Source organism: Nycticebus coucang, chromosome 3, assembly GCF_027406575.1.
Source record: "Nycticebus coucang isolate mNycCou1 chromosome 3, mNycCou1.pri, whole genome shotgun sequence".
Lineage (NCBI taxonomy): Eukaryota > Metazoa > Chordata > Mammalia > Primates > Lorisidae > Nycticebus > Nycticebus coucang.
Genome location: NC_069782.1, coordinates 117,511,318 through 118,045,193, shown reverse-complemented (window position 1 = coordinate 118,045,193; position 533,876 = coordinate 117,511,318). Strand labels below are relative to the sequence as shown.

At 37.7% G+C, this 533,876-nt stretch overlaps 5 protein-coding genes and 2 non-coding genes across 12 annotated transcripts; 2 read left to right on the top strand and 5 right to left on the bottom strand.

Annotated features, from left to right (window-relative positions):
* Positions 1-17,361: 17,361 nt before the first annotated feature.
* On the bottom strand, positions 17,362-37,922 carry LIPN (lipase family member N). Its single transcript, XM_053585181.1, has 10 exons — positions 37,605-37,922; positions 37,058-37,173; positions 36,141-36,258; positions 33,071-33,269; positions 31,412-31,521; positions 29,152-29,288; positions 27,087-27,230; positions 23,045-23,116; positions 22,489-22,560; positions 17,362-18,439 (listed from the first exon to the last, which is right to left on the bottom strand). Exons 2-10 carry the CDS (start codon positions 37,163-37,165, stop codon positions 18,206-18,208), a joined length of 1,194 nt encoding a protein of 397 aa, XP_053441156.1. The 5' UTR covers positions 37,166-37,173; positions 37,605-37,922; the 3' UTR covers positions 17,362-18,205.
* A 19,284-nt stretch (positions 37,923-57,206) lies between these two features.
* Positions 57,207-107,164, bottom strand: LIPK (lipase family member K). The gene is made up of 10 exons (XM_053585107.1): positions 107,083-107,164; positions 84,892-85,007; positions 82,837-82,954; positions 74,973-75,171; positions 73,344-73,453; positions 72,260-72,396; positions 66,407-66,553; positions 63,078-63,149; positions 60,732-60,803; positions 57,207-58,047 (listed from the first exon to the last, which is right to left on the bottom strand). The coding sequence occupies exons 2-10, from the start codon at positions 84,994-84,996 to the stop codon at positions 57,808-57,810; spliced, it is 1,200 nt and encodes a 399-aa protein (XP_053441082.1). The 5' UTR covers positions 84,997-85,007; positions 107,083-107,164; the 3' UTR covers positions 57,207-57,807.
* LOC128582766 (U6 spliceosomal RNA) lies at positions 102,375-102,482 on the top strand. Its single transcript, XR_008379211.1, has one exon. It is a non-coding gene; the product is annotated as a U6 spliceosomal RNA (small nuclear RNA).
* Positions 107,165-126,038: 18,874 nt separating the features above from the next.
* Positions 126,039-139,465, bottom strand: LIPF (lipase F, gastric type). The gene is made up of 9 exons (XM_053583784.1): positions 139,361-139,465; positions 139,096-139,213; positions 138,004-138,202; positions 136,726-136,835; positions 132,651-132,787; positions 130,879-131,025; positions 128,999-129,070; positions 128,515-128,586; positions 126,039-126,405 (listed from the first exon to the last, which is right to left on the bottom strand). The coding sequence occupies exons 1-9, from the start codon at positions 139,463-139,465 to the stop codon at positions 126,169-126,171; spliced, it is 1,197 nt and encodes a 398-aa protein (XP_053439759.1). The 3' UTR covers positions 126,039-126,168.
* A 25,932-nt stretch (positions 139,466-165,397) lies between these two features.
* LIPJ (lipase family member J) lies at positions 165,398-180,859 on the bottom strand. Of its 2 annotated transcripts, XM_053585298.1 has the most exons (9): positions 180,749-180,859; positions 179,939-180,059; positions 177,330-177,528; positions 176,703-176,812; positions 175,114-175,250; positions 174,582-174,728; positions 170,235-170,306; positions 166,652-166,723; positions 165,398-165,667 (listed from the first exon to the last, which is right to left on the bottom strand). In XM_053585298.1, the coding sequence occupies exons 1-9, from the start codon at positions 180,755-180,757 to the stop codon at positions 165,434-165,436; spliced, it is 1,101 nt and encodes a 366-aa protein (XP_053441273.1). In that variant the 5' UTR covers positions 180,758-180,859; the 3' UTR covers positions 165,398-165,433. The 2 variants fall into 2 exon arrangements, with proteins under 2 accessions (XP_053441273.1, XP_053441274.1); XM_053585299.1 differs by lacking the exon at positions 174,582-174,728.
* A 5,550-nt stretch (positions 180,860-186,409) lies between these two features.
* RNLS (renalase, FAD dependent amine oxidase) lies at positions 186,410-469,002 on the top strand. Of its 5 annotated transcripts, XM_053585264.1 has the most exons (8): positions 186,410-186,659; positions 187,493-187,598; positions 188,257-188,399; positions 192,310-192,468; positions 403,230-403,403; positions 430,758-430,933; positions 441,104-441,177; positions 464,824-465,370. In XM_053585264.1, exons 1-8 carry the CDS (start codon positions 186,542-186,544, stop codon positions 464,858-464,860), a joined length of 987 nt encoding a protein of 328 aa, XP_053441239.1. In that variant the 5' UTR covers positions 186,410-186,541; the 3' UTR covers positions 464,861-465,370. The 5 variants fall into 5 exon arrangements, with proteins under 5 accessions (XP_053441239.1, XP_053441240.1, XP_053441242.1 ...); XM_053585265.1 differs by lacking the exon at positions 441,104-441,177 and having other exon boundaries at positions 186,411-186,659; positions 430,758-430,883; XM_053585267.1 differs by lacking the exons at positions 441,104-441,177; positions 464,824-465,370 and adding an exon at positions 466,758-469,002 and having other exon boundaries at positions 186,412-186,659; positions 430,758-430,883.
* A 42,685-nt stretch (positions 469,003-511,687) lies between these two features.
* LOC128582710 (U6 spliceosomal RNA) lies at positions 511,688-511,794 on the bottom strand. Its single transcript, XR_008379157.1, has one exon. It is a non-coding gene; the product is annotated as a U6 spliceosomal RNA (small nuclear RNA).
* Between the last annotated feature and the right edge of the window lie 22,082 nt (positions 511,795-533,876).

Sequence of the window (533,876 nt, the reverse complement as noted above, 5' to 3'; positions counted from 1 at the left end):
GCCTGGTTCTCTCTTGGTTGGCAAGGTGGAAAGCCTGAGCCTTTCCCTTATCTGGACCTATCAGAACGCCCCACCGTTGTTGGTCTGATGCAGGCTAGAGGTCCCTTTGACCCAGTTAGGAAAGCAGGACAGAGCACGGGTCCCTCATCCTCAGCACCCTTCTGAGTACACTCCAGAGTTAGCGAAATAGGATTTTTAGAAAAGAACATTGCAGACATTTTACCTTGGAAAATGTTGTATAGTCAGAAAAAAAGAAAATACCATTCAGCTTTCCTATTCAGAAATGAGAAGACCCTTCAAATGACTTCCCCATTGTAGTTTGGCTTGATTGAGGCGTGACCTCCATGAAAACCCAGCCCCTGCTCGGATGCGTCTGTGTTATGGATACCGACTGACCTTCAGTCTGTAATACAATACGCCAATGTTTTCTCACTTTCTCTTTTTGAAATTTTGCTTTCAGGGTCTTTATTTAGTTATTATTTTATCATCAAGAAGTAGTAAAATGTGGTTTTAAGGCTTTTGAGGTTTGCCTTTTTAGATTCTAGGTTTTTTGGTTTTCTTAGGTAGGTCTTCTTTACTCTAAGGTTAGAAAAATATAGTCTTTATATTTTTCAATATTTTAGCTTCTTTAAAATTTGGAATTTTAGACCATTTGAAGTGTATTTTTCAGCATGGGTTGGTATTGCATCTGAATTATTTTTATTTTACCAGTATCACTTATTATAGAATCTTTTCTAATTCCACTGCTATGAATACCACCTTCACTCCCTCATCTTACATTATAGGAATCCAAAGCCCCAGAGAAATTGCATGATTTTTTTCCAGAGCAATGCTTTTCCACCGCAAGTGACTTTGTCCCCTCCCAGGGAACAATTGGCACTAAGTATCTGGAGAAACGTTGTCATTACTAGAGGAGCACTGCTGGTGTCCAGTGGTAGAGGTTAGGGATGATGTTAAATGTCCTCACATGCAGAGAACAGACCCCCACAGAAAATTACTTGGCCCAAAGTGTCCAAAGCTGAAAAAAAAAACTTACTTAAATAAGGTGTACAAACATGATTTTTAAATCAGTATTGAGAATTAATATAGCTGTTGCTATCTGTTGATAAGTCTTCCAAAAGTTGTTTGCATATGAGCTGGTCATCGTGATTTAGTAACTGTCTATTTTTCAAATGGAGAAAAGGAAATGCAACCTTTCCATCATTGTCTTGGGAGCACGTCTGTTTATTTTTATGAGATGTTTCCAATTCTCCATGACACTGAAGTGTTTTATTCCCATTAACTCTAGAACAGATTCTTTAATCCTCTGGACAACAATTGCATATACTAATTGTATATACTTTGCAAAGTACTGGTTTTAATTAGGCCAGGGGGTACTGACCTTTTCAACCCTGACTTTACTTTTCAAGAAAATCAGACACAAAATCATCAGAACCACCTAATTCTTTTTTTTTTTTTTTTTTTGTAGAGACAGAGTTTCATTTTATCGCCCTCGGTAGAGCGCTGTGGCGTCACACAGCTCATAGCAACCCCTCCAACTCCTGGGCCTAGGCGATTCTCCTGCCTCAGCCTACCGAGTAGCTGGGACTACAGGCGCCCGCCACAACGCCCAGCTATTTTTTTGTTGCAATTTGGCCGGGGCTGGGTTTGAACCCGCCACCCTCGGCATATGGGGCTGGTGCCCTACTCACTGAGCCAAAGGTGCCGCCCAGAACCACCTAATTCTTTATAATGACTCCGTACCCCACCCCAAACCTACTGAAGCAGAGACTCTAGGTTTGGGGCCCAGGAATTTGTATACTTACCAAGTGAACCAAATGATTTTGTGTGGGGCTGGATTTGGGGATGGCTGCTGGGTGACACTCACAGGCCTCCTGCCTCTGGGGAAAACTGCTCTAATCCCACTAATCCCACAAGTCCTCCTAGCTCGGCTTCTTCCCCAAAGAGGAATTTAGTCCTAGAAAGTGAAAGAAGTCTGGAGAATTTTAGGATTAAAGATTTTCCTGTATTCACCAGCATCAAAATATAGATGATTCATAACAACTATGCCCTCTCTGAGGGGAAACCACAGAGGTTGAAGACTCATACATGCAGCTTACCCATTTCCATGATGGCTAATGATAGTTTATGTTGGTTCGATTTTTTTAATCTCAAACTGGACTTAATTATAAATTAAGTAGACACAACCAAAATGCCCATCAACCCAGGAATGGATTAATCAACTGTGGTATACTAATACATCATGGAATATTATTCAGCCACAAAAAGATGGAGACTTGACATCTTTTGTATTAACCTGGATGGAGTTGAAACGCATTCTTTTTAATAAACTATCATAAGAATGGAAAAACAAGTATCCAATGTATTTAATACTAATATGAAGCCAGTAGACAATCTAATACCCTCTCAAGAGAAAAACCCAATTTAATTCAAGTTGGAGGAGGGGGAAGAAGAGAGAAGGAGGGGGATTGGTGAGCTTCCACTTCCCGGGCACAATGTAAGGGTGGACGGCACAACTCTTGGGTGTGGAACACAACTACAATAGGGCCTATATGTAACAAATGCAAACCTTGTAATCTAACTGTACCCTCACATTAATCTGAAATAAAAAAAGGAAAAGAAATATAAATTAAGCATCATAGAACCAGCTTGCATTTAACAAGTGAATATAGCAAAGCCTAGAGCACAAGCTCCCATGGATGTGGTCTGCAGGATGCTAACTGGAACGTGCCACGAAACACCCAATGCCACCCATAGAGGCATTTTGCTTCACAAGTAGTCTCAGGAATATATATTAGGTATCAAATTGCTAACAATCAGTGGCCACAAATTCATGAGTGTGCGCCAGTACCTTTGAATACAACTTCCTCTTCTATCTTGTATAATTGAAGAAAATGTAAGTTGTTTAAAACTTTTGTTTAAAAACAATTACGGCTTCAACTACTTATCTATACAGATTCATATTATATAGCCAAACAAAAAGCGTGAGCCGAGGTAAATGCAGCCAAAGGGCTGTCATTTTAAATCCCATTTCTAATTCCAAGGGTCACCAGAGCAGTTTCTGCCTTATATTACTTATAACACATGAAGGTCGTGCGTTTGAACTTTTTATAATAAGTTTACTTTACTACTTCTACTCCTCATTTGTTCTATGTATTTGGAGCCTGTGTACTATTTTTATTTGAAAGAGCTTTTCCTGCTAAAGGTATTTTGAAATGACTAAGATGACTTCTGTAATCCTTCTCTCCCTGACATTATTTCTAGGTTCTTTTAAAAAATCAGAACATTACCTATTTATGATAATGTTCTTTGTGATTTTGGAAATTTTGATGTAAGGAGTAGGGAAATGGCTGGGAATTATTTAATCTTAGAGGACTTTGGAGAGAGTTGGGCTTGGGTGGCTTCCAAATCTGGGGTTTCGGGTTAGCCAGAGAGAAGTACGAAGCACCACAGAGACTTACGAGGGAAGAAGGGAAGTACACTTTGGAAGGGGTCACCCAAAGTCTCTGAAGTGCAAGTGCTTTAATTTTCTTGGCTTGTGTGGGTCAGGAGGACATGGTTGTTCAACTCTGCTCTTATCTTGCCCTGAGTTTTAAAGTGATCACATTCCAGGGAAAGCACAGGTAGTGAGAACAAGATGGAGTCTGCCAGGCGGACACCACACAGCTGGTCTGCTCGGGGTAGGTCTTGTCTGACCATCACCCGCCTCCCCCACCCCCGTCTCCCACCTCCTGTCTCCCACTAGACACAGCTGGTCTGCTCCACAGGTCCTCCCTGACCTTCACCCCCTGTCTCTCATTCTTACTGTTTTGTAAATTTAGCTCCCACCCTAAAGATGCCTATCTTGGGTAGTTCAGGTGGATTGATTTAGGAGATTAACTTTTGAACTGAAATGTTGCAATAGGTCACTGAGTTATGCTGATTATGATTTGGAGGGGTTGGTGTGGTCTTTGCTTTGAACTTACATGTATAAAACAATAATTTTGGAAATAGAATAGGACAGTCTTGGAGAGGCCACTCGCACTGTTCTCCAGAATCCCGGCCTTCTGACAAAGTTTGCAGGACTGATCCCTGTCTCTGTGAAAGGGCTCACAGTGACAGGCGGCCGGGCCCTCTTTGTTTGGTAACAACAAGACATCACATGATGAATCTGACAAAAACCTGGCAGACCAGCTAGTTTATTTTACAGGGGAGTAAGCTCAGGCCCAAAAGGGGGAAGCGACTTGGCCAAATGAAGATCAGCTTCAGCTTGGTGGAGGCTGAGGCAGGCACGGGGCAGTAGGAATTAAAGGAGAAAGAAGAGAGAGGAAATGGGATAGAGAGTCTCTTTCTATCACCTCACTGGCATTCAGGGGACATCCTAGCAACCTCCACTCCGGCCCTTTCAAAGAATTAAACGGTATCTGTCTCTGTGTTAGTAGTTGCTCACCTCTTCTTTCTCTTCATTCTGGCTTTCGGATTGAGGCCCTGACATTCTCCGTTCCATTTCCAGAACAAGCAACACATTGCCTACCTCACCCCGTCACTAATATTGACACATAGGGCAGTGCTTGTGGCTCAAGGAGTAGAACGCCAGCCCCATGTACCGGAGGTGGTGGCTTCCAACCCGGCCCCAGCCAAAAACTGCAAACTCCCCCGCCTCTGAACCAAAAAACAAAAACTAATATTGACATTTATTATTCCCAGAAGCTTTTCCCTGAAGGTTCCTGCCCTGGGGAGTTTATCTGATTGTCTGTGATCTGTCTGGCGTATCTTTCCAACAGGAAAAAATGGAGCCTGTTCTTCATCATATTAATATATCCACACAAAGTAAATTAAAACAAACAACAACAAAATACAGAAACTTTATAAACATTTTTTTAAAACAATGTCCTTAAAGATACAGAAGAAAATTGTCCTTCCTCCCCCTTCTGTTGTCCGCTGCTTTTTCAAACTTGTGATAAACCTCATAAAGGATGGAGCAACTGGGGGTCAGGAGAGACTCCAGCTGTCATTGTCATCCTCTTAGCAGGAGCGTCACCTAACAGAGCCAGTGGAGACCAGTGGAAGCTGATGCACATGGGTTCAGATTCCAGCTCACACCAGCCATGGGCCTTGGATAAGCTTCTGATTTTCAGTTTGCTTACTCATAAATTGATAATAATAATAATAATAACTTCGCCACAACAATATTGTAAAGCTTGAATAGAATATATGTGTGAAGTGTATGGTGTAATTCCTGGCCCATAGAAGCTACTTAATATGTTGTTGCTATTTATTGTTGTTGTTATTTTTCTTTTTAAGATGCATATGAATTTGTAGGTTTGAGGTAGGAAAGATTGAACATAAAACCAATTACTTAGAAATCATCTAGCTTGTTTTACAGTTAAAACCTATGAGGAACCTGGAACAGGTGATCTCAACAATAGACCACAGTCTTTCTTAGGTATAGTTGGAGCTGCCTGGCTCAGCACTTGGCTGCTGTGGGCTTGGCCATGCCAGTCCTTAGCAGGGGCGTGCTTTGCAAGTTTTCCACTAAAGCATCTGTATAGACAGCCAAAGCAGAAACTTCTGTTAAGGCTACCCAGATTGGTTGTCATCAAACAATTGATTGATGTATTGATTACTCATCAAATCTGCTGGTGGCTGACCAATGAGACTTCTGAAATAGGCAGACTTTGAAAAGAACTTCTACCACTTCTCACTTCATGACAGTGAATATTATCCATCCGCTATACTTTTTGGAAACCTGAAAATACTGATACTAGCAGTGTTTTCAAATTTATCAAAATGTCCCCAGGAAAAACTTTTCTCACTTATCCTTATTAGTATTATTTTTTCCTTTACCCAGTTACTCCATTTCCATGGCATCTTGTCTTCCCTCTTTCTCCAGCAGGTGGTCAGGTCAAGAGGAAGGCAAGAACGGTCTCATGTTTATCACATAAAGTACAAAATAAAAAGCCTGCCTTCTCCCCACCCCCCCCAGAAAGAGTTACCATTTATTTCCTTACTTTAAATTCAATCAAACTTGCAATTGATTCCCTTTAAACATATTCATTTTTTTAAGGAAAGTTTTTATAACTCTCTGATGGGAAATTTGGTGATATGTATAAAAACCGTAAATATTCTTAACTCACAAATTTATTTCTAGAACCCATCTGTGGCAAACCAAAATATTTATAAGGAAATAGTAACAAACTGGAAATAGCATGAATAGCCATGTGAGTGAAATGGTTACATAAATTCTAGCTCATGCTTACAACAGAATACTTATCAGTCAGGATAAAAATATTGCGGTGCTATAGTGAAAAAGTATTCATAATATATCTTAATGCGAGAAAAGGAGGCTACTAAACAGTATTTATTGAATAATTTTTGTTATTAATAGACATAAATAGAAATCTCTCAAAATATTAACCAAGTAGTTTTCTCTGTGCGGTAAGAACTTATTATTATTTTTTATTATTTATATTATATAATTTATTATTATTAATTTTGTTAGTTTCTTTCTATTTTCTGAAATGTCTATAATAATAGACATTTGCCTTTTTTTTTACAATTAGACAAAAGTACAGAAATTTACTTCATTTCATTTAAGGAAATATCCCCAAGCTTACTTTAGTCTAAGAGAACAGCAGTACAATTATGAGCAGAAAGAGCTCTGAGTGTGACCTACCTCAAAGCAGAGTCCATTTGTTGAAGGAGGGCCGAGTCTGGGATAGTCTCTCCTCACGTCAGGTCTACATAATAAGGAAAGGCAAGTAGTGAAGGAAACAGGTCCTTGACCATGCAGAGCTTCCCCTGTAATCAGCCAGCATCTTAGCAACCAGCATTACTGCCTCAGGCCTAAATTCTTCCCCAGTTGCTTTAATCTATGAGTACCAATTTTTCCTGTCTGCCTAGTAGAGGTCACTAGGCAGCGCGCCCCTTGTGCACGGTGTACACCACTGCGGGTATGGGAGATACCAGCTGATGCCTGGCACGGTATTACTTACCCTTGTGTCCCATGGTGTATGAATCAGTCTCTGCATTAGTTTCTTATTTCTGCCATAACAAATTACCACAAATTTAGTGGCTAAAAAATCATACAAATTTATTTAAGATGTTGGTAAAGGTTTGGGACTTGTATCCTTGTCTTTTCCAAATTCTGGAGACTACCTTTTTTTTTTTTGAGACAGAGTCTCACTTTCTTGCCCCCAGTAGAGTGTTGTAGTACCATAGCTCACAGCAACCTCAAACTTTTCAGTTGAAGCCATCCTCTTGCCTTAGTCTCCCAAGTAACTGGAACAATACAGGTGCTCGCCACAATGCCTGGCTGTTTTTTAGAGATGGGAGTCTTACACTTGCTCAGGCTGGTCCTAGACCTTGTGAGCTCAAGCAATCCACTTGCCTTGGACACTCAGAGTGCTGGGATTACAGGCATGAACCACCAACCTCTGGTTCTATTGTAACACCTACTTTTTCTGATTTTGACCTCTTATAAGTACCCTTAGGTTTACATTGGGCTCACCCACGTAGATTATCCAGGATAAACTCCTCACCTTCAGATCTTGACTTACTCACATCTGCAAACTTCCTTTTGCTGTCTAAAGTGACATATGCACAGGTTCCAATTGGGATGTAAACATCACTGGTGGGGCATTATTTATCTTATTGACTTGTCTCCCCATCAAATTTATTCCACTTTTCTGGGGGCATCAAGAGGAAATCTAGTTTTGGCTTATGTTTCATTTATATTGATAGTACTTGCTAATTTCTCTTCTAAACAAAGAACACACATTTAACAAAAAGAAAGGTGTTCTAAAACCTAAGTGCCCTGACTAGTCATGGCATCCATCTGCTTTATTACCAATCATCTGTATCACCAAGCATCATTACACCGCCGTCACCTGTTATGGTTACTTTTAAGTTTTATGGCTATCATTACCTTCAAGTTTTGGCAAATTATATTTTTTCTTTCTTTTCCATTTATAGTAGCCACATACATTTTCTTTGAAAAAGATATTCAAGTTAAATAGAGGAATTGATTTTGAGACTTTCAACAAACAATGTTATATACAGTGTGCAGATTTGGCAAACATTGTGAAAGAGGAATGGGAGTGACTAAGGTTTGGTAAATCCTGCCTTAGGAGAAGACTGCCCTACTTAAGATTAGAAAAAGTCATGTCATTTGGGGAGGAGTCTGCTCCTCACTTATCTCTGCACCAGGCCTCTCTTGAGGAATGTGACATAATTTTCTTTCTGCCTCCTTTTGCAGTTGGTTCTATATAGGAGTAAAGGGTGCACCAACCAGATAGGGAGAAATACCATCCTTGTCATTCGTGAGGGCTGAAAACAGTCAGCAGAGAATCTGTCTATTGGGGGGTCTTTGTTATATACAAGTCTCCTTGTAAGGCTTGCTGAGGGGTAAAGGGCAGTCTGTGCTCTCAGTGGTCTCTCTGGCAGAAGATGGCAAATTAGGGCAACTCAAGGTAGAAAAAGCTGGGTCCATAGGAAAAGGAACGATCAAGAGCTGCGGAGTTCAGACAAGTCCATGATCCTTTTAGCCTGAAGCGGAGGATATAATAGAACTCTTCAGAGTGAAGATTGTTTTCTTCTAAGTCTTTGTCAGGAATTTCCTCAAGAAATATTTAGGATGAGTCTCATTATTGCCAACACTCTAGGTTTTCCCCTAATGGCATCCTCAGTATTAGACACTGTATATGAGCTCCATTAAAAAAAAAAGTATGTGTGTGTGTATATATATACATGTGTACATATACACATACGTATATATATAAATACATACCTGTATATATGTAAACCGTATATAGCTATACTAAAGCTACAAGGCTGGTTTTCTTATCCTTATTTTATGGAAGTACAAACTGAGTCTCAGAGAGGCTAAGTTACTTGCCTGAGATCACATAGCTTATAGTCAAGGTTTTCTTCAAGTGCTGTTTGATAGCCATGTTGGCAAGCTTCCCCTGTAATAAGCTTATTTCAGAGGACTTTGCCAAGAATTGCTTCTCCCAGCCTGGAACTAATTGAACTAATTGAGTTCTGTTCAAATGAATCCTCCTTCAGCTGAGTGTTCCCATTCTCACTCAGCAGCTCCTTCCTCGGGTTTATGCAGAGCTGCCCGACAGACCTCTCTGATGAGGGTGGAAAGATTTCCTAAGCGTAACAGTAACCACTAGTCATACATGCTACTGAATGCTTAAAATGTGGCTAGACTGAGAACTAAATTTTTAATTTGATTTAATTCAAGTAACTAAAATTTAAATTTATGCAGCTACATGTGACTAGTGGCTACTGTATTGGAGCGAACAGTATATTGACAGATTTATCAATATTTAGAGTTAAAAAATCATCCAGTAAAACTCCTTTGTTTTATAGAGAAAGACAATGAGGCCAAAAATTTTGACTTGCTTAAAGTAAAACAAAATAAACCTCCCCAAATCAAGTAGACTAAACAGATACAGAGTCTTACTTTTAGAAATTAAGACACGTGACTTCCAACTCCACACTTTCCTATGCAGGATAGGGGGAAACATGGAGGAAGCTGAGAATTGTGGTTGCCAATGTATGGTAAGAAGGTGGGTGACTGTCAAAGGCAGCTCAGGAAGGATGTGGCTGCCACCAAAGGCTGGCCATGCGTGAGGCATAGCTGATATAATTATTGCATCTCTTTGGGGGAAGTACTCACACTTTTTAGATGAGTTAAGATATCTTTAGTGTTAGGAAAAAAGTATAAAAAATACACTGAAAGAAAAAAGTAAAAGAGATAAAAAAGAAGATGCCTTTCATGTGTAAAGTTTTACATATATACACATACGTATGTGCGTATCTGATGCATAGATATGTATAATTAAATACATTTATACACAGCTAGAAAGATGCATAAATTCAGATCAAATAAATACTATTTTAGAAAAAAATACCAAAATTGATGCTAAGAGAGAAACTCCTTTGTAATGTTTTATTTCCAAATCCGGGTAGCAAGCACAGGTCTTCGTATTATATTCTATGTGGTTTTGTAGGTCTGAAATGTTTCAGAATAAAAATACAATTGCTTGGGAGATAAAGAAAAATGGACTAGATGAAGAAAAACGGCAAGAAAACCACAAACAAATAGCTAATAACACTGGAGGCTATAAAACACAGAATGGCATAGAACTATGAGGCCTGACAATTAAATTTGTGAATTCCTCCTAGAAAAAGTGCTACATCCTTCACTGCTGAATACCACTATGGTACTATGGTCACCAGATGTCCAAGAGAAGCATTTCAAAGGTGACTGTAGTGATAATCAGCAGAGGTATGTAGCACTTTTTCTAGGATGAGTTTGCAAACTTCATTGTCAGCCCTTGTACTTCAATATTTGCATTTTCATAATTATGTATCAGATATATGTATTATTTTTATCATATGCCCAAGTATTTCCTAAGAACATTAAAATCCTCAGGCACCAAGTGCACTTGTGACAAACCTTGGGGAGGATGTGGCTGCTGTTTTTGATGCCCAGAGCTTCTGGCCCCCACACTGTTGATGCTTTGCTTTCACAGAGTCAGCACAGATGTTTACTGTCTAAAGCAGAGTTTCCAGAAATGTTGTCCTTTGGGCTGGGGGTAGCATGGCAAGATGTGCAAGGTTTTTTTTTTTTTTTTTAAGTGTTTATTTTGATGAAGCTAATTAAGAGCACACAGTATTCCACCTAAATTTTCTTTCTCAACTCAGTGCTGGTTGGATTAGGAAAAAAATTCACACACAAATAAAAACTGTAAACAAGGGTAGACGGTCCAGAAAAAAGGAAGATTTGACTCCAGAATTCGTCCATAGATAGACTTCAGAGACAATCGGGTTGAAAGTGGGATGGAGAGGAACTAGGAGACTTTCTTGAAGCTGCATCCACAGAAAACACACTGTGTTAATAGTATTTATGGGTTTCTAACTATAACAATAAAAATAGAAAAAAATTATTGGTGCTTTTATTTACACTTTACATAAGATTTTCTAATGTTTGCACAATATTATTATTGTCACTTCTATTTGCTTGGGTTGGCTCCGTGAGAGATGCAATGATGCTGCTGGAGGTGTTTATGGGACTAAAGACCTGCCACATCTTGACTGTGGCTGGACGAAATATTTCATAGTCTATCAAGATATGAATGTCAGCCATCTGTTTTCACCCTACCCAAAAGCACTTTTTCAATCACATTAAAATTCTAAAATGTAATAAGAACCACATCAATGTTTTGGAATGTCAGATTAACATTTGAGTGAAGTGTTGCCAAGTCAATAGGAATTTTGACTTGAGTAACTGACATTTCCCCAGGGGGCAGTGTTCACATCACGAAAGGTGTCAGCACAGGAAATTCAGCTTTGGGTGGGATTGCAATGAATTCAGATGAATGCTTTTGAACTGACTGTTTTCTATTTTTAAGTTACCTCACAAGGCAATGAAAAGTCAAAGGACAAAGCCAAAACTTGGAAATAACCCACATGTCCTTGAGTTGGTAAATACATGTTCCACAAAATGTGGTACACGCATACAGGAGACTGCTCAGCCACGAAGAGGAACAAGGTTGATCTAAGCAGCAACTTGGATGGATCTCAAGGACATTATGCTGAAAATGTGAAAAGAGCCAATATCAAAGGGTCACATGCGGCATGATTCCATTTATGCAACATCCTGGAACAGATTAGCACTGTCAGGGGTCAGGTTCATGGAGCGTTGGGGCTGGTGGTAGTGACTGTTGACGATAAAGGGATATCACAGGTGAAATTTGGACAGTTCTATACCATAATTGCTTCTCTTCTCAAGCTCCCCAGCCTGCTCACTATCGTCATTTACAAGGAAAACTAGTGCAAAAAGCATCTGAAAAGTTTACTTGTCAGCGGGTTAGTTTTCTTCTAATTTTAATAAAAGAGTTAGATATTTTTCTTTTAAAATTCATTTATTAAAAATACATTTCAGTTGGAGACCTTTGTTACCAAATTGCAGCTCCATTTTGTCATGATGGCTGCACCGTGAAGTATGAAGACACGGTTGGAAATCTTGAGCTCCAGCTCATCCCACACTGTGGCAAACAGCTGGCCCCTGGGGCTGCCTCACCCTCCCACAGTCAACCAAAATACACCCAGCTTCTTGACAGATTTCTAGTATTTCTTTATCTTGAAACTTACACAAAACTTTACTTCTTGGACATTTATTGTAAAACTATTAGCAAGATAGAGAAGGAATATATAAGTCAATATATATAGTCAAGATAGGGAAGGAAAACCTGCCCCAACTTGGGAGATTCTGATCCACGTGGATACATGGCAGCTCAGAGGAACTGGGCACCCAGGAGGGTGTGCAACTCTTTCGGATGCTTTCTGCTAGAATGCAGGCCTGGTGCGTATGTGCCTGAGATGTCTCAGCTCACATGGACCACACCACGGCTGTAGTTCATTATTTTGGTGTGCTTACAGATGATCAGCCAATCGGGTTCTATTACTGTTTGGAAAATCAGTTACTGCTCGTGCACAGTCGAGTGTTCTTTTCTTTTGTACTTCTTAGCCTATATCCTGAAAGCCACAGGGACATCTGTAGTCTGCACATGACAGCACTGCGTCTCACACTGCATTTAATAGTTAACATTTCCGCACTAAATTAACAGTGATACCTCAAGACTGCTCTGGTAGGAGTTTTTAATGGATTGACATTTACAATTTAGAAAATGGCTTAAAATTGTTTATACTTATGGAATAAACTTTACCAATTGACTTTTAAAAAGTTATTAGGGAGATAGATCTATACAAAAAGTTAATTTCGAGGCATATAAAAAGTGCTTTAGACACTTGGATCAGTAATTCTGGGACATGTTGTTTAGGGAAAATATTTCAGAAATGGTGGCATTCTGGCCAGACCTTGGAAGATGTAGGTAAACTTCCTGTGAAAGGCAAACGGAGAGGTGATCCGAGCTGAACAAAGCCTTGGGGGTGAAACACCTGCCTTGCTCTTTGGTTAATGAATCTCAGAAAGGCCATCATTTGAGCTGGGTTTGCGCTCTGAAATGAGTTACACTGCCTGAAGGAAATTCACCAAACTTCAGAGAGCCAGAATTCACATTTGACATGGATTTTTATTGATTGGTATTAATGTTATTATTATATTTAACCTTGTTTTATAAAAAACAGCAATGGGTTATTTAGGTTTTAGAAACTATAGTAACCTGGTGAGTCTTTTACAAGGTTGTAAGCAAGAGTTTCTTACTTTTTATAATGTAAGTGTTAAGAAAAATATAGAGAAACAGTAAGTGTTGCAAAAGTTCACATTATGAATCTGTAATCAAATTCCCCATCAAGGAAGGATTGCTACTTGGAAGTGACCCTGACATTGCAGAAAACATAAGGAAATGTATTATAATTGACCTGGCTAACAATCATCCACTCATCGCAATTTTATGTTTAGAGTTTATAAATGAAATCATTTCTCCAGTCTCTCCTGTCTTAATTTTTTAAAGTATTTTTTGGTCCAGGATAATGCACATAAGACCTTGACCACAGCGTCTCATTGCCATGTGTGTACTGTTTGAGTACGTTGACACCAGGATGTGCTGCAGCATGGCTTCTAGGGCGTCAGACATCCTGCCTTAATGTAATGAACCCTTCACTTGTGTGGTCTTAGATAAACTCAATTTTTATTTCCTGTGCCTCAATTTTCTCATCTATAAAATGATGATGACCATAGTACTTATCTTATAGGGTTACACATTTTAAGTAAGGTGGAACTTAACTTAACTCAAGTGGAACTCCTGGCAAAAAATAAGTTATCATTACTGGAGCCTGTGATAGTTGATACCTTTGGTACCATATTCAGAGTCAGCCTATTAAAAAAGTGGTATTAGGACAGGTGCAGTGGCTCACACCTGTAATCCCAGCGCACTCAGGGAGGCCAAGACAGGCAGATTGCTTGAGGTCAAGAGTTCAAGACTAGCCTGGGTAAGAGAGAGACCTCTCTATTTTTAGAGAAAAATAGCCGGGTCTTGTGGCAGATGCCTGTAGTCCCAGCTACTTGGGAGGCTAAGACAAGAGAATCACTTAAGCCCAGGAGTTGGAGGTTGCTGTGAACTAGGATGCCATGGTACTCTACCAAGGGTGACAAAGTGAGACTCTGTCTCAAAAAATAAATAAATAATTAAAAAAATTAAAAAGTGGTATTAGTAACAGTAGAGTGTTCTTTTCTTTTGTACTTCTTAGCTTATTAATTTAAAGCAGAAAATCCTACAGTTTTAAAAAACATATACTTTGTATTTAAATATCATATACATTAACAGAAAAATTCACACATTATACATGTACAGCTTGGTACATTTTCACAAAATGAACATATTAACATGATCAGCACCCAGGTCTTGTACACATATTAAGACATTTTCTGGATCCCAGAGGCTTCCTCATGTTCCCTTCAACTCACAATTCTCCCCCCAAAAGTAAGCCTTATAAAGCTTCTACTGCCATGGATTTAGCCTACGTAAAACATAATAAAATTGTATTCTTTATGTTTCCTTACTGAATATCATGTTTGTGATATTTATCCACATTTTTGTGTGTTTCATTCATTCTTGTTTCTGTTTTGTATGCCATTGTATGAATTTACCACTTTTTATTTATTCATTTTGCTCTTGTTGCACATCTGAGCTATTCCCAGTTTTGGACAATAGTGAATAAAAATGCTATGCCTACTTTTCTACAATTCTTCTGGTGAACATCTGCTTTCACTTCTGCTGCATATAAACCTAAGAATAAAGTTGTAGGGTCTTGCAGTATGGATACGATCACCTTAGTTCCACCAAAGGTTCAATCCAAACTGCTTGCATCTACCCCCAGTTGGTGGTCTTTATACTTCTAGCAATTCTGCTGTGTGTATCATGATGTCACACCAGAAGATAGCATTATCTACAATTTAATTGTAGATTAAATTTACATCTTTCTGATTAATAAGGTCCAGTTCTTTTCATGTTTATTGTACATTAGGCTATCCTCCTTTTTGCAAACATTTTTTCCCTTTTCTATTATGGTAGTGTTCTTTCTCTTTATAAAAAATCAGTTTAAATGTGTTATGTATATATTCTGTGTATAAATTTTCTGGATAGACATGCTACTCCTATTCTCTGGCCTGCATTGCATTTTTCACTCTCTTAATCACTCTCTTGATAAAGAGAAGCTCTTGATTTTAATGGAATCTAATTTATGAATTTTTCTTTTTGTGACCTCTTTAAGACATTTTTCATATCCCAAGTTAATCAGAATAATTTTCCATGTTATCTTCTCAAAGTGCCATTTCATAATACTGTTTAAATTTGGACTTACAATCTTTGATTTCTGTGTATGGTGTGAAGTAAGGAATTGTATGTGATTTTAAAAAATGTATATTCAATTGTTCCAGCTCCATTTAATGAAAAGAGTACTTCCCCCACTGAACCGTAGTATATACATGATTTTGAACTACTGATTGTCATTGCTATTTGTTCTTAATTAGATTTTCTTTTATTAAAACTTCAAGTCAAAGAGCATTGTGTTTTAATTCTGATCTGACTACTCTTCAGAATTGCCGTGCCATATAGCGAGTGTGCATACATTTCTTTTTCCTAGTACAACATCCTCATTATTTGAAAAAGTATATACAGTTTGCTACATTTAGGTGAAAAAAGTAAATGAGTATCTGTGGGTCTATTTGAACACTCCATACATGGCATAATCATAGAAGGATACACAGAAAACATTGGTAAACATAAATTATCTTTGAAGGGGAGAATGCATGACCAGGATTCAGAGAAAGAAGGGAGACTTACTTCTTTTGCATTTTCTATTTTTATCTTTTGAGTTTTGTGCCTGTGTGTGATTTGGTAAGTTCTCCCCTTCTGCATGTGTTCTGTCTCTACATTCCTCATCATGTGACTTGCAGCCTTCCACTGCGGGTGAGGCAAACCACCCCATCCCACTGGGGTCAGGCTTGATGATGTGCCCTACATTAGACAAAGGAATGTTCGCTGATGTGAAGTAAGCAGAGGTTTAAATGTGCTGGTGTGGTTTAGCTGTCTCTCTTCCACTTTTGGGGTTTGTCCTAGGAAGGACATAACCTTGATAGCTGCTGGTTCCAAAATGAAGAGAGGTGTGGGGCAGATCTGGATCCAACACATAGATTTGATCCAAGCCCGGTGATCACAGCCTGAAGCAGAGCTACCCCAGCCCAACTGTAGACCTGGGAGGCTGGAAAATAAATGTTTCCTGTTGCACAGCCCTGAGTCGTTCACAGTTGTTTTTTACACAGCAGCATTGTAGCAATAGCTGAATCAGACAAATTCCATGGGAGTTCCCTTAATTGCCCTCCTCTTCATTAGATTCCTGTGTTAACCAATACTTCTCCTTGTTTCTGTAGAACACACTACCTCATATCCAATGTCTCTTCACTGTTCAGAGCCAACCTTGGACAGCCATACCTTTCTTTCTAGTTGAACTATGTGCTTACTAAGAGTTAGATAATTGTTCTCAAACCTATCTATAACCATTATATTTATTGTAATAGTTAACTAATTTAATTAATTTTAGGTAATTTGATAAATATCACTAGAAGAAGAACATATTGATACATGGTACTCTTGGAAAAGTTCAATAAAAATTAGCTGTTAAAAAATGTGACCAAGGTAGTCTAATCTTTGTAAATAAACATTATAAAAATAGAGAAGGTTTGTACTTAAAATTGATTCTCAAGCGTTTTTAAATTCTCACCCCATTTCAAGGAGACTAAAGAACAGTTTTAGAGGACAGTTTCAGAACTTAGAATAATGAATTGTGGATTATTTATGGAAAAATGATTATGTATCCAACAACTCAAAAACATTGGTCCTGCAGGCAACCACATTTACTTGTTTTAAATTTAAACAAACTATTAAAGGTATGTATGCACATCCTTTATTTATGATTCCCTGAAAGTCATAAACAGTCTTTTTATTAATTATATCTTCTTAGAAGGTGAAGGAGTTTTCCAAGTTCATGCCATTCAGGAATACAGGAACTGACAGCAAAACTTCAGGCTACTCTTTGAAATCTGTACTAAATCCTGGAATCAGTAACTGGCATCTTTTAGAGACTGAAATCAAGTAAGAGTTGGTTATTCCTGCTGCCTCCCTTTCTGGTTTTAAATTAAACTTGCTGGGAGCTGCTTTAAATGTTAGTTGAGTACAAGTACAATAGAATAAATTCTGCTTTTTTTTTTTTGCAGTTTTTTTTTTTTTTTTGGCTGGGGCTGGGTTTGAACCCATCACCTCTGGCATATGGGGCTGGCGCCCTACACCTTTGAGCCACAGGCGCCGCCAATTATGCTTTAATAATAAAGACCTAAGGGCCAGTCAGTTTAATTTCTCTGAGGAAAACAGGAGGGAATTATTTCTCACATGTTATTTATAACTTAAGACGGTTGCCTCCTGTCAATGAGTCCCAATCCATTATTATTAGAGAGCCTTATTGATTGAATTCTGTTTCAAAGGCAGTGGAGTGCAGTGAATAATTTTAATAATTAGTAATTCAGCTTATCCTACCCTTTCCTAATTTTGTCTTTTTTATTTTTATTTTTTAACTTGCAACAGTGAAACAAGCTCCTGGAATACTTTCATCTTATTAGTTTTCTGTTCTTCTGTTTTCTTTAAGGCCTGTTGATGTGAGCAAGGGCTTATTTCCTGGCTTGTTTACAGAGGACCATAATGACTACTGACCTACTTGTGATATTAGGGAAGCCACAAGGTCACACCCACTCAAAATATATTCCTCAATGTTCACCTTGACAAAGTGTTTCTCTCTAGGCTATCACTCCCATACTTATGTTCAATCTTTTGAAAAATAAGATAGGGAGGGGATATTGTTTATACAAAGGTGATATATGGTACATATGGAAATAGGTAACAAAATAGTCCTCTTTATGAATCTCTTAATTATACATATAACAGAGAAACATTTGCTAGATCATTAAAAGAGGGCCTAGCCCTGATGGAAGGGATGAGATTCTAAGATTTCAGATATAGACATTTCTTAGAGGAAAAACAGCACACTTCAAATAATTCCTAGTTGGGATGCTGAGATAAGGGAACATTTAGGAACAGCAGCAAGGGTGCTAAGGGGCAGCCTCACTGTCGATCAGTCTTTCCTAAAGCCTTTTATGGGCTCAGAAGCAACTTCTAACTGAAAAATCAGTGCATCGCATTTAAAGATATTCCCTCATTAAAGCTATAATTTCGCTGTACATCCTTCGAGGAGCATCAAGGCCCCAGACAAAATCAAAGTGGTTCCAATCCGGCAGTAATTTAAAGTAACGAAGATTCTTGATTTGGGGGAGTATCCTGGCCACATCTTGAGGTGTTATAAGGACGTCTTGTCCACCAGCCCAAATAGCAGTAGGCACTTTCATAGCTGACAAGTCATACAGTGGGGGGCGACTCTGCAGGAGAGAAAGAAAGGGAATTTGTAAGAGACGAGCTCCTCATAGCAGCAACTGAATTCCAATAAATAGAAAGGCTGCTATAAAGGAATCTGCTATGGCCATAGCTCCATGAGGCCCAGTGGAAGAAAGCAGGCAATGGTCCCCACTGCCAAGACAGTTGCAAAAGAGGGAGTGAAGCAAGATAGCCAAACAAACGTTGTGTACAAAGTGAAGCATGTTAAAGCCAGAAAGCACTCTCAAAATAAGATGGAGGACACGAAGGAATTATTTTCACCTGGGGATTTCGTTTTTTAAAAAAGTTATTTGAGGGGGGAATGGGGTAGAGGGAAGGGGATTGGTGGGATTACACCAGCAGTGCATCTTACAAGGGTATATGTGAAACTTGGTAAATGTGGAATGTAAGTGTCTTGGCACAGTAACTGAGAGAATGCCAGGAAGGCTATGTTAACCAGTGTGATGAAAGTGTGTCGAACGGTCTGTGAAGCTAGTGAATGATGCCCCATGATCATATCAATGTACACAGCTATGATTTAATAAAAAAAAAGAAGTATTTAGCCCAGTATCTGGTCATGAATAAGTCTGAATAAATTACTACTATCATCAAAAAAAAAAAAAGTTATTTGAAATGACTCTCGAAGGATAGTTGGATTTTGACAAGCAGGGGTTGCGGGTGGAGGGGTGGGGGGGTGGTCTCCAGGAAGCAGAAAGAGTATACAGGCCACAATCAGGAATGCTGAACTCCCCAATGTACCTGAACAACAGAATATGTAAGGCTGGAGGCAGACAGTCAAGGTATGAATGTCAGGCTAAGGAATTTGGACATCTTTCAAAAGTTTTGGGGACAAAGCAGGATCACTTCTCAGAGGCATGTCTTGGAACAGACATCAGACATAAGAGCATCAGCTAGTGGGATAACTTAAAGAAGAAGCCAGTTGAAGGCAAGTCCTGAAGAAATCTGGTGAGAGTATGGATGGTCCATCTTGAAGCTGTGGGGATGTGTATATTCTCTAAGAAAGAAAGGGTTACAAAGAATCTTGTGGGAAATCTGACCATTTGAGAGTGGTAGGAGGAAGAGCAGCTAGTGTAAGGGGATAACAGAGCAAACGCAAAGGGAAGGAAAAATCAGAGGTCCCTGCATCATGGAAGCTCAAGTTAAGGGAGTGAGTTGCCAAGGAGATTATGGTAACTACCATACCACATTTCAAAAGGTTGGAATAGACAAATCCATTTGGCAATTTAAAGCCCCAAGTGACTTTTGATAGAGTAGCTGTAATAGTGTAGAAGTATAAAGACTGAACCTACATTTTCCAAGGTTCAAGAATGAGTGAAGGGGGTAGCCATTTTGAATATCAAAAATGTTAATAAGAACAGTGACAAAATGAGGATTAAATAGAATTAACTGGTCGAGGGAAGGTTTGGCTTGCTTGTTTTTCACAAGGAAAAGGAGAAGGAGCCAGTAAAAGGGCAAGTGAAAAGAGATGGGGTCAAGGGCACGGGGCCAGGATAACCTGGAAAGTAAGAGGACCTTCATTTTCTGTAGAGGAAGATGGAGAAATTTAGAGGTAGATAAGAGGAAATTTAAAAATTTCATTCATACAATGAATAGGTATTAAGGGCCCAGTAAATGCCAGATACTCTTCAGGTAAGAAAATACTGGTGAACGAAACAGTGAGAAAACCCTACCCACGAATTACTTATATTCAATGAAACAGAGGGTGGGAGCAGAGATGGTGCTGAGAACTTGAGGGAAGGGCAAACTAGTTTTCCTGGGAGAACATAATAAAAACTGACTTCAAATGGTCTGAAATCACAAACTAAAACCTCTCAGAATTGGCCTGGAGCAGGGAGGACCAGTCAATGACCAGTCAATTCTAAGGGCATTGACACTCTCATGTGCTTTAACATGACCATAATGGTCTTGTGTGTATACATATGTGTGTGTGTGTTGTTTCATTTTATTATGAATGTTAAAAATATGTAAATATAACATGTTCATTAAAAGTAGCAGAAGAAAACAAAATATACAACGTGCAGAATGAGACTCATCTGGTCATTCACATCCATCCACTTCCCCTCTCCTTTATTCCCCTCTCTGAAGGTAACCCCTTTAACATTTAATTGTTGTTTTGGGGCAGGGCCTGTGGCTCAGTGGGTAGGGCTCCAGCCCCATATACCAAGGGTGGTGGGTTCAAACCTGGCGCTGGCCAGCTAAAACAGCAATGACAACTGGAACAACAACAACAAAAAGCCTGTAGGTAAGCAGCTAGAGCACCAGCCACATACACCAGAGGTGGCGGGTTCAAACCCAGCCCGGGCCTTCCAAACAACAATGACAACTACAACAACAAAATAGCTGGGTATTGTGGCAGGTGCCTATAGTCCCAGCTACTCGGGAGGCTGAGGCAAGAGAATCTCTTAAACCCAAGAGCTGGAGGTTGCTGTGAGCCGTGATGACACAGTACTCTACTGAGGGCAACAAAGTGAGACTCTGTCTCAAAAAAAAAAAAAAATTATTGTTTTTTATTTTTTTTATCTTTTCTAAACACTCACAAATATATGCATTCATATATACACAGTCTGAGGGGCAAGAAAACTTTGGGGGAGATAATGTAAATGTTCTCTCTAGATTATGTGGTTACACAAATTAACATATTTGCCAAAACTCATTGACTTGAACACATGAGATTAGTAAATTTTACTTTATGTAAACCACATCTTAATCAAAGTGCTTTAAAAATGAAAATCTATATAGTCCAGTCCCTGTAGTTGTCTTGAGGGCAAATAGCTCATTCCTCTAACAATCCAATTCATTACTGAGAAACTGACTGGTCTGATTGATTTTTTGATCTGTAGAAAGAACTTAATTGATTTATGTTTGCATTAATAAATAACCCAAAATACGTTAGTTTGTGAAAACACTGAAAAAAATTAATTCATATTTAGAATTCAATTCCCTGACTATGAGAACAGAAAGGCGGTGACAGGATTAATGAAAAGAAAACTAGAATGTTTATTGCAGCTAAATTCACAATTCCAAGTTATGGAAGCAACTCAAATGCCCATCAACTCATGAAAGGATTAGCAAGCCGTGGCATATGTGTATCATAGTTCTGTTCAGCTGTAAGAAAAGATGGAGACTTTACATATTTTATGTTTACCTGGATGGAGTTGAAACACATTCTTTTTAGAAAAGTGTCTCAAGAATGGAAAAAAACAAATCCAATGTACTCACTACTAATATGAAATCAATATAAAAATAACCACACGTCCACACAAATGATAAAACACAAATATAGTCTAACAAGAGGGAGGAGAGAGGAGAGAGAAGTGAGGGAAGGAGGGAGGGCAGGTGCAGGGATCTCCCCTAATGTGCACAATGGGAGGGTGTTCAGCACGCCCCTGGGTGAAGGGCTCAACCACAACTTGAACTTTACCTTAGAAGCGAAAACAGTGTACCCTGAAAATTTGTACCCTCCTATTAATTTGAAATAAAAATGTGATAAATGAGTCTATGAATTTTGATGTATAAAATTATATGGAAAAATGCCTTAAGACCCAAGTCTTCAATATAGATAATACTTTTTAAACTTTCATGTGGGATTCTACTTTCTCTGTTGATATCAAGAAATGTGTATTCATTTCTTTGTCAAGATTTTTGTGAAATGACTTTCATTATTATGCAGCCATTAAAACTTGTGTTAAAAGCCCGTCAGTAATGTTTATTATCTCTTGCTATAGTTGTAAGTGAACATCAAGATTAAAAATTGTATAAAAGCAGTATAATGATGAAAAAAGCTGGAATAAATATACCAAGATATTAATACATCTAGTTATCTCTGGCTAGAGGGATTACAAATTTCCTTTGTATATGATGGTCTCATATCTAAATTTTCTGTAATGAATACAGATTAAAACTGGACGTTTTTAAAAAAGCTCTATCCGTGCAATGCCTGCAATTGACAAGTAGGATGCTTCTCTTTCAAATATTTAATTTCTTATTAAAATTTCTCAAAACCACTGTTTTGGGGTCATGCTGAGTAGCTCACCTGATTGTAGTGATGCATGTTCTTGGCTTCACTTCCCCAGTCATAAGCTCTGAATTCATCAGACCTGTAAAGCTGCAATCAATGTTGTTTAGAAAAATAATCATCAGGGTAAAAATCATGAGAAATTTTCAGCAAATATTAGAAAAACACTGTACACTGGGAATAAAATTAAGGCCCCCAGTGACCAAAAAGATACAAATATGTTTTTACTCTTATGAAAAATAGGCTCTAGCAGACAGAGAAGCAATGGTTGCCCTTGGTTTGAAGGAAATGCTAATGGAGAGCCAAGACTCCTTAGGAGGATGTTAAATCGCAGATATTTCTCTTTCTTCCATTCAGGGCCTATTTGACAAGTTCTGATTTAAGATGGGGTTCATCTACGTCACCCACTTGATTTGTGCCATAAAATATTTTCTCTTAAAACCCAGGGAAATCAAAGCACAAGGAGTCAGCAAGGACACATTGGAAGCAAGCTGCTAAGCTTCCCAGGGTAGCCTCGTTAGCAGGGTCCACTCTGTCCTCTGACGGGTGTGGCTTCCCAAGACTAAGTCCCTACCTGTTTTATGTGCAGGATGTTCTGCATGGATGATCCACTGGGAGCGTGTGACACGTACACGTCCATTCGACTCTAAGGGAAATAAAACCCATGTTACAGCAACAATCACCCAATAAAACAAACTATTCCTTTCAGAAGCAGAGAAAATTTCTGCTTAGAATTAGTAAACACATACTGGGGTTTGGAAAATGGTGAGGCAGAATCATCTAGATAAACAAGCACTTATGTGAGGTACTGGAATGTGAGGCTGACTAGTGGGATGAATTGCTTGAGAGCGAACCTGCACCAACGCTGAATATGTAGGATAACTTGATTATTTTGAAGAAGCAGCAGGAAGAGTCATCACAGAGCAGACTGACTGGGAAAGGTGCTGTGTGCAAGGTATGTGGACACGTGGGCACGTCCACTGTCACAGATAACACCAGAAGGCCTGAAGTCAGGCCCCCATGTTGTTAATGATCAGCTTTATGACTTCGGTTAAGTTATTTAACATTTCTGAATTTATTTATTTATTTACTTTTTTGTCTATTAAGTGAACATTCTAAAAATCACACTACCAACTTGCCCAGCTCTTGTGGGGATAAAATAAAATATTGCAAAAGGAATGCTAGAAGCCAATTCCTTCCAAAGCTTACTTCAATCTTTGGAAGCATTTTAGAAATGAAAATTATACAGGCTTATGCCTATAATCCTAGCACTCTGAGAGGCTAAGGAAGGAGGACTACTTGACGTCAGGAGTTCAAGATCAGCCTGAGCAAGAGTGAGACCTCCATCTCTGCAAATAAAAAAAAGAAAGAAAAAAACTAATAAAAATTAGCTGTGCATGGTGGCATGAGCCTGTAGTCCCTATTGCTTGGGGGGCTGAGGCAAAAGGACCTCTTGAGCCCAAGAGTTTGAGGTTGTAGTGAACTATGATGACAGCGTTTTACTCTCTAGCCCTCTAGCTGGGGTGACAGAGAAAGACTTTGTCTCAAAAAAAAAAAAAATTATGAACCTAACCAAGAGAAAACTATCAAAAATCTTTGCTTTTGAACAAGCAGGCTTCGAACAACTGGTCCTCCTGGGTTTCTGTCTAGCACCATCTAGCTTCTTTAAGAATATGGTTGGGCTGGGAATAGTTAACTTGTGACTTGCTTCCCTGGAGCAGTCTCACTGGCTGCCACTTGGAATACAGCAGAGGAGATAACTACTCAACTCTACCACGCAGCAAATGAAAACAATTTTTTTTCTCCTCTTCCGTTTGTCCCTCCCACTTTTCCTCCTTCTCTTCCTCCTCCTCCTTCTTGAATTCTCACTAACTGCTTCTTCGTAAGAAGGTGATTCCATCTCTTTTCCATTCTGCCTTGACCTCTTCCATATTAGGTTAAGTGCTGAGTTTTATTTGAAACCAAAGCCACAAAGGAAGGAACCTGTGAAATAAGTTCAATGTCTACACGTGTTTCTCTCTCTTTTTTAATTTTTTTATTTTTACATATACATGTGTTAATTAAGTTTCCATTTTTTTTTTGCCTTTACAAAATTAAAAAGACTTGAAATTTAATAACAATAACAATGTTTAAGATAAGGACCAGAAAGAAAAACCTCGTAAAGAACGAATGAACAAAAATACATTCAGAAAAGGAATCAGACGATTGCTACATCAAAATATTAAGCCATAATAATAATAATAAGAATGCAAAGAAAGTTAAAATTTTAAAAACAATTTTTTGTTTTTGCTACTAATACAATGTTACTAATCTCCTTTTAAATACATTTATTTTCTAATGCAATGTATTCAAATGCAATAAGTTAAATTAACTGTGGTGAGTTATATCTCACTGAGAATATGTAAAAAATTACTATGCCTTATGGAACAACCATTCTCCTAAGTTTGACCAGAGAACGGAAGGATGAAGGTGCCTCTTTCTGTTCCCAGTTCTTACATTCCTGGTCTGTTGAGTACCTAATCTTCTAGGCATATCAAATATCTGCCTTTATGGTTCCATATAAATTTTAGGATGATTTTTTTTTCTAATTCTATGAAGAATGTCTATGATATCTTAATGGGGATTGCATTGAATCTATATATTATTTTGGTGGTATGAACATTTCAACAATATTAATTCTTCCAATCCAGGAACACGGAATAGCTTTTCTTTCTTTTTTTTTTTTTTTTTTTGGTCGTTTTCAATTTCTTTCATCAATATTTTATAGTTTTCATTGAAGCTATCTTTCACTTTTTTAATTAAGGTGATTACAAGGTATTTTACCTATTGTAAATGGTATTACTTTCTTGGTTTCTTTTTTAGATCATTAGCTTTTGGCATATAGAAATGCTATTGACTTTTGCATGGTAAGTTTTTAACCTTCAAATTTAACTGAATTTGTTTTTCAGTTCTAATAGTTCTTTATGCGTTCTTTAGGTTTTTCTAAATATGAAAGCCTGAGCAAAAAGAACAAAGCTGGGGCCATCAATTTACCAGACTTCAAGCTTTCTACAAAGTTATAGTAACCAAAAAAAAATATATATGTATATATATATATAACTGGCATAAAAACAGACACATAGGCTATTGGAATAGAAAAGAAAACTCAGAAATAAATCCAGACATTTACAATTAGCTTTTTTTTTGATAAAAGCACCAACAATATGGGAAAAGGACAATCTCTTTTACGTTTGGTGCTGAGAAAACTGGATACTCACATGCAGCTGAATGAAACTAGACCCCTGTCTGTCATCACATAAAAAAATAAAACCAGGCAAAGATTTCCTAAGTTAGACTTCCAAAGCACAGGCTATCCAAGCAAAAATAGGCAAATGGGATCATGTCAAACTAAAAAGCTTCTGCACAGCAATGGAAGCAGTCAACAAAGGAAAGAGACAACTTGTTGAATGGGAGAAAATATTTGCAGACCATCCATCTGATAAAGGATAGGTAACCAAAATACATAAGGAGCTCAAACAACTTAACAGCAAACCCCAAAACAAAACAAGAAATAAAACCCACCAAAAATCGATTAAAAATGGGAAAAATAGAAATTTTTCAAAAGAAGACATGCAGATGCCCAACAAATACATAACATAATGCTAAACATAATTAATCATCAGAAAAATGCAAATCAAATTCAAACCATCTCACCTCATTAAAAATAGATCTTATCAAAAAGATAGGCAATAATGGATATTATTAGCCAGGATGTGGAGAAAAGGGAACCCTCATACACTGTTAGTGGAGGTTTTTCAAAACACTAAAAGTAGAACTACCATATGATCCAGCAATCTCACTCCTGAGGGTCCACTCAGAAGGAAGGAAATGAGTAGATGAAAGAGTAGCTGCACTCCCTTGTTTACGGCGGCGCTATTCACAGCAGCGAAGATAAGGAATCAACCTAAATGCCCATCCGTGGATAAACGACAAAGAAAATGTGGTATATAAAAAAGAATGAAATCCTGCCATTTGTAACTTCAGGAGGGAACTGTGGGACATTATATTAAGTGAAATAAGCCAGGCGCAGAAAGACAAATATCACATGTTCGCACTCATATGTGGGCACCAAAAATGAAAACAATTGTGCTCATGCGATTGAGAGCAAAATGACGGTTACCTTAGGCTGGAAAGGGTATTGGGGAGGGGTGATAAACAGGGACTGGTTAATGGATACAAAAATACAATTAGAAGAAATAAAACCTGGTGTTCGGTAGCATAATAGTGCAACCATAGGTAACAATAATTTAGTGTATATTTCAAAATAACTGAAATAGTAGAACTGGAAGCTTCCTAACACAGAGAAAGATAAATGCTTGAGGTGATGGCTATCCCACTTACCCTGATTTGATCCTTACACATCGTATGTTTCCATCCAAATATCACAAGTACCCCATAAATATGTACAACTATTATGTATCCATAAAATAATTTTTTAAAAAATAGCAAAAAAAAATCTGCCTCTAAGGGTTTGTAATACCATATAAATTCATACAACATAATAGCTATATAAAATGAATCAAAGGAAATTTAATATTTCTTAAGGTATCAAATGGCTCCATAATTATGATACATACCATATTCATATTCTTCTTGTTGTATCCAGCCCATAAGGACAAAAATTCACTACATATCCGCCAGAGTATTTTATTGTTGCAGATTTTGGTGGAAGGTATCTTTTTTTTGTCTTCTAAAAAGAAACCTTTGGTACCAAAAGAAGCCTATAAAAGTAAATAATAATTACCTTTTCAAGAACCATTTTCAGATTTCTTGACATTCCCTTTATTTCAGGAATGAGTTCTACTTGGGGATCTATTTGTATTATTTGTATTTGCTGTATCAGTTAAGGAGACCAGATCATTCAGGAAAAGTGACTCAAGAATTTGTCTCCAAATGAGAAAGATCATGAAACATTATTTGCAAAGAGATTGCAGTAAGAGCTCTCAACCCTAAATTTACTGCCCCATAGTAAAGCTTCCCCGAATTCTGCCCAATAAGTGATTGCCGGTATTTGTTTCTCATTTATTGGTAAGAATGTAGAATAGTTTCTTCTAAAGGTCAAATATCATCCTGAATAGGAACGGAAAGCAGAGTGTTCCATGTGCACATTACATTGGCTTTCTAGTACTTGAAAGTGAACAAATGGGAGGGTGACGCCGGACAGAAAAGACTACATCATGAAGGCATCAAGATTAAAACTTCTAGGACTTTGGAAAATAAGCATGGATAGCATTTCTGGAGAGGTCTTAGAGCTTCTGAGAGCAACTGATAACAGGGAGGAACAGGGGATAGGACTTAAAGTGGCAGGAAGAATGACAGTGGAAAATGTGAAACAGACCAGCCAAGAGCAACACATACAAAACCAGCATAGTTACAAATAGGTGTAGCCACCTCTGAATTTAATTTCACAAACTAGTTTGCTCAACTCCACCCATGTATACAAAATATTCAAAACTAACTGTTGTGAACACATTTTAAAACAGAGGGTATCCCGAAAGTCACCCACAACGTTGTCATACGTAGGGAAAATGAGAAGTTGCAGGAAAATGTATCTTTATTTACAAAATATTCATTACAAAATTTTACAGAGAGGTGGCTGGCCAGCATCCATAGAATATTTTGTAATTATTTTATAAAATTTTGTAATGAATATTTTGTAAATGAAGGTACGTTTACCTACAATTTCCCATTTTCCCTTTATACAGCCAATTTATGGGCAACCTTTGAGACACCTTGTAGAATACAGAAGTTCTTGAATAGGGAAATGAAATCACTGTGCTTGCAGCAAACAATACGATAAAATTGGTATCAAACCAATCTCTAGGCCCTATGGAAATTCTTGTGTTAGTTAACAATTTTTTTTCATTAGTGAGATTGCTGGATCGTCTGGTAGTGGAATGAAAAAATATTCCACCTTAAACCAGGACCCCATTTTCTTTTATATGAATTATTATAGTATTTTAACTGGTCTCTTAGATTTCATTTTGGCCTAAATCTATTTTATCCATCACCCTAAACTCAAAAGGCAATTTTAGTAAAAATACAATACTCATTGTGTGGCCATCACCTTTGCAGAGGACAAAAACCAAACCAAGACAACACTTCAATGGATAAAATTACAAATCCACAACTGACAATCAAACAACTTTTTGACTCTTGAAAAATAACCAAAAAATGTTTGAATACTTAAGTTGTAAGACATTAAGGCTTTGGAATCTTAGTTTTAGTAAATTAGAGCAACCTTTCTTACTGGAAGGACTATATTAGTCAGGCTTATCTAATGTCAAAATTGGACACATCTGTGATCATAGGTAACTTGAAGAGTGTCTTTCATTTGGGGATTGTGAATTCATTTACCAGCCCAATTAAATGAAACAAGAAAGCTTGTGAGTAGACACTATGCTGATATACCACTCAGCTCAGCTAGAAATTCTGACATATGCTCAGTTCTGTTAACGACTGAGTATAGTAAACTGTATACAGATATGCACAAACAGGCACATACCCATGTTTATAGAGTCTGATTTCTATGGATTTTACCTAAATGTCTTACTTTTACTTTACAATAGGTTTAAAAGCAAACAAGCTGTAAGATTCCCGAATGAAATCCTTAGGTAAATTTTGTGAAAAGGAGGAGCCTACCTTGATCATGGAATTCGGAAGTAGGAAAAAGTTGGTAAAAATGCCTGTGGTATATTTGAATGAGATTGAAGGACCCAAGGCAAAATTCATTTTGATTCTTTGTGCCAGTTCAGGGATGGTGGAAAAGGCTACAAACCCTGAGAGAACAGGAGACAAGACAATCTTGTAAAAATTAGAAATACATAAGCAACGTTTCTACCAACAAAAGTGGGACTCTGCTGAGTCGTTTTTGTCCTTCTACTGTAAGGGTCTTGCAGACGATTTGGATAATCTGGTCTTTAGTCCTCTCTACTCCCAAGTCCTCACTTTTCTCTTATTTTAGTGATGGACGCCTTAGCTGGGCTGGCGGAAATGGAGCTACTACCGCTGGGTGAACTGAAGGCAACCTCACTTCCCCAGCATGGAGTACAGCTGGTAATATTCTCATTTCACCCCCAATTCTGAGAGGCCAGAACAAGTCACAGAAGTTCCAGAAGTAAATAATCAGTTCATAGGAGATAAATTAATTTCTTTGTACAGTATTATCCCATCATTCCATGGGTTTTCTATTTCACAGTGGAATGAGATTTTCTTGTTCCCAGCACCTCAATGCATGCCTACCAATCCTCCTACTCTGCCTTACTGCCAAGAAGGAAGGAGCTTTTCCTGGACCCACTGTGCTCTCAGTAAGGAGCAGCCACCTCCATTTTTTCTGTCTTTTGAATAGTAGTATCGCCCCCTTTGACAGCACTATGAAGGTGGAGATAGTGCTGGCCAGGCTGTGAGAAGCATCTGTGTATTTTGGTTTCCTGGGATTGCTGTGCTGGTCTGGGCCTCCATGCTATGTGTGTGTGTACTGAAATGCTTGTTGACATGTTAAAACTATCTGAACCAGAAAAAAAGGAACTGAAACAATTGACTGAATAGCTGATGCAAAGACTTTGAACCAGGCATAATTCTCCCCAAAGACTGTTTGGAAATGTGTGGCAGTGAGTGTTGTGGTGGTCACACTGACTGGGGAGCCTTCCTGACATGCAGTACGCTGGAGCCAAATAGCTAAACATCCTCCAAATCATGGGTGCTTCCATGTAACAAAAATCGGTTTGTCCGATTCTTCGCAGAGCAGATATAAGAGCAGGTCTAAGCATGACCTACTTTTCCAGACCCCACTCAAGTCATTCCTTCTCTATAGTTGCTCCACGTGCTCACATGCCCCGTGGTGAAGTCAGACTAGCTGGGTTTGAACCCGTTTCCTCCTCTACAAAATGGAGACAATAATATTAATAGTGGGAATGTTCTGGAGATTAAAGGGAGAAAGATCCTAAACATGATTCCCTAGACATGATGAACACTCAATAAGTGGTATAATTATGTGTTTGTTAGGGCATTTTTTGATTTCCTGTTAGTTCTCTGATTCTCTTTTAATAAGTGCTCTCTGGGCCTGCTGTCTATTCCAAGCTTGTAAACTGCCTATCAATATAAAGTACTCATCCATATATGTTTGTTGTTGATAATGTTGGTGACAATGAAAATATTGTAAGGATATTTTTTATTTCTTGCACAGCTTTACCCTGTCTAAAATACTACATTGTCATATCATTTTTTCTCTTAAAATTAGGAACTTTAGTAGAATTTCAATTTTTTTTTAGTGTGGGTTTCTTGCCATCAGATAATGATTTCTTTGCAAAATATCTAGATAATCATTAAGAAGTAAGTTGTGAATATAAAAAATTAAAAAAAATTCTACCCAGTGTTTATAGTTAATTCAATTAATTGCTATTGCATAAATATTAAATCATATGCTAAATAGGTAAGCTTAGTTGATTTACTGTAGTAAGCTTTTGTGTTTCAACCCACTAGCAAATGTAACCATATATTTTTGTTCTGTTCAAATAAAAATATAAGATTTTCCCCCTTCTATATTAATAAAAATCCCCATAGGGTTGTGAGAAAGATATGACTGCTGTATATTTACCATTCTTCAAGGATATTTCATAACTGTACTTATTCGTCTCAGAGAGAATCTAGACACTTACTCTTTAGAATTACTTCTTTGGATTTGGGACATATGTTATTCCTAGGAAATCATATCACCATTACAAATGGGCCAAGGCTACCAGACTTATCTGCGTATACAGTCCCTGAATTGCAGGTTCACAGCCACTGAGGGTTATTCCAAGTATAGGACAGAGAATTAAGGGTGCAATAAATAGTAGTTTCTCTATCCCGTTGTAAAGGTAGACTCCTAGAAGACTCACAACATTGATCCTCGCAAACATACCTATTGTAGTTCCAAGTGAATGTCCGATAAAATACAACTTCTCCTGACCAGTTTTATTTACAATGAAGTCTACTATTCCTGGGAGATCATATTTGGCCATTTCATCAAAACTGCAAAATAAAATAGGGGTTTGTAAATACTTGCCAATGTAAGTTTACAACTCAGTGCACTTGCTCACTTCTTACACGCAGAATTCGGCACATCTACTTACTAAGTGTGTATTTCATTATGCAGCCAATTAAATCTGGGCTATTGTAGCTTTTTGTTTCTCTGCAAATATACATTTTTTTCTTAGTAACAGGAACAATTTCAACCCTTTTGCATGCTTCCTGAAGTTCAGTTTGATTGCCCCTTCTACTGCTTCTCTTCCATTTCCCAGTATAGTTTTCATGTTTCTGCTTCTGACTTCCTCAGAGGACTTCACAGTCTCAGGGCCATTTAATACCCACCTTGGTAAGAGGACTATTGTAAATCATGATGCAACCATTTGTGAACTGAGCACCTTTTGATAAGTTATTTAAATGCTCTGTGATTTACAGGGCTGCTATAGGAGTTGGATAGTATTAAAGAAATGACTCTGTCAACTAGTAGACACTCAATAAAATGTTGCTATGATTAATATTTCTGTCCATGTGGATATACATTCAATATATGCCAATACCTATAATATTGGTTTCCAGCATCAATATAGGAGATCAAAAGGCCTATATAATATTTAGTCAAATCAGGTACCGTATGAGCTACAGGCCTTTTGGTTAAAAGACTATGTGAGGGATATTGGTTCTCCCAAGTACAAGAGATAAAATGTTGTTATGCCTTACAGTAAGCAAGCTCTAAGCTCCCAGTCAAGGACTTGTGCCACAAAATGTTTCCTAACACTTGCCCCTGCCCTGAGAGCTCTGACTCCACCAATTTATCTGTCCCTTGTCTCTTCTTTGCCTTTCAGTGAGTGATGAATATTTTATTAATGTGATAGGAATGCACACTCTGTTCTAGAAGGCTTGAAAACCTACAGGGAGCTTAGGCCCAAGGAAAGGAAGTCTATCAGAGGCACCAGCCTGTCTACTGATAACATCAGAAAACACTTTCATTAAAGCAACAGTCAACTTATCAAAAGATTCTTTTAGAAATGTCATATTGGAGTTTTCCTGAAAACAGCATTATGTACAATTTCAAACACAATTTCTCTAAGTATATACAGTAATTACACACATTATCGTTGCAAAATTGATTGACTATCTAGGAGAAAAGACTTGCAAAATTATCACTAGAATGAACATAGCTTTGCGAGGTCAGGGATTTGATCTGTTCACTGTTTGGATGTTTAGGTCCTAGGACACTGCATACAGTAGGCATCAAACACCAGCTGAATGAATGCATACGCTGGTGATGGGAATTTCCTGAGCTGTCCCATTGTCTACAATGTATAATATTAGATCGAATTGGATGTAAAGATGGTCTGGTTGAAAAGTCATAATTTGCCTGTGTGAGACTGGTGAAAATACAAGCTTCCTCTTGTTTTTGTCCTTTGGATGTTAGCAGAAATGACAAGGAGCTAGGGACTTCAAGTGTCAAAGATTATCATGAATATCATTCACATTATTATATTTTTAAAACATTGCCTGCAATTTTCCTCTTCAATCCTTAGCTACAGTTTACCTAAAGGCCCAGAATTCCTCTTCAGTCTCTGAGAGTGTTTTGTGTCTTCTTGACCAAGTGTTCCCTCGACTGTTTCCCATCCATACATCATAACCTGCGTCTGCTAGAAGGAATCCGAGGCTTCCATTGGCAAAATTCTGAAGCCAGTAGGCGTTGTCTGCAAACAGGGCGTGCTGCAAGTACACAACTGGCCGGGGAACTGGGCGAAGGGGTGGAGAGAGAGCGAGAGACAGAGACAGAGAGAGAGAGAGAAATTTAGGATAAATAGAGTATTTCAAAACATCGTAGCAACACACACACACACAAGGTAAAAAAGCAAAAACGGTATTCACGTCTCCCTGTCACCAGTGTAGAGCATGATAATCATATAACTTCAGTTTCTTGAGCACATACAATACTTTGTAGCTTGTGCTATGTGACTGATTTACATGTTTTAACCTTTTAAATTCTTATACTAACTCTATAAAGTAGCTGCTATTTTGAGAACGCTCACATTTTACAGATGTGGAAACTAAGCCTTCATGTAGTCAAGTAACTTTTTGAGAGGGTCACCCAAGCAAGTTACAGAGCAGAGACTCAAACCCCGTTCTGTCCCACAGGAAAGCTTGTAGCTGCTGTGCTCTGCGTGTTCATACACATCTCATTGATGTGGCATGCAAAGATATGGAATTCATCGTATTACTTGGGTCCTATAACTCTTCCAGGGAGGCAGAGGAGATGAGTGTAAACGGACACTGATTAGTTCTCAGCAAACTTCCATCCAAACCCCTGCTCAGTGGGGAGAATAAGAAAATTACAACATCATAAACAGCTCATCATCCCTCTGCCAACCCCCAGATTCCTGAGGGAGAGAGAATTCAGAGATGGGAAGAGCTAGAGTTGAAGGTTTGGAAAAGACACTATAATTTAATGACTAAGAGCACAAGCTCTAGAGCCAGGCTGCCTGGATTTAAATTCTGGTCCTATCACTTGCCATATGTTGTCACTCTGAGCCTGTAATGTAACCTATTGTTTCTCAGTGTCATCATCTGTAAAATGCACTATTAATGGCAACCACCTTATAGTGTCACTGGGAGGTTTAACTGATTTAAAATATGTAGAACATTTTGGCGATTGTAAATTGAGCTGCAATAAACAGTCTAGTACAAGTGTCCTTCTGATAAAAGGATTTTTTTCCTTCTGCATAGATGCCCAGTAATGGGATTGCAGGATCAAATGGGAGGTCTAGCTTGAGTGCTTTGAGGTTTCTCCATACTTCCTTCCAGAAAGGTTGTACTAGTTTGCAGTCCCACCAGCAGTGTAAAAGTGTTCCCTTCTCTCCACATCCACGCCAGCATCTGCAGTTTTGAGATTTTGTGATGTGGGCCATTCTCACTGGGGTTAGATGATATCTCAGGGTGGTTTTGATTTGCATTTCTCTAATATATAGAGATGATGAACATTTTTTCATGTGTTTGTTAGCCATTCGTCTGTCATCTTTAGAGAAATGTGGAAACAGCCTAAATGTCCACCAACCCAGGAATGGATTAACAAGCTGTGGTATATGTATACCATGGAATACTATTCAGCCATTAAAAAAAATGGAGACTTTACATCCTTCGTATTAACCTGGATGGAAGTGGAAGACATTATTCTTAGTAAAGCATCACAAGAATGGAGAAGCATGAATCCTATGTACTCAATTTTGATATGAGGACAATTAATGACAATTAAGGTTATGGGGGGGAAAGCAGAAAGAGGGACGGAGGGGGTGTGGGGCCTTGGTGTGTGTCACACTTTATGGGGGAAAGACATGATTGCAAGAGGGACTTTACCTAACAATTGCAATCAGTGTAACCTGGCTTATTGTACCCTCAATGAATCCCCAACAATAAAAAAAAAAAAAAAGAAGACCAAAAAAAAATAAATAAATAAATAAAGTATGTAGAACAGTGTGTCTATTGAATGTTTTTTAATTCTAAATCTTTCCAAAATTCTCTTTTCTTAAGCAAACCTTTCCCATAAAAACTTTCTCCTTTTGTATTTCCTCTCCCCTGCCCTTGGGATTACCAGATTTAGGGAAAAATAGAAAAGACCTGATATGCTCTATGAAACGTGAATTTGAGGTAAACAAAATAAGTTTTAGCATATCTTAAAATGAGACAGACTATGAAAAAATTGCTGTTTCTCTAACATTCAAATTTAAATGGATGTTCCATATTTTAACTGGTGAAATCAGCCATGCTCCACTCTCACTTTTCATTTTGAAACTTTTGATTAGAAATTTCTTTCTTAGAGGGGAAGAACATTGAACAACACAGCTTTATCTGCTACTACACATGGATGGTGGGAGAGAAGATAAGGAGTGAGCATGATAAGCAACTGGCAATGAATGATTTGCCTTTGAGCCTTTGCAGTTAGTTTGCTTGCTCTTATATTTCCCTCCTCCAAGGCTTTACACTTGTATTTCCTCTTTGAAAAATTACCATTCCCCTGCTTTTTCATGGCTGGCTCCTCACTCTAGAATTTAGGCCTTATAAACACCAGGCTCTTTCTTTCCATAAACTCTTAGGTCAAGATGTCTGTGAATGTTAAAGTTTTCCACTCTGAAAACGTTTCACAAATGTTACTGTCATTTAACTTGACTTTTGTAATCCTACACAGACAGGCTCCTTCATTTTAGTGGAAACAGAGGAAACATTTTTGAGGTGCCCCATGGTCAACTTCATACAATCTAGCAAGTCTTCTTCCAACAGTGAAGAGATCCACTTTCCCGGGATGTAGCAATTTTCCACATCAGAAATCAGTAATGAGCTAACAAAATCTAGGCTCCACCTTTCCATTTACATTCCAACAAGCAAGCCTGGTTGTAGTCAGTGAGATCAGTTTTGCCCTTTGTATTTTCAGGTTCTTGCCTAGCTTCAGAGAATTCTCAGGAAAAGGGTACGCTTCCCTGTGAACCACTTACAGACTAACCCAATATAAATCAAAGCAAGTTTTATAAACTAGTCACACTCTTAATGACTATCCAGCACTAAATTTCTGTCACACGCAGTCCTCCTTCTCAGAAGAGACACATCACATCTCATACCTGTGTTTCTGGCCTGTCTTTGCCCGTAGGGGATTCTGTTGACGAGTAGTATGTATCCATCTTGAGTAGTGACTTCATACTCTTCACTGGGGTACCCATTGTAGGTGATGATTTCACTCTGTCCAGTGAAAACACAGTCATTAGCTGGATTTTTTCTCTAAAGGATATCGAAAGAAATGAAAAGAGGGCATCTAGTGTATGCTTATCAGGGTGAATGATCTGAAGTCTGTACTCCAGGTAGTTGTCAAATTAATTTACTACATAAAGTTTTGAAAAAATAAGTAGAATATTAGAAAATATCTACTATTTTCGAACTATTGGCAAATATTTTAGAGTGTAGGAAGAAAATTTAGCATGGACACATTCTTTCTGACAAAGCTATGTTCTCAAGTCAAATGTCTTTTGAAGTCTCTCTTGGTTTAAAGATAATAAAATTGTAGACCAGTAGAAGGCAGTCACATCTATCATACAAATGGCTTAATATTCTTAAAATAGCAATTCAAAAGAGGAGGTTATATACATATGTGTGTGTGTATATACATATACATACACTCACACACTGAAGTCACGTTTGGCTTTTCCAATTACAAGAGATACAATATAAAAACAACAAATGCTATCAGTATATGTTAAGTATTACCATTTTAATATAGTATTTTCCTTTCTTAAAATGTGTATACATTTTTTTTGGCACCCTCTGTTTCTTTAAAACACGATTCCGGTTTTCATTGCTAGAAAATATTAGTTACTCAGCCAAAGGAACAGATCTATCTAGCTTGACTCTTGTAGAGATATTAAAATCCATCTACATTTTACAAGTTTTCTTATCAGAGATTTTCTGTTGCACTAGGATCTTGGGTCTCACAAATGATTAATCTGGCTTCATTTGATAATCTTTGAAATTTTCCATTACTTACAATATTCATCCACACTTCAGGATTTACTTTATTTTCCAATTGAAAGAATCCAGCAGCATTTAAAGACCCACAAATCAAACAGGTTGTTGTAAAGAACAGCCACATCATAGAAAGGCCTGGCATAAAACATTTAATATCCATAGATTAACTTTATCAATGTCGATTAATGGAATGAAAATAAATAGTGCCCTGATGAAAACCTGAATAACACCATAAGAAAGCTGATAATGTATGAAAGGGAATAAGTACAGTGAACTAACTTGGAGTGCTAGTACTCAATTTTTTTCACATAAACATTGTCTTGATATAGTCTAATTCTGAAAATGAAATGAATTTAACCAAGATTAAAGTTTTTTGTCTTATTTTAATCATAGTTCAATTCTTGTAACTCTTTGTTCACTTGTGAGTTACCTCAGAATACTTAAGTTTTCAGAGGACAAGTATCTATACCACGGCAAAGTGAAAAGAAGAGTTATTCCCTGGTCTAGCCCAGCATCTCACAAAGCAACAAGAACAAATGAAGCTTTAACCAAACAAGCAAGCTTACGATCAGTTTCTAGTGATGTAACTATTTCTCATGTGGACGTCTGTAGGCAAATTTTGCACATTTTCAATGCTCAGTCTCACCGCCTTGCCATGGTTTAAAGTGTGTCTCTTCCAAGGCCAGCTGACACCATAACAGCACGCTCATCACATGAACGCTGCAGCCAAATGACCTGAACTTGACATCCAGCCTCACCACGAAAGATGTCTGACCTTGGGCAAGATAGTTAGTAGCTTTGTCTCTCTGTTCCTTCTTAGTAAAATTAGGATAAAATGTAATCTAGCTCATAGGGAAATAGTGAGGATTAAGTGACACATACAACACCCTCAGCACAGTATAAATTCTTAATAAATCCTCTCACTACTTTTCTTATTTTAAGAATGCCCAAGAGAATAATATCAGCGAGGCTTTACTTTAACAAACGAATCTCCAGCTTTTAGAAATACAGTTTCCTTTGAAGCTAAGTAGCTTATCATACATTTCCTCTCTGGTTGAAAATAATTTTATATCTGTAAGTATTATATAATTTTAAAAATTGTATGAAAGTAATAATAGCTCATATCTACTGCAAGGCATTGCCCTAAATAGTTCACGTATGTTATTTAAACTTCAAAATATTCCACGAAATTGGTACTGTTATTATCCTTTTTTAATCAATAATAAAACAAAGGTTTTTAGAGAGATTTAAGACCTTTAAAGGTCACAAAGCCAACAGGTGACGGATCTGGGATGGGCACCCTCACGGCGGAGCTCTTACCTCTGGCTGCCACCCCGATCGTGATCAATCTCCATCTTACCTAGTTAGGTGAGCTTTACCTGCTCCCAAGGACTCCTTATTGATTAGGAACTCTTGAACTTTTGCTTTTGACATCAGGATGAAGAGTGAGATATGCTTACAGTGACAGTTAGAAGCTAGAGAGATGAGAAACAGGAAGTTTATACAATGAGGAAACCTTAGATGGAGGCACACACCCAAGGCGTCTCCCTGACACACCAAATGCCACCATGCACTTGCAGGTTGGGAAATAGTGGTCTACACGATGCCAAAGAACCAGTTTGACTGAATCTTTCATGTTTCCACCCAGTGTCTGTCACTGTTGGGAGGATTTAACAATATTTCCAAACCAGTGTCCCAGACGGAGAAGTAGAACATAACTCAAGAGCCTAATGGAGGAAATCAGAGATAATAGTATTTTCCTTTCTAACCCTACAGCATAATTATGAGAATCAAATGAAATTTCTTATATGAAAGTACTGGTGCCAACTACGTAGAACGTAGGGATGGGCGTGATTGTAACTTCACGGAGAAGATGAGGCAGCCCTGACTCGTGAAGCTAGCAAGTTAGAAACCAGCAGGGTTGTAGGGAAACTGATGGGCCCAGCAAAGGGATTTGGGCTTCTGTCAACTTAGGCAGCAGCTGCTGTGGGTGCTGACCCACAAACAATTCAACCACTGCCTTAAATGAGGTTTGAATGCGGGCCTGATGAGATAATGACAATTTGGCTCTAACCCCCTTGTGAATGAAATACCAGATAATGCAGGCACATGTGCCTTAATTTTCTGCTTCACTTTGTATGCCTATGGAGCTTTAGCCTTGACTGCATCTCTTTCATCTCCCAACGTGAAGAAGGACAGGGGAAATGAAGTGATACCCAGCATAATGGAGGAGTTTCAGTTCAATTAGTTTGGACGCATCTTCACATTCTTTCAAAAACAAAGGTATTTATCATTTGTTCAAATCCTAAGAGCTGTTCCAGTGGAGTGGGAAATTTCATGCCAATTCACCAAACGTAGGGTGAAAGGAAGTATTCAGCTTGTTGGAACAGGGAGAAGTTATATACCATTCCCCACTCATTCAGCTTTGATGAAGAGACTCTATCATGCTTCGCTCTGATTGACAGTATGATAGCAGAGCTGTGTGGACTTGCCTGCAATCTCTCCTGGCTTTTGCATTCCTTCCTAAAAAAACATGAATAGGCTTTTCATAGAGTTCCAGAAAGCACATTATTGCTGTTGTTATTGTTGTTGTTACTAATATTAATTTGTTACCATGATTTCATGTAGAAATAGCAAAAATATAGTTCAACTCAGGTCTTTACAAATCACGTCTTGAAAGAATTTCTGTACTGTTGATTTCTCATATTTCTTCCTCAGCTTTGAGGGTTATCGGAATAATCTGGAGAATTTTTCTAATTCTTTTGCTTGTTCAGAAACAAAGCTATATTAAGTAAATGAAGTTAAACTTTTCTACAGTGTTTTTAACAGTGAAGTCCAACCCTTCCTATGTAAGCTTGCTATTTTAGTAAGTATTCAAGTATTCAAAGTATTCAAGTATTATTAAATATTATATATTACTATATCAATAAAGAATAGTGATGCTAGAATATATAACATAATATTATAACTGTATATTTAAATATTCACACTGAAATTAATTTAAGTGAAATAAAACTTGTTTGGCCCTATAAAATACCAAATGGTAGCTCCTACTCTAAAGAAATTTTTTCCTTAAAACTAGATGTTATTAGAGCTAGAAGGGATGTGGAGCAAAATATATATTAAAGAACACTCTTTCGGAAGGCCAGTGGTATTTTTGATATGTTGGTTCAAGAATCTTATCATATCACTGTTTAATGATGACTGCATTCAGTTGTGAAGATGACTAAAAATGCATGGTTGAGCAAAAATCCTTGACTTCCATCGTTATCTTTGGAAATGATTAGGTTTTCCTTTCAATGCTATAATTCAAAACACATTTGCTATTACAATGTTAGTTATCTTTTTATTTGTCTGCTTGTTTCTTTCTCCCCAAAGACTGCTTTTTCTTAGCATATGACTTTGTGTCGACAGGGATATAATTTAAAACACTCGAAGTTAAAAAGAGTACGCCATAACCAACAAACTAGAAACTAATGAAAATTTTGAAAGGAAAAATAATTGGCAACCTCACATTTTGAGACAAATTTTGTGCTAGAGTAAAAGACTGCATGAACCAGGACCTGGAATTTGTTCCCTTGCTCAACAGATAATTTATCTAATCTATTCTGTATCTCAAAATTCAATCAGGGCTCAATAGAACTATGAGCGTGCATATGTGAGTATATAAAATGACTAATTAATACACTCTGGCTTGAGGAAAGTCATTCTAAATTATATTTTTAAAATGTTATTTCCTTACCTATAAAGCAAAGTTGGCAATGCTCATGATTGTTACGAAACAATGTTATTTTTGAGGTTATCTGTTAGAGTGGAACGGACAGGTTTTCTTTAGTGTCATTGACAAGAAATCTACATTTCAGCTTCATCTATGCTACACATATCTTCAACAGTAGCATGGCTATCATACACAGGCAGAAGAGAGAAATGACAAAAAGTTCTATCGATCATAAATAATTGAAATATTAAAGGTTTTAAAGAAGTCATAATAATCTAATTCCACATGCACCTGTCCTAATCCACAATGTTCAAAAGAAAAGGTCACTTACATTTAAAGAGATGTTATTACCAAAAGCATTGGCAGCTTCCCTTGATGACATCCATATCCTGGAGGGGCAGGATTGGGACTGTGTATGTGGCAAAGGTCAAATCTTTGTGAGAATAAAGAGGAAGGGCCACGGAACAGGAGGAAATCATCTACTCTTCCAAGCAGGTTCACCCGCCTCACTTCTTGCTTAATGTGCAGAATATATGTATGGTATTCTCCAGAGCTCATTTTGTATTTGAATATCTGTAGGAGGTATATTCAAATGGAGATTCTTTTTTAAAAAACACTCAGAACACTTAGCCAGAAATTCAAGTTGGATCTAGCTTTAGATAGGCTCGTCAAATTCATGTAGGTAAATAAATGGTGGTTGGAATGTGCAAAGAGGTAACCTTGGCTCTTTTGATATATGTTCCTGTTTCTTCCCTGAGTTAATGTTCTACTTTATTAAATTATTGTGACATCACCTTCAAATCTCAGACGCATCCCTGCAAATAGATGGTTTTTAGGGTCAGAGTATTTTGATTTCATCCCTCCCTTAATCACCATCCCCATAAAAAATTGTTGCTTAGTGAATGAAAGAATAAGTGGACAAATCTAGAAGTCCAGAGACTATGGCTTCGTTGCTGGGGATGGTTTTATTAGGGATGATGACCATAGTGAATTATTAATGATTTATTCAGGTCAGCTGTTCACTTGGATTTGTTACCAGTTTGGTTGTAAGTTCTACTGAATCTCTTTGCTCTCAAGTGTGTTTCCAAGGAAATTTTCCTTAACGTCATCTAGTAAATTTAATAGGAAAGAGGAAATTCACAGTAAAAAATACTAAATTGTGCTCTGTTTTTTAAACTAAATTGGAAGAGATACACCATTACTTACAGATCTGATAGGATACTAATATCATTTTAAGTTGCTAGTTGCTAGCAGTTTTTCTCCTATTTAGCCTCCAAATTGTTCTTAAACTTCATGCCCACTGTAGTATAATCTGGCATTTTTCACACAATCTGTATTCTCTCATTTCTCCACACATGAAAAAAAAGTACACATGCAAAATTACTCAAGTTTTTCTATAAATAACCAGATATTTTTTAGGCAATAATAACCTTACCCCGTCCTCTACATCAAGCACTGTCTAATAGAAACATAATGTAAGCTAACTATGTGATTTAAATTTTCTAATAGCCACATTAAAAAATAAAGAACAAGGTAAAATAAATTTTAATAATACATTTTATTTAAACCAATATATCCAAGATATTATCATTTTATCATCTAATCAGTATTATTAACGAGATATTCTCATGCTTTTTTGGTTCTTGGTGTTGGAAGTCCAGTGTGTATGTTACACTTTCTGCACATTTCAATTAAGACTAGCCACATATTAAGGGCTTGATAGCCGTATTTGAGTAGCAGCTGTGTAATGGACACAGCTCTCTACTATCAGTCTTATTCTTTTTCTTTGTCCTTTTTTCTCTAAACTTTTCTTCAACCAGTTTCTGATATTTTGGGTATTCACCAGAAACATGTAAATCTGTATCATGTATTTGACCTGAATTATGTATCTGCCTATTCATCTCCTTACTGTCTGAATCATTAAACATGTCTTCTCAGATGCTTGGCATCTGCTCCCCAACTAAGACTTTACAAAACATTTAACTACAATTTTTTATCAAAACACAATATCCACCAGTGTTCTCAAGGTCAGTAGGTTTAGAAAAAAAGCTTATTACACTGTTTACTCAAAAACAAATCCTAACCTATTTTTTAACAGTATTTTTAAAATAAATTAATATTTCCTAATAATGCATCACTAAAATAATTACACCATCATTTAATGCTGGAGATTTTCCTGGATCTAACTCCTCTGAGAGTGCTAATTGAATAAACACAGGTGTATAGTCATATGCACAGATAGTGCTTTCTTAAAAGGGTTGGCTTTGAGATCTGGATATGAGCACACACTCACCAATTGTTGCTAATAGAGGAGCGAGTGCCTAATAGCATACAACTGAAAAAATATTTGTCTGTGGCTAGTTTTGTCTTTCCAAATAGTCATGTAATAGCTTAAGTCAGAGAGCTCAATCTTCTTTCTAGATTCCCTGCATCCATCTAATTCATTCTCCACATCACAGTCATTATCAGCATTTTTTTATTAAGTCATATACACGCAGATCATGAATACATTTATGCATATGTAGGGTACATTGTGTTGATTTTTTTTTATGCAATCTGATGTGGTTACATCAAACCAATCAGCACAGCTTTCGCCTCATTTACTTGATTATTGTGTTAAGACATTTATGTTCTACACTTGACAGATTTGACTTGTACCCTTGCAATATGCTCCATAGATGTGGTCCTGCCTCTTACCCTCCCTCTATCAAACCTCTCCCACCCCCTCCCTTCCCACTGCATTTCTCTCCTATAGTTGTGTTCTATCTTTCATAAGAAAGTGTGAGTAAGTATAAGTTGGTTTCATAGAAGTACTGAGTACATTGGATACTTTTTCCTCCCTTCTTGAGATACTTTACTCAGGAGAATATGTTCCAGGTCCCTCCATGTAAACATAAAAGAGGTAAAGGCTCCATCTTTTTAAAAGGCTGCAAAGTATTCCACGGTATACATATGCTACAATTTATTAATCCATTCATGGGTCAATGGACACTCAGGTTATGTTTCCGACAAAGGGCTGATAACCAGAATCCACAGAGAACTCGAACTTATTAATAAGAAAAGAACAAGTGATCCCATTTTACTATGGGCAAGAGACCTGAACAGAAGGTTCTCTGAAGAAGACAGGCACATGGCCTACTGACACATGAAAAAATGCTCGTCATCTTTAATCATCAGAGAAATGCAAATCAAAACCACTTTGAGATACCATCTGACTCCAGGAAGAGTAGCCCACATAGCAAAATCCCAAAACTATAGATGTTGGTGTGGATGTGGAGAAAAGGGAACACTTCTCCACTGCTGGTGGGAATGCAAACTAATACATTCCTTTTGGGAAGAAGTTTGGAGAACACTCAGAGATCTAAAAATTGACCTGCTGTTGCATCCTGCAATTCCTCTACTAGGAGTATATCCAAAAGACCAAAAATCACTTTGCAAAAAAAGATATTTGCACCAGATTATTCATTGAAGCTCAATTCATAATTGCCAAGTCATGGAAGAAGCCGGAGTGCCCATTATCGTCATTTTAAATCACATATTTGATTATGTTTTAAGCACTCTTGGATTAAAATCCCTCAGTGACTTGATACTCAAAATCCCATGAGTGACCAGGAACATGTAAAAACCCTATCTGCCTACCACTTTCAGATCATCCTGCCCCAATCTCTCTGGATTCCTAGATTTTGTTAATTTTTTCCATTAAGCCTAGATCCTTGCCTCCTGAGCTAGTCCCTCGCCTGTAGTATCTGGCAGATATTACAGATATCAGCTGAAATTCCACATAAAGGCTTCCCTGTCCATCCTTGTGAAAGTATATCTTTTTTGGTGGATTCATCACAATTATAATTAAAGATGTGAAAAAAAGCATATGAGTAAGTATAGGTTTAATATTAATAATCTGAAAATCCAAACTATGAAATGCTCCAAAATCCAAAACTCTGAGCACCAACATGACACTACAAGTAGAAATTTCTACACTTGACCTCCTATGTTAGGTCTTCATGAAAACACAATCAAAACTTTGCTTCATGCCTCAGTGCCCGTACTCAGTGGTTAGGGAGTTGGCCACATATACCAAGGCAGTTGGGTTTGAACTTGGCCTGGCGCCTGCTAAAAAACAATGACAACTGCAACAACAACAATAACAACAACAACAAAAATAGTTGGGCATTGTGGCGGGCACTTGTAGTCCCAGATACTTAGGAGGCTGAAGCAAGAGAATTGCTTAAGCCCAAGAGTTGGAGGTTCCTGTGAGCTCTAATGCCACAGCACTCTACCAAGGGCAACATAGCGAGACTCTGTCTTAAACAAAACCAAAACAACAACAACAAAAAAACTTTGCTTCATGTATGAAATTATTAAAAAATTTGTATGACATCGCTTTTAGATAAGGTGTATAAGGTATATGTGAAACATTAGTGAAGTATGTATTTAGACTGGGATCCCATCTCATTATAAACATGTAAATATTTCTAATGAAAAAATCCTAAATCTGAAACACTTCTGATTCCAAGCATTTTGGGTAAGGGACACACCACCTGCAGCTATAAAGTATTTGCCTTTTCATTACTCTGTAAGCTCCACTTAAGCAGAAACAGTGTTAACATTATTGTTCTTCTCGTTTTGAATGCCTAGCTAGTTTATAGTAGAAGCTTATACTATGATAAGATAAAAATTGAGAGCTTGGTTACCTAAGGTCAAGATTTTAGAGTTTAGGGAACTAATATTTTAGTTGGGGCAAGTTACCAAGTATCTCTAAACTTCAGTTTCCTTATCTATAAAGCAGAAATACGAGCAGTACTATTTTATAAGACTATCATGAAAATTAAATGAGACAGTTCATATTGAGTGTTTAACTGTTATCTCTTTACAGATAAACCTCAGTGAACTTGAATGATTGTCAAGGTAATGATTTTTATTAAGCCATATACTTCTCCTGTTTCTTATTCTATGTGTACCGAGCAACACGTTCATACTAGATCTTCCCATGTGTTTTGTTATAGGAAAAGAATTCACTTTTCTGGCCAAAAAAAAAAAAAGGATATAGTTCTTTTTGACAGAGTTTTTGATATAAATTATAAACATGTGTTTTAGTTTATGCTCTGCAGCTTTTTGTAAATGTCAGTTGCATGACTCAGCAAATGTAAGTGCATATACTTCTGGGATGGTGAGAAGATTGGGTGCCAAGATATGCTGCTCTGATATGCCACACACACCAAAGAGATGCCTCCCTGTGAAGTCTTTTGGTGCCCTGCCACACCTTCTCTTGCCAAGGCTCAGATCTCATTTAGTCCCCTCCTCCTCACTTCTATAGCCCCTTTATTTATATCAGGAAATTCTTGAGCTATGAGTCTTACCCAAATGTTTATTAATTATACGTCTCAAAGTACCCTAATTTCTACAATCAAGTGCTTCATAACAGAGAGGACACTCCTACCCATTAAACAACTATTCATTGATCACTGACTCTGTGCCTGTGTGATTGTTTTCCAACCCTATTTAAAAGAATAAAACAAAATTCAGCATTCAGCAATGCAAAATTTCTTGTTGCCACCCCGCGCCCCCAAAATTATTAAGCGTGCAATGAAGCAGAATCCTTAACCATGAAAAAAGTATATCCATAGAACAAATTCCTAAATGACAGAGATAATTGAATAGGCAGAAAATATGTTAAAATAGATACTAAAATATACTTATTAATACTCATGGATTTAAAGGAAACCATGAATATAAGGAGGAAAGGAACAAAAGATATAAAAATCACTCAAACAGCATTTCTATAAATGAAAAATACAGTATTTAAAAAAGGTACCAGATATGATTATAGAAGACTAGGCACTTCAAAGGAAAAGATTCTATGAATGTGAAGACATAGGAAAAGAAACTATCTAAAGTGAACCACACAGAAGAAAACACATGAGAAAATGCACACCTACAGTGACCTGTGGGTCAGTATCAGGTGGTCTAAATACGTGCAATTAGAGACCCAGAAAAAGTGGATGTATAGAAAATATTTCAAGAAATAATTTTTTCACATTCAATAAAAATAATAAATCCACACACCCAAGAAGCTCTATCAATTTCCAAGCAGGGTACACATCAAAGCAAGTACACCACCTTGCTCCCCTCTCCTTACTTGCTGGAAGTGTTTCCTGTCACCTCTCTATTAAATTCCAGTGTTTCCTCTTAGAGGATCTATTCAAAGTGTGATTACCTATTCACTATTCTCATTCTTCTTTGTGAAGCAGATGAGGGGCAGATGCCGCTAGTCATCCATCTTGAAACCCCTCTTTTTTTTTTCAGTTTTGGGCCAGGGCTGGGTTTGAACCCACCACCTCCGGCATATGGGGTCAGCACCCTACTCCTTTGAGCCACCAGCACCACCCCAAATCCTTCTATCATTATTATTACTTTGTCTCCTTGGTTGAAAGTTTGACACAACCTACTCTTTACTCATTTCCGTTGGGCTTAATGAACATCTTTGAACATTTCTTGTTTTGCAGATCCACTGGTGATCAATTCTCTCAGTGTGTTAAAGACTTATTTCAGTCTTCATTTATAGAAGTTATTTTTTAATAAGGTTCATGCAACTCAATTGCTTAAAATCAGACAAAGCAGGAAAGGGTGCATTAAATACAAAGACAAAAGATAAGAAACTACAGTCTTATCAGAAATTATGCATGACAGAAGGTGATGGACATTTTTAAAGCAATGAAAGAATAACAAAATATGTCAATCTAAAATGCTATTGTCATAAAAAATTCTTGGCACTGGCCCCATAGGCCAGAGGTGGCGGGTTCAAACACAGCCCTGACCAACAACAAAAAACAAGAAAAAAATTCTACAAATGAAGGTCAAAAGTCTTTTTCAGATGTACACTGAGAGAATTGATCACCAATGGATCTGCAAAACAAGAAATGTTCAAAGACGTTCATTAAGCCCAAGGGAAGTAAGTGAAGTAAAATGTAGGGTATGTCAAGCTTTCAACCAAGGAGACAAAGTGAAAATAATAGACCGGCTTCAAGATGGATGACTAAAAGCATCTGGCACTCACCTGCTCCACAAAGAAAAATGAAAATATTGAGAAGGTAATCACACTTTGAATAGATCCTCTAAGATAGAATGCTGGAATTCAATACAGAGGTGACAGAAAACACTTCTAGCAAGTAAGGCAGCCTGCTTGGCCAGGATTGCCCAGGGACCTGAAGAGGTTCTTCTGTGCAAGGGAAGGGGCAGTGAGTGACCCCCCACCAGTAGTCCACATTCCCATTGCAGACTCCTAAACCCTAGCCCTGAGACCCTTGCAGGCCCTGAGACTAACTTATGGAGTTGCCTGGAGAACATGTAAAGGTGTTGCTTCAGAAAGAAAACTCACATTGGGTCCCACATGCCCTTAATCCCTAAGCAGCTACAGCAAGTCATCATGTTGAGAGCCCAGCCCCCACCAGATTGCATCCTGCCCAGGGACACGATGGGCCATGCATTGCCACATCTCTGGCAGTAGCTGCCCAGGCTACTGCCACCAAGGCTAACATGTGAGCTTTTAGGAAATCCCTCTTCTCCCAGTGGTGAGGTTGCTGCACATTTTCACGTTCCGGAAGACACATTCTCCTGCCCACACTAACCACTGCTGCTTCTAGGGCTGAAGCACGAGAGACCTGCATGCTCTTTAGCTTCCTGCATAAAGGTGCTACCACTGAAAGCAGCACTGCCCTTACTAGGGAAAGGGCTGCAGCACAACTGCAGCCACCCACCTGAGCATTCCACCTTGGGCCTGGGGATAACCCCACTCTTGCCTACCACAAACTGTGCCTACACATACCAGGGAGCCTGAGAAAAGAGCTACCTGGCCTGGCTTCGCTGCCCTAGTATCTAAGCATGACACCGTGGGTCTTGAGAATGCTTAGTGCACTTCACCATACTGACACCTGAGTACTCCTCCTAGGGTTCTGAGGTTAGGGCCTCCCAAACTGTTGCTACCACTGCAATTGACACCCATTTGCATTCAATACCTCTAGGAACTGAAACAAGACAAGGGTGCCCATTTTCATCACTCCTATTTAACATAGCATTAGAAGTCCTAGCCTGAGCAATCAGGCAAGAGAAAGAAATAAAAGTTATCCAAAGTAGAAAAGATGTAAAATCATCCCTTTTTGCTGATAATATAACCTTATATCTAGAAAAGCTTAATGCCTCCATCAATAAACTCTTAGAATTGATAAATTCAGCAAAGTTGCAGGATACAAAAATCAACATATAAAATCAGTAGTGTTTCTATACATCAATAACAATCAAGCTGAGAATGAAATCAAGAAAGCAATTCTGTTGATAGTAGTTACAAAAAAAATACGCTTAGGAGTCAATTTAACTAAAGAGATAAAAGATCTGTACAAGAAAAACTACAAAGCACTTTGGAAAGAAATTATAAAGGATACAAATAAATAGAAGACATTCATGATCATGGATCAGATTAACATTGTTAAGATGACCGTACTACCCAAAGTACTCCACAGATTATATGTAATATTTGTCAAAATACCAATGTCATTTTTCACAGAAATAGAAAAAAGATTCTGAAATTCACACCAAAAAAAAAGAGCTCGAATAGCTAAACTAATCCAATGCAAAAAGAACGAAGCTTCAGGCATCACACTGCATGACTTCAAAATATATTACAAACAAAATAGCATGGTACTGGTATAAAAACAGATGCATACACCAGTGGACAGAACAGAGAATTCAGGAACAAAGCCACATATTTATAGCCAAAGATTTTCAACAAAGGTAACAAGAACATAAATTAGGAGTAATACATTCTTTTCAATAAATGGTGCTGAGAAAACTGAGTATTCATATGGAGAATAATGAATCTAGACCCCTATCTCTCAGCATACAAAAGTCAAGTCAAAGTGGATTAAAGACTTAAATGTAAGCACGGAAACTTCAAAGCTACTAGGAAAAAAACATAGGACATTGGTGTAGGCAAAGATTTGGTGGCTAAGACTTTAAAAATATAGACAACAAAATCAAAAATAGACAAATGGGGTTATATTAAATTAAAAATCTTTTTCACAGCAAACAATCAATGAAATGAAAAGAATGTGAGAAAATATTTGCAAACCTTGCATCTAACAAGGTAATAATAATATCCAGAATATATGAGGAACTCAACAGGAAAAAAAGAAATGATCCCGTTAAAAAGTGGGCAAATATATAGTCCATATAAGGGTCAATATAAGGAATGAGGCCTACCATACTGATATGTACGTGCAGTTTACTTTCTTGTACAGCTTTTATTAAAAAAGATCATGTGAAATCATGCATAATTAAAACACAGTAAAATCATACATACAGTATCATACAAAACTAATGATGAAAACTACTGTTTTCTCGTATTTTAATCATACCTTCCAAAAAAAGCAGTGAAAAAGTCTCTTCCTTATTCTTATTACAAGCATTAAGTTGAGAAAGCACTCTCAATGCTGGCTATACCATTCAGCATACCTGAGCATTTTCCCACAATAAATGACTTCAACTGCATTATCAGATGCCTGGCATTCTCTTCTTTTGGAGTCTACAATTTCTGTGTCATCCTCACTACCTTCTTCCACTTCATCAGCTGCTTCATGCATTTTTTTTTTATTGTTAAATCATAGCTGTGTACATTAGTGCAATCAAGGGGTACAATGTGCTGATATACAATCTGAAATATTCTCATCAAACTGTTCAACGTAGCCTTCATGGCATTTTCTTAGTTATTGTACATAGACATTTGTATTCTGCATTTACTAAGTTTCGCCTGTACCCATTCTAAGATGCACCATAGGTGTGGCCCCACCAATTACCCTCCCTCCACCGAAACCTCCCCCCTCCCTTCCACTTCCTTGGCCCTTTCCTCATAGTCTTGTGCTATAGTTGGGTTATAGCCTTCATGTGAAAGCTATAATTTAGCTTCATAGTAGGGCTGAGTACATTGGATACTTTTTCTTCCATTCCTGAGATACTTTGCTAAGAAGAATATGTTCCAGCTCCATCCATGTAAACATGAAAGAGGTAAAGTCTCCATCTTTCTTTAAGGCTGCATAATATTCCACGGTATACATGTACCACAATTTGCTAGTCCATTCATGGGTCAATGGGCACTTGGACTTCTTCCATGACTTAGCGATTATGAATTGGGCTGCAATAAACATTCTGGTATAGATGTCTTTGTTATATTGTGATTTTTGGTCTTCTGGGTATAAACCTAGTAAAGGAATTATAGGATTGAATGGCAGGTCTATTTTTAGGTCTCTAAGTATTCTCCAAACATCTTTCCAGAAGGAACATATTAGTGTGCATTCCCAGCAGCAGTGTAGAAGTGTGCCGTTTTCTCCACATCCACGCCAACATCTCTGGTTTTGTGATTTTGTTATGTGGGCTACTCTTACTGGGGTTAGGTGATGTCTCACAGTAGTTTTGATTTGCATTTCTCTGATGATTAAGGATGATGAGCTTTTTTTCAATGTGTTTGTAGATCATGCTCTGTCTTCTTTAGAGAAGTTTCTCTTCAAGTCCCTTGCCCACCCTGAGATGGGATCACTTGTTCTTTTCTTGCTAATACGTTTGAGTTCTCTGTGGATTCTGGTTATTAAACCTTTATGAGAGGTATAACCTGCAAATATTTTCTCCCATTCTGAGGGCTGTCTGCTTGCTTTACTTACTATGTTCTTGGCTGTGAAGAAGCTTTTTAGTTTGATCAGGTCACAGTGTATTTTTGATACTGCTTCAATTGCCCGGGGAGTCCTCCTCATAAAATATTCACCCAGGCCGATTCCTTCAAGAGTTTTCCCTGCACTTTCTTCAAGTATTTTTATAGTTTCATGTCTTAAATTTAAATCTTTTACCCAGTGAGAGTCTATCTTAGTTAATGGTGAAAGGTGTGGGTCCAGTTTCAATCTTCTACAGGTTGCTAGCCAGTTAACCCAGCACCATTTGTTAAATAGGGAATCTTTTCCCCACTGAATATTTTTAATTGACTTGTCAAAGATCAAATAATGGTAAGTAGCTGGATTCATCTCTTGGTTCCCTATTCTGTTCCAGACATCTACTTCTCTGTTTTTGTGTCAATACCATGCTGTTTTGATCACTATGGATTTATAGTACAGTCTCGGGTCTGGTAGCGTGATTCCTCCTGCTGTGTTTTTATTGCTAAGTAATGTTTTGGCTATTCAAGTTTTTTTCTGATTCCACATAAAACAAAGTATTATTTTTTCAAGGTCTTTAAAATATGACAATGGAGCTTTAATAGGAATTGCATTAAAATTATATATTGCTTTGGGTAGTATAGACATTTTAACATTGTTGATTATTCCCAGCCATGAGCATGGTATGTTTTTCCATTTGTTAACATCTTCAGCTATTTCTTTTCTTAAAGTTTCATAGTTCTCTTTATAGAGATCTTTCACGTCCTTTGTTAGGTATACTCCCAAATATTTCATCTTCTTTGGCACTACTGTGAAAGGAATAGAGTCCTTGACTGTTTTTTCAGCTTGGTTATTATTGGTGTATATAAAGGTTACAGATTTATGGGTGTTAATTTTGTAGCCTGAGACATTGCTGTATTCCTTGATCACTTCCTAAAGTTTTGTAGTAGAATCCCTAGTGTTTTCCAGATATACAATCATATCATCTGCAAAGAGTGAAAGTTTGATCTCTTCTGCTCTATGTGGATACCTTTGATTGCCTTTTCTTCCCTAATTGCAATGGCTAAAACTTCCATTACAATGTTAAAGAGTGATGGAGACAATGGGCAATCTTGCCTGGTTCCTGATCTAAGTGGAAATGATTTCAATTTAACTCCATTCAATACGATATTGGCTGTGGGTTTGTTGTAGATGACCTCTATTAGGTTAAGAAATGTCCCTTCAATACCAATTTTCTTAAGTGTTCTGATCATGAAGGGATGCTGGATATTATCAAAAGCTTTTTCTGTATCAATTGAAAGAATCATATGGTTCTTATTTTTTAGTTTGTTTATGTGCTGAATTACATTTATAGATTTATGTATATTGAACCAGCCTTGAGACCCTGGGATAAAACTGACTTGGTCATGATATATAATTTGTTTGATGTGTTGTTGGATTCTGTTTGTTAGGATCTTATTGAGTATTTTAGCATCATTATTCATTAGTTATATTGGTCTATAATTTTCTTTTCTTGTTGGGTCTTTCCCAGGTTTGGGGATCAAGGTGATGTTTGCTTTGTAGAATGTGTTGGGTAATATTCCTTCTTTTTCTATATTTTGGAAGAGGTTTAGTAATATAGGTACTAGTTCTTCTTTAAAGGTTTGGTAGAATTCTGACGTAAAGCCATCTGGTCCTGGGGTTTTTGGGGGGAGAGATTTTTTATAGTGATGCTATTTCAGAACTTGATATAGGCCTGTTCAACATTTCCACTTCATTCTGGCTAAGTCTTGGTAGGTGGAGTACATCCAGGTATTGGTTGATACATTTCAGATTTTCATATTTCTGAGAGTTGAGTTTCTTGTAGTATTCATTAAGGATTTTTTTAATTTCTGAGGGGTCTGTTGTTTTTTCATCGTTACCATTTCTGATTGATGAAATTAAGAGATTTTACTCTTTTTTTTCCTGGTTATGTTGGCCAAAGGTTTATCTATTTTATTGATCTTTTTCAAAAAAACAAACTTTTGGATTTATTGATCTGTTGTATAATTCTTTTATTTTCAATTTCATTTAATTCTGCTCTGATTTTAGTCATTTCTTTTCTTCTACTGGGTTTGGGGTTGGAGTGTTCTTCCTTCTCCAGTTGCTTGAGATGTCCCATTAAGTTATTAACTGCCTTTCTTTCTGTTTTCTTGAGGAAGGCTTACAGTGCTATAACTTTCCCTCTTAGGACTGCCTTTGCAGTAACCCAGAGGTTATGGTAATTTGTGTCTTGATTGTTGTTTTGTTCCAAAAATATGATGATTTCCTTCTGAATCTTATCTATAACCCATCTATCCTTCAGCATAAAGTTGTTTAGCTTCCATGTTTTTGTATGGGTATGCAGGTTCCTGTCGTTATTGAGTTCAACTTTATTCCATGTTGGTCTGAGAAGATGCAGGGAATAATTTCTCTTTTTTTAAATTTGCTGAGGTTAGATTTGTGGCCTAGGATGTGGTCGATTTTGGAATATGTTTTGTGGGCTGATGAGAAGAATGTGTATTCAGTTTTGTTGGGATGAAATGTTCTGTAGATGTCTCTTAAGTCCAGATGTTGAATGGTTAAGTTTAAATCTAAAATTTCTTTGCTTAGCTTCTTTTTGGAGGATCTATCCAGCACTGCTAAAGGGGTGTTAAAATCTCCAACTACTGTGGAACTGGAGGAAATCAAGTTGCTCATGTCTGTTAGAGTTTCTCTTATAAATTGAGGTGCGTTCTGGTTGGGTACATAAATATTAATAATTAAAATCTCGTGATATTGAGTATTACCTTTAATGAATATGAAGTGTCCATCCTTATCCTTCCTTATTTTGGTTGGTTTAAAGCCTATTGTGTCTGTGAATAGGATTGCAATGCCTGCTTTTTTCTGCTTGCCATTTGCCTGGAGTATAGATGACCACCCCTTCACCTTGAGTCTATATTTGTCTTTTAATGTAAGATGTGATTCTTGTATGCAGCAGATAATCTGGCTTGAGTTTTTGTATCCAGTCAGCCAACCTGTGCCTCTTTAGAGGACAATTTAAGCCATTCACATTAATTGAGAATATTGATAAGCCTTTCGAGAGTCTGGTGGACATTTTTAATCCTTTTGCGACTGTGGAAGTTCGAATTTGATCAAAATTTTCTGGGTGAGTTTACTTTTGTGGTGGAGGATTACGCTGGTCTTTATGGAGGATAGGTCTGAGAATATCCTGGAGAGCTGGTTTAGTTATGGAAAATTTCTTCAACATGTGAATGTCATTAAAGTATTTAATTTCTCCATCATAAATGAAACTGAGTTTAGCTGGGTACAGGATCCTGGGTTGAAAGTTATTTTGTTTTAGAAGATTAAAAGTCGATGACCATCCCCTTCTAGCTTGAAAGGTCTCAGCAGAGAGATCTGTAGTTATTTTAACATTCTTGCCCTTATAGGTGATGGTTATCTTTTGTCTGGCTGCTTTCAGAATTTTCTCCTTCATATTAACTTTAGTGAAATTGATTATGATGTGTCCGGGGGATGTCTTATTTGGGTTGAGTCATGCTGGAGTTCTGAAACTGTCTGCTATCTGAATTTCAGAATCTCTTGGCATGTCTGGAAAGTTCTCCTTCATAATCTCATAGAGAAGAGACTCTGTGCCTTACAAAGCCACTTTGTCACTTTCGGGGATCCCTATAAGAAGAATATTTGTTTTCTTCGAATTATCCCAGAGCTCTCTGAGAGAGTGATCTGTTTTTGCCCTCCATTTCTCTTCCTCTTTGAGAGTTTGGGAGCATTTGAAAGCTTTGTCTTCAGTGTCAGAAATCCTTTCTTCTGCTTGCTCCATTCTGTTACTGAGGTATTCTACTGTGTTTCTCAGATCTTTGAGGGCTGCAACTTCTTGTCTCAATGTGTCAAAATCTTTTGTCATTTGGTCTTTGAATTCGTTGTATTCTTGAGATATTGTTTGGGTTACTGCTTAGAATTCTAATTCGACCTTATTTGCTATCCAGATTCTGAATTCGATTTCTGACATCTCAGCTATTTGTTTGTGCATGGGATCTTGTGCTGTGTCTCCCCCATTGATCCTTGGGGGACTTGATCTACTCTGATTATTCATATTGCCAGAGTTTTTCTGTTGATTTTGTCTCATGATTGTTTTTCACCATTGCCTCTGGCCATCCTCAGAGTTTGGGAGGTGTCTCTCCAAGATTAGACCCCAGCAGGATCATTCTATTGTTGCTGGATCTTGGTAGGGAGTGACCCTGTGTAGTTCCTCTGGGGCTGCCCCAGCCAGGGAGTTCTGGTGGTGGAAGCAGCTCCAGAGTGTGACACACCCAGATCCAGCAACAGGGCGGGAGGTGGTGCGCACGGTTTTTGGAGTGCCTGGCACCCAGTGACTTTGGCACAGACAGCCCAAGGCTCCAGCAGTCTCTGGCCAAGAGAAGGGCTCCATGCAGAGGCAGGGAGGGCTCTGGCCAGACAAGCGGGCTGTTGTGGAGTCAGGGAGGGTTCAGGAGGGAGGACGCAGGGTTGCATAGCTCCCATAGTTCCTGGTCAGGGCATGCACAGGTCCGGCGGGTGTGGGTCGTAGGTCGTGGGTCAGGGGTCACGGCACAGCTCTTATGGAGGTCCAGGTGGCGCCAAGCCAAGGAGTTTGAGGTTGCTATAAGCTGTGATGCCATGGCACTCTACCCAGGGCAACAGCCTGAGGCTCCAGTGTGCCAGAACTGCTCTCACTCTTGCCCCTGAGGGTTAAGGCTGTAAGGCAGCTCAGTCCCCATCTTTAGGCTGCTCAATCACTAGGTTACTAGCTCCCATCCGATCCTTGCTCTGTAGCTCAGAGGTCAGAACTTTCTGGGGCAGTTCTCTCACAATGGTTCCCTGTGACCCACAGCCAAACACTATTAGCTCTGTCCAGCTCAGCGGCTCAGTCTGTGGCCTTAGACAATGCCCAAAGTTCTCCGCACTCCTGCTCAAGCTCTCCCAAAGGCAGTTCAACTGAGTGCCAAGTGCAAAAACACTGAAACAGTTCACAGGAAAGGCCTTTCCGGTTTGCAGTCTCACTGCTACTTGTACTTACAGCTGCCGGCGGGATTAGGTTCATCATACACACGCAACCACTTGCCAGTTTTCCACTGTTTTTGTCCTCCTCTTGGGGTCCAGAATTCCCTTGCTGACTCCCTGTATCCTCAGAAGGATGATTATAGGCAGATTCCACCAGCCAGAGATGCCTGGAATCTTATCTCCCCAGACTCACTGTGCCCAGTTGCAGGGAAGCTGTTACTTGGCCGCTATCTTGCTCCACCTCCTGCTTCGTGCATTTTTACTCTGATCTGTAATTTGGTCAATATTGCTCATAAAATTTCTTCTGGGTCAGGTTCATTACAGGTTGCCACCTCATTATCCATTGAGATAAAACCTTCCAAATCTACCCCTTCCAATTCTGCTATGGGAGATGTATTGTCTGGTGGGGCCAAAATATTGTGCTCTTCGGTCATGACAAACCCAGCTTTCTTGAAACCCTTTTGTATTGTTTTGGCTAAACTTTTTTCCAAGCAGAACTGATTTAAAGGACAAGATCTAGAGTATTTACTAATGCAGCAGAAGAAGTGCTTCCATAGGAGGACCACAGGTTTGTGTTTTAGTAAAATAAATAATACAATGTTATATAAATTCATCATTAATAAAATCAATTAACAACTCATAATAATAGGTAGTATTATAAGTCTACTATTGCTTATAACAAATTACCACAAAGTTATCAGTTTAAAACCATACACATTTATTATCTCACTGTTTGTGTGGGTCAGTAGATCAGGCATGGTGTAGCTGGGTCCTCTGCTCAGGGTCTCTCCAGGTTGCGCAATCAGAGTCCTGCTCAGGCTGCTGTCTTAATGGGAGGCTTTACTAGGGAAAAATGGGCTTCCAAGCTCATTTAGGTCTTGCACATAATTCTTATTTCTCTATGACTGAGGGCCATGGTTTTTTGCTGGTTATTGCCTGGAGGCCATCCTAAGATGCTATAATCCACACACAGTTCCTTGTAATGTGGGCTTCCTCTACACATCAGTTTATTTCATCAAGTCATCAAGGAGGTTCTCTTGCTGCCATGAGCTAAGATGGATTCTTATATAATGTAACTTAACCAGGGAGTGAGACCCCACCCCCATCACCTTTGCCATATAGCAAATGTGAGCTGGGGTGTGACCTCTTGGACCTTTGCCGGTTCTGTTGGCTGGAAGGAGGCTTGAGATCCCAACCACACTGAGGGGCAGGGCATTACACAAAGGCATGGATATGAGAGATGGAAATCACTAGGATCTCCTTAGGGTTTGTCTGCTTATTATTATTTTTATGAAAATCCACTTGCTTGGAGAAAGGAATGTGCGTTTAATTTTGTTTCCATTCCTCCATCAATCTAACTAGGTCTTGGTAAATTTCCTGAGGTGCATCCTGTCCAAGGTAAAAATCCACATGATTGTAGTATGGAATCAGCTTGTAATAAATAAGGTTTGCAATTTTAGGAAGTAAATTTTCGATGTCCTTGGGATCAGCCACAACATCCTGTCCACCGCTCCACACTGCCGTTGGAATTTCCATCTTAGTGACATTGTAGAAAGGTGGTGTAAGCTAAAGACAATGAAAGAGATAGAAGGAAAAAAGGTTTTGCAGAAAACTACATTATAAAGTAACGTTAACTATCAACTATGGAGCAAATTCTTCAAATGTGCAATTAGGATACACTTAATAGTATATGAACATTAAAATGTTAAAATGGGCACTAATATGAATAAAAAAGACAATCATAGGGCGGTGCCTGTGGCTTAGTTGGTGGGGCACCAGCCCCATATACTGAGGGTGGCGGGTTCAAACCCAGCCCTGGCCAAACTGCAACAACAACAAAATAGTGGCTGGGCGTTGTGGCGGGTGCCTGTGGTCGGGAGGCTGAGGCAAGAGAATCGCCTAAGCCCAGGAGTTGGAGGTTGCTGTGAGCAGTGTGACGCCACGGCACTCTGCCGAGGGTGACAAAGTGAGACTCTGTCTCTACGAAAAGTAAAAAAAAAAGACAATCATATTTCTGACTTGCACTTTTTGGAAATTAGGAGCAGATATCAGAGTAAATTAGGTTTTTTCTTTATGAGGTATCATCTTTCTAGTGGCACTTGATCTAAAAGCATGATCTTTTGAACAAAATACTAGATAAATATTCCTTCTCATAGACAAAAATCTAGGCTTAGTGACATTACTGATACTTGGGCATCAGCAGACTCATCAGGGAGAAGTATGAAAGACCGAGGTATGAAAACAAACATTTGAAGTTAAGAAGGAGCCATCTGCTAAAGAGAGAAAGAGTGGCTTTCGTGTTAAACACCTAGCAAGTTTTCCCTTACCTTTCTTTCCTGTGCTGATCTGATGCTTTTCCTACTTAATAGCTTCCCAGTAGAAGAATGCTAAGTATAAACCTTTAAATGCAAAGATAAAGAGAGGCGAAGACTAGAAAAACAGCGAAACACAGAGGCAGCAACAAATATTAGCAAAGTGTCTCTGAGGAGCCCCTGAAATCAGAACACTTTTAGCACAATGACTTAATTACTCTATGAAGGATGCAAGGGAGAGTCTAGAAGATGATAAAGCAAAAGTGAATATTAAGATTCAGGTTCAGATGCTGGTGGATTTTGGCTGAAATTTTTTTTAAATTTATTTTTAATTGACAGATAACTGTATATATTTATCTGAAAAATATTTTTACTTAATTTCTTAGTAATAAAGGATTATTGGTGGCTGGGCGCCCATAGCTCAGTGATCAGGGAGTTGGCCACATGCTCTGGGGCTGGTGGATTTGAACCCAGCCCAGGCCTGGTAAACAAACAAACAAACAAAAAAAATAGATGGGTGTTGTGGCGGGCACCTGTAGTCCCAGCTACTGGGGAGGCTGAGGCAAGTGAATCACTTGAGCCCAAGAGTTTGAGGTTGCTGTGAACTATGACGCATGGCACTCTACCAAGAGTGACAAAGTAAAACTCTGTCTCAATAAATAAATTTTAAAAAATGTATTAAAAAGAAAAGGATTATTGGTGATTATACCGGTAATTACATCTGTCTAGTTTATAGTGTTATTGTAGCTGTGACTTTAAAACGTGTACACAGTTCATTCTCAGATTGTTTTGTACTTTCCCTTTTCCCCCAAGGTCCCAAGCAAAATTTCACATAGTTGTGGATTAGAATGAATCTGTAAATACAATGATAAAAGCTAATACCTGTGACCCAACTCTCATCCAAGCAGGTCTGAGTCTTAGGGTAAGGCCTTCATCTAAAAGGCTTTTCCTAAAGAAACTCCACAAGCATGCTAAGACAAGGAATTCACTAATTGCAAGAGAAAATAGTACTCTGACTTACTTAAGTGTCTGGCAACCCCCTCATCTAACTAACTATAACAGTTTAGGAGAAGAATCACATTTTGCACACCAGTTGGAGTTATGTATTTTCATTATCGTAGTTGTTATGGTGGCATTGAAAATTACCTTGTTAAAATATGTCCAAATTTCCATATCCCAGATTTGAAAAACCCTTGATGTGTCATTGATGGCTACTTGTTTATTTTGAGGTCAGTCTTTAAGCAAGAAGCCATAATCTTTATTAGCATTCCTTATGTATTGGGGGCGGGGGGGGGCATAACAATCACTGCAACACATATATAGAATTTTTGCTCTAAAAGTTTTTACAGATAATGTCATAAATGTCTTGACACACCATTCCCTGTCACACAGGGATGCTTCTTCCTAAAGGCGATATTTCTGACTGGTATAACTTTAATAATCCACCTTGGCTTTCTTTTTTTTTTTTTAAGTAGCTAATAAATGACATCTCAAAGAACTATTGGAACGGTCATAGTTCATTTTATTAGAGAGGAATAAGAAGTCAGATAATAAACACAGATGAAGTATTTTAAATTCTCTTTAACATACGGTAAGTGCTGGGAGTTTTAAAGAATAAAAGAAAAGGAACAAGAGCAGAGGAAGAAGAATGGACTTTAGATCCAGACATCCTGAGTCATAGTCTGATCCTTTACTAGCTAAATAACTTTGGTAATTTACGTAACCACTTTGATCCTCTTAAAAAGTGGAGATGATAATAATTCTCTTGCTAGGTCATCGTGAGGAGCAGGCATAATGATATTGCAAGTGGTAAGAACCCAGTAAGCAACCTGCAACACAGTAACAAGCAATATCTAGGGTAGTGAATGGGAAGCAGCAGGTACTTAACGAGCACATACAGTTCTGTCCATTTATTTACAATGATCATCATTATTGTACCTGGTGGAAATGCATCAGATTCTCAGCAGGGTTTCCCCAGTCAAAAGCTTGGAGCTGACCAGAATTAACAGCCTAAAATAAAATAGAAATAGCAAACACATTAAAATGATAGAAGAAAATACTATACACTTAAAGATAGCAACAAGAAACATACAAAGAAAACTGACATAATGTCCCACTCTTTAGGCACAAAAGTTAAATTTCAATGAAGATGAATAAAGCAAAAAATAAATAATGATAAAAATTAACACTAATTCATAGAACTCCCTCTTATACCTTTCCAGTGAAATGCCTCTTACAGTAATGCCTTTAAATGTTACAGTGCTATGCAGAAATATTTTTAAAAGATGCTTAATGGAATAATTCCTGAATATCTTGGCTCCAGGGTTTTTATAATTTCCTTTTATAAAGACGTCAGTTCTACATTGCCTACATTAAAAAATTGCTTCTATTATTACTAAACAATTTTGTACTTTATTTTCATGATGTTCTCTAAGCCATTAAGACTATATTCTCTGTCCTTAAATAGTTCTGTCACTATTGGAAGGACTGTTTGCTTACTGAGCTCCCCCAGTTCTGTGTGAGGGGCAGTGCTGCCTCCGCCTCCCATGTGTGGGGCCACACCACCCACTGCATTTTGAGCAATGCAGCCAGGGGCTAAACATCTGAGACGTCGGGTGTGTGACTGTATCTGCATTTAGGCGTTTAAACCTTAAATATTAAAATAAAGAAATTCATATACTTAGGATTTTCTTTTTCTATATTTGCCACCCATGTTGGATTGAGGGGGCGGACGATGTTTACATCTACCTTAAGGCCTTATACTCAGACTACTCTCAGCTTTTTCATAGCTTACATTTCAGATATTTTTCACTACTCATTGATTTAATTATGATTATAGAGGAAGCAGTCTGCTGCTATTGAAATTCTGCAAGTTTTTAGCAATGGGAGAAAATAGAATGTCCCTGTTAGGAATGTGGGCTCTAGCATCAAATGAACCTAATTTGTACTGAGGCTTAACAGATTACTGAGTCTGCCAGGCAAGGTGAGATATTTGTGAAATGAGAATCACATTTTTTTCCACAGGATTGTGAAGATTATGGTAACCCCTGTAAAGCATGTAGCACCCAGTAATGCTCACAAATAGCTCTCTTTCCAATATTACTAGCATCATCATTATCATCACCTTGCCTTAGCTGTCTATATAACGTATGACCAAGTATTTTATTTCTGTCCCAAAGAGGACTTTCTATTAAAGTCAATTGTGAGAGGCATTAGGAATTGCCTGTGACACTTGTACAGAAGGAATATCAGTGCCTTTATGGAAAGACTGTGATGAGAATTCGATGGGACTGAATGAAACATATATGAACATCAAGAAGAGCACATAGTACTTACTCGATAATTACGAAATTAAATTTTTATTATTTGGGAGGGTATGCCTATCAGAGAGATCTATCTGTTTCTTCACCAATAAAAGGCTCTGTATCCTAAACATCTTTCTTCCTATAGGAACTTGAAGGCTTATCTCCTGAGAGTCAAACTCTTCAAAGCATTCCGGAAATCCTCCATCTATTTTTCAGGCTGTCTAGACCAGTAGATTCTCGACTTTAAAGCAGGGAATCCATTTATTAGGATATTAATTAAAATGCAAATTTCTAGGTGTCTCTTAATAAAATTTCGGGAAAGATTCCACATCTACTACCACACACAGAATTATGTATATTGTTTTCACTTTTCAAAAGGGGTTCAGACTAAAGTTACTGGCCAAGAATATAGGCAAAGATTATACACACAAAAAGAATGAACACCACACATGGACGGGTGCACAAACACACTCTCATACACGCTTGGCTCAGAAAGCCATACCGATTGAATTTCATTTACCTCTGAGGTTACTGGATATTGAGTAATAGAGTAAAATAAATAAAACTTTAGCTGAAGGCAAAAACACAAACCATTAATTTATTTAATACCTCCTTAGCATTTAATTTGCCCTACATAAAGCATGATTTCCACATTCTGAAATGTCCCATTTCTATTGGAAGATGAACAGATCTTTCTGGAATAGGCTGCATCATTTCTTAGAGCTGATGATTTCCCAAAAGGGAAATACAAGCTTTCCCTCGAAGAGGCAGTTTAGAATAATCTAAGGGTCAGAACTCAGAATATTCAGGAACCAACTGAAAACTCTGACACAAGAGGACAGGGGGAATAAAAAAGAGTGATGTAAATCAAGAGGAAGGGGTGACGCTGATTCCAAAAACATCCGTGTGACAGTGGCAGGTGCCTGCAGAGGATCCTGCAAGGAGACGTGTGCATTAAGCAAGAGTAAGAAGCACAAACCTGGGCCCAATGCAGCATAGTTTGAACAGATGTTCCTGCAGGGTTCTGTGACAAATAAACATCCAAGCGACTCTGCAAAGACAGGATTTCTGATCTAGACACAATCATACCACAGATACATTTTTAAAAGTTTCTTCTATTTCTTCTTTTTTTCCTTTTCTTTAAGGAAAAAAACATATACCATACCCTTTGAAGACATATTAACCAAAGAAACGTATCTTTACGAACTTTTCTCCCCTAGCTCTCTTCTGTCCTGAGCATGGTCTTCAGAAGGCACCTGATCAAGACAGGAGGTAATGCACCTTTTCTCCCAGACTCACCTCACATAGGTCCAAGAATATAGGAGATCCAGGAATAAAAGCCCAGTGATCCTCCCTTTCACCCAGGGTTAGTACCAACGGACATTCAGAGAAAGCTGTTGATCATTAGACCCCAAGAACAGATCTGGAAGTTCCTTTTTGTTTTCTCATTTCAAAAGTGAGGTAAATATTCTACAGGGATCTTTGAAAGTTTCTGGAACAGAATCTATTCAGTTATGAGAATTCAATATTTATAGAAATATTTAAAGAATTTAATATTTAAGAAATATACTTATATAATACTTATAAATATTTCAAGAATTCAATATTTAAAGAAATATACTTATATTTCTTCTGGATCAAAAACCAAAACCCAAAGCAATCAACCAAACAAAAAATAAATAAACAAAACCCCCACACAAAACCTTCATCTTATTTTTTTCACATTTTTAGTTGGATGCCTTTATTTTTACATAAAGAGTGATTTTTTTTACCAAAGTGAATTCCAGAAACTTCATAGAGCTTTAAAAAATATGTATACCTACCTATAAGCTATACAAAACTACTGAATAAAAGTAAAAAATCTCTAGGGTTGTGTTCTGAACATGTGTATTTTTTCAAATTCCACAAACACTACTTTTGCATCCCTGGCTATGTTTCACTAAAATAGATGTCCTCAAAAATGCCATAAAATGTTATAATCCAGTTCTTAACATGAGACAAAAGGTGATATATATGGACAATGAGGGCCCCTGTGAATAGTCAGGGTGTTATTTTGTGAGTCTTTATTTAGCAAACCCTTATATCATGTCAAGAGGGTACTTTGAAAATACCTTCTTTTGTGTTTGCGTGAAGGTGTTTTTTTACCCAACTCTGCCAGCTGACTGACATGCTCTCATTCACATGCTGTGCTTCTAAGTGACAGGCAAGCACAGGTTCCCTAGTAAAAGGAGAAAACGAGAGAAGAATACAGAAAAGCAGTGGCCAAGCCATACTTTGCATTAAAAGCATTCCACAAATCTTGCTTGAAACCATGGAAAGTTGTAATCAGTGTTTTCCACTGACAGAGAGGGGACTGTGAGCAGAAGTCTGTGAGAGAGTTGGAGACCACCTCAGCCCCGTCCCATCTCTGGTTTCAAACCTATCTCTTCTCTAGCTGAGCAGTAAACAGCAAAATTCTTCTCTTTCCCCTCCCTCTCTTCAGGTCAGCAAATGTCAGCTTAAAAAGGAAAGGTCCTCAGGTTAGGTGGAAATGACTTGACAAGAATCCTGACACTGATCCCTCTTAGTACCCCTCAAAAAATAAATCTGTAGCTATGATTGGAGATCTGTCCCTTTATTCCTTAGGATTAAGAAAGAAAGTGATTCACAGAATGACTTTCCAAGTCACCTGTGAAAATGGAAAATGGGTAACAAATACATGTCTGGACTCACTCTCTGAGATTCTACTTTAGCACGTCTGAGATAGGTAGGGCTCAGGCACAGCAAGATAAACTTGAAAACCATAGCCTTTATCTAAGCAAATAACTTTGCAGTGGTGGCATTTTAGTCAACATTGAATCGATGACAATTGTTGGCTATGGGTGCACATATGGGCACTTAAGGGAAGAGTCATATTTTGTTGTGCTTGCATTACTAGAAATAATGATTTAATAAGCTTAATACCAATATTCAATTTTTTTTATCACAAGCAGGTTAGAAATTGAATTAAGAAAATGATTATAGGTGATGGGCAAAGGGAACAGAGACAGGAAAGACATCAGAGAAAAGCATGGACACGTTCAGACTATAGGATCTATACGGAGAAATCCATAATCTGTTGGATTTCTGCAAAATGCACAGCCTGAAAGCCTGGCTTTTCAAGCAGACTGTCTTTCTGGAACTTCACCTCTCCCCAGTACAACAAGGCCCCAAAGTCTTTGAGCACTGAGAGGCCCAGTTCCCACAGGTGGGACTGCTCTCTCGAATGGAGTGAGTGTAGGGAGTTGGGAAGATTTATAAGAGAAGGCGAAACACACTGGAAATAGCACAAATGCTTTGAGCTCAAAGGGGAGAGAAAGTCTGTCAGGGAGGCGAGGGGATAGTAACTCTTCCCTCCCATTTCTGAGTGTGGCATGGCACCTGACTGCCTACAAGGCTGCCCAGGGGCTTACTTGCTCATCTTGCAGTTTGGGTATGAGCTCTCATTGGGCTCAACCTTGACATCCTGCACTTGGACTGTGTTCCTATCCCAGGCTTTGTTTGTGTTAGGATCAAAAGTAACATAGTGTGATAAGTGTAAGAAATAAATCAGTGCGATTAAGGTAGTTAGTTAAAGAAACAGCTTGGTTAGAAAATGTAAGCCCAACAAAAACATAGGGTTTAGCCTTCTCCCATTTAATGTATGTAATAAAAATGGAGCTAGCCCTGGGTTTCCACTGGTCCTCACTCTTGAGAGGTGGACAGACCCCCGACCCAGCTTTTAAAAAACTTTCTTTCCGTGTCTTGACTCTCCACCAGTCACTGGGAGCGAACTCATGGTGTAGTTTGGGGCTGGTCCCCAACAACTGGCAAAAAAAGTCTTCTTCTTCTCAAATCCTGTGAAAGAAGGTAGACTCACAGCCCTAGTTGGAAGCCATGAATATATTCCAACAGACAAAAAAGAAAACTTGAGACTCTTAGTGGTGGCTCACACCTATAATCCTAGCGCTCTGGGAGGCTAAGGTGGGTGGATTGAGCTCAGGAGTTTGAGACCAGCCTGAACCTCTAAAAATCTCTCTAAAAATAGCTGGGCATTGTGGTAGGCACCTGTAGTCCCAGTTACTTGGGAGGCTGAGGCAAAAGGATCACTTGAGCCCAAGAGTTTGAGGTTGCTGTAAACTATGATGCTGTGGCATTCTACCCAGGATGACAAGGTAAGACTCTGTCCTAAAAAGGAGAAAGATACAAAGAAACTTTGAAACGTGGTTTCTATGCAATCCAGAATGAACTCTAATCTCCTCTGTGCAAGAAAACCATTTTTTTTTCCCTGAACCAACTCCTTATACATACCATGTTTAAGTTTTTGGTGTCAAATCCACACAGAGTAAATAGGAAGTTGCTGCATATACGGTGGAAGAGCTTCTGGTTGCACACTTTGGTGGCAATGTATTGGTTAAATAACGTATGTGGGTAAACCATTTTGTCACCCAACAATACCTGCAAAATTAGTTTGAAACATCATCAAAATTAGTTTGAAACATCATCAAAATTAGTTTGAAACATCATCAAATTTCATGGATGTGGCTTTAAAGAGTGGAAAAAGAATGGTAGTGAAGACAGACAAGAGGTGACATCTGCTCAGTGCTAGACCTTAGTAAAAACATGAGACTTTGTAATCCTCCCAACTCACATCTGGATATTTGTTTCCAACAACGCTTAATTGGGGCATTTTTTGGAATGCTCCCTGCAAAACTAGTCCCCATAGGAAATTAGTGAGCCTTTGGAGTCAGGAATACCAGTGTTTGATTCTGAATTCTGTCTTTTATAATGTAGGAACACATTTAATTTCTATTATCTTAAATTTTCCACTTAAAAATGGCAAAATCAATATCCAATAGGTAGGACAATTGTGAGATACTAGGTCATATTTTAAAACACTAAGGTGTAGTTCCTAGCACCTCGTAAACATTCAAAAAATTTAACTAATATTAATATTAGTTCCCATTATAACTAGTGACTGATACAGACTTAATCAGCCATTCATTCCAGCATCTCTTCATGAATTCTTTCCAGAGGCAAAAACTTAAACCAAAGAAATACATCTTACAAGCTGAATTTCAGGGAAATGTTGGAAGTCAGTTGAACTTACTGTGCGAACTCTTTGAATTATAATATAAATCAATATCAAATCCTTATGCATGTAAGTCCAATCTTGCCTTTGCTTCCCAATAACTAGTTTTATAATCTTAGGGTAATAAACTAGGTATGAAAGTAATAATACTTTTTTTGTAATTTTAAAACTTTTGAAAACATTCATTTATAGTAAAAACTGACATACCTTAAACCTTTTTTCTAGAATCCTTTATTAACTGACAATTACAACTAAAGAACAATAATAACTGGCATTTGTTTTATTGCATTACTTCACTATAAGATCTTGCACTATCTTTGGTAAACCAGATCAAGTGAATTCCTATTGAGCATAACCTGTTGAATTCTAAGTTTGAAAAAAATAGTTATTTTGTATGGCCAAAGGTAATCTTTATTTAATAAAAATATTCAATATTCTGTGGAATATTAATGGAACATATGAAATACCAGACTTCATACTCTTCTTCATGCCAAAGAGAGGGAAGGAGGGAAAGAAGGAAATGGAGAGGGAGATATGGAAGAGGAAGAAGAGGAAAAAGAATAAGAAGAATGGAAAGGAGGGCAGTGCCTGTGGCTCAAGGAGTAGGGCGCCGGTCCCATATGCCGGAGGTGGTGGGTTCAAACCCAGCCCCGGCCAAAAAAAAACCACACACAAAAAAGAAGAAGAATGGAAAGGTAGGGGAGGAAGGGGAGAGGAAAGAAAGAGGAGAAGAGAAGGGAAGGGAAGGAAAGGAAAGGGAAGGGATGGGAAGGAAAGGAGTTGGAAGGGGAAGGGAAGAGCGACAGTACGTTAAAGCAGTTCAAACCATACTTTACAATTCTTTAGCCTGGAAAGTAATAATAAGCCAATGAACGCATTATCTGTTCATTCTAATCTCGTCTTTATTTTGTCGTAATCACTCAGACAACTGGATAATATACCAGATAATTAATTTAACTCACCAAATTGAAATTCTTCCTAACTACCCCTATGATGACTTAGTAGTAGCAGCATAATCCACAGAGGAAACTTATTCTTTTAAAAGAATATTGACATCTAGTCTGTGTCTTCAAGTGTGACAACTTAAATAGATCTCCACATGAATAAATAATTGAAGTGAAACATCTGATTTTAATCAGTAAAAAAAAATATTTTTCATTTACCAATACCTTAGTCATCCCTGGATGGCAAAATAAAACAATCCATGTAAAAAGAAATAACCAGTTCATAGAAGTAATCCATCATGCAAATATGATGTGAGGAAAGAGGTGGCATCTACCATAAGGAAATCTTGTTCTCTGTTCTGATACCTGCAGTTAGTCCCTAATACGGAGTAAATTAGCATGGCATTCTCTGATTTCTCTCCACCTCTATATCCATGCATGAGTGACTCAGCAAAATGACTATACATTTACCCAAGGATGAATAATTTTTCCTTCACCCTAATTTAAAAGAAAGGATAGCGATGTAGACCAGCCAGCCGTACAGCACATGCTACATGTAGATGTAATTCCAAGCTGGTTCCAGAGGGGGCATGCCTGTCACATAACAGTAAGGAGATGGACTCCTCTGGTAATTCATCTGATATCCTTGTGAGAATTAAAAAAGGCACCTCTCCTTCTGGACACATGGTCCCTTGCCAGGGCACATACATGGCTTGCTGGCCACAATCCTTAACAGCCCACTGAGCTGGGCTCCCTGCATGTACTGACCAAACAATACCTCCAAAATATCAGCTTGGTATTCAGAAAGTGAGGAAGCTACCATATACATGTGTAGGGACTAAACTTGCAGAGGGAAGAGCTTTTGTTCTCCTCTCCCGAGCATGAGAATGGCCTCCTTTTTTATAGGCAAGCCCCTGGAATGAGACAACCCCTTTTCTCACTGATTAGCATCTTTATTTTCATTGATATCATCAGTTCTTTCAGTTGCTAAAAGAAAAATGAACACTGACCATTGGTTGCCCGTCAAATCTGTGTTGAAATTCTGACTCTGCCAGCTGTGAGCTCCATGATTTGAAATAGGCTGCTCACCCTCTTTGAGAGTTTGCTAAAAGAAAAACAGTACTGCGGAGACATATAAAGAGCAGAGGATCCAGCAAACAGTAAGTCAGAAAGAAGTAGAGAAACAGGTGCATGAACGCAGGCATGTCCAGGGACAGAGCAGGAGGTTGGGAGGGAAGGACTGGATGAATGAATATCACAACTCGACATGTGCTAAACATTTTGTAAATGTGAAAACTGAGGCTGAGGATGGTTAAATAACTTGCCCGAGATCACAAAGAACAGGAATACGAGTCAAATTCTGACTTGTCTTTTCACTTTATGCTCAATGTAACTTATGTGAATTGAGTTGAATTTAATAGAAATGAAAGAGCAACTGAAAGAATTGATGGTATTAATGAAAATAAAGATGCTAATCAGTGAGGGTTGTCTCAGTCCAGGGGCTCTCGTATGAAAAAAGAGGCCATTCTCAAATGCTCGGGAGAGGAGAACAAATGCTCTTCCCTCTGCAAGTTTAGCCCCTACCCAAGAGTTTTTATCTTCTTTTTACACAGCTTTTGTTCAGACTCCCCACATCTATTTACTGATATGTAAAGATAAATCTATAATCATTTTCCTAGTCTTTCATCCCCTCTTCATGTCCTTTACTTCAATTCACTTATACTTGATTCCCAGGGGAATCCTTCTAAAAAGGGGCATTGTGCATGTCATTACTCTGAAAATACTTCCCAAGGTCACCCACTACCTGTAAGATTAATTCTAAACTCATAAACTTGGCTCTCAAGCTCTGTCACAATATACCCCTACACTTTCAATATTATTTCTCATATTCTCCTTCACAAATTTAAAGCCCTAGTGAAGTCAATTACATGTGGCTTTTTATGGCCTGAGCTTCACCATACCAATGTTGTTCATGTTTCTCTCTTGTTTCAGAAAGGCTATAATTACAGCCTTAAAGAAAGATGGGGACTTTACCTTTTTCCTGTTTACATGGATGGAGCTAGAACATATTCTTCTTAGCAAACTATCTCAAGAATGGAAGAAAAATTATCCAATGTACTCAGCCCTACTATGAAACTAATTTATAGCTTTCATATGAAAGCTATAACCCACTTACAGTCTAAGAATATGGGGAAAGGGAGGGAAGGGGAGGGGGAAGGAAAGGTGGAGGGAGGGTAATTGGTGGGACCACACCGACAGTGCATCTTACAAGGGTACGTGTGAAATTTACTAAATGTAGAATATATGTGTTTTAACACAATAACTAAGAAAAAGCAAGAAAGGCTTGCTTTTGTTAACCAGTGTGATGAAAATATTTCAAATTGTATATAAAATCAGCACATGGCACCCCGTGATTACATTAATGTACACAGCTATGATTTAATAAAAATAAAAAAAGTGTGTACCACTCTGTAATTGAAATCTTATCCTTAATCCCAAACTCAGATGCCATCTTAGCCAAAAAGTCTTCTGTGATTCAACAGCTAGAAATATTTTCACTTTTCTATGAGTTTGCTTAGCAATTTCTTTGCTATATTATGATTACAGAATTTCTATTAAGAATCTGTGGGTCATGTTTGGTAGGTCCTCTATTGGAATTAAAGCTCCTATATTGGGGTTAAAATTTAGAAGTGGTAATATTTCTAAAATTACAAGTGTGATCAAGCCATGTTTCTATTTAATATTCTTCAGTGGCTTCTCATCAGTAACAGAACAAAGTCTAAACTTCACATGACATAACTACCTTCCACCGCCCTACTCTCTCCATATTGAATCTCCTATTACTCTCATGTACACCCTGATTTTCAGTCATAACCGACTGGTTGAAGGATATCCTTACAGACAGCTGTGTCCTGATGCCAGGGTTTTCAAACAGAATCTCCTAGATATCGTTTTGTTGTATTGACTTGAGTTGCACCACTTCCCATACATTCAAGCATGTGGAAGTTTGAAGCAGAGCTATGCAAATTGAGGGGAATGGTAAGATCTCACCATCCTGGACTATCTCTTAACCACATGGCAATGCTGAAATAATTTAGTGAAATGTCCAGTGTTGCTCATTTAATATTGTGGGACCTGGACAGACTGATCTCAATGATATAAGATGCCCAAGTACTAACAGGGCAATGTGAGCATTTCCTGTTTTTTTCAGGTGGTTTTTCTCTGCTACCTGTCTCAGTTGCAGAGAGATGCACTCAAATTACTGTAAGCTAATTTTAGCTTTCAACAACCAGAATCTTCTGTACATCTTCTGGTTTCTGTAAGAATTATTTTATTTTTTATCTGCTCTCATTGAAATCACAGAACAGTATAATCACCATAATGGGAGGCAATTAACATGGGAGAACCTGGGTAATCAGATCATTACCTTTAGCTAACTGGGACCTATAGTATTTCCTGAGTTTTGGGGAGCTGGGATAATGAAGCCTGTGAAGTGATGGGAAATGAAACAAGGTTGGGCATTTAATGAAGAGGGAGGGTGTATTCTATAAAAATAATGATGGTAAAAACAATTGCTCACATTTATTAAAGGCTTACAATATGCAAGCCCTGGTTTTGAAGGATTTGCTATATTAACTCACTTAATGCTCACAATAGCCCTATGAATAGATACTATTATTATCACCACAATACAGATGAAGCACGCTTAAGGTCATGACCAAATTTACCCAACTAGCAAATCACAGAAATAGGATTCAAACCTATGCTGTCTGACTTCGTGATATGAACCCAACTCCTAGGCAATACTGCCCCTGAAAAATTAAGATTCATCCAAGAGAAATTTCATCTACTAAATCGAACAAATCAATCAAGGCAGCTCTTGCCTTAGCATGATTGAGGGATGGTATAAAAAAGAGTCTTCTATTCATAGGTGAAGACAATAAGATAAATCATCACAGGAGTTCCCTGAGTCCTGCTAATAAGATTATACAATACCAACAAACCTACATGAATACTCTGAAGTTTTTGTTATATTTTCAGAAGTTTTAAAAATGTCATTTGTCTCCTCCTGAAATCCATGCAAGCTACTTTTAGTTATGTCGTATTTAAACGTGGGAAGTCACATACCTTAATTACGTGCCTGGAAAGAGTTGTTAATTTTTTCAGAGGACTTTTGGTGTGTTTTACTGTGACAACTGGAGCCAGTGCAAAAAATAACTTAATCTTTTTAGCCAGTTCTGGATTTGTAGAGAATGCTATGAAAGCTGAAAGGGAAGAAGACACTCATTCATAGTTTTAAAACAATTATTTTTTCATTTTAAATGATAATAAAAGTAGCTATATTAAAAACAAAAAGCGACTAAGAGTTATTATCATTTGCAGAGAAGAATGTCTAAATTCTTCAAGAGTGAAAGTTACTAATTTAGAATAAGGTGAGTTTTTTGTCCCTTGTACAGTAATAAAAGTCTACTTATAGAGAGTTTTGAAGAGATGGTTTAAATATCCAGTGTGGAGCATATCTAAGAAAATTCCAAGGGTCATTCCAGCTTGATCATAGTCATTGATATCAGACAAAACTGGGCTGTGTCTTCCCATTCTCTAAGCTGTGTAAAAACTTTAGCAATTTATTTCCCTGTATGAATCTAGTCTGCTCAATCTGTAAATATGGATAACAAAATCACCGTAGGGTGATTCTAATAAAGGTTAAGTTCATATGAACTTACATATATATAACCTTCATTAAATATATATCTACAATGTAAGAGTTAGTTGGTGTTATCTCCATTAGAAAGGACTCCTCAATTCAGCCATTGTAAATGTGGATGATCATAGTTTCAGATATTTGCCATTTTCAACAAGGGAATGTATGTAAGATTCATGGTATGTTACAATGAACTGAGATCTTCAAGGGAAGGATGGGTACCACATATATCTCTGCTTTCCCAGCATCTAGCCCAGTGTCTAACCAATGTTTATTGGGTGTGCAAATGAATAATTCTCTCTCTTTCAAGCTTATTTATCAACCTTCAAGTTTAGTAACAGGGAAAGATTTCTTGATGTCATCCTTATTTTATTTTTACTTCAGAAACCAAGGAAATGATTTCCCAAATCAAGTCTCTAAACTAGACCGTACAGACAGAAAATACACTGATCCCTTCTGTGAATATGGAGAGTCCCAGACATTCTCTGATCACATCTGCCCCAAACATACCTATAGTGGTGCCTTGGGAGTGGCCCACGTAGTAAAGTTGCTCCTGTCCAGTTTTCTCTAGGATAAAATTGATTGTGGCTGGAAGGTCATATTTAGACATCTCATCCAAACTGCCAAAGAGAATGATATCTGATTAGTAGGCCTGGAATATTTAGACATGATCATTGCAGACATAAGTTTTTTGTTGTTGTTGTTAGAGTCACTATATGACCTTATGCACCTATGCAACTTTTGAAGATGAAAGAATAAACATTTTTTTTTTTTTTTGCATTTTTTTGGCCAGGGCTGGGTTTGAACCCACCACCTCCGGCATATGGGGCTGGCGCCCTACCCCTTTGAGCCACAGGCACCACCCAAGAATAAACATTTTTAAGAAACTGTAATGAGAAAAATCTGGTTTGTTAAGACCTACTGATTCTCTTCCTGTAAAATTAGTCATATTTCACTTAATTCCATAACAGATTTACTAAACTTCTCATGAAAAAGCAATTACCTAGAATGTTTATCTAAAAAAGAAAAAAAAAAAAAAAACAACCCAAATAATAAAGCCAAATGATTTGCCAACCTCAGCCTGTACTAACTGAATCAGAATTTTCAGGGAAGAAGCCTGGTAATCTTCACATTTCTTCAATGGCCTCAGGTGCTCCTGATACTGTGTATGGTTTAGGAAATACTCACCTAGGGAACGTCTTATTATTTGCAATGATGCAATGATACAACCGCACTGGGGTGTGGAAATAGGAAATGCCAAATGGCTTTCTGAAAGACACCAGGCAATGAGGCCAAGGAACGAAGGGTTTTCATGACCTCTAAGGCATGATTCTTATCTCCTCTGCAAGTGCAAGTGCAAGGGTTTATCCTTGTGACCAAGTAGGCCTGGTACTTGAAGCAGATAGCATGCCCCAGGGCTGATCTTTAGCCAATTTTTGATCGGGCTTTCTCCTTACTTCCCCGGGATACACACACACATATAGATACCTGGAAGGAAGCTGAGGGTTTTAAAGCGAACAGCGATGCAATAATAAGGGCATTCATCAGAGCCTGTGAAGAATGGCTGGGTAGAACCAGAAAGACTTTTTTTTTTTTAATTTCAGGTTAATATGTGGATACAAATGATGACGTTACATTTTTGTGTTTCTAAGGTAAAGTTGTAGTTGAGCACTTCATCCAGGAGGTGTGCAGTAAACCCTCACACTGTGCACATTAGGTGAGAGTTTACCAATTCCTCCCGCCCCTTTCCCCTTTTCTTCTTGTCTCCTACCCACCACTTGAATGTACTTGAGTTTTTCTCCCATGTGGCTGTGTAGTTGTTTTTCTATTGGTTTCATATTAGTATTCACATATTAGATATTTGCTTTTCCATGCTTGTGATGGAAAAGAACTTTACTAAGAACAATTGCTCAACTCCAACCAGGTAAATACAAAAGATGTAAAGTCTCTATCCTTTTTATGACTGAATAGTATTCAACCCAAGTGCCCATCAACCCATGAATGGATATGCAAGAAAGATTTATTTCCTTCTTGTTGATTCCATTGGGTGCATTTGGACAGAGAGGGAAATTTCAAGAGGTATTCATGCCTAAAAATGAGCAATGTATCCACTTTATTTATTAGTAGCTTTCTCTTTACCTGAAGGCCCAATATTCTGGTGATTTGGGTGACAATTTCAGGTGTTTTCTGGACCAGGTGTTTCCTCGGCTGTTCCCCAACCATACATCATAACCAGTATCTGCCAGAATGAAAGCCAAGCTGTTGTTGGGCAGGTTGCAAATCCAGTTGCTGGCAGATGCTATTAAGCCATGCTGAAGATACACAACAGGCTTGGAAGCTACAAAACACAGGCAATCAGAATTTCATGTCAGAACTTCCTCAGTATCTACAAAAAAAAATTTCTTTCCCATGTTCCTGCAGTGTAGAAGAGAGGTTACGAGATGAAATTTTGTGCCAGGAAAACCTGGGATTTAGTCCTTTACAAGGTACTTACATGGGCAAGTTATTGATTTACTCTGTGTATTTTTTCTCATCTGTAAAGGGTTTTATATATAATGTATTGTGTTATGGAGGTGCTGGAGTAAGACTGCCTTGGTTCGAAATCCATTCCGGTAGGTATTAATGAATCCTTTTGTGCTTCAGTGAAACTATCTGTTTAATGGGAAATAATGACAAATGCTACCTCATTGGGTAGTTATAAGGATTCAAGCAGAATTAAAATGTATAAAAGACTGTCAAGCACAAAAAATATTAACTCAATTACTGCTTTTCATATTAATAACATTGTATTCTTCAAGAAGCATCTACTTACAGAACTTCAAGGTTTTTTCAAAATAAAAAATGCCATTTATTAAATGCTTATTGAATGCCTGATTCAGTCTGCTAAATCGATGCTACATTCTATAGGCCCTGCTTCATTTCATGCAAATCATTAGAAAACAAAATGCAAGGTTATAAGTAGAATTTTACACAATGTAAATTGTTAATCTGTTATCAAAATTTCACTCCCAACATAGAACTGAACGTTTTAACTAAGAAAGGAAAAAAAAAATTAGAATTGTCTTCCAGTTGAGGGCCTGGGCAAGAGGGAGCACCTCTCGCAGGCAGCCTGTAAACTCCCCTGGTGGGTGGGTGAGGGCCTGGTGGGGTCCGGTCCCCTACACTCCTCTGAACAGCTGCCTCTCATGGGAGGGGTGGGCTGGGAGGAGCGGCAGAGGTGATTCTCTCCTGCTGGACCTCAGAGGACTCAGAACCCAGCTTCCCAGGGCAGAGATACATCTTCACAACCTTACCGCGGAGGAAGCAGTGTGGCTGGAGGAGCTGGAGCCCAGCCAGAACCGACCCGGGGCGGGAGTCGAGGCCGGGGGTTGGGAGGCCCCGCGGGCCCAGCTCAGCCTGCCTGAGCCCCTGCTGGTTGTCTTGGAAAGGATACTCATGTTCTGCGTCCCAGACTCCAGCCGGCTGTCCTGCATGTGGCGGTCCTCACGTCCAGTGCCAGCCCCTGGTGCTCAGCTCGTCCTGCAGGCCCACTGCAGGGCGCTTCCAGCCCCGCCAGCTTGGCGTGCATGGCTTAGCGGCGAGCTCCCCTCGCTGTTTGACAGTCCTCTGCCCTTTGAGGTCCTTGATCCCAGCCTGGAGCCGGCTGACGACCCGGTTCCTCTTGGAAAGCACCGTCTTCATGTGTCAAAGGTCGTCCCTGTGCTTCCCGGCCAGCCTCTGCAGCTCCTGGTAATTGGCATGCACCCTCAGCCTCGGCCAGCCCAGGGTTGGCGATGTCTTCCCACTGTGCGTGGACCTTGCGATCACGCCATCCGTGCCCCGGGAGCAGCTCCTCCATAGACAGGACCGCAGATGTCTGAGACCACAGGCTGCAGCTCACCTAGCTCCTCTTCCTACAGCTGCTTCAGGAAACTGATCTTACTGGCTGTCCCTCCCCAGGAGACTCCAGATTTGCTTTGTTCATGTCAGCTTCTTCCCCATCCTTCTCAAGGAGGACACATGGCATTCTCCACTTCTGTGAACTGTTGGATCTCATTCTTGCTCTTAGGCCTGAAGTCTTCAACCAGCCCCTGCTCTTTGCCAAGCTCCACTGCCAGCTTCAGCTTCTCCTGGCCCAGGAGTCCGGCTTCTGCCCAAGGTTGTTGATGTAGCTCCTGAACATGTTGGCTGATAGCTCTTTAGCACATTGTCCACATTGCTTCCTGCTGTCTTCTACTCCAAGAGGCTCCACTGGATCTCCTGCATCTTGTTCTGTACTCCAGGAACCTCATTTTGATGAAGGAGGCCTTGTTGAGTCTCCTTCTTCTGTTGGGGTCCTCTTCAGCTTAAAGGAGCTCAATGGGTCTGTTTCACCAGACAGCTGTGATGCTCCCATAACACCACTTCTGTCATAGCCCCATGCAGATCCATGCCAATGCCCAGGCTACCCCAGAAGCTGCAGCCCACCTGGGAAAAGCTTGAGAAGTTGATGTGGGCATCAGGTGACCCTATGTACAAGCAGCTGCTGAGAGCCCTGGGATCAAAGGTGGACACTTTGTAGGATTTATAGGTCACCCTGACAGGCATGGTGATACTGGCATGGAGGTAGGCAGACCTAACCAGATAGAGATTAGAGAAGGAGCTGAGCTGAGAAGCTCCCCGTAGGTGAGCACTAATAGAGTCATATTTACTTTAACAAAATAAAATCACACTGACTTGGGTGAAGTGACTATAGAGGATTAATACCCATTTGAAGTTATTGTAGTAGTTGAAGACATTATCTCCAAACCTGGCTTTAAAGGATATTGAAGCTCAGAGAAGTTTGCAGATTAGAGAAAAGTTCAGAAGGCAAAATTGATGGATATTAGTGATGGGCTGCAGGTAGAAGGTGAGGAAAAAGGTGTGTTCAGAAAGACTGCTAGGTTTCTGGTTTTCAAAACTGGACAATGGTATTGCTAGAGTAAAAACAGGTTGCATTTTTTGTGTGTTGGGAAGGAGGACAAAATTATGAAGAAAATGAGAGACCAAACAGACAGTTCAGAGAACTTTGTTTTGTAATTGCGTACCAACTCAGCCACAGTAAAATGAAGTATTAAGTAGACTCCTAAACTCCTGAGTCCAAGTCTTAGTTTCTGGATCCACACTGGGCCAGAAGGACGCGTGATATCATGAAGAGAGGACTCAGTCCTTCACCACTTGTTATCTAAAGAACCCCTGGGCTATGAATAAATGTCACAGGCAGCCAGGCAATTAACACCATGGGCTTTGAGTGAGATTTAGCTTGGCTTCGGGTGTAACCTGGCACTGGCAGCCACAATGAAGTGTCCTGTCATTTCTCCACCAAGTCCAACAACCCAGCACTGAGAATGAGGGAAGACAGAGTTTTTGCCTGGCAATCTAGAGAATTCTCCCTTATTTTACCCAAGCCCACCAGGGATTTGCAAGAGTCATTACTGGGCTTGGACCACCCCCGGTGCTGATTTGGCTGCAGTAACCAAAGATTTACATCACAACACTCAATTCCTTTTCAATACCTTGAAAGCCTTCTAAAAAAGGATGGGATTGAATAAGCCTGGTCTGTGAAGATTAAACTAATCCTAACTCTTTGGTGCCCAGATATTGATGAATAAGCATCAAGAACATTCAGGAAGACATGACCTTACCAAACAAACTAAATAAGACACCAATGACCAATCTTGGAATGATGGAGGTATATGAACTTTCAGGCACATAATTCAACTGGCTGTCCTAGAAAAGTTCAATGAACTTTCAGACAAAGAAAGAAGGAATTCTGGAGCCTCTCAGAGGGATTGAAATAATTTTAAGAAGGGAGGGATTGAAACAGTAAAAAAAAAAAAATCAAGCAAAAATTCTAGAGCTTAAGAATTCCATTGACAAACTGAGACATGGATCACAATCTCTCAACAGCAGAAATTAACCACATAGAAGTAAGAATTAGTGAACTTGAGCACAGGATATTTGCAAATACACAGTTCAAAGAGAAAAAAGAAATAAGAAAGAATGAAGCATGCCTACAAGGTCTAAAAATAAGGTCAAAAGGCAAGTCTAAGAGCTATTGGCTATAAAGTGGTGGTATTAAAAGGCCACAGCACTTAACCAGGGTGACAGAGTGAGATTCTGTCTCAAAAAAAGAAAGAAAAGAAAGAAATTGAGGTAGAAAGTTTATTCCAAGAAGTAATAACAAAGAGCTTTCCAAACCTAGAGAAAGACATCAATATTCTGGTACAACAAGGTCCTAGACCACCATGTTGATTTACCCTAACAAGACTACCTCAAGACATTTAATAGTCAAGCTTCCAAAAGTTACAAAAAAAAGTTCCTAAGAGAAGCAAGAAAAAAGGAAAAAATAGCATATAAAGGCTCCAATATGTCTGTAGCAGACTTCTCAATGGAAATCTTATAGGCTGGGAGAGTGTGGCCTGACATATTTAAAATGCTGAAGGAAAAACACCTAGAATATTATATTTTGCAAAAATGTTCTTCAAATATAAAGGAGAAATACTTTCCCAGAAAAACGAAAACTGAGGCATTTCATCAACACCAGCCTTGTCCTGCAAGAAATGCTAACAGAATTCCTTCAACCTGAGAGAAAAGGATATTCATGGACAATAACGAATCACCTGAATGTATACAATTAACTGGTAACAGTGAGTACACAAATATAGAATATGCAATTGCTGTATTTACACTGTATAAACCACTTACATCTTGAATAGGAAGCTTAAAAGACAAACCTATCGAAAATAACTACAACAATTTTTTGAAAGATACAGTATAAAAAGATATGGATGAAAACAACAAAAAGTTAAAAAGCAGAGGTGGGGTGAAGTTAAAGACTAGAATTTCTGTTAGATTTCTCTTTGCTTACTTGTTTGTTATTAGAGTTGCCATATGCTTAAAATAATTGGTTATATCAATAAAATGTTTTTTGAAAGCCTCATGGTAACCTCAATCAAAAAACTACAACAGAAACAGAAAAAATAAAAAGCAAGAAATTAAGACATTCTACCAGGGAAAATCACTTTTAACAAAGGAAGACAGGAAGAAGGAGAGGACCACAAAACAACCAGAAATGAAGTAATAACACAGCAGAAGTAAGCTTTACCTCAATAAAATATTCAGTGTGAATGAACTAAACTCTCCAAAGACATAGAATAGCTGAATGGATAAAAACCAAGAATCACCCATATGTTATCTGCAAGAGACATACTTTACCTATAAAAACACACATAGACAGAACATGAAGGGATAGAAAGTGAGATTCCATGCAAATGGAAACCAAAAAAGAATAAGAATAGCTATACGTCTGTTAGATAAAATAGCTTTCAAGACAAAAACTATAAAAAGGGACAAAAAGGGTCATTAATAATGATAAAGGAGTTGATCAATTCAACAAGAGGATCTAACAATCTAAATATATACGCTTGCAACACTGGAGCATCCAGATAAATAAAGTAAATATTATCAGAGCTAACAAGGGAAATAGATGCCAATACAATAATTACTAGTTGCCGCACCCACGGCATATAGCCGTAGTGAGGCAGTGCTGTCCGCGTTACAGAACGACGGGAAGGTGGTTCGTGCTCCCCGGAGCTTTGCCCCCAGCGCCCCCAGTATGCACAGCATCAGAAATGTTGCCTAGCATACTCAGTTACCCGCTTAAGTTTAAAGATTGTGGCGTCTACTCATGTGTTTGTCATCCTGTACCAGAAGTCTGTTTGTTCTGATAAATTGTCAATATGTACTTTCCTAAGAATGAGCACAATGCACTACTAATCCAGATAAAGCACAGCCTTGTGAGCTGCTAAAGATGTTTTCCCACCAGTGAGCTAAGACGATAAGCCCAAGGACATGAAATACAAATTATCTACATAAGTTACAAAGTCACTGAAACACATCCACCCACCATAAAGTCCTGTTCAGAACATCTTGTTTCACCAACTGTCACACATAATAAAAATCAATAGGAAAAATAATACTTGTCAAGGAATTTACTCTAAATCAAAATTATAATTATCAATAACAATAAGATCAAATAGTAAATGTAGAATTAGTCAAGCATTAACGTAAAGAAGATGTTAAGCTGTTCTAAAAAGATAATAAGAAACTGAGATAGGAGGAAGCGGGCAGAGTTGACTAATAACCACCACCCTCCGGAAGCGGAACTTTAAAACATAACAATGCATGATAAATCACACTTGTAAACGCAAAGATAACCCGCGCACGTAAGCGGAAAGATTGCATTATGTAAGCTCTGTAAAAATGTATAAATACCAACATGTGAACCCAGTAAATTTACAGCTGCATACTTCACCCGTGGTGTGCCAGACTGTCTTTCCTGCGCCGACCTCTCAACTTTCCTCGTTCCTTCTCCCTGCACTCCCTCGGACTGAAGGCCACCGACAGGGCGGTCCGTAGCAACTAGTGACCTCAACGTTCCACTTTTCAGTATTGGACAGATCATCCCGATAGAAAATCAACAAAGAAACATTGGATTTAGCCTGCACTACAGACCACATGGACCTAATATACGTTTACAGAATGTTTTCATCCAACAACTATAGAATAGCATTCTTCTCCTCAGCTCCTGGATCATTCTCAAGCATAAACCATACTGTTAGGCCAAAAAAAAGTGTTAAAAATTCAAATCAGGCTAAGTATTTTCTCTGCCTACAATGGAATAAAATTAGAAATCAATAACAAGAGGAACATGGGAAAATATACAATCATGTGGAAATTAAACAATATGCTCCTGAATGGTCAATGGGTCAATGCAAAAATTAAGAAGGAAATTTAAAAATTTCTCTAAACAAACAAAAATGAAAATACAACATACCAAAACCTATGGGGTGCATTAAAACCAGTAATAAGAATGAAGTTTGTGGCAATAAGTGCCCATATTTAAAAAAAAGAAAGCTTCATATAAAAAACCTAATCTTGCATCTCAAAGACCTAGAAAAATAAGAGCAAATCAAACCCTGAACTAGAAGTCAAGAAATAATAAAGATCAGGCATGCAATAAATGAAATTGAAACAAAAATAAAAAGGATCAATGAAACAAAAGTTGGCTTTTTGAGAAGGTAAATGAAATTGACATACTTTAGTCAGACTAAGAAAAAAAGAGAAAGAAGACCAAATAAGCTGGGCACAGTGGCGGGCACCCAGCTAGGAAGCACTTTAGGAGGCTGGGACAGGTGGATTGCTTGAACTCAGGAGGCAGAGACCAGCCTGAGCAAGAATGAGACCATCTCTATTAAAAATAGAAAAAAAAATTAGCCAGGCACTGTGACAGGTGCCTATAGTCCTAGCTACTTGGGAGCTGAGGCAAGAGGGTCACTTGAGCCCAAGAGTTTGAGGTTGCTGTGAGTTAGGTTGACTCCAGGGTGCTCTACCCAGGGCAACAGAGTGAGATTCTGTCTAAAAAACAAAACCAAAAAAAGAAGAAGACCCAAATAAATAAAATCAGAGTTGCAAAAGGAGACATTACAACTGATAGTGCAGAAATACGAAGGATCATTAGAGACCATGAACCACTATATGGCAATAAATTGGAAAATCTAGAAGGAATGGATTAGTGGGCACAAAAATATAATTAGACAGTTAGGATGAACAGTGTTTGATGATACAACAAAGTGAGTATAATCAACAGTAAGTTAGGATATACTTTAAAATAAAGGAGTGGAATTGGAATATTCTTGAGGCAAAGAAAGGACAAATGCCTGAGGTGATGGATACCCCAATTAGTCTGATTTGATTAATTCACATTGTATGCCTTTATCAAAACATCACATGTACCCTATAAAGATATAGAACTGTTATGGACTCATAATAATTAAAAAGAGAAAGAAAAACAAAATTAAACAAAGAGGTGGGAGATGTGATTTTCCTCTTCCAATGAAAGGAAGCACAACCTATTTCAGAACAAAAGCTGCCCTGCTTCACCCAGGACATCTAAGCCTCTCTGCTTTAGGTATTTTTCCTTTCATAACAAAATAAGTCATACCTGTTTTGGGGGGGTATCCTTTTCCATGAGGAATTCTATAAATTCCAAGGATATAACCATCTTTTGTCACAACATCATACTCTTCATGAGGATAACCCCAGTAAGAAATAATCTGGCTCTAAAAAAAGAGGAAGAGAAAATATATACCTTCATATTGTAATCTCATAATAGTCATACATACACAGTACTTTAAATTACAATCTATTGTTCATCAGCATATATGTTGGGACAGCACGTGGTAGGAACTATAAGGATAATTTGGGGAGAATTTCTAGAAGGTTTGCATACAAAGGCGTTGGTAAGGCAGGGTGGGGCAACCCTGCACCCCGGCTTGCTCAGGACAGTTCCTGGTTATGCCTGTTGGCCTGGTTTTAGTACCCTCATTCACTCTCAAAATGTTTTGACAAAAAATTACACAGTCATCTAATGAGGGAAACCACAGGGGATTGTGCCCTATGACTCACGAGTAAACTGTTACCAACCTTAGACCTGAAAGATGATGGGAGGAAGCCCTTACAAGGATCCTGCGACCGTCAAGCAAAATAGGACACCCTGACGGGGACAGCCGGTCTAAGCTGACCTCACAGTGAAGGAGGGAGGACAATGAAACACTTGGCCTCACTTTCCCCTTTCCTTCTTATCTCCTGCTCAAGATTCCCAGTAGCTGAATTGAACTGAAAACCAAAGTTCAAGGGAGCTTATTGACCTAGTCCTTTCAGCCCCTTGCTCAGGGAGAAAGGTGAAAAGCACAGAGCATGAGTCTACAGTGGTCAACAGTAGGTCCTCACTAACAGATACGAGAAAGCGGGGAACTTGTGTTTACTGGTAATCTTCCACACAGGGGTTTGCATCGCTTGCCTCATTAACAAATGGCCTTTGAGATAGACTTGTACCATTATATAGTTGAGAAAACTAACTTCAGGAAGAATAATTTCTCCAGGATTATACACTAGGGAGAAATAAAGACAAGATTAATACCAAAACTCCAAAGCCTGTGCCTTTTCACAAGGTTATGCTTGTGCCCATGTCAGACAGAGAGACGCCTGTATACATTACGAGGCTACCCACCCAGAGCAGTGGCTGAGAGCCCAGACCCTGCAGACGGACTGATGGCATTGAAGTATCACTCTTCCTCTTAATTAACTCTGTAACTCTGGGCAAGTTACCATGCCTTATTGTACTATCGGAGGTAGTAATAGTATCAGCTCATAAATAAGTTGTGAGGATATGTGATATATCTAGAACAGTGCCTATCATAATATAAATGCTCTATAGATGTTTAATTTGATTAACATTATTAGAAAGATTAAAAGTCAAAAATCACTCATGCCAGAGAGGGAAAGAATGTGTGTGAATATTACAAGGAAAAGGAAATTTGGATTTGAGGACAGGTATTTACGGACTGTGGTAGAGGATTAGGGTACTTACTGAATACTCTGGAGAGAGGAATAAGAAAATACACTAATAAAAAATCTTTGGTATTTTCATGCCTCTCCGGATTCTACTACAAGCTTGGCTGGGAGAGAAGACAGGGGTAACACCTAGTCCACGGGAATGAAGCCCATAGTGGACATTTGTCACCTGCCTTTTTTTTTTTTTTTCCTGCCCAGCACTATTCTATTCCACTTCTGGTATGAATTTCCACATTAGGGTACTTTTTGGTTATAAGCAACAGAAACCAACTCTGACTTACTAAACCAAAAAAAAGTATACTGCTATAGCTCACGAAATCAAGGAAACCTCTCTACTAAAAGCCTCAGGCAGAGCTCAAGGATACTCTATGAAGATCATCAGTATTAACTCATGAAACTTCTCTTCAGAAAGCCACTATTAGATGGTAGCTCAGACCACCCAGAAATAGACTATTGCTGCTCCCATTTGGGTTAGATCTTTCAAATCTTGAATTAGTTGGCCATAACAAAGAACAGGGGAGGAAGCACAGATTTAGTCACTGGAGGAATGGTTGAAAATTAGGCAGGTATGTCAATTGAATATAAAATTATGAAAAATTAATAATTCCTGATCTGATGTTTTTTTTCTGAATGAATGACTTACAATATTCATATTAGCTTCAGGATTTATGGTGCTTCTTTTCTTATCATAACCACATATAGATCCAAGAAGAAGCATCCAAATTGCTGCTGGTAAAAGCTGCCACATTTGGGATCTACCTGGGAAAATAAAGGTTAATATATTTGTCATCAAAGAGAAATTCTACAAGGTGAAATTTGGTGTAATCTTTTTATAACACGACTGTGAGAGAGAGAAGAAATATACTTCTAGGCTGTGCTTTAACAAATAATATATTGAATTATCTAAGACTCATTCTGTGAAAACTCTGAAACGATTATTTTGGTAAGAAAAGAAAATAGGGAAGGAACAAAGAAAATAAAGAAAGGAACCAACAGAGGAAGGAATGAAGGAACAAATGAAGGAAGAGAAAAGAGTTCATAGAGTTTCCAATAGATAATAGACAAAAGAAAAGAATATATAATTTGTAGAAAAAGAAACATCATAGCCAATATACTAATCAAAGCACATTTAATATCTCTAGTTATCAGATAAATCAGTACTTTTTACGGATGGTCAGGGTGAGCATTGTCAAAATCTTTATAGAAGCAAATTTGTTAGCAACAAGCCTTGAAAAATTTAAAAATTATTTATATCCCTTACTCAGTAATTTTATTTTTAGGAATCCATCTAAAAATTACATATGTATATACATACATATATATGTAAGCACCATATGTAAAATATTCCTTATGATATATTTAATTATGTACATTTTCTGAAAATAAGAGATTAGTGAAATAAATTATGAAAGAGAAAGAATAATAGTATTTAGTCATCAAATAGTTGATGATTATTTTCTCATTTAAAGTGCTTTTCATACTTTCTAAATGTTCTCTATATAGGATTACCTTATTATGAGAAGGAAGTTACTACTTGAATAGAAAATTTTTTAAAAATTGTGAATATTAGGGGGGAGAAAGATTATGAGTATTCCCCATTTGTCTTAGAAACCACTTAAGTTTAAAAACAAACACTGGGGCGGCGCCTGTGGCTCAGTGAGCAGGGCGCCGGCCCCATATGCCGAGGGTGGCGGGTTCAAACCCAGCCCCGGCCAAACTGCAACAAAAAAAATAGCCGGGCGTTGTGGCGGGCGCCTGTAGTCCCAGCTGCTCAGGAGGCTGAGGCAAGAGAATCGTGTAAGCCCAAGAGTTAGAGGTTGCTGTGAGCCGTGTGACGCCACGGCACTCTACCTGAGGGCGGTACAGTGAGACTATGTCTCTACAAAAAAAAAAAAAAAAAAAACCAAACACTAAGAAAATAAACACTAAGTTCGCAAAAATAACTCATGGGAGAATTTTGCAGAAGAGCCCCCGTTTACTACTGCCTTTATACAATGTAGATCTTCAACTTTTGTTAGAAAACATCCTCTATCTGCTAATCAGTACCACTTTTTTCCCAATATGTGAGAAATGCTAAGTCTCATCCCTGAGTGAGTGGAAGGACTTTTCACACAATGCCTTCATATTCTGTTTATAGAAAGTTTCATGAATTGCTCCCTTGGCTTTTGTCAAAGTCACTATTTCCATGGGCTATATATGTTAGTTTACATAAATGTAATTAATACTATATGAACTATATATATCAAATATATAAGTTTTTATTAATGTAATATTTTTAAAAAATTAATATAGATTAATATCGGTTGATTTTGGTGGATTACACAGCAGCAATAGTAATGCCATAAACAAATAATAATTATTACTACCCTGACTAAGTATGGAGCACCTATTATACAAAGTTATGTGTCAGATATGTATTACCTCATTTGATTCTCAAAATAATTCCAAGGGACAGAAAGTATTATCCTTGTTTTATTTAAGATAAAAGTGAGATGTACAGAGGTCAAGTAATTTCTCCAGAGTCAAACAGAGTCATGGAAGCAGAATCTGGAACTCAGGTTGGCTGACTCTAGAGGAGATGCTGGGAAGTCTTATGCTTTTCCACTCCCTCCATTCAGACTCAATTTACTAGGGCCCTCTGCCAGCTATGCGCCTAAACACTGTTTTTCTAAGTATGGTACATAGACCACAACATCACAATTACCATAAAAAACAATGAAGACTCCTAGACTTCACCTTGGCCCAACCCCCAAAGAATGAGAATCTATTGGGGGTGGGAAGGGAATAGTTTAGGGATTTGCATTTTAAGCCATCATTACAAGTGGCTCATATGCATTCCAAAGTTTGAAAACAGCTAGACTTAACTCCTTAAAGAGAGAAACTGTTTAATTCTCATTTCTCTCTCCCAGGCCTACCATGGAGGTTGTTATAAATGTTTGTCAGATAAATGAATGGATGAAAGAGTAAATGAACACATTATTTAATCTTAATGACTACTCCAAAGTGACTCATTATTTTGTAGCATATCTTTCTGCACTGGTTTCATTTCATCCTGCCTCATGTTTCCTCTCTGAACGTAAGCTTGGAGAGTGTACTATGTTCTTAATCCAGGACTGTATCTCATGGCACCGTAATAGGGAAATAAAAAAAATAATAATTGGTTGTCTTTTTTATGACAGTTTACATGCTCCAGTTTCTGCTGAGTGATTGGCATTTTGAGGCTTCCGAGCCACAATTACTGGTAGGTGAGACTGAGGCTTCTGCATTGGAGCAGACTCAGCTCTTGTGAAATGGCCAAGCCCGAGAGGCTGTGGGCCCTGGAATGGTGCAGGGAAGAGAGCTACGTAGCCATCACAGTGCTGCTTATTGGAAGAGCTGGAGTCTAGCCCCAAGAGAGGGCACGAGAATGTACTAGTCATGACAGGTTGCCTTTTGCAGTCATGATATAGAGCTCATTAACTGCCTTTGTTTCATTTCCCTGTGTTACGAATCTGGATTTATAAGGGAGACACACCCAGACAAGAGCAGTCTGTCTCTACGTGTTCCACTTCATAAGGAGTGGCAAGTCCAATCCAAACAGGCTGTCTTCAGGAACTTCTCATGGGGATGTGCTCACCTGGTTTTCCTTATTCAACACTCATGCTATTAACTATAATTGTTAAGTTATAAGTCTGACTGATTTGGGGACCTGTCTTAATGATCCTCCAAGAGTTCTTTTATTTCTTTGACCTGTTTCCATGTCAGCTCCCCGATGAATATTGCCTGCCCCTGTGTCCCACATTGACATTACGCTGGATTGCCCTAATGCATTTAAGGATATTGGACCAAGAAAAGAGCAGACATTAATTCCAGGAAATTCTCAGTCTTTAAAGATGAGAATGACTGAATATGGTAGCTCACACCATATATGTTAAACTGTGTGTGTGTGTATTATTATACGGCTTTCTTGGAGAGTCATGGACTATGTGTGTGTGTGTATGTTATACGTATAACTTGCTTGGAGAGTCATAGACTTCATATACACATGAATATATAAATGCTATAAATGTAACTTATTTGGAGAATCTTAACTTAATCAAAATTAAGACTCAAGATAGTCCTGCAATCAAAACTCTGTTTAACTTTGTTTAATCTACTTTTCAGTAGTCTTATTTGTCTTTAGAATTTTAATGTTCGAATAACATCCATTAAGCATACTGTGACTGAAAATTTCCAAAGAATGCAGTGAAGAAATACTGCTCTAAGATTTATTTTCATCTATTCAATATAGATAAAAGGACGGCCAAATATGAAAATAACCAAAAATCAAAAATTGATCTTTCAAAAGTTTCTTCAGGCCAATTCCCTCAATGACTGTGGAGAAAGCTGTTAGAGTTACCTTAATTTGGTTGGAAAAAGATAATATCAGGAATGTCACCACTTGTAACATTCTCTTCTGTTGCTCAAAAACTTCCCTTCTCTCATAGTTGCTTTGATTTTCTCCATAGCTACTGTAGCCAGTGGGAAATACAAGACCTTTAAGAGAATATTGCCTTGATGCATTTTGGTTTCACATTGGGTTTAATTTTACATCGAACGCATGTAGGCAGTTCTCGTAAGTAATGCCTTTGCCACTGACAGATACATTGTTGATGAATTCAGGGATAACAATCTGTCAACAAAAGCCTCAGATAAGTAATATTGTAGAGGCCTTCATTCCGCTTTTCTCCACTGTCCCATAGTAAGAATTGTCAGGCTCATCAAGCAGGCACTTAACCAGCATTCTTAGCTAATCCACACCCTAATTCTTCACTACATTTGGAATGGACATGAGAATTGGCCAGAATATGCAGGTACAAGGATTCTACAGGGAGCTCCACACATGCTTTGGCTTGAAAAACACATAGGGTCAGTTTCTACATATGACTCTTGATGAATCTCATTTTGCTTAATGGCCAAACAAAGCTAATGATGACTCTCTGAATACTTGGTGAAAAATTCTGAGTTAAAATTCTGGCTCTTTCCTTCAGAGGGTATGACGGCCATGAGGATGCAGCCCTCAGATCTTCAACGTGAGAGCAGGACCGGCCGCCAGTCGCAGCTCCTGTGTCTCAAATCCGTCACTATACTCCCGCTGCAGCGGCACATTGTAGGTACTTCCTAAGTCGTGGCCGTCACTGTTAGTATTATTAGTCGTGAGACTCTTGTTAGGCAGTTTAACTTCCTGGAAACTTAGTGTCTTTATCTGTATCCTGGGGATAATAACACCTACTTGTAGGGTTAGTGTAAGATGACAAAAAACTGATGTGATAAATAAGATGATGAATAATGTCAATAAAACATCTAACAATACTTGGTTGTCTATAAATGGTAGCTATTGTTGTAACACATCTTCTGTTGAGTGATTGTTTCAGATGTGTGTGTCTCGCTTCAGCAACTATTCCATAAATAAGCTTCTTAAAGGCAAGATCACATTTTGTACTTTGCCTGCATTTATAACTTTGTTATCTTTTGTGTCTCTAGCCTCAGTCATACCAAATACGGCACAATTCTTTCAATTAATTTGTAAAAATGACAGCATAGTTTGTGCCAGCACCACTTCTCAAATAGCATTATTTAACAGCAACCAAGAATTTCTGTTTTCTAATTTTATTTTATTTTGCTTTTTTAGAGACAGAACTTTGCTCTGTCACCTAGGCTAGAGGATAGTTGTGTGATCATAGGAAATATTCTGTATATGCAGGTTACCTGGAAACCAAATAAAAGACATAAGACAAAGCTGATACGAACATGCACAATAAAATGTAAGCAAAATGTATGACATTCTCATAGCCCAAGGAATATATGACAATTGGGATGAAGATTATATATACAGAGGCCGGGTGTGGTGGCTCACGCCTGTAATCCTAGCACTCTGGGAGCCTGAGGTGGGTAGATTGCTTGAGCTCAGGAGTTCAAGACCACTCTGACCAAGAGTGAGACCGTCTCTACTAAAAATAGAAAAATTAGCCAGATGTTGTGTGGGCACCTGTAGTCCCAGCTACTTGGGAAGCTGAGGCAAGAGAATTGCTCAAGTCCAAGAATTTGAGGTTGCTGTAAGAGCTATGATGCCATGCCACTCTACCCAGGGAGACAGAGTAAGACTCTGTCTCAAAAAAAAAAAAAAAAAAATTCATGTATACAGAAGGTTCAAAAAAAGTATACATATTTTTTAAAAAGAAAAAACTGTATTAAAATACCTTATCTCCAAAACTATGCACAGAGGAAGAGACGTTTATTATCCTCTTCTCTGTCGCAGTGCAGAATTAAGAGAGTTTCTGGGGTTAATGAAAGAACTCCAGAGCAAGAGTAGAGAGAGGGAGGACCGGGAGTGTGGGCTTGTCTTTTTCTATCTTGGACAACACCTGTAGGCTAAAAATACGTGTCCCGTGTTGTTGCCTTATAAGGTTGTTGCAAGATTCCAAAGAGCTAATGTTAAAGACAGCATATCTAAATCATAAATAATTGTAAAATCCAGGGACATAAGGCAGCGTGCATCTTCCTTCTGAAAGACCCAGGAGTAGAAGGTGAATGCATGCCTTCTGCTGTGTTGCTAAATTCATTCAAATGGAATTAAAGACCAAGTCCCACCTTTCCTTTGACATCCCTTGAATGAAAATATGTAGAAAGGAACAGAGAGACATTCCAAAGGAATCTGCTATTCATAAGTAGGTACTTAGCAGAGGCCTTAAGAGCTTGTCCTCCTGTTTACTATTCAAATAAAGTGGATGAAAAATGAGACAAATCCCACTATGTAAGATGTGGGATCTCTCTAGCTATCTCCTGGTCACTCATTCCCTTCATTACCTCTGCGGTTCTGGTGCCCAGGACGCCATTCCCTGGCTATATCCACTGGTCTCCCTCCCCTTTCTCCTTGATCTAACAGCATCATATATTCTGTCCATGGGTCACTCTTTCTTTTCCCCGTACTCATTCTCTAGGGGTTTCTCACTGGTCACATGCTCCCATGCATTCTTTAGGTGAGAAAACAAAATCTGAAAAATCTAAACCTATTCATTCTACCCTGACCAGTCATCTGAGCTCTAATTCCATATTCCTCTGAACCTTCAACATAGCCACTTTGATTTCTTTTTCAAATCTTTAATCTTATGTGACCCCAAGTTAAATCCTCTTTTTCTTTCCCAGCTTCTTTTTTTTTTATTGTTGGGGATTCATTGAGGGTACAATAAGCCGGGTTACACTAATTGCATTTGTTAGGTAAAGTCCCTCTTGCAGTCATATCTTGCCCCCAGAAGGTGTGGCACACACCAAGGCCTCACCCCTCTCCCTCCTTCCCTCTCTCTGCTTTTCCTTCCCCCCCATGACCTTAATTGTCATTAATTGTAACTTCTTTTTTATCTTCTCAATTCTATACTCTTGCCCATAATCTTTAAAAATTGGAGATAGAAATTTTCTTATATTCTCTGATTTCCTCAAACTCTATCACCAATCAATTGTTAAATATTGATGTTCTTCTTGTAAATTTCTGCAAGCTTTTTTTCAAAATTATGCTCAAATTTTCTCTTGTCTGTGTCATTCCTTAAAAAAATGTTTTCAGTTCTTATCACTGCCTTTTCAGTCCAGCATCTCATCCCTAGCACTGTAACATGATACTGGGTTCCTGGCTAGTCTTTCATTGTCTGGTCTTTATGATTCAAATCATTATGTATGTTGCTGACAGTTTAATTTTTATAAAACCATCTCATCATGTTAAATATCTATTTGAGAAACCATGATGAAAAACTTCTACTTTTAACTATTGTGGGGTAACTCATTATAAGACTCGCTCTCTCAATGATAAAATATACAAGTAAATTATTTTCAGGCTTTGGACAACAGGGTACAATATTATAATCCTGAGGTAGGCATATTTGAAAAGGAATCCAGATAGAATGGTAAAAAATATTTGATTATTCTAAAAGACATAAAAGGAGCAATAGAGGAAAGAAATACAGGGAGAAAAAAAGAAGAAAAAAGAAGGAAAAAAGGAAAGGAAGGAGGAAAAGAGAGAAAGAACAAATGAACAGACAAGTGGAAAACAAACAACAAGAGATCAAGATGGCAAACAAATCCAATTATATCAAAGATTATATTAAATGCTAATGCACAAAATACTCTAATTAAAAAGCAAAAATTGACTGACTATATATATAAAAAAGCAAGGCCTTACCATTGGCTTTCAATAAAAGATATACCTTAAATATAAAGAAAATGTAAAAGAAAAAAGAAGTCTATACTGTAAACAGCAAGCATAAGAAAGCTGGCATATTTACATGGGCATATTATAGTAGGCTTTAAAGCAAAGAGCATTATCAGAGATAAAGAGGGATATTTCACAATGTTCATTCATCTGGAAGATAAAAGTCAATTCATCAGGAAGACAAAAACAACCACAAATGTGTAGGCACCTAATAATGGAATTTTAGAATACGCAAAGAAAAAACTGAAGGACTGAAGGGAATTCTGTTCCATAGTTGGAGATTTCAACTTCTCCTTTTTATTAATTGACAGAAGTGGTGGCCAGAAATTGTTAAGAATATAGAAACTCTGAACAACACTATCAACCAAGTTGTTATAACTGACATTTTCAGACTACATCTAAAGAACCTACAAAAATTGAAACAATGTAAAGAGAAATTAGCAAATATATGCAACTACATAATATTAAAAATATTACATATCAAAATTTGGGATATAGCCCAAGTAGTGCTTAGAATAAAATTTAGCTATATTATCTGCTTATACTAGGAAAAAGAAAAGTTTATAATCAATGATCCGAGCTTCTATCTTGATAAGATAGAAAAAGAAAATCAAATTAAGGCCAAAGTAAGTAGGATGAGAGGAGTAAGAAGAACATGAGGAAAAAAATCAACAAAATAACAGAATATTAGAAAAAATAATAAAGTCAAAAGTAGGCCTTTTGAAAAAATTAATAAAAGTGATCAACACTGGCAAAAAGTTAAGAAGAAAATAATTATACTATACTATAAAGTATAACAATATTAGAAATGAAAGAATGAATATCCTTATTGATAATACAACCAACAAAATAATAAAAAGGAATATTTTAAAAACTATGACAAATTTGATAGATTAGATGGATTCCTTAAAAACACAGCTTTAAAAGCCATTTTGAAAAGAAATAAATCAGTAGATTTATGTCTACTTTAAAAGTTGCATTTCTTCATAAATATTTCTATGTACATGAACAAAAATCTCAGGCCCAAATGGTTTCATTGGTGAATATCCTATCAAACATAAAGAAATGGTTATTAGCCGGGCGTTGTGGCGGGCGCCTGTAGTCCCAGCTACTTGGGAGGCTGAGGCAAGAGAATCGCTTAAGCCCAGGAGTTGGAGGTTGCTGTGAGCTGTGTGAGGCCACGGCACTCTACCGAGGGCCATAAAGTGAGACTCTGTCTCTACAAAAAAAAAAAAAAATTAAAAAAAAAAAAAAAAAAAAAAGAAATGGTTATTACACTAACCAACAATTTTACTGAGCTGTAAGGGTGAAGTCGTTCCTGTGTCCCTGAAGCTGTTGGTATACAACCCCCTTTATAAACTATTCTTAATGTTCTGATGGATAAATTGGAGTCAAAGTTATTAAAATAATATGGAAATTATGGAAATAAGCAAATCAAAATGATTCATCTTAAAATTTGAAAAACTTAACACCTCTCCATAGTAAAAAATTCCATCCAAATAGAAGGGAAATCAAACAGAATGGAAATTAATGATCATATATTGAGTCCTTTCACCTTAAGGGGACAAAAGAAAGCATGTCTATCTCATCACTTCTATTCAGCATGATACTGGAAGTGCTGTTAAATAAAGTGAAAAAGAAAAAAGAAAGTAACAAAAAAATGGGAGCGCAGAAGTGAAACTAATGCACAGAAAAGATTAATAAGTTAGCTAAATTCACATAGCCAGTAATTGCTGTACTGAGATTTGTTAGCTAGTTGGTTTGATCCAAGAGTCTACGGATACAATCACCACCGTTTACTGCTTCTAGTGTGTGTTGGTAAAGGGTTTTAGGTATCATTTCATTTCTGTCAATGACTACCGGTATGGACTTTCCAGTAATATAAAACGAGTATAAAGAATTATGGGTTGAAAATCTTATTCAAAAGAAGTTGATCACCTTTTCAGCTTCCTTGTTTTTGGCCTCTGAAGAAAAACAGGATAAAATTCTTCATTCCAAAGAACAAGAAATTACTGATCAATGCAGGGCACCATCTCAGAGGTTCTCTGTCTGACTGTCAGTCTCTCTCTCTCTCTCTCTCAATTCTTCCCTGTGTAGCAGTAAGACTCACATCACCACTGTGACTTTAAAGGGCTTCTAAATAGGACCGTGCTCTCTGAGGAAAATAAACAGAAAAGTAAATGGAAACAGCACAGTTACATCAGCATGGATAAATCCCTACAAAGAGCTGTAATTAGACTGAGCTGGTGCTGTGTATTAATGAGGAAATGGAAAAGAAACTTTGGTTCAGGTGACTCACAGTATGGAGCCTGGAATAATAAAAACACTGGAATAATCACGGTACATTTGCTATAAAGATGTGTGAGGAAGTACCGCATTTATTTATTTACTGACAATACCTAATCTGTTCACTATGTATAGGAAGTTAGGCCATTAACATGTAAATTTGGGTCTACATTATGGTAGGTCCACAATCTGGATTTGCTGAATACATGTGTGAATGGTAATTAGGTAAATGAAGCTTACTTCCTTTGTTACCAAATTGTTGCTGTTGTTGCTGGTTTTAGCTTTTTTAGCTAAAAATATTCCTAAAGATTCTTATCTATATAAAAAAGAGGCAAAAATATGATTTTAACTGATAAGAGTTCAGGGTTGTCATTACACTACATTTGTTATGCTATCAAAAACTGCCTCAAAATTGTATTTTTAAATTAGTTAAATAGAATAAAAAACAAAATAGTAAGAAATAAACAGAACAGAAGATCTGCCAGATTTTCATATTGAAAATTATAAAATATCAAGTAAGCTAAATATATGGAGAGACATGACTTTTACATCAAGACTCCATGTTGTTAAGCTATTATTTCTACTCAATTTAATCAACTGAACTACCGATTGATTAAATTATACTGAAAATCCTAGGGTTTTTTTTTTTTAAACCTGACATACTGCATACAAAATTTATGTAGAACTATAAAGACCTAATATAGTCCAGTTATTTTGTTCTCTGCTACACATTAGAAGAGTAAGAGTTGTTTCGGGCTGCAGACTAAATACACAAACACTAAAAAAAGCAAAAAAAAAAACAAAAAAACTTCATGTACACTTTTTATATCAGACACCATAGATAAGCCAAAAACAGTCCTCACATAATCAGCATACAGCCTGCTGGCTTCAGATTGGACATCCCTGGAAACATTCTTAAAAAAGACTAATGACATTACATGATTTTGAGATTTATTATAACAGCTGCTGTAATTAAAACAATGTGGAATTGGCAAAAAGATTGAAAAAGATTTGTGTAAAGGGTAGCATACAGAAATAAATCAAATTATATTAATCTAATAATTTTTGACATGGGCTTCAGAGTATTTCAAGGAGGAAAGCCTTTTCAACAATTATTTCTGCTGGAACAATTAAATATCAAATTTGAACAAAGTAACTTTTTTAAAACAAGTAACATTTTTTTTTGAAAAATACGTGTCTCAAACAAGATACAAAAATATACTTGAGGCACATTGCAAATCTAAAAGTAAAAGCTAAAGGCTCTTAAAAGAAAACAAAGATTGCTCTTTTTATAAATTTGGTATAGACAACTAACCACAAAGGAATAAAATGATAAAACTATTAAAATAAAAAAATTTTGATCATCAAAAACACTTAAGACAATCAAAAAGCGGGCTGGGTGCAGTGGATCACATCTGTAATCCTAGCATTCTGGGAGGCTGGGGATTGCCTGAGCTCACCAGTTCAAGACCAGCTTGAGGAAGAACAAGTCTTCATGTCTAAAAAATAGCTAGGCGTTGGGGCACCTGCCTATAGTCCCAGGTACCTGGGAATCTGAGGCAAGTGATTTGCTTGAGTCCAGCAGTTTGAGTTGCTATGAGCTATGTCGCCACAGCACTTTACCCAGGGCGACAAAGTGAGACTCTGTCTCAAAAAAAAAAGAAAAAAAAATCTAATGTACAACAACAGGACTATAGTTAATAATATTGTGTTAGGGATTTGACTAAAGCAGTAGATCTCAAGTGCTCTGGCCACACATATCATGTAAGGGTAACTATATAGCTATGGATGTGTTAATTTGCTTAACTATAGTAACCATTTCACTATATATATGTATATCAAAACATTATGCCATTCACTTTAAATATATAAACACTATTTTAAAAATGAAATTCACAAAAACAAAGAAAATATTTGTAATAGATAACTGATAGATAATGCTAAGAAATTTCAAGAACTCCATAAAAAACCAAACAAAAAAACCCTGTTAATTTAAAAAAGGGGCAAAATACTTAGACACTTCACAAAAGAGAATATATAAAGAGCCAATAAACATATGAAAAGGTGGTTAACATTTCTGTTATTAAAAAAATGCATATTTAAATCCTAATGAGATACTATGGCATACCCACTAGATTGGCTGATGTTAAAAAGACCAATCCCACCAACTGCTGGAGAAGATGAGGAGCTACTGGACCCCTCATCAATATCTCTGGTGGGATATAGGTTTATAGTTTACAGGATTACCACGATTATCAAAATCTCTGACAGTCTCTTAAAACCCTGTAAGATAGTAATTCCTGTTTAAGTAGTTGCTCAGAATAAAATATTGGTCCATAAAGGCTTGTTAGTAAGATTAATCACTGAAGCTTTATTCATAACAGCAATTATTGGAAATAATCCAAATGTTTATCAATAGTAGAATGCATGCATTGAGTTACATTTATGCAATGGAACACTGCTACTCATTGACACCATTCAATAGCATAGATGAGCCTCATATACATTACGTGAACAAAAGAAGGCAGACCCAGAGAATGCAACTATACATTCTTCTACAAAAGAAGGCAGACCCAGAGAATGCAACTATACATTGTATAGTTTCTTCACAGAAACTATACAATCCGTTTCTGTGAAGTTAAGAACAGACAAAATGGGAAGCATAGTGTTTGCTCTAGTGTTTGCTTGATTTGGGGGTTGACTATAAAGGTACGAGAACTTTCTAGGGTAGTAATCTACATTGGGATAATTGCCAAGACTCATCAAACTCTATGACTAATACCTGTGCATTTTACCAAGTGTAATTATAACCCTAATTAAAAGGAACCTGGAAACTATGTTGCAGTTTGCCAGCTGCAGTTTACTAGGGCTGCTGATTACCAGCCCTGGCATAAATAAGTGCAACTTATTTGACATATTGCTGTATGTACTAGAAATTTTGAAGAACATTCTTATCTTACATGACAGAAGTTCTCTTCAATACATTTATACTAAGACCGATTCTCAGTTTGGAGATTGGGGATGAATCTTTTTGTAACAAGATTGTTTTTTTCTTATTAGTGGCAATAAATACAAATTAGAAACATTTTTAATTAGAAAAGGATCATATAAGTTAATTTAATCTTAGAGACTAAGCAATGGAATTATTTATAAAGGCTATATTATATAACTGAAAACATATGTATAATTATTATGGCAAATAGGGAGAAAAGTTGTTAGGAGAAAGAATTTTATATACCAGTAGTCTACATGCTACTAGGTATACAATGACTTTCAAGAAATACATAGGCACAGTATAGTTTTGTTTTGTTTTGTTTGAGTCTCAAGCTGTTCCCTGGATAGAATGCCATTGCATCATCATAGCTCACAGCAACCTTCAATTCTTGGGCTCCAGTGATCCTCTTGCCCCAATTTTTCTATTTTTAGTAGAGACTGGGTCTTGCTCTTGCTCAGGTTGGTCTCGAACTCCTGAAATTAAGCAATTCACTTGCCTCGACCTCCCAGAGTGCTATGATTACAGGTGTGAGCCACCGTGCCTGGCCACATAAATAGTTTTTAAAGAATCAAATTCTAGGGGCGGCGCCTGTGGCTCAGTCAGTAAGGCGCCGGCCCCATATACCAAGGGTGGCGGGTTCAAACCCGGCCCCGGCTGAACTGCAAAACCAAAAAATAGCCGGGCATTGTGGTGGGCGCCTGTAGTCCCAGCTACTTGGGAAGCTGAGGCAAGAGAATCGCTTAAGCCCAGGAGTTGGAGGTTGCTGTGAGCTGTGTGACGCCACGGCACTCTACCGAGGGCCATAAAGTGAGACTCTGTCTCTACAAAAAAAAAAAAAAAGAATCAAATTCTAGACCATTGATTCCTATATATACTTTTTTAAAAAAAAGTAAAATGATGTTTATTTGGGAATAAGACAATAAAATGAGAATGTACATGCCATAGTAAATAATTTGCATATTCAAAGATATAAGGAAGATACAGGTTTTAAAAGGAAAAATGAGGATTAATTGTTTTGAGATAATTATCCTCACCTACAAGGATCAATACAGAATGTTACTAGTCCAAATTTAGATAGGCAGAAGTATTTATTGTGTAAGATTGCTATGGCCTTTGTGCAAGGTTATGGTTTTTGTGGTCTGCTGGGATAGTTCTTATTATGCTTTCGGACACATGAGAATCCTTTCTTCGTGGCCTTCTCTGGCTTTATTTGTTAGTTTTTTTCTTTTTCTTTATAAACACAATTGAGTCCATTTTGATTCTGACAACTTTATTTCTGCCCCCCTTTTTTGAGACCCCCGTTTCACTCTGTTGCCCAGGATAGAGTGCCATGGCGTCATAGCCCACAGCAACCTCAAACTCCTTTTGCCTCAAGCTTCCCAAGTAGCTGGGACTACGGGTGTGTGCCACAACCTCCAGCTAATTTTTCTATTTTTTTTTTTTTTTTTAGTAGAGACGGTGTTCTACTCTTGCTCAGGCTGGCTTCCAACTTCTCAGCTCAAGGAATCTACCCACCTTGGCTTCCCAGAGTGCTAGGATTAAAGGCCTGAGCCATCACAGACCTTTTACTTAATTAAAAGCTGTTCCCCCTTTTAATTAAGATCTTTCTCTGACAGCATCACTGATCAATCACCCTGCAGTTAGGTTTTGATTATCCCTTGGTGCCAAGAGATGGGCCTGTTTCAAGTTGCTGGTCTGGTCCGACATTGAAGGGAGTGACTGGTAACTGGGAGTCAGGGTTAAAACTCTGTTAGCCACATTTGAGGAACAAAGGAGGTCTGAAGAAAGTGACTCTCATTCCACCGCTACCTGGAGTCTATTGCTAAGTTCTATTTTGTATGTTCCATAGGTATTTGCTATCATCTCGAAGTGGTAGGCCAGTATTATGTTCTTAGGAGTTATACTCCTGCAGAAATTTAACAAGGAGCAAGTACAAAGTTTAAAAAAGAAAACACAAAGTAAAATTAGGGGGAATGTGGCAGTCCCTCCCAGTTAGCATAATCATTTTGAGGCATGAACCTAGGCTTAAAGGCAATCAACTGAACAACTAAAATGACCATAGGGAAATAATATAGACAGGCTTTTAATCTAATAATAGGTGTGTTATAGCATTTCTTTAGAAACAAATTTTTCTTTTTATATTCATCACATAGGAATCTTAAATTTAAAATTTTGAGGCTTGGAAGCCAAAATAAGGTGGACTTTAGATTTTACCTATAGTTTAAAGGTTCCTGTACCTGTCAGGAAGTGATAATTTTTATTTGCTCACTGTAGGTCTGGGAATTTTTTAAGCCAGGGATTCTATGCACTTTTTTTGTTTTTTTTTTTTTTTTTTTTTTTGAGATTGACTCCATCACCCTGGGTAGAGTTCCAAAGCATCATCATATTTCACAGTAACCTCAAATTCCTGGACTCAAGCAATCCTCTTGCCTCAGCCTTCCCAGTCGCTGGGACTATAGGGCTATGCCACCATACTCAGCTAGCTTTTTTCTGTTTTTAGTAGAGAACAGGTCTCACTTTTACTCAGGCTGATCTCAAACCCTGAGATTCAGGGATCCTCCTGCCTCAGCCTCCCAGAGTGCTAGGATTATAGGCATGAGTCACCAAGGCCAGCCTTATGCACATTCTTAAATATGATATTTCAGTCAAAGCCTTGGTAATACAACTAATCTTTTCAATTGTATCCTGTTATAAAGAAGGAGAAAATTTTTATTGGAATTATGTAAACATTATCATATTGCCATAAGAATAGTTATAATTCTTCCCAAAATATGGAGTGATCAAGCAGGAGGAAAAGCAAATGTTTCCCCCTTTGTTTATAAAAGTGTATTCTAACAAATTGCATAAACCCTAATTAGAGATTTTTCAACCAATGTGCCCTGGCACACTGCTGTGCTATAAGATGATCTTAGGTGTGCCTTGAAAATTTTTAAAGATTATTAACTAAATCATTTTCAAAAAAAAGTTCAAAGCATAGTAAGGGTATATATCAAAATTAAAACTTCTTTAAATCGATTATATGAGTATGCCGTTATTATAATAAATGAACATTTTATTGTTACAATAAATAAACACCGGTTTATTTCTAAAGTGGATGGGATGTAGCCTTGAAAAATAAGGTTTCACGACATATCCATATATGATGAAATTTGACAAGAATTTGCTGATGAATACCAATATATGTAGAAATCATCTGAAATGAATGAAGCCATGTGACTTAGCAATCCCTCATTGTGTCTGAAGTGTAAGGAGATGTAACTGGTCCTGAACATGACCTACAGTTTTGTCTAGATTTGAAATAGTGAACTAGTTGGACACAATTACCTCACAAATCCTCGTTTTGAAAATTTTCCAAGTATGTTTAATTAAAATCTGTATTTCTTTTTTAAAAGTATAAGTTGTTTATTTGTTTATTTTTATTATTTTTGATTTGGCATTTTAATTTTTATTACATAGCGTTCAATTAAAATGAACAAGTTTTTAGTAAAAGACCGAAAGTAAAAGATACAGCCAGTGGATTGAATAATGCTTCCTCCTATACATCGCAACTAAATAAAAAACAGTCATCAATGTAATGAAGATTATTTATCCTTCAGTTTCAAGTAATATCTCACCTCAGAGAAGTAACCATGTTTGCAATTCATTTGGATGAATCTACTGATATTAGTGGTAAACCCTAACTTTTAGCATTCACTAGGTTTGTCAATAAAGAAGAAATCATAGAACAAATTTTGTCATCCGCTCCAAACAACAATAAAGGACCAAGATATTTTTAATTTGATTATAATTACGTTAGTTCTAACAACTTGTCTCGGGATTTCTGCATAAATATTTATACAGATGGAGCCCCATCTGTGTCCAGAAGTGTTAAAGAATTTGTTACACTTGTGCAAAAAGAGAATCGAAAAATTACTTTTATACATTGTTTTCTACACAGAGAAATGCTAGCATCAAAATCATTAGTGCCTTAATTACAGAAGGTCCTAGATGTTACTATTAAAATTATTAATTATATACAAAGCAGGCCATCGCAATCAAGATTTGCAGAATTATGTTCCTCAGTGGATGCTTCTCATACGCAGCTCTTATCGTATGATGGAAGTGAGATGGTTAACCTGAGGAAGAGTTCTATCACGTTTTTATGAATTAAAAGAAGTATTAACCTTTTAAAAAATGCAACGTTCTAAATTAGGCAGTTTACTTTGTGAGGAAGTTTGGGGGTAATAAAGTTGCATTTCTTGCAGATTTATTTCAGTGTTTGAATGCTCTTAACAAAAGTATGCAGGGAAATCATGAAAATATTCTTACATCTATAGATAAAATTAATGCTTTCAGAGAAAAATTATTGCTCTAGAAGGAAAAGATCAAAAGAGAAAATGCAGTAGAAATGTTTGAATTAGTGCAAAGGTGTAAAATGCATAAATATATTATTAAACAAATTTTAACAAACTTCAGATTTATTGTATACAAATTTTGAAAAATATTTTCCTGTACCTACACTTGACAGAATGTCTCTGGATTGGGGAGAAACCCCTTGACACGGATGTACATCAGCAAATTTAAATGTTACCTAAGAGGAAATGTTATCTGAAATAAGAAATGACAGAGGATTGCAATTTCAACAAGAGTGCTTGCTTTGGCAGCACATATACTAAAATTGGAACAATACAGAGAAGATGATCATGGCCACTAAGGCAAGGATGAGATGAAAATTTGTGAAGTGTTCCATATTTTTTTTATTACAGCCCAATTCATAATTGCTGAGTCATGGAGGAAGCCCAAGTGCCCATCAACCCATGAACGGATTAATAAATTGTGGTATATGTAGACCATGGAATATTATGCAGCCATAAAAAAGATGGAGAATTTACCTCTTTTATGTTTACCTGGATGGAGCTGGAACATAGTCTTCTTAGTAAAGTATCTCAAGAATGGAAGAAAAGTATCACTACTATTATGAAACCAATATATAATCACCCACACTTTCATACGAAAGATAAAAGACAACTATAGACCAGAACGAAGCAGGGAAGAGGAGGGAGAGGGAGAGGAGGGGGAGGCCAGATGGAGGGAAGGTAATCTGTGGTATCTCACCTATGGTGCATGCTGCAAGAGTACATGTCAAATCTATTGAGAGTAGAATATAAATGTCTTAACATAACAATTAAGGAAGTGAGGTGAAGGCTACGTTAACCAGTTTGATGTAAACATTCTAAATTGTATATAAAATCAGCACATTGTACCCCATAAATGCATTAATGTATATAGTTATGATTTAATAAAAAATTGTTAAGAGTAAAAAGAAAGAAATAATAGCCCCCCCCGAAAAAATTAAAAAAATAAATATTCAACAACAGATACTACAATCTTTTGGTTATCTCTGAAGGTTGAATTTCCAAATATTACCAAAAAAGTGACCAGAAATACTTCTTCCATTCTCAATATCATATTTGTGTGAAGCAAACTTTTCTGCAATGAATAATATTACAAACAAAAATCAATCACTGGCTACAATCCTTGAAAGAAGAATATGAGTATACTTGTCCAAAATTCGGTCTGGCAAAGAAGATATTCTAAAAAACCTAAAGCTCAGATATCTCATTAAATGTAAAATTATCATAAACAGAAAAGTAAATATATTTTAAATAAGTTTTTAAGAATTTTATTTTTTATCTTTTTATTACAAATAATAATTGTTTTGTTTTCTTTTTTAGGTATGATGATGCATTTTATTTGTGTTAATAAATAATCAAAAAAGGTGTACTCTTTTTCTTACTCTCTTTTTGATCACCATAATTTAAGCATGCCACAAAAGTTTAACTACAGGTTCAAGTGTGCCTCGAAATAAAAAGAGGTTTGAAAAACACTGTTCTAGAGAGTTTAAGAGAAAAAGTTTCCTTAATGTGGAAAATAAAGCATTTGAGTAAACCACTAACAATGTTTCAAAGATAATTTCTATAAACATTATCTTCATCAGTTATTTTAATCTCATGTGATTAATTTTATTTTTTTGCTTGATCTTGCTTAGCATGCTTTTCTAGTAAAAATATGGCCTGAGGGAATTTCTGTCTTCAAGTAGGTTTTCCTTTTCTAATTCTACAAAGGAAAAGCTAATGCTTTCCTTTCCTTGATCTTATTATAATGAATTGGTCCCAGACTATAAAAACAACTGAGACTCCTTAACAAAGGAACAGTCAACATAATTGACATTGGTATTGGGAAAGGAAGTGACTTTATGAAAGTAACAATCCTTTTCCAAGGGTATATACTCTCTGCAAATCAGAGTTTCCTCTTCTTTGCTTTAAAAAGAAATTGAAAAATGATCTACCTGAGTTCTTAACAGATCATAAAAAATACTTCTTGTTGATTCATAACTATGTGATTTATGATACAGAGCTTTAGAAAGAGTTCAAAGAATTGAACAGCATTATTTAAACTTTAAACATGGTTTCTCAGCACTTACGTCTACTCAAAAATGAAAAGAAGGGATAAATTTTGTCTCACCTATTAATAACTATTAATCATTAAGGGATGCCTAAATTAAAAGACAAAGGTCCATTTCATGTCATTAAAGAGATATATTGCTAATAACATTTTACTTTTAAGGCTTGATTATTATCAACTAAATTGTTAATGTTTATTCTTTTGACAATTATATATTCATATAAATTAAAATAACATCATTAAAAAATTAAAAGAAAATACACCTTATTTATGGTCACAGAAAATGAAAACAATGTAATTTTTTGACATGTATTTACTTTTTAGTTGCAGAGAATCTTCTATTGATCAATAAAAGAAATAAAAATATTATAGTAGAGTACATATTTGTATGAATATATAAAATACTTGTAGACAGAATTAGAATGAGAACATGAAGGAGAAAAATAAAAGATATAAAACTTAAGTCCATTAAAAAAGAAAAAAAAATTAATAGATAATATTAGGCATTAAATCATTATTCTATTGGATTTATTGAAAAAAATTATGCAACGATTTTATTTTAAACTATCAATATGTATAATATGCCATAAAGCATATCCTTGGCAACTTTACAAATATGTCAAAAATTTTATATGTCAACTTAAAAATTTGTAAGTATTTATAGAGTTTTGCAAAATTTCTTTGGGTTATGGAAGCAAAGACAATTTTTAAACAACTGTTGTATATATTATTAAAAATTTTTTAACATCTAAAATAAATTTTTAAAAAGCATAGTCTTCAAAAAGACTGGAATAATTAATTCATAATGTTAACAGTTATATTTGGTTACTAGGAATAAAAATATTCCTTCTTTCAGTAACATACTTATTGGTTATATATTTTCCTCAATGACTTTATTATCTTGAATTATCTTATAATAAAAATATAGCTTGTGACATTTAGAAATAATTAGGTGTAAATGTAAACTCAGTGACCTCTGAGGAAAGGCCCTAGATATGTTCTTATGAGGTAAAGTTCACAATTTTTTTTAGTATTTTTATCTTGCAATAACCATTTTAGCTGTTTCCCCAAGTTTTTGTTTATTACAGGATTCTTGTCAGCTATATAAATGACCATGTCTTCCAGAAGACTGTTGTCCATCAATTAGAACATTTTGGTATCTGCCATTTTTTCCTTTTTATCTGACATTTTTATTCTAAAACCTATTGGGTGTTTGCTCAAACTTACAGATTCTGTCTCGTCCTTATTTTAGCATCCTTTACAAAGCTCCAGTATTCTTAATCTCTTACCAAAAACAGTGACTCACATCTTACACAACTATTAGTAGTAAAGTTCATCAGAAACTGGATCTAAATTGCTTTTCTGTTTTCCCCCATCCCCAGAGTGAAAGATGTAATGAATCAGGAAGTACCTAGGTTATTGACTAGTGAATGAAAGGAAATCTTTACACAATAGAATGTCCAAACCTAGAAATTTCAGACTTGAGGATTGAGCACCTTTGAATCAAAGGAAGAATTAGGCAACTTTGACAGGATCTTCAAAGAGACTGAGAGGACAATAGCTCTGTGCTCAATGAATAGAGGCAGCAAAAGAGAAAAGTTTTAGAATGAATGGTGAATAAAATGCTAGGTGAAAAAAGAAAAATGAATGGCAAACTCGAAGAGGCACTATCTTTCACATCACTTCTACAGTATAAAGAACAAAATTTCTATTTTTCAGGCAAAATAGGCTCTGAAAGATTGATGCTTCAAAATTAAAAAAAAAATAAAATAGATAACTAAGGAAGAACTGGAGAGGAAAAAGAATTTCCTTCAATTTCTTTACAAAGTAGAGTCAGGACAGGCCAATGAAGGAATATGAAACCAAGTCATATTTGAGTAAAGTGACACATTTAATTTCATATTTCTATGCACAGATGTAGTTCCACACTCTCATATTTCCAGTCTAAAGTGTTAAGTGTGCCAAAATAATATATATTTGAACTTTCTTTTTTTCTGACTCAGAGAAAGTCTAGTAAGAATTGCTTTCTTCTTTCTAGAAACAGAAAATTAAGAATAAAGGATATTTTATTAAAAAATAGTAACTGTTTGGCTTTGACATATATAGAATTAAAGAACAATTATTTAATCTCTCTATATGTCTAGAGGGAATATTAACTCATCAGGCTGGCTCATCCTCACCTTCCTAGCTTCAAATGAAAGTCTGCAATTAATAGGGTTATAGGAGCCTGCTGCTATTAAATGTCATCTACAGTAATGTGAACCATAGTTTTGCTCCTTACCGGGTAAGGAAGATGAAAAAAGCAGCAGAAAAGAATGGGATGTCCTTCACCAATTACTAATTTCCATAATCAGGGGCATCACTTTTGCCAGTCATTTAGCCACACATTCCCTGCAGATGGCCTCAGTCATACAAAAGAAAACCCATGCTGTTAAGAGAACAAAAAGAGCTTTTTAAACACACTGGACAGTTTTGAAAACATTATCTAAACATTATGTCTCAAACCTCTGTCCCTTGAGGCACCGAACTTAGAGACTGGCTTGGCAGGACCAGGAATACACAACCCAAATACAGATACACAACCCAAAAGAAAGGTCCAGTAAAAAATACATATCGCTGGCCTTTTCAAGTATAGACTTGTGATACTTCTTCTCATTGACTTTCAAAGATAGTGATGTCTGATTTTTGAATGCTACAGCTCTTTGAAGGAAAAAACCTGTTATAACATGCCTAGAAAACTCTCCATTATACTCTTGCTATCTCTTGCTTAACCTGTGAGAATCAAAACACAACATTCCTGCCCAACACTTTAAAGTTCTGTACCTCCACATTTTCCCCTGTCTCTCTGATATACCATAGCCCAGGCTCTGCAAATACATAATCATCATTACCAGATCGAAGTCTGTGGGAATCTGTCTTCAAATCCTGGGAGCTTCAGATGGATTCCCAGCTCCTTTCAGCAGCAGCTATCAGTGTTCTAAACAGCTCAGAAGATGTTGCAATCAGAAATTTCTCAACTGGAGACAGATTAATCATGCTTTCAAACATGACAGATGCTGCCAGGGCAACTTCATTAGGTGAGTTCTTAGCCAGTGATGAAAAAGAGAGTATTAATGGGTCTAAATTCCTGGTCCTGCCAAGCCAGTCTCTAAGTTCGGTGCCTCAAGGGACAGATGGATTAGATGTTTCTAGCCGAATAGACTCTCTACCTAGAAAATAATTTCCACCCAAGGGCGATGAAATGACCCCAGTTGTATAAGCATCTGTGTAAAATGTCCAACCTCCCTGCTCTGTCAACTGCAACGCCCCTAATACTACCACATTCCTAAATATGCTTTTGACTTTCATAAATTTCTATTACCTTATTATGTAAATTAAATCTTAGAACTGGCAGGACGTATCATACCCAATTCCTTCATGATCTCTGGCTAAGTAAAGGCACAAAAACCAGGCTTTTTCCTTCTCTCCAATGAGGCCCTGTCTTGCCATATAAATAACTTTGGAGTCTGCACTGGGTGGAGTTTTTATATTAGATAATCTACAAGGAATTTCAAAACTGTATAAGTTACTATTTTTAGGATAGGACTTTTATATTATGAAAAATTACAAGGGTACACATCTACTTTGGTTAAATAAAGCCAACCAAATTTCTAAAATGATTCTAAAATTAACATTTACATGCATGAAGAGTCATCTGAAGAGGAAGAGTATTCATCTTACCTCCTGAATTTTCGTCATTAGTTCAGACATATTTGTGTACACTCGGAACATAGGAGAGGACCACAGACACACTTGTGTCAGAATTGGCATTGTAGCCTGGCAGCCAGGACTTGGCACGAGACTGGTTGATTTATCTTCAGGTGTCTCTGGATTGTATCCATTCATACTTAGATTCAAGTCAGTATGATTGGAAATTGAAGTTGCAATTGGCTTTGATTCTGCTACTGTAATCGTTTTAACAGTTTAATTAAAATTGTTTATGGCTTTTTTGATTTATTAGAAAAGTTTTACCTCCGTACGTTTTGTTAATATAGAATCCCACCTACACGGAAATACATTCTACTAGTGTGTCATTTTGAGTCTCTGAAAGAAAAACCAACTGAAAAGATAGCTGATGTATTGGTAATATATAAACAACTAGAACTTAGACTATGTTAAAAAGATACAAACATTTCTATGCTAGAAAATACAGCATTCTTAGGCAAAAAAAAAAAAGAAAAGAAAAGAAAAGATGGGAGTTTTCAAGTATTACATAGTTGATATTGACTCTTTTGCTAAAAATTTTCTGTAGTACATTCTTTGCTCAAAGGAAATTCGAATTATTGAAGTCGGGGCACTTCTATACTGAATAAGTTATTCTTGCACATAAGGTCCCTTTACTGCTTTGTTTAATCTCAATCTTAACCTTTCTCCCAATCCACACTTCTATTCAACCTTTACTGTATTCTAAGTGTGAATGTATCTTTGTGAAGTAAATAGTACATGAACTTTTATTAGGTTATCATAAATTTCATTGTGTATCCTTCTTTTCTTTCTCTACATTTGCTTAGGAGCAGGCATGGGGCTCCATAATTTGTGGAGCTCAGGGCAAAATGAAAATGTGGGGCCCCTTGTTAAAAATTATTAAGAATTTCAAGATGAGGACACCAAAGTATGAAGCGAAGTGTGAGGCCCTTCCGAGCATACCATAAGTAGATGTGGTTTGTTATTTCTTACTATCTCATAGAATTCTAATAAAAGGTCTACCTTTTAACTGTCCCACCCCAAGTAATAAATAACTTCATTTGCTCAAATTCCCTCCCATGACATACAACAACATTTATGTGCTCCATTATGGAATTGTATATGTGACAATCGCTTTAAGTCATATATCCAGGAATGAAATTTTTTGGTCATAAGTCATATGTTTGTTCAATTTTACTGTATGCTCCCAGTTTGTTTTAGAATCCCCTGTGCCCTCCATCAGCAGTGCTTAGAGTTTCAATTCCTGTTCAGTTTGCTTAGACGTGATGCTCTAAATATTTCTGTCAATCTGTCATTCCTCCATCCAGTTCACTCGTGATCTTACGTGTTGAATAGAAATCCATCTCTGTTTTCATAACTACTTTCACCTTAATAGTTATGACTTAGGAGTCTTTAAAAAATTATTTCCCCAAGCCTAGACCATAAAAGGGAAACTGTTCTTTCCCTTCACCTATCTTAGTAGGGATTTTAGGGTCCTTCAGAGGGGTGAGATCCATTGTCTAGTAGTAGTAGTAGTAGTAGAATTTCAAATTATTGAGGGGGTACAAATGTTTTGTTACATATATCACATGGATAGCTTTTATAATGCTATAGGGCTAAAAATATGCCCATCAGCCAAATAATGTTCATAGTACCTATTAGGTAGGTTTTTACTCCTCCCATCCTACCCTAAGTTCTTGATTTCCAACAATTTTTCTTTATCTCTGTTCCTGTGTGTGCCCATGTATTAGTCCCAAATTATTAGAGAGTATATGTGGCTTTATTTTTCCATTCTTGAGATACTTTACTTAGGATAATGTCTGTACTTCCATCCAAATTGCTGCAAAGCACATCAATTTATGGCTGCGTAGTACTCTACGGAGTACACCTGTATACACCACATTTTGTTAATCCACTCATGAATTGATGGGCACTTCGGTTGATTTCACATCTTTGTAATTATGAATTGTGCTGCAATAAAACATTGTAGTGTAGGTGTCTTTTTGATAAAATGACTTCTTTTCCTTTGGGTAGATACCCAGTAGCAGAATTTCTGGATCAGATAATAGGTCTACTTTTATTTCTTTGAGGAATCTTCATATATTTTCCATAGAGGTTGTACTAAATGGCAGTCCCACTGACAGTGCATAAGGGCTCCTTTCTCTCTGCTTCCACACCGGCATCTACTGTTTTTTGGACTTTTTAATAAAATCCATTTTTACTGGGGTAAGTTGATATCTCATTGTGGTTTTGATTTGCATTTCTTTGATGATTAGTGACATAGGACAGTCTTTCATATGTTTGTTGGTCATTCGTCTATCTTCTTTTAAAAAGCTTCTGTTCGTGTCTTTTGCCCACTTTTAACGTGGTTGTGTGTTTTTTCCTTCTGATTTGTCTTTTGCCTCCCTTCTCAGCCTTATCTTTCTGGAAGATATTCTTCCAAGAAACACTTCCTCTCCCACTTTTATCAAGGTTTCTAAGATCTCCTTGGTATTTGGGTGGAGCAAGGGAAAAAACCTTGTTCCCTGCGTGACTCACGCTGCTGATACTGCCACACAGCACGGCCACTATATTTATCCACCTGCTTACATTTCCATGTTTTGGGGAGGTCGTCAAGAGAACACATCATCCAGACAGGAACGAGCTGAGTCCCCAGTCCAAACACATTTTCTTTTCAGGTTAACATTAGTTTACATTATTTTTATATGATTAGGTTGCATTATTTGCATCTATAAGGTAAAATATGAACACATTTTAAAATTTGTGCTTTTAGGTCTAGATGAGGTACTGGGTATTGTTTACTCAAGGAGGTTAGAAGTCTTGATGTTTGTGTAGGACTTCTCTTTGGGTTAATTGCTTTGGAGTACCATTCCCTGAACTTGGCATTTTTAGTGAGTCTGTTGGTAGTAACCTATGTTATCTGTTGTCTGAGGTTTAAATCTCCAATTTTGGGGATGTAATCCCCAACAGGGTACAGAGAGGATGTTTTGTAAATGCATGTGTATGTGTGCACCTGGTATCTTGAATGGCTGGAATGTATTACAGATTATGAGTCAGAGAGAAACAAAGCCCATGGATAAGAAACAAACTTCAAAACTTACTCCCTTTGTTAATGACTGTAGTAATTCATTAAGGCGTATGGATTGTCCTAGGGAAGAGATGTTAAATTGGAAAAAGAATGAGGAAGGTCTTACAGTGTTTTTTTTAATTCTAACCTGTACTCCTAAGCAAGAAAGACAATGTCTATTATGTTTGTAAGACAAAATCAATTGTAAGAAGCATTTCAAGTAGAGAGATAAGAAAATGTAAAAATATTCTCTTTGATAATCAATGAAACCAGATTTCTATGTGGGTTAAAACATTCATGCACATGCTTTGGCATATTATAAAGTAAAATCATCTAGGATTCTGCAAGCTTCAAAGATTGCATTCCTCTTTAAATTTGGCTTTATGAGGCCACAGCTATTGGGAAGAGGGTCCTGAGACAGGTAAGCTATTAACTATAATAGTCTGTCACCTAAACCCTGCATGGTAGATACTATCATATTCATTTTATAGGTGAAGAAACGGAAATTCAGAGATGTTATAATGCTGGGGGTCGGTGGTCCTGGTTCCCTGAATCCAGTTGACCTGGTTTGATTACATGGCTGAGCTAGAAACTTCAACTGAGGCACAGCAGTAAGAAAGCAAAAGTGACTGGAAACCGGAAATAAAACTGGAGCAGCACAGGCAGTGTGGATAAAAAGTAAAAGTCACCTGCACAAGTTTCAGGGTAACAAGGAGAGATTTTATTTAGGAAGAACAAAGGGTCCCTCTCCGAGTGGGAAAAAGGTGAGAGAGAGATGGAGACACAAAGACCCGTGCAGGGGTATAAAGACTCTGCCATTTGAAATTGGCTGCAAGTCTTTCATGGGCCTCTCTGCACTTCCAGGCAGCCTTGCCCTTTTCTGTTGGTCATTGGTTGTCCTCCTGTTGGTTATTGGGTTACCTAGGTTACTTCATCCCCACATGCTGACAGGCCCTCTACACTTCCTGATTCATCAGGCCAGGTTTTCTTCCCATCCCACAGGCCTCTTTCTTTGTGTGCCTTCTCAATAAGATGCTGTGAAAACTGGCAGATGGAGGATAACCAGTATAACTAATAAATATATATTTAATCCTTCACAGTGACCTTTAATTCATAGAGCACCAAATGCCTGAATGTTCCTACTATGATATTTTGTTAATAGGGTTCATGGTCCAAATGGCCATCTGTAGACACAGTCTACATGTTTTCAAATTATATTCTATTTCTTATAAAATAAGAAATGCAGTTTATAATTCAATCCCAGTGAAGTTTCTAAGTCAATGTTATCTATGTTTGTAACATCATCCAACAGTTATATATACAGAGTATAGATCTGTTCCTTCCATAAAATGAAGGCAGGCAAAAAAAGGTTTTCTCTACTGACTGTTTATGGGTCCTGTCTTTGTAGACAATTTAGGAATTAATATTTTTAAAGGAAAAAACACCTCTAGAAAAATAAGAGTTTAAACATATATTCAAGAGCTAATTCTTTGGGTAAAAATGATTATATAAAATAAACAAAGAAAAGGCAATATACATGATTCAGAATAGAAAGGAGAAAATAATTATTTGTACAGAGATAATTGGAAAGCAAATTTAAAGAAATACTTTAGGACATTGCATCAGCATATTCCAAAGTATATAGCCCTGTAAAGGATGAGTTCAACAAAATGCTCATGAACAAGAAAGCCCAAAAAGAAAAATCTTTTTATGTTGTACTCTAGATTCTTGAAGCACTTTAGATTTATAGATGCTTCTGGATTAAATGGAAAACTTTATTGTGAAATAGAAATGATGAATATTAACTCCAGAAGAAATAAAACCTGAACAGATGGTAGAAGCAATGTAAAAGGTAATAAAAAGATACAACACTTAAAGAAGTTATAGATTATAGTTCTATCAACTTATTAAAGAACAGATAATTATTGTACTATTTAAAATGTTACAAAGCATAAAAATTAAAAATTTTCAAATGCATCTGGCAGGTTAGAATAACCCTGTTACTAAAAAAATAAAAACTTGAAAGACAACTGCAAATCATACTTACTTATAAATTGTGATGCATCAATATCAAATAAATATGAGCAAATGTAGTTCACCAAGTACGGTTCTTTCTAGGTATGCAAAGGTAGAATAACATAATGAAATCTTTCAATATAAACATGAATTTTAATCTTAAGACTTTAGAACACAGTAAAGACTTAAGATTTGCAGATAATGGATGAATTGTTTTCCAGATAGCATTAGAACAACTGACTGAATATTCGGAACAAAATAAAGCTAACTAGGTACCTCATTTCAAATACTATAAGAAATGCCCAGTGAATTAAGGATTTAAATATCAAACAAAATAATATAAAATCTGAAGAAAATATAGGTAAATATTTATATATGTGAGTGAGGAAGAGCTTTCTAAATAGGATACCAAAGGCAAAAGTCATGACAATAGATCATTAACAGATTAAACTCAATTAAAATTTCAACAGTTCTATATCCCTGTAAGTGCTACAAGGAACCTTCAAAAGCAATGAATTCAATTGATAGCTATATTAAACTTTCACTTAGTCCCTTCTTTCTCTCTCATCAGTTGCTTCATCACCTTTTTTTTTTTTTTTTGTAGAACTATGGAATTTTAGAGCTTTTAGGATCCTTAGAGATAGGGTATTCATATTTCTTTATTTAAAGGAAAGTTTCACTTTAAGAAGTTAGGATATCTGAAGGTTTGTAGCAGAACTAAGGGAAAAACTGATTGATTGTCCAGCATTAATTTTACTACATTATTATCTTCTTTAACCAAAAGTCACAAATAATCACATACAAGGAATCCTCAAACAAAAGTCACAAAGAACATTGCATGCGTGTGTGTCCATATATATAACTGGGTGCACACACAAACATGCATACATAGATTATTCACCGACTGTTTACAGAATCTGGATATTACAAAGTGAATCTATATTTGGGGGGCATATTTTGTTCTAGCCATCTACAAGCACAGAGGAGGATGCTATAGAATCGGTAATCTTAAGTGGATGTCCATTCATGATGTTCAATATGTTGTTAAGTGTTGTAACTTAAACGTGTTGCATGCATTCTTTTAAATATTTCAGTAGTAGAATTTTCAAATGTACACAAATAACTAGGACAAACTATAGAAAGTGACTTTTTTTTAGATTCAGACAAGTATGATGCTGGCTCAATGAAAAGGACATTAGCAAAAACATTTTGGCTCCATTTGATAATAAAAGACTAACCTTTGAGGCAGAGATTCACTTAGTGAATTTTGGAGATGAATTAATTGTATTATTTAAAGGTAGGCATTTTCATGACTAGCATTTTCATTTGAAAAGTGATTATGATTGTAAGCTTAAAAAATTTTATTAACTGACAAACTGAATGTTGGTAATAGCAATCAAGTGATCTGAAAAAGGGTGTCATGAACACAGAAATGTACTACATCTCTCATTATGAGATTAATTTGCACAAAAGGTAACACGCAAGAATAACCAGTTCTTTCCTTGTCTCCTCCAGTATTTGGGTTAAGCAGAGTGGGAGCACTATCTTATCTGGACCTTGATTGATAATCAGTTATGCCTATGAAGCAGTGCTTACGCATGCTTCAGTATTAAAAATGTCCCTAAAAATATTTCTAAAAGATAACTCCCAACTTTTGACTCAGATTTATATTTTCAATAGATATTTACTGAGCTTCTACTATATGCCAGGCATTTTTCTAGGCAGTGGAGTCCCAGCTATGAACAAACAAATAAAAATTCTAACCTTTGTTGAACTTACATTCTGGCTAGCTGTGGGCATGTGGCTAATATTCACCACCAAGTTACCTGAGTATAACCCTATCAGACAAATCAAGGAAAGCACAAGTTGGACTTCTCAATTTTAATGTGCAAACAAGTCACCTTGGGATCTTGTTAAAATACAGATTATGATTCGGTTGCTTCTGAGAAAAATGCAGACTCTGATTCAGTTAGTCTGGGTAGAGTGTATGATTCTCTATTTCTAAGAAGATCTTTCAGGACACAAAAGTCATACTGGAACTTGGACCAGACTTTGAGTACCAAGACAAGGGTGGAAGCCATGAGGTTTGGAAAAAAGTGTCTGCATTTAAATTGTGTATAAAGTGGTTGAGCTTTTGCAAACTTCTCTGGTATTTTTTGATAATAAAAACAATTATGGTAATTCTAATGATATAACCACCACTTATTGAATATCAACTATAGGAGCTAAGTCTTTAACCTATATATTTTAATCCTCGCCCCAATCCTACAATGTATTAATGATTGTCCTCACTTACGAATGCAGACACTGTACTTGGAGAAACTGAATACATTACAAGCCACTGTTCCAGACAGGTATGGGAGCCATGCTTTTGCTCTTTCCACAGGAGGCTATCATTTGTAGAATGAGGACAAAAATTTGCTAGTGCATGCAATATGTCTATCACAGTGCCTGATGTTTAGCAGGTGTTAAATAAATATCAGTTCCCTTTCTGGGCAGAGTCTAGATTATATATTTAACTGTGGTCAGAAAAGATGGCTTTATGCTGAATTGAAGACATTGGGAGAAGAGGCACTTTGGGAAGCCAGTGATTTCCCAAAAGCCGGTATTTCTCCTTCCCTCTAGTCTCATGCATTTGCCCAGGGGGGTCATTGTGGTTGGAGGCCACATTCCCTCATTGTCTTGTTCCCATGCAACCTGAAATCATTCAAAGAAGCCCTAATCCCAGAGCCTTCTCACTCCTACCTAATCCTTCCGTAGGGCAACTGCTGACACATCCACCCCAACTGCATTTCTTAATCGTCTCCTATTGCCAAAATGGATTTTTGCTCCTCAGGCCTCTGTAATCCTGAGTGTCAGGCTCTTCTTTTCCCCTCTTGATCATTGGATGAAATAGAAGGAGACACTTCATGAGACAGTGTATGAGTGTGTGTTTTTGTTTTGTTTATTTGGGGGATTATCATCACTGCAGTTGGAAGGGGTATGTTCCTAGAATTTTCTGTTAAGAGTTCTATTAATATTACGTAGTGTACAATACTTAAATAGACTTAGGAGAACTGGTGGAGGAATTCAGCCATTATACAGAGCAGAGCCACGCTCTGTGGTGCTCGGTGGACCAATCAGCACCAGCATTTCTGGGTACTTGTTGAAATGCAGTTTCCTGAGGTTCCACTCTAGATATCCTGAAGCAGAATCTCTGGACTTGGATCTCTGTGTTTCACCAAGCTCACTGAGAGATTGTCATGTACGCAGAAGGCTGAGCAGCTCCGATGTAGAGCATGTTTTTCACAAGAAAATATGTTGTAAGTTTCAAGCAAACAATTTAGAAATTAACATTTAGACACAACCCATTATTAAGTGTAGCATGACTGACTTTATGAAAATGAGAAAAGACACAATCCTTTTCATTTCAGTACTAGGCTATTGATGCTGTCTCCAAGGAACAGATCAGATAGCAAAATCTCTCTTTCCTCCTCTCCCACCCTTAAGACAAATAAGATTTCCATATGCCCTTGATTTGTGAAGACAGAAAATGGTACAGATAGGCAGAAAAGTTGGAGTTTGGTTGTGTTTTTCAGAATTTAGGTTTATTCCTGCCCCAACGCCCTACCTTGGCAATTGTATTTTCATTTACATGACGCCTATATTCAGAAGGACAGACTGTTAATAAAAATGCACATTCTCACGGATGTGGTTCAGCTTTGCTCAATTAACATCATCATCAAGTGCAATATCCTACCCAAACCTAACTGACCAAGGGCAAAGTTCAGATTTTTAGGTCTATATATTCTGGTAGCTTTTGGCACAGTTTTGGGCACATATTAGACTCAGTGCCAATTGATTCAAAGAAATGCTTGAGTTTTAGAAAGCAAATAGCTCTATATTGAAGAAAAAAAATCTTAGAAATAAGAAAAATGATAAAGTTATTCTATTAAAAATATTTGAACCCAAATGCCTTGTTTTATTTATTTATTTAAGTGCAACTTCACATTATTTTCTTCTCTGCTCTTGAGGAGTGATGTATACATTGATCAGTAAGGAGCAAGAAAATATATTAGAGTCTCAGAGGCTGATGTGAGGACAGTTTGGAGATACCCCACTGGTATTTTAAAAATCCCTCTCTGTTGATAATCACAGCTATAAACAAGCAATTACTAGTTAGGATATATAATCGAAAAAAGTCTAATTCATGCTAACAATGATACCACACGATTCCTAAGAATATCTTGAATAAAAAAATGAGAGAGAAATCTATATATAGGAAATGACACAGTTTTAGTGATGAACACACATAACAACTTGAATAAAAGTTAAGTCATTCAATGTTTTGCATGAGAATCAGCTTTGAAAAATTGCCCAATTCTTAAATTATTAAAAAGGCTTAATGAAATTGCCATAAAAATTCTGTTTTTTTTTGCAAACTTGCTGAAAACATAATTTTATCAAGAAGAATAAAAGGGCAAAAGTATTTAAGAAAATTGATGCAAAGCAGATTAACAAGATAGGATTCACCCAACTATATTTTAAATGAATTTTAAAGTTAAAAATTATTAAAAGTATGCCATAGAGTAAGAATTGACCACAGATCTATAAAACAGAGCAGAAAGATTATAAAAAACAATTATAAAGCATAGTATATTGCATAATCTATAAGAAAGATAGTACATCGATGGGGAAAAAAAAGACAACTGTTAAAGGCTAAAGTAGAATAATGAATTGGATAGGTTATATGGTCTTAGAACAAGAGGGTTGCCCTTAGTAGGAAATAATAAGTATAGAACATTCTCAGATTTTAAGATGATAAAATCCTTTTCAAAATTGACACCATTAGTCATGAACTGCAACCTGGAATTAGATTCAGCTCTCCTTAAAGCCTATGTACTATTACTCTTCCTTGGAATGAAAGAGGGGGGAAAAAAAGATAACAAATAAGCAGAGGGGGAAAATATTTTTATCAACCCATGTTTATATATTTTATATACATAAATCAAGATTTTAAGATTAACAAGTACGAAATTTTAAAATATTTTGATGGTCACAATTTTTTTATTTTTTTATTTTTTTGTAGAGACAGAGTTTCACTTTATTGCCCTCGGTAGAGTGCCGTGGCGTCACACAGCTCACAGCAACCTCCAACTCCTGGGCTTAGGCGATTCTCCTGCCTCAGCCTCCCGAGTAGCTGGGACCACAGGCGTCCGCCACAACGCCCGGCTATTTTTTTGTTGCAGTTTGGCCGGGGCCGGGTTTGAACCCGCCACCCTCGGTATATGGGGCCGGCGCCCTGCTCACTGAGCCACAGGCGCCGCCCAATATTTTGATGGTCACAATTTTTTTAACCTTTAGCTGTGCTAAGATTTTAAAGTTTTTATCATCTCAATTACTTCAGACTGACGGTGCAATTATCAAATTAATCGCTTAGTAATCGGTCTAAATGGATTCCCTAATTGTGCTGTGTATTGAGTTTGGCTTTCCAATGCAGCTATAAACAGCTATAGTTTGAACCATTTGCACTAGAGTCCAAGACATACTTTTGAATGAGGGGATTTTTACCTTAACAGCTTGACTTTGAGCTGAACATGTGGCAGGCATTATACTTCTTGAGCAAATGCCTTACTGTACTCTTAATAATCAGAGATCCTCTGGACCCAAATATCCTCCAGATTCCACTGATGTTGTTCATTCATGTCTAATAGAGATTCCAGAAAGAGATTTTATTTGTTAATAAGTACAGTTAGCTCATTTGGAGTTGATGAAAATAATATCAAATCCTGACATGGACACTAGGGTAACTAAACAAGTACAGAAAGAAAATCCTCCCCATCACTTACTAATATTTCTTGAAGACATACCTTGATATTTTCATAGGAGTGTGGAAATTCAGGAAATGCTAACAACTTCTTAAAAATATATTAATAATATTACAGGCTTTTCATATCATGACAGAAAAAGACTTTTTCAAGAGAAACTCAGAAACAAACTTGATACTAATTTTGGCATTTGTTGATTAAATCAAAACTACAAGTGTGAAAGGATCCTTGTGTTGGATTTGATCCAAATTTGATTCAGATTTGATCAAATCTAGTTTTTGATCAAAACTAAGGCTCAGACATCCACTTCTCATTAATGAAGTTGAGGATGGGAACCTTTTGATGTGATAAGGGAGGAGACGATAAAAGCAGGGGTGGGGAGTAGAAATCAATTGAGGATATAGTACTTGCATAGACTGACTTTAAAATGGCCATTTTGGGGAAAAAAAGATAAATTTGAAAGCTAAAATAGAAATTATAAATAGATAGACCTGATAGTCTTAGAGCAAAAGAACTACATTTAGCAAAAAAGAACCAGAAGAAAGTATCGTCAAAGATAGATTACGTTACCAGGACTGAGGAGTATAATCAATAAATAAATGAGAAGCGAAAAAAAGGAAGGAAGAGTTAATATAGACTGAGTATTAAAATACCAATAAGTAAAATACAATGCATAGTAGTATCTATGTACTGATTTGGATCAACTAATTATAGATTCTGTCTTCTCCATGGTTTAATCTGTTACTGATACTTCTACTGCATCTTAAAGTTCTCTGAATGATTCCTTCAATTCTTTAAGCTCTGGTACAACCTTTCCAATTTCATTACATCTTTCATTCATTTCTTGGGTCAACTTTTGGATTTCCTTTTGGTGGATTTTCACTTTCCCTTCAATTCCTTTCATTGTTTTTGCCATCCATATTCTAAATTCCCTTTCTGTCATTTCCATAATTTCCTTCTAGGTAGGATCCTCTGTGGTAGCTGCCTTGTGATCCCGTAAGGAGGTCGATCTGTTCTGATTTTTCATGTTGCCAGAATTGTTTTTGTTGGTTCCTCCTCATATGTGTTTTCCTCTTATTTACTTCCTCTCCCTACTTCCTCCTTTCACTTCCTGCTTTTCTTTAATTTTCCTTACTAGGTGCTTGGGTGTTGGAATGGCTGAGAGCTGCTGGTGAGGAGGTAGCTCAAGTCTGCCATCTTGGAGCCAAATCTTTTGGATCAATTAATTGTAAAAAAAAAAATAAAAAGTCATAAAATAATAAAACATTTGGGCAGCAGCTGTGGCTCAAAGGGGTAGGGTGCTGGCCCCATATGCCAGAGGTGGCGGGTTCAAACCCAGCCCTGGCCAAAAACTGTAAAAAAAAAAAAATTCATGAAATAATCATGGAAATTTGAGCATTGCCTAGATATTTGATAATAAAGATTTTCTGATATGCTTACTTTTTAAGCATATTTTGGTGACTTGTGACTGTTTTAAAAATCTCTTATGTTTTAAAGCTATCTAATAAAATATTTCCATATGAAATGATGTATGTGTGGAATGTTGCTTTAGAATAATTTATTGCTGATGTAGTGCCAATTGGTAGTTGGAAATTGATCATAGGCTAGTAATTACTGAAAATAAAAGATGGGTATTTGGGGGTTACATTATTTTCTCAAGTTTTACATGTTTGAAATCTTTATAATAGAAATCTACAGAAGAAATAACTATTAAGATGATGATGAAGTAAATCAGACTTGGGGAATTGAAAGTTTTATACCAAGTTTGGGAATTCATTTTGTAATAATTCAGGCAATCCCAAGTATGCTTGCTTTTTAAGTGTAATTATTAAGGGAATTTGACATATTAAAGAAGTGGACAAATTATTTGTTATGAGAAAAATAACTGATTAAATTATTTGTTAATAAGGCATTAATTCTCTAGGCTCATAATAAGTTTCGATAATAACACAAGAGCTCCCACGTTCATGGCTCATATTAGATAAAATACAGCAGGGCGCGGTGGCTCACGCCTGTAATCCCAGCACTTGGGAGGCCGAGACAGGTGGATTGCTTGAGCTCATATTAGATAAAATACAATGAAAAGCAGAATGGGTTCCTTGACTGTTGAGTTTACAAATCTATAAGCAGTGATTAAAACACATCACACATACCTACTATAGAAAACAGAGTTAAGTGTGATAACTAAGGTAATGTACTACATAGTACAAGGTCATGAAACAGATTTTATTTATATTAAGATATAACCTTGGACAAACTTGGGTTTTAGAATCAAGCAGACCTGAATTCAAATTTTGATTCCACTATTTCCCATGAGACTTTGTGCATAATTTATCCCCGTATCCTTATTTTGTAAAATTGGTATAATATTACCAATTATGTAGTATTTTATGGTTATTATGGGTTATTCTGTATGTAAAATATTTAGTATAGTACCAGTTTTTCCTACCTTCCACCTGTGAACTTCTCTAAAATTTAATTCCTGGTTGTGTGTGTGTTATCTTTTTATTGTATTTTTTTCCACAATTTTTAATACAGGGGCTAACATGCTAAGTAAAATGAACACAAACACCATCTTTGGTTTTGGTAAGGAAATAATAGTAATTTCTGTCTTTGAAAAATGAGAAGGATTATAGTTCTATACACAGGAAAAGCAATCATCACCCAGGCCCTGTGAGTCACAAGGTCATTAAAGAAGCTTCCAGTTTAAAAGCTGATGAAACCTCTGGATTTGGATGACAGTATTCTTTAAGAGAGAGTTAAGAAAGGGAAAAGAAATCTCCATGTACTTGTAGAATTAGGGCCCCCTCTCTGCCTTGCTGCTAAAAAAAAAAACCCATAATGACACTTCATTTTTCAGATTCAGCCCTATAACCTATGCTAAAAGAAAAACATGCATACACAGAACCATTTCTCTTTGTGCACAAATGTCCTTTGCATATATTACCATGCCCACACATTCACCAACTGACCTTGGGTGGGTGGCAACCCTCCAAACAGTAGCCATGAAGCTGCCTACCTCAGTCTGTAGAGACTCATCCTTCTCAGACATCCATGTCCTATAATCTGTAGGAACAGCCTGGATAGGATTAAAGGTTAGGAAGGAAGATTGTTGAGCAGTTGGAAACCTTTATTTTGTACATTCAACTAAATGCAAGGAATTATTTTACTGATGAAGTAGCATCAACTAAAATCAGATCCCTGAGAGATGGCAATCATTTATTTTGTGGCTATGAAACTGAACAGCTTGTGTTAAAAATACACACTGGCTGGTGGCTCTTTGGCCAGACTGATATAATGAGAGAGAATTCAACTAAATGCCGGCCACTCTACAGCTGGTAAATCCTATCCCCTTAATTCCAAGGTCATTTCATTACAATGCCTTTGCTTCCCTAGAATTCAATTTGTGTCAACTTTAATATTATTTAAAGTATGTACCCTGCTAGATGCTGAAAACCAGAGGACACAATCTTTTTACAGTTGGAATAGAGCCTTACGCAGGTTTTCCCAAGTAATGGTGATTAGAAAGTGTTACAAGAATGTATAACCTGGTAGAGGAAAGTCATCACCAACTTGGACAGGTCTGGAATCCATTATCCTCCCATTTTCTCTTTTTCTGTCATGTCATCTCTCCTGTTTTCTCTGTTTTCCTGTGCATCTAGAAATAGAGTCATGGTCAGGAGATGGCATGTGCAAACTACACTTATGAGGAATCAGAAATTTTGAGTAAACCATCTATTAATCAAATAGAGTAAATGCCCCGGCCCAGGAAAAACAGTCTCCAACTCTACCCTACTCTCTAGTGGCCACTTTGGATAACTGCATGATGCCTATGAATTTGGTTAAAATAGATTGTGAATATGGACAAGTTATTCTAAGTAACAGTAAGTATTTTTTTTTATAATGTACTTATTAGCTGCACGTCCCTATCTGTTCTCTATGGAAGTAATTTTGTGAAACAGTTAAATTTCAGAGCTGTGAAAACAAAGCACTGGTAGATTTTCAGCACTGCTGATGTTATCATAAAGCACATTTCCTTATTAATGATACAGACTTCTGGACCTGTGTGTAATGTAAAAGATTAAAATGATCAATTTTGACTACAGAATCTTTTTACAGCTGAAGAAACTGAGTATGTGTTAGTGGATGAAAAAAATAAAATAGAGAAAAAAGAAAATTATCAGCACTTTCAGTGATACCTGTCATCAGTGCTTCAATCAGTACACTTTGTAGCTACTGATGGGACTGTCATTAATGTTAACATTAGACATGAGGTTGCCATAAAAATTATTAAGATAATATAAGAAGCATTTTTTCTTTATTAATTTCAATTGTCTCCTTTGTTTCATATCTGGATAATCTGAAGTTGATAATAGCTAAGGTTTGTCTGGAGTAGAAATATAAAAGTCAATAGGCTCAACTGCATTGTAAGATAGCAGAATTGTCTAAAACAAGACATAAGTTATTTCCTAGTTGTAATGATGTAAAGGATAAACAATAAGAATAAGAGTTTAGAACTGCATTGCTCATTATAAAGCATAGTCAAATGAAAGCAAATCAACAGCATGACAAAACGTGGTTTAATAGACTCAGAAGAGTGATTCTCAAAAGTGGGGGTTCCTGACCAGCAGCATCAGTACCACCCAGGAGCTCATTTGAAATATAAATTCTTACACTGGTGCCAGACCTACAAAATCAGGAACACCAGAGGTTGGCTCCAGCAGTTTGTATTTGAACAGGCCTTCTGGGTGATTCTTCTGTACACTAGAGGTTGATTTTGGAAGGCTCATCTCCAGCACATTTCACTTTTCAGATCATTTTTTGTCACAGATTGTTTTTCTAAGGATGTTCGTATCATCAACACCTTTGAAAGACAGTATCTCCTCCAGGGTAGAGGGCAGGTTTTACCCTGACCAGTAGAATAGAGATGTCTCCATATGGAGCAAAGATTACACAGGTTTTCTGGAAGCCCCTTTATGAGACTGGAAGTTTCCTAAACTTGGGGTTCCTCACTGTGGCATAGATCCATTGCACGTGCAGCGTTTTCACTTGGGTCCTCCTCTACATCACCCCTATGGGAACTGGGGAGCAAGGAGAACGTGAAAATAGTGAGGTCTGCTCTGTAATAGAGCCCTGAGTCTATGGCCTAAGAAGTTTCTTGTCTTCTGCCAGCATCCACAAAATTGTGAACAGGCCACCTTGTTAGGCTGCAAGACTTCACGATCCTTCACGGATGAGAGGTACTGAACCAGAACTCAGTTAACATGGATCTTTCCTTCCAGTTGCTTCTCTACTCAGGGGTCATTTCTCAGGGAAGCCTTTCCTGACTACTCTAAAATAGTGCCTGTATCGTTCCTATTCCCTTACCTGCTTTCTTTTCTCAGTAATCATTCTTATCTGATATATGTATCTGTGTATATTTTATTATCAATCTCTACTGCAAAAACATAAGTTCTATTTCAACAAGGGGTTTAGTGTTGTCCCTGTACCTAGAAGACTGTCTGGCTTGATAAATATTTATTAAATGTTATTTATTAAACATACATATTTATTAACTGAATAGCAACATAATATATGATTTAAATATATTAAATGAATATACATATCTTTCCAGGTAGTGTAGGTGTAATAGATCAAGAAGCTTTTTTTTAAAAAGAAATTTGATCAGATTAATTTTTGGTGTGTTTTGATAATAAATAAGTTCAGCCCCTTTTTATATCATTGCTTTGATATCCATCTGGCAGAAGATATATTAAATAGCCTCGAGATATCATAAAGTTTCCAAGCTTTCCCATCTTGTTTTTGGTTTGAACTTGCTTTAGAGCCAAACTACTTACAGACTTCTGATCTTTTGATCTCCCTAATCAATTTGACCTGTTTTGAATTCAAGTAGTCTTTAGAAATCTAAAGAATATTCAATATATGCTATGAGGCACTTTAAAATGAAGTTGTGAAGTACATAATTCTAAATTCTCTAGAACTCACATTTTTAAGCTCTCAGAAAAAGGTGTATTAGATGATGGAAATTGTTGGGCGGTTATAGTTATCAAAGGAAATGTAATTCTTTTTCTGATTGTGTGCCTATGTCTGTGTACATACGTTATCAGTGGAAAGTGTGTATATAAACACATAAAATTTTATATGTATGTGTATATTATAAATATTACATGTAAAATATGCATACACGTATAAATATGTATTTTTAATTATACTTATTTACAAATATATAGTGTATACACACACATGTACACATACACACACACTCACACACTGAGCATATGTTCTTCAGTGTCCCATAATTTTTTTTTTATTAAATCATACCTGTGTACATTAATGCAATCATGGGGCACCATGCCCTGGTTTTATATACAATTTGAAATATTTTCATCAAACTGGTTAACATAGCCTTCCTGGCATTTTCTTAGTATTGTGTTAAGACATCTATATTCTACATTTAGTAAGTTTCATATGTACCCTTGTAAGATGCACTGTAGGTGTAATCCCACCAATCACCCTCCCTCCAGTCAGTCTCCTGCCTCACATCCCCTCCCTTTCCCCTCGGAAAGTGTCCCTTAATCTTCTCTAACATCTGAGCCAAGGAGATGAGGATATACAGTCTGAAGCCTTTTGATTTCAAGATTGTTCTTTCATAAGCACCAAGGGAGGCAAGAAAAGCTTCATCTTTCTCTGCTGCACCCCTTTCAATACAAGTATTTGCTCTATAAAATTCAGATTCAGTCAAAAGGCTACACTTAAGGACCCAAGATGATGAAGGCAGAATGATAGTAATAACAGAGCACAACGTTTACCCTACCAACTTCCTAAATTAGGATTGAGGTTGTGTCCTCTTCTTAGGAAGCACAAATAAGCTGACCTCAATTTGGTTTATATCCCAATTGGACTTTCCATGAGACTAAACACACAAAAGAACAAGTGATATTCCCACCATACAGATACAGAGATTGAGATTCAACAATAGAAAACATATACTTGGTATCAAGCTACCCAAGAGGAGTCTATATTCAGCCCCAGCACTGTCTTTTAGCAATACTCATGGTTCATGACTCATAATCTAAGTTGAATGTAGAAGAGAAATTGAATGGGAAGTTCAGGAAAGAAATTTCACCAGCCTAAGAATATGTCCTCTCAGGTGTTTGTTTCTAGATAAATTTCCAAGTGATAAATGAAGTTTTTTTAAAGTTAAAAAAATTCAAAATGACAAATCAGAAGTTTATTGATGCAAATATATTTCTAAAGTCAAAATTACAGAAAGAAGCACTGCATTTTAAACACTACAGAAAACTACATGTAAGAGAGGAAGGGATTTTGGAAGAAAATTAATGGATAATTCTTTGAATCCAGAACTACTTTTTATCTTCTGCCATCATAGAAACAATTTCATTGTAAATTTCTTGACGGGCATCCATTGCCCAGATAAAATCCAAGTGATTGTAAAAAGGTATCTCCTTGTGGTAAATGAGATTCGAGAGCTTGGGAAGAAGAAGGTCAATATCTTGGGGGTCCGCCAGCCAGTCATTACCACCACTCCACACTGCAATGGGCACGTTCATGGCCATCAGATTGTAGTAGGGAGGTGTGGGCTAAAAAGTACAAGGAAAAGAACCAGAGTTTCGGTAACAACAATTTAAACCCGAGATGTATTCTTTAGGTAGATTGCAGAACATTAACATACTTAGTTTTATGTGTAAATTTTAACAATGATTGCTCCAAGAAAGCTCTTTTTATCCACAGAGCACAGTGGATGCAATATGTTTTAAATCAGTGCTTTTCAAACTCTAATGGATCTGCCAATCACCTGGATCTTGTAAAAATGGACATTCTGAAGAGGTCACGATTCTGCCCTCATAGATGAAGCCGTATGGCTTCATGCTATTCACCATGCCTTGAATAGCAAGGCTTCCGATAACAACTCTTAAGATTTGTGTTAACACTTAGATTTCAGCTCAAGCTGAAGGAAGTGGATTTGATTAAATTCTAACTGTAATAGACTGTTTCTACCCAAACGCTCTAAAGAATAATCTCCTCAAAATGTCCTGAGTCATTTATTTCGGCTTTGTATTGACTTCTCAGGATGGGTAGTGGATAAGTCATTCAGTTCCATTAAGGAGCTGTGTTTATTGACCTAATGTTACAAAGTATTTCTTCGAATTCTGAGAAAAGGTATTATCAGCCTATTTTCTGTTTCTAGAAATTACCATTCGCATATACACTTTAAAGAGGGTTGTAAAGCACAAAATGGAACAAGACAATTATCTCCAATTTTCTGGCTGCCCAGACAAAATTTCATTGTTTTTTTAGATCAAGAATAGCAACTCAACATACTAAAAGTTTCTGTATTCTTACCTTACCTAATAGCCAACTTGCCATAGCAAAATATTTTATCACACATAATTTCCCTAACATTTAACACTTTCTATTATATTCCCTATGTATTAGAGGAAATAAAATAATGTGGGGAAAATATCCATAATTATAAACCCACTTTCTTTTACTCATATCCTGGTGTTGACAGAGTTTCTTTGCTGCTAGCTCTGGCTCTTACATTGGTGTCACTGATTCAATTCATTGAAGATCAACCTGAACTGTTACTGGCTTGGCTGGAAGGACAGTGGACTTGGGAACTGGATATTCCAGGTCTGGTCCTCCAAGACAAAGTTCTCTGATTACTAGTATTGGAAGCCAAGAGATATATAGGTTCAAAGCAAGACTGTTTGGTGGTTTGAGAAGGTGATGGTTGGGAAAAAATGTTTTCAAGAAAAGTTTGAAATGGTATTTCAGACATTCTGAAAATGTCTTTAAAGACATCAAACATTCAAAATAAATGGGAACATCTTCTTTACACATTGGACATTGTTACCAAAACACACAAATTCCCTGTAAGTTTTATATCATGGAAACATATGAAAATTAATAGATTTGTTCAGCTGTCACTTGGATGGAAAGATTGAATGGGGTTAAAGTTGAAGAACAGAAGATATAAAATAATGTAGGCTATTTCCCGTGTTCAAAATTAGTCAGGGATAACCTGAGAGTTTACCCCCAGCTAAGGGCTTATAGATATTATCTCAATTAAATCCTACCAACAACTCCCAAAGTCTAGGTAGAGATAGGAAGAGATATTGACTGCAAATAAGATGAACACTAAAGTCCAAGTTCTTTGTACAAGGACCAGTGTGAGGACTGCTCAGTATGTCTGCCTGTGCACAAGGCCCTTGCCTACTAAAAAATATTTCCAGCCTTGACCTGCAAGTACATTCTTTTTCTTCTATATGGGAATGTATTCCAGCCAAATCACTCCTTTGACTGTTAACAAAGAAGAAGGTATTATTTAAGAAGACCAGAAATTCCAGTTCTATCTCATGAATAGGTAGAATTATTAGTTTACTGTAACAATCAGAAAGGAGAGAACGATGTGCTGGGAACTGGGATACAGGGAGGGTCTGTGTAATGTCACTGGCTGTGGATAAATTCTGGGAAGTATCTCATGTGTGAGGGTGTGGTACTTTGAGGGCAGCTCAAACAAGCACAACTGCTAGGGCTGAACACACAGTCCTGCAGAGGGAATGGAGACTTAATATGTGTATCAACATTCCTTTGGGAAAATAGATGGATGGTTTATATAATTTCTTCTTTAACCTTTGCTAGTTTTGTCTTTCCAAATGTGAATGATTTCTCTTTTAGAAGCTTACCTGATTATAGTGCATCATGTTCTGAACTGGGCTTCCCCAATTGAAAGCTTGGAATTTTCCAGACTTAACAGCCTATTGTGGAGAAATTAAAAACATTAGGAAATTAAAATTCTCCTTATTATGTGAAAAATAAAATTTGAACCTTTCCATGTAGTTTATTTTCAATTTGAACAATTATTAAAGTCCATAAAAAGACTATTCATCATCTAGGACAAAGCATTTATGTAAATTTCAATGAAGCATTGCTTGAAATAATTTTTCTTGCATGCCAAGTCATAAAAACATTAATTTCTTTGCTTCCCAAAGCTACTGTTCTTATAAAATTTTTATTCACTTGGATTTATAGTTACTTTTACATGTAGTCATATGCCAGAGAAATTACCCGCCAGGTACATTTCACAGAATATTGTAAGAACGTGCTTTAGGTAAAGTGCAAAGTGTTCAAGCCCACAAATAAGTTTTAACAGCATCTGAAAAATGATACCTGTGTCCAGTGCAAGATGTTTTGGACAGAAGTTCCTGCTGGATTATGTGCTAGGTACACGTCCAAACGACTCTAGAAATATAGCACACACATATTCACCGGCACACTTAGACACATATTCAGTTTCTCAAAAGCAGCTAAGATTTAAGTTTTCTAATTCAAATCAAGTGGAAGTATTTAGTGGAAGAAGATAAGCAGTACATTTCTGTTTCACTTTAGAGTTTGAAAAGTGCAGTTACATGTATAATTCTAATTTGTAGCGTTCAACAAGAACTTATTACTTCCTTTTTATCAAAATGAAAATTGAGGCTCAAAGAAATTTATAGAAACGTCCAGAGCCACACAGATGGATCCAGAGACTGTAGGTCACTGAGTCTAAATCCTCAGCTTTGATTTTTCTCTACCCAGTGCCAGAGTGCAGTAAGTTAAATATTCACATACAGGCTTCTTGCTTTGCAGAACTATAACATACATGAGATGGTAATATCATACACAGTCATTGTTTTCCAACTATTCTATTTTATTGGGGCCCTAGTGCATCTTGCTAAGACCCCAGAAAGTAAACCAAAGTCTCCTTGTCAGATTGTGTTGGCTGGTTCACAGTGGCTCTTAAGTCCACTAATATAGAAGACGATGGCCAGAGTCAAATTGACCATCTTCTTAGCAGACTCAAGTTTCTCTTCTGCAGAAGATAAAATCTTTGATTTCCTTTGTTCTCTGTATCATTTTATTTTACTATTTTTTTCTATTTTACTATTTTACTGTTATTTTCTATTTTGCTATTTTTACTATTTTACTATTATTTTCAAAATAAGGCTCTTATTCATTAAATACAGTAATCTGTACTACCTGTTCTTAGTATATTGAACACAGGCTACACCGTTGGTCTCCATAGGTGACAAACATCTCCAGAATCTTGGAGAGGAACTACTTTCTAAGAAAAGAAAAGTCCTCATTTATCATCTGAAGTGGGGGGTAAAGGAAAAGTTTCCTTTGTATAGTCACTAGCATTGAGAAAGAGAACCGAATCTCCCTGATCTCCACTGAGCCAGGGGTCTTGTCTATCTTTTTCACCGCTCGGTTCCCAGTAACTGCAACACTTTGTAAAATTATGCCTCTTGTCCATAAACTTGATTATATTAGCTGTTCAAGTGTATGTAACTAAACTGGTTCTTTGGAGTAAGGATTGTTGTCTACGTATGAGAGTAAGATAGTACTGTGCACCGTGCTCTACATGCTTTGCGCTATGTTCTATGTGCTGTCCATGTATTAGCTCATCATATCTTTGCAATAACCCTTCCTATGGATGAGAAAACCGAGACAGAGGAGTTCAAGTCCATTGTAAAAGTAGGATTTGAATTTAGGCTGGCCCGAGTCTATACTCTTAGCTACTGTCACATACGTTTTAAAAACCCAACTTAATGAAAAGCAAGGAATAAAAGGCAGATAAATAAAACAGACAAAGTCCTACATAGATACTAACTCTGAAATATGCTTTATAAAGTTTATGGGAGTGATTATCAGCATTATAATATTTATAAGAACATTTATTCAATGCCAAGACATTTTTCCACAGAGAAGCCTGCCAAAATATATGGTTCAGTTCCTTATCTCTCAGAATTTAAATGTCATAAAAATTATTTAGGAGTGAGTACTGAGTTGTATTTTTTCCCTACATGTTGTTTATTTACTTTAGGAGCAATTGGGGTGAGGGAAAGGAGGTGAGGATGACAAACTTGAGAGCAATGATTGGCAATTTCTTTTGGGTTTATCAGGAGATCATGGACACCATTCTGAAGCTTATACAGTACTGTTTCTAAGTGATGATGAAACAAGTAATCAAAGATGCTCAAAATATAGAAATATCAATGCATACAAACCATATTCAAGTTTTTATTGTCAAATCCACAGATGATAAATAAGGCGTTGCTGCAAAGGAGATTCAGTGTCTGACGGGAGCACACTTCAGTAGCAAGAAATTGGTCAAAGAAGTTGTGTGGGAAGAATATTTTGTTACCAAATATAATCTGAAAAATAAAAGTATCATTAGTGAGTTGCAGTCATGAAACCGTAGAAAAGACTGATTTATCTATTCTACTTCTACAGGTGTTATTAGGCTGATGATATGTTTTTATTATAATACATTGTTTTAGGAGTTTCCAATACTTCCATTGAATTCTCCCAATAAAGTTGTGAAATGAACAGGGCAGACATCGATACTGGCTATCTTTTGCATTAATAACTGCAATGGCTTTAAGAGGAAGTGTACAACACAAAGAGTTACAATCTAGTTGTGATAATAGGAGTTATGGAATAAAGTCATAAATAAAGTCAACATGGCAGACTGTCATAATTAGGTGCCAAGATGGGTGATTTCAGTAATAAATTGTGAAAAGATCAGGAGGAGAAATAGTGACTCAAAGCCATACTTTCAACAGAGTCATTAAGAAGGCAGTGAGGCTCAGTTGCATAATTGAAAGGATTGGCCCTTTCCATTTGCCCCAACTCTTTTTGAGGAAGGCAGACATTTTGTTATCTCCATTTTATGCATGAGGAAACATGAGATTAACATAAGTCATGGTTTTGAGCTAATTATAACTGCATTTTACCTAGAATCCTGACTCAAGCCTCTGACTTGAGGTCTAGTGGAGATTTTTTTGTTTGTTTTTGTTTTTTTAACCACTCTCTCCATTGCCTATCAGAAAATCTGAGTACAGGTAGGAAATAAGTTCTGGATCCATGCCTGCACCAGGCAATATACTCAAAGTCATCACAGAATTGTGGATTTTGAATAATAGTTTTACAAATGTAGTTGACTGTAGGTCAGGTCTCTTAGGCTATAGACATACATGTCAGCACAGAGTGGGAAGGAATGGACAGTACAAAAGCACAGAAGGAAATGGCATCATTACATATTATAGCCTGAGACTAAACCATTCTCTGTGTGAGTGTGTGTATGTGTGTATGTGCACGTGCGTGTTGGTTTCAGCAAATGGGAGAATTAGGGTATTAAGCATGGGGGAAAATACAGATTATTAATAATTCCCTACCATGTATGTCTACTGTATAAGGTATATTTATGGTTTACTGAAATCCACACTACTGTCTTATGAAATCCCCACTTAAAGAGGCAGATGCTTTTAGGAAAGCCAAGAGTATTTGATGAAGGGTGTCTAAGTGTTTGCCTCACGGAACCATTGGTTTCTTTCTTCTTTCTCCTTTTCCCTTCCTTTTTTTTTTGTTCCCTTTCCTTCCCCTCTTCTTTCCAGTTTCCATACCCCTGGTAAATTAGGCTTTGTATTTGACTATTTTGTTTTTATTTCCCCTTCCTGGCTCCAAGAGTGAAATCACAGCCTTAATGCTGCTGGGTAGAATGCTTGGTAAGTGAAATGTCTATGAAGGAGCAAAACCACTTCCAGGAGCTGTGAACCCATGGAAACCTAGTTAAGAACCAAGGAACAAATGGGGATCTCAAGGTCTGTATGGGGGATTCAAACATGGCCAATGCCACTGAAGAAATAACATAAACATGTAGGTCCATTTGGATTCTAATTTTGATAGTCCACAGGTGTCTTTGTTCCCCTTTCCATTACTTTGAAATACAAGGGTAATCAGGTGTCTTAGATTCAATTAATTAAGGACAATTATGTACCTTGAAGAGGAATTGAGGAATAAGTGTGAGTTTGTTTAAAAGGCTTTTTGTATACTTTACAGTGGCAACTGGAGCTAATGCATAAAAGGTTTTGATTCTTTCAGCCAGCTTGCGATTGGTAGAAAAGGCGATGAAACCTGAAACAGAGCAAGGAACTGGTTAAGGAATGAGTGTGTTTGGTTTTGTATTTATAAGTCTAACATTATCTTGGACTTACTAAGGATGGCAGATGAGACAAACAGAAATTGGTACCTTTTCTGGTTGAAAATAGTTTAGTATATTTGTTTTATTTTCATAGATTCTCCATAGGACATAAGGCTAACACTTTTTAAAAATTATAATAAACTTTAATATGACCTTAGAAAATATGTCTAATTTAGGATAACCATAGGGTTACAAAAATTGTTATTTATACTACATATAGGTTTTGATGAATTATAATGCGATAATTAACACTTAGTATGAGTAGAGTATATAAGTGGAAAGGTTAAAGGCATGAGTTCAAAACATGACCAAACTGGAATTGAATCCTAGCTCTGTGCTTTATTAGTTTTGTGACCTCAGGCAAGTCACCTATTCTAAGATCCTGTTTCCTCATGTGAAATCAGAGGATAATAATGAGTGCTTCATTAGGTTGTTTAGGAACTAAAGGAGGTGAACGTTATAAAGAATTGACCATGATATTTGGCACATAGTAAATGCCTGATAAATGAGGACCCAAGAGAATTCAAACATCTATTCACAAAGTATATATACTCAGCCTTTGTCTGTAATTAATTAGTTTTATGAACAGTAGCATATTAGCAGCCTGGGATGTAATCAAGTCATTATTAAGTTAAACTCTCTACAGACTAATTACATACAACAAGCCCTTCCACTATTAATAATGACATATACTGGTGAGACTTGAGAAAGACCTGAAAAAAAAAGAAAAACCTTCCTATCTAAACATCTATAAAATATTCAGCCTGATTCTATTTGAGGAATTGATCACTGTACAGTGATTGCAAGATCACTGTATTTATTATGGGGTTCTTTATCAAGTTGCCTTAACATTATAGATTACAATGCCTTAACCCAGACCAAGGAGGACTCACATGTGGGTAGCCTAAGTGGGTGCCAGAAGGTGACTTCTCCTGTGCTTCTCAGAATCAACATAATCCTACTTCAGTTGAAATTCTAACAAGAGTACTTATCTAACTTCCCAACACACAGAAGATTGGAAGATGTAAATTTGGAAGCAGAAGTGACTTCTGGATATTTATGAGCAGTGAGTAGTGAGAAAGAAGAATGGAAGTGTTCAGAATTCAAATAACTCAAAATAATAACATAGTAGTTGCAGTTAATTAAGTTTCAGAATAAGCAGTCTACTCACCTCAATAAATCCTAAGGAAACCGCAGTATTGCATCACAGCACAATAATTTTATAACCTTAGACCATCAAGAAAAGATTAGACAATGTTCAGTACGTGCTGTTTAAAGAGTCAGGGAGTATGTCAGAGGTTGATACTGATTGCCACCCACAAATGGAAGAATTTTTGTAGAGTTTTGGAATTAAGGAGTAAATTCTAGAAGTCTTGAAAATGTCCGGCTTTTTAACAAAGGATCGTGAGTCGATGTTGACCATGTGTCAGTCATGTGCTGCCCAGATCCCTGTCAAGTCTGAGGCTTTTAGTCAACCCCACCTGCAGGGGGAGCTGCTGCCGACAGCCCTCAGCTGTGAGCCCTCTCTGATCTGGCCTCTGCCCTTGGGGTTACGTTCCTTTCCCCAGGCAGCCTGCACCTCCTGGCTGGTCAGCAAGCTGGCAAAGAGACCTGGCTCCCACCCCTGCTAGGGAAGACTCTGAAGAGCTGAGGTCTTGAGAACTGCTTTAAAATACAGCTTCTCCCTCTGCCGGGCCTGTGTTTTGCCCTTTCTTCTAAAAGTGTTTCTCTACATCCTGAGTGCTAATCCTCACTTTGGGAACTTGGCCTATAATACCAAGGACATTAGGAAGCTATTTTTCTCAGTCTAAAATTCTACAGTTGAGCTCTAGGCTTTAGGATGAGCAAGCAGTTCTCAGAAGAAAGCTTTCACAAACTCCCATCTTAAATACTTTCCTGTAAATGTGTTTGTGTTGGATATTCAGATTGCTTGGAACTGTGGTCCAAAGCAAGGTCCTCAGTTGAGAGTAAGGATCAGCATAGAGACATGGTGAGGATCAACAAAAAGCCTGTGACACTCCCATTTCCCCTCCACTTCCACCCTATTCTTCTATTTACAGCATCTCTCACGCTCTCTTGAACTTGCTTGATTATGCCTTTACCCCAACCACTCACCATAGCTGCTGTTATAAAAGTGCCCTGTAACTTCCAGGCAGTTTTCTGATTGCACTATCAATAAGATTTTTCCACAGTTGCTCAGATTCTCCTTACAATACTTTCTTCCCTTGATTTCCAGAACACCAGACCCTCCTGGCTTACCTTATACATCACCATTAATTCCCAGTTTATTTTCTTGATTCCTCCTCATCTTCTACATTAGGGAATAATCCAAGGCTTAGTCCTTGGCTCCCTGCTCTCCTCCCAATGACTCCTATTTTGTGTTTTCAGCCCAGTTCTCCCCCTTGAACTCCCAATTTGACGGTTTGGCACTTCCACTTGAAATCTTCAACAGGCACCTAACGCTCAGTGGACCCAAACTGAGATCCTGCTCTCCGGATCACATCAGCTCTTCCCACAGGCCTCCCCAGCTTGGTTAGTGACATCCCATCATCTCATGTGCTCAGGCCAGAAATGCTGGCATGGCCCTGGACTCCTATTTCTCGCTTGTACCTCATATCCAGTATGTCAGCAAATCCTCTTGGCTCCACTTCCAAAATATGTTTTAAAATTGTACCTAGAAGCTACCCATCTATCATTATGCTCACAGCTCCCTCACTTCACTTCCCACCCAGGTCTCCACCATTCACTGCATAGGTTAGTGCAAGCACCGGGTCCTCCAGCTGGTTCTCTGCTCCTGCCCTTTCCCTCCTACTAACAGAGAGATCCCCTTACGCCGCTGTTCAAAATCCTTCTGTGTTACCTTTTCCCTCAGTGAGGGCTGAAATCTCTATAGCAGTCCCAGAGCCCTGAACAGTCTGCCCTGCCCACGCCCTGCCATCTTATTTCTCACTCCCTCTGTCTCTTCTCTTTCTCAGTCTGATTCATCCGCACAGGGCACAGTTTCACTGCTGTTCTTTGAATGAACTAGCTGTGCTCCAGCTTCAGATTTTTCACACTTGCTGTTCTTTCTTCCTGGAACATCAGTCTGCCGGGCTGGACGTGACTCACCCTCTGCCTTTTCAATGGCTTTGCCCACAGAGTGTGTGTTCCCCGGGGAAGCCCTCTGACATCGAATACCATTCCCTGAGTTATTTCCTCTGCACAGTATTACTGATATCTAGTATACGGTAGAAACTCTGTAAGTTGACCACCCAAGGGACTGTAATAACTCGGTCAACATACGAAGGTGGTCAACATAAAGAATGAGGCCTCTGTACTGATATGTACTTGTGACACATGTCCAGCCTATGAAAATTAGGTCAACTTAAAAGGTGATCAATATAGGGAGGCGGCCAACTATGGAACTTCTACTGTACTTTATATTTTACTTTTTAATCTTTGTTATTTTTCTCCGTCTCCTCTCACTGGAGTATAAGTGCTACAAAAGCAGAGATTTTAATCTATTTTATTTATTGATATATTCTTTGAGCACATCATGGGTACCCCATAGATATGGTTGAATGAATAGAGTAAACTCAGTCTGGAGGTCACATGGTACAACATGTCAGACTATAGGGTCTGGAAGTCAGGTTGCCTGGCCTGGTGGTTGAGCCACCCTATTGGAAATAACCTGTGTCACTTTGCACAAATTATTTATCCCCTTTCTTTGTTTCCCCACCTAAGAGGAATGATCAGCATCCTTAGGTCACTGGGCTGTTGTAGACATTGAAGGAATGGAAATCAATTGGTGTGGCTGGTGGCATGCCTACTGTAACCCCTGGGAAGGAGTCTGTGAGAACTAACTTACTCGGCATTGACTCCCTCTACCTACCAATGGTGGTGCCCTGAGAATGGCCAATGTAGTGCATCTTCTTCTGTCCAGTTTTCTTTACAATAAAGTCAATTGTGGCTGGAAGGTCATATTTAGCCATTTCATCAAAGCTGTAAGAAAAAAAAAGGTAAGATAAAAATCAGCACATTTCTTTGCTATAGTTTCTAAAATTCAAACATTTATAGTCAGTGCTCCCTTTGGGAAATAGAAACTAGATTCTGTAAACATTTCTGCTTTAGACATGAGTGGGTGTCAGGTGCCCTTTGGGTGGCTTGTATAAACAACTGATATCATTTCTGAAGTACAGTATTGCAACTGCGATTTAATCTAAACAAAATAGTATCAGTAGGTGGGAATTATTTCTATCCCTAAAATAGAATGTCAGATTTAATAATCATGTATATGCTGTGTTCCAATGCCATTTAGTATGAATTCAATTCTTCTCTACTTTATATTCACAAATCACCAGGATAATATTTTGAAAGTAACAAATATATTCTTTGAGCACATCAGGGTACCCTGGGATGAGCACCCCACTAGGGTGGCTCAACTACCAGTGGAGGTATACCATTGAAAGAATGCCTTTCCCCTGTTTCGGACTTTTCTGTGCCTTCTCATTGAACTTGGAGTGAGCTCCAAAGCCTTTGCCCTGCCTGTTCTGGCTGTCGTCAGCACCTCAGTCTGCTCTCATGCCACTCTCCCTCCTTACCACACTTGGGACATAATAGGTTTTCTTTCAGCTCCTAGAACACTAGAAATACTTTTGTTCCTTGGTATCATCAGCCAGATTCTCTCCTGTTCTCTGCCTCCATCAGTAATTTCCAGGAATAAGGCTGAAGGAGGTCAGTGATGGGAAGTCTTTGGTAATATCTCCACCACATTTGAATTTCATTCTCCCCACTCCTCCTATTCATGATGACTCACTCAGGTTGCTTCCTCCCACTTCCAACCAGGTTTTAACATCCCTCTTGAATCCATAGATAGTCCTTTTAAAATTTGCCACAGGCAATAGATTTCCTTGCTTCTGCCATATTGTTCATGCCACTTGGAAAAGCATATTCAGGGACCCCTACTAGTGGGTTCTAAGATCACAGGAAGTTGGAAGGAAAAGCTACCCTTGGAATGATGTATACGGAAGAATCCAAGAAGGAATGAAAATAACGAATTCCCTCTCCTCCTACTTGCAGTATAATTTGTTAAAATAGGACTGGATTGCAAGGAGAGAATACCCATGCTTTTAAAGCCTATGGTTTATTTTTAATTGTCCCTTTTCTTTACCTGAAAGCCCAGAATTCAACTGAGTCTGGTGAATAGTACAGATTTCTCCTGGCCCAGGTATTTCCTCTGCTGTTTCCCAGCCACACATCATAACCAGCGTCTGCCAGAATGAAGCCCAGGCTATTGTTGGGCAGGTTTGAAATCCAGTTTGTGGCTGATGTGAGCAAACCATGCTGCAAAAACACAACAGGTCTCTGGCCTAAAAAAGAAAATGGTTTAATAACTTTATAAATTTAGTATTGTTGTAAATAAACATGAAGATAGAAAGTCTTTCATATGCTTAGAAATAAATACATTTGCTTGAGTTGAATATTTTTGACTATCTTATCTTAATTTTTGTGCTAATTTCTCAGGTGATTGGTTTCTTAGATGCCAAAACTTATCAAATTACGTGCTTTAAATATGGTTTATTGCATGCCAATTCTATCTCAATGAAATTATTGCAAAAATTATATTCTAAGGAAACAGCGCAATGTTAATTTAGGTGGACTCTGAACATTAAAGTTTGAGTAATCTTTATTTTTATTGTTTTTATAATTCACAATTTTTGAGCAATAAGAAAAAGATACATTTTCAATAGTACTAGTGTGAGAAATGACCTTTATCTGTTTAGGAAATGGCCCTCAAAATGCTGGCCCATCCTCCCCTCTGCAACATACACACTCCAGCTAACTCTTCCTAATCTTGTCTCAGGTCAGCTGCTATTTCTAAGAGCAAGCATTCCTCAGCTTCCCCTATCTGGGTTAGGTGCTTTCAGTAGGACCTCCACTTTAATATGCTGTGCACATAAGTAGCATTGACCTTATCACATAATATTATAAATGTTATGTGATGCTGTTGCTTTTTTTTTTTTTTTTAAGTCTAGCTCATTGGCTTGATGATGATCTCCTTGAACACTGTAAATACAAGTTGCATTTCCAGAATGAGCAAGACTTATTAAATTGTTAGGAAGAAATAAAAGGAGAAAAAAGAGTGGGGAAAAAAGAAGGAAAAGAGGAAGGGAAGAATGGAGGAAGAAAAAGAGAGAGTGAAGGAGAGAGGATAAAAGAAGTTAAAAGGGAAAGAGAGGAAAGGAAGGAAGAATATGTATACCTCTATTCTCTGAATTTTTCTTCCCGTAAGGAATTCTGTTGATCCCAAGGATATAGCCATCTTCAGTCACAACTTCATATTCTTCACTTGGATATCCCCAGTAAGAAACCATCTGACTCTGATAAGGAAAACACAAAAGTTTTTAGTTGACCTTTTAAATGCATGTAATAAATATTGTTAGTCACATAAAAACTTAAACTCGTATGATTGCAAATCACAATAATACATCTTAATTTTACAATTCCCCACCCCTGCAGCAACTTACAATATTCATAGTCACTTCAGGGCTTTCTGGGTTTAATTTTCCAAGGAAACCTTGTGTAGTTCCAAGTGCAGATATCAGACTTGCCACTATTAAAAGCAGCCACATTTTGAGGCCTTCTGAAACAAAAGAATAACCCATGTCATGGGTAACCCATTATACTTTTTGTAAAACTCATATTTTATGCCAATTTTACCTTCATGCAAAGTTGAGAAATGCTTGGATTTGATTATATTCTTTCCGTTGGATGATATGCATCTTAAGCTTACTATGTTTTCACTGTTTGATTCTTTTTGTTTAAGAATGTTTCTATTTTCAAAGTCGTGTCAAATGAATAATAATTGTCAAAAAGAAGTCTAACAACAACATATTCTTATTATGCTTCATGTTTAAGACTTACGTCAACTTATTCTGAGAGCTCAAAGTTGGGAGGTGGTTGGATGGGCATTTGACTCCGAGATTCAAACTCAATATAACATGCATTAAAGGCTGAAATTTAGGACATGAAAATCAAAGTTTAATGAAGTTACTATAAAAGACTTAGAAAAAGCTAATCCAGCCTTTCTATTCCAGTGGTAAATAAAAACCCATGTTTATAACAAGAACATGTTCAACAATATCCACAAAATTTTTCTTACAATACCCTACATTTTGTGACCAAAATGTCAATAAAATATTATGTGTTAAAAAAATATTGTTTATGACAGCTACTCATAAGTATTTACTGAGTATGTGTATTTAAAAGTGACTATCACCTTCTCAAAACACACCAAAACTAGAGTAATGGGTGAATATAATTTTAGAAAAGTTATTGATCTCTTAATTTATTGGTGAGGTATTATCTCATTGAAATAATTACTTAGGTTGGCCTTGAAAATTAAAAGTCAGCAATGTATTGATGTTCCAATATCTTATTTTGCAAGTGCTTAGTACAGAGGTGTCCAAACCCATGCTGATTATTTTGACTGTTTTGCTTATCTACCGTGTCAGATATTAAGAAAAGTATGCATGGGCCTTTTTTTGCTCATCAGTTTTCATTAGTGTTTGTGTATTTAATGTGTGACCCAAAGCAACTCTTATTCTTCCAATCTGCAGAGAAGAAAAAAGGTTGGACACCCCCGACTTAGCAAACAAAAATGGAAAATCAGTATCATGATTTGTAAAGAACCCAAGGAATTTTCTAATTCAACCCTCATATATTTTATATGCAAGAAACAACAACCCATTCTTTAGATAACAATAATAATTTCAAGCAGACTAAATTGGTGCTAAGAAACTACTGCATGTTAGGAGCAATATTTGGAGGTCACGTGTAGGAGGATTTGAACTGTATACTGTGAGGAATTTATAACAACGGAATTATTGGATTCAAGTAGAATTCTTTGAAAAACAGTGACTTCTCAGTTGTTAATAATATTCCAACAAAGGCCGCATAACTATTATAATTCACACAGAGCACATAGCATAGGTCTTGACTTATAGTAAACTCAGACCAGCACTCTCAAAACCAAACTCTGACCCTCTGGTCTAACAGTTTAGCACTTGTTTACGATAGGATTTGATTTAATGGTGTCTCTTAAATTGGATTTTTAACTAAATCTTATTTTGTCAATAATATTTTAGGGTGAAACAAAGTAATATATTATGACTAACCAGAAGGGTTTCAATGGTCAAACAATAAAGTTTTGATCAAACACTTCAGGAACCCGAAAGAGTATACTGTCTACTGCCTCCATTAAGTGATTTGTCATTGTAGACTGTGGACTCTTAACCTGTGACTCACCAGGTGCTGGTCAGTGTGCTCAACATATTACGTGGGCAAGTGAATTATCTTTGCTAAGATGATTTCCTCTTCTATAAAATAGGGCCAGCCAGTAACAGTGCATTTCTCAATATTGTTGTGAGAATTTATTATGATAACAAAAGCAAAGTTCTTAACATGTCAGGCATCTAGTAAACACTAGATAATATTACTATTATTATTACAGTTATTACTATTATTATTACAGTGATTACTGTCATCTCATTTAATTTTCCTAACAACCGTACAAAGGAAATAGCATTATATTACCCATTTTACAGATGAGCAAGACAAGGCTGAGAGGACTTGCCTAACAAGTATATAGAATGTAGCGAAGCCCAAATTTGAAACTAGATAGTCTGCTTCCAAAGACTATGCTTTTCTCCACTATCATGTGTCATTAGTATGATACCAGGCCAGCTTGTGTAGGGACCTACTTGGGACATGCCCAGAGAGATTTATATAATTTGGTCTAAAATTCTGTTTTGAGAAGTTTATAATTTAAAAAAATGTATTAGTAACCTACAGTACTAATACAATTATTAGTACTAATACTGGTATTAATAATGGTTAATTCAACAGCAGAGGATTTGAATGATATTAAGTTGTTAATAGAATACCAATTCACATGACAAAAGGGAGAATCGGAGAAACTAGACTTTTACATTAGACACTCCTTACAATAGTAAACAAGTAGGTCATTCAATAAGTAAGGATTTCATGCACATACAAAAGAAGAAAAAGTAGATACAATCCTAGAAGAATAAACTGTAATTCAAATGGGCACATCTATATAGGTGAATATACAACAAATATCTAAGCCTATAAAAATGTGACAGTTGGTTCAAAGCAAAAAGAAAAAAATGAACCTAATAATTTAAATAACAATTTTGTTCAGCAGAATTTGTACTTACAGTTTCCTTAGAAATATTTAGTATTATGTGTCTCTGGATGTGTAGTATTTTGGTGAATGTTGCATTAACTTCTTATATACAAAACCTTCAACAATGGCCAGAATTACTTATCTGCTGATTAAATTACCAAAAATTTAATATCTGGGCATCATCTAATGTTAAAGGGATAAAACTAAAAATCAAATATTTCATTCACTTTCACATAATATTGAGTTCTCTCACCTATAACAAACACAAATATTGGCCAAAGGAGTTCTGGTGATGAAAATGATTTAGGAAACATGAAAAATCATTCTTGATAGCTTAAACATATAAAAACATTCGGCCAAAGGTATAATGCAAGTGATAATATAGTTTGGCTCGGATAAAGAAGCCTAAGATGACAGAAGGCCGCCTGCTATTCTTTATTCTTATTCTTTGAAAATGCAGTGCCTAAAGCTATTCTGACTGGAAGATTAGATAAGTGAATGTATTCAGCAAAGATTAATGTTTTATTATGGTCTTTACCAGGATCTCTAACCCTGAAGATAATGGTCTAGCTAACATACAAAACCCAGCCCCTGATCTTTAATAACATATGGGTGGTATCCTTTTTTTTTTTTTTTAAATGTGAGCTCTATTTGCTAGAGTTTGAACAAAGTGACTGTGTTTATAAATGAATTGTGCAATTAAAAAATTTATATTTGAAAATTCAGTTGATCCTTTACATCTTCCATAAGTGTCTGTAACTCATGGTGAAAGAAAAGTAGAAAAACTTTGGACTTGTTAAAATTATTTACCATTTATTTTTAGAAATCTTGTCTTTTTCTTATTAGTACTTATATACCTAGCAGAAATAGTAAAGGCATGATTATTCCTGAAAAGAATAAAAGGATAAGCTATAAATTGACACTTTTCCACCAACTCTCACAGTACAACTAGATTTGTGTTGTTTGAATCAACTAGGAAAATGTCAGAACAGTTCAAATACCATGTGTATTTTTATGTTTTTATATACTAATCTCCCGCCTTCACTCAACTCTAGTTGATTGTCATTGACAATAGCAAAATTTTGAAAGGGGAAAAATAGTGATGCATCCTCATAAGGATTTACATGGAGAGAAAGAGCTTTGCTCTCTTAAGGCAATTTGAATTAACTTCACTAACAGGTACGAGGCACTTTAACCAAGCTGCTTTAGGTCACTATCTGCATAAGCAGGAGAATGCATGCTGTGTTCTTTTAGCCTTTACTGTAATTGCAGAGGATTTGGAATCAACGTCTTTAGAACTAAAGACTTATTAAGAAGTAAAAAGTTATTAATTATTATTAAAACTTTATGAAGAAGTAAAAAAAAAATAGCTGTTGGTATACATGCAGTAAAAAAGAATGCCTGTACAGTGTTGGTAGGATTGCAAATAAGTACAACCTCTATGGAAAATAGTACTGTAGACAGGGAAGAGAAAGTGGTCCAAGACTGAGCTTGGAGATACGGCAATGCTTAGAGACCCAAGATCATTAGCCAAGAGAACTGACAAGGAGCATCCACGAAAACTGGAAACAGACAAGTGTGGTACCCTCAAGAGAAGAAAGTGTTTAAAAAAGTGTGATGAACTGACTTTTTGTATGCGTACCCACTGCAATAACCACCATGCAGGTTGAGATAGGAAACACTTACAACACCTTGAAACAGGATCTCATCTTCTTCCTGGTTCATATCTTTCTCACCTCCAGGAGGAAACTTATTTTCTGACAATATAGTCATAATTAGTTTTGCCCATCTTAAACTTCTTATAAAATGGAATCATACAATATGTATTTTGTGTCTGGCTTCTTTTGCTCAACTATTTCTGTGAGCTCCATTCATGTTGTATCATATATCAATTGTTCTTTTTATAGCTCTATAGTTTTCAATGGTATAAATGTATTGAATAAATTCATCTAACTTCTCACTAGATATCTGGGTTGTTTTGAGTTTATTGGCATTTATGAACAAATCTGTTACAGCCATTTTATACGTGGCTTTTGATGGACATACATGTATGTTTACTTTTCTACTGGGTATACTCCTGGGGATAGACTTGCTAGGTCCCTAGAAAAGGTATATGTTTAATCTTGGTAGACCCTGCTACACAGTTTTCCAAAGTGGTTGTACAAACTTACACCCCCATTAGCAATAAATGAGCATTTCAATTGTTCCACATATTTACTAACATTTAATATTGTTGTTCTTTTAATTTTAGCCATTCTGGTAGGTGTGAAGTACTTTTTCATCGTGGTTTTAATTTGCCTTTCCTGAAAAATACAGACATTTTCATCCAATTATTAGCATTTAGATATCCTCTTTCTGAAGTTTCCATTTGAATGCTTTGGCCAATTTTGTTGACTTTTTAAAAAAAATGTTGATTTGCAGGAATTCTTTATGTAATTTAAATATCAATAATTTGTTAGATGCACTTTTCTCCTAGTTTCTCAGTGGCTTGCTTTTATAGTCTTTTAATGGTATCCTTCAATGAAAATAACATTAAAATAAATGAAGTCTAATTTATCAATTCTCTTATAATATTTTTTATGACCTGTCAAGGTCATGAAGTTATGGTTTCTCTTTAGAAATACTATTGTTCTACTTTGTATTTTCAGGCCTTCCTAGAAATGCACCTATACTGATGCACACAAAATGTTATGGCATAAATGTATTCATGATTTATGTACAAATGACTTAATAAAAAAATGTTGCATATAATTTCTTAGTATTTGTACAGATTCCCTAAAGTGCACACATCTTGAGAATATCTAGGGTAGCTGAACCGCCATCTCTTTTACAATGTAATTTGTCATGTTTCCTTTCCTGTTTTCTCTTAGTCAACAATGTGTAGAAATATTTTCATAGATGTGTAGGTTCAAAATGTTGGAATCATTTTTTTTTTTTTTTTTTTGTAGAGACAGAGTCTCACTTTATGGCCCTCGGTAGAGTGCCGTGGCCTCACACAGCTCACAGCAACCTCCAACTCCTGGGGCTTAAGCGATTCTCTTGCCTCAGCCTCCCGAGTAGCTGGGACTACAGGCGCCCGCCACAACGCCCGGCTATTTTTTGTTGCAGTTTGGCCGGGGCTGGGCTTAAACCCGCCACCCTTGGTATATGGGGCCAGCGCCTTACCGACTGAGCCACAGGCGCCGCCCCGGAATCATTTTTTATAAACTTACTTATCTTTGTCTTTGCTTTCATTCTATCCCCAAGTACCACTCTTTATGTTTTTTAGGTATTGCTTTTTTTTTCCATTTAATTCTGTTTATCATTCCCTTCCTATCCTATGCTTTTACTACATCTGCCTTTGGATGTTTGCTATTTCTCCCAACTGGTATTCCAGCCAGTTTTCCATTATTCAATGTATCACCAAACTGTTGCTCAGTTTGATCCTGAAGTATAAGTCCAATTATACCACTCTTGGCTTGAAAACTTGCAATGGCTCTCACTGTTCCATGAAGAGTCCAAATACCAAAAATCATTTCATTCATCAAATAGGTATTTTTATAGAATCCCCTTTCTTCCATCAACAAATTGATTTCTCTGTTTCCTACAACCTCCTATTGTACTTTGGTGACTGTAAAACTCATTTTGGTCCTTAAGTCTTTATTGTTTAGTATTGCTTTTTAATGACTTTAGAGCATGCCCTATTAGTTCAAAAAATGAACCTCATTAGAACTTATGTCACTATAGAGCACAATGCAGGACTTTCCCTCAGCAGGTACTTAGCACTTTAAGTATTAAATTAGCTTATTTCCTACATCATTTCACAAATACATGAGACAACTCTTGGTGCTTAGCAAATACATTTATTTGATTGTCATTAAATCCTGAAATTTCTTTATTACTTGGGGGTAATTGATTATGCTGTTATTAGAACTGCTTTCCAACCCCTAGAGCAGCCCTTCACTGAATAGGGAAGATGTTTATAACCTAAAACTCACATATATTTGTGTGTGTTTACGTCTGTGCATTTTTATAGCAAGGGTGGATAGTTCTATAGTTTCCGTTAGCTTCTCAAATCACCCTTCACCAATAAAAAGGTTAAGAATTGTTAAGACATGATTGTCCATAACAATCTTTCATATAACAATTACAAAATGTTCAATAAATGGATGAGTGAGACTGAATGACAATGAAAAGCTGAAGGAAGAATATTTGTGATGATAAAGGAATTCTTATAGGTAAAAAGCAGCATTTAAAAAGTTCTTTTATATGCATTATGAAGTAAATGTCAGCATTGAAAAAAACATAAGCCATAAATATGATAATGATGATTTCTATCACTCTATTTCAGAAAACTGAAATAATACAGTAAAACTTAAATAATATTGTGAAAGAATATAAGAGATAAACAGCAGCATCAAGTAAAAGAAATTATATTGTCAATAAAATCTGGAGATTTTAAAAGTACAGAGATGGCAATACAGATAGGAAAAACAAACAAACAAATATAACAAAACCCAGAGCTTTGCATCAGTAAGATTGTCTCTATTTTTTCAACCATTTAACAGTTAAAAACCTGAAGTGCAGCATATTGTTAGATAAAATCTAATTGATTGTACAAAGGCAGAGACAGAAGATCATGAGGTTAGATACTCGGTAGAGTAAGTTGCTGGCATCCTTAGGGGCCAGACAGTGAGACCTTTTCCCATTCACAGTACAGCTGGGATTTTCCGGTTGATCCCATGGGTTTGTGGAGGAGTAGGCTAAATGAACATAGGGGTTTCAAAATAACCACACTCAAAAGCAACAGTAGACCTTTGTAAAACCAGACAATACTGGAAGAGAATGTGTTTTTTATTTATGTTATTAAAAGTGAAAGTGAGGTGGTTTAAAAATGTAAAATAACTTCTACAAGAAAGACCACATGCATATTAACAAAATGTAAAAGGTCCAGACTGGAGTAGCCTCACTATGCCTGGCAAGTTATCTGGTGCCCTTCTACACACAGACTGAGATCAGAAGACGGAAGATATTTTTATTCCTAATCTTTAAGGCAACAGTGAAATAGATTTGGAGTTCAACTAGATCTGCTTTGTTGACTTTTCTGAAGGGGCAAAGATAGGTATGTTTTAGAATTTCTCACAAGATTACCTTGGGTTGCTGGCTGCTCATTTAGTCTGGCCAATGTGCCCTGAATTGATCCCTGAGATCTGGGGATAAGGGTGCTGATTCTGCCCTTACAGTCAACAAGTTCCAGCAGCCCCAATCCTGTTCATATCTGCCACCTCCACCACCCTCATTGCCACTTGGGTTAGAAAAGTTTTCAAGGAGTCCCTGACACAAAGAAAGCGAGTGGAGAGTCAAGGAAGAAGGTAAAGGAGGCTTTGGCCAAGACAGAGAGGTCTTAGAATAGGATTAGAGAAAATTTCTTTGCACAGAGAATCCCCTGCATGCTCAAGTGAGAATTTATGGACTGGTGCCACAGTCAATACCCAAGTGTATACAGAAACATGAGAACAAAATTGTCTTTGGCTGTGGCATGTAATGACTAGAGTGGGCCAAACAGATTCAAACATATTAAGATTCCATTATTTTATTTTATTTTCAGTTTTTAAAATCCACCTTTAAGAGTCATAGGATTCCATTAGTTCCTTTCACTCGCATTATTATGTGCAATCTTTAGAGCCAACTTGTGAGGTACCTAGTAAATATCATCTTCACTTTACAAGTGAGAAAACCAGCTCAGGTAGGTTTGCTTGGCTAAGGGTATGCAGCTGATGATGGGAGGAGCAAGGAGCGGAGTCTCTGTTCATGAATAGAATTTACCCTTTGGTCTACCCGGGGGTCCTCTGGAGCATCCATTGAAAGTCACAGTACTAGTTTTCTAGGGCTGCCATAACAAAGTACCATAGATGAGCTGTCTTAAATGACAGAAATGTATTTTCTCACAGTTCTGGAGACTAGCTGTACCAAATACATTTGCAAATTTAATCATACTATGTTCTGGAACACTATTTAAACAAATAAAAATAAAACAAAAGATCTCATTTCAATATATTTTACGAAAATGTATTTTATTTAAAAAATAAAATTAGGAGTCATGTAAATTTAAATTAACTATTTAGTCAAATTATATTATCCATTAGTTAAATTTTACTACTGTAAAATGACCTGGTTTGGTATCTTAGGGAAAACAATATCACTACCAAGACATGACACTTGAAACGTTTTCAAGTAAATAGTTAATTCTAGGTTTACTTCATTGGCTAAAAGTTAACAACTTTAAACATGTTTTATTTACATGTCTACGTTTCAAAATAGGTCTGAATAAACCCCAGTTTAGTTTAACTTAGGACATTCTCCTATTTTGAGTCTTTTGAGGCAGCTATGCCCACATAGCATGTTTGTTGACGTAGTTAACCTCATATGTACTCTACTACAAGGAGTTCTGAACTAAGAAAAAAAGCTCTTAGAGCTGTGAAGCAACAAAACTTTAAAACTTGAACACTTGTTAGCCTTTTTTCCTTTAAGCCAAATCACATTCTCTCTAAAGGATGCCATTAGTTAAATTTAATCTCAGCAGTATTTAAAGCTACTTGCACAGATAAGCAAAGACTAATAGCAGATGTCTCTTTAAAAGTTAAGAAACATTCATGATCCAGAGTCACCACCATCTGGAAATTTGATCAGTATTGAAAAGCAGGACAAGTTGCCTTCCTTTAACAATTTCCCCATGCCCCATTCTCACTGTTTCATACTCCTTTAAGGGATACTACGTTTGGGTTAAAAACGACCACTTGACAATCATACTTTTGGAAATAATCCCACTAGTCATCCTTATTTGCTGTTCAAAAATAAATGATTTTGTCAGATCCGCCGTGATTAGAATCAGCTTCAAAATTTCAAGGTTTCATTAGAAGAGAGCTAAAACGAAGAAAGAATGAATGAAACAGTCAGAGGTCTTTCCAAGCATAGATGCATCCGCTTCCCTGACTTTCATTCCCTCCAGTATTTTCTTTTTTCTATCTCCCCTCTCCCCATTTATCTCTTTCTGTATCTTTTACTGAGTAAACTATTTTCAGTACAGCTTCAATATGGAGATTAAAATAAACAAGCAGTTAACGTCTGATCTAAATGTACCAGCACGGGTGTTTAATGATTTTTCCCAGTATATGTGTGATAGAATGTATATTTCTACCAATCAGGAAATCAGTTTTCACTCTCATCCAAAACAGAAAGTGAGTGCCAGAGGGAAAGTAGTGTTTCCTGATCTTAAGGACAAGAACAACCAAGGAAAACAGGAAGTTAGAGAAAGGGGGAAAGATTTGGGATTGCAAACCTAGAGGGAATTCCTGGGTTAATGAATTAATAGCGCCAAGCATTTTTCAGAGTGCATTAAAGAAAAATTTGAAAAAAAATGGTACTTAAATAAAAGTTGAACATTAGCAGATTGAGACAAATCTTCCAATAGCACTAACAGCCGTGAAATGTCTTATCATCACAGAACAAGTATTAAGGGACAAGAAGGGAGTAACACCTGATAAAGTCTAGAGAGCAAGCAATCTTGAACACAGAAAGAAAATACTATTTTTCTGAAATTAGGAACTATATTAGATAGAACGGAATATTGATATAAGAATTTCAAAATGTAATTGTGTGTATATATATTTGTGTGTGTGTGTGTGTGCTTGATACGTAATAGGGACAGAATTCTTATTCAGAGTTTGTGGTCATTTTAGATAAATATTTTCATGTATAAATTCTGCCAGATTTTTTTTTTTCATTTGCTTGAATATCCTTGTCTCAACAAATTCATTTCTGATACCCAAATCTTATCTTGCTTTTAGGTGCTTCCCTGATTTGATCTGGTGGTTTTTACCCCAAACCACACCTTTTAATTTTGCTTCCTGCTTTCCTTCTGTACTTTGTACTCTGGCTCCAGAAAAGCAATCAGCCTCTGGTGTCAGGATGGAGAAAGAAAAAGTGCAGTGTCAAGGAAATGTAATGATTCTCAGTCCAAAAACTAGTGTTTTAGATAAATTGGAGCATAAAATGTAGTTAGTCAAAGCTCTCATTATATCCTGTTCTCTCTTTTGAAAAACTGAGGCTGTCTCGTTTGGGCCATGTCCCAACAGTCATTTTTTTGGCGATATGCTCCTACAGGAGGTTCAAGGTGTATCAGGTTCTTCACCACCTACCAGTTGTTTTTTGGGGCCTCCTGAACTTCTCACATGTTAGCTGTCTTGACTTGTGATCCATGAAGCTATTTGGCAAATGCCACAGCCAATGTAAATTTTTTTAGTCAAGTAAGATTAGAAAATTTAGTGTATACCATGGAATATTATTCAACCATAAGAAATGGTGGAGACGTTACATCTTTTTTATTTACCTGGGTGGAGCTGAAACACATTGTTCTTAGTAAAGTGTCTCAAGTATGGGAAAACAATTCAATGTCCGCGGGCGGCGCCTGTGGCTCAGTTGGTAGGGCGCTGGCCCCATATACCAAGGGTGGCGGGTTCAAACCACCCCGGCCAAACTGCAACCAAAAAATAGCTGGACGTTGTGGCTGGCGCCTGTAGTCCCAGCTACTCGGGAGGCTGAGGTAAGAGAATCGCTTAAGCCCAGGAGTTGGAGATTGCTGTGAGCTGTGTGAGGCCACGGCACTCTACCGAGGGCCATGAGACTCTGTCTGTACAAAAAAAAAAAAAAAAATTCAATGTACCCAATACCAATATGAAACCAATATATTAACAATTACATGCCCACATGAACAATAAAGCACAAAATAGTCTAGCAAGGGGGAGGGATGATGGAGGAAGAGGAGAGGATGATTGGAGGGAGGAGGGCATTTGGTGAGATCTCACATAATGTGCACAATACGAGGGTATTCAGCACACCCCTCTTCTACAACTTGAACTTTATCTTGGAAATGAGAACATCGTAACCTGAAAATTTGTACCCTCATATCAATGTGAAATAAAATTTTTTTAAAAAAGGAAATTTTGTGTAAGATAAAATGACAATTACCTTGAGGTTTGAAGGTTTGCTCTAGGAAAACATGCCTATCATAATTCAATTGAGGATTCACTTTTCTAATTTAGTTATTCTCAAACTTTCTGTTTTTGAGAACCTTTATACCAGTGATTTTCAACTGGTATGCCATGAAGGAATCTTAGATGTGCTGTGAACATTTTTAAAGATCATTAATTAAATTACTTTGAAAGAAGTTCAAAGCATAGTAAGTATAATTTTTTTTTACTCCTTTTTTGATCAGTATAATTGAAGTGTGCCATGGAAGTTTAACTATGGGTTCAAGTGTGCAGTGAGATAAAACACTGCCTTATACCCTTAAAATTATTAGGACTGTAGGGGTAAGGGTAAACTTTCCCTTTCTTCTGAAAGTTGGTTGAAAGATCAATTAAAAATTAAGGCAGATTAATAAGAGAAAGAGGTTTATTTACTGTGCACACAGAGAGAGTCACAGAGTGATTACTCAATATCCCAATGGGATCCAAATATTTTTATACCTGTGTTTTAGAGGGGAGGGGAAGATGAGGAGTCTGGTTATTCTGTTTAGGGGTAATAAATGGTTGCTAGGGCGGATGAATAGATACTTGGGAGAATGAATGGATGGGTGGGAGAAACAGCTTGACATGTAAATTAACCTGAGAGACAGGTATTACAGTTAAAATGATTTGGGCCGTGTCTGATTGCATTCTTGATCTTTTCCCCTGTAATATACTGAAGTAACAGGTAGGAGAAGGTAAGTCTACAGTTCTTTTGAGGGGTCCATCTAGTTATGCAAATAGAAGGAAAACCTCTTCTAAGGGCCTGTTGATCTACAAGGGACTTTAAATCAAAATATTCTTCATACCAAGGAGTCATATTTTGGGGTGAAGTTTGCTGAGCTCCCTGAGGACCTTCACAAGCTTTGATGTGGCTTAGCCCTTTCTCTCTCTCTCATATACAGTAGAACCTTCATAGCTCACCACCTCCCACCTCCCTACATTGAACACTTCCTTAAGTTGACCTGATTTTCAGAGACTAGACATACACCACATGTACATATATGTACAGTAGGTCTAGTTCCTTATGCTGACCACCTCCATATGTTCACCTGTTCATCATAGTCCCTTGGGTGGTCAATTTACAGAGGGTCTACTGTATTTATTATGGACCTACTGTGTGTGGTACTAGGTGTTAGGAGCATGACCTACATACCAATACATTACACACGTATGTGTACTCAGCTTCAGCACTGAACCATCCTGCTGGTACTCTGGCTCTTCTCCATCATTTGACAAGACCATTTAATTTGGATGTAAAAATGACTTCCAGCAACTTTAACCCAGTCTTTCTCCTGAACTCCACTACCACTTCTCCAACCAACTGTTAATTTGGGGCCTGATCTTGGTTCTGTTCTTTTATTATTTTAGAGTCCTTGGCAAGTTATTTAATTACTAGAAGCTCATTTCTTCATCTCTAAATAAGATTAATACTTGGTTCAAAGTATTAGGAATTCAAGATACAGTGTGTATAAATCACTGAATGTAGTATGCATTCAGTTAATAGTAACCAGTACAATCATTATTAAGGTTTTCTTACTGCATGACAATATGTAACATGTAACATTAGCCGCCTTCTTGCTGCTAAATTAATAACTTTCAGACTGATGGTTTGATCAAGCAATAACTTTATGCCTCTCAAATGTATTTCAGTACTATTTTTGTTTAAATAAATATATTCCTAAACACTCTGTTTCTTTTCTTCTTTGGCATTATGTGCTTTAATACCAGTTTTTCCTGGGATTTATGTATGTAATTAGAGTTAGGGAGAGCTGGTGGGTAGTGATTGACTATATGTATCTAGTTCTTTCTTTTTATTTCAGATACATGTACAAGATCCATTAACACTTCAGCTTCAGAGTAAAGTGAACTGTTAAAATTAATTTTATCTAGGTCTAACTTAACTACGATAAAATTCACACAATTTAAGTGAACAATCAAATGAGCTTTACAACCTATTTGCCCATGTACTTACCAGCCAGTAAATTCTAAAATTTTTAGAATTTTACATATACCTGGGGAGTTCCCTCAAAGTCCTCCTTTATAGTAAATCATTCTCCATCCCCTTCTCCAGACAAACAATAACCTGATTTTTATCACCATGGATGGCTTTCCTATAATCTATATAAACTCTCTTTCATTCACCCTTGTATCTGTGAGATTCATCTATGTAGTTGTGTCTATGAATAGTTTGCTCTATTTTATTGATGGGCGATACTTTACCGTCTGGATATGCCACAATTTGCGTATCTGTTTACTTATAATTGATGCTTTGGTTGTTTCCAGTTATTTTGCTATTACGATTAAAGCTTCTATCAACATGTGTATACAGGTCCTTTTAATGGCATTGGCTTTATTCTTTTGGATAAATAAGTAGGAGTAAAAATTCTGGTCATAGGGTAAGTTCATGTTTAACTTTGTAAGAAACTGTTAAACCATTTTCTAAAGAACCTATACAATTTTACTATGAACACGTCCAGTCATTTGATTTTTTAGAAGTCATATATGTCTAAGATAAAAATATACTTTAACTTCAAAACTCCCCCTTTCTTTTCCCTTCCCTCAATACCTGACAACTCAATGCCAATGTCTGAAGAAATGCATAAAATTTGGAAATAGCAAGTTCGAAGACTTGGGAGTGGTGGTGTGAGGGAGAAAAGCAGATCCTTTAGCCTCAATCTTAACTCAAGAAACATCAATTACAGTGTTTCAAGCAGCCCGGTTCAAATGCTTTTATGCCTCTTGGGCAACTCCACAGGAAGTTTCAGTGTGACGCTTTAACACTTCAAGTACATGCCAAAGAGAGGGACTATTGTACTGAAAGAATCTAAACCTGGTTGATGACTTATTTTATTTTTCTTCTATTGACATAGTACAGAAATAGAGATGTAGAGGACTATTGGAGAAAGTCCTCTCCCTATTGCCTTGTGATCTGGGAGTTTTGGGCCAGGTGTCCCCAGAAATTTCCTCCTTTTAGCTGACGTCAGGCCTTCTCATATCACTCTTTTTTAGGGCAGGTTTAATGATTGGTGGGCTTCTGTGTCTGCGGTGTGTGTATTTGCATGTGTGTGAGCATTATTGGAGAGGGATGGCCTTACCCAAAGAGGGAGGAACATAGAAATGATTACATTACAAGTTCAACAGGAACATACTCATTTTTCCAGGATTTCATGGCAACCTTCTGGGTTTCTCTTTGTTTGTGTTGAGTCTTCTTTTACATTTTCCATTTGTACGGAGATTCACCAAGCATCTAAGTCATTCCAGCTGTCTCAAGGCTCACATCACTGGGGACTGGACAAATCTCAGTCCCTATTTTGAGCCATTCATAGTCAGGTGAGAGAGACAGACACCACAGAGATGAACAGTGCCAACTGATTGTGTGTTTAATCATTATTATCAAGAACAAGTAACAATTATAAATGGAGTGATTTGGTGTTTCTTTCTTTTTTTTTTTTTTTTGTAGAGACAGAGTTTCACTTTATGGCCCTTGGTAGAGTGCCGTGGCCTCACACAGCTCACAGCAACCTCCAACTCCTGGGCTCAAGCGATTCTCTTACTCAGCCTCCCGAGTAGCTGGGACTACAGGCGCCCACCACAACGCCCGGCTATTTTTTGGTTGCAGTTCAGCTGAGGCCGGGTTTGAACCCGCCACCCTCCATATATGGGGCCGGCACTCTACCGACTGAGCCACAGGCGCCGCCCTAAATGGAGTGATTTGTTTTCTGTGATTTCTCAAACCAGACTGTGAGTCATTCAAAGCAAAGTAGTATATCAACTTCTTTTTTTTTTCACAAGATCTAGAATTAAATATTAAGAGTAGAAAAGAATTATTTGGTTTGCCTCAGGTACTCAAGAACTATAAAGTAAAAAAATTAAGGCTCTATGAGGTTGACAGAGTTACAAATGTCACAAAACTGGTTACTGATAGAGACAAGGGAGACCCTCAGGTCACTGCTATCTTCATTAGACCAGTGTCCTCTTTCAAATGATGCAAAGTATTTGAATATTTTAATTTTTTAAATTTTTGTTTATTTATTTATTTATTTTTTGAGACAAAGTCTCACTCTGTTGCGCTGGGTAGAGGGCTGTGATAAATACTTGATAAACAGTTTCACTTGTTTTAAAATTTATTTTTTATTTCTAATTAATATGAGGGTACAAGTTTTTAGGTTACATTGTTCTCCAGGGTAAACTTCCAGGGTAAAGTTGCGTTCGTAAAAGAGCCCCTCACCCAGCAAGCGTGTTACACCCTCACAATGTGCACATCAGGTGAGAGTCCGCCTCACGCCGCCCTCCTTCTGCCAGTCGTCCTTACCCCTTGAAAGCAATTCTGTAGTTCTAAATGATTGATCTAATTCCCAGAGCATAGTTTGTCAGTAATTGTATTTAAATTCAGTCATTTATTTTTCCATGTTTCTGTAAAGCAAAATCCTGCTGTTACGCTGGCTGGAATTTAGTATGGTGACTTTGGTGAATCACCTCGCACTACGTTTATAACGGAATCAAAGTTTTGCTGCAAGAAAACAGCACCACATCAACAAATAGAAAGGATTCAAGGTGAAGATGACAGGTTGAGAAGGACGGACAGTGGGGAGGAGGAAGATGGGCTCTCTCATCTGAGCCTACCCCAGCTAGTGAACGGTCTGAGTTGTGAAACCCAAGGTTCCATAAATAATACTTGTAGAGGTGAATGCCTTGCCAATTTGACCTTTTGTTACCTGTTTCCATCAAAATATTACATAAACGTCAGAGTAATAAAAGGGAAAGAGAAGAGAAAATGTATGTTATGTGTTTCCCGACTGAATCTCTGGGTCCTTCTCCAACATCGTCTTTGTACGTTTTCGCAGGGAACTGTAAAGGAGGCAGAAGTGATCCTCAGTTTCTCTCTCTTGTTTGCTTTCCCTTCTCCCCTGGTCCAAGTATTCACACTGACCTCTGGAGATCTGCTCCATCCTCTTCCCTCTGTAGCATCTCACCCGCTCTCCCATGGAACAAATACTACCTCCCTCTCCATGCTCCATGTATTCATATACTTTCTGCTTTTGGTTTGCTGGGTATTAATGGCTATTGTGGCTTAATCACATGAATGCATTCTGTCTGATATGTGCACTGATTTTTGCCTTACCACTGTCCATAAAAAACAGAATTTATCTCCAAAGAGGTGAAGGCAAAAATGAAGAATTCAAAACATTAGCTAGGGCAAATATATTTGAAGAGTATCTTCTGAGACGCATATTATCACAAGCAAGCAGTAACATTCTTAACTCTTAGTGAGCTGGGGATGCTATTGTTCAGTTGGCCTCTTTTTTCCTCATTATTTTGCCTTCATTGTGGCGTCAGACTCCAAACTCAGTGTCTCTCTAAGAGTGCTCTCTGGGTCACATGTACACATGTCTGAGACACTTCAGTCTTTGTTAAAAATACAAATTCCTGCATTCCAGGCCAGGCCTGCTGAATCAAAATTTTTTTGGAATGAGGCCTAGGATTTAATGAAACAAACCCTCCAGGTGATCCATATGCACATTAAGAATTGTTCTCCAATTTTCCAGCCTTGCCAACTCCAGCCCATCACCCATATGGCTGCCAATAGTGGGACCAAAGCACAAATTTGATCATTAATTGATTAATCCACTAGGAATCTGCTATTTTTGAGATATGTTAAAGTAAATCATGCCCAAACAGGTATGTTTCCTGCTCTCATAAAGTTCACAAGGTAGTGGCTTACGACAGACAATAAACAAATCAGCACACACTTAATTATAAAAGGGCAATATGATGAGTACAGGAATAAAAAAGACTGGGGAGTCGTGGCTTAAAAAAAAAGTCAAACGCTTTCATTGAGAACGATTTGAGAAAGTGGCATTTAAATACAAGAACTGAAAGATGATGAAGTGCTACCTGGGTGGAAAGTATGAAAACATTATTTTTGGGAACAGATCCTACACCTCAGCTTGGGGGGCAGTTGTGGTTTGAGGAGTAGGACAAAGTCCTGAGGAACCAAGATGGAGGATGGGAGTTGAGAGTTGTGAAGATGACTCGAATGATGATAAACAATTTACCCTGACAATATTGACTCTGCAGCTGTGAGAAAGAGGGATTACAGGGGGCTTCCTAACCATCGGGCCAGGGAAGAGACTCAGATCAGAAATAACAGTGGCTTGAACAGTGGCGGCCTGGGTGCAGACAGACTGGAGATAACTTTAGGGGAAAGAATGGACTCTACTTGCAGAAGCTTTAGGCATGGGCAGATTTCTGGCTTGCCTAATGAAATTACGTTATTTAATGAGTTGAGAAAGACTAGGAAACTCACAGGTTGGTATAAGGAAATCCAAAGTTTAGATTTGGACTTTTGAAGTTTGAAATGACCACCTCTTCTCCACTCTCAATAGCCATGCTGGTCCCACGATCCTCCTTCATTCTTTCTTGTTTTTCAGTTTATATCGCTTGCCCCTGTTCTCTGGCATCTGTGTGTACCCTTGGGAGATTCCTAGCTTGAGAATCATTACTTTACACATAAACTACTAATAGACTCTGGAGAATGTTTTGTTCTCTTTCCTATATCCAGTTTGGTATTTTTTTTTCCTCATTGGCTTCCAGTTCTAAAACACCCTTAAACCTATCTTCCCTGGGGGATAATTCTGGTCTTTTTTTGAGATAAATTTCAAATACTTCTCTTATGGAATCTTCTCTGTTCCTCCTGACGAGAGATGTGTTGTCATTTTTCATTGGCTCTACTTTCTGAATAACTTCTATTATATTGTGTTGAAGTGTCTGTTTTCGAAAAGTCCTATAAAACTGAATGCAAGCAGCACACCTTATCAGGTGTTTTGTAGCCCAAGCTCCTCACAGACATGGATACGTAGATAACAACATCAGTGAGTGTTCGAAGAAACAAAAGGAAAAGGATTATTGATAGTGACTTTGCATGATTTCTATAGTAAGACCTTTGTGGGACACTTGGAGTCATTTAAAAATATTTTTCATGCTTGCTGGGAGCTCAAGCCCAATTAACTACAAAGCTCCCATTGAAAGTTAATCAAGGAGTGATGTTTCCAATTTCAGTCTGGAGCTGGCTGTGAGAAATTTTTTAAATAGGGATCAAAAATTGATCTATTCCTGACCTTGAGAGTTTTGTTTCCCTTAGGAATTTACCTAAGGGAAATTAGTCAGATATGCTTTACTTCCAGCTCCACAAATCTGCTCTGGCTCAACCACTGAAAGCACTTCTGGTCTTTTTCTTTGAGCACAGCCACAGTATTTTCCTTCTCTCCCCCCACTCGAATTAGCTGTAATAACAGCCAAGATTTATATGACCATTTTGGTTTCTTTTGAAGTCCAATTTGCTGACTATTGCTTTGCTATGTATCACATCCACATTACACTTATTGGGTCTTGGTCCTAGAATTAGTGCCCCATGGCCATTTTAGTTAACAGTACCAGCACATAATGGTACCCACAAATATGTTTCTGCTTACTGATGACATGAAATTACAAACTTGATATTTGAGTCCTGGCAACTCTCTACCTTAGCATATACTCCTTCCAGTATAGTTAAGCATTCCAATATGGAGACAGAAATTTTTGTAATTTTGAATTCAGAGGTAATTCAAACTGTTCTGCTACTGAATTGCTAAAACATCTCCACTTCTATATTGTATTACCTCATTACCTTTACTTCAAATTCTACCTCTGTCCGTGGTACTGATTTTTTCTTCAACTTCCCTAATTACTGGGGTCAAATGGTCTCTACCAGTGGTTCCAAAATTTCATTTATAGTTTGCAGCCCAAACAATGGCAGCCCAGTCTCTTCAGACTTATTTATAAGGGTGATGAAGCAAGGAGTAAAAACATGAACCAGATGAAGCCATTCTCATCATTTTCAAAAGAAATTTGACTTCATGAGAAATTGTGAATTAAACTTATGAGTGAATTAAACCTGGATTTTTCAGCTTACTATTAAAAAGTTTTAAATTTTTCTTCAATTTAATTTCTTCATATAATTATGCTTATACCAGATTGTATATAGGAAACATTTTTTAATAAGTGTATTCCCTTAAATGTTATAACTACTATCTTAAAGAATTTTTTATAGATTTTCTTTGACTCTGAAGTGCTCTTGCTACATAACACATCCACACTAAATTGAAACCTAAATTAACATGCATATTTAGTTTCCAGTCCCTTTAAGTCTCTAAAGTCTGGTCAAGCATCACTCTTGACTGAGCTTTAGTGTGAGCAATTAGTTGAAGATGCTGCTGATTCCGAATGCCAAGGCAACAGTGTAGTGTAGGTGAATATTCTTAAAGCCAGTTCTTTAATTTTCTTATAAAACAATCAACTTTCAACTCTGAAAGCAGTAATATGAATTTTACTAAAATTTGTGAGGAGACTAAGAAGGATGTTATATTGCATAGCAATCTAACAGTTTTAAGATTCCTCTTATCACTCTCTTGGTTTGAACATAACTGTGAAACATAGGGTAAATATAACTAGCCATTTTGAAATTAGTAACTAGCCAAGATTGTTGTCAGAGAATGATGGCAGACAGAACTCAGGACAAAAAGTACTGAGCTAAGATACAAACTCTAATCAACCATTTGAGGAATGTGTCTCAATATTTTTGGATGCAAATTTTCTTATCTCTTAATGTAAAATTGATTCTGATAAATGATTCTATGATTAACTCAGGGCCATTTAGCCTTGGGGCACTGGATACACCTTTGTATCCAAGCTACAGAAAATCAAATTCATGGCTGTGATCACCTTAGTCACTTCTATCTTGGCCTTGGCCCAGATATTTAGATAATATTTATTTCCTGGCTCTGTAAGTATAAAGTATAAATTGCTTAAAGTTTCCGTGTGGTTTAAAGTCTCCTCTCACAGACTCATAGTCCAGCCTACTTGATGATCCCAGAAAAAATTCTATAAATAAAAGAAACTTTCCACTCTTGTTCCAAGTTCATTGCTTCCTCTTTGATACCAGGATCAAATGAGACTGTCTCTGTTCTTGCAAATCAAAGAGCACAGGAAATAGAACACTCTTTATATACAAGTAATATTCTGAAGAATGAAGTCGATCATAAGGGTGTAAACATTTGCCTTGCGATTAAGTTGGAAAATATCTATTTTCTCTTAATTTTCCTTCTTCTTCCTGTTTCTCTGCATGCTGCTCTCTATTACCCACAACTCCTTAGTAAGCACCAGACGGCCACTGCAAAGTTTAAAAAGGAAAAAAAATCCAGAATTCATAATTATTAGATAATTGAATATCCAAGACCAAAAAGCAGAAAGCATAAGTGCTTCTCAGAGAAGATAATATTCTGTCTAGTCATATTTCAAATCTTTCTTCTTTCTATCACTATGTGCAAGAAGCACCCACTTGTACCCTTAGAATGAAGCTTTCTAAAGCACAGAAACATAGGGCTTTGGCCTCCATGGATGTTTTTTAGTTTAGAAACTATACCTTGAAAACTCAGGTTTAATTTTAGTGGTATTAAACGACCAAAAATATGTTAGGACAGAAATTAAATTACCTTTAGAATTATCTAGGCCGAACCCTCTATTTCAAAGGGAAACTTAGAGGTGAGTCTCTAAGGGTGAGTTTCAAAGGGAGACTGAGGTGATTTGTTCCAAAAGGCATGCATTGGTTAGTAGCAGGCTTATACCTAGAATACAGCCCTATGAACTTTCTATTATATGGGGTGGACATAAAGTTCATGTGCAATTTACTATGTTAAACTATTTTAAATGGCACATGAACTTTATGTCCACCCTGTATATATATAGTCCAGGGTAACAATCACATCACTAAAAACAAAGCATTATAAATTTTTGCCTAGGTGCCTCAGTTGCTGAAAGGAGAACAATAAACAATGGTTTGAGTATATTCAGTATATCCAGGTGTACACTATGGATAATGTCAACCTGGTAAAGTTAACATAGTCTCAGCCTTTTCCTTAAGCTTGAGGTAAAAAAATCAACATGCACATCAGAGAGTTATTGACTGGAAGACAAAGATAAGATTATCTTGGGTGGGAAATTTTATCTTTGAAATTAACTACATTTCACTTGCCAGGTAAATAAAAGGGTGCCTAGACAAAAAAAAAAAATTAAAAGACTTAATGTTTGAACTTTAAAAACAAACAGAGTTTTTAATACCTTTTTTATGTATGTTTTTTAATACTAAATAAATTCTTTTATTTAAAGGGATCTACCATTCACAACAACCTAAAGGAACATTCTGGATTATCTAGAGGGAATGTTGCAAAAAAGGGAAAAATAAAATGTAAATAGTCTTGTAAAAAGTACAAAAGCTGTTTTCAGACTTTTCTCTCAGACTCCCTCAGTTCCACTGCTTCATCCTTTCTTTGGCTTCCACAGCACTTGCCTTTTTCTCTTTTTTATTCTCCTCCTCCTCCCTATAAGCCCCTGCCTGCAGGAGATAGCAATACCTAGAGAATCTTTAAAAAGAAAGCATTTGGGGACTTCGTAAGGAAGACATATATGTCAGCGTTTAGTCAGAGCTATTGCCTTCTCTTTAACCAGCCATTGGCTCTAGACAAGGCACTGGCAAACTATAGCCTATGGGTCAAACCTGGCCCACTGTCTGCATTTGTATGGACTATGAATCAATAATGTCTTTTATGTTTCCTGTGCTTTAAAAGAGTAAAAAGAATCCTATTCTGTGTTGTAAAAAGTTTACATAACATCCAAATTTTAATAAACGAAGTTTTACTGAAATATAGCTATTCTCATTTATTGATGTATGGCTGACTTTGAACTACAAAGTTCACTGTGAATAGTTGCAACAGTGACCATACAGCCTGTGAAACCTAAAATATTTATTATGGCTGTTTACAGGAAAAGCTTATTGGCCCCTAATCTAAATCATTAATTATTATTTGCCCCCAATCATCCCCCTACCTATTATCAATCCTGCAATCTCTGGTTCAGATTGCTTTTTTTCTCCAAGGACTGCTTTATCTATAGAATGGGATAATATTTTTTCTATAATTTATTTTTTCTTTTCTCTTTTTTTGGTCCCTAGTAACATGAACATTATACTGTGATTTCTTTTTTTTTTTTTTGCAGTTTTGGCTGGGGCTGGGCTTGAACCCACCACCCCTGGTATATGGGGCTGGCACCCTACTCCTCGAGCCACAGGCACCACCCTATACTGTGATTTCTTATGATGATAACAAAGTGTAAGTGCCAACTTTTAAGATGGCCTTCATATAAGTTTTAGAGGAAAGTACTACCAGATAATAATTTAAAATATCTACAGAAAGAGGCTGACAGGTAATTCTTTATTTCACTGTTCATATCATCTTGAAGAGGCCAGTATATGAACATCTTTAGGCAATTTTTTCAATACAGAATCCACTGCAACAAAAGTCCCCGAAAACAGTTTGAATTTTTCTTTTTAATCTTTTGTCTGAGATTAGCCTCTCAGCTCCCCTTTTGTGGTCATGTTTTAGGATTTTAGGACAACTGACATTGTAAACCTCATTCCATTCATAGGTGTGCTTATTTGCTCTGTCCCAGCAAGATCATCACAGTTGAAGAAAAGAGGCCAACATCAGTACACTTCTCCCAAATTTTATTCGTTCTTGCAGAAAATCACATTAGAAATTAAAGCAAGAATTTCTAAGCTCAATTCTGCTATTTTTTGCAATCTCTGCTTAAGCTTGAAGTAATGGTTGGGCTGACATTCTTTTTTCCATTTTCAATGTCTTAAATCCCATTCTTTTAAGATGATCTAGTGGAGAATTCTCATGATCTCCGTCTATAATTTCTCAAAGACTGGCCCTTATATATGAAGTCTAACATTGAGTCTGTAACCTTGCCACCGTATGCTTATGTGGCAGTACTGTACAAACAACTTGGTAAGGTTTCATAACCTTGGCCTATCAGTGTCTCATAGCTGTGTTCCTATTGACGTGTGGTGGTGTCTTGCTGAGTAGCATTTGTTACTGTTGTTGCATGTTTTTGTGTGCAATTGCAAGAATGCCAGAGCCTGTATTGTCCCTGGGGAAATTTATTTATCTAATTAATACTTATGTCTTTATTTATCTGATTTATTAATTTTAAATTTAAATATCCAAATCTATCTAATTCCAAAGTCAGGACTTTTTTTCCCCTGAACTATTGCCTCTCTTAATGGCTAGGTGAGGTTGCTGAATTATCACCAATTAACTGACTCCAAGAAGCACTGTTGAGTGTCCACATTAATACTTAGTATTGGTTTCATCTTCTCAACCCCAAATAATAAAAACAATTCCCATTTTTGGAGCTTGTACTCAGAGCTAATCAAGTTATAAATAAGACTCTGGAATGATTCTCTCCTTTTATGAGAGGACCATTACCCATTTCAACAAGAAGAGACTCTGCTTCAATTTAAAAAAAAAAAAAAAAGAAGAAGAAGAAGAAGAAGAAGACTATTACTCATTTCAATAGATATCAACAAATTAATTATTTTTAAATGAATTACTCTACCACCACAGTAACAGTGCAAAACAAAGCAACCTCAAACTCAATAATAAACACTGATTTTCATGGCTCATCTAAGCAGTGTTGCAGGTAAACTGGCTGGGCTTTAGGTTGTAGGATAGGTTTGTGTTTAGATTAGTGTTGTTAAGGAGGAAGCAAAGGAGCAGAAGCCAGCTGAATATCACAACAGTCACCTACTAAGCACTCCCCTTGGGAAGTTATGCACTGACACCATGGCTAGTCCACCCTTCAAAGCAATTTTGGAACTCTTTCTGGAATGGTCAACAGAGCTGTCATCATATTACCCTTTATGTTCTGAATGTCATCAAAATATCCTCCTTTCAATATTTCCTTTATCTTTGGGTAATAAAAAAGTTACAGGGAGCCACATCATGGGAGTAGGGAGGGTTGCTTTTGTTCATTGGTAAACTCCTTTGGGAACATTTTGCACACACCTTGGTTTTTACTTCAGAATTTCTGAAATGCTGTATCAGTGTTTACTCGGTCTACTAACCTTCTCACAGTCAGCTGACAATTTTAACACATAATTTGGTGAATTTTTGCAATGTTCTCATCAGTTCTGCTTGCTACTGGCCACCCTTACCTTTCTTCATCAGTGATGCTTTCTCTCCCCTCAGAAAAACATTTAATCCATTTGTACATTGTCGTATCTTCATGGCATTATTCCGGTAAACTTGGACTAACATATCTCTTATTTCATTTCAGCTCTTACCAATTTTAACAAGAAATTTAATGTTTGTTTGTTGCTCTAATTTAAGCCCCACATTCCCGCAACAGCACATGAAACACACAATAATGAACGCCATTCAGGTAACACACTACCACACATTGACATGAATACTGCTGGGAGTCACTGATGTATCAAGGTTATGAACCCTTTGGAATTGTCTGTACACTGCTGCCAACATAAGCTCATGGTAGCAAGTTTGCAAACTTAATTGTCAGACCTCATTTGTTACTACTGACAGTATTCTTTCATTTCAAATCTTAGGCCTTGTCATATTTTCCATTGCTCTCTTAAATATATGTACACTTCTCTGGTATAAAAAAATTCTTGGATCTCTCAAGTACTAAACTATAGTGCATAATATTTTTTTTTCTTTTCTTTTCTTTTTTTTTTTATTGTTGGGGATTCATTGAGGGTACAATAAGCCAGGTTACACTGATTACAATTGTTAGGTAAAGTCCCTCTTGCAATCATATTTTGTGAGTCCACCCACAGATTTATTTGTTTATTTAGAAATATAACTCAATTATTGCTACTCTTAACACACATGTAAAGGAAACATCAATCTCCTCAGGCTATGAAGTTTGGGATGTGAAGCACAACCCCTCTATAGTTTCCACATATGATTTGCCCACCTCTGGGATTTCACTGGAAGTGATTGCAAGGCAGCCACTTACCCTGACGTACAGGATTTCTTTCTTCCCTTTTTCTCCCCAAACTCCTCTACATAGATCAAAAAGTGTTTTTATTCTTTATTCAGCATAGAGAAAAATTAACTTTCATATTAACAAACTCTATTTTTAATAACATACTGTAAGCTCAAGTTCTTTAAAAAAAGTCTTAGAAATCTAACTCCTGTTATCAAAATGTTAAAGATTATTGTTTCTGATATTATTTAAATTCTATTTTGAAACTTGATAGACTTCTTTGGACTGATTTATAATCTGCCATTCCCCCTGAGATGTTAAATGCCACTAATTTAATGAATGCAGGGCCTGGTTAATGAGAAAATAAAAGGCCAAATTACATACTTTAAGAGCAAAAAACATACATAGTAAGGAAAATAATTGGATTTTAATATAGATCCTTAAACACAGAGTGCCATAGCTCTTTACAGATTGTTTTGGATAATATCAATAATTTCACGGTAAACTTGATCATAGACATCTAATCCAAACAAAAAATCTATATGATTGTAGTAAGAAATAGTTTTATGGTAAATGGAGTATTTGATTTTGGAATGTAAAATTTGAACATCTTCAGGATCAGCCAACAAGTCTTTTTCACCATCCCAAGTTGCAATCGCCACATCCATATTTTTTACATCGTATGATGGAGAAGTTGTCTAAAAGTAAATGAACAAAAAGTGTTTTCATAGGAAATGACATAAGGTTATATTTACTAATTTTAAGTGATTAATTGAAATAGCATTTTCATTAGAATTCAACTTATTTCACCATTTTCAAGTATGAATAAATGAACAGGTATTAGAAATTTTACTTGGAATTAACTCATGCATAAATCAAAATTAGGTAGTTTGTTCTATTTCCAAGTATTTAAACATTTCACAGACATAATTTCACTGCTACTATAAAATGGTACTATAAAATGGTAGCAGTGAAATTATATATAATTTTTTATATATAAATATAAATTATATATATATAAAACTTTCTGCTGCTGTATTACTGTCAATGTGCTCATCAATAAATTATAACTATTGGCAATCAAGGTCAATTCTGATAGCATTTAATTTGGTTAATCTTCAAATTTTAGTTTAGGCTTTTACATGACCAGATCACATCAGGCCTGGAGTTCAGCTGAAGCAAAAAACTGATGGAAAAGCATAAACTTTGAAATCAGATGAACTTGGGTTCTAATACTTCACAAATTTCATCATTATAATCATACAACTTTTGCTACATTATTATTGACTTCTAAGTTTGTCCTAATTTTAATATGAGTTTGTCTCATCTTCCTAAATGGAATAGCTGGCTTTGGGACAAAGAAATATATTATGTCTTTTATTTCTTATTTAGCTAAGTATAGAGCTATGCATGTTATAAACACATCATTGTTCTTCTTGAGGGGTAATGAATTTTTCTACTGTTTGTCAAATTTTATAGACTTTTTCAGAGTATTTGTTGTAAATATACATAGAAAACAAGAAAAATCCACTTTGGTTGGATGTGACAATATAGACACAAATTTACAAGATCTTCAACTACTCATCCTCACTGTCTGAGGATTTACAAATGATCCTTGATCTATAGGAAAGTCATCTGAACTAATTGGGAATGGAGAGAGTTTTTAGTTTATACATATGTACCTGATTAAAATGAACAAAGTTCAGATCAGGACTGCCCCAGTCAAAAGCTTTTAAGTCAGTAGAATATAAAAGCTGAAAGAGAAACAAAGAATAAGACCATATCATTTGCCCATTATGGCGGCAGCTGATGTAAGTTAGGAATGCATTATACATATGCTCCTTTGTACCAGCTCTGCTGGTATTTAGGCAGGCAGCCTCCTTTGTTCTTTCTTTCCTTTGGATAGGGTAAGAAATGGAAGGAACAGGAGGTGGGAACAGGGGAATCTAAAGACTATAACTCTATCATCTTCATACAAATGTACATATTCTCAAGGCCTTTTGCTACCCCAAAGGGTCCACGTGTACATCTCAGGCTTCCTCAGAAATCCTCAACTTCATCACTAGAGGCTGAGTGTGTATCTTGCACTAGGATTAAGACAACACACCTCTAAACACCCTTGCCTCAAACAACAGGGCTCAAGTGTGTGTCCCAGAAGACACCCCATGCTTTACTATGTAACACTCACAGTCTCACCATCATGCTGTGCTTTGAGTCTATTAGATCTAGTATGTTTACATATTACATAGTAAGGAAAATAATTGCCTTACTAACATTATGTGCCTGGTACTGTCCTATGCACCATAAAATTATGGTTAACTGTAATGGTTAACCATAATGTATGGTTAACTGTACTATCCTGTGTACCATAAAATTATGGTTAACTACCTGGTTGACTGTACCATAAAATTATGCCCATTTTCCCCTTGATTATGTTTTTCACAGGAAATTCAGGCTATCAGGGAGGGGGGGGGCAACTTCTTTGCTACTCTAGACCTTATAAAGCTCCACATATTCCTTATTCTTTCTCTTCTCAGCACTGCCCAACTCCTAAAATGCTCTCCACCATCTGGAATTCCATCATCGGCCATCTTAGGGCCTATATCTTCCATCATCAGCCCCATATCTTAAATCTTCCCTTTTCTTTTCTTTCTTTCTTTTTTTTTTTTTTTGAGACAGAGTCTCACTATATCATCCTTGGTAGAGGGCTGTGACTTCACAGCTAACAGCAACCTGAAACTCTTGGGTTTAAGTGATTCTCTTGTCTCAGCCTTCCAAGTAGCTGAGACTACAGGTTTTTTTTTTTTTTGGTTGTAGTTGTCATTGTTTGTCATGCCTGGGCTGGATTCGAACTCGCCAGCTCTGGTGTATGTGGCTGGCGCCCTAGCCACTGAGCTACAGGCGCCAAGCCAGACCCTTTACTTTTTTGCTCTATTCATAATCTGATTTTTCTCTAAGAACACTTCTTCCCCTATGGCTCTTTAAAGTGTTGCTACTTTTTTTCTCCCATATATCGGGTATCACTGGATTAATCCTCTTTGCTCATTATTCTCTCTTCTATACAACTCTTACTTCTTTCTCCCTAAAACTTTAAGCTTTGAATTTATGCCATTCAATTACATCGCCTACTATCCTTTGCTGTTCCTGCTCACTGCCACTCTTTCTAAAACTATACTCATCTTGATTTTAGTAATTTAATCTTTCCAACAATTTGTCCTCTAAGTTTCTTGTACTCTTCTTCAATGATCTTGTCCTCTACCCTACACTAACTATTCTACTATGTTCACATTATAACCTTCATTACCACAATGCCTGCAAAGCCTTCATGAACAGGAATACTGCCCTTATAAAAGAGGCTTAAGGGAACTCTCTGTCCCTTCTACTATGGAGATATGGCTAAAATATACCACCTATGAATAAGAAAGTAGGCCCTTATTGACTGTAAGAAAGTAGGCCCACCAAGTCTGCCAGTAACTTGATCTTGACTTTCCAAGATTAAGGCTCCAGAACTGTGGAGAAATAAATTTATGCTGTTTATAAACCACCCAATTTATGGAATTTTGTTATAGAAGCCTGAATAGACTAAGACATCCCAGATATCTACATTGCTAGTTCCTTCACCTCCTTTAAATCTTTACTCAAATGTCACCATCTCACTGAACCCTGACCTCTCTACTCAAAAGTACATTCCACTCTCCAGGACACCTAAGCCTCTTTTCCCACTCTTTAACCCCAATTTTTCCATAACTTCTATCCCTTGATAACATACTTTAATAATTTATATATTAGATATGCTTATTGTTTATTGTCTATATACTTACTGCTAGATTGTAAGCTTATGGCTTTGTTTCTTTTCTTTCTTTTTTTTTTTTTTTTTGAGACAGAGTCTTACTCTGTGGCCCTTGGTAGAGTGCCATGATGTCACAACTCATAGCAACCTCAAACACCTGGGCCCAAGTAATCCTCTTGCCTCACCCTCCTAAGCAGCTGGGACCACAAGTGCCTGCCACAACGCCTGACTATTTTTAGAGACAGGGTCTCGCTCTTGCTTAGGCTGATCTTGAACTTCTGAGCTCAAGCAATCCACCTGTTTCAGCCTCCCAGAGTGCTAGGATTACAGGTGTGAGCCACTGGGGCTTAGTTTTGTTCACCGATGTTTCCCGTGAGCATAGGATAGTACCAGGCACATAGTAGATGCTTAATAAATATTGTTAAAATGAATGAGTAAATGCAAAATTTGCTCAGATTCTCCTGATCTAGCCATCACCAGAGAAGGAAAGATAATATATCATTTAATAAAAAGTTACACTAAATATTTCAAATAATTTACATCAAAACAATTACTCTTTAGACTTAAATATATTGTGATTTAGAAAGTCTTACCTAATATTTTAATGATATTTTAAATGTATCTAGTGTTTGTTAACTTTAACATTCATAATCATTATACTATTTAATTCTCATAGTACTTTTCTTAGGTTAGAGAATTATTATTAATTTAATTTTAAAAGTTGAGGAAATTCAATTAGAAGGGTTAAATGAGCTGCTCAATGTCACACTGCTACTAAGGGTCAGAGAACAGATTTAATTTAAGATTTTTAAGATTTAATCTTTTGATCTGAGGAAAGCATTATTTCTAAGGTTTAGAGAAAGGATTTAATATGTGATCTTTTGATCTTAGGAAAGTATTATTTCTATTATGTCATCCTGGCTTTCAACATTACAATTATTAACAGTGGATATTTTATTTTTCAGTATCATTTATTGAGTGAACATTAGTTAAGTATTTACTGTATGCCAAGAACTGTTGGCTTTGTAAATATAAAACTGAGGAAAATGTGTTCACGGTCCTCAAGGAGCTCATTACTTAACCAAAAGACAAAGTATAGTCTAGTGAAAGTATTTCAGACCAGTCATCCAGAGAACTATGCTTTAGCCCCACATTTTTTTTTTTTAAGCAACAGCCTTGAGTCTTTGGGTGAGTCAGTTGAAGGGTAGATGATCCCCAGTCTACTGTTTTAATATTCTCATTTGTAAAACATAGATGGTTTTATTGCTCTGATCATTACTTAGGTTTAGACTAGGATCTAATATATTATGATATTAATATATGTTTAGAACTATTAAGAATTATACAAATATGCAATAATTTCATTTTACCTTTCTAAATTTACCATTCTATGGTGATGACATGATCCCTAGAATGATAAGGTAAACTATACATATTGTAAATTAAGTTGTATTGAAATGAACTGTAAGGTATACCTGCCTCCAGTGGAGCATATTTTGAACAGATGTTCCTGCTGGGTTGTGTGAAAAATATACATCCAAACGACTCTTGAAGGGTTAAAAAAAAAAGTATTTTAATACTTAATTCAATCAGAAAAAGCTCAATCTTTGCTATTTATTGAACTAAATTATTTCAAGATAATTAAAAGTTAAATTTAAATAAGTAACATGTATATTAATAAAAATAAATCAAATTATATTTTAATTAAATATACAAATACTCATTAAATTGTACAATATTTAAATTAATTTAGAAGCTATTATTAGATTTCCAAGTTATTTGGTTCATTGCCTCCTCTACTGAAAATGATTAAAAGTGATGAACTATATCTACACCCAAATGCACTTCACCCACACACACACAAATCATCTTTGGAAAGTGTTAAAGAACTGGCAGGATAGAAGAAAGTTACCAGGATAAACTGAGAGGAAAAACAAAAGAGGAACCCCTCCACATCAGCAAACCACCAAAGCCACTTTGTCCTTAAGGTTATTTGCCAGGGACCCTACTTTGTTCACAGACTGTGATGGGCTCAAGAGGGCTAATTTAAGAGGAACTACAGTATCATACTTACTGTTTCCAAACACATCTTGTGTAAAAAATCTCCACTTACAACCTTCTGAAGTTTCAACTAACTTAGAACATAGCCACATTACAACTTACAATAGTGTCAACTTCTGTCCCAGAAGGGATGCCCACAAATTTGAAGTTGTTGTAATACGTAGAACAGTAATAACAGTACAACAATAGAAGCTGTTGTAATATGTAGACCCTCCACAGTTGACCATCTCCTCACACCGACCACCTCCTTAAGTTAATCAATTTTCATAGACCAGACACGCACACATGTACACAATGGAAGACTGACCACCTCAGTAAGTTGTATCTTGACCACATGGACTGTGACACACAATATTACTTCATCTTCTATAACTTGACCAGTTGAGTTGCCTCTACACCAAGGGGGAAAGGTTTGGGTGATGCCCCTTAGGTGATTTATTTTTTTCTTTAGTGTAAGTTCTTTTTCCATGTTTTATTATTACTGTGTGTTGGATTAGGCCTAATGTCATATTGTTTATCACATGTTGTGGAAGATGTTTTTCAACTAGTTTGAATTGTAGGTACGTCCTACAATTACTGAAAAATTTTACAGTTAATTGAGACATGATGCCCCAAAGGAAAGAACTCAACAAACTGACATTGAAGGAAAGGCACGTCTTCTACATTTTCTGGAAAGCAGAAGCCAAAGAAAGACAGTAGAACATTTTGGGGTCAGCAAGACCACAATTTGGAACATCCAAAAACGTAAACACGAGTATATGCAGAGATAAGGTAAGGAAAGCAGAGCCCATAGTAGAAAAGGAGGAAAACTTCCCTTGATGAAGTCATTGAAGCCACATTAAGCTGATTTAAACAAATGAGGGCAGTTAACACCTAAATCTCCAGGCCAATGATCCAAGAAGTTGCTAAAAAATTTGAGCAGGAATTCGGGATGGTAGGCTTGAGTCATTTAAACTGTGACACGAGATCTCCCAGAATGTCTTACATAATGAATCCAAAGGAGTTCCAGTAGAAGCTGTGGAAAAGTTCACCAAAAGTTCCCTAACTTTGCCATAAGTTGGAATGTTGAATATGTTAAAGTTTACATCTTTAATGCTGATGAGTGCAAACTCTTTTTCATGAAGGCTGACAAATGTTAGAATAGAAAACTTTCTAAAGAACATTTCACAGTTCTGCTTTGCTGAACCAGACAGAAACAAACACCCTCGGTGATTAGCAAATCTGCAAAGCCACATGCATTCAATCAAGAACCTGAATCCCAAAGACTTCCCCATCACTTGGAGATCAAATAAATGCATGGGGATGACTGGTGCCCTATTTGAGGAGTGGACAAGTGGTATAAACCAAGAAATAAAGAAGAAGAAACAGCCTATTTTGCTGATAGTAGACAAATGGCTTGGCCACCCATAAGTGAATCATGTCGCAAATGTGACTCTGAAACACAACCTCAAAACCCCAACCTCTTGACCAAGAAAACATTTAGAATGCACTATTGAGCCCAGCAGTTGCAGTGGGTCATTACTAAAACACAAACCTGTGGTCCTCCTGTGGAAGCAACTTCCTATGCTGCATCAGTTAACACTCTGGATCTTGTCCTCTGGATCAGTTCTCCTTGGAGTAAAGTTCAGCCAGAAATGATACAGAGGTGTTTCAAGAAAGTTGGGTTTGTCACAACCCCAAAACACGATGTTTTGGCCCCATTAGACAGTCTAACTCCTATGGCAGAATTGGAAGGAGTAGATTTGGAAGGTTTTGTTGCAATGAATGATGAGGTGGCAACCTGACCCAGAAGCAATTTTCCAAGTGATATTGACTAAATTGCAGACTAGCATAAAAGGACATGAAGCAGCTGATGAAGTGCAAGAAGCAAGTGAGGAATTGCAGAGTCTCCAAAATAATATGTGAGGCATCTGATAATGCAGTTGAAGTCATTTACCGTGGGAAAAAGCCCAGTAAGGCTGAGTGATGTAGCTGACATTAAAAGTGCTTTCTCACTTAATATTTGTAATAAGACTAAGAAGCAGACTAAGATTGACTGTGTGTGTTTTTTTTTTTCAGAAAAAAATGGTTAAACCATGAGAAAACAGTAAATGTATTGATTTTGTGTGATACTCTCTATATATTTTACTGTTTTGATTGTGATTTTGTTTGATATTCTCTAATAAAACCTGTACAAGAAGGTAAAGTACATGTATGTATCAGTACAATAGGCCTTGCTCCTTAGGTTGACCATCTCTGTGTGTTGACCACCTTTTTGCAGTCCCTTGCCTGGTTAACTTATAAAGGTTCTACTGCAATTCACAGAAAAGGAATTTTCAGGGACACCACAGTACAATTATAAAATATATAGTATGGGCCAAATATATTACTCAAGACATAGAATGAATGAATAAACCAAGCAAAAATAAAGATCATATTTATTTTGTTCCACACATCTCATAGTAGGAGCATAGCAGTAGATGGACAGAAAAACATAAAAATAGTCCTTTGCATTCTATGGCAGAAAGCACATTGATTATACCATTATTAGAAAAAAAGGCGAGAATTGAGTTCATTTTTCTTGTATTGTGAAATATTTCTTTCATATTTAAGTAATTGTCTATATAGCCTTCTGAGAATAAGGCAAGACCTCCTTGAAGTTAAAAAAATCAACACATGTCCTGATGGTGTGAGAATGTGTTTGGCAATGAAAAGAATTTCTTTCTTGGGCAGCACAGGCGCCGGCCCCATATGCCGGAGATGGCGGGTTCAAACCTGGCCCTGGCCCTGGCCAAAAACTGCAAAAAAAAAAACTTTCTTTAAATGTATGTTGGTTCTCTTTTATGGAAATTTATTTTATTTTATTTTTATTGAGAGAGAGAGAGAGACTCACTTTGTCGCCCTTGGTAGTGCTGTAGTGTCACAGCTGGCAGCAACTTCAAACTCTTGGGTTCAAGTGATTCTCTTGCCTCAGTCTCCCGTCCCAAGTAGCTAGGACTATAGGTGCCCACCACAATGCCTGGATATATTTTAGAGATGAGATCTTGCTCTTACTTAGGCTGGCCTCAAACCGCCTCAGCCTCCCAGAGTGCTGGGATTACAAGTGTGAGCTATCACGCCCGGCCTATAAATTGGTTCTCAATGAGAAGTTCTTAAAAGATCCAGGTATAAGAACCAACCACTAGTCCAAATGCCATGATTGTTTCTGCAAATTTAGATTTTTTAATTTAACAGGATGAAAAGGACTTAGAAGTAATGCACATATCTTTAAAAGAACCTATGCCAAATCAATCCAAAGGGTCTTGTAATAGTACCTTGAGAACCACAACAGTTTCTCATTCCAGGACTATTGATCAATGCTAACAGTTTAAAGATAATTGGTAAGCACTAATTCTAGTTATAAAAGGATCAATAAGGAAGGAAAAGAGTGTTAGAAACTAGGGCATAAGAGGAGGAGTTGATGGGAAATAAGTGAATAGAAGAGGAGCTAAATATGAGAAGTATCAGGAAACTAACACCTGGTAGCAAAGTCTAATAAAGATACTCAACACATCAGCTGCTCTCTAACCTTTACAGAGAGCAAGACATAAGGAAGCAAAATAATCCCAGCTAATGAAAACTGGTTGCACCATGTTGGCATAGGCATAAAATCAGGTGAAGAATGTAACTGCTGGTGTATGTGGACGAGTCACAGAGTGACACACTAGGCATAACATCAGCACTATTAAAGAGTTGCTTTTCAAATATTGGCAAAATACATTTCAAATGCAATTTGTTCTCACCATATTTAAGTTCTTTGGGTCGGATCCAACTATCATAGAGAAGATGTTGAGGCAAATTTTATCAAAAATCCATCGTGGACACAATTTTGAACCAATAAATTTGCTAAATGAGGTTTTAGGTAAGAATTCTGTTTTCTTGGACAAAACCTGTAAAATAAATTTGCTTTATCCATTATTGAGAAGACCACAATAATAAATGAAGAAACGATATAGGAGTTCATTATGAAAACAACCAAACAGATTAACTAATAGTAGTTTTACACTTTTTAATTAAGGAGAAAATGTGGAAGCAGGTTTTTGATGGATATAGTTTGACTGCTGGATTTCCTCTCACAAGGAGGTATCTAAAGGCGTAAATAAAATTACATTCTCTGTGGAGACAAATGCAGGAATCGAGTGTAAATGGAATGAAAACTAAAAATCTCAGTTTATACATGTAGCTGTGCAAACATAGTCAAGATCTCTTATTTTGGAAGCACAGCAGCACTGTCACTTTGGGTTTTCAATGATACAAAAGAATGGCAAAATATACCTTGACTAATGACTTCCATTTGTTTAGTGTTCTAATTAAAGGGCTTTTTAAGTATTTAATGGAAAAAACTGGTGCTAAGGCAAAAAATATTTTGATTCTTTCAGCTATCTTTGGTATCGTGGAAAATGCTATGAAACCTGTAAGAAAATAAGATACAAATGAGTAAGCTATTTTAAAGCAAGTATTAGCATGTCAGAGATGATGACATGGAGCATATGAGTAAGTTAAAATACAGTCTTTGAACAAGTAAGTTAGTCATTCTTCATTCACTTGTCAAATATTTTTGATCACCCAGTATGTGACACTATACATAGTATTAATCACAACCTAATGCCAATAATCAGGATTTTCTAAATATTTATACCATAAAGAAAGATAATTTAGATATAAGTCAGACTTTTAACACCATAGTTCACAAGTCAGGAATAATATTGAACATTTGTATAACTGGCAATGGTGAAAATGAGATAAATGCAATTTTCAGATGGATGAATTTTACACTTTAGGTGAGAGACTCAATAAATGTCAATTACTTTAATAGTTATTCTCCTTGATTTATTATATAACAAATACTGAACATTATATTTTAATGATAGTTTAGAGTGATTAATATGAAAATAGAAATGTTTCCCTTTTGCTATCAAGCCTTCTACTTATATATCTCTATTCTACTTGGTTACTTATTTAACTTTGGTTGGGTTCTGAGTTCAAATAATAAAGCAATTGTATATCATATTTAAGTTAATAAACTCTGGCACATTTCCCTTTTTTCCCGCATTACCAAGTTTTCATGCATTCCTGGTTTCTGACATTTGAAGAGCTCATTCAGGATTTCAGACTAAAAGTCATAAGATGGTTAATATATGTCAGATAAAAGATCTATGAAAAATGGGATTAGATTGTTATTCAGCATGCTTCTCTAGTAGGAAGTGAATTATTTCTGTAAGGAAATTATTCTGTTAGGTGGATAAAATGACTTTTTAAGTATTAGTATTCATTATAAAATGGCTTTTTCTATCTGCAAAATAAAAAGAATAAGATTAAAGAAACTTATAGTATCATTTAAGAAAATTATGTTAGGTATTAGGGAATTTATTTCTGGAAAAGTTATTATGCATTAGACAGGCATTAGAATTCTGATTAAAGTTCTTTTCTAGTCATCTTAAAATATCAAAACTTTCTTCATTTTTGTATATTTCTTAAGTTTTGATCTGTCTTAAGTACAACAACATAGACTTTTTAAGTTGTTCCCACTCATAAAATCTTATGCTACATTTTTTAAAAGGAAAAATAACATGGAAGTTCTATTTGTGGAACCAATGATAGTTATATATCATTTTGATCTTAACCAACATGTATATCTGTTATACAATTTGAAACAAAGAAAACTACGAATAGCCTTGTATTTACAATCAATTCTTTAAGGCTAGAGAAAACTGCCAGAGGATGCTGCTATGCTGTTTGTCTTTAAGTTTTGTTTTGTTTCACTTAGAGGCTAGAAGCTTATCTACAACCTTAAGAAGTATATATACTACCATTAAAAAGAAAATAAGAGATAACTAATCAGCAATAAATTTTTCTTGGCATACCAATAGTAGTGCCCTGTGAATGGCCTACATAAAATATTTCCTTTTGTCCAGTTTGCTTCACGATAAAATCAATGGAGGCTGGAAGGTCATATTTTGCCATTTCATCAAAACTGCAAAAGATAGAGGAAAACATAGTACTTTCTACTAATGTTATATTGACATTTGCAGATAATGAACAGGTAAATGAATAAAGGCAATTTTCGACCCTCTTTGGATATTGATCAATAGGTTATGTGGTATACTATATAATGTACCTACTGAACAACAGACTTCTCTGTGGAACCAAAGTCAAGGAAATAAAACACGTCTGAGGCAGATGCATCAGGAGGGTATTTGTATATTTTAAGTACAGAGAGGTAGACAAAATATATGAGTTATCGAGTAATTGAAGCAAGGATGAGGTTGGTCAGTAAGGTACAAAGTAAGAGACAAAGGTTATTACTGAAAAATGAGAAACTTGAAATCAAGCAAGCCCTCTTTAATTTTCAAACCAAGCTTGAAATACATTTTAATGGTTTTCGTAAGTCTTGAACTGGGAAAAAAAGTCAGATCTATATCTTATGTCATTCAAAAACAGTTTAATACATTTATAAAATAAAATGAAATACTACTTCATTTTGTTTGTACCTGAAAGCCCAGAATTCTTTGGAATTTGTTTTTAGATATAAGTGTTTCCTGGACCAAGTATTTCCTCTGCTATTTCCCATCCAGACATCATAACCAGCATCTGCCAGAATGAAGCCCAGACTATTGTTGGGAAGATTTGAAATCCAGTTGCTGGCAGATGTGAGGAGACCATGTTGTAAGTATACAACAAGCCTCTGAACTGGAAAACAAAATGTAGGAAAAAAAATATTTTTAATGTTGCAATATATACATGAAAATCTCTTATTTGAAATCTAAACTTTTAATATATGATAAGATAAAACTTCCTATGTCAGAACTTTTAATACAATTCATGAATGGTTTCCTTCAAATAATCAAATGGGCAATAAGGTTATGTCTGACTCAAATATATAAACTTTAGAAATAAAAAATCTTCTAGTAATAAGGCGACTCATACACATTTTAAATAAGGGACTCATTTAATGTTAAATAAGATGCATTCATTGATATATGGCTGTAGTATCCACTGGTCTTATCATAAACTCCTGTTTTGGAGCAATGAAACAACCCCTTAAGGCTCAATGCAGATGCCGTCTCGGAGATTACATCCTGTGAATCCAGGAGCCGTCCTTCAGGATTTATTATAAATCTTTAACAAATGGTCATAACATATTGCTGATTCCCCAGTAAGTAGAACACATGGGTCTGAGAAACAAGAGGAGAGATTAGGAGCAGCCCCATCACCTTCACTCCTTGTAATGCTTCTGGTCCTCACAATATTAGGCCCTCTAGATCTAGAGCTTCTGATTCCCAGAGAGAAAATGCTTCCACCAAGGCACTGTAAGTATCCTAAAAAACTTAAAGCTACGACCTCTGCCCAGTCACTTTGGGCTCCTCATTACTGAAGACAAAGAAGCAAGAAAGGAGTCACTATACTAGCAGGGGTACCTTGCCCTGATTATCATAAAAGAGTAGGGCTGCTGGTACAACATGATGAAAGAGAAATACATCTGGTGTTAAAGCGATCCAATGAGCCATCTTTTTCTACTCTTATGCCCTATTTTAACTGAACATGAACAAGTACAAGAACTATGATGAGATATGGATATGGTAGCCCTTAGGGATGCAGGATCAGCTTACTACATTAGGCAAGCTAGCTTAGAGGAAGAGAAATGTAGAATGAATGGTGGTGGTGGTGCTAGTGGGGCTAATCCATGAGTACTGTTATGGCTTTAATGTTCTTTTCTGAGGCCGTTGGCCTATGGGAATTTCTTTGCCACCTTCTTTTAGGGATAATATTTTAGGCAATAATTAACTGATATGGGAACACAAAAAGCTGGCTACCTAACTTCAAGGTGAGACCTTCTCTGTAGTGCAATTAAGGTCCTCTGAGCTCATTTTGTAGCTACGACCCCAGTTGAGTCACAGGATTCCTTAACTCTTTCTCTACCCTATCCTGATCTCCATATTACTATCTCCTGACAGTAGTCCACTAATGAATCAGATGCACCTGAACACCTCTCTCAGGCTCTGCTTCCCAGGGGTCCTCAAACTGCGGCCTGCAGAACACGAGGCGGTGTGATTGTATTTGTTCACATTTTGTTTTTTTACTTCAAAATAAGATATGTGCAGTGTGCATAGGAATTTGTTCATAGTTTTTTTTTTTTTTTTTTAAACTATAGTCCGGCCCTCCAACGGTCTGAGGGACAGTGAACTGGCACCCTGTTTAAAAAGTTTGAGGATGCCTGTTCTAGACCATCTGAGGCACTTGTTTAGAGCATTTTTAAAAAATGATCTTAAAATCTTTTATTACTGTACTTACAAAATGAGGTTATTGTGTGAGGGATAATTACTGTTACTTTGTCAAATCTATGTTAAAATTTTCTACCTATTGGATGTAACTTTTATAAGTACCCAAAATTACATTGATTCAGGATGTTTTAAATTAATGTCTTCTCCAAAGTGTACTTTAATATTCAAAAGAACTTGAGAGGGTGCCATACGAGAAACATTTTTTTCTCAGGGATAAAATATTAGGAGAAAAGAAAGAAACGTTTGGCTTTTATTTGGGCAGTTGTATAAATAAGCAAAAGTAATCCATTACATTTCAGCCAGGAAGTAGAAGATCTAGGATTACAACCCAGGTCTTCTGACAAATCCTAGTCTGTTTTATACACAGTCCGCTGTTATCAAGGTACTTGCTGTTGAAATAAAGAATGAATGGCGCTACCAACCTGATCCCTCCGCTGTTATTAGAGGAGAGAATTGTAAAGGCACAGAAGGAAATTTTTATCAGCCTTTTTCCAAACCTACATTATAATAATGTTAATGTGTTTCAGAGCATTTCTAATTCCTCATAAAACAAAGGAAATTCTAGAGAATTAACATGTAAAGAAATCCACGAAATAAGGCTGGAAGAAACAACTTGTTTTCCACCACAACCACTCTATGAACAGAAAGCCAGTTGACAATCAAATTCTCTTCTTAAAGCATGAGAAAGATACACGAGAGGTTCATCGTTCATTTAATCTTAGGATTCCTTTCTTGTCTTAAATTCATTGAGAAGAATTGGACAAGTTAAGAAATTTAGGCTCCAGATAGTCACCAGTCTATCTTCAACTGAATATTACCTGGATTTTTAGTATTGTTTGTCTTCCCGTAAGGAATTCTATAAAGGCCAAGGATATAACCATCTTCGGTTACAACACTATACTCTTCATCAGGGTAGCCCCAGTAGGAGATAATTTGGCTCTAGATAAAGAAAAAAGCAAACCTTTTAGTGTGACATGGTTAGCCAATTAAGCTGGATGATTTTCCATTTAGAAATGGTTTGCCATGTCTAAACTATTATGCAATAAGGAACCTTGGTATTCTCCCACCACTCATACCTATATATTAATATTTCCATTAATTTACCGATTCATTCACTTATAGATATTTATAGAACATGTACTATGCACTTACCTTATATACTAGGGATTCAAGAACACATAAACAAACAAAAAAATCCTACCCTTGAAGAGATGTCTCAAGAACTAGTCTACTAACACTTTCTTTTCTACTAGTCATTCATATATTTACCTACCCTTCTATATGCAATTTAAAATTATATGATTATCCATAAATGTTTTCATATCTATACATTCATCTAATCTTATATCTGAAATTTGTATATATGTGAGTGTACAGATGAAAGAATTTATAGGTCTTCCATGAAGGTATGAATCTATTTACATATAATTACATTATGGAGATACAATGAGGTTGAAGGGGAAACTGTAAGCTATATAATAGCAGATAAAGAACATCAATTGACCCTATCAAAATATATATATGGGGAGATATGCATTTGACTATAAATCTGGTAACTATAAACTTCAAAATTTGGAGTAGCATTCTCTGTTGTTTAAGCAGCTTTGATTTATTTCCTCACATCTTACAATATTCATATCTTTTTCAGGGTTCACACGTCTTCGGTTTCGAAAGATACCATGAGTACTTCCAAGAATTAGGATGAAATATATCACCCTGAAAAGGCAACAATTTGAGACCTATACAGAAAAGAAAAATTTTATATTATTAAAATTGCAGCAAATTATATCATTTATAAAATTGTAGCAAATAATACCATTTATAAAATTGCAGCAAATAATTCTGTGAAGTTGGGAATACAACTATTTTCAGATGAAAAAACTGAAGCTTTGAAGAATGCTAAAGATGCAGATGTATAATTGGTAGTCAGCATTCAGATTTGGGACCATTTAATTTCAACATCCATACTTTCCCAATTATCATATTTTGTAGTATAAACCCCCTTTTTGAAGTCTCTATTATATTATTATTCAGCTCAATTTTGAGAATTTTGTCACACATTGCAAGTTAATTAATGTCTGAATTAAAAATATGGTAGTACTCTTACCGGAATGGGGTCCTCAAACTTTTTAAACAGGGGGCCAGTTCACTGTCCCTCAGACCGTCGGAGGGCGGGACTATAGTTTAAAAAAACAACTATGAACAAATTCCTATGCACACTGCACATATCTTATTTTGAAGTAAAAAACAAAATGAGAACAAATATAATCACACCACTGAATGTGGCCTGGGGGCCGTAGTTTGAGGACCCCTGAGAGTTTTCTTAGGTGGGTGGAGGGGCATGAGAAGGGCAATTTAGAAGCTTGGATAACTTTCCTTCAGCCTCCTGAGGTCTAGATTTCATTTTGTTTACAAAAATGTAACTTTTGAGTCTTCTTCATTCTGGGAAGCCAGAACACTTAAATTCTTTCTAGAAAAACGAGAAACCATAAATGGTGGGACCATACCTATGGTGCATATTGCAAGGGTACATATCAAATCTATCAAGAATAGAGTATAAATGTCTTAACGCAATAATTAAGTAAATGAGGTGAAGGCTATATTAACTAGTTTGATGCAAGCATCCAAATTGTATTTAAAATCAGCACATTATACCCCATAAATGTATTAATATATACATGATCTATGTGTTTATGAATTAATAATAAAAAAAAAAGAAACATGAGAAACCAGAGAGGGACCTACAGAGGACAACCCCAGATTCTCCCCACCAAAAAAATATGACTTGCAGATCTGAAGAACCTCATACAATAAGACAGACACTATCCCTAGGACATTATGCAGAAATTATAAAACCCCTAGCTCTACCTGGCTCTAGGTTAAGTAATCTACCGCAGATTAACCTCTCTGAGCAGCTGTTATAAAACTTATATTTGATACATCTGATAATGATGCTTTATCATCACATAGTAAACAGTAATACCCATCACACAATTGAAATGAATATATATTACCACAAAAGAGAACGAACCACTTGCAACTTTGGAACATAATTGATAAGCACATAATTGTTATGTCTTTCTTACATGTTCCTTAGGTGAGTATCCAGTGAGGTATTTTAATAGCTAGGCACAAATTACATGGATCTGGTAGTTTTAAACTGAATTTGTTTAAAAAAAAATAAAACAACTCTTTCTAACTTAAAGCTTTAATTTACAGCCCGTGGACTTCTCTCCTTTGGTATAGGTATAGACATGTATTATATTTGGTATAATACCTTTTGGTTTCATTGACGGCAATAAGCAAATTTTAAAGGAGTATTGCTATGATTTATGTAATTTATGTAATGATAAGTAACACCCTCATAATATTGATTATGACCTATTAAATAAAATGGGGATCCTGAAGTCCAAATAAATAAAAATAGGAAGAGTACTTCTTTACAGTAAATGCTTAGAAAGAACTTTTCTCCGAGGAATACAATTCATCGTAATTATCAGGCCCATAGAGACATTACAATGAGATGGCCATTACATCTTACTCCTCTCTTTTACCCATGTATTCATCTCTTGAACAGCTCCATAAGCAAGAAAATAATTTTTTAGTAATTTTTTTGTAGTTCTGTCATGTTTCAAGTTCCTAGGCCAGTAAGATTGCAGACCAGAACTTTGCAACTTTCTGTTGCACTGATGCATTCCCTTCAGTTTCTTTCCCAGGAACCTGGCGCCTCCTTGCAGCCACAAGATTAACTGCACAGCCTTACACCACCTGCTTGTCTAGAAAAGATAAGTGATATGCCACCATGGATTATGCCCAAGGACCCCCTAAGCCTGCACACAGGACTAAAATAATGACCAATATTAACCCCTAGCTCATTATAATACTAAAATCCCTGCCCTGGGAGGGACTTATCCACTATTTTTTGTTCATGGGATGTAAAAACTAACACGATTTTTCACTGTACTTGAGTGCCCTACTCTCCACCCCAAACATATAGTGGTGCTCACTCCCCTCAAGCGTTACTCATTTTTACCTCCATAATTCCCCCAAACCTGTTGGTCCAGGAGGTGGAGTTGAGGCAGTCTGTGCCTTCCCCTCTCTGTATCTCCTGTAGTAAATCCTTTCCTCCTTGACAATCCTTATTGTCTCAGTAACTGGCTTTCTGTGTGGCGAGCAACATGAACCCTCCTTGTGGGCTGCTTAACGCTATGACTTGACAGGACATCAGAAATACTTTACCCAGTGTCATCTAAATATTTTTGCTTACTCTCCAGAGAGTTTTTCTTAAATTAAGTATCTTCTCATACATTTAAGTTGATGTCTAAAATTTTTCATCATAATTTTACTTACAATGGATATAATTCCTGATGTATTATAAATATTAACATTTATTAATAAAACAAAAGGTTCATTGCTCTTTTAAATATATTCAATGAAATCTAAATAATCAAAATCTAGATAAATAACACAGAAATTTTGTGTCCATAATTATTCATGCAAAAAACATTGTTTGCTGATGGACATATTTTATATGATTACAGTCATGTTATACCATTAAAAAGCACTTTCTGGGAAAGGATAGTTAATGTTGAAATTATCCAACTGAATCCAGCTTATCTTTCTTTAAAAGTATTATCCTTAAAGCCTTGTATGTCTTCCAAGCAGTTACTGAACACTCGTAGTCTCAGAGAATTCTAATTTTGATTCTAGTTGCCAGGGATACTGTATTGAATATGACAAAGTTTCTACCTTACTGGTGTTTAAATTCTAATGGTGGGGGGGAGACAGTAAATAAAGGTTAAAAAAGGAAGATAGCTTCTAACAGTGATTTATCAATATGAAAAATAAAACAGGTGTATGGAATAGTCACTGGATGACTATTATAGGTCAAGTGGTTACAGATGGCCTCTTTTAGGTGACTATTACGCTGGATTTGAAAGTCATTCAAGGAGCAAATCTTGAAAAGACCTATAGGAATGAAATCCAGGGAAAAGGTCAAGATGAGTAGGAAGAGTAAATATTAGAACAGAAAGTTATCCCAGTTATTTTGCTATCTTAATTTTCTCTAGGTCATCTACTCATTCCTATCTCTTCAGAAAGATGTGTTAGTGCCAGTAGCCAACTGTGGAATATTAGCTTATTCTTTCCAGCATATCACTTTTAGTTTGTAGTTAAAATAAGTGGTTGAAAAACCACATGATTTCGTAAAAAATTTGAAATAGAAAAAATATAAGTACACTTGCTTCCTTCTATATTTCTCTAATACTGCATATACATTTACGTGTTTATGAAAGTCTGGAATTACACTGCAGTTTTGTAGCCTGTGTTTTTCAGCATTATATGGTAAGTCATTTCCCATACATCCTTAGTAGCTTTATATAGATGAGTAGCCATGACTTAATCTTCTAATGAGTAAATACTTCAATGTTTCTATATATTAAGTGAATTTATACATCAACTTTGATGTCTACCTGTACATTATTTTCCCAAGATAATTGTCTGGCTTAAAGGGCATGGTTTTAATTTGATTAATTTGATTTTTGGTAATCAACCTGTACCCTAGAAAATTTGTCCATTGCAAAGATGGAGACTTTACCTCTCACATGTTTACATGGATGGAGCTGGAACATATTCTTAGCAAAGTATCTCAAGAATAGAAGAAAAAGTATCCAATATACTCAGTCTTACTATGGAACCAATTTATAGCTTTCTTATGAAAACTATAACCCAATTATAGCCCAAGAAGAAGGGGAAAGGGAAGAGGGAGGGGAGGGGAGGGCGAAGGATGGGTGGAGGGAGAGTAATTGGTGGGACCACATCTAGGTGCATATTATAAGGGTACATGTGAAATTTACTAGGTGTAGAATATAAATGTCTTAACACAATAACTAAGAAAATGCCAGGAAGGCTATGTTAACCAGTGTGATGAAAATGCGTCAAACGGTCTATGAAGCTAGTGTATGATGCCCCATGATCATATCAATGTACACAGCTATGATTTAATAAAAAATAAATAAATAAATAAATAAAAAGAAAATGCCGTGAAGGCTATGTTAACCAGTTTGATGAAAACATTTCAAATTGTATATACAACCAGCACATTGTACCCCATGATTGCATTAATGTACATAGCTATGATTTAATTAAAAAAATTGTCCATTACACTTTCATCTAATATATATAGGTGCATATTTTACTGTTTACCTGCATTTTAAAAGTAATTCCTAATAAATTTAAAAATGGTACTTTTTAATTAGTATTTAAATATAAAAAAGTTAAATATGCTTATTGTATTTACATATTTCTCTTTATTCTAGAATTGTATTCAATTTATAAACATCTTCCTTTGGCGTCTGTCATTTGCCTTTAAGATTTTTTAAATATTAACTTCCATTTTTCATTCATGTTTCAAAATTTTGTTTGCTATTTGTATTTCATCTTGTGTATTCTGCAACAAACAAGTAGTAAACGATTATGTATTCAATGGTTTTCTGTTCAGTTACACCTTTCACTTTAATGCTTAGAAATTCTAGGCTACATTATATGTGCATCTACATTTCCTTATAGTTCTTTTATCTCTTATTACATATATACATTATTCATCACTAATTGGACGCATGGTTTTTATTATGATATGGACATAGAAGAAAACTCATCATTTTTAGTTTTCCTTATAATTGGCTACATTGTCAATTTATAAGTTCTGATAGTTGGTTTCTCTAGAGTTTTCCAGTAATAATTTATCTGCAAATAAGTGTAATCTAACTCTTCATTTTTTAATAGTTCAGGGTTCTCATTGGTTTTTGTTGTTTCCTTGAGAACTTCCGGGAAATATTAGGAGGGTAACAACAATAACAAAAACAGTGGTAATGGCACGAATCCTTATCTTATTAATATTTGGATATGTCCAGATTCCAAATGACTTTCCTATTATGCTAAAAGCCGCCATTCAAGCATTCGAGGAAGGCTTGTCCTGGCATTGCAGGTATATTCCCTCTCCTTCCCATTTTCAAACCTAGAGTACTAAAATAGCAAAGATCCCAACAGGCATAGGCTGGATCTCCGCGGGAGTCAACACCGGCGCTGTGCGAAGCGGGTTCTGCTGCTGTCCCTATGCGGTTTCCAAGCTCTTCTGGGCAGGGGGCAGGCCGGGATTTGGAAACTGTCCAGCAGGGCCCGCCAGTCTGAAAAGCCAGGTCGCCGCCCTCCAGGCGAAAGGAAACCCAGAGGTTGTCCCTGGTTTAGGGCCGGCCTGCCGCGAGGCTCGCGCCGCCTCCTCTCCGCCCCCTGCCGGCGGCACCGGGCTGGGGCGGCGCGCGGAGCCCCGGGAACCCGACGGCGGCGGCCGCTGCTCCGCACGCCCCTGGCTGGCAGGCCTGGCCGCGGAGGCACAGTGCTGCTCACCGCGGCTCCCTCCCGCCATGGCGCGGGTGCTGATCGTGGGCGCCGGGCTGACAGGAAGCCTGTGCGCCGCGCTGCTGAGGAGGGAGACGTCCGGCCCATTGCACCTCACCGTGTGGGACAAGGCGGGGGACGCAGGTAGGTTACCTAACCGCCCGCAGCGCCTTAACAGGTGGCGCGGGCCGCACGGGAGTAAGTCGGAGGAGAAAAGTCCAGAGCCTCAGCGGCTCATGCGCACTGCGCGCCTCGTCGCGTCACCAGGGACTTCCGCGGCCGGGACCAGCCTGAAAAGGGGCGAGGGTGGGGGCGGCGGCCGGGCTGCGCGGGGGCGCGAGGGAGAGCCCCCGGATAGCAGTGCTTAGGCCTACCCCGTCCCTAATAAATGGACTTTTGTCGCGGTCTGACTGTGCCTTTACAGCTTTCTCTAAATTATGACGATCCAAAAATGCCCATAGACCAAGGCTGTCCAAAGATCTAGCTTACACAGCCCTGTCATTCTGATGAAACTTGACTGCCTGAATGAAAGAGCCTTAGTTGTTTCATTCATTCTGACATTCCATTCATCGTTTCTTTTACTAAAGGTACGACTAGTAACAGTGCTGGGTACTGATGATGATTATTCATGACTTATTATTATTATTATTTTTTTTTTGTAGAGTCTCACTTTATTGGCCCTCGGTAGAGTGCCGTGGCCTCACACAGCTCACAGCAACCGCCAACTCCTGGGCTTAAGCGATTCTCCCGCCTCAGCCTCCCGAGTAGCTGGGACTACAGGCGCCCGCCACAGCGTCCGGCTATTTTTGTTTTTTTGTTGCAGTTTGGCCAGGGCCGGGTTTGAACCTGCCACCCTCGGTATATGGGGCCGGCGCCCTACTCACTGAGACACAGTGTTTTAAGTTAACCTGAATTGTATTAATTGCAAAGGTTTATTCTAGTGCGGTGACATTTCTCTGTGGATTCATTAATTCAAGGGGGAAGAATGACCACAGCCAGCAGTCCTCACAATTCACAGTGCACAGCTGACTTGGGTGCTCAGTACATCACTTGCACTCCTCATTATGCCAAAAAACACCAGAGGTGAGTTAGTTGCAAGGGATGGAATTTATCTTAGTAGATAAATGATGAAAAAAGATAGGGAATCATCAATATTTAATGTGGTTAAACTTTGTCTCCTGTAGCACAATGAAATTATTATGGTATTATTCATATTGATGATACTAGTAGGGAAAGGAAACTGTGACATCTATCTCATGGGGCTGTTGAGAAGACTAGATAAGATGATAAATGTTCTCAGTACATTTATATTAATTTCTTTTATTTTTATTTTTTATGAAATCATAGCTGTGTACATTAATGCAGTCATCGTATATTAATTTCTATGTTGATGTTGAGGAAAGAGGAAAATAAATAGCTGCTTGGGGAGTTAGTTTTCTTCACCAAGTTTAAAATTGATGTGCTAAATACATTTCTGTTTGTTTTCATTAATCTTAATTTTGAAATATACTTATGTAGAAATAGGCCTTTGGCTAATGTTAGCAAAACATCTGTGGATTCTCAAAACCTTTCTGTTTTTCATCTGAATTATAAATTTTATTTAACACAAAATTACATTATATTGATCATATGAAGATTTCTAGTTATGATTTAGAATTATAAGCTCTAAGAATTTGTGGAAGAGGATATAGTATTTCATACGACATACTTACATTGTATATATTGATTTATTTCATTTAAGTTTTTATGATGAACTGTTCGCTCACGGCATTTTGAAACCTCTCACCTCTCCTATTGAAGGAATGGTGATGAAAGAAGGAGACTGTAACTTCGTGGCACCTCAAGGAGTTTCTTCAATTACTAAGCATTACTTGAAACAGTCAGGTAGGACTAAGATTTTCTATGCCCTCTTTTGAAATTAGCATCTTAAACTAAAAGCTATGTGCATAATTAAATGCAATACTATACAGAAAGTTATAAAAAGTAGATGTTGTCCTATTAGTCTTTCTTCCCCCAAAGTAATCAATAACATTTTTCAATATGCTTCCAGAAAAATGTTTATGCTTCTTATCTATTGAGCTACATGCTTCATTAGCTTCGTATAGTGCTTCCCCGTAACTTAAAAAAATTTCATTTCCATTATAATTTTAACTTGACCCAAGTTATATGTGTATACTTACTGAAATCCTCAAGTACTTACTAACTGTATTATATATCCATGCATGCATATATAGGGGCTTAGAAACTGATATTCCAAAATGAAGGCCTCAGAAACAGCTCTCTCTGACCTTTCCCTATCCTGTCTCTGATCTCTCATTTTCCCTAGAAGCTAGCCATAGAAACTAGAACCCTTTCCCCCACAGGCAGGCAATAGAAACCAGAACCCCTTTTCTCCAGAGCCAGCCATAAAACCTAAAAATATTACTTTAACTCCCCCTACCTTTCCTTGTAAAAACTGGTCATAAAGAAATTATCTGACGTACCTGCTGAGTTTCTCCAATCGGTCAATTAACATTAGATCATACCCTTTTTGGCAAATCATATTTCTACATAGCTGTCCATACTGTGTTGAACCTAAGCATAAAAATAGTTGCCCCTATATCTTGGGGTCTTTATTCTGAAAGCTCTTGTATCACGTAAAACTGTGATCAAATAAACTTGAAAATTTTAATTTGCCTTTTGTCAGTTGATGTTCAGTGAACTTGTAGAGGGTAAATGGGACGTATTCCCTTCGCATCTACACATGCATACATACACACATACATTTATCCTTTTATTCAATAAACATTTATTGAATGCTTATATGATGGACACTGTTTTAGGTACCGATGATACAGGAACCAAAGTCCTTGACTTTACAGAGCTGATGTTCTTAAATATTTTGTATCTGTCTCCTTATTTTGTAGGTATTTGGGAAACATATGTTTTATCTTCCAATTTTGCTTTGGAAGTTTTTTGGAGAAGAGATCATTGTCAATACTTTGCAGCTCACATAGAACCTAATAGTACCTTGTACATATATGAATTTCTAATATATATAAATAGTTTATATGTAGAAAGTGCCAAAAACATATATACATGTTTTAAGAAGGGGAAAAAAAACTATATTAAATTTGTGTGTGTATATATATATATACACAAATAACAATATATATAATAAATATATATAATATATAAATATATAATACATAATAATATATAATTATATATAATAAATATATATATAACACTTGTTATCTTGTGTATATATATGTTGTGTCTTGTATTGCTTGTAATTGCAGAAGTCAAGCACAATGTAAGTACCACAATTTCAATATAGTTTTTTTCCTTTCTTAAAACATGTATATATTCTTTGGCCCCTCTATATATAGTTTACATATATTAGATGACTATCAGTTCTAATTTAGCCAATTCTTAGTAAAAACCTATTTATATTTTTAACTTATAAAGCTTCTTGAGATAATGAATTCTGTAGATTTTCTTATCATTATGTAAAACATTACTATAATTCAAAACGTAACTTTTTAATAAAGAATTGCATACTCTTTATAGAAAACTTGAAAAATACAGGGAAAAAAGCAGGAAAAACATTATAATATGTAAATCAACAATCAGTGCATTTTTTGTCCTACTTTGGGTCTGTTTATCCCAGTGGCTCTCACACTTGAGTGTGTGTTGTAACAAGTTTAGGGGGCATGTTAAATGCAGATTGCTGGACCCAGTTCCTAAAGTTTCTGATTCGGTATGGTTTGGGGCCTAAGAATGTGCATTTCTAGCTTGTAATTTCAGAGGCATCTCATAATCTTGCACATTATTAAGCTTTTAATTTTTTTCTTTTTTTATTAAATCATAGCTGTGTACATTGATATAATCATGTGGCATCATTCACTAGCTTCACTAGCTTCACAGACCGTTTAAGTTGTTAATTTCAGAGAAAACTCTTAAGCGATCTCTTAAAAAATTAGCTTATTCTTTGTAGCATATTAGCTTTATTTTGTAACTAACAAACTAATGATTATAAATATATGGCCTTTATTAAGCTTTCATGGTTCCTAGCTGCTGCTGGTTGGGAGTCCACACTTAGAGAACCACTGACACCCACTCTGCAGAACCCCTTGTGGCCAGATACAATTCTAGTTAGGGTGTAGAAAATTTTCTAGGCCAGTGACTTCAGTTTCCTTAAACATACTCACACACCACTTGTAAGAACAATATACTGCTTTTTTCAAATAAATAGTATGTGAAAACATAAACAAATAAAATACAGGGTGGCCATAAAATTGCAAACAAACTTTATGGCCATGCTGTATATAGAATTGATTGACTTTGTTGAGGTCCAGGAGAGGGCCATGGAGCAAATGAGGCAAGTAGGGTTTGTCATCCTAAACAAATAAGACAGGGCAAAGCAGAAGTATCTGGCCAAAGTAATGGAGATGGTGAAAGAGTGTTGAAAGTACAGGTTCTCGCACCTTTCCCAAGCAGGGGCCAGAGAAAAGCCTTGGGCATGTCATACAAGCCCTTGCTTTAACTTTTGAACAGAATATTGCTCACTGCCTCAAATAGATTATCTTTCGGCCTAGTTAGCACCATGCTCCTCCTATTATTTGCATTTAAAAAAAAATTTAATGCTTACTATGGTACAGGATTACAGAATAATCAAGGGACAATGAAATAGGTCAAGGCATAAGAGATCTAAAGACCTGACAAGAGGAGTCTAGAGTGTTATTGGATGGATAGGACATAACTAAAGCATGCAGGCATTTGGAATCAGTGTCAAATGAGTGGTAAAGGTGGTGACGGCTGAAGGACGTGGCAGACAGGGAGGATCACACTGGGCTGGAGGGGCTACAGAGAGGAAACCTGGTGGATGAGTTTGGAACTTTGCTAGATTTTTAGTGACTAGGAACATGAGATTTTCCAGGTAATGAATAGAATCTTTCAGTATGAGTTTTTTTTCTCACTCTATCTTCATTTCTCTTTGTTACATGAGGCTGAATAACATTGGATTTGTTTTTAAATAGAAATTTTCCAAAAGCTGAAATGTAAAGTGAGTACTAGTGTACAAAGGAGACTTAATGACCCAATATACATTCTTATCTTTTAATTTATGGTTCATAATTCATTCTTTTAAACAAATCTTTATTAAATACCTTGTATGTGGCAAGTTCTGTGCCATGTATGCTATGTGGTATACATAGAAACAGATCAGGCATCATTTGTGGCTCATGGGATTACAGATGAAAAGAGAGGACAATATCAAACAAATAATTAGGCAAATGATTATTAAAATACCCTCATGTTAAGTGCCAAGAAGGAAAATGTGATAGGAGGGTACTCTAGATTTTTACTCTTCTTGAGATGATTTATTGATGAGAATTTGCATTTCTCTTACAGAAATCTCTTTAAAGTTCTTTAATGAAGAATATTAACTCTTTTGATAGGGGATATTATTCTTCTAGCTATTACTAGAAGAATTAGTTGTGAACACCTTTACTGAATTGTATACTTGCTCTGCAAAGATAATGAACTTTTAGTATCATATGGATATAATTTGACATTGCTCAATCTGTTTTCTTATCTGTGAAATAAATTGGTATAATGTGTATTGAGTGGTCATCATATGGATGATTTCCTACTAAATTAGAAAGTAAACAAAGAAAGAGAACCTGGGGACTGTTGAAAGACAAGGTTGATGGTCATGTTCACTTGACCAAATCCTGTTTGTGCTATTCACATCCTCTCTATTTATATAGAAAATCCTAGTAATGGGAACCTGGTTTTACTCTCGGAGCAGGTGCAGAAGTCTGCTTCAGACAGTGTGTGACCCAGATCAACCTGAGAAGTGACAAGTGGGAAGTCTCCAGAGAAGCAGGCTCCCCCGAGCAGTTTGATCTTGTTGTCCTCACAATGCCAGTTCCTCAGATTCTGCAGCTTCAAGGGGACATCGCCAACTGTGAGTCTGCCTCTGTTCTCTGCCTACTTCAGGGAATGAGGTTTCTTTGACAGAGCGTGAATTTGGTTTAACTCTCTTCGCAAAGGAGAGATTATAAATTCTATTGATTTGCATATTTTAAAAACTGATACTTGTGGCCCAGCTCATGGTATTAGTCTCTGCCACAATGAAACCCATAGAATTTTTTTTTTAACTAGTTAGAAGTTTTTTTTGTTTTCCTGCCCTTGCCTTCAGTAGGTCAGTATTGTTGATGGATATACAGTGGTTTCTCCTAAAAGAACAGTCTCTTTGTGGCCATTTTGGAGAAAAGCAATCTGCCCACCTTGGTGGTATTATTACAGGTGTGCGCCACCGTGCCCAGCCTAAAGTCACTGCATTTTAGAGAATATCTCATCTTGCCTTGAAGCCCATGAGTTATGGATAACAAAGCAGAGCCTGTGATGGTGCACCTGGCATCAGGGCTGTGGGGTGGCAGTGGGTGTTGATATGCCTATAGCTCTCAACTTTATTGCATAGCTAAGATTGACATTGGGTTTCATAGAGAAATGGCTTTTTCTGCTGCTGTTAGAAGGAAAACTGGTAATAAGTATGGTTTATGATCTTAGAAGTGTGGTAGAAATTGTTTTTTGATGAGCATAACTGCTATTATGTTACATGATATGTCTCAAAGGCAATTTTTTCCGATGAGTACTAGTGTCACTATGCAGCAAAAATACAGCTTCTTTTCTAGTACAGTATGTGATAATATAAAAGGAATTAGAATATTTATTAGATGACTATAAGCAGAATAAAAAGCTATTTTCAAAGACTTCTTTCATGAATATAATGTTTCTGTTGCAAATTCATTTAAAGTAGGATAATTTATTGCCATAGAGGTCTGCAATAACTGGATTGATTTTGAGATTGTTTCATCCTTTCTCGGCCATTTGGCTAAGATTCTGAGATTGTTTTAATAACATACTATAACATTTATTAAAATACAGTATAGTTATCATTTTGTGCCTTAGATATTCTGATATTTAAAGCCTACATAATTTTGTATATTAAAAGAGACCCTTCAACATTGCATTTTGAAAATATTTCTCAATATTTGTATTGGTGACATCTAAAACATAACTCTATGGCATAGACTGACTCTTAAGATGTGTTAAGGGCCTGCTCATTAATAATTGTATTTAAATTTCCTACATCTTGTTTTTTTATGTATAACTGAACTGTGTTGGGCTGAGAAAGATAATTTAATTCATCTTCTATCATTGCATTTTTGTATTTCTTGGGCTTTTTGGTGGCAGTTTTATGATTTTATTTGATTCATAACAAACCTCCATGATAATTATACCCTTTGACTTTAAAAAATTCTCTCATTAGTCTCATTTTATCTTATTTTGTTTTCAAATTGACCTTGACTGATAAATGAGATGTTTTCCTTTTATTTTCATTTGTCTTGTGCATACTTAAACCTTTCGGGGATACTTTATTTTAGAGGCATCTTTCTTATATTTGTTCATCTTTGAGTCCAGTAATTTCATAAATGTGTGTCCTGCTACTAATTTTGTGTCAGCTGTTCATGGGGAATATTGTCTACTTTCACTTTGAAGGTTCAGCTTTTTCCTTGTTTTCCTTGCCCTGTTTCCAGATTAGTTTCCTTCTAATACTTATATGAAGATTTTTTTTTTGCTCTATTTATTATCGTCTTAGAATATCTATCAAACACACACAGTAACTCCCTCTCATAACTGCCATTTTCTCTCAAATCATGTTCACCTTTGATCTTTGCAATACTTTTTACTTTTTTTCTAGCCTTCTTTCCTTGTCACCCATGTAAATTTCAGAAGAATTCCTTTTGCCCCTTTCCTTGAGATGGATGTTTCAAAGAGGTCATATATTCTTTTCCTGTTACTGAGTTAAAGTCTGAATGTTGGCTGAACTGATTTGTTTTCTGGCAAAATTTTTCTGACATGTATTTTTCATCAGCTTATTCGTTAGGTTCTGTTTTTGTTGTCTTCCTTCTTTTCTCAGCATAGGCCTCTCTCTAGTCATTATTCATTTTTGAATAGAAGCGATTCTGTCAGTTTTGTGAAGACTAGTGTAGTGGGGCAGGACCAGACCTTTCAGTTAGGGTATGATTTCTCAGAAGACATCCTGTATACATTTTTGTCAATATTTACCTGTGAACAGTAAAGTGCTAGTGGTCATTAGTATAATAAAATATTTATTAACATGGATGGAAAGATCTAAAAATATGTTTAATTTGAAAAAAGATATTTATGTTTATATTTCCTTTCATCTATCAAAAATAGTTTGACAAACATATTAACATTGGTTATTACTCAGATGTGATTTGCAATTTTTTCTTTACAATTTTGTGAATAGCCCTAACATTAAAAATAAGAATAGTTTACTCTTATTATAAAAAAAGATAGCATCAACACTGTTTTTTTAAAAATGTCATGCGAAAAAAGAAATAGGTCATTTTTCTTTTTTTTTTTTGTAGAGACAGAGTCTCACTTTCTTGCCCTTGGTAGAGTGCTGTGGCATCACACAGCTCACAGCAACCTCCAGCTCCTGGGCTTAAGCGATTCTCTTGCCTCAGCCTCCCGAGCAGCTGGGACTGCAGGCACCCGCCACAACACCCGGCTATTTTTTTGTTGCAGTTTGGCCGGGGCTGGGTTTGAACCCCCCACCCTCGGCATATGGGGCCGGCGCCCTACTGCTGGCGCCCTACTCACTGAGCCACAGGCGCTGCCCCCTTTTCTTTTTTTTAGTGGAGGATTATTGTGGGATATGTAGGCTGTTTATGATGAAAATGTTTAAGAGTACTTGATTTGGTATATTTGACTGAGAGTGAGGGTCTTTGGGATGTTGTATTGATTCAGTTCATAGATGGTTGCCGTGTAGATCATTCTGTGTTTACTTCTTTGTTAAGAAATAACTCTCTCTGGCAGTAAGGGATTAAACTAGAGTGACCTCACAAAGATCCTTTAATGTCTGTGTGTCTAAATCAAAGGGATTAAAACATCTGCTTTCTCTTTATTTTATAAATATCCATAATGACCTCAGTATGAGGAATTAATTAATATCTAACCATCTGTTTTCTGGAGAACCTTTAAGAAATGCTCTCATTGGATTATTAGATATGGTAAGAGCCTGTTGAAAAAGACATTCGGTTACAAAGCCATATATTGCCATCTAGTGGGTCATATATAGATAGCAGTGCCCTTTAGAATCCTTAGAGACTGAAGATGATCAAAACAGAATAACTATAACCCAATCAGCAAAACCACATTTCACAGGGAAATAAATTTAAGCCCATAAGAATTAACTAACTTAATAAAAAATGCCTACTTACTTAGTGACAAAACTAGGGATACACATTTGTATATCCCTAGTCTCACTTTTGTATAGACTATGAACAGCCCTGTGTCTTTAGTTCTTTAGTTTTCTCTGTTTTTCTTTTCATTCTCCTCCGCTCTTTAAATCATATCTGACCTTTAGTATCAACATAAGTATGATTTCTTATATGAAAGAATTCCCTTTTGATTATAGCGTGATCCCATTTTTCTTTATCCCCCTCTCTTTAGCTTTTTATGGAAGGAACAGAACTTACTTCTTTTCTTTTGGCAATTATTTATTACATTTTCCCAATTGGGAGAACATGGAAGCCTCATGTGTCATATTATGAGGCATTTCTGATTTTCCTTCTTGTTCTCTGATCGTGCTACTTTCTATGTATTAACATTGCAAAGATTAACTCACTTAATCCTCAAAGCAATCCTGCATTATTATCATCTCCAGTCTTGGTGGGGAAGCTGAGAGGTGAAGTTCAGTAGCTTGCACTCTGAACCACTGTTGTATGTGACTTCATCTTAGAGACTATCCTATTACTCATTATTTCATTTGGGTATGAGTTCCCATAGTGTCCTGCTCACATTGAATCACCACGCTTTCCAGAGTTGACTAATGAAAATCACTAGTTAAAAAAGTTTAAGGGGCATTTTTGTGAAGATTTTGATTCCCAACGTTTGGATAGGGCCAGGGAATCTTTAACTTTAACAAGTACCCCACAGGATTTCTACCCCCTCAATTTGACCTGATTGAGATATTCTGTGCTTTCATAACATTCATCAGATTTCATTGTGATTCTCATTTTTCAGTGTCTTTTCCACAAAGTCATAAAATTCATAAGGAAAGGAGTGCTGTATCCACTCTGCCCCACCCAGCATCAAGCACTGTGACCCGACACCACTAGTAGCTATTCAGTCGATCCCTGTAGAATGAATGTGCTTTATTTCCCAACTTGGTTATAAGCTTCTAGGCGTGAGAGAGTCTCAGAATATTCTGGTACCCAGTACACGCTGTGAGGATAAAGGGGTGAACTTTGGATACTAGAGCTTTAGGACTGGAAAGAGACTTGTTCATTGCTTGTTCCACTCTGATCAGGAATTTAAGACATGACCTACCCTGTACAAGATCACACAGGGTTTATTATGTGAAGGGCAGGAGAGGGTGTGGTCCAGAATAAGGAGGCATGTTTCAAATGCCATTATTGTCTTGGTTTCTTGTCTTGTACACACTTAAGCAGAGTTTTTCATGAGGCTTTAGTGGCCTAAAATTCACAAACCTGACTTCCCCGCCATACATAGTTCTTCCATCCTCCTGCTAAGAGAGGGGCAGAGGCAGTGCAAAAGATGCAGAGAAGCCTTGTAAAATAAAATAGTTGGGATATGGTGAGCAATTATAGGAAGTGGGGAGTCTGGAAGGTTTCTTCCCCTTATACCATGTTGCCTCCCATATGGGGCTCCTCAGGTTTTTCCCCCACACCTTTGATGAAGGAATGCATGTTTTTAAAGGTCTCCTAATTAATACTCATCCTTAATAGTTTGGTGTGCTGTTTCATATCCTTAATACCAGAATGTCATTTTTTTTAGAAAGCAAGAAGCTAGGTCTGATGCTCAAATTTCCCTATATCACTTCTCCTATCCCTACATGCACTCTCATGCTTTCCTGATCCTACCAGATGATTCCATAGAGGTGAGAATCAAATTCCTTTGAACAGAAATGTGTCAATACTACATCTCCTATAAGGGATGGGGAGACACTGCTAATTTTGGACAAAGGGTCTCGTGTAGTTATCTCAAGCCGCCTAATATCACTTCAAGAAGCAGATGAATGAAAGTCACGTCTTTGCAGAGCTCTTTTTTTTTTTTTTTGAGACAGAATCTCACTCTGTCACCTTAGATAGAGTGCGACGTCACCACGTCACAGCAGCTCACAGCAACCTCAAACTCCTGGGCTCAAGCGATCCTCTTTCCTCAGCCTCCCAAGTAGATGGGACTGCAGGTGACCTCCACACCACCAGGCTAGTTTTGCTATTTTTAGTGGAGTCCAGATCTCACTTTTGCTTGATCTCCTGGACTCAAGCAACCCACCTGTCAGAGGCTCTTCTAATACTTGATTTCTGTACTACTCATTCATTTCTAGCATGGGCCACTTTACAGAAGATAGTTAAGAGTATGGATCCAGAGTGCCAGAGTTTATAACCCAGCCCTGCCTGGGGACCTGGGAAAACTACCTGACTAGTTTCCACATCTATACAATGAAAATAAATAACCTTATCTACCATGCATGAAATAATCATAAGGAATAAATGATAATCCAAGTACAGGATTTATGGGTGTGCTGGGCATATAGTAAACACCCAGCTATTGTTAATAATACTAATAATTTTTTAATGTTTATGATGTATTTATCATCAAAGAATAGGTCTGAAATGTCTATTTAAAGTATTGTCTGCTTGGTGTTGGGGACTACACAAAAGCTACTGTTTTATTTCTAGGGATTTACAAATAGGATTCATTTGAGATACATTCATTGTTGTAAAAAAGTATGATGATTACCTTCAAAATTCTACATTAATTAACTTTAATTAATGGACTGACCACTTTTATGAAAGGAGTTAGTCATTATTTCAGGATTTTGAAAGTCAGCAGTGATGTTTTTCTGAACTCCACCTTCTTGGAAGGAAATACAACCTTACTTGTCCCCTGCTCCTCTTCACCCTTTGTCCCCAAACACGTGCCAGAGTAGAGGGAATAAAAGCATTTTCACAGATCTCTATCCCCATCCAGGTGTCCTGACTTGCCCACTGTCCACAGGATCTTTCCTATCTCTGAGGAAGCATCATGATGAGATTATTTCTTTAGTGTCCTCATGTCCGTAAGTATTTTGTAGATGATAACTCAGATAAATTTAGAAGATGCAATGCCTATTTGCCACGTATTCTCATGAAGCTATGTGAATAGCTAGAAAAATAACAAATGAGCTTCACTTTTGACAGGTGTAACAGTGATGTGTTAGGAGAAACTCAAGTGACAACATGCTTAAAGATAATGTAGTCTGAGCTCTGGACTACGGATAAGAAAACGGTAGTGATGGTCTCAGTAGAGACCTCAGAATGTCAGACCAGTACGTTCCTAAAGAAAAGCATGCAGAAAATCCTGGCTATCAATTGTAAGTGTATTGGAAACAAAATGGGAAACATCATTTTGCCCTTGTGCAAAACAGTGGTGTATTTGTATACTGTGCGGTCAATTTGAGTTAGAGTCTACTACATCAGGGTGCAAGGGATGTCTGTTGCTTTAGTTCTCTGAAGTTTGCAAATTATCTGCTCTGAGCATCTCTCCAACTACTGTAAAAGTATCCCCAATCTTAGGGAGGCACCTGTGGCTCAAAGGAATAGGTGCCAGCCCCATATACTGGAGGTAGCGCATTCAAGCCCAGCCCTGGCCAAAAATTGCAAAAAAAAAAAAAAAATGCCCAAACTTAGTCATCATTAGAACTTCTTCCCTGCCCTTTGAAATCACACAGAAAGTCTAGCCATTTGTAGTGCAAGAAAACTGGGGAAACCTGAGGCCTAAGTCCGTAAGATTGTCATCATCACTGAGGGTCTTCTGTGATGCAATTCTTTGGCAGGCCTGGTCCTCCTCTGACGTTGTTTAAGTGCTTTGCTTGGACTCAGAGATGCCTCTCATGGTTTAGCATGTTCCACAGACATTCTGCAGCAAGATACCACCTGGCCAAGTGGGAGCTGGCTTTCTCCCATGCCCAGGGATCCTTCAAGCCCCTATACCCTGTGCGTGAAATATTAGAATCAGTAATTTCCAATTTCCCCTTTTGGTTGTGCTTCTCCTCTTAAAGCACTCATTTCCATCCCCTACCCTCCCATTTTTAGGGGTCTACCAGTTTAATCCACCTAGATCCTACAAAAGAAAAATGCTTTACTTTCTGCTGTGGGTGTGTGTGTGAGAGAGAGAGAGAGAGACTGAGAGAGAGAGTGTGTTGTCATCGCAGCCTTTAGAAACAAAATGCTGAGCTGCTGAGCTTTTCTTTCCTAGATTGGAGGGTGGGGAAAGAAGAGTTGGCTTTCTCTAAATAACTCATCCCAGTTCCCATATGATAGTGAAGATGTGATGAAAGTGGAGACAGTCTCAAGGCAAACTATAATAACCAAAGGATCACATCCATATTTAGATATAGGCTCTCAGAAATGGAACTTCTCTACCTAGAAATATAGAGCTTCTCAGCTCTGCAGTGAAGATCTACAATGGCAATAGATGCAGATATAGAATAGCTGTACCTGTATCTATGTGTTTATATAAGTATTTAATTATAATTTAGGAGAACTTGGAATTGCTCATATAACCCTAGCACCTTGTGAGGCCTAGGTGCAAGGATCACTTAAGGCCAGGAGTTTAAGATCAGCCTTAGCAACATAGTGAGACCCTATCTATATAAAAAAAAAAAAATCTTTAAAAATTATCCAGGCATGGAGGTGCATGTCTGTAGTCCCAGCTGCTCAGGAAGCTGAGACAGGAGGATCACTGTGCCCAGACTCTGGAGGTTGCAGTGAGCTGTGATGATCCCACTACAATCTAACCCAGGCAAGAGATTGAGCTCTTGTCTCAAGAAAATAAATAAAAGAAAATAAGATTCTATAATATAACCACCAAAGGGGCAACAACCATGAAGCCTTGAAAGTAGATAGTTTTAAACTAAGGAAATGCTACTTCATTTCAATGTAGGAAAGTTTAAATTCCATAAGATATTTATTTGACTGAATAATTTTGCCTACATTTTAAAATTATAGCACTTGTTCACCTAGTATAATAGTTTAGGAAGGTCAGCAAATTTATAGATGGGAGGTTCATTAAGTAAAATAAACACCCTGAGGGTACATTTCTAACATTCTAAGGATTCCCTAATCAACAACTGCTTTCTCGTTTGTGACCCAGGTACCACCCCACTCCTTTCCTCACACGAGGCTCTGGTGACCAAACTCTGCACACCTCTGTTCACTCTGCTCTTCCCAGCCTCTTGCTATATACTCTGGCTGAAACTGTCCTATCAACAGTTTGGACCTCAATGCTATACTTAAGCTATGTAAAATTGTTCAGTGTCTTTAAAAAACTGAACATATATCTTTTTTTCATCTTATTTTATAGTTATATAGTATTATATTTTATCAACAAAAAATTTGAGAATGAAAATAAAATACAATCCACTCACAATTCCAGCCCCCATAAGTACTAACCTGGTTAATATCAACCTCTATATGCTATTTTTTCTGGGTAGACATGTACCATTTTTTATGTACCTTAGTTTTTTACTTTATAATTATTAGGAATATCTTTCCAGTGCCACTGAATGTTCATGTGTCTCCTGAGTTTTACTACATAGTATTCTATTCTTTGGATTTACCTTGATGTGTTAAGCCAGTTTGATGGACATCTGGAAGGGTTTCAGTTTTACAAAGTGTTGCTTTGATAGTGCAAATCTGCAATAAAGATTTTTTTCCACTAAAATCCTCTCCTCATGGGAACACTTATTTTGATGGAGCGTAGAATAAAGCTCTCTGGATGTTTTTGGCTCTAATTTTCCTGGGCTAATCTATGTTTTATTTCACTGAGTATACTTTAGAATCAGGTTTCATTAAAAACTCCTGTTGGAATAATGATTGGTATTGCACTGAATTTAAGCATTACTTTAGGAAGAATTGGCATCTATCCAACAGTTTATCTTCCCAACCAGGAAAATGAAACCTTTCTCTACTTACTTATGTATTTTTATGGTCTCAATAATAGTTTATAAGTTTTATAAGATCATACACATTTCTTAAATATGTTATTTTTGGAGATTGTGGATAGTATCATTTTTAATTGATTGATATCAAAATTTGATTAAATCAAAAGTTGATTTATGTTTACTTTGTTTTTGATATTTTCAGAGAATAACACCTAGCTGAGTTTTTAAATCCAAAATGTAAAATCTATTTGTTTTGATAGGGACATTTAATTCTTTAATATTTATTGGGGGTAACCACGTTATTTTTATCCTTTTTATTGGTGTTTACTATTTATTTTACTTCAACAATTTTTTCCATTTTCTTATTTATTTATTTATTTATTTATTTTTTATTTTTTGTAGAGACAGAGTCTCACTGTACCACCCTCGGGTAGAGTGCCGTGGCGTCACACGGCTCACAGCAACCTCTAACTCTTGGGCTTACGCGATTCTGTTGCCTCAGCCTCCCGAGCAGCTGGGACTACAGGCGCCCGCCACAACGCCCGGCTATTTTTTGTTGCAGTTTGGCCAGGGCTGGGTTTGAACCCGCCACCGTCGGCATATGGGGCCGGCGCCCTACTCACTGAGCCACAGGCGCCGCCCTCCATTTTCTTATTTTGCCAGATTTAAGTGTCTCCTTTTTACTTCCCTCATAATGTTTATTTTTAGAATTGACAATGAGTTGTCATTCCATTCACAGTTTAATTCTTACCTCTTACAAATCTATTTATAACCTACTTTATCTTCCTCCTGCCCCTTTCTCTCCATTCTATAACTATTTATTGAATTCTTACTGCTGTGTTAGAACTAGTCCTTTCCATACTGTCCCTAAATATTTTGTTACATTTCATGACAAAACAGATATAATATAATCTTAGAACAGATGAAGCAATCCAAAAAATGAATTAATAATCCATTCCCTGGCTCTTCCCTCCTCTCCCAGGCCGCAGAGGTAACTGATGGTAACAGTTTAGTGAGTACTCTTCCACACCTTGCTCTAAGCATATAAAGATTTGGATGACTATGAGTGCCTTCTAAAATTATTGTTCTGCAATTTGCATTTTTACTTAACATTCAGTAGCAGGTTCCTAATGAGGGAAGTTATCCCCTCTCCACTTCTGGGGTTTGGATGATAAAGCTTCCCTCCAAGGACATGGTACTTTCTTCAAGTCTGAGATTTCACATCCCTTTGAGTCTTCTCCCTGTGTTTCCTGGGCAGTGTGCCTCATAGTACTAGTAAGGCCAGTCCTGGCTGGTCATTTCTCAGAACTTCTTGAGGGCTCTTGGCTAGGACCTTTAGATATAGGATTGTTATTGCTTTTTTCCCCCTAGCTTTACAGAGAGCAAGCATAATAGGAAGAAATACTGTTGCAGTAAGTTTTAATGTCTGAAAGGCAAGAATTTCCTTGCCACCTTATTAATATATTGTAATTTTACAATAAGCATGACTCTATCAAGAAAGTTTGCTTATTGACCTTTCTCTGCCCACTTTAGGCCCTCTGTTCATTCTTAAAACTCAGGGCAAAACTACTTTCTCGAGAAAGTTTTCCTAGATAGAAGACAAGAATTTTAAATTCCCCACACAAAGAAAAGATAAATGTTTGAGTGATGGATATCCCAGTTATCCTGATTTGATCATTACATACTATATATAAGTATCAAAACACCACATATCCCAAAATATGTATAGCTATAATATATTAATCAAAAAACAAACAAAAAAAATCCAACTCCCAAGACCAGGCCGTTTCTCCCATTACATATTATCTTCGTTATCTGTGTCTCATATTTTTAACACATACAGAACTGTAATTAATTAACAATTTTAATCCAGTGTGCAATGTGTGTCTTTCCTGGTAGAATATCAAGTACACTAAGACAGGACCTTTCTCTAACTGACCTATTCCTGTTTTCCCAGGATTCCTTTTGAGTGCCTCCCAGATCGTAGGCCTGCAGTCTGTATTTAATGAATGAAGGCATGAAACAGGATCTGAAAAACATTCAGGACATTGAGAGAGAAAGGAAGGGGTTGCTCAGAGAGAGACATGAATACCTTCAACTTTTTTCTATAACTTCTAGAATCTCTTATTGTCCTGGATGGAATATGAGAACCAAATCTTTTTACTAAAAGCCATTTCAATTCTGGATTTTTCCTTGATAGTTTGCTGAAAAGATTTTGATTCAAAGCATAGGAAACAAAAATCCTTTATTCATCAAGGAACAAGCTTCATTGATTTTTTCAGCAGCCCATCACCATAGAAGGAGAAATAATTTAATTTCTAAACTTTTGACATGAATTAGTCTTTTAGGCTGTCTGTAAGGTTATGAACTGAGATCTTAATTTTAGAAAACCCAACTATTAATATTAAATTTTTTATTTATATTTTATTATCAACTTATCAATTTGTTATCTTGATCTTCACCTTTTATGCTTCCTTATTCTCTTGTCATTTTAAATTTATTATTCGCAAAACAGTAGATTGGGTTGGTTCACTAACCTTTCTTTCTCTAAGTGCCTGAAAGACAACCCAAATTCATCTTTGCTTCTCTACTCCCTTCCTAAAACAAGGGGGTCAGAATTTAATCATATTGGACTTTAGGGTGACCTAGCACTATTTTTGTGCTTACTACTCACCCGTGGTCCTAGAAAGACAGAGGAAGTTTCTCTGCTTCAGTGTCCCTCTGGGGAACTAATTAGTTGTGTTAGAAAAAAAAATAACAAAAAGGTATAAATAACTGAAGATGATAATTGCAACATCAAATGCCATTTTGTGAATACTTATAGTAAGTCTTTACGTACATTATATCATTTACTCTTCACAACCACCTATGGGAAATATTGTCCCTTTATATGGAGGAGGAAGGTGAGGCTTACAGAAATTACATTAATTTTCCTAAGGTCATGTAGCTATTGAGTGGCAGAACCAATTATGGAATCCACATCTTCTCCAGGCTATGGTAACTGCAGCCCCTTTACCCAGCAATTTACCTTTTATCAATGTGCGTGCTCTCCCCATACTTGATATAAATGCATCATGATGTAAATATTTTCACATTTCTGTTCTTATACATATGCTGTTGGTAGATGTTGCTACCCGAACAGAAGAAAGAATTCCTTCTAGATGCTGCCATACTGACTGTGTGCTTCCCTTAGAACGTAGAGCTCTACTTTTCATTTGGAGTTCTTCGATAACGAGAAGCTTTAAAAAGAAACATCAATACTAGAGATGGGGTAAGATGAAAGAGCAGAGAGCTATAATTTATTGAATTGCGTCATTATCACCAACTGAGTCATCAACTGAATTGAATTAAAATTTTTTCCCATCTGGGCTGGCAAAGACATGTTAAAGAGAGAGGAAATTTGAGAACTAAGATTTTAGCTTTCTGGCAGAAATCTTTGAAGATTCAAATAAAAATGTGCTAATCCAAATAATACCCCAATCAACTACTAATTTTAAAGTAGAGGATTTTAAATATTAGGATTAAAAGAGAGAAAGAGAAGTAAAAGAAAAGAATGGGAGGAATCCCAGAATGCTTCACTGGATAAGCTTTTGTCCAAATTGGGTTTTTATTTCCCCTCACAAATGTATATAATTTAAGAAGTTTTATATTCAATTGCATTCAATTTATGAAAGATGGCTATATGCGGACTGGACATTCTGACCATTTATAGTTCTTCTGAAGTCTCATCTCCTGAGTCTAATGTTTTCTTATTCTGACTTGAATGTTTAATTCTAGAAAAGAAAGAGAGAATCTAAAAAGTACTGGAGTAGCCAGCACAGAACACTTTCATAATTTTTACCAGCATAGAAGTCTCTGTTGGTCTGAGAAAGCTATTTAAATGTGGATCTCTCCTGAAATATGCTACATGAAATAGCCAAAGGAAATCACTGTATCCAGAGCAGAGTTTACTTTCCATTTCTGTGACTTGTTAGATATTCCTTCACATCTTATAACGTTACTTGCCAAACACATATAAGAATGAGAAATTTTACTCCAAGAAATTAAAATCCAGTTTTATTTTTAAAAATGGTAGTTGTCATCTTTTATTCAGATGTTGAATTCTCTTTTTTATTGTGCAAATATTTATTAAATATCTACTATGTGCTAGACACTCTGAGTCTAGACACCCTGGGTATAGCTGTAAAAGAAACAATAAAAGCTCCAAAGAACCTCTATTTTAGTGGGAGGAAGAATAATATTCCACTATTTGTTATTTCAGTGGGAGTAGGAGAAATAAACACCTTTCTGAGATGATAGTAAATGCTGGAGAGGGGAGCAGAAATGAAACAAGATGAGGGAATAAAAAACTTATAAGGAGTGTTATTGGGCGTATGTGAGCAGGTCTTTGACAGGTGATTTTTAAGCAGCAGACACTTGAGAGGAGTGAGGGTGTGAGCCATAAGAATCTCTGGAAGGAAAAAGAAAAGCCCTAAGGAATGAGCATCTTCACAAGGAGGCTAGTGTGGCTGGCATGCAGTGACTAAAGAGGAGCAATAGGGCTGTGTGGACTGTGATGAAGACATTGGATTTTACTCTGCATCAGACAGAAAGCCTTTTAAGGAATGACATGATCTGACTTAGGTTTGAGAAGTTCTCTTCTTGTGGAAATTGGACTACAAGAGGATGAGGCTGACCAGATGATCTGATATTGTCAAAATAGAAGCTAGAAGTGATGGTAGCTTGGACTACAGCAGGACTAGTGGTATGTTGAGAAGCGATTGCAATCCACGTATACAAGGATCTCTTGTTTTTTTTCCTCAATTCTCAAGAGTTCCGATTGTGAGAGATCCTTGACTTCAAAGGTGGAGCTGCCAGGATTTGCAGATTGATTAGGTGTGGAGTGTAACAGAACCAGGAGCCAACAATGACATCACTGTTTGGGGATTGAGCAATGGGAAAGACAGAATTGCCCTTTACCAAGACGAGAGGACCGAAGAAGAAGTAGGTTTGTGGGGCAGGCAGTGTGCTGGTAATCAAGAGCAGAGATTTGGGCTTGGATTGGGTTTGAGAGACCTAAGAGGGATTCAAGTGGAAATGCTTAGGTTGTTGCACATAGAAGATTTAAGGAATGACATCTGGGCTGCAGATACATATTTGAACATCTTCAGTGGAGAGATGGTATTTAATGCCAAGGAACTGGATGAGGACCAAGATTGAACCCCAGGAACCTGCAGTGTTTGGAGACTAGCTGGAAGATAAGGGGAACCAAAAAAGAAGATAGAGAAGGAGAGGCCAGGAAGTGGGGGGAAACTAAGCATATGTATTGGCTATAGGCCAAGAAGGTGTTTGAACAAAGAGGAAGTGATCACCTATCCCTATATAGTTTCAGCTAAGAGTTGGCCATTGGATTTAGCAATGTGGAGACACTGGATTTAACAAAGGTGACACTGACAATAGTAGTTTCTAGTGGATACTGGTAATGAAACAAATGGGAAGAGAGGACACTGAGATAGTATCTTACTTACCCACTTTTCATTATCACCTCCCTAAGGAACTTTATTAGATGTTTTTTCCTAACCCTCCTGACTCCATGAAATTCTAATAATGCAGCTACACTTATGTTGCATGTTGTATGTGTACCTATCTATGCTGTATGTATAAAAAGAGTAAGAATTTTTTTCCTGTATGAATCCCTTTTATTAAGAATGGCATGATATAGACATTTCTTGGGAGGAGTTTTTCTAGGAAGGGAGGGTGAAATATTCGACTGGAAGGTAGGCGATGAGGTTGCATCAAGTTTCAATTGTTTTGTATTTTTAAGATGGAATATATTATAATGTTTGTGTGCTGATGGAAACAATCTAGTAGAAAGGGGACAAATGGTGATGTAGGAATAAGACTGGACAGCTACAGGAGTTGTGGTCTTGAGTAGGAGACAGGTTGGGGCCTCAGGTTTGAGCCAGACAGTTCTTCCAAAATAACACAAAGGAAGGCAGAGCATAGGCACATGAATGAATGATACCTCTAGAGGCTAGAGCCTGTGGAAAAGCTCTTCTGGTTGATTTGTTTTCCCAGTGAAAGAAGCAGCAAAATCATCAGCTGAGACTGAGGAAGGGCAGAAGTTAGTGAAAGCTTGTAGAGAGAGGAGAGGTGTCACGTTGTCAACCCACGGAGTAAGCAGCATATGGGTAGTAGCAGGCCAGCTAGGAGACACCAAGACCCACTGGAAGTTAGCGATCATGAGTTTAAAATTAGACCAATCAGTATTTTTTTCTTCAGTACTTAATTTTCTTTAGCCATATTAGAGATTGTCAACATTTGAGTGAATGGATAAATGAATCAAAAAGCAAGTTACTACTATTGATGCTGCATGCACATTTTTTCAGTTTACTACTTATATGTTTGTGATTGGAATGCTTCATACAGCAGATTTTAAAAAGTAAGGGCTTCAGATAAGAACATAGAGTAACACACCCTGGTTTAGCATTTTTTTGGTCGAAGTACTTAAATTTGACAATAATTCAGTGACTTTATTCTGGCTGCTGATGCTGCTCCTCATGGGAGAAGGATGTAAAACTGAGGACTGGTTTTGAATCTTTCTATATGTGTGTGTTATTTCTGTAAAGAAGGAAACTAAAAGTAAATGGTAGTTTCTTTGAGAATGTGGCATTCAATCTTTAGAAATTTCTAAAATTCTGAACTATGCTTAATCATTCATGCATCCTTTTATTCATTCAGCATGCATTTTCTTAACATCTCTTCTCTTACCAGTCACAAGAAGGACAAAATTGAGTAAAACATGATTTCCACCCTGAAGTCTATTATAGGTATACTATAATATTAGGTATACGCTTTAGAGTACATAAAGATACACTCAAACTAATAAATTCAGAGGACCTGGTTTCTATGTGCCATCATGTAGAATTAGTGCTGATAAAGAGAGAATGTGAGGAAGTTTGTAAAGTAAAATATTCAAACACGTTAATAAATCTAATACAGTATACATAAAATCTTTCTGCAAAGGGTGTCTGGTTCTTGACTAGGAAAATATGTGCTCGTGGAGATTGCTTTGTCCTGACTGCAATTGCGTGCTTTATAAAATTTTAGTTAGAAATTACTATTACATTATTAACATTGTTGCATTTCCCCTTTTTAAGACCATTTGGTTCTTTTAAGGAGTTAACAGCTTCATAAGCCCGGAAGTCTTTGTGATTTGGCCTTCTGTGGAGGCCAGGGAGGATCCGGGACTCTGAGAGTGCAGGACACGCACATGAACAGCGTGTGGCAGTGTTTCAATGTTCTTCCGAAAGCCAGGGCCACAGGCCTTAGGTAATGTGGAGCTGTTCTCTGAAATGATTGCAAATGCATCCTGGGATTATACTTTTCTTTTATATTGCTATGTGTCATGCTTTGTTTGCCAAACAGAATATAGAAAATGAATAGGCAGTTTTCTGGTGCAATTCTTAGTGGACAAATTGTCAGAATGAACTTCATTGCTTAAGAAAAGCGTTGACACAATTTAGTCACTAAATGCGGTTACTTATGTTGGTTTTTGCTGTGGGGAATTTTAGTTTGACAAAAGTGTTATTCTAAAAAAATTCTCCTAGAGCAAGGCTCTCTTTGTTTTCATAATACCCTTCCCTCCAAAAAAAAACCACACAACAAACCAACCAAAAAAAAAAAAAAGTCTCAAAGTAGCAGGTACGAAATTCCTAAGGTTTCACTTGTGTAAATGTAGTTATACATATCCAGCTTAATAAATTGTGAATTGATTTTTGACATATATGACAAAAGTCATGTATACCTATGACTTACCTTTAAGTCAAGAGAACTAAGAATAAAAGGAAACTAAAGTTTTGACTCATTTTTACACCTTTCACAGATAATTTTCTTTCATGTAGATTTTTTTCCAGATAGCATATGGAATAATAGAATGAATTTTAAGCCCCAAATATAGACATTTGTGTGTGTGTGTATCCCCATCATTGTCCTCTACTTTTTAAAGTAATGCCACTCCTAGTGGTTGAAATATTTATATAATATAATAATATAATGGGGACAAAACCTCTGTGAACACAGTAACCATTATCAGACAATAGATGTATAGAGATAATTTTAATCTGTGACTGTCATCCTTACAGACGAACATTCTTCTTCTTTTTATGTTTGCTATCATTACAAAGACTTCAGTTGGAGTGAATGTCATTGCCCTATTCTGTCCCAATGTGTTACAAGACACATAACACCTGTTGAGCACTCACTGTGTTCCAGGGATCATCCCAGAGTCTGGGCTTACATCCTTTAATCAGCCCTAGCCTGCCTGGTTCTTGTGAAGCACATACTGGGAAAACTTACCTGTTGCCCTTCTCTTCCGGTTGCTTCTCAGAGTCTTAGTGCAGCCCGTGGTCATTACTTTTGCCTTTCTCATTAGTCCTAATTCTCTTCCTGTTAGCTGTGTAACCTTGGGCACATTTACTTAACCTCTCTGAGTCTCTGATTCCTCTTCTGTGCAATTGAGGTGATAATCTCTACCTCACCACAGCATGTGGGAAGATCAAATAAGATTATGTGTTAACGTGGCTAATAAATTGCTGGCACATGATGAGTGGTCAGTGAAAGAAACTGCTATGCTGTTTCATTGGTTATTGGTTATGTACCTGCCACTTAGTTGCTAAGAAACACACTTTAGTTCCTTTTCATTCCCTTGCTGCTATACATTTTCAAACACATGGTCAAATGATAATTTAGAACTAGAATAAATAGGGTGGTGCCTGTGGCTCAAAGGGATAGAGTGCCAGTCCCATATGCTGGAGGTAGTGGGTTCAAACCCAACCTTAGCCAAAAACCACACACACACACACAAAAAAAGAACTAGAGTAAATAACAATAGCTCTAATTTATGAACATTTATTATGTGCTAGATATTTTACATAATTTATCAATAATCCTTAAGACAACCCAACGTTATTATTAACCCTTCTATAGGGGAGAACTGGAGAGATGAAAGTGACTTTCTAAGCCTTCAGAACTACTTATTAGAAGGGCTACAATACTGACGCCAAAGCCTGTGTCTTTGATATTTTCTCCAACGTCTCTTCCAACTCTAACATGCTTTAAAATGATTTTTGAAACATGAGTGTGTATTATGATCACGAAGCAGTAGATGTTTTCATTTGAGCACAAACTCAAAAGTAGAAGCAGTAGAAGTTGTCACTTGAATACAAACTCAAAATATTAGAGATCTGCATTTTTATAAATAAGTATAACGGTTAGTCCATGGACAGACCAAAATCACCCAGTTAGTTCTCAGATCCTGCCATTTGTTCCAGTTGATTTTTCTGTGGCAGTTGAAAGTAAAATTCCTTTTAAGGGGGAAACAGTGCTTTCCTTCTTTAGACTTTGAAAATATTTTTAAAAATTTCAATGCATGTTTATTACTTTGATTTTTAGTAAGAGATTTGTTTTAATATTTTGACTTTAATCATATGTGGTAAACTTTGAAAATCTGTACTGGCTTTGATAGAGTAGTTTTCTATTTCTTGTTCTTTAGTAGCATGTGGACATCAGGTACAAAGAGGGGATGATACAGTTGAGGAGGTGGATGGTTGATCCATATGGATTTGATCTCCTAGGTAATGTACCAAGAGTTCCTTATTTGAGACAGAGGATTTTGTGAATATGTGGGTGTATATTTTTATGGAAAAACTGAACAAACTATAAAATGGAATTAGGATAATCATAATTATATATAATTCTGAATTCTTGAACAAAATGCCAATCTGTTTGGATTTCATTTCCCTCCTCTGTAAAAATGAGACCATTGAAGCCTAGATCTCTGAGATTCTTTCTCAATCTAAACATGATCTAAAATGATTCTCTAAAGAGGCAGAGGCATGTTTATGTGCTTTTGTGTGTATGTGTGTATGTAATTGCCATTTGAAGTGTGAGTTATTTGCACACAAATTCATAGGATGTAGATGTCACAAAATGTGTTTGTAAAATTTTAATGTGGGTGAGTGAGAGAGAAATATTTTATTGTTTACAAACACCTTGGTTAACAAGCTTACACCTTTCCTGAATACATTCAGTTTTGGAGGAGGAAACAAAAACATTCATATTCAGACATTCAAATGGGGATTCAATTGGAGGTTTTTAAAAAAAAAAATAGTAGCTTATTTGTCCCTTTCATCAACTAAACTTGAGGTCCTTGAGTCTTTCTCCACCTCTACCACCTTGCATTGCCCCAGGTAAATATTTCTTCAGTGAATGAATTATTAATGGAATGACAGAATCCCCAGTGTACTTGATTACATGTTGTGGACAACTAGGAGAAAGAAAGACTCCCTTAATTTGCACTTTCTTCATCCTCAACTATTCCATGGAGTAATATCTACTTAACCTACACTAAAAGAAAAAAAAAAACAGAATCAGTTACCAAAGGAAAAAACATTCTTCTCTTCCTGTCCTTTCACTAAGTTCTCATTAAGAAAAGCAAACTATTAGATTTTTGATGGGCAGAATAACTATTTGAAGTTTTATAAACATAAATAACCTTAATTTCTATTAAGTAGTTCCACTTGCACAATAAAACCACCAAATGAAATATATTTAATAGCTGAAATTTAAATAGGGGCTTTTTTTCCCCAATTTGCTTTAAAAAAAGCATATCTAAAGCAACAACAAAATGCAACAACAAGAATAACAACGCTTGAAGATGTGCATGTGGGTATGTGGGAGCGTGGCTGTGAGTGTGGCTATTGGAGGGGGAATAACATTTAATGACAAACTTGCTTGTGTATTTTCTGAAGCAACTTAGGAGTTTAGTACCAAGTCTAAGACTGAGTTTCAATATCAAATGTTTTAAATTTGATGATGTTTTATATGTGGAAAAGTTTAAATACTAGACTTGAATTTGTGAATAATCAAAAAATCAAACTACATTTTCTGGGCCTTAGTCTTCTTGACTGTCACCTCGAGGACTGGAGTAAATGCAGTTTCCTTCAGCATTACACATCTACTCATTTTGTAAATAAGCTGATCATTCAGCCATACTGGCTTTTCAGCTTAATTCTGGCATGGCATTTCTCTGCTTTTAAAAATGTATCTCTCTCTTCTCTCCACATCCATGCCACCATCTGCAGCTTTGAGACCTTGTGAGGTGGGCCATTCTCACTGGAGTGAGGTGATATCTCAGGGTAGTTTTGATTTGCGTTCGTCTGATGATTAGGGACAATGAGCATTTTTTCAAATGTTTGTTAGCTATTCGTCTGTCTTCTTTAGAGAAGGTTCTATTCATGTCTCTTAACCAGTTGAAATGTGGACTATAGGGTCTTTTTTTGTTGATAAATTTGAATGCTCTAGAGATCATAGTGATCAAGCCTTTGTCTGATTGATAATATGCAAATAACTTTTCCCATTCTAAAAGTTGTCTGCTTTGGTTGTTGTTTCTTTAGCTGTGCAGAAGCTTTTCAGTTTCATTAATTGTTTATTTATTTATTTATTTTGCAGTTTTTGGCCGCGGCTGGGTATGAACCTGCCACTTTTTGTTGTTGCTGCAATTGCCATGGAAGTTGTCTTCATAAAATCTTCCCCCAGGCTGATATCTTTGAATGTTTTCCCCACACTTTCTTCAAGGATTTTTATTGTTTCATGCCTTAGATTTAAATCCTTTATCCATCTTGGGTCAATTTTTGTAAGTGGTGAGAGGTATATGTCCAGTTTCAGTTTTTTACCTGTGTGGTTATCCAGTTCTCTCAACCCTATTTATTGAATAGGGATTCTTTTCCCCAGTGTATGTTCTTGTTTAGTTTATCAAAGATCAGGTGGGTGTAAGATGTTACTTCCATCTCACGGTTTTCTATTTAGTTCCAAATGTCAATGTCTCTATTTTTGTGCCAATAGCACACTGTTTTGATCACTATGGCCTTGTAGTACAGCCAAAAGTCTGGTAGGGTGAGACCCCTGGCTTTGTTTTTACTACTAAGACTTGCCTTGGCTATATGGGATTTCTTCTGATTCCATACAAAGTGAAGAATTCTATTTTCCAAATCTTAGAAGTATGATAATGGTATTTTAATGGGGATGGCATTGAATCTATAGACTGCTTTGGGAAGTATAGACATTTTCACAATGTTGATTTTTCTGAGCCATGAGCATGGTATGTTCTTCCATTTGTTAATTTCTTTTCTTAGGGTTTTGAAATTTTTTTTGTAGAGGTCCTTCACCTCTTTTGTTACGTATATTCTTAGGTATTTCATTTTCTTTGAAACTATTGTGAAGGGAATTGTGTCCTTGATTAGCTTCTCATCTTGGCCGTTATTGGCATATACAAAGGCTACTGATTTGTGGACTTTGATTTTACATCCTGAGACATTGGTGTATTTTTTGATGGTTTCCAGGAGTCTTGTGGTTGAGTCTTTGGGGTTCTCTAAGTATAAGATCAAAGAGGGAGAGTTTGACCTTCTCTGCACCCATTAGGATACCTTTATTTCCTTCTCTTGCCTTTTGGTACTGGCTAGAACTTCCAGCACTATGTTGAGTAGTAATGCAATAGAGGACAACCTTGTCTGGTTTCAGTTCTAAGTGGAAAAGCTTTCAGTTTTACTCCATTCAGTATAGTATTAGCTGTGGGTTTGTCAGAGATGGCTTCAATCAGAATATAGCCATCTATGCCTATATTCTTAAGTGTTCTAATTAGAAAAGGATGCTTAATGTTATTGAATGCTTTTTCTACATCTTTTGAGAGGATCATATGGTCTTTGTTTTTACGTCTGTTGATATAGTGAATTACGTTTATGGATTTACATAAGTTAAACCAGCCTTGCATCCCTGGGATGAAACTTACTTGATCATTATGAATGATTTTGTTTAATCTGTAGCTGTAATCTGTTGGCTAGGATTTTATTGAGAATTTTTGCATCTATATTTATTAGTGAAATTGGTCTGAAATTCTCCTTTTTAGTTTGATCTTTTCCTGGTTTTGGTATCAGGGTGATGTTTGCTTCATAGAATGTGTTGGGGAAGATTCCTTCCTTTTCAGTTTTTTGGAATAATTTCTGCCTATGGGTATAAGCTTGCCTTAAAGATTTGATAGAATTCTGGTGTGAAGCCATCTGGACCAGGGAATTCTTTCATTGGGATATTTTTATTGTTTCTTCAATCTCAGTTCTCAAAATTGGTCTGTTCAGGAGATCTATTTCTATTTGCTTAATTAGGTCTAGGGAGAGGGTGTGATTCCAAGTATTGACCCATTTCCTCTACATTGTCAAATTTCTGGGCATAGAGTTTCTTGTAGTACTCAGAAATGATCTCTTTTATCTCTGTGGCATCTGTTGTTATTTTCCCTTTGTCATTTCTGATTGAGGTTATTAGAAATTTTACTTTTCTGTTTCTAGTTAATCTGGCCAAAGGTTTTCAATTTTATTTATGTTTTTTGAAAAACCAACTTTTGTTTTGTTAATTTTATGAATGATTCTTTTCTTTTCAATTAATTAATCTCTGATTTCATTTTTGTTATTTCTTTTCTTCTGCCGAGTTTGGGATTAGATTGTAATTCTTTTTCCAAATCCATAAGATGGTTCATGAGTTTGTTGATGTGCTCTCTTTCTGTTTTTCAAATGTAGGCATCTAAACTAAACAACTTTTTTGGAAGGAAGTATGGAAAACCCTCAAAGAATTCAAATTATACCTCCCATTTTATCCTGCAATCCCATTACTAAGCATGTACCCAGAAGATCCATGACTGATGACTAAACAAAGTGACTGCCCAAACAGGGGAAAACTGGTTTGGAGTCATAAATGGAATATAATCAGAGAATTATAAGAATAACTTTGTTTGGTGTCCCAGAAGTTGAAATGGAAGTGGTGCCAAGAATTTTAGAAATGTTTTGAAGATGCTGGGATTAGGAAGTGTATTGATTGAGTGAATTGAGTGTTCTTCTCTAGCTTTGGGAGCTATTTCTCTGAAGGCTGTGTTTTTCATTTCCACGTGTTGTCCTTTGTAGCTTACTCACAAAGTTTCTAAAATTTCTAATGAAATTTACTACATAGATTATTCGGGTGGAGGAAAATAACCATCTGATAAATTTAACATTTATCCAATGCCCATATTTTAAGTGGCAAATATTATATGCCATTGATTTAGAAATAGTCTCTGTTCTTAAAAAGAGCACAGTAAAGTATGAGAAAGCAAATGAGCAATGAGCAGCAAGAAATAAATGTCTTCACCTGTGTTAATTTATCAGGCCTCAGAACCTTCCTTCCTTCACCAGCCCCTCTGCTTTATTTAAGTGTTAGGAGACTGTGAGCCAGCATAACCTATTTGAAGGGATTTGGGAACACATTAAAATAAAGGTATGTAAATAAGAAAAGGAACTCTGATTTAGTTTTTCTGTTAAATTTTCACTGTCATTTAGCATCTGATGGTTATTTGCACTAAAAGATTGTGGCTGGTAAAACTGTGGTATTCTACCTAGTTAACTCTCAAAGGATTGCATATCTTCATTATGAGCAAAAATCCCAAACCATTACAACTTCTCTGATCTGCACCCCTAAAAAAAGGATCTATGTATATTTAATAATAAAAGCTAATATAGACAGTGATTTTTATGTATTTCAAAATTTGATGTATATTTTCAATAAGATAGTGTTTCTTACTTTTTAGACTAACTAATTCACTGTAAGGATATTTCATTTCCCCCCCAGACTTATTGAAGTATAATTGAAAAGTAAAAATTGTATACATATAAGATATGCAATGTGATGTTTTCATGTATGTATACATTATGAAATGATTGCCACTATCAAGCTCAATAATATATATAATAGAATTTCATATATAACAAGTAATTTAGTTCTTACAACAATGTGAAGAGATAGGTTCAGCTATTATTCCTGCTTTAAAGATGAGGAAGTTGGCCAGGTGTGGTGGCTCAGACCTGTAATCCTAGCTCTTTGGGAAGCTGAGGCAGGTGGATGCCTTGAGCTCGTAGTTGGAGACTACCTTGAGCAAGAGTGAGACCCCATCTTTAATAAAAATAGAAAAATTAGCTGGGTGTTGTGGCAGATGCCTATAGTCCCAGCTACTCAGGAGGCTAAAGCAAGGAGTTTGAGGTTGCTGTGAGCTAGGCTGATGCCATGGCACTCTAGTTTTGGCAACAGTGTGAGACTGTCTCAAACAAAGAAACAAAAAGTCACATAAAGATTAGGAAATTGAGGGCTAAGTAACTTGCCTACAGTTACACAGCTAGTAAGTGAACCTACATTGGGAACATAGGCAGCATGAATCCAGGGTCCAGACCTGTGACTATGTCACACTACATCTCACGATTTCTACTACTTCTCATACTAAACAAATGAACCATGGGTTTGCAGCAATAGTAGAATCATGGTAGACGAAGGTGGACAATCTTTTACTCTCCATGAATTGATACCTAGTGTGGCAGGCAGAATAACAGTGCCTCAAAGGTGCTCACATTCCAAATCCAAGAATATGTTGCCTTATATGACTCAAGGAATTTCATGATATGATTAACTTAAGGAATCTGAGGTGGAAAGATTCTGGATTATCCACTGGGCTCTATGTAATTTCAAAGGTCTCTGTAAGTGAACACAAGAAAGAAGATTGTCAGAATCAGAGAAGGAAATCTGACAACCAGAGCAAAGTTCAGAGTCATGCAGTTGCTGGTTTTGGAGATGAAAGGGGGCCACAATCCAAGGAATTTAGGCAGCCTTTCGAAGCCACAAAAGATGAGGAATACATTCTCCTGTAGAGCCTCCTGAACAAACCTAGCCCTGAAGACAACCTTGATATTAACCCTGTAAGACCTATTTCTAACTCCTCACCTCCAGAACTGTAGGAAAAAGTTTGTGTTATTTTGTGTTATTTTAAGCCACTGTATTTGTGGCAATTTGTTATAGAAGCAATAGAAAACTAATAAACACAGTAATTCTTTTCATTAGCAATAATGTTTTTAATGAAACTTGCTTGTTTTTATGTGAGAATATAATTGTGTTGAATATTACAATCACTTCTAACTGAATACTCTATATAGTAATCCTTTGTGATGAATTTTCCTCTCTTCTCTCTTGTAAATGTTTCCAGTTGACTGTTTTCTCTGAGGGTTTGGAGAATCTTGACATCCTTATAGTTTTGCTGAGCCAAGTACTGAGAGTCTAGCTAGTTCTAAGGCAGTTTTGAGCCACTTATTTGGAAATGACTAGGAACTTATTTAATCATAGACCATTTAATGAGATAATTCTTTTTATTGTCTAGTGAAAAAGTTTTGCCTCTTTATAGATGATTATTTATATCCTACCCATAATTAAAAAGCCAAAAATTGCTCCAAAGTTCCAAAATGCTGATGTTTAGAAGATGTAAAATCTTTTTTATCTGTATTTATTTTTACTTAGGATGTTGCAAGGATGTCTATGTTAGTAGATTTTCTAAAACTTTACTAATTTTGAATATTTGAAGAGAGAGTTGCTTTTCAAATTCACAGATTTCAAGATAGCATACCAAGGCAAATACACATGTGCCAGGCCAAGCAGATGGAAACACTTTCACATGTACTTCTACTTTGAGCCCTGTGATCATGGACTTAGATTGTGTTTATTAGATTAGTGCTATCATAAATCTTTGTGAAAAGAGGGAAAACAATTTAAAAGTAAATAAGAGAAGGAAAGGTTCTCGGGGCATAACATTGCTGAAGATTATCTCAAGGGGTTAATAAACTTTAAGACCATTGCTTCCGAATAATGCAGTGAAAAAGCTCACACTCACGTCTCTTCAATCTTTCATTCCAAACAAGAAATCACATAGACACATGCCATCAATTTAGTTCAATAAGTACTTTGAATATTTGCTCTGGTTGAAGCATAGTCCTTCCATCATTCTTTCCTTGTCATTTACACGGTCCAGTCTGTTGTCTGACCATTGTTGTCTGACCATTGGGTAGGAAATCAACTTAAGACTTGAAAGTTCTTGTTGCCTTCAACGTAGTATTTTGAATTTTCTAAGACTTACTATGCAGAAATTTTATTTAGCCTGCTCAGTAATAAGGTTATGGCTAAATAAGAAATATTTAAAATTTTTTTGGCCTAGATAATTTCTCATGTAATCATTGAAGTATGACACAAATTCTTTGAAGCATGAATTAGATTACAGAATTGTAATTTTTCCCGCACAGGAAGCCAGTAGTCAGGACTGTTTTTTTCTTTGTTTGTTTGTTTGTTTGCAGTTTCTGGCTGGGGCTGGGTTTGAACCTGCCACCTCTGGCATATGGGGCCGGCACCCTACTCCTTTGAGCCACAGGCGCCGCCCAGTCAGGACTATTTTTAACCAGTATAATTAGTAGATGTTTCTGCTGTGTTAGTATTTTCATTGACTTATTGTTTCTTATATAAAAGTAGAGAAAAATAATATCAATTTGCAATAAGCACAAAGAGCAAAGGTTAATTCTCTGACGTGATAAGCTCTTACCATAAATCGGTGAACTCTGTCTTTATTTTAATTGTTGAGAGTTTTCAAAAGTCACTATCATTTATTTTAGAATTTTATACTTTTGAGTTCTGGCTCAAGTAGGTGAAAGGACCGGCAAAGCATTTTTTTATTTTTATAATAATTTAAAATGTTCTGAATGGATAACAGTGTCAAAATACACTTTTGTATTTATAAATGACCATGCAATTAGACAAATATATAAATTTGAATATGGAGCTACTATATATATATTAGTATAAACAAACCATAGGTAGTCAGATATACTTTGAGAATTATGTAGTATATAAAATTTTAATTTTAACTCTTGTAAAATTAATTGTAGAATTTTACTGACATTAAAAATATAAATATCGAATATATTTTATATTCCTCATTATTACTTCTCAATGGCACTGTATTTTCCATATATTTTTTCCTCACACCCCCTTCCCATTTCAGGACACTTGATTTTGCATAACCGTACACATGATTTTTTTATTGAATAATTATTTATTGAATGAATGAATCAGCGATTTAGATCTTAAAATACTTCAAAATGGTCATCTTAGCTAAGTATTATTAACTATTAGTGTTATTGATAAAAGAATTAAGCTTATTCAAAATTTTTAATTAAAATATATTTATTTGGATATTATGCTTATTCAAAATTTGTAATTAAAGTATATTTGGATATTATTTTACTTTAGAAACTCTCTTTGAATAAAAAGGAGAAACAAAAAGAACAGTTAACAATTACATTGTGTTTACCATCCAACAGATATTCTTTGATGTGTTTTAGATATATTAACTAATTTCATTCTCACACCAATCCTCACATTATTGTCCCCATTTATGAGATGAAATGAAGTATGGACATGTTAAGCAGCTTGCCCAAGGTCACAGAGCTCCTAAGTAACTGAGCCTAACTGAAGATTTCCACCCAGGCCATTTGGCTACAGACTTTGCTGTTCTGCTGTGCTTTGAATTTTCCAGACTTAATAGAAAATAGATTTCCTATTTTGAGTATAATGTTATCTCAATAGTCACTCACAACTTCCTCCAATTAGCAGCAAAATTCTCATGGTATCTCAAAGCAAAATAATATTTTATTTGAGGGCTTAAATCTCTTTTTGGTCATTTAGATTTCATACAGCCAGTTGGCTACTAAGAACTATTTTATGAGCTTTATGGTTCTCAGTAGACTACCTTGATGGAACCTACTGGTCAAAGATGTCTTCTGTTGCCATATTAATGCCTGGAAAAATCTTTGCATTTGGCATGCATGCTATGTGTTTTATTGTGATTAACTGACATGTATTTTATGAGGCATATCAAGTATTTTTGTTTGTATTTAGTATTTTTTAAAATTATATTACTCCATTATAGTGATAACAAAAGATGAATACAAGTTACGTTGAGCACCTCTTGTAATTGGAGAGGTCAAACAGGGCTTGAATATTACAAATTTAATACAGTTTCTTCCTTTCCTTCCATTTATTGGCACCTTCTGTATACCAACAAGCAAATATGAAGTGGCATTTAAGAAGTTTCTGAAAAAGATAATTCCTCGATAACCAATTTTAGAACTGTTTTTATTTTTTAAAAAATATTAGAGTGAGCCATTCGTCTGTCATCTTTAGAGAAGGTTCTATTCATGTCTCTTGCCCAATGATATATGGGATTGTTGGCTTTTTTCATGTGGATTAATTTGAGTTCTCTATAGATCCTAGTTATCAAGCTTTTGTCTGATTGAAAATATGCAAATATCCTTTCCCATTGTGTAGGTTGTCTCTTTGCTTTGGTTATTGTCTCCTTAGCTGTACAGAAGCTTTTCAGTTTAATGAAGTCCCATTTGTTTATTTTTGTTGTTGTTGCAATTGTCATGGCAGTCTTCTTCTATGTATACCGTGGAATACTATTTAGCTATTAAAAAAAATGGAGACTTTACATCCTTCGTATTAACCTGGATGGAAGTGGAAGACATTATTCTTAGTAAAGCATCACAAGAATGGAGAGGCATGAATCCTATGTACTTAATTTTGATATGAGGACAATTAATGACAATTAAGGTTATGTGGGGGAGGAAAAGCAGAAAGAGGGACGGAGGGAGCGGGGTGCGGCCTTGGTGTGTGTCACTCTTTAGCGGGGCAAGACATGATTGCAAGAGGGATTTTGCCTAACAATTGCAATCAGTGTAACCTGGCTTATTGTACCCTCAATGAATCTCCAACAATAAAAAAATATATATATATATTAGAGTGAATTTCCTCGTATGTGGGTTTGGGTTGTTTCTGATAGTTATCATTGCCTGAGTCTTCTACTTCATAGATGAGAAGAGAGAGATGTGAGTGGGACTGGGAATACTGGGAGCTAGAGAGGAGAGTGGGAGATGGGTAGAAGAGAAGAGATGTTGGGAAGTTGAGGCATAGCAAATAGTAAGCAAACAGTGCGAGGAGTTAGGCTGGAAACACTGAGCCAAAGGATTCTGTAACTAAGGTATGAGAACTAAGGGAAAGAGGAAAGAGGCAGGAATGCCCAGGTCAGGGTCAATTTAAATAAGCACCCTGAATAAAAAGACTTCTTATCAAGTTGGCTGTCACCAGCTAGATGTTGCCTCAGTTTGGTGATAACTTTGTCCGTATCATTGTGTGCTGGGAAAGGAATGGCTTCACATCATTCAGAGGAGATATGCTTGCAAGCCCCATGAGAACCGAGGGCATTTTATTATATTTTTTTATTACAGTTGGAGATGCTGCTTATCTTGTTTCTTGTAAAACTCAGAGGGAAGGCTTCCAAGGGCTTTACTGTTCTTGGGCCTCTTCTTAATCAAATATGCTTCTTCAGCAGTGATTTTAGCATCTATTATCAATGCTTGAGCCCTGGCAGTTCAGCAGCCTCACAGCTCTGACATCGCCTGTGGTTTGCAGACCATCATGAGGTGCTTTCTGGTGCTTCTGATAATAATTTCTAAATGCCTAGCTGATTTATGCTGACTGGAATTGTCCTAAAATTCTTCCTAGCAATTGAATTTGGCAAATTAATCATTTAACCTTTTTTACCCCATGCACTGTGAGGTCATTGATGTCATCCCAAGCATGGCTTCACATTGACAGAGTCAACTCTGTGCTAGCACTGTGAGTGTGCACTCCCTCTGGAAGACATACACATTGTCTTTATAGTTGAAACAAAGGCAATCGGGAACATATCTTTTCAAGTGTACTTAAGGAGTCCACAGCAGAACCCCAAAGAGAAAGCAGTAGTCCTCATTCCTAGTCACATGCGTGGCTCCTTGGGCTTTGCTTCCTTTTCACCAAACTCCTGCGCCTGCAACGTCGAATCGTCATGCTTGAATCTGGATTCACACTTAGGCTCTCAGAGCTGATTCCAACATGGGAGGTTGAAGGGTTTAGAGTGGGGCCTGCCTTATTCTGATGTGACAGTTCTCCATTCAGTGTAACCTGGGATTCTTATATCACAGGGATCTATTTTTAATCAAGGCATGTAATTAAGCAGAAATTCAGTGGAAAGGGACTCTGATAGCATGTAACTGGTCTCCAAGCAAAATGCAAAGGTGTCATTTTCTCTCTTTTGTCCTCCCCTTCCTCAGAAACACTTCACCATGCCCTTGGAGTGGGCTTTGGTGGGCCCATTTAACACCCCAGCCCTCCAGGTCCCTGTTGCTCATACCCCATTCTTGCCAGAAAGACACCTGAGTCACTGAGGCTGCCTCCCCTGTAAGGAATCCTGACATGAACATCCAAGGCAGGATGTCCTTGTTTGTATTCTACATGACTCAGAGGGACGCAGTAAGGATATTTCTTTTTGCCCCAAGAATCAATTAGACCCAGACCTAGATTTGATGAGAATGTAAGTATTTATGTTTTAAGGCTGAAGCAGGAGCTATGGGTAGATTAAATTGCCTTCTAAAGCTAAAAACATTTATAATTATTTTCTTTTAAAAACATAATCTTCTCACCCTGATTTCTTGATTTCTAATGCAACATGGTACAATCGTGTTCTCAGGACTAATTCTTGGAAGAGTCTCGGAAGGTTTGTTCATCTGCTTCTTATTTTGTTGCTACTTGTTGCAGGACAGAGGGGTTGCATGTCAGACACTGTAGGTCATTTGCATGACATATTACATATTAAAAAAAAGGATATGTGGGAATTCAAGGGTATGTTTTATCCTATTTCAACATTTAATTTCAGATCAGCCAAGTATCTGTTTTCATTGAGAAAAGCTAGAATCTGCCAAAATCAACATGAAGTAAGTGAATTACACGCCGATGAATTAAGACATGTACAAAGACACGTTCCTTTCAATTGCTATCTCAGTAGTATTTTTTTTTAAGCATTCTACTTTTAATTGGAATTTAGAAAACTTTCAGTTAGATAATTTTTTATTGGTTTATAATTCCATTCTGAAACTGCTCACAAAGTTTATTAAATATTTCATTTCTAATAATAAAAATGTTCAGGCTACCGTTTTCAGTCAGCAGCCTTATTGAGGGTGAGAAGTGGTAGAAGTTGGCATTTTTTTATATAAGCCATATTCTTGAATTTTAGTTTCAAGCTCGTTTAAAAATGCACATTTTTTAGCAGTAGAAAAAGACTTATGGTGACCTCATTATATCAAATTTGACTTCTGATTATGGTGAGATAGAAATCTGGTCTTTCCAAAACTCAGTTTCTGCCACAGGGTAGCAAATTATCATTCTTCTTTGTAGCAAATTACTACATGCACTGCTTACTCTAGGTTTGCCTGGTGAAGAAGCTATGTGTGGCATGCCTGTAAGGTAATGAGATTTTAAAATTCTTCATAGCTAATTAATTAAAATGTGTGTTGTTTGTCCTTGAGAGTGCCTCTTGAAATTTGTATAATTCTCAAAATACTTATTTTTAACTTCTTGGGCTACATAAGAATGGATTTGGGAGTCACTCTGGAAAAATTCTTTAAATTACTGTTGTAGTCACACATTCTTTGAGATACACACCTACTTCACTTATCATGGCCTAAGTAATTTTTTACTCTTGTAAGTTACTTTTTCTAACTTTCAAAGGGAAAAAGGTTGCTACATTTGTAGATATTCAAAACAATAAGCTATATTTTCTAAGAGTAATTCCAGAAGGGGATTTTTCAAAATGATTATAATAATAGTAACAACTTTGGTATAACTTTTGAGGTGAAACAATCATCTGGATGGGTTAAGTCTTTACACGCTTGTTGAAAAAATATAATACTTTTATTATATTTTAGGCACCCCTCCAAGGGCAAGACAATATGTGCCTTGTTTTAGAAAATTTTTATTTTCTTGCACCTGAATAAGTTGCTATTCTCGTAGCTTCCATAGTAGCTTATGAAATGCTTGTCTTTGACCTTTAGAAGAATATTGATCTTATAATTTTGCATGATAGCTTAGCATATCAGCGTATCATAGTTGTTCCACGGGCATTTTTTAAAAACTACATCTTTTACTAATAAAAGTGTATGAATAAGGTAGAACTTTACAAAATAGAAAAAACCTATATTTTGAAGATCAGATAATTACTTGGAATACTTTTGTAACAATATAACTTTTTTTTAATATAACTTTTATATTTGAAATTATCTTGACATGATTCTGGTAAAAGCGGCATATAATTTAACTTGCCTTTGTTCACTTACAGATTGTCTTTTTAAAGTGATAGGACAATCTCTTGTGTCTAAAAATCTGTTGATAGAATGAATGAATGTAAATATTGAAAAATTAGATCATGAATCATATTTGATACATAATAATATCTTGATGGCTATTTAAAATTAAATACAGGGTAGTGCAAATGTCCTTACGATAAAATGATTTTTTTTCTTCTGGGTACATATCTAGTAATGGGATTGTGGGATCAAATGGGAGGTCTACTTTGAGTTCTTTGAGGATTCTCCATACTTCCTTCCAAAAAAGACTGTATTAGTTTGCAGTTCCACTAGCAATGTAAAAGTATTCCCTGCTCTCCACATCCACGCCAGCATCTACAGCTTTGAGACTTTGTGGTGTGGGCCATTCTCACTGGGTGATTCTCAAGGTGGTTTTGCATTTCTGTGATGATTAGGGACAATGAACATTTTTTCAAATGTTTGTTAGCCATTTGTCTGTCTTCAACAGAGAAGGTTCTGTTCATATCTCTTGCCTAGGGGTAGATGGGATTGGTTGCTTTTTTGTTGTTTATTAATTTGAGCACTCTATAGATTCTACTTTTCAACCCTTTGTCAGATTCAGACCCTGCCAATATCTTTTCTCACTCTGAAGGTTGTCTTTTTGCTTTACTTTTTGTGTCCTTAGTTGTGCAGCACTAGACTGTTCATGGCAGCTCAATTTACAATTGCCAAAATGTGGAAACAACCTAAATGCCCACCTATTCAGGAATGGATTAACAAGCTGTAGTATATGTATACTATGAAATACTATTCGGCCATTAAAAAATATTGAGACTTTACATCTTTTGTATTAACCTGGATGGATAATTACTTGAAATACTTTTGTATTGGAACACATTTTTCTATATTCGATAATTACTTGAAATACTTTTGTATTGGAACACATTTTTCTATATTCGATAATTACTTGAAATACTTTTGTATTGGAACATATTTTTCTTAGTAAAGTATCACAAGAATGGAAAAGCAAAAATCCAGTGTACTCAATTATAATATGAAGCCAGTAGATGATCTATTACACACCCACGTAAGAGAAAAACTCAAATCAATTCAAGGTGGTGGGGGGAATGAGGGATTGGGGAGAGGGATGGGGGTGTTCCCACTTACTGGGCAAAATGTTAGAGTGGATGGTATACCTCTTGGGGGTAGGACACAATTATGAAAAGTACTTCACCTAACAAATGCAAACATTATAACGCAATTCTTTGTGCCCTCAATTTAAAAAAAAAGTAAATATAGGTTTACTTTTATAAATGTTTATTTTTAATGATTTGTTTTTTGAATATGACATTACCCTAAAATCAATTTACATTGACGCTAAAATCATGAGCCTGAATTCAAATTCAGGAAAGTATGAGATGTCTCCTGTTGAGAAGCAAGCCATGTATTTACAGAAATTACATGTATGTACTGAGTAGTGTGGTTCCAAGGACTATATTAGCTGCTGAGGGTAGTATGGTAGAAGAATAGGTAGCATCCTTGATACATGGAGCTTCTTCTCTGTTACCTCTGGGGCTCCAGAGAGTGTAGACCAAACAAGGAGTCTTCGTAGCAGCTCCGAGTCCCCTGGAAAAGGGGCTTTAATTCCTGATGACTGGGTTCTGTTCTTTTAAGTTAGAGGATTTTGAATTCTGTCTCTGAAGTCCCTCCAGGTCAGAATTTGCACTATGATTTGCTTAATTCTCCCTTTTCATCTTGTAGGCCTACCCTCTAAATTCTTATTTTCAATATACGATATCATATGTAAGTACTATATGTGAAATGAATTTGTAAACTAGTATAAAGTCTCTTAACTGTAAGGCAGTATTGTTATTCAACAAGAAAACATTTGAGCTATAAGAAAACAGCTAATCTGAAAGCCTTTTATCCTCCTTCTCAAAAACTGGAGGTATTTTTGCCTGAATTAGCTGGTTAATTTATCAACTGTCCATTTCACTTAGTCTTTATAGAAACAATTTCTAGATCCCTTGAAACTACGGTTTATGTTCACTACGGTTTAGAGCTTATATTTTCTGGCGGGCACAGAATGTGTCACCCCATTAAAGAGAGACTCTCAATATTGTTTATGGAAGCAGAGAACAAAATGAAGTCATAAATCTGGGAGACACTCTATCTGGCCACCTCTCTTTGAGGGAAAAGTAATTCCAAATAATTAAATAGAGCCAGTTAACTTTTTTCTTTAACATTTTTCATCAAGAAGATGTTATAACTTCCTTCAGTAATCTAAGTCAGCAGTCACATACATATTATTAAAAAGGTTCCCTTGTGTGGAAAACTGGAAGAAAGGAAATGATAGAATAAAGTCTAAGACCACCCCTTGAATCTTGCTTAACTTTTCTATTGTTTCCCTTTTATTTTAAATTGCCGAAATCCATAGTTAAACCCTCTTAAGATTAAACTGCAACTAAACACATTCCAAACTTACGAACAAAAGAAAAACAAAATTGAAAAAATCAAATTTCGCTAGTGTTGTTTACTACCAGGAATGAAGAACTATTTTATTATTTCTTTCAAGCTCTACTTCTTTTATACTTTTCTGGAAGAATTTCTGAAGACAGACATTGCAAGAGATTTTGAAGAGAGATAAATGGTGATCAAATACAACCAAGGCAGAAATGTCTTTCGTAAAGGTTAATGAGGTCACATTGTTTGTTCTATTTTTCAAAGTCTTAGAATATTTGTAGATTTTGATTCTGATGACAAAGTACAGCTGTCTTAGTGAACTATTTTAAATAAAGTTTTTTCTTAACACACACATTTCAAAATTTGCAAACTTCTGGGCTGGGAGTGAATCTTCCCTTATGTGCGTGCCTGACATTTTCATATATTTGTAGGAGTCACAGGTTACTAGTAATCTACAAAGATAGATTTCTTTTCTTTCTTTCATTAAAAGTCACACTCGAGTAAATAAAGGCCTTCAACATCCGTGACTTGTTTGGAATTCTCATATAAATTCTTTATTTACACATAATTGTGCTGTATTAACTATCTCTGAACATCAATTGTATTTTTCCACTGCTGAAACTCTCAGGGGGTTTGAAAAGGACAAAAAGTTTTTAAGAGGCATCATTCTTTGTTTCTCCTCCGATGTGGGTTCCTTTAGGACCCTTGATTTGGAAAGAGTTGCCTTACAAAATTTTTATCAACACCATCTTTTTCACTGACATTTTTTGCTTTTTATTAAAATATATTCATATTGAAAAGTGAACATAGATTAAGTATGCTTCTTAATTAATTTTTACCAATTGAACAAACACCCCTATAACCAGTATCAACCAGCATCCTGATCAAGAAAGATAACGCACTCACACCCAGGGGGCTCCCCAGGCTCCCTTCCAGTCACTAATTAAGGCTTTCATCGTTTTTATCCTGAGTAGCCATTACCCGGCCTTCTAACAGAATAGATGAGTTTTTGCTTGTTGTCATGCTTCATTTAAATGAATCAAGCAGCATGTGCTCTCCTATGTTCAGTGTCTATCACTCAGCATTATCTGTGAGAATTATCTTATTGTTACATGTAGTTGAAAATTGTTCATTCTTACAGCTGTGCAGTTATCACCTTGTATGGGCATGGAATACTTGGTCCATTTCACTGATGGTGGGCATTTGGGTTGTTTTCCAGTTGGTGGCCATTCTAAATGGTCCTCCTGTGAACATCATTGTACATTTCTCTTGGTGAACAATTTGTAAACATATCTGTTGTGCATACAGAGTGTCTCATAAAGTTTGTGTGCGATTTTAAATTGCACACTATTTTAAATTGCACATGAACTTCCCTGTGTACTTGAGATCTTAAACATATTTTAATTTTCAGTTTTATTAATGAAAAACTTCTAGGACTCAGAATAATTTTCATGCAACGTGAATCAACCTGAATTGGTATCATTTTTTCTAAAGCATAAAACCTTTACATTTTACCTATCTTTTGAATCCTTTTTTGTAAGGACTTGCTTTTTGCTAGACCTTCAGAAACTCAGAAGATAGCTCCAGAATTTCTAATTGCTAAGCTGTAGAACTATTGCTTTATATTTCTTCTTTTCCACATTATTTAATAACCCAGATTCCTTGAAAAAAATAAAAAATGTGCTACTCCATTCATCCATTCATTCATTCACATATTTAACCAGTATTTGCAAGAGTTCACCTTGAGCTGAGGATACAACACAGTAAACAAACTGATAAAGACGAATGGAAAATAGACAATCAACAAATGAACTGATAATTGACTATCGTGTCAGGTGTTTTGGATTTAAAACAAGGCAAGGTTAGGGAAAGAGGATAGCTCTGTTGGGGTTGGGGGTGCTGCTGTGCAGTGGAGTGGAGTGAATGACAGTCTCTCTGAAGAGGTTACACAGGAGCAGAGACTTGAGACAGGAGGCCATGTGAGTATGTGGGGGAAGAATACCCCAGACAGTGAACAAGTGCAGGGAGCCTGCGGCAGGAGCGTGTGTGAGTGTGTGAGAGTCAGTGGGGAAGCCAGTGTGACAGAGCAGAGGGAGGGGCAGAAGAGTAGGAGATGATGATGGTGTCACAGACAGGAGTTAGAGGGTGGGGAATCTTGTGGAACATTAGCAGATACCAAGTCACTGAAAGATTTGGAGAAAGGAAACGATATAATGTGATTTATGTTTTAAAGGCTCCATCCGACTGCTCTGTGAAGACCAGATTGGGGGTGAAGCTGCAGGGAGAAGACTGCAGAGGTTCCAGTGAGAAATGATGCTGGCTGACACCAAAGTGAAAGTGGGGTGGGCGCTAGGGCTTGCTTTTTTTTGTTGTTGTTGTTGTTTGTTTGTTTGTTTTTGTCTATTTTTGCAGTTTTTGGCCAGGGCTGGGTTTGAACCTGCCACCTCCAGCATATGGGGCTAGTCCCTATTCCTTTGAGCCACAGGTGCCGCCCTGCTTTTTGTTTTTTAAGGTAGGATGTTCAGAGGGATTGGATGTCTGGTGTGAGAATGTAAGGGTGAATGTAACTGTGTTAATACCTTTCCAAACTTTAGGTGTTTCGCACACTTCTGTGAGGAAGGGACCATTTTTATGTCCAAGGAAACAGGCGTACGGAAGTTAAGTCTCTTGCTTGACGTTGCATCTAGTATAAGGTGCTAGAGCCAGGCTCCAACGTAGGTTTGTCTGATTGAAAAAATCTGTGTTCCTAACCACTTCTCAATGCCGCCTGTTGGATATCTCAATTCTCTTTTCTTTTACTAAGGTAGAGGATATTACACCTGCAAAATCTTAGCACTAGCTTTGATTCTTCTCCTTCTCTTTGTTTCTTAAGCTGCCATCAAGTCACCTTAGTTTTTCGGATTTCTTTATCCTCATAGGTTCATCTGACTTTACTACTTCCATTCTGAATCCTCCCTAGGGTCCTAGCCCTGGTCCCCTTTGACCTGGGTTACTGAAAAATTTCTTAGCACCTTCTTCCTCTCTAGTTCATTCTTTTCATTTCTTTCTTTTGAATCTTAAAGCATGTTAAATCTTAAATCTTCTGTATTTTGAATTTAAAAGCAGAATGAAATGAACTTTCATTTTGTATTTCCCTTGATCCAGACTTTAGCTGTAGAGACTCAGTATTGCCTGTTTTATCAATAACCAGTCCTAGTACCTAACTTTCCAAGCCTTCTGTGTCATGGAACATACTTCTGTGCCCACTCCCAACCTCCACAGCTCCTACCCAGGCTGCTTTTTAGTGTTAAGCAAGCTGGTTTTATCTCTGCCCTTCACACTGCTCTGCTCTGCTATCACCTTCTGTACTCACTGTATATACTTATGCCCTCACTCTTTGCCTTTACTCTGCCTCATCCTTAAATGGGATAATAATATTAATATAGTGGCAGCAACCATTTGGTGAGCACCATGTGAAAAACTGTTGTATTTTGTACATTATTTAATCCTCATATAATCCTCATGTTGTGTAACGAATATTGCTCTAATTGTTCAAAGAAATCAATTATAAAATGTTACAAATAAAAAGCTCTAAGAACAGGGCGGTGCCTGTGGCTCAAAGGAGTAGGGTGCCGGCCTCATATACCAGAGGTGGTGGGTTCAAACCCAGCCCCAGCCAAAAAACTGCAAAAACAACAAGAACAACAACAACAAAAAAAAAACCCAAAAAACAAAAAAACCCTCTCAGAACAATATAACTGACATTCATGGACCCATCTTTTTCTTTTCTGCTATGTAAAGAGTTTGTAGTTTTTGCTTCATTTGTTTCTGACCTCAGGTTTTAGACTTAGGTGACGTGCTTGTGTCACACACACTACTGGTAATTGACAGAGCTGATATTTGAATCCAGCTGATATTTGACTCTCTTTTATTGTCCCTGTAAAGGCTTCCCTCCAAGCCCTCATTTTATATTTATTTCACGGTCTCACCTCCTCCAGATGGCTCTTCTTTGCCTGATTTTATCCTATTTTGAGTCCTCTTTGAGAATATGAGTTGAGATGTATTCACTCAGCCAACAAATATTTATGAGGCTTTTTTAGGTTCCAGGAACCTCGCCTTATGTAATGCTCAGCATGGACCATGAGGGAGCTCCTGGTATTGACCCCAGTTGACAAAAGAGGAATCCACAGTTTAGAGGTTAAACAACTTGTTCAGTACTATAGACTTATTAGGGACTCAAGCTAGCTAATCATGCCTAACTCCAAAGCCAATGATTTTTTTTTTTTTTAATTGTTGGGGATTCATTGAGGATACAATAAGCCAGGGTACACTGATTGCATTTGTTTGGCAAAGTCCCTCTTGCAATCGTGTCTTGCCCCCAAAAGGTGTGGCACACACCAAGGCCCCACCCCCCTCCATCCTTCCCTCTCTCTGCTTTTCCTTTCCCCACCCCTGAAGCCAATGATTTTAATAACCTCTCAAATCTTTGTTCATTGCCAGAGAAGAATTATTTGGTATTATTTCTTATCATTGTAGTTATTATGAAATGCCATGGGAGTGATCTCCTATTTCAAGCCTCCATGGTCGCATATTTTTTGTGTGGTTTTTTTTTTTTTGTTTGTTTGTATTTTGTAGAGACAGAGTCTTACTTTATGGCCCTGGGTAGAGTGCCGTGGCATCATACAGCTCACAGCAACCTCCAACTCCTGGGCTTAAGTGATTCTCTTGCCTCAGTCTCCCGAGTAGCTGGGACTACGGGCGCCTGCCACAATGCCCGGCTATTTTTTTGGTTGCAATTCAGCAGGGGCCGGGTTTGAACCCACCACCCTCAGTATATGGGGCCGGCGCCCTACCGACTGAGCCACAGGCGCCACCCCATGGTCGCCTATTTTTATAGGTGAGGATGTTAATGTCCACAGGGGTTATATGGCTGGTATAAGGCCACATGGCTGCTCTGGGGAGCCAGGGCCAGAACTCAGGCTTCATGATGCCTGGTCCAGAGCTTCTCTGTTACATAATCTCAGGTCTCCAGTTAAGGAGACAGGAATGTAAACAGGCCCGTCAAACAAATTTAAACCTCTTTTGTTAATCCTTTGGTAAAGCCATTTGCTTAGGGGCCATCCCCAGTCACCTCTACATAGTGACATCTAAATTATTTCTTAGTTTTCATCCTTCTTATCTTAGTGCCTTCTTTGAAGCTTTTCTTCCCTTAGCTACTCTGGAGCTGAACTCTCCTTGTTCTCTTTCTAACTCTGATCAGACCTCTCTCATCTTCGTTAATAATTTCTCCTCCTTTCTCTCAAAATATAGGCGATTCTCATATCTTGGACCTTCTTTCCATTTGCTGTCCCCATTAGCAATTTCATCTACCCCATGGCTTTCTGTGGAAGAGACCTCAGATCTTTATCTTTAGCCTGATTTCTCCTTTAAGATTTAGACCTGGAGCTTAGACTACTTGCGGAATTTAACTTGTGTGAAGCTAATTTCGACATAAACTCTCTTCACCAAACCTATTTCTCCCTCCACATTCAGTGCTCTGTCTTCCCGTGGCTTGTCCTTCTCTCTGTCAGGACCTCATGCTCCCTTACCTCCTGCCTGCACTTTTATAGAGGTGCCTTTAAGGGATCTACCTATCACTAGACAGATCATACGTCTCTGCCTACTCCCAGCTTTCCCCTATCCTCTTAACTGAACCCAAAGTAATCTTTCTAAGGGTATGTTAGGTCATTTTGTACTTCTGTGCAAATAAAGTTTGAGGGGTTCCCCAGTGTTTAAAAACTAAAATTGAGCCTTCGTAGATCCTTTTAAAATCTGATTTTAATTAATCTTTTAGGTCAAATTAACCTATTTATTTTCCTTTTGATGTATTTAAGCTTACCCTTTTCTCTGTCTTTTTTTCTAAAACTATTTCTTTCTCTATAAAGTGTTTCCATATTTCTATCACGACTCACTTCATTGTTCAAGGCCACCTCCTTGTATTCTCAACCAAGAGAAATACTGGGCAATGCTCTTTAACTAATGATGATTGATACTAAACAAAAGTCCAGACAAAGAGAATCCACCTAAAACACGGGCCAGAATTTCATAATAACTAGGAATGAAAGGACTGAATGGAACTTTAACTTGGAAAATGGAACTAAAGATTATAAATTATAAACATAATTTTATTTACTTATAATAAAATTTAGATTATGAAATTATGGACTCATTTAGATTATTGAAATTATACACTAATTCTTGGAATTGAGGTTGTAATACAAAATGCAATTCAAGTGTTTATTTGGTTTTTAACATAATTTTCTTACATTTATATGATGGAATAATTTAATCACATGATTTTGACTTTTGCAGCATAAACACAATAAATTTTTGAAAAATCCTGGAAACTCATTTTCCCTAGCACCTTTTGTTTACCTGATTTAAACAATATCATCTCAGTCCTTTGTCTCTTTAGTTAACTGATTTTTGTCTTCCAGATCCTCCTCTGTAAGTGACTCTGCACGTGATTTGAGTGGTTCTCCTCCATTATTTCGACTTTCATTGACTTTATGCAAACACGCAGATTTTTTAATACTACACTTTTTCTTTACAGTACATTATCATTAATATTGTAATAGTTAAACAATTGACAGGATCCACTGTGATAACTTAACACTTTATTCTTAGGTTTTTCCATAGTTTTTACCATGGTCTTTAATATTTGAGTACATACCCTGTTTCCCTGAAAATAAGACAGTGTCTTATTTTAAGGTGTGCTCCCAAAGATGCGCTAGGTCTTATTTTCAGGGGACGTCTTATCTTTCCTGTAAGTAGGTCTTATTTTCGGGGAAACAGGGTATTTGTTCTATCAGGTTTTAAGTTTCTTGATGCAAGAATTATACTTTGTTATTTTTGTACCCTCCACAGAATTCATGGAAATAATCTGTACATAGTAAAAGCTTAATAAATTCTATTGTTGGTAAGTTCTCCAGTAGACCCAATCTTTGCTTTTTCATTACATTTCATCTTTAGGAACAATACCATAAAACTAGATTATTGAAAAATTATTGAAAAATCAGTCTCTTATTTTTCCCAAAGGAGCATACTATAAATATTTGCATTTCTACTCAGAGATTCAATTTCTGATATAACAAATGCAGTATCATAAAAATTATATAATAACTAAAACCTTCTATGGTAACAAAACCTATTCAGTATTTCAAGTCTTGTAAAATGTTTATCAGTGTATCATGTACAATGATTATGTGTATATTACAACTTGCACATAAAATGAAAAGTACAAATTATTATTATTTTTCTTTTTGAGACTGAATCTCACTCTGTGGCCCTGGGTAGAGTGCTATGGCATCATCATAGCTCACAGCAATCTCAAACCTGATTTAAAGTGATCCTTTTGCCTTGGCCTCCTGAGTACTGGGACTACAGGCATGAACCACCATTCCAGGCTAGTTTTTTTCTATTTTAAGTAGAGATTGGGTCTCACTCTTGCTTAAGATAGTCTCGAACTCCTGAGCTCAAGCAATCTACCTGCCTTGGCCTCTCAGAGTGCCAGGATTACGGGCGTGATCTACTGCACTGGCCTAAAGGTTCACATTAGGCTATACCTTTAACACAAATGTAAAGGCTCTCATAAACATCAATTAAAATTCTAATCAACAACAAATTCTCTTCTAAAATTTAGAAGGGGCTTTGGAGCATTATTTTAATAACCTAATTCTTTAAAAAGGCTTTCTCAAGTAAACCTTGAGTTAATACTTCCTTTTACTCCCAAGTGGAGTTCGGGGTTGGGGAAAGCAAACAATTCCATGGACCTTAGATTTGCCTCATCTTATTATAGGGATTACTCAATACTTGTTCTTGGAGGTGATGAGTTTGCTTCTGCTGCTAAAGCAATGATCTAACATTTTCCTCAGTCACCATTTCTTTGTTCAACTTAAAACCATTCGATTGTAGAATAAATAAATTCTACCCAAGAGTAAAAAGTAGTTTGTCATTGTACCTGGTACTTCATCATGAAAATATTTCACACACCATTGGAAAGCCATAAAAACTATTACTAGGACATTGGAATGGGCTTTTAAGGGGAATTTTTGGCAGAAGATGGTGCCTTAACTTGGTATATGTTGTTATATGAAAATTAAGGAATAAGGGTGGCAAAAATCCAGAAATGGTGGGAAATATTCATCTATGAGCCAGTGGCACTGAGATCTATGAAGTGCCCTGGGTGGAGACTGTCTGCAATGCTAACATCTAACTAGGAAATTAAAATTGCCTCCAGAACTCGAATGTTCTTGATCTCTCTAAGTGGAACTGTAGTGTACCTAAGCTGACATGGGTTTTCAAATACTCCAAAAAACTCAATTTGTACTGGAAATAAAACACACACCACTTATCCAAAAGATGAGTTTAGAAACCATTCTCTTATCCTTGCCTTTCTTTTCAAAGCCCTTGAACATCCTCCTGCTTTTATATTGCTCTTTGTTGCTTAGCAATGCTTATAAACTTGCGTGGACGTTGTTAAAGAAAAGCTGACCGCTGATGTACTTCTCCATCCCTCCGTGTAATCAGTACAATTACAATTAGACTGTTTTCTGGTCCTCGCTGCCTGTAATGCATTGTTCCTCCACTTTCATAAACATTTCTTACATTTTGGATCAGGTATCGAGACCAGCAGCTTTAGGAACATCTATTGAGAGCATTTGCTCTGTTCATTTCTGTTAAATAATATTAATACTTAATTCAAACTTTTCTTCTCGTCTAGCTTTTCTTTAAACAAATCCTTATTTTGAATATATTAGGGAGTGAAGGAACGTGCATTTCTGGTAACCATATGTTGTTTCAGCCTTCTTTGATGATTAGTACTCCCGTTTTATTTCCTGTAGATTCATATATTCATTTATTCATTCATTTGGTGCATCCTTATTAAGAGAAGGATTTTTTGGAGCATGGCATTATATTTGGCCAGAACCAAAGCCATGTTCCATGAGAAAAATAGTACATTTTCAGTTATAAAATGACTAACGGATTGTCATTTGCATACAATCACTGTAAGAATTTTTAAAGAATATACTTAAGAAAAACAAAACCAAAAGAAAAAGGGGAGCTGTGAGAAGCAATGGATTGCTAAGCTCCCTCCCAATGGGCACAATGTAAGGGTATACAGCATAAAAAGAGATTTGTAAATATAATTACTGTTGACAGTAAACAATTAAACTATAATGCTAAAAATAAATAGGTTGTGTGTAGTATGTTCAAGGGGCAGTCAAATATGGAGTACCACAAAAAAATAATTAAATAAAATTTTAACTTCTAAACTGAACAGAGGAAAAAAAATCCTGGAATTTAGGAAATGTCAGTTTAATAAAAATTGTAAAAAGAGAGAAAAAGAAATAAAAGAAACAGGAAACACAATATAAGGTGATAGAGTAAGTCCAATGTGTTAGTCATCAGCGTCTTGTAAGCTGATCAAAGCCAGCATTTAGAAACGAGATCCAGAGCAGATACTTTGTATGTATTAGGTGCTGTCTGATTCTAAAACCGTATTTACTAATTTATTCTTCATAACAATTCCATGAGGCAGAACAGTTATTGTCCCCATTTTATAACCGAGGATATTGACATACAGAACGTTATATCACTTGTCTGAGGTCACACTGCTCACAGGTCTTGGAGCCAGCATTTGATTCAGACCAGGTGGCCTTAAGTAGTCATACCATCCACCAGAATCACTTTTTTGTCAGTAATGTTGCCTGGAAAACACAAGCTGCAGAATTCTATGTATAATATGATATCACTTATTTACATGCTAAGATAAATAAAATGGTACTATATGGTATGTAATACCTATACCATATATATAGTGAAAATATTGGAAAAACACATTCATCAGAATGATAGGTATCAATTTTATGATAGTGGTTACTTTTAGAGAGGAAGACAAAACAAGTAAACTATTTCCAAGGACTTCAGATCTGTATGTGGCTGGTCTCTCTGAACAGTGGAAATGTTAAGATTTGTTAGAGCTGGATAATGCTGTATGAGTGTTTTTATAGTTTTTTCTGCTTGGAGTTTTTCACAATTAAAGTATCTTTTCTTCAAACAGAGAAACAATTACAGAAAGTATTGCTTCCTTTTCCGCCTTCAGAAATTAGGCATTAAATCCTGAATTTTAAATGAGTAATTCATCTTTTTTGCATACTGAGATACCACACATAAAGCTGTAACAATATTGGTGTTTAGCAGAGCAATAAGTAACAGCCCTGACTTTACTCAAATTTGGAACTAACTGAGAGACACCAAGAGAGACAAAGGAATCAGGCAAATGCAAATCAAACCTCCTTTGTTAGTTACTGTAAGGCATCCTGGAGAATGTGATGGGAGTATGGCAAAAGTAGACTTTTAATCTGAATGGACCTGCCCACCTATTTAGAGGCAGAACTAGAGAAGCAAAGGCCTATATCTGGGAGTTCCTGCCCTAGTAAAATTTATGGCAGGGAGGAGCAGATTAGACTTCAGGTTTCCTGAAAGAGGATAAAGCTGAGTTCTGCAAAATCATTTCCTACCATACAGTCCCTGTAGCCTAAATCCATAACTGTAGAGAACTGAGGAGTGGGAGGAGAGACTGAGAGTTTTTAGAGAAAATTATCCTAGGGGAGTTCTGAAGGGTAAGGAAGAAACATTTCTACAACCACCCCCAATCCAGTCAAGCAACAGCACCTTCTGTCCCTTCCAGACTCCTGGAATATTAGGAATTTTGAGGACATTTCTAGGATTAATTTATAGCCAGAGCCTCTCAGTCCATTCCACCACATCAGACGTTGTACTAATTGGTTGGTTGAGTGATTGACTTCCTTGGAGACATTCTTCCTCAGTTCGGTCCTTTCTCCTCCTTCACTCTGGACCAGTTGTCCTCTCATCTGCCTCACAGCTCACACCCTTCACCATCACACAGGACATTCTGATCACCTCCCCCACATGTATCCTGTTTCCTGTCTTCCTACTTTACCCCCCTGTTTGGGTAGAGAGCATTCTTTAGTAGCTTCCTAATAATAGGTACATGGGAGATAAAATGTTGTGAGTTATGACTTGAGTTATGATTTGAGTAGGCAAAGAATTCTGGAGATAATCTTCCCTTAGATTTCTAAAAATAGGGCTTTGTTGTCATCCAGCTTCTGGTTTACTGCTGACAAGATGGTGTCATTCTGATTTCCTAGCGTTCTTCTAATCTTTTTTTCTTCCTGGAAGCTTTTTCTTTATTCATGGTTATATAAAATATAACCCTGTGTCACTATACACATACATAAATAATCTTCATTTTCTTTTCTCTGCTGAATATTGATTTTCCTTCACTCATTCTTCATTTTGTTAACTCTTTTTTACCATTTTTCAGTTTTTTGTCTTTTTGTATTACTTTTAAGATTTCCTCTGTGTTATCTTTTAACTCTCTGATGACATATTTTTTCCTTTTTAATTGTTATTTCTTTTTTTTTTTTTACTATTTTATTTTATTTATTTATTTATTTTTGAGACAGACAGAGTCTCACTTTGTTGCCCTTGGTAGAGAACTGTGACATCACAGCTCACAGCAACTTCAAACTCTTGGGCTCAAGCAATTCTCTTGCTTCAGCCTCCTAAGTAAGCTGGGACTACAGGCTTACTATTTTCTTTTTATTGTAATGTCCTTTCTTATCTTGTGGATGCAATCTTTTGTCTCTCTGGGGATACCAAACTTTTTTTTCCAAGTTGTATTTGTTATTTTTTCAAGTTTTATCTTTCTATCCTCTCAATTCCTTCTGTTTTGGTTTGTTTGGGTCTTTTTGTTCTTAATGTTAGAGACTTTCTTCGCTATTAGTGATCCCTGGTTGTCCGTCCACATTAGGTACATTGCTAAAATGTCAGCTGGAAGTTGTGTGTGTTTGTGTTTGTGTTTACATATACATCTGGATATGGATGGGTGGTTGGAGGATGTCACTTGTGGACTGGCACATTTCTTTGAAGGACAGACGATCAGGCAAAGTTCTGATCATTTTAAAGGGAACCTCTGAATAGGGTTGGGTCATAACCTGTAAAACACCTTTGTATTAATTAGAAAAAAGTATCCCCTGGGGCATAGGAATTGTTTACCAGTTGGGAACTTCATGCTGATTTGGAAAAGGTAGCCCCTCCCTCTGGACTAACATAGCTTCTTCCTTGAGCACTGGGCTTGGTAGGTAGAGCATGGGTTGAATTTTTGTCCCACACTTACACCTTCAGCAAATGTTCTCAGTAAAGATAAAAACCTGAGAAACTACATGAGAGCCCACTCCTAAAGTTAAAATCTTTAGGCATTTGTCTTAAGCAGGTCCCTTCCTCAGAGAGAGCCCTTTAATGTTCTGCCTTAGGGTGGGGTAGGTGTGGAGAGCAGCTAGAGTTCTGCTGGAATTTGGAAGCCCATTAGAGGAAGGAAGCTGGGGAGAGAAGAATGTCTCACCTTTAAGTAGTGGACTTTCATTTTAATGCCCTGCTTTCACTAAGGAGAGTGACCCACACCCAGATTCCCACCTCTATCTGATTATACACCTTCAGAGAGTAAGCTTCCGGTCTTCTTCCATGATAAGTTCAAGAATTGTTCTGGTTACAAAGGATGGAGGCAGAAATATGGGGTCTCTGGAATCCAAGTACTTAACTGCCCTCTTTTTTCTTTTCTCCCCCTCGTCTGCTTTCAGAGACACTGACACCTTCACTCCTGACCCTTTCTGGGATTCTGCAGCTCTGCTGGCTACCCCTGCCAACATCCTTTGCAAACTTGGGAGTGAGCTATCTCTAAGGAAGTGTAGTCACCCTTCATCCACATACTCAATAGCTTCCAAAAATTTGTTGCTATCTCATCTGCTGTTATCTCAAGTTTTTTTTGTCCTTTTGGGTTGATTGAATTTTTACATATATATTGTCATTTTAGTGGGAAATAATAAGGAAACAGAAATAAACACAATACTCAGTACTTAATGTTTAATTGAAAGTTCATAACTTCTTTATCACTTGGGGCAGAGGTTCTGGGTTCCTGGATTTTTATATAAATTCATTCTAATAGGGCTTCTAAATGTGACGTATTTGGATTTACTGTACTTTGCTCAGGGTGGCAGTTGCTGCAGTGATTGCTCTTACTTTTTTGATTTTTTTTTATAATCAAAAGACCTACAATAGAATCTATTTTTGATTTTCATTTGCAGTAGTTGAGACACAATGGGCCATTGTAAGATCGTGAAGATGAAGTAGATTTAAACAAGAGTTAAACTGCAGAGTTTCCTTTGCTGGATTCATTGCACCATGTAAGCAATTTCACTTGGACTTCAATCATTGCACAAATTGGCTTCTGTGGGCATTGGGCCAAATTTTTTAGTGAGTCAGATCGTGATTTCCTAAGGGGTTAAGGAGACCTGGGCTGCTAATGCATATTTGTACAATTACTGGGAGGTATTATGATCTCTCGTGTCTGCTAAAAATGTGATTTCATGTTGTAAAGAAATACAGAAATGGACTAGACCGATTTCACTGGCTTAGTTGTACTCTACTGCAATATTCTAATCAAATGAATAAAAAATATTTACCAGCCTCTTGACTTGAATTATTTTTCTTCGTGGGTGAATATCTAGTTGTAAGACCTTAAAAACCATCCTGAATACCTAATTTAGTTAGATACTGTGATCTGGAAGATCTGAGGATCTTGCCCTTCAGCACAGGATTGTTTTGAATACTGATAAGTGTTTTCATATGCAGTCACTGCACATCTACAAGATGATCCCAAACTTAGGGAGCATTATTTGTAAACACAATTCTGTGTTTACATCTTCTTTTATTTACTTTTGTTAAAAGAAATAAAAATAAAAATGAAGCCTGATAAAATAAAGAACACATCTCCTCTTAGCTTTGGAGTGTCCTTCTGCATTGCTACAGATTCTACCATCTGAACTATTTCATCACTTAGGTCCACTCCATGCAGTTATTTAGGGCTTTCCTACAGCCTTGGTAAATGTAATGAAGTTATATTATTGAAAAAGTAGAGATTTACAGGTTCCCTTATGTTCCATAGAATATGTTTTATGTTAGGGATGAGCAACAGGATTTTTATAGGATGAAGAATTAATTATGATATTAAAACTTTGGCTCCAGTATCACACACACACACACACATACCAACAACACAACATTATGTTTTACTCCCTAGGTACCTTGGGCAACTAAAAGTTTTTCTTACTGCAGTTATTATGTGGAGTTTAGATGTCCCCTGCCATCAGCTTGCCAAATTGGGAAAATAAACTCTGGAATGATCTGTGTTTAGATTAGGGCAAGGGTTTTTAGTACAGAAAGTATATTGACAGGTTAGATACAGCCACCATTTGAGACAAGACGGTATATAGGGCCACTGTTCATATTAATAAATAAAAGAGTGATCTAAATCCGTGCTGTTTGATAGAACTTGCATGATTCTGGAAGTGTTCTGGACCTGCACTGTCTAATATAATTAGACATGTTCACACACAGCTGTTGAGCTCTTGAAATGTGGCTACTATACCTAAAAAAAGGAAATTTTAAATTTTGTTTAGTTTTAATTACTTTAAGCGGAAACAGATAATAGAAAATAGGGTGTCCTTTTACAATTGCCTGGGGATAGAGGTAACAGAATTAAATTATTTTGCACAGCAGGTCAAGTTTATAAAATAAAACTGCTAGTAGCGCCCTCTCTCTCCCCTCCTCTCTCTCCTCTCTCTCCCCGTCTCTCCCCCCTTCTTTCCTCTCTCTCTCTTTTCCCCTCTCTTTCTCATTTCTCTCCTCCTTGGTGCTGCTCTGCAGCATCCCTCCCTTGCCAATAAAAACCTTTCATACAAAAAAACAAAACAAAACAAACAAAAAAAAACCCTGCTAGTAGCTTGATTATGGCAGAGGTCAGGATTTCTTTCATTAATTCTACTCACATATCTACTCAAAAAATGTGAAGTACTTATTATTTATGTACTTACTCTATTATGCCATAGATGCTGAAGTAAAGAAGTTTTCTGTTGCTGAATTGAGCTCCAAATAAATGAAAACCTTTTCAAGGTCATATCATATATGTGAAGCCGAGCAACTGAGGAGCAAACGGTCTGTGACTGTTACAGAACAGGACAGAACAGCAGGGCCCAGGAAGCCATCAGGGACCCTGCCTATGGCCAGGGAAAGAGGACCAAGCCAGGAAACCTGATTAATTTTTTTATATAACTAATCAGTTTGAAGGAATAGTATGTGGTTAAAAGAAGGTAGAATTCAAAAAGCTATAACAGAAACAAGGGCCAAAGCCAAGCAGAAATTATTACAAATTTAGCACAGTGAACAGCTCATTCCAGGAAGCTGCTATTCAACCAGGGTAGGGTATTGTTCCATGTTACAGCTGAATGACAGCGACCTCTAGGGAAAATTCATCTAGCAAGCCAATATGGGTCAGCGGAGGGATGGGCCTGCCAATCATTTTTCTTATGTGTTGTCCTGGCTGAATGGTAAGGGACGAAGGATTGAATTTATAATGTGAGTAGTAATTCTGCTATTATGCAGGTGATTCTGAAACCAATCTAGCCTTGAAAAAAAAAATCTCAGCTAGATTCTGCATTTGCATATGGTATCTACAAAGAATTTTCCCTGGCTTCTTATTTTAGACTGAATTTCTGACCAAAAAAAAAAAAAAAAAGCTATAATGATTCTTTCCTAGATTCCAATGAGAGTTTAGAATTCATGAAAGAGTTGGGAGAGAGTCATCTTTTATTTTGTTCTTTGTAATTTTCTAAACTCAAAGGGAAGGAAAGACTGTAGCCAGATGTTCCTGAGCTTCGAACCTGATGTAAAGTGATCTCTTGTTCCTAAAGGAGAAAGGAAGTGAAACAGAACAATAATAAAAACACCACCATCTAGTTGTTTTGCTTTATAGGCTTAAACTGACACTTGATTAATTCCTTTCAGAAAAGTTTTAACTTTTAAAATGTCTATAACTTATTTTCAAAAAGTTCGGCTTTGTGGAATGATAGGAAGTAGCGTGTTCTTTGACACATGGCTAGCAATGTAGATAACAAGAATGAGTTATTTTCTGAATGGCACAGTGGGACATGTACAAAGCAGACCTGCAGCTAATCTATAGCATTCTTTTCTTTTCCTTGTCTTCTTCCTTTTTCTTTTTTATTACAAAAAGATTTTTATGATGAAGGTTCAGAATTCCCCCTTTTAGGAATCTTAAGAAAAATGACTCTTCTGAAAAAGTTCTTTCACACATTTTTGCCACCGAACTGGATCTGAGGATTTTGACAACTATAAAGGTAGAAAAAGATTTTTTGTTTGTTTGTAAAATTCCTCCTTTTGCCCTATATACCTGCTTAGGTATATAGCTGCCTACTCTGCGAAGGAAGGTCCAAGAGGGAAGAAACTGCTGCTGCCTCTTCAGGTCCCATCATCAAAAAGTACCCCAACCCATGTAGCCAGGAAGTTCTTTGGGGAAAAACCAGTGGTGCATCTGGACTTTGCTGCCTTTGCTTTGGAAGCTCATTTTCTTTTGTCCTCCCTGCAGTGAAGCAGAACAGCTGCTGGCCACATTGGCAAAATATTTGAAGATTGTTATTTGCTTATCGGCTTCTCGTTCTTAGGTTAAATAAATGATGTTTCTTTGTCCTTCTCTTTGCGGCCAATTTTCTTATCATTTTGTGTTCCTTTAATCTCTTCGATTAGCCTCCTTGGGATTCCTTCCAAATCCTCTATAGATGTTTTTACTTTGTAGGCCTAAAACTGAAGCTAGTAAGTGCCCTTGTAAAAGCTTAACCCGTGCCGAGCCTAAAGGGATGATTATCCCATATTTCTTATCAGCACTGTACTGAAAATATTTTCATACAAACTTTGGTTTTCAAATTATAGCATAACACGATAGGCTTGTCTTGAACTTGTAGGTTTCATAGGCGCTTGGGATTTTGTATCGTGGACACTCAGTACCAGGCCTGCTAAACCTTTATCAGTTCAGAATGGCTTTACCTAAGGAAATCTACCCTAGTGACTCTTCACTGTTGTACCTGTTTGCCAGCTTCTATAATACTATTTTCATTAAGAACTTTTATCCAGTATTCCTATTTGTGCATCTGGTTTGTATAGGATTAAATTTTTGCACATTCCGTAGGTCATTTATTCCTTCAACACATGTTTGTTAAACCCCTGTAATTCAGGCACTGCCTGTCCTACCATGTGAATCGTTAATGTATTGATAAATACTTTGGAATAACACTATAATCTTATTTAGCCCAAGGCAAGTGTCTGTTGGCCCCAGACAAGGAATTATAGTTAATGAACTATGGAAAAAGTCCTCATTAGAAGGCAAGTCTTCAAAGACAGTATTAGGGTGATGTTCTGGTATATGTGTAGTCCTAGTCACTGAACTGAGCCTGCTAGAGCTTGTTAGAGTATTTGCTCCAGGGTGAAAGTGAAACATGAGTTATTATTTTTTGGATAACACCATTTAATAAGAGTTACCATGGGAATTAGCCTTTAATGTCCACGTACTAGTTAAAATGTGAGCCTCACTCTTGTATTCTGATAACTATGGGTGTCCCAAGGTTTACTAGTATTCTATTCTCTCTGTTTCTTTGGTAATATGATCTTGTGTCACAGTTTAAATTATTTTTTGCCTTTCTGTTTATATTTTCTCTCTGCAAGCCACGGTTCTGTATCATAGGCTACTTCAAACATCGTTATCTGAAATGTGTTATATCCCAATTAGTACATTTTATTCTCTTCCAAATTTCTACAAGTTATGATGGCTGCATTGCCATAGCTGACACATACATTCTTCACCTAAAATCTCATTCATTTAAAAAAAATAACTCTGTTGCTCTTTTCTTCTGTTATACCCTAATACTCACCTCCCTTGATGCCTCCCTTCCTGGATTCATATTGCCCATTGGGGCAGGCTCCATTTCATCATATCACCCTGCTCCAAAACCTGTAGTAGTTGCCCATCATCTACAGGGTAAAGTCCCAACATCTTAGGTCTCACAAAACTGGGAACAAAACCGAGTCAGAATATTAAACACAATTACTCTAGAGTCTTGCTTTTACCACTGCTCCCACCTCCCTTCAGCATCATCCAATTAATTCTGCCAAAGAATAGGCTTTGTCATTGAAACAGATGTGGTTCAGGTGTGATTTGTAAAAGAATCAGAGTGATACAGGTGTAGATATCACAGGACCTATTGAAATCATTGTTCAACTTGTTTGAACTTCATGGAAACTTAAGACTTTCATAAACTCCGTAAGAGGCAGTTATCTCTGAAAGCTGGGATAAGGAAATAGGGTACCCTTGGTTAGTATCTGAACTGGAAAAAATTGATTCAGAAATAAGATGATCAGATAGAAGAGATTTTAAGGACAGGTGCCAATAAGGCCTAGAGAAGACAACATAAGTGAGCAAGAAGTAAGATATCCCCTTAGGAAGAACAAGAAGTCTAGCTAAGACCCTGATGGGGAGGAGAGGGGAGGCAGAGTGAAGAACAGATTCATAAAAGGGGTGGGGGTGGAGGGAAGTAAAATCCCTGGGATGTCTGGTAAGTTAGAACAAATTCATGTTTACCTAGAATCCTGGCATCTGATAATTTACCCCTTCCTACAACTCTTCAGGCTTGTTTCACTAGGTCACTACTCTTGCAGACATAATTCTATTCTGGATGAAGAACTTTTCCTCCAGGAGGAGGTTTTCCTGTGTATGTTGAATAAAATAATTATTCAGAGACAACTATGCCATGTATGTGAGGTATTGAAGAAGACAAGGAGGAGAAGTAAAAGAACACCTTCCCTAGCGCCTCAAACATTTCGGTCTTTTCTTAACTTGTACTTCAGGAAGCAGTTTCACATTCATGCAGAGATCATGGTAGTCTCCAGCTTGAGCCTAATTCAAGCTCATAACCAAAGTTCACGTATCTTTGGGCATGTCTGTTGGACTAATGGAACTGACCTGACAGTATAAAATTCCTAAGAGATACTGGATAGCATTTCTGGGGACAGAACTCCCTCCCAGGGCAGATGAAGTTAGGCAACAATGTTCTAGAAACAAAACTTTAATAATTTGGGGGAGTGATACTTCTGCAGATATCATGATGCCTATAACTTGATTTGTCTCCCAGCCATTCTTCCTTAAAATACCAGTGAATATTATAGATAGGCAGGAGGGAACTACAGAGACTAAAAAGAGCTCCTTCCTAAAGTCCTGAGAGTCTTTGGAGCAATACTGTTTTAGTAATGGTGTGAAAAAATACAACACCGAATCAGGAAGGAGGCCTTCCCAGCCACCTACCCACTTTTCTGGAAACACAAGAGTAACTGCTACATGAATTTCAGAGAACCCCAAGCAGCATTAGCTCTGTGAAGGTTCTGGTTCACTGGCAGCAAAGCAACAGGAGATAGTGGTATCCATATGAAATGGGCACAATGTTTGTCAAAGGCAGCGGTATCTGGCACGTTAGTCATAAATCAGTGATCTGTCCGACAGAGGCAGCTGCGAAACACCTTTAGACATCCTGGAAGATCTCAGAAACTGAGTCTCAGACCTCGTGGCTGGAGGGGGTATCTACAGCAGCAGCAGAGGAGAATGGCAGGCGCCATGTAGTAGGTGACAGTGCTTGTTGAAGCGCACGTGTGAAAGAACCCTTAAAGGTCCCTAAACATTTGCAAAGGGCTTTGCAGGACATTTGGGGTACTACATTTTAATAGGTAGGACAAGGAAACAGCACAAACTGAATTCTTTAGTTTCTTGGGCTGAGAGGAAGGCTTTTTCCTGTTTTTTGGTTCTTGTTTTTAATTTTGTTGTTCACGAAGCCTTGAAATGAGCAAATGATTTTTGACATTTTAGAGAGAGATACAGGTATGTATTAAGAATAAAGTGTGTGTTTATTGGTTTGTATAAGAGTAAAGGAACGATAACTGGGCCTATTTAAGCATTGATCTGATCTCTACTGCTTACTAAAGAAGAATACATGCGCGAGGCAATATATGTGAAGCCCTTTTACACAGTTCCTGGAACTTAAATAGCTGCTTAGTAAATAGCAGTGTGCTTACACTGCTAATCTTCCCCCTTTCAACCAGGTAGATGTTTATAATTCAGAAAATAGGAATAGAACACTTGATAGGCTTGGAAAAGAACAGTCCTTCGAGGCTGAATACACCTCAGTTCACCTATAGAGATTTTTAAATACAGAAATTCTTGGGAGGATCCTGGATTTCTGAATCAGGGTGTCTCTGGCTGGAGGACCCAGATACTTTTTATTTTATTTATTTATTTATTTATAATAAATTATAACAAATAATTTATTTATTTTTGTTAAATTGTAACAAATAATTTATTTTTTATAATAAATAAATTATAACAAATAATTTATTTATTTATTATTTATTTATTTATTATAATTTATTTATTTTTGGAGACAGAGTTTCACTTTTTCACCCTCGGTAGAGTGCCATGGCGTCACACAGCTCATAGCAACCCCCAGCTCTTGAGTGATTCCCTTGCTTCGGCCTCCCGAGTAGCTGGGACTACAGGCGCCCACCATAACGCCCAGCTATTTTTTGTTGCAGTTTGGCCAGGGCTGGGTTCGGACCCACCATCCTCCGTATATGGGGCCAGTGCCCTACTCACTGAGCCACAGGGGCCGCCTACCCAGACATTGCTCAGATGATACTGATGAGCAAGCTTTCAAATCACTGATATGGGAGATGGGGGAAGTAATGGTTTTCTCCCTTGTGAAAACAAAAGCTAAAGAGCTATCTTTTTTCTTTCGGGGGATGTACCATAGTCAAATAGTAAAAGTACCTGGCTGGCATCTAGTCCCGGACTTAGCTGTGCGAATGGGAAAGGTCCCTTAATCTCTTTAATTTCAGTTTCCCAGCTGCCTAATGGACTTTCAGTCCAGAGCTGCTCTGTGTATTAAAGAAATGGTGCATCCAGAGGAACTGATCTGTAGTAGGTTGGCAATGACTGTTACCTCTTATGCTTTCTTTCCCCCCTTCTCTAGGTAAACAGTGATTCTTCACAAGTGCTTCAGTATCTCAAGTCTACCCTGAACTTTAGCTTCTTTCCTACAAGTATTGGTTGAGTGTCTACTATTTACTGTCTTGCTAGGTACCCAAGACAAAGCTTTTACCATTCACAATCTAATGGGGGAGACAAACAACAAACCAATTATGTTGATATTTACACAGTTAATAATTTTGTTAAGTGTCACAAATGTAAGGGACCTGAAGGTCTTTAACAAGATTTTCTAATCTAGGCTCGGTGCCAGTAGCATAGCGCTGGCCACATGCACCGAGGCTAGCTGGTTCGAACCCGCCTGGGCCAGCTAAACAACAATGATAATTGCAACAACAAAAAATAAATAAATAAATAAAAATAGCCAGGTGTTGTGGTGGGCACCTGTAGTCCCAGCCACTTGGGAGGCTGAGGCAAGAGAATCACTTAAGCCCAAGAGTTTGAGGTTGCTGTGAACTGTGACACCATGGCACTCTACCAGGGTGACATAGTGAGACCCTATCTCAAAAAAATAAAAAAATGAAAAAAGATTTTCTAACCTAATTTATATTAGCCTGCTGTTTTATCTGCTATATTTTTTATCTGCTATATTTTTTTCTATTGATGTATTGCAATTTTTTTTTCTCCAATGTGAATGTAGAAAAGCTTACTGTAGGGTATGGAATCTTATCCACAAGTATAAATGAACAGATGCATACTATATTTTGCCTGTGGGTTACATTACACATATGCATGTTACTTACTATTATGGGTAAATATGTATACCCTTAATGCCAAGCTTTTTGAAAGCCCTTTAAAAATGTATTTTAATAAAAATCTAGAGCTTAAATTATATTTAAGCTGTTGGATTAAAAACAAAAAGACTTGTTCTCATGGCGGTCTAACTTGGCAAAAGTGACAATGAAGAAGCATCCAGAGGCAACTGTATTTGGCAACACTAAAAAGAGAACTCTCTCTCACCACATTTTTAAAAACAACTTTCAATAAAATTTCATCTGGGATTAGAGTCTGTCCTATGTACACTCTTTAGAAAATTAAGATTTATAACAAAACAATCTTAGTATGTTAGCAGCATTAGGCAGAGCTGTAATCTGTTTACATTTTCCCATTTTATAAAATTCAGTGTTTCTTTTCAATTGGTATGCGAGCTGCCTCTCAAAATCTTCAGGCATTGGCAATCAGGTTTCTTTCAGTGAAAATATATTTATTCAGTTAAAAATTAAATGACTCTCTTTGGCTTTTTACTTTTTATAAGTAAGTTAGGCCTTAAGGCATTTGTGCCTGTAAGAAGTCTCTTAATCGAATGGTGCAGGTGGCCATGATGAAAGATTATTTTTAGATTACACGTAAAATATACTACATGAATAAAGATAGCTTATGGAAATCTCTTTTTAAACTAGTCGGCTTTATATGTCTATGTATGTATGTATACATAAAATAAAGGGCTATTTCTGTCAGTTTACATTATATGCCATGTAAAATAAATATCAAAGTGAACCTCTGAGACATTATAAAAATTAGCACATCCAAAGCATTGAAACTTTCAAAGCATTGGGGATACATGAAGCCTTCTAGATATGTTCTCAGCTAATTATTATTATTTCTATTTTATAGCAAGTATGGACATCCAAGGACAGTGTTGATGTTAATAAATGGTGCAGCAAATAAGAGTATGGCAAAAAATAAAAAATTGATACATTTATTCTTTCCTTATTGTGTAAAGTATGTTTATAATAAGAAAGAGCTCTGTACATAGGGCAATAGATTTATGCACAATGAATTCATAATGATTTCCCAGATGTTCATATTTAACTAGCAACCATTATGAAAGGAGCAAAGCTTTCAAAGGTTATCTTCCTGATTAATAGCTTTCACCATTCCTAGCTGGGTGATTTTATAGTCTGTCAGGGAAATTAACCATGTCACCTCCAGATCATAGCTATCATAATATAGACAGAATAGAATTCACACAGTTCAATCATATCTTGAAATTAAAACCAGATATTACTTGATTTTACTTAATGGTTAACGTATTATCATAGATATATTAATTTCCCTAAAATCTGAAGGGAAATGAACAGCTTTTTAAAAACAGTCTATAGTTTTTAATACTGTACAAAAGTACAACCATCAACAGAGATGAAACATATGACCACAAAACTACCCACAAGGACTTCATTTCTAATGATTCATTTTTTTTATTTGATAATGACATTGAGTCAAATTTTATTTTCTAAGGAAAGCATCTTTTTGAAACAAACTAATCCAGTAGTGAAGAGGGAAATACTACATCAGAAAAACACTAACTTTATAGACAGACAAAAAATTATAGGATCTTCTTATAGTCCCAACAATGAAATGTTGCTATGAATGCATGTACCTTCTTAAGTTTGAGTGGTTTATGATAATCAGATTAAATTCTCACACCATGTAAGCCCATTCTAATTTTAGACTTAAATCCATGAGAATTTTAACTAAGAGAGGCTTTCCCAATCAAAATAAAATTTAACTATATGTTCATACTATAAAGAATAAGGATTTTCGTTTAAAATCAGCTGTATCTTTTTTTCTTGAACTCAAAATAAAGACTCACTTTTTTCTCAGTTGTGACAAACTTGCCAGGACACATGCAGGCTTCCATATGCCTATAATGGCCCACCGTTAGGCAATCCCCAATCCAGCCATCTTTCCTTCCATATCTTCTAACTTTCTGTTTGCTAAGGCTGCCACAACAAAATACCACAGTATGGGTGATTAAACAACAGAAATTTATTTTCTCCCAGTTCTGCAGCTGGACATCCGAGATGGAAGTATTGGTGAGGTTCGGTCTCTTCTAAGCCCTCTCTCCATGACTTGCAGATGACTGAGCACCTTCTCCCTGTGTCCTCAGATAGTCTCTTCTCTGTGTGTGTACATTCTTGGTGTGTCCCAATTTCCCTTTCTTACAAGGTCACCAACCAGTTTGGTTTAGGACCCATCCTAATGACCTTATGATAAGGTCATTACCTTAGTCACATCTTTAAAGGCCCTATCTTCAAATACAATACCACAATCTGAGTTATTGAGGGTTACATGAAATGGGGGGAGGGACAGAGTTCAGCTCATAGCACCCTCTGTGTTTCACTGCCTCTCGCTCTTCCTTCTTTCCTTTTTCTCTTGCTTTCTTACATTTTTTGAACATTTATTGAGCATCTGCTTGTATGTCAGATACTATGCTAGAGGTGAAGATATAATGATGAATGAATAAAATCTAAAGATTTGGGGAATAAAGCAGGGAAATAGCTAATTACATTACAGAAAGATAATGTTCTGGTCAGAGTGAACATAAGATGCTGTGAAAGAAAAGGGCCAGGCCTTTGAAATGAGCCTTGGGGAATAAGGAAAACTTTTGCTATAGAAGCAGCCTTTTAGCAAAGTCTTGAATGACCAGTAGCAATTAGCTAGGAAAAAAGTACTGAAAAATGTTTCACAAAGAAGCAGCAACATATATAAGAACCTATAAATGGGAATGACATAGAATAATTGGACCTTACAAATAATTCAGTAGAATTTGAGTGTAGGTGTTTGAGGGTTGAGATAGAAGCAGTAAGTAAGAATAATCAATCAGTATTTATTACTTCTTGGAAAAAAATTACATAAAAATAAATTTATGTTTGGAAAAATAAGTCATATTAGAATCAAGATAGAAATGACAACCTTGGAGAAAATGTTAGCCGCTCATTAGCTAGTTTCTTTTATATGTGGGTCACTGTGAAAGTTTTGACACAGACTGTGTTATGGTCCATAATTTCACTTCCAAGAAACACAGCCAACAGAGTCTTTTCTGATTCACTTGTGCAAGCTTCACCTTGCTCGGCTTATCAATGTTGCTGGGAGGGCTTCATTTATTTTTGCTTGTGCAGATTTCATGTTTCTTGATTTTTGTGTATCTCAAAACTTTTGTAGTGACTACGTATATAAAAGTTCTATAAATCGATTTGAAAAGACTAGTAATCCAGTAGAAAAATAGGTAACAGAATAGAGTTGAAATAAAAAGAAATGCAGCTAGTATAAAAATAACAGCAGGTATTGGTGAAGATGTGCAGAAATTGAGGCCTTGTACACTGTCAGTGGGAATGTAAGTGGTACAGCCACTCTGGAAAACAATATGGAGCTTCCTCCAAATGCTAAGATGGAATTACCCTATGATCTTTCAATCCCATTTCTGGGTATATATCCAGAAAAAGTTGAACCAAGATCTCCAAGAGCACATCCATGTTCACTGCAGCATTATTCACAATAGCCAAGATATGGAAACAACCTAAATATCCATCGGTGGATGAAGGGATGAAGAAAATGTGGAATATCATCTGGCAGAAGGAAGTCCTGCCTCATGCTTCTACATGGCTGAGTCTGGAGGACATTATACAAAATGAAATAGCCATTTGCAGAAAGACATATACTGCATAATCTCATGAGATGTTTAAAATAGTCAAACCTGAAAAACAGAGAATAGAATTGTGGGGACAGAGAGAAATGGAGGATGCTGGGGGGTTTTTTGTTTGTTTTGTTGTTGTTGTTGTTGTTTTTGAGACAGAGTCTCACTCTGTCACCCTTGGTAGAGTGTGGGGGCATCACAGCAATTATTATAAAGTGATTCTCTTGCCTCAGCCTTCCAAGCAGCTGGGACTACAGGTGCCCAATACGATACCCAGCTATTTTTTATTGTCGTTGTTTAGTAGGCCCAGGCCGGGCTTGAACCTGCCAGCCTTGGTGCATATGGCCAGCGCCCTACTCACTGAGCTATGGGCACTGAGTCATAGGATACTGTTTCATGAGTATAAAATTTCAGTTTTGTAAAATAAATAAGTAGAAGATCTGCTATGCAACATTATGCCTGTAGTTAACAATACTGCATTGTAAACATACATTGAAAATTTTTTTCATGTTAAATGTTTTTGCCACAATAAAATAAATAGAATGTATTGTGGATATAGGACATTGTACCTGAAGAAAAGGCAAATGATTCTTAAACATGAAAAAAATTAATAATAAATATAATTTATTATTATATTTATTATATATTAATATAATAAATGCAAGATAGTCTTCCAGGATACTTATTCACCTTTGGTATTGACAAATACTTGAACATTTGATGATAGTGTGCCTTAGAGGGGAAGAGAAAAAGGCAGTCACCTGCCTTGCTGATGGGAGTGTCAATCATCACACTAGACAAAGGGAAATTTGGCAATATCCCTCAAAATTATAAGCAATTTATTTTCTAGCAATTTAATTTCTAGGAAATATTCATAAATATGTAAATGGTATCTGTACGAGCTTTTATTATGATACTCATTGTAATGATAAAAGTTTAGTATCTAGGGCGGCGCCTGTGGCTCAGTCGGTGGGGTGCCGGCCCCATATACCGAGGGTGGCGGGTTCGAGCCCAGCCCCGGCCAAACTGCAACCAAAAAATAGCTGGGCGTTGTGGCGGGCGCCTGTAGTCCCAGCTACTCGGGAGGCTGAGGCAAGAGAATCGCTTAAGCCCAGGAGTTGGAGGTTGCTGTGAGCTGTGTGAGGCCACGGCACTCTACCGAGGGCCATAGGGTGAGACTCTGTCTCTACAAAAAAAAAAAAAAAAGTTTAGTATCTAATAATAAATAGATGCAGTAGGTATTTCCAGGGATATGTAATGATATCTGCAACTTGTGAAATTAACAAAAGCATACAATGGATAGATAGAAGGGTGAAGGAATAAATATGTAATATAGCAAGTATATAATAAAATACTATTTATAGAAACTAGCTATTTGGTATATGAGTGTTTTAGTGTAAAATTCTTTCCACGATTGTGTACATTTGAAAACTTTTATAATAAAATGTTTGGGAAAAGATCGTTAATAATCTAAATGTCTCACCTTAGGCCAATGGTTGACTTAATGGTAGTGCATCCATGTCATGGAACACTACTACTGTTTAAAAAAGAATGAGACAGATGTTTATGTACAGATAGAGCAGGTCTTGCAAGATATATATAAAGTAAAATAAGAAAGATGTCAAAGACTGTGTAGTCTGTGTACCACAATTCATATGTAATGCCTCTAAAAGATGTGCACAAACTTGTGGAAAAAATTAGCCTAGCGTAGGGGAACTTAATCTGCAGGGTAGAGTGGAGGGGCGATCTATTCCTTTGTATATTTTTTAATTTGGAATCATTTGGATTTACTATCTACTCGAAAGTAGATGGTTTAAAAACATACTACATATTTACTGGGCCAGATGCTTCTGATGTCTTCCTTTATATAGTTCTCACTGCTTCCCTGCAAGGTAGGTATTAGTATTGCCAATTGCACATCAGAAATAGAGAGGTTCTGGAGAAGCTCAATAATTTGCCCAATGTTGCATAACAAACAAAGGAAAAAGTTGGGATGTAGATCTAATTCCCAAACCTTTGCAGTGCCAGTAGTGACAGGAATGCAGCATTCCAGGCAAAGGAGACATTCTGTGCAGAAGGCACAAAGGTGGGGAGAGTGAAGTGCTCACTGGGCAGCCGTGAGCAGCATAGACCAGCTGAGTGCAGGGGGCATCACAGAGTAACGAGAGAGAAGGACGAGGGGGACGCCAGCCCAGACGGAGAGGAAAACCCAGACGCCACCTTCGGAAGTGTGCACTCTCCCTCACAGACACTTAAGACCCACGGGTAATGTTAAATACGGATTTGTTTACTACTTCTTGATCATGTATGGTGAAGGATAGGCAGGAATAAAAAAAAAATGACAAGTTTTAGGGACTAGCTTCATGGGGAGCCTCTACGACCCACATACAGTTTTCTGAGCATCAGTGAGTAATGGATGGGAAATGTTTTATGAACTGCAAAGCAGGATTCATCATAAACTGTTGTGTTTGCATTTTATGTGCAGCTTTGAAGAAGACTCTACGTATGTGTAATAGAAACCTTCCCAAAAGGACTATTCACAGATAATTTTACATGGAAAGACTTATGTCCAAAGGACACTTGGTCCTGACATAAAAGGGTGCAAACAGACTGCTTCATGCTTTTTTTCTCTATATCTCATCTTCCTTTTATTTTATTTATTTATTTTTCCTGGCACCGTATGAGTTTATTTTGGGTGAAAGGAGCGCTGCGGAGATTTTAAGGACTGTAGGGAACCCGGGTCATCGGATAGGGGAGCACTCGGGGACCGTGATCATAGACTCAGTACTCATGTGCAGAATCAAGACCCTCACGCTCCTCATCTTCCTTTTAAAAAGAAAATAATAAAAATACTTGAGACTACTGAGGGATTACTATGTTTCAGAGTTTTCTCAACTTCTTTGGTATAACATTTAGTATAAGCGCGTATTATTTAGTAGTGAAATTTCCCTTGCATTTTAGTGCATGGTTTAGCACTCATTTGAACTCATTTAAATATTGTATTATTGATTTACGTTCAAGAATTATTTTATAGGGCTATATATAAAAGTAAAATATTGGAAATAATGTAAATACCCACAACAGAAATTTGGTTAAATGAAGTATTCTATGTTTGCATTGTGGGATATAATGCAGATATTAAAAATAGGATTACAAAGAGTTTTTAATAGCAAATAGAAAATAGAAAATAAAATTATATCTACAACATAGCTACTACTTTGACAAGGATATCAGTGACCTCCAAGTTGCTGTATCCAACTGTTAATCCTCAGCCCTCATTGTACTTTTCTTACTTGGGTACTTGAGCAAAGACCACCCTCCCCCCTTCTTAAAATACTGTCTTCACTTGGCTCGGGGACACCACTCTCCCCTTTATGTTTCTAACTTCTCTTGGTCTCCTCACTCTCATTTCTCTGGACTTCTAAGTGTTGGAGTGTCTTCAGTCTCAATCCAGTTTCCCCTGCCCTTCCCCATCATCACCCTTGTCTCTCACTTTCAGGATAGTCAGTCCATGTCCATTTTCAGCTTGGGTCTCTCCCCTGACTCCAGTCTACTCAGAGACTCCACTTGAACTTGTACAGGATCAACTTCTGATTTCTTCCTTTATAAATGTGTTCTTTCCACAGTCTTCCCCATCTCAGAAACTAGTAATTCCAACTCCAGTTGCTCAGGACAAAAACCATGGCATTATCTCCGACTCTTCTCTTTTCCACCCCACTCTTAGGTCACTCAGGAAGTAAGGGAGCTTCTGCAGTCACCCGTGGCCTGTACGTCACTGAGAGGTGATTCTCCTGAGAAGTGAGGGCCTGAATGTCTCAATGCTGCTGTGGAAGGTCAGGAACCTACCAATGACCGGCCCCTCTTCTTGGTTCTAGTGTCCTCTACATCTCTTTCTGTCCTTGTTTGCCCATCATTTAGCTCTCAGTCGTTACAGTGTACATGTGGAACTTGTTTTCCGTTCCTGAGATACTTAGGCTAAGGGTCTCAAATTCCATCCAATTTGTTACAAAAGACATTATTGCATTCTTTCTGGTAGTTGAGTAGCACTCCAGGGCATATTCATGGAATCCTATAAAGTGACCATACACATACGGAAAATGGGAAATGTTAGCTAATTGTACCTTTATTTACGAAATATTGATTACAAAATTTTACAAAATATTCACAAAATATTCTCTGTGTATTGGCTATCTCTTTTTTCTTGCTGATTTGTTTGAGTTCTTTCTAGATTCTGTATATTAGCCCTTTATTAGATGTATGCATAGTTTACTATATGTTCTCCCATTTTATAGGTTGTCTATTAACTCTGTTGATTATTTACTTTGTTGTGCATTAGCTTTTTAATTTAAGTCTCATGTATTTATTTTTGTTGTTGCTATATTTGGATTTTGGATCACAGTCACAAATTGGTCTATCTGAATGAAGGTGAATATCCCTTAGCCACCTACCATCTTCTCCTACTCTCCATAAGAGTGATGTATGCAGGCTGCTTCTACTCCACCATCTTGGCCTCTCTTCCATCCCAATTCATATTATCATTTCCCCTATTGGTTTCATTCAAAACATCTTGTTATTTTTACATTTGTAAAATGGGCATAATAATTGCATGGACCTTATATAATTTTTTTAAAGTGGATTAAATTTTAAAACCTAGATAAGGTGCTAATTAATATAGTGCCTTTAATAAATGTTAACTGTTGCTTGTCTATTATTTATTTTGGTCTCAGGTGCTATGAATATATCTTCTTTATAATAGAAATACTGCTATAAATTGATCACTATTGAGTGAAGCATTTTACAGGTATGAGAAGTTTAACTAAAGCTTTATTCTGAAGCTGCTTTGTGTTGTGATCAGTGGAATTTTTAATTAACACTATTAAATAATTTATTAGTTTACCTAATTAAAAAAATTATCTTTATCTCAAGAATGGAAGAAAAAGTATCCAGTGTACTCAGCCCTACTATGAAACTAATTTATGGCTTTCATATGAAAGCTATAACCCAGTTATAACCTAAAAATAGGAGGAAAGGGGAAAGGGAGGGGGTTGGAGGGAGGACGACTGGTGGGATTACACCTGCGGTGCATCTTACAAGGGTATATGTGAAACTTAGGAAATGTGGAATGTAAATGTCTTAACACAATAACTAAGAAAATGCCAGGAAGGCTATGTTAACCAGTGTGATGAAAATATGTCAAATGGTCTATAAAACCAGTGTATGGTGCCCCACGATCGCATTAATGTTCACAGCTATGATTTAATAAAAAAAAATTATCTTTTATAGTTTTCTGTGCTGTTTTCTTACAAGTACAGTTAGAATTATCTGACCAGGGGCAGCACCTGTGGCTCAAAGGAGTAGGGCGCTGGCCCCATATGCCAGAGGTGGCAGGTTCAAACCCAGCCCTGGCCAAAAACTGCAAAAAAAAAAGAATTATCTGACCAAATGCTTTTTTAATTATTTTTTTAAATGTGGCATCCTCTCTTCTGTTATACAGTGCAGTTGCATATTATTCCAAGTGTGCATTCAATTTATATATATAATATATATAAATGGCAAAGACTTTAACATGTATTACCTCGTATATGAATTGAATGCACACTTTGGATTATATATATATATATGTATGTATATATACACACACACAGTATGCTATTCTACTGGGGAAAATATAGCCCTCCATCTAAAAGTCTAACATAAATTTGCATGCTTTCATGAAATGTGAAATGGTTGAGACTTCCAAACAAAACTTATTTTCTAATTATTTGTTTATATTAAAAACCTCAGTGGGAATATGTACTCCAAATGTTAATATCCTTGGGGATTACTTACTGTGGTCATTTGAATATAGTCAGAAAGGAAACCATAAAAAATGTGTCAGAGTTAGAAAGGGCTTGATAAGTCATGTTGGCAGAAACAATTCTAAATGTTCCGGGCAAATAGGTATCACTCTTGCTGCTTTGAAAGGTATTTGAGGAAGAAAGGTGATCTAACCAATTGGTATCTTTATTTTGATATGTAATAATCATAGCTTTAAGGAAATCTTTTTTTATAGGTGTTATTTAACTCTCCCTTCCCCCTTTTTTAATTGTCTTTGGAAGAGAATAGCTGACTTATGTTTATTACTTTTGTATTTATTTTTGAGTTTTCTCTTAATCCTTCATTTTGTAAGCTAAACTATTCTTGAAAGTTCAAATTAAGCCTTTTTCTGCATTTTTCAAAAAGCGATCAAATGTTTCATATTTAGTATTCTGAATATGAATTCAGAATACATATATAGTATTCTGAAGTGAGATTAAAACTGTCCTTTCTTCTTTCTTTCCCTATTTTTTTTCTCTCTCTGACTTTCTTTATACCATTCATTCTATTATTCAACAAATACTTTTCCAAAACCCACCCACATCAGCTCGTATGCGAGGGTGTTTGGAATGCAGTGGAGAATAACACACATGTGGTCCATTTTTATATGGTCAGAGGCAAGAGCCACAGAGGAAATTAGTTTAGGACAGTGGGAGGAGAACTCCACAGGCAATCTCAGAAAGGGTAAGAACCAGCCCTCCACCCCACCCCCACAAAGTAAGTGTTTCGCCAAAGGAAAAGTCCTCATTCTAAAATGATTGCATTCCAGGACCCAGGGGAAAATGTGCAATGCCTTTGAAAATGGGTAGAAAGTGAGAAGCAATCGGGAAACTGACAGTTATTTACAGATTAAGCTAACAATGGGAATATTTCACATTATTGATACTCGCGTTTCTTTAAATTTCTGCTTAGTTTTCCTCTATATAAACAGCATCTCAAACAGACATAGATTAAGCATGTTGGGAAAGAGGTAGAGGGGAATTATGAGAACTAGGGCTCTACCATAAGACCAAGGGTGTGTTCTTTTAACTCTCCACCAAACTAGGCAGAAATTTAAAGAAACATTGGTACCAGTAACAAATATTCCCATTGTTAGCTGCTTCACTCTCTACCAGCACCACTGGTATTGATGGGAAAAACTAGTAGTAAAAGTCATTAGAATTACACCAAACACCAGCGCTAAACCACAACAGCAGCATTAATCCTAGCCAAATTTACGGAGTGCTTACTACATGTCAGATACTATGGCAAAGACTTTAACGTGTATTACCTCATTGAATTATTACAACATACCCACCTGGTAGGCACCTATTAAAATGCTCATCTCTCAAATGAAGAAATAAAGACATGGAAAAGCATGAAAGTGGTGGGGTTGTTCAAACACAGCTCTCTTTGCACAGAACACAATCATAACCACAAACCTGTTATTCCTCTCTAGAATCCCTGACCTTTTGCCTCCCTCAAGAACCCTCAATTTCAAGCTGTTCTCCAATTGGAATTTGTTATTTTCCCCATGTTTAATATATACACAGCTGGCAACTGAAGACAGGGTAAGAGACTTAATAATAAAAGGCTTCAGAATAGTGCTTACTTATAATGTAGAGACCATTCAGGATTAAAATTCAGATTTTCAAAGAATGGTGATTCATTTTGCAGCTGCAACTGCTAACCATTAACTGATTAACTCCTCTCACTATTGATTGTTTACCCTATTTTAAGGTTGCAGAAATATCCAGTTAATCTCACAATTACCAATTGTAGAGACATTAGATTTACATATAATCATAGCTCCAAATCATGCTTGTGGATGTAATAAGTGGTTACATTCTTTATCAGTGGATTTAGTTTCCTAGTAGCCAATAATTTTGAACTCTCAATGTGTGCTGCAATTGAAATTAAATATTCATTATGATCTTTTGAAGTTTACATCAGAAAGTACTTCAAAAACTATCAGTACATCAAATTATAATGTATTGCTTCTCTTTCTAAAAATCCAATAGTGGTAATCCTTTGTGAATTTTGCTCTTTACAATTCTTTCATCAGTGCAGATGTTAGCAACTCACATGGGACATCTAAAAAATGCCTTTTCATAAAATCTATGGAAGAAAGTGAGCCATAAATCATGTGCTTAAAGATAGGGAATGTGTCTCACTATGGCTGGTACACAAGAAAGGATGATTGTGAAAGAATGGTTTAACATTTCTATTAACATTAAGCCATCATAGCATTTTCTTATCAATTTGTTTACAGCTGATTGGACTTCCTTTTTTTTTTTTTTTTTTTGTAGAGACAGAGTCTCACTGTACCGCCCTTGGGTAGAGTGCCGTGGCGTCACACGGCTCACAGCAACCTCTAACTCTTGGGCTTACGCGATTCTCTTGCCTCAGCCTCCCGAGCAGCTGGGACTACAGGCGCCCGCCACAACGCCCGGCTATTTTTTTGTTGCAGTTTGGCCGGGGCTGGGTTTGAACCCGCCACCCTCGGCATATGGGGCCGGCGCCCTACTCACTGAGCCACAGGCGCCGCCCAGTTGGACTTCCTTTTTTAAGAATGTCATTTAGGACTTACTGTTTTATATTTTTTAGTAGATATTTTTAATTGCCAGGAAAAATCTTCAAGGGTAATTATTATATTAATTGTGTGTGTGAGAGTCTGTGTGTGTGTGAGAGTCTGTGTATGTGTGTCTTTAGGGCAGGTGGGCTCTCAGACTGTTCACATTTAATTACACTTCATATTTTATTTCACAGCTCTTGGATTTGACTGATGGTTAACAGTAAACATGTATAATTATTCTTTCATGCAACTTGGCCACTGGCAGTGGTTTTCATAGCAGCAATTTAACTGCTGAGGCTGCAAGTCAAGATTCATCAGTTTTATTAGGATGCTGAACCTTAAAAGCTTATGGTTGATGATGTTATTAACTATCTGCATTTCCTCTGTAGTAAAGGGAAAACTAGAAGTGCAGCACTTTTTAATATAGTCCATGTGTGGGTGGTTATAAAATACAGGGTGAAAACACTGTCAGACCTCAGTGACTAATCCAGTTATCTTAACTCTGCCAATTAAATTGTTTTTGTTAGTTATTAGTATTTTAGTTGCTTCAGGATACTTTAGTCTTTCACTGTGCAAAAATTAATTGACAGACTTGTTTTATTTGTTGATTTATTGGTTTTGATTCTTAAAAATACTCAACTTTTTTCCATTCCTGGACATGTCTGTTGCATTCAATTTCATTCACCTTCTTATTATGAAAATGTTTAAGATTATAGAAAAGTTGAAAAGGTTGGAGGAAAATTATACCAACAGTGACCTAGCTGAAAAAGAAATAAAGAGGACAATCTCATTTACAATAGCTATGAAAAATAAACAAAGAAACAAATCAATAAATCAAATATGTAGGGATAAGTTTAACCAAGGAGGTGAAGGATCCCTAAAGAAAAACTAGAAATCACTGATAAAAGAAATTATAGATGGCACAAAGGAAAAGCATCCCATTCTTATGGATCAGAAGAATTTATATTGTTAAAATGACCATACTAGCCAAAGCAATCTACAGATAAAATGAATACTAGCATCATTTTTCACGGAATTAGAAAAAGTAGTTCCAAAATTGATATGGAATCAAAAAAAGAGCCCAAATAGCCAAAGCAATCTTAAACAAAAGCAGCAAAGCTGGAGGCATCACATTAACTGGCTTCAAATTATATTCCAAGCCTCTAGTAACCAAAACAGCATGCTACAGGATAAAATTAGATCACAGATCAATAGAACAGAATAGAGAACCCAGGACTAAAGCCACATATTTACAACCAACTAATCTTTGACAAAGATGAAAAAAAAAATACACTGACAAAAATATTTATTTATTTTAAATAAATGGTGCTGGGGAAATTGGATTGCCATATGAGGAAGAATTAAGTTGCACTCCTATCTCTCACCATATACAAAAAGCAATTTAAGATGGATTTAAGACATGAATGTAAGACCTGAAACTATAAAAATACTAGAAGAAAACCTAGGGAGAAGCCTCCTGGGTATAGCAAAGAACTTATGACAAAGGCCTCAAAAGAACAAACAAGAAAAGCCAAAATAGACAAATGGTATTTAATTAGATTAAAAAGCTTGTGCCCAGCAAAATAAATAACCAACAGAGTGAAAAGACAACTGGCATAAAGGGAGAAAATATTTGTAAACTAGGCATCTAACAGGAGACAGGATATATTTGTATCCAGAACATAAGGAAAACTGAACTCAACAGCACAACAACAAAACAACCCCATTAAAAAGTAGGCAAAGGACATGAATAGACATTTATCCAAAAGAAGATATACAATTGGCCGATACATGTATGAAAAAATGCTCAACATCACTAATCATCAGAGAAATGCAAATAAAACCATAGTGAGATAACTTCTTACACCAGTCAGAATGGCTGTTGTTAAAAGGACAAAAAATAACAAGTTGATGAAGTTGTGTAGCAAAATGAACTCTTATATACCGTTGGTAGGAATGTAAAGTAACACAACCTCTTTGAAAAACAGCATGGAGATTTCTCAAACAACTACTAAAAACAGAACTACCATATGAGCTAACAATCCCACTACTGGGTATTGTGGGTCACTATGAAGGTTTTGACACAGACTGTTATGGTCCATTATTTCATTTGCAAGAATGTAATTGACAGAGTCCTTTCTGATTCATGCATGCAAGTGTCACCTTGCTCATCTTATCATTGTTGCTTGGAGGCCTTCATTTGTTTTCATCCATATAGATTTTATGTTTCTTGATTTTTGTGTATCTCAAAACTTTCATAATGACCCATCTACCTAAAGCAAAATACATCAATATATATAAAAAGATACCTGTACTTGTGTGTTTATCACAGCACTCTTCCCAATAGCAAAGATATGGAATCAACCTGTGTCCATTGATGCATAAATGGATAAAGAAAATGTCGTATATAGCATACACAATAGAATTATTATTTATCCATAATAAAGAATGACATCATTTCTTTTACAGCCACATGGATAGAATTGGAAGTCATTATCTTAAGTAAAACAGGCCAGGCATTGAAAGTCAAATATCACATGTTCTCACTCATAAGTGGATACTAAGAAATGTGCACACATAGACAAAAGGAGTGGAATGAGACAGTGGAGACTGAGAAGGTGTGAAGGGTGGATGGTGAGAAATTACTTAATGTGTACAATGTACCTTATTCAGGCAATGGATACCCCCCAAACCCTGACTTGACCACTACAAAAATCTAGGCTTGTAACAAAATTGTGTATTTATCCCATAAATACAAATAAAATTTTGTATTTTTGTACAAATAAAAAATAAATTAATATCCGGTAGGATAGAAGGAAAGAAGGAAGGGAGGGAGGGAAGGAAGAAAAGCATATGCATCCACCTGTGTACACATCCAAGGCAGAAACAACAGTCATTTTTTAGCCTAATATTAGAAGTAACATCCAGTCATATCTGCTATATTTTATTAAATAATAAGTGAGTCACTACGTCCAGCCCACACTCAAGGAAAGGGGAGGAAATAAGATCTACCCCTTGAGAAGTGTCAAAATGTGTGTGAACATATCTTTAAAAGTGCCACATTGTCTAATTCAGAGTCCTCAAGCTCAACAACATTTGTTTTAGGTAAAATAGGGCCTGTACTGGTGACTGTCACAAATAGCTTACTGAGTTCTAACAACCATCTTGTACTTGCTCTGGAGTAGAACTGTCAAATTGCAGCTTTTTAGGTTATAATGATGGCTTCAGGCTGTAAATCAATTTGTGTGATTATGCCAAATATTAAAATAAGTTTCAGTAGATCATCTTACACATCTCTGCTATTCAGTATCTTAGCTTTTATTTAAATGCTCTGAAGACAATGGTTTTTTAAAAAGGCTGCTGAGAAATGAAATAATTGAGTGAAGCAACAAATAAAAAAAGATTAGCTACAAGGAGATACCTGTTGAAGCTAGGTGATGGGCCAGTACTTGGGGACTCACTGTACTAGTCAAGATTCTTTCATGTATTTTTTAAGTTTTCTGGTATAAAAAGGAAAATAAAGGAAAAGGAAAAACAAACTCTTATCTCTTTTTCATTTTAATTTTCTGACTTTAAAGATTATTGTGGTAAGAGAATATAAGTGCTTTTGATCGTTGAAAAATAAAACAGAAAGTGCCATTCTGAGAACCATCAAGTTTCTGAGTCATCATAAGGAGCCTCGGGTTCCTAATGTGTCATCTTTTGTCTTTGACAGATTCCAAAACTTCACTGTACACAGGAATCACCTACAGAGCTTAATGAGATGTCCCCAGTTCTCAATACCAGCCTGTCTTAGTCTGTTTTGTATTGCTGTAACAGGACAGCAACTGGGTCATTTATAATGAAAAGAGGTTTGTTTGACTCATGATTCTGTTGACTGAAAAGTCCAAGACTTGGCAAGTGCATCTGCTGAGGACCTCGTGCTACCTCCACTCATGGCAGAAAGCGGGGAGTTTGGGGGTTGGGGAGGGTGAGCTTGTGCACAAAGGTCATAAGCCAAGACAGGAAGCAAGAGAGAGAAACTAAGGAAGCCAGACTCCAACCTGCTCTCTGCTCTCCAGAAAGGTCATAAGCCAAGACAGGAAGCAAGAGAGAGAAACTAAGGAAGCCAGACTCCAACCTGCTCTCTGCTCTCCAGAAAGGAATCCATCTCCCTCCACCTTTCTGCTTCTGCCCAGAGTGAACTCACTCTGCCCCAGGCACCCTCCCTCATTGAGGGGCATTAATCTATTCAGGAAGGATCCACTCTCTTGACTCAAATATCTCCCACTAGACCCTAATTCCCAACACTACCATGTTGGGGATCAAATTTTAACATGAATTTTGTAGAGCAAAACCATATTTAAACCATAGCACCGCCACTGTAGCAATTTAGAAAATCTGGGTAGAATAAAGAAGTCTGGATTTTAAACAAATTATCCCTGAAGTTTTGATTCCAATGATACATGGACCCCAATTTGATATATATTGTTACATGGATTTACAGAGAGGACACTCACACAAGGAAGGCGGAGTGATAGATACAAAGATGAATGTAATTTTTCTATACTATGCTCTGTTTCCTCCACTTGGAAATTAACAGATGAAACAGACATGCAATGTGTTGTAATAGGATTAAATAGAATTGGGCTGTTTCCCTATTATTCTACCAGCTCTCAGCAGGGAGTGAAGATCATGTGGAACAAATTTATTATCTGAATGAGCAGAATATGAGAGAGCTTTGAAAATATAGAGGAAAAACAGTATATGATTATTTGCTTTTCTAAAAATTCAGATGTTTCAATCTAGTCCTGGCAAGTGCTGAAAACAGTTCATTTTGTAGATGTCATCTCTGATGAGTGGCAGGATTCTAAGTATAAATTGAAGAGGAATCCATACACTTTGAACACAAAAATGTGCAAATGACAAAGATAGTTTAAGAACTAACACATTTTAGTTCAGAAGATCAACTTACTTAAATGTCATGGTAGACCTTAGGGGAGCTCAGAAATGAAATGGGCAAAACCATTATTGACATTCTTCACATCTACTCAGGAACACTGAGGAAGTGTTAAGAACCCAGACTATGAAGAATCAAGGTGTTAGCACTTGGCTGCCTCATAGATCAATTAAAATCTCCTTTGGATGCTACTCTGCATTGCTGTGGAGGACATGGTGTTTAGGAAGAGAACTAACATTTAGTCAAATGTCTGCTGTCACATCTTCACCACCAATCTATGAAATAGGTATTATCCCATTTTAATGATGAGAACAGAGATTTAAAGGCAATGACTTTTGCAGCTAATTCATAACTCTTTGGACAGTAAGATACCCAAGTAATCAAATGAGTTTCCTTTTGGTATTAATATCTTTGATGTTAAGTTTTTCTGATAATAGTTGAGCAAGAGAAAGCTACTTATAGCTCGTAGCATCAAAATAATAGTAGCTACTTTTATTAAGCACTTATGAATTAGGTACTGTGTTTAATATATATGCGCATGCTTCCTATGTCAACTCCTAAAATTAATAGTAATCTCATTGGATAGGTGGCTGTTTATTTAGGGTAAGGGAAAATAAATCCAATTTATCCAATTGCTAGACGAAGTTACTTCTGTAGCATATCTGCTTCAACTGCATTACTTGTGAGTAATCTCCTAAGGGGGTAAAATCATAGGAAAAATGTAATAGCCAAGCCAAGCATTTGGGAGGAGATGATGGTTTAAATGGGTTTTTAAACACCAATGGATTAAACACCATTGATTGGAAGTTACATATTTCTCATTTTCTAAGTAGCATAATTTGCTTGCCTTAGTTTGTGTCTGCAGTTTTAAAGAATTCCTTTTGTCTTGAGTGAAATAAAACAAAGATATAAGAGTTGATATGCAATCAAAAAATCTAAGTGATCAGAGGAACAGTAAGAACCCCACACATGTTCTTAAAATAGTACAGAACTAACTCTAATTTAGCCGCAAATCATCATAGCAGAAAGTTTACTTCTAGATTAGAAAATACAGATCTCTCGAATGCAGATGAGTTCATTTAGCTGGAACAAATTATATCTTTTGTCTTAATCCCAGTGTTCTAAATGAAGCATGTGGCTGTCCTCAGGTCTCCAGTGGAATTAGTGTGGGACATGATTTATCTTCTGAAATGATGAATCAGTGACCTCCTGTCCAGGCTACATCAGGAGCTAACTTATAGCTAAGTTATTTGAGAATAAGCTCTCAAATTCTATGTCTCATTAGTCAGAAGTTCTGTTTGGTGTGTCAACAGAAATGGCTGCTAGTGACAGTTATAAAGCCACTGTTAGAAAACATTGTTAAAATTATATACTAATATAAGCAGAGCTCTGCTCTCATTAAATCTTTACAGGTTCATTATAAAGGATACTTACATTTGTATATGTTTAAAATTCTTTCTCCATGCCTCACCTGCCCATAGGAGATTTTAGAATTTCTAAAAACCTGCCTAGTTTATAAATATATGCAAAAGGTATGGCCCGCCCTCTTGTATCTGCTTGACACGTGGCTTTAGACTTGGGTGTATCCTTCTTGCCTGTCTGCCTATTTCATATATGTACTTTTCTGGATTTCATCTGGATGAAGAGCTGGTTCCACTGCTGGAGCACAGTGACCTGAAGACAGATGTACGCGAAGTTGATGCCTAGGTGGTAGGGTAGGGAGAAGAGCTGCGCTCACTTCTGGGGTCGTGTCTATCCGGTTACTAGGGGGGCGGTCCAAAGAAATCTATTTACAGAGCAGTTGAGAGACTCTCCCCATGAGGGGATGGGAGAGGGGGAGAATGCATCCTGTGACTCACCCCACCCTCACAAAAGAAAAGCCACATCTGATAAATTTCAACATTGTTGTAAGAGCTTCTAACATATTAGCTGTTATAGACATTGGCTTGAGTCCTGGGGGATGCTGAGAGGCCACCTATCACTAAATTTGGAAACTCACTAGAACCAAGAAATTCTGTTTCTAAAAACCCTTTTTACAATGTTAAAGAAATGGGAGGCTTTGCACTCTGAGGGATCCTTACAGTCACTAGCAGAGAAACGCTGTGCCCACTTGAGGGACTCAGAAAACAGAGCATCCCGCAGAGCAGTACCAAGTGCGGAAGCCCCGAGCGCACCTGCTGCACTTGGTGGGCAGCTGTGAAATCCTCCATGCGCCCCACGCCAGCGCTCATCTCCGAAGGCTAAGGACGTTTCCTGCCTAAGCACGCTACCACTGTCTAACCTGAGAAAAATTACAATCCCGTAATTTCATCTAGTATTTTATCTCTATCAGATTTTCTCATTTCACTAAAGATGCCTCTCAGCTGTTTTGTTCTTGAACCAAGATTTAATCAAAGTTTATGAATTTTAGTGTGTATTTTCCTGATTTTTTAAATTTATAATTTGGAAATAATTTTAGACTTAGAAAAAGATTTGCCAAGAATTCCTATATATCTTTCACCCAAATTCTTTAATTGTTAACACTTCCTGCATTTGCTTTATCAATTTTATCGATATAGGCACATATTATTATTTCTTTCTGAACTGAGGGTAATTTGCAGAAGTGACACCTTATATTATTTATATCCTTATAAATACTATGTATTTTCTTAAAACAAGGGCATTCTGTTATATAAACATACACAGTACAATGATCAAAATGAGGAAATTAATATAAATACAGTATTACTATCTAATCTACAGACCTCATTCAAATTTTGGCAGTTGTCTTGGTAATGCCCTTTGTAATAACAGAAAAAAATTATTTTTTCTCCTTCAAGAGTCCATCCAGGATAATATGGTACATTTAGTTGTCATGTTTCTTAGTATTTTTAAAAAATCTGAAACAGTTCCTTGGTCTTTCATTTTCTTTCATAACCTTGACATCAGGCCTGTGAATAGCCACTGCATTCCAGCCTGGGCAACATAGTGAGACTATATATATATATATATATATGTAAATATATAATATGAGATTATTATATATATGAGATTATTACATATATGAGAGATTATTTGGACAATTATAAACTTGGGTTTGTCTGATGATTCCTCATAATTAGATTAGGGTTTATACTCTCTCTCTCTTTTTTTTTGGCAAATGTGAAATTGTGTCCTCAGCATGTTATGTTTGGAGGCGTATACTGTTGATTTATGATGTTAACTTGGTGTCGTTAGCTGGTGATGATCACTTGGTTAAGGCGATGCTTGTCAGGTTTCCCCACTGTTAGGCTACTGTTTTTCTCTTTGTAATGAAAAAGCAGTTTGTTACTCTGATGTACTTTGAGACTATGTAAATTTCCTGTTTTTCATCAAACTTTCATCTACTAGTTTTTAGCATCCAGTGATGATTCTTGCCTGAAATATATTCAGATAAATGTTATACTCTTGACTAGGACTTTTTGTTTTTTTCACCTCTCCTAAATGACCTTATAAACACTATTTTATAGCTCTGCTTCATGCAAGTTTCTTCCAAAATTATAACTAGTTGGCTGAAGCCCTTTTTCTATGGCATGTTCAGAGACCAGGTGTTCTGTGTCTCTTCCTGCTCACACCTTCCCTTTGGACAGGTGCTTTTTCTCTCCCAAAACTTTTATTGACTTAAGCCATCAGTTTGTTATGTAAGATATTTCCCATGACATTTCTGCTTTGTCGTAGTTTTTCTCCCTACTGTTACTGGTTTTAAACAAAAATCTTTTCTTTTCGATGTGCACATTCTCCAATCCATCTATTTCTATTTCTTAACTTTAGGGCTTTGACATCCCTCTTTGTAAAAGACTTTCTCGTTTTTTTTTTTTTTTAAATCCATGACTTTTATTCTGCAAATCTGCCTTTTTCCTTGTCTCTCTCCTTTTTGTGTCTTCTCCATTTTAGCTTTTGAAAATCACTATCAACAAGCCATTATTTACTTCTGTTTATTTGTTATTTGGTCAAGCTGCGCACCAAAATCAGGCAGTTTTAGATCTTTCACAATGGACTGCTGCAATCTGAAGCCTGCTTCCTAATGGTTGCCATCTTCTTTTTTTCTTCAAATACTAAAACATTAACACTTAGAATTAAAAATTTAAGAAAGCATATTCTTTGCCATTCATGTCTAGCCTTTCCGCTTCTGGGAAACCGGCTTGTATTTGTTATTTGCGTGACTTTTTTCTTTAAGTTGTCTTTCTCTAATATTTATTTTATTAATTTTAGTTTATTTTCCAAAACAAGTTTGAATTCCTTTTTAAAAATTAAACATGAATTCATTTTCCATTTACCTTGACTCCACATCTTCCCACGTCAATGTCTTCCAGCCATCAGGTTCATTCTCACTGGGACCCATTACATAGCGTGTTCACTTTTCTCTTTTCTTTCATTTTAATTTTAATATATTTCCCAGTGTATCAATACATTCAATAAGAGGCTCTCAAACTTTGCTGTGCTTATTCTTTCCTCTCTTTTAGAATGCCCTTCTCTTTAGGGCATTCTCCCTCGCTGTGTCTATATTCCAAAAAAGTTCAGCATACTGGGTGGTGCCTGTGGCTCAGAGGGGTAGGGTGCTGGCCCCATATGCCAGAGGTGGTGGGTACAAACCCAACCCTGGCCTAAAACTGCAAAAAAAAAAAAAAAAAAAAAAAGTTCAGCATACTCACCCTCATAAGCAGCACTAGGGAAGTCATGTTTTCAAACTTGAAAACTTCCCTGGCTCCACATCATAGGAAGATGCCTTTTTAACTTATATTTATCATCTCTTGAGCTGTACAGTTTTAAATTCTCTCCTTCAGAAAATCATATGTTGCTTACAAGGAATCCTGTCTTATTTGTTGCATGTAGGGAAGAGATGGGATACATGGTCACAGAGGGCTTCTGAAGTTTTTGAAATTGTGTATGGCTTTTCATGTGTTTCTTTTGGGAGAGGGTTCATAGTTCCAACAAATTCTCTAAAGTCCTGCATCCTTTTCTAAAATTCTGTTCAAGTTCATATTCTCCAGTTCAAAACTCAACCAGGCTACTTTTTCTGCATGTCAGTGTCTGAAAAAGTAAATCATCAGGCCACAGATGATTGGCCTGCTCTGCCACTCCTGAAGTGTGCACTGGGGTTTAGATTCACTGGGACAATGAAATCCTAAATAGTTCTCTTGGAAATTCTGAATCCTTTTCTCATAATATAACCCCCAAAGGAACCCAGTTTTATAATTTAAAAATCTTATCGTTCCTTAATTAAAGGGATTTTCATTACTCACTTGGATTCATATGGTCTTGTCCACAATCACTCTTTCTCTTGAGCAAGTTACTCTCCTCTGTTCATAGATGATTTAAATGGCTTTTCCTTGAAAGTGTTTTTCTGGGGTACTTCTCCCCTTCCAGAAGCTGCACAAATGTTCTCTCCCCTCTTCCTTCTGTCCCCTTTGCCTTCTGCAATCCATATGGAAGGCGAAATAGACAAGTTAAAAATGTTTGCCTTATTTCCCTTTTTGTCTTTTACATCCCCCACCATGACTTTTTTAAGCTGCCTTCCTCTATCCTGCCCCAGTTTTTCAAATATGTTCTGTCTCTCCTTCTTCCAAAATTCCCACTTAAAGCCGACACCTGACACTCACCAAATCCTGAACCCAAAGAAAAATGCCAAGATACACATACCTGAATTCTCTCATTTCCAGTCCTATGGCCCTGGTTGGATTCCTGACCAGTCCTGCTGGATTCCTAGTCAATTAGGCTTTACCCTAAATACACTCAAACCAAGCTTCCACACCCTTCCCTTCTCCCCTCTCACCCTCCCTCCTCCCCCTTCTCTTTACTTTCTTTCTTTCTTCTTCCTTCCTTCCTATACCCACTTCTACCCATACACTACTCTTTATTTTCATTTCATTTTTTCCCACTTCTCATTGATTTTCATTTCTACATTCTCTTCTTTTCTCCTAAATTTCTCTCTTCTCTCATCCCCTATTGGCAGCCCCTTTAGATTTCTTTTCATTGTGCTCCACTCAATTAAATGAAGATTATTTATTTTGATATAATCCCTATGAGGCAGTAAGCGAAGATGTATTTTATACCCCATTTTACAAAGATAATAACCAAAGCTTACAAAGTTTAATATGACAATTCACTGTAAGAGTTATAGATCCAAACTCCCTTGTCAAACTCAGTTTATCCACAAATCCCACTTTCTCTTGGAACTAAAATTGAAGATAACAAATTGAGTCTATTGACTGTCTTTCTCAAATTATACCAACATATGCATGCACCTTCCTCAGAAAGATAAATTTCTCATTTTTTTGCAACAAGTAGGACATGCAGTGCTTGAAATCCCTGTACAAAATCTTTGTCCGGAAGTTGTACCAGTTTATTATTTAACAGTGCTTCTTAAAAACAGAGTGGGATGTTTTAACATATCTAAAATTAGGTAATGGAAGTAAGATTTGCTGTCATCACTAGGAATTATATCTCTTGTAGGAGAGGTTATAAAAATATATATATAGGACATCTTTCTCCTTCAAAGCAGATGCTGAATTGGAGGCAAATTTCAGCATCTAACCTGCAAAAAGTTGAAGGAGTGGGTGTCCAGAATTTTTCATACATAGAAAGAAAGTGGCAATATTTGAATAGAGAATACAAGGACAGCAGAGCAGAGGAACCTTTGACTGGTGTTTTTATGTCCTGAAATTTCTACTTAACTGTTTTAAAAGAACCAAAATGTATGTCTGGTCTACAGAAAGGGTTCATCATCGATTTGGGTGAACACCTGTCAGTGTTGCCCCCCAAATCACACAACCAGTGAAGCAATGGGACCATAACTTGTTCAAGGTCTCCAGGCCCAGATCTAATACTCTTCTGATATAGCTCCACCTTCGTTGGCAATATTACACTTTGAAAATTGTTCCTAGCCAGGTGCAGTGGCTCAGGTCTATAATTTCAGCACTTTGGGAGGCTGAGGCAGGAGGATTGCTTGTGGCCAGGAGTTTGAGACAAGCTTGGATAACATAGTGAGACCCTGTCTCTACAAAAAGTAAAAACAAAATAGTTGGGTGAGGTAGCACATGCCTATGGCCCCAGTTACTCCAGAGGCTGAGGTGGGAGGATCCCTTGAGTCTAGAAGTTCAAGGCTACACTGAGCTATGGTCATACCACTGTCCACTCCAGCCTGGGTGACAGACTGAGACCCTGTCCAAAACAGGAAGGAAGGAAGGGAGGGAGGGAGGAGAGAGAGAGAGAGAGAGAAGGAGGAAAGAAAAGAAGAAAGAAAGAAAATAATAGTTCCTCTGCCTGGATGGTTTTCGAATATGCACCACACATGTTCAGAAAGATAGACTTAACACAGACTTTCTGAATAATCTTGAGTCATCTTAGAAATGCAAAGAATATTTTCTGAAAGTAAGTAGAGCTTCAAAAATAGTTTAATGAAATGCAAAGGAAATAATAAATATGGTTTCATGACATTATAGAATCTTTTATTAATTTTAGTCATTCACGTTTAAGCTCTTTACTTACCCTTGGTCCCCCACTGGCCCAGAAGAGACCTTGTTCACAGCATGACTAGATATGTTTTACTGAAGGAATAATTGAACAGATATTCCATTTATGTGATGAATATTAAGTATATGAAACCACTATGTGTTTTCACATTTTGACCTTTTTACAGTATTTGACATTTTGCCATGTAACTTCCTACTGTGGAACGTTCTCTTCTCTGAAGATAATTGCAGTGCTGTTCAAAATCTGAACATCCCCAACTTCTACTTTCCCTTCTTTCCTTTCAAAATCTATCACTGTCAACACATGTGTTTTAACAGGATCCATATGTTCTTTATTTTTATTACCTTATTTTTGTGTATGTGTCTGCTGTGTATAAAATGCTTGAATCTTGGTATTCATCTTATGCTGCTGTGACAAAGGGTAATCAGTTTTCTTTTAGTTTAATTTCAGAGTCAGAAGTCAAGACATTGCCATTTGAATACCTCCTAGTGTTCTCCATCTCACTTATGGTTTGCCAGGGTTCAGAATTGTTCAGGAATGTTTTCATAACCCAGTCGTTGGCAGTGGTAACAAGCAATATTGATAAGGATAGCTCTGAAAGACTTCCCATCCCCCATTATATCTAAGGAAACAATCATGATGTTTGAGACTTATGCCTCTCAAAGGTCAAGTTGTTGACCTTACAAGAAAAGGAAGGGCAGAGAAAAAAAACAGGAGGATAGAAAGAAAAGGGAGATTTATTATCCCACAATACCCACCCACCCCCCCCATTCATAGATATTTCCCTGAAATAATAGAAGACAATGGTCTTGACCTGGGTTATAAAATAACAAGAACTAGTAAGTCTCTCATATTTTAAAAAATAAATACTTAGGAAAAAAAATGAGAAACTTTCAAATTAAAAAGTGATCTAGGAGAGAACATTTTGCTGAGTGGTTAAAAAATGCCCACGTGATAATTGATGTCCTGTTGTGGCTATTCATTGACCAGTGGCTGATGCACAACTCATGCTGTCCTCCGTTCTTATACATAATTTCTATTAACGTCAGAAGCTGCTCTGCATGAGATGGAGAAAAACAAGATAATAATCTGTTTAAATCCCTATTAAATATCCATTTACTACATTTATTATCTATTTTGCCAGGATATCAGAATACCCATCACTGATAGAAAAAAATGTATAATACATGTAACCCCTATTAAATACCCGTTTATTATCTACTCTAACTTTACATCAGATTATCATAATGGTTCATTGAAAGCTCAGAGACAAATAAACACATGCCAGAACCAGAAATGGTGGTAGTGTAGTAAGAAATGGAGTGCACGACCCCAATTTAATTTCTCACATAACAGAAAGCGTTGGCTAGTAGAAGATGTCAGTTAGTGTGGGTACCACTTGTCTACAGATAAGTTATAAAATATACTGAAATAGTTTCATATATTTCTTCACTTTCAAAAATGAAAACTTTCATACTCACTTTATTCTGGGTGAGAAGTGGACTGCTGTAAACACTGGGAGCAAAGAGAAAATATCCTAAGTCTGGTCATTCTGCATCCCCACTTTCAAGAACCATCTATAATTGTCTCTCGTTAATATTTGGGGATGATGGTGTTGAAAAGAATTGGATACCTGCACACACAAAACTGGGAAGCAGCATGTTAAAAAAATTAAAAAGCAAGTTGATAATTTACATTTTAGTCCTGTGTTAGCAGCTTGCATGCCATTTTCCAGAGCTGCCTCCAATACCTACCTAGTAGACTTTTTCCAGTGTTTCTTAAGAGGACTAAATGCTTCCTTGAACATTACTTCATAGAACACAGTGAAGCATCACTTCCCAGACCATGTCCTAGGAAATGCTTTGCAAAATGGGGAAGCAGTGGGACCGGAGGTTGAGTTGCTGATAAAATCAGATTGTAGGGGTGGTCATCTCTTTTCCTATTTTCTCAAGCCTAGTTTTGATTTATTTTTTAACCATTTTAAACTTGTATTTTATGGTACTAATTTTACCCTTTGAAAAATTCTTACTAACCTTAACACGCTTTAATATATAATGAGAACTAATATTCCCGCTTTAAGAAATGTCAGACTGCAGGCTGGAGCCTTTCCCTTTACCGCTCATCACTTCCTCTTCATATCATCAGTACCTCGTCAAGATCCACCATGCTCTGTTCAGTGGCCATTGCAACAGGTAATTCCACATCTCCTCTGCCTACTCCACACCTGCACAGGAACGTGGACAGAGTCCTTTCAGCACTGTTGGTTATGATGCGGAAATCTTAATAAAATACCATAGTAGGCTACTATTTAGTTATATATTTAATACAGTTTTAAAATATAGGCCAGACGTACTACATAGGTTTTCTGAGAATAGTCGGTTAGTTAATTTGTTAGCTTTTACATATTCAGTAGACAGTGGAAACTTCTTCCATCTCTGTTCTGCATTCTGAAGGAGTTTTTGTGGCACTCGGAAATATATATCCCTGCCATCAGCCCTGGCTATTTTTAGGGTTAGTTTTTATAGTTTTGTAGCTTCCTGAAAAGCCAGACGTTCAGAAGCTCTTTTGTGTGCACCTATACCGTAATCCCATCATCCATCAAGGGCCATGACTCACGTCCACTCTCCCCAACAGGGCCAGATGAGAAGCAGGTGCAGGTCCATCTTACCCTGAAACATGTGTGCATCTTACTGGGAAGTCTAAATCTAGAGCCTTTTCAGTGTGTTGTGCATCAATCAGAGTAGAGTGGGCCTGGAATCCTGGAAAGAAACCTAGAGTGTGAGGAGCTAAATAGGAACCACTAGCACTCACAGTGATCTCTGAAGCCGATAGGTTGTTCCTCTCTACCTCAGGTTCCTCAAAAAAAGGAGATAATGAGACTTATCAGCTGTGTTTGCCATGACAAACTCTAAGCCCCCCACCCCCCGCACAATGTGTAGGGCATTGTACCCTTTTTTGTGATATACAAAAATTTAACATGATATGGCTCTTATCACACAACTTACAAGGACACTATGACAATAAACACAGAAATGTAACAGCACCTGGGAGAAAATTGAAACATTTTCATAAATATCGGCCATTTTATTCTTATTTCATTTTATATGAACTGATAGAATCTATATTTTGGTCCACCACAAAGAAAAAGTATTTTTGATAAGGTTTTGAATTGCCTCAGAGATTCAATTGTTTTTCCCTCCTGTTTTAGAATTAAATATGTTACAGCTCCTGGGCTTATATGTTGTGGCTTACACAGCTAGCTTTAGTCACTTTAGGAAATTTAACCCAGAAAACAAGATTTTAAATTTTGAAAATTCCAGTTTTAGGCCAGAAGAGTGATCAGTCTTAGTTGTAATCTGAACAGGCATCACATCAAAATGAATGAATGAATGAATATTTTTAAAAATGAGAAATATATCACATTTTAAAATAGGTTATTCCTGTAGCATGGAGTCCATAAAGTTATTTTTAGGGAAGCTAGAAGAGATTACTCCTATGAAAAGTGTGGTTTACATTTGCTCACAATAAATAGGGTTCGTAACTTTTAAAAAATAGCTTTCTGTAGTATCTAATTTAATAATTTACAGTCAAAGTTGTGGCTGATGTTCATTTTTTGTGTACACCTTCTTTTGTGTTCAGATTGTAGGAGCTCCCACTCATGAGATTAAAAAGTTCAGAAATGAGGGTAAAGAGAGTCTTTCAGTTGGAAATTATGTAATAGAGAATGTAGCGACAATTAAAGTAACTTCATACTACATTTTCCTTTTTTTAAATAACCTCAGACTATTTGATGTTTTATAAACTTATAAATCGCATATTAGAGAATTACCTTGAGGCACTGCAAATTGAAGTCACTAATTCAGTTTCTAAAAGGTAAATGTTTTGCCACAGTTTGCTGCAAAATCAGCTTAAATCATGTCATTTGGATGACTATTAAGTGAACAAGTTGAAATTAGCATTTTGCAGCATATTTTTTCCCCACAAGACCTAGCCAAAAATCCATATAAAACATTTATTTTTTAAAGAGCTTTAAAAGCCTTTTCATGTTATTCTAGTCAATTTGCCAGTACAGCTGGTTCCTCTAGCCATACAATGGACAGACTTCTAGCAATATCTCATCTCTCATTGCTCGACATAGAAAATCAGTAACTCATAAAAGAGAGGTTCTGTCAAGGCCAGAGTTTGGAATTTTCCTTCTTGCCTTCAAAAAATTACAGCCCGAATGCCTGACTCTAATGTAGAAAAAGCTCTAGAAAACAAATTGATGGTTGGAACACTCTTTAAATCTCAAATGATGACCCGAGCCTTACAGATCTGACAGACATGGCTGGGTGTAGAATTAGCTGACACTGAGTAAGTCGGCGACAGGGCTGATGTACTTACGTGGCCCTCTCCGTAAGAGGTATCTGTTCTTCTGAGAAAATGGGGAACGTAAATTGATGAGATTTTTGCTATTAAGTTTTCATTTGAATCACCTTGGGGATCGTAGCCTCCATATCCATTTTGGCCTTCTACTTGTTTACACAAAGAGAACAATTTCAAAGGGCTCACGCCCTAGTATTCATATCGGCCTCATCACACAGGGCTATGGTTTTGATGTTCTTGTTCCAAATTTACTGCCTGGGTCCAAGTACCTGGGTACCATGGTGATAAAGTGCCATTGAAATACATAGGTAATCAGCCAGTGTACTGAAGGATTGATTTTTCTCTTTCATTTTCTGAACAGACAAAAGCAGTCCTCTCAGAAGAAAAGGGAGTAAGAGGACACATCATTTACTTTATGAGAACAACAACGACGAAGGCAAAGATGCCATTTAATTAATAACTTTACTTGGGCAGTGACTATCTGCAGAGACCCAGAGGATTGGGAACCTTAATTACCTCCCCACATATAGAACACAGACTTCTCTTTTTCCATTTTTTTAAATTGAAGATATAGCAAAGCAAATCATTTTCTCTCAAGCGGACTTCAGGTCTGAAATGGAATTGGGACCAGGGCTTGGAACTCTTGAATTTCAAGGTAAAACCACTGGGCACGGTGTGTCTCATTACAGATAATGACCCTCACTTTAATCAGTTGTCTGTCCTGAAGAACAAATTGCAGTTTAAAAGAGGCCATGCAGTCCAAACTGACTACCAAAAAAATTTTAAGATCTTTTAAATATTCAAATGCACACACTTTATTTTAAATGTTGGCAGCTTTGCCATTCACAACTATGACCCAAATTCCTCCTTCAAACATTTTAATTGAAAGCAAATTACTTCACTTCTTGCTTTAACATAATAAGGTAGCACACTCACTGTTCTGTGATCATGGAAAATTTGGCTTCTGGTACTTCTGCTCTATTAGCCTTCAACTTTACTTTTTTCACATTTGTTTAATTTTTCATTTTGCAGTCTCATCTCACATTTTAACATTGTTTTCACTAATATCTTATATCACTATACTCATCTTTTGGAAGTTTTTAACAGTTAACATCTGGACATTCTTTTTTTTCTGTAACAGATTCATTGAGGTATGTTTGACATACAATAACTGTATTTTAGTTGTATGATTTGATAAGTTTTGGATGTGTATACAGCTGTGGCACCATTTCAGATAATGAGTATGGTCCTGTTATCTCCAATAGATTTCATGTTCTGGCTATAATTACATCTTACTCCCAGATATTAGAATTTGTCACTGTAAACAAGGTCTTATACCTCAATGTCTTCTTACCCCTCCTTTACCAAGAATATAAGGCTTTTTTTTGTCATTCAAAATAAAAAAGATAGTGAGGTACCCGTCACTCCCTAAATCCCTCATGATTCTCTGTAATCTTCCAGCCCTCTCATCCCCGAGCAACCACTGACCTGCTTTCTGTCTCTATAGATAGGTTTGCATTTCCTAGAGTTGGATATAAATGGAATCATGCATTATGTGCTGTTTTTTGTCTTTTGTTCTTTGCTCAGAATAATTATCTCAAGAATGATCCCTATTGTTGCTTGCATTAATAGCTCATTCCTTTTTATTGCTGATTAGTATTCTTCATATGGACAGGCGACTGTGTTTATTCATTCATCTGTTCATGAAAATTTGGGTTGTTTCCAGTAGGGGGCTATCATAGCCTGCTGTGACCATTTGTGGGCAACTCTTGGTATGAATATGTATTTGCTTTTGTCTTGGACAAATACCTATGAGTGAAATGACTGGATCATATGTTAGATGTATGGCAAACTTTTAAAGAATTGTCAGGTTGTTTTCCAAATGGTTTTAGCATTTTACATTTTTCTACCAGCAGTGTATAAGAATTCCAGTTCCTCCATCTTTCTGCCAACACTTGGCTTAATAAATCTTTTTCATTTTAGCCATTCTGTTAGATGTATAATGGTATCTCATTATGGTTTTAATTTACATTTCTCTAATGGCTAAGAATATAGAGTATCATGTACTTATTTGCCATTCATATGTGTTCTTTGGCAAATTGTCTATTCAAGTATTTTGGGCATTTTTCTTTATCTTGTTCTTTTATTTTTGAGTTTTGAGGGTTCTTTATACGTAGTTAGATTCAAGTCCTTCATCAGACGTATGCTTTGCAAATATTTTTCTATCTGTCTTTTCCCTTAATAGTATCTTTTAAAGAGTAGAAATTTTTCATTTTGAATAAGTTCAAATTATGAAATTGTCCTTCTTTTAAAAATTAAGTATTCTATTTGATAACAACTCGGTTACTTCACACCAGATTTCATATACGACTTTATTTTTAGTACATTTTTTATTTAGAAAGAGAGAAGTCCTTGATGTCAAGATTTGCATTCACTCTGTACATACTCAAAAATTAATGTCTCCATTTTTTAAAATGCAAATTATTCTTTCATAGACAGAATTAACCAGCAAAATGGGCTCATACTTGAAAAAGAATACTATGATCACAGAAATGATTTATAATGTTAATTACAGATGGTTCAACTTTGTTTAATATAGAAATTTTCCTAGCCTAGTATCTGCATGCCTATCACAGCTAAAGAGAAGAGTGACCTGGAATGGCTGTGTTGGAGTAAAGCTGAGGGGACACTGCAAATGTGTTCTTTTATGATCATATTTTTCATGTCACAAAGGTTTTCTTAAATTTTTCTTCAAGAAGTCTTAGAGATTTTAGGGTTTGCATTAAGTATATGATCTATTTTGAGTTAATTCTTACATATTAAATAGTATTAGGTATATATCAAAGTTCATACTTTGCATACGGATATCCACTTGTTCCAAAACTCATTGAACAGACTGTTCTTTCTCTATTGAATTGCCTTTGGACCTTTGTCAGAATCAATTGCCCATATAGGTGTGGATTTATTTCTGGACTCTGTTCTGTTTCATTGACCTGTCTTTACGCCAAGGCCACACTGTCTTGACTATTGTAGCTTTATAATAATCTTGAAATCAGGTATCTCTTCAATTTTGTTCTTTCTTCCTGAAGTTTTATCAGTTCTAGGTTCTTTGCCTTTCCTTATGAGTTTTGGAATCAGCTTTTCAGTTTCTACAAAGAAATTGATGAGTTTTTGATTTGGATTATGTTGAATCCATAGATAAATTCAGGTATAATTAACATCTTAACAATATTGAGTCTCTGAAGAATCATCGAACAATACAAATGCTTAGGAAATTTTGACAGAATGTCAGATATATGCACTGAAACCAAAAAGCATTGCTGAGCAAAATTAAAGACCTAAATAGATGGAGAGACATACTTCAACTGCCCATTTTTAAGTTTTTCCAAGCTTTATGTGCCTTGAATTTTTTTCTCTCTGTCAGTGGTTCGGTTTTAAATAAAGATATAATACTTTAAAGGTATGCTATTTGCCTCTACCTACAGTTACTAATGAAAAAGTGATTGATGAAAAGTTTAGAAAAGTAGTGTTTATAAATAAATTATTCATGGAATCATTAACTGCTCTATATATCATTCAGGCACTTTGTTTTTAATCTGCTTTCATTTTTTTTCTGTCTTTAAGCACTTTCACTTCTCATTATCATCTTCTATACTAGATAGTAATAGAGAAAATAAATGGGCATGAACACATAAATTATTTTTTCCCTTAATATAAACCTTTCTGGAGAAAAGGTTGAAGCCTGTATGTAAGGTTTTCACTTATACTTCCTGTCCCTCCACTCGGTGTCACTTTTTACTATAGATGAGTGAGAACTGGTGATGGTAGGAATATACAAATATGCACATTCAAATATCAAATGCTGCCTTCTAAGTCTGTTCATGTGTTTTATCAACAAATATTCAGAACATTTGAGAAATATATTTCTCAAGAGGAGAGCTTATCTTTTGAAAGAAGAATTTGTCACTGTAATAAAGATTTAGAATTTTAAAATTGGTGAAATTATTTAACAAACTTGGCTTGATAGCTGTTGAGATTAAAACAAGCTATTGCTGAAAACTTCATGAACTTTTATGTTATTCATTCTTCATTGTTAAGATCAGTAATTATTATGAAAATTTGGTTTTGGATCTCATCTTTTCAAAGAATTGATATGAGTTATAGCTGAAAATGTTACCAAGACATGACTTTTCAGAATCGTGTGGTATAATAAATTATATGTTATTCATAAGAATATCTTCAATAAGATATAATTAAAACTCTGTTGTCCTGGGTACAATAAAGAAAATACATATCGTGATGCAATATCCCTAATTGTCTTTATTATATTCTCTTGATTGTTAATTTTTAAAACGAGGTAATCTGCAAATGACTCTTGATTATTACTACCCATTTGTAAGCTTCTTGTGTAACTTAATTTAGAGTAAAATGGTACTTTCACATTATAAAATATGAAGGTTTTTTTTTTCCTTAATACAGGGTAGCCATAAAGTTTATGTGCAGTTTAAAACCATGTGCAATTTTAAATCACACATGAACTTTATGGCCACTCTGTATGTGGTATGAGGTTATTGATTCTCTGGAAGGAAGTGAACAAGGAACAGCAAGCAAAGAAATGGAACACAGAAATTGTCAAGAAAATTCCATTTGGTCTTTGAGAAACAGCAATACAAAAAAACACAACTGGAATAACAGAAGAAATAGTTAAGAACAGCAAAGTTTAAATTTATTCAAATAAGCCAAGCATTTAACATGTACCACTTGACACAGAATCAGTCATTACAGAATCAGTAGCCATCAGTTTGGAAAAACACAGCTGACAGAAAAATTTGCCCGATATTCTTTGGGAAATTTATTTCAGGAAAATGAAATTAAAACGGGACATTCTGCCAGCATTTACTAAGACCCTCCCTTGGAATGTGAAGGTGCACTAGTCAAGATCTCAAGGACTTCCACCTGTGGTTGGGGGAGGGGCTTGGAAAGATTCTTTCCATAAAAGGATTTAGAGGGCAGGACAAAAATTCACAGAACCACCATAGAAGTTCTGTGGAATTGACTAAAGGTATATCATAATCTAAGAAGCTTTATGCTTAAAAAACTGTTGAACTTTGAATCTATGAAAATTTCCAGAGGATGGATGCTTTGCTGGTGCAAAATGTTTAGGCATAACCTCAATCCAATCATTGGCTGACCATTAAACTGTAAAGTCACAAGGTGACCCCTAGGAATCCAGGTTTAAAAATTAAGACTGAAAAAAGAAAACCATCTACCATACTCCACAGGGAGACAGATTTCAAACATTTAGCCAGAAAAGTTACCAAACAAATAAAAACAAAACAACACTAAACAACAACAAGCTTGGGGGGAAAGTCAGAATCTAGAAATACTATATTAAATTGTCTTAAATGTTCAATTTTTGACACAAGTTAAAAGATATGCAAAGAAAGTAGAAAATGTGGATAAAGCTGTTAATAAAAACTTACTCTCTGAGGATCCCTAATGTTGGATTTAGTAAATAAAGACTTCAAAGCACTTTTTTTTTCTTTTTAAGAGACAGGGTCCCACCGTGTCATCTCTGTCACCCAAGTTAGAATTGAAGAAACTAAGGAAATTTTGCCCCAAAATATGACTCCTTGGTATAAAGAATATTTTGAATTAAAGGTTATTCATGATCAGGAAGCATTGAAAGAGGCCTTTCCTTTAACTACATAAAACCTGGGTAACCTGATTTAGAATTGGAAGGGGCTGCTGACTTCCTTATTGTATACTAATAGACGTGGTCCTAAGGTCATCTGATGCAGGAGACCTGTCTTTCAGGTTAATCTACAAATCAATCCATTTCCACCCACCTACACACCCTCCCCCCACAAGCAACCGCTTGCTGCACCTATATTTTCCACATTCTCCCCTCTCCCTTCCAAAAGGCATCTACCCTGTTTCCCCGAAAATAAGACATCCTCCGAAAATAACACCTACTTCCAGGAAAGATAAGACATCCCCTGAAAATAAGACCTAGCGCATCTTTGGGAGCACACCTTAAAATAAGACACTGTCTTATTTTCAGGGAAACAGGGTATAAAGGTCTCTGACCATCACTCAGACTTCGGGTAATCATTCTTGTGTTTCTCCCCATGCGCATGGTATTCGGAAATAAACCTTTCTTTTATTAATCTATGGTAATTGTGAGTTGATCTTTTAGGGAACCATACAAGTGAAAGGGCAGGTTTTGCAGTGAGCTCTGCAGTTTGATGTAGTCAGCAGGATTTCAAAGCCACTCTGGTGTCCCGAAATCCACAGCAGGAAGATTGGAGCTCTGACACCAGTTGAGTTGGCATGTGGTGAGATGCTTTACTTACCAGTCAGACTCCTGGTTTTCCTCTCTGTGGGCTCCAGTTGAGCAGATGTCCTTTGTCCTTTCCATATTTAAGATTAATGAGAGAAACATTTTTGTTGGTGACTAGTCTTGTAAGTGATTCTGGCATTGGTATATTTTTTGTTACTTTGTGGTGTATGAATATTCATATTGTTTGATTCCATTTCCTCTCAGAAAGAGATTCTTATCGCTGTTGTCTTTATTGTTTGTTTTGGTTTTGTCGCTTGTCTTTCTGTGTCATTTTTTTAAAAAGAGGATTACCATAGGGCAGAACTCGGGCCCAGCTCCCCACCAACCTGACCTTGAAACCGGCCCTGCATACTAGCCAGTTACACGGTTATGACTACTCCTGTGTCTTTTAAGACAAACTTTGTTGTGGGCCCCTGAAACAAAAACTGCATGAGGTTTCCCTTTCATTCTGTTTTATGTCCCTGAGCTTGACTTTGTGACTGAATGGGAATTCTCTCCTCAGTCTCCACCATCCTGGAGTGTGTGTTTTGTTGGAAACATGTCAGGCAGCCTGTCTGGAAAGACTGAGTCTGAGACACGTGTACTGAACGTGTCCAGCACTGAGGAGTGAGCTTTAATCATTGTCTATTCTATCATAAGTCTATTTCTGGGAGTCAATTGTAGAGGAATGGACACCGTGCTTGCAAGGACAGTTACTGATTCTTATCACATTAAAAGGGAACGCTAAGAACAGGACAGTCTCCTGGCAAACCTAGAGATGTTTTGTGATTTAGGGGAAATCCCCCAAGAAACTCAGTGTTCCGGAATGAGATAACATCGGTCACTCGTTAGTAAGCAGCTGTTAAACATTGATGCTTGGTGCTCCTTCATAGGGGTTGTGGGGAAAGAACACATGAAGAAAGAGCACATGGCAATCTTTATGTATGCAGCCCTCGTATGTCATTATTGTAACTCTCCACACCTGTTGTGTATAACCTTAATAAATAGCCATTGCGGACAGGGCTCAAGGCTCTCCTATATCTCTGGTTAGTCCTCCTCTTGCAAGCTAGTACTTCAATTCATGTCCAGCCTGGTTCTTTCATGCGGGCAGCAGTAACAGTCAATTTTTGGGAATCTTGGAAACGGCCTTTTCTATGAAAAGGCATTAGGACTTTTCTTTGTACCCTCTCCAGGTAAACCCTGGAAAATTATCACCTGGGCTTTAGAAAGAGGCATTAGATTGAGTTGCCTTTGAAACTAATATACCATTGTGCTCAATGGCTAAAGACAGATCCTTTAAATTAAAAAACTCCTAAATTTTCTTAAAACTTTTAGAGATCTCAGTCTCAACTACTCAAGAGGCTGAGGCAAGAGAATCACCTAAACCCAGGAGTTGACTGTTGCTATGAGCTGTGTGATGCCACAGCACTCTACTGAGGGCGAGAAAGTAAGACTCTGTCTCTACAAAAAAAAAAAAAAAAAACTTTTAGAGATTTCTTATTTGAAATAATTACAAAAAAAAAAAAAAGAAATAATTACATTATATTAATACAAAAATTAAATTAAAAGAAAAATACATAATGTTATGGCTAGCCCTTAAGACTTTCTTGACAAAATTAAAGAGCAAATAACTGATGTAAAACAAAAAAGCTTTTGAACACTGCCCCTGTAAGAATAATGATGGGTCAGTTTATTTCATAGTCTAAGGATTAAAATTCTATATTTTCATCTCAGCAGCCTTAAATTTGATTCTCGAACAGAGAATGAACCTGTTCTGGTTTGATATTTATATTATATTATGTTAAACATTGTATTTAGTTCTTTTCCCTTCTGTACACAACTTTTGCTTTCCTATATACTATAGGGATATATAAAACTTTTAAATATTTATGTATAAATAGTCAATTGATAAGCTAAGACCCTAGAAAATATGACTGAACAAAATTATAAATTGCATCTTGTTCATAACTAGTAATATCTGTCTTTTTTGGATCTTATAAAAACTGCTCTCATGGGCGGCGCCTGTGGCTCAGTGAGTAGGGCGCCGGCCCCATATGCCGACGGTGGCGGGTTCAAGCCCAGCCCCGGCCAAACTGCAACAAAAAAAAAAATAGTCGGGTGTTGTGGCGGGCGCCTGTAGTCCCAGCTACTTGGGAGGCTGAGGCAAGAGAATCGTGTAAGCCCAAGAGCTAGAGGTTGCTGTGAGCCGTGTGACGCCACGACACTCTACCCGAGGGCGGTACAGTGAGACTCTGTCTCTACACTACAAAAAAAATAAAATAAAATAAAAAAATATAAAAATAAAAGTAAAAACTGTTCTCCACCTCTTAAGATAACTCTTGCATCTTTAATTATGTAATAACCCTTGATTAAGGCTTTTTGGTTTTACTTACAAGATAAAAAGTTTAGCTGTTTGTCCTCAGTAAAGTTTGCTCCATTCATCATCACTTCTGTCTACTCTTTCTTCTTTATAGATCATAGAATTTTGGCCAAAGATAGTCAACTGTTCAAATTATATTTAAATAAGGCAAATACTAAGCTGTAACCAGTCCAACTGTTTTCATACCTCATTTTCTCTTTTCTGTCCATGAATCTTCTCAATATTATAGTCTTTCTAAACCAATTCTAATTCAAATTACCAGTTTGTGAAATACTCTTTGCTCAATTAAACTGTGTTAAATTTAATTTTTATCAAAAGTGGATTCTGAGATAGAACACCCAAAGACTCGCAGAAACACAGAGAGTTCAAGCACCAAGAGTCCAAGTAAGGTACCTGCTGGACCTGCTCACTCTCACTGCAACTGAGGCCTTAGGGTGAGTTCTGTCTCAGATTTCAATTAATGTTTTTAACTCTGAATTTTTTTTTTTTTTTTTTTTTTTTGTAGAGACAGAGTCTCACTTTATGGCCCTCGGTAGAGTGCCGTGGCCTCACACAGCTCACAGCAACCTCCAACTCCTGGGCTTAAGCGATTCTCTTGCCTCAGTCTCCCGAGTAGCTGGGACTACAGGCGCCCGCCACAACGCCCAGCTATTTTTTTTTTGGTTGCAGTTTGGCCGGGGCCGGGTTTGAACCCGCCACCCTCGGTATATGGGGCTGGCGCCCTATGGACTGAGCCACAGGCGCCGCCCTTAACTCTGAATTTTTTTAACAAAAATTTTTAATTCTGTCTTAAAAATAAGTCTAGAATAACATTAAATTTGATAATTAAATTATCTTAAATTTAGTTGAAAGCCTCAAATGTCTGCATTAAGCAAAAACAAACAGTAGTTAACTATACTTCAAAATATATAAACTCCAGCTTTCAGAAATTTATAAAAATTTCTGTGTTTTCTCCATTTGTTCCTTTTTATTATATATTTAAGAAAAAAACATTGACTAAATGAATCATAAGAATCTGAAAACTAAAGCCAAAATTTATGGTAAAAATAGAATTTTTAATTTCTAAAAAAACTGAGTACTACTTTCTATGTCCACCTGTACATGTGTAAATATTAGATTCCTAAAAATAACTTACAAAAATGACAAAGCCATACTAAAAGTTATTGGCTAGCTAGTAATTACTTAAAACAATAAAATAAGTAATTCAATAATTAAGTCTGAATTAAAAAATAGTAATATTTAAAAGCCAACGAGTAAAATTGTTTATAAAAACCATTACATCTATAATATCAGATAAATTGCATATTAAGCTAAGCAGACTCCCTAGTTCCCTTTTAACTTTTTGACTTGCACTAACACTCCATCGTCTGGAGAAATGTACAAATGGGAGATAATTAAATGCCAGTCAAATGACAACTATGTATATAATTGATATTGCCCTAGGATCTACAATATCTCTGACCAAATTATTTCCTGGTACTGTGTTTGTATATATCATCAAATCTGTGGAGGAACTTGCCCCCCCCCAAAGTCAAGCTATCCATTTTTAATACTATAAATTGATTTTACATACTTACCTCCAGATTTAAGCTTTTCTCACTGTTGTTTATCGTTTAATGAATAGACTAAATGTTGTTTAACTAGATAGGCTAATACTACACGGGTGATTAAAAAAATTAGTAACGGAGATAATCTCATGTTTTAATATTCCTTTATGGATTGAGTCAAATCAGGGGACTCATTTTGAACCACTTGCTTACAAAGACTCTAAGATACTTATTTAAATTTCATACCCTATGTCATCCCAATCCTTAGAGCAAGTAAAATGTAAAAATCTAAACATAAAAATGATTTTGAAAAAGTCTTTCAGGATACTGGACTTAATAGCCAGAAGCATTACCTTTGGCCCTTATTCAATCTGGAATACTCCAATTAGAAGACATGGTTCAACCCCTTTTGTATAATATTCTGTCATCCCAGGGATACTGGCACTTATAAGCCTACTTTTGTACTGACTGAACACCACGGAGATTTAAATGAACAATTTTATACCATGACAAGCTACATAGAGACAGGTGAATAGAATATGGCCTCCACCTGCTGAAAGGCCTCGTCATCCTGTTTGACCAAGAGATCACGTGTACATCAACGTTCTTAGAAGACATGTCTTGAAAAAGAAATCTTGGATTTCTATGAACAATGCCAAACTACACTGACAATTAGAGAAAGATCCCTACAGGTGTCCTGAAAGTAAGACTTTTCAGGGTCAGTTCCCAGGACCCTGAAGCAGAGGACTTCATGAAGTAGACAGCTTTTCCCAAGATCATGGATCAAGAAACCCCTATGTCTATTCTTTTATCTATAAAACCCCTACTTTTTAATCTATAAATTCCTTTTTGTCTTTTAAAACCAAATGGTCCTTTTAAATACTTCTTCCTTTTAAGCACTCCCCCTTTCAGAAACAGCACATTAAAAGCTGAGTAGAGATTGCCTCAACCTACCTCATTCTCCCTTTTACTTTCCATTGTAGCTGTTCTTTCAAACTATTCCTTGCTATCACTAACACTATTTTTTCCAGCGGATCAGACACAGACCTGGCATCCCTTTATTCCAGTTTTTCAAACCCTGGCTACGTTAATCAGTCCAATTGCTGGTTATGCCAACATCTAGATCAGGCGTCCTCAAACTGCGGCCTGCGGGCCACATGAAGTGGTGTGAATTGTATTTGTTCCCATTTTGTTTTTTACTTCAAAATAAGATATGTGCAGTGTGCATAGGAATTTGTTCATAGTTTTTTTTTTTTTAAACTATAGTCCAGCCCTCCAACGGTCTGAGGGACAGTGAATTGGCCCCCTGTTTAAAAAGTTTGAGGACGCTTGATCTAGATCATGCAAAACAACCTGAATTTTTATCTCTGCTAATATGAGAGCTTGGTAGAACCAATCTGGAAAATGGATGAATGAGAAGATGTGGCATCCACAGCCAGAGAAGAAGCAACATACGGCTTCACCTGATGGTGAGACAACTGGACAGAGAAAAACTGTGGAAGCTCAAGAACTGTCTTTTGCTCAGATAAAGTCACTAGAAAAGTATTTTCCCCTCTGCATTGAAAATCAGAACAATGCTGGATCTTTTCTAGGTGATATTCTGGAAGAATATGATTCAATCCTACGGTTTGATTCCACAAATGGTATTCTTGCACTTCTCACAAAGATCATAGATGGTGCTGACACTAACCTTTATACTGATGATGCACGTCAAATCACCATATGTTATGAACAGCCCACAGGCCAGGCCTGTGCAACTTGTGATAGTTTACCCTTTCTCATTGTTAAACTGCCAGACACTAACGATTACATTTGGATAGACCAAAAGTCTGGACTCACTTGGTTAGGAAACAGAATTAAGCCACATAACTGCCAAAACCAGACAAAAGGCCTTTTATATCAAATATTCCTCAACCCATTGTGTTTCTACAAGTTGACAGGGACGTGCGACAACAGTATACGTGTAAGTCACAGTGAGGAGGAGAAGACACGACAAACTCCAGGCTGGAAGGTCACAGTTTCTAACCTACCTGACTCAGTCTATAAATAACACTGGTCTTTTAATCTTATTTGGTAATAAGGTATACAAATGGTTCCCACCCAAATGGTCAGGACACTGTGGACTTGGTTATCTGACACCCTCCATTACCAAGCACTCCACTTTAAATGCCAGTCAAATTACAAATTTGGGATTTTGTGTTCATAAGGTGGTACCTTATAAACATACAAAACATATCATTATACAAAAAATTCCCTTGTATATCATAGTTCAAAGTTCCTTTTAATGCTCAGGATACTTTTCCCAACGTTTGGAATTTACGAAATTGAAAGCAGTCAAGAGTCTTTCCATGGTAATAGAACAAGAGTTCAACATCACCATACAGGCACTGGAAACATTTCAAGCCCAGGTTAATAGCCTACCTCAATCATTACAGATGTTCTAATTCAAAATCACTGCATCCTAGATGCTTTGACAGCTCAACAAGAAAAAGCTTGTGCTGTTCTTAGGGGGAAATGTTGTTTTTTATGTAAATCAATCAGGGCAAATAGACACTGATCTACATCTCTTAAAGGACAAGATGAATATTCTTCATCAAATTAATGAAGCAAAACCATTAAATTGGACTGACCTATTGGGAGACTGGTTTAATGGAATGTGGGGAAATGTGCTTAGATCTGTTCTTTTCTCCTTATTCATTCTCATCCTAATTTATGTTCTTGTATCTCTTTTCAAGCATCTTACCCAACTAGATTACTAACCCACTCTCTCTCTCTTCATGGTTACCAACTCAGCTCTTAATGTGTGAATCTTCTAGGGAAGTTCCAGACAAGAGGAATGAAGTAGCTAAGGAAATTTTGCCCCAAAATATGACTCCTTGGTATAAAGAATATTTTGAATTAAAGGCCATTCATGATTAGGAAACATTGTAAGAGGCCTTTCTTCTATCTAGTAAACCTTAGTAACCTCATTGGAAATCTAAAGGGGCTGCTGACTTCCTTATTACATGCTAATAGACCTGGCCCCAAAGTCATTTGAAGCACAATACCTGTCTCTCAGGTTAATCTACAAATCAATCTGTTTCCACCCATCTACACTCCTCCTCCCCCAGGAACCACTTGCTGTACCTAAATTTTCTACATTCTCCCCTCTCCCTTCCAAAAGACATCTATGAAGGTCTCTAACCATCACTGAGACTTTGGGTAATCATTCTTGTTGTTCCCCCATGCACATCGTATTTAGAAATAAATCTTTCTTTTATTAACCTATGGTAATTGTGAGATGATCTTTTAGCAAACCAACCAAGGGAAAAGGGCAGTTTTCATCATGATCCTACAGAATGCAGTGGCATGATTATAGCTCAATGTCTCCTCAAACTCCTCAAACTCCTGAGTTCAAGCAACTCTCCTGCCTCAGTACCCCAACTACTTGGGAGTAAATCATGCATCACCATCCTTGGTTCTTTTTTAATTTTTAGAGACAGGATTTTGCTGTGTTGCTTAGTCTTATCTTGAGCTCCAAGCTTGAAGTGAGCCTCTTTCCTCAGCTTTCTGAGTTACTGGGATTATAGGCATGAACCACCATTCCCAGCCAATGCAGCTTTTACACACATACTAACATATTCAATAAAGTAAATGAATTCAGGTTTAAAGAATTATAGGAGATTATGACAACAAAACTTAACAAGTCTCAGTAAAGAGATAGAAAGTATAAAAGGATCAAATGAAAACTTTGGAGTTGAAAATATAGGACCTGAAGTAAAAAATTTACTAGTGTGTCAGCAGCATATTTGAGATGGTCAGAGAGATTCAGTTAACTTGAGACCAATCATAAAAGTTATACAATCTGAAGAACACAGAGGAAAAGAGATTGAAGAAAGCTGAGCAGACTCTTGAAGAGCTATGGGACAACATTAAACATACCAACAGATGTGATAGGAGTCCCCAAAGGAGAGAAAGCAGTGAGAAAAAATAAATGTGTGATGAAATCACTTTCCAGGTTGGAAACCTACATTATAGATACAAGAAACTCAATAAATCCTAAGTAGGATAAACACAAAGCTATCCATACCCAGAAACATCAAGCGAAACTATTGAAAACCAAAGAAAAAGAGAAAATCTTTTTTTTTTTTTTCTGGTTTTTGGCTGGGGCTAGATTTGAACCCGCCACCTCCGGCATATGGGACTGGTGCCCTACTCCTTGAGCCACAGGCGCCACCCAAAAAAAGAGAAAATCTTGAAAACAACAAGAGAGAGAAAAGCTTATGATACAGACTGGAATTTATGCAGTTACTGATTGACTTCTTACTTAAAGATACTGAAAGAAAAAAAAAAATACCAGCTAAGAATTCTGTATGTAGCAAAACTAGCCTTCAAGAGGTAAATGTGAAATAAAGACATCCCCAAATTAAAAAAAAAAAAATAAAGACCGAGAGAATTCATTACTAATGGACCTACCTTACAATAATACCAAAGGATATCTTTTGGGCTAAAAGGAAGGGACACCAGAAGGCTCTATATTTTTTCTCATATCATAACTTCTTAAAAAGATATAAGATTTTATAAAAGAATTATAAATATTGCTGAGTTTATTATCGTTGAGTCTTTACGCATACATATTTAATATATACAACAATAATAGTGCAGAGAACGGGAAGAAGATGGAATTATAAAGGAACCAGTTTTATATATTTCACTGCAGTTTATTTATTATTCATCTGTAGTTGATTGTGATAAGTCAAGATATGTATTTTAATTGCTAATACATCCAGTAGAAAAAAACCTTCAAATAAATTCATTAAAAAATCGATATAGGAATCAAAATGGTACACTAAAAATATGATTAACACAAAAAAGGCAGTGAAGAAGGAATATAAGAATAAAAAACAAATAGCGAAATGAAAAATGTAAATCCAACTACATTAATTAAATGTGAATGGCCTAAAGATCTTAGTAAAAAGACAGATTAAGTCTGGGAGCACAATGGATTATGCCTTAATCATAGCTTTTTGGGATACTGAGGCAGGAGGAATGCTTGAGGCCAAGGTTTCAAGACCAGCCTGAGAAAGAGCAAGATTCTGTCTCTATCCCCAGTCCTCCCCCACCGCCCCACCCCGCAAAAAAAAGAAAAGGAAAAAAGAGAGATTGGCAAATGGGATGTTTTAGAAAAGACCAAGTTCCATGTGCTAGCTATAGAGATACAACTTAGATTTAAAGACATGAATCAACTTAAAGTAAATGCACAGGAAGAGATACATCATGCAATCAGTAACCATTAGAAAGCTATCATGGGTATATTGATACCAGACTCTAAAACAAGAAATATGCTGCAGAGAAAGCAGGATATTTCATGATAAGCAGTCAGTAGTCCAGGAATATATAGTGACTATAAAATATATATTCATACACACCTAGCAATAGGGCTCCAAAATACATGCAGCAAAACCCAGCAGAATAGAAAAGAGAAATTGAAAAATCATGGGACTGAATTGGTTCAATCAACTAAAATATATAAAATATTCAGAAGTCACTGGTCATGTCTTCGTAAAAAACATATTATCTCCACCCAACATAAATTCATTTGTAACATGTGCCACATACGCACACAAATATGAAGACATGGGAATGAAGAGTACTGATTTCAGTTCTGTTTCTGATTTCATTCAGAACAGAATGAACAATAGGATTTCAGTGCCTTATGAATTTTAGAAAAATATGAATTTGAAGTTTTACCTAAGTCTTATGGAAGTTGGAACTTGACTAACATAACAACCATAAAGCAGCTGTCCCCAGTATTTTAGGCACCAGGGCCTAGTTTCACAGACGCCAGTTTTTCAATGGATGGTGGGGGGGCAATTATGATATGAGTCTGTAAGCAATTGATTTATTATTCTTTTTCTCTCTCTTTTGAGTCTCACTCTAGTAGAATGCCATGATGACATGGCTCACAGCAGCCTGAAATTCCCTCGGCAGTCAGACCTCTCTGCTAATGATAATCTGTATTTGTAGCCATTCCCCAGCACCAGCATCACCACCTCAGCTCCACTTCAGTTCATCAGGCCTTGGATTCTCATCAGGCAACCTAGATCCCTCTCATGTGTCGTCTACAGTAGGGTTCATGCTCTTATGAGAATCTAAGGCCACCATTGATCTGACAGAAGAAGGAGCTCAGGCAGTGATGTGAACGATGGGGATCAGCTGTAAATAAGAGGAAGCTTTGTTCACTCACACACTGCTCACCTCCTGACCTCCTGCTGTGCAGGCCCCTGCAGTTTCTTTTTTCTTTTTTCTTCTTCTTGTTCTTCTTCCTTCTTCTTTCTTCTTCTTTCTCCTTCTCCTCCTCCTCCTCCTTCTACTTTCTTCTTCTTCTTTTTTTTTTTTGTAGAGACAGAGTTTCACTTTATTGCCCTCGGTAGAGTGCTGTGGCGTCACACAACTCACAGCAACCTCCAACTCCTGGGCTTAGGCGATTCTCCTGCCTCAGCCTCCCGAGTAGCTGGGACTACAGGCGCCCGCCACAACGCCCGGCTATTTTTTGGTTGCAGTTTGGCTGGGGCTGGGTTTGAACCCGCCACCCTTGGCATATGGGGCCGGCGCCCTGCTCACTGAGCCACAGGCACTGCCCCTTCTTCTTCTTTTTTATAACTTTATTTGATGTATCTGACAATCACCAGTTAGTTCTCATCCACAATGACTCTCTGTAGATTTTTTTTCTTTTTATTTTTTTTATTAAATCATAGCTGTGTACATTAATGTGATAATGGGGCAGCATACACTGGTTTTATAGACCATTTGACACATTTTCATCACACTGGTTAAAATAGGCTTCCTGGCATTTTCTTAGTTATTGTGTTAAGACATTTACATTCTACTAAGTTTCACATGTACCCTTGTAGGATGCACCGCAGGTGTAATCCCACCAATCACCTTCCCTCCACCCACCAATCACCTTCCCTCCACCCACCTCCAACCTCCCTCCCCTCCCTTTCTCCCTTCCCCATATTCTTAGGTTATAACTGGGCTATAGCTTTCATGTGAAAGCCATAAATTAGTTTCATAGTACAGCTGAGTACATTGGGTACTTTTTCTTCCATTCTTGAGATACTTTACTAAGAAGAATATGTTCCAGCTCTATCCATGTAAACATGAAAGAGGTAAAGTCTCCATCTTTCTTTAAGGCTGCATAATATTCCATGGTGTACATATACCACAAGTTATTAATTCATTCGTGGATCGAGGGGCACTTGGGCTTTTTCCATGACTTAGCAATTATTAATTGGGCTGCAATAAGCATTCTGTTACAAATATCTTTGTTATGATATGATTTTTGGTCTTTTGGGTATATGCCTAGTAGAGGAATTATAGGATTGAATGGCAGATCTATTTTTAGATCTCTAAGTGTTCTCCAAACATCTTTCCAAAATCAATGTATTAATTTGCATTCCCACCAGCAGTGTAGAAGTGTTCCCTTTTCTCCACATCCACGCCAACATCTCTGGCCTTGGGATTTTGTGATATGGGCTAATCTTACTGGAGTTAGATGTTATCTCAAAGTAGTTTTGATTTGCATTTCTCTGATGATTACAGATGATGAGCATTTTTTCATAAATCTGTAGGCTGTGCACCTGTCTTCTTCAGAGAAGTTTCTCTTCAAGTCCCTTTCCCAGACTGCGATGGGATCACTTGTTCTTTTCTTGCTTATACGTTTGAGTTCTCTGTGGATTCTTGTTATTAAACCTTTGTCAGAGACATAACCTGCAAATATCTTCTCCCATTCTGAGGGCTGTCTGCTTGCTTTACTTACTGTGTTCTTGGCTGTGCAGAAGCTTTTTAGTTTGATCAGGTCCCAGTAGTGTATTTTTGAAGCTGCTTCAATTGCCCGGGGGAGGGGTCCTCCTCATAAAACACTCGCCTAGAGCGATTTCTTCAAGGGTTTTCCCTACACTCTCTTCTAGTATTTTTATAGTTTCCTGTCTTAAATTTAAATCTTTAATCCAGTGAGAGTCTATCTTAGTTAATGGTGAAATGTATGGGTCCAGTTTCAGTCTTCTACAGGTTGCCAGCCAGTTCACCCAGCACCATTTGTTAAATAGGGAATCTTTTCCCCATTGAATGTTTTTAATTGGCTTGTCAAAGATCAAATAACGGTAAGTAGCTGGATTCATCTCTTGGTTCTCTATTCTGTTCCAGACATTTACTTCTCTGTTTTTGTGCCAGTACCATGCTATTTTGATCACTATCGATTTATAGTGTAGTCTGAGGTCTGGTAGCATGATTCCTCCTGCTTTGTTTTAATTTCTGAGTAATGTCTTGGCTATTTGAGGTTTTTTTTGATTCCATAAAAAATGAAGTATTATTTTTTTCAAGATCTTTAAAGTATGACAGTGGAGCTTTAATAGGGATTGCATTAAAATTGTATATTGCTTTGAGTAGTATGGACATTTTAACAATGTTGATTCTTCCCAGCCATGAGCATGGTATGTTTTTCCATTTGTTAACATTTTCAGCTATTTCTTTTCTTAGAGTTTCATAGTTCTCTTTATAGAAATCTTTCACCTCCTTTGTTAGATAAACTCCCAAATATTTCATCTTCTTTGCTTCTTTGGCACTGCTATGAATGGGATAGAGTCCTTAACTGTTTTTTCAGCTTGACTATTGTTGGTATATATAAAGGCTACCGATTTATGAATGTTGATTTTGTAACCTGAGACTCTACTGTATTCCTTGATCACTTCTAAGAGTTTTGTAGTAGAATCCCTGGTGTTTTCCAGATATACAATCATATCATCTGCAAAGAGCAAAAGTTTGATCTCTTCTGACCCTATATGGATACCCTTGATCGCCTTTTCTTCCCTAATTGTGGTGGCTAAAAATTCCATTACAGTGTTAAAGAGCAGTGGAGACAATGGGCAGCTTTTTCTGGTTCCTGATCTGAGTGGAAATGATTTCAGTTTAATTCCATTCAATACGATATTGGCTGTGGGTTTGCTGTAGATGGCTTCTATCAGATTAAGAAATGTCCCTTCTATACCAATTTTCTTAAGTGTTCTGATCATGAAGGGATGCTGGATATTATCAAAAGCTTTTTCTGCATCAATTGAGAGAATCATATGGTCTTTGTTTTTTAATTTGTTTATGTGCTGAATTATATGTATAGATTTATAGATATTGAACCAGCCTTGAGACCCTGGGATAAAACCGACTTGGTCATGATGAATAATTTGTTTGATGTGTTGCTGGATTCTGTTTGTTAGGATCTTATTTAATATTTTTGCATCTATATTCATTAGTGATATTGGTCTATAATTTTCTTTTCTTGTTGGGTCTTTTCCTGGTTTGGGGATCAGAGTGATGTTTGCTTCATAGAACGTGTTGGGTAGTCTTCCTTCTTTTTCTACCTTTTGGAACAGGTTGAGTAATATAGGTACTAGTTCCTCTTTAAAGGTTTGGTAGAATTCTGACATGAAGCTATCTCCTCTTGGGCTTTTCTTTTTAGGGAGATTTTGTATGATTGATGCTATTTCAGAACTTGATATGGGCCTGTTCAACATTTCCACTTGATTCTGGCTAAGTCTTGGAAGGTGACGTGCTTCCAAGTATCGGTCAATTTCCTTCAGATTTTCATATTTCTGAGAATAAAGTTTCTTGTAATATCCATTAAGGATTTTTTGAATTTCTGAGGAGTCTGTTGTTATTTCATCTTTGTCGTTTCTGATTGATGAGATTAGAGGTTTTACTCTTTTTTTCCTGGTTAGGTTAACCAAAGGTTTATCTATTTTATTGACCTTTTCAAAAAACCAACTTTTTGACTTATTGATCTCTTCTATAATTCTTTTGTTTTCAATTTCATTTAATTCTGCTCTAATTTTGGTTATTTCTTTTCTTCTACTGGGTTTGAGGTTGGAATGTTCTTCATTTTCCAGTTGCTTGAGATGTCCCATTAAGTTGTTAACTTCCTGTCTTTCCGTTCTCTTGAGGAAGGCTTGCAGTGCTATAAATTTCCCTCTTAGGACTGCCTTTGAGGTATCCCAGAGGTTCTGATAATTTGTGTCTTCATTGTCGTTTTGTTCCAAAAATTTGGCAATTTCCTTCTTAATCTCATCTCTGACCCAGCTATCATTCAGCATAAGGTTATTTAACTTCCATGTTTTTGTATGAGTATGCAGATTCCTGTTACTGAGCTCAACTTTTATTCCATGGTGGTCCGAGAAGATGCAAGGAATAATTTCTATTCCTTTAAATTTACTGAGGTTAGACTTGTGACCAAAGATGTGGTCAATTTTGGAGTAAGTTCCATGGGCTGATGAGAAGTATGTCTATTCAGTTTTGTTGGGATGAAATGTTCTGTAGATGTCTGCTAAATCCAAATGTTGGATTTATAGGTTTAAATGTAAAATTTCTTTGCTCAGCTTTTTGTTGGAGGATTGATCCAACACTGCCAAAGGAGTGTTGAACTCTCCAACTATTATGGAGCTGGAGGAAATCAAGTTGCTCATGTCTGTTAGAGTTTCTCTTATAAATTGAGGTGCATTCTGGTTGGGTGCATAGATATTAATAATTGAAGTATCATAATATTGAGTATTACCCTTAACAAATAGGAAGTGACCATTCTTATCCTTCCTTACTTTTGTTGGTTTAAAGCCTATTGTATCTGCAAATAGAATTGCAATACCTGGTTTTTCCTGATTACCATTTGCCTGAAATATGGATGACCATCCTTTCATCCTGAGTCTATATTTATCTTTTAAGGTAAGATGTGACTCTTGTATGCAGCAAATATCTGGCCTGAGTTTTTATATCCAGTCAGCTAACCTATGCCTCTTTAGAGGACAGTTTAAGCCGTTCACATTAATGGAGAATGTTGATAAGTCTGGTAAAATTTTGGGTATCGAGTTTTTCAAAAGTCCAGTGGACATTTTTAATCCTTTCGCCAGTGTGGAAGTTCGAGTTTGATCAAAAGTTTCTGAGTGAGTTTACTTTTGTGGTAGAGGATTGGGCTGGTCATTATGGAGGATAGGTCTGAGAATATCCTGCAGAGCTGGTTTGGTTATGGCAAATTTCTTCAACATACGAATGTCATTAAACTATTTAATTTCTCCATCATAACTGAAACTCAGTTTAGCTGGATACAGGATCTGGGGTTGAAAGTTATTTTGCTTTAGGAGATTAAAAGTTGATGACCACCCTCTTCTGGCTTGAAAAGTCAGCAGAGAGATCTGCAGCCATTCTATTATTCTTCCCTTTGTAGGTAATAGATTTCTTATGTCTGGCTGCTTTCAGAATTTTCTCCTTCATATTAACTTTTGTGAAGTTAATTATGATATGTCTGGGGGATGTCTAATTTGGATTAAGTCGTGCTGGGGTTCTGAAACTGTGTGCTATCTGAATTTCAGAATCTCTTGGCATGTGTTGAATGTTCTCTTTCATAATTTCATGGAGAAGGGCCTCTGTGCCTTGTGAGGCTACTTTATCACTTTCTGGGTTTCCAATGAGGCAGATATTAGCCTTCTTCGTATTATCCCAGAGCTCTCTGAGAGAATGATCTGTTTTTGCTCTGCATTTCTCTTCCTCTTTGAAAGTTTGGGAGCGTTCAAGGGCTTATGTCTTCAATGTCAGAAATACTTTCTTCTGCTTGCTGCACTCTGTTACTGAGGGATTCTACTGTATTTTTCAGATCTTCAAGGGCTGCAAATTCTTGCTTCAGTTTGTCAAAATCTTTAGTGGTTTTGTCTTTAAATTCGTTAAATTCTTGAGACAATTTTTGAATTTCTCCTCGAATTGCTAATTTCGACTTTTGAATTGCTCCTTGAATTTCTAATTCCAAATTTTCCTCCATTTTGTTAATCTTGTTTGCAATCCAAATTCTGAATTCGATTTCTGACATCTTGGCCAGCTGTTTATGAATGGGATCTTCAGTTACATCTGCCGTATCTTTCCTTGGGGGGGTGGGTTTGATCTATTGTGGTTATTCATCTTACCAGAGTTTTTCTACTGATTCTGCCCCATGATTGTTTTACACCGTTTGATTTTTCCCCTGGAGCTTTGTCGAGGACCCATACAATGCTATGGCCTGAGACACTGGGGACTTGTTTCGTTTGGTGGGCTAAGTGGTTCTCTCTTGTTTTCAGCTGGTCTCTGTTCGACCCTAGTGAAACAGTTACTCTGGGTTGAAGTCTTATCTGTGGAGAAATACCAGCAATTAAGTCACCCCGCCCCCGACAGGCAACAATTGGAAAAGGAAAATCATACCGACCACAACCACACACACAGGGCACCACTTGAATAGTCCTCATGTGATTGGCTCAGTTCAAAAGGTCCAAATCAATTGTCTCAGTCAGCACCTGTCACAGGTGGGAGAGTTTAAAAGGTCTCTGGCAAGTGGATCGCAGGGTTCTGGTGACTACTCAGATATGGCTTGGTCCAGTGCTTCGTGGAGTCAGTAGGAGCCACCCAGCAAATAGATCAGTCTGGGAAGGTTAGTACCTCCTTCCCCACCTTGCACCTCTGTCACACCCAGTCACTGATAGTCCCGCAAGGCTTTGACCTAGTTGCCTGTAGTGAACAGATACCCCAGGGGTTTGCATCTGCCTGAATCACAAGGAAATCTATTTCTGCTCAGCCAGGCCGCTGCGCTCTGCCTCTATCTAGCAGGGGGAGGTTAGGCCTGACAACCTTGGGCGCTTGTTGGAGGCTGGAGGGTGTTCACTCAGTGCCAGCCCCACCCCTTATTGATGTTACTGACAGAACAGAATAGAACAACTTTTGGGAATTTGTTTCTGTCCCTGCTAAATTCCCCTGCAGAGGAGAAGCTGTTTTGAATTCCAAGAGCCTGCGCCTCACGCCTTGTCTTTGCTCGTGCAGGTTTGTATTCGGTTACCTGTCAGTTCTAGCCTCCTGTCTTCCTTTGTCTATAGGCTGACGATCCCGTGAGGGCTGGGTGCGTCTTAGGCTCAGTAAAGCGGTCCTCTGTGTCAGCCCCACCCTGGGAACTTCCCGGCTTTGCATGCGCATTTCTAGTCTCTGTGCTTCACCCAGGCCGGTACTGTCTCAGGCAAACCCTTTACTCACGGGGCCTACGTTTCCATCCCAGATCTGTTCCGTGGTTGTTGCCACCTGAGTAGATGCCCGCCCTCCTCTGGTTGCCCAGGGAGACAGAGGGTGTGGCTTTGGAATATCCAGGAGTGAGCCCTGTTGTTGCCAAAAGACAGCTGCTGCTCTGCGCCTCTGGGCACCGCTACTTCCGTGTAGTTCCCACTCAGCCAACCATCCTCTCCTCACTCCCGTGTCCCAGAGTCTGCACTGACCAGCTGCAGCTTAGGCCCTGTCCACACCCCTCGAGAAATCACCCAAGAATCTGGACTCCTGGGGGACAGGCCTCCAGACCTCAGAGTAAGAGTGGAGGGGAGTGCTGGGAGCTCAGAGTTGCAGGTAGAGAATATATACAGTTTTATACAGTTTTATGCCTGACAGGAGAATGCCATGGCACCCTAGTAGAGGTGGTAGGTCCAGTTTTTAGGGGGTCTCTCCCATGGAGTGTAGTGGGAGGACCTTTGAACTCTGCTCGTTTGTTTGTGGGGCACTCCGAGCCGTTCTCATGGGGGAGGGGACTCCCATCCACTTGGTGATGGATTTTGTACCTTTTGTTTGTATCCTTGGGGTCACAGCTCGCCTCAGCAGGGTTGATTATGTTCTTCAACCTTCTCTCTTGGTGCAGCTCTAGTCCACCAGGTTACTTGCTAAATTTCTGTCCTTTAACTCTACTTCTGGATGGGAGCCTCTGTGGAAAGCTGGCTTCAGTCAGCCATCTTGTCTCCACCCCTCTCTGTAGATTTTTGAAAGCATTAATAGGTACATAGGTGACGGAAGTATAGAACTTGTTTGGTGAATCTTCATCTTCATTATGCTTATTGGACAACTGCGCCTAGATATGGTATGGGGCATTCCTTATGCCTTTGGCCCAGACAGCTTTATTGGGCCTGGTATGAATGCACACATCTGGAGTCCCAACTCCTTCATGGCAAATTTCCAGATCTCTTTGAGTGCCAAGCAGCACACTTCTTGAAGGCCACTCCATGGATGCAACCTGTGAATGTTGATGGTATATTCTTGGGTCACTACCCTGTTGATGGTAGAACGGCCTTTTTTCTTCTCACCACCTTTCTGTGTGGGAGCCATTCTGCTTGGCCCACTTTGGAAAGAAAGAGCATTGAGGGATTGCCAGGGGAGAAACGGGGTGGTTGCAAGTACAACTTCCAGGTCACCTGGCAAGTGAACCCTCTATTAGGGCACATCCTCCAGTTCTTAACAGGCCATGGACTAGACAGAACCCAGTCCACAGCCTAGGGGTTGAGGATGACAGTTATAGAAGCATGAATTTGAATAAAAGTTTCCCCTAAGAGATAACTATTAGTGGTTATGTATCAACATTGAAGAAATTCTCAGCTAAAATTCAGCCCAAAATTGTGTCAAAGAACTTATACTATATACTTAATTGGTTACCTAGGTAAAGGGACTCAGAATATGCTTACCAGATTTAAAGGTAGACATAAATATGAAATATGATTAAATAAGAAAATAGGCCTACATAAATTAGATGAAGTTCTTGCAAGGTAGGGATGATACAGTGCAAAAATTCAGTAATGTAAGAGTATGATAGACAGAGACTAAATAAGTGTAAGTTTAACAGAAAAAGAGCTCAAACTAATGTGTGAACACATGGCGAATATATGATTACATAAAAAACTAATGCAATGCAAGGATCTGTTATAAAGTATGTGACACATTTTAAGGAAAAATCACTTTATTATGATCTGTTGATGAATTTTTACTCATTATGTTATGTCCATCTTTTCTGCTCTATCTTTAAAAAGATAGAAACTGAAAGGATGTGCAGAGAAGAATATCTGATATGAAAAAAATAATGAATGGAAAATAGGTCCTTCATAAGAGCAAATGAAAAGAATTTTGTGTTACTTTTCCCAAAATGGGAAAGTCTAAGAGATGGCAGCATAATTTTAAAAACTAGGCCACGAATCGATAGCTCTTATTTCTAGTTCAAGTTGTTCTTTGCTTAGGCAAGTTCAATGACGAAGATGATACTGATATTTCTAAAGTTGACACTAATATGTTTAGAGGGCTAATCTTTTCCATCTACATGGATTATTTCATTTATCCTTCCTAATCATGCTATGAAGTGAATACTCAAATTAGCTCCATTTTTCGGATTAGACAACTGAATATAATTTTGCTCAGGTGAAAACTGGTCTATTAAAACATGCCCTACTTACTGCTTCAGGTGGAAACATGAAAGTGCTTTGCAACACTCTAGCTGCCAAAGTTTGTCCTACCAAAATTATAGGAATTCTCTGTAGAAGATAGTTCATGGTTGTTAAGAATAAAGTAGGGGAAAATTGGCCTCAAAGCAAGGAAGTTGACTTTTCCTCTGATATTAAACAAACAAGAGATTGTTGAATACCTCCTGTACACTCAGCATGGCTCTAGATGCTGTGATAGATACAAAGAAGGAAAAACAAAACATACTAAGTGTAGCTAAAATTCATTGAGCACTGACTATGTGGTCATTTAATCTTCACAACAGTCCTATAAAGCAGCAACTATCCTGCTCACTTTGGAGATGAGGAAATAGAAGTTAGTTGATGACAGAACTGGGGTTCAAAATCAGGCACTCAAGCTCCTCACAATGCCATAGGAGGCGAGAAGGGGGGAGGGCAGAAGGAAGGAAGGACAGAAAACGAAAGAAAAGAGAGAGAGTGAAATAGTACCAGGTAAAATAGTTAAGGCTATGTAAAGTCGGGAAAGGGGAGAAGTCAGTTTGAAACAGTTTAGACAGGGAGGTTCAATGTCATTAAAATGATGGGCTTGGGTAGACAGAAAACAGTGGGAGTGAAATACATGTGTACCTAGGATGTACAGGAATGAACAGAGCATATTTGGAGTGAGTAGTTTATTCATTAATTCACTCACTCAGTAAGAATTTATGAAGACCCTCCTATAGGCCATGTACTGTACTATTTGCTAAGGTAATGATACACCAACAGGTAAGAGTTTGACAAACAGTGACAATGCTGGTGACAGGCGCTATAACAGGTAAGTTGAGGAAGAGCTAACTGTGCAGAGGGTAGGTCGAGTTTCACAGAGGCAACCTTTTTTCCTGGGTCTTAATGGAAAAGTGGGAATGAATCAATCAGAGAAGGGGCTGTAGAGGAAGTATATGAAAAGCATACTCGAATTGTCATGTGGTTCAGTGACAGAAGTGCAGTTGTGGGATAGGAGGGTGTTGGAGACTTGAAACTTGAAAGGTGAGCTGAAGATGGATAAACCCTGTGTATTGTGAGTTTGCTTTCTATCCGGAGGGACAGTGGAGAGCCTCCAAGGACATCCACCTGCCCAGGCATGCTTTGATGACAGAGGCAGGTAAAGTTGGGATAAATTGGGGCCACACAGGTATGAAGAGATCTTTAATAACAAAGCAAGTTATTTGAACCTGCAGTGCTAGGTAGTGAGGAAACATATGGCATGTTCAAACCTAGCCTTACAGTTGAAATCAGCAATTGGCCCCGAGGTGATGAACTACCGGCAATCTGGGAGTAGGACTAGAGAGAAAATGATGAATCTGACAGAAATGCTGAAGACCTATTACCAAATATCAGAGACTGATTGGGTTTAAAGAATCAGACAGCGTGAAGGGTCAGATGGACTCCTGTTTTTAAGTAGACTTGGGAGACTAGGAAAACAGTCACACTAATTAACAAGGAATGCATTTAGGTGGGAAAAAATAAATGTTTTTTAAATGTTCGAAAGAAAATATGAGAATCATTTTGGAATGAATTTTAGAGAATTTATTGACAGTTGACCTTACTTCCAGAAAGGACCTGAAGTAGCTAATTCTCAAGTGTTAACAATTACTGATTTTAAAGAAGTGACCAGATAAAAATATAACCAGGATAAACATTAATGTATCTGAAATAGGCACTGGACCAGATGACCTCCTAAGATCCCATATAAGCTGATGTGTTCCACAGACACACACTATGAACCTGAAGCCAGTGTTGTCTGTTGGGATAGCTTAGTAAGCAACAGTACGCATATGCTCTAGAGTTGGGCAGAATTTGGATCATAGCAACTTCTGCACTGGAGATTTAGGTGAAGTCAGCAAAATACTTGCCCTCTATGATCCTGAAGCTCCCCAGCTGTGAAATAGGTCTCAGCAGCACCCACCTCCTGAGAAGTTCATGGATATTAAGTGGGAGGTTGTACCCCAGGCTTTAGTTTAGTGTCAGGCACACAGAAGACTAGTGAGTGTTAGATGCCACGTTTATTGTCTTTCATCAACTTTAAATATTCATTATCCCCACTGTCACCGTCAACCCTGTCCCTTATCTTCACAATTATCTGTGTTTCCCTAGCATTGCCATTGTCACCATCATCCTCCTCATCTCCATTGTAGTTGTCAGACTGTCATCATCCTTGTCTTCACTATCTTTCTCTCTATCACTGTCATCCCCATTGTCATCTTCCTCATCTCCACTGTAGTTGTCACTGTCATCATCCCTGTCTTCACCATCTTTCTCTCTATCAGTGTCTTCCCCATCATCATCATCATCATCTCCATGGTAGTTGTCAGACTGTCATCATCCTTGTCTTCACTATCTTTCTCTCTATCACCGTCATCCCCATTGTCATCTTCTTCCTCATCTCCACTGTAGTTGATCAGACTGTCATCATCCCTGTCTTCACCACCTTTCTATCACCGTCATCCCTGTCCTTATCTTCACAATTATCTGTGTTTCCCTAGCATTGCCACTGTCGCCATCATCATCCTCATCTCCACTGTAGTTGTCAGACCATCATCATCCTGTCTTCACCATCTTTCTCTCTAGCACCGTCATCCCCATCATCACCCTCCTCATCTCCACTGTAGTTGTCAGACTGTCATCATCCCTGTCTTCACCATCTTTCTCTCTATCACCATCATCCCCATCATCACCCTCCTCATCTCCACTGTGGTTGTCAGACTGTCATCATCCCTGTCTTCACTATCTTTCTCTAGATCACTGTTATCCCCATCATCACCCTTCTCATCTCCACTGTAGTTGTCAGACCGTCATCATCCCTGTCTTCACCATCTTTCTCTCTATCACCATCATCCCCCTCCTCATCTCCACTGTGGTTGTCAGACTGTCATCATCCCTGTCTTCACTATCTTTCTCTAGATCACTGTTATCCCCATCATCACCCTTCTCATCTCCACTGTAGTTGTCAGACCGTCATCATCCCTGTCTTCACTATCTTTCTCTCTTTCACTGTCATCCCCATCATCACCCTCCTCATCTCCACTGTGGTTGTCAGACCGTCATCATCCCTGTCTTCACTATCTTTCTCTCTGTCACTGTCATCCCCATCATCACCCTCCTCATCTCCACTGTAGTTGTCAGACCATCATCATCCCTGTCTTCACCATCTTTCTATCACTATCATCCCCATTATCACCCTCCTCATTCCGGCAGTTTTCAGTCTTCATGGTGGAAATATTGCAAAGTGATAGGCACCTTCTTTGTTGTTCCTTTAATCATCTTTTCTGTGAACAAATTCCAACATCAGCACTTTGAACTTTCCCCATGGGGCAAATCTACACATGAAATAGTCCCTAATTGGCTCTTGCTAGTCTAGGTCACATGGTACCATTCTCTAGTTCTTCTATCAGTAATAATAGATACTTTCTATCAATCAATGATATTAAATCAAAAATATAATTTCCTTGAATTATTCTTTCTTTGGGTTAACCCAAGAATTTTTTATTTGTAATATGGTAGATCAACTGCTCAAAAAAAAAAAACAAAAAAACACTACCATAATTTTATTGCTTTTTTTATCTTTCATGGCAAAATGCACAGCATAAAACATTTACAGAGATCTGTCCTCTTTTCAAAACAGATTTAATTAAATTTGAATTCAGCAACCCGGCTACTTAAGGAACAGCATAGCCTTTGCTCTAAGCCACACTTTGGGTGTGTGTGTCTTATAACAACAGCATCTGGGCAAACAAAGAATGGAGAACTGGCCCCTCAGACCCACTTTTTACACAGGTTTTTAAAACAGAAAGACTGGCCATCTTTGTATTATTGCTGAATACCTACATCTTTAGGGAAGGGGATTCATGTTGAAGATACTTTCTTTTTTTTTGAAGATACTTTCTTTTTAAACACTGATTTAGTGAGTAGGTTATTTTATTCTGATTCTGCTTTGAAATACTACAAGTTTGTATGTTCAGAAAGTGACTTTGATGAACCAGATAAAGGAATGTTGCTTTTAAATATTCTATATACCTACTCTGGTATATACATCTCCCTCCATCACCCCCTTCCGAGCGATAGTCTCTCCACTGAGGTTAAGGAGTAGACACAATACATGACAGAAGTGCTTCTCGGTGTGCTCTGCTGAGCAGTGCTCATCTGCAAACCATTTGCAGCCGGTCTCTGGGAAGTCTGATTTTGAGAAGTGCTTAGAAATTTTATAGCAATGTGACATTGTCATGTCATCCAAACACATGATTTTTGTATTTAGCAGAAATCTTAGACATCAGTGGATTAGAAATAACAACAACTAAAACAAAGAGTAAATTATTTTCTTTCACCACATTGGTTTATAGAACACCAGTTTTGTGGGACTTTACTAGGTATTCTATAAAAAACCACGTCTCCTCCTTAGGTATGTTTGGGAGGAACTCATACAAAATAAGCCACGCACGTTTTTGTCTTCAGTATTGCTCAGAGATGACCTTGCAGACCTCAAGGTAAAGGTGGGGTAAGCAGAGTCTCCTGGATTTGTAGAGCATCTCCAAAGATCAATGTCCTGGGAGGGACACTGCACAAAAAAGAGTATTTTGTAGCTATTTTAAACTTTTCAGTCACTTCTTATACAGCTTCAAAATTGCCCAGTAATTTTCAAAAAATAGTTTTTCCCTTATTTTTTAATTGTTGAAGTATGGTCAACAGTGTTACTGTTTTTCTAATTCCATGGTTTTTTTTTTTTTTTTAATCTTTTAATTTGAAATAAAGAAAACCTAACCAAGTGCTCAAGAAGAGACAATTCTCACCCACTAGAAGCCACGGACCTGGCTTCTCATTTGATCTCTGGAGACAGAGATCAAAGGATGACAGAGAATGTAGGGGAAAACTATAGTTTATGTGAGAAATGTCTTGAAAACAATTGTGTTGGAAAATATTTCTTGGCATAGGAAGGTAAAATTAGGGACGAAACTGACATTGGAATGAGTCAGAAATGAAAAGATGTTTTTATTGCTACTCATACAAGGTGGGGAGGGGGAAGGGCAACTGAGTGTTAAAAAAATCATTGAAAAGGTACTTAAAGAAAATGAAAAACTGGTCCTTGAAATGCTATCAGATGTCAGAGGACTCTGAAGCCAAGATCAAGTTTTAGGGAGGAGATTGCTTCACTTTCTAATAGATTGGTCTCCCTTATTTTTAGCCAGCACACACAATTCTAGATTCCGTTCCCTGGAGTTCGGTAACATTGGTGTGGGGGCATTACTTTTAGACTGAGGTGCTAATGAAGTGTGGAGCAGGTGAAAATCCAGACGAAATGGGGCAGACTCTATGGACATGTAAACACAGCTTCCTGCCTGGAAAAGCCACAGTGACATGCCAATGGTCCCTTCCCCCACTGCGTGCCTGAGCCTCCTGACTTCCTCATCACGTCTCACATTATCCCCTTTCCATCCTCTTAGATCTCACTTTCCTTGTTGTGTACCTTCCGTCACACAGCAGTCAGCTATCTTGGGTGAGGGGTGTGGGGAGGGAGCCAACAACTCTAAACTCTCCAGCTACTTTTTATTTCCCCCTTTCCTTTTTGTGCAAAATGTCTTAAACAAGGTATCCTGTTTCCCTGCCACCTCCCTTCTCCCCAGTCCCAAGCGTCTGGCTTTAAAAATGTCCACGGACTCAACAGAGTGCTGACTCTGCACCAGGATCAGTGCTTGGAACTTGGCACACATGACTTCACTGCCTCCCCAAATATAATCCTCTGAGTCAGGTATTATGCCTATTGTAATTTTATAGATGAGATGCTCAGGTTTAGATTAAGCAATTTGCTACACACAGACGCTATTGACAGGGCTGGAATAGAGCCCAGGTCTGACTGACCTCAACGCATTCTCTTAACTACCTTTTGTGTTTACTTAAAAGTGCCAGGGAAATGTTCTCATTTAAGCCTTCCAGCTCAAAGAAGTATTATTATAATCCATTTAATGCACTTACTCCGAACTGGGAACATCACCACCTTGCAAATTCATAGGGGTATTTGGTTGTGGGAATACTGGAGGGAGAAAAGCTCATAGTATTTAATAGCTAGAAGAGGGAGGGATACAGGGCGGGAACTGTCTTGCAATACAGAGAACCATCTCAAACAACAAAGAATTATCCTGCCTCAAATGCCAATAATGCCGCTTTCAGAAACAATGATAATGGATGAGAATCTAATAATGGATTCAGAAAGCCTAAATAACTTCCCTGAATCTATGGTCATAAATCAAACTGAGATCTGCCTGGCTCTAAAGCTTGTGCTTTTTTTACTTGGTTCAATTTCATCTAACAGAACATTAAAATATTATGTATAATTTGATTTGCACGGAGAATTATCATATTTTATATGCAAAATCTCAAATATAATTTATTTAGAGAATAGTTAACTACTTTCCTTATTGAATGTTCTTTTAATACATTTAATGGTGATAACATGTATTATATGCACATATTATTTTCCAGATTTTCAGAAAGAAGCTAAAACTTAATGAAAGAAACCATTCTCATTATATTAAAACAAAGAAAGCTGCATATTCTGGAACACGCTTTCTTCTGCTCTGACAACCAGGAGTAGAAAGGATTCATTCAGGGAAGGAAAAAGAAGGGCAAGGTGAGATAGGGGGAGAAAGAAAAATGTACTTGACTTTTTATTTAATTAGTCTTATATACTGAACTCTGAGCTATCAATTGCAATGTTTGGTTCTTCTGCAACTTAATTTTTAAACATCCTCTTCATAAGCATTCTAAGCTCTAAAGGGCAGCCCCAATTTAAAGGAGATTCTGTATTTATTTCTATATTTAAAGGCATTTCCTTAATGTGCTTATTTCCAAAACAAATGCAGTACATAATTTTTTGTAGAAGTCATAGGTTGTGCTGTGCAAAAACCTTGTCACTCTTGATAAAGGATGGTTATATTTTTCAGAATCGTAGTTGAATACTGGACTGTACACTTTAGCATGCCCTGAGCCTGCCAAGGTAACCATCCTTAACTGTAAGACCTGTGTGCCTTTTAAAATTTTTGCTACCCACAATAATACAGTAGTAGTTTCAGCCTCCCTCAAGCATCTACCTTTGAAACATGCATGCAAGAGAAATTTTCATCCTGTATTATCTGCAAGAAAAAAGTATCGGTATTTAGATGTGTTTAGATAATCAAGTACCACCGTGTTCCAGTTTCATGCAGTACTCAGTACAGTCACACGCTGTACATGTTGGAAGCCTAGGAGCGGTAGGCCACGCCACATAACCTGGGTGTCCAGTAGGCTATACTATCTAGGCTTGTGTAAGCACACTCTACATTGTTCTCACAACAAAACTGCCTCTTGATACCTTTCTCGGAACTTACCCTCATGGTTAAGCACTGCCATGACATAGTCATTTTCTGAGCCCCATAGATAACAAAGAATCTCAAACTTTAGTGGTGGTAATAATATCTAGATGCTTGTTAAAAAGGTAGCTTCCAAACCCTCTGCTAGAGACTTAAATTCAGGAGCTCTTAGAGGAAGTAATGTGCTTTGTCAACAAGCTCCCCCAGATGGTGGAGGAAATGTGTTTCTCGGAGCACATTTTGGAGACAGTTTGACACGTAATAAGCCTTTAACAAATATTAATAGTAGTTGAATAAATGAACGCATGTTTCTGGAGGCTCTCCTAACATCTTCGTTTTGGCCAACAGAAGCTTTTGCCTATAACTAAGGTTACCATTCTGAAAGATTCTTTATCTGTTCCTCCCCCTCACCTTTGTCCATCTATTTTCAGCAACTGTTAAAATCTTACTATGGACAGGTCCTTTCCATTTTCACACTTATTCATTCTGTTTTCAGCATCCCGTGTCGTGTGGCTTGTTAACATGTTTTCCAGGCTCCAGACTCGTTTTACTTCAACTCATCCTTAAATCCACTACCAGATTAATCTTCCTCAAATCCATGCTTATCCGCATTCAACACCCTTCATGATTACACCAATTTCCCTCTTCTTTCCTTCTCTTTAGATATCCTGGATGACACTCCTGTTCCTAATTGTATTGTGGTTTATGTATTTCCACCTCCCAGTTTTTGCTCATGTCTTTCCTTCTTTCTTCCCCCACCCAGCAGGAAAATGTTAACTCAGCAGGCCTGGATTATTCAAACCCTGCACATTCCAAAGAAACGCCTACCTTGGTCAGCTCCTGGGAATTAACCTCTGAGCCCTTGAAATATTCTTCCTGATAAGAATGTTTTTATATGCCTGAGGCCTTAAACCATGCTGTACCAGCTTGACCAGATAAGTTTATCCTGACAATGTGATTTATGGGGAAGGCCTGTTTTCTTTTCTTTTTTTTTTTTTTTTTTTTTTTTGAGTGGGTCCGCATGCCTACATTACTAATCCCCAATAACAACCCTAGACATCCAGGCTCAGGTGAGCCTCCCTGGTTGGCAACATCATACATGTGTCATAATAAAATGTCACTGGGAGAATTAAGTACATCCCCATAAAACTCCATGTGGACAGGACACTGAAAAGTTTGAGGCTGGCCTCTCCTGGACTTCTTCCCAAGTACCTTTTCCCTCTGCCGATTTTAATCTATATCCTTTCGTTGTTGTAACCCATAACCTGTGACTACAACAATTTTTCTGAGGCCTGTGAGTCCTTCTCATGAATCTTTAAGCCTGAAGGTGGTCCTGAGAATCCCTGACACATCCCTACAGAACAGCCCTCTCTTTTATGCCTCACAATACCCTGTACATTCTTCAAGAGCCTGCTAAATTCCCTTCTCTTCCACCTGGCCCACCCAGAAAGGTAGCCAGCAAGCAGCACCCTCTGCTGGTGAGATGTCCACTGGAAAGGCTGTTCTAAAAAGACATTTGGCCATCTTAGCGAAACTTAAAAATAGGTATTCCGTTGACCTAGCAGTTCCATTTTTTTGGAGTTTATTCCATAGACATTCTCAAGGGTGTAATTAGTGTCATTTTGCTGTTTATTTTAGCAAAAATTGTAAATAACTCAATTATCCATTAAAGACAATAAACTACTCATCCCTTACAAATACTAATGACAAAACTCTAGTTTACTAAGCATATTCTGTTCCAGTCCTGTGCTGAGTGCTTCACTTACATATTTCACATCAATTTATAGTAAATATTCCATGTGGGTAGGTTATCCCCACTTAGACAAATAATGAGGAACCTAAAAGTTAAATAAAGTCACCTGGGTAAGATCTGTATGACTCTGTAAGATCTGGATTAATATTTATATTAATATAAGGAACAGTTAACAAGTAACTTTTCTCCTAATATATTAAATGATGATTATATGATTAACTTGGCAGCTTGCATGTAAGAAATATAAAACAGAGAAGGCAGAAGATCTGGAATTAAAACTAAAAATTGTATGTATCCATTGGTAAAGGGGATGGACTCTTGATCCTGAACTTTGGGCCACAAAAAAGTGTTAATATATTCTAGAAATACAACTGATAACGTGAATATAAGTAAAAAAAGTTCTGGATCCTTATACAGGTAGAAACAGACTATAATTACATATACATATATATAAATAATACTATATATATACTTTATATATCAGTATTAAACATAAGTTTAGCTGTTGAAAGTTTAGAACATAGACTATAGTACAAATAAGAAAATAATGACCATTATTTCCTTACAGCAGCATTTCTCTTCTGTGTTCTAGGAAAAATTGTTATCAGTAGAAATGCTAGCAGGTTTTATCAAAATAAAAAGAGGAAAAGGGAGAACAAGAAAAAAGAAAGGTTTTCATATTTAAATAACTCTGACAAGCCTACTCTCCTTGCTCTAGTGCAAATATGTATGTTAAAGAGACTCTGCAACAAACCTTTCTTTAATTCACTATTTCTTGAATTGTGTGATGGTATAATTCTTCCACCACCAGATTGTCTATACCTAGACAGCCCACAGAGGTTGCTTGCCCCCTCACCCTAGGAACCTGACTGCTGGCTGCAACTATTTTCTTTTTCTATACAAAGATTTATGAAGAGGCTTGATTTACTTGTCTCTGTGTTTGTACTGTCAAAATCCCCAGGACTGACTCTGATTGGCTCTATCTGAACCAGGGGTCCTACAGTCACTGTGGAGAAAGGGATAAGATACTCTGATGGGTAAGCCTGGGTGAGAGGCTGCACACTGCGGCTGGGGTGCTGAGCTTTGTAATGACCAGAAAGGCACAAATCATGCTATTTGAGTGAGGACAAATTAGTAGATGCAAGAAAAAAGAGAAGCAGGAAAAGGTGACAATATATGAGATGTCTAATATGCTGCCTTACTTTTTTCTGTTTTATATATATATAAAACAAACTTTTGTTTTCCACTGATATTAAATATTCTTCAGAAACATGAGCTCTTAAAGCTCCATGCATTTCATTTTATGAAGGAAGCATAGTTTATTGAATTACTCCTTTGCTGTTGAATATTTCATTTGTTCCCAATTTCCACTATTTTGAATAAGTCTGTGTTAAATATTATGAATCATGAGTTCTTGGCTTAACTCAACTTTCATATTCATATGACCATTTTACACCATTCTACCACAAAGAGTATAGGACGGGAACATGGCCTTCCAGAAGGACAGCAGTGGTTACATCTTTCCTATATGAGTTCTTGCAACAGACTATAGCCGTTCATGTGCAAGAAGATGAGATACACACCAGGGAAGTACAGGAGTTGTCTTGGTTTAAAATCCTTATTCCTCCCCAAGGCAGCCATAAGCTTTTATACTAATTCTATAGGGATATGTTTCAGAGTCACTGCAAAGGTCCAACAGTATCACACTCAGGGAAGTCCAGAGCTGTGGCTGCTATCAGTTACAGTTCTTCTAGTCTAGACACCACTTACCAATCCAGGTCAGTTTTCCTCTAAGTCATGTTGACTAGTTGTCAATATAGTTGACATTCTTCCTCATCAGGTTACTAGATAACTGAAAGTCAAATTCTATGTTCAAGGTCCAGGGCAGACACAGAGCCAGGGAGCAAGATGATTGGGTGAAAGTGGATGCAGAGAGAAAGAATGTAAGAAATGAGCTGTGATTCATCAATTCACGTCATTCCAGTCATTAAATGTTTTTAAAAATCATGTTTCTTTGGACCCATCCCAGAGCATTTTTTCTTGATGGTTTTTAGTGAGTACTAAGCAAAGGAAACCTAGGTCTTCTGTTTACACTCTCAAGAGGCTAAGGGTTAAAGCTTTCTGCCTTTACCTGAAACATGCTCAGCATTTTCCATCAGTCCCCCTGTTGTCCTTTTCCAACTCCTGATCAGATTAAAGAACACTCTTTATGTATTTTTATTTCATGAAATGTAAAATAAACCATATTTGCAGTGAGCATTTTGTAACTTCTATAAGACTGTCAGGAAGTTGTTTAGAATGGCTGTAGTAAAAGGGGGGGTGCTTTCCAAACTTTAATATATGTGCAACTCCCCTGAAAATCTTGTTAAAATACAGATTTCATTCTGCAAGTGGGGCCTGGGATTCTGCTTTCTTAATATACTTCCAGGTGATGCTGACACTGCTGGTCCATGGTCTCCCCCTTAAAGAGAAGGGCCCAAAACACTGCTGTGATTCTTGGCTGCTGGTTAGAATCCACTAGGGAGCTTTGAAATCTCCTGACACCCAAGTTGCACCTCAGGCTAATTAAGTAGGAATCTCTAGTGCTGAGACTCAGGCAGGACTGGTTTTTAAATTCCCCCAGGTGATTCTAATATTTGAGAAGCACTGGTTTAGAGTAAAAAGTTGGTAAATTGTCTCAACCAGTCTCTTAGGTCACAAGTTATACAGTCATTGAAGAGGTACCAGGTGTTCTTTCAGAAAATAGACCAAAGAAGAGGAAACTCTACTCAAAGTCAAAGTCTTAAAAGAAGTCTAAAGGTACTTGTTAAGATTTAAACATTTTTTAGTTTTGTTTTTCTTGAGAGTGTGTTTGTGCTTTCGCCTCTAAGAGCAGGCAGGGGTTCTTTGTTACCCTTAGGCTGTCTAGTTTAAAACTCCTATTATTGATACTGGCCTCTTTTGAAAGTACTTTCCTTTTTCTGAAACCTTTGGACAAACAGAGGCTATAAAGTAAAGATAGGAGCGTTCTGCTTACTGGCCTTTGCCTTATAGCCCAACAAAATGAAATAATGGAATGTGAGGTTTGGGATGAATATGGTCACATCAGGCTAGCGTTCTCTCCAAACTCCAAACTGATGAAAAAAATTATACCCTACTAGAACCCACTATAATTAACTCTGGGACAGCATTTCGATTGTAAATCTGAGATGTAAAAGGTTTGTTACTCAGCTATAAAATTGCGCTCTGGGTTATGTGTTGGCCATAGACAATTTCAGCTTGAAGGAGGTTTTAAAAATAAAAGGAGGTTTTTTCACTGAGCAAGTGAAATGTGGTTTTAAAAGGAATGAAACATCTAGTATGCTCAGACCTTCTTTGCATCCCTCTCTATTTTTTCCCAGTTGGTCTTGATTTATAACAAATGAAACCTAGTTTGTGAACATATTTTTAAGCCAAATATTTAGATTATCAATGTTTGGGGACTCTTTGAGTTTAGGAAATGCATTTGGAGGGTCACAACTCAATAAGAAGGGAGAAACTGTCCTTTGCTATTTTTCATATGCAGAAGTATGGTGGGACCAGATTCTATTTTTTGAAGATATTGAATCTATTGCTTATTTTTTAAAAAGTGGGGAGGTTACAAAGGAAAAAAAGGCCAAATTGAACTTTAGGAAGCCTATTCACTATTTGTGTGCTTCCACTGAATAGTCTCAAAGGGATTTCTAAAGTATCTTGTCATAAGTGCATGTTAAAATGAGCACTGATATTGCATGACAGTGGTCTTGATTTCTGCTTATTGGTATTGAGGCTATTTTGGAGATCACTCTTCCCATACTCAGAAAGGAAGTGCTGCCTTTCTCTGGTTTAGCTTGGTCTTCTAATGGCTATACTGGGTAGGGCAATTCGACTTCTCACAATAGGTCACCTAATATCTCTCCATGGCATCCTATCTGCTCACAGAGTGTGTCCTTTCTCCCACTTTCCTTCTCCCTTTGACAGTAGATTCACGAGTTATCATTGTTCTCTCATGCCTGACTGTGGTATAACTAAACCTCAGTTTATACACTGGTGCCCCAGAGTAGCTCTCCCCAGGGTTTCAATCTGGAGAACCTCATCATTGGTCACTAGTGGTGAGCCAGAAGCCCTGGGACTTTGTGCATATCCCCAGACCTTACATAAGTGTGACTGAAGCAAATTATCATTTGTAAATGTATGCTGCCATCATTAAACGTATTTCCTTTGAAGAGCAAATAATATAAAATCATCATATATAAAGAATAAATACATAAGCAACCACCAATAGAAGAAAAAATAAAGGTAGGCATTAAAACTTCAATAACATCATTTAGTCTCTTTGTCAGTGGTGCCAGGGGATCTAAGGTGCTCTGGCTATTAACCTCAATTTGGCCATCTTTATTCTAACTAAAAAGTATTGTCTCACATCTTAATCTAGATATCATCTCTAGGAAATGATGCCTAAGCATCCTCCACCCACCTTACTCTTTGTGCTGGCACTGTGCCCTCAACATAGCTAACACTTGTCTCCTTAGGATTTTCTCTCTTCCTTACCACTCAGGCTGTGAGATCCTTCATTTTAGAGCTTATGTATCCCATTCATTTCGGCTGCCTTAGCATCATACTCAATATTTACTTCATAAATAAAAGACAAAATGAATAAATCAACAAAATTTAAACTTAGGGATTTGTGCCTCAATAACTACTCTTGAATTCATTTGCCAGTATTCTATAATTCATTCTGGTTTTAATTAAATATTTGGGGAAATATGGCCTTGTTTTATTTGACAAGGGCTGATTGCCTAGTAGTAGCAGTAATAGAAGTAGTAGGAAGAGCTAACAGTTATGGAGCATGCAGTTCTCAGGCACACTTCCAAGTGTGTGAGCTATATTATCTCATCTAATGTCCACAACAGCTTATGTGGTAGGCTCTGTTTTCATTGATATTTAAGAGATAAACTTAGCTACTTGCCTAAGCCACAGATAGTGGTTCCAACCCAGCTGTTCCAATGTGAACCACCTCAAGACACCATGCTGTTATGGATGATATAAACAGGCCCACTGTGGCCCATCCCTAGGAGTACATGATGACTGGCTCCGATTTTGCATCAGGGAATTGCCAGTAACCATACATCGTGTGAACTCCTTTTTCTGTGATGTCCATTTCCTTGTAGTGTGCATGTATTTTTCTTTTAGTTCTTTGCTGTTAGTGTTTTATGACGTGGGGAGCTTAAAGAGGCAGCTGTATTGTTAATGCAAGCCATTACCACAGAGGTTTCTGCTCTTTTTCAGAAACTCATAATTTGTTAAAAGTTCTGGTTTGGATTTTCTTCACATCTGATTGCTGACAGTTTTAGCAGTACATGCAGGCATTATCGGCTGTCTCCAGGGTACTGATTGAGATATAAAGGTTTCTGTAATTGTCTAAGATAATTTGTCACTTTATGTACTACAACTTGCTCAAGTAGGTGTACTCTGCTTCCAAATAGTTTTCTGGTCCCAGTGGGCTATAAAATCATTTGATGCTACAAGAACTTTAAGGACAACAAAATATTAATTCCGAATCATTTGCTTTTGTTAACTCACATTTTAAAGTTGCCTTTGTACACTGAGAAGAGGAAAATAAGCAGAGATTCTTTTGTTAAATTGAAGAAAATAAAGGGATGCTTTTCTCGTCATCATTTCTTTCCCTTGCTGATGATATTGGATATTGATATGCAGTGCTGTTCCTGTAAGCTCTCTGCTGAGCTTTCTTTCATATTGAATCATGGGTATTAGAAATTTTTGCAAACAGTGGATCATGGCCAATATGAAAAGATGCTCTGGCCCAAGTTTTTCTTGAGTTATTAGCTTTTTGAAAATTACAGCTGGGCACAGTGGCTCACACCTGTAATCCTAGCAGTCTGGGAGGCCAATGTGGGTGGATTGCCTAAGCTCACAGGTTGGAGACCAGCCTGAGCAAGAGCAAGATCCCATCTCTAAAAATAGCCAGGCATTGTGGTGGGCACCTGTAGTCTCAGCTACTGGAGAGGCTGAGGCAAGAGAATCAATTGAGCTCAAGAGTTTGAAGTTGCTGTGAGCTGTGACGCTAGGACATTCTACCTAGGGTAACAAAATAAGACTGTCTCAAAAACCAAACAAACAAAAGAACAAAAATTACATATAATACTTTTCCAAGGCCACATAGATTATTAGGACCAAAACTGAGGCTAGACTCCTGGTCTCTAGACATCTAGTTTAACAATCTTTCTACATCCTCAAAGTGTTTTGCTTCAGATAGTGGTCAATATTACACCATGGGAGGAAAAATTTAAAAAAAAATTACTTGATAAAAGCCAATTAATTTGAGAGGTCAAAGTCATGACAGATTTAAATTCCCAAAGGATCTCTTTCTCTCTTCTTATGTATGAATGGCTTTCCAAGAACCTAGCCTAAGGAAATATAAAAATTGTATTTTATTTTCTGGCCAAACTCTAGACTGAACTGATATTAAAGTTGAAGAAAACATATAAACATATTGAATGCTCTTACAGACTTACTACATAGAGAATTTTAATTTCTTTCAATATATTTTCTCAATGAAGTTAATGTTCCAATTGTGTGTAAAACCTAGTTTAAAATTCCTATGGCCCTTCATCACATGCCCAAGAAGAATTTACAATCTGTATTAGTTTTCCAGGGCTGTCATAACAAAGTACACAGACTGGACGGCTTAAACAATAGAAATTTACTGTCTCACAGCTCTGGAAGCCAGAAGTCCAAGATTGGGGTATTAGCAGAGTAAGTTCTTTCTGAGGATTGTGAAGAAGAATCTGTTCCATGCCTCTCCCCTAGCTTGTGGTGGTTTGCTGGCAATCTTTGGCATTCTTATGTAGCTTATAGAAGAATCAGCATGATCTCTGCAATCATCTTCACACAAATAAAGTCCAAATACCTCCTTTTTATAAGGACTCCAATTATCCTGAGTTAGTGGCCCATCCCACTCTAGTATGACCTCACCTTAACTAATTACATCTGAATATAACCCTATTTCCAAACAAGGTCACATTGTATAGATTCAACTCGTAACACATTCTACTTAAAGAAAGGTTAATTCTTTGTTTAGCCACATCAAACAGACAAAATCTAAATATAGGGAAAATGGTTTCCCATCTATCTGGAAAATAAAATGCAAGTGACAAGTATTTACTTTAAATTAATCATTTATGACCATTAAATCCATCATGTACTTTCAAATAAAGTCCCTGTAATTCAAGACCACACTACCCGGAGATTAAGAATATAATGAATTGTTTCATCACCTTGAGATACTGACTTGATTTTTACAGGCTTTTCTCTTGTCTATTTTTTTCTCTCAGCAGGACAAATATTTTCATTTACTCTGAGTGAATTCTTGATAAGTTCTTGATCCTAAACTCCATCTATACTTTATTTAAAAGGTTATTTAGAAGGCAGCATTCCCTAACTCCCCCCAGGCAGATTATCATTCCCTTTTCTCTGCTTCCACGATCTTAAGTACATGCCTTCATTGTCATATTTTGCATTCATTAAAATCATTTCTATTTTTTGCCTGACTCTTCCAATAGACTTTAAGTAACTTGAGAACAAGGGTTGTCTATCTTATTTGTAAGACAGTATGTTATTTATTTTCCCAGTATCTGGTACATTAATTCTTGGGCTACTTTAAATATCCAATCAACATTTATTAAAGATGAAATTAACATAGAATAATAAGGGCAGATCATTTTAGAACTAGAAGTCTTACATCAAATTTTATCTAATATAGACTATATACCTAGCATGTTCTCAATGGTTTATCAAAATACACAAATATAAAGTATTAAATAATTAACACAAATTAGTATTCATCAAGCAAGTATTTTCAAGGGTAATACAGAAGCAAACACTTATTTATAGGACAATTGCTTTTTGACAAATCTCAGAAGAATAAAGCATATGGTCTTTTGAATCCCTGTGAAAGATTTCAAATAAAGCCTGAACATTATGATTTGATAGGAAGTTTTTCAAATTACTTTAGACGATGTCATTCCGAGTAATATTCATTTGGGTAGATCCTAACTGCTACTTTGTAGCTGCATTGGGCAATAACTTTGGGCTTTATATGATAAAATATCAAACCAACTATTGGGATTCTTGTTAGTGCCAAAATTTTGTTATTCAAATATATATCCTGAAGTTATATATTGTGTATTTTGTATATTCCTAGTATCATCCAAGATATTAGTGAAAGGTGTAAACTGTGATGCCCAGGGATGAAACCACAGAGGAGATGATCAGGACAGGTTTATTGAAAGGGGAGGGTGACCTGCCTGGGCAGTGCAAAGATGGCATCTGCTTCCCCCACCTTCCCTTTCAATAAACCTGGCCTGAATATCTCCTCTGTGGCCTTGTCTCTGAGCTCCACCGTTTACACCTTTCAACTAGAATCTTGATTGCAGGATCCAGAAGTATATGAGACACAATGCCTCCGTGGGACCACAAGCTGGCCATGGCTCCACGATATGTAAGAATGTGACTCTTACACAAGACAGAGGCACAGAGATGCAGCGTGGGAAAAGGCAGAACTCTCTCTCCTATATGTTTGAGGAAGCCAGAAAAATTTCACAAGGGATAGAAATATCTGTTGTGGGCTCTGATTTATTACTGAAAGGTTACCTAAGTAAAAGAGAAGCTGACTCTCATGGAGAAGTACTGATTCCTTTAAATTTGGTAGACTTTAAAGGATGGTCAGACCCTCCATTTTCACCCCCACTTGACTTTGAATTGACAGCTGAATGGATCAGCAATTTCACACAAGGGGAGCAGAGCCCAAGCAAAAGCACCAAAAAGCTCTTGCTATTCTCTTAGCTTAAGTGTCAGCAACCTTTATTTCCCACTTGAGCTCTGGATAGATCTTGAGCATAGGGCAGAACCTGCATTTAGAAGGAGAGCTGTTGACAGTGACCATGATCCCAGCAGTGAAGGGCAGAGTGGCAAGGTGGAGAAACATTACCAGAAGCAACATTATCAGAGGATGGACAATTGGCAAGTTTCTTTGTTTTACAGAAGCCATTTCTTCCCTCCCATTGTTAAATATCTCCACCTCCTCCAGACACAGGGAGTCACCAGGTGTTTGATCTCCACTTTACACCTCATGCCCTCCGGCCCCATATAGATAGGCCTCTTCCCCAAGACTAGAGAGAAATAGTCCAAATCCTTCCGCTGCAGAGCAGGAGCAAAGTCAGCTTTCCTTTGCTGCATCAGCTGAAGTTCAGTGTAACATGATAAAGGATCATGGTGATTGAGATGAAATAGTGAAGTGAAATGGAAATGAACCAGGAGGAAAAGAAGGGAAATTCCATTTAGTAGTTCTAAGTTTCCAGGCATATGATCTTTCAGTCTTTCACATATTTGCTGAACTAGTTTTTTTGAGTAGCAGCAATGTACCAGGCATTGTGCTAGACACTAGACACATAGAAGATAAGCAAAATAGAAATAATCGCATTTTCATGGAGGCTACATTCTCTGGGGGCAAAAGGATAGTAATGAGCAGATCATAGATTGTGATAAGGGCTATTAAGTGATAAATGGGATGTGAGGGCAAGTCAGGAGGTTGAGGAGACTTTAGATGTGTAATCAGGGAGGGCCTCTTGGAGGCAGTGACATTTAAGCTGAGACGTGAAGGATGAGTAGGAGCCAGTTACCCAAAGTCATACAGAGAGAACTGCAAATGTAAAGATAACAGGAACTATTTTATTGCCCTCTCATAACAGCCACTTGAAATAGATGTCATTTTTCTTCATTTAACAAACAAGGAAATAGAAGTGAGAACAAAGAAAAATGGAATAAACAGATTTCTCTTCCATCCTTAGAAACAGATTTCCATGGAGGGATGCTTTTCCAGCATCTTTCCTGGCCACTTTCTCTCAGGATGATGAAGTTCTTTTTCTTATCTGAGCCTTAGTTTCCACTCCTGTAAAAGAATCATAAAAACCTACCCTTCAGAGGAATCTGCTGAGGATGAAATAAGTGAAACTGCCTAGCGCCACGCTGAACTCAACAAATGATTCATCAGTATTAGCTCGCTCCCCTTTTGCCTGCTTTTTCTAGTTCCAGGCTAAAAAACACCATAAAGTGTCTGGGATATGAGGTAATTATTTGGTGGCTGTGTAGTTCTGAACTGTGAATTGTAGGGGTCACCTCAATTTCAATTTTGCCTAATAGTCCATTTAGTGCTGTTAAAGGTCTAGAGGGATCCAGCGCCCTTTAATCATGAGCACAGCTATATGGGAACACAAATGTCTTTCAGTGAACAGAGGGCTGACCTGATAGCTTAAGCCGTGCTGGAAAGAAGTCAGTGGTGCATCACGTTGTCCATCACCAGTGAACACTGTTTGTCCTCTGCCAAGCAGTGGAAGGGAAACATAGAGAAGAGCAGGCCTAATTATTTGTTTTCCTTTTCAGCTATCCCTGAAAACCTCAAATATATTAACGGTGTCCTGGGGCTCTGTTGACTCTAACCAAAATTGATTAGCAAGCTCCCTGGGTGCTTGAACAGTTTCAGTAGCCAAGGTACAGACCACATTTCTGTTATGACACAATACAGAACAGACCAAAAGTGCCACCTGCTTCCTATAGCCTTAGCATTAATGAATCGCCCCTTTCTCATCCCCAGTGTTTCTAGTAAAAGGTTTGGTCCGGTGGCATGGTCTCTAGATTGAATACTGAATTTATCCACTGACAGATTTAATCACTGTAAGTATCAGAAGATGTTTCCAGCAAAGGACATAACTGCTGGAAAACTGAGAAGCTATAAAGGGTACCCTTTTAATAATAATATAAAAAAAAAAAATGAATGGTGGAGAGTGTTTACCCACCCCAGAGCTTTTTGAAAACAGTCACTCTCCCTCCTTTTCCTGCCACCTCCAGATCCTCCGTCCTCACTACCCCTCTACCATGCAAAAAGTAAAAAAGAAAATTAGAAAGCTTCACACCATATACCACTATTACTGACCAGCGAACTCTAGTTTGTGAAGACGTATCGGTGGCAGTAAGTAAATTTCTGGCTCTGAGAGCTGTGCTGCCACGCAGTCTGCCCTTCTTTCTTTTCTTTCTTCCCTCCTCACTTGAAAAAGCTTTTCGCTGCCCACTTTTATAAGCCATTTTCTAGTGTTGCCTGGGGATTGAACCCTTTGACTTGTAGCCACAGGTTCACATCTAAAATATAAACCAGGGCAAAACTAGAATTTCCTCTTTTCAAAGCCAGGCAGAGCACTGTTATTATAGCTTTTTCTCTGCCATAATCCTTAGACAAATACTATTTTTTCTTTGAACCTTTGTGCACAATATTCTTCTGGACTCTGTAAGGAGAGAGATTGACAAAGGAGATAAGGTCCCATTTTTCAGAGTTTATTGCGTGCTGAACTCAAGACAGCTAATGGAAAAAGGAAACTAACCATACCCAGTAGTTTATTGAGCTAGGAAATACTAGTAAGAACTCAGCAGAGGCGTGAGAAAGAAGTATGCAGGTGGTTGCAGCTAGAGAGAGGCAGTGCAAACTCCTGAGAATGGCCGGGTGGGCGCAAATGTCGAAAGTGTTTGGAAATGGAGGGATAGAGAGAAAGCAGAAAGGAGGGGAAAGACCTTACCAGGGAAAGAAAGAACTGTGCACAGGAATCTCTGATGCATGGAAGGGAAGCTCTATGTGGAAAGCAGCCCAGAAGGATGGAATTTTGGCCTTTGCTAGTTTTTACTATGCCTATGCCACATGTGACCTGCATCTTCCAAACAGGTGGTGTAGCACCGAGCTGGAGGATTGTGGGGATTAACCAATGAAAACAATTTCAGATTTGCTTCACTGACGTGCCATGCTGGAAGGCAAAGCTAACCCAGACAGGGGACAGGCTACCTCTCACATCTACCTTGTGATGGCTGCCTTGGGAGGACAGCCTCCTTGAGGGTGAGAAAGGATGTGGATGGAATCAGGGAGAAATACTCAGAAGGTTACTATTCACGCTGAAGGGTGTATATGAACGGTGGCATTATGTTCAAGGAGCCCACCTTCCCCTAGATTCCTCAGGAAGGAAGGTCTGTGCATTGATTGCCGGTATTTCCACCGTGGACACTCTGGGCACCAGCAGGTGGCATGTCTCCTCCCGTTACCTGCTGCCTGTGAGGTCAAATCTAGCTTCAAGACCTCCACAGCTGCTAGAAAAGGTTCTGTTTCAGAGTCAGAAGGTTTCTTTATGGAAGTGTTGGGATACTGCAGACCGACAACAGATAGTGAGACATGGAGGGAGAGGAATTTTCCTAAGCCTTTTGGGAAGGATTAAACATTCTATCCAATAAAATGCACTTCCTGGGTCCAAGTTAAAACACAAATGCTTTGCTAAAAATTGCGAAATATCAACAACAGAAACCTTATAGACCCTGAATCGTTTTCCTTGTAATGTACCTCACACCACAGACTATGCGTTGCCTTGGTTTGACGTCAGTGCGTTCACCCAGCTGAGAATCCATTAGGCTTACCGTGAATGTGGGGCCACGGTACGGTAGGCTTGCCTGGGTTTATTAGGCAGTCGAGGCAGCACATGGTTTTCTGTAATGATTTGTATCATCTTCCTTTTCACTGTTCCCACTCCCCACCGGTGTTTTTCTCATTGAGGTGGACCAATGAGCCAACATTTACTGTGATCTTGTTACACTTTATTACCTTCTCTAGCCACATAAATCCCCGAATTCTTTACAAAACAACCAACAGCCATTATGCATTTATGCTTGGGAGGCAGCTTCAACTGTGTCACCCAAACGACAGAGGATGGAGGAGAGCTGCTTCATGTTAAAATTTCTCAAGCCACTGCTGCATCACTAGATGCAATTCCTGGGCCGTAGTGGGGAAGAAAACCTGCAGAAGGCCTCACAAGGGCTTCAAGGATTTTGGCTAGCACTGGAATTTTTCCCTACAAATTGTGGATTTATTTTTAATGTGGGTGGAGGAGGGAAACTGCCTTTATTTTCTTTTTTTTTTTTTTTTTATTTTTGGCCGGGGCTGGGCTTGAACCCGCCACCTCCGGCATATGGGACCGGCGCCCTACCCGTTGAGCCACAGGCGCCGCCCCTGCCTTTATTTTCTATTCCACTTTATCAAACATGTTAGAAAGTTTATGCTATATAAATCTTATAAGTATGACTCAATAGGATCCTCCCAAAAGCCGCTGACACTGTGCCAGAAGGCAGTGAATAAAACGTTTTAAATCGTAAGAATTCTTATGGCAAGGTACCCTGGTAAGCCACAGAGCCCCTATTTCCTTTAAGGAAACCAACCCTATGAAGGGACCAAATCTGGCTGTGTACCTCTAGCATTGATTTTTTTTTTTGACTTGGTCAGGCACCTCAAATATAAGAATAATGAAACAATTGATAGGTTTCCGGCAACTCTGAGGCTGTTGAATTTTAGGAGTCACCGGAGTCCCTGGTAGGATTAGTTCCTGCCGTTCACTCTGGGTGCGTTGCCCATTCTGTGTGAATGCTACCCTTTGAGTTGTGTTGTGGGTGGCCCTGCCTGTGAGGTCGCAGACATGGGACCTATTTCCCCCACCTACATTCTATTCTCGGCTCTGCTATTAAATTGTTACTTGACCTTGGGCAATTTGCCTTATCTATCTAAAAGCTCTATGGTCCCTTTAATTTCTAAAATTATCTCGTGCTCCTTTTTTTTTTTACCCTTTCCCAATATTATTTGGGAATTTCTGAGTATGGATTTCATAGTCATTACCAATGAAGTACATTGTAAGAAAGATAAATGATGAAGAAAAGCAAGCTGGAAGTTTGCTTGAGGAAAGCCGTAAGAATTTGAATTCTACTGAAATGTGGGGGCGGAGGTTATTCAATCCTCTTGGAAACATAGTGGAGTACTTTGAGTTTTAGCACCCCCAGCTTTGGAGAGAAATACCATGGAAATAACCATTCCTAATTTGCTCAGTAGAAACAGGAAATAGGAGAGTCCCCTGGCAGTAAAACAAAATGATTTCCTTTCCATTTTAAGAATTCTGCTTAGCACTGGTTTTATCAAAGAATGTTCTTGCTGACATCCTATACAGCTTCTTCCATCCTTTAAGCCCATCACTTAAAACTGTTCCTTGTTCACTGAAGCTAAGGCCCCTTGGGAAGCTTCTAAAGGAGGTAGATTACTATACACTTTAAAACAAAAAGACCAAATGATGAATGGGTGCGCGTTGGGACAAAGGAATTTCAGGTTTGTATGTGTGTGTGTTTGTATTTTTCTGGAAAATAGAATCACAGGGAGTTTTTTTGTCTTTTTTGTTGTTGTTGTTTTTACAGAAATGTGAATACTGTGTTGACCATCTCTTATCGTTTCCACCCCCCTCCCCCGAGGAAAAAGAGAAAAGGAAGAGTTTAAAACTAATTATAAGGCCATGAAGTTAGAGGTGATTATAAAATTAATTTTCTGTCTTCATCCTGAAACTTATAAAAGGTTTAGAACTTTTATTCCTACAGGTTTCCTAAAAAGCAATAGATTTTCTCCCTCTACTTCGTCCATCATTCTAATCAGCCTGCAAGAACTATTTCCATACCTATGACATACCTGGTTTGCCTCCTTCCCAGGACCAGCTGAATTGCCCTTTCCCTGTGTCTGCATACATCTCACTCTTGCACTGCTTTGGAATCATACAGTAATCGGTATATTTCTCTGACTACTATTCATATTCATAACTTGTTGAGAACAGAAACTATGTGGTTTATTTTCATGCTTGTTTTAACTTTTACCTTTTTTCAATCTTTTTTCCCTGCCTGACACATAACAGTGCTCAATAAATGTGTGTTGAACTGAATGAAAATGAGCATTTATATGGAACAAATAGTTCCAATGCACAAAATATGTCCATACTTGATTAACTCTTAGGGAAATAGGCACTGAGTGTCTGTGTTCTTTGCTTCTGTGTTCTCTGCCAGCCCTGCATACACCCCCACCCGTAGCTCCACACTTTGGAACAAGTTCTACTTCTTGCTTGCTTCTTTGGTCACAGGGGAAAGAAATCTGATAGACCTACCCACATTGAGTTGTAATTGACTTAAATATGTTTCCCCTGGGTGACTTAACCACCTCTGTTTTATTTGAGCTCTGAGCAATTCTCGGTTAGGCTTTATAACTTTAAGTAAGAATTTGACCTTGTAGGAGGTTGTAAGGTTATAATCATATACCTGACCTCACTAAATCCTAACTATCAAAAACAGAAACAAAGAGCCAAGTGGATATCATAGCATTATCAATGGAGCCTCTATAGACTCCAAAAGAACAAAGCTCCTGCTGAAGTGGGTTGCGAGAACACCATTTAGACAGGAAGCAGAAGTTGGTGCTTCCTCTTACTTCTGCAGACATGGATGCACCCGCTGGCCATAGGAAAAGTATCTACAAAATTGACTCAATATATTTTCTCTTACTATGCCACCAAAAAGCAACTAGGAGTCACTAAAGGCCTCCTAATAATGAAATCCAACAGTCATTTATTTGTCTTATTTGATTCCTAATTTTTATTTGGTTCTGTCAAATACTTCTTTCTTGAATTTCTCTCTACCAGGGGCTTCCGGAGTACCACCCTTCCCCAATCCTCTTTTCTCACCAACCATTCTTTCACAGACTCTTTTTTATCTCTTTACTCCTTAAGTGCTGATATTTTTCAGGGTTCTGTGATAAGCTATCTTTTCTTCTCACACTGCACATAAAGCATCAGCAGTCTCATCCACTCCCATAGCTTCTATTCTTGCCTGTATTCCAATAAATCTATGAAATCTATATTATAGGCAGTCCCCAAGTTATAAGTGAGACACGTTCTGTAGGTTTGTTCTTCCGCTGAATTTGCATGTAAGTTGGAATAGATACATTTACCTATTACCTGTAATAGCCTCCACTCATAGATGTGAGTCATACATCAGTCAGATGTTTGTAACTTGGGGACTGCCTGTACCAACCACTGACTGTATACCAGATCAGTATATTCTTGGGGTTTTTTTATTCCACAAATATTTTCTGACAAGTTGCTATGAGACAGTAAATAGTGGGGTTATAAAGATAAAGAGTCTCTGCCTTTAAGGAACAGAATTTGTAAACAGAGTAGAATAGTAATACCAAAGAGAAGATTTTGGAAACACTAAAGGACATTCAGATCAAACCAGGAAGTTTAGAGAAAGAATGTGGAAAGAAAGAATGTTACAGATGATTCTAAAATGGTGAGCACTTTTAGAAGATGATGAGGAAGTAACATCAGCAGAAGATACTTAAATAAAGAGCAGATTTCTCCATGTGAATGATCCACACACACTTAGAATCAGCATGTTTGTCACTGGTCAGGGAATACAAAGCAGGCCGTGGCCAAGATTTGCATGAATGGATAGATGCTGGATAGATGCTTTGGAGGGAATGAAGGAAAATGGACTGGGTCCAAGAGAATTTAAATTGCCATCCAATCTCATTAAAGCCTCTGCTGATTGCAGTGAGAACTCTGCAATTGGAAGACTCCTCAAAGTTCTCCACATGGGAACCAGAGGAACAGACCTGTTAGATTCCTTATCAACTAGTCTTCAATGCATGTGGGCTACCTCTGGGAAGGAGCATGACTTTGGGTTAGGTGGTTTTCTTGACTCAGAGAGAGCCTCTGCTAAGAGCTGTGGTTTTCCGAAACTCCTGAGGCGTGTAAGTACGTTAGTTTTGGAGGAATGGGTCTGGGCAGCATACCATGGGATCCACTACAATAAACTCCCTACACCATAAGTTCTCAGCCTTCAGGTAAGTAAGTGGGACAAGCTACAGCCCATGTCACTGCAGCTTGTCTCATGGCCATACCTGATTCTCACCATTCTTCTCCTCCACTCTCCATCATTCAGAAGTCCCCTCAGCATCCAGCACCTCTGCCTGTCTAGATGGTTTACGTGCAGGGTAATCCAGATGTTGACTTTTGGGAGTGTTGAGCCCCTGGTCACCACATTCTTCTCAAACTGTGGCTGCCAACCTTGTCCCTTTATGATAAAAATTGAGCAAGAGAGTACTGAGTATTTTAGGTTTTATGGAAGATAGATAAGAATATTTACATTGCATATCACCCTGAAGACAATTTAAGAAGATTCCATGAGATACCTGTTTGCTCCCCAAAGTCTTCTAGGCTACATCACTGGCCAGGGCTCTTACCTCTTTCTTACATTTCCATCTCATGGCCTAGCCCTTCTTTCCAGGCTTTTTCTGAAAGCCAGGCTCTAGACACAGGCTACGCAGCTCTCTGTAGTGAGTGGTTCTCTCACAGGGAATGGTCCAGCCAAGCCACTTTGTCTTCTTCAGCCACTTCCATCCCCAACTCCAAATTCTGGTGAATAAAATTCTCCATCGCAGTCTTTGTGATATGGGAGGACTGGCATACCAGAAGGCAGAGGGAAAGTTGCCATTTGAGAGACAGATCCTCCCTCTTCCTGCTGGCACAATTCTACTGAGAAAGTCCTTTCTCAAACGCCACTCAGACAAAGTCCTCAAGTTCTGTACTCTTCATCTAGGCACCCAGGGACCTTTGTAATCTGACACTGGGTTCTCACAGATCACAGTCCACCTCTGTATTTAGGTGAGTTTTACCTACAGTTCCCAGCTTTAGGCCTATAGACATCTTCTTCCTTTCTGTCACGTCCTCCTTAGCCAATTTCTTCCTGCCTTTCAGCAGCCCTCTCAAATTCTGTTTCCTACACAAACCCTTCCTGACAGCTTTCCACATCCCAACCTCTCCTACTTACTGTCATTTACTTTCCCAACTCAGATGTACAAGGATATGATACCCCTTAATTATTTTAAACTGAATATATCTTTGCACTTAAACCTCCATTTTTTGTTGATAGTGTTAAACCTGTCAATTGCAGCAGATAAGTCATTTCTAAGGCCAATTGAAATTTTTCATGTTATTGATTTAAGATTCCTTCTCATCCTTTTCTTTTCTTTCTCTTGGATGATGATCTAAGTTCCAAGGAGAGGATTGTTCTATAGGCTTCCTCTTTCTCCACTGGCCATTGTTATTTTCATGTGGTCCATACCAATATGTGTTAATATCTTCTAATATTCCTGGTTATCCTATGATTTCCTGTCTGATGACCTTCTCAGTATTTATCGGCCTTCTACAAAGAACTTAGAAAACCTCTCAGCTGTTCTCCCCATACCCTGCTGGGGGTACAGAATCTTATGAGCCTGACCTGAGATCCTTCCACACAATGTATAACTCTCACTTCTCATGTCAGAGTGGAAATTTTTAGATAAGCACAGGACTCCCAGGCTGCACGCTGTGATTCTCTTCTAGAATTCACAATTCTCCAATTCATCTGAGGCTTTATGTCTTCTAATTCCAAACAACTCAGGCTGGGGGGGAGACAAAAAGCAAGCATCCAATACCCACATCTAATTTCTACCTCATTCCTGCCTTTCTCTCAAGTCCCTCCCTTTGTTCCCAAAAGGGTGTTGATTTCCTCTGTATGTCCTTGCATCAGGTTCTGTAGCTGACCCTTCTCTAAGATCCTTACATAACTTCCACATGTGAAGTCTTCCAGACTCAACCACAACTTACGAATCTTTTCTCTGTCAAAAGATACAGTCTACCAAATCAAAAACTCTTTGGCTTTCAAAACCGTCATCTCTGCTACGAATTATAAGGACCTATTTTGTAACTTAATGCCAATCATTGATTTTTTTATTCTTAATGCTTCTTTTGTGTCCTACCCTCCCAGAAGCAAAAAGCTCCAGCCTTCTTTAGTTTAATATTAGAAAGGCCAAAAGGTTTTCTAAAAAAAATGATAAAAAGTAAAAATACATTTGATTTCACAATATAATTTTTTGATACTAGTAGCTCATGCCAATTTTCCGTATTTAATTATGTCACCTTCCATTTTTTATTATCCTCTAATGTCTTAACTCTAGTGTTAAAAAGGTAAGATTCTTGAGGGCAGACAGAACAAGTCAGAGAAGTCCTTTGTATTCCTCAAAGCACCTGGATTCATTCATTCATTCATTGGGCAAACAGTCACTGAATACTGAAGAGCTGTTAACAAAAAGATGAATAACAGTTTTGCCTTTCATGAACTCATGAGTTAATAAAAATTATTATTGGGCAACCTAAGCACAGTGGAAAGTAAACCAAGAAACTCAGAAAAGAAGACTATAAATCAGAACAAGAAATCCAAAACAGCTTCCTAGAAGAGATGACCCTCGAGGTGAGTGTTGCAGGCTCAGCAAGTTAACATGTGGAGGAGAATTTTATTTCATTCCTAGGGACCTGCATGTACAAATAAATGGAAGCATATTTGGAAATTACAAGTATCAACTGTGCCCAGAAGAAGTAAAGCATCTTTAGTGGTCACAGAGAAAGGCAGTGAAAAGATGAGATTATTATTCAATAAATAGATCCAGAAGGACTTTTCATGTTGCTAAAAGTTTGAACTTAACTTTGTAAACTATGAGTAATCCTCGAAAGATTTTAAGGAGGGCAGTGTCATATGAAATATGGATTATGGAAAATGACTCTGAAAAAGTAAAGAATGAATTACATTTTTAGGAGGATCTCAATTTAGAAGGGACAAAAGTCAGGAAATGATTGCAAAATTCAGATAAGGAGTGATAAGAATCTAAATAAAGACAATGAAACACAAAGAAGGGGAAGATAGAGAAGATGTTTAGCAAGTCAAATCTTCAGGCCAAGGATGTGGGAGTTGAAAAGAAGAAAGATGAGGCTGGGATTTCTAACGTCATTGCGTGATTGTGAAAATAGTTTCAGCCTCTGAATTAGGGAAGGGCAAACTTGAGGAGAAATACCAACTTTAGATCCAGCTTCATTAAATTCCACATCCCCAAGGGACACTGAATAGAGAGATCATGTTAGGATCTATGGCTCAGCCAAGTGTTGGAGCTGGAAGTATCAGTGAGAGCGAACATAAAAATGTCTGCTGACAGCAGGCGTGTGGGCAAGATGATCAATCAGGAGGCGTGTGGAAACATGGAGAAGTAAAAGGCAGAGAGCGGAATCCCACGGGACATGATGCAGGATGAGGAAAAGGAATCCTCAGAGGCAAGTAAGAAGGGATCGTTGGGAGGAAGGGAAGGGTGCTGAGGGGCAGGGCACAAAATCTAGGGATGAGAGAGGGAAGAAAGGTATAGTCAGCAGAGCCCTGTAAAATCAGAACAGAAAAGTAATGAGGTGAGCAATTGAAGATTAAAATCGTCTCAACTCTCTGGTATAAGGAGAAAATAGGTAATGGGTTCTGCTTTTTCTGGATTAATACGAAAGAAATCTGGAGCTATTGAATCAATGTTTTTCTTTTTTCTTTCTAAGCCATATTCTGAGCATTAAAACCAAGTTTTAATGAAACGAATGTTCAGTCATGACCTGTGAATGTAGGGGAAACTCATTTTGATATTTCATGCAGAGACACCCTTCCTAAATGAAGTTTTCGTGGAGTATAGAAAAATATTTAAGAGAGAGTATATATTTAAGTTTACTCTGTGCCTTCTGAAAAAGCTAAACAACAACAGAATTCTACATAGACACATATTATCCTACATACATAGATAAGAGCATTATAACTCCTTTTCAGTTTATATATCATGCATTTGAGGACCCATGAGGATCCCTCTCCTTGTAGAAGGGCTTCTGAACAATTTCCAAATTCCAAGAAAATGTTCCCAGGCTCCTGTCATGTTGTGTGAGCTTGTCATTCCTTTTGCAGGGAAGCTTTAGGGAGGGTGTCACCATAGGGTATGGTAACCCTGCCGCCTCTGCCTCAAAGAAGCTATTTTCTTCCTTGCACGCAAGAAGCTTCAAGTTGGCTGTGTGGGTAAGGGAACACATCAAGAGCTGTCCTCCTCAAGAGCCCCATTAAGACCTGTCAAAGCTTTCCACTTCCTTTCTGGAATAAACACAGGAACATTTGAGAGCAGCTGTAGCATATCCAGCCCATCTTAGATGTTTGTTTGATGCTTAGAAAAGGGTTTCGTTCCCTGGAAACATACCCCTGAATTACTACACATGCCATAGGAGGGCAGCCCTCACTGCTGGGCCTGCCAAGCAGTCGGTGACTAAAGAGAGCACACCCATGCTTCAGTAGGGAAATGGAATGAATCTCAAATATTCCCAAACATGGAGCTTCAGGCATCCCAGAGGTAGCATTTACGTCCTCCATATAGAGAGGATAGTGCTGAGCACTGTGAATATGCTCAGAGACGTTTAAGACCCATAAGTAATTTGCCTTTCAGGATCAACTTTTTTTGTCTTGAGAAAAATGCCCACTTCCCATCACAATAATGTGCTCCTCTCCTTCCTTAATCACCATGATCAGCAAAGCACGATTTCAGTGAATCACCCTCAACTGTGGACAAGTAGGTGGGAAGGAAGACTCGCTCTAAATAAGTGCTGCATACATAGGAACTCGGAAAAACTGGGAAGGAAAATGAAGTGAAGGTTCTGATAAAGAGAGTGTTCAATCTAGGCGTTTGTAAACTGCCATGGATTCTCAAAAAATACATTAATAGGTACACAAAAGAATTTTCCCCTGATCTGTCAGTTTATAAATCATCAGTATATAAGTCATTTAGTCCAATGGGAAGGTAACACTGAAATATCTATTATTTATAACACAGGGGTTTTTCATTTAAGAAAAAAGAAACATTGATTTTCTTTCTCTTGACTCAACACGAATTCCATAAAAGGGGTACTTGTGCTAATTTACAGTTTGAAGAATTGTCACTTTAGATAGTGTACACTGATGATTTCCTACCCAGAATCCATTCCTCCTTCCTTCTTATGAACAGAACCTGAATTTATCTGGGTTCCACTCCTCAAGCATTCCAGGAGACTAACAGGATGAAAACTAGCTCCAGAGGCAGTCCTGGATATTTAAGCCAGCAGGATCAGACTCTCCTGTAAGTGACTATAATTGGCCTAGTGTTGGTCACATGCCCTAGATTCAGACTAAAGGGAAAGCTTTTCATCGTATAGTTGTAAGGAGGGTTTTCTTTCTTTTGTTTGATGTGAATAAGGAATTGTGTAATGCTTAGTGCTACTAGCAGCTAGTTAATGACCAGCAAGGGGACGAGACTTAGACATAGCCAGTAAATCAGCCAAACTGGAAGTTACTCCTCCTTGAGGGTTTCCCATTGAGATAATTTATTTCATTTCTCTTTAAATCAAAATGGGTAGGGATTTTCTTTCTTTGCATCTGAAAGTATCTCAGATGACACACTTATGATTAACATTTTATATTCATGTCTGGGAAGGCCCTATAAGTGATTGAAGTCTGCGGCTGCCTCCATTTCTTTATTGGAGGAGAATTAACCACAGATTATCTCTTCTACCAGTTCAACACCACACCTGAAAGCCTGACCATTCATTCATGACTGCTTTTGAGTAAAGCACCATGTGTCCATGCTGGTGCTTGTTAAGATGTCAAAAGAACTGACATCTTAAACCATGAATTCCCAGGACATTTGTAGGAATGTTCAGTGAGACTCAACAAATATTTATCACATATATACTGTTAGGACCTGTAAAGAAAATAAAATTGAAGATGAAGAAGACAAACACAATCCCTGCCCTCAGAGAATTTATAATCTAGCAGGGCTGATGGAGGTGCACACAGTGATATAATAAGTAGTTCACAAAAGTAAAATAGCACAGAGAACTCAGAGAGAAGACTGGATTAATTCTTATAGGAGGAATTGTACAAATTTTCAGACAGGACATGACATCTGACCTGGAACTGGATAGACAGGACTTTAAGAAGGAGGAGGGACAGTCCATACAGTTGAAATGTATGGTGAATTTACTTGAAAGAAACAGTAAAACAAGACCTTAATATGGAGTGTTGTACTGTACTCAGAGCTGGGAAACCTGAGTCTGAGTTCTACCTCTGTCACTGTGGGCAAATCACTGCATACTACTCTAGCTTTCATTTCCTTATTTGTGAATTGAAGATTTGAGTGGATCATGTATAAGGGATCTTTCAACTCTGACGTCATGAATCTACAAATGCCTCAAGATATCCCAGTACTATATACGTGACCAACTTTCTTTTTTAGCCATGAACTTTTGGCCCAAAGTTAATTGTACTTATACATTCCTTTTTAAAGGGTGTATTGCTTGAGTAGGTCCTAAAAACCATTCTAACTCATAAAAATGTTTTTACTAATTAACAAACATGCTGGTAGGACATCCCTTTGTTGGTTGTAGAACCTAAAATCGCTCCGAGGAAAACAGAAAGACATTTAGTGTATGTTCTACTATCCGATATACTTCCCTGGAATTGTTGGGGCTTCTAATACAAGCAATAAGCAGAAGGTTAATTTAAATGACACCAGCGACATCTGGAGCTTGAGATTCCATGTTCTTGCTGAATATCCACTAGCAGGCCTCTGAGACTTATTTAGAGCAACCACAGTGACAGTAACTACCCATTCTTTTTTGAGTCTGGAGTTTGGTGTTGTGCTTTTAAGGTTGAAATGGGTTTTGATATATGAGAAATGGGAAATAAACAAAACACAATGTACTAAGAAGCAAAACTATTGTGTTTCACATGAGACTATGTTGGATTGACCTGTGTATATCAGTGAAAGTTCTCTTTCAGTTGTTAGTGCAGAGAATAAGATCCCCCAATGATGTCAGTCAGCTGGTAGTGGTGGTTGTTATTTTTGGCAAAATAGAAAAATCAATTCTGGTTAACTTAAGCAAAAGAGAATTTAATTTGTGAATATGGATTGGCATATCAAATGCAACTCTAAGTAAAAAAAAAGAAGTCTAAAGGATTGGTTTTAGGAATGGGTAGAGACTGAGGGACCTCCAGTGAGCCAAAAAAAGAGTAGGAATAACTCAAGTCTCCAGTAGATTCTGGTCATCCCACATTATTGTAATAAATATTACCACCTGTATTTTTTTTCATTCTTAAACCGTCAGTTTAAGATCAAAGGCAAAAGTTGAAACATACTTGGCCAAACTCAGATCACCTAACCCATTCCCTGGTGTTCCAGGGGAGAGGGATAGAAAGGATTTGACTTTTTCTGCTTCTGTACTAGAAAGTATACAGTCACCAAGATTACCTCTTATATATCAGTAAAAAGCAAGTTCCCAACCGGTGGCACTAGGGTGGGGGAACGGCTGATGGATAGCGAAAAACTGACAAATGGTTCATATAATACCTTCAATTACAAGTAGCAGAAAATTTTATTCAAATTTACTTACATAAGAAGGAAATGTATTAGCTTAAATGGCAAGAAGTCCAGAGTTGGGGCTGTCTTTAAGATGGATTGAATCAACAGTTCAATAAAGTCACCAAGTTTCAGTTTCTTTCTATTGTCTCTCTCAGTCATCTTCAAAGTGTTGATTTCACCCTCTGGCTGCTGGCTGGATGTCCTCATAGCTGCAAGACCGAGAGAGAATTTTCAAGCATCACATCCACATATGATGAAGTCTGGGGAGTGAGACCATCTTTTCCCAAATGTCTTTCTTAGGAATGGAGAAACTTTTCCTAACAACAGTCTAACAGACATCCCTTCAGGTCTCATTGTCCATAAGCACCAGAAATGAGAATACCATGGTAGGCTTAACATTGCCCCCTGTTCCCTGAAATGGGGACAAAATCACATGGGGGTTAACTGGATACTTGAATGGAATCGAATTTTTATTAGAAAGGAGGATGTGGGAGTGAGAACTGGGTACAGTGTCCAATGCCAGTCCGTTATCTTAGAATGTGAAAATTCTTTGTAGAAAACTAGTTCATTGAGTAAACTTCAAATTTAGATTTCTCTTAAGACATAAACCTTGGATACAATAATTGTAAAAATTCTTTTTTTTAATTTCAGATTAATATGTATAAACGATTAGGTTACATTGTTTGCATTTGTTAGGTAAAGTCCAAGTTATGGTTAGCCCTTCACCCACGGGGTGTTACGTTTACCCTTACATTGTGCCCATTAGGTGAGAGTTACCAATCCCCTTCCCTTTCTCCTTCCCTCTCCCCTTTCACTCTGCCCCTCCCCCCACTTCAATTTAATTGTATTTTTCTCTCATGTGGGCATGTAGTTATTTATCTATACTGAGTACATTGGATATTTGCTTTTCCATTCTTATGATACTTACTAAGGAGAATGTTCACCTTCATCCAGGTTAATACAAAAGATGTAAAGTCTCCATCTTTTTATGGCTAAATAGTACTCCATGGTAGACATATATCATAGTTTATTAATCCATTCATGCATTGACAGGCACTTGGGTTGATTCCACATCTTGGCTATTGTGAATTGAGCTGTGATACATATTCTGGTGCAAATGTCCTTAAGGTAAAATGATTTTTATTTTCTTCTTAGTAGATACCTAGCAATGGGAGTGCAGGATCAAACGGAAGGTCTACTTTTAGCTCTTTGAGGATTCTCCATACTTTTTTCTAAAGAGACTGTTACTTCTAGTAATTCTTATTATAATATGAATATCTTGGTTCTAAAATAAACTAAAGTTTGTCTGCTTTTGAGTAACATTGTTGATATAAAGTTCAGCCCCATCTATTGGGGGCTTTAAATGCAATCTTTCATTGGTATCCTTTCTGCATGCAACTATTAAGGAAAGGGGCTGTAACTCTCTCTGAGGACTGAGACCCAGGCAGCAAGTAGATGACTTTCTGCCTTCTCTCTTCAGGCAGATTGATGCTTCTCTATACTCACAGATTGAAAGCCAAGGGTCTATCAGTTTCCCATCAAGAGACCCTTGTTAGAAAAATTAATGCTAAAATGCCTGAGTTTTATAGCTAGTATTTCTCAGGCAGGACCTAATGTGCAATTTTCACTCTTGTTCATGAAGTTGTTTAGTGTTGTAAATTATACATTAGCTTCCAAACTGCTGCAAGCATTACCTCTATTATTTGTGTGCTTCATCAATAAATTATGCCATTTCAATAATATGCAAATTCCTACCAGCATTCTTGCTCCAGAAATTACAAAACTCAAGCTTGTATAAATAATATATGGAAATATAGACAGCATCTGCAAACTGATTTTATTGGGCATTTTATGATAATGAAGTACAATATGTAGTTGGATGACTTCTTTATTAAAAAGTCTAGAAATTGATCCCAAGCTGTCCTACATTCTCCTCTTAAAACAATAAAGACATTGATGTGGTTATAGTGGTAAAGGATAGCATTCTGAGGGACAGACTTGAAGTGCAGAGGTCAGTTTTAGAGAAGCAACTCTTGTTAAAAGACACTTAGAGGTTTGTCTGCATTTGGAGTTTTGTAGACCACATAACCATCTGTAACCTGGCAACATTTCTCACTATCAAACTGAAAATTGCTTTTCTACCAATATACATATTAAGTGGTAGAAGACTGTATTGATTAAGAAACATAATTGTGAGTGGCTTTTTCAACCTTGACAAAATAAAATAGAAAATGTTCTTAAATCCATTGCTCTATCTTGTTCTAATTCAGAACTGTCTTGGGAGACCCATCTGGTCCAATGTTATCTCTGATTCAAAGGTGCAATAGGGGACTTTGGAGGATAGGGAATGAGAGGCTGTGGGATGAGTCTGCTGCTGACCTTCTGTGAGGTATCCTGCACACAAAGGGCCTCCTTTCAGTTCCTGGGTCTCAACACGCTTTTGCTTAGCAAGGTGAAAACATAAGAACCCAGAATGAGCCCACAGCACCAGCCCAACAGAGGCTTCTCCTCTCTCATCCCAGGTGAGGAAGTCCTGTTTACTCTCCCACATCCCTGTCTGTCTTGTCCTCATACTTTGCTTCCTTTAGTCCCTTACTTGTACTCTCTAATGAGTGCTGTCACCCCAACCCAGGATCCTGTCACCCTATGTCCCTGGCCTGTCCCACCTCTGTCTTCCCCTCAATGTCATCAGCTCTCAGAGTGTTAGATCTAGGCCCTTGCAGAGAGATCACCTGTTGATACCTTCCCATTTTATTTATATTATAATAACAATTGTAACATTCATAGCCAGGAGTTATGGAGTATGGCTATAACTACAACAACAATATAAAATAGTTCTTCATTGTAAGACTCCAATGTGGTAGCCATTGGACTAAGCAATGGTACATGGTTGCTCTTGTTTAATCTACCAAACAACAAAACAATGCTATGAGGAACTACTATTATTTTATTTATTTATTTATTTATTGAGACAGAATCTCACTTTGTTGCCATTGGTAGAATGTCACAGTTCCCAGCAACCTTAAACTCTTTGGGATCTTGAGTGATCCTCTTGCCTCAGCTTCCCAAGTAGCTGGGACTACAGACACCCACCACAATGCCCACCTATTTTTAGAGATGGGGTCTCACTCTTGCGCAGACTGGTCTTGAACTTCTGAGCTCAAGCAATCCACCCACCTCAGCCTCCCAGAGCGCTAACATTATAGGCATGGGCCACCACACCCAGCTACTATTATTATCCCCATGGTACCTCAGAATGCCGCAGGTTGGGCACCACTGGTTTACACTAAGCGCACAGCACACGTTTAACTGCTCTCACCTTCACAAGATGCTCTCCTGCTTCTCTTTGGAAGCACGACTTCCTCCAGATCTCATATCCATCTGACTTGTCACTTTCAAGGATGATTCTAAATCTCTAGCCCTTTACTGGCACAAATTCTTATTTTCCATTGCTATGTGGTTTTACAATTACTTTTTAGATACCTTTTCTATCATTTCAAGGAATTTTGAATGGGAAAGGACAGGGATTTTTGTTATCAATCAACCATTTCAATGCAATGTTTACTCCTATTTTACAAATTAAGTAACTATAAGATAGCTTAAATAGTGTGCCCAGGAATTTGAGATTCTAGCTATTCTAACCAAGTCCTTTGACACCAAAACCTGTATGTCCAGCTAATATGTATTCTGATTTTTAAAACAGGCTTTTCAGTTTATATGTAATCACATACAATGGCTCATTTGGTCTACACAATATAACATGTAAAGTACTATGGTTTTTGTCCCATAAACATAAAGTACTATGTTTATTGATAAAGAAACAGACTCAGAAATGTTAAGCAACAAGCCCAAGAGGTCAGAGCTAATGGTGTCACATAACAAATATTTCTACACATGCAGCAAAGAATATTTGACATGTAATAAGAACTTAAAGATAAAAGGAAAAGTTTATGCCCCCCAAACTCTAAGACTTTACAGCATAGACCCAAAGTAGAACTCAAGTTTCCTAGATTTCATTTATTCTAAGCATCCTTATAGTAGGCCTTGGTCCTGTTCTGTTTTCAAAGTCATCTTGTTAACACACACAAACGCATACACACCTTACTCTATTGGGAAATTGCAAGTGTCAAGATCTGGCTTATTTTATATACAACTATATCCACTAATGCATTGATGTCTCATGCAAGTATTCATCAAAAAACTAGCCTTTAGCTTTGCAAAAGATTTCTGACAATGGCCTCAATGTTCCCAAAGTTATGTATCTCTGTTTTAAAGTAGCTTTGCAGTGTGCTTACAAATAAAAGAAAAAGAACCAGTTTTATCATAGAGGCTACACTGACAAATCAGAAGCTTACAGAAGAATCTAATCAACTGGGAAGTGCAGTAGACCAGGCTGCCATTAGGCACTTCATATAACACAAAGCTTCTATTAAGCAACTGCAATGCACTGCACACTTCAGAAATCTGTCATTGCCAGCCAGAAAAGAAATAGAAAGCCTGTGATGAAACAATGATAAGCACATTGCATTAAATTATTCTGATTTGGGTACTGTTACCTGGGTCATTTTACTCTGAGTGGAAAGTAGGAAGGCAGAAGAAATTAGATATTAATACCAGGGCTGTGTCTGAAGTGAAATGCCATTGTTTCTGTTGAAAATGGAGGGTAGAGCCAAGTCTTCACTTACCCCCCTCATTACCTCCTTCATTAGTTGTGATTGCTAATAATACTAGTAATAACCACCACCATCTTCACAGAGTTAGTGAGATGAATATCTGGCCTCCCAGAGTGCTAGGATTACAGGCTTGAGCCACAGTGCCTGGCCCAGGAATTAATTGATGTCTACCCATCTGTTTTCTGGAGAACCTTTAAGAAATGCTCTCATTTGCCAGGCGCGGTGGCTCATGCCTGTAATCCTAGAACTCTGGGAGGCCAAGGTGGGTGGATAGCCTAAGCTCACAAGTTCGTGATCAGCCTGAGCCAGAGCCAGATCCCATCTCTAAAAATAGCCAGGCCTTTGTGGCAGACGTCTGGCTATTTTGAGATGGGATCTGGCTCAGGTCCCAGCAACTTGAGAGGCTGAGGCAAGAGAATCCCTTGAGCCCAAGAGTTTGAGGTTGCTGTGAGCTATGATGCTATGGCACTCTACTGAGGGTGACAAAGTGAGACTCTGTCTTAAAGAAAAAAAAAAAGAAGAAGAAAGAAAGAAAGAAAAAGAAAACACGAATTACCAAAGCTTACTCAAGAAAAAAAGATAACCCAAACATCTCTGGACCTACCAAAGAAATCCAGTCTATACTTAAAAGCTTGTAGTATTGGCACAAAGGAAACTCCGGGCCCAGAGAGCTTCATGGGGAAAATTCTACCAAACATTTAAGACATAAATAATACCAATTCTACACAATTCTTTCAGAAAATTCAGAGTATTAGACTCTATTCTTCCCAACCCATTCTGTGAGGCCAGGATTACTCAAATACAAAAACCAGACAAAGACATTACAAGAAAAGAAAACTATAGAGCAATATTCCATGAACAGAGAAACAAAAATTCTGAATAAAATTATAGCAAATTGAATCCAACAAAGGACCATGACAAAATCGGTTTTAACCCATGAATGCAAGGTTCATGTTACATTCAAAGTTCAATGTTATTTACTATAGGAACTGTAAAAATCTATGATCCTCTCAATAGATGCAGGAAAAGCATTTAACAAAATGCAATATCCATGGCTCATAAGAATTCTTAAACCAGGAATTGGGGGAACTTTCTCAGTCTGATAGTGGGCATCTGTGAAAAACCTACAGCCAACACCATGTCATAGTAAAACAAACAAAAGCTTTCTTTCCTACTACTCTTGAGTACCCGCAAGGATAGCTGCTGTCACTTTTATTCAACTTTATACTAGGGGGCTGAGCAAGTATGATCAGGTAAGAAAAAGACATAAAAGGTATCCATATTGGAAAGGAAGGCATAAAGCTGTTCTTATTTGCAGACAACATGTGTCTGAATAAAAAGTTCAATGACATCTACAAAAACAGTAGAACTAACAAGTGAGTTTAGCAAGGTTGCAGACTACTAGATCAGTACACAAAATTTAATTGTATTTCTGCACAGTGGGAATGAACAACAGAAATCAAAATTTCAAATATAATGCATATGTAATAGCATTAACAAAATGAAACATAGGAGTACATCTGCCAAAAGATATGTAAGACACATATAGTGAAAACTATAAAACATTGCTGACAGACATTAAAAAGACTTGAGTAGATAGAGAAAAAAATAAAATAAAGTATCTTTTTTGTGGCTTGGAAAGCTCAATATTCTTCCCAGATTGATCTATAGATTCAATTCAGCCCAAATCAAAGTCCCTACAGGATTTTTGTGGAACTGATTCTAAAATTTGTATGCAAATGCAAAGGACCTAGGGTACGAAAATAACAACTTGAAAAAAAGAACAAAGTTGGAAAGCTACCATCACCTGGTTTCAAGGATATCATGAAACTAAGTAGTATTGGCATAAAGGTAGGCAAGTAGATCAATGAAACTAAATAAAAATAGTTTCCTATGTCCATAGGCAGTTGATTTTTGACAAAGATGCAAAAGAAGAAAAGGCGGTATTTTCAACAGTTGTGCTGGAACAGTTGGGTGGCTATATGAAAAGAAAAAAAGAATAGAAAAAAAAAGTTGAACTCTGATCTTTCTCTCACAACATTTATTTTTTATTTTATTTTATTTTATTTTATTAAATCATAGCTGTGTACATTGATATGATCATGGGGCATCATTCGCTAGCTTCACAGACCATTTACCAAGTTTCACATATACCCTTGTAAGATGCACCGCTGGTGTAATCCCACCAATCCCCTTCCCTCTACCCACCTCTACCCTCCCTCCCCTCCCTTTCCCCCTTCCTCCTATTCTTAGGTTGTAACTGGGTTATAGCTTTCATGTGAAAACCCTAAATTAGTTTCATAGTAGGGCTGAGTACATTGGGTACTTTTTCTTCCATTCTTGAGATACTTTACTAAGAAGAATATGTTCCAGCTCCATCCATGTAAACATGAAAGAGGTAAAGTCTCCATCTTTCTTTAAGGCTGCATAATATTCCATGGTGTACATATACCACAATTTATTAATCCATTCGTGGATCAGTGGGCACTTGGGCTTCTTCCATGACTTAGCAATTGTGAATTGGGCTGCAATAAACATTCTGGTACAAATATCTTTGTTATGATGTGATTTTTGGTCTTCTGGGTATATGCCCAGTAGAGGGATTACAGGATTGAATGGCAGATCTATTTTTAGATCTCTAAGTGTTCTCCATATCTCTTTCCAAAAGGAATGTATTAATTTGCATTCCCACCAGCAGTGCAAAAACGTTCCCTTTTCTCCACATCCGTGCCAACATCTCTAGTCTTGGGATTTCGTGATATAGGCTAGTCTCACTGGAGTTAGATAGTATCGCAAAATAGTTTTGATTTGCATTTCTCTGATGATCAAAGGTGATGAGCATTTTTTCATATGTCTGAAGGCCGTGCGCCTATCTTCTTCAGAGAAGTTTCTCTTCAAATCCCTTGCCCAGTCTGCAATGGGATCCCTTGTTCTAGTCTTACTAATGCATTTGAGTTCTCTGTGGATTCTGGTTATTAAACCTTTGTCGGAGACATAACCTGCAAATTTCTTCTCCCATTCTGAGGGCTGTTTGCTTGCTTTACTTATTGTGTTCTTGGCTGTGCAGAAGCTTTTTAGTTTGATCAAGTCCCAGTAGTGTATTTTTGAAGCTGCTTCAGTTGCCCGGGGGGGGGGTTCCTCCTCATAAAATACTCGCCCAGACCGATTTCTTCAAGGGTTTTCCCTGCACTCTCCTCTAGTATTTTTATACTTTCATGTCTTAGGTTTAAATCTTTGATCCAGTGAGAGTCTATCTTAGTTAATGGTGAAAGATGTGGGTCCAGTTTCAGTCTTCTACAGGTTGCCAGCCAGTTCACCCAGCACCATTTGTTAAATAGGGAATCTTTTCCCCACTGAATGTTTTTAATTGGCTTGTCAAAGATTAAATAACGGTAAGTAGCTGGATTCATCTCTTGGTTCTCTACTCTGTTCCAGACATCTACTTCTCTGTTTTTGTGCCAATACCATGCTGTTTTGATCACTATCGATTTGTAGTATAGTCTGAGGTCTGGTAGCCTAATTCCTCCTGCTTTGTTTTAATTTCTGAGTAATGTCTTGGCTATTCGAGGTTTTTTCTGATTCCATATAAAACAAAGTATTGTTTTTTCAAGATCTTTAAAGTATGACAGTGGAGCTTTAATAGGGAGTGCATTGAAATTATATATTGCTTTGGGTAGTATGGACATTTTGATAATGTTGATTCTTCCCAGCCATGAGCATGGTATGTTTTTCCATTTGTTAACATTTTCAGCTATTTCTTTTCTTAGAGTTTCATAGTTCTCTTTATAGAGATCTTTCACATCCTTTGTTAGATAAATTCCCAAATATTTAATCTTCTTTGGCACTATTGTGAATGGGAGTCTCACAACATTTAAACATTAAATGCAGGTAAAGCATGGACCTAAAGATAAAACCTAAAATTATAAAACTTATAAAATAAAGCATAGGAAAAAAATTGTATGGCTTGGAATTAGGCAAACATTTCTTTGATAACACACATAACACCAAAAGTATGATCTATTAAAGAACAAATTGATGAACTGGATTTGGGCTCAGAATATACTCCCTTTTCCTTTTGAACCCTGGAAGACAGATCAACTTGCACTCCAAATTTATTTCATACTTCTGTTCAAGAAACTAAAATTTAAATTTAAATGATTTTCCTAGGAATCAATTGCCTAGGAATGATGAATTGCCTAGGAATCCTTTTTTAAATTTTTTTAAATATAGCAATAATGACTAAACAGAATTTAGGTTATAGGTAAAATTTTGTTTATCATCTTAATTATACAGCAGCTTTTTAAAAGAGATGTTGTTAATATGCCCAATTGTACACATGAGCAAACTGAGGCTCAGAGGATTCAGGCAGTTAGCCAAGATTACACTGCTGGAAATAGGTTGGCCTGCCTGGCTCCCAACACAGGTTGCCTGTCCTCAGAGCCTGCTTGTTTTTCTATTGTTTCACATTTTCTCCCTACACAGAATGGTGAATTGTTCCTTGATTTTTAAAAAGAAGCTTCTTTTAAAAAGCTTTAGCTAGGTCTTACTGGATGAGATTAATAACAGTATTAACTCTTTGAAGACACTGGGATATTCCTTAGTGAACCTTTATATTTGAAACCTGTCATGGTTACCCTCCATGCTTTCAAGTTTGACTGAGGGAAAAGACGCATGACCAACCACCCTTTCCATCTTGAATAGAAATAAATTCTGTCTTAGACTCTACTGACACTTTGCCATTCTGTGCTCAGGCTGCCATAAATTATTGTAATTCCCAGGTGACTACCAGATGCCCATGGTGTAACCTCTTTACCCAATAGGATTTGACCCGATGTTGTCTAAATAGATGACTCACTTCAGGGAGCCTCCCTTTGTATTCAGTGCTCTTGGCATTTGCCCCAGATCAGTAATAGCCACATACCCCAGGGGTAAAGTAATGGATCTATGGGAATCAGGCTGTCCCCTTTATTTCTGTTTCACATTTGTTTACACATTTGTGACTGTCCTCTGAGAATGGCACAAAGTAGAAGGGATAATATCCTCCCACTATAGTCTGTAAGGGTCAAAACCACATGGACAGTCTTATCAGTCTCAGTCAGATTATTCTTTAATTGTGCTCAGGTTTATAAGCCCATGTAGAGCACCATCACATTTAGACTAGTACATTTATTGCAAAAGACAATATTTGAGAAACGTAAATGAATGAAAGTGAGACTTTCACTTTGGTCAAGCATTTAACATTGGAATGGGGGAATTTTATGTACAGAAATGCAATACTGTGTTTTCTTATTAGTAATAGTCCTAGCTCTTTTTCCGGGAAAATAAATTCAGCATCATAATTGCACTTCATCATAAGACATGGAAATGAGCAAGAAATTTTGGAAACTATGATTGGAAATAAAATACGTTAAGTGCTAAAAGATACAGATCTTTTGTCTGCTTCTACCAAAATTTTTGCCCTTTTTGCTTTGCATTATTTCTGCCTATAAACCTCTGTTCTTTTCCTATTGCTCAGAGTATGTTTAGTCTTCATAACAATTCTGGTAGAAACAAAGAGTTAGTTTATGTACTGTCTTTAGTAGAGGCAACATAGTATAATACAAGAAAAGTATAGGCATAGCTGAGCTGCCTTTGCCACTTGTTAGCTATTTGACCTATGGGGTACTGATTAACCATGCCAGAGTTCACTTGGTTCATATATGAAATGAGGTTATAATTCATGGTCACTCTGAGAACCACAAGGTACTACAAATTTGCAAAGTCCAGCATATGGAAGACATCCAGGGAACATCATTTTTATCTTTTCACTTAGTGAGTTTAAGAATGACTAATTTCTCTCTGTTCTATGCCAGTTTTGATGTATTTTTCCTTTACTTGGATCAAGCAGTAAATAAGTTTTTATTTGGCAATCAGAAATTTAACAGGAACAATGCAATTTCCAACTCCTGTACTTCAGTTGATTATGGTTTTCTATTCTTGGCATTTGAAGAGATGTGATTTTCAGTTCTGCTTCTGGAATTTGTAACTTGAAATGTGTCAGGTGGATAAAATATCCTGGTTTAAGAGAAATTGGAAAGAGATCAACAATTGTCCATGCTCACATGGTGAAGACAGAGGCATGGATTATCCAAAAATCCCAAATAATTCTTTTAGTTCCGAAATGCCACAAAGAGCCAGCCAGCCTGTCAGAGATACAGCCTGCCCCCTCAATGCGGTGCGCTGACTCTACTCCGGCATCGCAGGGCTCTTGACTCCTAATGGAAGAATAGGAGGAAGACAAACCCTGAGAATCCTCAAGAGGTAAAAATTAGTTAGACACACCAGTCCTTGCTAACTGTATGCGGTACAGGTTGAACAAACTTCTGTTTAACTATGAGTCTCCACAATCTTCTTTTCACAAAATTAAGATAATAATGGTTCCTGTGAGGAGTACCAGACACATATACATGTAGATGTTCAATCAAAATTAGTTTTTATTTATTTTTATTTATTTTTGTTGTTGTTGTTGTGTTGAGACAGGGTCCCACCCTATGAAGAAACCATTCCTGTTTGTGTTCTAATCACAGTGTTATAAAATGGGGAAAAAAGGCTCTTCTCATCAATTTGCTCCACTCATTCTAACTTTTCTTAGATTTAATTGATCCTTATTGATATCTTTCTTAAGGGTCTCCCTCCCCCTACACTACCCTTCTCTCATAAGGTCTTCTTTCTACATAGGAGGAAGCTGTGTTGCAGGCCGGTTAAGAATAGAGCTGAGTTGGAATTCTGGTTCCTTCTCCTAAGGTCTTTGATACCTTGGCTAACTTTAACTAGATACTTCTAAAGGGGAAAATAATAATGCCTGTGTTATAGGGCTATTGTGATAATTGAGTTAATACCTGCACAGCACCCAGAACAGTGCTAGGCAAGTGATATGTGATCTGTGAAGGCTAGCTAGGAGGAAATGCTACCAATTAGGAGTAATAAGACTTACTCATCTTCTTCTCTTCCAAGAAGCATCTGTTTATTCAGGAGGCCTCAATTCCTCTTGTGAGAATTTTTTTTCCTGATCTCCTTTTCTTTTTACCAGTAGTAGTTTAAAAAAAAAAAAAAAGAAAGAAAGAAAAGAAAAGAAAAAAGAGGGTAAAATGTTATCTATATACAACACCGAGCTCTCCCAAGTTGTCGGTACTGTTGTCCTTTGTTGCAGATTGAAGACGTAATTCCCCATGCGTTCCGCCCTGACTTGTGTTTTGTGCCTCATCGTTATCCTCATGCGCCCACTCACTGAAGCAGGATTTTTGTGACCTGCCAAATTGTGACCCCAATTTTAGCTATGACTTTCAACCTGGGTTTTACTTCTCTGTGTTCCACATTAGACCGTGATCTTCTTGGAAGCAAAAGACCATATCCTAACTTCATTATATCTACAGCACCTAGTACGTAACCAGCGACACTCAGTAAACTGCCACATAACTGAATGACATTGAAAGTATAACATTCTAGCCCCTTGTCCCGAAACAAAGGAAACTTGTGAGTTGATTTCGGGGTAATTCTGGAACTTTTTAATTTCAGGGATGCCCTTGTGCGTTCTGTTCTGGGTCTTCCTACCTCTCTAGTTTTATCATTAGTGCCGCAGTTCATTGCTCCCCTACCCCAAACACACCTGGCGTGCGCCATCCTTGCTTTCTGGAATGCCTTTCCCTCCTTTTCTACTTCTCTGAATCTTTAGCCCACACCTTGCATGAACATTTCCTTCTCTGTTCTAAGAGTCAGTCATTTCCCCTTCTTCTGACCTTCTGCAGCAGCTGTTGTCTAAACCAATTAGCTGTCACTTAACACACACTGTTTTGTAATTTCGGTCATCATTTTACAAGAAAAACACCTAACTGAATTATAAATCCCTTGAGTGCAATGACCTTGTCCTAAACTTCCTTACCTAGCTGTAACTTACTTTTGATGAAATAATCGATAAATAATTGTTAATGGGGTGATTTTCTCTAAAACACCTTAAACATACTGCAAGGCCATATAAAACTAAATTCAGGACAATGAAAACATTAATTTGTCGGTAAACACATCAGGACAAAAATGTAAGTTGCCTGTAGAGTTTCAGTTTTATTAGCTCCTTTGTGGTTTATTTTTATTTGATTTGATGCATCCTTTTATTTGTTTGATTGTGCTTCGGGGCAGAGGTAGTGGGGTAAAGGTATTTAACTTTACTCTGACTCTAGTTTTATTCACTAACAATTGAAAACTCTACTGAAGAATTGTTTATTTTACAATGAAACATTTCAAAACAAAACATGAGACAACAAATGCATCCCTGCCATCTGTTGTGAAGACGCGTGGGGAAGGTGTGGTAGGGAAGTGTGACTCGCACGCTTCCCTTCCTCCTCTTCAAACCTTTCAGGAACACAGTGCTAAGGACTGGGTGTGGGTATCACCCAAACTTACAGAATGCGGTAATATTTTTGAGCATCCTGATTATCACAGTACATAGAGCTACCAAATTCAAAGCGGTGTAAAAAGTTGTAAATGACCAAAATGCTGGAAGGCCATATAAATTCTTGTTACATATTTTAAATTCTGGTGAATGAGTCTTTTTAAAATGCAGATGAAAGGAAAAGCATTACCAACCATGGCTCCAAAATCACAGAGCAGCCAAGATGATAGCAGATCTTGTGCCAAGGACCAAGGTTATCTTGATACTGGACAGTTCCTCTGCCCCAGTGGCCGAGAGCATCTGGTCCTATGCATTTTCCTTACTCTGCATTCTTCCATTAAATTTTTTTTATGTCTCTTCATTGTGTGCATACAACCCCATGAGTAACGTGTCAGCACTATGTGGAGGCTAGATCAGCAACTTCCTTTACTCATTACCCTATTGGCATCTGTCTTTGATTGTATATCCACAGAGGAGAGTAATGTCCCATTTGTTTTAGGATATGATAGAACAAATTAGAATTGGTTTGGGCTGCCCAATGTCATTATCTAGGCATGGAGCCATCTCTGCCAGTGACCCTCCACTCCGGTTCATTTTGGCATGCTGCCTGTGGATGGTCTGCAGCTGACAGAGTCACTTTCCATGCATTTTCATGACACTACTTTCAAGTCACCTATCCCTCTCTTGTAGTTAATCAAGCTCCTTTTCTTCCTATTCCTGGATTATTTCCTTTATTCCAGTGTTGGACTCCCAGTTTTTCTCTGTTTACTCTGTTCAGTCTTCCAGAAGCATCACATCTGGCCTATATCTCCATTTTCCATTCCCCCATTCATTTGTTCCTCTATTGACTTATGTAGATGCACCTGGTATGTGTCATGTGCCTGGCACGGTTATATGTGGTGGGGAAACAAGCAAAGTTGCCTCATTCATGGTCCTATAGTTCCAGTGGATGGAGTCAGAGAATCAATAAACCAATAGACAAACACATCATGCCACGTGGTACTAAGAGCCAGGAAGGAAAACACAACAAGGTAGGGGAGAATGATGGGGGATATGGGGTGGGAAATGGGGTGGTGAAACAAGGTTTTACATGTAAGATGAGAAAACTGAGACATGAGAGGAGCAAATAATTGGCCCAAGGTCACACACTTAGTGAGTGACCAGGCCAGATTCAAATCTCAGATGCTGGGACCTTCCCCACTACACCAAGATGTGCTCTTAACCCCAGGCTATCTTCTGAGGGACCGCTGAGAGTATTTCCAGGGAAATGGTCTGCACTTGCTTTAGACAGTGCTGCAGTCGCCATGAGAATGAACACAGTGCAAGAACCCACGGTGTGGAGGAGAATTTGCAATACCAATGCGTAGTCCTATGATTGAAAACAGACCAACCAAAGAGGTTTAACAGATAAATGCCAAGATTGCCAGTATAATCAGCTCTGTTTTTTGTTTTTTTTTAATTATTCAGTCAGTAGGAGTAGGCTTTGTAAGCATTCTCATAAAAGTCTCGGTTTGAAATTGTTGTCTTTGGCGAATCTATTACAATTATAAGCAGTGCTAACTTCAGGAGACTCTTAAACCCATACCCTCAGCACCACACTCCCTGTGCAGTAAAGCAAGTCTCTCAGTCAGTGTTCCTTCAGATGTGGCAAATACTAAGTAATTAACCTTAACAAAGTGAGTCTTTGTCCATTTCTGCGAAATTAGTTTCTAAAGAAGTGTTAAGAGCACTGGCTGTACCACAGTGTCTATTAATAATACTCCTGGGTCCAAATAAAGAGAGCCTGTCCTTATGATATAAGAAATATGAAAAATGCTGACAGGTCGTGTGTTGGCATATGCGTAGCATATATACAAACTCTACGCATGCCTAATCACGTCTTTTTACAACTCAAGGTTATTAACAATACTATTAGGGAAAATAGAAATTAGATTTCCTGCAGAATGGTTTGGAAGCATGATGAGAATAGAATGCCTTGCCCTAAAACAGAACTAGCATTCAGTGCTTTGGGATTCATCAGCAAGGTTTCTTGTATTTTTAAAGTGTTTTCTTTATAAAAGCCACCTAATTGGAAAAAGTGGCAGTAACTGTGTTATGGTGACAAAAGACAAAACAATTTCTTTCTTTGTCTTTTTAAAAATATCTTGGTTTTTTTATGGGACTTCTGTTAAGCTTGTTACTTAAGGAAAGCAAATCATGAAACAGGAACCCTTTCAAACCAAAGATCAGATACATGTTCTGAGGCTTAGCCATAATTAGTAAACAGAACACACCGATGAAGCCTAAAGTAGTTAATCCTCAGAATTTCTAGGTACCTAGAAGAAACTATAAGGAAGCAGCATCTGATAACAGCAGATTTTCCATTAAAGAAAATAAATCCAGGCATTCACAAAAATTCCATTTCTAATTCCTTAAAGAAAATATAGAAATATTTTTAGTGATTCACTATATGCCATAAATTAGTTTTGAATTGGTAAAATTATATGCCTCCTGAAACTCCTCTATTATTCAAGAATTCGAATTCATATCCCCCATCCTTGAATATAAAATGGTTTTAAAAACATGAGTGCATTGAATAAGGCAATGTTAGTAGAAAACAAGATGAGATATCAGGGATTCTCATTCTTCCTGTAGAGTAGCTATCTTTAGTATTTGGAGCTTTGACTTAATATTTAAGTGACTGTTTCAAAACAAAAAGCAGACATTAATGGAGTAAAGCCAGAGCTTTTCCCTCTGGAAGATTTTTCCTTATCTAGAGTTAGCTTCTGATAAAGAAGGACAGTAGAAGTGTTGGGCCTGGAAAGAGATTTGTTAAAAAAAAATAATAATAATAACACTGTCCTTGAGAAACTACTTCAAGATGAGATGACAAGACATGTTCATCAAAGATGAATTATAATATAACATGACCTTGCTTAATAAACAGCAGGGAGGACAATGATGGGTGGGCTTTTGTGAGGACCTTCTTAAAGGAAGAGGAGTGGAAGATGAAGAAGGTTCTAGGTAGAAGAATAGCCAGCAGCAAAGATCAGAGGAAACATAGTGGATGGAGACAGAAGAGTGGGACGAGACCTCCTGGCACAGAAAAAGGGCAGAAACAGTAGGTTCTATCTAGGTCCCACGGAGCCTTAAATGCCAGGCTATAAGATTGCCATTTCCATCTGTAGGTGATAAGACAACCATCAGAGATTCTGGATTAATCACAAGACAATTAATGGGGTAAAGGGGTGCTCCTGGAAGATTCATCCAATACTAGGATGCAACATGGACTAGAAAGGAGAGTGATTATAAGGGTGGATGACCTGAGAAGACGTGTAGAGAGCTTACCAGGGACATGGCAGTGGAAATGGGCACATCTTAGAAGCTTTTTGAAGATAGCGGGACTGTCTGCACAGTGACTGCAGGAGACACAAACTGATGATTTCCTTTGAATCTTGACAATGGATCCTTAGTTATTAATGTTTGCTAGTCTGATTAAAGGCTATCTTTTTTTTCTTTCAGAGGTGAATGAAGAGCAGCTTATTTTTGTTCTGTGAGTATGGCTTTGTACAGAAAGGACATGGCACATAGAATCCTAAGATAGGGGTAAAATACCTTCAACAATATTAATGATGCTTCCTGTCCAGGGGAAAGCCAGTAAGGAAGAAAGGGGAGGATCTCTGGCAAAGTTAAGGGTTCTCTTATTTTGCTGGGAGAGAGTGATGGACTTGTTTCTATATCCTCCGGTCCTTCAGGCAGCTAACACCTTCCCCATCCAGTGAAAGAAGAGTGACGCGTCCCTGAGGGGTCTCAGGGTGCCCTCACTGGGCTTCCTTCCAAGCAAACTACTACTTCTAAAATTTGTAAGATGTTGTCTTTACAAGATATTATGTATAATAATAGTTTTATTGCCTCTATAAATGGTATAAACCCTGGGTATAAATCTGCCTTTATAAATGGTATAAACCTAGTATAGGGTATTTACTAGGTATTTCCACCAAGGTCTAAATAGACAGATGGATTTAAACTACCATTTTACAAATGATGAAATAGTGACCCAGGAGAACTAAAACCACATATCAAGCTAGCTAGAGCTAGGGGTGGGTCTTCTGACTCTGACTCTGGGTGCTTTGTTCATTAGGAGCCAGGTGTGCAACAAAAAGGAATTGATCGCAAAGAAGAGGAAAACGCAATTTGAAATTTGAAAATGAAGAAATCACTTTAAGTGGGATTTTTTTCAAAAGATATCTGAATGTTTTAATAGGGTTTTTTTTCCCTTCTGCTTGCCACATCTTTTAAAATGCAAAAGAATAAGAAGAAACAGGAATTATACCTGGAAAATAAAGATAATAACTTGAAAAAAAAAGCATGGGATGAGTCTTCTTTGCCTCTGCTCCCCTTTGCAGAGAGGTCTAAAGAGGTCTGGTGGATAGATGGGGGAATGTCCAGATCCGGATAGTGGCCCCCAATAGTCCAGTTGCATGTGTCTGCTGGTGATGTCCGTCCAGATGAACTCTGTAAGACAGAGTTCCTGCCTTATGTACCTGGATCCCTACTGGCCAGAATGAATTCTGGGTTTACAGATTTTACAAACAGCAGTTTGCTTGGAAGGAAGAGTAGGAGACCTCCTTGAAATACCATTTGCATAGCTAGGGTACTGTGCTTAGATGGTGTGTCCGTGGATGAGAAAGGGCTGCAACACCTGACCTTGTGCCACCCTGACCCCGCAATACATGTTAGCAAACAATCTAAGATACTTCCAGCTTTGGAAGGATTCCTAAGGACTCTATGACTCCCTAACCCCAATGCTGCTCTTCAAGATTAGCCAAGGGAGTGGTTGAGAAACTCTGGCTATGTTGAGGCTCAGTCTTCAGGGTTCAACAAGAGAGCAGGAAAGAATAGGCCAGGCTCTCAGAGTAAAGGCATTTAGAAAATTGCTTTAATGGGATGTCCGTAGTATGCTTGAAATCAGTCCTTTTTATAAAGGACTGGATCCTTCCCTGGGATCTCACAGATTTTCTGTTTCAATTTGAAACTCCTAGGTTCTCTGTAACATGTATAGAGACTTCTTGTCCCAGGAACATAAACACCATGTGTGGTTTATAGTTTGTTGTATACACACACCCTCGAGAGTGTGTGTATTAGTAGATGGAGAGATTTTGCCAATTCAATATCCTACTGTTTGAACCACTTGTGCAATTCCATGAGAACTCTGCTAACAGAGACAGAAGAAGGACAGTGTATGTTTGATCCTTCACTCAAGTCAGAGTCTTTTTGGGCTGTTAATTCAGGAAATTCCTAAGGTCAGATTTTGATGAAACAGACACCACCATTTTGGATGGCCAAAGTTGAGGTAACATTGCTGTTTTCAATAATATTATAATGACATAAGCTTTAGCAGGTATAGCACAGTAGGATGGTTTCACAATGCATGCTTCCTACGCTGTCTAATAGACTCCATTTAAGTTTTATGCTGTGTTATGATGAGCAGAGTCCAATGTTAGGAGTCAGGGTTGCATTAAAGACATTTTATCTCTGAGCTTTTATTTTCTCAACTATAAATCGTAATTAATTATCCTTACTTACCAGAGTTGTTGCAAGAAGCAAATGAGATAGCATGTGAAAGCATTTAGCATGTATAGGCATGCAAGAAAAAAATTCTGTTGACTCTTTAGCTTCAGCAAGATAAAAACATAGCTGCTTATTTCTGCACCTCCACCATGGAATTAAAAAAAAAAAAAAAGCCTACAAAAACTTTGATCATGAGCTAACTGGGTAGTTACTAACCTTTGGTTTCATTTTATGTGGATATTTTTGTGTAGTTTAAAAGCCTGGTGAAATTCATTTCTGATCTCTACTTCCAAAAGGGAAAGTGAGTAATTATACAACATAAATATAAAGTAAGGCAGGAATGTCAACACGATCACCTCAGACAGTATTCATATCTGCATCTTAAGAAGGAGGCTTCTATGGTACATAAAATGATGACACATGGGCAAAAAAAAAGAAAGAAAATAATCATAAAGATTCCAGAGAAAATAACATGTTGACATCCTGAGCTTGAAATTTCATGAAGTAAAAATGAAGGACATTTTTAATGCACTCTCTTTGTTCCCATCCTCTTGGCTAGGTGTTGAAGTTACAGTTGAAGACCTCAGCATTGTCATAACAACATAGACATTTAAAGGGCCGTGGCTCATATTTCAGGAGCTGGCCTTTGCGTGGTCTCAGGGAACAAGAGTGCCATTTTATTCAGCACTGTTGGCACTTTGGCCTTTTTGGGAAACATGCTCTATTATGTTTCACACTGTTCTACCATTTTTTAATTTGCCTGTCAAATTAACATAGTAGACTATTTACAGCTGTTCTATGTAGAACTTTACTGATAAAAATTCCCCATAAATGTAGACTCTTGTCATTTAAAAAAAGAACCACTTCATTAATCAAAGGTTTTTACATCTAAACTCCAACTGAAATATGGCATTGTACACGAAGATTTTCTAACCATAGGAAGCATGTAAAAGGAAACACCAAACTTAAGAGGTTTGGGAGCTATCTTCTCAAATCCAAGTATGAAACCACTAAACAGTATGATGATCTTCAGACCCTGCTGTGAAAAGCTTTGGAAATTTTAAAACATAGAAAAATCTTGATTCAAAAAGTACAACTTCCCCCAAAAGAGTGCAGCAGAAAATAAAAATAACTTAGCTGAGCTCTCACTCCCTTCTCCAAACATATCATAAAGTCTAGGAAGGCCAGATTCTCATTCTATATAACTCTGAGAGAATTCCCATAGGGAAATCTGTGAAGGAATTCAGAAACCTTCCTTGCGGAAATTCTCATAGAGCAACATAGGATAAGAATCTGGTTTATAAACAATAAACATAAAATTCTTTGAGATTTGATCTTTGCCCTCAATTAAGCCCCAGATGTTAACTGAGAAAAGATAATCTTGGGGATCCAATACTCTTGTTTCCTGGGTCCATTCCACTGAATTCCAAGAATTCAGTCAGCAGCTGCATTACCTTAAAGGGATAATAGGATACTTGTAAAATTGCCCCATCTTCTTTTTTACTCCATTTTCAAAAGGGTGGCAGCTACGACACATAGCACAAATCAACTTTTAAGCAGAGGAGTAATATGATCGCATTTGCATCTATGGGTTTTTCTAAGTGCAAGCATGGCATGTGATTGTCACGAAACATTTGAAAAACAAGGCACAGGTAAAGCAAAGAAATGAAAGTTGTCAAAAAACCTAACAAATTCTCTAAGTATAATTCACATATTTCTCTTTGCAGAGCAAAGAGAAAAACTGCAGCCAGGTTATGAGGTAGTGATGGAATAATTTTGAAACCTTTGCCTACTTAGAATTCACTATATAATTTCTTATAAGCAAAGGGGAGTGGGAGTATTTAATATGCAGAGTTGCTGTGATGCAAATACAGAAACAGGAATGAAAGTCGGGGTCACGGAGATCAGAAACAGGTTTTGTCACGCTAACCACTATCAGAACACTGAAAGTGGAAGGAGGGGAAGACCGAGGAGCCCCACGGGTCAGGCTCACAGAAGAGTGTGGAAGTCAGATCAGTTAAAGGAGGAGAAAATCTATAGAGGCCCAGACTGCTGGGAAACCTTAATAACATCTCCTCTTCCTCTACCTGGTCTTGACTTTCAAATTAACCAATTTGTAAGCTCTCTAGTCTGGGAGGAAGAACAGACCACCTTTACAGAGTGTGACAGCTAATATTGATTAAGTGCTTAACTATTTACCAGACACAATATTCTAAGAGTTGTTCATGTACATCTAACTTATTCCTAATTGAAACCCAATGAGACCAGGACTATAACTATCACCATTTTACAGATGACAAACTGAGGCTTAAAGTGATCAAGTAATTTGCTCAATCACATAACTAGTAAATGTGTATGAAGTTAACTTTTATTCTTTGGTGTTTCCATAGGCACACAAACCAGTGTCACCATATTCACAGTATTGATCAGTTGGTCGAGAGGGAAAAAAGCCATTAAGAAAAGCATCAGTCAAATAAGTCTTATACATGGCAGGCATGGTTGAGGTTTTGGATGGGAAATCAAGTCGGTGACAATCAGCCAAGTCTAGCCAATCCAATCAAAATTAATAATCTATCTTTTGAATGTAAACACAACTCCAATGTACTCTTGAATGTTAGTTCTTCCAAATGCTGTATACCTTTTCTAAACTTCATAATAAGCTCAATTTTTTCAACATAGGTTGTTTATTAGGGGAGAGGTAGAAGTTGACATTGTTTATGGACAAGGATAAGTAAATATTTTACCAACCCACAAGAAACCACTTCTCAGGTTCATTTGCCCATATTATGCCTATGAACTTTCCCCCGATCCACAGTGAGTCTATTCCTTTCCACCACCCTGGAGTATCTTCAGGCAAACCTGGACCTTCTCACATGCCTAGAGCATAGTCTGCCTAAGAGCTCACATATACTACACAGTATCTGTTTTCTGCCCTGTTTCTAAGTGGTACTTTAGTTGAAGGCAGCATTGAGAACTAGAGATTTTGGGCACGTTTTCAGTTTTCTCTCTACCCATCTCTCCTAGGGCTCTAGACACCCACAGTCTGAATTCCTGCCTGCCCTTCTCAAAAGTATTCCTTCCTGGCCCAGACCAAATTTCTGTTTATTCACTGGAGTAAATTTGAAAGGCACAGAAGCAATCTGGTGAACTAATTACAGTCAATTTAAAAGACAAGTTTGGTTAACTAAATGAATCCCTAAAGAGAATCTTCTCAATACTTATACTTATAACTCCCACCCTATCTATCATTGAAATAAGAAACAAAGTCCCAAAGGTTGCCAGTGGCTACATTTGACTTTAACTTCAAAACAGCCTTTCTGCTTTTGTGAGTTTTCCATGCCCTCAGTGAGCAAAATCCAAACATATATTTTAGGATTTTATGTAAGAAGGCATCGTAGAAGTTGAACTCAAAATCAATAATCTCAAACAGCAGTTTTTAATCTTTTTTAAGCATCTGTTAAGTAGTATGTACACAAACACATGGGGATGCCGCATTAAGTCCCATAGTGTAAGTAATTATAGAACAAAGAAATTGAAATTGTGCCCTAACTAATTTTTAAATAACAGCCCGATGCATCCTTAAGTTTCCTCATCTCTAAAATTAAGCCACTCTAGTTTCCTTATCTATATGTCCCTTCAACTCTAAGGCTGTTGGCCGTATTTTTTCTTATGCTATGGAAAGTTGTTTTTATTACACTTCTGCAATGGTAATGAGACATTCTCTCAAGATAAGCTTAAATTACCAGAAGACCAAATTGAATTTTTCTGAGTATTTTTCCAAGTAGATTCAGAATATTTGCTTCAAGGTAAAAAGTTATCAAAACTAAAGAATGAACAAAAACTTCAAAGGAAAGGTATGTGTACATAGAACCAACCTACATAAGAAAGTGACTTACAATATTTATATGAATTTCATCAGATAGGAAATATTTTCCATATGTTAACTTTGGTGCAGATGTGACTGTGGAGACTGTTTTCTTTGGCATGAAATATAAAATTAGAGAACCAGAATAAGGTCAAGGTTCTCCATGGATTCCCGATTAAACTCAAACGATGAGTCAGAAGTATTGACATAGGGAAACTTCCTCACTTCCCACAAGAGGAATAGAGAATAGAATGGTCAGATTTGCTTAGAAAATTGTCTGAAACAAAAAGAACAAGTCTGATTTGTCAGCCAAAAAAAGCCACTGAAGCATAGAAAAGAGATATCTGAAAGAGGAAGAAAGAGACCCTTAAGCTTGATGGAAAATCTGAAAATAAGACTCCCACTGTTTCACCTCAGTGAGGCTTAATAGTTGGGGCCAAGCTACAAATAGACCAGTGAGCATTTGGTCAACTACTTGGAGGAAGACTATACACATGAAGCAGGGAGGGGGTCATGTCAAGGTGATGTAAAATCAATACAGTGTAACGCCAGGGTATGAAATCCTTAAGGGTAGACTCAGATGTGAGGAAAGGGAACATGCTGCTCTTTTTACAGGGCCAAAAGCAAGGTGGTTGCCACATAGGTGCTTAGCAGAATGAATGGATGTATGTATGTCAGGTTATGTTGGGAAGTAAGTTCCAGTTTGCACATGGGATGCATGAAAGATGCTGCAGCCCAGCAAAAACTATTAATAGAGCTGGAGAATGAGATCAAGATTAGTGAAGAAGGAGGTAGAAGAAAAAATCAAGTAAAGAAAGAGATATTTACTGCTAGAGTGGAACACAGTATCTGGAAGCATTTGAGCCAAAACCAGGAGAGACCTTTGTCCCCAGCCTCCACTTGGATGCATTATGTGACCTCAGGCAGAGAAACTGACTTCGTATTTTCCTCTTACTGAGGTTCTCTCTCTCTTAAAGGGACATAAGAAATTCCTTAAGCACAGTAGTGAATGGGTACTTCTCCTTTGGGGCTGGATGTCATCAACAGATCTGTGTCCAAAACACAGGCTTTAAATACTTCTAGTTTCTCTTCAGATTCATTGCTCAGGATGAACATTTATTCAGTCAACCAAGAGAGCATCTGCTGTTTGACAGATACTATTCCAGGCATGGGTAAAGTTTTCTTTATGATGAATAGTTCAGTATTTTGAGACATAGACTACAGAGAGCAATTGGGAAGCCACAGAACATTTAGGATTGCTATATTTTCATTATTACTCTAGAGGTTTATATATCCTTCATTTCTCATTCATGTATCTTCCTTTTGCCTTTGACCTTAAGCCTCCATCCTTCTATAAGGCCATCTATTCCTACCTAATCCTGTGGACATTGGTCAGGTCTTTTTTCTTTTTTTTCAACTTTTATTGGAGGAGTTGGTATTATTGATCATTCTATGTTTATTTAAACTCCCACCTTCCCTGGATTTCATTATCAGTGAAGTTGTGCGTTCTAAAAATGTTTTAACTGAGCTTGGAACTATAGACATATAAACACATATCTCATCTTTGTCATCCTGTGTCATCAGTGTCTCAATCCATAAAATAAGGTGTTTCATTCAACACCCTGCTTGTATTGCTGGTATGAGGATTCTATGAACTTACAGCCTGGTGCCTGGCATATAGTAAAATAATCAGATGCACATAAAAGTTCGATTTTGGATCCCATTCCTTCCATCCACTACTGCCTTACTTCAAGCCCTCCTCATCTCCTCTGAACAATCACAATGGCCTTCTCACCTGCCCACCCCACTGCCTTCAGTCTCTCAAGGCTCCACTCCATTCTTTACCTGTGGACTTTCTAAAACGCAGATCTGATCTGATCATATCCTTTGCTAAAGTTCATCAGTGGAGCTCAGTGACCTGTTGGATAAACAAAGTCCACACTCCTAAGCTGATGTGACCCAGCCTCATCTCTCCACTCTCACTAGCCGTACAGCTTCCCTCACTTGTTCCACTGGCCATGTTGAGCAACTCTTAGTTCCCAGACTGCTCTGTGCACTAACATGCTTCATGCTCATGCACCTGACTCCTAATGTGCTTGGAACAACCTCTTCTGCCTGGATTACTTCTGGGTGTCCCTCAAGATTCAGCCATTACATCTTTGTGTATTCTTCCTAAAGCAGACTTAGCTGGCCCTCTGAAGTACTTTAATATAATCTAACGCATGCCTTACGTTTTAACCATTAATCTTGCTTATCTCTCTTCCCAGTTAGGTATGTGCTCCATGAGGAACTGTATCTTCATCCTCAGTTCCTTTCATAGAGCCTGGCACCTAGTATGCTCCATACATGTCTGTTGGCCCAATTACATAAATGTGAATTTTAGTGTTTTGGCATAGAGAAAAGTGAAGAAAAAAGACCACGGGGTTTGAGTCTGTTTGAATGTGAAAGTGAATCAGCCAGCAGTAGGAGTTTGCGAAATTAATGACGAAGGCAGAGTTAAAATCTGCCTAACAATAAAGAGATGGGTAACTGTGTTTTTTCCATGATTTAATAAGAGAACAGATTCTGCTTTTTAAAAGCAATGAAATATATAAGGGTGTATGTGAGTCCTGGAACATGGATCAATAATCAAGCACTTACATGAAAATTAGAGTACAGGGTGTAACCAGCCAGGGGATTGCCACCATGTTGGCTGGTAGACTGTGCGGTGACCATGTCCTACAGAACTCATTGCCTGAGGTGTGAAATATTAGCGGCATTACAGGAAATGGCTTTGTCTTTTGGAAGCATTTGGGAATTTAGCCTGCCTTGAGGGGGAATCTGAACCTAGCCCTGTAACACTTCCAATAGAAGAATTATGTTGGAATCATGTGTTTCTAGATGCATTTCCACAGCTTTTAACTCTCTTTTAAAGATTCTTTGATCTCTCAGTACACTCAGTACTAGTGATACCACGATTTTAAGTGTCTCAAATTGTTGTCTTTTAGCACTGACCACTGAATTTATTTCTTAGAGGTCATCATGTTTGTGTGGGTACTACTTTTCTGTGATTCTCTGAAACAGAAATTATGATTAGAAATCAGAAATCATAATCAGAAATTAGCCTCAGCTGTCATAGCACCTTTCTTGTTTGAACTTAGTAACACATTCTCAAGAAAGTACACTGATAATTCTATAAATGTAACTCTTTGGGGCTTCTATACTGGTAGGGTCTGAGCTCAAGTTTTATTTTATCAAGTTACAATGAAAAATGAATAAAATGAAAAATAATAAAATGATTATACGGTAAAATCATTAACTGTGATATTAAATTATTGTCAAAATTTTGAATTTTCTAATTTAATTCATTTGAATAATAAAACCAGATAAATAGATAGATAGATAGATAGATAGATAGATAGATTTTGAGACAGGGACTCTGTCACCCAGGCTGGAGTGCAGTGGCTGTATCATGACTCATTGCAGCCTCAAACTCCTTGACTCAAGCAATCCTCCTGCCTTAGCCTCCCAAGTAGTAGGACTATAGGTGCATGCTACCATACCTGCCTAATTATTTTTTATTTTTCTAGAGATGGGTTTCACTGTGTTGCCCAGGCTATTGAAACACAGCCAAACACTCATCACATATTGTTTATGACTGCCTTCATGATATAATGACAGAGTTGAGAAGCTGCAACCAAGACCGTGTGGTCCACAAAGCCTAAAATATTTACAATCTGACTTTTTATGGATCTGAGATAGTAACAGGGAATATTAAGTTTGCTGATCTTAGATATTGACAGTGAATATTAAGACACATAAATGAAGCCTGCTCTTTAGAATATAGAACCAGAGCTACTGAGCTGACAAACGTAGGGACATTTCTCTTAAAAATGAGAAATAAAAAAAAATTAAAACAAAAAGTTGTCATTAAAAATAAAATTTAGTTCCACTAGCATTTTTTTCAACAACTAATTGACAAAAGCTCCTTCCTAACCACCAAATATGTTTAGAAGTTTAATGTGGCAGGAATTTTATTTGCATAGAAAGTGACTGATCTGGCTCTATTACTTTATTTAATCCTTTGAAAATCATGAGTTACATATTTTTAGAGATAGAGGAAGTGGCCTGCAATCTAGGAGAAGATGAGATAAAAATCAGTAAGTCGGAGACTCTAATGACTCATAGAATCTTTTTGGGCTCTATTTAAACCACTTAAAACCAAAATTAATGATTCATATATGTGATGGCTCTTACAGAAGTAACAAAGGAATTGTGATTCATCTAATATTAGTGCACATCCTTTGTTCTTATGACATAAGGTGGAGAAATACATTTCTCATGCCTTGAGATATGTCTTCTTACACATGTTCTTTTTCTGATTTTGTAGCCCAAACAGAAAATAAAGCTAATTAAAATAATTTCCTAATCACATTACTGTAAAAATGCTAACACACAATACCAGACAATGAGAAATCATTCCTGATCCCTCTGATTGGAAATGATGACATAAGTGCACATTCAACTAATGACTAAAGGATATCAGGTATAGATTTTTATTTGTTCTTACCTACATCATATGTGTGGTTATATATATATATATATATATATCAGATAATTTCCTGACCAGTTGAGCAATTGGTATAAAAGAACATTTTTTAAAACTGAATCATATTATCCTATTTACTTAAATTGCATTTTCAGAGATGGTTCTGCATTAAGGTTTTATTCTCAATACATTATTTTTTAAAACATTCCCAGCTAAAATAAGTAAATCTTTCCCTGGAAAAAAAATATAATTTAGTAATAAATTACTCCTTGAAACAATGAGAGTAATAAAAAATACATGGTAACCAAAAAATTATTTCCAAATAAAAAAATTGTTATATAAAACAGCAAATTGAAAATACAGTTGTCTCAGTCCATTTGAGCTTGCATAACAAAATACCTTAGATAGGTAATTTATAAATGATAGAAATTTATTACTTAAAGTTCTGGGAGTCTGGAAGGTCCAAGATCAAGGCAAGCAGATTGGGTATCTAAAGAGGGCCTGTCCCTCATAGATGGCTCTTTCTTGCTGCATCTTCGCATGGCAGGAGGGTGAAAGGCAGCTCCCAACTTCTTTTATAAAGACACTAATCCCATTCATTAGGACTTTTCCCCAAAGGTCCTGCCTTTTAATAATATCACATACGGTATTGGGTTTCAACATATGAATTCTGTGGGGGAGGAAACCAATATTCAGATAGTAACACAATCGCAGTATTATTCAGTATCCAAAATGTAGAAAAGGATAAATTTCATCATATTTCATAATACTTAATGATTAAACTCCCCCCCAAAAAAGGAAGAAAATAAAAAATAGAAAAATAAAAGCTTTCAAATCCAGTTGAGCAACACTTCTTCACATAAAGCCACCATGATTATTTTTTAAGATGTATTTTGGCCACTTCTCAGGCATCCTTAGCTGAGGTCCAAAGGTATAGTTTATACACATCTAACAATTAGATTGATTTAATACGTATTCTAGGGCGGCGCCTGTGGCTCAAGGAGTAGGGTGCCGGTCCCATATGCCGGAGGTGGTGGGTTCAAACCCAGCCCCGGCCAAAAAAAAAAAATAAATAAATAAATAATAATAATAATAATACGTATTCTAGCTCTTTAAGAACTTGACTTCTCTTGCATCTTTCATAAGCACACTGCTGGGGATGGGGCTAAGGGTGGGAAGAAAGGCAAGTACATAAAGACAACCAGCAAAACAATAGATTAGACAGCAGAGTCAAAGTTCATATGAACAATGATTTCCTTAGATGGAAGCCCTCTTGTGCTGTATGCTAACTCAGTATGAAAGTCAGGTCACCTATGCCACTCACATTATATACACAAAAGCAAATTGCATGTGTTACAGAGCAAATACTAATACTGGAATCAGAGTGCCCTAATAATCACTTTCAAAGCAGGGACCAGCTATTGTTTTTAGCTCTGAGAACTGTGATTGCCTAGGTTAGGCCAGGAGTTGTAAGAGGACAATTATAGGTAACACCAGGGCCTATAGCTGGTCTGTTCACCCTTGTACTCCTGGCACTTAACAAATACTTTTTGACCTACAAGAGAATTTAGAATTGACCTTTCTTCATATTAACCCCGGCTATTTTCCCTCCTTTTTCCTCTCATAATTGCATTTGTTACCTTTTCTCACTCACCTCTCCTCCTTGGTTCTACACTTGTTTTAAACCATAACAACAGTTATCACAGGCACAGATATTAGCAATAATTTCTGAATAGCAAGGACCCAGTTTCATAATTGCTTACTATCACCAAATAAATACCTCATGTTCATATTTCCCTAATTTCCTTGTGTGTGTTTGTATAAGTTTGTGTGTTCCATCAAGATAAAAATAATATTTCGTAATATAAATGCAATTGCAAAATAAACAACTGACTTATATGTCTCTGAAGTCTTTCTTAATCTATGGGTTTTCTTTCCTCTTCCTTTTTTCCTCTTGCAATTTTCTGTTAAAGAAACTAGGAATTGTTTATCCTATATAGTTTCCAAGTCTGCATTTTGCTGAATTCATCCACATTGTGTCACTTAGCACCTTCATCTGAATATTATGTTTCCTGTAAATTGATGGTTAGCTCTAGAGACTTGATCATATTCAAGTTCATTGCAGAGCTGGGGGGTGGGGGGGAAGGGAACTGCTTTATAGGCAACATTGTATTCTTCTATCAGGAGATAAGGTGTTAGCAGCTATTGGCGATAGTTACTGAAATCCATTAGTCCATTAGGGATCACAAAAAGCTGATATTTTACCTTATTAGCTGCAATATTTCTAAAGAACATACCATTCATTAACTAATTGGTCACTCACCAGTACTTCAGTCAATATCTCATCAGTAGTTGCTTGCCTCACGGCTTTCATTTAGAGATTACTCAGTAAAAGTGCAGGTGAACATTATTTCCTGAGTTCTTGAATGTCTACAACAGTTTGTTTGTGGCCTTTTTACTTCAATATAATTTTTTGCCATTTTTTTATTAAATCATAAAGAGGTAGATCATGTATACATTAATGCATTTAGAGGGTACAATGTGCTGATTTCATATACAATTTGGAATGCTTACATTACACTGGTTAATATATCCCTCACCTCATTTACTTAATTATTGTGTTAAGACATTTTTACTCTATACTTAATAGATCCAACATGTACCCATGCAATATAATTTTGTCTGAATATAAAATCCATGGCTTACATTCATCTTTCTTTGAGTGTTTTAAATGTGTTATTCCATTGCCTTGTGCATAAAATGTTGTCAAATATTTTGACAACATTTTATGATAATTTTGCTGATAATTTTGCTTGTATACCCCACAGATTTATTAGCATTATTAAAAAAAAACTGTTAGCTTTAAAACTATGAAAGACTCATAGGTTTTCTGCAGTATGTCTCAGCAATGTCTGTTCTTGCTTGATTTTTCCAGAGTACATCAATCATGTCTATGCATTCTTTCAATATGTAACTTAGATCATATTTTTGAAAAGACATTTAGTATTTGTTCTTCCATTACTCGGGTTTTCTTCTTCTGGAATTCCTATCTCGTATCTCTCGAGCATGTTTTTCATTATCTGTCGGGAAGTTATTTTGCCCCTCCTCTTTTGTTTTATAATGCCTTCGTATGGATAGTTCTATTCTGCTGCTCAGTTTCAGTGAATGAGTTTTTCTGTACTTTGAGAAGGGAGGTGTGAGCCAGAATAGATTTTCTCGATTCAGAATTCTAGAGCTCCCTCTTTTGAAAGGCATGATCAAAAACTATGTTCTCATACTTTCTGAGATCTGCTTGCTCTGCTCCAACCTCACTTTTAACTGGACGTCTCTTTTCTCTATCCTATTTCTCCAGTTCTGGTCAATTTGGATTCTCCTCCGAGGAGTTTCTCCATAGTATAGGGTGAGACTCTGTCTTGTTAGGGAGCTTTGGTTGGTTAGCTTTGACAATTTGTGTGGCCCAAATTGATCTAACACCATCAGACCTTAATGAATCACAGAGTCTTTGCACTATCTCTGGATTATACACAACACTCTTCTAGTTAAGTAAGCATATATGAGGATATTTATGGATATACATGTTATCACCTCATTTTATTTTAGATGTCTGTGGGCCTTTGATTTTTCTATGCTAGTTGTTCTGTTTTTATAGAATATAAGTATGTCTGATGCAAAACATCATCTTATTTGGTATTATCTAAGCCCTGGACATATTTAGCTATATTCTGTGACACCTTTTAACCTATAGAGGAACTGCAAGAAAATTGCTCATGATAATTATGATAATTTGGCAATGCAGAATCTTGAATCATAAGAAAAGAGAAGTCTCTGTTTACCTTTTAATTTACTAAAGAACTCATTTTTAGTAAATAATTGGAGTATCCTTTAGTATTTTAGCATTTTCAGGTTGTGAATGCTAAGAGTATTTGAATTCTTTTCAACGATTCCAGTATTTTTTAGGACTGAATTCACTTGTCTTAATATGTATTATGGTTAATTTACGGAGGGTGGATAAATTATTTAATACTACTATATTTAGAAGAAATTTATAACATCTGGTGTAGGGAAAGCATGTTGATTTTTGTCTTTTGTCACAATTGATTTTTCAATTGATTTTTCTCAGAATAATCAGAAGTGCATTTCTCCTAAGTGTGTCTTTCCTTAAAGTGAAATTTACCTTACAAATCAATTGTAGCCATGGGGTAATGGTAAAAAGAAGAAAAGTAGTTGGAGCATTTGGAATTTAATATCCAATGTAATTTGAATTCTTGTTTTCTTTCTTTTGAGACAGCCTCACTATATCACCCTAGGTAGAGTGCTGTGGCGTCACAGCTCACAGCAACCTCCAACTCTTGGGCTTAAGCAATACTCTTGCCTCAGCCTCCTGTAGCTGGGACAACAGGCACCTGCCACAACGCCCAGCTATTTTTTGGTTGTAGTTGTCCACTATTGTTTGGCAGGCCTGGACTGGATTCAAACCCGCCAGCTCTGGTATACGTGGCTAGTGCCCCAGCTGCTGAGCTATGGGCGCCGAGCCTGAATTCTTGTTTTCTGAAAGAAAATTAAAATGTGTATTGAAGGACAAAAAATCCCTGAATATTATTTTAAAATTATAATATCTAAGAAATAATATTTAAGAATTTATATTAAATACTACTTTGAGGAATTTGAGTTACGTATCTATATTTTTAAAAGTTAACATGTCCTTCCAAACAAATCTAGATCACATCGGACCATTGATGTAACTCTCGAAATTGAAAAAGAAGGACCTTTCCATAAACAAAAAGCCCTCTATGAGTAGAATTTAATTCACGCTTACTGTTAGTGAGTGATGATTGCTTGGGTACTTACAATGGCACGTTGATTATCAACTGCTAAGTCATTCATTCAAAACATGTGTATTTTTATATGCCAAGCCCTCTGCCGAACACATACGTTAGTTAATATGACATTGTCCCTACATTTGATAAATACAGTCTAATAGATTAGGCATGTAAACAAATTAGTAAAGTACCATGTGGTAAGTTTCAAAATTAAAATACCACACAGTAAAGAGGATAGAGGTATCACTTCCTGGATGGCACAGTGTATACAAATGCATGGAGGTATGATAAAGCAGGGCATTAAGTTCATTGTGACTTGAGCAGAGAATCTAAGGAAGAAATGAAGCTACAAAAAGAGGTTAAAAGAAAACTATATTGCTGTATGCCATAGTAGAGATATTAACTTATAGATTGGTCATTTTCAACTCTATCAAACTCTATAGTAAGCTGAATAATGGTCACCCAAATATAACAGGCTCTATTCTCTGGAACTAGTAAATGTTACTTTACAAGGAAAAAAATATCTTTGCAGATGTAATTAAGGCTTTTTAAATGAGAAGAGGAACATAAATTATCCAGGTGGACCCAAAATCCGATCAGAAGTGACCTTCTAAGAGAAGGGAGGGAAAGATTTGACACAAATGCTGCAGAGGAAGAGGCAGTATGAACTCAGGGGCAGAGATCTGAATGAAGTGCCCACAAGGAATACTGACAGCCACTCAAAGTTGGAAAAGACAAGAATGGCTTCTCTCCTAGATGCCGAAGAGGGTGGAACTCTGCCAACAACCTGACTTTAGCCCAGTGAAACTGTTCATGTAGTCTCCAGAACTATGAGAAAATAAATTTCTGTTGTTTCAAGCCACCAAGTCTGTGACAATTTTTTATAGCAGCCACAGAGAACTGTTAACCCAATGTCATTATTTAATTGAGATATAATTCATATACTGTAAAATTCACCCTTTTATATTCACAAATAAGTTTAACCACCACCTCTATATAATTCCAAAGCATTTTCATTGCTTCAAACAGAAACTCCATATGCATGAACTGTCACTCTCCATTCTCACCTCTAACAACCATTAATCTACTTTCTGGTTCTATGGTTTGCCTCTTCTAGGTATTTTGCATAATAGTTTGTGGACTTTTACATTTGCATTATTCACTTAGCATAATATTTTCAAGGTTCATTCATATTGTTGCATGAACAAGTACTTCATTCCCCTTTTCTGCCTAAATAATATTCTATGGTGTAAGATACACTATGTTTGTTTATCCATTCATCAATCAGTGCACACTTGGGTTGCTTCAATTTTTTGGCTTATATAAATAATATAGTTATGACCCTTCATCTACAAATTTGGGGGTGAACATATATATTTTTATTTTCCTGGGTACATACCTAGGAGTGTAATTACTAAGTTATATAGTTAATTTATATATAACTTTTTGAAGAACTGTCAAAATTTGCACTGTTTTACATTCTAAATAGCAATGTACTAGAATGCCAGAGAAACTATATCCTTGCCAGTACCCGTTATGGCCCCTTTGATTATAGCTATCATAGGAGATGTGAAGTGGTCTCCCATCATGGTTTTGATTTATGTTTTCCTGATGACTAATGATGTACAGCATCTTTTTTGTGTTTATTGGCCATTTGTACATCTTTGTAAGTAAAAATATGTATTCATATTTTTATTCACTTTTTAATTAAGTTATTTATTTTTTATTATTGAACAATAGTTGCAGCCTTTGTGTATATATGTACTAGATTGAAGTTCCCTATCAGATACATGATAGGAAAATATTTTACTTTTCTTTGTGTTATCTTTTCACTTTCTTCATAGTGTCCTTTGAAGCACACATGTTTTCAATTTCAATGAAGTCCAATTTATCCTTTTCTCCTCCTTTTGTTGCTCATGCTACTGATATCTAACAAACATTTCTTAGGCCAAGGTCATAAAAATTTATGCCTACATTTTACTCTTAAATTTGTATCTTTAATATATTTGGTTTAATTTTTGTATATGATGTGAAGCAGAGATCCAACTTATATTAACCATGCCTTTTATTTTCTGTATTTTGATGCTTTGACTTCTGGGCCCTTGTTGACTCTAGAGGGACCAATCCTACCAGGGTTAGTTAATTCTTTTTTTAAAATCAACCTAAGTGTCCATCAACAGGGGGGCAATTCTTAAATAAAATCAACAGCTCATTCATGAGGTGCTCATTCTTTTTTTTTTTTTTTTTTGTAGAGACAGAGTGTCACTTTATTGCCCTCGGTAGAATGCCGTGGCGTCACACAGCTCACAGCAACCTCCAACTCCTGGGCTTAGGCGATTCTCCTGCCTCAGCCTCCCGAGTAGCTGGGACTGCAGGCGCCCGCCACAACGCCCGGCTATTTTTTTGTTGCAGTTTGGCGGGGGCTGGGTTTGAACCCACCACCCTCGGCATATGGGGCCGGCGCCCTGCTCACTGAGCCACAGGCGCCGCCCACATGAGGACTACTTTCAAGTGCTAACCAATCAATCCAGAGCTTATAACCCCAACCACCTCTTTTATCCTCAGAACCACTATCTATCTACCTTGTGTTGAAAACTGAATCACCCCAGAGCCAGCTACCCTACAATTGAGGAAAGCCCCTATGTCCCAGACCCAATTAAAATTATTCATCTTAGCCAATGCTATTTCTGCTTCACCTGTTTCTTCCGACAGAAACCTCAATAAAGGCTCTTGTCAAATTTCAAGTATGAATCACTCAACACTTTTTTATTTCCAAGATTGTATTGACATTTTTCGTTTTTCAAGATGGTATTGGCTATTCTATCCTCCTTCAATTTCCATATGAATTTTAAAATAAGCTTGTTAATTTCTACAAAATAAAACAGCAAAATTTTGATAGGAATTGTGTTGAAGCTGTAGATCATTGATGCCGCTGTTCCTTTTTTATCTTATATTTTTTATTCATTTTTCACTCTATTAGTTATTATTTTCTTACTTCTGCTTCCTTCAGGTTTATTTTGCTCTTCTTTTTCTTTTTATATATTGTGGAAGTTTAGGTTATTCATCTAAGAGCTTTCTTCTTTTTAATATATGCATTTACACCTACAAATTTTTCTCTAACCACTGCTTGTCTGCATCTAATAGGGCTTGGTATATTGTTTTTATTTTAATTCATCTCAAAGCGTTTTTAAATCACCCTTATTATATCTTTTTGACTCATTATTTAGGCATTTTGCTTAATTTTCATATTTTTGTCAATTTCTCTGTTATTTGAGAACATATTTTATATGATTTAAAATTTTTTTAATTTACTGAAACTAACTTTATGCCCTAACACAGGGTATATCCTGGAAAATGCCCCATATACATTTGAGAAGAATATGTTATTCTGCTGCTGTTGAGTGGAGTATTCTGTGTATGTCTATGGAGTATAATTTGTTCATAGTGTCACTCAAGTTATTTATTTCCTTCTTGATCTTCTGTCTTCTTTCTGGATATTCTATCCATTATCAAAAGTGGAATAACAATGTCTCCACCTATTATTTTTCTCTTCACTTCTGTTAGTTTTGCTTCATATACTTTGGGACTCTTTTGTTTGTTGTACATTTATTATTGTTGTATTTTCTTAGTGGGTTAACCCTTTTATTATCATAAAATAATAATGTCTCTAGTAAGTTGTTTTTGTCTTAAAAACGTCTGTTTTGTCTGGTATTACAACCACTGTTGCTTTGTTTTAGTTTTTGTTTGTCTATTATATCTTTTCTATCCTTTTACCTTCAACCTATTTGTGTCTTTAAATCTGAAATGTGTTTCTTATAGACAATATAGAATTGTGTCAGGTTTTTCTTCATTTATTCTGCCAATTTACTCTGCCTTTTAATCAGAATGATTAATTCATTTACACTTTATGTAATTACTGATAAGGTAGAATTTACATCTGCTGTTTTGCTATTTGTTTTCTATATATCTTATGTCTTTTTTATTCCCCTATTCTTTCATTCTGCCTTTTTTGTATTAATTAGATATTTCCTAGTGGACCATTTCCTTTACAACTTTTTGTAAGTTGTTTTCTTAATAGTTGCACTGGGCTTTCAGTTCACATTTAATTAATAAGAATCCAATTTGGATTAATACAACTTAATTTCAGTAATATACAAAACCTTTGCTCCTATATACCTCCAATTCCTCTTCCTTCCTTTGTGTTATTACGGTCATACAAATTACATCTTTGTGCATTGTATACCTATCAACATAAATTTGTAATTATTACTTTATAAATTATTTATAAAGTTATCTTTCCAATAAGGTAAAGAATTATAAACAAAAAGTAGTATTATTTCTTTTATTTTTACCTAAACAGTTATCTTTACCAGTGCTCATTATTTTTTCATGTGAATTCAAGTTATTATCTATGACTTTTCAATTAAGCCTGAAGGTCTAAATTAGCTTGCCTTTTTTCCTGAAGAGCAGATCTGTATCCAGTGAATGCTCTCAGTTTTTTTGTTTGTTTGTTTGTTTATCTCAAAAAATGTCTTGATTTCTCCCTCATTTCTGAAGGGTAGTTTAGCTGGATATAGAATTCTTGGTTGATGGTCTTTTCTTCTCAGCATTTTGAATATACCATACACCATCATTTCTGTTGATAAATCAGCTACTAATCTTACTTAGAATCCCTTGAACATGATAATTTACTTCTTTCTTTCTGCTTCAAGATTCTCTGTCACAGTTTTCTGTTGAAAAATTATCTGCTTATCTTATGGAAAATCCCTTTGAACATGAAGTCACTTCTCTCTTGCCACTTCAAGATTCTCTTTGTCTTTCCACAGTTTGATTATAACATGTCTAGGTATGAATCTTTTTGATTTTAATCTGTATAGAGTTTGTTGAACTTGTTGGATGTATGGATTAATGAATTTCATCAAATTGTCAACTTTGGGGCATTATTTTTTATTCTTTCTGCTTCTCACTCTCCTCTCCTTCTGATAACTCCCACTATGCATATGTTGGATGGTTTTCCCCAAGTCTCTGAAGCTCTGTTCATATTTTTTCTTTTCCCTCCTCAAACTTAATGATATCAGTTGATCTACCTTCAAGTAGCTGATTCCTCCTCCTGCCTGCTCAAATCATCTGTTGAGCCTCTCTAGAAAGTTTTTACTTGTGTAAAAGTTTTGCTTCTCAACTACAGAATTTCTATTTGGCTCTATTTTATTATTTGTATCTCTTTATTATCTCTATTTGGTAAGAAATTATTCTCAAATTTTTCTTTAGTTCTTTAGACATGGTTTTCTTTAGTTCTTTAAATGCAGCTAAGAAAGCTGATTCAAATCTTTATGTAGTAAATACAGAGACAGTTATATTTATTGTTCTTAAACTGCATGTATAAACTTTTAGTTTCTTTGAATGTCTCCTAATTTTTTTGATGAAACTCTATGTTTTAAATAATATAATGTGGCAGCTCTTGAAATCAGAATCTTTCCCTTCCTCAGGGTTTGCTTAAATTGCTATTTGTGGGTGGTACTTCTTCGATTTTTCTGATTTAATTCTTTAATGTCTGATTTCTTTGTCTTGGGTGGTTATTAAAATCTCTAATGGATAGTTCATCGATCAGCTAATGATTGAACAAAGAGTTCCTTAAATGCCTACAAACTGTAAGGCCCCTGGTCTTTGCTAAGGGGTTCCGTGTACATTTGGAGCACAGCTTCCATACTCCAGCAGACAGAGCATAACTCTGTCTTAGCTTTCACTTCCTGCTTGCATAGGGCCACAAGAGATGAAAGCGTAGGTCCTTGTCAGGTCTTTCCTGAGGATGTACAGAGCAATAAGTATGCTTTCATTCCTAAGCATGAACTTGGCCTTCTAGACTCCCTGTGATATGGCTGTGCTTTTCAAATCTTTCTATGGGCATATCTTTCTCTATATTTCCCCCCTTTTAAGCTTTTGGTAAGCTGATTATTTGCCCAACTGTTATGTACTGCCTCAGGCAACTATGATGTTGAACAATTGCCCCTGACTCTTTTCTAGAAGTGATTAAAAATATTTTCACTGACGAGGAAAACATTTAGACTGGCTGAGCTCTAAGTCAGATCACATATATGAGTGGGGTATTTCAGGGAACCACCAAACAGGTCAAATAATGACAGTTCTCTAGACACAAGACTTGGAAGGAGCTCTAACCCCATTCTACACCCTTCAGTGGCTGCCAGGCTGCAAGTTTTTAACATGATTACAAACTGTTAGTTTTCAAGGTTATTGCAGAACTAGGGAGGGGTCATTGGAAATAGAACAAAGTAAAAGCCAACCAAACTCACTTCTTTAAATGATAGTCAGCCATTTTAAAAATAAAAGCTACCCTGACTGCTACATGCCTTTGATTGACTTCCAGAGTTCTGAAAAAGTTCCTTCTGACAGTTTTTGCCAGTATTTTTTCACCTTTGTGGAGGAGAGGATTTTCATAGTTCATTATTCCGCCATTTTAATTATCACCCCATAATAAATGCCCTCTTTTATTAACAAATATTTTAAAATAACATCTTTTACTGTTCTAAAATGAAGTTCATGGATAATATAACCTACCAACATGCATAATTTCAAAATTATGCACAAGTACACAAGTACACTAGAAGAACTAATGAAGGAATCAGACATACTCACACCTATTTGTAGAATTACCTTGAACTGGGAAATTACAAATAAAAATCATTACACTTATACTTTTAGAAGACTCAAATATCGTATGTGCCATGTACATTGACATTACAGCTTTCAAAAATGCTGAACAATTCTTGGTAAAGTTCCAAATGAAACAAAGTGTAGTCTTCCCCCAATTTACATTGCATTTCCATTTCTGGGAAATTCAGTGTCCATTAAAACCATGCCTTAAAAAAGGGTTTTTATGTAATTTTGTACTAGGCTTAGATCATTATATACAGTTTTTGTTAATCTACATGGATGGTTGACAGGACAGTAAAATCTAGTGTGGTATGGAACTGTTCCTCACATCCCTGGCCATTACCCACTGGATGTCAGTAACAGCCCTATAATCAGTCAGACACCTTGAGATAACTTCCCTGCAATAAATCAGAAAATGGCCCTCATGAGCTTTCAAAACACCACCTAGAAGGTAGTACCTCTCCTTTCAGAGCCACTGCTTTAATTGAGCTATTGGTTGGTTTTGTTTTTTGTTTTTTTTTTTTAAGCTGAGGTATACCAAGTTTCAAAATGAGGTCCCCTGGAAGAAAAACAATTAGCTGACCGAATGCAAGTGTACTATATTCACAGCTCACTGCTACTCTGCCCTACATTCTACCTTTTAGGAAACTTGAATACTAAAATAATCACTAAATAATTTGGCATATTGGATACTCAAACAATTTTTCTTTTCTTGCATTCATTTTTATTTGGGATGACAGTTTTATTTAGTGTACTTGGATGAAAATAGATCTAATTATAGAATAACACTACTTCCTTCTGTCCTAAGACCCCCTAGGTCCTCAAAGAAGGGGGGTACTTGATATATTTCTGTAGTTGGCTAGTCCAGTGATCTAAATACCTTGAGCAGGATCTCTGTGGTGGGTGACCCACATTTTCTCCCAGAGACCTTCACTTTAACTCTTTGTGAAGATAAGTAAAAATTGCTCTATGAAGGAGTCACTAAGTCTGGTCACAGATTTAGGTCACAGTTTCAAGGAATCAACACTGTGACTCTTACCATTCTGTTGGAGATATTGCAGTTTCATCAACTCTGATGATGAGGGCCAGGCATGGTGGCTCATGCCTGTAATCCTGGCACTCTAGGAGGCAGAGGTGGGTGGATTGTTTGAGCTGATGGGTTCAAGGCCAGCCTGAGCAAGCACGAGACCCTGTCTCTAAAAACTAGCTGAGCTACTTTTTTTGTGGTGGGCTCCTGTAGTCTCAGCTACTTGGAGGCTGTGGCAAGAGGATCACTTGAGCCCAAGATTTTGAAGTTGCTATGAGCTATGATGCCACAGCACTCTACCCAGGGTAACCAAGTGAGACTCTGCCAAAAAAAACCTCTGATGAGTCTAATAATAAAAATCCTGTTAAAATGAATCGCCACTGATTCTTCATAAACCACAACCAAATTGCTTTTCCCACTTTTGTTCATGGCTATGTATGAATATTGTTGCTAATGCTAAAATTACAGTCACCTTCTTTTAACCTTCTCAGTACAACATCTGATTAGTCAGCTTCAGTGTTGCCAGGTGAATTTAAATGCTGTGCTTCCTAGCCCACATTCTAGTGCTGCCATCCTCAACTCCTCCCCTCCGCCCTGGCCACAGACCAGTACCTGTCTGTGGCCTATTAGGAACTGGGCTATACAGAAGGAGGTGAGTGGAAGTCATGCCAACAAAGCTTCGTCTGTATTTACAGCCACTCCCCATCACTTATATTACCCCCTGAGCTCTGCCTCCTGTCAGATCAAATGCTGTTCTTCCTGCATTTAATTCCTACTGGCATTAGATTCTTGTAAGAGCATGAACCCTATTATAAACTGAGTATATGAGGGACCCAGGGGCATTGTCATTAAGAGAATCTTATTCCCTTCCCCCCTCGTCTCTAGAAAAATTGTCTTCCATGAAATGAATCTTTGATATCAAAAAGGTTGGGGACTACTGTTCTAGTGGATTTAGAATTACATGCATTTATATCATGGCCCCTCCTCCATAGCTCCTGCATGCTGTATTCCTGAATCTGTAACCAGATAGATATTCTTAGGTATGTATTTCTTACAGTTCCTTAATAGTAATAGTATCCTGCTTTTAGTTTATGGACATTAATATTTAAAGTAGCTCCTTTCTTTTTTGTATCACATACTGATGCGTTCTCACTAGACAGGGCTTTAGCTTTAAAAAAATATGTGGATTTAATTCCACCAGAGGGCACCATGGTAAACTTCACTTTGAGAGTGATTCGTAATACGTCAGTTAAGAAATCCTCAGAACTGGAATGTTGAAACAAATGAATGTAATTAAAGCAACAATACCTTTGACCAAGATATTGATTCCACTGTGACTTTAAAATCTCTGTAGAATGATTCATTTTGCTAAGGGTATGTTAATCACTTACAGGCACAACTTTGGCAAATCAAAAATAGATGACAGACTTTATTATGGCCAATGTATGAGCTACACAGACTATCAAGAAAACAGCACAGTTCTCTGGGGAGATAGCAGCCTCTATTTTTCTGGCTCCAAAAAAGAACTGATGCCTTTTGAATCCCAGAAGGTAAAACAGTGTCATACTTCCCTGCATGCTACAAAATAGCTGTTTTTTGTGAAGCTCCAATTTCAGGGTAGATTTCAGTTGTTTACTACCAATACACCTTGGGGATGAATTTAAACTCTGTCCAGTCCCAACCCAAATAGGATTCTATTCCCTTTTCTAGAAATTGTGGTGTTGGTATTCCACAAAACTGCCCAATTTATGGTAGCTGGGAATTAACAAATAACAGGGTACAAACAGGAAACACAGCATCCTCACATCCATGGCTCCACTGATGCAGGGTGATGTGGCATGTCGTGTGTGTTAATGCCCTCATATTCATTTTTTCATCCTACACATAGTTATTGAGTATCTCCTTTGGACCACATAGTAGGTTCTAGGGATAGACAGGTGAGGGCATGGACCTGACCTTTGCCTTAATGGAGCTTGATGACAAGTAAAAAGGAAGACAGAGTAAAAAAAGATAACAAACATGAAATCAAATAAAAACATATGTAATATGAGATTGAGAAATCACAGGAAGTTAATAAAAAGGTATTATGAGAGGGAATGAAGGAATCTCTTACTTATACAGACTTCTGAGAGAAGCCCTATCTATGTAGATAACATGACACAGGAGAAAAATCCATCTAGATAATGATATGGAGACAGAGACCAGCAAAATTTAAGGACCATCAGCTGGAAAGACTGGTGTGTTCTAATAACTAAAAGGAGGCATGTAAGTCCTAGGCAAAGTCAAGCAAACTGGGGCTAGATCATAGGAAGGACTTTGAGTTTATTTTCAGGCAAGTTACAAATAAGGTGACATATCCCAGAGACGGGAGGGAGGCAAGAGTTAAGGAAGACAGGGTGCAAGGAAGTAGAGAAATCTATGAAGAAGCCGTTACAGTGGCTCAGGAGAAGTAGCCTGATTCAAGATGTGATTTAGAAATAAAATCTACAGCACCTGCTGATAAAAGAGATAATGGGAGAAAATTAATACAAAGATGGCTTACAGGTTTTTAGCTTGAGCAACTGAGGGAATGGTTGTGCCGTTTACTAAGCCTAAGGAAGGAACAGCTTTCAGGGGTAAATGAAAGGAATAATTAGTCTTCCAACTTCTGCGTGACAAATGTGAAGTGACTGTGATACACATCGGAGTAAAATATATTCAGAACTGCCCTCTAAGCTCTCAAGACACAAGACTCATTTGTACCATGAGTACCTCCCCTCCCAAATATCCACAGGAACGTTCCCCTATATCTGTGTTTTCAAGGTTGTGGCTGTGATTTTTCACCCCCTTCCCATCTCCCACTAAACTACAGGCTGGCAGCCTTCTCATTCTTTCTTCTGCTATCAGAGCGTTTGCTGCCCTCTCTCCCCACAGGACAACTACAAATCATCATCTCTACAACACTTGCCAGGTATCAGAAATGTTGGGTAGCCAGAAGACATGTGAGCGGTTTTTCTTACTAGCTGGGTGCCCCGGGATATGCATTTAACTTCTGGGAGCCCTGCAGGTCTTTATGAAGACAATATCAATGATTATAATGCAAAAGCACTTTGTAATCTCTAAGCACTTATACAAATAGGTATTGCTGTTTGCATTTTCATCTTCCTCCACCTCGGTTACAAGTAATGTCTATTCCTTTTGCCCAGTTCTCTTCCTTTTTTTCTCTCCTGCTTCTTCTGTCTCTTGTCCCTTCTGCCACATAAATTTGCTTTCCTGAAAAAGCCTGGTTATTTGGAGACATCATCACCAGCCAATCAGAGCTCACCATTTCTTCTGGCTGTTAAGCCAATCAGATGTAAGCTTCAGGTCTCTTTTCAGTGTTGCTAGGGCTTCAGGTCTACTTCTAAAAGCTGACTTGCTCGCTTTCTGCTAGTTCATTCTCTCTTTCTCTCTCAACCCTCCTCCCCGCACCCCCACTCCATCCCTCTCACACCTCCCCCCTTCTAGGTTTGGAGCAATTCCAAATACTTAAGTCTTCCGGAAGTTTGGGCTGTGGATAAGCAAGGTTTGACTGTGTATTTTTTCCCTTGAGAAATAGAGGACGATATTCCACGTTCAATATTGAAGCAAGTGTTTTAGCAGCTTAATGTCCCTTGGCTACATAAAATTTAGTTCTGTTTATAGGAGTTTTGGGTATACAAATTGCCTTTTGTACACCAAAAGACTAGAGCATAAACTGGCATTAAATTTAGCAATGAAATGTCCTGTCACTTGAACTTCTTTGGGCTTTTCAGAAAGCATGCAAAATATTTTAAAGCTTTTCCAGTTTTTAACTGATGACAGAAGATAAGAACTCCGTTGTGATTATTTTGCTCCTGTTTCTTGAACTTTCAGTGCTGGGAGTATTGGAGAAAACCATGCATGGATTTGAGAACTAAAACCTAATCACTAAATAGGTATCCTCCTTTCACATCCTGCTTATCTATGGGAACTAATTAACTTGGAAATAACAGCTAGAAACGCTCCCTTTTTAGAGGACCCAAGGGTCTGCCTTTAAATGCTATATAGCTGGGTGTGTTATGAAGATGCCCTTAACATAAAACAGTTCTGCCTTCGAAAACCCTGAACGTTTGATAAGGGAAAAGGGCTAACAAGTTATGCCTTTCTCATAACCTTTGCTACCTACTTAAAAACTGAATCAGTGCAAGAATTTGCAGTTTAAAATGACCAGAGAAGTGGCAGAAAGCCAAAATTGTGTCAGAGAAGGCTTAGAAAAGCTTAATGATTAACAAATGGGTCACTGCCTTCAGGCTCTGACCTTTAGAACTAACCAATTTTAGCCTTTTGGTTATATTCCTTCAAGTCATTTGTCTCAAGGAAAAAAATACTCCCTGTGGTACAGTACCACTCATCCAAAAAAAAAGGCAACCCAGTATTTCATGAGTAGCTGCACTGATGACATGGAGTTGGTCCTAAATCCAGTATTAACAACTGTAAATCTTTTTTTTTTTTTTTTGTTAGAGTTTAGGGAAGGCCCTAAGCCCCAGTGCATATCTTGCAGGTGAAATGTACAAAATTTCTGTTAACAGGGTAACAGCTCTAAAAATACCTAGGCTACAGTTTAACCACAGAGTTTCCTCCTTAACGTAAAAGAGCCACCACCATCACGAGCTGTTAGAAAGTGCAACAAAAGCAATCTCTGTCAGACGTTGTGGGAGCAGTCTATTAAATCAGGCCTGGCAATGACAATTTGCAACCACTCTCCATCAGAGTAATAATTAAAGTTTTGCAAGCCCGAACAGCAGCGTATAACAGCAGCTAAGAAAAATGTGAAATTGATAAGACCTTTTTTTTCTGCCTCTAACCTGTTTTCTGCCCCCACCCCCACTCCCAGGTGGACTAATCAGGGCGTGGCAGAGGGCAAGGACAAAGAGTCACCACACTAACCGCAGGCCACACCCCAAGGAAAACCAGGGGCAGGCTGCCACGGTTTTCCCAGCAGCCCCTGCACTGGGCTGCCATAGAGCATGCACAGGAGTCAAAAATCAGCCGCTTGGGGTTTCCTATCTAGGCCCTTTGCTTCACAGAGACGGGGAGGGTGGGGTCAACCTTTTCCTTGATGCCTCTGCAGTTAGCAAGTTAGAAACATAATTTGACTCTGCAATTCTGAGTCTTGGCTGTTCAAGACTGTCAGTGGGTAGGCTTACTAAATTCCATCAAGTCTAGCTGCCAGGTTTAGTAAATGAAAACACCTGATGCCTGTTAAATAAGAATTTCAGGTAAACAGTGAATAGTGTAGTTAATCTAGCATATCCCATGCAATACAGTATTTGTATGTTTAGTATATACTGATATTAAAAATAATTTTACTGTTACTCTAAAATCTAAATTGACTACATGTCCTATATTTTAACTGACAACTCTAGTAAAGTCCTCTTATTTTTTTCATTTTTTCCAGAATCTCCTTATCCTCCAACACCCGGTTAACAAGTTGTTTTTATTGGTTTGGGGTTTTTAATTTTCGTTTTGTTTTAATTTAGTTTTGCTTTGCTGTGCTTTTTAAAGCTTGGATCAGTTTAGAAAATCTAGGGGCCAGGAGAAGTAAGCCAGCATTTACTGAGCTCATTCTTACACCAGGCCTCAAAATTAGTGACTTTTGATGGGTGTTCTTTTATAATCCTCACATCATCCTGTATAATAGGCTTTTTACCTACATTTTATAGAGGAGGATACTTTAGCACAGAGAAGTTAAGTGACTTGACCAAGGTTACACAGCTAGCAAGTAGCAAAGCTAGGAATAAGCCCAAGTAAGTATGACCCCAGGTGGCTTTATCAACTATTTAGTATATCTGCATTAATCATATTTAAATGCAGTATTTAATTTTTGCATGTTTATTACATATTAGGTTCTTTTTCGTAACAAACCTCAACCCAATAGTACAGATTTTGTAATAAGTGAGAAGGTCTAATTGCCAGCTCAATTGGGAACTGTTCTCCATAAACTCCTTCTAAATAATAAACTATTTCATCAATCTCTTTCCTATAATTGAACCTTTGGACCATTTCTGACTCCACTCCAATGGAGCTATTCTAAGTGCTTTTCATTATATTAATTTAATGTTTAAATTATTCCAATGATATAAGTAGTTCTGTAGTTACAAAAAAACTGAGGCTCACAGAGGTTAAATAACTTCCTCAGTGCCACACAACCTAGGCTTTGCAGCCAAGAAGACTGGATTTAAATCATGGTTAATTCATTTACTGATGTATGACCTTGGAAAAAGTGCTGAATTTCAATTTCACCACACTATAAATTGGAAATATTAGTGCCTCTCTCACCAGGCAACAGTTTCTAACATAGTAATCACTCACCAAACATGAGCTTATAAAATGATTTTGAGAATTACCTTTACTAGAGACCTTTGAGAAAAAAAGACATAAGAAAATATTCTAGGTCAGGTACTGGCAACATTTTTATGTAAAAAATAAGAGGGTAAATGTTAGGCAAAATCAAGGATATTGTGTAGGCAATTTATAAGAGAGAACAAATTTCCACAAATCTTTATTGATAGATATTGAAATTGTAATAGTAATAGTTGAGTATAATTTTCTATAATATAGGTCTATTGATGACAAATAAGGAACATTTTATTGGAGAGGGATAACCTTTCAGTTAATTGGATTCCAGTGTTATTTTTTCAATTTTGAGAATCAGTTGCACATGCCCTTCTGTTAATGCTGATTCATAATAAGATGTTGCATATTTTATCTTGGAAAATGTCTTTTCACACAGGTAGGTACTGTCAAATATGAATACCTGTCCATAAGCATGTGATTTTAATTTAGCACAGTCATTGCTTAGGAAGCACTTAAAGAATTCTATTAGCTTCTTCTCTTGGTATTTTCCTTTTAACATGTCATTGCATTAATTTCCAATTGAAGGGTAGGTCAAAGCTCCTCAATTGTATAGTTAAATGAATTTAAAAATACAGAAATTTCATTTGCACTTGCATCGAAGTCCAAAAAAAAAAAAAAAAAACTGCTGGAATTGTAGTTTGAAGTCAGTAGATATGTCTGCTGCACATTTGTGTGGAAATAAAGGCCTTGCTTCTTATTTTAACATTTGACAGGATAGGAAATCTAGAAAGCAGTTTGATATTTCATGTGATTCAGACAAAATTAATTGTCACAGCAAAAATTTCACTTTTAATTGCTGTTTTACCTTATAATTTTAGGTTGAATCTGTTAATAAACATTAGGTTTGTAGGAAAGCTCATTTCCAAAATCATTCAGTGTTCAGTTATAATAGTTGATGGTGGTACGTCTCATTCATAAAAATTTTAATCTTGACCCTGAGCTGAAACAAATCACAATGTTACCACTACTTAGCATTTGATCTGCTGTGCGGTATTCAAATTCTATTTTGACAAAATTTACAGAACTAATTAGGGTTAATTCCACAAAAGTGAATGAATCTCACCATTGGCTCTACTGTTTTCAATTACATGTGATAGATTTAAACGTTTTCCACAAAGCACCTGCAGAGGAATAATACAGTGAATAACTATAGGCTAAAAATGCCTTACATTTTCACAAGCTGTATAAATCTGCACAACTAAGACGTTTTTCTGCTTGGAAACAAATATTTTTGCCACCACCAATTGGAACACATCTTAGCAGATTCCCCTTCAGATTGTAGTGAATGTGTTCTCTCAACTTTTTTGAAAATATTCTCACTATAGTTACAATGCAGACTCTTCACTGAGACTAATGTTTTAGTCACTTCAAACTCAGGGCTGACTCCTCAAATAAATAACTTGAGTGGTATCAGTTATACCTGTCAACTTATCAAGAGGCAAGGAAAACCACTTAAAATATTTTATCTTGGATTTTAATCATCAATTGATGTTGCTTCTGATATTCTCAACTATTTAAGCATTGTTCTCCACCAAAAGGCTAATAGTCTTTTAAAAAATTTGTTTTCTCTGGATAATTTCAACTGCTATAATCAACCACAATTTAAATTTACTATTTACCATCAATAAATAGCTTTCCTTGCTTGGGAAAACAAATAAGCCACCCAGAAAATTATTTCAGGTGCAACATTTTTTTTTCTTTTTATGTTTATGAAGAAAAATTCTGCAGATGAGATATCCAATTTAATTTTCTTTTTTTAATTTATGCCTATTGCCTCCTCATGGGTTGGGAATAATGTGATGAGTGTCTTGTAACACATAGGTATAGTTTTTGAGCATGACCAAAGTATCATTACACAATAAACCCTATTCTTTGCCATCTAATTTTGTAATAGTCACCCACATTCCACTATACTTCTTTCCTTGTTTTGACATGATAGATGTGAAGTAGTAATTTTTAGAAATCCAATGTCACAGTACAACGTGGCAAATTGAAATACAATCAAATTATAACTACTTCAGTATGATTTGTAGTGCACCTATCAGCACTTCAAAACAATTAAGAAGAACATATATGGTCTATATGTCAAAAGATATTATTACTATTTTGGTTGCTTTAATTATTTAAAATTTTAAAAACTATTCTCAGCTTGGGGACTATACAGAGCCAGGCAGCGGGTCATTTTTGGCCCATGGGTTGTAGTTTACCAATCCCTCTTCTAGGTAACTAAACAATAAGTTGATTAAAAAAAATAATAATAACCAGTGTGATGAAAATATGTCAAATGGTGTATAAAACCAGTGTATGGTGCCCCACATCACATTAATGTACACAGCTATGATTTAATAAAAAAAAAAAAGAAAGAAAGAAAGAAAAATAAAACAATAAAATAAAATAAAATAAAGAAACTTTGATGAAAATTTTTCTAAAGTTGGAAAATGTTAGATGAAGCATAATTTACATTTTGAAACTGGTTCTATTGGATATATGTTAAACTTTGTTTTATCACAGACACCTGTAGCATAATCTACAAGTTAAAGTGATGGTCAAATAAAACTTAAGGGAATCAACTGAAAACCTAATAAAGGAATAAAAAACAAAAAAGAAAGCTGAATATAAGAAATATAAGGTATATTTTGAAATGTATAGATATAAATGCATACAAATATAATTCAATAGTTTTGCTATATTTCAGCAATGACCTATTAGAAAACACAATATTTTTTAAAACTATCTAAATTAAACTAATTTAAACTATTGGAATAAATCAAAAATTATTGAACATGAATGGATGAAGAAAACTCTTAAAACTTTACTAAAGGATCTAAGAGGTGACCTGGATAAATTGGGGAACATTCTATATTCACAGACAAGAAGACACAACCTAATAAATATATCAGTTTGCCACACTTTAATAATAAAGTCAAATCAGCTTTTACAAGGCAGTTTGTAAGTTGATTCTGAAATCCTTCTAAAAGGTAAAATGCTTAAAATCTTCTAAGAAATTTTTAGAGAGAGGGTAATTAAAATAAAATTATGTTTTTATAGTTATGGTCAAATAGATGAATGGATCAGGATACGAGTTCAGAAATAGACATATGTTTAAGAATTTTGTTGATAAAGGTGGCATTTCAAATCAGCAGAGAAAGAATGAATTATTTAAATAAATTATATAAAGACAATTTCTTATATAAAGAAATTTGCCATTTTTAAAAAGGCAAATTTCCTCTACCCCTTATCATATAAAGTAATAAATTCAGCATATATTAAGAAATTTATCATTAAAAAAAGGTATAAAAGTATTGGAAGAAAGTATAGAATATTTTTACAATCTCCAGTTGGGAAAACCTGCTTTAAAAGAGACAAAATCCCAAAACCAAAAAAGGAAAAAAGTAAAAGGCTACATGAAATTCAAACTTCTGTATCACCTAACAAGTATATTTATAATATGTGCAAAAAGTAGGATGAATATGCAGAAAATATGAGCAAGACAGAAACGAATCAAGAGTCAAATAGGCAAAATTGATCAATAGGCAGTACACAGAAAGAAATGCAAATGGACAGTAAATGTATCAAAAGATTAATCGACCTCCCTGGGTCCTACAGTTTTCTACTACAGTGCGACAAACCACCCCCAAATTTAGTCACATAAAAACAATTACTGTATTATGCCAAGAACTCTGATGGTCAGAAATGTGGGCAGATTACAATGTGGGTTGTATGTCTCTGCCCCACAATGTCTGGAGACTCAGCTGGAAAGACTCAAAAACAAGGTGATTTGACAGCTGGGAGCTGGTATCTTCCAGAGGTATCTTCACTTACAAGTGTGTGGGTTGATGCTGGAGCTGTCTGCCAGAAACCTATGGAGCTTCTGCAATGACCTAAGATTCCTTACAACATGGTGGCTGGATTCCAAGCTTGAGTCTCTCAAGAGAACCAGGCACAAGCTGTATCGTCTTTCGTGACTGAACTCAAAAGTCACATAGTGTCCATTCAGCCTCAGTCACAGACCCTCCTAGATTCAAGGGAAATAGACCCTATGTCTTGATAGAAAGGATGTCAAAGCAAAGTCACTTTTAAGAGAATATGGATTGGGGGATATTATTGCAAACATTTTGGGAAAAATTATCTGCCACACTGGTCATCACTTATTTCTAAATAACTAGAAACATCACACATCAGATTAATAATTTTTTTTTTTTTTTTTTTGTAGAGACAGTTTCACTTTATTGCCCTCGGTAGAGTGCTGTGGCGTCACACAGCTCACAGCAACCTCCAACTCCTGGGCTTAGGCGATTCTCCTGCCTCAGCCTCCCGAGTAGCTGGGACTACAGGCGCCCGCCCCAACGCCCGGCTATTTTTTTGTTGCAGTTTGGTGGGGGCTGGGTTTGAACCTACCACCCTCGGTATATGGGGCCGGCACCCTACTCACTGAGCCATAATTTTTTACAGGTTCATTCAGGCTTTGGGACAAAGAGTGAGAGAGGGAGGATTTAAAGGGAAGATAAGAAAAACAAAGACATCAGACTGAATTTTAGCACTGTCTTTCCCTAAAAAAAAATAACTTGGTCTAGGAGGAACTTTTTGTTTCCTCAAATTGTCATTTAAACTGGGTATTTTATTAGAATATTAAAAATGGTTTTGCACACTGTGCTTAAATAGCAATCTAGTTTCACATTCATTTAAGCAAAAGCAAAGAAATTCTCTTCCTTACTCTAGTTCATTCTTCAGCATTGAACCACACATAGTCATGAGCCACATAACAACATTTCTGTGGACAACGGTGGTCCCATAAAATTATAATGGAGCTGAAAAGTTCCTATCACCCAGTGATGCCTTAGCCATCTTAATGTTATAGCACAACTCATAACTCATGTGTTTGAGTTGATGCTTTTTCAACCTACTGTGCTGCCACTCATATAAAAGTATAGCACATACAATTACAGAACATATTACTTGACACTGATAATAAGTAACTGTGTTACTGGCATGTGTGTTCACTATACTATTCTAGGGGCCAAGGGAAAACCTTCCCTTTTGTCCTCTGAAGATTCACAAATAGCAGATAAATAGGCGAAAAGTCATACAAATTAGTGTGATCATGGTTTTACATGTTAGGGGACCCTTCAGAAGGAGGATCCAAAGATACAAGGAAACTCGTATTTTTATGCTTAGGTCCAACAAAGTATGGATAACTGTATATAAATATGATTGGAACAAAAGGGTATGATGGATGTGATCTAATGCTAATATACCGAGTGGGAGAACTCAAAGGCCTGTCTGTTCTCATTTTTCCTGGCCTCTCCTCTCTGTGAGGTGTTCCTTCCTTCTGGGTATGAAACAAGACAAGACTCTCTGTGGAAGAGGGGTCTTATGACATATGATCAAGCACAGCAGGTCAGATATGGTCCTTATGGCCAGTATTTACACAGAATGGTGAATGGGGTAAAGTTAGTATTTTTAAGTTTACAGGGGCTTTTAGGAAAAGGGACCCTGGTTCCTGTAACCTCAAGAAAGAGGGATTCTCATTTCTAAGGCTAGCATGGAGGGGAATGAGAGGCAAGAGATATGGGGGTGGGAGAAGTTGACAAAGAGCTGCTTCTCAGGCCTTCCTTTGGGGTATCATTTTCTAAGCCCCAAAACTATATTTTATATCATTATTTTAGAGTGTACATCTACTTATTGAAGAAAAATGTTAACCATAAAACAGTATAGTGGTCACAGGAAAATTTCCCTTTCTCCCTCTGCAGGTTTGCTGACAAAACAAACACAGAAAAGGCAGATTAATTAGAGAAAAGGCACACAAAATTTATGTATGTGCGTACTGGGAAAACCATAGTGTGATTACCCAATCAGATGCAGAAGCTTATATACCATGTTGATGTTACACAAAGAACAAGGACTCAGAGCATGATCAAATCCAAGTTATGATGGTAAATCAGGTGATAGCAGAAAGACAGGTTATGGGAGGGGGAGAAGAAGAGACTTGGTTAGCAAAGGTGCCCATTCCGTTCTTCAAAACACTTTCCCTAGGATGAGTTCATGAACTTAATTGTCAGACCTCATATAAACAGAGGGTACCAAGAAAATGTATACACATTTTAAGAAAGGAAAAAGGCTGTATTAAAATTGTAACATTCAAGGCACGTTTGACTTCTGCAGTTACCAGATATACAAGATACAGTACACAAGACAACAAACATTATCAGTTTATATTATCATTATTTTAATCCATTTTTTTTCTTTTCCTTTCTTAAAGGAAAATTTTTTTGGCACCTTCTGTATAAATAACAATTATTTTGATTTTTTTCACCATCCTCAAGTAGGTCCTTCAGGAGATAGTCCAGAACATTATTAGCATAGGAAATGAAAGTTCCATGCATGCTACTGCTTCTGAAGACCTTAACAGGAGGTAGCAGACAGCAATACTGATGATCCTGACCCTATGTATACCTAGGCTAATGTCTGTATTCGTGTCTTAGTTTTTAACCAAAATAAAAAATTATTTTAACAAATAGAAAAAACATTTTACAAGTAGAAAAAAAGAAAATATTTTTGGTCAGCTATACAATGTGCATTTGAAGCTAAGTGTTGTTACAAAGAACTAGAAAATTAAAAACAATTAAAGTTTATACCATAAAAAAAGTTATCAGGAAACTAAGGTCAATTTATTATGAAAGGAAGAAAAACAATTGTTTTATGACTTTTGTACAGCCTACGTGTACAATATTTATAAAGTCTACAGCCACAATAATATTCTAGGCCTTCACATTCACTCACTGACTCACTCAAAGTAACTTCCAATCCTATAGGCTCCATTCATGGTTAGTGCCCTGTATAAGTGTACCATTTTTTTATCTTTTATACTGTGTTTTGACTGTACTTTTCCTATGTTTAGTTATGCTTAGATATGCAAATATGTAATGTGTTACAATTGCCTACTATATTCAGTACAGCAACATGCTGTACAGGTTTTTAACCCAGGAGCACCAGGCTATATACCATATAGCCTAAATGTGTAGTAATTTAGACCATCTAGGTTTGGGTAAGTACATTCTATAATGTTTGCATAACAAAATCCTCTAACAATGCATTTCACAGTACACATGTTGCAGTTAAGTGATGCATGACTGTGCTTTACTTAACATAAGATTGCATTTTTTCCCTGTAGCTAATACACATAGTTGTCTTCTACTGGGACTTAAATCAATACATTTAGATGAAAATAACAAAAAGCATTTCTGTGAGTTGAGAGAGAAAGAATGTGTGTGTGTGTGTGCTTGTGTGTATGTGTGTCTCAAGAAGTGGAGAATGTACCTTATCTTTTATTTGAGCTTTCTAAAAAATGTTTTTTAATTATATGCCACAAAGTGAGACACTCAAGTATAGCAAACCTTATCTAATTTTAATAAGCCATACAAATATTATTTTGTTCAAAGAGCATTTTTCCATATAAAAGAATTCATTAAGTTTAATGAATGATTTATAATGAATGGGTCTTATATTTCTGATCAAGTTAAAAGTATAACATTGTTATTTATATCTTAAGTGAATAGTTTATAGAGTAGCATCTTTTCCAAGACTGTTAAAACAGTGAAATGTTTTTTCCAAAAAGAAGTAAGTTTTAGGTTCTTTCCCAAAGCCATTTGGGTTTCTTTCAATATTACAAATGTGTATGCATGATTTTATGTTTGTTTTTTGTATCCATGATATTTATATAATGTTAATTGTGTATAGTTAATTCCACAATATGTAGCAGAAGACTTACACATGTTTCGGACAACTGGATTGCTATATGCTGCTATGAGAGTTTCTTAATTGTCTCTGATTTGGGGAATCCAACGAATAGCAAAGAACAGTGAAGAGTGAACACTTCTTCAAACCATGCTGGAATAATGGGTTGGAGCTGCTTTTCCCGTAACATCATCTTTTTGACACTTGCAAGAGAGTAATAGATTATTCATTCACAATTGCTAATGAAATACAAACACCAAGTTAGCAAATTAAAAAGTTAAATTTCTCAGAGCGACATGGACTCATCTATATTGCATATAAGAAATAAATATTTCATTTGCTGTATCATTCAATTCAATTTCTCAATATGCATTATTTGAAACAGAAGTGAATTTTTTTATGGGATGACTATTCTGATTTTCTCATTTTTGCACTGAAGAAGTTCATGAAATGTCACCACAAAATATGACACTTTGGTGAACTAAGGCACATGGGGAACAGATGGATGCAGGCAAAGTCTTTCTCTGAGCTCCCTTTCCTGCCTAAAAAAGGCCTCTGAAAAGAACTCAATTGTTATGAATCCCCTCCCTGGGAATCTTATCAATCAGGAAAATTCACTGAGCACAGGAGAGGAGACAGGAAGAGGTTGGCCCACACTCAGACAGACTCACCTATTCTTCTGAGGGCTGCTCCCAGACAACTTTCATTACCTGAGTGACTTTTTATCTGCAAAACAAGACAATCTTTATTTACCATGCATGTCCTTCCCTCACCCTCCCAGATTCTCCTAGAAGCACCAAGCCACTTTTCCTTTCTATAGCTCAATGCATCAGGCAATGACGCAAGCAATGGGAAATGGCTGTAAATACCGATGAAGCTTCTTTGGCTTGCTGGTCACTCACCTCTTGCTGTGTCACCCAGAATAAGCCAGGGACTGTTTATAGGGTAGTGTTTTTACCAAGACTGTTATAACAGAGAAATGTTCTTTTTTTTTTTTTTTCAAAAAGAAATAAGTTTTATGTTCTTTACCAAAGCCATTTTTGTGTCTTATAACATTATAAATGTGAATGCATAGTTTTATGTTTATTTATTGTGCCCACAATATTTATATAATGTTAATATAAACATTGACCCTATAGCACCAAGTCTCTGAATCTTTATGCAAGAGCAGAAGCTAACACCGTGTAATTGTTACCAAATGAGAAAGCAGAGTATAAATCAGTTCCCACTCCAGGAAGCTCTCAGTTTATGAACTCTCCATTGGTACTCTGGCTCTTTCAATTTAAGAATGTGTATTCTCATAGAAATAATGTCCTAATCTGCTATATCAGACTTGCCCAGAAAAGCTTACTTACCATTAATAAAATAGAAATGCTACCCATTTGCGCAAATAAAAGATGGAACAATATAATTGAATGGAAGCAAATTTTCTATTCGTATTGGACACTGGCTATTGAAGAAAAGCAAGATGAGGGAGATGGAGTCTTTTGATATTCTGAGAGGGACTTCAGAGAATTCTTACAAACTGGTGGTCCTTTAGAGCTCCTAATTTCACTTCAAAAATTCATAGCTTTCCTTTTCCCTGCAATACCAAGTATTAAAGACATTTTCGACTTATTTTTGGAGATTTTCCATTCTTTTCAAGACAGGGGTTGTTTTGTTCTGTTGTGGTGGTAGTGGTTGTGTGTTGCTCACAAAGAGAATAAAAGAGAAAGGTAAGAGAAGACAATTTGGTGAGCTAAGAAGTTATTTTCCTATGACAACAGGACAGGAAATTGGAGAGAAAGAAGGTAACAAGACTGGGAATTTCAAAGGATATGTACACTTTGAGAAGAAGATTGGCTGAGCAGTGAGAAAACTTTGGGCTTGGAGGAAAGCAGATGGCGAGGAGGTGATTTGGGTTTATAGTGGAGGGAAGGAGGTGTCAGAAGGCCATCCTAGCAGGCCAGCTTGCTTGCTGCCTGAGCTGGGGGTGTAAGCACCTGGTTGGTGGGGCAGAAACTGGGAAAAACGAATCTACATGGGAGATCCATAAGCTAGGGTGTAACCACATATGTCTGAAATGACTTCAGCTGATAACTAAGTAAATTCATTCTAAATTTCCATGTAATCAATGAGACTAGCTCCCTAAGAAGACTGTTTAGCATTCACAAGGGTAGAGAAAAGTTTGATCTTTGGAGTGTGCTTTTTAAATCAAAGAATGGCATCTCATGGAGCTCATGCCTCAGCATCTGTACATGTGTCCCTGCAAGCAGAGAGTAAACAGGTATGTGAGCTGGATATGTTAGAGCAGGAGAGCAAAAGGAAGGAGAAAGAAAAGAAAGAAAAAAGGAGAGCAAAAGGAGGAATTCGTGTTTCTGATTGTACAAATGCTTGAACCCTGAGTCGAGAATGTCATAAAAAAGAAGAAAACTGCCTATTATGTTCCAAGGCCAGGATATAGAGATCCTCGATTAATTACATTGGAGTTAAATTATATACTAACTCTGATTTAATAATGAAACCTGGTAAAAACAGATAGCTGGTCAATGGGGAAAACTTCTTGATAACCTGATATATAACTGAAGTTGTATAATAGATTAGAAGAAAACACCCCAAGACTTTGAAATTACATATTTTTCCAGAGATGAGCTAAGACAAATTTTTCTTTTTTTTCTTCCAGAGCTGAATCTCCTCGTAACACATGTACCTCCTCTTAAAACATGAACAATAATTGTTATTTTTTCATTTGCCCCTTTGGGAGCCAGCTATATATATAAAATTTCTAATCTTCTAATCTTCATAATTGCCCTTTTATCTAGATCATACCACTACTTAACAAATAGGGAAAACCAAAGCTCTGTGAAACAAAATATGTATATCACATTATATGTATATACGTTTTACAGGGTTAAACTGCATGCAAACTTTATGGACACCGTGTATTGTCAGAAACTTATTTATGCAAATGCACACAGTCTTTTGCTGAGGCTCAGAAATGCAAGCATTCAGTTAAAGATAACCTCTATCATCACATCTTTCAGTCTGAATGTTTGAGTAATATGAGGGTTAAGTAAGAAAAAAGGAGAAATGATTCAAACCTGGCAGTAAAGAATAAAATGGGATGCATAAAATGGAAAAAAACAAAGATAGTGAAATAAAATTAATAATAATTGACCAATGTATAGTACATTAATAAAAGCTACTTTAAAAACATTGCAAAGGAAAAGTAAGGTGATATGAAGATCAAAAATAATTGTACTTTTCATCAAATCAAAACTTTTGTTAGTTATGAAAGGATAATTTTAAAATAAGTTAAATGCTGTAGGCTTCCACTAGATGAAGGCTGGTACCACTTACAGTTTTTATTTTTGAGTTGAGTTTGTTTGCTTTGGCTTTAGCTAAGCCTTGTGGGAAGTTGTTAGTATGTAAATAGAAAAGAAGCTAGCGGATCTGCAAAGCACGCAATGAACATATTTTTTAGTGTCCTAGAGCTAAAGGACACTACCAGATTATTACATTTTGCCTCAGTACCACAGATTTCAGGTCCTTCTAAGCATTGTTTTCTGATTGGTAAAACTATAAAAGTTTGGAATTAGAATATTAATTCTCCGAGTCATTGCTTCAGTATAAAGTAACTCTAGCTATAAATATAAAAATACATGTCTGTATAAAAATATGGGGTGAAATGTAATAAAGTTTTTATTGTTATGTATTTTAGAATGACTATATTGCTCATGAATGACATGGCCATAAAGTAATTAAATGGACAGGCAAGGAATAGTGGCTATAAAATACATATGTGTGACATTTTGTACGTCGTATAATAGCAGACACAATGCTTTATTCTTATATTTTCACTGAAACTCAGCACTTTTCCTACAAAAAGAATGATGACATTATAGTTTAAAAAGTTTAGAATGCATGGAAATAAGACAAGCATTTTCCAACCATATTATTGTGGTTTCTAGGCTGAATGTGTTCTGAAAAGAGAGTAGGAAGGCCAGATACATTTAGATTCAGAAATCCAAAAAGGAGGTTCTCAACAATAAAACTGATAACAACCATGATGAAATTATTTTATTTCTCAGTCCAAAATCTATATCATACTTTGCTAAGTTGTTTGGTTAAGAGATATTTACTGTACTGAATATACAGTAGACCTATAATAAGCATTGCTTGAGTTAACTAATCCTGCATCTTTCAGAAAATAGTTTCTACCTTTAACAGTGTCTTTTTTTTTTTAATCCTATGGTTAAAAGTCATTGCCACAGAAAGAATTGAATGTCATTTCAGTTTCACAGCACCTCCAGATGAAGAACGGATAGTGAGTTTGTAAAACAGTAGAGACTTCGTGTGATTGAGAAAAAGTCATAAGATTTTATGAAAAGCCAGCTTGGGCTAGATCTACATAGCTAAATATTCTTTTATAATGGCCCCTGGAAGAAAATAGTAAGTCAGGAAAGCAGAAACCAGAGAGATAATGTCTTTATTCCTTGACAGATTGTTCTTTATGATTACAAAGATTGAGAGATAGCAGGGATTAGAAAACTCCCCCTTGACTCCTGGGGACAGGGAAGGGGACCTTACTCATCACAAACAGTGGAAACACACCAATAGTTTGAGCCTTTACCACTACTGTAAAGGTCTTTGGGAGTAAAGTGTGGCAGGACTGTGTGTTTAACATGGAAGTTTAAGAACTGACTCCTAAAATATGCTTTGTTTATTTTTATCCTTACTGGGAACAAAATAGGATGAAGTCATGATTAATTATATATTATGACATTTTAGAAACTGTAGGTATCTTTATGTTCCTTTTTCTGTCTTAAATGCTACTCAATGCATTGGTTGTTAGGTTCTCACAAAATTTAAAGCATTAAAATTAATTTCTCTTGCTACATAAGAACTTTATTGCCCTAACATGCCAATGCTTTTTAAATTCATTCTGAGGACTTCCAAAAAACAACTCTGCATAGCATAGATAGAATTTTATCTGTTAAATATTGTATTCAGATAATGATTCTTCATAAATGGAGCTAGATAGTCTACTGTTAGGATTTAAATTGGTGCATGAAATTTCTTGACATGAGTGTAAAAATAGCTTCGTCCTAAATGTTTATGAAAGTATAATCTTCAGTAACCAAAAGACAATACAGAGAAACCCATTTCTTTGGTATCTTTTATTTTTAACTATCCCAGAAAGGAGTAAGATTAAGAAAATGTAAGGGTAAAGCAATGATCTCAAATTTGGTTTGGTTCATTTTCAAAGATGAGTCTTTGAACATTCAGCCTTCTGAAGTAGAAAGGTAGCTAAAGGATCCTACAATTTATGTTGACTTTTCAAAAATTATTTTCCAAAACATTTTTGGCATTTTTAGTACTCCTTATAAGTTTTGTTTTGTTTTTACCCTCTACTCTGAAAACTGAAGTATGTCTGTGTACTTTACTACCCAAGAAATGTCTTTGATTTAGTACATATCCTGATATCCTTGAGCATAAGGGTGTCCTCTATAAAGGCTTTTTAAAAACTTTTCCAAAGGATGATGTACACATAAACACCCCTAAAAGCTTTTAAAGTTAAGTAGTAGAGTATTGGGCTTTTGCAATAAACGCATGTGCTAGCTACATTGCATTAAGCAATGTTAGAAGTCAAGGGGGAAGTAAACAGCTAGACTATATAAATATTACATACAATACTAAAAATAAGTAAATAAGTAAATTATCTAATTTAGTTTTCTCAACAGTTCTTTAAGGGAGGCACTATAATTATTTTGCAATAAAACAGATACTTAGAAAGACTAAGTAACTTGACAGAGGTCACAGAGATACATTTCAGAACCAGAATTCAAACCCCAATTTTTCTGACTTCCGAGTTGCTTCCCAGGATGAAGGGAATATTTCCTCAGGAAAATTCCACATAGCTATAACTGCTGAAGTTTGTCACCAATAAACTCTAGATTTATTGCTTGCCAATGCTATTCCTGAAACTGCACTTCCATACCTAATGACTTCTATACCTATGGGGTCCAACTGAGTATTCAATTTATTCCAGGTGAAGTGAAACAAGGCTGATTCTGTGATGATTTTACATGAAAGGAATGACTCATGAATGGTAAAATTTCAAATTCTGTACTGGCCTACTAAGAGAACTGTTTATGGAAAATGGAACTTTGAGCACTATTTCTATAGCCTCTTTGAGTGAAAAGGAACCAGCTATTCTGGCTAAGATACTATTTTCTTTGTGTACCCACAGAGCTAGATGGTCTAATGTTAGGAGTTGAATTGATGCATAAAATGTCTTGACATTCTTGGAATTCAATGTAAAATATAAAAGCAATAAGTAAATTGAGAGCACTTTGCTTTAATCAAAGCTTAAGTTGTTAAAATACAAATAGGCTCCCTAACTTCAGCTGTCCCTGAGTTAAAACCATTTGTACACATATATGGTGGCAAATCAGGAAATTATCAGTCTTTTATAAATAGCTGTAAACAACAAAACTTCAAGCAGGATATTAAGGCTTTAATCACGAAGTAGGAATGTGAGCAGCGTTTACCAATAACTATCATGTTGGTAATGAATACCATGTTAATGCTAAGAGGTGTTTGTTTTACTCTCAACATTAAAATATTTATTAACGTGCCAAAAATGCCAACATTAGGTGAAGAAAAATAAGTCGAAAGCAGTACCTTGTTTGTGTATGAAAAAACAGATCTTCAAAAATTGCAAAATATTCTCACTCATCATACTTCTGGGCCTAAGGATTTGATTTTAAAACCACAATGTAGACCTAGTGCAGTGGCTCCTGCCTGTAAATCTAGCACTTTGAGAGACCAAGGTGGGAAGATTGCTTGAGTCCAGAACTTTTAGACCAGCCTGGGCAACATAGTGTGACTCCATTTCTACAAAACAATTAAAAAATTGGTGACGTTCAGTGACACACACCTGTAGTCCTAGCTACTCAGAGGATCACTTGAGCCCAGGAATAGGTGGCTGCAGGGAGCTGTGATCACACCAGGGTACTCCAGCTTGGGCAACAGAGCAAGGTCCTATCTCAAAAACAAACAAACAACAAAAGTCCACAACGTAGTGATATCACTAACCCCTATATTAAAGAGGCAGATAATAGCAAATGTTGACAATAATGCAGAGCCACTGAACATTCATATATCCTGGGCAGTAGGAATTGGCATCAGGCATGGTGGCTTATGCCTGTAATCTTAGTACTCTGGGAGGCTGAGATGGAAGGATCATGTGAGCTCAGGAGTTTAAGACAAGCCTGAGCAAAGTGAGACTCTATCTCTACTAAAAATAGAAAAATTAGCTAGGCATGGTGAGGCTCCTGTAGTCCCACTTATTCAGGAGGCTGAGGCAGGAGGATCACGTGAGCCCAGGTGTTTTGAGGTTGTTTGCTATGAGCTAGGCTAAGGCCATGGCACTCTAGCCTCTAGACAGAGCAGGACTTTGTCTCAAAAACAAAGGGTGGAGTAAGAATTGATTCAATTGATGCACTCATTTTAGAAAAACTTTTGGCAATAGTTACTAAAGCTGAATATATATGACATGCTTCAGGGACTCTAATACTAAGTGTATACTCAAAAGAATCACATATACATGTTCTTCACATTACATTTGTAATTGCCAAATTCAGAAACAATCCAAATGTTCACCAACAGTGGAATGGATAAATAAATAAATTATTTACATACATGTAAATAATACTATCCCACAATGAGAATTAATTAACTACAACTGCATGTAACAACATTTACATCACAAACATAATATTGAATGAAAGAAGCAAGACACTGTATAAAAAAAATTATATCTACAATATATAAATGACCCCTACCTGGCCATAAGAAAAAATATATATATTGTATCGTCCTATTTATGTGAAATTCAAAAACAGTTAAACTAATCTGTGGCATTGGATTCAGGATTACTGATTACCTGTGGCAGGAAGTGCCTGAAATGGGGAGACAAGGAAGATTGTGGAGCTGTGGTAATGATCTGTTTCTTAATATGACTTCTGGTTATACTGGTGTGTTCACTTTATGAAAACTCGTCAAGGCATACTTTTTGTATGTGTATTAAACTTCTATTAAAATCTACATTATTTGTTTATATATACATGTATATGTGTATGCATATATATACTGTCAAAGAACAAGATTTCAATAAATTGAGTTTTAAAGACTTTTATTAGCAATTCGTGAACTGGACAACATTCAGTCTACTCAGTTTGGTTGGTTTTAGTAAAGTAACTTGAGCAGGAACGAGGAAACAGCATGATGCCAAAAGCTGATTAGTTAACATCAAGTTACTGCAGGGTAAAGCAGAGAGTACTTCTTTATCCTGGCAGCTCGGGTCAGCCAGGCCCTTTCAATAGGTTGCTGTGAATCCCAGGAGTTTTTTTTTTTCACAAACTGGCCTGTTTGGGGGTTTGGCTATAATCTCTCGCCTGATTTCTCTGGTCAAATCTTACAAATAAATATCTTAGGTTTCAGTTTGGTGATGTAGAACATTACCATAAATGACTTCTTTTGGGTTGGTCAGTTGGGACCTTGTACCAGAATTCAACCCAAATCGTTGGCCTCCCATAATTTTTATTTCATAATACACACACACACACACACACACACACAATATATCCATCGAAACTGGATATATATAACCCTGTCTGACTTCCTCTAATATTATCTCTAATCCAAGACTTGTCTGTAATAACTGTTGCCCCAATTTTACTCCTGCATTGCTATAGTATTTTCCTATAGCCAGAAGGAGAATTTTTTTTTTAATTACTTTTTTTCCTTAAGACAGAGTCTCACTCTGTCACCTAGACTAGAGTGCTATGGCATAGCTCATAGCAACCCCAAATTCTTGGGCTCAAGTGATACTGCTGCTTCAGCCTCCCAAGTAGCTGGGACTATAGGCACCCCGCACAGCACCCACCTAATTTTTCCACTTTTAGTAGACATTGGATCTCCCTCTTGCTCAGGCTAGTCTTGAACTCCTGAGCTCAAGCGACCCTACCTCCTCAGCCTCTCAGAGTGTTAGGATTGTGTGTGTATTGGGGGTTGGGGGGACAGAGTCACACGTTTTTTGCCCTTGGAGTGCTGTGGAATCGGTGCTCACAGCAACCTCACCCTCTTGGGCTCAAGTGATCCTCTGCCTCAGCCTCCTGAGTAGCTAGGACTACCAGCACCCACCACAACACCCGGCCATTTTTAGAGACCTGGCCGTTTTGCTTTTGCTCAGGCTGGTCTCAAACTCATGAGCTCAAACAGTCTGCCTGCCTGGGCCTCCACGAGTGCTGGCATTAGAAGCATAAGCCACCACTATGAGCCCTAGAGTGCTGGAATTATAGATGTTAGCCACCGCACCTGGCCCAGAGTGAGAATTTCAAAACAAAAGACCAAAAAAATATTTTTAAAAAACAGAAGACCATGTCTGCCCTTGGCCTATAACTGGTACTAGCTTCCCATATTAATCCAAATAAAATCCTCAGAGGAGACACATAACCCTGATGGTCTATGTAAAATAGCCTCACCAACACCTATCACTTATCCTTTACCCTGCTTGCTTTTTTCTTATAGCTCTTATTACCAACTGACATACCATTTACTTGGTTATTTATTTATAGTTGACCTCCCTACCACTGGTATGTACACTACATGAAAGCAGGGACTTTAATTTCTGCTTGACGGCCCTAACATCAAGACAAATACATGGTAAAAAGTAGGCAAAGGATGGATGAATGGATGACGGATGAAGGGATAGGTGGATAGATGGGTGGATGCATGAGATTGTCATCAAAAAACAGAAAATAGGCAGAGTATATATTATGAGCTTATTTTATAGGTTAAGAAACGAAGAGAATAAAACCATATTAGGTAGCAAAGAAAATGAAATCACTTACTCAGGAATAGAGCCAGATCTTTTGTTCCTTTCTTTCTCACCCTCCTTCTCGTCTCCTTTTTTCTTCCTCTGTCTTTCACCTCCCCCAAAACTCACTCATGCAAAACACAAAAATGTACACAAAGACACGGGCAGGAAAAGAATGAAATAAGAATAATTCCTCTAATTAATGGAAGTCTGAATGTAAACTACCCTGTCCACTATAATTTTTAGCCACTTTACTCACATCATAGTCATAATATATATTTTGTATTATATATATGTGTGCTTATATAAATTTGTCTGATATATAGTATATATGCTATATAAAATGTAGTATATATAATCTATATAGGTATATAGATTATAGATTATATAACCCTGTTGATTCAAAATTAAATGAGGAAAAGGTAAAGAATCATTATACTGGAATTAGGCATTTTTATAGAAGCCTTGCTATGTGGTCATATGTCCTTTTTGAACATATGATAAAAATGAATCTATTGTTTTCCTTGCCAAAGTGTATGTATTTGGGATCTAGGGCTTGTTCCTTCAGTATTTTGCATAAGAAACTTTTTCAAACAAAATAATACCATTTTTTTAGGTTTGCATTATAACAATGAAAAACTTTTCAGGCCCTGAAGATGAATTTTTTGTAAGTAAATATTTCCAGAAAGTGAGATTGTTTCAGTCAGAAGTCTCACCCCCCTGTTCTCAAAATGAATTATAGAGCCCCCGGAGCAGACAAGAGTGGTTAAGGTTAACTGCTGTGTCTACATAGATATCAATTACCTTTTCAAAGGGCTACCAGTGGGATTTGCCACTTGGCAGTTTGTCTAAAAACTAGCTAGAAGTGTTGGGGAGGGGAAGGTCCAGTTCAGTTATCAACCTAGTTGACCCTTCAGTTTTGACTTGAAAAATAAAAATAAAAACATTTAGGGCCTTTCAGTTACTAAATAGCTGACTACAAAGTTTTGTTTGAATTTTAATTTTAAAAATGGAAAACTTAGTGACATGTGTTCAATTACCAGCATTAGTATCTTTCACTTCCTCTCTCTTAGGAAACAGTGAGCGTAATGTCAAGCTATAACTTTTAAAGTGAATTAACTAATAAAATGAAGCCCCAAATTCGTTGGGTGTAACAAAGCCAATGTTAGATCATTCATTCATCAAGCAGTTAAGGATTTCAAGAAGGCAGAAAACGATGGGTGCAAAATAGCATTAATGTTAAAGGAGAAAGTAATTCCAGAGTTCATTTTGAAACTCACACTTGCAGACAAGCAGAGGAAAGTATGGGGTAAGGAGGATTTGTGTGCTACTCCCATGTGGGGACTCAGGCCTCACCTTGACTGCACAGCTTAGAAGCAGTGAAACCTGGGGCAAGTTACTTAACCTATCTTAATTTTACCTTCCTGGGGATGTAAAATGAGCATGGCAAAAATGCCTATTTTGGTAAGGCTTTGGTGAAGATTAAATTCACTCATAGTTCTAAAAATGTTTTGTAGCAGTAATAAAGTACAGGCAGCTCCCAGGTTACGAACGAGATAGGTTCTGTAGGTTGATTCTTAAGTTGAATGTGTATGTAAGTTGGAACAGGTACATTTACCCTTTGGAAAGCCTCTGTTCGTAAATGCAAATCGTACAGCAGTTGAATGTTTATAACTTCTGGACTTAGCATAATAGCCTCCGTTTGTAAGTGTGAGTTGTAGGGAAGTCAAGTGTAGGATTGTTACTGGGCTTAAATGATTCCCTGAATACCCTTTCTATAACTATCTGCCTCCTAAAGCCACTTTACTAAGGTTTGCTCAAAGTTGCCCCCCAATCTTGAGGTCTGCTGATTCCAACTGTTTTATATTAGGATATTTTTCACTAATAAATAAGAATTGTCCATATGTTTCATATCTGAACTAGCCTGCCTAAGCCAGACTAGAATTATAGATTTCTCTGAAACCCAAATTAGTAATATTATACATATACGAACAAGCAGCTCCCGGAGACCTTTAAGGTAGGAAATTAAAGAGTGAGTAAAGTCTTCCTCTTCCCCACCCCAGGATGGAAGATTGTCCCATTTTCCTAAATATTTTCCTACCTATAATAGAAAAAAGTTTCTATTTAATGAATACTTATTCTATGCCAAGCACTGAGCTATGAATTATTTCATGTAATCCTCATGACAGACTAGTGCATTCTATACTATTATTGCTACTTGTAGACAAGAAAATTAATATAATTAGCATAATTAAGCAGCTTGACCAATGTCATACCTAGTAAGTGGCAGAGTCAGGATTTGAAAACCTAAACCTGCCCAATTCCTTTTTCAGGCTTTTCTCATTTTTTACCTCCTACATTTCAATTTATTTTGCTTGTCTGTGTTTGCTTTGCTATCTCTTTATTTTTCCCTCCTTGACGTGCCTGTGTTGAGTAGTGGCTTATAAAAACGATGAGTAAGATGGGGTCCCTCTGCTTAGGGAACTGTTATAATCCACTGGAAGAAAGATGGGTGGTGAAAAAATCATGATGTGATGTGGAAGAATTAAAGAAGTCATAAAGGATGGAGCATCAGTCTCTCCATCTATAACGTGGGATAACTCTCTACCCTATAAAACTGTTGTTATGATAGAAAAGCCTGTGTCAAGTATTTAGCAAAGATCACGACTCATAGAAAGTGGTCAGTATATGGAATCTATACTGATGCCAGACAGTCCACGGACAGTAACTAGGATACCAAGCTAGAAGAGCAACTTGGATCCAGATTTTGAGAGCCTTAAATGCCAGCCTAAAAAAGTATAGATCTTCAGCTTGATAAAAACAATTGTTCCAACATTAGTAATCCTTCTCAAAAGAAATTAGAGCTGATGCTATTTTACATTACCTTTTAAAATTCGTCGTAAGTGAGATGGAGTTGGTGGAAGCAGTTGGCACCACTTTAAAGGAGTTCTGTATTTGATGTACTAAAAGGAAAGATGATATTTTCAAGTTTGATGCCTTTTATTTTTTTCTTCCTCAGTAATTAGTGCACGCCAAAGGCAGCAACTGGAGGCTGTGAGCTACTCTTCGCGCTATGCTCTGGGCCTCTTTTATGAAGCTGGCATGAAGATTGATGTCCCTTGGGCCGGGCAGTACATCACCAGTAATCCCTGCGTACGCTTCGTCTCCATTGATAATAAGAAGCGCAATATAGGTCAGTACCCCCATTATTTCCCTTAAATACAGTAACAATGGTGGATGTAGATCATGAAAAATGCTGTTTAATTGAGTGTTGCCATTCTGAACAGAGCAAGCATTTAACTCCAAGCCACAGGGGATAAAATTTAATGTCACATTTGGCCAGTAATAAAATACACAGTGAAACCAGCAAAGTTTTTCAGAAAATCCTTCACCACATGGTTTGTATTACTGAGTTCAGGAAAATAGTATCAGAAGGTTTAAGATTTCAAAATGGCCCAAGTTCTATGGCTGTAATACGTATCCATCCATATGCAAATGTATCCCTCATCATTTGTTTCTTGGTGGAGTTTGTTTTCTTTTGTTTAGTTTGGGCTTTTTAAAATTTGCTAAGTGCTGCTCTTCCACTTCCCCAACTAGAAATAAAAAGTGAATTTTACTGTGTTATGAAAAACTTTTACTCCAATATAATTTTATTGTTTAATTGTATTTCATCTGGAAAAATATGGCAATTACTTTATAAGTAAGGTAACTAAAAGTTGTGTAAAATGTTTCATGAGACCTTTACTAGAATGTGATGAAATCTAAACTCTACCTTTTTGATGAAGATAGTTGTATAAATTACGTTTGAATTGCAAGAAAAACACAAGTAATTCATTTCAGGCAAAAAGGTGAAAGCATATTCTTATTTGTAGAATTGTGGTGATTCCTGAGGTGCTGCCTTTAGCAGAATAAACTATGATGATCTGAAATGACTAAATTCTTGAAAGGAATCATCATTTGTCTGTTACAATGCAGTGATGGTCTCATCAAGCCTTTAGTTAAAGATCCGGCTTGATAAAAATCACCAACTAATGTCTCTTGGCTTGACAGAACTTTATAATGATAGAACTGGGCTGGAGTATGGTTTTTACATCAGAGCACATGATCTTAGAAAAATGTTTCTTTTAAAACTTAAAACTCTCTACAGGCCAGACTATTTATGTTAACATGATACCACATATATGTACAATCAGCAGTTCATGAAATGCCCTATAACAGCAATGGACAAACTATTTTTAACTCTGCAATTGCTTTATTCTGAGCAGAGGAAAATAGCCCTCGATCTTCTCTGCTACATATATGCCATGGATTAGACATTATCCTTTGTGTATTGCACTATACGATATATTATCTATCCAGGTGTATTCAGTTGTATATGACAGAAAAAAAAACTATTTAAACTTGTTTAACAACATAACCAAATGTTTTATATTATCTACTATGGACTGAATTTTATCTCCTCCAAATTCGTATGTTGAAGCCCTAATCCCAAAATGATTATAATTGGAGATAGAGCTTTTAGGAGGTAATTAAGATTAAATGGGGTGATAAAGTTAGGATTCTAACCCTGTAGGATTGATGGCTATATAAGAAGAGCAAGAGAGGGAACTTGTTCTCTCTATCCTGGCTCATACATGCCAAGGAAAAACCACGTGAGGACATATCAAGAAGGTAGCTGTCTGCAAGCCAGAAGGAGAGCCCTCATTAGGAACCAAACCCACCAGCACCTTGATCTTGGACTTCTCAACCTCTCCAACTATGAGAAATTTCTATTGTTTAAGCCACCCAGTCTATATAGTATTTTGTCTTGGTAGCCTGAACTAACTAATACATTATCTAAGAAAACATGAGGGAAGGATTCAGGGTTGATTGATTTAAGAACTGAGCAATATCTTCAAGGATCTAAGGTTCATTTTTCTCTGCTCTCTTCTGCTGTTGATGTTTGTATCCTCAGAGGACTGATAGCAAGATGGCAATAGCTGTTAGAGTCACAGTGAAACCCAATAACATGCTTAGGAAGAAGTGGTGTTATCCCTGACTCTGTCATAGGCCAGAATTGGGTTACTCACCCAGTCCAAAACTGGCGAAGTGGGTGGGAACAGTGTGGTAAGTCCAGAGAAATCAAAATCTACACTTGGAACTAGCATTAGGGTCATCTTCCCTTTAGTCATGTGAGAAGTATTTAAAAAGAGGGTTTTGTTAGAAAGAAAGAAGGAAGTAATAAATACCAAGTTGGCAATCAATAATGGTTATTATCTTCAAGTAAAGTCACATCATATGTGGCAGGTAAAGTTCTAAAGTTAGCACATAACGGTAAGAGTCATATGTGTTCAAAATTACTTTTGAAGTTCCTTAAAACTTCATGACATTTTGGAGAATGACATAACAACTTTCATTAAATTCAGTACAACCATTTTTTCAGCATTCAATTTATTTTAGTTTTTTTGGGAGAAGTCAGATTAAATACTTTGTTTGCATTTATAGGGCATTGATATTATCTACTATGACAGGCACACAAGATGGAAAGAAATAGCAGAATCGTATTTCTTACTAGAATGAATCTGCTATACAAATGGAGTGGAATGGTGAGGGAAGGCACCCATACCATAGTACAATAGTTATTTGTAAAATTATGTAAGTTTTAAAAGTACAACATAAGATATTAATAAATTCTCATGTGATTGGCAGAATTTGAAATAATGGATAATGGATTATCTGTAAAAATTTTCTGTCAACAATCACACAATTTTAAAACTAGAGGGCTAAGTAAATTGGAAACCATGTTTTTGCTACAGCCTATGGTGGTGCCAGGTTAGCTTACAAAGAATATCTGCCTTCCTTCATCAGTAGTATGGAAAATTAATCATTAATTATGCCAATTTTAAATTATCTGAGGCTTAGAAAATTAATCATTAATTATGCCAGTTTTAAATTATCTGAGGCTTCCAGTAATGGCATTCCCTAATATAAAATCTAACTAATTTGCATTTAAACTATTTTTTCCTCTCTATCTGGGGGCCAAAGTACCACTAAGTGTGTCTAGTTGAATTCACTACTGTGTCTAGTTGAACTTACAACATGAATGCCCATATAATGTCACTTTACTGCATTTTACTGATATTCATATTTAAGTAGGCCAGTAAGAGATGTTTCTTTATGCTACTAACACTACCCCACACCCTCTCTTTATTTGGAGTGTTTGACTGAATCAAGAATTAACACTAGAATACACATACTTAGCTAATCAAGGGGAACATTGATGTTTTGTCCAGGGAAGACAGCAAGAAGGTAGCTGAGGACTGGCAGTGTTGAGATCACAAAATATAGTCCATTATTAAGTCTTGAGGAGGATAAAGAAGTGATTCCAGCTAGACTAAGGTGAAGGCATAGTCATTTGTCAGATATCAGGAATATATAATATGTGCAGAAGGCCACAACCAGAACCAATGTTTTCTTAGACGCAGGGACTAAATTCCAAGAGGAACTAGACTTAGCTTCAAGTACCAATATTTATGAATATCCTCTTAGGAAGAAAAAGAAAATATATACATAATACATATATATAATGTACATATATGTGTGTGTTCTTATATAAATTATGTGTGCACAGATACAAAAAATAAATATTTATAATTTAAATTAATACACTTAGGTTATAAATTAGTCTTATTTTATATATTATTTCCCACTTTTAAAACCAAAAGTAGGCCTTCTTTAGAGAGTGAAATAACTCAGCTCATTTTGTGAGGAGAACATTTGCACACAAAGTAAAATCACGCAATAGATCCCTTTCAGCCTCTGGTTTCCCTGTCAAGCTGTCCTTAATGGGAAAGATTTACTTCTAAGATAATACTTGTCCTCCTACCTGCCAAGGAACTTAACAATACAGGAGATGGAAAGAAAGTGGAAAATCAGCCAAATATACACATCAAAAATAAACTTTAAAAATATCTCTGGAATGTACTTCTATGGAATTTTCCTTCAGCAAAAGTGAATTCCAAATAATATTTGATTGATATATTTTCCATTCCCAATTTATTCACTAGATAAAATATGTACAAATATGTATTGAATGCTTTCTGTGTGCCAGGAATTGTGCTAAGAACTAAGGACTCCGCAGTCCTCAGCCTCGTGAAAGCCTTCTCAAATGGGAAATTCTGAAGGAAACAGGAGAAATGAGTGTCTGTAGTTAACTTGCTGTCAAGTAAGAATTCTCATGACTATAAAGGGATGCACACTGATCTAGACAATATAGAAAATGTTAACTCATGCCTGTGATCAAAACCAGGAGAGTCATGTCTCCTGGTGACACTATGATGAGTTTTTAAAGAACACGTAAGATCTTTTGTCAACATGATCCCAGTAATCTCCTTTTCTTAGATAAGGAAAGATAAGGGCTATGGAACTTTAATGAATCGGAGCTCAGAATATTTAACTTTTTCCTGGAGAATGCCAAAAAGTTCAATAAATGCAATTAAGTCATGAAATAACTAAGAAGCAGTGAGCAAAAAGGTAAAGTCTAGAGTCTACAGCTGCGTGGCATTTCCCTAGCTATAAACAATTCCAATTACAGATCTCTACAGCATCCACACTAAGCAGTAAATATTAAGCATTAAATACCCTGAGTCCTTTCTTGTGTCAACTTAACACCCTTTGTGTTCTGCCTACCCTGCCCTCTGAAATTGGCCAAAACTTGTGGCTGTAAGGCTGAGATTTACAAAAGACCTTCAGGTTGGCCGAGAATTGGTCCAGAACATAACAGGCAAATATGTTGTGACTGAGAGTAGTTTCTTTTCACTGTCATGGGGGAGTAGGCAGGGCGGATAATCAGATGACTGTTCATAATAAAGAAATGCACAGATTTGAAATCTACAGGTCGTAGATGAGAGAGAACACTGACAGAGCCCACTGTCACTGCTGCCTATTAAAAAGAAAGAACAAGGAGAAAACCACTGTCTGTTGGCTTTGTAAGGAAGTGGGGTGGGGCCACGTAAGGAGGAGGAGATAATCGTCAAGATGCACAGGTGGGAATGGGCTCGGTCATCTGAACTTCCCACTAAGGAAAGTCAAGAATGGGTGTGAAACTACACTCTAATGAAGAAACCACTGTGAAAAATGTGATAACAGCTAACATTTACTATTTATAATTACATCCCTTTAACAGGATTGTTCTTTTGTCTTCTGAGTACCTAGAACGATTAAGTACCAGTTTGGAAGTAGGAAGAGGAAGAGCTAACTTATGCTGCCTAATTGAGGAGAAAATTTCAGGCATCAAAGGATGTCTTTTAAGGGCAGTGATCAGATACTTAGATGGTAGATGTCTTAGACATCATCAATATATTCACTAACCATTACTTTTCCTTGCCTGTTCAGTGGGTGACCAGTGCTGCAGTATTAATTCTCAATGTCATTTCAGGACCAGGGAAGGACATCTCAGAGAACCAGGGAAGGACATGCCTCATTCAGACACGAGGCAAGGGGGGAGGGGGAAGAACAAAGAAAAAGAAAGCAGAAATCTAGATGATGAGATCTGATGATGAGCTCTGACTTGACCTGGGGATTAATGTGTAGATTTTGAACTTGTTTGCTATATACTTACTTGGTGACCCTCTACAACTCCTTACAACCCCGGTGTGGTTCTGATATAAGCAATTGCTTTATAGCCATGATTGCCTCTTATTGGGGTGTTGGTGTATAAATCCAGACAGTCCAGGCACTTTTTGGAATATCTGAGATGAAGTTAGATAGGATCTGTAAGGTTCCTTTAGGTTGGTTTAAACTTCATAAAACTTTATCTGTTGTCTAAATGGCAGTCTTCACATCTGTTTGAGAGCCTTATTTTGAATTAAGGCAGAACTCCTCATCCTCACAACCTCAAATATAAAAAAACCTCAACTTGCTGTTTCCATAATACCTGCAACCATGTCAGTGTGCTCAGAAAAGGAAATTGGAAGAAAAGCTGTCTCTGTGGGACTGTGCTGTTTTGAAGGATCTTGAAGTTAAGTCCTTACTGTGGTCTGAAGTGAGGCTGTCAACACTCTGGGTTATAAGCCAGGACTCAAAATAATATGAGCTGCTCTGCTTTCCAGACAAGTGCCTGGCTTTCATCATTCTGGAGGCTGGAGGCATCTCAAAACCTTTGCAAGTTGAGAACAATATCGTAAAACTGCGTAAATCTCAGACAGCTTGTGAGCCTCAGGTCCTGGGAAACAGTAAAGACTTGAGCTGGATGAGAATTTGACAAGTCTTCCTCGTGCTTCATTTTTATCTTGGACCATAACGACACTAGCCCAAAGAGATGAGAACTTTCCTTTGCCTAGAGCTCCCTTAGAAAAGATTTCGAGACTTCCCTCACTGTCAAGATTCCTCCTCAGATCCATTTAAATGACTCATGGGCTAAAGAATTGATACGGGCTAACTGCAGAACCTGCTGCTTTCCCCCAAATTAGAAGCTGTCTTCTTTTGTGAGAGTACATGCTACAATCCATCATACGTGGTATACAGCCATTGATCCCTGTCATCTTGATCAAGATTGAAAATAAGAGACAGATACGGACCTCATGGCATGAGAGGAGTGTGTCTTCTTGGCTCAATAAATATTTGCTGAGCCAGTTATTCTTTATGCAACTCTGAGATGTCCTTCCCTGGTCCTGAAATAACATTGAGAATTAATACTGCAGTACTGGTCACCCACTTAGAAGGCGAGGAAAAGTAATGGTTAATCAACATATTGTTTATATCTAAGATATCTCTAATTTAGGTCTCTGTTACCGCTGCCCTATAAATCAGATAAAATGAATGAGCTCTCCAGTTACATGCTGAACTGGGAAGCCATTGAAAAGCATGTGAGTTCTTGACAGTTAGAATGATTGCAAACCTCTCTTTGGATATACTCTACCATGCCTAGAAGATTGGGAATGCTTGACTACATAGTATAGTCAGTAAGACCTGAAAGAGGGTACTAGTGTTCTCAGTAACAATTTTATCACAGTCTCTGAGAAAGAATATACATTAGCTTTGAATGAAGGCACTGTAACACAGACCTTAATTTCCAAGGTTACACTTCAAGGAAACCCACTGTTCTCTTTGCAAAATATTTTCCTTTTTTAGTACTTAAAGAACAACTGTGTTCCAGGTGAGATATTTAACTTAGGATAATATGTGATAGCTCTGCAAATGTGCCATTTCTCTGACTCAGTTTAGCAAGTATGTCTTTTTTATATCAAGATGATATTGAAATGAAATCATATCTTGCATAGGAATCTTGAGATAGATGATGAGTTCATAATACTCCATGCTTAGTGAGTGATGAATTCTTTATTATACAATTGTGATCTGGTTATTATCATGGGGGGTCAAAAGTTACCAGTGTTGTTCAACATAGTTACAGTGGACTTTGGAATCACAAAGACCTAGTTTCATGCTATAACTCAATACTTAGAGTTAGGTTGAACCCTATGATATTGCTGTCTATATAGATTAAAAATTGTCCAACACCAGCATTTTCATGTAATTCAACCTAGTAACTCTGTGATGATGAGTAACTTACTTAATCTTTCTTGAGCTTCCCCTACTTGCCTGTACTACAAATATAATGTCTCCCAGAAATATTATAAGATTGGATGAGACACTATATCCAAAACTCCTAGGGCCATGCCTGGCGCAGAATGGGTAAATAGTTAAATGCTATCTGTATAGTTGTTGTCACATAACAAATTATTTTATGGTTTAAGTTTATCAGTCACACAAACTTTTCATTTGGAGAAAGATAAGAGAAGGAAATGGCAATAGTGTATAGGTTTAAAACTATCATTGATTAAAAATATCCATTAGAGTGGCTAAAAAGCATCTTGTATATGGACAAGAAACCTAGAAAATAGTTAAGTTAGATGCAAATTACTTTTGCTTTTTATGGAAACTCAAATCACTCTTTGAATAAAAATTTTTCAGAAAAATTTACACTATATAATATCTGAGAAGACTAAGGAACTGTGAAGTCATCGGCAAATCAAAAGGCTGAGCCTCATTCAAACAAGGTTTCAAAATCTTGACTGCACACTCTCACCACAGGAATCACTTTATTGTGTTTCATAAATACTTTACATCAGTTAGCGTTTTTAACTCTGTCCAGAATCATCAGTCCATCTTTTTGCCCAAATGTGACATTATTGAGTCAATTCAGCATAAAGAGCCCTTTGGCTTATTACCAGTGACTTTCTTCTTATTAAGTGAGCTGAGAAGGCTGTGATATGGGCTCTATGATTATGTGTGGGCCCTGCTATTTTTAATGATCATTTCCTCTATAGCCTCCACGTATGTGTTCATTTATATAATGAGAAGAATCCACATGTACCGTACAGGACATTGAATTCCCTGCATAATATGAATGAATATTAAACATCGGAATCTGAAAAGAATCTATTGAAATTCCATGAATATTTATAACTGATCTGTGGGAATAGGGGAATTCTTCAATGTAAAATATTCCAAATTCATGTTTGTAAAAATGAAGTGTCCTTGAATTTAAAGTACAGTTTTCTTCACGGAAATATTTCTATTATAAATTTACCTATGATTTCTCTGTTGTTGTTGTTACATTTCTCTATTATCTAATGGAGTCAGGAAAGACATTTTAGAACTTTGAGATCAATTGAGCCTAATCTACTATTTTTTATTAAAAATAAAATGTCCATTTGATCCTTTTTTACTGTATTCATAATAGGAATTTGTCAGGATTCACTAACAATATAGGAAGGAGTAGCGTTTCTTTGATTTAAGAATTTTTGCCCAAATACTCAGATTCCATCTTTTTTTTTCTGTCAAAATATTACAGGAAATTTTATTCATCTTTTAGGAAAGGAGATAAGAATGTCTGCAGAAAATCAGTGGATTTCCTCTACAAAAGGGGTTAGGAATATTTTGACACTATCATAAATAAAAACCTTACCATCTGATTACAATCAGTTTTTCAAATTTAACGTTTTATAACATCAGGCCAAAAAAAAAAAAAGAAAACTTTAATGAATCCATTTAACTAGGGCAAAACTTGAGGTCAAATCCTCCAGCCCACAGATACATTTCGCCCATCCACAGAATTATTTTGAACAGCTACAAATCTAAAACTGAACCCAATTACACAACTATAACGATAAAGTGATATTGTTAGAGGCAAACCAGTATGCTGGCTCAAGGGGAAAACCTTGCCCAATTCGGGAAATTCATCCAATCATAATACCACTTAGCACACAAAATTTCATATAGGGCACAGTGCTGAGTAGGCCAAAACAATATGCATAATAAGGGGTGGCTGCACATGCTGGTGAGTATTGGGAAAGCGGAGCATTTTAGTGGACTGTCATCATCGAAAACCAGGGCTTTTTTAGACATCATGGAAGGAGAACTCCTACAGGAGCCTGGAAAACCAAGTGTGAGTTAGGACAAATCCTCTGTTCAGGGACCTTTCAATTAAAGGCCTTTGAAACCTGCTTTTCCTTTTGGCAGTGCAAATAAAAGCTGCAAGGAGCTGAAAATCTCCTCGTGTCCCAGGATAAATAGATGTTTTCATAAAACTTGGGAGGTCTTAGCCAAAGAAAAAACTTGTCTCAAGCAGATCCTGAAATATATGCAGTCCCATTACATATGATCTTTTCTTTAAATGGATAGACTCTCCAGAATTTTTAAAAGAATTAATGCAAGGAAGATAGAGAAAAGATTATTGCAGCCCCCAAAAGAAAGTAGAATTCAGAACATACTTGTGAGAGTTGTTTTACTCCTTTGTTGTTGTCGTTAGGCACATTAACACCATGTTAAGATGAAACTCAACATGTTTAGTGCTGGCTTTGAACAGCTTTTGAGCCGCCAATCTCCCAGCTCTTTCGGGCTAAAATCAGGAATTCTCCTTGGTTTCTTCTTCCCCTTCACCCCAGTATCCAGCCTGTAACCAAGTCATACTGATTTCACTTCCCAGATCGACCTTGAATTCCCTTCTCTCCACTTCCCAGACATTATCTGATCTCCTCTGGCCTTGCCCCTTTCCAGTTTATTCTTCTCATAATCAGAATGGTCTTCTTAGAGCACGCATCTGTTCATGACACTCGCTTTGCTGTTCAAAGCCCTTTAATGCCTTCCCTTTGCACGTTGGATTCAATCTCAAATCCTTAACCTGGCCTTCTAGGTTCTGAATGATGCAGTAAGTGTCATATGTATATACATAAAGGCCAGACGCTTTAGGCTTTGTAAACCATGCAGCTTGTTGCAACTGCTCAAATCTACTGATGTAACATAAGCAATAGACATTATATAGTCGCGTAGGCATGACTGTGTCCCAATAAAACTTCATTTACAAGCACAAGTAGCAGGCCAGATTTGGCTCAGAGACCATAGGTCATTTGCCAACCCCTGATCCAGCATATGCCTTTCTCAGTCTTTTCACTGCTTAGCTTCCTCAGCTTTCCAGCCACACCTTTCTTTCCTACCATACTTTTTCCCATCTCAAGACAGTTGTTCATTCTGTTCTCACTACCTAAACGATCTCAATTTAAGTTCCACAGATGCCATTCCTGAATTCCCAATTTAATTAGATTCTCTTAGTGTGCTCTTCTATAGCACTCCATATTTTAATTTTGGGTACTAGGTATTGATTCATGTGATTTTTGTTGCTGTTGTTGCTTGATGTCTATTTCTCCGTCACTCACATTCATGAGTGAAGAGGTTAAATATGCCTTGCTCATCTTTATGTCTCTGGCACCTGACACAGTGCTTGACATGCAATCAGTTCTGCAATGAAATGTTTGTTAAATGAATAATGAATTACTGATATCTTATCAAAACCCAAGAGAGGAAAACCAAAGATAGTAATTTTAAGGATCTCAGATCTGAAATATGCTTTTCTTCAAGTCCATTCGTTCCCAAGGAATATCATTTTGAAAATTCTATACTTGAAATAAGAATTATTTACCAGTCAGGATAATGAATAGGCATACCCTGAAATCTTAATGCTACCAGGGCACTCATGGTGGACACACTGTGGCAGGTTGGACAGCTCTACTTCATTCTGTAGCTCTGTTATCTGGAACACACACCCTGATGGTCAGCATGGAGGCAAGCAGGAAATGGAGCAGGCACAAGAGCTTTTAATAACCATGACCTTGATCTAACACCTCCCCTTGCCATCCACTGGCCAAAACTGGTCACATGGCTCCAGCTTTACTGCCAGTACAGTAGCAAGTTTGTGAACTTAATTGTCAGGCCACATAGGACAATAGCTCTGATAGCCATTGGAGAAAAAGAGTTTCAAAATTGCATTGAAGGGTAGACTCATTGCTGGTATCAGTGCATAGTTTCCCAGGGGGAGTACATCAAAGGTGACTGTAATGTTATTCAGCATTGAGGTTTGCGACACCTTCTCTAGAGTGAGCTCTTGAACTTAAATTGTCAGGCCTTGTATTAAAGTCTATTTCTGCATAATAATAAATAGTTAGCATTCCCTGTAAGCAAAATTTCAACAATGTTTAATCTGATGTCCTTTTTTATTCTGTTATTTTGCTCCTGAAAATTTCTTAAGGGTATATATTTTTAAGTCTACGCAAAGGAATAGTTATGGAAGCAAATTAGCAGTATCATGAGACATTGTCTTATCTTGTGTCCAATAATCCTAATTGGTTATTACCATTCCTTGAGTTCTACATATAAAAATATATGTAGGAATATAAATATATATATATTTATTTTAAAGGAACAGTTATAAATTCTGCAATACATCTGCTCCATCAAAGAAGGAAGAAATGATCCTTTAATTTGAAATGAGTCTCTGAGGTTTACCCTCCTTACTTACATAACTTGCCTGAAAGTATTCCTCTCGAGACCAGGTCTGTCTCACAAAGCCACATCTGCTTTCTGACCATGGAAATAAAGGCAGGAGCCTCAGGAATGATGGAGTGGGATGTATGCTAACGTGAGTTCTTCCTCAAATGGAAAACTTCCCTGGCTTAGAACTTGCTGAACACCCCACAGCAGGAATTCTATAGCTCTGCAAGAGTTTACCTATACTAATGGAGCCTGGAAATCTTGCCTCTTTGATTTGCCACAGTGAAAACCTTCAAGAAATTTCTGTCTCTGTAAGGTTAGAATTATTTAAAAATAATCAGAATTTTCAACTCAGTAGTCAGATGTGATTGAAATAGTTAAAGAAGTCTTAAGTCAAAGAAGTCTCAAGTCCTGGAGAGTAGGGACAAAGTGTTATCTAAGACTCCATTAACACAGAAATATGAGTCCTGAGCTGTCATTGTACAATGTATATATCTGAGTGTCAGAAAAAGTAGAAGTCTGTCTCACAGCCTTGCATCACCCCATCCTTGCATCACCCCCTCCTCAAATTACAATAAGGCCAGGCATGGTGGCTTACACCTGTAATCCCAGAACTTTGGGAAGCCAAGGTGGGAGGATCCCTTGAGGCCAGGAGTTTGAGTCCATCATGCATGAGTACACCTATTTAAGACATAGTACCAGAGGCTTCATACATTTAGGATAGTTTAGGTTACAGGTGGCATTAAACTCAACTTAGATGGCTTAAGCAAAAAAAGGAAAAAGAAAAGAAAAAAAAAGAGGAGGAATTATTTATTGATATTATTCCTAAAAAAATCCAGGAATAAAGCTATAAGTGAATCTGGATAGATTAAGTTAACATCATGAACACTTTAATTTCTCTTTTTTTTTTCCCAGAGTCTTACTTTTTCATGTTTGGTAGAGTGCAATGGTGTCATAGCTCACAGCAACCTCAAACTCTTGGGCTCGAAGCCATCTTCTTGCCTCAGCCTCCCTGGTAACTGGGACTACAGGCAGCTGCCACAATGCCTGGCTATGTTTTAGAGATAGTGCCTGGCTGGATTGAAACTCTGAGCTCAGGCAATCCACCACTCCCAGAGTGCTAGGATTACAGGCATGAACCACCACGTCTGGCCTGGCCTGATTCTGTTGATTTCTTGACTGTACCTTCTGCTGGATCAGGTTCATTCATGATGACACCAGGTAGTACCAAACATTTCAGTGCCAAGTATTATGGAGAAAAAAAAAAAAAAAAACAGGCCTATTTCCACACAAGCACAACATTAATCCTGGAATCAAATCTCATTGACCTGACTGGCCTACCTTAATATAATTTAATTTTATTTCAGAGAGAGTGTCCTGCTCTTTCACCCAGACTGGAGTTAAGTGGTGTAATCATAACTCACTACAACCTCAAACTCCTGTGCTCAAGGGAGCCTCCTGCCTCATAGCGCTGTCATGCCCAGCCTGTCCCATCTTTAGTTATGTACTCATTGCCAAACCAATCACTGTGACCAGGAGAAATAGCTTAACATACCAGTTTAACCTAGCCCACATTTACCAGGGCTGAAAGTCAAGAAGGGGTGATCCCCCAAAAACAAAATTTGGGTACTATTGCCACCAAAGACCCAGTGAGTGGCTGAACAGGTGATATCTACCAGGCGGACATTCTCTCATATAAACACCTGACCAGCCTGGAGGTTGACATTTAGCTACAGCCCACAGTCATGCTGGCGAGCACAGACAGGGAGTTTCTCTAGTTGAGTCTTGAGACAACTCCGGACTCTTGAAGTGATTGAACCTGGTTAAGCCATGCCTGGATTTCTAACCTATGAAGACAAGAAATAGTATTCTTTTTTTCAGTCAAAAAACAAAAATTTAGCTGCACGACCACATGCCATTCTCAAAGAGGCACTGGATTTCTTGTATCTATTACGTACATCATCAGACAGAAGAACTTCACCGTTTGTGAACTATTTTGAGCCCCTTCAGGAGACCCAAAGCCAGTACAGTATGAATAGAAATACAGAAATGAATTCGAGTGGGCAATGTGTGTTTTTTCCTCCCTAAAACAGGGAGCACTCCCTGACCTGACTTCCAGACACAGCCCTGCCTGTCATCTCTCACCCCTGCATAAGTCAGCCGTCTCAACTGATTATGTAATAATCTTAGCTAATTTGAAGATTTATCTCAACCCTTTGGTCTTACATCTCTTCCACTATCAGGGGTTGGGGATGTCCCTCTGATGAGTAGGAAATTGTCCCTACTGACTCTGCCCAGTTCCTATTCCTACCTTCTTTTCCTGTCCCAAGGCCTCTATCCAGCACCCACTGGTATTGCAGAAATTGACACCATTTTTATTACTCAGGTAGTTTGGGTTACTGGTGAATGCTATCATTTACTTTCTCAGCTGGCTGGAGAAGGCAGAACACACTCTTCTGTGAACAATTTTCCATTGTTTACTGGCAGATTATTTCCTAGATTTGTATACATTTACTTGTGCTAGAGCTAAGGGGAAACATCTGAAATTGGAAGTATGAACTTTAGGGGAGTTCTTATTTTATTTCCAATTCATCATGTGGGGTTTTACACACTTGTTTATGTTTAACTAAATGCTTATCAGAATGGTTATCTTACATGGAGTTGTTTAGAGGATGTCTGTGCATCTTGTTAAACATAAGAAATCTAAATATATATAGCTCGGGATAACAAGGATTACAAACATACGTGTGTATTAGTTTTAAAACTTCCCTTTCTAGCCTTTATTTAAAATAGCAAATGCATACATTCACAGATCTGTTAGTACCCACTAGTTTAGCATAAACAAGTCAAAATCCAGAAGAGAAGAAACTAATTGATGTGTTAGTTGTTTTTTTTTTGTTTTGTTTTAAGCTAGTATTTCTAACTCAATGATAGAAAAGTTTCTTGGGGTCACATATGGAACTAGAGCTATAGTCATTCAGCTGCGAGAATTCAATGCTGTCAGAATCTAAATGTGCCACGGCTTTGTCTAGAACTGTTGACTCCATTCTGTTTATTCAATAGCTGGAAGAAAGCTTGCTCTCTCTACCCATGTTCCTCAGGTGCTGGGAACAGAACTGATACTTCATTCATTCATCTGCTCCTCCACTTCAACAAATATTGATTGCTTACCATTTCCAAACCCTGAGATAGCTAGTGCTCGAAATGTAAAATTAAAATTAAATTTCTAAACTTTAATAATGAAAGAACAAAACACTGAATAACAATCATCCTAACTTTATGAAGAACTGACTTTTTCAAGTCACACTTTCTATTTAGTGCTAAAAATCAACCCATAATGAGACTTTGGTTGGCAGTAAGGGATTGCTGCTCAACCTCTCTTGTACTTCCAAACCCAAGACGAAGTTATTAAGAACAAATTTAATGTGCATTACCCTGTATTCTACTGGCTTCCTATTTTTATTAAGTATAGTTTTGCCTGATGAAATGTTATACCTAATGAGGTAAGTTTTAACCACCTTTAGTAAGGAATATCAAATTCTGGCCTACATTTAGAAATAGCTCAGGTGGGGCATTTGAAATGTATAAGAAAAGAAAGCTCATATTCTTCTTAGTAAAGTATCTCAAGAATGGAAGAAAAAGTATCCAATGTACTCAGCCCTACTATGAAACTAATTTATGGCTTTCACATGAAAGCTATAACCCAGTTATAACCTAAGAATAGGGGGAAGGGAGAGGGAGGAGAGGGAGAGGGGAGGATGGGCAGAGGGAGGGTGATTGGTGGGATTACACCTGCAGTGCATCTTACAAGGGTACATGTGAAACTTAGTAAATGTAGAATATAAATGTCTTAACACAATAACTAAGAAAATGCCAGGAAGGCTATGTTAACCAGTGTGATGAAAATGTGTCAAACAGTTTATAAAACCAGTGTATGGTGCCCCATGATCGCATTAATGTACACAGCTATGATTTAATATTAATAAAAAATAGTACAAAAAAAAAGAAAGCTCAATTCAAAAGGGTCAGTGTACGAGGCTTCCACTGTATTTTTTTGTTTTCAGCTTCTTTTTTTAGAGGCAGACTCTCGCTCTGTCATCCAAGCTAGTGTGCCATGTTACACAATCAACTTACTGCTACCTTGAACTCCTGAGCTCAAGTGATGCTCCAGCCTCAGCCTCAGCCTCCCAAAGTGCTAAGGTTACAGGCATGGGCCACTACGGCTGGCTGTATTTTTTTTTTTTTTTTTGTTAGAGACGGAGTCTCATTTTGTCGTCCTCGGTAGACGTCACAGCTCACAGCAACCTCCAGCTCTTGGGCTTAGGCAATTCTCTTGCCTCAGCCTCCTGAGTAGCTGAGACCACAGTTACTCGCCACAATGCCCAGCTATTTTTTGTTGCAGTTTGGCTGGGTCCAGATTTGAACGCGCCACCCTCAGTATATGGGGCTAGTGCCCTACTCACTGAGCCACAATTGCCGCCCTGCCTGGCTATATTCTTGACTATGGAAGCTTGTGGTTTAAGTTTGTAAATCAGATCCACTGCTAAATGTGATAAAAACAATTATAAAGAAATAGATATTTTAAATAAATGTTAGAGAGAATATGAAGATGATTGAGAAGATTTTATTTTAATATAAATTGTTAAAATTTTTACCAAGGTGGTATCTCACATTAATCATTTGCTAATTAATTAACTAAATATGCTCAGTTTATGATTAGCAAGGTTGCAGTTTTATCCTTCTGGGACAAGAAATATGAACTTAATGAACTTGAAGAGGAAAAACTGCTTGCTGATTTTTTAAAAAGAGATTGGATGTTTTCAGCCTTGGACTTGGCTGAAATGCTTTTAACTCAATGAGGTCATGATTTCAAAAAAAGAAGAAGAAGAAATGTAAAACAAGATCCTACAAATTCAGGTTCCTTTTGATGTAGATTCTAGAGGGAAAGACAGACAAGAAAATAGACAAAGTACAATGCAATAAATACTATGGGTCAGGGGAACACTTGCCTACAATACACATCATTTTCTGAGATTCAGATATCCCCCAATGAAGTGAAGTACAATAAACCCCCAGTAACTCCAACCCTTTGAAAAGATGTGAGTCAAGCTTGATAGGTTGGTGTTCCAGGCAGCACTTGATGAGCACGTACCATGCGCCAAACCCTGAACTTCTCACTTTAGCTGGATTTAATCTGCACGGTAATCCTGACATTAGCACTATTTTTTTCTGTAGGACAAGAAAAAGATCTCTAGGAAAGAGTATACAAATTGGATTTGTATGGAAAATACTACTTACATGAGTAACTGAAAACTAATAATAAAATACTTTTTTCTTTTTGAGACAGTCTTAGTTTGTCACCCTCAGTACAGTGCTATGGCGTCACAGGTCACAGCAACCCCAAACTCTTGGGCTCAGGTGATTCCCTTACCTCAGCCTCCTGAGTAGCTGCGACTACAGGTGCCTACCACAGTGCCCTGCTATTTTCAGAGACAGTGTTTCGCTCTGGCCCAGGCTGGTCTGGAACTCCTGAGCTCAAACAGTCCACCAACTTCAGCCTCCCAGAGTGCTAGGATTATAGGCATGAGCCACCACGCCCGGCCAAGATACCTTTTAATCTAGCAGTTAACAAAAATTACCCAGTGTTGGGAAGAATATGGGGAAATAAGAGCTTTCATATACAAGGGCTGTCTGGAAAGTATCCAGCCATATAATACGAAAAATAGAGACATACGTGTGTGGATGCTTTCTGGACAGCCTTTGTACTATTGAGGCCATTTAGCTATATCTAAAATAATTTTAATATGCTTTCCCTTTGACTCAGCAATTCTGTTTCTAGGAATTTATCCTAGAGATAGTTTCACAAAAAATGTGGCAAAGATACATGAATTATCTTAGTCCAATTATGCTTAGATTGGATAATTTGTGAACAACATAAATTTATTGCTCACAGTTTTCTACTACAAAAGTGCCTGTAGTAGATAATGTTGGAGGTAATGAAATTGCCCAGAATATTTGGTGAGTTAGGGCCCTCGTAGCTGAATTTTGGCTTCTATAATCTCTAAGTATAAGAATCAGGCTTGAGATTTTTTAAGAACAAATAAAACCCACAGGTTGTCCCTCTGAAAAGTGAGGCCTAGTTGCTGATTTGGAGCCAGTGGTACACGCACAGAACAGCAGATATGCTGCCAGGGAGGCAGAATGCCACGTGGCAGGGAGCTCTATGTATGTTCACCTTGGCTGTGCTGGAAAGCCAAGGAAGGGGAGAGAGAGACGTCAGGAACATGCATCTTCCCTCACAGCTCCCTATCCCCTCCCCGCCTTTCTCCTTTCCCTCTCTCCTCTCCTGGTCAATGTAGATACAGATATTTTTGGAACTTACTGATGTGATTGGCTTACCTGGCTTTACAGGTGCTACTGGCCTCAGAGCCATATGAAAAACCTAAATTGTGACAAGAGCTCTCATGGCTTGAGAGCAAGTATAGTTGAGCCTGTCCCATGTGGAGATGGGAGAGGCAAACTTTCCACCAACCCTCACTGCCAGGTTTAAGGAGAGCTGACCACCACCTCTCAAGCTGTGTGGCCCTTAGCTCCTTGTCCACTTTTCTTCACATGAATCTGTTTTCTGAACTTTATTTGCACACACTGTCAATACTGTACCATTTAGCAGGTAATGGTTTTCTAATTATTTTGTATGTGTTTCATCTGCTCTGCTAGGATGGAAACTCCTGAAAGGCCTCAATCATGCGTCTCATGGCACCATACACTGCACTAGACACCAACATGCTCATTTGATTGAGCCACCTATTAAAGAAACATTTTCACTTATTTCTTGTTGCTCTTGGTATGCAACTACAAGGTTAGCCAATCTTTAAGTTTCTTTAGTCCTCTCCTTCCCTGTCAGAATTTAGAGCTGGCCTTTGGGGAACTCAACTTCTGTCCCATGATAGATACTGCCAAAAATAAAATTTATCAGAAGGAAATGGTCTCTAATGTATTTTGCATGTGAAGAAGGCTATCCCAGTGAGTTTGAACTTATAGTATAAACTTGTAAAAGGAAATATGGAAGCAGAGATGCTGTTTGACCTAAAAATGTACATTCCTCATGTGGTTACCAAGATAGGAAATCAAAGATGGTGAGAAATTTGGCTCAAAAGTGGAAATAATTAAATTAATTATTTTCTATATGTCCAACTTACTAGGCAATGTTAAAAATACATTAATTCCCCATTGATTTATTTTCGGTTGTCCTATGCTAAATATTTAATATGGCTTAAGAATTTTTTCAGAGATAACTAGTCTAACTATTCTGATTCATTGAATATTATCATCAAACAGTGCCAGGCAATTTTAATTAATATAACTTTATAATGTATTTAAATACATGATAAAGCAAGTCTCCTCTCATTTTGAAAAACAATTTAAAAATTTTTTTTTTTTTTTTTGAGACAGAGTCTCACTATGTTGCCCTTGGTAGAGTGCTATGGCATCACAGCTCACAGCAGCCTCAAACTCGGGCTTAAGTGATTCTCTTGCCTCAGCCTCCCAAGTAGCTGAGACTACTGGCACCTGCCACAATTCCCCGCTATTTTTTTGGTTGTAGTTGTCATTGTTGTTTGGCAGGCCCGGGCTGGGTTCGAACCCACCAGCGTTGGTGTATGCGGCTGACCCCCTAACCACAGAGCTACAGGTGCTGAGCCTGAAAAACAATTTAAATATTCTCATTGTTGTATTTATTCTTTAGAATTATTTTATCAGATTCCAAAGAATCTTATTGCATTAATGAAGAATTATTTTTCTTGCTAGTTATCACTAACTTTATAGAGAAATCAATTTAATATGAAAAATTTTTAATTTGATTAACATTAATGTGATTAACTATTATTTTAATCATATCATTTTTCCTCCTTCCTAATAATTATAAAGCTTTTTTCCCCATTTTTTTTATTGTATTGCACCAACTAGAATAATGTTAAATACTATTGCTGTTACCAAGAATCTTAGTTTCTTTCTCATTTTATTGTGAACATCTATAGTATTTCATTGTAAAATACAATACAAAGCATTAGCTTAAAAAGAATATTCTCTTGTTTTGAAGAAGTCACTTTTTCTCATTTTGTCTTTGAAGAAGTCACTTTGTCTCCTTTTTTCCCATGAATTGATGTTAACTTATTAATGGATGCCTTTTAAATATACAGTAGAACCTCTGTAAGTTGACCCCTCAAAGGACCGTAACAAACTGGTGAACATATGGAGGTGGTCAACATAGAAACTAGGCCTCCTATACTGATATGTACATGTGGTGCATGTCCAGTCTGTGAAAATTAGGTCTATTTAACTAAATAGTGATCAACTATGCAGGTTCTACTCTTTATTGACATAATCCTGTTTTACCTAACTGTACTAATTAATATAATATAGTAGATTAATTATTGGAAACTGTTGATGAATTTTTTAAATAAATATGGTTTGTGAACATTTTATTCATGAATTTTCTCTTTATAATCATTTAGAAGAATGTCTGTAGTTTAGAATATGTGTTTATATTTGTAAATGTGATGTGTATGTCTACAGTTGACATACCAGCTTGACAATTTGAAAGAAATCACAAGTAATGCATCCAGATACTGAAGTCTTTTCTTTTAAAATAACGTATTGACTGTTTCCAATTTCTTTTGGGTTTTTTTTATATTCATTTTATTTTCAATTGATGCCATTTTGATAAGTTTTGTTTTCAAGAAAAATTATCTTTTTTCTTTTAAGATTTAAAAGTTCATTAGTATGAGATTAATTCATTTTCATGACTTTAAATTGTTAAATTAATGAACTTTAAAATGTTGAATAGTATGAGATTATTCATTTTCATGACTTCTCTGTATCCGATGTATCTTGCCTGGCAAAGGAAGACAATGGGGATGCTTCCCTGTCTTTAAATGAAGTAGAGAAAAACCAAAAAGAAATAAAATGTCTTTCCTGAGATGTCAAATCATGAACCTGTCCTTAGGCAGATTTGGTGCTATTATATTCATTCTGCCAGAATATTGTATAAATATAGTTAAAGTAACGATGGGCAATGTCATCCTAAGGCATCTAGCAGAAACAAATGCAAATCTCCCAAGATACACTCTTTAAATTCAAACCTCAAAAAGTTTCTCATATAAAGTTTCTAGGAACATGAGCTCCCCATAGAAATATATCTATATACTTGTGTGGGTGTATGTGTGTATATACTTGCACGTATATCTCACAAAACACACAAGGAAGCATGCCATTATGAGCAATAATTATGCAAAACAATAAAAATGAGAACAACAAAAACAGAATCAACCTTGTAAAGCCTGTATATTTTGGAATAACCAGGTACACAATATAAAATAACTATATTAAATATATTTAAAGAAATAAAAAAGAGTACTGATAGTATGCCTAAGGAGAAAGAGACTATCAAGCTTGATCATACAGATTTAGAGAAGAGCCAAATAGAACTTTCGCAAATGAAAAATAAGATAAATTTAAAATTCAAAAGACAAATTGAACATCAGAATAAACACAAGTGCAAGGAAAATGGCAACCTGAAAGATAAATCAGAAAAATTACACAGCCTTTAGCACAGAGAGATAGAGATGGAAATATTAAAAACAAATCAAGATATATGAAGATAGAATGAAAATGTCTAACATGTCTCTAATTATAGTTTCATGGAGGGAGGATAGAGAGAATGGGAAGAAGGAAAATATTTGGAAAACTAATAGAATGATTTCCAAAATTAATAACAAAATTGAGACTTCAGATGCAGAAAGGCCAATGAAGTCAAAAAAAAACCAAACAACAACAAAAAAATCCTCACACCCTTAAAATATGTGAATAAAACTGCAGAACACGAAAGGCAAAGAGAAAACTAAAAGGCAGGCAGATATAAAAATGGCCAAATATAATATCACCTGCAGAGGACCTGCAGTCAAATGAAGCGATGCCTTCTCAACAGCATCATCAGAAGCTAACCTATATCGCAATTATATCTTTAAAGTGCCAAAAGTATTGAATAAAAATACATTGTACAAATTAGGGTAAATAAAGCATTTGTGTTTGTGGGGGTGGGGTGGGGGGGGGGAGACAGAGAGAGCTTACTTCCAATAGAACTTCATTTAAGGGAGAGGAAAATGACCCTAGAGGGAGGATCTGAAATCCAAGAAGGATAATGTGGATAAATATAAACAAATATTGACTGTATAAGACAAAACAATAAAAACATATAAAATCAGAATTAAAGCATCCTCAGGTTCTAATATTTAGGAGAAGGATATTAAGATACTGATTAACTTTTGATTTTAAACTTCTGCTGGATGCCTAAATGAATGTCTCCTAAAATATAAATAAACTATAACTCCCAACTAGTAGTGGAGGAAATAGAATAAAAGGTAAAAATAGTTTAATCAAAAAGAAAGCAATTTTTTTATTAAGTCATATACACATAGATCATATATACATTAATGCATTTATGGGGTACAATGTGCTGATTTTATATACAATTTGGAATGCTTGGATCAAATTTGATAAAGGAAGGCAATATTTTTTAATTCAAAACAGAAAGAAATGATGAAAAGAAGGACGAATAGAAACCAAAAAATAAACCTTAAAGTAAAATGCACATTTGGATGTAAAGATGTTTACAATATATTTTTGAAGGGGTTCAAATATCAGGAAACTAGTACCATAACTTTCATAGAAAGCAAAAATTATCAAAACTCAAAAGAGAGATTGGTCAATTTACCATAATTAGGAGATGCACTTCTCTCAGTAATTGATGAGGCAGACAAAAACAGATTGTAAGAATTAAGTTAATTAACAACCATATAATTAGTATGATTGTTCTAATGAGCTTTTGTAAAATGTTAGTTCAATGTCTAAAAATTCTTTTCAAACACACGTAACACTTGTGACACCTGACTGTATATGAGGCCACTTGGCAAGTCTTAAAGCATCAATACAGATAACATTTTCTCATTCAACTGAGTTAGAGTTTGTTTTAAAAATATCTTTTATTATAAGCAGAATGTATTCGGGTGTTATTTTTGGGCCTCTTATGATGACCTTTGTCTTTAACTAAGCCAATTTAACCTGTTAATATTTATTGTTACAACTGATATGACCAAGGATATGAGGCAACTAGAGTCTTTATTCCAAACCAAATCTTAGGTTCTGTTTAAATAATAACTTCCATAGCTCTTAGTGGTTAAGTATTTAAGGGTTGACCCTTCTGTATCTTAGAATTCTATAAAAAGTAGATGATAGGGCTGCTGGCTGGGCTGCTACCGTTATTATCAGCTTTCAATGTCAGACCCCCACCCCAAATTGTGGACTACAAACTACTGTGCCTATTTGACACTCACTAGTTTGGCTATTATTTTAAGAAATAAAAACCAGAAACGCATTGACAAGGATTTGGAGAAATTGAAACCCTTGTACTTTGCTGGTGGCAATGAAAAGTGGTACAGCCACTACAAAAAATGATATGATTTATTCCTCAAAAAATTAAAGATAGAATTACTATATGATACAGCAATTTCACTCCTGGGTATCTACACAGAAGAAATGAAGACAGAGACTAGAACTGACATTTGTACACCAATTTTTATGGAAGCATTATTCACAGTAGCTAAAAGGTGGAATCAACCCAAGTGTTCATCTAAGGGTGAATAGATAAACAAATCGCAATGTATACATGCAACAGGAGATCATTTAGCCTTAAAAAGGAAGAAAATTCTGACAAATGCTACAACATAGACAAACCTTGCGGACATTCTGCTAAGTGAAATAATCTGGTCACTTAGGACAAATACTGTATTAGTCTACTTACATGAGGTCCCTGGAGTAGTCAAAATTCATAGGGAAATAGAATGGTGGTTGCCAGGGGCCAGGAGGAGAGAAGAGGGAGTTGCTGTTTAATGGATATGGAATTTCAGTTTGGGAAGCTGAAAAAGTTCTGGAGATGGATAGTGATGATTGTTAACAGAGCAATGTTGAATGTTTTTAATGACACTGAAATGTATCTTTAAAATAGGTTAAAATGGTAAATTTTATATTATGTCTATTTTACCACAGTAATTCTAAACAAACAAACAAACAAACAAACAAACATGTGCCTGTACCCCAGAGAGGTCTGCCATTGTCCCTGGATATTGATGTAATAACATCCCAATGTTAATCTCAATGTTAATGCTCTGAGAGAAGTCAACTCTGTTATCCATTTCTAAAGCTTCCCTTTCCACAGCGCAGAGGTCAAAACAAGAATATTACCTAGGAATGCCTTAAGTTTGTGTAGCACTTTATATCGGAAGAAAGGTTTTATGTAGCTTAGCTCATTTAATCCTCCTGACAACTTTGTAAGGTAAGTAGTGTTGCTCCTTAACTGCTTCTAAATGACAGAAGAAAGTGAAGCCTGAGAGATTAAGTTGTCCTAAGACCACAGGGCTCTTAAGAGTGCAGGGGTTCAAATGCTTATCTTCTGACTCCACATTCATTGATTTCCCAAAGCACAGAAATAATTGTCAACTTACTATGAACTTTACATTTAAAATGCCAAAAGCAAAGCACTATTCTTGTTAAACTGAAAAAGAAAAGAAAAATAAAGATAGTTATCGTTATTAGCTTCTCAGTGACCAAAGAATAATGATTATACTAAATTTATGCTCTGAATCCTATTAACACATTTGTGGCTTTTTATAATGCTCTATTTCCAAACCTTGGTCATGTTTAAACGCTGTTTATACCTCTTTGTATTTTTAGACTTTAGCTTCTAAAAATACCCTTTAATTTGGGGTTGGGGAGCTTCCCCTAAAACTCATCATCAGTACTCCAGGGACAGTGGCAGACTACACGAGGACCTAGGCACAACATTTTAGGTTGTAGCTAGTCAAAGTTCAATCTTAATTCTAAAAAAGAAAAAATTGTCCAATTCCCATAAAAACAAGTAGCCAGGTTGTTGTCATTGTTATGCAAGAACTGTTTCACTTTAGGTCTTAAATTTCATTTTTTATTGCTCTCCTTGAAGTAGATGGCCGATGTAAATGGGAGAAAACTGGCATTACACCATCACTGGTCTTGTGACTTTACAAGCTCCCCCTAGACAAATGGCTGGGTCAGTGCAACGTCCCAATTCTCAGCATGCAGCAAGCATTCATTTTCTCTGAAGCCTGCCGTACATAAGTCAACTTGGAGCCCCAACTCTCTTGCTTCAGACAGCTGACCCAGTAGCGTTCTCTGTCTCTGGAAAGACTGGTTCCACGTGGGAGAGGAATGGCATTGATACCCCCTCACTGTGAACAAGTCCTCCTGAATTTATTAACTGATACATAAATAACACTTCTTGAGGCAATAAGCAAGAGGTTCTGTGAAGAACTTGTGATTTCACGTGCCTGTGTCCTTGCCTTTGTGCAGTGTCTGTGAAGACTTCACCAACAGGTTACACAGTGAATGTTCAAAGAGGAGGCCCCTCTGTTTCCTCTTTCAAGTTATTTTCCAGCTACTGGCCTGCGCCATAGCACAGTGGTTACAGAGCCAGCCACATACACCGAGGGTGGCGGGTTCAAACCTGGCCCAGGCCAGCTAAACAACTGAAACAAAAAAATAGCTGAGCGTTGTGGCGGGCACCTGTGGTCCCTGCTGCTTGGGAAGCTGAGGCAAGAGAATCACTTAAGCCCAAGAGTTGGGGGTTGCTGTGAGCTGTGACGCCACAGCACCCTACCAAGGGTGACGTGGTGAGACTCTGTCTCAAAACAAAAAAAGTTATTCCAGCTACTGTGAGGTAAAGGCAGCGTACAGTCTGGCTTACCATTGCATTGACTGCACGGATTCAGAATTCAGATTCCTCACCTCCAACGTGAAACTGTCTGGAAAAACTCACTGCACTTTAGAAAGTCTTACAGCATGTTGGGACTCTCTTTCCTTGTGTTTTGCTGTGAACTCCGTAAACCAGGGTTCCCTGTGCCAAGTGCAATGGAGAAAAGAAGTAATTTTACAAAAAAAAAAAAAAAGCACACACCTATCATTTGAGCTACACCTGGGAAACTTTTCCCTGGTATCTGGCTTACTGCTACGGTTCCCATACCTTACATGTATTAAGCAATTCCTCTGTGCCAGAAACTGTGTTGAGCATTTTATGTGCACTATGTTATTTTATTTAATCCACACCATAGACAAGTGCTTTTCACCCTTTTTTATCTCACAGCACACTTGAACCTGTAGCTAAACTTCTGTGGCGCACTTAAATTATGTTGATCAAAAAAAAAAAAAAAAAAAGACTTGAGAAAAGGAATATACTTCCTGTGCTTTGAACTTTCTTCAAAAATAATTTAATTAATGATCTTTAAAATTTTTCATGTTTTTTTCAAAACCCCTGCCATAGACTTCCTTATTTTCATTAAAAAAAAAAAAAGAAATCGCAGTTTGGCCGGGGCTGGGTTTGAACCCACCACCCTTGGCATATGGGGCCGGCACCCTACTCACTGAGCTTGTGGCGGGCGCCTGTAGTCCCAGCTGCTCCGGAGGCTGAGGCAAGAGAATCACGTAAGCCCAAGAATAGAGGTTGCTGTGAGCCGTGTGATGCCACGGCACTCTACCCGAGGGTGGTACTTGAGACTCTGTCTCTACAAAAAAAAAAGAAATCAAAACCCAAAATAAAAACCCTGAAATGTAAAGAGGTTAAGTGGATAGTTACAGCAAGTAAGGGGCTTACGCCAACCCTTTTTTCCCTGTGTAAAAGTGTACAGACCTAGCTCAAATAGATCATTATATTTATTACCTTTTACAATATCAAAGAATTTTCAGAATCAGATTAGCCAACTCTTGTCAGTGACTTACACACTTTCATATTCTTTTCCACCATCAGGAAGGAACAACAACTTTCATATTATATTTCCTGTGTTTGAGGTCTATTGTTTTCCCCTCCACATTCTCTTTTACATGACTTAAACAAAAAACAAACTCTTGTGAACATTCCTTCCTAGATTTTCCTGTCTAATGCTTCGGTTGCCTAAACTGTTTTCAACTCAAATTCGGATTGGCCTTTATTCTGCTGAAAGATACAAAGCTTACATGCATTATTTTTGATTATGAAAACATAGCAAAAAATTCAGTGACAAACAAAAATGGAAAGTATTATGAATGAAGCAGACTTTTTCTTTCTAATGCTGTTTAAAAGATGAACAACAGGATGAAGACAAGCCTGTTTCAGAGAGAAGCTTCATTTCTTTGTGAAAAGGGTAAAGATATTTTAATCTGGCATTTGTATAATTTTAGCAAAATACTTTGCGATCCATTAAGCGTAAAATGAATGAGATAAGTATTTATTGACCATCTACTTTCTTCTCAGAATTTAAGAAGGATAAAGACCATAAAAAAATGGATCCTGCCCTAAAGAGCTTGCAATTTGGTGTATGAGAGAAGACCCCCCATGCCAATGAATTTAATTATAACCAAAGCTATCCATTTTAAATGTTCTTATCCTTCTTTCCAGTTCTTTAGCAAAACCTGACGATTTGTTCTCTAAAATTCATCTTGAATCTTTCTTTCTCTTCAGAGAAGGTTGATATTGGATTTCAGAAAGAGCCTAATTTATGGATTAAGGATTAGAATCTGGTTTTCCTCCATTTTGCCTCATTATTATGATCTGGATTGACATGTTGGAAGATGATTTTATGCTACCCAATTTTAGATGTATCTTTATGTTTCTTTTATGCTACAGAGTCATCAGAAATCGGGCCTTCCCTGGTGATTCATACCACCGTCCCATTTGGAGTTACATACTTGGAACACAGCATTGAGGATGTGCAGGAATTAATTTTCCAGCAGCTGGAAAACATTTTGCCAGGTTTGCCTCAACCTATTGCTACCAAATGCCAGAAATGGAGATATTCACAGGTAATCAAAGAAGCGGTGGTAGGAGCACAACCGTTTTCGTAATAGGCCAACAGAACTGATTTGACTTTGTCATTCTTTGCCATTCTCTAGGAAAAGAAATTAACAAAATTAACAATGTCATCTTTGGAGCAATTATGTGCTCGCCCAACACATGATGGTAACTTCTGTAGGTTTTCTTGTCGTGCTATTTCTCAGTGAGAGGTGCATGCAGTTTTCGTCAGTGTTATTTTCAAACTCTAGCGTCTGAAGACGTACATACACTGATATTTTAGAGTTTCCTATGCAAGCAAGTCAGGTTGTGTATCAAAATACAGCTGTGTCTTTGGGGGTTTTCTTAATCAGTACTGTGGATATATAGAAACCACTATAACCTCCCAAATTTTTGCTATCTGTCAAATTAACCTTGTAAGTGTTTTTTTGCTACCACAATTTTCATTTTTATTAAGTTCCCACTTTGGTTTTGACTGCTGCCAGCCAACCTCTCTTGGGAGAGAAAGATAAGTACCCGCATAGAACAGCTAGCTGACTAGTTGACCTGTTTTCAGGGTTAGATAAACCAGCTGATCATTCTACTAGTTAAAACTTAGAGCTCTTTATACTAAGTAAATGTTGACTTTTTAAAAAAAAAAAAAATCTGCATATTCCAACAGAAGTTTGTATTTGTAAGAGAAGTCTTTTGATCTATGGACTCAGTAGTGATGTCATTTAGGGGACAGTGGAGCAAAAGGCAGACAGGACAGAAGCAGTGAGTTGTTCGCTTTTTTCCTGAGATCTGTGAGCCCATTAATTACGCGACATATCAGCACTATTGGTTATCCAAGCTGTGAAGCCTTCAGAAAAAGTGGTGTTATGGAAAATTGCAACAGATTTTATATATTTTAAAGGGCTTTCTGAAATCAGAGGAAGTGGTAAATTACTTCCTAAAATATTGCATGTTTACCCATATCTTCTCAAGTTAAATTATACAGTGAACCTTTGGGGAAAATATTTACTTAAACAAGTCATGGTTACTTTAGAAGACTTTTTTTTTCTTTTAAAAGCATTGAAAAATCTCAATAGTGAATGTCTTTAAGTAATATTTAACTCAATTTTAGCCTGGCTGGTAAAAGGAAACAGAGAAGTCATCTTGTTAATGGACTTTGAAGCAGTGCAAGGTCACTTTGAGATTTATAAATATTCCTTGAAAAGAAATGATACTTTGTGAGGTTTCCTCTTATGCCTTTCTCATAAATAATTAACTGAAAAAAATGGGTTTAAAATCTATTTATTTCTTAAAATTTGATGAGTTAATAAAAATAGGTTTTTCCTAACATAAAATGACCAATTTAAACTTGTGCAACATCAAAAAATCTAAGAAAAAATCCTTCAACACAATGTACCTCCAAACCCTAGCAGTGATTTTTATTATATTTCGGATGTTGAAATTATCCTACTACATTTACAACTCCGTAGTCATGAAGTCTACATTGGCTGCAAAGCCTGAAAAGGAATAAGTTATTATTCAGACTTGGATGTTTGCATTTTCCACTAAGCATATTTTTCTCATCATACTTTGAGGCTATTCTACAGAACATAACATTGTCGTTCATTGTAGAGCTCTTATGTGCTTTGGCTGTCATGTGTATATAAACATCAACTTCAAAAAAGTAATAATAGGGAGGCATAGCATGATGGTGGATGGGACGAACATGTAGCCCACCTCTCCCAAGTCATCAGGTGAGAGGAAAGGGGGTCTGGACCTTTTCCCCGCCTGGATTATTGGTGTGGACAGACAGCTGAAGATGCGCAGCCATTGGCGGATTGCTGTATATGAGGTGTAATTTAAAACCACAGACTCTATTGTAGAGATTTCCCCTGTTTGTCCATGCTGGCCAGCAGGCCCCTTCCTCACAGAGGATAGCAGCTTGCAATTCCTGGCAAAACTCAACTGAGGAAAATTTATTCCTGAGCAGAGTTTGGCACCCGAAAAAGGAGCCACTCAGAATCACAAGGAACTAAGCAACCCGATGGAAAATTGAAGGGAAAATTGAAGAGAAGGGATCCCGCCCGGGAAACAGACATTTTGAATTCTCCAAAATGGCGGGCACCTTCCCCCAGAACAACAGGAGTGATTAAATAGACCGGACCTGGTGGGGAATATTGGTGTGGGCTGGCAGTTCAGGCTGTGCAGCAAACTGGCGGGTGGCTGGACTCAAAACTCCAGAGCCACAAAAACTGAGTATAAGGTTTCTGTGCATAGCAGCTGTGGCGGCAGAGAGATGCGGCCTGCCACGTGGGACCAAGCAGCAGCCAGACCCGGCTGACACAGCCGATTGCAGTTGCCAGTTTGCAGGAGAACACGGGAGCAGAGTGGAAAGATCTGTGAAGCATGGACTCCTGCACTGAGTTGGGAGGTTGGATAGAAGAGCTGTCTGGAACAGAGTAGCTGAGGTTGCACAACAATTAGGTAAAAAAAAAAAAAAAAACTTTTATAGAAAATCCAAAATGGCAATTGGCCAGGTAGGATGGTTACCGTGGTATAACAGTATAAACAGTGAATCAGGTATAAGCCTGGGAACCACTCACAGCGCCACCTGGTGTCCAGAAAGTATAATGCATTATAAATATATTCCTACGAAAGTCGATCCCTACATCATACATATAGATGTATATTTCTACATACATACAAGAATAATATCTTTGTGGTTGGTGCCTTTTTTTTTTCTTTTCTCATCATTTTCTTGGAGGAACTATCGTTAATTTTTACTATTTATATATTTTTTTATTTTTATTTTTTCTATTCTTAATTTTTTCTTTCTTTTTTTTTAACTTTTTCATGAACACCACTTTTTATTTTTCCCTTCTTTCTTCCTCTTCTTCCCTTCTTATGGTTTCTGAGAGTGCTAACATCAGATTTCTAAAGGGTTTTTTTGTTTGCTCATTCATTTTGTTTGTATGTTTTCTACCTTTTTTCTCAATTATTTTATGATTAACATTGTTTTTATGGTACTTGTTTTTTCTGTTGTTGTTTAGTTGTTGTTGTCTGTATGTCTATGTGTTTCTGACTGTTTGTGCATCTGTGGGCTTGTGTGTCTGGTAGCCTTTTTATCTGTTTATTTGCTCATTTGGTCTCAATGAGTTTGGTGTTTTGACCTGCAATTCTGAGCTCCCAGCACTCCCCTCCACTCTCACTCTGAGGTCTGGAGGCCTGTCCCCAAGGAGTCCAGATTCTTGGGTGATTTCTCGAGGGGTGTGGACAGGGCCTGGACTGCAGCTGGTCAGTACTGACTGTGTGGAACGGGAGTGAGGAGATGACAGTCGGCTGAGAGGGAACCATACCGGAGCGGCAGTGCCCTGAGGCGCAAAGCAGCAACCATTTTTGGCAACAAAAGGGCCCACCCCCGCATATTCCGAAGCCACAACCCCTGTCTGCCTGGGCAACCAGAGGAGGCCGGGCATCTTCTCAGATGGCAACCACCGCAGAAGAGATCTGGAACTGAAACACAAGCCCTGTGAGTAAAGGGTTTGCCTGTGGCGATACTGGCCCGGGTGGAGAGCCGGGAAATTCCCAGGGTGGGGCTGACCCAGAGGACCACTTTACTGAGCCTAGGACGCACCCGGCCCTCAGGGGATCATCAGACTATAGACAAAGGAAGGCAGGAGGCTACAGCTGACCGTGCTACAAATACAAACCTGCAGGAGTAAAGACAGGGCCTGAGGCACAGGTTCTGGGAACTCAAAACAGCTTCTTTTCTGCAGAGGAATTTAGCAGGGACAGAAACAAATTCCCACAAAGTTGTTCTGTTCTGTCAGTAACATCAATCAGGGGTGGGGCTGGAACTGAGTGAACACCCCCCCAACTTCAATCAAGCACCCGAAGTTGTCAAGCCTCACCATCCCCTGCTGGATAGAGGCAGAGAGCAGTGGCCTGGCTGAGCACATACAGATTCCCTTGTGATTCAGGCAGGTGCAAACCCCTGGAGTATCTGCTCACTGGAGGCAACTGAGTCACAGCCCTATGAGGCTATCAGTGACTGGGTGTGACAGAGGTGCAAGGTGGGGAAGGAGGCATCAACCTTCCCAGACTACTCTATTTGCTGGGTGGGTCCTCCTGACTTCACGGAGCACAGGAGCAAGTCATATTTGAGTTGTCACCAGACCCCTGCGATCCAGTTCCCAGAGACCTTTGAAACTCTCACACCTGAGACAGGTGCTGACTGAGACAATTGATTTGGACCTTTTGAACTGAGCCAATCACCTGAGGACTATTCAAGTGGTGCCCTAGGTATGTGTTTGTAGGAAGGTTTGATTTTCCTTTTCCAATTGCTGCCTGTGGGAGGGGGGCGGGGTGACTTAATTGCTGGTATTTCTCCACAGCTGAGACTTCAACCCAGAATAACTGTTTCCCTAGGGTCAAACAGAGACCAGCTGAAAACAAAACAGAACCACTTAGCCCCACCACACCAAATAGGTCCCCAGTTTCTCAGGCTGTAGCACTGTATGGATCCTCAACAAAGCTCCAGGGAAAAGTCAAATGGTGTGAAATAATCATGGGGTGGAATCAGCGGAAAAACTCTGGTAACATGAATAACCAGAATAGATCAACCCACCCAAGGAAAGATATGGCAGATGTCACTGAAGATCCCATTTCATAAACAGCTGGCCAAAATGTCAGAAATCAAATTCAGAATTTGGATTGCAAACAAGATTAATAGAACAGAGGAAAATTTGGAATTAGAAATTGGAAAAGCTGGGCGGCACCTGTGGCTCAGTCGGTAGGGCGCCGGCCCCATATACCGAGGGTGGCGGGCTCAAACCCGGTCCCGGCTGAACTGTAACCAAAAAAAAAATAGCCAGGTGTTGTGGCGGGCGCCTGTAGTCCCAGCTACTCGGGAGGCTGAGGCAAGAGAATCGTTTAAGCCCAGGAGTTGGAGGTTGCTGTGAGCTGTATGATGCCATGGCACTCTACCGAGGACCATAAAGTGAAACTCTGTCTCTACAAAAAAAAAAAGAAAAAAAAGAAATTGGAAGAGCTATTCAAAAGTCAGAATTAGAAATTTGAGGAGAAATTCAAAAGTTGTCTCAAGAATTTAATGAATGAAAAGACAAAACCACCAAAGATTTTGATGCACTGAAGCAAGAATTTGTAGCCCTCAAAGATCTGAAAACTACAGTAGAATCCCTCAGTAACAGAGTGGAGCAAGCAGAAGAAAGGATTTCTGACATTGAAGACAAAGCTTTTGAATGCTCCCAAACTCTCAAAGAGGAAGAGAAATGGAGAGCAAAAATGAATCATTCTCTCAGAGAGCTCTGGGATAATTCGAAGAAGGTTAATATCTGCCTCATTGGAATCCCTGAAAGTGATGAAGCACATCACCTTCCAAGACTTAGCCAGAATCAAGTGGAAATGTTGAACAGGCCAATATCTACTTCTGAAATAGCATCAACCATACGAAATCTCCCTAAAAAGAAAAGCCCAGGACCAGATGGCTTCACGTCAGAATTCTACCAAACCTTTAAAGAGGAACTAGTACCTATATTACTCAACCTGTTCCAAAATGTAGAAAAAGAAGGAAGACTACCCAACACGTTCTGTGAAGCACACATCACCCTGATCCCCAAACCAGGAAAAGACCCGACAAGAAAAGAAAATTATAGACCAATATCACTAATGAATATGGATGCAAAAATATTCAACAAGATCCTAATGAACAGAATCCAGCAACACATCAAACAAATTATTCATCATGACCAAGTTGGTTTTATCCCAGGGTCCCAAGGCTGGTTTAATATACATAAATCTGTAAGTATAATTCACCACATAAACAAATCAAAAAACAAAGACCATATGATTCTCTCAATTGATGCAGAAAAAGCTTTTGACAATATCCAGCATCCCGTCATGATCAGAACATTAAGAAAATTGGTTTAGAAGGGACATTTCTTAAACTGATAGAGGCCATCTACAGCAAACCCACAGTCAATGTCGTATTGAATGGAGTTAAACTGAAATCATTTCCACTCAGATCAGGAACCAGACAAGGCTGCCCATTGTCTCCACTGGTCTTTAACATTGTAATGGAAGTTTTAGCCACTGCAATTAGGGAAGAAAAGGCAAGCAAGGGTATCCATATAGGGTCAGAAGAGATCAAACTCCTCGCAGATGATATGATTGTATATCTGGAAAACACCAGGGATTCTACTACAAAACTCTTAGAAGTGATCAAGGAATACAGCAGAGTCTCAGGTTACAAAATCAACACTCATAAATCGGCAGCCTTTATATATACCAACAATAGTCAAGCTGAAAAAACAGCTAAGGGCTCTATTCCTTTCACAGTAGTGGCAAAGAAGATGTAATATTTGGGAGTTCATCTAACAAAGGACGTGAAGGATCTCTGTAAAGAACTATAAAACTCTAAGAAAAGAAATAGCTGAAAACGTTAAAAAATGGAAAAACATACCATGCTTATGGCTGGAAAAATCAACATTGTTAAAATGTCCATACTACCCAAAGCAATATACAATTTTAATGCAATCCCTATTAAAGCTCCACTGTCATACTTTAAAGATCTTTAAACAATACTTCGTTTTAAATGGAATCAGAAAAAACCTTCAATAGCCAAGACATTACTCAGAAATAAAAACAAAGCTACCAGACCTCAGACTATACTATAAATCGATAGTGATCAAAAGAGCATGGTACTGGCACAAAAACAGAGAAGTAGATGTCTGGAACAGAATAGAGAACCAAGAGATGAATCCAGCTACTTACCGTTATTTGATCTTTGACAAGCCAATTAAAAACATTCAGTGGGGAAAAGATTCCCTATTTAACAAATGATACTGGCTGGCGACCTGTAGAAGACTGAAACTGGACCCACACCTTTCACCATTTTTTTTTTTTTTTTTTGTAGAGACAGAGTCTCACTGTATGGCCCTCGGGTAGAGTGCCATGGCGTTACACGGCTCACAGCAACCTCTAACTCTTGGGCTTACGCGATTCTCTTGCCTCAGCCTCCCGAGCAGCTGGGACTACAGGCGTCCGCCACAACGCCCGGCTATTTTTTTGTTGCAGTTTGGCCGGGGCTGGGTTTGAACCCGCCACCCTCGGCATATGGGGCCGGCGCCCTACTCACTGAGCCACAGGCGCCGCCCACCTTTCACCATTAACTAAGATAGACTCTCACTGGATTAAAGATTTAAACTTAAGACATGAAACTATAAAAGTACTAGAAGAGCGTGCAGGGAAAACCCTTGAAGAAATCAGTCTGGGTGAGTATTTTATGAGGAGGACCCCCCAGGCAATTGAAGCAGCTTCAAAAATACACTACTGGGACCTGATCAAACTAAAAAGCTTCTACACAGCCAAGACACAAGCAGACAGCCCTCAGAATGGGAGAAGATATTTGCAGGTTATGTCTCCGACAAAGGTTTAATAACTAGAATCCACAGAGAACTCAAATGTATAAGCAAGAAAAGAACAAGTGATCCCATCGCAGGCTGGGCAAGGGACTTGAAGAGAAACTTCTCTGAAGAAGACAGGTGCACGGCCTACAGACATATGAAAAAATGCTCATCATCTTTAATCATCAGAGAAATGCAAATCAAAACTACCTTGAGATACCATCTAATTCCAGTAAGATTAGCCCATATCACAAAATCCCAAGACCAGAGATGTTGGTTTGGATGTGGAGAAAAGGGAACACTTCTACACTGCTGGTGGGAATGCAAATTAATACATTCCTTTTGGAAAGATGTTTGGAGAACACTCAGAGATCTAAAAATATATCTGCCATTCAATCTATAACTCCTCTACTAGGTATATACCCAGAAGACCAAAAATCACATTATAACAAAGATATTTGTACCAGAATGTTTATTGCAGCCCAATTCACAATTGCTAAGTCATGGAAAAAGCCCAAGTGCCCATCAATCCACGAATGGATTAATAAATTGTGGTATATGTACACCATGGAATATTATGCAGCCTTAAAGATGGAGACTTTACCTCTTTCATGTTTACATGGATGGAGCTAGAACATATTCTTCTTAGTAAAGTATCTCAAGAATGGAAGAAAAAGTATCCAATGTACTCAGCTGTAGTATGAAACTAATTTATGGCTTTCATATGAAAGCTATAACCCAGTTATAACCTAAGAATACGGGGAAAAAGGAGAGGGAGGGGAGGGAGGGGGGAGGATGAGCAGAGGGAGGGTGATTGGTGGGATTACACCTGTGGTGCATCTTACAAGGGTACATGTGAAACTTAGTAAATGTAGAATATAATTGTCTTAACGCAATAACTAAAAAAATGCCAGGAAGGCTATGTTAACCAGTGTGATGAAAATGTGTCAAACTGTGTATAAAACCAGTGTATGGTGCCCCATGATCACATTAGTGTACACAGCTATGATTTAATATTAATTTAAAAAATAATAAAATTTTTTTAAAATGTAATAATAATGAAATGTCCAGAGACTTAATATAATTTCATTAATCAGTTTTCAGCTAATCTCCTCAAAAGAGCATTTCTCCAGTGCTTTTAAAAGCTCCATCCTTAACCTTTGGAATTTCACATAAATGTACGTACCCCTCTTCCCTTGCCATGCCAGTACTCACAACCTACCTTTGTTGGATTCATGTATGTTTGTTAATGAATATGGCCTGCTGTAACGTTGAACTGGAGTGAAGGATGGTGTAGGACCAGGGACTAAAAAGAAAGAGGAACAGCTACCTGATTTCTCAGCTTCCCTTCCTCATTTTTGAGTGGAGGTACAGGGTCCTTGGAGGGGAAATCACACCATGTTTTCTTCCAGCCTGGATCCCACCCAGTATTCCAACTATACTGTGTTCTTTTTCTGTTCCTCCTCTCCTTGTCCTGCTCTACCTAAAACTTCTCCTATTCTCCACACGCCACCCCCTTCCTTTTCTTCTCTTTCTCTGATAAACAAATGACAGAACCAGTCCTAACCACCTTCATATTATGAAACCTTTGTTTGAGGCAGGCATTCTAGACCCCTCAGGCTTGACTCTCTATTCTTGATTCATTTTATTTTTCCCCTTGTTCTCTTCTTTGATGGCCCTTACACTGCATCCTGACACTCAGTGACTTGGAGGATGGAGAGAAAAGAGAGTAGAAGGGGAAGAGGAATAATGAGCACCTATGTGTGCCAGGTCTGGAGCTGGGCAGTTCAAAGATCTCATTTAATACCAAAATCACTTTTAAAAATGACAACAAGAAACCACTACACACCTAGAATTGGCCAAATCCAGAACACTGACAACACCACGTTGCTGGCAAGGATGTGGAACAACAGGGACTCACTCACTGCTGATGGGAATATAAAATGGCGCAGCCAGATTGGAAAGTAGTTTTGCAGTTTCTTAGAAAATGAGATATTATCTTACTACATGATTCAGCAGTCACACTTCCTAGTATTTACCCAAAGGAGCTGAAAACTTATGTCCACAAAAAACCTATACATGGATGTTTATAGCAGCTTTGTTCATAACTGCCAAACTTGGAAGCAGCCAAAATGTCTTTCAGTAGGTGAATGGATAAACAGTGATACATTCAGCCAATGGACTATTATTCAGCAGTAAGAAGAAATAAGCTATCAAGCCATGAAAAGACATGGAGGAAATTTAAATGAGTATTAATAAGTGAAAGAAGCCAGTCTGAAAAGACTACATATTGTATTATTCCAACTCTACATGACATTCTAGAAAAGGCAAAACCACGGAGACAGTGGTTTCCAGGATGAGAGGTGAGAAAGGAATGACTGGGCAGAGCAAAGAAGATTTTTAGGTCATTGAAAATCCCTTCCTGATGTTACGGTGGTAGACATATGTCGTGATGCCTTTGTCCAAACCCACGGAATGTACAATGCCAGGAGTGAACCCATATGTGAACTTTAGACTTGGGATAATAATGGTGTGTCAATGTAAACTCTTCATCAGTTGTGACAAATGGTGGGGGATATTGATACCAGGGAAGGCTGTGCAGGGGCGGGGTGCAGAGAGCACATGAGAAATCTCTGTACCTTCCACTCAGGTTTGCTGCAAACCTAAAAATGGCTATAGAAAAAATAAAAACCTGTAAAGTCATCATAAAAATTAAAAAGTATATTTAGTGGTAAAAATGAATCCTAAATGGATTCCTTTTTTTTTTTTTTTTTTTTTTTGCAGTTTTTGGTTGAGGCTGGGTTTGAACCTGCCACCACCGGCATATGGGGCCAGCGCCCTACTATTTTGAGCCACAGGTACTGCCCACCTAAATGGATTATTTTAATGGATTCTTTACACACACACACACACATATATATATATAAAGTAGTTTCATGAGTTTTCTGGTCTTAATCCCTTACAGTGATGAGAACATGAAGGCTCAAAGAGATGAAATAACTTCGTTAAGATCCCATAGTCAGTAAAGAAAAAAACATCATAGCTGCCTCTCAAGTCCTTCTGACCTCTTCACTCATCTGTTTCCTATTGTTGCTCTAACAAATTACCAAAAACATGGTAGCTTCAAACAGCACACATTTATTATCATTCTGGAAATCAGAGTCCAAAATGAGTGTCACTCAGATAAAATCAAGGTGTTGTCAGGCCTGTGTTTCTTTCTGGAGGTGTAGGAAGGAATCCATGTCCTTGCTTTTTCCATCTTCTAACTAGAAGGTGCTCACATCTCTTGGCTTGAGACCCCTTCCTCTATCTACAAAGCCAGTGACAGCAGGTTAAATGCCAGAATGGCCACATTTCACCATTTTTTCCCTTCTATCTCACTCTCCTTTTAAAGACTTTTGCGATTACATTAGGCTCAGCTGGATAATCCAGACTAATCTCAGGTTCAGCTGATGAGTGATTTTAATTCCATCTGCAACCTTAAAACTTCCTTTCCATGTCATATAACATATTTACAGACTCTAGGGATAAAAATGTGAACATCTTTGGCAGGAGCATATTTCTGCTTACCACATCGTCCTTTTCCCCAAATCCCTTGGAGGATCCTTTTATCAGGCAGTATCTCCCGCTTCCCCATAAAACCTCTGGGAGGAGCTTCAGCTCTCTAAGGCTCAAGCCACTGGAAGGGAGTGGCTGCTATCTGCAAGAGATAAGCAGAGTATTTTATGTAGGGGTAAATTCTAGTTTCCCTGGCGTTGCTCTCTCTTGCCCAGCACTGCCTCTAAAGTCGTATCACAATGGCAGCAATGGGGTCAAACATGTTTGTTTATTCCCGTATCCATTTAGTTACTCATTGATTCCATATGCATTTAATGAATGCCGGCAATATACCTAATTCTCCACCCATGAAGCCCTGAACACTAAGATTTGCTGAGGGCCGTCTTCTAAGACTCTATATTTAATTTTGTCTAGAGTACAATAATGATGTATTCTTGTGGCTGCCACTCTTCCATGAGGAAAGAAGGCATGTTTGAAAGACTTGGGAGCTGCTCCTGTGTCGCCCATTTGGGGTTGGAATAAAGCACTTGGGTAGGTGGTTCACAGGAACTTAGCAAAACAATGGCAGATTTTGGGGGGGTTCTCAGTTCCTCCCTTTTCAGCTATTTGCTCTCCATAATTTAAATGTTCAACCAGATTGTATAACTTGGTGCTTTACTTGATATAAATTGGGTTAAGGTTTCTGTAACAAACATGATACTTTCACCCTTTCAGTAGAAGAGTGATAACTGAATAGCCAGGTGTTGTGGCGGGCGCCTATAGTCCCAGCTACTCGGGAGGCTGAGGCAAGAGAATCGCTTAAGCCCAGGAGTTGGAGGTTGCTGTGAGCTGTGTGAGGCCACGGCTCTCTACCTAGGGCCATAAAGTGAGACTCTGTCTCTACAAAAAAAAAAAAAAAGAAGAGTGATAACTGAAAATGCCTTTCCATGTACCTTGACAGGGGACATTTTATCAGTTTGATAACCCTGATATTACAAGCCTTATTTTTTGTGTTGTTTTCCCTTGTTTCAGTGGCTATCATGATGTCTTTCTCCAACTATAGTAAATTTCTGGTTTCGCTCTAATTTTCCCCATCTCTCTTCAGTTCCAGAAAATGTTAGTGGTCCTTTTCTCCCACTTTATTTGTGACTCTAATGGATTACTTTACTTTTTGGGAATTACCAAATGTATTTTCAGATACCAAGAAAAGTCAGGAGAGAAATTTGGGAGGGAGGAGGTCATGAAGGAATACATTGGTGTCTTTGAACAAAGATAAAATGAGTGTATTTGGACTAGCCTGTTAAGCTTATAAAGTACAATCAGAAATCAGTTACCTCCTACAGTTACATTTCTTCACTTAGTCTTTTGCCCTTAGATTATACCTTGTCTCCTTTCTTTCCTTTTTTTATTTTTTTGAGAAGGATCATGAGCCCTCAATGGATCTGATAAAAGCTTTGACTATAAAAATAGTCTTCATTTAAAAAAATATATATATACATATATATATACACATGTAAACATAAAAATTACATACACTTATCAGCAACCTAAAGTCTTTCCAGGAATCAGTGTCAGGAACACCTGCTGTAAATATTATTCTACTAAAACCTGAATAACTCAAGAGCTTGTCATGGCCCAACTTGGCATATTATTACAGTGAAAGAAACAGAATCCAGCAACAAAAGGAATTTAAATTAATTCCAGTCCTTATTAGTATCTCTTACAGAACTTTAAAGAATATCCAAATTTTACATAGTATCATCCTTACCAACACTTTGGAAATCTCTCTTCTAATTCCCTGTGTGTCCCACTTCTGAAAGCTCCCTCAAATCCTCTTTTTTGCCCCCTTAATTCTTTATTCCCCATAGAAAGTTTCTCTGACAATCAGCCATGTAGGCTCCTCTCTTGTTTTCTCTTTCGTTTCTTCATGCTTTCATTGACATTCTTGGAGGTTGGCTCTATCCTCTTTTTCTTCTTAGACAAGGGACCCTTTTCCCTTTGCAATACAAAATCCCCGTTTTTGCTTCTTCAGGTCATCCCCAGCAGATTGCCTCAGTTGACACCGTACTGCCAGGAGTTAGGAGGAGTAAGAGAGAAAAGAGCAAGGGATAGCATAAGGCCAGAGTTTTCCCTATGGGTTTGTGTTTGGGGTGGGGCCGGGTATGCACACAGAAGTGCCCACCCGTATACTTACAATGTTCTTTCATAGGAGTATTGTCTGGTGGGCAATCGGCATTGAAAGCTCGGGTGGTAATGGATATATTAATTTTTTCTTTCTCTTTTCTGTATGTTTTCTATTATGACCCTCACTTTCTTCTTTTAAGTGAGGTGAAACTGAGGCAGTGACTGATTTCATAAATATGTCAATTTTGTAAATCCAAAGGAGTATTGTTCCCTTTCAAGTATTCAGCCACTTTGATAAGCTACACCATCTTTCAACCAGATCGGGCATCTCCTTCAGATCCTGACACGTATTCTTCAACATATCATCAGTTGGATCAGGTCTTTGAAATTTGAGGTTAAATTCATTGTTTTAGGAACAAATGAATTCATTGTTCCTTATTCTTAATAAAGAGGGGGGTGTCAAGCTGAACCATTTTGAAAAGTATGTTTAGATGTAACTAGGAAAATATAATTGGTTTATATCGATCAGTTTTAGTGTGTCAAGTAAGCTGATTCTAAAAGCAGTTTTAAACCCAGAAACCCTCAAAGACAATTGATCTGTGAGTGCATCATTACAGTTACAAACATAGAGACTTCTAGAATAAGTACTTGGAAATACAATAATGAATTGTCAAGGTATATTAGGCGTGTTGTTTTATAGTTCACTTCCATAATAAAATCCAGCCCTGTTGGTCCCTTTAACACTATTCCTATGACTTTTATCCCATATTTGTGTTTTATAATTCCTGCGTTTTTCTTAAGAGAAAGAGTTACCATATCACCCAGCCTTGGTGATAAACTTCTGGCCTTGGCTTAAACTTCTGGCCTCAAGCAACACTCCCACCTCAGCCTCCCATGTAGCTGGAACTATAGGCACATACTACCATGCCCGGCTAATTCCTGGATTTTTTGATAAAGTGATGTGATTATGACCTTGAACTTTGGAGTCAGATGGACTCAGGTTCAAACCTAGGCTCTATATGTGTGTTTACACAGGCTAGACCACAACTCTAAGCCTCAAGGTCCTCATCTATAAATGGTAGCAGTTGAACTTACTTAGAGCTGTGGCTAGGATGAAATGAAATATCGCAGTAGAAAACGTTTACTACAGACACTAGTACCAAGCAATTCCTCAATTAATATTCCCAGACAGTGGTAGTAAGAGGAGGCAGTGGTGTGGAGCAGGAGGGGTGATGGTGCTTTGATGGACTTTCTTTGTGGGGAGCTTGACTCCGCATGTCCCTTGCTCTCTTTTCTTAATGACCTCTCTTCGTGCCCACATGTTGTCCCACTTTTTCTCTTTTCTTACTCACTCTCTACTCTTTTCAGAGTTTCTGTCTTTTCTCTTCTCTCTGTTTCATATATATAAATAGTTCTGGCCCAGGCTGTTTCAGTAGGACTGAATCAATGCCAGGGGCTATGACTTTTCGTCAGACCCGTGAGGAACTACTGAATAACATCAGAACAAGGAGAGATGAAAGTGGTAGATCCCTGTCGACACAAGGAACTCTTGGCAGTTAGATATTATTTTTTAAAGTGGAGGATTTTCCAGTTGTTTTGCCATTCATTTCTAAACTAACTTGCACATTTTCCAATATTTGGTGACTTAACACATTTGTGCCATGAGTCATCATTTCCTAATGAAATTATGGCCACGAGAGCACTCTTGCCTATTACAAGTTTATAGTAACCTTTGGAGAGCCAAAACAGGACCTTTGAGATAGGTGGACTATAGCATGACTCAATTTGTCAACAACAGAACTCCTAACAGGTGTCAGACCTAGGCATTTGATTGACTAATCACCCACCTCTTCATCACTGGCACATAACTAACCTCTTGCTTTAGCGTATTATGTTTGAGGCTACACACACGTGTGAGATCATCAGCTGAGAAATTCTGTTCCTTAAATTAGGATGTACAATCTCAGTTTAATTGAAGTTTATATGCACAGATATTTCCTCTTTTTGCAGAATTTCATCTTACATAAACTATTACATATTTTAACATATATGAATTTAATGAAGTCATTTTTTTTTCTCAAGTATTCTTGGAACTGACCCTGCCATGTAGTCAGTGTCACACTTATTCAGAATAACTAATTATTTTGAACAGCAATTCTCTATAGAAAACTTTAAAAAGGAGTCTGTGTCTTTGGTCCTGGGCAAATTCTAAATATATTCATCTGCACCCAGTATTAATGTGTAAAACCAGATGGTGGATGTTATGACATGGGTGTAGATTCCCTAGTGGAAATAGGCACTACTTCAGCACTGTCCATTACAGAGTGAGTATATAGTTGGTCTATTTAGAGTAAACATTAGTATTATGCCGTAAAACTAATAAGCAAAAAAGTTTAGTTGATAAGACCTGTTTATGCCCACATTAGAAACTGATGGCATATACTCACCTTTTCATTCAGTACACATTTGTTGATCTCCTATTATGTGCAGACATTGTACTAGGCTCAAAGACCAAAGATAACACCCTTCCTTCAAGGAAATGTCCCATGTAATCAATCAGCGAGGGTGATTAATAAGCAGAGAATCATGATATCAGGCTGTTTGCTATACAAAAGGGATGCACGGTGTGCTATGTGAGCACCAAGCAGACTTGAGGAAAAAGTGGTAAGAAACAGCTTCCTGAAAGAAGCTCTCACTCCTCGAGCTAAATCCTACAAGATGAGGAAGACACCAAAGGGCGTGATGTTGGAGCAATGTTCCAAAAGCGTGAACTTTCCCAAAAGCAAAAGAGAGAAGGCATGTGTGAGGAATAGCCCGAAGTTCAGTTTGGTGGAAACACAGCCTGCAACTAGAACATGGATGAGAAGGCTGGAGAGAGAAGCTGAGTCCAGGGCATCCGGTTTGTCATGCTAAGATGTCAGGATGATGTCCTGTTGCTCAGTTCTGCTCAGCTGTGGTGCTATGTCCATTGACGGGGACGTTGCTATTACCATAATTAGCAGTGTCCAAGGTAGAGGCTGTGCTGGTTCTATTTCCCTTATTCTTTCTCTTTAACTTGGTTTTTGCCATCATGCGTTGTAGCACCTCTGTATGCCATGATAGAGTCTACATCAACATTTTATTAAACATTGTACATGTTAATATATTTTTTCACTCTCTCCCTCCTCTCTCTTTCAAAAATTCTATTTATTAATCTCTTACTCTATGTAACTTATTGGGCTCTGTATATAGTTCACTGTATCCTCCAACCACCTGGTGGAGTTTATATTCCTTCCCTATTGCATAGGTGAGAAAGTTGAGGATTAGAGAGCCCAGGTACCTGTGTAAGTTTCAGCTGCTAGGACGTGACAGAACTGAAATTCAGCCACAGGCCTATTTAAAAGCGAATGCTTTTAAACACCTCACTTCAGTGGGGTAATTTTTTTGAATTCTGGCTTTTCTCCCAATTATGACACATTCTTATACCATTCTACTTTTGCTGCTGTCAGCTAGAAATAATGATAGTTGACAGTTATACTGTGATTTTTATAAAACAGTTTTATACTTGCTTTCATTTGATCCTCACAACAGTTCTGACAGACTGGGAAATAAATATTATCTTTGCTATAAATGAGGAAACTGAGGTTCCTATTGAATGTTTTTTCTAAAGTGATGCATTTAGTAAGGAACAAAATAGAAACTGGAAGATGTAACTAGATTCAAAAGTTCATGTTTTGTACCATATACATACATATAAAAATTTTAAAAATAGATCATACATCTAACATAAACTTTTAAACTGTAAAAATTCTACATGAAAACATAGGAGAAAATCTTTATGACCTTGAATTTGGCCAAGATTTCTTAGAACACAAAAAACACAAGCCATAAAAGAAGAATAAATTGAGCTTGATGGAAATTTTAAAAATAGTGTCATCGAAAGACAATGAAAATGAAAAGATAGCCACAGACTTGGAAAAAATGTTTGCAAATTATATCTTTGATAAGACGCTATTATCAGAATATACAAAGGATTCTCACAATTCAGTAATTTTTAAAAAGCCCAATTACCTGAAAAGGGGGAAAGATCTGAAGAACAGCTATGAATTTAACTATAACATCATAAGGCTTCTACACTGAAAACTACAAAACATGGTTGAAATAAATTAGAGAAGACAAATAAATGAAGAGCCATCATTGAAGGACTTAATATTTGTAAGATGACAGCATTATGCAGAGTGATCTACACATCAATTACGATCTCCACCAAAATCCCAGTGGCCTTTGTTGAAATGAAAAAGCTGGTCCTAAAATTCATAGGGAACTGCAAGGGCCTCCTGAACAGCCAAAACAATCTTGCAAAAGAACAAAGTTGGAGGTCTCACATTCTGATTTCAAAACTTAATACAAAACTACACCAATCAAGGCAGTGTGGTACTTTCATAAGGATAACATGGAATCAGTAGAATATAATTTAACATCCAGAAATAAACTCTTAACCACAGTCAATTGATTTCTGACAATGTTCCCAAGAATATTCAATGGGGAAAAATAAGACTATTTCAATATTTGCCACTGGTTCAAATACGAGTATGGATAGTCACATATGAGAAAAGGAAACTGGACCCTTACCTCACTGCATACAAAAAATTTTCCCCGTATAGATCTAAAACCTAGATATACAAGCTAAAATCATAAAAACTCCTAGAAGAAAGCATAGAGATAAATATTGACCTTGGATTTGGCATTGGTTTCTTAGATATGATGCCAAAAGCATTAAAACAGAAGAAAATTTGGAGCATCAAAATTTAATACATCTGTTCTTCAAAGGGTTATCAAGAAAGTGAAAAGACAATTCCCAGAATAGGAGAAAATACTTATTAATCACGTATCTGATAAGAATCTATTATCAAGAATATATAAGAAATCCTTTTTCTGGAAATAGGACAATAAACACATGACACAGAAAATAGTGTGGCGCAAAGGGAGGACTGAGTAGGGACGGCTACAGAAGCGAGACAATCTAGAAGCCAGAAGCATTGCGCAAGTGACAACTGGTGAACAAAACTATCAGTAGAGCATACCACCAACACAAGAAGCTAAATTAATCAGACAGGATTAGAAGATTACAAAATAAGGCACACAATGAAGTAATCAAATGTTTAGTTATTTTTATTTTTGCCAAATAGATACAGACTAAAGCAGAGTTTCTCAGCCTCGGCACCATTGCCATTTGGGCTATAGAATACACGGGGAGAGTGTCCTATGCAGTGTCGATGTTCATCAGCATCCAGAGTCTTTACCCCACAGAAGCCAAAAGCAATGCACCCCTACCTCATTTGTGACAATCTAAACATCTCCAAATATTGCCAAATGGCCCCTGGAAGGAGGCAAAGTTACCCTTGATTGACAACCATTGACCTAAAGTAGAAATTCAGAGATTAAGTAAAACTAATACATTGGGTAAAGAGTATTACTTAAAGTCATGCTAGCATCTTTTTTATGGCTGAATAGTATTTCATGGTATACATATGCCACAGTTGATGTGATTATGAATTGAGACTGTGCATCTTTTGTATTTACCTGGATGGATTTGGAGAATATTCTCCCAAGTAAAGTAGCTCAAGAATGGAAAAGCAAGCATTCCATGTAGTCAGTGTTAAGCTGAAACTACCCTGTTTCCCCGAAAATAAGACAGTGTCTTATTTTAAGGTGTGCTCCCAAAGATGCGCTGGGTCTTATTTTCAGGGGATGTCTTTTCTTTCCTGTAAGTAAGTCTTATTTTCAGAGGATGTCTTATTTTCAGGGAAACAGGGTAGTAATCAACTACTATGTGCCCACATGAGGGAAAAACACTATTAAATTCAAGAAAAGGATAAGTTCCCACCTAATAAGTACAATGTAGGGGTATAGGACGCATTGCTTGGGTGAAGGACTCAAGTGTAACTTGGACTTTACCTTACAAAACTAATGTACCCTCATATTAATCCAAAATAAAAAACAATAAATTTATTAAAAAAAAATATAAGAAATCCTTACAAGTCAACAGCCATAAGAAAAAAAGAAACAGACAACTCACCTGAAAAATGAGTAAACATTTTGAGTAGACATTTGCCAAAGAAGAAATACAGATGGCCAAGAGCACATGAAACAATGCCTGACACCATTATTCATTAGGAAAATTCAAATGAAAACCACAATGAGATACTCTTTTACACCCATTCGGGTAGTTATAATTTTAAAAAATGAAGATTAGCAAGTGTTAGTAAGAACATAGAGAAATGGAACACTTATTCTTGGCTGGTAGGGATGTAAAATGGTGCAACCACTGTGGAAAACAGTTCGGCAGTTTCTCGGCAAGTTAAACATGGAATTACAACATGGCCCAGCAATTCTACTCCTAAGTATATAGTCAAAAGAATTTAAAACAAAACTGTGTACACAGATATTCATAACTGCACTATTCAAAATAGTGAATATGTGGATAACAACCCAAATGTCAATCAGCTGATGAATGGATAAACAAAATGTGGTATGTTCTACAATGGAATATTATTCAGCAATAAAAAGGGATGAAGTACTGGTACCTGCCATAAAAGGAATGAACATCATGCTGCTGCAAAAGAAGCCAGTCACAAAGGCACAACTGGAATAATTCTGTTCATGTGAAATACCCAGTGTAGACAAACCCATAGAGACAGACAGCATATTAGTTATGTATATTTTACCACACCCAGAAGAGACATGCATGGTAAATATGCTGTGAAAGATGTTGAACATCAGTGATCATTAAGGAAATGCAAATTAAAACGACAATGACATGCACTCAAAAATGGCTCACAGACACCAAATGCTGGCAAGGATATGAAACAACTGGAATGCTCACACGCCACCGGTAGGAACGCAGAACAGCACAGTCACGCTGGGAAACAGTTTGGCAGTTTCTTATAAAAGTAAATGCATGCCAACCATGTGACCCGGCAGCCCTACTCCTAGGGATTTACCCGAGAGAAATGAAGATGTACTTCCACATAAAACCTGTATACAAATCAGTGTAACTGGCTTATTGTACCCTCAATGAATCCCCAACAATAAAAAAGAAAAAAACCCTGTATACAAATGATCATGGCAGGTTTAGTAATAACTGCCCCAAACTGGAAATAACCCAAATATTCACCACCTGATAAATGAATACACAAATTATGATACATACATAAATGAAAAACTACACAGTAATAAAAAGGAACCATCTAGTAATATCTGCAACAAATGAGGGACTCCCACGAGCACTATCTAAGTGAAAGAAGTCAGGCTCAAATCGATGTATATGACTGTCTGGAAAAGGTATAACTGTAGGGTCCCCCAAATGAGACAGTTGTTGTCAGGGGCTGTGATTGGGAGAAAGGGACTCACTACTCAGGGCACAAAGGAAATTCAGGGGAGATGGAAATATCTTCTATATTGTTAGTAGCAGCAGTTACATGACTTGTATGTATTGTCAAAAATTATAAAACAGGACAGATACCGTGACTCATTTCTGTAATCCTAGCACACTGGGAGACCAAGGCAGAGGAATTCCTTTAGCTCGGGAGTCCAGGACCAGCCTGAGCAAGAGTGAGACTCTGTCTCTACTAAAAATAGAAAAAATTAGCCAGGCATCATGGCAGGTGCCTATATTTCCAGCCACTCAGGAGGCTGAGGCACGGGGATCACTTGAACCCAGGAGTTTGAGGTTGTTGTGAGCTGTGATGATGCCATGGACTCTAGCCTGGGCAACAGAATGAAACGCTATCTCAAAAAAAAAAAAAAAGAAAAAGAAAACATTTATAGAACAGTACATGTAAAAAATGAATTTACCATAAATAAATTATACCTCAATTAAGCTGACTTTAAAAACTACCTTTTTTTTTTAATCCTCCATTATTGTCTCTTTTGTCTTTCTGAGCAACACAGGAATTCACCCTCTTATGTTCACAGTAGTGAAAGCAGAAGGAAGATTGTTTCTAGACCCGAAAATAAAAACGACTGCATTGTTTTTTGCCATAATCCCACAGTACAGATATAAAGTCACTGGGTCCATTCAACATGAAAGAGAACCAGAAAAAATGTCAATGGCCATGCTTCTGGGTCTTCAAGAAGAAGGATAAAGAGGGACTGGGAGAAGGGAATCAGCAGGAGAAACTAAGCAACTGTCAACTTGAGCAGGGGAAGAAGGCATGAGGCCCATTGGAGGAGGAAAAATGATTTTCAGCCAGACTGACCATTTTTGGCCCTCTTCATCCTAGAATCCCATCCAGTTGGATCCTCTGAGAGATTATGGTAAACATTTATATAGAGATGAAAACAATAAGATTCCAAATCCCCTTACAGACGCGAACTAGTGTTTTTATACCATCACACTTTTCATGTGCTCAGCAACTGCTAGGAATAAAACAAATACTTGAAGTATTAATGAATGAATAAACTAAAACTTGCTGAAGGGCAGAACAATTTTCTATTAAATTAATTACTCTACAGGGGAATGTAATATGACTATTGTTTTGTCCATTATTACTGCAACAGTACTAAAGAAAACAGTATCTCACTCTTTATTGTGTGCTTGTTCTGAACAAGTCTTCATCAAAATAGCCTGCTCCGGTGTTTTCAGGATTTTAAAAAATAGAATAGATCTACACAGAGGCAATGTAGGCCTCACCGATTGAATATACAATTTCAGCAAAGCATGTCCTTTGCAGTTCGAGCCCACTAAAGCTGCTATATGGATCATATAATTGATTTGTGGCGCATTCTGCCTGCGTCTACCCAATGCTTTATTAAAATAGAATAGACAAATACCAATAAAGTGAAAAGCTCCACTGAGAATTGACCAAACCACATCACTTTCTTCACACCTAGCTATTCCAACCAATAGAAATTTTACAGCACCTCTCTGTAGTACCAAACACAGAGCTCTGCAGTCAGGAGTCCACAATACAAGCAAGCCTTTCCCTAAAGCACAACAAAGAAATGAGTTTATGAAATCACCATTAAATATAATAGAGCACTGGAGAGATGAATGGAACAGAGGAAAGATGAAATAATGAACATAACACATAAGAACCAATTAAGAACGTGCCATCTCTGTAGGAAAATACCCATGTGTTGATAAAGCTCTTTATGAATATTAAGTGCTACAGCATAAGATGACATAGGGCTAAGAGCCCCAAAAATCAGGGGCTGAAAGAGGTGCAATGATCAAGGAAATAGACCTAAAAGAAGATTAAACTGCAATCAGCTCCCCAATTTATCATTATTATCCTACCACTTATCTTCAATAATATGCAGTGTGTGATTAAGAAAAAAATCTTTATCATCACTTTTCTTAATAACATAGCAAATACATTTCATGTGTAAATGATTCCTTCTTTGCTGCGGAAGTCTGAGCATAGAGAATTAGCTGTTTTAAAAGACATACATTGATTGGGTCGGTCACCCACAAAAGGTGGTTGCTCTCCGACACCTATAGCTCTCAAGAATGTATTTATATTCTCCCAGAAAAAATAAATGAAGGATATTTTAGACTTTATTCACTGCTGCTTAGCCACCACTGTGGCAGTTATACGAGTGGTGTCACTGTGTTCTGTCTTTTGAAATTAAAGCAAATATTTATATATCCCATCACACACACACACATGCTCATCTAGTTATATTTTACATGCTTTTCAAGGCATTCGAGGTGGCATTTTATGAAATAAGGGTGGATTATCGGAGTAAGAAACCATCACTTTCTGTTTGAAATTCAGGATGACTCACATATGCCTGGTGCCTTTGCCTAGTGCCTACACAAAGTGAACCAGAAGCAGAAGAATTCAGCTTTCTCGGAGGGATGGCATGGTGTCAGGGAAAAGATGGTGGGTACCAGAAGTGTTTATGCCCAGGGCAGTTCCATTGTTCAAGAACTGGGTTAGAATGGTGAGGTGCCAGGTGTGACAAAAGAGAAGGGGGTTAATGACATGGTTATTTGGAGGGAGCAGGGAAAAGTAAAATTTAGAGACTGAGAAAGAAAATTATTTTCACAGAGAAAAAATATTCTGCCACATTTAGATAGGATCTCAGTGCTGAAAACTTAAAACTTTCAAAAGTTTGAATAAGTTTTTTGTTGCCCTGTAAGCATATACACTTTGCACGTTTACTCAATACCAGCTCGTGCTCAATGGAGTAACAGATCCCAGGAACACAGAGATGAATAAGACACTGCCCCATATCGTGGTATTTCTGAGAACTCAAAAGGCTTTTAAACATCAAACATCTGTTAGCAAATTACATTTTGGTAGGTTATGTGTAGTGGAATCAGCAACATTTTATTGAATATTCATCAGACTCCAGATAAATTTTTTAAAAACAGGAGAACGTTAGGGGTAAATATAGCTCTAGTATAAATGGAAACATTACATTTTGAATGTGGCCAATAGAAAACATTTTGGATGTCAAAATAAATCTGTATCCAACGTCCATTGTCCCAAGTCTGCCTTTCCTAGATCATGGAAATTTTCTTAGTGGCTAATCACATTGTTCACTGTTGACAGCACTGATGACTGATGTCCCATCTTTTTCAGAGTGTCTAGACTGTTTACAAATATGTAAACAGACATTTCCACAGAGAACAGAATAAGTTTTCATCTCTCCTTCATTTATTTACCCTTCTCATCGTTTTTGTAAACAGGAATAAGGTAGATTCTATAATCAATGCCTTGGGAATATGGTAAGAATTGGGAGATATATACAGAGAATCAATATGAACCACGTGCACCTTGAATCTATACATTTATTCCATACTTGATTAAGTCTTTTTTTTCCCATTTCCTATTTTCCTCCAAACATTTTACAGTGACCATGGGGCATATTTAGCCACAGGTGAACAAACAAGGAATGTGTCACTCCAGATTCTAGTTCTATCTATATTAACATTTGTATAAAAGAAAGGTGGTGCAAGTTTCTGGGAAATCAGTTTTACACAAGATTTGGTTCCATTTTTAAGAATTAATCATCCATTCAGCAAACTCAAATTCAGGTTGTCCAGTGTTACTGGAGATGACTCACAGTTCTCCAAAGCTCACCTCAGCTCCTCACTGACCTCCATCCCTCCTCTTTTTGGAACATATTCTTCCGGCTAATAGAGACTCTATGGGCTGAGGCGCATCAAGCCTCACCCAGAACAGTAGTTCCAGGCATTTTTATGTCATAGCCCAGAAAAAATCCCTCCAAATGTTTTGAGAACCAATATAATATTGTTATATTTTTCTCCAGTTAAAAATGTAAAAAGAAAAAACACAGTTATTAGAATATAAAGAAAAGAATAACAAAAAAATACAGATATAACCTCATAACAGATTTATAAGTATTATAAATATAATAATACACTTAGCTCTATGAAAAAGCTCATAATTCTCTTTATTTTTTTTTCATCCTGCCACGGATTGCCTCTGGGGAACCACTACCTTTGTACTTTGCATAGGGGCTATAAAAGACTAAATTAACCAAATACTCAATTTCTACTGTTTATGTACCATGGCATGGGTTCAGGTTTTCACTGGCAGCAGAGTAGAGGAAGGTAAGGAAGTGAGAAAATGTATGAATCAGCTCTATACCAGCTCAGCCTTTATAGCTATTCATTATTGCCCGTGTGGTCAATACCGCACACACACAGTGGACAGGGAAAATCCCAAGGCAAGGATATTATTACTCTGAGTTTGCCCCAATCAACTTAATATGCAGCTAAGCAACAATGAGATTTCCCAAAATTGAAGGGCAGTTCAAGAGTCACCCTCAAGGCTGGGCACAGTAGCTCACGCCTGTAATCTTAGCACTTTGGGAGGCTGAGGCGGGTGGATTGCTTGAGCTCAGGAGTTCAAGACCATTTTGAGCCAGAGAGAGACCCTGTCTCTAAAAAATAGGCAGGTCTTGTGACAGGTGCCTATAGTCCCAGCTATTTGGGAGGCTAAGGCAAGAGAATTGCTTGAGCCCAAGAGTTTTAGGTTCTGTGAGTTATAACGCCACAGCTCTCTCTCTACTCGGGGTGACAAAGTGAGACTCTGTCTCAAAAAAAGAAAAAGTCACCCCCAGACGTTGTAATGGATGAAGATCAAAGAAAAAAGGATGCAGTGCACAGAAATCACAAGTGACAGCTTAGACATCGCTGTCTGCTGTCAAGACTCATGCATACCCAAGGCCAGGTAAGGTGACACGCAGGAACGTAATTTAAGAAAGCAGTAAAATTATCTACAGGTTTTTACAGCACCTGGAGTTTTGGGGGTTTTTTTATTAATATTAAATCATAGCTGTGTACATTAATGTGATCATGGGGCACCATACACTGGTTTTATAAACAGTTTGACATATTTTCATCACACTGGTTAAAATAGGCTTCCTAGCATTTTCTTAGTTATTGTATTAAGACAATTATATTCTACATTTACTAAGTTTCACATGAGCACCTGGAGTTTTTATGTGAATTGTCTCATATGCAATTGAGGGAAATAGGAGCTCAGTATAAAGTGAATTATATTGGTTTCATGTGTGTTTATGTTTTGACATAATGAGAGCAAGTTTTCTCACAAACAAAGATAAAGCCTCACCAAATGGGAAGAGCTCAGGAAAAAAAAACTGAAGGAGTGCCTTCCTTTAAGGCAAATAATGGCTCTTCCAGTGGCCTAAAGAACTGCTGGGTTTTCCACCACGTTGAACACTTCAGCAAAGATTCAAGGGCAGAAGATGAAATCACAGAAGTATTTCTCCCATGCTAAAATGACAGATAGATGGAAAAACAACTGCATCCTGGATAATATTTTTAATTTAGATCAATAATAGTCTCTTTTAGAAGCATCTTTCCTCCAGAGTCTACATCTCAAAGGAGAAGCACAAACTCCCTGGATTAGGCCGCAGAGAGTGGACCACTGTAGCTAGATGCAGAGGCTGAGAGAATGTTGCGTTGTTATTCACTTAACTGTGAACCTTATTATTTTTTTTTTTATTTTTTTGGTGTTGGTTCAAAGCTCTATAGATTTGAGTAATCTGCTCCAACTTTGTTTTTGCCCACAAGCCCTTATATTTTTAGTGGCCAATTTTGTTGAAACTACAATTGTAGCTGAAACACTTGTATTTTATTTTCAAACGGCAGTCAAACACCCCCCACCCCCTCTCTGTAGTCCCTGGAAGGGTAATAGTCTAGAGGTGGGGAGTGTGTAGGAGGTTATTAGAAGGAATTATAATTGGGCTTCCAGCATCATCTAGAGGAAATGGCTTTTGATGTGATCCTGTTTCTTGGCACTGAAATGTCTCTGGTTTGGAGAAAAGCAATTCCTCAGGCTATCATAGCTTAATGGGAAAAGAAAGCAGAAAAAAAAGCAGTGAAGAATATGTCATTCCTTTTTTCTAGTTACATGTTTGCTCTGCAGCCTTCTAATTTAGGGCTAGTGTGTAGGATTCCTGTCTAGTGCCAACTCCGGTTGACTGGTGGTGGCCGCCTGAAGCACTGAGGGAGAAGGATGCTGAGGCCACTGCAGGCTCTGTGGGAAAGTACGTCTCGGTTGGTCAGTGATGCCTGTCAGGAGTCGCTGCTCTGGGTCACCCCATAACCTACAATACGGTTGGGGATATTTGCCTACCAAGATGAATGGTCTGGCGAGACAAGGAGACTTGGTTCTGGAATCAGCACATTTCCCCTTGTAAATGAACAAATTGATTCCCTGATAACCAAGTCCATCTCTGTCAGTTTCACCCGAGGATACTCATTTGGATGAACGGGAAACATGGAGAGTTTAAAGTGACAGTGCTGAAGGCAGTACAGGTCCTTACGCCAACAAGGCTGCTTACCTTTAAAAGCACTGCTTAAAGCCTCCTGCCACTCACGCGTTATCTTTTCACCTAGTATGTCTTTGCTCCCTAGGAGGAAGTCACCCTCTCTCTCCCCAGCCCTGTTTAACACTTGCCATATTTCAGCAATGGTAAGATGCCCCTGAGTCGGAATACACCAGGAGATAGTCAAGATGTGGTTTTCTGGGGGTCTCAGAGTGGGCAGCTTCAATCTGTTAATATATAAATGAAGAAATTATTTATTTAAGAACCATTTGAGGAAAGAACCTGAAGCCTGGCTGCTGTCTGAAAACCTTGCTTTCTCACTGAAGAGAAAAATGCATCATCTCAACTGGCAAAACAGATGTCAGCAGCTCAGAATAAAACCTCAAAGAGAAGAATTCAGTAGAGCCCTCCTAGAAGAAAAGCCACCTTGCCAAGCTCTAGGCAGTACAGGAGACAGATTTCGTGAGGAAGAGCACAGGCATCAAATATTAACAAGTCTTTGAGTTAAAGAGTGATTCAGAGAAGTCCACCTTTGTGAATAAATTTTTAGAAGGGCTTAACCGATGTATTTCCTTTTATTTCCGTTTTATGTTTGCAAAAGATACATGTAGATAAGTCTAAAAGAGCTTTGCTGGTAAGTATAAAATAAAGTTCTGTATTATGTTGGCACCATTTTTTTCTTTCTCACTGGTACATAAAATACTGATGCCTTTTATGATGCCTGAGAGTCCGTGAAATGTGGTATGATTTGCAATCATAACAGAAGTGAGGAAATGTAACAGCAAGAACTTGAGGATGTAGAGGTCCAAACTTCCTGATCAAGTTAATTGCACATCCAGGATTAAAATTTATAAAATCTTAATTTTTGCCTAGCCCACTTGAGTGTCACTTGGTGTTCTGTTTCAGAAGGGTTAGTTTTAAGTAACCAGATTATGGGCTGGGTGGCCAACTAGAACAGGTCAGCCTAAAATACAATCACTGTCTCGGCCAAACCACTGAGACTGAAGGCAAATGACTCATAGTCCAAGGATTTATTTACTTCAGCTTCACGATAGGTATGGAAGGAAAGAATGGACATTGTCTGATTGTTTTTGCAAATTATCAACTGTCATCTTGTGGAAATCGCCTACTTATCTGGCTTCCTCTTTCTTTACACCTTTAATTTCATTCTCACACCAAAGAGACTTTTGTGTGATTTTTTTACCACTAATATTCACGATACAACAAAGCCACCAGGCTGAATCAAAAAAGAAAAAAAAAAAGCTGACAACATTTTATCATTTTGACCTATGGAAACGGCAAATTTGTGTGGTTTAACTAACTTAATATCTGACAAAAGACATTCACTTAAAGCAGTTCACAGAGCTCAGAGAGCATCCCTTCTCATCATTATTGAGGGCTTTCTGAATACAATAGATCTTCCATTTGAGCTTCTGCCCAGCTCTGCAAAAACCTCTGAATAACACTGTCTGTGTACATGATTCCCCCTCCATTTGATCAACTGTGTACAATATTGTCTCCTTTTAACTCAATAAATGTCTATTGCACCCTTGAATGTGGGCTATATACTCTTCTCAGCCATGGATACACAGATCAGTGAATCACAGTCCCTACTCTTAGAAGCAGTCGGTATAGGAAGGGAGACAAGTCTGGGCATCACTACAGGGCAAAATAGCCAGGGTCACAGTTAGCGTAAGTAACGTGCTGAAAGGCACTTGCCCTGCCTCCAGACCAAGAAAGCCTCAGAGCAGGTGACATTTGTACTGGGTCTTGAAGGATGAGCAATTTTCTTGTCAGAAAAGCAGGGGAACAATGTAACATCACCCAGCAGAATGGCTTGTTCAGAAGCTCAGAAGGACAACAAAGAAAAGTGTCTTTGAAAACCCTGAGATTAAAGGGAGACAGGCCCTGAGACAAGGCGAGGAAGTGGCAAGAGATGAGGTTTAGATGGAGGTAAGACCGTGGTTGTGGAGATCTTGGTTATGGGGAACAAAAATAATGAAACATATCCATGGATGTTAAATTGCTTAGAAGTAAATCCACTTTTTCTGCTTCAGTTTGTATGTCCAGTCAAGTCATCCCCTAGGTTTATAGAAAACTCGTATCCGCTACTCGAGAGCAGGCAGGAGTTCTTTCTAACCAGCCCTTGCACACATGTGAGCCAAAGCAACCTGGATTTCCCAGGGGTTGTTTCAGCCTTGACATCTTTCTCTAACACAGTCGTTGAGCTGTGGTTCCTCGCGGTGGCTGGAAGCGTAGCCAAAGCCTGCATTATTGTGAGATTGTGGCTTTGACGATTACGTGCTTCTCCACTGCTGGGCCCTCTCCTTCACGTGGGTGAAGGAGCTTGCCAACACACACTCCATGTTTTCATATTTTCCTCATTGGGTAATTGCAAAATGGGCAATTCCACCTAAATGCAGTGAGATTGATTTCATCCAAACTGCCAACTGGCTAATCAGTGGCCTAGTTTTCCAGCCATGTGATCTGGCATCTGGCATTTACCACTCATCAAATTAAATTACACAGTACTAATAAATTACCATTTCATGACTGGGCAGAACTTTTTTTCTTAAGCTTCTTCCTGTTTAATACTTATATAATGATTAATGGGGCCACAGTTTATCTATATAGGGATGTCTAAAATATATCAAAACTGTACCACAAATGGAGATTTTTGTATGTGACGGTGTAAATTATACATAGACAGACATATGCGTGTATATATGTGAATGTCGGTAAATGAATTATCCCGTTTATGTGAATTTTGCAGATGCCTAAAGCTATGAGATTATCAAACGTTTTGTTTCACAAATTATGCATAAACAGACGCACATATATGTGTGTGTATATATGTATATGAATACATTTAAATAATTATTCCATTTATGTGAATTTTCCAAATGCCTAAAGCTAAGTGACTAATCAAACATTTTTGTTTTGTTTTACTGAAATCGACTCTTTCTGGAAATGTTTCTGAAAGTGTTAGTAGTGTGAGTTCTGGAGTCAGCCTGCTCTGTTCAAGTCCCTGTTTCTTCATTTACTAGCTTTCTGTCTTTGGGCAAGTCCGAATCTTTCTGACCCTCTACTTCCTCATCTATAAAATGAGAATAACAGTAACCACCTCCTAGGGTTGCTGTGTAAATTAAATGGGGCTTTCAAGCAAAGAATTTGGTATGTGGTGAACATCCAAGAAGTGTTAGCAGTAAACACTTTATGCATATTAGAATTGCTTCTTAAATACTAGGGCCATCCTTGTGAGTGTTAAGGATTTCAAGACAACTCACAAATGATGCCTCCAGGACCTATCAAGAGCCAAAAGTTATTTGACACCACTACCACCCCCCATTAAATGGCCCTAGACTGCCAGGCTTCTTCCCAGCCCTGTCTGGTTTTTGCGGTTTTATATAGCATCCTTTGCTTTCAGACTATCATTTGTCACATTCTGAAATCACTAATATCTAGAAACCTAGAGGTTTTCTTCTTCCTTTAGTGTTTCACTGACAAATCAAACAATCCATCTCATGAAAGTTCTTTCTAAAGCATGGTTTAAAAGCTCTGATTGGACACACATGTCTGTACTTCAGTGACTGCACTAAGTGCTGGTTTCAAGATTATCAGCAAGATCTGTGACAGATGATGTGGTGACAGTGACCTCCAAAAAGTGAGAGGATACTCAACATTTCATGCTTCAGTCCGAGTGACACAGCTCTGTAGAGGTCCACATCTTTAAAGGTTCAACAAGGAAATAATAGTACCGCCTCTTTTGTTAAGGCAAAACATAGCATATAAATAAAACATATCTATGCAAAATTTTTTGGCTTCTAAAAATTTATAAAGGCATGTACTAACTCAGCCTATCTGGAGCAAAGATCTCAGCACCATAATCCAAACAGCATTTGTCACATTTCTTAATTTTTTTCCTCCTGATATTTAAACAAGCAAATGCTCATGGGCCTTACCTTATTATTCTCCATGAAAACACTGTATAGGAAAGACTGGAACAGTCATTTTGTACTCCATGTGAATGATGGCCCTGAACTTGTGCAGTGGAGCAGTTCCTATTGAGGTTGCCATTATAATAAGTTTGTTTCTTTGGGGGTTTTTTAGGGAGTTTTTGGTGCTTCAGTGGCCAAACCATCTCCATGTCCAAGATAACTACATTCACTTCCCACTCATTCTCCTCACTGTGAATGCTTATCAGCACCCTCTATCCAAATTTGGGAATATTTTTCCCAGAAAATAATCTCATGTCTTCTTCATAATCTCAAGTCTTATAAACCTGGTTCTACAAAAATAAATAAATAAATAAATACATAAATAAATAAATAAATCCCAGACTGCAGCTGATTCTCTACCTTCTGGCTCGTAAGTAGTAAGTTATACCCTTTCGATAGACATTTTTTATTCAGTAATTTAAAAATTTAAAGCACTATATCCCTCTTCTCTTGCCTCTCTGCCATGTCACACACAACACAAACAGTAAACTGCCCAACAGTTTCTGAAGTACACTTTCCCCACCTCCTTCTCTCTCTCTTCTCCACCCCACCCCCCACCCCCAGACTGGACACTCACACATGTCACTGTTTCTTCTTAGAATGAAATTTCTGTTTCCTTTACTGGCAAATTCTATGCAGCCATCGACCCTATAGAAAGTCATCTACATGGATTGACTGCAATGCGTTCATTCATTCATGAAATGCAGTCTTCAAAAGCAGCACATTCTGGCACATAGAAGGTGCTCAGTAAATAATAGAAGAAAGGCATTTTTTGCTTTGGGGTCAGTCTCACTATCAGGACTGAGAGCTTCTCAAGGACAGGGCTGTGAAATTTTAAAATTTCTTCTGTTCTAGTGCTGAGCATAGGGCCTAACCCAGCACAGTGTTCAGGAAATATGTGAGGAAGGCTGAATGAGAGACTGCAGAGAGGGAAGGAGGGAGGGATGGGGAAGTGAAGAAGGGTATCTTATGAATGGACAATAAACACATGAAAACATGCTCACTGTCCCTAATTAACAGAGCAATACAAATCAAAACCACCTTGAGATACCATCTAACCACAGTTAGCGTAGTCCATATCAAAAAGTCCCAAAGGCCAGGGGCACGGTGGCTCAAGCCTGCAATTCTAACATTATGGGAGGCCAAGGCAGATGAATTGCCTAAGCTCAGGAGTTCAAGACCAGCCTGAGCAAGAGTGAGACCCTGTCTCTAAAAATAGCTAGGTATTGTGGTGGAAGCCTATAGTCCTAGCTACTTGGGAGACTGAGACAAGAGGATCACTTGAGCCCAAGAGTTTGATGTTGCTGTGAACTATGATGCCAGAGCACTCTACCAAGGACAACAAAATGAGACTGGGGATGGGGGGGCGGGGAGAAGTCCCAAAGCTGTAGGTGCTAGAGTAGGTGTAGAAAGAAGGGAACAAACACTTTTACCCTGCTGAAAAGTATGGAGAATCCTCAAAAAGCTAAAAGTAAATCTCCCATTTGACCCCACAATCCTATTACCAAGTATCTACCCTGAAGAAAAAAAATAATTTTACCATAAGGACATATGCACTAGAATGTTTATCATAGCTCAGTTCACAATCACCAAGGTGTAGAATCATCCCAAGTGCCCATCAACACATGAATGGATTAATAAACTGTGGTATATGTATACCATGGAATAGTACTCAGCCAGAAAAAGATGGAGATTTTACATCTTTTGTATTTACTATTGTGTGACTGGAGACGCAAATGAACAGCAGCTTTGCCATGGGTGTAAACTCGCTCCTGTAATTATTAAGTCAAGAAACAGACTGCACGGAATGGGATAGCATGTAGCGAAATTCTTTATTCAGGGTTTGGATTTTATAACTTTCTAATCATGTACACACTTAATCTATTATCTGTTAGTTTCACCATTACCTCATTTTACCTATCTGAAATTAACTTGAAAGGAAATATTTTTGTTACCATAGCAACACAATCGCTTTTGTAGTAAACATCTTCTTCTAGACACTGACTAATCTCTGGGCAGGTATCTAAATAAAGATCACAAAGAAGAAAGTAGCCACAGGGGAACAGAGTTAATGGAAGAGTATTAAATAAAGGAATATTATCCCACATTTACCTGCAGCGAGTTGGAGAACATTCTTCTTAGTAAAGTATCACAAAAATGGAAAAGCAAGTATCCACTGTACTCAATACATACATGAAACCAATACACAAACAAATACATGCCCACCCAAGAGAAAAACAATTAAACTAGTGGGGGGGAGGGGCGAGGAGGAAGGAGGGTAGGTGTGCTCTCACCTAACAGGTACAATGTAAGGGTTCATGGCACACCTCTTGAGTGAGGAGAATAACTACAACTTAGACTTTACCTAATAAACACAAACAATGTAACCTAGTCATCTGTACCCTCATATTAATCTGAAATTTTTATAAAAAAGAGGAATGTCTTATTCTATCTGGGATGCTACAACAAAATACCATAAACTGGGTAGCTTATAAACAACAGAAATGTATTTCTCATGGTTCTGGAGGGTGGAAAGTCTAAGGTCAAGGCACCGTTGATTAAGTATCTGGTGAGGACCCACTTTGTCATAGGTGACACCTTCTGGCTGTGTTCTGGCTTGGTGGAAGGGGCCAACAAGCTCCCTTGGGCCTGTGTTATAAAGGACACTAATGCTTTTCATGAGGACTTAGCCCTCAGGACCCAATCACCTCCCAGAATGCCCCACCTTCTAATACCAGCACGATAGAGAATTTAGGATTTCAAAGTACAAATTTGAGGAGGGCAGATTGCTAATTTTGAAGTCCAACACACTTAGATTACTTTATCTAATAACCAAAATTTTAAACATTTAAGAATATAAATGTAAACACTTGGGCCAGGTAAGGGGGTTGAGCCCTCCCCAAACCCCACCCAGAGCTCCTTGTGAGAAATCTTGATTTCTCCAGGTAGAGGAGTCTTTCCCAGGTGAGTGTTGCCATGACACACAGTAGAGCACAGAATGTGAATAGCAATCCTTTTTTACTTTTTCAGGTTACAAATGCTGCTGCCAACTGTCCTGGCCAAATGACACTTCATCTCAAACCTTTCCTTGTGTGTGGAGGGGATGGATTTACTCAGTCCAACTTTGATGGCTGTGTCACTTCTGCTCTCTGTGTTCTGGAAGCTGTAAAGAATTATATTTAGGACCTGTATCTTTATTCTCTATGTGTGCTTTGGGGTTTTATTTTCATAAGTTTCTGTTATTGATTATTTTGTACTCTCTTTTGTTGGGAGAAATTACTGGAAAATTATTCTTCACTTATCGTCAATTTCCATATGGAGTATAAAATCAATTTTATAATTTCAGTAGTTACAGCCCATGCTAGCATGGACATTCCTCATACCTTACACCTTTCTCCACTTTCCTGAATTGCCATGGTTACCCCTTGTTGGAAGAGAATTTGTGTTTAAAAATAACAAATGAAACTCTCAAAAAATTATGTTAAATCACAGTAACAGTTCATGTACCAAAATCGGTATTATCCTTATGAAAATTTCAACTCTAAATAAAGGTCAGTCACATTATCAAAGCCTCATCTTAAGGCTTCACGTGTGTCCTTGAATCAATAATTTTGCAAACTACCGAACTACAAGATTTCTCCAAAACCATGGATAACAGCATGTAATTTTTGTTTCTCGTTTATCTCCCAAGTTATTAAATGACCCTGAATTGTAGGTCATATACGTCATTATCTTAGTTTAGTGGGCAACTTGATTGACAAAGAACCCTCTCTTCAAATTTTCAGAAAATAGCAAGAGTCAACTTGATTTTCTAAGTTATATCATCCTTCTTAACCATAAAACAAATTGCAGTCTTCATATAAAAAAGGTAAAAATTAAACAGAAACTGAGAGAAAATGCATTGATCTTTCTATCCTTTGCTACCTGTTATGGCTGGTGCTGTTACCTTTACTAAAGTTTACGGACTTTCCAACGGTGCTGTGACATTTACACTGTGTCAAGTTTAATGAATTTAACACAACAAAAAATTTACTGAACCAGAAAATAGATTCACTTAAAATAGTTCAATATTTGCCCACTTGGTGGTTCAGCATGTCACCCACATGCTTCTGTGACTTAACCCCATGACTTGCTGGCTGGAAAGAAATCAATTCTTAGTCTTCCAAACAAGCTACCTGTTGCTGATGTGAAAAGCAAAATGGTGAGTTCCGTTTCATCATTTTGAAAGGAAAGAAGTCATTGCAACCTCTCAAACTAAGAAGAGTTCAAACAAAAAATGTCTTATCTTAGTAGTGTTTAAAGTTTCACACTTACATACGCCCTGTCCTACATACACACACATAGGCACACAGAGAACTTGCTTAGTATCTGTACAGTGGGTTGATGATCTTATGGCATATTACTATATGTTTCCTTTTACCAATAAACTGGGGAAAACTTATGCATGTGGTGTCACTTATTTTGAAATCGGGGGAGAAGAAGAAGGAAATTAATACAGTCTCTATAAGATGGTGGAAAATAATGAAAAATAATGATTTTTTTTCATCATTTTATCCTGTATTTGATGAACATTTGTCTTTATTTTTATTTTATCCTCATGACATGGTAGAAAAGTCATTCATATGTAGTATCTATTTTGTTTTACAACCATAATTCAGGAGCCATTTGAAAGCATCTTGAAACTTTAAGAACAATGTTATATTTGTTTTACGAACTTATGTCCTCCACAGGAGAGGGGAAGAAAGATGCACAAAGGCAGCGTGTTCTAAGCCATTACCAACTATGTTTAATATCTGTTCATTCCAAGTATGTCCCCCTAATAATTCTGCATCTGTTTTGATAAGGCTGCAGTGATCTGAGAAAAAACTCAACCCTGTTTAATGGAGATCACTGTCACTTTGCTGATTTAATCATTTTGAAAATTCATTTTGCGTTTACATTTTCATTTACCTCTTTCCCTTTAGAAATGAAATGAATATGGAATATCTCCTGCTGGGAGCAATCCCTGAGGGCCAGGAAATTGATGCGCAGGATACTCTCAAAGACCCAGGGCTAAGGTATCAAACTCCCCTGGGAGACAGGGGTCTGCACCATTTGGAACAGTTGCTGAGGTGTATTTATGTCAGCACCGCAGGACCACACATCATCACAATATTTCTAAACATGAATTTTTATTAATCAAGCCAGCCGAGGAAAGCTGTTCTGTTTTGAAAGGTGCGTTTTCAAGTGAGAAATGGCTTGAGCAGTGGGGTGATTTAATACTTGTTAGCTGATAAATATAGCCTTTGCTGGAATAAAACTTTATGATGCAGTGTTGAAAAGCTTAATTACTAAACTGTCTATGCACACGTCTTGCTCAGGCAGCAAGGGTGACAAATTATAGCAGTGGAATAGTATTTTTCACCTTTGGCATTTCTGAAGGAGAAAAGTATGTCTAAAAACATTGAAAAAGCAGTAATAACCTCAGACCAGATATTAAGGGGTTGGTGGAAAGGCACGTCATTGAGTCACCAAGCCTTCTGTGCAAAATGCCATGGTCCCCACCCCTTGCCTACCCACTACCTTATTAAGTGAAGAGAATAAGGTCAATTTTATATTTATCTGGCATTTTATACTTATCCAAGCATATGCATGTGTGTGCGTATATATATTTTTTCCATTTGTCATCCTCCTAAAACCCCTGGGAAATAAGGGAAGGGAATTCTTATTTGCATTTAACAAATGAGGAAACTGAGGCACAGAGCTTGGCCCACCAAGGTCAAATAATGACATTCCAGGACAAGAAGCCAGGCCTCCTATGACCCATTTCTAGTTGCAGGCACCATGCTGCTGCCAGATGAACAGGGTAATTAAAGCCGAACTGAAATATTAGTTGGGGGTACAGTGAGCAGCATGTGGTCCCCTTATTGATGTTTCATTTCAGAGAGTTAGCACTAATCCTGATGTGATATATACAGGAATCTAATATGGAATAAGGTCTCCATATGTACTGGCTAAGTGATTTATACTCCTGTTATTCTCATTTGCTGGTTTATTTCCTTCTTTGGGGGTCACTTGCTGTGAGAGATAGCTGCATGCTAATGACACTGAATTTGAACACAACAGTAGTCGGTTAACAGACAGACGCACTCGACCTTTCCTCTGTATTCCTCTTTCTCTCTTTGTCCCCCTTGTTTCATTCTCCTCTTCTGGTTTCTTCCTCACCTTCTATTTCTTTCTTCTACCTCTTTCCCATAGCCAATTTTCCATTCTCAGAAAAACATGGACTATGAATGGAGTCACGATATGATTCACAGTATCTGTACTTCCTTCTTGTTGCCGTTACTCACGTTGATTGGACAGCCCTTATTTTGATTTTCAAAAATGATGCAAAAGTTTAAATTTGGCTGTACTTCAGGGATCTCAGGGCTACTAACCTAAGAAAATGACTTCTGTAGTTTCTTTAGTTCTTTACTTTTTCTGTCGTGTATGTGCAAAGCCTGATGCCAGCCTCTGTGGGCACAATGGAATAAAATCAGCAAATCCCAACCAGAGATTCTACTGAGGGGAAGACAAGGTCTCCGGAGTGGGAGGCAGAGTAAAAGTACGTGTTGATATAGTCACGGGCAATGAATGAGATGCTGTAATTCTTGAAGCTAAGGAATCTTGGGGAGATAGAGGGTCCCTGAACAGATACAGAGATGCATCAGTCATGCATGTCTGGCAGCATCCCCCCCAGAGACACCACACCTGGCTGATCCCAGGAATCCAGACTACGTATTAGGTGGTCAGGACAAGTGAATTCTTTCTGTGGAGAAGGCTTCAGTGGAACACAGAAAGAAAAGGCCTCAGCAAACAAAGGAAGACTGGGACTCATGTTTCCTTCTCAATAGACAGTAATTATTACTGTCCACTTAGCAGTTCACAGGAGAATCCATCAAAAGAGCCTACTAAGGAAAAAACATCTCTAAGAGATTGTTAATTTAAAGGGCATGTAGAATTATGGATTCCTAGAATGTCTAAGCTGGGGGGTGGGGGGGCTGGAAACCATTTAAACAAGTTGTTCTTAACCATCTTGGATTTTAAACCTATTTAAGAGGTATAGAAAACTATGGATTTTCTTCTCATGACCACATCTAAAACAACTATGCATATATACACATAGAATTTGAATATAATTCAAATTTAGAGCCTGCTGGACAACTGCTTGTTTTTGTATTAATAAATAAAGTTTTATTGGAACACAGCCTTGCCTATTCAGTTGTGTATTCTTGGTTGCTGTTTTTGCACTACAACAGTGGAGGTAAGTATTTGCAACAGAGACCACCATATGGCCTGCAAAAATCTAAGATAGTTACTATATAGTCCTTTAAGAAAAAGTGTACTTATCTCTTTTAGGGGTCACACTGCCCTCCCAAATCTATCTGTAAACACTCAGGATCCATGGGCCCCAGATTCAGAACTTCTAAATCTCAATCCTTTCACTTTATGTAAATGCAGGCTTAACTTAGATCCAAACATCTGGTCCATCATTTCTTGATCCTGTGCCCCACTATAAATCTTTAAGGCAAATCATATAACTTTGCAGTTAAAAACTCATCCTCTGGAGTTAAAAATTTCTGCTTTGGGGGGTGTGTTTTTGTTTTTTCTTTTTGAGATGGTCTCACTCTGTCATGCTGGTAGAGTGCCATGGTGTCATAGCTCACAGCAACCTCAAATTCTTGTGCTCAAGCGACCGTCTTGTCTCAGCCTCCCAAGTAGCTGGGACCACAGATGCCCACCACCATGCCCAGCTAATTTTTCTATTTTTAGTGGAGATGGGGGTCTCACTCTTGCTTAGGCTGGGCTCCACCTCCTGACCTCAGCTGAGGCTCCACCTGCCTCACCCTCCCAGAGTGCTAGGATTACAGGTATGAGCCACCGTGCCTGGCAGATGTGCGCTTTAATCTAGACTTTGTTCCCCCTTGTGTGACCTTGAGGCAGTTAAACAATTTCACTTAGCCTCCTTTATCTAAATCTGAAAATGAGTAAATGGTTAACTACCTTATAAGATTGTTGTGAGGCTTAAAGATACATAAAACCCAAAGAGCATGCTGGACATATAGTAAGTGCTTCATAAATGATAGCAATGATGATGTTAATGAGAAAGGGGAGAAAGAAGAAGAAAAGGGCAGGAAGTGTTCAAGTATATCCTCTTGAGGCCTCTGATCCCTCTGTGAAAGCCAATTTTCTCTGCATTTGCAAAGGATACAGGAGAGTTGATGATACAGAGAGTTTGTGCACTGATTGCAAAACATGGTGAAACCAAGCCACCTGAAAGCAACCTAGTAATGTCCATTTGAGACTGCGCCATTTTCTCTTTTCCTGTTGTAGTTGGTAAATAGACAACTTACTTGGGGAGAAAGTGTTTTGTTCTAACACAGTCCTTGGAAAGACACTAAGAAAGGTCATTACCAGGAGTAGGGATGGTAATAAAAACATTCCCTGCAAGGAACTCTTTTTTCTTAGCAAGTGTATTTGCTGAATGCAAAGAATTGCACGCTTGGATGGGATTCTTCTGAAGATTGTTTAGTTAATCTCCGAAACACTGTGAAAACTCGGGGTGAGTTATTTCACATTCTGAACATGTTTGGCTAAGTTTGCAGATTCATTTTCTGTCCCTGGCCTTTATTTTTTAAATGCTCATTTCTTGGTGAGTTCCATGACATCCTCAATCCACCACTTCCTAGATGTGTGATCTTGGATTGATTGGGTACGTTTCTGTGCCGCAGGGTCCTCATCTATAAAAAGTGGATTTTAATTTAACCTGTGTTAGGGTTATTCTGAGGGTTAGAGTATATACATGTAAAGCATTTAGCACTGTGCCCTTCATATAGAAAATAATAAATGTTAGGTCTTATTACTATTGTTAATTATAAAATATGACTTAGGAAAATAATCTCCTTTCATAACCATCACTGCCAACCATAGGTAGCTTTAGATCTAACTAGGAAACCTGTTCAGTATTTGTAGAACTAACTTATGACTGTATTTAAGTGCCACTATAAGATTGGCCTGTTCAGAAACTCTTAATGACTCTTGAATAAATGAATGGTTTGGTGCTATGCTCCTTAACAGACTTCGCATTGCACTTTGCTCTCCCCCAGCCAATCTAGTCTCTTCACTCTGGTGATACTTATCACATATGTATTTAAGTGTTCAATACCTACATTCCACAAAAACTGCAAGATCCACAAAACCAGGGCCTGGCACACTTGGCTACTCAGTAAATATCTGTTGATTCAGTGAATGAAGGAATTCAACTAATTAACATTTCCTATTCTAGTATCAATAAATACTAAATTGCTGGTACAGAATTATCCCATACAATAAAGATGTACCAAGCTTATCCTCAGTCAAGGAGGTATTAATAATTACAATAGTGCCTACATTTTCCCTATGTGTTTTCTTTTCAGTCATTAGGTGATCTCCAAAAGCTCTTACTTTGTGCTGCTTCTCATTATTTTTTGGAGGAAGTAGGGGAGAAGTGGGAGGGCTTCTCTGCCCTTTCAAACTAATGAGTACTTGCACTTTGCTTCTTACCATTTTGCCTACTATTTAAAGTTTTCTGCCTATGAAGCCAGAAATTTGAGTAAAAAAATGCACCTGGATAGAGAGATGCCTAGTGAACCTGTTTTATGATGTTTCTATCCCCAAAGCCAAAGTCATATATACTGAAATTTATTAAAATTACAAAAATAGGCTCCGTGCCTGTAGCTCAGCGGGGTACTGGCCACACACACCGGGGCTGGTGGGTTTGAACCTGGCCAGGGTCTGCCAAACAACAATGGCAACTATAACAAAAAAATAGCTGGGCATTGTGGTGGGTGCCTGTAGTCCCAGCTACTTGGGAGGCTGAGGCAAGGGAACCACTTAAGCCCAGGAGTTTGAGGTTGCTGTGAGCTGTGATGCCACAGCACTCTACCCAGTGCGACATAGTGAGACTCTGTCTCAAAAAAAAAAAAAAAATTACAAAAATAAGTGAATCAGGAAGAGGTTGTGTGATTTCAGTTTAAATAATTATTAACTAGAAATCTTTTTTTTAAAACCAACTCTTGCATTACCATGTTTCTAGAAGGCGTGGTTCACTTTATAGACAGCATAATAAAGTCAAATGAATCCCATAAGCCTTGGCATCAAGAGTTCATTAGAATGTATCAAGCCCCATGGTGCCAAAGCTTTTTATGCTTTTTCTAAACCTTAGAATCCCCAGTGTCCAAAGCAGTGCTGGGCACATATTGAATGAATAATTCAACAACATTCAGACCATCAGCACTTAGGAATGATATTAAGAAATTAAATGATGCAGCAAAAGAAATGGAAAGCTAACAACTTACAGAAGTCTAACAAGAAAATGAAAGAAAAAGGCTGAATCTTACTTCTAAGTGTATAAGGTCCATAAAGACAGGGAATCGTGTCAGGCTTATCTAAAAGGTAATCCAGAACCCAGCCCAGAGGATGTCACACATTAGGCCCTTGAATAAATTTTTGTTGAACAATTAAACGACTGGAAGAAGGAGAAGCCTAAGTGAAAATGAGCACCAACTACATTCTTTAAAACCTGAGAGAAACTATCCTAGAAATGCAATAGTGAAGAAGGGCCCTCTCTGTGTAGGTGCCATGCTTGTGTGTGCCCCTGTGCAGGCCAGTGTGGGGATGGGCTGAGATGCTGTCCTCGTGCAAGTAGCCAGCACAGCACCCACGACAGGGTATGCTGCTATCGTCATTTATCACCTCCAACAACATGCGAGTAGGACTTATTGGCTGACATTTTTATGTCTCAATATTCTTATTTTATTAAAATCACCCTAAAAGTGGCAAAAGTTAGGCCTAGAGTGGGACAAACTTCTACAAGACAGTTGCCTGCATAAGTTTGTACCATACATTTGAACAACTATAGTAAGTTATGTTTATTTATTTTCTGGAGAACAAAGTGTTTGCTATGAACCAAAGATTGTCAGAAAACAGAATGTTTGTGACACAGAGATCATTGTGGAGAAAAAATTAGCAAGTGTCACCAATTGAGAAATGTTTACCATTGTGGCTGAAAAGCACACTAACAAATTAGCTCTGTAGGAAAAGAGCTGTAAGAATGTGCCTTTCAGAGGGAGAGACAAGATGGCGGACTGAAGCCAGCTTTCAACAGAGGCTCCTGTCCAGAAGGAAAGTTAAGGGACAGGAATTTAGTAAGTATCCTGGTGGATTTGAGTCGCACCGAGAGAAGGTTGAAGAACGCACATCAACACTGCTGAGGCAAGCTGTGATCACAAGGACGCAAACAAAAGGTACAAAATCCACCACCAAGCGGACAGGAGTCCCCCTCCCCCATGAGACCAGCTCAAGAGCCCCACAATTAAACAAACGGGCAGAAATTAAAGGCCCTCCCACTACACTCCACGGGAGAGACCTTCTAAAAACTGGACCTACCTCCCCTACTAGGGTGCCATGGCGTTCTCCTGCCAGGCATAAAACTGTATAAAACTTTAAAAACCCTTTGCCGATCCCAGCTACTCGGGAGGCTGAGGCAGGAGAATCTCTTAAGCCCAGGAGTTGGAGGTTGCTGTGAGCTGTGTGAAGCCACGGCACTCTACCGAGGGCCATAAAGTGAAACTCTGTCTCTACAAAAAAAAAAAAAAAAACCCTTTGCCGACAACCCTGAATCCCCAACACTCCCCTCCCGCTCACTGAGGTCTGGAGGCCTGTCCCCCAGGAGTTCGGATTCTTGAGTGATTTCTTAAGGGGAGTGGACAGTCCCCGAGCTGCAACTGGTCAGCGCTGACTCTGAGGCATGCGAGTGTGGAGAGAGCACCAGGCTGAAGGGGAGTCACGCCTTGGCAACACTTCCCTGCGGTACAGTGCAGCAGCCCTCCCCGTGCATCAATACGGCCAGGCATAAAACTGAATGAAGCTCTAGCTTCCCTGCTGAGCTCTCAGCACTCCCCCCCACTCTCACGCGAGGTCTGGGGGCCTGTCCCTCAGGAGTTCAGATCCTTGGGTGATTTCTCAAGGGGAGTGCACAGTGCCCGAGCCGCAACTGGTCAGCGCTGACTCTGAGACACGCGAGTGAGGAGAGGGCACTTGGCGGAGGGAGAGTCACGCCTTGGAGGCACTTCCCTGTGGTGCAGTGCAGCAGCCCTCCCCGGGCAACATTACGGCCAGGCATAAAACTGAATGAAATTCTAGCTTCCCCTCACTCTCACTTGGGGGTCTGGGGGCCTGCCCCCCAGGAGTCCAGATTCTTGGGAGATCTCTCGAGGGGTGTGGACAGAGCATAAACTGCAGCTGCTCAGTGCTGACTCTGGGGCGTGAGACAGAGGAGAAAAGGGTCGGCTGGGTACCCACACCAGAGTGGCAGTTCCTGGAGGAAAATCAATAGCCGTTTTTTCTTTAACAGCAAAACAGCTCACTTCTGGATATTCTGAAGCCACACCTCCTGTCTCCCTGGGCAACCAGAGGAGGCCACCAGTGAGCAAAGGATTTCCCTGACGCTGCTCACAAACCTGGGAAGCTTCCAGGGCAGGGCCGACACAGAGAGGTAATCGGACACAAACCTCCTGCAGCAAAGACGTTTGAACTCAGAACAGCCCATCTTCTGTAGGCGATTTTAGCAGAAACAGAGACAGAACCCCGCAAAGTTGTCTGTTCTGTTCTGTTCTGTTAGCAACATCAACCAGGGATGGGGCTAAGCCTGAGTGAACACCTCCCTCTCACCACCTGCATCAAGCACTCAAAGATGTCAGGCCCCATCTCCTCCTGCTAGATAGCGGCAGACTGCAGGGGTCTGGCAGACTTCCTTGCAATTCAGGCAGGTGCAAACCCCTGGAGTATCTGTTCCCTACAGGCAACTGGGTTAGCCATCTGCAGAGATACCAGTGACTGGGTCCGACGGAGAGGCAAAGTGGGGACGGAGACATCAACCTTCCCAGACTGATCTATTTGCTAGGTGGCTCCTCCTGACTCCACGCAGCACTGGAGTAAGCCATATCAGAGGAGTCACCAGACCCCTGTGATCCAGTTCCCAGAGACCTCTTGAACTCTCCCACCCAAGACAGGTGCCGATTGAGACAATCGATTTGGACCTTTTGAACTGAACTAATAGACTGAGGACTTTTCAGGCGGTGCCCTGGGTATGCGGTTGTAGGAAGGTTTGATTTTCCTTTTCCAACTGGTGCCAGAGGTGGGCAGGCGGGGTGACTTAATTGCTGGTTTTTCCACACAGCTGAGACTTCAAGCCAGAGTAAATGTTACAATAGGATCGAACAGAAAACAGCTAAAAACAAGACAGAACCACTAGCCCCACCACACAAGACAGGGCCCCAGTTTCTCAGGCCACAACACTGTACGGGCCCTCGATAAAGCCCCAGGGGAAAAATCAAAGGGAGTAAAATAACCATGGGGCAGAATCAGCGGAAAAACTCTGGTAACATGAATAACCAGAATAGATCAACCCCCAAGAAAAGCTACGGCAGATGTGAATGAAGATCCCATTCATAAACAACTGGCTGAGATGTCAGAAATCGAATTCAGAATTTGGATTGCAGACAAGATTAATAAAATGGAATTAGGAATTCAAGGAGAAATTCAAAAGTTGTCTCAAGAATTTAATGAATTTAAAGACAAAACCACCAAAGACTTAGACACACTGAAGCAAGAATTTACAGCCCTCAAAGAAATGAAAAATACAGTAGAATCCCTCAGCAACAGAATGGAGCAAGCAGAAGAAAGGATTTCTGACATTGAAGATAAAGTCTTCGAACACTTCCAATCTCTCAAAGGGGAAGAGAAATGGAGAGCAAAAACGGATCACTCACTCAGAGAACTCTCAGATAATTCGAAGAAAAGCAATATACGAATAATTGGGATTTTGGGGAATGATGAAGTGGCCTCAAAGGGCACAGAGGCCCTTCTGCATGAAATTATGAAAGAAAATTTTCCAGACATGCCCAGAGAATCTGAAATTCAGATAGCAGACAGCTTCAGAACCCCAGCACGATTCAACCCCAATAAGTCATCTCCCAGGCATATCATAATTAGCTTCACTAAAGTTAACATGAAAGAGAAAATTCTCAAAGCAGCCCGGAGAAAGAAAACTATTACGTACAAAGGAAAGAATATTAGAATAACTGCAGATCTCTCTGCTGAAACTTTTCAAGCCAGAAGAGGGTGGTCATCGACTTTTAATCTCCTAAAGCAAAATAACTTTCAACCCAGGATCTTGTATCCAGCCAAACTGAGTTTCATTTATGATGGAGAAATTAAATACTTCAATGACATTCATATGTTGAAAAAATTTGCCATAAGTAAACCAACTCTTCAGGATATTCTCAGACCTATCCTCCACAATGACCAACCCAATCCTATACAACAAAAGTAAACTCACTCAGAAACTTCAGATCAAACTCCAACTTCCACATTGGTGAAAGGATTAAAAATGTCCACTGGACCTTTGAAAAACTCGATACCCAAAATTCCACCAGACTTATCAGTACTCTCCATTAATGTGAATGGCTTAAACTGTCCTCTAAAGAGGCATAGGTTAGCTGACTGGATACAAAAACTCAAGCCAGATATTTGTTGCATACAAGAGTCACATCTTAACTTAAAAGACAAATACAGACTCAGGGTGAAAGGATGGTCATCCATATTTCAGGCAAATGGTAATCAGAAAAAAGCAGGTGTTGCAATTTTATTTGCAGATACAGTAGGCTTTAAACCATCAAAAGTAAGGAAGGACAAGAATGGTCACTTCATATTTGTTAAGGGTAATACTCAATATGATGAGATCTCAATTATTAATATCTATGTACCCAACCAAAATGCACCTCAATTTATAAGAGAAACTCTAACAGACATGAGTAACTTAATTTCCTCCAGCTCCATAATCGTCGGAGATTTCAACACTCCTTTGGCAGTGTTGGATCAATCCACCAGCAAGAAGCTGAGCAAAGAAATCTTAGATTTAAACCTAACCATCCAATATTTAGATTTAGCAGACATCTACAGAACATTTCATCCCAACAAAACTGAATACACATACTTCTCATCAGCCCACGGAACTTACTCCAAAATTGACCACATTTTAGGTCACAAGTCTAACCTCAGTAAATTTAAAGGAATAGAAATTATTCCTTGCATCTTCTCAGACCATCATGGAATAAAACTTGAATTGAGTAACAATAGGAATCTGCATACTCATACAAAAACATGGAAGTTAAATAACCTTATGCTGAATGATAGCTGGGTCAGAGATGAGATTAAGAAAGAAATCGCCAATTTTTTGGAACAAAACGACAATGAAGACACAAACTATCAGAATCTCTGGGACACCGCAAAGGCAGTTCTAAGAGGGAAATTTATAGCACTGCAAGCCTTCCTCAAGAGAACGGAAAGAGAGGAAGTTAACAACTTAATGGGACATCTCAAGCAACTGGAAAAGGAAGAACATTCCAACCCCAAACCCAGTAGAAGAAAAGAAATAACCAAAATTAGAGCAGAATTAAATGAAATTGAAAACAAAAGAATAATACAACAGATCAATAAATCAAAAAGCTGGTTTTTTGAAAAGGTCAACAAAATAGATAAACCTCTGGCCAACCTAATCAGAAAAAAAAGAGTAAAATCTCTAATATCATCAATCAGAAACAACAAAGACGAAATAACAACAGACTCGTCAGAAATCCAAAAAATCCTTAATGAATATTATAAGAAACTTTATTCTCAGAAATATGAAAATCTGAAGGAAATTGAGTGATACTTGGAAGCACGCCACCTTTCAAGACTTAGCCAGAATCAAGTGGAAATGTTGAACAGACCCATATCAAGTTCAGAAATAGCATCAACTATACAAAACCTCCCTAAAAAGAAAAGCCCGGGACCAGATGGTTTCACGTCAGAATTCTACCAAACCTTTAAAGAGGAATTAGTACCTATATTACTCAACCTGTTCCAAAAGGTAGAAAAAGAAGGAAGACTACCCAACACGTTCTATGAAGCAAACATCACCCTGATCCCCAAACCAGGAAAAGACCCAACAAGAAAAGAAAATTATAGACCAATATCACTAATGAACATAGATGCAAAAATATTCAACAATATCCTAACAAACAGAATCCAGCAACACATCAAACAAATTATACATCATGACCAAGTTGGTTTTATCTCAGGGTCTCAAGGGTGGTTCAATACACGTAAATCTATAAATGTAATTCAGCACATAAACAAATTAAAAAACAAAGACCATATGATTCTCTCAATTGATGCAGAAAAAGGTTTTGATAATATCCAGCATCCCTTTGTGATCAGAACACTCAAGAAAATTGGTCTAGAAGGGACTTTTCTTAAACTGATAGAGGCCATCTACAGCAAACCCACAGCCAATATCATATTGAATGGAGTTAAATTGGAATCATTTCCACTCAGATCAGGAACCAGACAAGGCTGCCCATTGTCTCCATTGCTTTTCAACATTGTAATGGAAGTTTTAGCCACCGCAATTAGGGAAGAAAAGGCGATCAAGGGTATCCATATAGGGTCAGAAGAGATCAAACTTTCGCTCTTCGCAGATGATATGATTGTGTATCTGGAAAACACTAGGGACTCTACTACAAAACTCCTAGAAGTGATCAAGGAATACAGCAGCGTCTCAGGTTACAAAATCAACATCCATAAATCGGTAGCCTTTATATACACCAACAACAGTCAAGTTGAAAAAGCAGTTAAGGACTCTATCCCATTCACAGTAGTGCCAAAGAAGATGAAATATTTGGGAATTTACCTAACAAAAGACGTGAAAGATCTCTATAAAGAGAACTATGAAACTCTAAGAAAAGAAATAGCTGAAAATGTTAACAAATGGAAAAACATACCATGCTCATGGCTGGGAAGAATCAACATTATCAAAATGTCCATACTACCCAAAGCAATATATAATTTCAATGCACTCCCTATTAAAGCTCCACTGTCATATTTTAAAGATCTTGAAAAAACAATACTTCGTTTTATATGGAATCAGAAAAAACCTCAAATAGCCAAGACATTACTCAGAAATAAAAACAAAACAGGAGGAATCACACTACCAGACCTCAGACTTTACTACAAATCGATAGTGATCAAAACAGCATGGTACTGGCACAAAAACAGAGAAGTAGATATCTGGAACAGAATAGAAAACCAAGAGATGAATCCAGCTACTTACCGCTATTTGATCTTTGACAAGCCAATTAAAAACATTCAGTGGGGAAAAGATTCCCTATTTAACAAATGGTGCTGGGTGAACTGGCTGGCAACCTGCAGAAGACTGAAATTGGACCCACACCTTTCACCATTAACTAAGATAGACTCTCATTGCATCAAAGATTTAAACTTAAGACATGAAACTATAAAAATACTAGAGGAGAGTGCAAGGGAAACCCTTGAAGAAATTGGTCTGGGCGAGTATTTTATGAGGAGAACCCCCCGGGCAATTGAAGCAGCTTCAAAAATACACTACTGGGACTTGATCAAACTAAAAAGCTTCTGCACAGCCAAGAACACAGTAAGTAAAGCAAACAAACAGCCCTCAGAATGGGAGAAGATATTTGCAGGGTATATCTCTGACAAAGGTTTAATAACAAGAATCCACAGAGAACTCAAACGCATCAGCAAGAAAAAAACAAGGAATCCCACCGCAGGCTGGGCAAGGGATTTGAAGAGAAACTTCTCTGAAGAAGACAGGCGCACGGCCTTCAGACATATGAAAAAATGCTCATCATCTTTAATCATCAGAGAAATGCAAATCAAAACTACTTTGAGATATCATCCAACTCCAGTGAGACTAGCCTATATCACAAAATCTCAAGACCAGAGATGTTGGCGTGGATATGGAGAAAAGGGAACACTTCTGCACTGCTAGTGGGAATGCAAATTAATACATTCCTTTTGGAAAGATATATGGAGAACACTCAGAGATCTAAAAATAGATCTGCCATTCAACCCTGTAATTCTTCTGCTGGGCATATACCCAGAAGACCAAAAATCACAACATAACAAAGATATTTGTACCAGAATGTTTACTGCAGCCCAATTCATAATTGCTAAGTCATGGAAAAATCCCAAGTGCCCATCGATCCACAAATGGATTAGTAAATTGTGGTATATGTACACCATGGAATATTATGCAGCCTTAAAGAAAGATGAAGACTTTACCTCTTTCATGTTTACATGGATGGAGGTGGAACATATTCTTCTTAGTAAAGTATCTCAAGAATGGGGGAAGAAAAAGTACCCAATGTACTCAGCCCTACTATGAAACTAATTTTGGGCTCTCACATGAAAGCTATAACCCAGTTACAACCTAACAATAGGGGGAAGTGGGAAAGGGAGGGGAGGGAGGTGGGTGGTGGGTAGAGGGAGGGGGATCGGTGGGATCATACCTGTGGTGCATCTTACAGGGGTATTTGCGAAACTTGGTAAATGTAGAATGTAAATGTTTTGGCACAGTAACTGAGATAATGCCAGGAAGGCTATGTTAACCATTGTGATGAAAATGTGTCAAATGGTCTATGAAGCGAGTGTATGATGCCCCATGATCATATCAATGTATACAGTTATGATTTAATAAAAAAAAAGACTGTGCCTTTCATCAGGAAACCATTCATTAAATAAACCATTTGAACTAGTAATCCTAGTTAATATTAAGAGTTGACATAATCAAAACCTTATAATTATTTCAATCGATGCTGCAATTTTATTTGATAAAATTTAATATACATTGTTGGTAAAATTTATGATAAACTCAGAAAAGGGGACTACTACTTTAAAGGGATAAAGATCATCTATTTTAAAACTATAACAAGCATCACAATTAAGAACAAATCACTAGAACCATCTATATTAATTTTCAGAGAAGTCGAAAATTCTTGCAGCAATGTTCTAAAATTTCTCAGGTATCCTTTATGGCATGGAAAACGTTTCATGTGTGAATGTTGAGAAAAAGAAGGTGGAATGCTTACTACGGTAATTACTGACAATATTATTATACATCTAGAAAACTTGAGTGAACTAACTTTCTGATTAATGAGAGGTATGTAGAGTGGCTGAATTCTAAATATTCCAAATTGAATAACTTTTCTATATGCTGTAATAATCAATGCAAATATATCTTAAATATCACGTTAATCAAAAGACATAGAATACAAAGGAATATACTTAGGAAGATATATCCAGAATTTATACCAAGCAAACTTTTCAAAATTTTACTAAATGATACATTTAAAGATTTGAATAAATGCCATGACCCTGAAGGGAAATAGAAAAGACTATAAATTATCTGTTATCTCATAGTTAATTTGTAGGTTATAAATCATCACAGCGAGATTTTGTAAATCTGAAAAACAAATCTAAAGTCCATGTGAAAAAAATTAACAGGTGAAAATAATAAGCTTATGAGCAAGAAGGTAATAAGTGTGGAACTAGAATTTGTATCTGATATTATAACAGATACAACATTATATAACATTATATTATATATTATGATATATAATAGATATAATATTATATATCAATTATAACATTACATAAATAAAGCATCAGTTTTGGATGGGTTTAAGAATTGACACAAATCAATGGGAAAATAGCTATAAAATACCAATGTGATAAAGGAAGCAATACAAGACCAATGAGAAAGAATTATTTAACAATTTGAGGAAAATTGGCAAGTTATCTAGTTTAAAAAAAAATCAACTATGGTTCTATCTTTACCATATGTTACTATAATTTCCAGATGGATTAAAGGGATAAATATAAGCAAATATATAATCCCTCCCAAAATAGATAAGAGAAACTATCAATAAATATTTAATTTACTTCTAGATTGGCCAAGAATTTCTGGAAATTAAACAAAAGAAATCATAAAGAAAAACTTTGATGTATTTGATTACATTTGTTGCATTACGTTTTTTAGAAAACAAAATAAAAAAATGCAGAAGTTATGAAAAATGCAAATATACAAAATATAATTTATAATAAAAGTATATGCTTAATGTAGAAAAAATGTCTTAACCAATTTAAAATGTTGGCTCATTTTTTTAAGAGTTAAAATGATACAGGTAGAACTATTTTCTGTTCCCTCCTAGTAGAACATTTTTTTATTCCCTTCTAGTCTCTCCCTTGCATCACAGAGGAAACCATTCTCATAATTTTTATTGTTATTTTATTTTTAAATTGTGGTAACAGACCTGTATTTTCAAGCTTTGATTTTATATGCATGTATTCATTAGAAAATGGTAATGTTCTGTTAAGTTTTTAATTTTACAGAATACTATTTGTAGCTGCTTGGAACCTCATTCCCCTCTGTGTTATAGTTTTAATATTTTTCCATATCAACATACACAGATCTAGTTCATTCACTTTCACTGCTGTACACTTCCATTTTATGACTATTTCACAGTTTGCTTGTTTATTTCCCTACTGGTAGACATTAGATAGCTTTAAATTTTATTATTATAAATACTGTTGTAATATATATCCCTGCACATGTCTCCGTTTACTCTTGTGCAAGACTTTTAATAAGGCAAAAATGTTAAAATGTGTTAAAACTGAGCTCTGAGTTCAAGGAATATATTAATTTTTTCTATATACTCTATGCTTTATATAATTAACTATTTGAAAATTAGTAAGAGTACCTGAAAGCCAACTCATAAGATTTTTCCATAATTAAAATAAGTGGGTATAGGTTGGGGTAAAGATGATAAATTGGGGGTCCTGCTTGTTGACAGTTCTCAAGGAGGTAGCAAGACCACCCATGGAACCATCCCCATTCCAAGTCTACACACGTTCCCTGAAAGCAAAGAACCACCAATAATGTAGACGAGATGTCAGAGGCAATTGCAGTGGCGTTGAGCTTAGAGGATTGTCCTTTGATTTTCTAGTACCAAGTCCTGGTTGTAGCTCTAGGAAGAGGGGAGAGCCCCCCAAAAACTAAGCTTGAATTTCCCATATGGCTGCTGAAATTTAGAACAGGCTGTCAGATTTTATGTGATTTAAAAAAAAAAAAAAAAGGAGCCCCAATGAGATACCACTTTATGGCCATTCGGATGGCTATTATTTAAAACAAAACAAAAAGCAAAACAGAAAATAGAAGTGTTGGCAAGGATGTGGAGGAGTCAGAAGAACCCTGTGCAGTGCTGATGGGCATGTAAAAAGGTGCAGCCACTATGAAAAATGATATCCAATTCCTTAAAAAATTAAACATGGCATTACCGTATTGTCCTGCAATTTCACTTCTGGGTATCTGCTCCAAAAGAAGTGAAAGCGGGGACATGAACTGACATTTATACACCCAGGTGCACAGCAGCATTATTCACAAGGATCAAAAGGTGACCCAAATGTCCATAGATAGATGAAAGAATAAATGAAATTTGGTGTACACCTACAATGGAATGTTATTTAGCTTCTTTTTTAAAAAAGGAAATGATGGCACATGCTATAACCTGGATGCAGCTTGAAGACATTGTGGAAAGTGAAATAAGCTTGTCAACAAAGAACATTATATGATTCTACTTACATGAGGTATCTAGAGTAGTCAAAATCATAGAGACAGAAAGCAGAATGGTGTTGTCAGGGGCTGGGGGCCGAGGGCAGTGGAGAGTGTTCCGTGAGTCGTAGTTTTAGCTGGAGAAGGTGAAAAGCACTGGAGACGGATGGTGGTCTTGGATGGACAACACTATGAACATACTTAATCCCACAGAATTGTACATCAAAATCTGGTTTAAATGGTAAATTTCTTTTCTTTTTTTTTGAGACAGAGTCTCACTCTGTTGCTCCAGGCTAGAGTGTCATATTGTCAGCCTAGCTCAGCACGCTCTCAAACTCCTGGGCTCAACGGATCCTCTTGCTTCAGCCTCCCAAGTATCTGGGACTGCAGGTGCCCACCACACCGCCAGCTAATTTTTCTATTTTTGGTATAGAGAGGGTGGTCTCACACTCTGGCTGCTCCCTAAGGCCTGAAGGCAAGTGATCCTGCTGCCTCAGCCTGCCAGAATGCTAGGATTACAGGCAGGATTACACTGCACCTAGCCAGTAAAATGGTAAATTTCATGTTTCATATATGTTCCCACCATTTAAAAAGGAAGAGTGAGAAATTAATATTTCCTAAACTTATGATAAAAGGATTTTTTTCCTTCTGGGTAGATGCCCAGTAATGGGATTGCAGGATCAAATGGGAGGTCTAGCTTGAGTGCTTTGAGGTTTCTCCATACTTCCTTCCAGAAAGGTTGTACTAGTTTGCAGTCCCACCAGCAGTGTAAAAGTGTTCCCTTCTCTCCACATCCACGCCAGCATCTGCAGTTTTGAGATTTTGTGATGTGGGCCATTCTCACTGGGGTTAGATGATATCTCAGGGTGGTTTTGATTTGCATTTCTCTAATATATAGGGATGATGAACATTTTTTCATATGTTTGTTAGCCATTCATCTGTCTTCTTCAGAGAAGGTTCTATTCATGTCTCTTGCCCATTGATATATGGGATTGTTGGCTTTTTTCCTGTGGATTAATTTGAGTTCTCTATAGATCCTAATTATCAAGCTTTTGTCTGATTCAAAATATGCAAATATCCTTTCCCATTGTGTAGGTTGTCTATTTGCTTTGGTTGTTGTCTCCTTAGCTGTACAGAAGATTTTCAGTTTAATGAAGTCCCTATTAATCGCCAAAATGTGGAAACAGCCTAAATGCCCACCAACCCAGGAATGGATTAACAAGCTGTGGTATATGTACACCATGGAATACTATTCAGCCATTAAAAAAATGGAGACTTTACATCCTTCATATTAACCTGGATGGAAGTGGAAGACATTATTCTTAGTAAAGCATCACAAGAATGGAGAAGCATGAATCCTATGTACTCAATTTTGATATGAGGACAATTAAGGTCACGGTGGGGGTGGGGGAAGGAGAGAGCAGAAACAGGGAAAGGGGGGGGCCTTGGTGTGTGCCACACCTTTTGGGGGCAAGACACCATTGCAAGAGGGACTTTACCTAACAAATGCAACCAGTGTAACCTGGCTTATTGTCCCCTCAATGAATCCCCAACAATAAAAAAAAAGAAAAGAAAAAAAAATATTTCTTAAACTTATAAAGGGGAGAAGGGCATTTACAAATCAACAACAATAAAGCCTCCTCTCTCTAGCAAAAAAACTGATTCAATCTATTTATTTTTCTCTTCACATCCTATTTAATAGAAATGGGGAAAAAATACGCCAACACACACACATAAATATATACAAACATGTTTTGCTTCCTGGGTAATCAAAATACATACATATCTGTATATATGTGTGCACATATATATTTAAAATAATGAGTAAACAAAAAAACACAAGTTAAAAATGTAATTTTTAACCTAGTAAGTTGACATCTTGTTTTGAATAACTACATTCTGAAAGGAGATTTAAAAATCACTGGTAGAAGTTAAAACTTTCAAATCCTCTTCCCACAGTAAGTTGGAATTATGTATCAAAAGTGTTTTTTAAAAAAACATACTTTTTAACTCAATAATCTTACATCTAGAATTCTGGCTTAAGGAGATAATTAAGGATGAAGACAATGATTTATTGGCAATATGTTTATTTAAGCATAAGTTATAATAGTGAAAAACTGGAAACAACCTAAATAAACACTAATAGGAAATGGTTGGATAAATTCTAATAGATCAAACAGTATAATTTAATGCCGTCATTTGAAAATGTGCTTTCAATGCACATTCATCCATCTGGGATATTTTGTATAATGTTAAGAGAAGACCCAAAATGTATAACACTACATCCATAACACAGTACAGTATCCTTTTCATTTTTATAACATGCATTTATAAGTGTACTATATTAATATTAAAAGAAAATATACTAAAGACAGAGTCCTCAAGGTGTTGAGATTTTGAGTAATTTTTGCAGCCGATTGGCCTTGTTTTGAGCTGCTCCAGAGGACAATATCAAGACCAGTAGCAGTAGAAAAGATAGTAAAATTAGCATCAAAACGAAATTTCTAACCAACAGAACTCTTCCATGTAGAGAAGACCTGGGTGGAGGGGGGTTCCCTGTGACCCCCAAAAAGTGTTTTGGCAAACGGAGAATCACCATTCAGCATGTTCCACAGTGGGAAAGTGGGGAGGGGTCACAAGAACTTGCTTCTCAACCCTGGCTGGGCCATAGCGTCACCTGGGGAGAGGATTTCTGGGCTGCAAGCCCTGTCCATCTGAATTGAAGTTCCAGGGCCGAGGACAAGGGGCTCTATATTTGCTTTCAAGTTCCACAGGGGATACAAAAGCAGTCAGATCGTGTTTCTACACTTGAGAATCCCCAGATTAGAGATTTTGAAGGCTATTTTCAACATGAAGACTAAAAGCAATTCTGTAATTCAGAGGTCTAGAGACTATCTATTTACTTTATAAAACCAAGGACAGCAGCATAGATGCAAAGGGAGGTGTGGCAGAGGATGGAGGATGGAATCACTTGAAGATCAGAACAGCCTACTGACTATTAATTTGAGGATTTAGCCCCTGGTCTAGGGGTCTCACAGTATAACCTGCATGAGTGAATGCTCTTGTTCTTAGAAAATACATTCAATGGTATTTAGCAAGGAAAGATGCCTTTTATTTACAGCTAACTCTCAAATGGTTCAGAAGAAAAATAATTAGATAAACATTTGTATGTCTATACATTTATATGGACAACAAAATATAGATAGCTATAGATATATAGATATATAGGATGCATGGATAGAGATGAGAAAGAGAAAATTCAAACGTAGCTAAACTAGAAATTTAGGTTGAAAGATAAATGGCATCCTTGTCCTGTTTTCTGCGTCTTTTTTATAAGATTGAAATTATATAAAAATAAAATATTAAAAATAATATTTTACTAATAAAATAATAGTAAATAATAAAATACTCATCAAAAAAGAGAATCGAAAGACATAACTAAGAACAGTTGCAGACAGTAAGCTGTTCTCATCTTCAATCTCTAAGCCACCTGAATTAAAACTACCAGGGATGCTGGTAGCTTTTTAATTCACTCATTTATATAACCAGCAATAACCAAGAGCATATTTCATACCAAGCTCTCCATTCAAAGCACTTGGTATATATCAGAGATCTCAACAGTTTCCTGCCCTTGTAATAATTATATTCAAGTTAGGTTAACATAAATATAAAGTCTTGGACGTTGGGACTGACTGATTTAGAATCTCAGGAGAGGGGGCTCAGAAATCCACATTACATAAATGTTCCTACAGATCCGCTTATATACACCAATGAAGTGTTGTTTTTTTTCAAAATATTTTTTCCAAATGTGCAAATAGCTTTGACCTATAAGTAGTTTGTTACAGCAATTTAATGAGCTAAGATTTTTTTGTTTTAATTAAAATAGCAGAGAAAACGAGAAAAGAAAAGGAAAATAAGAATGCTGACACATGGAAAGAGTATTGTTTCATAAAATTTCTGTTTCTGCGCCCTGGGTCACAGTGTAAATTGGGTTTCAGATAGAAAACCATTGCTAGAAAATATGATACATAAAATACATCACTAAGCCACAAACTTGTTGTCCCCAGCCCTGCACCCAATGCTTCTCCTTAGTCCAAATCAGGAGGTACCGCGATGCTGGGGCACAGTGAACTGACCTCCTTGAAGAGGGACAGGCTGTTCTGTTCTGAGACTTTGACTCACTGGGAATATCCCCACTGTGATGGTACTTCTTCCCTCATCTGGATGAGCCCAGTGCTGCACTCTCACACAGATGGTCACATTTCCAGCACACGGCATCTTTTTCTTTGATTGACACAACATAACACAGCACAGTTAGGTGTCCTGACACCCCACAGCAGAGGTAGAGCAGCAGACAGAAAGGAACTCCTGGGTGTCCGATGTTTCCATTTTCTAGGATGCATTTTGAGAGAACAAGAATAAAGGGCATAATGCAACCAGTTTTCCAGGTCAAGTAACGAGTATTTGATTCAGGGTCCTCATATCAGGTCAAAACCATATGCAACCTATATTTTCCAACCCAGATGAAAGACACCAGTTGTCTTAAATCAAAATGAAACAGGATGGGGTGAACAAACCCCCATGAGACAAGCTGAAAAGTCCTCCCAGGCACTCTGGGAACCAAGAGCCTACCGAGCTGAGCTGAGCTGAGCTGACCAGGGATGTTCCTGTGGTTTATTCGTTTGCTTGCACAGAAGTTTTTTGTCACTAATAAGAAAAATCCAAAAGCTAGTTCAGCAGAAATGGTTCCCTGGCTGCATTGAGGGCAGTCACAGGTGAGTCATAAACAAGGCAGAAAAGCAGAGATGCACTCTAGAGGCCTGAGACGTGCGACTTTCATCTCAGAGCAAGAAGAGAATCTCATAAAGAACTGAAAATGTAATTGCTCAAACTGAAAACTGCTATCCTCACCAAGAGGATTCCTGTCCTGGCCCAAGTCTGGGGAGCGTTCCTGGTAAGCCCCCAGAAATGAATTTGCTCATCAGAAAAGAACAGAACTAGACATTCTCAGATGGACCTAGTGACATTTTCACAACACAAGAAGACAAGCCTCCTCCACCTCAAACCAAATCACTGAAATGCTCGATTCCGTGCAGTTGTGGTAGAAATGTCCTCTATCAAAGGCAGGCTCCCATACCACAAGCCAAAGATAAATAGCAGAGGAAATGATCAAGACCGTGACCTCTTCATGACCCCCTAAAGCTAAATCTTTGCTAGACCTCAGAATATCAAACAGGCCACCAGCCCGCCAAGAGCAGTTCATGAACAGCATGGAAACCACATCAGTCTGTGGCTCCCCAGAAGCTTAAGAAGAGGAATCCCAAGGGAATTTCTTGTTTTATCCTCTGAAACAGGGGTTTGTTCATTCTTTCTTTACGTGAAGAAACGCCTTCCAAATAAATTCATCCAGAAAAGACACTTCCCATTCACTCGAGAGCTGTGATTATACATATCTCCTCTCCGGTGGTGAGACATTAATATTAGAAAAATGTGGTTTCCCACCAACTAGCAAAAACAATAAACTGGAAGTACAGGGCCTTCTGTAGATTTTGGTTATGGATTGAAATCAGTAAACGTTATGGAGTGTTTGCTATTGGGCAAGTTTGTGCTAAGTTCTCAGAGGATGCTAAGTAGAAGCAAACTCACACTGCTCACAAAGGGAACTGCTGACTAAGTGAAGCATGGGTCCCTTTCTTGGAACAGAGTCATAGCACTTGAAAGAGACTCCAGGCCACCACTTCCACTTTAGGAATCCCCAAGGCACAAGACAGCAACCAAGGCTGAAGGGAACCCATATTGAACAAGCAAGACTTGTTCTCTACGTTGCCCCTGGAGTGCTTGTCCTGAAGACGGGAACAGTCAGCTAAATACTCAGAATGAAAGTTGTAGACTACAGCCCAAAGACAGAACTTTACACTCAAGAGGGAAGGAGATTTTGACCACACTAGGAGTTCAAACGTATCTAATTTGCATCCCTTTGCTCCCTTTGCTATAAGATTCACCATGGAGTACAAAAGTTGATTGACAGAGATTATAGGTAGAATTAAGTGTCTATTTCTTTTACCCCTCTTTCTTCTTGTCAAACAGTTAATCTCTCTCCCCAAATCTAAAATGGCCTCAAAGTTTAGAAGACATGTTTCCAACTGCCTGGAATGGTTCTTATTCTCAGAGTTTTTCCAGAAATAAGAAGGATTTGGTGAGATTAGTGGATTTCAAACTTTGCTGTAGTCGTGGAAGTCATAATGAAATCTACTACTGTTGAGTAGACAAATCAAGCACAAAAGAGGAGAAGCTCTCCAGGTTGAAGCAGGACTCCTCCTGGGTTCCTCCAAGTCATTTAAACATTTATAAGGGGGGAATTCTCAGGGCCTTACTGACTAATCCTGTAACTATTTTGCAGGTACCTCTCAGACATCTGTGACTTCTACCCTTGGCCAGGTGTAGGGTGGTCATCCAACTAACGTTTCAAAATCCTATAAACCTGGAGCCTCCTATTTCACTAGGAGTGAATTAGGCCAGGGCATGGGTAAGAATGACAACTCAGACCTGGCTAAAGTAACTATCATTTTGGTTTTCTGCCAAAGCATCAAGCAAGAAGTGAAAATGTGAAATTAGGAAAGAAAGTATAATAATACACTTTCATGCACAGAACCTCAGCTTAGTATACTAGCCCTATTTACATATAGACAACTTATTCTCAGTAATCCCTTTGTAAATACTCCTTGATTCAGGAAAACATCAAGTCATATGCACTCTTTGTGAATGCCAAACTAGAGTCCTGTGCATGAAAACATTTTATTCAATGTCATGGTTATCAAATATTTTTTAAAGTGGCCAAAGAAGTCAAAAAGATTTGATTCACCTGAAGTTTGCATTATATTCCCTTTTCCCCAAAGAGAATTTGCCTCCCTGAGTTTTACCAATGTTTCATTTTAGACTTAAACAATTCACTGACTCTAGTAAATATTTGTCAATTGTCCTCCCAATAGCGGATGCTTTTCTTTCCAAAGATGTCATTTGAGTACCCTTGCTTTCACTACCCTCAGTCCCTGTGGCCTGGGGTGGGGCAAGGCACCTTGCCCTGGAATGGCCATGACTCCTATCCTGAGTTCATCAGCACTTCACATTATGTTGGCCACACCAACTGGGTCAAGGACAAAATAAATAAGATATGAACTTATTCTATTAGACTGGGGCTCAGGACCTTCCAAGAGTTTACGGTGGGACTTGAAACAAGAAATCTAAGGCTGGAGTTGCTACAGCCACATCTTATATAGGAGCTGCTAGGATCCCCACTGGAAGGTCAAGAATAAAGTTCACCAAGGGAAGGTGGAACCAAGAGGTGAAGATACGCTGACACCTGATGACATCACCTGCGCTCTGATTCTGCCCTGGCCTTTTAGGATGTATAAATTTATAAATTCTTATTTGCCGTAGGCCAACTTGATTCACTTTTCAAACTGTCATTCTCATGAGAGAAATATACACATGGGAGCTATGGAGTCACCCCCACCTCCCACCCCTATTGCCTACTGTGGTTGTGAAGCACTTTTTCTTCTCTTTCTTCGAGTGAAAGAGATAATCTCTCTCCCCAAATGGACTCAAAGACGTGGGTACCACTTTCCTGAAGGTGGGGAGGGCTTTTGGAAATGTATGGAGAGATTTCAGGTTGTCACAAAGGCTGGGAAGTGGGGAACACAAGTGGAACTTAATGGACACAGATCAGGGATGCCACCTGGGCTGAAAGGTATCAGACCTTCTTGCCCAACAATGGATAATCCCACCCCAAATACCAATAGTGTCACCACTGAGAAACCTTTGCAGAGTGAAGTTAGATATTAAAGTAACTCAACTGAGAACTGGTGGCATGTCTGAAAAGAGATCTAATTAGTGTTGCTTTAATAGAGGAGTACAAATGAAGTTGAAGTCTTTGAAAGCACATAATAAAACAGTGTTATCTCTAGTGGATCTTTTTGCCACTGCCAACCATTCAAAGAGCTTTTCTGCTCATAAGCAAATTTTATACCAAAATTTTGCCTCCATGATTTTAAGCCCAGAGAATTCAGTTGTTTTTTTTTTTTTTCCCAAGCTACTTAAAATCAAAACTCTGAGCCTATAATACCAAGGGTGACAAAGTGAGACTCTGTCTCAAAAACAAAAAATCCTCTGAGATCAGCCCAGCCATGGAAGGCTCTCATCCCTTCTGAGTGTGGCCTCTGAGCCTTTTAAGAGGACACTAAATCATAAGCCCTCCACATCCGAATTCTCTACCCCACTCTTCCTTCTCCCTTCTTTTCATCCCTTCCTTCTGAACCTTTGTACCATTGATCATCTTTTTTAAAATGTACCCAAACTCAGAATGTGATGGCCTGACTTTATTGTACAGGTGTACAATTTGTAGGATTGATGCTCTTTCTAGTTAGGCTTAAAGTATACAGTGGTGGTATTTTTCTCCAGCAGTCCAATCATTCCTTGGATTTATACCATCTCTTATATATGTTGCTTCTTGAGTTTGCAGCTATATGTCATCAAACATCTGTCAAGCTGCCCGGGTCTTCACCCTGAGAGATTTGTAATTCATTAAATATATAACTTACCAATTTGGGTCCTCTGAAAAGCAGACACCAAGACCAAATTAGATGTAGAAGGGGAAATGATGATGAAGGATAAAGGGGTCCAGGGAGCTGGCGTACACAGGGTTAGCTTTCAGATAGTGGTATGGGTGTAATACCCACGTCAGGAGAGAAGGAAGGAAGTATGCCTAGGTAAGAAGAGCCAAAGGCTATAGTGCGACTTGGAGATTCCCTTGCCCTGGTCATTACAGAGCCCTTGAACAAAATTCCCTATTAGAGGCAAAAATGACTCAGCTGGTATGACAGCTGGTGTGAGCCAACTACCTTCCTCATGAAAGGTTCTCCGGGAGATCTGAGTGATGTGCCTGCTGGCAGCCATGCATGAGATGTTAGATATATTTTAAGTGGAAAGTGTTTACCATAGATGTGTGTGTGTGTGTGTGTGTGTGTGTGTGTGTGTGCTGAAAAAAAAAATAGATCGCCTTAAAAGTAGGGGTCTGAACTATGACATAATAAGTAAGTGAAAACTACAACAGAATTTTTCTGACTTGGAGACCAAGTCCCACCCACAACTTCTAGGCTGTTGATTTGGTTGAAAGAAGATAATTTTACCACTTTCAAAAGCAATGAAATTAGAAATGGAAATTGGCTAGCCAAGACAGCAAAGCATTGTGGGACTCAGGGCAAGCAACATGCTGGGTTAATCCTAAATGGAGAAAGGCCCTCTGTTTTGGCCAAGAATCAGGGAGTTATTTTGAGAGCAGCCTCCTCAGTGACCCAGACATTACCATATGAGTTCCAAAGCTCTGAAGAACATAAGACCTGAGAGGATTTTCCACTGCCTTGCTTTCCTTTCTCATGGGGCTTTTTGCACAACTCTGCTACAAATCCAGCTTTCCACTCTCAGAGGAGCCACCTGCAGAGAGGTAGCCCTTGTCATTAGAAAGGGCGAGCCTTCCTGAGAAGTGACTGGCCTGCCTGTTGAGGGACTGCGTGGCTCAATGCCACATAAAGAGCCAGCCTGGTTAAAAAAAAAAAAAAAACACTCAGAATTTACTCATACATATAAAATTTTATCAGCCTATCTTCTGCCAGTCAAGTGCCCTAGATACAGAAACACTAGAAATGATAGTCATTTCTACAGTCTTTCTGACATTTTTCTGTGCGAAGGTCTTTAACACGACACCCTGCCTCATGCTGGCTGCTGGGTAGTTGAAGGGAAGGGATTCAAAGTAAAGTAAAGCATGACACTTGCCCTAAAGGGGCATCTGACAAATTCCCCATTCTAGACACCTGTCAGCAAACCCAGACCCGCCTTTTACTCAGAATGGAAAGATAAATCAGTTGTAAGTAGCAGTTCTAATTGTGCACTTCTGTGTGACCTCCCTTTATATTTTGAACAACCCTATCTACAAGGAAGCACCATTACCGTCCTTAGACAGAGAGCTCAAGTAATCTTACCTAAACTAATCCACTCAGCAAACACCTGAGCTGAGACTTGAACTCAGGTCACTCTGACTCCGGAGCCTGTCCTTAAACCAATTCCCCAGTTAGTGCAATTAGGGCATGTCCAGGTTTTGAGGCACCTGAGGCTTTATTTGGGCTGCAGGTGGGGGTGGGGGAACAGGCCAGCCCTCTTTAAGAAAAAGAAAAAAATTATGAAAACAAAATCCAACCCAGGGGTCCAGGCAAATGGAAGAAGCTAAAGCTTAAGGTTCGCTTTTGATTGTGATAAAGCTGTTATTGCCAACAATGTTAATGTGGAGAATAATAATTCTTCTTCAAACCTAAATACATGAAATCTCATTAGTTTTGAATTTTAAAATTTCCTTCAGATAAAAATAAAAAAGTTGTTCAAGACACCAGCAACCCCACATGCCCCCTTTCTAGCCACTGGATAATTTCTCTGCATCAAAGTCACATCCCACCTGCCCAAATTCTCTTCATTAATTTTGCTTCCTACCTGCTTTCAATGTCTCTCCATTTATTCCTGTATCTCCATTCAATGCCTCCTCCAATGTCTTAATAACTATTATAATTATGGTTAATACTATGTGTGCCAGACGTTTCTGTTTTCTCATTGCCTGTGGGAAAAAAAAGCTAGTATCATTTTTATTTTTTAGTTGAGGAAACTGAGGTGCTGAGGATTAAGCAGTTTGTCTCGGAAATACACACTCTTAACCACTACCAATGCTTCATAGCTCAGATAAGCCAGACATTAACCCAGGCAGACTCCATGGAGGCCAGAATAAAGTACAATAACTACAATGTCTCCATAAACTACTAAATATAAAGCTAGGTGTTCTGTGACTCACAGACTTTGGTCAGAATCTCTTTTTTGGCACCTCTGAATAGTGCAGGAACAAAAATGTATTTCAAATCAAATCAGCAATTTTGGGACATGGATGACCTTGAAAATGTGTGATTCTCTGATGTGAAGTACAGTATATTTTCTCCTGGAGTGCAAATTTTGAAGTCCAAAGGATAAGCTGGGGCAGTGCCTGAATTTACACACATATCATAAGTATTATACTTTTGTAGTCATTACTGAATTACCTGTAACAGAAAGGCATAATACCCCTGAAAACGAGTAGCCAAACTGGAAAGGTGCCTGAGGAAATTAGATAGGGGATAAAATTTTCTAGTCAAACTGGCATGGCCATCTTCCCGGGCTTAAGCACAATGAGGAGCCCAGGTCTGACTCATGTGCTTTGAACTTGAATGTTGGAAGGAACCTCAAATTTTACCTCGTTTAACCCTCTTCATTTACAGATGGAAGCAATGAGACCTTGAGTTGCCAAAGGTCAAAGAGCTGATAAGCATCATTCCTTCAACAAACTAGTTAAGCAGATTATGGAACAGGGTTAAAGGACTTTCCACTGCACCTTCCTGCTCTTAGTCATGCATCAGTCATCCTGCATTTTTTTAAAGTCATATGTATAACAAGATATTCATTGGTCTGGACTCTGCTACCTGCACACCACCACTTCCCCCAGTGCCCCAGAACAAACCTGTGTTCTTTACCTCTCCCAGAAGGTGCTCACCATGCCCAGTGAGCCTCTGGTGCCTTTCTCCCTGTTCTTCACAGTGGGAGTTTAGTATGAACTCCCACTCATCTGTCAAAACTCAGACGCGTCAGCTCCACAGTGATGCTTCCCATGAAGACCACTCATTCCCCACTCACCCATCCAGAAAGGATTCCTTTGATCTCTCTTCTGCTCTTTCAGTGTACATTTTTTCAGTATTTTGGCACATACTCCATTGCCTTTTTGGTTCTTGGTTTAAGTTTGTTCCCTATATTAAATTATGAAGTGATGGAAGTCCTGAACCCAATGTTAGTCGCTCTTTTTAATTGTCTAATGCCCAGAGTCTAGTGGGTGTTGAAGTGAATAATACCATTAATAATTAATATTTAATCCCTGTAATAATCCTTGAGGGAGCATGTGGTACAGGTAGACATTCCCAGAGCTTACCAAGATTTCTGGTTTTATCCTTAAAATTGGGCATGGCCATGTGACTTAGCTTTGACTGACAAAATTTAAAGAGAATGGACATGTGTCACCTCCATGCATAATCATTTAAGAACAGGAACTCATCCCTGTAGTGGTAGATCCTGAAGACTTGTGTTGGGCAGATGTCATCATGAGGGTGGTGAAGCCTCAGTCACACCCATGCTGGACAGTGTGGGTGAGAAACAAATCTTTGTTGTTTGAAACTACTGATACTTTGTGTTTGTTAGTAAGCCTCTCCTAACTAGCATCAAGAAGGGTCTAGTATTGTCCTCTTTTTATAAATGAGTTGAGGTCACCCAGGAGTAGGTGGCAAAGTGAGGATTCAAACTCTACCAAGTGTGATGTCAAAGCTTATCTTCCAGACCACTATGGAATAGAGAAAGGGGAACAGAAACAATCTTCTTCCACAATGAACATGCTAATCATTGTCCTATCCAGTTTTTAGCCACTGTCAGGAAAGGGTAGAGCAGCTATTACTACATAGAATCACAGAATATCTAAGCAAATTCTCCCTCCCTTCTTCCCATATCCACTAATACTTCTATTCCCTAATTTTACCTTGGGTGTTGTACTTTGCTCACAGCAACTCTGGAAAGATTATGTGCATAATTTGTCTTTTACCAAAAGCAATAAAAAAATATGTTAGTGGCACATTCATTTCCAGTTAGATTTCAAGAGTTCTGTTTTGGTTTCTGCTAAATAAACATAATCTTTCATTAAGGACCAAACATGAATGATTTTATGTGCTCCAGTTTCCTTAAAGAAAAATTTTTTTGTGACAGAGTCTCACCCACCCTTGGTAGAGTGCCATGGTATCATAGCTCACAGCAACCTCAAAGTCTTGGGCATAAGTAATCCTCTTCCCTCAGCCTTCCAAGTAGCTGGGACTACAGGCGCCCACCACAACACCCAGCTAATTTTTAGAGATGGGATCTCACTCTTGCTCAGGCTGGTCTCTAATTCTTGAGAGAAAGCAATCTGCCCGCCCCAACCTCCCATAGTGCTAGGATTACAGGCATGAGCCATCACACCCAGCCCCTAAAGAAATTTTTATTAAAAAAAAAAAAAAAATTAACTCTCTTTCCCAGTAGTATCAATGAGTTGCTAAAATACTGAAATTAGGGAGAATGAGAAAATACACATCAAGACTAAAGAAAACATCATTGTTTGTCTAATCAGCCCCAAGAACCCATCCATGAAGACTAGGATAGTAAAAACACTGTCCAGGAAGTCAGAGTTAGTACTATATAGTGTTTAACAGCAGGGTTTCAAGGTCAAATGAGTTCAAACCCAAACTCTGCCTCTTACTTGTTCTATGGTCGAGGCCAAATTATTTAACCTCTCAGAGGCTTAGTTTTATCTTCCACCACAATTATCTACATACAATTGTTATAAAGATTACATCCTTGCATGAACTCATGTAGATAAAGCCCTTGGCACCGTTGCCTAGTATCTGATAAGCATTTGATGAAGAGTAGTATTAAGTCATCCATAAATAAGTGCCACCAGGAAGTAGCTGCAAAACTCAAAGAAACTAACTTATGTTTGCTTATCTTCACATTTCCTGTTCTTTGGGGCAATTTGTTGGTCAGGAAATTATGAGGAGGATTAGGCACAGGCAGAGGCCCAGAAGTAGGGTACTGTTCAAATTTAATGTACATTCTTTAGGCTCGAGCCAATCTTTCTTTTTCTTTTAATCTTAGAAATCTAGCTTTAATTTATGTTGTATCTTATATATGTCCTGTGAATTTTTTTTCCTCCAAAAACTTGGAAATATTTAGCATACTCAACACACAGTCCTATAGCTGGCTTTTTGGTTCAGAAAGCACCAACTTGGTAACTGTACATGGAAGTGTAGTGATCCTCTTCACTGATTTACATATATGAAAAATGTGCAGACAGGACACAATTCATTCACCTGAGTCCCATAGATAGACATTTAAATGCTTTCCAACTAGGCTTTCCATGCATAGCCTCTGCATCCATAAGCCCACATACTTAACGTCCACTTCAATTAAGAAAATACATGCTTGGCTTAGCACTGAAGGTTATTGGCATGGTGTTAGTAACCTATTTTGTTGTTGTTGTTGTTATTTTTGAACTACCCATTCTTCTGGCTCCAACTATAGTTGTGTTCTATAGATGTTGATGTTACGGCTTTTGCTAAGTTGGAAATGGGGATGGTATTTCTTGCTCAGAAGGGTGTGGGAATCTTTGGAAACTCCTCTCTCTTTATAACTTCACTTTGCTAACTGGGCATAAGGTGAGATCCATAGACATCATTCTCAACTAATGGGCTTTAGCCATCCCTTTTGTGCTTTCCTAAAACAATCTTTTTGTAGGTAATCATTTAAATGATTTGGTGCGTTCTAGACCACACTTTCATGATAAGGAGGAAGGAGCAAGAGTGTGATGGCATTTTCTATTGTTTCCATGGTGTTTAGAATTACAAAATGATTAAAGTCCACAGGGTGAATGTGCATAGAAATCTGTAACAGAATGTTCTTTAGTTGAGGGATTTGAACATACCTCAAAGATTGCACTTTCTTTCCCTACATCTTCAAAATCACTCCAGAAGAGTTCCGTAGGTCTCTGGTGAAGGGATGACCCTGTTTTTCCTGATAGCAGAACATTAGCAAAATAGATGTAGCTCCTACAACTCCCAAGGAATGACTACTTCTGCAGAAGATGATCCAACAGCTGGCTTCATGGTCAGCTCTTAGACCTGTTTCTAACAACCACTTTATCTCACCTTGCAGTTGTGATGAATCATTTTTCTCATTATCTCAGTTTGTCCATTGGGAAAAGGGAAGAATGAACATTTGAAATCATCAAATAATAATGACACTTTGCACAGAGATCTCCCAGTGATGGGAGCACCCAAAATTAGAATATGCACCAGGGTTATACACCTTATACTATGTAGCACCTCATGTATTTCCTACAACAGTCCTAGAAGGAAGGTGACATTTTGTCCTCTTTTCACAACCACAGAAAACTGAATCTTGGAGAAATTAACTAATCTGCTCTTAAGGTATCAGAACAAGTGAGTCGTGGACTCAGAGTTTAAATCTGACTCCAAAGATTGCTCTTTCCACAAGTCAAAGTAGATTTTATTTAATAAGAGATAAAATGCGTAGGTCTGAACTTTCATCTTTAGTGTCCAAAGTCCTCTGAAAACATATCCTGGAAGAATGTCTTACAGGAATTAGCATCAATGTCAGTCAGCCAACAGTATTTATAAACTATCTTTTATGTTCCACCAAGAATAATAGTAGTAACATTTTACATTCCAAACCCCCTTTCTACTTCTCAAAACACTATCCCTATCTATTGTTGCATCTTATTCTCTCAAAAATAGCATGATTTCTCAGACACGTGGAAACTGGTGCCCACAGAGGTTCAAGGGCTTGCTAGTCAATTATAAAGTTTCCTGACTCTTCATCCAGTAAAATTTCTAGTAGGGGAAAGGATGTGTGTTTATACATGTGTGACTCAATTATTTTATTGGATTTTCTTTAAAAGAATAAGTGCTGTAACAAGTCACACAGTACAGATCTGCTTTTGAGGTTAATCACCTCTCCTTTCTTTTTCCAGTTCCAACCCCTGCCCCAACGTCATCTGTGGTCATGGGCTGGTGTATAATCTTCCACTCCACACTGTAGAAATCCATGGCAAGAAAGATGATATCATAGACTGAATCATGCAGTAAAAGGCAATTCCTTCAGGAAGTCAAGTGTGCTTTTTATATGTATATATACATATATATATATATTTTCTTTTTTTACACAGGACTCCGTCTGAACATTTTCAAACTAGACTCCAGGGATTCATCGGTACTGGGTGAATTTGGGGTGTTCCCAGTTTATCACTCACTTAACATAATATTTGCTCATCTTGGTAGCTAAAAAAAATTGAGAGCCAAAACTACTCTGTCACCCTAGCCAGCTGCTCACCCATCAACTTCCTCAGAGGGCATTTTGTGTTTTCTAGGGAAGATATTGTAAGAACTTCAAATGGTAGTCAAGTCTTGGTGGCCACGTGCTGTGAATGCAGCAGAATTCTCCTGTGAACCCCTTCCTACCACCCTCCTGACAGTGTCAGGGTGTCTCTCGGGCTCCATCCTAAAATTCTTTTACAATCATTTAACTTATAATCACATCAATCTCGACATCATAACGTGATTTGCATCTATTTGAGGCTGCCATCAGGATGAGCTCATGACTATGTCAAAGCCTCTGTTGAGTAAATAAAGAACTGATTTTGAATGTGGGGGATGATGGACGATGAAAAAATCACAGAAAGAGACCAAAAACAATACAAGCTCAGTAGGGGAATTTTAGACATCAAACTTTTTTTTTATATATACAAAATACCAAAGGTCACTAGTCTCCCACATCAAACACACAGACCATTTTTTTTAAACAAATCCATTTCAGTCTGAGTCTTGCAAATGAGTCTAAAATAAGTAATTTTGCAAAGAAGATTCTAGGATAATATTAAATTGGTTGGTTTTTAAAAAACAGCGGAGGAACTGTTGGAAATGTCAAAGGATTGAGAGAGGGTGAGCGGCCCATCAGCCTATCCAGAGTGATTGACATTCGAATAACTGATCCCAAAGTGCAAAATTCCAGAATCGTATTCATTGGTGGGCCAAAGATGCTACCAGAGAGGCAAAGTAGACTCCAGCACTGTGGCCTTGTGCCTTTTTTTCAAAAAAGCTAGCAGGCTCCTTCGTGCTCAGTTGAGGCTGAACGTAGCACCCCCACTCTCTGCCCAAGATACAACCTCCACATTTATCTTGGCAACAGTTCAACAAGGGGGTTTGGCCCAAGGTGGGTGGAATCAGCACAAAAATGTGCCTTCACCCATGTCATCCTGTCTGAAGAAGGCGGAAGGAGATGGAAGGTTTGCAGGCTGAGTTGCCGCCGACCTCAACTGGAATAACTTACTCTCTTTCACATCTGCAGCTGTGTCCTCCTTGGGGAGTTGTCCAACTAAATGTGATTTTAAACATCTGTCAGCTAAATCAGCGCTCCAAATTTAGCACTCGGGAACATTATGTGGATTTGTGATGCTCACTGGAGAACACTGGACCCACAAACCAAGCTCGCAAGAGACAGCCGGGTGGTACTCCGGGTGGTAATGTCATCTCTGACACATTTAATTTGGCTGCTCATTTATGAACGTTATGTAAAGGAAAAAAGTGACCATTTCCTTGCAAATGGCTTTCTGAACTGCCTCAAGATCAATAGTGAGAGGGAAAGTCTTTACACCGGGAACACTCACTGTATTCCCAGCCAATCATTTGCCTGGATTTTTTAAAAATCCACCTCCCTTCCCCAGGCTGGATTTGTCTGAATTTCCTGAAACTCTATTCTCCACCCTGACATGTCTGGCTATAACGTCAATGTACTACACCCATCCTGGAGGAAGGAAGGGTCTACATATAGTCATGCTTCTTATTTGCCACTTTTGAAGACATCAAATAGCATGTGAATCTCATGGATGCTTTCCCTCCACTGGAGTGGAGCACATTTCAGAAGAGATGTGCAGCTATTCTGGAAATTACAAGGCCAGGTCTTCCTCTCAAAGACTCTCTTTGCTGAGGCAAATCCCTAGATGATTGTCTAGAAAGTGTAATCAATCCTATCGGTTTCTCTCATCATGGTGCCCTTGAAGGGAGGCATGAGGAGGAGAAATAGCCTTGCAATTCAGCATGGTCTCCCGATAGATGCTTTATCACAGTGGACAAAATCCTGTGAATTTGCTTTACTTAGGTTAGTACAAAAGGTTACAGCCTGCAGCATCCATTTCTCCATTAAGCCTCCTCAATTCCATAGGCAGAGTTAGCTTACACTGCCCACTCCGGCTCCCAGGGCTGCCCGTGCGTGCCTCTACTCTGGTATTAACACGCAATGCTGTTAGGGGATGCCTTCAAATGCCACCATGATCTCCAAGGAGGCAGACGTGGCCTTTGATTTGTCCTGTATTCCCAGAGTTAAGACAATCCCATAGACTGTAGTCAACTGACATTTTAAAGACGGTGAATAAGTGCATTAGTGACTGATACTAGTTTGAACTGCTAAAGAACGTAACACCTAGAAGCGAGGAAAGGTGGTGCAGGTCCACAGCTGATGACAAGAGGAGAACCCTTATGAATGTACCATGGAGGCACCTCAAGTGGGCTGCTCTGTTGTGCCTACATGCAAGACACTGACTCCACAAGGGTTTCTGTTGCTGTTGGAGAGAGGGCAGGCCCCTTGGAAGTACCAAAGGCCATGCAAGGACAGCCAAGAGCCAGGACACAAGGAAAGCAGTACCATCCATGTGGGATTGTGTGAGGGGGCTGAGCTGGGAGGGGCTTCAGCCTCACAGTGTCTTCTTTCTGGCATCTGAAATTAGAGGGTTTGAGTTTTACTTTTGCAAAGTATGATGCTTTCTTCCCTCTACTCATCCCACTTCTGTGATGACATCCTTACCTTAGGAGGCCACATAAAGGAATAGTTAAGACTGTAGATGTAGCATCAGACAGATCAGGGTTCAAATCCCTGTCCACAATTCACTAAGCTGTATTATCTGGACAAGATTACTGGAAGTCTCTGAACTAGCCCATTAGGTGACTGAAGGGACTAATACCAGGGATTAGGTGGCACATCACGAATGTTCAGTGGAGTCAGTATCAGCATTATCATTAGAACTAGTTTGGACTCTTTTGTGGGTAAGAAAAATGAAACAAAGCTGGGGTAAGCAAAAAATACAGGTGTGCCTCACATAAACTAGGAGCAGAAATGTACCTGGAATCAGAGAAGTTCCTAACCTTTGCTTTTCCCTGCTTCATCCTCCTCTCTCAGCCTCTTCTTTTCTCAGATCCATAGCATTGCTGGAAAAAACCACCTCCCATCTCTCAAGCTGACCTGTTGCATATTCAGCTACTCATCAGAAGTCCTTTCCCTGGCCTTCATTTGATGTTTCTAGGGGAAAGACTAAGATGGATTCACCTTGAATCTGGTGCTACTCCTATATATTCCGTTTGGCAGGAGTTAGGCATAGGAAGAGGCAGTGGTCACTATTACTCCATGGCCAGGGGCCCACGTCACTGTCCAGGAAGCAGGCAGGGGTGGGGAGGGCAGATGGACATGTGGGGGAAAAAATCATCATAAGACAGGTGAATGCTGAAAATTACTATGAGAATGAGAAAGAGATATTTAAAACTGTGAAGAAATATGTAAAAAATCCTTCTTTGTGAAAAAAAGTTGCCAATATTCCATCGTATCTATTATGATCACAACCATACTAATTTATAAAGGTGAAGATTTATCGGGAACACAAAGAAATTGTTCTTGCATTATGGTGATGATTTTTTTAATACCCTTTGATTCAATAACCAAACTTTGTTTAATGTGGAAAGCTTCTATAAGGATTAATAACCCCCGAACCTTTGCCACCTAACACCTTAGCAAGGATTAGTTGATGACTGGCTGAGAGCCAGGCCCCAGGGGGAAAGACCCAGGCCAGGAGGACAGAAGGGAGGAGGAGAAAAGTCCCAAAGATGCTATAAGCCAAGTTTCTTGTTCTCCACAGTGTGTGGATCCTAAGGCCCACTTAGGAGCCCGGAAAGGCAGAAATCTGACTCATAATTCTGAGGCCTTCATGATATTTTCACTAAACCTCAGTAAATTCCAGGCCAGAGACAGGGCAGCTACTAGAAAACTTCTTTGGTAATAAAAAGGCATTGGAAACATTGTGAAAGGGCAAAACGTGGATCTTAGGCCAAGACCAGTGCCAACTTCCAAAGGCCCTACGGACACCCTATAGAAACGTTTCTATGGAAATAAATAATCCCACGCCCACGCCAGCATCCTCTGGGCCCATCTGGCACTTCATCTCCAGTTCCCACCCCTGGATGCAGTGAAGATAACCCAGGAAAAGTCTTTCCATTTAGTCTTTGGCACACTGCATCTTCTAGCCTGAATGTCAATGTGCTGCTTCTTCTAATGTTTCCCTCAGGGACTGGATAGGACAGATGGTCACTGTCATGTTAAAGCCAAAGACTTATGAAGCAACTTTGTGAGCACTGTGAGAGCTTAACTCCTACCCCAGAGAAGGACCCCAGAGACTCTTGCCTGGACAGGGACCCAGGCTCTGAACCCAATGGGTCAATCCCATGCACAGACCAGTCTTCAGAGAAGGCGCAGTGCTTTTGAAATTGCTCAAGTTGGCTGCCCTGAGACATTGCCCAAATGTTCCCTTAAACATTGCTTTTATCTTCAGCAAAGCTATGTTCAGCCAAAGCTCCAGGAAAATTTGCTTTAGCCTGAGGGCTTTGAGTGAGTGTTCAAGGCCCAGAAGTCTGAGTTCTGGTAATGGAGACTGTTCCCTTCTGCTCCAAGGACTATTGCCTTAATTGAAACCTTTACTATCACCGACTTGTGCAACTCAGCAGCATTTACCCACTGTGGCCTCTGTATCCCAGAGAGTTCAGACCTACAAAGTTATCTCTACAACATGTTTATAAAGTAGCCATACATTCATTAAGACAGTCAATTAATTTAGCACCTACTTTAGGCCAGAGTGCACAAGGAGCTGGATATAAAATGGTGAATAAGATTCCATCCTGTCAAGAGATCTATAGTCCAATCAGGGAGAAAGATAACTCAAGGGGTAAATACAGCACAGGCTGGTGAGGCTGACATTCACAGGATCAAGGACAGAGGATAGGGTAATTTGTACTTGACAGAGAAATGTAATAGGATCTTGAGGGGTCAGAGAACGTTTCCTAGAACAGAGGGTATTTCTGTGGAGTCCTAAAGGAAGTAAAGGGCTTGGGCAAATGAACACGGGGAAGAAAACTGTAGCCCCTTAGCCCCATCCAGCCATGGGCTCCAGCTCACCTTATCATGAAGCCCAGCTATGAGCAGAATCTGTGAACATGGCCCAAGTGTACATGCTTGTGTGAGAGTTCAGTGGAGTCAGGGACTGGGTTCTCAAAAATGAAAACAAGGTTTTAACTCTTCCAAGAATGGTTATAAAATCTGACTTCCTTCTTGGAATCTTAGAGAACCACCAGAATTTTCTTTCAGAACAAATGAGGTCATCTGAAAAGTTACGAAATGTGTAGAATACCTACAGTGTGCCGAGTAGTGGGAGATGGGAGATGGGACAGGATGGAGAGAGAAGACTCAGGAGAGATGGAAGAGGGTCCTTGGTGGTGGAAAGAAGGAAGGGAGAAGACACTGAGAGGCTGGGCCACCCAACAGCGGTTTACTAGTGCACCTGCTCATTTTTGCCTGTAGTCTAGCAACTTCATTTCTGCCCATAACTAAACAGGAATGGATATGCTTAAAAGAAAAAGGGATTTTAGCAGAGCATAAAGAGGTATTTCTAGCCTATTGTCTCTGACATGCTCCAAATGTGGGATAAATATTCTGTTGTGTGGTGCACCGCTGGAAGAGACTTTGTAGGCAAGGAGAAAGCTCAGCTGACCCACTTTCGATCCTCCCGACCTGTGCCTGAGATTTAACAAAGCTTAAGTGAAATGTGGGGCAAGGGAATCTTCAAAATAAGCTCAGAGATTTAAGTCCCATGAGCAACTTCCCAAACAGAGTTCAGTCACAAGAGTGACTGGTCCCTGTCCAGTGAAATACTAAAATGTGTCTTTCCAGCTATGGGTATGTGCCAGGGTAGGGGTTGACACTGTGTGACTTTTGAAAATTCAGATTTTGTCCATTTCCACCTGATTCAAAAGTAAAGGGGAGAGTCCTTTACCTTACTGAGACAATGGGGGCCTGCTGGCTGTCTATGGAGAACATGTCTTGCTCTGTAAACCTCTATCTTGCTCTTGTTTTATAAACTATCTTTTCCTTCCTCAACAAACATTGTTTCATGCTTAAAAAAAAAAGAAAAACTAAAAGAGAGAGATGCCCAACAAACTCTTAGACAACTACCCAAACTATCCCTTATTCTTTGGAACTCCAAACTCACAGAATTTTAGAGTTGGGAGGCCAAAGTAAATGAGAACCTGTTTTATTAAGATGCTTAGCATGTGCTGGCCACATTTACCAGAGTTAACAAAAGTAAAATAACTGTTTCACGTGTCTTATTTTACAGATAAGGAAACTGAGGGATAAGGAGTTTAGGCAAATTATTCAAAGTCACGTGGCAGGTAGGCGCCCAGTAACATTTGCATGCATTTACACATGAAATTTATACGTGAAACATGCCAGGTGTTGCGTGCAGAACACTGGAAAATGGACGTCCAATCCAGTGCTCCTCTCTTATATTCTAGAATTTATGTTTTAACTGTTGAAGTTAGTGGAACCAGCCTCCCCATCACCTCTAGGAGAGGCAAAGTAGTGCTAGAAGAGTGACTTAATTTCTTAATAATCATCTGCATATTCCCTCTAAACATGCCAGCATTTTGATCAATGAAGAAATGTGAAGGGAATATTTTTACATCAAAAACAATTTTGAAAGACGTTTGGAGATCACTGAGGGATCTAAAAATAGACCTGCCATTCAATCCTTCAATTCCTCTACTAGGTATATATTCAGAAGACCAAAAATCACATTATAACAAAGATATTTGCATCAGAATGTCTATTGCAGCCCAATTCTTAATTTCTAAGCCATGGAAGAAGCCCAAGTGCCCATTGACCCATGAATGGATCAATAAATTGTGGTATATGTACACCATGGAATATTATGCAGCCTTAAAAAAGATGGAGACTTTACCTCTTTCATTTTTACATGGATGGAGCTGGAACACATTCTTCTTAGCAAAGTATCTCAAGAATGGAAGAAAAAGTATCCAATGTACTCAGCCCTACTATGAAGCCAACTTATAGCTTTCATATGAAAGCTATAACCCAACTTTAGCCCAAGAATATAGGGAGAGGGAGGGGAGGGAAAGGAGAGAGGAGGGAGGAGGATTGGGTAGAGGGAGGGTAATTGGTGAGACCATACCTACGGTGCATTTTACAAGCGTACATGTTAAATTTACTAAGTGTAGAGTATAAATGTCTGAACACAATAACTAAGAAAATGCAGTGAAGGCTTTGTTAACCAGTTTGATGAAAGTATTTCAAATGGTATATAAAACCAGCACATTGTACTCCATGATTGCATTAATGTACACAGCTATGATTTAATAAAAAAAATTGTTTTAAATTTTAGGTTTATAGCTTTTAAAACAATTACTGTGGGTAGAATGAAACAAACGTAACAGTGTGGAGGACAGTTTCCCATATTATTTCAATAAATTATTATGTATTTTATTATGTTAAAGAGTCTAACCAGTTAACAAACTGATATGCCTTTTTCATAAATTATTTTCCTAGGATGACATCTCAAGCTATTAAAGTTAACTCAATGAAGTTATCCATGGATTCTTGCCAGGCAATTCTAAATCAGGAGATTCAGAGGGGTCCCAGCTGAATCCATCATTTGGTTATATTTGGTTTGGCTTACAGAGCGTTTGCCCATACAGGATTTTTTAATTTTTTAAATCACTTTGCAACATTTAAAAATCGGGAGATAAAAATAAAGATTCTTACTTTTAGAAAAAAACAAAATCAGAAGTTCTTGAAACGCTGAGCCACGATCTCACTCACTCAGTATAAATCGTCTAGGGCTGTGCACAGGGTGGCTTTTTTAGACAGGACAAACACCACAGCCCACCTCATCCCTCCTCTCTCTACACCTGTCTGCTTGACTCAATTACCTGCCAGGCCTGCTGGCATTTGAGTTCACGGCCTTTGCTCCTTATCAGGGGTCAACATTTTTACAAAGCTACATGGAGACTTCCAAACAATTTTCTCAGGGTGTTGAGTACAAAATGATTTTGGTGAGCAGTGAGATTGAATATGCATTCATTCACTCAAATGCATAGTGTCTGCTGGGTTCCAGGCACTGCTAAGAAGGGAGGAAATGGAAATAAACAAGGCTCAGCTTCTGCAGGAGCTGTTGCTGTAGTGAGGGAGAGAAACAGAGCGATTAGAAAACAGTTTATCCAAATGCTCTGATGAGTCATGGCAGTACAAAGGCGGGGGCAACCAAGACCAATTCTAATCAGGGCATCTGAAGAACTTTAATCGAAAAAATAACAACTGGACTGAATGTTCATCTGGAAAATGGAAAATACTCTAAGTTAGCAAATAAAACAGTTTCATGCTGTAAATTGGTAGCCCAGGGATGGTGGTTTTAAAACACGGCCCCAAAATTCTTTAACACTCCTTTTATTGACAGGTGTGGTCTATGTCCCTTCCTCACATTTGAATCTGGGTGGACTTGGGACTATTGTAGCTAATAGAATAGGGGTGAAGTGATGCTGTATGATTTCAGAAGCCGGGACACAAAGGGAAGCTTTCACACACATTTGGAGCCCTTACCCCCCATGTGAGTAGATGGACCATGCTGAGGCTATTACACTGGGGGGTTCAAGCCGCGTGACAAGCCGTGCATGGGTGCTCTGGTCAGCAGTCCCAGTCTTTGAGTCATCACTGCCCAGGCACCAGACCTGTGAGCAAATAACCTTCAGAGGACCCCAGCACCCAGGTGTGGAGTCATTGAATCTTCCCAACTGAGAGCCCAGACATCATGAACAAGCGACAAACCTAAATTCCTGTCTAAATGCCTGACCCACGGAATGTTTGTTTTAAGCCACTGAGTTTTGGGTAATTTGTTGCACAGCAATTGTAATCGGAACGACAGGCCAATTACATGGAGTTTGCTCAGAAGCCAAACAAGACAGTGAGACAACACATACATTAGGACAGCAGGAACCACTTCTACCACTCTTGGGCCCGGGGAATAAACAGGGGACTCGGTATTAGTGAGACTTAGGGTGCAGGGTCACCTGGAAGGAGTTGGAACCTTTGGAAGTCTTCCCGAAGGAGGGAAACAACGGAAGAAACCCAGCCGGGGCTGCAGATACTACCGGATGAGAAAAAGGAACACCCACGTTTCTTTCTGCTCCTTTCCCTCACATCTTCTGCCATTGCCGCCCATTGGCCTCGCACAGCCAGACTAGAAAATGCAGCCTTTGTCCCTTGCAGTACAAAGCAAGGAAAGGAACAGGCCCAGGAGCAGCACACGGAGCGCTGAAGAATGAGTAGAAGGTCACGAGACAGACAAGGGGAGGCAACAATTCAGGCAGAAGGGACAGCAGATCTGTGAAGGCACAAGGAAGGCATATTCAGAAAACTTCACAGAACTCCCATGACTGGAATGTAGTAGAGACTCTTATTCCTATCGCATGGCCAAGAAAACCGCAGCTCAGAAACGTTAAGTGTAGTGGACATGTGTGACCTGGGGAGTCACTTGGGTCCCAGTATCTTCTTATTTGGGAAAATCTTCCATTGTAGATCTTGGTGGGAGGTAGGGCACCACCAACAACTATGAAAACTGAAAGGGCCCCCTCTCCCCCTTTCAGAGCTGAATGATCCCAATCAGACATTATTGCCCAGAGCTGGCAATCTTGAGTGACACAAAGGTAGAGGGTTAAAAAGTTGTCCTTAGTGCTCCTGTGGTTTAATTGGTTAGTGTACAGTATTGATATCATAAAAAGTTGTCCTTGGCATCAGTGGTGCCACCAGGAGTCCAGCATTGCTGGCATTGACTACCCAGGGGCTGCCTCTAAGTCCTCCTCATTTTGACCTTGTCCTGTCTCTTGCTTTGTGATCTTTCTGACTCTTGCTAATTTTCCAAATCTGATCCTCCAGGCTGCCTGTTAATTCTCTGAACTATTCAGTACTTTGACAACAAATGCCTCTCCTGATTAAGTTGGAGTCTATTTCTATTGCCTGTAGTCAAGAATTTGACTATAAGTAAGAATCTGTGCTCCTAACCACTATATAGCATTTATTTTGAGAACCCTGGGTAGAAGCTGAAATGAAAATGGATGCACACAGAGAAACTGGGTGCACACATGTGCTGTGGGTCTCTCTGAACCTGCTAATGATAAAAGAGACATCACTTAATAAGGAGAAGAAATCAAATCCTCAGCTAACATTTGAGGACTGTAATAGTTTCCTACAGCTGCTATTTAAAAGTATCACAAACTTACTAGCTAAAAACAATACGTATTTATCATCTTACAGTTACAGAGGTCAGAAGTCTGAGAGGGTCTGTCTGGGCTAACGTCAAGGTGTCAGTAGGGCTTTGTTCCTTCTAGAGGCTCAGAGTGAGAATCTGTTGTCTTGCCTTTTCCAGCTTCTAGAAGCTGCCCACATTCATTGCCTAGTGGCCCCCTTCCATCCCCAAAGCCAGCAAAAGCAGGTTGAGTCTTTCTCAAATCACAATGCTCTGACAGTTACTCTTCTGCCTGCCTCTTCCACATCTAAAGGACTCTTGTGATTATATTGGGTCCACACAGGTAGTCAAGAGAATCTTATTTTAAGGTAAGCAGATTATCACCCTTGATTCCATGTGCAACTTTAATACCTCCTTGCCACATAACATAACATAATCTCAGGTTCCAGGACTTAGGATACAAACATTTTTCTAAGACTGTAATTCTACCTACCACAATCACTTATGTGCCAACTTTTAATATACTTCACTTAATCCTCACCACAACTTTATAAAGTAGACACTATAATTGTCCCCATTTTCTAGATGAGGAAACTGAGGCTCAGAGAGAATAGTTGGCCTAAGGCCACGTGATATATAGCAGACCAGACTCAATGCCAGATCTGACCAGCTCTGCTAGCCAATTCTCTAAACTTACTATATTCTTTCCCATCTTAAGGCCTTACTTATGTTGTTTCTTCTGTTGATATCCACTTTCCCAGTCTTTCCCTGGCTGTCTTCTTCTTATCTGTCAAACTCCTACTTATATGTCACTTCCACAGGGATCCTCTCGGACACCACAGGTGAGGCCAGGAACCTCTGTTTCACACATCATAATTGTGCTTGATCACTTGTGTGCCTGTTTTTCTTTTCTCAGAATAAAATCCCTTGTCCCTATCAGGGCCCTGCAGGAACCAGCCTCTGCCCCTCTCTACCATCACCTCTAGCCATATTCTCCTTCTTTTGGTGCCTTGAAATTACCGAGATCTTCCTACCTGGATACCTTGGCACACGTCTTTCCTCTAGCCTGGCTTTCCCACTACTCTGTTTGGATAACTTCCCTTTCTTCAGATCCCACCTTACATGTCACTCAAGCATAATGTAGGCCCAGCATTACACCCTGTCAGGTGCTTATCATCATGATTACGTGGTTGTTTGTGTGATTAGTATTTTCTCTGCCACTATACCAAATTCCAGGGCCTTGTACCGTGTATCATGTCTGGTAACATTTCTGCAAATGCTGATTAAATTAATCAAATGCATGGAATGCGGCTCTGCGGACACAAGAAACTACCAAATATGCTCTACTTAGAAATACCGGAAAACCATACATGCTATTGCTTTGAATGTTCCTAAGAAGTTCACAGCTCTCTTCTCTCTTCCCACCCCCACACTCCACTCTTAATGAGCAAGACTGATCGAAATCAGAGACACCGATTAAACCACATTTCTTAAAGGAAGAGCCCTGGTAAGAAAAGGATGAATAAGCTAAACATTTGGGTATAGGTCTCATGTTTCACAGCAGTCATTCTTCTACAAGGGTAGCACTGATGAACCCAGCCTGAAAAACAAGCAAAGAAACAAACAAAAACAAAATCAAATTGGAGAGAGAGGTCTGGACCAGGGATGCTCCATCTTCATTGGGTGTCAAAAGCACCTAAAGTATTCATCTGGGCTCCACCTGGAGATTTCCAATCAGTGGCTGGAAAGGGGTCAGGGAATTTGCATTTCTATCAAGCTCAGTGGGATGCTGCTCCTGCTGATCTTTGGACCACACTTTGAGTAGCAGCAGGAAATGATTCTGAAACTTGAGCTATAATAACCTGGCGCCCATAGTCACTGAAATGGGATAGAGCCCGGACCTCTGCATTTTTACTCACTCTCAAGAAAGTTTCAGAAGTGCTCTCAAACTTGGCTGTACATTATAAACCCGTGGAGGCTTTTAAGAACTGCTAATGCCAGTGGCTGACCCCTACAGATTCTGATTTGATTGATCTGCAGTACAGCCCGAGCAGAGGTTTCAAGCTCCCTCAGTCATCTGAAGGCACACAAAAGCTTGAGAATTACTGAACTAGAGTGGTGATTCTCAAGCTTAAAGGCACTAAAACAGCCTGGAGGACCTTTGAAGCCACGGAAGGCTGGGTCTCACCCTTCATTCCAGATTCAGTAGTTCCATGTTGAGGCCTTAGACCCTGCATTTCTTTTTTTTTTTTTTTTTGGAACGCTTCACGAATTTGCGTGTCATCCTTGCGCAGGGGCCATGCTAATCTTCTCTGTATCGTTCCAATTTTAGTATATGTGCTGCCGAAGCGAGCACAGACCCTGCATTTCTAATAAGTTCCCAGGGGCTGCTGATGTCACTGACCCAGAGACTACACTTCGAGAACCACTGTGCTAAGGGAGGAGAACAAAGAAGGTCAGCTGGGTCAGTATTTCTCAGACATGAGGATCACAGGAATCCCTGAGGATCCTGTTACAATGCACGTTCTCATTGTGGCAGGGTTTAGATGTATGGATCAAGAGTTGCAAGATTCTGATTTCTGACCAGCCTCCAGATGAGGCCATTGCTGCAGGCCCAAAGACCATACATTGAGTAATAAGACCTGGACTATTTAGATCCTAGTCCTGAGACAATGTTGAGCCCAAGCCAAGGTAAGGGTTCCAGTGTTGTTTACCAGGGCTACACGCTGGACTTTGTGTTCACAGCCCCAGGTCTTAATAAAATGTTCCTTTGCGTGCCATGATTCCCTCTGCATGCATTTGCCCACTGACTGCAGAGAAAGGAGGCTGGTGCCGACTGAGATTTAGGTGTTCTGATGTCCCGGGACCAAAGCATCTTAATCTCACCATGATTTGCAACATAACATTGCAAATGGCAGTTATTTGGGTCTACTGCTTACCATTTTTGCCTAATTACTGCACAGTAAAAGAAAATAGTCAAAACACATGTCAGATCCGCTTGTGTGAGCTTTATTTGATTACAACAGTAACCTCCATTCTGTATGCTAACCTTCACGGTTGGTTACACATGTAAAATGGTTGTCTGCTCACAACTTAAAGACATCAGAGAGAATGCTGGGTGTTAAGAGACATGGCAAATTATCCAATATGTTGATTTCCCACAGTAAGGAATGGTTAAAGCTGTGACTGCTATTTTCGAGGGTCTGTCTGGATACCTACTTTCTTTGCTTCCAATATTCTAGCCGTGAGAGTGGGAGTAAAGGCAAGGGAATAGGAAAGAAAAAAATATATAAATATGATAAATCTGTTGTATTACCTACATTACATACTGGATGTGTTTAGTGGGGGGAAATCGCTCAATTCAAAGCAATTGCTGCAAATCGCACATCCCTGATTACATGGCAATACTCCTGGTGGGAAAGCCAGAAGCAGTGAAGGATGGAGTTGAGCATGTCCTATGCGCTTATTTATGGTGCAGCACATCATCAAACAACACTTCACAGGCTCCGGGATGGCAGGCTGGAGGGCTTTGAAGAGAAATAATGAGCTGAGAGGTTCATGACACACCATTAAAAAGTTTGTGATTGGATTTGGAAAATCAGATGGGTCTCCACGGGAAAGGGGCATTTCTAAGCCATGGCTCTTAGAATATTTTTGAGCCTCAGAGCAGATATTTATGAGAAGGGAGAGTTGTTTTTGTGTGCAGTCCAGGTTCTGACTGTGATGTGTGTGAGGAAGCTCCTTTGCACTGCAGACCTGAAGTCCCGGAATATCCATGATGTCACCTCTTTCTCCCGATCTGCCTCCCACTGCATGGAGGCACGCTATTAGCGCTCTAATGTTTTAGCTTAATTCTCCCACATGTGGGCTGTGATTCCAGCCCCAACAAAGTCAGCAGGAGATTTTATAGCCACTGAATTGCTCAAGGTGTTATAGGCTCAGTGAAATCAGGAAATGGGATTGGGTTGGGATGCATACATTATGAACAAAAAGATGAAGAGAAAGAAAAGGGCATCAGGGCAGTGGGATTTGAGGTTGTCTGTGATTTCCAAATCAAACTCTCAGTCTTCCAATCGGTGATTGGAAGCTCTAGGTTTTCACCTTTGAGATTTCGGGGCTTTTCTGGTGTACGTGATAGAAGAGAGCACCCTGTTCCAGGTGGTGAACCCAGGAGTCCCTCCCAATAAATTAGAAATGAGGCATTTTAGGATATGACATCATCAAAGAGAATAGTATTTGAAAAGGAAAAAATACACACACACACACACAGAGTAAAACATAACTAGCCCAACACAGGATGAATTTGTAGTTAAGCTTTTTTTTCTTACAGATGACAGTTTTAACTCTTTGGATCCCAGAGTCCTCCTGCACACACAGCATGAAAAAAATGGTTCTGCAGCTGCCACCATAAAGCCAGGCTGTGCCACAGACTGAATTAGGAAAGTCTCTTCTCCCCACCAGCAGTGCAGGCCTAACATTTTTTTTTTTTTGCTTTTTAAAAATCATTTTACTGACATTTTCAACATTTCATGTTTTTAAAACAATTCCATTTAAAAGACAAAGTCTTAAAAACATTACAACTTTGGGAATTATAATTGGATTGCACTTTGTTTTCAGAGGATATTTTCAAGAAGTGTGGATGGGAGTTGGGGGATGCTGCTCCCAGATCTTTTGACTCAAGCAACCACACCATAAAAGAGCATTTATGATCATTAGGAACAAGGGGGGTGGAAAACTTTGTGCTAATCAAAGCAAAACAAGTTTATTTCTTCTACAGCTTTCCTCACAAAAGTCACATGGAGGAAAGTCCATCTTCGAGCCCACTCTAGCCATTTACTTTTACAATGTAAAAGTGTATTTCATATGGGCAAAGCTTGTTGTCTTTTCTTTTTTTCTCCTCTCCTTTTCCACTGTGGGAAAATGAACTTATTTTCGGTCACCCCTGACATCTGACCACTCAACTGATCACGAGGACACTGTGGTAAACCACAACTCCACTTGAAATTCTTTCTTTTAGGCAGGGTTCCTGTACTTCGGGTGGCACTGTCCCTGGCTACCCACTGGGTTTTCTCCAATGGGAGTTCCATTTTCACTTTCCTCCTCTCAGAGTGAGTGTTTTTGCTCTAACCTAAGTCTTTCGATTGGATTTGTCCTCAAAATGGGCTGAATATAAAAATGACACCAGTTTTGCTAGGTAAAGCCCCCAAAGTAGCCCAAACATTATGTTCTTCTTTTTAAAAGAAAGGAAAAAAAAGCATGAAAACTTTAAACATCCTGCAAGGGGGTGTGGGGGAGCCAACTCTCTTGACTAATATCGAGATGATCCGGCAGGGTTTATACATATTCCTTCTGTTTGAATCATCTTGTTTTTTGTAGCTGTTTTACACCTCCAGGATCCTGCCATCTGCCCACTCTAAAGAAACGGCAGAGCATTCCAAAAACAATGACTGGAAGAAAATAATTTTGATCCAACCCAAGAGATCAACTTTTCCTGAAGAACATAGCCTCCTGTGGCCCAGAGGTCCGTGCTGTGGTGGCCTCACCTCCTCATAAGCCCCTCTTGTGCCTGTCAAGCCATCAGGCTGACCAGAGAGAATGCAGCGTACAGATCTGGCTGCCCTCTTGGCTGAAGCGGGGGGAGTGGCGCCCTGGGCAGTTATGTCCTACTCAGATCTTGTGTGTGTCACTGGAATATAGGTCAGCTTTTGCTGGACAACTTGAGGCAGGCTGGAAGCATGTGGACCCCAGACAGGGCTTAGGCCCTCTCTCCTAAACAAGTTAACAAGCCCAAAGAGCACTGAGAGAGGTCATCGGGACAGACAGAACTAGTCTTTGCATTTTGCACACAAATGCTGGGGAATCTGAAGCTGAACAAAAGCTTTATCACTCCTGGGTTTGAGCCAAGATGCAGGCTGAAGTTCAGCTGGCCAGGCCAAGTGCAGCTGCTGGCTATTCACGCTTCCTGCAGGGACTTTTTTTCAGCCCCTGATTTAGATAGTAAAGTGGATGGGTAACGCACACATAGCTGTAGAGGGTGACTGGAGAAACAAAATGACTTTCAATTTACTGAGCAGTTCAGATGGAGGCAGAGAGCACAGAAGAGGTTTTCCTTCCAATAGCAAAATGAGGTGTCAGTTGAAATGCTGCTGGCCTTGCAAGAGAGAGTATTACTTTAAAGGAACATTGGCAAATGGGAATTTATCATCATCACAGTTGTCATGTTTGTGATTTCTCAACATTCAAGTTAAATTAAAATTCAGTATCTGTTTTGTTCCTAGCACTGTGCAAGGCATTTTCCCACACATTGTATAATTTACCCCTCATAAGAACCTAAAGTATAAAATACCATCATCACCATTTTATCAACGAGACTTCAACTGGTTAACATCCTGCTTGAAGTGTAAGTGTGGAGCTGAGATTCAAACTCTGGTTCCCTAAATCCCTTGTGGTTTTCCCAACCCTTTCAGCTGCCTCTTTTGAATAGCATCTTGTTTGTGTATTCATATTTAGGTCGGTTATTGTGTAAGAAGCTAGATGAGAAAAGCTATGAGCTAAAACAGAGATTTCTTTGAGTTACTTATTTAGAATGCTTTGCCCACATATGAAGCTTCTAAAAGGTAGTTGAGTTGGTCATAAAATTTTATCATCTCTTCTACTTAAAGAGTGCCTGAGTTTGTAAATAAACTCTCTGTTAGGAAAACATTATACCTTCTGATTAAAATCTGATCTGGTATTTTAAATGCATTGAAGTGTCCAGACATAAAATAGTTTGAACCTCACATAAGAGGAAAATATTGGTTTAAAGAGTTGGATAATGAAAGATGTTAGCAGGTAGCTGATCCAATGCCAAGGGCATATTCACACGACAGGAAGAGGGAAGTTCATTTAGTCAGCATCTTCGTTGGAGGGGTTGGATGCCAACCTTTCTTAAAACAGAGGAAAAACACATACAGTAAACTTTTGTCTATCTTTTTTTTTTTTCCGTCTTTCCTGCCTGAAAAAGAAAAGAGATGGGGATAGAAGAAGTAAATTAAAAGTTCTAGGAATATAGAGATGAAAAATAGATTACACTCGTCATCGAGGATCTCCTGGCCCAGGAGGACAGGCAGATGCATAAACACAACATGATAGATGAAAAAATAGGAATATGGGCAAGGGTGCAAGGCACAAAAAAGTGCAGAGAAGGAAGTAATTAGAGGGCGAGGGGAATAATCAGAAAGAGCTTTGCAAAAGAGGAAATTTGAGCTAGAATCTAAAGACTTTGACCAAGTGGATAATGGAAAAGCAAAAAAAAAAAAAAAAGTCTGTATGAAAGCACAGAACATGAAATGGCCTGAAATTTGGGGGCCAAGAAGGAATCTGATTTTGTTAGAGGAGAGAGCAGGAAGGGCTGAGTGTAGAGAAATAAACTAGGGAAGCAGTGAAGAGGCTGGAGCTTGGACGTGGTGTGAAGAGCCACCAATGGGTTTTAAAAAATGGATTCGTTTCCAAAGAATTACCCTTGTGGTAGTGTCAAGAATGAATAGTCATCTGATCCACAAAATGAAAAGCTGGTTGTTTTAAAAAAGTAATTAAATAGACAAACGCCTGGCATGATTGATTTTTTTTTTTTTTAAGAAGCAGAAATAAATAGTACTAGATATGAAAAGGGTCATTGAAACAGAGTAAGTAAATATTTTAAAATCATAAGAGAATCACATGAACAACTTTAGGCCAATATATTTAAAACTTTAGATACACTGTACAATTTTTAGAAAGCATAAATTATGGAGATTAACTTGAGAAGAAATTGACATTAAAGAAACCTATACCCAGTCAGGGGGAAAAAATCAATAGTCCTAAATATGCCACAGCAGAGACTAGATCCAGAAAAATTTGTAGATAATTTTTTTCCAAAAAATTTAAGACAGAAATAATAACTCCTCACAACCATTCCAAAAAGTAGAAAAATATTTTATAATAGTTTGCAAAGCCATTGTAATCCTGATGTCAAAGGCAGCCAAGGACAAAATGAGAATCAATCTCACATATGGACAGAGATGCAAAAGTACTAAGTAAATCCTAGTAAGCAATCCAAAATGAGTGTGTGTATGAGTGTCATATAAAACACATCCTATATTGCATATGAGAATTTTTAACACTAGAAAAATCCATTATATAATTTATCACATAGACATATTACGATAAATAATGGAAAACATTCAAATTTGACACCTAGTCATGACTAAAACAAAAAAGTCTTTGCCTAGGGGTTTGAATCATAGCCCAGGATTTATGAGTTATTAAATTTTAATTCAGGTGAAAAAAATCATCTGAGATTTGTATGAAAAAAGGAAAAGAATAGAAGAAGAAAGACAGGAGAGGCAAAGAGAATGAGCAGGAGGAGGTCACTGTGGCAAATCCATTTAGGCGATACCAGAAGTCAAAGGCTGCAGAAGAGCTTCCATGCTAGAGACCGGGGAGGAGAGGGCAAAATTCAGCCATAATTAAGAAGGAAGACTGATAGAAGCCAGTGATTGACTGGACATGGGAGGAGGGTTGTAACGAAGAGAAAGGAGTCTATCATGACTCTGAGCTTTCTAGACTAGGTGGCTGGTAATTCAATTAGCCAAAATAGAAAATACAGTTTGCAGATTTGTCTGAAATTAGCCAGGCTCCCTTGCATGAGAGGGAAATAAGTGTTTAAGAGAACTGAGTGCCAACAGACTGAAAAAGAGATTTTGCCATCATTGTATTTCAATTAATTTCAAGAAAGAGGGAAAAATTAGGATCATGGGCTTTTTAACCCCACTGACACTGGGCTTGGCAAAGACTTGCCACTGGATAAAATTTCTTGAACTAGCCCAAAGCTACCAGCCATTCACTCAGCATATGGATATATGAGGAGATGAGGATTTTAGACAGCAAGAATCACAGTAGGTGAGGAAAAAAATAAGGTTTATCTTAGAAGTATACAGAAAATTTAGGGTCAAGTCATGCCTAATAATGGTAATATTGCGATAAAAATATTTTTTACATTGAAAACATTTTGGTATATCTTGCTCTACCATATATTTCATTGTGTTTTTATAAATAGTTATTACATTTTTTAATTAAAAGTTAAGGTTTGTTGGGCGGCTCCTGTAGCTCAGTGAGTAGGACGCTGGCCCCATATGCCGAGGGTGGCGGGTTCAAACCCAGCCCCAGCCACACTGCAACAGAAAAATAGCCGGGCGTTGTGGCGGGCGCCTGTAGTCCCAGTTGCTCGGGAGGCTGAGGCAAGAGAATCCCGTAAGCCCAAGAGTGGAGGTTGCTGTGAGCTGTGTGACGCCACGGCACTCTACCCAAGGGCAGTACCGTGAGACTCTGTCTCTACAAAAAAAAAAAAAAAAAGTTAAGGTTTGTTTACAAAAGATTTAATTGTGTATAAAATAATAAAATACAATATTTTGGTGCTCAATAATTGCCCTGTACCCAAGACATTGCAGCTAGCAGCTACCAGAATTTTCTCTTTTTTTTGAGACTGAGTCTCAATCTGCCACCCTGGGTAAGTGTCACCATGGTGTCATAGCTCACAGCAACCTCAAACTCTTTTAGGCTTAAGTAATCTTCTTGCTTCAGCCTCCCAAGTAGCAGGGACACAGGCACCCATTATAACACCTAACTAGGTTGGGTTTTCTTTGTTTTTGTTTTTGTTTTTTCTATTTTTAGTAGAGATGGGCTCTTGCTTTTGCTCAGGCTGGTCGTGAACTCCTGAGCTCAGGCAATTCACCCACCTAGGCCCAGAGAATTGTCTTAATTGTCTTTTTCTCCTTCCCTGTTCATTTCCCCAGTTTGCCATCTCAACTTGGTGCTATTTATGTATGTCCCACTCATTATGTGGTAACTTGAACATGTATTAAATTCAGTAGAAACAAATCAAAACAAGTCACCGTTTTATTATGTACATGCAACGCATCATGATAGTTATTGTTTAAACATTTCCACCCCACCTAGAAAAACATGGCAAGCCACTTCCAGAGCAGCAATGTCACACCGAAGTCAGCATCAGGCTGAGACATTCTGTTGATCACAAGACCAGTCTTCCCCAAGACAGCTGAAAATGGCGATGACTTCATTTGGCTTTAAGGAAATTCGTTCAGGCATGAGTTGGGTAGAAAGTACTAGAAAACTATGAGTGACCCCTCTACAGTTTGAGTAACTGTTTCATAACTGCCTGGTGCTTACATTTCAACCTTTGGAACACCAGACTTCAGATGGCATTACCCAGGGACCAAACTCAAACCAGAGGGAGAATCGTACTAGAACCCTTTGCCAGGAGCAATCTCCTGCTGATCCAATCCAAGTGGCAAGATCCACAGCAGGACAAAGGAACTTTTGAAAGGGACTTGAAAAGAGCTCAGTTACTCTGCGGTTAACCCATCAAAGGCGTCTTCCTGTAACCCAGAGGACAGCAGGCCTCGACATGTGCTGGCCATTTGGAAAACAGATTCATACAGAGCAGATCAAACATTTCAGGAGAGCCCCTTGCCTTGAAAAGATGGAGCCTTATGAAAATCATTAAGCAATTCATTGATATTTATTTGTTTACACTGTGCTTAGGCAAAGCAAGCAGAAAGATGAGGATGAGAGCCATTGACCTGGTTTCAGAGGCCCTTGTTCAAGAAAAAAGGATTCCCTTACATGCCTGATTTAAAGAGCCTTTTAAGAGGACATCCTACCACACAGCTGGCATAGGGAGGCTCTCTTGGCTCCCTCCCACTGTGTATTAGGTTAACAGCCACCTCAAGCTTCTTAGAAACCTAGAAATCCCCAGGCAGTTAGAGAAATTCCACAAAGCTAAGAAAACCCTCACAATCTCAGAGCTTTAAGCAGGAAAAAAAAAAAAAAAAAATTCCAAACATCTTCCTTTCTTAGTCTGTGGCCCCTTGTGTAACCCATTCTCAGTCTCATAAAACATTGTGTCTCTACAGCATGCCCAACAATCTTTTCTTCCTAATGAGCCAAAACTCTTCATTCATGGCTCAGGACCCACAGGCTTGGAAATGAACAGGAAAAGGTTATTGTGTGTAAGTTCCTTCCAAACCAAAGTAATTCCACTATCTGATAAAAGGAATATGGCTTGCTTTAAAGTTTAAGAAAGTAGCCCCTCCAGATTCATCAGGCTCCTAGCCTCCACTTCCTCCTTATTCAGCTGCAAAATTCCTGTGATCAGAGAAGACCTCAGCAGAACGCCATCCTTCTCTCAATTTGGGCTTTCAGATGATGTCTGTGTTTCATCCATGCTGCAGGGGACACAAAACGCACAGCCTCTGAGGCTCTGAGAAGTGGGGGAGGCTGCTGGCTCTAAGGGAATTGGGCTTGACTTCTCCCAGAACATTACAGAGGTTGCAAATCTGTCTTCCAATATTCAACACATATGTTCTAAAAGTCATTAAGTTCCAACATTAAAAACAAATTTTAAAAATCCAGCAATGGTTCTTGTACAGAGCAGATATTCAAGGAATGCTGTTGACTGTTGAACGTGTTAGCTGATAAATATGAGAAATACAGTCTGGTTTGTACCACATGGCAGTTCAAGTTGCTAGGAAGACATTTGTCCTTACTTTGTCATTATACAAGTTTTAGAAAATGAAATGCCTTAACTCTGCCTATGTTTGAAAAATATCTTTCCTCACAAAGCTTTCCTCAAATTCTCCCCTTTGTTATTTTTTGGGGTAAAACTGTCATTTGCTTTTTTAATAGTTAATTAACTTTTTGTTATCTCCTCAACTACCTGGTTCTCAAAGGGAAGAATTTTGTCTAAATATATATACTTACTTACCTTTTTTAAAATTTTTTCTTTCTTTTTTTTTGATAACTTCTTGGGATCCAACATAGATTTTTACACAAAGCAGATGCTAAAGAACTGTTTATCACCTGATCAATTTGTTCTTTGGTAGATGATAGAAATACAGTCCGGTTTGTACCAGATGGCAACTAAGCTTGCAATACGCAGGCTGCATCGTAAGCTTGTACTTAGAAGATAAGTTGTCTTAGAAAATCTTTTCTGTGTTCCCAAGTTAGCTTTGGACACCAGTACTTAAGAGGGAATAATGTGTTTTATGAAGTAAAATAAGATTAATAAGATTGCAATGTATAAATGTTATCACCAAAAATATTGCAATCCTGCTGTGACATTTACTGTTACGAGACGCTGGTAAATTTCTAATGGGTCTTATGACAGCCACTTCAGTAGTAGATGGGGAGCCTTACTTGTGGCAATTACTTTGTAGATGAACTGATTAGGCTTTTCAGAGCACAAGATCTAGTCTATGGTGCTTTTTGTATTGACAGAAAAAAGGGAGGGAGAAAAGAAAGAAGTAAAAAGAGGGAGGCAGGGAAGGCCGAAAGGGAAGGAGGGAGGGAGGGGAGAAAAGAAGGAAACGAAGAAAGGGAAAGAAAGAAAAAAGAAGGAACCCTGATGCACACAAGACTTAACCACTTGTTAACTACTGACATGCACACATAACAAGTATGCCAATACAGGACAATTAAAAAAGAAAGAAATACCAACCCCTGAAATATAATGTGAGGACCTTTTCTTCATAAGCCTTTGGTGTTTTCAATGACCACTTTGCCCCCCCCCAATCTCACTTCCAAGCCTAAGAAAAACTCATTCCGGGAGTCTATCTAAATTTTAGAACTTCTAAGTAGCCCTGTCCCTGCCAATGCTTTCAAAAGGGATCTTCTTCAACGGGAAGCTTAGAAGACAGGTCTGTCCAGAGCAGTGTTTTTCAACCTTTTTAATCTCACGGCACACTTGAACCTATAGTTAAACTTCCACAGCCCACTTAAATTATGTGGATCAAAAAATAAATACATGAATAAATAAACAAATAAAGAATATGTTTACTGTGCTAATTAAAATTAAAATTAATTTAAATTTAAAATTTTTCACGGCACACCAGTTGAAATCACTGCTCTAGATGTTTGCACTTATCACTGTCCAAGCAATGGCATCCATCATGGCAGTCAGGGATGCCTTGCAGTGGACCCTCCAGGCATCGCATCATTTCATCACCACATCAAAGCAGGGGCTGTCTGCTTTATTAGTACAGGACCAGCAAGTGGTGATTGCCCAATGCATACTTATTGAATAAATGAATTATCATAATAGCCTTATGAAATAACAGCAAGATGCCCATTCAACGTACAGGGAGACTGAAGTATGAAGACATTAAGTCATTTGCCTTAGATCATGGTTGCCGAGCATCTGTGCTGAGCAACCATTTACCTAGGGGCCACCCTCCTCATTAAATCTGAAGGGCTATTCTCAAGGGTAGCCTTTCCTTTCCCTGCTAGGTTAAAAAAAAACTCTTTGCATCCTTTGAGCATTAGTTTAAAAAAAAAAAAAAAAGCTAAACCATCAAGATCTATAAAATTGTTTTTCCCTGTGACCTTTTTTCTAAATCAGGAAATAGTTACTTAGGCCCCCATAAAGCCAGCTCAGAACCCTACCTCCTCCTTTATCAAGACTTCCTTGACTTGCAAAGCAGTTCCTATGACAAGAAGTGTGCCAGTAATTTTTACAGGCTTCCAAAGCCTCCACCTCTTTCTTAAAGAAGCCTGCCTTTTTCTTCTCCAGAACTTATGATACCATTAAGCAAAACCCAGCCATTTTCAATGTTACACCACAGTCTTAGAATATGACACCACAATATCTTAGAATATGTTTAGAATATCTTAAATAATACAGTGTTCAGTAGCAAGTACAATCATCATATAAATACTCTACTTAAAGATCAAAATTTTCTAAAGAGGTAGACACATATTGATCAGAGAAAAGCAAAACCTTACTTGACATAATTTCTTAATGAAGTAAATATGTTACATTTACATACATAGCAACCCATAGCGAGAACAAGAGCGGAAAATGGCACACAATTCCCACATCTAAAACCTGTTATAGTAAAACTCTCATACAATATTTTTGCAATATAAATAGGGGGAAAAAGTAATTAGTTACATATTAGTTCATATTGGTCATTTTATTGAATCCACACAATGGTAAAATTAGCACATCAACGAAAACAATTTGCAGGGAAAGAAGAATTCACAAATCTGGTGTGGGAATGCAAGAGGGTGGGGATGAATAAATCGACTTGGCCACATTCTCAATCTTGCAGCTAAGATGTTAATATTATCTAGAAAGGTGCCATTCATCATATTAGGTAAGATATTATGTGGAAACCACACAACACAATGTCTGCCTATTGGTCTGGTATTTTGGTTTAGCTGTCCATGTGAGTCACTGATATCACCTAGGATACTCCAAGAAGAAAAAACGTTATAATAAAATTGGTCATGCTTGTCTACTTTGGAGAGTACTCCTGGTATGACCGTGTTTATGGCTAGTGGAATTCATTTTGGATCTATGCTCTGGATGGACTTATTTCTATGTGAAACACAATATGACACCAATTGTCAAATATGTCCTCCCCTCCATGCCCAAGCTAATGAAATCTCACCCACTCTGCAAGACTCATCTTGTATGTCACCCCCTGCAGTAGGTCTTTCCTGATCTAGTCTCTGAGCAGATTTCTTTCCTTGCTGTCTTGGGCTTCTGGAAAACTTTGGCTTTTTGCCCTTCTCATGATACATACCCTGCTCTGCCTGCCTTAGAACTGTCTCTTTGCCTTATCCCCCTGTTAGATTTTAAGTCCCTTGAAAGTTGGGACCAAGCTTATCTTCACACTTCCTACAGGCTGAGCACAGAGTGTTGAACCTAGAAGCTCAATAAAAATGTGTTGAGTTGCAGTAAATCATGACCCGCCCTGGCTGCCAGGCCCTCAGCCAGCTCCAAAACACAGAACACAATAGGCCCTTGTATTCACTGCTGTGCACACCCACAGACATGTACCAAGCACCTGGAAACAAGGGGACACTTAGTTACTTGGCAAATACTCGCCCTCCCAGGGTGTCTTCCCTTTTGAAGACACTCCTCTGACAGCTGGCCTGCTGATGGTTGGATGGGGCACCCCCTGCAACGGCCCTTCGCTGCAAAGCAAATGGCCAAATTCACTGTGCCAGGAACCCAGAGAAGAGGAGGGTCCAAGTACAAGAGCCTCAATGCCAAGAATGTGCTCTCAGATTTATAAATGAGAGGGAAGCAGGGAGCATTGCAGTGGAGGAAATGATGTTGAATTTGCACTACAGCCTCCTCCCTCTCCTTCTCTCTATTCCTCCTTGACCCTCCCGTCTCCCTCCCCTGTACTTGATTCCCCATTGTCACTTGGTCCTGCAGAGCTTGGAATTCAAGCCTCGTCCCCAGGGAGGGGCCTCTGCTCCAGAGAGGTCAGGGCCAACACCCACTTCCTCCGTGGGATGCTCTCACAAGACGCTGTGGCAGCAACGTTCATGCTCTTGATTAAATACAAATTGTACTGACCCGTTTCCAGGAACTGTAGTGGAAAGTCAATTCCCCCCAAACCCTCAGGACATTTCCCAGATCCTGAAAGGATTATTATTATCATTGTTAGTATTATTGACAAAGCCCACACCATTTTTAAAATGTTTTCTTAAAGGAACAAGATAGAGCAAACAGAAGCCTGAAGCTTCCAGAATGCACCTTAGATTCTGCTTTGCAAGAATAAAATAACCTGTTGGATTCTATGCAGGCAGCAAGATGGAAGGAAACAAGCTTCTCCTTGAAATCCAGGCAATGTTGACAGATTGAACAAATTAAAACATAGAAGGCCCAGTTGAATTGAATTTCAGATCACCAACAAATAATGTTCTAGTGTAAGTATATCCAAAGTATTACATAGGACATACATATACTAGAATCTTATTTTTTGTTGATCTGAAAGTCAAATTTAACCTGTTATCCTTTACTATGTTGGGCAACCCATAAGCCCAGGGAAAGTCAGGACAGTAAAGAGATTTCCACCAACAAAAGCTTCTTTTAAAGCTCTAGCTGAATGGCTTTGGACGACATTTCAACTCAGGCCCTGCGTTTTCCCTGGAGTGTGAGCTCAATGTCATAGAAAAACAATTAGGAGAACGAACATTCAGTGAACATTCTGCCCCTTCCTTGCCCTCAGCAGCCTGTGGCAAACTGCTCCCCCTGGACCAGCAGACATGAAAAAAAGCTTTCTCTTTTAAGAGGGCTTCCTCCTCCCCTTTTAGAGATTTGCTTGTTCCTTGGATTTGCTGGAGAGCTGCTTATGCTAATTGCTTGCAGACTGAAGTCCAGTCCCACCTGCCAACTGTGGAGGCAGCCTGTCGGGCCTGAGTGATAAAGAGGTCAAGTTTTGGAGGCAGGAAGACCTGGTTTGGAAATCTGGCTGTGCCGCTTTTCGCTGTGAAACACTGGGCAAGCTGCTTAACCTCTCTGGGTCTCGGTTTCTGCACCAGTGAAATGAAGGTGTCACAGGGTTGGGGTGAGAGTAAGAGATGGGAGCACATGCGGTGCTTGTCACGTGCCTGGTGTGTAGTAGCTTCTCCTGGAATACTAACCACTGGCATTACTTTTCTGTCTCTTCCATGTGTCACACATCACATCAGACACCTGGAATTGAATGTACTTGAGCCCCAGACCTAGAAGTGCAGAAACAGAGATCTTAGAAGGCTGTTAAGACTTGTGCACCAGGAAGGAATAACTAGCTTAAAAGATAGCCCCAACACTCTCCTAAGGGCTTTTTCCTGGTCAGTCTCCTGGGCTGACCACCTCCAAATCCAATGATCAGATCAACAAATGGACTTGAACTAGGTCATCACGAAAATACATTGGGGGTCAGAAGTCTACTTTAAGACATGAAAGTAAGAGTCGTTGTTTAAAACTGTCTACATGGTATGGTGGCCACTGTTCAGAGCAGCTATCCAGTCACCATTCTTCTGGTGATTTATGGTCCCCATCCCTTGGGCCTCATTTGGTGGGTGGTTCAGGTTAAGGTGAGGCCCATGTGACCCAGGCCTAAGCCAAGCAGATCTCTGTGTCCCCCACCCCCATCACTATCCCCCACCCCCATAGCCAAGAGGCAGGTGTAGAGCGAGGTACACATGACCCCGGAGGAGCTAGTCCCAGATCTTGCCTGGGTGACTAAAAGAAGTATGATCAGTCCCCTCCTACACACTGAAACTGAAAGGAAGTGACTGACTCTCGGCAGGCATCTTACAACCACAAACATGGAGTCTGTTGAAGGACCGGAGTGGAATAGAAGGAACCCAGCCACGAGAGAGAAATTCCTGAGACAACTTTCGCGGGCCTGTATCCACCCCTAAACCGTTCAGTGCCAGGCCCCAATGCTTCCAGTGTTTGGTTTAATTCTGTGTGCGGCAAACTTTCTGTTACTTGCAGATTGAGAGGCGGCACATCTCCCTGGCTTCCCGCCCCCTTCTGCTGGCCCAGGGCTGGGGCTGTGCAGCTACCAGCAGTCTGTGGGCTCCTCTGAACTTGCTTTATACACCAGGGTCAGTGGGTTCAGGCGTAAGCCTCTACCAATCCTGACACTCCTGTTCCCAAGGTGTCCCGATAGGACAACAATAAGGGGAAAATTGCTATTGGCTGTTAAACAAGGGAGTGCCTGGAGCTGTGCTGAGAATTTTAATCTACTAAGTCCTCCAGCAGCCCCATCTTACAGAGGAGGTGACTGAGGCTCAGAAGCTGTAAAGCACCACAGACCAGGTGGCATAAACAATGGACAGTTGTTTTCTCACAGTTCTGGAGGCTGGAAGTTCAAGATCAAGATGTTGGCAGGATTGTTCCTTGCCATGCAGATGGCCATCTTCTCCCTTAGTCCTCAGATGCTCTGTCCTCTGTGCACACACATGCCTGTGTCCCAATCTCCTTGTCTTATAAGGAACACAGTCGTATTGAATTAGGGGCCCACTCCAAAGGCTACATTTAAACTTAATTAGCTCCAAATACAAGGTACTGGGGGTTAGGACTTTAACATACAAATTGGGGGTGGAAACAATTCAGCCCATAATGGAGGGATTAAGTAATTCACAGGTCATACCGCTGGGTCCACTGAGGAGCTAAGATTCACTCTCAGATCTGTGTGCATCCAAAGCCCAGCATTACTCACATTTCTGCCTTTCTCATTACCCAGCGAGGCCCTCAGAAACCACCCTGTCAACCACCATCACTGCTACCCACTGTAATGGGCACGAATAAAGTGAGAAGGTGAGGCCCACCCTCTGGTGCATGAACCAGGAGGGACAATAGAGGAAGGTAAATATAAGCATAAAAGGGGTGGCGCCTGTGTCTCAAAGAAGTAGGGCACCGGCCCCATATACCGGAGGTGGGGGGTTCAAACCCAGCCCCCGCCAAAAGCTGAAAAAAAGAAAAAAAAACATAAAGGAAGATAAGATCCATAGTAAGCATGTCATTAATATTAATTCCCTTTCTCTCTTCTAACAAGGCGGATAGCAACATAGGAGAAATAGCATAAGAAAGTTAAAGATAAAACACTGAGGCCGACTAAATGTGTGGGTGATGAATCTGGACTTAGCTTTCTAGGCAATAGAGTTGGACAGGGGCTGCAGCATTAATGCTAGTAGACACACGCTGTGGGAAGGTTGTCCTCACCCAGATGTGTAAGGTGGATTAGAGGGGAAAGGAGTAGTGGAAGCAGGAGGCTGTTGGGAAAGAAGAGAAGTAATATGAGCGTGCACCAGAGGGGCAACACAGGAGGATGAGGAAAGGAAAGGGGGCTGGAGAGGAAGCTGCGGGGACCAAATGCGCACACTTGGCTGCCAAAAGGATATCACTGGTTGGGAAAAAGAATAGGCCAAAGTTTCAGAACCAAAAAAAGTATTGGTTACTACATGTAGCAGACCCTGTTTTCCATCAGCCCACATTTCCTGCCATACTTACCTTCCTAATTCCCAACAAAAAATACAGTTTTATTCAAGCATTCATCCTCTTCTAAGTGTCCACGGCTTCAGGGAAGATTCACTCCTCCTCAGCCCCAGGGAAGGGTCTTTATTTTTTTTTATTTGGTGTTAATGTGATGGTATCACATTACCATCACATTATGGTACCATTAACTTAGTGGTATCGTAACCACTAAGTTACAATATTTGCATTTGTGTAGAGTCCCTCTTGCAGTTGTGTCCACACCCAAAAGGTGTGCCATATACCCTTACATTGTGTCGATTAAGTGGGAGCACGCCAATCTCCTCCCCCTTACCCCTCCTCTCCCTCTTTTATTCCCCCTTCCCCCAACTTGGATTGAATTAAGTCTTTCTCTTATGTGGGCATGTATTAGATCATCTACTGGCTTTATATCAGTATTGAGCACATTGGATATTTGCTTTTCCATTCTTGTTATACTTTACTAAGAAGAATATATTTCAACTCCATCCAGGTTAATACAAAAGATATAAAGTCTCCATCTTTTTATAGTATTCTATGGTATACATATACCACAGTTTGTTAATCAGTTCCTGGGTTGATGGGCATTTAAGTTGTTTCCACAACTTGGTGATTGTAAATTGAGCTGCAACAAACAATCTCTAGCCCAAGTGTCTTCATGATAAAATGATTTTTTTTCTTCTAGGTAGATGTCTATCAATGGGATTGTGGAATCAAATGGGAGGTCTAATTTGAGTTCTTTGAGGATTCTCCATACTTCTTTCCAAAGAGGCTATATTAGTTTGCAGTCCCACCAACAGTGTAAAGGTGTTCCCTTCTCTCTACATCCATGCCAGCATCTGTGCAGCTTTGGGACTTCGTGATGTGGGCTATTCTCACTGGGGTTGGGTGATATCTCAAGGTGGTCTTAATTTGCATTTTGTTGATGATTAGAGACGATGAGCATTTTTTCATATGTTTGTTGGCCATTTGTCCGTCTTCCTCAGAGAAGTTTCTGTTCATGTCTCTTGCCCAGTGATGGATGGGATTTTTTGCTCTTTTTTTGTTAAGGGAGGGATCTTGATTTTTCAAGTCAGTGATCCACTCATCACTAGTGGATCAGGCACAAGCCCATAGAAAAATTCTTAAAGGTGTGGAAACAACCAGGATATCCACCCACCAAGAAATGAATAGGCTTGAAATTCAAGCCAAGAAATGCATAGACAAAATGTGGCCTATCCATTACAGTGGAGTATTAACAATAAAAAGAATGAAGTACCGATTCATAGTACAATATGGATCAGCCTCAAAACATTATGCTAAGTGAAAAAAGCCAGACACAAAAGACCACATACTGTATGAGTCTATTTAAACAAACTCTTCAGGATAGGTAAGTCTAGACAATCAAAAAGTAGATTAATGGTTGCCAGGAGCTGCAAAGAGAGGGAGCAAGGAGTGATTGTTAGTGGATAAAGGGTTTCTTTGGGGACAATGACAAGGTTCTAAAATTGATTGTGGTAATGGCTGCACAATGTTGTTCATGTATTTAAAAAAAATTGAATTATGTACTTTAAGTAGGTGAATTATATGGCATGTGAATTTTATCTCAAGGAAGCTGTTGCTAATTTTTTTTTTTTTTTTAAGGAGAAAAAGGAAGACTGCTAGGGAGACTTCTGGAAAGGGTTTAATTACTTTTCAAACAGAAAAACAAAAGAGTCAGCCCCTCTTCCTCTCAAGGCTGTTGAATCTGACTCTGATGAAATGAACCACCAGAAGCCAGATCTGACACACACAGCAAGGCAGCCCCCACAGAAGCACCTCAACTTCTCATTACTCAGGATAATGCGTTTCGTTATTTCAAACACTTGAGTTAGGGTATTCTGTCACTTGTATCCGGGGCATTGGAACCAAAACAGTTCCATTAACAGAAATTGTTGGGTCAGAAGAGAGTCTACTTTTTTGGAGACTATGAGTTTATGTCAATTTAAAAGTGCAAGTGTAATCTAAGTGAAAGAAAAAAATGTAATTTTAGACCTGAAGAAAAGGATGGATGGGGGGGGATTGTCTATTGATTGAGGAGCTACATGCTCAGTGCTTAAGGTGGAAGCCCAAAGGAGAGCTCATAGAGAATCCAAAAGAAAAAGAAAAAATGCTGAGTTCCCTGAACTCCCCACATTTAGCAGGAGGAGGAAGAAATTAGTGGAGGAGACTGAGAAAGCGTGGGTATAAAAGAATGAGGGAAAGCCATGAACGGTGGCAAATGCTGTCATGAAGGGAATTAAAGAAAAAAATAGTGATAGTTTGGGTCAAATTCCATAAAGAAACCAAGGAAGAAGTGGCAAAGATAATATGGTTGGATAAACAATGACTATGACTACAGTGATTGTAAGGAAAAGATAAAGCAAAAACTAAGGTAATTTTAATGGAGTGGTGGTGACAACAGTCAGATTTTAGAAGCTATGAGCTGGGGACAGGCAGTAGATACTGACGATGTAGTAACACCCAGTTGGGTAGTTGTGGAAAGCATCAGTGTACTCACCAATATCTGATTCCACTCCTCTTTCAGGCACATGGAACATGATACTTCTCATCACTCTTGCACTTGAGGAGCCATGTGGCAGTTCTTTAGTAAAATGTCAAGTGGGCCCTTTCTGGACTGAGACAGTGAAAAGCCCAGTCTGATGTCCCTGCCACAGTGGTCTGGGAGGGGACCCTGTGCATAGATAACAAAACCGAAAGATTGAAGACCCTAGAATGCTGAGTCACTGAATAGAGGATAACTACTCTCCAGGAGAGTCACCTGACTTTCTGTGGCCATTGCATGTACAAAAAAATCAACTCTTGTTAAAGCCACTGAGTGGTGGGGGCTGTCTGTCCTCACAGCCTAACCTAGTCCTATCCTTACTAACAGATAGTGAACAGGAAGAAAACTAGCAAAGTGGCAAAAGAGAATAGCAAAGTTGAGAGGAAGAGATTGGGGGGTTTGTTTTTGATTATTCCTATTTCTAGGATGAGTGAGAACCAACCATGTTTATTAGGAAAACGGAAAGAACCGGTGGAGGGGAAGAACCTAAAGATAACAAAGCAATGGTCTAAAGAAAGCAGGAAATATGGCAGGACATAAACCAAGAAGTGAGTCCCTGCCCTTCTTCATCCAAGAGATGAAGTAAAAAATCCAGACCCAGGAGGCATATCTGGCAGCTTTAGGCAGAGAAGGAAGTTGAGGGAGCCCACTCTCACCAGCCCGTGCACTTGACTTCTGAGACAAGCAAGCAGAGTGAGTCTAGAATCTGGAATCCTTGGAGTGGAGCAATCTCAAAGGATGATGAGTGCCTGTGATGATCACCTTTGCCCCTCAGCCTCCTGGCAGCTGTCCATATGGGATGGCTGGCAAGGATTTACACACACTGCATTTCATTCTCTTGGTTCAAATTCCACAGGCATTTATTAAACAGAATTGTCATTATTTAAAAAGTAAAGTCATATCCAGAAAGGGTTAAAGTTATTCTTTTTCTGAGCTGTGTGCTCCCCACCCCCACTGCTTCCCTAGTCCTGTAACTAAATTAGCTATTCCATGGACAGGCCAGTGCTGGTCCCCTCGCAGAACAACACATGCTGTGCTCCCTCTGCCAGTGCACTCCTGATGAACTTTGAGACACATGTCTGCTGCAGAGAAGAAACTCTTCTTCGCAAATGGCTGACATTTGCTGAGGATCCTGGGTTCATCTCCACATAGCATGTTGTCATTAGATAGGCTGCTGGAGAATCCGAGGTGTGATTTAGGTACTGCGTCCTAACCACGCATCCCTGGCTATTACTCTTTTCATCAGCTCTGTATTATTCAAAGACTCTATTTCTACAAAATGAGTACTTGGATTAAAACTCAGTATCCATTCTTCTTTACCCCTAAACCATTGCCATCTCTGGATTTAGGATGTATTTTCACCTCTCCAAGTCTTTTGCTCTGATTTAAAGCAGTGGTCAGCAAATATTTTCTGTAAAAAGCTGGATAGTAAATATTTTAGGCTTTGTGGGCCATACACTCTTTGTTGCAGCTACTCAATGCTGCTGTCAGAATAGCACAAAAGTGGACAGGGTAATCCCTAAATGAATGAACATAGTTGTGTCCCAATAAAAATTTATAAAAACAGGCAGTGGGTTGGATTTTGCCTATGTATACCATACCAGCCCTGGTTTAAAGTATGGAGCACACCACAGAGTGAGACTCGGTTCCTCACCCCCGCCAAAAAGGTACAGGTTTTCAAGGAGGTTTCAGATGAGTAGACAGATTTTAAAAAATAGTATTTTTCCATGTAGTCAACTCTTAGAAAGAATATATATAACTAACATTTTTTGAACTTTTTATTTATTCCTTCTGCAGACAATAGTATAGTATTTCCCCATTCTAACATTGTGCATCTTAAGCTTTTATATTCCTCTTCCCCAATGGGGAAAAAAAATGTTGAGGGGAACAGTAGAATTTAGTTCAAAGAAGAGAGGGTTAAACAGTTAAAAAATTAGAGGTAAAAGTACCCCTTATCTGCCAACACAGCCTTTTCTCTAGAAACTGATTTACCCAGACATTGAATTGATTATAAGATATGTAGAGTAAAAACAAATTTGCTGACCTTCATTTCAGAGATCAAAGGTTAAATTCATACCCTGTAGGATGGTTCTGTTAAATTATTTCCAAGCTTCCTGGTGACATATTTTCAAAAAATATTTCTCTCCAACTTTATCAAGTGTTCTTTGTGTTCTGAAAACATGATTTGGAGTCCCAGCTGGAGCTGGGATCTCATGAGTCTTAAATAGTTGAAATTCTTCTCAAGCTATGTTCAGAGGCATACGGTTAGTTGGGATAGACACTAATGGCGGGTGTTAATATCTCCTAGTCTAGTCATTGAAGATGAAATTAACATTTTATGCATTTAGGTCACTAAGGGTTGTATGAACCGTGCATAGATAAAGGGCTAAAATTGTCCATCTTGATGTCCTTGACATTCAGCTGAATAAAATATATCTTAGATTATAATGGCTAACAATGACTGTAACCAATTTTTTTTTTTTTTGCCTCTAAGCGATGCCTCAGAACAGAACCCCAACAGTTCAAAAGTAAGGAAACTGCACACAAAAATTAACTCAACACAATAACTTAAAAAAATTTTTTTTCTGCCATTTTAATTATAAACCCTCCCATAGCAATGATTAACAAAATTCATTTTATAACAAGGTTATACCTGTTCTTAGCAAGATGAAAAAAATCAAGACACTGGTGTAAATATTTTATATAGCTACGTACATTTCATTTAAAAGGACCATCCTTTAGTCTGAATTATGTCCTCCCTATTTTTATGCTAAATAATTAAATTTCATTATTTTTAATTAAATGGTTACTTAATAAAATAGTACATTAGCAACCCTATATTGGTCCCAGTTGTTTTAAACCACAATTCTATATTTAAAAAAATTAAGAAGAGGAAAGAGAGTTATTAAAACTTTAATTGGTCTGATTTGTTCGTTTTACAGGGAGTACCAAATCTGGATTTTTTTCCTATGAAGTTCAAAATGTATGTCATTGCTGACCCCTCAGAATCTAAATTGTGAAAAACTATGCTGAC

What these genes read in the sequence shown, in the direction of transcription:
- RNLS (XM_053585263.1), top strand. Translation starts at nt 186,542, where the DNA reads ATGGCGCGGGTGCTGATCGTGGGCGCCGGGCTGACAGGAAGCCTGTGC. An exon ending in TATGCCAAAAAACACCAGAG is followed by an intron (nt 187,599 to 188,256) that starts GTGAGTTAGTTG and finishes ATTTCATTTAAG; the next exon opens with TTTTTATGATGAACTGTTCG. An exon ending in GCATTACTTGAAACAGTCAG is followed by an intron (nt 188,400 to 192,309) that starts GTAGGACTAAGA and finishes CTCTCGGAGCAG; the next exon opens with GTGCAGAAGTCTGCTTCAGA.
- LIPF (XM_053583784.1), bottom strand. Translation starts at nt 139,465, where the DNA reads ATGTGGCTGCTTTTAATAGTGGCAAGTCTGATATCTGCACTTGGAACT. An exon ending in CTGAAGTGACTATGAATATT is followed by an intron (nt 139,214 to 139,360) that starts GTAAGTTGCTGC and finishes TTTCCTTATCAG; the next exon opens with AGTCAGATGGTTTCTTACTG. An exon ending in ACAATAAAAACTTGAATATG is followed by an intron (nt 129,071 to 130,878) that starts GTTTGTATGCAT and finishes CTATATTTCTAG; the next exon opens with AGTCGTTTGGACGTGTACCT.
- LIPJ (XM_053585298.1), bottom strand. An exon ending in TTCACAGGGCACTACTATTG is followed by an intron (nt 175,251 to 176,702) that starts GTATGCCAAGAA and finishes ATTTTCTTACAG; the next exon opens with GTTTCATAGCATTTTCCACG. An exon ending in ATATGCTCCACTGGAGGCAG is followed by an intron (nt 166,724 to 170,234) that starts GTATACCTTACA and finishes TTTCTCTTTCAG; the next exon opens with CTTTTATATTCTACTGACTT.
- LIPN (XM_053585181.1), bottom strand. Translation starts at nt 37,165, where the DNA reads ATGATGTGGCTGTTCTTTACAACAACCTGTTTGATTTGTGGGTCTTTA. An exon ending in CTGAAGTGTGGATGAATATT is followed by an intron (nt 36,259 to 37,057) that starts GTAAGTAATGGA and finishes TTCACTGGACAG; the next exon opens with AGTGAAATCATCACCTACAA. An exon ending in GAGGAATTCTGGGCCTTTAG is followed by an intron (nt 31,522 to 33,070) that starts GTAAACTGTAGC and finishes TTTATTTTGCAG; the next exon opens with TTTTGATGAAATGGCCAAAT.
- LIPK (XM_053585107.1), bottom strand. Translation starts at nt 84,996, where the DNA reads ATGTGGCAGCTTTTACCAGCAGCAATTTGGATGCTTCTTCTTGGATCT. An exon ending in CCAGAATATTGGGCCTTCAG is followed by an intron (nt 73,454 to 74,972) that starts GTAAAGAGAAAG and finishes TCTCTTTGGCAG; the next exon opens with TTTGGATGAGATGTCTAAAT. An exon ending in ATCTGATGCATTTCCACCAG is followed by an intron (nt 58,048 to 60,731) that starts GTACAATAATGA and finishes CATTGTCTTTAG; the next exon opens with CTTACACCACCTTTCTACAA.